At 40.5% G+C, this 560,841-nt stretch overlaps 35 protein-coding genes and 2 long non-coding RNA genes across 76 annotated transcripts; 14 read left to right on the forward strand and 23 right to left on the reverse strand.

The window, feature by feature from the left end:
• Nucleotides 1-1,846: 1,846 nt before the first annotated feature.
• LOC309715662 lies at nucleotides 1,847-5,188 on the reverse strand. Of its 4 annotated transcripts, none has more exons than XR_014279259.1 (4): nucleotides 4,562-5,188; nucleotides 3,801-3,966; nucleotides 3,483-3,578; nucleotides 1,847-3,034 (listed from the first exon to the last, which is right to left on the reverse strand). It is a non-coding gene; the product is annotated as an uncharacterized lncRNA (long non-coding RNA). The 4 variants fall into 4 exon arrangements; XR_014279261.1 differs by adding an exon at nucleotides 4,089-4,146 and having other exon boundaries at nucleotides 1,847-3,578; XR_014279260.1 differs by having other exon boundaries at nucleotides 1,847-3,578.
• Nucleotides 5,189-11,738: 6,550 nt separating this feature from the next.
• Nucleotides 11,739-12,701, forward strand: LOC309715853 (olfactory receptor 52D1-like; the record flags this gene model as incomplete). Its single annotated transcript, XM_082549289.1, has 1 exon — nucleotides 11,739-12,701. The coding sequence occupies one exon, from the start codon at nucleotides 11,739-11,741 to the stop codon at nucleotides 12,699-12,701; it is 963 nt and encodes a 320-aa protein (XP_082405415.1).
• Nucleotides 12,702-15,762: 3,061 nt separating this feature from the next.
• On the reverse strand, nucleotides 15,763-57,531 carry LOC309715966 (connector enhancer of kinase suppressor of ras 2-like). Of its 3 annotated transcripts, none has more exons than XM_082549495.1 (22): nucleotides 56,987-57,531; nucleotides 51,697-51,860; nucleotides 49,108-49,310; nucleotides 47,944-48,031; nucleotides 46,995-47,036; nucleotides 46,784-46,903; nucleotides 44,680-44,739; nucleotides 44,490-44,558; nucleotides 40,470-40,616; nucleotides 38,965-39,098; nucleotides 26,191-26,393; nucleotides 25,914-26,003; nucleotides 24,965-25,155; nucleotides 24,818-24,866; nucleotides 24,506-24,684; nucleotides 24,336-24,409; nucleotides 21,909-21,980; nucleotides 21,606-21,676; nucleotides 20,371-20,471; nucleotides 19,790-20,270; nucleotides 17,040-17,230; nucleotides 15,763-16,952 (listed from the first exon to the last, which is right to left on the reverse strand). In XM_082549495.1, exons 1-22 carry the CDS (start codon nucleotides 57,048-57,050, stop codon nucleotides 16,905-16,907), a joined length of 2,841 nt encoding a protein of 946 aa, XP_082405621.1. In that variant the 5' UTR covers nucleotides 57,051-57,531; the 3' UTR covers nucleotides 15,763-16,904. The 3 variants fall into 3 exon arrangements, with proteins under 3 accessions (XP_082405621.1, XP_082405620.1, XP_082405619.1); XM_082549494.1 differs by having other exon boundaries at nucleotides 38,965-39,083; nucleotides 47,944-48,049; XM_082549493.1 differs by having other exon boundaries at nucleotides 47,944-48,049.
• LOC309715465 (uncharacterized protein) lies at nucleotides 29,105-33,069 on the forward strand (the record flags this gene model as incomplete). Its single annotated transcript, XM_082548617.1, has 8 exons — nucleotides 29,105-29,348; nucleotides 31,410-31,500; nucleotides 31,582-31,716; nucleotides 31,874-31,951; nucleotides 32,136-32,290; nucleotides 32,504-32,640; nucleotides 32,718-32,811; nucleotides 32,956-33,069. Coding segments are annotated over exons 2-8 (795 nt in total), but the record flags the coding sequence as incomplete, so codon positions are not given.
• Nucleotides 33,465-35,505, forward strand: LOC309715967 (uncharacterized protein). Its single transcript, XM_082549496.1, has 3 exons — nucleotides 33,465-33,547; nucleotides 33,752-33,879; nucleotides 33,981-35,505. Exons 1-3 carry the CDS (start codon nucleotides 33,526-33,528, stop codon nucleotides 34,299-34,301), a joined length of 471 nt encoding a protein of 156 aa, XP_082405622.1. The 5' UTR covers nucleotides 33,465-33,525; the 3' UTR covers nucleotides 34,302-35,505.
• A 4,369-nt stretch (nucleotides 57,532-61,900) lies between the features above and the next one.
• nlrc3l1 (NLR family, CARD domain containing 3-like 1) lies at nucleotides 61,901-68,051 on the forward strand. The gene is made up of 7 exons (XM_082548957.1): nucleotides 61,901-61,967; nucleotides 63,646-63,880; nucleotides 64,888-64,986; nucleotides 65,224-65,301; nucleotides 65,390-65,495; nucleotides 65,596-65,836; nucleotides 65,964-68,051. Exons 2-7 carry the CDS (start codon nucleotides 63,696-63,698, stop codon nucleotides 67,562-67,564), a joined length of 2,310 nt encoding a protein of 769 aa, XP_082405083.1. The 5' UTR covers nucleotides 61,901-61,967; nucleotides 63,646-63,695; the 3' UTR covers nucleotides 67,565-68,051.
• Nucleotides 68,052-69,768: 1,717 nt separating this feature from the next.
• LOC309716398 (interleukin-1 receptor accessory protein-like) lies at nucleotides 69,769-72,650 on the reverse strand. Its single transcript, XM_082550186.1, has 5 exons — nucleotides 72,520-72,650; nucleotides 72,399-72,440; nucleotides 72,255-72,317; nucleotides 72,041-72,170; nucleotides 69,769-71,944 (listed from the first exon to the last, which is right to left on the reverse strand). The coding sequence occupies exons 1-5, from the start codon at nucleotides 72,542-72,544 to the stop codon at nucleotides 71,794-71,796; spliced, it is 411 nt and encodes a 136-aa protein (XP_082406312.1). The 5' UTR covers nucleotides 72,545-72,650; the 3' UTR covers nucleotides 69,769-71,793.
• An 85-nt stretch (nucleotides 72,651-72,735) lies between these two features.
• Nucleotides 72,736-80,215, reverse strand: rnf121 (ring finger protein 121). The gene is made up of 9 exons (XM_082550185.1): nucleotides 80,080-80,215; nucleotides 78,633-78,670; nucleotides 77,794-77,935; nucleotides 77,294-77,448; nucleotides 77,065-77,172; nucleotides 75,660-75,780; nucleotides 75,449-75,582; nucleotides 74,603-74,704; nucleotides 72,736-74,018 (listed from the first exon to the last, which is right to left on the reverse strand). The coding sequence occupies exons 1-9, from the start codon at nucleotides 80,155-80,157 to the stop codon at nucleotides 73,898-73,900; spliced, it is 999 nt and encodes a 332-aa protein (XP_082406311.1). The 5' UTR covers nucleotides 80,158-80,215; the 3' UTR covers nucleotides 72,736-73,897.
• Nucleotides 80,216-82,713: 2,498 nt separating this feature from the next.
• Nucleotides 82,714-89,331, forward strand: LOC309715970 (ribonucleoside-diphosphate reductase large subunit-like). Its single transcript, XM_082549500.1, has 19 exons — nucleotides 82,714-82,949; nucleotides 83,666-83,754; nucleotides 83,877-84,054; nucleotides 84,772-84,872; nucleotides 84,963-85,022; nucleotides 85,570-85,609; nucleotides 85,699-85,861; nucleotides 85,948-86,089; nucleotides 86,180-86,263; nucleotides 86,360-86,521; nucleotides 86,621-86,700; nucleotides 86,780-86,981; nucleotides 87,090-87,239; nucleotides 87,325-87,546; nucleotides 87,637-87,713; nucleotides 87,802-87,937; nucleotides 88,028-88,123; nucleotides 88,236-88,424; nucleotides 88,518-89,331. The coding sequence occupies exons 1-19, from the start codon at nucleotides 82,931-82,933 to the stop codon at nucleotides 88,707-88,709; spliced, it is 2,382 nt and encodes a 793-aa protein (XP_082405626.1). The 5' UTR covers nucleotides 82,714-82,930; the 3' UTR covers nucleotides 88,710-89,331.
• Nucleotides 89,332-89,432: 101 nt separating this feature from the next.
• LOC309715968 (short transient receptor potential channel 2-like) lies at nucleotides 89,433-98,991 on the reverse strand. The gene is given in 15 exon segments (XM_082549497.1): nucleotides 89,433-90,213; nucleotides 90,216-90,896; nucleotides 91,373-91,490; nucleotides 91,615-91,687; nucleotides 91,787-91,914; nucleotides 92,026-92,218; nucleotides 94,018-94,110; nucleotides 94,201-94,363; nucleotides 94,483-94,683; nucleotides 94,765-94,939; nucleotides 96,067-96,231; nucleotides 96,324-96,524; nucleotides 96,612-97,304; nucleotides 97,827-97,878; nucleotides 98,025-98,991. Coding segments are annotated over 14 exon segments (3,096 nt in total). The 5' UTR covers nucleotides 97,842-97,878; nucleotides 98,025-98,991; the 3' UTR covers nucleotides 89,433-90,016.
• On the forward strand, nucleotides 94,925-114,710 carry LOC309715972 (lysophosphatidic acid receptor 6). 2 transcript variants are annotated; one of them, XM_082549503.1, is made up of 2 exons: nucleotides 94,925-95,544; nucleotides 113,107-114,710. In XM_082549503.1, exon 2 carries the CDS (start codon nucleotides 113,207-113,209, stop codon nucleotides 114,197-114,199), a length of 993 nt encoding a protein of 330 aa, XP_082405629.1. In that variant the 5' UTR covers nucleotides 94,925-95,544; nucleotides 113,107-113,206; the 3' UTR covers nucleotides 114,200-114,710. The 2 variants fall into 2 exon arrangements, with proteins under 2 accessions (XP_082405629.1, XP_082405628.1); XM_082549502.1 differs by lacking the exon at nucleotides 94,925-95,544 and adding an exon at nucleotides 109,425-111,256 and having other exon boundaries at nucleotides 112,867-114,710.
• rb1 (retinoblastoma 1) lies at nucleotides 99,060-122,464 on the reverse strand. 2 transcript variants are annotated; one of them, XM_082549499.1, is made up of 27 exons: nucleotides 122,180-122,464; nucleotides 121,585-121,705; nucleotides 120,581-120,684; nucleotides 118,398-118,532; nucleotides 118,261-118,299; nucleotides 118,064-118,113; nucleotides 117,711-117,821; nucleotides 117,404-117,549; nucleotides 117,245-117,322; nucleotides 116,547-116,656; nucleotides 116,377-116,454; nucleotides 115,989-116,076; nucleotides 115,780-115,896; nucleotides 115,634-115,690; nucleotides 115,314-115,345; nucleotides 115,086-115,166; nucleotides 114,719-114,935; nucleotides 106,059-106,174; nucleotides 105,604-105,746; nucleotides 105,117-105,262; nucleotides 104,896-105,000; nucleotides 104,673-104,786; nucleotides 104,401-104,549; nucleotides 104,234-104,264; nucleotides 103,856-103,998; nucleotides 101,527-101,573; nucleotides 99,060-101,210 (listed from the first exon to the last, which is right to left on the reverse strand). In XM_082549499.1, the coding sequence occupies exons 1-27, from the start codon at nucleotides 122,287-122,289 to the stop codon at nucleotides 101,140-101,142; spliced, it is 2,739 nt and encodes a 912-aa protein (XP_082405625.1). In that variant the 5' UTR covers nucleotides 122,290-122,464; the 3' UTR covers nucleotides 99,060-101,139. The 2 variants fall into 2 exon arrangements, with proteins under 2 accessions (XP_082405625.1, XP_082405624.1); XM_082549498.1 differs by having other exon boundaries at nucleotides 114,719-114,939; nucleotides 115,090-115,166; nucleotides 122,180-122,463.
• On the forward strand, nucleotides 106,183-109,309 carry LOC309715971 (lysophosphatidic acid receptor 6-like). The gene has a single exon (XM_082549501.1). It carries the CDS (start codon nucleotides 107,805-107,807, stop codon nucleotides 108,876-108,878), a length of 1,074 nt encoding a protein of 357 aa, XP_082405627.1. The 5' UTR covers nucleotides 106,183-107,804; the 3' UTR covers nucleotides 108,879-109,309.
• Nucleotides 122,465-124,726: 2,262 nt separating the features above from the next.
• On the reverse strand, nucleotides 124,727-136,501 carry slc6a7 (solute carrier family 6 member 7). 2 transcript variants are annotated; one of them, XM_082550066.1, is made up of 14 exons: nucleotides 135,628-136,501; nucleotides 133,917-134,034; nucleotides 133,298-133,429; nucleotides 132,430-132,628; nucleotides 129,500-129,638; nucleotides 129,257-129,391; nucleotides 128,965-129,068; nucleotides 128,743-128,867; nucleotides 128,536-128,648; nucleotides 128,311-128,448; nucleotides 128,117-128,216; nucleotides 127,751-127,869; nucleotides 126,413-126,586; nucleotides 124,727-126,309 (listed from the first exon to the last, which is right to left on the reverse strand). In XM_082550066.1, the coding sequence occupies exons 1-14, from the start codon at nucleotides 135,694-135,696 to the stop codon at nucleotides 126,139-126,141; spliced, it is 1,836 nt and encodes a 611-aa protein (XP_082406192.1). In that variant the 5' UTR covers nucleotides 135,697-136,501; the 3' UTR covers nucleotides 124,727-126,138. The 2 variants fall into 2 exon arrangements, with proteins under 2 accessions (XP_082406192.1, XP_082406191.1); XM_082550065.1 differs by having other exon boundaries at nucleotides 133,917-134,142; nucleotides 135,628-136,497.
• A 2,264-nt stretch (nucleotides 136,502-138,765) lies between these two features.
• Nucleotides 138,766-143,652, forward strand: LOC309716316 (SLAIN motif-containing protein-like). Of its 3 annotated transcripts, none has more exons than XM_082550067.1 (7): nucleotides 138,766-139,513; nucleotides 139,769-139,905; nucleotides 140,007-140,126; nucleotides 141,241-141,330; nucleotides 141,417-141,668; nucleotides 142,065-142,193; nucleotides 142,317-143,652. In XM_082550067.1, the coding sequence occupies exons 1-7, from the start codon at nucleotides 139,119-139,121 to the stop codon at nucleotides 142,583-142,585; spliced, it is 1,392 nt and encodes a 463-aa protein (XP_082406193.1). In that variant the 5' UTR covers nucleotides 138,766-139,118; the 3' UTR covers nucleotides 142,586-143,652. The 3 variants fall into 3 exon arrangements, with proteins under 3 accessions (XP_082406193.1, XP_082406194.1, XP_082406195.1); XM_082550068.1 differs by having other exon boundaries at nucleotides 141,417-141,659; nucleotides 142,059-142,193; XM_082550069.1 differs by having other exon boundaries at nucleotides 141,417-141,659; nucleotides 142,062-142,193.
• A 90-nt stretch (nucleotides 143,653-143,742) lies between these two features.
• On the reverse strand, nucleotides 143,743-158,964 carry taf1 (TAF1 RNA polymerase II, TATA box binding protein (TBP)-associated factor). Of its 6 annotated transcripts, XM_082550062.1 has the most exons (41): nucleotides 158,645-158,964; nucleotides 158,166-158,280; nucleotides 157,905-158,028; nucleotides 157,718-157,834; nucleotides 156,678-156,797; nucleotides 156,259-156,503; nucleotides 155,946-156,161; nucleotides 155,604-155,846; nucleotides 155,283-155,523; nucleotides 154,998-155,105; nucleotides 154,750-154,917; nucleotides 154,515-154,642; nucleotides 154,189-154,296; nucleotides 153,932-154,105; nucleotides 153,653-153,826; nucleotides 153,397-153,501; nucleotides 153,097-153,297; nucleotides 152,871-153,012; nucleotides 152,535-152,665; nucleotides 152,377-152,457; nucleotides 152,143-152,292; nucleotides 151,935-152,054; nucleotides 151,594-151,769; nucleotides 151,273-151,502; nucleotides 150,971-151,178; nucleotides 150,364-150,529; nucleotides 149,972-150,183; nucleotides 149,765-149,873; nucleotides 148,516-148,614; nucleotides 148,243-148,420; nucleotides 148,074-148,141; nucleotides 147,838-147,960; nucleotides 147,650-147,742; nucleotides 147,465-147,549; nucleotides 147,307-147,374; nucleotides 146,444-146,560; nucleotides 146,071-146,178; nucleotides 145,618-145,713; nucleotides 145,292-145,520; nucleotides 145,008-145,179; nucleotides 143,743-144,772 (listed from the first exon to the last, which is right to left on the reverse strand). In XM_082550062.1, exons 2-41 carry the CDS (start codon nucleotides 158,277-158,279, stop codon nucleotides 144,553-144,555), a joined length of 5,967 nt encoding a protein of 1,988 aa, XP_082406188.1. In that variant the 5' UTR covers nucleotide 158,280; nucleotides 158,645-158,964; the 3' UTR covers nucleotides 143,743-144,552. The 6 variants fall into 6 exon arrangements, with proteins under 6 accessions (XP_082406188.1, XP_082406189.1, XP_082406185.1 ...); XM_082550063.1 differs by lacking the exon at nucleotides 146,071-146,178 and having other exon boundaries at nucleotides 156,259-156,500; XM_082550059.1 differs by lacking the exon at nucleotides 146,071-146,178 and having other exon boundaries at nucleotides 150,358-150,529; nucleotides 156,259-156,500.
• Nucleotides 158,965-160,784: 1,820 nt separating this feature from the next.
• Nucleotides 160,785-165,771, reverse strand: fam76b (family with sequence similarity 76 member B). Of its 3 annotated transcripts, none has more exons than XM_082547959.1 (10): nucleotides 165,227-165,770; nucleotides 163,798-163,862; nucleotides 163,635-163,689; nucleotides 163,358-163,513; nucleotides 163,095-163,279; nucleotides 162,929-162,979; nucleotides 162,771-162,848; nucleotides 162,533-162,665; nucleotides 162,347-162,448; nucleotides 160,785-161,964 (listed from the first exon to the last, which is right to left on the reverse strand). In XM_082547959.1, the coding sequence occupies exons 1-10, from the start codon at nucleotides 165,311-165,313 to the stop codon at nucleotides 161,875-161,877; spliced, it is 1,002 nt and encodes a 333-aa protein (XP_082404085.1). In that variant the 5' UTR covers nucleotides 165,314-165,770; the 3' UTR covers nucleotides 160,785-161,874. The 3 variants fall into 3 exon arrangements, with proteins under 3 accessions (XP_082404085.1, XP_082404084.1, XP_082404083.1); XM_082547958.1 differs by having other exon boundaries at nucleotides 162,533-162,668; nucleotides 165,227-165,768; XM_082547957.1 differs by having other exon boundaries at nucleotides 162,533-162,848; nucleotides 165,227-165,771.
• A 2,082-nt stretch (nucleotides 165,772-167,853) lies between these two features.
• Nucleotides 167,854-178,537, reverse strand: mtmr2 (myotubularin related protein 2). Of its 2 annotated transcripts, none has more exons than XM_082549342.1 (16): nucleotides 176,985-178,537; nucleotides 175,274-175,376; nucleotides 175,152-175,175; nucleotides 174,983-175,046; nucleotides 174,804-174,898; nucleotides 174,630-174,731; nucleotides 174,198-174,302; nucleotides 173,313-173,396; nucleotides 173,078-173,227; nucleotides 172,793-172,981; nucleotides 171,760-171,945; nucleotides 171,464-171,670; nucleotides 171,291-171,383; nucleotides 171,076-171,189; nucleotides 170,724-170,900; nucleotides 167,854-169,650 (listed from the first exon to the last, which is right to left on the reverse strand). In XM_082549342.1, exons 1-16 carry the CDS (start codon nucleotides 177,062-177,064, stop codon nucleotides 169,486-169,488), a joined length of 1,938 nt encoding a protein of 645 aa, XP_082405468.1. In that variant the 5' UTR covers nucleotides 177,065-178,537; the 3' UTR covers nucleotides 167,854-169,485. The 2 variants fall into 2 exon arrangements, with proteins under 2 accessions (XP_082405468.1, XP_082405467.1); XM_082549341.1 differs by having other exon boundaries at nucleotides 174,983-175,049.
• Nucleotides 178,538-178,646: 109 nt separating this feature from the next.
• On the reverse strand, nucleotides 178,647-180,891 carry cwc15 (CWC15 spliceosome associated protein homolog). The gene is made up of 7 exons (XM_082549350.1): nucleotides 180,795-180,891; nucleotides 179,978-180,119; nucleotides 179,671-179,783; nucleotides 179,449-179,549; nucleotides 179,244-179,354; nucleotides 179,004-179,131; nucleotides 178,647-178,899 (listed from the first exon to the last, which is right to left on the reverse strand). Exons 2-7 carry the CDS (start codon nucleotides 180,106-180,108, stop codon nucleotides 178,770-178,772), a joined length of 714 nt encoding a protein of 237 aa, XP_082405476.1. The 5' UTR covers nucleotides 180,109-180,119; nucleotides 180,795-180,891; the 3' UTR covers nucleotides 178,647-178,769.
• Nucleotides 180,892-180,975: 84 nt separating this feature from the next.
• On the forward strand, nucleotides 180,976-195,898 carry LOC309715891 (uncharacterized protein). 2 transcript variants are annotated; one of them, XM_082549345.1, is made up of 10 exons: nucleotides 180,976-181,382; nucleotides 185,788-185,825; nucleotides 185,908-186,019; nucleotides 186,142-186,216; nucleotides 193,579-193,638; nucleotides 193,785-193,865; nucleotides 193,986-194,819; nucleotides 194,932-194,994; nucleotides 195,356-195,458; nucleotides 195,562-195,898. In XM_082549345.1, the coding sequence occupies exons 2-10, from the start codon at nucleotides 185,816-185,818 to the stop codon at nucleotides 195,664-195,666; spliced, it is 1,443 nt and encodes a 480-aa protein (XP_082405471.1). In that variant the 5' UTR covers nucleotides 180,976-181,382; nucleotides 185,788-185,815; the 3' UTR covers nucleotides 195,667-195,898. The 2 variants fall into 2 exon arrangements, with proteins under 2 accessions (XP_082405471.1, XP_082405470.1); XM_082549344.1 differs by lacking the exon at nucleotides 180,976-181,382 and adding an exon at nucleotides 183,668-185,241 and having other exon boundaries at nucleotides 195,562-195,894.
• Nucleotides 186,227-192,073, reverse strand: LOC309715892 (uncharacterized protein). Of its 2 annotated transcripts, none has more exons than XM_082549347.1 (2): nucleotides 191,590-192,073; nucleotides 186,227-190,819 (listed from the first exon to the last, which is right to left on the reverse strand). In XM_082549347.1, exon 2 carries the CDS (start codon nucleotides 190,809-190,811, stop codon nucleotides 189,513-189,515), a length of 1,299 nt encoding a protein of 432 aa, XP_082405473.1. In that variant the 5' UTR covers nucleotides 190,812-190,819; nucleotides 191,590-192,073; the 3' UTR covers nucleotides 186,227-189,512. The 2 variants fall into 2 exon arrangements, with proteins under 2 accessions (XP_082405473.1, XP_082405472.1); XM_082549346.1 differs by having other exon boundaries at nucleotides 191,492-192,073.
• A 24-nt stretch (nucleotides 195,899-195,922) lies between the features above and the next one.
• On the reverse strand, nucleotides 195,923-201,348 carry plp1b (proteolipid protein 1b). 2 transcript variants are annotated; one of them, XM_082549349.1, is made up of 7 exons: nucleotides 201,220-201,348; nucleotides 199,093-199,279; nucleotides 198,829-198,985; nucleotides 198,398-198,575; nucleotides 198,054-198,127; nucleotides 197,790-197,855; nucleotides 195,923-196,758 (listed from the first exon to the last, which is right to left on the reverse strand). In XM_082549349.1, the coding sequence occupies exons 1-7, from the start codon at nucleotides 201,221-201,223 to the stop codon at nucleotides 196,687-196,689; spliced, it is 738 nt and encodes a 245-aa protein (XP_082405475.1). In that variant the 5' UTR covers nucleotides 201,224-201,348; the 3' UTR covers nucleotides 195,923-196,686. The 2 variants fall into 2 exon arrangements, with proteins under 2 accessions (XP_082405475.1, XP_082405474.1); XM_082549348.1 differs by lacking the exon at nucleotides 201,220-201,348 and adding an exon at nucleotides 199,677-199,914.
• A 6,754-nt stretch (nucleotides 201,349-208,102) lies between these two features.
• On the reverse strand, nucleotides 208,103-223,853 carry LOC309715024 (neuroligin-3-like). 2 transcript variants are annotated; one of them, XM_082547811.1, is made up of 7 exons: nucleotides 223,602-223,853; nucleotides 219,660-220,330; nucleotides 218,020-218,067; nucleotides 217,054-217,203; nucleotides 216,008-216,193; nucleotides 213,191-213,980; nucleotides 208,103-209,563 (listed from the first exon to the last, which is right to left on the reverse strand). In XM_082547811.1, the coding sequence occupies exons 2-7, from the start codon at nucleotides 220,138-220,140 to the stop codon at nucleotides 208,765-208,767; spliced, it is 2,454 nt and encodes an 817-aa protein (XP_082403937.1). In that variant the 5' UTR covers nucleotides 220,141-220,330; nucleotides 223,602-223,853; the 3' UTR covers nucleotides 208,103-208,764. The 2 variants fall into 2 exon arrangements, with proteins under 2 accessions (XP_082403937.1, XP_082403938.1); XM_082547812.1 differs by lacking the exon at nucleotides 218,020-218,067.
• A 3,275-nt stretch (nucleotides 223,854-227,128) lies between these two features.
• cchcr1 (coiled-coil alpha-helical rod protein 1) lies at nucleotides 227,129-234,625 on the forward strand. 2 transcript variants are annotated; one of them, XM_082549365.1, is made up of 19 exons: nucleotides 227,129-227,482; nucleotides 227,750-228,038; nucleotides 228,122-228,289; nucleotides 228,436-228,553; nucleotides 228,774-228,968; nucleotides 229,175-229,338; nucleotides 229,445-229,559; nucleotides 229,736-229,846; nucleotides 231,005-231,148; nucleotides 231,249-231,359; nucleotides 231,637-231,743; nucleotides 231,846-231,958; nucleotides 232,151-232,223; nucleotides 232,776-232,894; nucleotides 233,001-233,189; nucleotides 233,486-233,587; nucleotides 233,752-233,897; nucleotides 233,972-234,119; nucleotides 234,215-234,625. In XM_082549365.1, exons 1-19 carry the CDS (start codon nucleotides 227,413-227,415, stop codon nucleotides 234,343-234,345), a joined length of 2,613 nt encoding a protein of 870 aa, XP_082405491.1. In that variant the 5' UTR covers nucleotides 227,129-227,412; the 3' UTR covers nucleotides 234,346-234,625. The 2 variants fall into 2 exon arrangements, with proteins under 2 accessions (XP_082405491.1, XP_082405492.1); XM_082549366.1 differs by lacking the exons at nucleotides 233,972-234,119; nucleotides 234,215-234,625 and having other exon boundaries at nucleotides 233,699-233,862.
• Nucleotides 234,626-239,307: 4,682 nt separating this feature from the next.
• Nucleotides 239,308-329,393, forward strand: gria3a (glutamate receptor, ionotropic, AMPA 3a). 13 transcript variants are annotated; one of them, XM_082549356.1, is made up of 18 exons: nucleotides 239,308-240,801; nucleotides 250,947-251,064; nucleotides 251,535-251,693; nucleotides 267,787-268,026; nucleotides 288,304-288,491; nucleotides 299,230-299,283; nucleotides 299,579-299,740; nucleotides 300,022-300,189; nucleotides 301,090-301,194; nucleotides 301,740-301,766; nucleotides 303,375-303,482; nucleotides 305,350-305,556; nucleotides 308,190-308,563; nucleotides 310,121-310,319; nucleotides 318,079-318,326; nucleotides 319,060-319,174; nucleotides 325,628-325,876; nucleotides 327,895-329,393. In XM_082549356.1, exons 2-17 carry the CDS (start codon nucleotides 250,977-250,979, stop codon nucleotides 325,871-325,873), a joined length of 2,688 nt encoding a protein of 895 aa, XP_082405482.1. In that variant the 5' UTR covers nucleotides 239,308-240,801; nucleotides 250,947-250,976; the 3' UTR covers nucleotides 325,874-325,876; nucleotides 327,895-329,393. The 13 variants fall into 13 exon arrangements, with proteins under 13 accessions (XP_082405482.1, XP_082405477.1, XP_082405483.1 ...); XM_082549351.1 differs by lacking the exon at nucleotides 239,308-240,801 and adding an exon at nucleotides 250,702-250,832; XM_082549357.1 differs by lacking the exon at nucleotides 239,308-240,801 and adding an exon at nucleotides 250,702-250,819.
• A 1,112-nt stretch (nucleotides 329,394-330,505) lies between these two features.
• thoc2 (THO complex 2) lies at nucleotides 330,506-354,047 on the reverse strand. Of its 3 annotated transcripts, XM_082550070.1 has the most exons (39): nucleotides 353,912-354,047; nucleotides 351,361-351,416; nucleotides 350,757-350,848; nucleotides 350,295-350,346; nucleotides 350,105-350,175; nucleotides 349,830-349,951; nucleotides 349,602-349,735; nucleotides 348,812-348,972; nucleotides 348,560-348,652; nucleotides 348,225-348,380; nucleotides 346,558-346,730; nucleotides 346,157-346,352; nucleotides 346,011-346,049; nucleotides 345,746-345,876; nucleotides 343,876-343,977; nucleotides 343,120-343,204; nucleotides 342,470-342,563; nucleotides 342,266-342,346; nucleotides 342,071-342,167; nucleotides 341,625-341,742; nucleotides 341,339-341,518; nucleotides 341,034-341,198; nucleotides 340,445-340,720; nucleotides 340,104-340,245; nucleotides 339,654-339,811; nucleotides 339,127-339,255; nucleotides 338,904-339,035; nucleotides 338,603-338,787; nucleotides 337,805-337,980; nucleotides 337,501-337,603; nucleotides 336,933-337,318; nucleotides 336,573-336,631; nucleotides 335,024-335,059; nucleotides 332,938-333,063; nucleotides 332,733-332,799; nucleotides 332,477-332,622; nucleotides 332,302-332,378; nucleotides 331,571-331,617; nucleotides 330,506-331,479 (listed from the first exon to the last, which is right to left on the reverse strand). In XM_082550070.1, the coding sequence occupies exons 1-38, from the start codon at nucleotides 353,974-353,976 to the stop codon at nucleotides 331,590-331,592; spliced, it is 4,689 nt and encodes a 1,562-aa protein (XP_082406196.1). In that variant the 5' UTR covers nucleotides 353,977-354,047; the 3' UTR covers nucleotides 330,506-331,479; nucleotides 331,571-331,589. The 3 variants fall into 3 exon arrangements, 1 of the variants encoding a protein (XP_082406196.1); XR_014279402.1 differs by lacking the exons at nucleotides 330,506-331,479; nucleotides 331,571-331,617; nucleotides 332,302-332,378; ... (1 more) ...; nucleotides 332,733-332,799; nucleotides 332,938-333,063 and having other exon boundaries at nucleotides 335,528-336,631; XR_014279403.1 differs by lacking the exons at nucleotides 330,506-331,479; nucleotides 331,571-331,617; nucleotides 332,302-332,378; ... (2 more) ...; nucleotides 332,938-333,063; nucleotides 335,024-335,059 and adding an exon at nucleotides 335,073-335,229 and having other exon boundaries at nucleotides 335,528-336,631.
• Nucleotides 354,048-354,481: 434 nt separating this feature from the next.
• On the reverse strand, nucleotides 354,482-381,610 carry stag2a (STAG2 cohesin complex component a). Its single transcript, XM_082550071.1, has 34 exons — nucleotides 381,402-381,610; nucleotides 377,849-377,961; nucleotides 377,599-377,677; nucleotides 376,269-376,427; nucleotides 374,612-374,708; nucleotides 374,451-374,527; nucleotides 374,119-374,323; nucleotides 373,860-374,011; nucleotides 372,690-372,763; nucleotides 372,268-372,391; nucleotides 370,757-370,855; nucleotides 370,531-370,610; nucleotides 370,142-370,249; nucleotides 369,541-369,649; nucleotides 369,166-369,283; nucleotides 368,882-368,985; nucleotides 368,690-368,782; nucleotides 368,510-368,599; nucleotides 368,216-368,419; nucleotides 368,042-368,112; nucleotides 367,798-367,885; nucleotides 366,261-366,341; nucleotides 365,825-365,917; nucleotides 365,525-365,696; nucleotides 365,296-365,435; nucleotides 365,110-365,211; nucleotides 364,567-364,715; nucleotides 364,356-364,484; nucleotides 364,055-364,263; nucleotides 361,005-361,245; nucleotides 360,772-360,882; nucleotides 360,541-360,667; nucleotides 360,115-360,192; nucleotides 354,482-356,738 (listed from the first exon to the last, which is right to left on the reverse strand). Exons 2-34 carry the CDS (start codon nucleotides 377,890-377,892, stop codon nucleotides 356,715-356,717), a joined length of 3,831 nt encoding a protein of 1,276 aa, XP_082406197.1. The 5' UTR covers nucleotides 377,893-377,961; nucleotides 381,402-381,610; the 3' UTR covers nucleotides 354,482-356,714.
• Nucleotides 381,611-381,701: 91 nt separating this feature from the next.
• Nucleotides 381,702-384,431, reverse strand: epd (ependymin). Its single transcript, XM_082550072.1, has 6 exons — nucleotides 384,034-384,431; nucleotides 383,823-383,854; nucleotides 383,559-383,696; nucleotides 383,285-383,471; nucleotides 383,099-383,180; nucleotides 381,702-382,987 (listed from the first exon to the last, which is right to left on the reverse strand). Exons 1-6 carry the CDS (start codon nucleotides 384,107-384,109, stop codon nucleotides 382,861-382,863), a joined length of 642 nt encoding a protein of 213 aa, XP_082406198.1. The 5' UTR covers nucleotides 384,110-384,431; the 3' UTR covers nucleotides 381,702-382,860.
• Nucleotides 384,432-390,707: 6,276 nt separating this feature from the next.
• LOC309715428 (uncharacterized protein) lies at nucleotides 390,708-395,756 on the forward strand. The gene is made up of 5 exons (XM_082548549.1): nucleotides 390,708-393,422; nucleotides 394,391-394,549; nucleotides 394,655-394,756; nucleotides 395,047-395,238; nucleotides 395,352-395,756. The coding sequence occupies exons 1-5, from the start codon at nucleotides 393,369-393,371 to the stop codon at nucleotides 395,541-395,543; spliced, it is 699 nt and encodes a 232-aa protein (XP_082404675.1). The 5' UTR covers nucleotides 390,708-393,368; the 3' UTR covers nucleotides 395,544-395,756.
• Nucleotides 395,757-395,925: 169 nt separating this feature from the next.
• On the reverse strand, nucleotides 395,926-407,794 carry myo1ca (myosin Ic, paralog a). 2 transcript variants are annotated; one of them, XM_082548547.1, is made up of 32 exons: nucleotides 407,175-407,794; nucleotides 404,546-404,704; nucleotides 404,337-404,452; nucleotides 403,465-403,663; nucleotides 403,199-403,279; nucleotides 402,893-403,072; nucleotides 402,713-402,811; nucleotides 402,408-402,515; nucleotides 402,240-402,311; nucleotides 402,036-402,155; nucleotides 401,840-401,922; nucleotides 401,590-401,695; nucleotides 401,417-401,497; nucleotides 401,238-401,329; nucleotides 401,061-401,155; nucleotides 400,890-400,936; nucleotides 400,668-400,748; nucleotides 400,449-400,554; nucleotides 399,770-399,887; nucleotides 399,581-399,694; nucleotides 399,384-399,460; nucleotides 399,079-399,147; nucleotides 398,696-398,780; nucleotides 398,438-398,597; nucleotides 398,241-398,324; nucleotides 398,001-398,094; nucleotides 397,850-397,905; nucleotides 397,630-397,765; nucleotides 396,724-396,794; nucleotides 396,545-396,642; nucleotides 396,372-396,471; nucleotides 395,926-396,259 (listed from the first exon to the last, which is right to left on the reverse strand). In XM_082548547.1, the coding sequence occupies exons 1-32, from the start codon at nucleotides 407,190-407,192 to the stop codon at nucleotides 396,233-396,235; spliced, it is 3,132 nt and encodes a 1,043-aa protein (XP_082404673.1). In that variant the 5' UTR covers nucleotides 407,193-407,794; the 3' UTR covers nucleotides 395,926-396,232. The 2 variants fall into 2 exon arrangements, with proteins under 2 accessions (XP_082404673.1, XP_082404674.1); XM_082548548.1 differs by lacking the exon at nucleotides 407,175-407,794 and adding an exon at nucleotides 405,429-405,738.
• A 6,754-nt stretch (nucleotides 407,795-414,548) lies between these two features.
• arhgap35b (Rho GTPase activating protein 35b) lies at nucleotides 414,549-425,434 on the forward strand. Its single transcript, XM_082548545.1, has 7 exons — nucleotides 414,549-415,489; nucleotides 417,217-421,124; nucleotides 421,284-421,425; nucleotides 421,824-421,901; nucleotides 422,060-422,191; nucleotides 422,404-422,509; nucleotides 422,642-425,434. Exons 2-7 carry the CDS (start codon nucleotides 417,411-417,413, stop codon nucleotides 423,051-423,053), a joined length of 4,584 nt encoding a protein of 1,527 aa, XP_082404671.1. The 5' UTR covers nucleotides 414,549-415,489; nucleotides 417,217-417,410; the 3' UTR covers nucleotides 423,054-425,434.
• A 2,182-nt stretch (nucleotides 425,435-427,616) lies between these two features.
• On the reverse strand, nucleotides 427,617-481,762 carry LOC309715536 (cell adhesion molecule DSCAML1-like; the record flags this gene model as incomplete). Of its 2 annotated transcripts, none has more annotated exons than XM_082548737.1 (33): nucleotides 427,617-430,720; nucleotides 434,353-434,664; nucleotides 434,750-434,950; nucleotides 435,164-435,316; nucleotides 435,421-435,539; nucleotides 435,661-435,691; nucleotides 435,779-435,934; nucleotides 436,049-436,336; nucleotides 436,531-436,719; nucleotides 436,956-437,054; nucleotides 437,148-437,311; nucleotides 437,443-437,560; nucleotides 438,115-438,268; nucleotides 440,418-440,557; nucleotides 442,124-442,279; nucleotides 443,297-443,443; nucleotides 444,385-444,625; nucleotides 444,922-444,992; nucleotides 445,103-445,270; nucleotides 445,365-445,493; nucleotides 445,653-445,749; nucleotides 445,972-446,171; nucleotides 446,744-446,920; nucleotides 447,096-447,215; nucleotides 447,332-447,616; nucleotides 448,489-448,761; nucleotides 449,250-449,546; nucleotides 449,719-449,994; nucleotides 451,040-451,318; nucleotides 451,393-451,539; nucleotides 467,897-468,043; nucleotides 470,423-470,743; nucleotides 481,540-481,762. In XM_082548737.1, 33 exons carry the CDS (start codon nucleotides 481,760-481,762, stop codon nucleotides 430,287-430,289), a joined length of 6,312 nt encoding a protein of 2,103 aa, XP_082404863.1. In that variant the 3' UTR covers nucleotides 427,617-430,286. The 2 variants fall into 2 exon arrangements, with proteins under 2 accessions (XP_082404863.1, XP_082404862.1); XM_082548736.1 differs by having other exon boundaries at nucleotides 443,258-443,443; nucleotides 467,885-468,043.
• A 2,970-nt stretch (nucleotides 481,763-484,732) lies between these two features.
• On the reverse strand, nucleotides 484,733-503,979 carry scn4bb (sodium channel, voltage-gated, type IV, beta b). The gene is made up of 8 exons (XM_082548760.1): nucleotides 503,896-503,979; nucleotides 503,670-503,808; nucleotides 503,173-503,427; nucleotides 494,838-495,001; nucleotides 494,516-494,735; nucleotides 490,097-490,226; nucleotides 485,077-489,939; nucleotides 484,733-484,943 (listed from the first exon to the last, which is right to left on the reverse strand). The coding sequence occupies exons 3-7, from the start codon at nucleotides 503,255-503,257 to the stop codon at nucleotides 489,843-489,845; spliced, it is 696 nt and encodes a 231-aa protein (XP_082404886.1). The 5' UTR covers nucleotides 503,258-503,427; nucleotides 503,670-503,808; nucleotides 503,896-503,979; the 3' UTR covers nucleotides 484,733-484,943; nucleotides 485,077-489,842.
• A 4,497-nt stretch (nucleotides 503,980-508,476) lies between these two features.
• On the reverse strand, nucleotides 508,477-522,008 carry mpzl2b (myelin protein zero-like 2b). The gene is made up of 5 exons (XM_082548759.1): nucleotides 521,647-522,008; nucleotides 512,474-512,643; nucleotides 512,063-512,276; nucleotides 511,273-511,435; nucleotides 508,477-510,293 (listed from the first exon to the last, which is right to left on the reverse strand). The coding sequence occupies exons 1-5, from the start codon at nucleotides 521,693-521,695 to the stop codon at nucleotides 510,161-510,163; spliced, it is 729 nt and encodes a 242-aa protein (XP_082404885.1). The 5' UTR covers nucleotides 521,696-522,008; the 3' UTR covers nucleotides 508,477-510,160.
• Nucleotides 516,392-520,210, reverse strand: LOC309715557. The gene is made up of 3 exons (XR_014279226.1): nucleotides 519,821-520,210; nucleotides 517,926-518,823; nucleotides 516,392-516,957 (listed from the first exon to the last, which is right to left on the reverse strand). It is a non-coding gene; the product is annotated as an uncharacterized lncRNA (long non-coding RNA).
• Nucleotides 522,009-525,931: 3,923 nt separating the features above from the next.
• pafah1b2 (platelet-activating factor acetylhydrolase 1b, catalytic subunit 2) lies at nucleotides 525,932-532,021 on the forward strand. The gene is made up of 7 exons (XM_082548761.1): nucleotides 525,932-526,025; nucleotides 526,200-526,323; nucleotides 526,739-526,820; nucleotides 527,988-528,077; nucleotides 528,277-528,393; nucleotides 528,748-528,870; nucleotides 529,540-532,021. The coding sequence occupies exons 3-7, from the start codon at nucleotides 526,740-526,742 to the stop codon at nucleotides 529,816-529,818; spliced, it is 690 nt and encodes a 229-aa protein (XP_082404887.1). The 5' UTR covers nucleotides 525,932-526,025; nucleotides 526,200-526,323; nucleotide 526,739; the 3' UTR covers nucleotides 529,819-532,021.
• A 10,368-nt stretch (nucleotides 532,022-542,389) lies between these two features.
• LOC309715554 (transgelin-like) lies at nucleotides 542,390-547,577 on the reverse strand. The gene is made up of 5 exons (XM_082548765.1): nucleotides 547,394-547,577; nucleotides 544,246-544,432; nucleotides 543,980-544,151; nucleotides 543,747-543,849; nucleotides 542,390-543,644 (listed from the first exon to the last, which is right to left on the reverse strand). Exons 2-5 carry the CDS (start codon nucleotides 544,423-544,425, stop codon nucleotides 543,494-543,496), a joined length of 606 nt encoding a protein of 201 aa, XP_082404891.1. The 5' UTR covers nucleotides 544,426-544,432; nucleotides 547,394-547,577; the 3' UTR covers nucleotides 542,390-543,493.
• Between the last annotated feature and the right edge of the window lie 13,264 nt (nucleotides 547,578-560,841).

Genomic DNA, 560,841 nt, shown 5'->3' on the forward strand with positions numbered 1-560,841 from the left:
ATAAAAAATAAAAATAAATAAAGAGGAAATTATGCTTAGTTTTAGTTTTATTTGTTAGTTTGGTTTAAAAAAAAAACAAATATTACAACTTTCCTGATGAGGCTTTGATGGACGTGTTTATTGAGACTCTGAGTGAGTCAGCTGCTTTCAAAAGGTTGAGTTTTTATTTTAATATCTGGACTGTTTTTCCTGAATGGCTCTCAAATGTACGGCTCCATTAATAATAAAAATGAATAAAACTAACACTGAAACTAAAGATTTTCCCACAAGAAAAACTCAAATGAAAGAAGAAAATTCGCTGTGGAAACTAAGTGAGACTACACTAACTTAAAAACAAATAGTGAAAGGGAGATATAAAATGTTTATGAGTGAAGATGGTTGTCTGTCTCTCTGTGATGGACATCATGGTGGTGTCCATGGTGTACCTCGCCTCTCGCCCTACGACTGCTGTGAAAAACAGCCCCCATTCTTCACCACGACCAATATGCCGTGGTGAAGAATGGGAAGGATTTTTTTTTAAAATTGATGAGATAAAATGAAAATCGCAGAAAGTGAACAAACGCATGAAGGTTCATACATAAGGTATCGTAATGCACTTAAAGCTTTTTGCACTCTTTATGAGAAGATTGAAGGAACTGTTTTATGAATGTGTTTCTCTCCCTTTTGTTACAGCAACCTGTCTGTGCAGCTTTGTCAGCATACAGCAAAGTCTAAAAACATGATAAAGAAAGCCACACCTCCTAAACTTCTCTGCAGTAAGCTACTTACCTTTGGAGTTATAAGCCCATCACCTGAGATGCAGTCTGCTGTAACAATCCCAGTGGCTCAGGCTCTTAAAGCTCAGTTATGTGCACAGACCCTGACTCAAAGGGGATTAGACACTGACAGTAACTATCGGGTGAAAGCGTTTCTTGAAATTTTGCCATATTGTTTATTTGTTGCAGCCAGAAAACACTAATAATTTCATTTCATTTATTTATTTCACACTTGGTACAACAGATCAAACAAACCAACCACACTTTCTATCAATAAAGCACTACCACCATGTGTGAAAAGGAGCAGGAAGAAGAAAATATTCTTATTAAACCCTGCCCCCTATCTACAATCCAACTTATATTACAAGTGGGCACCAAAAATCAGGGAACAAACTAATATTAACATTTCTCTCCGGTCCTAACCCAAACCAAACAACAAATTTTGTAAATCAGAATATACCACTCCACATAGTAACAAGGAGAAAAATAAAATTAAATAAATAAAACAAAAAATTATAAAGGATCCTTTTTCAATGAACTCCAATTTCATTCACATTCTTCATATTGAGTTATCGTTTTAAGCACATAACACTTTTTAAAACAATGTAAACTTATACAATTCTTTAAATTATAATGAAGAGAGTTCCACAGTCGTATACCCCTAACCGTTGTACTCATTAATCTTTGTGTTTTATAAATAATTTATTTGTATGTTCTCTATATTTAACATTATGAATCATTCGTATCACTTTCTTCTGTAATAAGTTTAGAGGTTTTATAGTATTCTCATAAGTATTCCCCCAAACTTCAACACAGTAACTAAAATATGAGAAAAACAATGAAAAATATAAAATACACATTGTTTTATAATCTAATAAATCTCTTACATTTCCCAAAATATAAATGCTTTTAACCATCTTCTTTCTAATATACTCAATATGAGATTTCCACGTCAAATTTTCATCTACTACACTGTAAACCCAGTGTTACCAGTGTTACCAGAACTCAAAAAAATTGAGGCAATCGATTGCCTCAATTTTTTTGAGTTGATCAACTCAAAAGTCAAATTTTTCCCTAACATAAAAGTTTGGATTACATGGTACTTGTATCTTTTGAGAACGGTCAACTCAAATATTTGCAGTTAATATGACTTAAAGTTTCAAGTTTACAAATTCAAAGAAATAAGTTCACAGAACTTATAAAAAATAAGTACACAACCACAACATTTTTATGTTAACAAAACTCAAATGTTTATTAGTTTGTGTTGTCATTATTTTAAGTACACGTTAGTCAAATATGTTGACTACTTGATACTTAAAAACATGTGACCCAAAACTTAAAATTTTTGAGGCAATTGATTGCCTCAATTACACTGAGTATCGGTAACTTAATATGCAAAAGTCATAAACATCTGCCATTGAACAGTATCTTGCCTGCTCCCTTTTAGCACTATGTTGAAATTAAATACATTAAAAAAAAAAATTAAATTAATTAAAAATAATTAACAAAAACATTTATAAATTAAAATAAGTAGACCAAAAATTGTTTAGTCAGGAAAACTGTCAGAGTAATGAAAAATAATGCCAAATAATAATTAATAATATCAAAATGTGCTTTTGGCTCTCTGGCTAATATCTGAATAAGACAACAAGGCAGCAATTTGAGTGAATTACAATGCTATTTGTTTTACATTAACTAGTATCAAACAGTGAAATTTAGGTCATCTTGCGCAGCCCACAATGTTTTGGAAATAGTATTACGAAAAACATTAAAACATACAAAACATTAGTGTTGCTTTGCATTATGTTAATGAGAACAAAGGCACATTGTATAGTTTGGACCTATTGGCTGAACACCTGTAGAGTAATGCAATAATGTTTTGAGGCATTATTTAGATGAAAGGAGAGAACTTTGAACTAGCCTTTTATAATGCTTCACCCTGCATCCTTCTTTCAGATGAGTTCCTACATAACCAAGTCATTCTTGAGGGTCTGTAACCTGGGTGACAGTTTACCACTTTCTAGACCAAATAAAATCTTTTGAGTAAATTCTAAAGTGTTGGTCAGGCCTTTGGGGTAGCTGAGGTGAAGTGCATAGATCAGTCCAAACATTACCAGGAAGGCTTCACCAAATCTGGGGAGACTGAACACGGCATCACTTACAATGACGACAGAGATTTTCACAGGTTGGTAGTGAACTGGACTTGTTGTGTCATGGTCACTGATGACAGTGAAGAGGGCCACTTCAACACCATCAAGCTCCAACTCATCAGATTCGTCCTGAATTAATGAAAAAGAGATACTAATCACAATCTAACCCAAGAAATACAACAGACGACATATAATTTCTCATTTTACCAACTCCCACTGAGATCCAATACCTCTTTTACAAGGGAGACCTGAGTCTCACTGTAAGAGGTGAAAAACAGAAGATCCATGTTCTGCACACATAAATCAGCTAATTCACCAGAGAATCAAGTGGTGTGAGATAGACTGAAACTAAGCTAAAGGAAATACACAGGAAAATGTTTTACTAAACATCTTATCACTTTCAACAAAACACCAATTCAGTTCATTCGTAGTGAGGAGACAGAAAAGACCATACATGGAAACCTTATGGGTAGACTAAACAAAGATAAGTCCAAACAGTGCATCAAAATACATGTTTGTACTTTGATGCACTGTTTATATACACAGTAGTATCTGTTAGATACTTAAGGACACTCACAGTGCAGGTTCTGAAAAATCCAGAGACATCCTCACGCAGATAGACAGGAAGGGCGTGGAGAACGGTAGTGCGCTTGGTGTGGATATCATGGATTTCCTATTTCCAGATAAAAACAGAATTGTATATACTGGTGAGTTTACTGAACAACAACAAAAACAACAGTCAAATCAGAACATATGTCCACAAATAACCTGTTCACATCTTTAATACAGTCAGACAAATAGCAAACACAAAGTGGAGTAATAGCAAAATTCAAAAAGCTCATTTAAATCATTGAACCTGGTTCAACCTATGAAATGTGTAACAATCTATTATTACCTGTTCATTGTGAATTCTTAGAATTTCAGCCAGGGCATCTGCTGTCTTCCCAGTTTTTGATGCCCTGGCTGAATAAGGTCATCAGTCGAGGAAGATGGCGGTCAAGTTCAGCGTAGAATGTATTGGGCAGGTTCTGATTTGTAATCCGCTGAAACTCTGCATACAACTACAGCAGAAGAACAATACAGTTCAATTTGAAGAATCTCGCACATCTTTATAAAGCAGCAAAAATCTGCCACATGAGTAAGAATTACAATTTTCATTTTAAAGAGAGCTGATCCATATTACCTCAGACTCCATTTTTAGAGCAGGCCAGAGGTCCAAGAGCTCCTTCACAACCCTAACCCTGAACATATAGTTTAAAATATAGCGTTTCTAACAAGAAAACTGCTTGAAAGCACTCTCACTGCAGACAGGCATCTCCGTTGTGTAACTGCAGGGACAACGGGCTTGTTTGGACCCAACTATTCTGAGTCATGAGAGGGGGTTTAAAAATTTAGAGAGATTAAAATACTTTGTTTTATACTAGGCGACCAGGCGCCACCTCTAGAACAAGTAGCATCTAACTTTTTAAACAGCCTGCGACCCTCATTACAACAACTTAATGCTAGCTCTGCAAGCGCAAAGTTTCCTTCGGGGAGAGCAGCAAAGCACATAAAAAACACGGACCGACATTTCTGCTATTCTTTTCGACACGCACCCAAAATACAACTAAATATTCGTATTTTAACAATAAACTAATATCAACATTGAAAACTTACTGTAAGTCCAGTGATGCTAGTTGCTGCCGTTAGGTCCAACTTTCTCCAGTCGTCCGTGTTGCCTCTTTGGTGCTGTTCCCGCCCATATACCTTCACTTCTTCTGTGTTTCGTATTAATGCTCATTAGCGCCGCCTTCCGCTTCGGAGGGTGAATCAGAGATTAACTCGGAATAAAAATTGATTCCTGCAGCTGCTCAACACTTACGGAAAAAATTAAAAATATATATGTAGGACACATTGATAAAACAATGAATATTAAAATAAATACATTTTGTCTTCCACTAATGCATTTAAGACAATTTGATTTTACTTATTTGGTGAAACACTTTGAGATTTTATTGTATTTTAGCATGTGCTACATAAATTAAGTTTATTATTAAATCCTACTTGAAACAACAAAAATAACAGGACTTTACCATTCTTATATGTCCTAACTTAACTGTGTTACGTTGTGCTTAAGTTATGATTTTAAGTGATGCTTACTTAATATAGAAATAGTTCAATTCAATCAAATATTATTAGTTTCATTTACTCAAAAAGAAGAACATGTTATACGAACTTGACATATTTAAGTTAACAGAACTTTTTAAAAACTTTGAGTATACACTACTTAATCTGTTTAATTACTTTGAACATTTGGGTTTACAGTGTACCCAAAAAACGAAATTCAGTAACTCTTTCAATCAATTCTCCATCAATGGACATAATGACTTCATCCTCCTTTACACGATTGCCAAATATCATGAATTTCGTGTTTGTCAGATTCAAAGATAATTTATTTACATCAAACCATTTTTTAAATCTTAACATCTCAGAAGTCATAATTTCAACCAAATCTTTCAAATTCTCTCCAGAGCAATAAAAATTTGTGTCATCTGCAAATAAAATAGAATTTAACCTTTTTGATACGTCACAGATATCATTGATATATAAATTAAAAAGTTTAGGTCCCAAAATAGAACCTTGAGGAACGCCACATACAATCTCCAATCTTTCAGAAGTATTGCCGAGATAATGTACATATTGCAACCTATTTTCTAAATAACTCCTTAACCAATTCAATGCCACTCCTCTCACACCATAGTTATACAATTTAGAAATCAAAATAGAATGTTGTAACGTATCAAAAGCTTTTTTTAAATCAACAAATACCCCCACTGTATATTTATTATTATGGGTTGCAGATGAAATATCGTCAATGAAAGTCAACAATGCTAATGCCGTTGATCTATTCTTACGAAATCCAAATTGATTTTCATTTATTAGTTGATATTTTTCAATAAAACTATCAAGTCTTTGCGCAAAGAGTTTTTCAAGCACTTTTGAAAACTGTGACAAAAGAGACACTGGCCTATAATTGTTAAAACTATGCTTATCTCCTGATTTATATAAGGGTATCACTTTTGCCACTTTCATTCGATCAGGAAATACTCCTGATTGTAGCGAAAGATTAAAAATATAGCAAAGAGGAATACTTATACAATCTAAAGTCTTTTTAATTATAACCATGTCTATACCATCACAGTCAGTAGATTTTTTATTTTTAAAATTTTCTACAATTGCTACTATTTCTTTTATGGTAATATAATATAGCAGATATCGCTGGATTTTGTGTTATAAACAATCTTCTGCCATAAAAAATATTTCAAACTGCAGGAAATCAAGTAGAAAATGAAATTTATAACCTGAGTTTTGTTACTGTGTCGTTATATATTACGGAGCAGTGTTGTGTGTACTGTAAATTGCACTTGTGGTAATAAACTGTCTGCCATGAGATGTAGCTTTGGCTATTAATGGCCTTGTGCTCCTATTTTACTGAAAGCATGCAACTTATTGAATTAGATCAGCCATATTATCACGGTTAAAAAGGTTCAGGTTGAAAAGGATTCCCATGGAGGTATCTTCAATTATTAAATGTGATATTTATGGGAAAGTAGTTCTTTTTTTTAATCCACATTCTGTGTTTTCAGGGGCCCCAAGTCCCCCTTTTGATTGGACTTAATTCAATTCAATTCAATTCAATTCAATTTTATTTATATAGCGCCAAATCACAACAAAAGTCGCCTCAAGGCGACTTAATGGATAATCAGAATCAGAATCAGAATCAGAATACTTTATTGATCCCTGGGGGAAATTATTTTTTGTTACAGTGCTCCATTTTAAACCATAAAAAGCCCATATGAGTTAAAATAAACCAAACCTGAACATGAGGCAGAGTATTAGAAGATTTCTTGTTTCAGACCAAATTTGAATCACATTCTTACTAATAATCCAAAGTTAGATTCAAAAAATACAATCAAGCTAAAATGTTTTTGTAAGAATTCACCCTTAATTTAGCTGCAAAAAAAGAGCCCAACAAGTTAACACAAGAAGTTAATTTAATATTACAAAGTCTGCCATGTTACATAGAGTTAGAATGCTAAATTCAACCCTCCACAACAGTGCTTTCTGTTTGCCTCATCCTCTGTCAGGCTTGGTAAGTCATCTGGTATCTCTGACTTCAGAAGTGCAGATACAGTCCAGACATGCTTTCCTCATAGAAAGTGAGACACGCAACACCTAAGAATAACATTGAAAAAGTGTGTATTAGCAACTATACATATACAGTGATGTACTCACATGCTGCACATGAACATTAACACTTACAGGAAGCCTTTCCCACAGCCCAGAGGTCCAAAGAACAACTCTGTTGGGAGGCAAACCTTTCTACATACTCCACTTAGACTGGGGCAAGACCACGGGAAGGATGCAGCCTCATTTAGAGCAACTGTAATTTAGAAAAAAAAGAAAGAAAGAAATTTACTGTAGTTTTAGGTAAAATCCTTTTGCTTTAAGCTTGAAAAACTTCAACCCCTCTTGGTCATAAACTGGGCAGAAAAAAAATCTGCAGAGATCTGCAGAAATACTTACCATTTAGCAGTAAGACAACCAAAAGTGCCAAAACAATCACACGGTAACAAAACATTCTCGCGTCTCTCAGTTTTGCACCAGAAATGACGGTTCGGTGTGGATCTGTCTGTTTCAGTCAGAACGGAGCAGAGGACACAATACGAAGCAGCACACTGGTCACTGGGTTTTATATTATGGAACTACAAGCACTGTTAGGAGTTCATGCTTTCCTCAATCACATTTAAGAAAATTAGATTACTGTGCCCACCTCGTGTCTAAAAGTCATGAGACAAGAATCTGACTTATAAATGTAATTGAAAGCATGCACAAGCCTTCACTGCTTGCTGGCATTAGCACACAGGCCATCTCTTTCTATGTTAAATGACTGAGAATGCATTCTCCCATAACACATGTATTTCTGTATCTCATTTCAACATTTACTGAAGAGAGTAGCTTGTAAACAACAGTGATTTTTCCTTGCAAAGCACGAATGTTTTCCAGCATATTTGTTTAGGTTTTATTATTTTTGCACACAAGTTCAGTGGAAGTCGGGTGACATGAACATTTGTCAAACCAGTTTTAAAGAGAATGTTTAATCAAATGTAAATTGAATCATAGAAAGTGCAGTTGTCGCCATTAGATCACATTACAGTCTCTTATGCTGTGTGGTTGTGAATAGATCAGTGCTATGTAAAGCTTAAGGGAGCGTGGACTCTGGTCAGGTTAGGTGACAAGCCTAAAAAAATGAGAAGAACTGTGTGGGCGGTATTCTTTAGTGAAGCAGAAGCTTTCGAATTACGGACAAAGATTTAATTTTCCATTTCTCTTGGTTAGAGAGATGAGTTTGGAAGTTTGATCGTCCAAAGTGGTCTTAAAGAAATTAGTGGCTTGCTATGCTGGGCATTTTCTGACTGCCTATTCTCTAATGTGAGCGCCTTAAACACAAGGTTCTGCCAACAGACTTTGAGATAAGCAATATCCCTGAGCTAGAACCAAATAGGTTCACGTGTCTCCATTTTTTCTTTTTCTCTTTTTGTGCTGCAGCATCCAATAGCAATCGATTTCTTTGTCTCATAAGCCAGATTACTTAGATGAAGTTTAGATTTTAGTCAAATTAGTTCACAGGCTCCTTTCACCCTGAATTATCTGCACCCTGTATATTCAGCCTCAATAGAGCTGTAGTAACCCAAACATCTTCGCTTTAGCCAGCAGTTAAAGAGGGTTCACTTTGTTGACACAAAACTTAAAACAGTCTTATCTTAGGAAAAAGTCTCTTTTGAGAAGCCCAAAGCCCACAGACATACACAGTGGCTGATTGCTATTTAATTGGCAGTATTTATCTTTAAATGTCACTAGTAAAGCTGAAGGGGCATAAACCTGCATAGAAAGCTGATCACAGTTTAATTAAAGTTAATATTTTGAACTTTTTGAGCTTTCCCACCATGCTTAGAGTGGAACTAAAGTTTTTTATATATATATATATATATATAAAATGAATAGCTAGAAATATAAAAGTTCTGCTGTCAGCGTCTTAAAAGTTATTGTTGTATTGCATTATCTCAAAGGTTATGACCCTTTGGACACAGTTTCATCAACGTTGCATCATTTTTTTTCCCAAAGGGATGTCATTACTACTGTTTTCCTCTCAGCCCTCGTCTCCATCCTCCAGGTGCTGTCCAAAGAGGTCTCACCTGTGGCAAAACAGTGGTATCTAATTGCTTTCTAGAGGAATAGAAATACAAAGTGGACTAATGACCTATGATGTGTTTACCTGTTAATGTGTAACTCTTCAGATTTAACTTTTTTTTAGTGGCATCATTGGCAGATGATACCTTGTGTACCCTTCAAAATACACCAAAAAATTATGTAAAAAAATGTAACTCGAATTTAAAGACATATATTTCTGTTTCAATCTTTAGTTTATGGAAACCGAGTTAATAAATCAGGTTTTAAATGAATGTTTTAAACACAAGCTGCTGATATTTAAGATTCTGCAAAGTAAGAATTTCATTGCTCTGCATAACCGTTTGTGTTTTGCTGGGTACATGACAATAAACTTCTTGAATCTTGAATTATGTTTAATAAATATATTCCAAATCGTCATTTTCAGAAACTCTTCAGCAACACAGAGTCAGGCATGAATGTATGGAATTCCTTTTAAACGCTTCGCGTGGCCTTAACAAGTTATGATATGAGGGCCAAGTCAGGCTGGTTATTTTTATGGAGGCCTTGCCTAAAAGCTCAGTGGAAAGTGAACACAACATGAGTCCTCCTTTAGCTTCTATAGACTTGATTTTTAAAGGCAATCAGCAAAAGATTTCAGATTTGACTTCTCTTTCACAGAACGGACAGCCTCCTTACTTAAGGTTTGGCTGTTGCAAGACCAGCTTTGACACTGAGGCCTGTTTTGCTATTAGTTTTTGTCTGGTTCTTGGGCACTGGGGACCTTTACTAAACCTTAGAGCACAGAATGCTGGAATTAAAGGCAATGCAAAATTTAAGATGATGAGTGGCTCTGAGCTTCATATGCAGGAGCCAAACTTTTTATTTCTCTGTGTGTAAGGGGGAAATTTGATCTGGATCCTGGCACGACCCGGCGCTGGTGGAAAAATAATAGTGGGGTGATATGTGTTTGAACTAGTAAGTAGTCTAGCAGCAGCATTCTGCCAATTCTACCCAAGGGCTGACTTGGTAAGTAAAGAGAAATGTGAACTCCGATATTATAAGAAGAGCTCAAGGCATGCACGAACATTTCTCAAATTCTTTTGAATCTACACTTACTTTCATTGTGATTCTTTGATAGAAAGTGGTGAAGCTGCTTAATGTGTGCACCAGAGGACATGCACTGATCAAAACTAGAACGGGGATAATAGTGCTGCATGGTCACAGGGGCACCAGTCCAAAACTCCATCTACTAAGTGTTGACTTGTTGGAGATCTTTTTCTCTCTCCCTGTCCAGTCTCTTATAGCATTAAAGCTGTCTAGGAGCCTAGAAAATGTACAGACCCTATCAGCAAACACACAAACACACTCTTACCAAATTTGATTAACAGAAAAGCTTCAGTTTCCTGCTCTTAGCTGACAGGAGTGACACCTGGTGTGGTCTTCTGCTGCTGTAGCCCAGACATGTGGTGCATTCAGAGATGCTTTTCTGCATACCTTGCTTGTAAAGAGTGTTTATTTGAATTACTGTTGGCTTCCTATCAGCTCTAGGCAGTCTTCCCATTCTTCTCTGACCTTTGACATCAACTAGACATTTTCACCCAGCCCTTCTTTTTTCTGTCAACCCTGGAGATGGTTGTGTGGTAAAAGTAGTTCAGCAGCTTCTGAAATCCTCAGAACAGCTTGTCTACCAGCAACCACGTCACATTCAAAGTTACATAAATCACCTTTCTTCCCCATTCTGATGCTTGGTTTGAACTTTAGCAGTCTTGTCCTTGTGTACATGCATGAGCATAAGTGAGTGTATAATATCAGGCTATAGCAACCATACACACACAAACACACAAACTCATGTGCGTTAGGTTGTCCACTGCTTATAGGTCAAATTTGGGAAATTAACAATACTTTTAACTGTCAAACTGCTTCATTTAATCAGGCCGACAAATGATTCATGGCGAATGATTGAGCAACGCAAGTAAGAATTAAGACTTCAGCAAGCTACATTTATGTGTTTTCAAGAAAATGCAGCATAAATGTAAAATACAGCAGAATGGAAATAAATGTCAAGCACTAAAAGCTTTTAAATGAAATGTGCAGTCTCCACTGGATGTGTTGTTAATGTATCGATTAGTCATTTAATATCTATATCTATTTGCAAGACCTTTATGGTATTTATATTATGTGCATAGGAGGAAAGGACAGTTGAAAGGGGTTTGTGAAGCAGAGGGACGTTTTTTTTTTTCACCATGGTAACAGGAGAGATCAGCACACCACTAACCCACCCTGAGCTGCGATAAAAGGCTGCCCACTTAAGCAGCGCACTCTGCAGTAAGGAGAGGAGGAGAAACAGGTACAGTAGGCTCAAAATAGCTTCTAAATGCTCTGTATATTCCTGCTCACTGAACCTGTAACTGTACAGCTTTATAACTATGAACTTCAGTGGCAAATCTAGGTTAAACTCAGCACCATAAAATCAATAAATCAACAAATCATGATTGAACACTTTAGAATAACCGATCATGCTGATATCTTTTACTGTGTCCAGTGTGTATTTTATGTGTCATTAATATGTCATATATTTATTTTGAAGTTCATGTTTTTTTTCTTTTCAGAACTGAACTGAAACATGGACAACACAACTGCAGCAACATTCAAAATGACTGCGTATGCTGTCATGGAAAACTACAAACATGGGCTGTTTAGTGTATTTTTCCTGCTCTACCTCATTACCCTTGTTTTGAATGTACTGCTCATTTCTGTTATACACCAAAACAAACAGCTGCATCAGCCTATGAACGTGTTCACCTGCATGCTGTCCCTTAATGAAATCTACGGCAGCAGCGCTTTGTTACCTGCAGTCATGGCTGTGCTCGTATCAAAAACGCACGACGTGACCGTGAAGTGGTGCATGGCTCAGGCTTATTTCCTGCACACATATGCAAGTGGGGAGTTCTGCATTTTAGCTCTTATGGGATATGACAGATATATTGCGATATGTTCCCCACTCCATTACTACAGCATCATGTCTTATTCAAAAACATGCAAGCTCATTGCATTTACAGGTCTATACCCATTTATTGTTTTTACATCTTTTTACTCCCTTACCTTACAGCTTCGCTTCTGTGGAAAAGTCATGCCAAAATTGTACTGTGTGAACATGGAACTGGTCAAAAATTCATGCAGAAATGCACAGTACATAAGCACTGTAGGACTTGCAATTCTTGCGCTTTTTATAGTCCCCCAATTAGTGATGATAGTTTTCTCTTACACACACATTTTAAGAGTATGTAGAACATTTCCAAAAGAATCTCAAGCCAATGCTTTTAGAACGTGTGTCCCACACTTGTTGTCTTTGTTGAACTACACTATTGCTTCCCTTTTTGAAGTAATCCAGACCAGATTTAACATGAGTCATGTGGCTGTCGAAGCACAGATCTTCCTGTCTTTGTACTTTATCATCATTCCACCCATTGCCAACCCAGTGCTATATGGACTCGGCACTCAGACAGTGAGAGGTTGCATAATGAAACTGTTTATTAAAAACAAAGTCATGACAACAGTGCTAGCAAAGACACTGACTGTGGGTTAGGATCTGACATGCATTGCTTTGGCAATAATTGTTAGAGATTAAAAAACTATAATGACAATGTTTCTCTTTTATCTCTCATCTGGCCAAATGGATATTTATCCGTCTGTGACCTTTAGTCCGATGAAAGCTGATTTGTAAATCTTTTCATATTTGCTTGACTTCACATTTCATAACCATGTGTTAGGGGGGGTTAATAATGTAATTGGTAAATGATACAACAATTTCTCGTATGTGTTCATTTTTCTGTTAAATAAACTCTGAAATCACAATGTAATTTTTATCATTTTAACTGAGATGGAAAGTTTAAAAGCTTCACCTTCAAAACTTGAAGTCAAATCAAATCAAATCAAAGGTAGTTTCTTGTTTGCCTATCTCTATGGGTCTTTTTAAATTTGCTGTTAATTCACTTTTAATTTGCTGCAGCGAATTTGATGCACTCTTTTTTCACAAATCTTTCTCCTGTGTGCCTTTTTTCCCCAGATGAAGCATTACTCAGACCATGAAGTAAAAGAAACAAAAGAATTAACAAGGCGAAGCCAATTGTGGGGGGGGTAGTCTGTTCTATTAGCCTGGCCATTGCTAGTCATGCACATTCATTAAATCAAGTTGATAACACCTATGTCACGTTAAGAGGATATTACCAAGTACTTAAAGGCTTAGAGTGGATTCAAGGAGATTAAAGACCTGATTCTACTACGTGGAAGAAGTGCTGCCGAAATGCTTGAAGAAAAAACTCCATATCAAATCTGTCCGCGTTAACAAAAATGCGTTTAAAAAACACATTTTTGCCACTATTTTTAGCTTCTGTAACTTTGTCAAGTTAGACGTGAGTGGGTAGAAGTTCAAACTGACTGCAAATGGTGGTGAATCACTGGCAAAAATGGTTAGGCATTGAACACAGAGCTCACTACAGGCCACTGTGACAACAAAAGCATTCGTAAATGAACTTTCTCGGGCCCAAATATGATTAACAAAGCTTCCTGACGCAGCTCAGAATAGATGCCGCATGAACAGAGAGTACTGAATTAGAAAATATGTGAGTCATTTTGGCTGGTATGTAACGTCTGGCTGAGTCTGCACGTATGAATAGAGTTTTGTTTTCACTGTTTGCATGTTTCTCATTTTGTAAATGGAAAATTTTTGCATGGAATTGTTTGCAGTAACACAGCCCTTCCCTGGATGAATCCTGAGCCTCATCGCAGCTGTCGCAACATTTTTGTTACGATGCCTGCAATTATGCAGTGTAATTCCTGTGTTATTGGGCTGGAATTTCACTATTTTTCCTCATACACTTTTAGGAGTATCTATCTATTTTATCCAAAATCTGATGATCACAAATTACTAACTTTGTAATTTGTGTGTGGGAATGTATGTGAATTTTTACTGTTACATCTTATTAGTATTTTAAGTATTCTATCTATTTTATTTATTGAATTTTATTTTTTTATTTATATTTTGATATTGCTAGGGGTGATGCAATGATCGGGGACCATTCTTCATTTCGTTGTTCTTGTGACAATGACAATAAAGTTTCTGATTCTGATTCTGATTGTAACGGCTTAGAAAATACAAAATGGATACATGCAATTAAGGCACAGAGGAAGTTATGTTGTAATACTTTGGCTAATATCCCCAAATATATGAAGTCCAAGACCCTGTGAGTGAATATGTGTGTGTAGACCTTTTTTGTGACTCGGTTTTGGCCTAACCTAATAACAGAAGCATTGGACTTAGAAATTTAGTTCAGCTCATCTTGTCAGAGTTTAGAACAAATAGCTCAATTGTTCACATCACAAACAGTTGCATTGTTTTAACACGTGTCAGCACTATGATTTAAATTTTCTGTTCAGTCTGTTTTATCCTATATCTGTCTTTAGTTTTTTAAATGTAGCAAACAAACAAATAAATAAGAACTCCTGTGAATGGATGATGAGTCTTATTAGCAGCCAGTATTTTCTATTTATCTGGATACGATTATGACCTCCTTTACAATGAGAGTGAGATGAAAGCAAAGCTGACCTGTTAGAAGTACCTGGAGAACAAATGATCCCGCTGTGTAAACACAGGTTATTACCTCTGATGTTCTAAAGGGGGATACACTGGGAAAAAGGCATCTAAATGAGAATTACAAGTTTGATTTTATGACACTGAGACTTTTGTGCTGAAATCTGGTGAAGTAAATATTGTCTGCATGCAATCGTGGTTGTTTTGCATGTGTAATGTAATGTATAAAATACAGATTGTAGACACAGAGGATTATTAATAAGGAAAACACATAATGAGGGTTTCTTGGTATGAACCAAACATTTTAATATGGAACATGATATAAGAAAAATGCATTTAATCATGTGTGTTTTGACACAGTAACAAGAATATTACTAAGTATAATCGTGGGGTAATATTTGTGGGACCGCTCCTTAATTTCCAGTCGGTAGCAGCAAAATTTGTACTTGCAACATTACTCTAAGTCATGCAGAATAAATGCAATATACATCACAGCAACAACAAAAAAGTCATTACTATTTACACCTATGAGGCAGTGTGAAACCTGGCAATTCAATTTGGGGTATTCTCTTCCACTCTCTGTTAGCTTCAACTACAATTCAATCACAAGTCCCATTTGAATATCTCCATATGGCCATAGTGCAATACCTTGGCTACACAAACACAGTGGGATGGAGTACCTGGCATCTGCAGAAGGACGTGGCAGAAAATTAAAGGCTGTCTTTTTTCTGTGCCTTGTGGAGGTTGACTGATTTTTTGTCAACAAAGTTATGTGTAATGACACTGGATTTTCCTACCAACTGTCATGCAGAGATTCACAATGGGCACACGTACAGTGCCGAGCAGTGCTGCTTCTACAAAGGCTTTTTCTCTTCTTTAGACCAGTAGTAGCATACCTAAATAAACAGTTATACCTGCACTAAACAGAGCACTATTCCCACGTGTTCCATTAATTATATATTATGAGAAAACCTGAAGTTTCATGTAAATTGAGCAGCCTCATCATTACTGAGGGAAGTAGAAAAAGAAAGAAAAACACTCAGCAGAGGTTCTCATGTATGTACTTTATTTAAAAAAAAAAAATGCAGCTACAATATGGCACAGGTGTGATATGTGAGTCACATGGCTGGGTACAATGTTTTAGTCTTACAAAGCATGCTTGCACATTAAACACTTAATAAATACGGTTATTCTGCTTTTTACGGCGCACAATCAGAAAGAAAATGATTCAATTTTCTGGGGCCGTTTGTATAAGAATTAAAAATACACTGTGCCGCTTGTGTGCATGAGTGTGTGTGGGTGAGTAAGGGACTGCGGGTGAGCCGAGGGGTGGAGAAAATGTCTTACAAACAATCAGGTAGACAGCATGCATACAAAAATAGACGACTATTCTGATCGTTCATCTGTAATTTACAATACGAGTTCATTATTGCCAAGCCTTTTATTTTTGTGCCTCTGGTTTGAGGGATAGCTTGCGTTCTGTGTCTTCTCTGACCTCTCTTGGAAAAGTACAATGTACATTCACTATCACTGAGGCACAGCACTTGATTTACAATTTGTATAAGTAACCCAAAACACCGTGTAGTCACTTTTGCTGTAATGTAATATCATAATATCTGTGTATATATATATATATATATATATATATATATATATATATATATATATATATATATATATATATATATATATATATGTATAGCATCCTGTACACTCGTACAACAAACATACCCATGAATCAAACACACATGCATAACCAAATGTTGTGCACAATGAGCAGCTGCACACAACTCCAGCATAATGTTCAAACAACTCAACAGAAGCAAAGGGACGTGGCCATGCACTTGAGCAATGATTTAAAAACCTCTCTGACAAATTTCTGACATGGAATCAAAGTGCTTATTTGCCATAAACCCTGGGGGCCTATAACTTATTTCATCAAGCCAGGCATCTTTTTTTGCCTTTTGTTAAAGCCCTCATCCTAAAAAGAAAGCGATGAGGCAAATAGGGATAGCGAGTCTTTGTGCTCCTGCAAGTGGACTGCAGTTGAAGGTGTTGTAAGGGAGAGGAGATGGAGAACCAAGAAGGTAAACAATGGTTTTTGGTGCCTTTCATTTCTGTCACTGGGACACCAGCTGTGTGAAGTGCAGACAGAGGTGTTATAGCTTAGTTGTCACCGCCACACCGATTCTCAACAGGCTACCCTAAAAAACCCAACGATCGATTTGTGTCTTGAAGGGGGACGTTCTGCAAGAAAATAAAAGCACGAATCAGAAATCAGCAAATGCAACTCATTTATAAAACAATAATTCATGCTTAAATGTGTTGTTATACATTGAGTGAACTGTGGAGAATTCGTAAGCGGTGAAGTTTGTCATTCAGCAGGGGGTCGTTAACTCGGCGGACAAACGAGCGCTTGTATTCCAGGCGGTTGGCTGGTCTGTGATCAGACAGGTTTGTCTGCTCCAGGGCACGGTACAAATCTACCAGAGAGTCCGTCTGCATCCTGCAGTCACGTCCATGGCCTGGCAAGACACAAAATGCACCAAAAAACATATATTAGTAAACTAAAGTCGAAACTGAGATTTGTTACCTTTTCACACCCTCTAACAATGCTCCCCCTAGAGTGATTAAAAAAAACATTTTGCTAATTGGATGAATCAATTCTAGTTTTCATTTTTTACTGATTAGCCTATTGACTAATTATGTAGCCTATGGACGTCTCCCGAGATGAGCAAACATTTCTTTTGTTTTTAAGACATTAGTCAGAGCTACATGTATTATTTGTGCTTTTTTCTTCAGACAGCAATAAAGGAAGAAAAAGGACCTTAAACCTAGGAAACTGGAATCTCATGCATTATTCTAATAAGCTACCCAAACCCCATTTGTCTCCTGTTTTCATGCACTGCCCCCTGTTGCCAACACTCATACACTGCACTCGGGCTCTGATTATGTGAGTTGTCACACACTGTTTTGTATTTTGGAAGCAGGGTGGTACATTCTGAGGCTTTTGGGCTGTGCTTTGAAATGTATCGCGCTTTGTTTGCCGCCTGTTTTGTGTCTGCTTTCTCATCCCTATAGGAAGTGGTGGAGAGACCGAACCCACGGAGCAATAGATAAATGAGGACAAGAAGAGAGGGGCCTTGAGCGAGCTTCTTTATCCCATTCTGAATTCAACATTAACTTGGGCTGAAAGGATTCCTCCTCGCCTCGCCATCCAAACACCGCCGAGAGGCACGACAACATCTCGATCAGGCAAGAGGGAAAAAGGAGAGAGAGAAAGCGAAAGAATGAGCTAGAGAGTGTGCTAGAGAGAAAAAGAGAGTGGGCTGCCAAGATAAATCAGTATCAAATAAGACTAAATTTCGTTTCACTTAGACAACTTCCCCGGAGGACTTCAAGGGATGGCGAATGGGCTGGCTTTAAATCCAATCCAATAAAGCAATAATAGCGAGTATTCAACCTCTGACATTTGCTGGCTCTGACTGCCTGTTAGCAGCTTTAATAAAATAAATGATGACAAATAAGCGCATTTGCACAGCCGTGTGCTGATGAAAAGACTGATCTGCATATAACACTGAGCAGGAGAGGCTCTCACAGCAGGACCATTCAGTGATGCTGTTAAGTGTGCGACGTCTTCATCTCTACCTCAACATTTTTGTACCCCCACAAAACTGTCAGATTAGCTCTAGGAACTCTTCATCGCAGCCACCTGTCAGGCTCCAAATGTGTTAATCTGAACTGATTTTCAGTTCAGAGGTATTTAACGCTTTTGATTAAACGTAAGTGGATATTGTTGTTGACCTCTCTTGAATACAGCAGACACGGTGATTATAGCATTGTTTATTGTAAGAGGTGGTGCCTGACTGTCTAAATCGAAGCAATATGCCTCAAATTTGTGAGAAGAATGTCAACTTGTGCTAATAACGAAAAAAATCTTCCCAAGCATATGTGAATACTTCAACCCATCCATAGATTTCATTCATTTTAACCAATTCAGGGTGGAGTTCAGTGGGGTCACAGCCTATCCCAGCTGTCATAGGATGAGAAGTGACGTAGCACCTGAACAGATCGCCAGTCTGGGCTAACGCACAGATTCAGCCAAGTTTTTTCACAGTCATGAATTACCCAACAAATTGGACAGAGAGGCCAAAGCATGCACAGTGAGAACATGCAAACTAAAAGTAGGAGGGCCCCGTCCGGCCAGTGGACTCAAACCCACAACCTTCTTGCTGTGAGGCAGCGCTGCAAACCACTGCAGTTCCACTGCCCTGCCTTTTGAACCATATTACCTGCAGCAGTGAGGCAGGCAATAGTCTGAAGGCAGCTTGCGTTGCACTTTCCAGTTTCACTACCAATCAGTTTCTAGTATTAAGAGATAAATCAATATCTTCCATGCAGACTGTGGGCAGCAGCGGCAATCTACCAATAAGCAAAGCAATCACAAGGACTTTTTTTGTTGCAGTGCCCTCCTAGCAACTAGAAGCAACCACCTGCCAATCATATCATTCTCTAGCAACCACAGGTTGCTAGAGGGTTACCAGCTGTGTGACTGAGGCCTAAGCTTTATTGGTATATAGCCCAAAAATCCATCATTAAACAGTTTTTAGGAAAATAATTATTTTATTAGTTTTTCTGTTAGCTATAGAGTGCAGCAGGATTTTACAGTTTGCACATCTCATTCCCTCATCCATGGTCACTTTGGAATAGGATGTTGGTTTGATGCTGGAAGTAAGGTCTTGGATGAATACGGGGTTTAGACATTTGGTTCTGTAACATGAAATATATAAATAAAAAGCCCACTTAGAGAAGCGTTTTACTTGTCCCAGAAAAGTTTCCAAAACAGTGATTAAATAAGACTTGTTGGGGACACTGTGATTACAATTGTGATTACATTAGCCATAGCAGCATGTTGCTATTGCTTTATAGCCTAATAGTGTTATTAAATCATAAGGGGCTTTGGTGAATTCAAATCCTGTAAAAATGTTATAAAATAAATACAAAAGAGAAGACTGCAACTGTTTGGCTTCTCATGACAGGCAGCTTACTGTAGTAAATCTGAAAATTCATATAAGGAATCTGACCTGCATCCCTGGACCGGTCCAGTGGATAGTGCTGCGGTTCCCCCTGATCAGAAGCAGCAGTGGCAGCCAGGATAGCATGGAGGCCGCTGTCCCTGGGAAGTGTGAAGCTGCGAGGTTTTCCTCCTGCCTCTGAATCAATACTGGCCCTGAGGGGCAAGGGCAGGGCTCTGTACTGTTCCTGCAGCAGACTGCGCTGTGCAGGCAGCGTGGCCTGCCTGCGGTACTCCATCGCCAACTGGTCCCTGTCCTGGGATAACAAGGATTCCTCCATGGGAAACGTCTGGAGGTAGTGCATCCGTGTGTTGCTTTCCATCTGGTCGTGCCACGAGTTTCGATGGCTGCTCGTCTTTGGCCCGGGGGAGATGCCATTGTTGCTGCTGCCTTCCTGAGGCTCCGAGCGGAACTCCTCGTGAGAAGAACGAGACTGAAAGGTGTCAGAGGAGGAGAGATGCCCGCGTTTCGGTTCAAGGTAAGGACTCACCTAATTACAAACAGACGTAAGAAAAATAAGGGACGTGTGCCACTGAGGAAAATTCAGTAAATCAACCATAAATTTCTGAACTACAGGCTGACAGACTCACTGAGGATGCTCTGGGATAGGTGTCATAAGGTGGTGGTGGACTGTCCTGTTTGGACATTGAGGGCATTTCCATGTCCTCATGATCACTCTCACTCCAGTAATCTGTCATGTACAAAAGTACTGTTGAGTTAATACTTCTAGGCTCAAGCAAAATCAACTGTTTCTACATGCAGCAGAAAGGGGTAACTTTTCTCACACGCATACAGTTTGCAATCTGAACACCTGCATAAGGTCGGAAAAATCAAACTCTGACTAACAGCTCTGACAAGGGCACTGTGGCAGGAGTGTGGATGGGTAGGTGTGATGTACAAGTCCGGGTCCACTCTGGAGTGTGAAAAAGGATGAATCTAAGATGTGAGAACTTCCTTATAGGTCTTCTGGAGGTGTTATGGTTCTAATTTAGAAACTCTTCTGTAAAGCAAAAGACCCTGTTTTCATGAAGCTTGTGATAAACCTGCTCTCACCCACCCACCCATGCAAGGTTCCTACGTAGGCTCCTCTAAATAGCGCAAGGGTTAGTTACATTATTTCCGGTCCATCTTTAAGAAGCTGAAGAAGTTATTCAGCCCCTTAAAATTACTATTTATACTCAGCACGACGAAGCGATTCTTGAATCTGATGTAAAGCGGAAGTACAACGCCTCTGCTGCTGATCTAAATCTGTATATTGAATCCTCTGCATCTGGTCTTGTTTTTCCAGGCCATAGCATCAAATTTACTCTGAGCCAAGTTATAATTTTCAAATCCCCAATTCATTTCCTTGTAATTCTTCTAAACTTTGACAGTCAAATAAATAATTAATGAGCTCATCTCCCAGTGGAAAGATTCAGACAAAGAAGTCTTTACTTTAAAGCAAGTGAACCAAACTAAAGAAGCAAGAATTTAAATGGAGTCATCTCTACAGTCACTTTTTTTTAAAGAAACGTTAATGTTGGAACAACCAGTTTTGTCCATTTGTGGTGCAAAAGTTGTTGCACCTCCAGTTCTAAACAGTAAAGACAGGAGCTTAATTACTGCTGTGAGCCTCTGACAGCAAATCAAAACCTCTGCCAAATGAAGACTAGGCAAAATAATTATTCACGCATTTGTTTCAACTTTTATGTACGTAATTCCTCAATCGAAAAGCAACAGCGTGACGCCCCACTGCTTAGAAATCATCAGTTTTATATAACTGTTGACCTGTAACAGCTGAAGAAATTCTTGCAGCACCGTGAACACAGACTGTGACTAATCTCACCTTGGTCTTGGCGCATTTTCTCCTGCTGCTCAGAGTAGCCTGCCACTGCCATACTGAGACGACTAAGCCACCTGTGGGGGAGAACAACAGCACTGACGCACAGCAATTCAACATCCAATGAAACATCTCATACCAGTGTGTGTGTGCGTGTGTGTGTTCAACTGGTTGACTAATAAACTTACAAAACTACTTTGTTTCAAACAGAGAGGGCAGTCTATTAGTAGGGGGATTCAGTTTGCAGACAGTATGGGTTTAAATGTTTGGGGAGTGTGCAATACGGCTATAAAAGCCTCATTAACTCACCGGGACATGTCGTCTACATTTTCCGCAGCAAAGTAGAAGGTCTTTATCTTCGGATGGCAAGCCTTGAAAGCACTAAAAGGGACATATTTAATCACACGTAAGCAGAAGGACAGCAACGTATGGCTCACATTTCCATGTGAATGCTGTCGACTGGAAAAATAAACCGACACATGGCCGTGCATATACTGATTCATGCTGACACCAAAACAGCAAGACTGCGCGTCATGAGATAAAGCGCTTTGATTATTTTGGGGAGTTGCACAAGTTGGAGTCAGCCTCATGAAGTACGATTCCATTTATATACAGTCACAGTCTTCAACCCAAAAGCTGAAGGGCATCATTAAGATAAATAATTAAGATAGAGCCATAATTATTAAACACAACTCCGAACCCTGTAATATTCCTGTTGTTTAACTCAGTACTGAACAGCAACTCATCAAGTCATACATCCTTCTGTTTATCTCATTCGTGGTTGTGGGCGTTAGAGAATATCCCTATCACTCGGTGACAGGCAGGGGGCACCCTGCAGAGGTCGCCTGTCACAGTGCAACTACAGAGAGACAGACAACCGCCTATTCATGCTCAGGTTTACCCCTATGGCCAATTTGGAATTGCCAATTAATCTCACATGTCTAGACTGTGGGAGGAAGCCAGTATACCCAGTGAGAACCCATGCAGGCACCAGGAGAACATGTAGACTCTACACAGAAAGGCACCAGCTATCTAGCAGATTCAAACTCGACCATGAGGCAACCATTGTACCTACTGTACCACTATGACAAAACCCATCTAATCCTTCACTCCTAATGATTTTAACTCTTTAAGCTCACAGTAAACCGCAGCAAAACATCATTTCGACTGTTGTAAACGGTCCGTGAGCCAAATGCAGCCAAATTTGATCTTAAGTGAGCCAAACCACTGAAACATTTAACTACACTTCAATTAGTAAACTTAACTACACATTAATTCCCTGATACATAAATATCCAATTTAATTCAAATGTTGATTTGTCACCAGTTCAAAACAACAGTCACTCCAAGGCCTTTTATATTCAAATATAATATAAAGTAATATAAGAAAAACAAGTGCCAGAAATCTCTCGGGAAGACTGTTTGGGCTTAAATTATAAGAAATAAATATATAAATTTACTATTTGTTTCTGGTAGCACACTGACTAGACAGTCCTCTCATTCAAAAACATTAAAAACAAACATAAAGGATGTATTATTTTTGTTGACTGACTGAAAATGTTTTATTTATTTATTTATTAATTAAGTTAGCTTGTTTTGTTACTGTGGGCCAATTGTAGAAATGTTGGTGTAACATAAATAGTCATGGGCAAGGTATTTATCAGTAGGAAAAGCTGTAAAACTTACGCCCTGCTTAACAGTTTCCAAAGCTGTTCAGTGGGCTGTATTGGAGTCATTTGACATCCCTGGTCTAGACCAGCAAAATTTTGGAAAATTTTCTTTTCTTTCAAGTTAAAATTAGAAAGAATAGCTCTTAAAATAACCAAAAGTTAAATTTATTTTTCTAATTATACAGAAAAACCTAAATAAATTTCTTCCCTAAAACATAGTACAAGCTATAGCTCCATTAAGCCCACTGTAGTAAAGGAAGGTAGTTATGCAATGATACCAAACGCAATTTTTGTGAGGCAGCCATGCTCCAATTAAGATAGAAATCACCTTATTTTCTAATCCTGCACACAGTTTGCAGTGTTTCGTATCTGCCTGTCTTTATCTTAAAACTTACAGTTTTGCCCCAATCATCAACTACGTCACAGCCTTCCCCTCTTACTCAATTACTAAATGCATGTGCACATACTCATCACGCTTCCAGCCCTCCATCTGTAACCAGAAAGCACTCCGGGCCCAAAAAGCCCCACAAGAATTTCTTAGAATTATTTCAAGTTTGACTCATAAAATGTGTCACACCCTTCTTCAGTGACATTTTCAGTCAGCAGACTTTTTAAAGATCTTTGTTACTGTAATATTTCATGTTGTAGTAATATACCAAAAACTATTAGTACAGCTGCTGCTTCAGCAATTTCTCTCTTGTCTTCATAATTTCAGATTTAAATTAACATCTTAAACTAAATAACATCTGCTGTGCTGTCAGAATATTGCCTATTTGTGAGTCAGGCACTCGATCCCACCACTCTGAATGGTCAGTCCATTAAATTTTCAGTATAGAGCTGTATGAAAAGCTTAAACAAATTACATATTTTGCTCATTTCTCGGGTGAAAAGATAAAATCTGGCCCAAAACAGACATTAAGAATGAGCCCATTTTCTTGCCAGGAACCAGTTTGCAGAAGATAACCGCTTAACTGATGTTTATAGGGCTGTGTACAAATATGTGACATGCCTAAATGCAAAAGAAATGCACATTTATATTTGGTGTTCAGGTAAAAACAGGCACTCACAACTTCCTTCTGCATTCAGTGGCACGATCTATCTTAAACTCTGGTAGGCTGACGAAGCCCTCCGCCTTCTCATCCTGAGATAAGCAAACAGAGAGTCAATTCAAAGTTCAGCTTGAAGAATGAAGTCTAAAACGTATCAATTGCTCTTTTATGGGAACGATCATATTCACCTCCTCATTCATGTACCAGTACAGACACGTGTCTTTCAGGATGAACCAGTACTTCTTCCACTTCTGCGAAAAATAGGTTTTAGCGTCTTTCTTTTTCCACAGCCAGCCCTGACAGTCGCCCTGACCCAAGTCCCTGCAGGAAATCCGCCGTTTGCTGATTGAAGTGAGAGGACTTCCAGCTGCAGGCACCAGCAGGGGAGCAGAACAGAGGAGGGGGCTCAGAAAACTCTACTTATGAAGCACCTGCTTATATAAGGATTTGAGTACAAGTGAGCATGCACGTAAAATTCAATCCCAGAAAAATGATCCTACCTTTACCCTTTTTCTTTGATCTTGAAAGCAATGAGGATCGTTCAAAAACCTGCGAAATTAAAACAAAACACATGACGCCATGAAATAAATCCCGGTGTGGATTCTGACAAAGAATGATTTCACTTTTCGTGGACAGGACAGACTAACGTGATACAAGGATGCAGAGTCAGAGCTAGACGTGGACCGGGAGACTTCCATCTGGAGGGCAGGGACGAGTGTGTAATGGGTCGGGCTGGCTCCTCGCTCGGTCTTCCTCCTGTTCTGACTCAGGCTGCGACCCAGGAGGAAGTCTTCGTGTGAGGTCTTGTCTTCGCTCTCAAAATGCATCAGAGAATTCTCTGCAGGGACACAACAGAGGCAGACTATTATACACATCACAACAACCCAAAACTGATTTATATTTTTTTTCCTTAAATCCTAACGACACGCTCTTACTAACGTCAATAAACACCGAATCTGCTGCCTATCGGCAAGACTTTGGTTCAAGACTTTCCACTTAAAATATGTGAAAAGTGTTAAAACATCTACCAAGGAAGCCGTTGTCAGGCAGGAAGCCCTCAAAACTTCCAAATACTGCCTCTTGTAGATAAATATAGCTCCATCACTTTTTCTGAAAAGCCCAAAGGAGCAACATATCAGCAGCATCCTCAGAGGAAACAAACACATCACTCAAGTCGTTGTTTGAGGCTGAAATAAAGCAATTCAGTCTCCTCCCACTCCATTTACCACCTAGCTCAACAGTCACCAGCAAAATGTGAAAATCTTAGGAAAATATATTTATACAGTTGCCAAAGCAACAGCGTACTTTTTATATCCAAACTCGGAGGCACGGCGAAGCTGAGAGGGAAAAAGAAACAGAGAGAGGGATGAAGAGGGGGGAGAGCTGTGATAGATAATGAACATATGGAGGAGATACAGGCAGGAGCTGATATCCAGCATGTTATCAGTTTTGACAGGCCAGCTTATCCTTCTACTTTTTGGCTGGGAGATCTGAGAGGGTGAGGATATTATGAGATCTCCTCCCACTCACCTCAGCTTCCTCTGTCCCTTTCTTCCTCCCTTTCTTTTTCTCTCTTTCCCACTGCCTCCCACTCACCTCTCCTGCTCTCTCTCTTCAGCTTGGCCAGGTCTTCGTTGTCTCCCACCCAGTTGTATTCCACTGGCATTGATATGGGCCTTAGCCTCCCTAGAGCAAGGAGGCACAGGGAACGGCAATATTACACAGCCTGCCCCCACACACAGACACACACGCACATACACACACACACCAATCAAAAACACCTAGAAACATTAAGACGTCACATCTGCACGGCTTTAAATTCTTGGCTCCCACGATTACAGCGGTGAATCCTCGGATGAGGCAGAGGTCTTACCGTAGGTGGGCGTGCTCCCCCTGCGGACTGATGCACCCTCTTGGTTCTGGTCGTACTCGTAACAGTACAGTATAGTATCCTCCTCCACCAGAGGAAATCGCCTTCGACACTCCTGATCCAAGTAGGAGTTTGGTGACTCAGATCCCTCTGCCACATGGACATCTGATTGAGGATCATCATCCGGCAGACTTCCCTTGTCATCTCTTCGGTAACAGAAAGCAGGAAGTCATTTTATTGTCAGGGTTTGGAATAAGATCAGAGAGAAGACGTTGTTCTGCTCCAAGCCCATCTGTCCCCATTGGAGATATATATTTTTGTATATACTTAGATTTCTTGGGGCTAAATCATTTCCACTGCCAATGTACTTTAGTTTTGAACAAACATTACTCAAACAGGAGTATATTCAGCTGCAGATTCCTACACATTTTGTGCTCTAGTTTTTATGGTATTAGGTAGTGTTTACGCAATTACACGTGTATTAAGTCAAACAAAGCACAGCACAGAGAAAATAATCAGGGAAATAGCAGCAGGGAAAAATAAGGAGCACATCTCCCCATTCAACACCTTTTTTTTCTCAACAGCAGTGGTCAATTTATTATCAGTTTTGATGGTTTTAATGGTACAAGTCCAGGTATTTTAATGGTATTTATTCATGATTTAAAATTCATAACACATATTGTTGTAGCTATATTCCCTTTCTTTAAACCAGTTGCAAATAGTGATCACTAACATGAGATTTCTAACATGCATCCACTGAGGACAAATACAAACTTCATATATTTAGCTCAATAATGCTCACCAGCCTGATTTGGCATTTGGGGATATCCAAAGTAAGTAAGATTCATCCTCTTGGGACAATACATTCAGTAAAACATTACACAGAAACAAATATCTCTGGGTAAACAATACTAATCGTGTAGCTTTATTAGTTATTATCTGTAGTCGCGTGTTGGAGCTGACCCTGGGAAATCAAAGCTTTCAAGCATCAGTCAAAAATTCACGATTTCTCTATGACTCTCAGAGGAGAGCGTTTCTTTATCCACAGAACACGATGCACTGTGTTTGTTGTTTGCATATGAGAGAAGCTGAAATCTGAGGAGGAACTAATTATTACTCGTGTCACCAGTCGAGCCTTTCAATATGTGACATGGCTCCGTTCTTGTGGGAACTTTGTGACAAGAGTGTGGGAGAAGCACCTGCAGCCACCGTGAGGTGCAACAAGCTGTCTGCATGTTCAGAAGTTTCACTGTAAAGCTTATCCAAATGTTGCGCATCATATTTGCTACCAAACAAAAAGGAAAACAAAGATTCTCACTGTCTCATTTTCTCTCTTAGTCCCACTCATTACTGTAGAGTTAATCCAAACAGCAGAGGGTACAGCTAATGAGCTAGGCTAGATATTGTAGTAGAAAACTCAGACTGATATCATTCAATAGCAATGAATGCAGCAAACTAACCTATTTAAAATGGGTAATCCTGTGAATTTCATTGCATGGCATCATTTACTCTTTTTATGTATTTACAAGTTGTCAAAAAAGTGGCAAAGTGGCAAAAAAAAATGGGTGAAATTAGACTGAAAAGTTTTGACAAATCAAACTGATGGGTAAAATTTAAATCACCAAACAATTTTCTTGGGGAAACCTAACATTTTGTCAGCCAACACATGGCTTTGACTTAATGCATTAAGACACGTAGACATAGTCAAGAGAGCGCGCTGAAGTTCCAACCAAGCATTGGAAATTATTTATGTGACTTTAAACGTGGCAGGGCTGTTTGGTGCCACACAGAATGATCTGAGAATTTCAGAAACTGCTGATCTGCTGGGATTTGGTACGGAAAAAAGAAAATGTCAAGGAGCACCACTTCTCTGTGTGAAAATGCCATATTGATGTAATTCTCCTCTGTCAGGGGCCAGAGGAAAATGACCAGTGCGCATCGAGCCAATAGCAACTTTTTAAAAACCAAGGTATGCGGAAGAGGTCAATCAAACCCTGAAGTAGACAGGCAACAGCAGAAGACAAAACATGCTGCCACTGCCAATCAGCTAAGAACAGGAAACTGAAGCTACGATTCACACAGCCTCACCAAAATTGGATAAGACTTGGAGAAACATTGGATGCTCTGATGAGTCTCAGTTTCTGCTGCAACACTCAGTTAGTAGGGTCAGACCTCACATGAAAGCATGGAACCATGCTATATTAATAGTTCAGGCTACTGCTGGTGGTGTAATGGTGTGGGACATATTTTCTTAGCACACTTAGTGCCAATTGAGCCTCATTTAAACACCATAGACTACCTGAGTATTGTTGCTCACCATGATTCTGATGGGTGCTTTAAGCAGGATACCACCCAATCACAATCCCACCCATCACAAAGCTCAAATCATCTCAAACTGGTTTGCTGAACATGACAACGACTTGACTACTCACAGTTAACAGATCTCAGGCCAACAGAGCATGTTTGGGTTGTGGTGAAACGGGAAGATTCAAATTATGGATGTGCAGCTGATTTGCAGTTTGCAACAACTGTGTGATATAATCCAGTTAATATGCACCAAAATCTCTGAGGAACATTTCCAGCACCTTGTTGAATCCATGCTATGAAGAGTTAACGCAGTTCTGAAGGCACAAATGGGTCCAACCTGGCACCAGCAAGGTGTAATTAATGAGTCAGTGGTTGTTTTACATTAAAGATTTCTCAAAATATGAACTGTGCATTCCTTTTTGTTCTTTTTTTCACATATTTTTCATTGTTTTTCACCTCTATCTTTTAAAACAGACTCCCCTCCTCTCACTGCCATTGTTGATACAACGGTACACCTTCACTCAATAAAATAACATGACTGTGTCGTACATAATGTGCACATAAAAACACTGCCCTGTAGTCACACTTAGAGCAGAAAACTCTGGTACACAGCAAATCTCTGGAGTTAAATATTTTGGAGTAAGGCATAAAAGTGCACAAGAGTTACATTCCAGGAGTTTATTTTTCACCTTATACTACAGTTAGTGTTGGGGAGTACTCTCAAGCGGTGTAATATTTAGGTGTTCATTCACTGAGTGCTAAGGAGTCTAATTCAACACATTGCTGGTGTTGTTTGTCTGTCGACCGTTACCCTGTCTATCTGTGCTTGTCTCTTGGACTCCGACATGTAGGAGGTAAAAATACTTTATTTATTTTGGAATTTTCTGTGAGTGTAGTAATGTTATTTATATATATATAAAAAAAAAAAAAAACACCCAGCACGCCCCTGCGGGCGGTTTATCCTTCAAGCTCGGGTCCTCTACCAGAGGCCTGGGAGCTTGAGGGTCCTGCGCAGTATCTTAGCTGTTCCCAGGACTGCGCTCTTCTGGACAGAGATCTCCGATGTTTTTCCCGGGATCTGCTGGAGCCACTCGCCTAGCTTGGGAGTCACTGCACCTAGTGCTCCGATTACCACGGGGACCACCGTTACCTTCACCCTCCACATCCTCTCGAGCTCTTCTCTGAGCCCTTGGTATTTCTCCAGCTTCTCGTGTTCCTTCTTCCTGATATTGCTGTCATTCGGAACCGCTACATCGATCACTACGGCCGTCTTCTTCTGTTTGTCTACCACCACTATGTCCGGTTGGTTAGCCACCACCATTTTGTCCGTCTGTATCTGGAAGTCCCACAGGATCTTAGCTCGGTCATTCTCCACCACCCTTGGGGGCATCTCCCATTTTGACCTCGGGACTTCTAGGTTATACTCGGCACAGATGTTCCTGTACACTATGCCGGCCACTTGGTTATGGCGTTCCATGTATGCCTTGCCTGCTAGCATCTTGCACCCTGCTGTTATGTGCTGGATAGTCTCTGGGGCATCTTTACACAGCCTGCACCTGGGGTCTTGCCTGGTGTGATAGACCCCAGCCTCTATGGATCTTGTACTCAGAGCTTGTTCTTGTGCTGCCATGATTAGTGCCTCTGTGCTGTCTTTCAGTCCAGCTTTGTCCAGCCACTGGTAGGATTTCTGGATATCAGCCACCTCCTCTATCTGCCGGTGGTACATACCGTGCAGGGGCCTGTCCTTCCATGATGGTTCCTCGTCTCCCTCCTCTTTCTTGGGTTTCTGCTGCCTGAGGTATTCACTGAGCACTCGGTCAGTTGGGGCCATCTTCCCAATGTATTCTTGGATGTTCCTTGTCTCATCCTGGACTGTGGTGCTGACACTCACCAGTCCCCGGCCCCCTTCCTTCCGCTTAGCGTACAGCCTCAGGGTGCTGGACTTGGGGTGAAACCCTCCATGCATGGTCAGGAGCTTTCTTGTCTTTATGTCAGTGGCTTCTATCTCCTCCTTTGGCCAGCTTATTACCCCAGCAGGGTACCTGATCACGGGCAGGGCGTATGTGTTGATGGCCCGGATCTTGTTCTTACCATTCAGCTGACTCCTCAGGACTTGCCTGACCCTCTGCAGGTACTTGGTGGTTGCAGCCTTTCTAGCGGCCTCTTCATGGTTCCCATTTGCCTGCGGGATCCCCAGGTACTTGTAACTGTCCTCTATGTCTGCAATGTTGCCTTCTGGTATATATATATATATATATATATATATATATATATATATATATATATATATATATATATATATATATATATATATATATATTCAGTTACATGGATGCATAAGTAAAATATAAAGTTAACTAACTAGCACTACACGTGTTTTCTGCATGTTACGCTGATTCGTTGATAGCAGCTAGGCTAACATTAGTCAAAAGTTAGCTAACTAACTTATCTTACTGTATTTGAAGATACACATTTCACGTTGTCAATGAAAACGTTCATTTGTATTTCTTTTTTTTAAACACTAATGTTTCATTTAACGTTAGCTAACTACAGTAATATTATGTTTAGACTCATGGTAATGGCCGTATTTAACCAAAGAGAGGTGCAGCCTGCATTAATGAGATATCAAGGTACCATTAACATAAGTTAGTTAGTCCTGCTTCACAGATATGCACACAACCCTGTCGCCACTCGCCACACCTGAAAAGACAAGGACGCGGCAAACATGCGGTCACATTGTCTGCTAAACCTAGCCTAGCTAAATAGATTTTAAGCAGTAGCTAGTGTGGACAGGCTAGCTCAATGTTAGAAAGTGTTTATGGATTACATTATACACAGTTCACATAAAGTTATCATAAACAGCCTCTTCTTCTTCCACATGTTATGTTTCATATTAGTAAAGGTTTTTTCCATAGGTGGCCAAGATGTTGATAAAAGTAAAACACAGAGAGACAAAGAAATATGTCAAATTGGAAGAAGTCAGCTTCACAGATTTTATGAGTGCAGGTAAGTTATACATGGTTTGTACCAAGTCATTAAAGAGGAAATGATAATGTTGTTATTAACTAAGTGATGATTTTACTTCAGTGCAGCAGAAGTTTCTCATACCAGAAAATGCAGCACTGAAAGTCACAGATGAGCAGGGTATAGAGGTGGATGAGGATGTCTTTCCTGAACTTGCAGGAGTCAAAGAGGTGTGCTTTGTCATCTATACAGCTGAAGGTAAGTAAATATATGCTCTGATAGATTTTGTGGGATTTGATTTCTACAGTTACTCTTAAATAAACCTTTTTTAATTTGTCTAATATCCTGTGGTAACAATCACAAAATGCTGCTTTCATGGCTCAACAGTAAGTTGGATTTATCACATGCATTTCAGACATCCTGGAAACAGAATCATCCAAGAAGCTGCGTGACTGCTCAGACCTAACACACTATGTGACACTCACACCTTGTGGTATGTAAATTGTATATTACCATAATAAAATACAAAATAACCATCTGTTCTCCTGGGAGAAAGTATAATTTAATCAAAGCATACAATTTACGTATGTGCCTATGTGCGTAAATGGTAGCTTTGTTGTGGTTGATTTTTGATTGTATATGCCTTATATTGTAATATTTTTGTTTGTCACCCTCAGATTTGACTGTCCTGAAGCAACATGTGGAAGAGCCCTCCTCTCCAAGTCTAACAGATACATTGTCTGTCTCAACCACCAGCAGTCAGAGCAGTGACACAAGCGATGCCGGACTTCAAATGGTTCAGCCTCTATTGGACAGCATACATGCAAGAAATGTAGATACATTACTTAATAGACTTGTATTTGACTCTTTAGTTGTCATTACTTGAAAAAGCTTAAACACGAAGATAAAACAGATTAGAGAAAAATAATTTGATATAGTATTTCATGTAGTTCATATGTATAATCCACAGATTGAAATTGTTGTTTGGGTTAAAATAGTCTCATTTTTTGTCAATTTTTTTGTTCTTTGTATCAAATGTGTTTAGACAGTGGAGCAGATTCTGACTTCCAAACCAGCAGGGGTGACTGTCATCCATGAGTATGAAAAAACTGGGAGTTTGAAAGATTCCACCAGGCGATTAATGGTGAACATCATTGTAGCTCACATGCGTGAAAAGGAAGGGTAAGAGGAATGATGTTTATTCTATTCATCTTTAAAACTGGCAAGGATCTTATCAAAAAACACTTCTGCTTTTGCAGGAGAACTGTAAGTAAAGCAACGAAGGAGTTTCATGCACTTGGAATCGTGTCACTCTTCCCATCTTTGAAGGATCCGTACTCCAAAAAGGGATATGTGAGTTTGCTCTGCAACTGTAGTGTGTAATAAGACTTGCTCTCTTTCTCTCTCTCTCTCTCTCTCTCTCTGTCTCTCTCCCTACACATATATATAAATATATATACACACTCTACAATGTATGCAATTTCTTTCTTTCTGTAGGAGCATTTCTATGACATTCAGAGCAACAAAGGTTTTCTTGAGTGGCGTATCAAGACTGTGCAACGTCAATCCAAACCCCCCACTGCATCACAGAACAGGGTGGAACTGAAAGGATGGCCCACATCACGAAGGAAGTTTGGTTTCACTAATGACCAGCAAACAAGAGATCAATGTATGGAAGCCATGTCTCTTCTTCATCACACCACTGACCAAGATATAGTCTTCCAGAAGATGAGAGAGACATTCTACTATCGTCAGCAGATACTCCATGACCCACAAGAATCAGCAAACATTCTTCAGATGTTTCCTCGGTTTTTGGACACTAAAGGACTGGTAGGTAAACAAATGGGGATCTGAAAAATACTTGACTTAAAAAAATTGATTTTAATGGACATACTTCTCCTTTGTTAGATTTTGCAGGACTTTGCAATGATGTTTGGAGTAGAGACTGCTTCCAGGTTCCTGGAAAAATGGAACACCAGTTTTAAAGACAAGGTTGCCAGGGAAGCCAGAGACCTTAAAGAGACTTGTCTTCTGAAAAGATTGCTGAAATCTGCTTTGAACGAAGAAATGGATGATGCTGATGAGCCAGGTAGTGTCCTAAAGTAACACTTTATTAGTGTAGTAATTTTAGTTTTCATTTTTAAAAGTTATCAAAAAAGCAGCAGTGTGGATAATGTGTGTATGGATCACTTATTTTCTGCTCATACCCTCAACCAGTTTTTATATGTTAGTGAAGTTCAGTTCTGTCTCCCCTTTCCAGCATTAGTATTTAACTCCTTAACACTGTCTGCAGAGTGGGACAGCGACATGGCTTCTCTTCTTGTTCTGCTGCACCTTCTCACGCCACAACCAGCTGGAAGGAAACGGCCAAAGAAGATGAGTGTTGGAGAGGCAATAGATCATCTGGTTAAATTTCACAAGGTTTGTCAAGATAATGTGATCCAGTTCCAGATACTGTGGTTCATGGAACACTTTTTCTTAACCTAAGGGTTTATAAAGTGATGCTTTTTATTGTGTTTCAGTCTTGCCAGAGCCTTGAGGATCACCTCATGAACAATGAAGGAAACCCTCAGCCATATCTCCTGGCCACAGGGACTTCAAAAGCACAGGTTTTCAGCTTCTACATAGTCTTGGATCGAAAGCTTCTTCCATGTCAGTCAGGCACATCACTGGGTGCATTTGATGAGCTGTTCAAGTGCCACTTTGTTTTCAGTGTGAAATATGAAGACGCTCTGTCCAGCCTGTACACATTTTTGCAGACCACTGTGTACAATATTGATGTAGGCACAACAGTGGAAAGTCCAAGAGTCAAAGAGTTGCGAGCAAAGCTGTTGAATAAGTAGTAACCAGGTTATGCATTCAAAATGTTGACCTGCTTTCTCTGTGCTTTATCCTTTGCTACAGCTTTACTTTTGTTCAGACATTTAAAACTAGTTCATGGAATGTATCCTGGCAAAAATTTGAAACTAAAATGTGGTCAGATAGGATGTTGTTTACAATTCTCAAGTTATTCTGGATTTAGAAGACATCTGAATAAGATACATGCTACTGTTAGCACATGTGTTCCTCATGAGACCCCTTCTGACCATGATACCCAACAGTTTAGTAGTTCTCAGTGCTTAAATGATGAAACACCATCCACATCATCTCAGTGCCAAAATTCTGAAGCAGGCCCTTCATTCTCAAATCAGAGCAAGGACATGTCTGCCTCCATTATTGCCAGACTTTTAGGAAGTGGTGTACCAAATACTGTAGTTCTTTCTACAGTTCAGAACTTAGAGGAATTTGTGGGAGATTGGCAATCTAATATTCAGGAACAATTATTGACCCTATTACCAAATGACAGTCCCTCCAGATCAGCCATTGCAGATTTATTTAAAAATTTGGACAATCCGTTTAGTCACTTGAATTCTGAAAGCAAATGTAAAAAATATTTTAGAGATAAGTGGGAAATGGTACAGCCAGTTGAATTGCACCTAGGAGTAAGATACGATACTAGACGATGTACCAAAACTAGAACCTATGAGCAAGTCCCAGTAAATGACAAATTCATATATATTCCCATATTGAAAACACTCCAGTTCATTTTTAAGAATGAAAGTATTTGTGAGATGATGCAAATATGCACCCAGTCTGACACATATCAGGACTTCTGTGATGGAAGCTACTTCAAAAGTCATCCTTTGTTTTCAGGTAGCAAGTTTGCTATCCAAGTCCAATTGTACTATGACGAATTTGAGTGTGCAAATCCTTTAGGTTCAAAAAAGGGTATACACAAAGTTGGCTGCCTTTACTTCATCCTTAGAAATCTTCTTCCCAGTCTGAATTCGGCTTTAATGAACATTCATCTGGTATCATTATTTTATGCACAAGACGCAAAAAAATATGGAATTGATGAAATCCTGAAGCCCCTAGTAAAGGACCTGAAAATATTAGAGACGAGTGGGATTGCTGTTCCATTTGCTAAATTTCCTGTATTTGGTACTCTGGCACAAATTACAGGTGATAACTTGGGGATGCATAGCATTCTTGGATTTTTGGAATCGTTTAGAGCTATTTTTGTAGATTTTGCTTAATTGATCAGTCTTCAGCTCAATTAGTTTTCTCAGAGGACGACCCATGTTTAACTCTTAGATCACCAATTCTGAATAACCAACATTATAATAATTTGGTAGATGATCCAACATTAACATCTTCATTCGGCATAAAAAGAAAGAGCATACTTAATTCATTAAAATATTTCAATATTGCGGAAAATTATGCCGTTGACATCATGCATGATATTTTGGAAGGGGTTGGTCAATATGAAGTCAAGTTGCTATTTCAATATTTAATCGAATACTTCATCTCTAAAGGTAGCTTGTTAAATAGGATATATGCTTTTAATTACGGCTATATGGAAAAGAAAAATAAACCAACGAATATTAACCTGGATCGTGCAGGGCATGGAATAGGTTTAAATGCATCACAAACACTTTGCTTGATCACAAACATACCTTTGATATTTGGTGACCTGGGCCCTGTGCTTCGTACGTCGCTTACTACATCCAAGATCAAATGAAACATCCAAGACCAAATCATCGCGCTAACTCTGAGCTCGCTATTCCGGTTCCCCGAACACACCTGTTGTTGACGATTAGTATAGCTGGATGAAGTAATGTGAGATCACTGGGTGGCCCAACAGGGGCTACGCATCGATAGTAGAAACATTGATCGGCAACCCTTTGATTGGTCGGCGAAAATGTCGAAGGAGCGCGCTCGGTATTTTTCGGCAGCAGAGCAAGAACTCTTGAGTGAGGGATTTCAGGAGTTTCAGAGTTTAATTAAAACGCAAGGGAACACTGCAAAGGCTGCAAAAGCAAGGAGAGAGGGCTGGCAGAAAGTTGCTGACAAATCAAACTCGTAAGTAATTCAATAATAACAATAATAATGGAGTGGATTTATATAGCGCTTTTCAAGGCACCCAAAGCGCTTTACAATGCCACTATTCATTCACTCTCACATTCACACACTGGTGGAGGCAGCTACGGTTGTAGCCACAGCTGCCCTGGGGCAGACTGACAGAAGCCAGGCTGCCATATTGCGCCATCGGCCCCTCTGGCCAACACCAGTAGGCGGTAGGGTAGATTTATCATATCACACCATATTATCCAATATTATATTACATTATATTATATTATAATATGTTATATTATATCCCCTTTCACATTAGAGCCACAACAGGACCCACTAGAACATGGGAACAAGTAAAAGTGAAATATAAGAATATTCTACAGAATGGTAATATTTATCACTTATATTGCTTGTCGTCTCTTGGAAAGAGACCCTGGAATACTCTGTTTGTTTGTTCATAACAGCAACCAAGAAAAGGGCAGAGCAAAAACAAAGACAGGTGGTGGTCCTGCACCCCCTCGTCAACAAGTTGGTTAAGTGAATAATACCCTCACGGGAAAATCGATATCTCTCTATGAGCACACTGTCGCGCTGAGCTAAAGGATCCTGTCTGTCCCGCAATATACGCTGAATTCTGAGGACTCTCCTTATCAATCTTGCACCTTCCGCAATGGGTTGCTCGCGTAAACGGACAGGATATGACTGCGACAGACTTCCCAAATCCACCTTCGCTTTTATAGCCGTGGTCTCTCATCTTGATTACACGAAGTAATTTACAATTACTACTCTGAAATATGAATTAAATCTGTAATAATCACATACATGTAATAGAATGTTAATAGTACATTTCCCTTTTTTAGGGAATGACCTGTATGTATCTGTGTGAAATCAATAAAAGGATCAAGTGCTGCATTATCTTTGGTTACAGTGATGTTATTTATTTATGGTGAAACAGTGGTGGAATATCGCTGTTGCTTTCGTATGAATGACGCGGGCATACCTGCGTGGCCGCGATCTAATCCTGTTTACATAAAGTAAACCTGCTCCCCAGCAGGTTTACGCTTACGGCTCTGTTGCTATGACAGCAAGTCCCGGATGGGCTTCGGGGAACCGAACGATCCAGGATCACGCGAAATCGTCAACAATCTAATCCAGCTAACTCACTTAGCGCGGTACGAAGCACAGGCCCCTGGTACCAGAGGATGATTTGCACTGGCATTTGTTGCTTTTGTTGTTGCACATTCTAAACATAGTTTTCTCATACTCTATCACTGAAGGAATGACTGTGTATTTAAAGCACCTGATTATTGAACACCATAGACTCTTTAAGGAACTATACCCATCAAACAACTTAATTCCAAAACATCATTTCATGGTCCACTATCCAAGGTGCATTCGAAAGATTGGTCCTCTCATTCATATCTGGACCATGAGATTTGAAGCCAAACACAAATTTTTCAAAGACTGTGTTAAGAACTTTAAGAATTTGACTGTATCACTTGCAAGGAAACATCAGTTTGCATTAGCTTATCATTGGGAATGTATGAGTTTAAAAGAAGTTGAGTCTGGTCCAGTTAAAATGCGTTCACTTGAAACACAAGAATACTCAGAAATTATATCTCCATATCTTCATGTTGATTTACAGAACACTGTCAAACTCACAAACTGGGTAAAGTGTAGTGGAGTTGAATATCGTGTTGGGCTTTTTGTTTGCACAGGCACTTATGAAAACATGCCGGTTTTCAGCAAGATAACTTCAATCATTTTACATGATGGTAAAGCTGTTTTTGTTATGGTTGAGCATGAAACGTGTTTCCATGATCATTTTCATGCTTATCAGGTAAATGAAACCATTCCTAAGAAGATACTGGTCCTAGAAAGGGAGAAGTTAAGACATTTCAAAAGTTTTGATGGCCAAATGTCATATGGGTGTGATTCACAATTGTATGTCGTGTCAGACAGTTGCATTATTTAATTTGTTGGCTTAATGGAGACCTTATAGAGTCTTTTTCATGTTAACACTGCATTACAATAAGTGCTTATTCTGTAGTCTTTTTTTTTTTCTTTAATTCGTTTTTTTCCCCCAATATTAGGCCTATCTGACCACACAATGTCTCAACTGTTTAGCTGCCATAATTGTTGCTGTTTTAATGTCGAATGTTACACTATTATAGTGCTGTTACACAGAATGTATGTTAGTCCATTGAATTTTGAATAATGATACTTTTGATAAATAAAATTCATACATTCATAATAATCAGTATTGTGTTTTTGTAGTAATTGTCACCCAAAACTTTTTTCATTTGATGAGTAACACTATAAAAGAGTTAATATCAAAATGAACTCTAGTTATGAGTTACATTTTACTCTTTATGGTAGTAGAAATTTTACTCCATGAGAGTTTAGTTTTAACTCCTATAAAGAGTTGAAAAATCAACTCCCAGAAAAGAGTTACTCTAACTCTGCACTAGAGTTTATTCGATGGTCACGCATGTACACTCAAATGTAGTTAATCTGAACTCCCAGAGAGTTTATTCCAAAGACCAGAATTTGCTGTGTAGGAAAGCTTTTGCAAAGCAAGCAAAGTTTTCTGTGTTTTACATCTGCGTTCACCTGGGGGTGTAGGGCTCTGCTGGAGGAGGGGGAATGTAGAGGTCCTGCAGGGCGCAGCTACTCCTCCTGGACGGAGTGCTTAAAGTGCTGGTCGGCGTAGCGACACTGCTGCTGGGGCTCTGAGGGAAGATTGGCTGTGTGTAAGTGAGTGTATGTGTATGTGTGAGCATGTGTGAAAGACAGAGAAAAAGGCAGACAGAGAGAAAGAGCGAGAGAAACAGTTACAGGGACCGACACAATGAAAATTTGGAGCTCACAGCAGTTCAGTCAGTCAGTTCGGGAGTGTTCACTCTGTTCAGACTGTGCAGCTGAGCATCTCAACCATGAAATGAGCTGTGTACTGTACGTTTCTGATGCTTTAGTTCTAACTGGTGCACAGAGGAAGAGAGGCTGGCGTGCGGTCTAGTCATCCCTCTTAGTCAGGTCAAGGAGGATCTGGCCGTAGCCTACTTTGCTTGTTATGTACAGTAGACTGTTTTCTAAAGAAAACATGTCTTTGTGTTTAAGCACCACAATGTAAAACAAATTTGCCGAATGTATTGTAAGAATAAGAATATGCAACATCGTCAGCTTAACTTGAATAGTCGGAGAAATGTAATCCAATCGCAAGAAATCATCGACTTCCAAAAAAAAAAGGTTTTTCAACAATAGAATACTAATAAGACATTACTCAAACTATGCTGCATAAACTCAGCGCTGACCAATAGCTGAGATGTAACACTGAGTGGTCTGTGTGCTCCATCATAAGACCATTATATGAGTCACCGCGCAATGTTCTTTTCAATAACTTAGCAGAATACCTTGACATTTTAAATTTTAGTCACAGCTCAGATCAGAAAACACCACAGTCTCTGGTTGGCTTTTTTCTTTTTTTTTGCCCCAGAAAAATGCCAGCGACATAGCAGATTCGATTTAGGTGGAGAAGAAGAATGTGAGGACGTGAAGGGGGAGGAGGCTGAGCAGCACTGCGCTTCAGGGCCTCAGGGGGAGAAAACATTTTCTCTGGAATGGGACTCAAAGAAAGGCTGGACTACTTTAATACACGTCCCTCTCATTTCCACCCATTCTGGCGCAGGCACACGGTCCTAATATTGTAATTGGTTTGGCTGAAGTAGGACAACAGATGCCACTTAGGGCTGAAATGTCAAAATCTGTATGGATCATGCTGGGCATCAGTTAGTCAAAAGAAGAGTGTTTGAGATTTGTAAGGTGCATTACAAACATGTAATAATTGATAAAAAAAAAAAAGTGTTAAAGTCGAAAGTTATGATCACAAAGTGGGTGGAGTCAAGTGGATTAGTTTGGACGCTACTCTACAAGCAGATTCATGTTACACTCTCATTTTATATTCTACCTATTTTAGGGTGATCGCATTTTTTGGTGTTTAGCTTTGTACGTTTATATTCACCACAGGCACAGAGATGAACACAAGCGAACAACATCAACAGCCACACAGAGACATGAATGAAAGCTATATCTGTGGAGCATGAAGGCAGTCATCATACCTGCAGCGCTAATGGTTTCCATCTCATGTTTTTCAGCAGAGCAGGGGTTGACGTGAGCGTGCTCTGGGGGCGTTTCTTCAGCGTCAGGGTGACACCTGCAGGATCTCCACGCAACAAGTTCACCAGATTTTTCAGCTGCCAGCCCACCTAGTGTACAAGAATAGCTCAATAAGGGTTTCCTCAACCCACACGGGCATTTTAATGCCTTAGACTGCAGAAATAACTGGAAATATTGCCTAGACTAAATAAACAGGGAGTGTTTTGTTTTTGTTGTTTTTTTGCCATATGTATTAGTGAAGTTTACCTTTGCATATTTGAGAATATGACCGTCATCATGTAATCAGTTTTTTACTATTACACAGAAATTTTCATATAACTAGCTGATGGACTGTTAAGCTATTGCATTTCTAAAAATTCACCTTCATCTGCCAGATGCTCATGCTGCAGTATCTGTCTCTGTAGACTCACATATGTAGCGATCATTATAGAATTTAATAGGTGGGCTCTAAAGTTTGTTATCTGAACAATATTGAAATATGGTTGTAATGTATCCTTAAGTTCCAGAGTTATGCTCCTGAATAATAACCAGAAGAGTTCTTACAGAAAAACTTGACTAAATTTGACATTTGTCCATTACTTTATTACTTTATAATTCAATACTATTAGACATTTATGTGAAAAATGTAACAATTTTTGAGTTTTGGATCCAACCAGAACATCAATGATACTAGTAGCTCACCCAGTTCAAGATTCATGACAATTAACAGGTTAAAATGCCTGTAAAAAGGACAAAGGTGACATTAATCTTGAGAAGAGTGTGGGCAAAGACCCGTTAGGTGATCATTGTGTGTAAGTTTGTTTAAATTCTGACCAATACTTTAGCAGGAGGCGTGAGTCTTATGAGCTGTGGTTGGACAAATGGATGGGTTATCAATGGACCCCTTACCATGGCATAAGCTCATTGGTTCTTGAGCCAGATGAGCTTAAAAAGCATGTTTTGTTTTTTTAAAATGGTATAAATGAACAGCTGGACCAAACCTGAACAAATTTCTTCAAAAAATTCCTGAGACAGTCTGATCATGAAAAGGGGAAGGATGCGGGTTTAAAACATAATGTCTTCAGTGATGCTATCATCAGAGAGGAGGCATAAGAAGCTGATATTTCAGTGTAACAATGCCACATTTAGTCTTCTTATTAACTGTCTGTATTTCAGGTAGTTTCCATTCACGATTTGAAGTCATTTCTTTATGTCTAATCTTTTTTTGAAGTTCAGTTCACCAGAAAATGCGAGCTGTTTTATTTGAGGTGCTGTTACTTTGTTATTTTGGTAATGCACATGGATCCTGATGGTTGACAACTGTAGCACAGCCTGCAGCCCTCTGAGGTTCATGTTGATGATGATGTTTAATGCAAAGCTGGATGCCTCAGGGCATCTTGCACGCCTCCTGCCATGTTGTGGTACAGCCTGATGTTGTGTGTTGCGAACAGCTGCATGCCATGTAAATACTCTTTAACCCAGTTTTAATGATATTTGGCACGAATAGCATCCCGCCCAGAGAAACACTCTCTGCTGCTGAACCAAATATGCCAGGTCCAGTTTGGGGAGGAAAATAAAAAATTCCCCCGCTCGGTCAACCGCACTGAATTTTCAGTATGTCTCGTGTATTTCAAGCACCCTGAAGTACCAGACATTTTTCAGCCTCTGACCTGGCAATCACTTTGTTCCTTGCCAAGTAATTTTTCACCCTTACAGCCACTACACAGAAATTCTTCACAGAAAGTGCATTAAAGACATAGACTGACTGAACAGGCAGACAGACAGACACTTTGCTTTTATTCTTTATTCTATGGTAGAGAAAAAATGTTCTTCTGTGCGAAGACAAAAAAGTGTTTATTTAAAACAGTAAATCCCTGATTTTCAGCTTTTTAAGCTGTTTACTTGGTAAAGAAATGCTCTGCTTTAAAGTGTTTCTTATACAACATCAAGTCATTGGTTTCTTCCTTTTGTTTCATCTCACTGGAAATTCAGATAAAACTCGTGAGCGTTAAAATGTACCATAGTGTATGTGATATTTTATGTGTTTGAAGCTTTTCATTTAATGGCCATTCCTGCACCAGACTCTATCACTGTTGTCACGAGTTATTTACTTCTGTGTGCACAACACCACCAAAATAACCTACAAATTAGCAAACCCTTAGGTCTTTCTACATGTTTTCAAGTTAATCACAAGGCAGAGCATTTTTTTTTCTTCATTCGTTTCCTTTGATGTAACTCGTTTGCTTTAGCTGCCATTTCTACATCCACTTCTTATGAAAAAAGATGCTCAGATCCAGTGAACTCTGCTCTGTGTCTTTTTGCTGGAGTACTCCCTACTGCCTTAATTATAAATCCCTCAACTATTTATAACATGCCTTGTTTTTTTTCACTTGGTGGTGTTTTCGTCCTTGAGTATTAAGATATTTAACAACTTTTCTTTATGACTTGTTATCTCATTTTCCTGTAAGAAGAGATGGTGGCAGTAATCTGGGCCATCACAGACAAATCTAGTTCAATGCAGTTTCTCTAAACCCTCAAAGGAACGTTTGTGAACAATCAGCCGTAATTAAGTTGCTCTACACTGTGCCATAATAAATTAAATGCATTAACAATGTTTAAGCTGGTTTAAGCGATGTTTATGAGTAACAGTGGAGTTTTAGCTCAGCATGTAACTCTACTGCAGTAATGTATTGCCTACTTAGGCTGCTGCAAGAGTCCATCCTCTGTTTGAGAACACCTATTACTCAGTCCTACCCCACATACTAATTTCGGGCAACCAATACATCATAATCGTGTTGTTTAGAAAGAGCTGAGAATGTCTTGCAAATCAGTCTGCAAAATCACTCAAATCATTTATACTATACTTCAAGGCCCTATTTCAATTAGCTGTTTCTGTGTTGGGCTTATGTAATGCTAATATTTACATTACTATGACAGGCTAAAATAGCTTCCGTAGAAGTTTTGTTTGAATACATTGCATTTTCCTTTGGTGCCCCATGAGGAGCATGACTCTGACTGACGCATGCTTCGGTAAAATGAAAATCAACTCTGCATTTCCACTTTTTCTCCAAAACATGGCTGCATTCAGTGGGTGACTTGACTGACTGAAATTAATCTGACTTGAGCTGTGTAATTATCATAAATCTCGCTGTTGCACACACAAGTAGCAATTATTTTAAACAATGGGTGCTATATTTAAATTCCACTCTACGGAAAAGTGAAAGTTGAAAGTTTTTTCCCTTTCATTTCTGCTCATCATGCTGTGTACGCTGCAGAAACAGACATTTTGTGCAGTTATGCCTCTCACTGACAGAAACAATGGCAATTACTTTGGCTGATAAGTGCTCATGCTGAATCTGGGGACAGCTGAGAACAATTTGAGGTCAAAAAGCCATGTATTGAAATAAAAAGAATGAACAGCAACATCCCCACTTTGAGCCTGGATTATACACTTTATTATTTCCATTTCCCATCTGCTTTTCAGTTCTTTTCTGCTATCTATTAAAAAAAAAGAAGAAGAAGGCTAAAATTTGGTAGTTGCATTCAGGTGCATCGCAACTAGCAAGAATCGTCTAATTATCAAGAAAAACAATGTGTGTGTACCACTAGTTTCTAGGAACGAAAACAGAACTCTCGCTAGCACAAGTTACCTTTTTGAAGCAGGTACCTCTTGATCTGCTTTTAACAGAAAATCCAACTGACCCCATGATAGCCCTCAAAAACTACTACGAGAGACACTACAGCCAGTATCCTAGACAATAACAGTTGAGCTGCAGTGGCTCATAAAAGCACTGAACTGCAGGAGCGTATAAAACAACAGCATGCATTCATAATTTCTTTATGTATGTAAAAAATATGTCAAAATTAAACAAACATTTGCATAAATAATCTGCAAATGCAATGCAAATAACGTGCAAATTCAAATAACACAAATTTTCTTTTAAAAACAACAATAATAAGGCAGAGAAAGAACACGACCATACCACTGTCTGATGATTGACCTGAATGACTTCATCTCCAGCATGGATTTTCTTGCAGCGGTCAGCCAGTGACTGATGGAAAAACAGAGAGACCGAGTCATTAAAAGCAGCTCTGATTCAAGTAAAGTATAAATAGTGAACGAACAGTGAGGTGAAACTCTGCAAAGGTGAGCAGAAAGACATTTGCACTTACTCCCTCTGTGGTGCCGGTGATCACATGCAAACCATCATATGTTGATTTGATATACATGCCCTGTGGGAATATAGCAGATATGTAAATGACTGCCTTGTAAAGCACAGCATTAGGAGTCAGCATCATCTGCACCTCAGCTCAGCCCCGCAGTCATTTACAGTACAGACTACTCCATATTTGCAAATCTCCATTTGTTTTAATCTGCTTGTGGTGCAAAACTGGTAGAAAATCTGGGTTTTTACTCAGTGAAAGCCTGAGAGGGAAAGTGCTTTTATACACATCTCAATTTGTTTCAGTAGTCTTAAACAACTAGAGGAAAGTCATAAAATATCACACGGGTGCACTTTCTTTAAATGCACAGAACACTCTGCAAACTTGTGTCATGTAACGAGTCCCTCGCAAGCAGATTAAGTCAAAGATAAATGATTGTTTATCTGCAAATACTTTTAGTCTGGTGCTGCAAAAAGAAAAAAAAAACCTTCAAGGCTTTCACTAAAAGGGGTCAAAAGTACAAGACAAACAAACACACAACTATTTACACACAGATATGCATGAAAATACATGCATAACTATGTGACACACACACACACACACACCGAGTCACACGCAGAAACGTAGAAGCAGCATGCCAGTCTTCAAGATGAGTGGAAGAGGTTTATTTTTAGGCTACTTGACCCACTGTTGTGTTCAGGTTTCACTGAACGGATGAAAGAACTTCCATGCCCAATGCTAGCGTTTATGTGTGGGGGGTGGGGCTTTCACTGTGGCCCCAAGCAAGGAGCTTGTGCCCGAGTGTAGGTCAGTGCAAAGATGGAGTCCAACAAAGGGGAGCGTTTATATACAGTGCAAGAAAAGTATTCTCTGCTTCTAAACAGTTATATACAATCCTAAAAGTAAGTGCTAACAGAATTGCCGGTTGCTGTATTCTATTTGCTTGCATTTCACTCATCTGAATATGGCCAATATGTTGTTTTTATGTCACATTTTATCCACTGACTCACATGCCCACCAGCTCAGCAAAACCTAGTTTGGGGTCAGCTAATGTGAGTTACATTAGATATCGTGCTGAAAAGCAGCACGCAAGGTTTAAAATCTACAATCCATATTTCAGATGTTCTGTTTGCTTTGAAATGCAATTTTGGTCATTCCCAGAAAACTTGACATGACATTATTATCCCCAAGTTGAAATTCCAGAGATAGATATGACAAAAAAAAGTAATCAAAAGAAAAATTGTATGCCTACTTCTTGATGCCTCTACAGGTATGTACAGATAACCAAATATATATACAGCTGTAGTCAGGCTTGACCAAGCCTTTAATGAAAATAGCCTCTGTATGCTTCAAAAAGTAAGTGTGTGCTGTTCCATTAGAAAACTGTATTTATAAAAACTTTAACTGGAAAATCAGGCAAAGTTAGTACTGGGCTTGAGCAGAAATATGTTCGCAGTGAGTAAGAGAAACGCTTAAGAGAATTTGCACATGCCATATTTGTATAAAACAAAATACTCTGTCATGCTGTTTAATCGTCATTAGTACGATTCACATTAGTAAGTTTTGTACTTTACTGTTTTGGCTTTTCCCTGTGTTCATCAAACCTGAAAAACAATTTAACATCTTGATATTTTAAGTATATTTCAAGTTTGTGAAAAGTATATTGAAATACTTGTTATGTGTATTTGTTATGTACGCCTTGTTACGTATAGTGAAGTACAAGGTGTGTATGCCTGGGATTACTGTGTGATAGATGAACCACTCCTAAGAAATACCTACAAATTTCTGCCTTTCCTGTAATTATTAGTTAATCAGCTATGTGGCTATGTAGTCTACATAAAATGTGTCATTTATTTGTTGACTTATTATAGTATCTTTTCAAACTAATAAGAATTTATTACGTACTTATTATTATTTTACAATAAAGCAGCATGAATGTTTCTGCTGGGTTTCTGAAGCTACACCAAAAAAATCCTTTAAAAAAGTTCTTTCAAATCTAGATTTCATAAGTCTTGAAAAAGTGAGATACAAAATCTGAGCTGGATAATTAAAACCGAACCCCTTTCCCCAAAACGGGTGTGATTCTGAGAGTCTGAGGGAGGGTCACTCTTACCAAGCCTTCAGTGGATTTTATGTTGGGGAGCTGCACAACCTCCAAATGTGCAGACTGGGACACCATGGGATCCGAGGAGAGCGAGATAATTTGGTCGCACACTTCAGACAGTGTTTTACACTGCGGAGGACACATTAGGGATAAATACAATCTTCAGGCTTGCACATATTAGTTTAATTATTTCTTCGATAGAACAACATTTCAAACTCACCACATTCAGGATCTTGTTTTCTGTTTCATACACAGAGCAGTCCTGAGGAATATTCAGAAAGCACTGTTACCTCAAGAGAATTTGTCAAAATGAAGTTATTATTGGCATTTCTGCTGTAGGTGGATATAAGCAAAAACCGAGCAGCTTGGCACCTATAACCCCCAACACTCCCACACAGGCAGGCACAAACACAAAACAAATGAATCACCAATGCGGAGGCACATCTTTCCCTCTCTCTTTCACTCTGCCAGTCTTCCTCTCTCTCAGCCTTCAATTATTTTCCCTTTTGCCCTCTTTCACTCTCACTTTTAATGTTTTCCCACTTTAATTTTTCTCTTAACTCTATATAAACATTATATTCCACAGAGCCCAACCTAAAACCTGTATAGTTCTCTTAGTTTTAACTGGTCTTTAGAGGCTCTATATGACTGACAGACCCAGATACAATAAAATGAAACTGCAGTTTATGATAAGCATCTATCATTTCTATCACTTTAGAATATATTTTTAGGTCACTCTTTGAGGTGGCTCTAATTAGGATGCTGCTTTACATGAAAGCATATCTGACAGATGAGAAACAAGTTGTGAAGTAGTCAAGTCCAATTTCAGCTTCTCATTATCACTGACAGCTGCAAAATCTAAAACTAATAAAAAAGCAGGATGTACTGAAAGGGGAAAAAATTGTGTAAATGTATATCTGCTTTAGGGTTTAGAAAGATTTTAAATTTATGCAGGGAATGAAGAAACATTTTTGAGATTTCATTTTAAAAATCATAAGCACATTTACCAAAGAACCAGGTATTTTTCCAATTCTGCCGTTATACTTTAATATGGATCAGCTTCCTTTTTTCTGACAGAGGCTTTGTGATGATCCCAAGTTTGCTCTGTACAGTATGAAGTAATACAGTACAACAGGATATGATACAATAAATCATTTCATATTTGTTACCTGTTGTACAATTGTAGTGAGCTCAAGACATAGCTGGATAACATTGTTTCTGGTCACAGAGTAATCTGCCACTGCTGCAAATGGAGATCTGAAAAAGAAAGAGCACCTGGAATGAACCATTAGATCATTCTTCCTTTGAGACTCAGTCACTGGTAAATTTTACATATTTTTTTTACCAGCATTTCTCCCTTTACATTTTAGGATTCCTCACATTTCTGCCTATGTTAGTCTGTTTTGGGGTTTTTATTTTGGAATGTGACGTCTGTAATGCTTTTAACACATTTAATAATATTCACATTTCTCCTAAGGCCGAGAGCAGCTGACGTAGAGCAGAGATTATTAGTTGCTGTTCTGCTTTTTCCAAATAACCTCACAAGTGCGTCCTATCCACTGTCAACAAACGCAACGTCGACTCCCACGTTTCTATTTGTACAATTTGGTCAACAATTAAGCATTTTCAAACATGACATGAAACACGGATTAGTGAATTTTAATTGGGATGAATGCTGTAAATCATGTCAGCTATAATGGGGGAAAGGCAAAGCAAATCACTTTGTTATTTTTGCTGAACGTTGTCAGCTTTGAACTTCCAAATTCATCAAACACAAACAGACACAAACACACAGACTGGCACAATCCCACAGGGAAGCAAGGATAAAGAGACATATAAATAGACTTTCTCGGTGTCTTTTTGGCCACCCTGTCAAAATCTACTTATATAAGACTTTTACTCATCTTTTCTTGTCAAATGATTGGTCATGGACATTACACAGAAAAACAAAACCAGTCTGTATCTGTTAAAAAAACAAATCCCAAATCAGACTACATGTACCAATGCATGTAAACAGGACTGTCTCATTCCTGTTTGATGTCAGTTATATATTTATAATTAATTCAAATTATTATTATATCTTTTTGCTTGCAATTAGCACGGTTGTAAGTTTGTATCTAAGACGAATCTAAGGAAATGTATGCAAGAATATACCCAGTATGCATATAAATATGTGTCCATGTGAACCTGTATTTATGTGTTTGTGTATGTAGTTGTAAATGGGACCAGTACCTGAATCTACACAGCTCTGTGGGGCCCTTTTTCACAGTGTGCGTCCACATGTTTACACATGACTTACCAAATGTTTAAATTCATCTTTTTGCAAATCTCACCTGTCAAGCCACGCCAAAAGGCTTTTGGCAGCAGCAATGAGGTCCACCACTGAAGTTAGAAAGTCGTTGGGCAGCTTGCGGGTGGCTCGGCCGTCATAATGGCCACTGCGCCGCCTGCCTGTGATGAAATTCTGCAGGTTCTTGGCAGATGCGTTAAGCTTATGAGAAAGCGTTTTGAGATTCTCAGTCTCCAGCCCATAATTCTAGAGGGGAGAGGAAAGTAAATTCACTGTGTTTGACCAGTTTGTCAGTGTTTGCTTTCACTGTGACACATTCCAAGAATATCCCCAGCCTGGAGATAGAAACCAATTGTTTTCTGATGGCACTTTATGAATAGGAATACTACAGCCGACCAGCCCACCACGCTCCACAACAGAAAGGCTCCACATATGATGAAAATGTGTGAAATCAGCTGTCACTTTGCACGCCTGAGCATCGTTGAGCGCTCATTACACTTTGCGGCTAACTGCACGTGTAGGCCTATGGGCAGCTATCATGTCATGGGTTTCTTGGGAGGGGAGAGCGCAGCAGGAGGGCCACTAATCATATTTAATACAGCAGTGCCTGAGAGACTTAAAACTAAATCCCAGTTACATAAGAAGCTTTAGGGCTGAAGCAGGGCCCCCTGTGCAGCGATGCAGGATGAGTGGACTTTAGATTCAGATTGCATCTGTGACCTTAGGCTGGTAATCTCCACCCAGTTTTTCTATAGATCTCAAGAGTTAACACAAACCCAGGTCCAACTTTATTGCACCTTGTCTCTGTTATTTCTGCTTCTCATTTATCATTTACCATCTTTTACTTTTATATTACTGCAGTCTAACTTTCTTTGGTTCAAAAACAGAAAATTTGAATTAAATACTGGAATTATATGTGCAAGTGAATATAAAAAAAACCCTCAAAATAAAGGAAATTATTAGGAGAGAAAATTATTTAGCTGGATGCTAAAGACACCTTACAAAAAGACTTTACATTTTCATTTCCTCTTGTGGTAAACTGGACAGCATGGCCAGAGTAAGTATTCTCAATTAGATGCAAAGCATTTATATGATTCACCCTTACACCCCCTACAGTGGGGCAGGGATAGCTCAGTAGGTAGAGTGGTGGCCCCATGATTGGAAGGTCGGGGTTCGATTCCCCTGAGGTACCCCTGAGTAAGGTACCGTCCCTACACACTGCTCCCCGGGCGCCCAATGGCTGCCCACTGCTTCACTGAGTGAATGGGTTAAATGCAGAGAGGGATTTTCCCCACGGGGACCAATAAAGTACACTTACTGAGCATCCAATCCAACACCAAATAGTTCTTTCGTGTAGTTCCTGTTATATAAAGTGAAAAGTTTCCAAACCCCAACATAATCAGTACAAACTGCTTAACGGTATTTGTCCCTTATTTCAAACAGTTATTTTATAAATAATCTAAGAGTGAGTAAAAGAGTAAAAAACAATAATAAATTACTTCATCAATCAAATCGTGTTTTCCAGAGTAAATAAATTGTAACATTTTCACTGCAAATTTTAAGCACCAATATGGACACTTTTAGTAAGTAGGGTCTAAAAATATGTTCACATTGACGGACAAAAGAGAACATTTGGGAACAGCTATCCTGGGAAAACCTCCATTTAAGAAAAAATGTTCCTTAAATGAAGCAAAGCCTCCAAGCTAGTTCAGAAACACAGCTCAAGCTGCTCTGCGTCACTCTCCTTGCATCATATACCAAATATACCTTCCTGATCTGGTGGTCTATTTAAGCTACATAACTTTCCATCTCTCCGTCTGACATGCTAGTGCCGCTGCCGAATCGCCCCTTTACGCTCCAGGGATATATTTGCTCATGAGTCCCCAGTTTTATATGTAACATATTTGCACACAGAGACCAGAATCTGCTTCCAGTGCATTTTTTAATCTGTAGCATGCTTCTGATGATTGCAGTATATATTCGTTCATTTTAATGCCGTTCATTTGGCCATTACATGACTGACCCCAAAATCTTACATTCTCGTGTTAGAAACAAGTCGAGGTCTCTACTCTGTATGCAGTAACATCCAGAATGAATATTATAAGGAGAATAAATATTATGCTCCAGCTACTCCAGCTGCACATTAGCCAAATCAGCAGAACAGCAATCTATCATGCTGACACTAACAAAACTTGTGTTTTGGGAAACTAAGAGCAGAAATCCCTTCGAGATGAAGCAGTAATCCATGTCAACACTAACGACAGTTGTAAGATTTGCCTGTGGAAGATCTTTTGGCCAGATTAGTAACTCTGGTAGATTTGCTGTGATGTTTAAAAATTGGGGCCTAAAGCAATCCTATCTACATCCACTTATTCCTGGAATGACTGATTTCGTTAACTGACAGTCTTTGCAGTGATAATAACAATATAGAAATTGCATCATTACTAAATATATCAACTGCTTACTGGAAAATATCTTTATTCTGTAACTTGTTATCTTCACTGACTTGTTAAATGATTTCACAGAGCTGCAGAGGTGCCAAATGTTCGACAGAAACTTCATCCGACAGCACTGACTTTCCAAAGTGACAGTAGAAAGTAGTGGGAAGATGGTGTGGGAAACTTGGACTCACCAGAGCACAGAGTAAGTCCACAGCCTCCAGTATCAGCTCCTGGTGGCCAATTCTGGATACTCCCAAATCTTCCAGCTCCTGGTGGGTGATACGCAGCAGCTGCTCCCCCCCTACTTTCTCCTTCTCAAAGGTCTTGATGTACTGCTGCAGGCAGTCGTCCAGCCCTTGGGGGAACACAAAGGACAAGAAAACTTTCAGCACAGCTCAAAAGCATGAATTTTTATTTGCAGACTGCATCAGATTTTCAGATTTCTTGTGAAACCACTGTTTGCATTATGCATTCTAACAGGACTTGATATCACTTGCTTTGCCAGAATATGTGCTGTAAATCTGTAAAGTGTGAGCACAGGTTGTATTTTGCTGTGTGCGAGTGTGAAGCAGTCTGTGTCAAGACAAGAAATCTGACACACTCCCCCTCGTCAACAGTTCTGAGCTGCATTTTCAGCTTCAAACCAGAAAACGCTTTCAGCTAGAAAGAAGCTATGTAGGTGTGCTCGAGTTGTTTTACATATTCAGCTACTGCAGCAGGTGTGAAATCTTTTGGAGAAAGAGTTGATGAAGTGCAGCAGACGAAAACAAACTAAGTGATTCTGTAACTTCTGTCTGCGTCAACAGACACCCTGAAATGTATGACTAGAAACTGTTTTCTAAAAAGTATATACACAGGGTAAATCAAAAACTTACAAAAAAAAAGAAAGTCTGTTACCAAAGCATCCCAAGAAAAGCCTTCAAAAAATACCTCAAGCCGTGATGAGGGGGCCGAGCAGTTCAGTAGGTGATAAGGGGACCTAACAGTCCCCATGGCAACTTATTTTGATCATGTTAAAAGCATGGCTGTGAGCTCTGATTGGAAAAATGTGTTTTTGCTTATTGCACATCCCCAGTGGTGATTTTTCTTCACGAACAACCAAAGGAAGGACTGCAAAGTCCATACACCTGTTCTGAAGAAAATACATGTTGCCACTGCCTTACGATCTTACAGTTAGGTTGAAAGGTCTCATAATTAGTTTTAAGGCTAATAATTCAAGAGGTATCTGCTTATTGGAGTCCCAAATAATGGTAAAAGCCACAAATTTGCAAACATGCTCTGGAGTCCACGTACCACGCTTGGTTTTGGTTTTGATTGATCAAAGCATTGAGGAGGTAAGACCTCACTTCCAGTTTATCAGTTTAGCTAATACTTAGGCCAGTGCTTTTGAAAAGTTAAACTAAAAAACTAGGCTTGATCTGAAGATCATCTTTGCCAGTTTTTGTATAGACTGTTTTAAGTCTGTCACATTTTTTGTGATAATCTAATATGGCAGCGTGTCCCCGGAGTGCGATTTGAACTTGAAAGGTTGATCTGAGGACTTGATCATATGGTTGAATGGTTAGGAGAGGAGTGCATAAAAGCAACTCTAACTTTAACTCGGTACCTCAGCAGAGCTGGCAATATCATCAAGGACCACTCTCACCCCAGCAACCAACTGTTTGAACTATTACCGTCAGGCCGACGGTACAGGTCACATAAAACCAGGACAAACAGATTCAGGGATAGCTTCTTTCCCAGAGCTATCACCGTAGTAAATAAGCACAAAAACAACTGAACCTATTCCATACCGTCACTGTCATTATATTATGCTGCTATTCATACTGTCATCATATTAATGCTGCTATCTTGTATATATTGTACATACTATTGTTTGAGTACTTACGATTGTTTTTTTTGTACTTTTTATATTTTACATTTATATTTATTATTGAAACTTGCACCAAGGGAGTGGCACTCCAATTTCGTTGTACTCTGTACAATGACAATAAAGGCTATTCTATTCTAACCCACTGGTCCTCGAGGTGTTAGCATTAAACATTGAAAAGAATCAGGAGACTGCCGCAGTTATTGATGGCGTGTCTCTGTAATGCATGAAAGTATTTACTTCAGAAGCTGCACTGTGTCCCGATGATGTAAATTATGTTGCAAATCGAGCATGCAGAATCATGTTGCATAAACTAAACCACAATTTGATTTATTTTCTATATGAAATTTGATTTGATAATTGATGTTTCTGCCTCAGGCTTCCTAGAAACTCATTTACTTATTTATGTTTTATTCACTTTCAGATCAAGCAAACACATTAATAAATGAGCTACAAGGGAGCAGCTTTTGTATTGCTTTTCCTATACATTTAATCTTCTCAGGCCCTATTTCTCCCTTTTCACTCTCTTTCTCTTTAACACACACAGGGTTAGTTCTTTCCTCATCCTGTCTTTTTATTGCAGTGGACCAATCATATACATGTGTCTCAGTGCTAAGCTTCAACCCCATCAAGCATTCAGATCAGGTTTAGCTGGCAGCTAAACGGTCGAGAGGAAACATAGGGAGTTTCATGGTTTTGCATAACATTTAAAGGCTTAACTAATGAGCCTCTTTACCAAGTTAATTGAGACTCATCATGTCAATGAAGTATTCCCCATGTTGCCATAGAAACCACAAAGCAGGTTTTTCGGCAGGGGTTCTCGCTGACCGTGGGGTAATATAAAGAAATAAGAAAAGGGAGAACATGATAGTTTGCAAAAAGTGACTACATGCTAGCATGAGATATTGAGCTGGTGAAGTTATCAGCTACTTTAGCATTTTATAACTCCCAGAGCGTTTCACATTTCTAAATGACATTATAAAGCATCTTGTGGATATGTGCTGTATAAATGATTTTTACTATAAATAAAAGGGGAACATGGCACAAAATGGCACTAATAGTCTCTATTCTCTATTTTTCCATTGAAATCTGCCATGTTTTGTTTCATATTTTGCTGAAAGCCTTATGCAAAAGAACAATGTGCAATAGAAATCCCTTTTTGGTGGAATGGAAAGACATCTCAGCCACATCAATTTTCCTGTCTCTTGCATGTCAGTCAGATTATCAGGCACGCTGAGGAGAAATTAAAAGCACAGCGTTGACACATTATGATCTCCATTCTAGATAATCCACTGGCATTGTAAGGAGAGAGAGCTCTTTAGGGCGGTTAAGCATTGTTATTATGGATCTGTGTTGATCTGACTTGTCATTGATCGCTGTCGTCGTCTGTGTTAGACAAGAAGACAGTGAGGGTTTGCACTGAAAGATAAAAACTGATATGCCTTGCAAGACAACAAATATGTTTAAAAACACCCAGACGGTACAAAGTGCAACACTGCATTGAAATGCACATATTTTATGTGTTTGCACTGATACCCTTCACCTAGTAAGAACCAATTTCCAGTCAAGCTGGAATTCTTTTCGCTTTTGTGATGAGGATCTATTCTTTAAAGCAGCTTGGGAATAAAGCGTCTAGCTCACACAAAACACTAACAGGGGGTGGAGAGTGGGACTGTGGGAAGGTCACGGGGTGCCCCTATTTGGCCTCCTGTGACATCACGGAGCGGGTATGGTAATAATGGAACCTGTGAATGCTAACGACAAAACGCTGCCAGTCCTCCGGGTTCGATAATGGATGCGAGACAAGAATGAAACCCCCTCCACCCCATCGTTTCCTCTGTTTCAGTGTCTCTCCGTGCCACTCACTCCCTCACTTTAAATTACCATTACTGGGCTCTAGGCACAAGAACTGTCTCTGCTCCACTTGTCAGATGTGGGACACTGAAGAGTCCTCTCTCGTTTCCAATCTCCACTCCTTGCTCTTTACATACCTCACTTGTGCCACCAGCGTATTTACAGATCATCTTGGATCTCATTTAAAACTATTGCGGACATTCAATTTCAGCCCATCTCAGCGTCTAATCATCCCTGTGTGTCTCTATAAATAAAGCTGCACATGGATCTTGTTTCCTTTCTGAGCAAGCATCCAGTCCTAAACAGCCTGTTTATAAGGCCACATCAGATTGAGGTACAATCTGTAATACACAACTCATACTAAGAACCGTCTGATCCTTGCAATCATGACATATCTGAGCCAGCAGAAAAGGCCTACAGGCTTAGAATAATAATGCTCGCTTGTGTGTATGTGCATATGTGCGTGTGTGTGTGTTGAGGCGGTAAAGATGCAGGCCTATGGATGTGTATGTTTCATCTGAAACAGGCCATTGCCTGACACGTGAGCACGTGGCTTTGAAAAACAACACACATCGCAGGAGCGCTTATGTGAGTTAAAAGACAAATACACAGGCAGATCGCGTCCTCCCACTGAGTTTAAGGTCTCCTCTTACATTTCTATCACATTTCCCCTCAAAGTACCAACTTTGTAATGCAAAGAGACAATAAAGCAGCATGGCTAATGAGAAATCTGTGCCCTGAAAGTATTCCTGACAGTCTGTGGAAGTAAATCCTCCACAGCTGTTTGGGACATTTATAGATCTTTGGAGCCTGAATAAGCGGACAAATTTCCTCAAAGGAGCCGCTCATCCGACAGCTGTACTGAGACTAGCGGATGATGAATTAATTGCAACAACAACTGTATGTCTATCTAACCCCTTTCCAGTCCTCAATTCAGTCTAAATGTCACAGTCTCTCTCTCTCAAGAAGAAAATCTTAAAAGTGCTTCATCACCAAACTGAACCTCATTATTCTGCTGGAGGATCCCTGAAAAATGAAAAAAAAAAAGAGGAATGTTTTGATTCGCATTTAAGTGATTTTTGTGGGGATTTTATGTTTGTTTTGTTTTTTTTGAGTGAATAATCTTTATGATAGGCCTCAGGATTTAGGTACCCTTGGGAGGTTTTGAAACTACGAGAAGCTCATCTAAGTCAGCTGTGACTTCTTAATGACTTGAGCATCTGTGGATAAACATATCACAGATGGCTGTACAAGCTCTGATAGTGTACTGCTCTCCCAGCTCTGTTTTTATTCTGTGCACATGCAAAGCCTGGTCAATAACTCGAACCTCTTTTTCTTTCCTCCTCCACACAGATTCTGCACCCAGATCCAGCGAGAGGGGGAATCATTCGTGTGTAATTACTAGATCTCCGCTACAACCATCTGCGAGGCAGCCTTATGTTAACAATGACCACCGCAGGACACAATAGACGGGTTTTCCGTGTAGAGCTGTTTGAATCTGAGAACATCTTTTTTAAAAGGAGTGGGGGGGCAAGACGTCTGCAAGCTAGAAGTGCTTGAAAAAAAAAAGATCGATTAACTGATTTAAGGCTGTGATTAAAAGCTTCCCGAAGCTGCAAGGCGACGAGGCGAAACCCCGAGGCTCAGCAGGTGTTTTGGCATCTCGAGTCAGTCTGTGTTGAAATGCATTTCAGCGGAAGACCACACATGCGATTCACTGCAGCGCAGCAGTTTAATGGTCATCGCGTCTGATGCCTTACCTTTCATCCAGTCAACCACCTGACTAGAGCTCCACTTGCTCACGGGCTCCATAACCAGTGCCATGGTAGAAGTTTGTCTTCGCGCTTGACAAAAGAAAAAAAAATCCCACGCACACACACTCCCCACAAACCAAACTCCCCACCCAAAACGTTAAAAAAAAAAAAAAACAAATAGAAAGAAAATTAGAAAAGATATTAAAATAGGCTTGATTCAGTGACCATCTAAAGTCTTCTGTGATTGGTTTGAGTATTTACAAACAAATCGAGGTAGGTCCAAAAGGTCCAAAATGTCGCTGTGAGAAGCCCGAGTGCAGCTCGGCGGACTTGTGCACATTCATGTGCTCTTCACTTGCTTGAAAGAGCTCTTTTACTTGTGATTCATGTCAGGCTCGGATGCTGGTGGGTCGCTGCTGCCCGACCCCTCTTCCAAAATGCATCCCAGTACCATCCAGAGCGGAGAACAACGCGCAGACTGTTACTTCACACTGGCGTCTGGGAAGGATGGGTTCGCTCTGAGCATCCTCCCTCATACACAGACATGGAGTCATAGCTTTCACCGCGCGGAGTGTACCCTCTGTATGTGGTGTGATTAATGCCACAAGAAGCCAGGAGGAGTGCGAGCGGGGTGGGGTGGGGGCTGTTAACGGGAATGAAGGGATCCAGATTATAAGGGATTTTGATAAGAAGAAGTGCTGGATCCATGTAAAGCTTTTGGAGTGGCAGAACTTATTTGCCATGTTTTTAGCAAAGCACTCAACCATCAACCACAGCCCACAGGAAAGCAGTGGTAATAAAAATGTAAATAAAAAAATTAAAAGCGATTTGTATATTAGCTTGTATTCTTTAATTAGAAAAACCCTACAAAATCGTATCTAGAAAATTGTGACTCTAGTCAAGTATATAAGTTTTGATAAACATCTAGAAAGATAAAGATACATAATAGAGCTTGGGACTTAATTCCAAAATCTTTCTGGATCATTTGAAAATTGAATTGTACTTTTTATTTCTTTTGGTTAAATATCAATAAATACTAATTTTACCGTTTATCTTCAGGGGGCTACAGTTCAAGAAGACACCCAGACCCACGAGTCACCAGTGTTTAGGCTAGAAACTAAACCCCGCTGATTAATCAGTTGGCTAATTTTGCTGACCAGTGGTAGATATTTGTCAATTATCTATTGACATGGTATTTATAACAGCTGATAAATTAAAAATTGAAAAGTAAAGAAGAGATGGAAGAAGCATTCCATGAGTGTTGAGATTGCATAGTTTGTCCACCAGAGGGTGTGCTGCATCGCCTGTTGGCCATATTTCTTTGTAACACAACAGAATCAGGCAGTGTGTAAACAAGTAAATTAATAACTACAGACAACAAATATTACAGAAATCAGCTCCGTCTTCACCACAACAGATTTGCATTGAGGCGGTCCAACTGTAAATCTACTTCTCCACTTTCTCATCACTCCTGAACAAAATCTTGAGACTCCTCCACTTGGGGCAACGACTCATTCCCAGCTTAGGATGCTGTTTCCACTCATTCCCAGCTGAGAATCAAAGCCTCTTTAAATCTCATCCCAGCCACTTCACACTCAGCTGCAAACCAATCCAGTACGAGCTGAAGGTCTTCGCCCCATGAAGCCAGTAGCGTGTCATCTGTAAACAGTAAATATGTATCCCGAGGCATCTGCGTTAGACATCGAGCAGTTTTGGCCAATGACAACTAGAAATGAGCCTTAGCATATGTATCATTTTTTATAAAAATATTTTATAAATACTTTAGTTTGTATTATTTTTAGTTTCAATAAAATGCTAGGTCCAAAAAACACATTAGAAAATCTAGTACTCACAGAAAGAGCCCAATGAGACACTGTCAAATGCTACTGAACTGAGGAGTCAATGCCACACTTGACCCTATTCGCTATTATGCAATAAGAACCTGAAACCATGTTTTCAAATGCAGATGTGGTTGTCTGTGTTACTGTGTTCGTGTCCATGTTTCCATAACAGTTTGCCAACCACACCACTGTGGTCACATTTAAAAAAAAAAAAAAAGTGTTCACTAAATTAGTTACACATATAATGTTTAGGAAATGCTGCACTTAAAGGGACCTTTGTCGTTAATATCCTATGCTTTCCCCCACAGGGAATAAGCTTTAGCAGCACTGATAACAGGCATGCTGCTTGGGAAAAGAGAACAGCCTGCTTTTTGTCTTCTGAACACTGCCGCAATCTGACGACGACGCGTCATTACACATGCCACTAACTCCACTAGGCAGAGTGGGTATTCTGGGAACCACTTCTCCTCTTTTCCTTTCAGGCCCTGGGGCACTAATCACCCCTCATACAGCCCACTGTTTCCTCCTACTGTCTTTGTCGCTGCTCACGCCTCCATCACACAAAGCGCAGTGTAGTGGAAACAACGATCACCACCGAGACAAGGATGCTGACATGTGCCTGTGTTTTTTTTTTCATGTATGGTAAACAGCTTCGGGGGGAAAGCTTAGTGCCTGGAAATGGTAATTCTGCATTTTAACTAAGTGCAGTAACATATAAATACACATTTTTTTTTAAATTAAAATATAAATTAACTGATGAGCGCATATTTCATTCGGTTGCTGTTGTTTTTTTACTTTCTATTACATTAATTCACATTCATTAAAGATTATATATATATATATATATATATATATATATATATATATATATATATATATATATATATATATAATGAAAAATGGCGCAAAAAAATTACAGGAATTAAAAAAAATACTCCTCTTAAGGTTAATGAACAACATAATGTTGCTTTTTTTTTTTTTTGATGTCAGAATAAGCACCCAGATAGGCGGAAGTAGATTAAGCTGGGATCCAAGATCATTGCAAATAATAGTGGTACTCCCAGAAGAACTCAGTGCTATCAGGAAACAGTCCTTATCATTACACAATTGCAATAAAGCATTTGCATTGCACTCATGATATAATGTATGAATTATATCAAAGCAAATTATGAATTTACTTTGTTGAGGTGTTTGTCCTCTTTTTGTTGATATCTTTTTAAAAGGAATCATGAACTAGGGAAGACCTTAAATTGGTGTGGGTGGGTGGGTAAGGATGGGGGTGTAACCTGTTAGGTTGCCTGTTTATTTTAAATTTTTAAAAAAAAAATGGCAGCAGTGCCTCCATAAAGTAATGCAATAGGAAGCAACATATTATGCTGCCATGCCAATATCTTGCCCCATCGCTCAGCATACAGAAAGTGTGAAACTTAATCATTTCACTGGCTACAGCTCCTTTAAGCAATGTTGGATTTTTTTTTTTTTCACCTTTATGACTCATATTGTGCAGCAGGGACACAGCCGAGGGAAATGTGTGTATTACTGTGCAATGAGCACGAGCTCTCACAGGTTTGACATTCAGTATTAGACTTATATAACAGCAGGGTCATCATATAGTTCAAGATGACACTGATTTGCAAGAAGTGCAGTGATGGAGGAAGTACTCATTAAATTCATTTGCACACAACTCTGTGCAAATTTCAATACCATATTTATCTAAAGGTATAAGAATAAATCAACAATTTTGTAACAGTGGTAGCCAAAGTTAACGTGTCTATAGCATTTTAAAATGTTAATTATCATTATTGTTAAGGAATTCATCTGAATCCGAATACTTTATTAATCCCTGAGGAAATTATATCACCTACTCCAATAGATCAGATTCTGTGACATTGCTTTATATAATAGTAGTAGTGCTGTCCTGTGAGAACCACATGTAGTTTTTCATGAGCTCAGAGAAACAGGAAATTAAAAGTTTGGTCGGGAAAGGTGTTCAAAATGAAAGCAACGAAGTGGTACTCTACAAACATTTCGCATCTGATTACATGGGATGCACCCAGTTACTGTTACTGGTTTCAGGTTTGTCACTTGTCTCAAGTGATGTTGTTTAAGTCTGCCTGAGTTTAAAGTCCACAAGTTTGAAAATGAAAACAAAAGTAATCATATGGAGCTAAAAGCTTTGCACGTCTTTGCAGTCCAGTCATCATATCAGCTTGGAGTTGGCTGTTTAAAGTTACATTAGCTGCTGGCATAAAAGCCAAAATAGTTAACAGTCGGCATTTAATATAAAGACTGTGGAAAAAATAAAAGACTGTGCTGCAGCAATTTTCTATTTGTCATTCGAATAACTGTGCGTGGAGAGTCCAGCAGTGAAAGGACTGCAGTTGTAAATTGCTGGGTGGCGAGCACATCTCTGCGGTAAGTTTTCCAGTCCTTTGGTCACTTATAATATAACTCTAACAGCCAGGATCAGAACACCTAAGCAGCTAAATTTAAGCCAGTGTTTTTCCACGAGCCCTGTACATTTTCAGGTTTTCCTGTGTAATATTTTCTGTGGTGAAAGCAAAGGTGAAGAGTCAATTTTACAGGCAGCTTAGGTGGAATTTATTATACTACCACATTTATTTAGACATTGATAAGATTTACATACAAAACCGATTGTCAATTGTGTGTAGATAGATAGATAGATAGATAGATAGATAGATAGATAGATAGATAGATAGATAGATAGATAGATAGATAGATAGATAGATAGATAGATAGATAGATAGATAGATAGATAGATAGATAGATAGATAGATAGATAGATAGATAGATAGATAGATAGAGTTTTGTGGGAGAAATGTTTCGTCACTCATCCAAGTGACTTCTTCACTGAAGAAGTCACGAAATGTTTCTATCTATCTATCTATCTATCTATGTCCAGATGAACAGAATCAACTTTTTGGAGATTTACTTTCCTGGATGATTGAGAATGCATCAAGACCTCTGTGTACTGTACCACACCTCCACTACTCGTCTTTTTTCTCTTGATTTTCACATTTTATCCTGTAGGTGGTAGTGTAGGCCTAGTGAGGTGTAGTATAGCCATAATAAGAAGAAGAAACTTAAGACGAAGAAGAAGAAGAAACTTCCAGTCACGGAGAAGGGTAAGCTATTCACTGTTCATTGCATACTTTTAATGTAGTAATAATGTATTTATTTTATAAACAGTGAAATTGCGTGAGATGATTGAGTGTCGTGAAAGCATTTGTCATCGTTTTGTGTAAACGTCGTGTTCCTCGCTGCTTGTTGGAGTCTTCTTATTGCGCTTCATCGAGTTAGCTTATGTAAATCTCTAAGTTCAAAATCAACACGGCTAGCATTAAATCATTCAGAAAGACATTATGAAAAGTCGCGGGCATAATCTTATCATGGTATGTAGAGGCTGCTGTAGGTCAGACAGGTGCCACGAGCTCCCATTCATAACATGAAGAAAAGGAAAACGCAAAGCGGAAGAGTTCCCAAAAATGTCAAATTAAACCAGTTTCTACTCTGCTTTATGAATGTAGACCTCAAACAGTTAGAGTAAGAAAGGCCAACAAATTCCTGTTAGCCAGCACATGGATACAGTAGCGAAACAAGCTTTGCTTTAAGCAGGAAGAAACCTGCGGCATGACCAGGCTCGGCGTGGGCGGTGATCAGCTTGACAGATAGTAGGAATACATGTATAACAATAAACCAGAGTTGCCTGCAGGAGTGCACAGAAGAAGAGAGAGGGAGGGGACAAAGAGCAAAGACACAGCATATTAATAGACACTGGTAACAAAACTGTGCTGATAGCTCCAGGCTCCACCTCCCAGTCTACTTTTCAAAACTCAAGGAAGTGTAATTAAGGCAAAGTGCTAATGTGATATGAGACTTACAAATGCTAGCAATTGGTAATGCTGTGGGAAACGTGATCACTTTGATACTAATAGCACCCTTGCTGCACCTCGAATTGCAGTAATCTAAAAAGTAACAAGTGCACCGTTATTTGTTTCTACATTCCTACTTAGGACTTATGTTACTTATTTTTCATGGGAATGAGGGTGGGTGGCGTCTAGTGAGAGAGTTTAGGTTTACACATAAAATAAGCCATAATTACAAAATAATTGGGAGCTGTCCATCCATTTTCTTCTCATTATTCGGGGGTCACAGTGTGCCTGGAGTCAGTGTATCTGATATCCCTGTGTTGGTGTTGTTTCTGCATCACCATAATAATGTCGGTCCAGGATCAACATTGCAATTGACCAGCCATGCTGTTGTTGTCATACCTTTGCAATGTGAGGGAGAAGGAAAGAAATGCTAAATGAATGCTCAGACAATGTGATTGGTCAGTTGCAATTCTGATCCTGGACCACAAGTGTTATGACGGTTCGGGAACAACACCAACACAACAATATCAGATCGTGTCCAGGAGCCTATTCCAGCAATCATAGGCACAAAATGGGATGCACTCTAGACAGGTCATCAGTCATCCTAACATGCATGTCTTTAGACTGTGGGAGGGAGCAGTAGCAGGTGTAGGGAGAACATGCACACTCCACCAGCTGGCTAACCAACAACCGTCTTGCTGTGCTAACCCCTGCACCGCTATTCAAACCAATGTAGGAGCCAGTGTCAGAATATTTGAAACCACAGTCTTTTATGCTTATTAGTTACTTTCTCAAGACCTCTAAAGGAAAGTTGTATGATTTTCTTTTGGCAAGGCAATGTCAAAAGATTACTAAAGACATCTTTAACAGCAGAAACGTGTTGAATAAGCACGAGTAGAAAGCTTAATATCCGTCTCCTTTATTTCCCCAGGATTTTTCTTCTTCTTATCAGTGCTGCTCACTGACCCTCTCCATGACATCATGAGCGACGTAGACGAAGCGATGGGCACGCAATCAGAAGGCTCTTCCATTGGGGAAGCAGCTTCTGGAAGACCGGAAAGTGGGCTTGAGGAGGAGGTAGAAGATGAAGATGAGGACCTCTACTACATTCCTCCGAGAAGACCTTCGCTTGACCTGGGACCCAGTCCAATGGACACAACCCACTGGTATGGAGAAATGTTTGACTTGCAACCCCTTCCTGTGCTTCTCTCACTCTAACACTGTGTTTTTGTAGTGAAAATGCTTTTTAAGTATTGTTAAGTGAGTAAAATTTATGCCGACCTACGCTGTGACTGTCTGTAATTTCTTAGGTTACATTACATAAAAATAAGCATCACTCAGTTTGCAGTGGGATTTCCGGTCTTGATGTCTTCAGCTTCAGCTTGTTTTTTTTTTGGGTTGTTACATGTACAACGTTACATGTTACACATGTACATACGTAATTTATGCATCCATCTTTGTTTTCTTTTCTACGCATATTTAAGTTGAAGATGTCAAACTTTTGGTTTACTACCAGTGCATAAATACTCAATTACATTCAGAAATGATTAAAAACCAGACTAGTTACATGAAACTGTTAATCAATTAGTTATCAGCACAGGCTAAAGACAGGAAAATTGAACGCATCATTAATAGTGAGAATTTCACTGGGTTATTGACCAGTCACACTACTAAGTGGTTGTGATTCTGCTGACAGGGGATTTTCCCCTCATAGTTGAAGTCTGCTGAACTAGAATTTCGGGGCCAAATAGAGCACAGTTTATTTCTACTTTATGCATCAGCACCTGCTCAATAAACTACAGTTTTCTGACATATGTTGAAAAATATTTGCAGACAGTGAAGTTAAACTGGAAATATTGGAAACTCCAGTTGTTCTTGATTGCGTCATTGCTTGGCTGTTTTTGTGCGCAGGTGGGATTTTCAGTCTGCAACTTTGGCTGTCTTTTTGCTACATCACATATGCTGAGTCTTAGTAGAGTCACTCCAGTGAAGGAATGCCCTTCCATCATGCATCATAATTGCTCAATATCCTCAGTTTGAATAACTTAGACTTTTCTAGATACGTGAGAAAAATCACAGACTGGGCTATTTTGCATGATGTCTGGAAATTTACTTGCCGTGTGGTCACTAAGTAACTAAAAGAACTGTCATTCTACCATTCCTTCTTTTTTAGGTATTACGTGGACCAGGCCTTGTCTCCAGCTCAGAGCTACAGCACAATGACAAGCGAAGAGTCAGACAAAATGGAAGAAGACGACACATCTTCCACAAGGTGCAAACAAGTCATGTCAGTTTTAATCAGAAAGCAATTTTTTTAAGGGGGAAAAAAACAAAAACACTAAGTTGAACCAAAGTACTTTCCAGTTAAAGAAGATGGATTAATAGTCCAAGCAACCTATCCAAAAAATACACAAGCTTTTCATTAAGAATATTCAGTCTCTGTTAAATTAATTCCTGGAAAGAGAGTGAAACACTTCATTTAAACACAGCTTTGTCTCCCTGTTTTTAGTGTCCGCCGACAGAGAGCAGATTCGTACTCCAGCTGTTACTCCGTTGACAGTGACGACTGTGAAAAGAAGATTCGCAAGTAAGAAACTTGCACATGTTACTGTGTGTGGCTTTTTCCAGTATTGTCACTAAAATATTTTGCCACATTTTCACTGTGACGTCACTAGGGCCAGGAGCAAAGAGGATGTCCCTGAATCTTCTGACACAAACAAGTTAATCGAAAACATAAGTGAGAAAAGGCATCCATCTCTAACAATTCCTTTCACTTTTAAGGTCAGTCACTGTTCTTTTTTTGCCTTTGTCCGTTTTTTGTTAAAGATAAAAACAAGCACTATATAGACATAGTTATATTTGACTGCTGTTTTGGGTTTAGGCTATCTCAAAAACCCTTGGAAAGCTGTCAGAGTTTGAACTTATGGGATTCCAAAGGAAGCTTTGGAAGTATTACCCGCAGTCGTTCAACACTCCTCCACAAAACACGGACCTAGTGGACCTGGTCGACCGCTTACTCGAGTGTTACAGCCTTGAAAATTCATTCCAGATCACCAAAACCGTACTGGCTGAGATGGGGAAAAAGAAGCTGGTTGAATATGTCGATACTTTGTGCCTTAGAAGTAAGTGCCCTTGAGTATGCCTTAATGTCTTGTTTTGGCTGCTAATTTAACCTTAATGAAAGCAATGATGACACATCTGCACAAACTTCTTCATGTATGCACATTTTATTTTCTTTATTTTTTTCAGATGAAGTACGCTACGAATTAGCCAAGTGTCTGAAGCAGAAATACGGTGAATGTGAGGATTATGATGGTGAGAAGAGGCCCTTTGACGATGTTCATACTACTCTCAAAATTGTTTCCACGTGTGATAATGGCCCCAATATCGAACACGAGGTCATGAAAATAGGAAAGCTGGACAGCAACCAGGAAGCACCCAAGGAGATTTCTACTGCAGATATTTTAACTCCTAACTATCTGGAGACCTCAAGTTCAAGGTTTATATTGCTCACTGGAGTGGCAGGATCAGGGAAGTCTATGGCAGTCAGAAGGTTAGTCCTCGATTGGATTGAAGAACGAGCACACGAGCACGTGACTTTCTTGTTTCCTTTGCCATTCAGAGAACTCAAACAGTTTGAGGGCGAAAAACTTTCCTTGGTAGGCTTAGTTAAAAAACTCTACCCGGCAACAGAAAAACTGAGAGATGGGGATTACAGGTGCGACGAATGCCAAATGATGTTTGTCTTAGACGGACTGGATGAGTACCACTGGAAGATTGACTTTGAAAACACAGAGCTTATGACTGACCCCACAGATACCAGAAATCTGAAGGTCATCGTGGTCAACCTCATGAGAGCGAGGCTGCTTTACCGCGGCCTGTTCTTGGTTACTACTCGGCCATATGTACACGCCTGCGTCCCATGGGATATGCACTACAATGAGATAGAAGTACTTGGTTTCCGTGACACTCAACGGGACGAGTACTTTCAGAAGAGGTTTAAGGACTCAAACCAAGCAGCTCGAGTTATTGATTATATCAATTCTACCAAAACCCTCCGTATCATGTGCCACCTGCCCTTGTTCTGCTCTATAGTGGCCGATGAGTGCCAGCACGTATTTAAAGAAAAGGGCACACACGCAGAGCTGCCAAACAGCATCACCTACATGTACACAAAGCTGCTGTTTGCACTCCTGCGTCAGAATCGCAAATGGAGAGCTCCAGAAAACAGCGTCGATAAAGAGAGAGACTTTCTTATTAAACTTGGAAAGCTGGCCTTCTCGATGCTGGAACGCGGCCAGTACAAGATAACACAGACTAACTGGAAAGAAAATGGCATCAACGATCCGGAGGCAGTGCCCTACACAGGCCTGTGCACGCAGTATGTCACAAAGCCATACGTGCTGGTCAACGAGAATGTCTTGAGCTTTATCCACCCCACCATGCAGGAGTACCTGGCTGCTCTTTATGCAATGCTCACCTTCGCAAATCTCGGGAAGAACGTTTTCGAGGAGAAACCGAAAAATAAAGTTAAGGGGATGTTCAGGGGGCCCACACCCTCGGAGATGTACAAGAACGCTGTGGACAGGAGTCTGCAGTGCGAGGACGGCAGATTGGACATTTTTCTGCGTTTCCTGTTTGGAATGACACTTAAAACCAACCAGGAACTTCTGCAGCCCTTCTTCACCTCTCCCTTAAAGTGGCCAACTGCCACTGGAGATGCTGCTGCTCTCATCAGGAAGAGAATGAAAGACAGTCAGAATCCTGAGAGGAATAGAAACTTGCACTGCTGCCTGAAGGAGCTCGGGTCACAATCACTGGGCTCAGTGTCCAGTTTAACTGACTGTTAAATGCTGATGACTGCGTAGAATTATTCATGTCCAAGTCTTCAATGAATTCAAAAAGCTGGCTGCACAGTGAGCTACAGTCTCTCTACATTATGACAACGTGATCAGTGTTCAGCCAACGTAAACACTATCGAGTTTAAGGGAGCTAAACTAAGGGTACAAATGCTTATTTTTAGACTTTTAAAATCGTCAGACATAACAAGGATGTGTAAAGCGAAGATTTTAAAGTGATGTTTGTTTTAGAAAAGGTGTGAGATTAAGGTGCCTTATATTGGAAGTTTGGGGTTTTTGTGTTTTTGTTTTATTTTACATAGTGCATCTAGGATCAAAGATTCTTGATAATGTGTAAATTCTTTTGTCAAGTGTGGGGTTGTGTTGCTGCTGTTGCTGTGCCTGAAATGTGTTAGTCTATAAAAATAATCTACCTTCTAAAATCTGCTTAAAAAATAAGGATCAATATTATAATAAAAGTGTCTGACTAATGCTTTTACTCTGAGTTCATTCTAACTGCTTGTTGACCTCTTGCATTATTTAGTTATTCATGCAGTCGTTACGCTTTTACTGTGATTACATTTTTTTTTGTTTTTAGACAAACGTGAACATATAACCGTAATGTGAAGTATGATCAAGGAGAAAAAAAAGAAAAGTGTTCTGAAAGAAGGAAAGAGGCAAAAAGCAGACAAGAAGGGGAGATGAACAGCCAAAGAGCAAAAGATACACTGCCTGGCTAGAAAAACAAAGATCACAGACTCTAATATTTCACTGGACCGCCTTTAGCTTTGATTACAGCACGCATTCACGGTGGCATTGTGTCAATAAGCTTCTGCGGTGGATTTATTTCCATCCAGTGTTGCATTAATTTTTCACCGTGCGTTAACGATGTTAGAGTCTGACCATTCTCCAGCACATCCCAAAGATTCTCAATGGGGTTATGGTCTGGACTCTGGTGGCCAATCCGTGTGTGAAAATGTGTCATCCTCCCAGAACCACTCTTTCACCATTTAAGCCCGATGAATCCTGGCATTGTCATCTTGGAATATGCCCGGGCCATCAGGGAAGGAAAAATCCATTGATGGAATAACCTGGTCATTCAGTATAGTCAGCTCACCTCATTCTTGGAGCACATACTGTTGCTGAACCTAGATCTGACCAACTGCAGCAACCGCAGATCATAGTACTGCCCTCACAGGCTTGTACAGTAGACACTAGGTATTATGGGTGCATCACTTCATCTGCTTTTCTTCTTACCCTGATGCGCTCATCACTCTGGAACAGGCTAAATCTGGACTCGGACCACATGACCTTCTTCCATTGTTCCAGAGTCCAATCTTTATGAAGCCTTTTTTTCCGGTTTGCCTTACTGATTAGTGGTTTTCTTATGGCTACAGAGCTGTTCAGACTCAATCTCTTAAGTTCCCTTCGCATTGTGCGTGTGTAAATGCTCTTACTTTCACTATTAAACATAGCCCTGAGTTCTACTGTAGTTTTTCTTTGATGTGATTTCACCAAATGTCTAAGTGAGCGCTGATCACGATCATTCAGGGGGTTTTCTGGCCACATTTCTTCCTCGAAGACGATGGGCCCCCAATATACTTCCACTTTTTAATAACACGTTGGACAGTTCTTAACCCAGTTTTAGCAATTTCTGCAATCTCCTTAGATGTTTGCCAATGACTTGACCCTTCTCAAACACACTAACATCTTTTCCACAACCACGACGTGTGTCTTTCGACATGTCATTAAGGAGTTCTTCTATAGCTTAAACTACATAACTAAAAAGAATATGGACTCCTGTAGCTTTAATCACATTTCTCATGAATCTGCTTCAGATATCAATATAAAGACCCGGTGATATTTGATAACTAGTTTTAACTCAAGAACAAAATCAATGTTAAGTAAAACTCTTTTTTTATTGTTTTTTTTTCCTTCAAATCAAATTAAATGAGCTGCTATTTATCAATAGAAATTACATCTGCTTTCAAGCATAAATCTAAAAAAGATTAAACACAACTTAGACATTGGCATGTTGACTGCATCTACAAAACTAAATCTAGTCCCCAACAAAACAAGGTTGAGGAAGAAAGCTGCTTTGCTGACCTCTGCTGCACAGATGGTGGAAATGCTTACTCAGATATTAGGAATAGTGAGCAGTTTGCTTATTTCAAACATCTAAGTGTGAATAACAGTAACTCTCAAGGAAAACATGGTTATTAATTTAAAAGTATCTAAATTTAATTTTCACTATATTTTTTTTCAGCAAGTACAGGAACCGTACACAGGCATAGAAAACAGTTTGCTGACACAACATTCAACACATTCACTGTGTGGTACAGTCGTCTAAATGACTGTAAGGTGGGTAAGTGTAGTTACAACTGGACCACAACACTGCTACATCAGATGGCGCCTCTGTATGTTTGTCAGATTGATATAAAGGAGAGCAAAGGAGAGCATTCAGCAGCTACTTGCTTTACCTTTGAGCGTAACTGGAGTTTAGGTTTTGAACCATCCAGGGCCCTGTGCTTCGTACGTCGCTTACTACATCCAAGATCAAATGAAACATCCAAGACCAAATCATCGCGCTAACTCTGAGCTCGCTATTCCGGTTCCCCGAACACACCTGTTGTTGACGATTAGTATAGCTGGATGAAGTAATGTGAGATCACTGGGTGGCCCAACAGGGGCTACGCATCGATAGTAAAAACATTGATCGGCAACCCTTTGATTGGTCGGCGAAAATGTCGAAGGAGCGCGCTCGGTATTTTTCGGCAGCAGAGCAAGAACTCTTGAGTGAGGGATTTCAGGAGTTTCAGAGTTTAATTAAAACGCAAGGGAACACTGCAAAGGCTGCAAAAGCAAGGAGAGAGGGCTGGCAGAAAGTTGCTGACAAATCAAACTCGTAAGTAATTCAATAATAATAATAATAATGGATTGGATTTATATAGCGCTTTTCAAGGCACCCAAAGCGCTTTACAATGCCACTATTCATTCACTCTCACATTCACACACTGGTGGAGGCAGCTACAGTTGTAGCCACAGCTGCCCTGGGGCAGACTGACAGAAGCCAGGCTGCCATATTGCGCCATCGGCCCCTCTGGCCAACACCAGTAGGCGGTAGGGTAGATTTATCATATCACACCATATTATCCAATATTATATTACATTATATTATATTATAATATGTTATATTATATCCCCTTTCACATTAGAGCCACAACAGGACCCACTAGAACATGGGAACAAGTAAAAGTGAAATATAAGCATATTCTACAGAATGGTAATATTTATCACTTATATTGCTTGTCGTCTCTTGGAAAGAGACCCTGGAATACTCTGTTTGTTTGTTCATAACAGCAACCAAGAAAAGGGCAGAGCAAAAACAAAGACAGGTGGTGGTCCTGCACCCCCTCGTCAACAAGTTGGTTAAGTGAATAATACCCTCACGGGAAAATCGATATCTCTCTATGAGCACACTGTCGCGCTGAGCTAAAGGATCCTGTCTGTCCCGCAATATACGCTGAATTCTGAGGACTCTCCTTATCAATCTTGCACCTTCCGCAATGGGTTGCTCGCGTAAACGGACAGGATATGACTACGACAGACTTCCCAAATCCACCTTCGCTTTTATAGCCGTGGTCTCCCATCTTGATTACACGAAGTAATTTACAATTACTACTCTGAAATATGAATTACATCTGTAATAATCACATACATGTAATAGAATGTTAATAGTACATTTCCCTTTTTTAGGAAATGACCTGTATGTATCTGTGTGAAATCAATAAAAGGATCAAGTGCTGCATTATCTTTAGTTACATTGATGTTATTTATTTATGGTGAAACAGTGGTGGAATATCGCTGTTGCTTTCGTATGAATGACGCGGACATACCTGCGTGGCCGCGATCTAATCCTGTTTACATAAAGTAAACCTGCTCCCCAGCAGGTTTACGCTTACGGCTCTGTTGCTATGACAGCAAGTCCCGGATGGGCTTCGGGGAACCGAACGATCCAGGATCACGCGAAATCGTCAACAATCTAATCCAGCTAACTCACTTAGCGCGGTACGAAGAACAGGCCCCAGCTCTTCAGCAGAGTTCATCCACAAGTTGCCAAACAAAAGTATTACATGAAAATGCTGACATGCAATGTTGACTCTTGACAGACATGACTTATATCACAAGGCAGAGGACAGAAAATCAAGATCTTTTACACAGTTGTCATTTACTATCTTCAGTCATTCACGTGTTGATATTAATTTAATGTGTTTTTGGGCCACTCCCACAGCATTTGTCACAACGCACGTGAAGGTGGATTTGAGGTCCTCGGATGTGATGTTCTTCAACAGCAAACTCCTCTGAAGGATTGCACCCTCCTCTAGAGTGGATCTAATGAAAACACAGCCATTACAGCCCAGCTACAGACTGTTTTAATTGTTTTAATTTAATGTACACTTCCACTGTAATTGTAACAAAGATACTCACTCATTAGATTCTCTTATCCTGTCGCTGCTGGGGGAGTCTTCGGGGAAGGTGTCATTGACAAGCCAGTAGATTAGAGTCATATCGTCCTCACAGTTTACAAACGCATCACAGTGAAGCACCAGCGGTGCACCTAGGAGGCAGAACACATCCATACATCGAAGAAAGGTTTCACAACTACACAGCCTGTCCCATCAAAAGAGGCTTGATGCGTTACCTGGATGAGTTTTTATTTGGACAAACCCTGGTCCAATTATCTCTGGAGATTCATCTTCAGAAACTGCAAAACATTCTAAGGTTAAAAATCTTACTACACAAAAAAAAAAAAAAAACTTTTTTCTATTACATAACTATTTTGTACCTGGAAATCCATCTACGAGCAGCAGACACAGAGATCCCAGAACTGTTAGAGAGACAAAGCGTTCACCAGCGAATATAATGCAAAGAAAAACAAACTGTTTGGTATCATAATAAGTCCTTACCTTTCACAGCAGATGAGAGCTTCATATCGATTCCTCGAGTCTTTTGCTGCTGACCAGTGTTTCAGATTACTGTATATATATGTATGCGGGCACACACACACACTTAACTCAACTTCCCTTTTCACCCACACAGTACAAATGAGATGTGCTGACTAATTCTTTGTGACATTATGGAGGGTTGTGAATGCTACCTCGCAGACATATGGACAAAACACACATGATCGAAGTGACATTTATTAATCGGTCTGGATCAAAACAAAATGATCATATTTTGGTCTGGTTACACCCAGTCCTTTTATCATTTAAGCTGGTGGTGAGGTGCACAAATGGGCCCTAAAACAACTGCTTTATGCATTTAGTCTGACAGGTACCCACAAAAAGATTACCAACCATTCTCTTCCAGAAATTTCAGGATGGAAGATAATGCACATACCACGTGAAAATAAGACCGTCCCCATCTGCATGCTCACCGGTTAAAGGATCATTCTGGGATATTTTTCATCTTAAATTTAATTTGAATACTTTTGATGGATTTTAGTTCAGTTACATTATAACTTTGAATTGTTTATTTCTCTCCACACACAGTTTTGACTTAAATTTGCCTCCCTTATCATCATCTCTGCTACACCAAGACAATGCAAGGGAATTTAACTTAGCACTCACATATGCTGAGACACTGGATAAAGGTCAAACCAGAATGACTCTGTTACTACTTGGCTAAAGATTGGTGTTTCCCTAAAAGAGGACATCATGGATTCCAGTAACACTAGAATTTCCATCGTAAATGTAGGAGGTACCGTTCTTACCAATATGAGTAGTACTTTCTGACATATGATTACAACTTGGCTCCACGAGGCATATGACAGGCCCTTATGAAACTGGTGCCACTTGTGGTCAAAATACGTGACCGATGTGAAGCAGGAATTGCAACTAAAGCAGATGCGAAACTAATGTCTGTGGATATAGTGTTCATATATTTAGGAGTCCAGAGGAAATACTTATTACTCATGTTTGATAACCATCAGACACAAGGATGACACATTCCAGTATGATCCTTTAACCTTTTAACACTTAAGACATAAATTAGTAAAAAAAAAAAAACCCTCTAATGATTTCAAAAACCGCTTTACTAGGCCATGAGATACAGACCAATCAAATCCTGGGAAAATGAGACACACATCCAATTTTAGGTTACTAAGAAAATTCAAATAAACTGCAAATACAGATATGTGCCTATAAATATGTACAAAAAGTATAGACACTTTTTTTTTTTTTTTAAATTGGTGTTTTAGTTCAATGTTAGGCCCTCAGTCTTTTTGAGCCAGTGCATAATCTTCTCCACATGGTATGCGTGTCCGTTTCTGCCGGTTTTTGCCGGCTACTCCAGACCCAGGACGTAGTTGATACCTTGCACAAATCCAATAATAACAGGTTGCCAGGCCACCAAGTACCGAAGCCAGTCTAAAAGTTGTCCGTACATGACGTGCGGTCTTTCCCAGCTAGAATAGAAATGGTTAAGGAAATAACCCTTGACAACAATCAGAAATGATAAATAAATGGAGAACAAGAGGTCAACATGTAACCACAGTGATAACGCAAGGAAGCAGAAATCTTCATTAGCTCCTGAGAAATCATTAATTATATATAACATGTATTTGTCAGTTATATAAAGTGTTTTTCCAACCCACAAAAAGGAACAGGAACCTCGTATACAATTTATGCTTTGCTTTTGTTTGTTTGAAATAGCCTGTACTTAGCAGTCTGGAAAACACACACACACACACACACACACACACACACACACACACACACACACACACACACACACACACACACACACACACACACACACACTTGGCATAATTAGGTTTCAGTGCTTTGTCAGATCTCATCTGTCATACTTAGTTTTGGACTTAAAAGTAAATTCAAAATCTTCACAGGGTCTGTTTTTGTCAGCATTTTTATGCAGAAAGTTATTATTTCATTAGAATCTTTGAAATTACAACTAATTCAGGAATCATTCAATATTTAGTTTAAAAAAAATGTAACTAATGCAGACAAAATCCCAGAATAAAAAGGATACGGGTTACTGAACATCCTCTTCAGATCCACCTTCTCTTTGCAGTACGGACACATCTGCTTCTTCCCGACGATACACCATCCTCTTATGCAGAATTCATGGAACCTGGATTTGGAGTTAAGGCTCAAATACTTAATACTCGGAGATCTTTGAACATTCATCCAACATTAATGCTCTAATACCAGTCAAAAGGACAACATTCATCTGATACTAAATTATTTATACAAAACAATAGTACAATTTAAGGACAAAGGATAATTTCCTGCGCTAGTTTAACTACAGATAGCACTGCACTGTAGGGCGAGACACTTGTACTGCACTATTAATTAATAATTACATTTCACTTTGCAAATATGTGTTGTTTTTTGTTTTTTTGTTTTTTTTATCTAAACCTGGTGTTGCTTTTATGTGTAATAAAAGAATAATCTTCAGGTGTGGATAATGCATTTTTGATCACATCTTTTTGTAAGGAAATAAGATAGAGGTAAATTTTAAACAGCATTTTAAATAGAAAGTTGATTTCCTATAAAGAATACATCAAGGAACGTGTCAAACTTGATCCAAAACAAACAAACAAAACAAAAATCGTGAAATGGCACTGTGTATCATTTACAACACACAACAGATCCTTGGGGAAGTAACAGAGACATCAACAGTCTGGCATAAAGGTCAGGTAAACCCTGGCAATTCCTCTTTAAGCTGTTAATTTGAGTACACAGTGTAGTTCCATGTCAACCCACGACATACCTTTTATACCAACAGAATTCTCCATCACGCACCTGAACTTCTCTTTCAGCGGTAACCATTAAAGGCACGAAAATGTGTCAGTAAATGTCACAGGAAGGATACACATGGTTGCAAGATAATCGATATGTGTTCTCAATGATCCCTTCCTCACTGACATCGACAAGGATGGGCTGACCGCACACAGCACAGATGTTGTCTGAGAGGTGTTTGGTTGGCATGCCAGATGCACTGTAATACTGCGGGAGGGAAAAGCTACATTAAATTTTAGGTTACAGCCAGGAGAAAATATACAGTTTTAAATTTGCACATTTACCCCAATGGTTGAAGCCATGAAGTCCGCACACATCTCTGCAAAGTCCCTTCCCAGGACCCCGTAGTACAGTCCATAGAAGAGAAGTGAAACACCAAAGTCCATGGCATCCTCTGGACTTATCCTGGACAGAGAACACAGTACTGAAATCATCTGACTGATAATGTTGTTATTCAACCTGAAGTTCAGTTTGCTCCATAAGACGGGCAAATGCTTTACATTTTGCATGAAAGACTAGACTATAAAATTTCAATTTTCTGTTTTACTGTGGCTTTTTTCCCCTCTGTTTAAAAATAAATAAATAAATCACTATATTTCACCAAGCTAAAATTAAAAATTGTTAGAAATCTATCCTTTTATGATGATCCCAGAACATCAAACCATAAACAGTGATAACAGTGAAACAGAGCAGACAAAATATGACGTTTTCAAACTGAAAATTACATTTTATGAAAGCACTGTACTATAAAACGAATCAATTGACAGTTGTAATTCACCTTTTTATACATAAAGTGTCGGGAATAATTATTTGATCCCCGGTTTAAGTTGCTCACAAAGAAATGAACAGTCACTAATTCTTATGGTAGTATTTTTATTTTAATGGAGAGGACAGAGTATAAACCAAAAACAAAAATGCACTACCTTAAAAGTAAACTGGCCTCAGCCACTGAGTCTGTCACTGAGTGAAATGAGTATTTGATCCTCATGCAAAGCATGAAGGTGAAGCCTCCAGATAGTAAGTCAGTGTCTGTAATTGATTGACTAATCTGTGTGGAACATGGGCACAGTGTCAATCTGTGGGAGCCAGAATTCTGCCTGCGTGGTACAGGACCAAATACTTATTGCACTCAAGGACAAATCAATGTATAACTTTTGTAATGTGTGTTTTAATGGTTTTTGGTGCTCATTCAGTCTCAATTACAAAAAAATGAACAAACTCAGGAAGGGCTCAAATAATTATTTCCCCCACTGCACACGTGAGGCCTGTTAAAAAAGGCAGGTTTAATGAAAGAGAGATTTTGAATGGTAAAATCATCATCAAAGTAGTCAGTCAAGTAAACAGATACTTTTCACTAAAGCTTCTCCTTGTAATACTCTCAGCTCTCAGTTACGCTGGAAAAAAAATTTAATCGCAGTGTGTGCAACATCAAGTACTTTACTTCATAAATTAGCAAAAAACCAAATCACATAGATGGACAAGTACGAAGGAGGAAAGAACTCGTAATATGGAAAACAGCGCCATCTAGTGGCAGCCAAGTGCTAGAGGATGCATCCAACCTATCACAGAACCTCAGAATGTGTTTCACTGAAAAAATATTTCTATAGTCTCCCAATTGAAGGGTTTTAATTGCAGTAGATTGACATTCACTGACATTTTTAAAAAATTGAACTAATGTGCAATACATACCTGAATATTAGGTTAATACCAAAAAGTGTAAACATGACGACAGTGTAGCCAACTATTCCCGTGGCATAGCTGATTTTATACAGGAGGAGGAACCACTTGTACACCAACCTACACAAACAAAAAAGTTGAATCAGAATATATCAGGAAATTTTCCTGACAATTCTGTTCCCACACAGAGAGAGGAATGGGTATATTTACAGGAACGTGTGAGTGTAAACAATGGCTTTACCTCGGTGTGGTGCAGGCCAGTGGCTTACGGGTAGCACGGAAGGAAATGTACGCTGTGATTACAGAGAAGATAAACCACGTGGTCAGGAACCTCCACCAGTGAAGTTTGGTAGTAAAGTAGAGAGGAACTACCCACATCTGGAACAAAGTCACCAACTACAAGACAGCAAAGTGTGTGCGTTAGAATATTCATGCAGTCCTGACTACCATCAGACAGTGCAAACACAAAAACATATAACTTCAAATTTTTGATGATGTGGAAGAAAATAAGAAATTACAGGATCTCTCTTTGAGAAAACAGGTTTAACTGGAATTATGTATGACAACTAAGAAACCATAAAAACCACAGCATTTACTGTACACTTTCACTTCCCATTCTCTCTCTCACACACACACACACACACACACACACACACACACACACACACACACACACACACACACCTGTGTTAATTCAAACTGAACAATTGCCAAATTATCAGTGTTTCTTTTGTGCCTTACATTGTATGACTTTGGATGCCTCTGTTTCCACTGCACGAGGACTAGCTGGGCGACAACCAGGGTAACAATGAGGATCAGCACCATCTCTGCGTGCATGGCCTCATGGCCTTTGTGTTTGGCATGCATTCTTGCATGCTCCATCCTGTGGAAAAACACAAACTTAATTCAGCAACTGGCAAGCCTGATTAGACTGTGATGCCTTAAACAAAACTTGAATTAATGCGTAAAAGCTGTTCCAAGATCAACTCTACATCTTCAAGTAAAAAACATTTTGTTATACAGATTAGTCAACCCCTTGATATGGGTCAGCAGATGGATGAGAGTATAATGTCCAATATCTTTTTTTTTTTAAAGAGTGCAAAAGATATCCAAAAAAAGAGGGATGAGTAATTTAGAAATGGTGTCCTGATAGTTTGTTCAAAAGATAAATTACACCTCTGACTGCACTGTGTACAACAGTCTCAGCACTGTCTGTAGCAGTGTATGCATCACGGCTAACCAGATAGTCATGCTGAGTCAAGCAGCATTATTACATTATGCTGCTTCTCTTTTCAACACAACTATAAGACATTGTATGGATAAAAGAAGAAGTCACTCGGATGAGTGACGAAACGTTTCTCCCACGAAACGCTACGTCCAGATGAACAGAATCAACTTTTGGAGATATGGGTAAAAATATTTGCAATCAATATCTGATTTTTCAATCCCTTAAAATATAATAATAATAATAATAATAATAATAATAATAATAATAATAATAATAATAATAATAATAATAATGGCCAAAGAATCCAGAATCATATTAGGAAAATGTATACATGCATGGCAAAGACACTAACCTCCACTTCTCTTCTGGTGAAAGCTTGGACAAATCATACTAAAGAAAGAGAGAGAAAAATAAGTAACAAATTATCAAACTAAAAGCTTGCATGAAATTACATCGGGACATATGATAGTGTGCACACTGATCACAGAATCGTTTTAAAACTCCTATAAAACAAGTCAATCCCACCAAACTGCAGCATTTGCTTCACCTTTTACACAGTTGGCTCCAAACCCCAAGATCTTACGCTGCATACTAATTACAGAGCAGCTAAAAAAAAAAAAAAAAAAACTAAAAAAAAAAAACTGTAATGGGACTGAAACATTTAGGTTTGGTTGAGCAGCAAGATATAAGGCAATTGCATCCTGAAATATCTATATTTAAACAACAAGAACACTGGCATGATTAACCGGTAGTCCCTCCCATGTTGTTGAGCTTGTTAAGCTACTATCCCTGTATTCAAAACAAAGAACTGTTGATGACTCCTCTATTTATCATCTGCTAAATATGGTATATGAATAACAGACACAAATACACATTTAAGGGCTCACATCCATATAGTACGATGTTCCTTGTAAAAAAAAAAAAAATCAGTTTTTACCTTTTATACCTTGTTACCATGAAAACAACACATTTTAGGTATACCTGCCAATCATTAGCGTCATTGCATTTTACTCACTTAACAGATTAGCTCATCTACGTGTTGTTTTTCACTGCACATACTAAGATGTAATACAAAAATAGGTCAGTGTGCCACATTAAAGTTCCTACTGAAAGATAGATAGATAGAGTGAACTCATCAGTGACGGATATAAAGACCTCTTTGGGATTTATTTCAGGTTGTGATGCCACTTTTGCATCACAGTAAATGTTCTGCCTCCTACCACCTGCTCTTCACATCTCAGACTTTGAGAGCTTTTATCACCTTATTTAGTTTAGCATCTAGCTCGATTAGGTTTGACCAGAATGTTGAAATCCCACAGGAAGTGATATAGTCTTTTCTTCTGTCTGACTTGTCGCGGCTAATGCATTTGGTGACCTTTGACCCCAACAGCCACATCAGCTTTATTTGTAGGGTTATTAATTCAGACGGTCACATATCTCACAGCTCAGATCAAACAATCGCGAGTGCACAAATCTCGTATGAAATACAGTTTTTTTTATAAAAATAAGTAAACTTTGGTGCTACTTTAGTCACATGAAAGTAACTAACAATAATTAGCTTGGCAGTTGGAAAAAGAGTCCTTTTACGCTTGCACTGTCGCTTTGACCAGTGAACAGAACAGAGCATTTTATACACACACCTCTGCTCAGTAAAATATGGCTAACAAGCAGTTAACAAGCAGCTAGCTACTTACCGGAGTCTAAGCCCAGGAGTAGCAGTTGGGTTAGCAGCAAGTAATACACCACATCATAAATCCGTTTTATTGTCACAATACCTCAGAACGGTCCGTTATTCTCACCTGGTTCGGTTCATCGTGATGCTCCAGTCCATGATCGTGCTCAACACCATCAACCTCCACCTCAAACACCCCGGCCATCTTCGGAGTGCTGCTTTATCGTTCCGGGTACATTAGCATTAGCGAAAAACCGGGCACATCCGGTCTTGGATGTTTTTCTTCCTTCAAAATAAAGGGCGGGACATGTTCAGAATTTTTAGCTTAGCTTTTTGTTGTTCCCTCTTGAAGTCATAGTTAATGTTTGAAAGTCTCAGGTCGTCACCGTAAAAATTTTCCCCACATCTACACGGTGTTTTTTGGACGGCGCCCTGTATTTTAACGCTATAATTGTGTAGCAATTTGCTCTGAAGATTAGATAAGATAAGCAAAGATGAAATAAGTACAAGTACCTCGGGCTGTGGGTGGACAATAAACTGGACTGGTCATGCAACACAGAGCACCTGTATAAAAAAGCCCAAAGCCGACTGTACTTCCTCAGGAGGCTGAGGTCTTTTAACATCTGCAGGAAGCTCCTGAGGATGTTTTACCAGTCGGTGGTTGCTGGAGTACTTTTCTATGCTGTGGTGTGCTGGGGGAGCAGCACAGCAAAGAGGGACTCATCCAGGCTGGAGAAACTGATCAGGAAGGCTAGCTCTGTGGTCGGCATGAAGCTGGACACTCTGGTGACAGTGGCAGAGAAAAGGACATTAAAGAAACTGATGGACATTATGAACAATGCTGGGCATCCTCTGCACACGGCCATAAACAATCAGAAGAGTCTGTTCAGTGACAGGTTGCTTCTCCCCAAGACAAGAACTAACAGACTTAAAAACTCCTTTGTCCCACACGCCATCAAACTGTTTAACTCCTCTCTGGAGGGGAGAGGGAGGGGAAACAGGAGGACAAAGGAGGGGGGAACAACTAAGCTGTAGTGCCTCTTCACCTCACTGTGCAATACCTTGTGCAATACTTTTTGTAAATAGTCAACAGTGCAATAGACTCAATACTTGAAATGTGCAATTCACTTGTATTTTTATTTTTTATTCCTATTTATTCTATTTATCCCCTTTGTATATTTTATTTATATTTGTCTCTGTATTTATATATGTGTGTGTGTGTGTGTGTGTGTGTGTGTGTGTGTGTGTGTGTGTGTGTATATATATAACAATTCTGTAACTGTAACTTCGGTCGTTGCTGTGCTTTTTGGAAGTCGAATTTCCCAGAGGAACCCACCCGAGGGATTAATAAAGTTCTATCTTATCTTATCTCTTATCTTATAAGATAAGAACAGATAATCCCACAAGTTTTTACAGCAGTTAAAAATTCCGTTCAACGCAACATATAACAGACCTGCTTAAATTAGTAGACTAGTATATAGCTTACTGAAATAAAACGGGTACTAAATACTGAAATATGATATGACAAAATAAATGTAATACAATTGTTAAAAAAAAAGATAATTAAAAAATAGAAATCAAAATTAATAGAACAAAGCTACCCAAGTAAATGTATAAAAAATATGCACAGTCCAAAGACATGCAGTTAGTGGTGGATAGGTTAATTGGAAACTATAAATTGCCCATAGTTGTACCCTGCTTCTCGCCCTGAGACAGCTGGCTCCAGCCCCCCTGCATGGATGCATATATACAAATACTCCTCTGTCACACACAATTCTCTGCACGTACTCCTTCACTACATTCATGAATCTTCTATGTGGTCTTTCTCTTCTCTTGAATGGTAGGTCCATCTTCAACATCCGTCCACTGCACATGTGCAAACCACCTCAACCTTGCCTCTCCAAAAAGTTGAACCTGAGCTGTCCCTCTGACAAACTCATTTAAAATCGTGTCAATACTAGTGATGTGCGATACCACTGATTTCCTTTCCGATCCGATACCAAGTAAAATTCAGGGTGGTATCGGCGATACTGATCCGATACCCATACTCTGTACAAAAACTTAATCTTTCATTGCATTTCATAATACAATATATAATTGTATTATGTAATTGTAATAAGAACATAACCATATTGCTTCATAATGATTAGAGGACATCAGACAACTTGTTTTTATTGCTTAATAATGCAGAATAATCATATAGAAATAAAAAAAAACTGACGTTGTGCGCTATTTGAGCATGTTGCCTGCCTGCAGCACTAAAGGACTCTGCGAGAGACGTCTGTCTTGCCCTAGCAGCACCTGTCCCTGTCGTCCTCTTCAGTTCGCCTCAACATAAGCTTATCATATTCTGTGATGTGATTTACTCCGAGGTGTTTGACGACGTCAGTGGTGTTGCCACAACAACTTGTCCACACAGGAGTCTGTTTGCGCTCGGCCATTGTTGTGAGTGTGCACGCCAGGGGCGGCCACACATTTATACAGCCGTATTCCGCATATGACTATGAAAGGCAGATGTAGATTTCCTAGAGCTATGCTTGTGGCACATATAAATATGAAATTCGGTGTTACAACTTGTTTCTGGTTTTCAAGACGTTTATAAACACGTCGCCAAACTGCACGGACGAGCCAGTCCTGTTGTAGAAACATAATTGCATGTTCTACTGTTGCATCCCGCCAGATTTTTGGTCCGGAAAGAGGTCACCGGAAAACGTAAAAGGACGAACGTGATTGGTTTAGAAGCCTATTAGTCTCGTGTGATTGGCTGAGCGACTGACACACTTTGGTGTAACTGACTTCGGGCTCTTTGGCGCGCTCAGTTTGAGATTCTGCTGTGATGCTTGATTGTTCTCACAGGGTTTATAAGCTTGTTGTTAGCTACTTTGCGCCACAGTTTCTTTAGCTCGTTTCCAGCATCCAGCTGAGAAGATACCAACAGCACCTGCTTTCTGAGGAGACCCGCCGCTTCATTTGTCATCATGCATGTTATCAAACGAGGTACTGTAGCTAACTTTAATACTTCCATTATCAAAGAGGCTGATGCAAACCCGGTCACCGGCTTTGGTACAGTCGTGGGAGGGGGAAGCCTTGAAATGTATTTACGTTGCAGTAAATATTAATAGCACAACGAAACATTGCATATTTTGTGTGCATGTGTGTTAAATACACGTTAAAGGTGCTTTTGTTTCTTTGTGTGGTGTTTCCGTCGAAACGCCAAACAAAGACTCCCGAGTTATGAAAGGGCAGAAGAAGCGGACAGAACCGGTTGCTAATTTTCCCCCGGCTTCTTATGTTGTTTTGGTCTTCTTTATTTACATATGTAACATTTGTATTCAAAATAGAAGCAGGACAGCTGAAATTTTAAATTTGTTTTACACCATGTCCACAGGCTTCCCTCTGTGACAGATGTGTGTGTGGGGAGGGCGCTTTTGGCGTGTTTTTATCATCTGTTTTTTTTGGCGCGCAGCAGCAGCGAGGTGTTGCCTTTTGTTGACACTAAATGGTTGGGCAGCTGATCACTGGGAGCCTCATCTGAGCTAATGAGTAAACTGGGGGAATAAATTGAGCAGGAGAGTCAATTAGACGGTGATATGCGGTGTGTTTAAGACTAAGTTATATTAACTAGCTAGGATACTTTACTTCAGATAAACGACCAAAGGAGTTTGAAGACTACTGAATTAAATTTGTGTTATTTTTGTTTGTTTGGTTTTCAGATGGACGCCCTGAGGCAGTTTCCTTTGATAAAATCACTTCTCGGGTCCAGAAGCTTTGTTATGGACTCAATTGTGACTTTGTGGATCCTGTAAGTTGCTAACACCCCCCCCCCCCCCCCCCCCCCCCCCAAAAAAAAAAGAGAGAGAGAGAGAGGCAAAGAAAAGTCAGGTGATGAATTAATATAAAAGCTGATATCTTGTGTTTCCGCAGGCCCAGATTACCATGAAGGTGATCCAGGGTTTGTACAGTGGAGTCACCACAGTGGAGCTCGACACTCTGGCAGCAGAGACTGCTGCCACTCTCACAACCAAACACCCAGACTATGCAGTCCTGGCTGCACGCATCGCTGTATCTAACCTGCACAAAGAGACCAAGAAAGTATTCAGTGGTGAGTTTCATTAGTCCTTTATTTATCCAGGTAAAAAATCTCATTGAGATTAGAAATTGGTGGCACGGTGGGGCAGCACTGTTGCCGCACAGCAAGAAGGTCCTGAGTTCAATTCCAACATCAGGCCGGGGTCTTTCTGTGTGGAGTTTGCATGTTCTCCCCGTGTTTGCGTGGGTTCCCATACTCTGACACTTTGATCTTAAGTAGACTGGACCAGTGAAACTACATGATAAATCTAAAAAATGACACGCACAAAAAAGTTCTGGTAGTTCAAAGGACAAAGTCCTATAGTGGAAAGTTTTATGTCATTTAATTATCTTTTTAAAAAATTACTTTGGTGTAGTATGAATAGCAGTAGAGTCTTTATCATTAAGAAACACTGCAAAACTTCTGAAATTATAATTAAAAGTCAAAATCTATGCATTACCATCCAGTGGGCCAGATTAAAATCTTCTCTGGGCCGATTCTGGCCCCTAGGCCTTATGTTTGACACCCCTGCTCTGCACCAACTTCCTGAATTTCTGTGCATTTCATGAAATGTACCTATAGGTATGACTTTACATTGAAATCATAGCACCTGTAGTCTACTATAACACCCCCTGGTGCACATCTTTTGTAGTAACTAATAATGCTGCACACAGGAAGTTGCTTAGCTTTTTAGGAAGACTTAAATAATCAGCACTAATATTGAACTGACATTCCTCTTTGCTTGTGTAGACGTTATGGAAGACCTCTACAACTATATCAACCCTTTAAATAAACGTCACTCTCCTATGATCTCCAAGGAGACGCTGGACATTGTTCTTGAAAACAAGGCTGTAAGTGGGGTTTGATTTTATCCTTTGTTCGTCTCCTCACAGTTAAGGTTTGGTGAAGCTTTTTAACACATTTTCCTCAATTTTTTGCAGCGCCTCAACTCGTCAATCATTTACGACAGAGATTTCTCTTACAACTTCTTCGGGTTTAAGGTAATTTCTCATTTTACCCTACATTTAACATCCTGTCCATTAGACACACATATTACCAGAATACGATACTTTTGCAATGTTTAACATGTTGCATTATGCAGAATATTTTACCAACACTGTGGTTTATCCCGGTTTTTCAGCTGCAAAATATGTCGTCAAAGTTTGTGTCAAAGTTTGTCAGTATCAGTATAGCGCACAACGTCAGTTTTTTTTATTTCTATATGATTATTCTGCATTATTAAGCAATAAAAACAAGTTGTCTGATGTCCTCTAATCATTATGAAGCAATATGGTTATGTTCTTATTACAATTACATAATACAATTATATATTGTATTATGAAATGCAATGAAAGATTAAGTTTTTGTACAGAGTATGGGTATCGGATCAGTATCGCCGATACCACCCTGAATTTTACTTGGTATCGGATCGGAAAGGAAATCAGTGGTATCGCACATCACTAGTATTCACCCCTTTTTTTTATTCTCTGACCCCTATTGTGCATACACTATGATTATGAATCTAATTTGTGCTTTTTTCTCTAACAGACTCTTGAGAGATCATATTTGTTGAAGATTAATGGCAAAGGTGAGAGTTAAATTCCCTACAACTTATTGATAAGCATGTTTATGGGTGCAGGCCATCAGGGACTAACAATTTAATGTCTTTCTCTGTAGTTGCCGAGCGACCCCAGCACATGCTAATGAGAGTGTCAGTCGGGATTCATAAAGGTGACATTGATGCAGCCATTGAGACCTACAACTTGCTGTCAGAGAAGTGGTTCACTCACGCTTCTCCTACACTGTTCAACGCTGGCACCAACAGGCCCCAGCTGTCCAGGTAAAGAATTTATAATTGAGGGTGCTGATACGCTCTGATACTGTGGGGATTTTTCCACCTAATATACTTTGTTTGGATTTCTGCAGTTGTTTCTTGCTAGCCATGATAGATGACAGCATTGATGGTATTTATGACACACTGAAGCAGTGCGCGCTCATCTCAAAATCAGCTGGAGGTATTGGAGTGGCAGTTAGCTGCATCAGATCTACAGGCAGCTACATCGCTGGGGTGAGTAAAATTTTGACGAGTTGCTTTCATTTATACAAATGTGTTTTGTTTTTTACTTAAAGTGGTGCGTGTTTGTTTTGTTTCTTAAAGACTAATGGCACTTCCAACGGGCTGGTTCCTATGCTTCGTGTGTACAACAACACAGCACGTTATGTTGACCAGGGTGGCAACAAGGTAAAGATGAGATTTTCCCATAAATTATGGAAGATGTGTAACAACAGTGTAAATAAAATGGTGCTAATCGCATGGCTTGGTTTTTGTGTACTTTAGAGGCCTGGGGCGTTCGCTATGTACCTCGAGCCGTGGCATTCTGATGTGTTCGAGTTTTTGGAGTTGAAGAAGAACACGGGTAAAGAAGAGCAGAGGGCGCGGGACCTGTTTTTCGCCTTGTGGATCCCAGACCTTTTTATGAAGCGAGTGGAAACCAATCAGGTGATTACTGGGGGGAACTCCATGCTGGCCAGAGTTGACTTTAGGGTTTTATTTTTTCCTAAATGGTGAACAAATCTTATCCTTCTGCTGTGATTGTAGGACTGGTCTCTGATGTGTCCCAGTGAATGTCCTGGATTGGACGAATGCTGGGGGGAGGAGTTTGAGGAGCTCTACACTCGGTAAGATCAGCACAACAAACAGCTTTTTTTTTTTTTTCCCCCAGTGCTAACCTGTCCCAATGATGGTCTTGGTTTTCAGATATGAGAAGGAGGGCAGGGCTAAGCGTGTGGTGAAGGCTCAGCAGCTGTGGTACGCCATCATTGAGTCGCAGACAGAAACTGGTACACCATACATGGTTTACAAGGATGCCTGCAACAGAAAGAGTAATCAGCAAAACCTGGGCACCATCAAATCCAGCAATCTGTGCACAGAGATCGTAGAGTACACGAGCAAAGATGAGGTGAGGGGTAAAAGATGTACTGGTCACAACAAATTTAGCTTTTTGGGACAACTATGTGTATTATTCTGTCAGAACTTGTTTTCAGTTTGGTTTGTTCTCCTAACTCAGGTTGCAGTGTGTAACCTGGCTTCCATCGCCGTCAACATGTACGTTACACCAGAAAAGACCTATGACTTCAAGAAACTTGCATCTGTTACCAAAGTCATTGTCAAGAACCTGAACAAGATTATCGATATAAACTACTACCCAGTGCCTGAGGTATGACTTCCTTTCTGGTGTTGCAGCCATGCAGCTGGGTTTCATAAGCTCTATGTAAACATAACTTCTCTGTCCCTCTTTTCAGGCTGAAAGGTCTAACAAGCGTCACAGGCCAATTGGAATTGGTGTGCAGGGTCTGGCTGATGCTTTTATCCTCATGCGCTATCCGTTTGAAAGCCCAGAGGCCCAGTTGCTCAACATTCAGATCTTTGAGACCATGTACTACGCTGCCCTGGAGGCCAGTTGTGAGTTGGCAGCAGAGCTTGGCCCTTATGAAACCTACCCCGGCTCTCCTGTCAGCAAAGGAGTGAGTAGATATCAGAGTGTCTCAAAACCATCCTGGGATACATTTTAGCAGTTTGAGATCAAAACCTAACAAACACGTTTGTTTTTTCAGATTCTTCAGTATGAAATGTGGAATAAGACTCCAACAGATTTATGTGACTGGAAAGCACTAAAGGAGAAGATTGCCAAGTAAGTTTTCCTGAATGCCTGATTTTCAATTTACTGCTCACGTTAACCATAAATGGTGGCCATAGTTCTTACTCCTGTCCATCCTCAGGCATGGTGTGAGGAATAGCCTGCTTTTGTCCCCAATGCCCACAGCATCCACTGCCCAGATCCTGGGTAATAATGAGTCCATCGAGGCATACACCAGCAACATCTACACCCGCAGGGTGCTTTCAGGAGAGTTTCAGGTGAGTGCTGAATGCATCTGCCGACTGTGTGTTAAGACATGTGCACAGCAAAGGCAAGGCTACTATGTGTGTTTTCAACCTGTCCTATAGATTGTGAATCCTCACCTGCTGAAAGACCTCACAGAAAGAGGACTGTGGAACGAGGATATGAAGAATCAGCTCATAGCTCATAATGGATCCATCCAGGTAAAAGGCTTATTCAGTTGTTCCATTTCACTGCTCCAATTGTTCCTATAATTAAGCCCAACTTCACTTGTGGAGAACAAATAAAATGTGAATTTGTCCCTCTTCTTTTCAGAACATTGATGAGATCCCAGATGATCTGAAGCAGCTGTATAAAACTGTGTGGGAAATCTCCCAGAAGACGGTCCTCAAGATGGCAGCAGATCGTGGTGCATACATTGACCAAAGCCAGTCGCTTAACATTCACATTGCTGAGCCAAACTATGGAAAACTTAGTAGCATGCACTTCTATGGCTGGAAGTTGGTAAGTTAAGACCAACTGATTCATGGTTGAGGTGGAAATGGAGAAATATCCAAACAGTGTTTGAAACCTTCCCTTTTTTTCCTCCCTCCACAGGGCCTGAAAACTGGCATGTACTACCTGCGGACAAAGCCTGCTGCCAACCCTATTCAATTCACCCTGAACAAAGAGAAACTGAAGGAGGGCCAATCGGCTAAGAGCGTGAAGGAGGAGACCAAAGAGCGCAATACCGCAGCCATGGTCTGTTCCTTAGCAAACAAAGACGAATGCCTGATGTGTGGCTCTTAAATGAAGTTTGCTACGCTCAGACAATCGCATTACTAAATCACCTCAGCTTTGCCACTTAAACCTCTGTTTTTGAAACACTTGGTGCTTTTTATCTGTATAAGATGTAACATGTGGTTTATAAATGCTGATGTCTTCAGATTACAAATATTTACAGTTTTCATAATTTAATATTTTTTTTGGATTTTAAAACATTTTTTCTGTTTTCTTGGGGGTTTTTTTTACATCATGAAGCATTGCATGCGTGTTTTGTATAGAATTTATAGGTTTTAATGAATTAATATTTCTTTTAGCTTCAGGTGGGTCATACTAATGAATTCAGGTTGACCTGCATTTTAAATGAATGGAAAATAAAATATTATCCATGCTCTGAGATTCAGCATAATTATTTTTAAAGATACTGCATACAAGTTTTGGATTTTGCTACAGGACATCAAAACCTGTTGGACAGCAGCGCTGGGCTTAAGTTGGGCTGATGAGAACAAAAACAAAGTTTAAGGAGACATTGTGATAGAAAAGGTTATAAGCCAAGGTGATTTTCCAGTGCAAGAGTTTGGATATGTGCCATGGGACCGATGCTGCTGCAGGTGATGAAGTAATGAGCCAGTGTGTTCCTGCCTGAGACCTCATGGGAGTATTATGTATAAAGCAAGCTGAGACCTGTATTGTCACAATGTAGCAACGGGTATAGGTTAGCTGCCTGATGGAAATAAAAGGAGGCGACACTTTAAGACAGAGTTTTATTTCAATGAATGTAAATTGAAAACTTTAACAGCAGTCTGTCTGATAAATAACTAACAACCTAAATGAAATGGAATCGTCTTGGGAGATGAAAACAAGCTCAGAAGCTTCTGGGTTTTGAGAAACACATTTCCAAGTTTGTGCACAGGTATCCAGAGAGCTACAGCTGCTACACACATCTGCACTCAAACATCCTTAAAGCTCATTTATTAAAACTTTCAACTATACTTTGTTTGATCTGCACAAAAACTGCAAGACATTTAAAGAGGGGTTTTCTAAAGGTATGAAGAAGGTCTAAAGCATTGCTGGCAAGCCTCTACAGTTTTCATCCTTGGGCTTAGAAATAGACTACATGACAAAATGTTTGGCAATCTAAAGATGAATGGATAAAAGTAAATGTTTTTAGGTAGTGGAAAATATCTTGCATGCAAACTGACAGTTTCTCTGCTGATCCTTTGTTTACTTTTTAAGACATGGGGAAAAAGTGGACATCTCAAAACTCTGATCAACTGCACTTTTGTCAGATATTGCATAAAGTGACCAAAGAGGCAGCAAGGTCACCTCAAAGGTTAAGGTCTCACTGGTGTGCCATCGATCGATTCTTCCCCTTCTTGGGAACCAAAGCCCGTGTCCTGGGAGCTGCTGCTTCCTGTAGGTGAAGGAATCATTTTCTTCATTTCAGGTTTTTCATTGCTCTTCTCATTGTGAGGCGTCTCTGCTACATTATGCTCAGGCTTTCTTCCCTTCATCCAGCTCGGTTGTGCTGCTTTTTTTCTTGCAGCTCAATGTGATTGAACTTGCAGATTATTTTTTGGGTTTCTATCTTTTCGTCACTCACTTCGATGCTCTCGGCATGTGCAGAGGTCATGTGTTCATCCGGCACTCTTCCCTCCTTGTTCATCCCTCCTTCATTTAGGGTTTCTGCCTCTTCATCCGTGGCCTCGTCACTCAACGTTTCTTCTGTGTTAGTAAAACCGTTTCCTCCTTTCTTCTCCTCTTTCACTTTATTTACACTAATTTCACCTTTGGCTGCTTTCTCCTTCTCATCTGAGTTAATTTCCTTCTTTTCCTCTTGTTCAGCCTGAGCTCGGCCTTCCTCCATTTTCACCACAACGGAGTCAGGAAACTGTCCCTCGTCTCTACATTCATCCACCTCATTCTGTTGAATGTCTGATTCCATCTGTGCTTCAAACTTTTCTTTATCCAGCTTTTCCTCAATGCTGTGCACAGTCACCTTAAGATCTGTGCATTTGTCATCTTGTCTGGTGGTAAAACCTCTGAAATTGTTCTTGGCACCAATGATGTATTTCCCCAGTACAGAGGAGCCATTCTTGGTCGGTGCATCGCTTGTATCGTTTCCATCGTCCATTGCGTACTGCTGGGCGACTTTCAGATCGTTGTGCATCCTGGCGACCGCTTTGCTCAGCTCAGTCATTCGATTTCCAATATCTGAGGGAAGAAAACACTTTAGTCACACCAAAAGCTTTTTAATGATTAATAATTTACTTAAAACTGAAATCAGTGCTTAAAAAAGAAGAAGAAAACCTGCTAAAATCATAGAGCTGATTTATAGAATATCAGGAAGTCAAATTACACACTATATGGACTGAAACATTAGATCAACAAAAGGTGCCTGACCATAAAATGAAGCTTTTGTGCTGATGTTAATGTAAGAGAAGGTTTGGAGCTCTGGTGTTACTGAGTCAGCAGATCATTGGCACAATGACTTCTTTAGAATGATCCATTATTTCCTCTTTTGTTTGTAAAGGCAGACTGCATGCCAAGATGCTTGATTCTATACACCTGTGATAATGGAACTGAAAACACCTGAACTTAAGATTAAGCGGTGTGGCCCAATACTTTTTCCATATAGGGTATATCCGCTCTACAAAAACGAATCAAGTGCTTACTGAAAGAGTCTTTACCTTTCCTCTTGGTCTCCTCAAACTCCCTGCGAGCTGACTCAATGTAGCGCTGCACCAGTGCCGTGATCACCTGCTGACGGTACGATAACTGGCCATCTTCAGATCCCTTATCACCGGACTTTTTACAGAATACAGATAGCATAAAACATGTTAAATGCCATATAGAGTATAATTAACATATATTAAGTAAAATGTAAAAGATAATATATTCTTTTACTAAAATCCAATTCATACACACTTACTATAGAGGCTATGGGGGGATATTTTTGCTCAGAGGAACAAGTGCAGCAGCAGCAGATTCGTCTAAAGATGCCCCTTGAATGGAATTTTTAAAAATATATATTTAAAACATTTTTTAAAAATCAGAATAAAAGGCTGTTTTTCTAGTTTAAAATCTGTATTTTTGCAGCTCACCTTAGGATGTAAAAAATGGCTTTGGGGGAGGGGATGATGTTGAAAGGCACAGGCATAGTGAGGCCCTCTCTGAAGTAGCTGAGGTACAGCTTTGACCTGGCAAATTTCCACTCAACGTCCGCGTCATCCTGAATTAAAATAAATGCACATCAGTCAGTGCGCATCCCAGAAGGGGAGGGGGGGGGAGGGGGGGGGGGGCGCTTTTGTAGACGTTACACAGGAGGATGGTAATTCTTTACCTCAATTTTCTGAAAGGAGTTTGTTATCATGGCAATAAGCATGTTGAGAAGTACAATGACAATGACAAGAGTGAAGATGCCATACAGGACCCTTCCTACAAATTCTGCCAACACAAACTCTGGCATGTCCACATATTCCTGGTTTACAACTCCAAACATGGTCCAGAATAGGAAGCGGAAGGTCTCATTAAACCTGTGAAAGTGAAGAAAGGCACAGGCATGATGTGAGGGTTGTTTTATTTTATTTTAAAAAAAAACAAGACAAGTTATAATCAAGCTATAATATCAGGGGGTTGAACAATAAAGCCTTTGTGACAATTACCCAAAACTGCCAAGATGTGCAGAACAAAAGGGTGAATCTTTTTATAACTCATCTGTTTTAAGAGTTAAGTTGTGCATTTTTATGGGACATGAGTATTTTGAATGACAGGTGACTCCCCCGGTGAGCTGTCTATATGTTATATACTGAACAGTGGATGCAGAAAGTGTACACACCAATGGTAAAATGCTGGGGGGGTTTTCATGATGCAATCAATACAATTTTTCCCACCTTTAATGGTATACAGTATGTCCCCTGTACAATTCAATTGGAAAACAAATCTGTTAGGGAAAATATACACTACAAAAGTACAATAGGCTTGTTGCGTACACCGATAATCTAGGACTTTGAAGCATCTTTTGAGTCTTCTTGGGTACATAGCTGCCATCAATTGGAGACTCTGGTTAATCCCAAATAAAGTTCAGCTGTCCTAAGAGGATTTCTCTGAGATTTACTCAGTTGCCTGCTTCAGCCAAAGCCATGGGTTGCAAAGGGCAAAGCCTCAAAAGGATCTCACTGTTGAAAGGTATCAGTTGCAAGAAGTGTACAAAAAATGTTTTCACAATATTTGAAATTTCATTGAACAGAGAAGACAGCCATCAAAAGGTAGAGGGAAAAATAGGACACTAATTACACTGGAAAGAACTGGACTTTGTTGCAAAATGAACGAAAAGACGAGATGTAAACCGGTCAGAGAAGTTGCCCAGAGACCTACAGCAACACTATAAGAGCTGAAGCTCCAGTACTGGCAAGTCCTTGTTGTATACTACATGTGACAACAATATCCAGTGTTCTCCTTATGTCTGGACTATGGTGTAGGGTTGCAAAATGGAAGCCTTTTCTGATAAAGTTTGGTATGTTTGGTACAAAAATAATTCCTATGCATCACCAATAGAACATCATACCCACAGTGAAGCACGGTGGTGGTATCATTTTTAGGTTGCTTTTCTTTAGCTGAAACCGGGGCTTTAGTCAAGGTGGAGGTAATTACAGCTTTGTACACCTGTCGCTTTTGACCCAAATCCTTTTGGAGTCTACCAGACAGCTGAAGAGGAATTTTACCTTTTTAGCATGACAATGACTCTAAGCATGCAAATCAAAAAGATAATGGCTTCACTAGTAGAAATTACCCTGAAGATGGTTGTGCACAAGAAAGGCCCTCAGAAGCTGACAAAAGTGGACAACCAAGTCAAGATGTAGCATGCTGGTAGACTCCCTTCCCTAACAGATGATTCAATTGAACTGTACTGGTTATAGGTCACACGAAAAGTGGGAAACACTTTTAAATGATTTATTTGGATCTTTTTTTTTTTCAATGACAAAAACTGGTATTTCAACAGAGGTGTGTACACTTTACATTCAGTGTATGTGGCTTGATAAGTATGAGTTCCTTTGAGATTGACAGGAAGTCTGTGTTCAGGTTTTAGTTGGAGAAATTATTGTATTTCATTTATGCGCAACTTAGCACTTTTTCAGAAGATATCACCTGATAACTTAAGCTTCAAAAATAGAGTAAAAAAACCCATTATCCCATATTATTAACAAGCTTTGAGAGCTTAGATATTAACTGTAAGGGCTAGTCTACATTTCTGTAGATCATTTAAATTAGAAATACTTTTTACTGCCTTCAGAAAAGATGATGTAAAAGTCTCTCAAACTCTCTCTAGTCTTACCTGCCAAGATTTGGAGAAATGACATAAGGAACATAGATATTGTTGATGCCACAAAGGAAGGCGGTGCCAATGATCATCAGTATGAACATAAATCTAAAAACAAACAAACAGAAAAGAAACATTGACATAATTCTGGTTCTGTATATTCAGATGTAAAAATATAAGGAATCAGATATAAGTGACCTCATCATATCATCAATCATCTTTCCAATGGAGATCTGTAGTGTTCCCAGAGATTCGTGGGCTGGCAGGATATATGCCAGCCGTGTGAAGCTTAACATGCTGGTCACTGCAAAGAGGACCTCGGCAATCAGCTGAGGATCTTCCTGGTGCCAATTGTCACGTGCTGCAAGACAATTTCACAGAGTCAAAACAAAACAAACAAACAAACAAACAAAAAAAAAAACAATTGAGCATTGAGATTTGTGACATTCATTTTGGATGAATGATTTTTTTTCCCCTTACAAGTCTGGGTGAAGTAGACACACTCCTCTGTGCCATCATGATCATGGCAGAGGAAGAAACCTTTGAGCAAGATAAGCACACGTAACGCAAAAGATGCCAGGTACATGCTGAGCACCATCACGTCCAAGCAGTTCCACCAGTCTAGGAAGTAACTCCGAACCCCTTCGATCCACACTTCCTTACACTCATACCAGAAGAATCCTTTAAGAAACAGACAATCCAAACCCTGTTCACATCTAATGGCTGTTGTCTAAAAGTTAAAACTAGAGAAAGTGCACCTACCGACCACCCACACCATGTGGAAGGAGCTGTGCAGAAGGTTCTGCTGCCGGGAAGCAAATGTGTCCTGATATAGCTCCATGGTTATCGATTCCCCAAGTAATGTAATGAGAAACCACAGGTAGGATGCAGAGTGAAGAAGAAACTTGATCACAGGAATTCTTACTAGCTTTCCCAGCTGGGGAACAAACAACACAGTCAACTTAAAATTGAAATAATACCTCACATAGGGATGGGTACCGGTATCCATGGCACCGGTTCTGACATAAACGGTAGTAACCAGACCGAAAAGCAGCGCACATTTCGGTGCTTTTTTTTCCTGAGCTGTGACACACTTTAGATTCTAGCCAATCATTTTACGTTTCCGAGGATAGTAGGCGGGGCCAGGTACGTACGTTCTTTTAGAGCAGAGCTACAGATTAAAAATGTCCAAGGCAAAGCAGTCAAAAGTCTGGCTGTACTTCACAGCAAAATATGCAAACTCAGCAGCCTGCAACAAGTGTTTTAAGCCGATACTGTCAAAGGAGGTAACACCTCAAATCTCATGAAACACCTGGCGACGCATAGCGGGTTTTTTTTTAAAGCCGAGAAATGCGCCGTATTTGATAGCTTGCTGCGAGACCTCACGCCGTGCACATCTACTGCGGGTGTGGTGCCTGTTATCGGACCCGCAGTTAGCAATGTCCCCCAAAAACACGAAGAGGAGAGTCCTGGCCCCTAGCCCTGCCAGTGTAGCAGAAATGATGACGGATGATGATGGCAGCAGCAGCCGCTCTTCTCTGCGTGAGTAGCTTCATGTTGTTCGTGTGTAATTTACGTTGAGTAAGCTAACCATGTTATTACATTAATGCATGTAAGGTGAACTAGCAAACATCATCATAGCTACATGCAGCTGTCTTCTTGTTTGATGGCAGATACTCCCTTCACCCTGGCCAAAAAGGCTAAAATGACCAAAGAAAAAGTGGAAAACAGTTAAACATGAGAGGTTTTTGGACAAAGTTTATGTTTTTTTCCATTGTTTAAGCACTGCTTGCAGCCAAGAGTGATACCATATATGCCCCATAGCTGCAGAAAAGGCTAACATTGTTATCTTTTTACAAAAAAAAAAAAAACAGCTGAACATGGGAGGTTTTTGGACCAATTTTGTGTTCTCCATTCTTTAAGCACCGGTTTAAGCACCGGCACAGTTTCAAAAGTACCGGTTTGGCACCGGTACCGGATAAAACCTAAACGATACCCATCCCTAACCTCACATGACATATTTATGTACATCCAATATCAACCTGCTACTACAGAGTGTGTGACCTTTGACTTTGGTGCAATCCAGTAGGCAAGGCAAAGAAGGGGCATGGTAAGAAAGATTCCCATAGAGACAAACAGCTTCCAGGCCGTTCTGCTACCTCTCCAGCCTGCCAGTTTCCCACACCAGATAGAGGACAGAACCTGCTGACAGATTGGGTGCGCCACAAACTGCCACAAACAGAGAGAAACAGAGAAGACAGGAATTGATTGTTTCTTATCTTACTTGTCTTTGGTTGGCATCAGTTTCTAATTCTAGCTACCTGCTTCTGGTTGTAATTGACTGCAAGCCGCAGGCGAGACAGGCTGGGGATTCCTTCCTCAAAGGCCTGTTCATCCAAGGAATCCTGAGTTTCATTTCCACAGCTGTTCAAAATAGTGGTTACCTCGCTCTGGTTGCGACACATGCCCAGCAACTCCACGGCAAACTCCTGACAGATCTGCTCCAGGCTCAGGTACTGAGGCTGTAGGAGAAATTAACCATAAGTCAAGAAGCAACAGAGACACCCGTAATGAATAGTGAGCAGGGATAACTATGAATCTCCTCAGACCTTGAACTCTGGCTCTTTCTGTGACAGCTTACGGAGTTCTCTGCTGAGACTGAAGGCGCTGAGCATGGCATCGTCAGAGGTGATGGACAGGTAGGCACGGCTGGCAATGCCACGATAAGTATTGATGCGAGACAGGGAGAACTTCAGCAGGTCATACTGCCGGCCGTTAGAACACTCCAAACAGGCGCAGGAGATCTTATGTGGCCACGGGATGACGTGGCCTTTCTGGGTGAGCATGGTAACAATCTCGTACAGGTCTTTCTGGCAGGCTAAAGTCAGAGGGGTCACACCAGGGGCAAACTGAGAGTTGTCAACAGAACGATCAAATATGGCCTGAGAGAAGGATCGTACGTCCATCTTGTTCCCTTTCTCCTGATCCAAGCGGTCCAGGAGACGCTTCACCACTATGGGTTGGTTGGTGTCCACGGCGACTAGCAGAGCCTCATGAATCTGCCGGAAGTCAAACTTGACTCCTTGCAGGAGGGCGTCCATGGCATCCTCGTTGCCCAAGCGGATGGAGAGGTTGAGGGCCTCCCTCCACTGACGATCCTCAGACTCATCCAGCTGACGGGTAATGCCGTCACCTGTCTTCAAGAGTCCACACAACAGCGCTGTTTCCCCCTCCTGAATGGCACTGATGAGCGCTGGAGAGAACCGCATCTTCTTGCTCATAATCTCTCGCCATTGCTCTGGCTGCAGGACAGACCGGGAAAGTCAACAGCAGTCTCAGATTCACACACTCGAAGTCTTTGATTTTAAACCATTTTATGCTGTTTGATTATGTTTAGACAACAAAATTACTCAGTTAGATTTGAGGAAAAAAAAAATCATGGTTTGCTTAAAATAGACTTTGAAAGCTTTAACCACAAGGCTTACAAAGTGAACAAAGGTCTGAGGGTAAGCTTTTCTGTTCTGTCAAGATTTTTTTGGCACTGAGGCCAAATACACGATTCAACTGATCCTTTGATAAAATAGCAAGATATACTAGGAATAAAAGAACATGCAAATAGGGAAAGATTTGACTTGGAAATGCATGACATATATGAACACAAACATTAGTAAAACAAAGAATTCCAATTTATTTTTTTAAAGCTGTTCCAGTTTATATGAAGCACAGTAGGGTTAGACTTGCTTGTTTTTGTTTTATTAACCCGCAACTACTTTTTTCATATCAAATAACAAATAAAAGCCACGAGCCAATAAAAATCTCCTTACCGTTAGTTTTTCCATTCCCAATCACAAAACAACACGATTTCGAGAGGCGGCTCTAAATCGAAAACAGAAGCAGATTCACTGAAACTTCAGGGATGAAGATATTGGCAGATTGGCACAATAATTCCAAAAGAGGAGAACTGAGAACTCCGTAGTCCTCTGATCATGTGCTATCGGCTGACTACTGAAAAATCAACGTACACAAACTCAATAACAAATTTCAAAGGCCCTCGGGGCTAGGCCAATTAAAATGTTACCGGTTCAAAGTACTTTATGCTTGGCTGGGCCCAAACCAAACTGTGACTGCATTCAAACAGAAATTAATTCCGGTCTCTCAATTGGAAACAGCACCATGGCACAATTAAGGCAGCTGTTGCTGAACACACAGCAGCTGTCACCATTTCTCCCAGAGGAGCTGTGAGGAGCAGTGGGAAAAACAAGGAGCTGCAAGTTAAACATTTACAAATTTTCACGGGTCTGATTTAAATCTTTTCCTGGAAGTCAGATTTTGTCCATTCATTAAAAATGCATGTTATAATTATTGTCGTGAAACACATAAAGTTTCCCTTGATTTTACACCGATCATGTTTATAGGGATTTTTCAAAATCACTGCAATTTTGCCAACATTCTCTGTATATTGCTGCTAAACTCATAGCTCCAGCTACACTGTGTGCGCTCATGGCTTTGGTCCAAATTTGTTATTTCGTTTACGTTTACTTTAGAAACAGAAATACATCCCTATACTCCTTTACTACAAAAATGTCTACCAAGCAGCTGATGGTACCGCACTCGTAAAAGAAAGCATGTGCTATGTTTAAATGATGGTCAAACAAGTTTTAATGTGTAGTTATCCATGATGTAAAATGATTGTCAGAATTAATAATCCTGTTAGCAGCACAGAGAAAACACTTTTATATCATTGGCTACAAGAGGATTTCTTTATCACGTAGAAAAGACTGAGACATACTGTTGAGAATGAACTTCTTTTTCTTATATTAGGATATCTCAAGGATTAAATGTGTAGTTAAACTTCTGTACAGTGCTAGAAAGTTAGAGTTTGACTAGTCTGGCACACTGATTAACTGATTAACAGTGAAACCGACTGACTTCAGCTTCTTGCAAACATAATTCTGAACAGCAGAGGGAGTAAAACTACCTCTGTAGACTTTAAGATGAGCTCTAAACTGAGACTGCTGTTCTTCTGGTTGAACAGGAACAAACACAAGGTCGATATGTTTTGGTCAAAGATTTAGTATTTATTGGTTCATAATTACAGCAGAATTTGGTGAAGAAAAGGGACTGTGCTGGTTTGGTCTAAATGCCCTAAACTATAATCTATTTGAGCTTTCATGTTAGCACTGGGGAGATCTAAGACACGACTTTCAAGATGAAGCTGAACAAGAAGTAACAAATATTCTGTGGTTTATTAAAAACGTCTACACATTTCCAAAATGGTACTAAAATCTTATTTTCCCCACATCCAAAGCAAAGCAAAGCAAAACTAAACTGCCCAATAACATGTCCTCTCGCGTACCTTCACAGGGACGTGGGAGTCTATTATGAGTACACACAGTGGTGCTCTTTACTCTATCAGGTGGTCACTGCACACCACCTTTGGCTACTCTATGCTGAATGAAAACACATGGCTGATCTCTGTGGTGACCTGTATGTACTACACTTCAGCACATTAAAAACACATTTCACTTTAAAATTAGTGTCTTCCTTTTCCCTCCTTTTCTGAGAATTCTCCTTATCTCCATTTGCAAAAATGACAAGAGCCAATCTAATGAGTGTAAATTATATAGAAAACATAGTTCTTTAACTCATAACAAATAACCCCTTTATTTGCATTTATTAACCATCCCAAAAAGAAAGCAAAAGTTACCATAAAACTACACATTACACCGAAGGGAAATCATCTGAAACTACAGTGAAAATAAAAACTTGCACCTGAATTAGTGGGATTTTTATCCTTAGATTACTCAAAGCATAGTATGATCTTCAGCCATGTCAAAATTATAGACAAAAGATATTTCACTAAACATACAAAAACAACTGTACTTCTCATGCTTTCACTGACCACACAGAATAGACACCACCGACTTGTGCAAAAACTACTCTGAGGTGTTACTATTGAGGCGATTGAAAGTGTGGGTTGTCCCTTTCTATAAGTCAAACCACACAATGTCTGCTCTTCTTAAGAAAGAGATACTTTGGGACAATGTTCGAAATTAGTGTTCTAAATGTTCAATGTTCTAAATCTTTTGGCAAAATGCACACAACTACATCTGGAGGAAAGAAATGCAAGGAAGATATTTTGTTTAAAAAAATCTAGACTGTGAAGCATGGAGGAGGGATCATCGTGGCTTGTAGCTGCCTTTTTGCAGTGAGGCTGTGTTGGAAGAATTTAGGTAACAATTCAAACTTATACCAGAAATTTTACTAAAGAAGTCAAGACAGCAGCTGACCTTAACTAGGAATGTCTGACTCTTGCAACAAAATAATACAAAGCAATGACAACATCACAGAATCACCGATGAATTAAAACTGGTTTGCTGGGGAGAGTTGTTCAAGTTTTCTCACAGTTGTCTCATAAGCAGCAAGAAACATCTGGTAAAGGTTGTTGGTGTTTCCAGCCGGTGTGTTCAATGAAAACATGAAAATGACTGTTTTTGTTTAGTTTGACTGTGTTCGTCTGATAATTGTAGCTCAGATAAAGAAGTAGTGGTGCAGAAATCTTGTCAGGATGTCAGACATTTTTATGCAACTCAACATGTTTTTAAAACAAATTCAATTTTCCTACTCATTTTATGTCACCAACTTAAGAAGACATTATGTGCGCTGCCAACTGAAATTCTTACTTTAACAGTAAAAACACTACATTAAAAGACATTCGGGTGTCTCTCTGAGGCTGATATTTACTCCTCTTTACAGAGTAACCATGATTTAACACTTGAATGTGACATTATGCTTGAGACGTGAAAAGTTCTGGAGGCGGAGAAAACCAGCAGTGTGTGTCAGAAGCTATCCAGACTACTTAAAACATGAGTGAAGAGGAACTAATAGCACTGAAATACTTAAAACCAAACATACTTAATGAAAATCACTGACACAGCCCTAATTCATTAAAAACACTAAGATAAAGCATCAACAAAAAAGGTGAACATCCTCTATATTCACAAAAATCTCCTCAAAGTTAAATAAAAAATAAAATAGCACTTTTAAATGTACAAAAAACAGGTGTGTTTCACTTCAGGTGTGAACAGAAAATAACGTTCACATTGTGACAAACAGTGCAGGTCAGCTGAATAGATTTCAGAGTTCTTCCATCCTCGACTCAGCATCCTCCTTCATCTTTTGCTCCTGCATGCGACTGCGAGTGGAGCCTACGTGAAAACAAAAGCGATGAAAATCAGTCTAAATAGCTAAATTACAGACTATGACATGGATGGAGCCAGCATGATGTCGCACAAAGGGTTTCTGGATTTGGATTTTTCAGGAATCAACAGTCCACATATATGGTCCGGTCTACTTATATATGTACATGGGACATTTTAACATTGAGTCTATAAGGATTTACTCGTTTTCGAAGAAAGCCTCAAGTAGGGATTGGAGGAACTGTAGTTTTTGACAGACACGTTTAGCTTAATGGGGGGTGGGGGGGTTTAGCCCCTGAAGCCTTTTATTGATACAAATACTTACTCATCTCTGCAAGCTTCTGAATCAGTGTAGAATCTCCTCCAGATTTGCTGTAATTTAGATAAAATAAAGAAAGCGTTAATGAAATCATTCTTCATACTGCAGAATCATACAGTGAAAACAGAAATTTTACATATTAATTGTAGAAGCTGATCTCAAAATGAATAGCTGTTGTTTTTAAGTAGTGCAGTGGCACTTTGGGGACACTGGAATGTGCTGTCGTGCATATCTGTAAATAAGTGTTCATCAAGTGATGCTAATAGCGCTTGTAATTGATTACTTAAATAATAAATATGCAGCTTAGGGCTGTTCGATATAACGATATATATCGGATGACGATATAAAAACGTCTATCGTTTCATTTTACGCCATCGTTTGCTTCGTGGTGTTGCAAAATAAACTGTTTATGGCAATATTTTTTCATCGTTTTGATGGTCACTGTAGTGGCTATATTAATTTCTTAAAGTTCTCTCTTTCTCTTATATTTAATATAACCACACTAAGGACGGACAAGCGCCTGTTTTTATGCATTGTCGTTAACAACAACGACGGTAAAACCATCACATGTCCGCTTGTTTATTTTCCACATAAACCTTTCACAATAAAGCTCAAGATCCTGTTGAGACTTTTCAAAATAAACTGAATCACATGAAATAGTATGCAGATATTTACCGATGAGAAGCAAAAAACAGCCGTCAGGTGCTAAAAAATAAACCTTAGACTCAAACGTTAAAACGGGCTTTTCCCTGCAGCACGCCGCAAAGAAAACAGCGACCGTTAAAACCTATGTCTAAAAATGTTTCATGCATTGGTAAAACACTCGACTCCAGATACACGACGCCCAGCTGGAAACACTTCAGCTACTCAAGATTCACAGAATTTACAGAAAATGTTACATTTTTGTGATTTATATCGTTATCGGACGATAAATGTTTTATATCAGGATATGAGATTTTGGTCATATCGTATAGCAGCTTATAAAGAAAAAGAAATATATGTATTAGTCTTTTAGTTTTAGCCATCTGACTATTTGCAGGGATATAAAGGAAGAACACAATAAATGTAACTATATGTCTGTGTTTTAATGCGTGCATGACGTGAACAAGTCTCGCAGGCCACGCAAAAACCACTTGCACAGCAGGTTTGTGCCAGTAACACAACATGATGAGCAATTATTCCTTCTCCCATGAAAAAGCTGGAGTACTGCAAGAACTCACTCAAGGGAGGAAGAACAAGCAAGCAAACAAACACAGACAGGCCACATCCAGCAAAGGGAATTTGAACACAGGACATTTTCACTATGAGGCAACAGTGTTAACCACTTCACCACTGTGGTCAAACTTATGCTATATCATGCTCCCAAAATTTAGAAGTCTGACGGGGAAACTCCAACAAATGCTGAGCCTACACCTTTCAGTTGTAAAACTGACACCGTGCCTCTGGAGCGAAACCTGACACTCGTTCTTTAAAGTCAAAACAGGGTTTTGCACTGGTGAAGGCAATGTAGACCCCTAATATAGGTCAAAGAGTGTGTTCTTGTGGGACGATGTTGGACAATGTTTGACAATATATTTGACAATTGCCCATTATACTTGCTGCACTGGTCAAACAGTGACGTCACCACAGCTTTGTACCATTTACGAGTACTCGGTGCAGTGCTGTACGTAATAACAGATGTCGCCACTGAGACAAAACCACATCAGCACTGGTATGGGAGAAGTCATCAAAAATGGTGACTAGAGTAAATAATTAATTAAAAATGAATTACACAATCATCTTAAACAAGCGCCATCAGCTGTGGCACCTGTTCAAGGTTACAAAAAGTGAGAGGTGAAAACCAGCAGATATATGATGTCACTTTTGTGATGTAGTGCTTTTGGTATAATGAGCCCACAGAGAGGTAGTCTGAAAAACTAAAATCTACACACAGAGTTTACTGTTTAAAGATTTGACATCTATCAAAGACCAATTATAGGCTGCTGCAACTGAATGCAATTTTATAAACTTTTCACACATATAAGGAAGCTAAAAAATGTTTTTTCTGATTTGTGTACACAATGTGCAGTCCCTTTCTTTCACAGTAATTGTAAACTGTTATTTCAGTTGCTGTTCTGTCAGCTAATCATCTTTGGCTTTTAAGACAGACGAAGCCATTGGTTGGCTATTTTTCACTCTTGTGATTTTGGTGAGAGTGATGTTTTGACTTATGAAAACTACAGCCAATTAAAATAGTAAATCATGTCTCATATGAGACGGGATAATGGTGCAAAAATGCTGTGCTGCCCCACATGATATAATATAATCTGGCACACAAGCACCATTTGTGACCAACCTGCCGTCAGCTTCATCTTGCCCGTCCACATCAAATCGTAACCTCTTCAGAGGCTTTGGCGTGGAGCCATGATCCAGAGTCCTCTTTAGGGATCGATCACTGCTGTTGACCATCTGGTTGATCTTCTGGAAGCGATTTGATGGCTGCAAATGAAGACAAAACAGAAGTAAGAGTGAGTGAGGAAACAAATAAATGGCACTGCAGCTGCTGAGAGATCAAACCAGCCCTTTGTTACACTACAGAGCAAAATGTTTTGATGCATGCTTGATAATCCAAGTAAGAAAATACGAGAAAGTTGATTTTGTACATCCAGACTAAGCAATCAGATGAACAGAATCAACTCTCTGGGTCTACAGAGCAAACTTAAGATGAACATACCCCAAATGATTCGCCGATCGATACCAGCATTCTGCAAGGGCAAAAAACCCCAATGAGCATTGTACAAAACAAACAGGCCTTCATTTCAAATCATTCTATAATATCATTCTAGTTCAGGAGTAGCGTTGTCAAAAATTATTTGACAATGAATATTATGCAGGACTTACTTGGATCGAGGGGTCATGATACCGGGAGACATGCGTGCGCTTTTCAATGGAGAGATGTAGACATTGTTGCTACCGGGCACACGCAGAGGCGAATTAGGGAACTTGTAGGGGCTGCAGGGTATTTGTGGGATTGGCGAGAGTGTCGGAGGCTAGAAAAGAAAACAGCAGCAGAAACAATGAGAGAAATTTGTAGAAATACTTTTTTTTTTTTATATATATATATGTGCATTAAAACCCCACCGTCACCAATGACTACTGCAGATGTAGCTCACCCTGGTAGAAGCATACTGCAGGATGTTTGTTTTCAGCTTCTGCATAAACACTTGGTTGTAGAAGACAATGATGGAGTCGTAGTGGCCTTCAGTGATCAACACGTGCTTGAAGGTCTGCAACATTCAAAGTGTTTTGTTACAGTTCTACATGAAACACGATTACATCAGCAAAACTTCAGCCGACTCGGTGAGTTTTTATGGAAACTGTAACAGGCTGTTTTACCTCTTGGCTGGTGTTGGCCATGTTTTTGTATGCTGTGACAATGGTCTTGAAGCGCAGATCAACGCTCTTCACTTTACATATGGCATACATGGCAGACATCATCAACTACAGGAACATACAACGTATTTAGCAGAGAAAAATAAATAAGAAAAGTGGAGGAGGGCAATAACAGGAGACGAGGGACAGAAACAAATAGTGAGAGCGACATATTTCCAGCTTACCTGATCGAGGTGACGGTCTCTCATCAGCTCGTACTCATGCTGCAGAGTGTGCTGGAACAGAGTCCATATTATGGGCTCAAACTCAGGGTGGGAGGACAGCAGGTAGGAGCAGAGCATCTTCAGCCTTGTATAGGCCAAACGGTACACTACAGAGAAACAAAACCAGAGGATTAGAGCGTCTAGTGTGATAGAATAATGAATGGAACCTCTTATCTTAATAAAAATGTAACAATAATAATATAAGAATAAAAAAAATTGCTTAATGAAAATGTGGGGACACCTGACTGTATCTGCAATACTTTAAAGAAAATATCAAACAATGTTATTTTATACAATTGCATTAATATTTTCTCCTATTAACTTGTTATTTTTCCCATTATTTACTCCATCCATCACAACATTACTACTTTAAAAGATTACTTTATTGCTAGGCAGGACCACCACCATCAATTATTTTTGACTAGTGCAAACTCTACCAGTGACTTACATTTTTTATAGAAGAGGCTGAGAGAGTTGGACTTCAGGGGTCGTGGAGGTTGGCTGGTTGGCTGTGAGGCAGGCTGAGAGGAAGTTTGACAGCTGGACTCAGGAGGTAATACACGCAGGCCTGGGCGCATGGGGGACAAATATCTGTGCGGGAAGAGCACAGGAACCAGTTTCATATGTCAATAAACATGAAACTTTCCCCTAACCACGAACCTTAAATGGACGGGTAAAACAAAAGAAAGCTCTTCCTCAAAGCTAAAAAAAAAATCAAAGAAAGAGGGGGGGGGGGCTGTGGAATTTAACAAAATATTATTGATGCTTATCTGCTCATCTATGACGTATTCATCAAGGCTGTGCTGTTTTGATTAGTCAGTAGTTTCACAACTCTTGTAAAAAGGGTTTGGTGTTCTTTCAAAATCAAAAGACAAACTGATCGAAAGCCGCGGGATGACTTACAGGTCGGCTGCGGTGTGGTTGTGCTGCAGCGGTTGACTGAAATTAGCTGGGGTCTCCACCTGCTCTGCTCCGCCGCTCTCATGTTCCTGTTTCAGAAGCTCAAATAGTGGGGAGCCCTGCAGAGACACAAACATTTACTTTATATTTAACCATTTCCATTTATATCCTGTCCATCACAACTTTCATTTTCCTTTCATTCAAGCAGGAATTTTAAAAAGGTGCAAAAAGAAATTATTTCATTTGGCAATCACATAATAATGTAATATAATAATCCTGTTAGGTTGGAGATCATGTCTTGATCAGGCAATTAGTTCCTTTTTGGGTTTTTTCCTGGTATATTAAGTAGAAGACATGTGCAGAAATGACGTTAGAGGTATTTTACATGTGAAATGTCCCTTGCAAAACAGCCAACTGATAAGTCAAATCTATACATGTATTATAAATCTGTTCCTCATTTTATGTTGACCCAAGCACACACCCTACAGTATCCTGTCTGACTCTGAATGCATTTGACTGACTCGTTAAGCTTGTTAAACAAATAATAACTTCAAATTAAAAATACATTTTCTCTAAATACCAAAGAAGAAAAGAAAAAAAAAAAGCTAAATCTATGTTAACATGCACAATTCTAAATCAAGATGAAAAGACAGTGAAAGTGAAGGTTGCACGTGAATCTCAGCACGCAACCGTCACACCAGTAAAAAAGCAAACTGATATGAGCTCATACAGGGAAGTGAGGAGTGGTTTACAACTCAGCAGCTCCCACAGTAACTGCGAGTATGGACTTGTAAGTATGGCTTATGGTACATTCATGCATCATGCCTGCCACACCCCGCTTACGCCACCAACATTTCAAAAGTACATTTGGATAAGAACATTCGCTGACATCTATCAGTGGTTATCTATCCTCACAGCTGATTATCAGGTCGTAACATATTACAACACTACATAATACATTCAACTACAGATGAGTCATGCTCTTATTTTTTTTTTTTTAATTTAAAATACTCCAAATGACACTAGTAAGAGCACTGAAAGACAAAAACATGCACTGTGCTATTAAACAAATAAGAAAATCTCCTGATAAATGCTTTGATGTTTCGGGAAGATGATGAAAAGACCCCTATGGCAGGCAGCAAGGACAATCTAACACACACAACAAAAAACTTACTAAAACTTATCTTACTGAAATGTGAAAATTACAGAACACATTTTATTGTTCCATTATTCAAATGCTTTTTATTTGCAAAAGCAAATGAAAGACATTTGAATGGGAGGACTTTGGCCCCAGCGGTGGCTCCTCCCAGTGGTTCGACAGCCTGCTCTGTTCCCTGTGTCAGAGGCTCTGCCATCCAGGCTGCTGTGAGGTTTCTGATTTACAATCCAGCAGGAGCAGAGTGACGATCAGCACGTGCCTTTGGGACTTCAACAACACAGAGAAGAACGAGACAAGTGGAGACCCACTAAAGTGTTCACAGAGCTAAAGGGGGGAAAAAAGCACGACTCTTCTCTTTTAATACATTTGTTTTGTGAGGACGACTGAAAACAATGAAAGCTCCACTTAAATGACCATCGCTGCACATACAGGACAGCTGCCACAGCAGGACAAGTAGATTAAAAGGACTTTGGATGGTATATCAAGGAGCTGCTGTATACCTTCTTTTTTTCATGGCATAACGAACACCAACTGTGAGTAAGGAGAACCTTTTCACTCTTTCCACTGTAAGTGTACACTCTGGTTTAAAGATGGATAACAGCACGGACTGCAACAAGAGTGACAACTTCAAGTATAATCTCTACGCCTCGGTTTTCTCCATGGTGTTTGTAGTCGGACTTACCTTCAACGCGGTGGCTGTGTACATTTTTGGCTGTACGCTGAAGATACGGAATGAGACCACGACGTATATGATGAACCTCGTGGTTTCGGACTCTCTCTTTGTCCTCAGCCTGCCTTTTCGGATTGTGTACTTCATCAAACGTGACTGGCTCTTTGGAAGTGCGCTCTGTAAGATCTCCGTGGCCCTATTCTACACCAACATGTACGGCAGCATCCTCTTCCTCACCTGCATCAGTGTCGATCGTTTCCTAGCAATTGTGTATCCATTTCGGTCCCAAACAATTCGTACGAGGAAAAATGCCAAGCTGGCCTGCCTTACAGTTTGGGTGATCATTCTCTCTGGAGGTATAACCACTGGGGTCTTTTTGGACACCACTTCACCGAACAATACTAACTCGGGTTCGGTAAACTCAACGCCACAGTTTTGCTTTGAAAACTACTCAAAAAAACAATGGAAGGCTGAGCTTTCGTGGGTGGTGATGTTTATTGAGACTGCAGGCTTCCTTATCCCACTGATGTTGAATGTGTTCTGCTCTGTCATGGTGCTAAGGATACTGAGGAACCCCAAAACCATCAGCCGCGGAGGAAACCTCAACAAAGCAAAAATCCTGAGGATGGTCTTTGTGCATTTGCTCATCTTCTGCTTCTGTTTCATTCCCTACAATGTGAATCTCATCTTCTACACCTTGGTCCGCTCCAAAATCCTAAAGGGATGCTTTGCAGAACATGTTGTAAGAACCATCTACCCCATCGCTCTGTGCATAGCGGTGACCAACTGCTGCTTTGATCCAGTTGTCTACTACTTCACTTCAGAGGCCATTCAAAGCTCCATTAAACGAAAGTCTTCAGCATGGCAAAATGGTGCCAGGCTATTCGAAAGACTACAGATGGACAGCTTGCAAAGCAGCCCAAGTTCAACGCCCAAGAGTTTGACGCTGAAAAGTCTGAGACCCAAAATATTTGACAATGAGTCCACGGTCTAAAGACAGCCTGGTAATGTGAGCTACAAATTTGACTTAAGCGAGTATGGCTGACAAAACTTGATTCAAATCAGAGGACATGGGTGAAAGCAGAGTGCCTTAGAAAAACAACATAAACAAAATGGTTACTAGGGAGTCCGGCTCACCTATCGGACACAACAGAGACTTTAGACCGGAAGATAATGATTCAGTCAACAATAGGTACTAACACAAAGAAAGAACTTCTTTTACAGAGAAGACTCACCTTTAAGAAAAACCCTAATTTGACAGTGCTGAACCAGTATTACAACTCTTTACATCTACTGCCCTGTACGGTTTTCAAGTATTTGTTTTATGTGTATTGAGGTTTTTAAGAAGTTTTTAGAGAATCATGTTCTATAAAAGCTTTGATTCCCATTCTGAAAGTGAATTAAATATTTTTGTAACATTTTGAAGTGTTGTGTATTGAATTCAATACTTGTTTGATCAAGCGGTAGGTTGTGAAATACTTGGCCCTATCTTGGAAGAATTTTTTTCCCCATGTGGCTTTCACTGTTCCCAGCTAAATAAGTCATCTAGACTGGTTAGTCATATGTGTGTGGTTGGCCCCTCAGTGCACAATACATTTATAAAGTTTTAAATTGTTTCATTACATGTGTTGGTAATAAATGAAAAGTGTTCCAACAAAACTGATGGTCTTTAGAAAAAGAAAAGTGGGTCAAAATGTCATCATTTCTGCATATACAACAACACTGGAACCGTAAAAAACCCAACCTACACACAATATAGATTTTCCAAGTTCCTAAAATTTGTTGGAAATCCTGAAAAACTAATTTAGACCGGATCCAGGCTCACACTGTGTGAAAACATAAGTTTCATAGCAACGATGTGTATATTTCTTCCATGCTTGTGACAAGCTGTGTGATGCAAGACTGAACACTGCACATACCTGCCGACAGCCTCAGGGTCTGTACTGACATGGTTAGACTCATCACCTCACCAGCAATGATGAGAAAGGGCTGTAAAACTAAAGCAGGCAAGAAACAACTTGCCTCTTGAGGGAAAGGGTAATAAAACAGTCTAGAGGGGGTTTTTGTAGAGCAGTATTTGGTCAGATCATTGTATGCTGATCAACTTCCCAAAAAGATAAACAAATTTTATACAAACCATAAGAAAAGTTCTGCACATTACAGCACAAGAACATATTACAAATACAAATAATAAAACTTTGTATGCACTCACAGGGATTTTTAATTTTTATGTGTTCATGGACTGACACGCAAGTGGCACTACTGCTTACAGCCCCTTGTTTCAGTGAATTATTGCTTTTACTTTATGAGCTACAGTTTATGATTAACTCTAGTCACTCACATAAGTTCATAACAAGGTGTTGTAAACAAGGTGTTGTAAAACGCTTTGAGTGTCTAGAAAAGCGCTATATAAATGCAATCCTACCAGAACGCCTACAAAAAACCCGAAAGTTAATCTGCCAATTTTCAGGTCAATGAAAAAATTTTTAAATTGACATCTGACAACCTGTAGGCTAAACTAGAGATTAGAACTCTTGTATCCCTCTAAAAAACGTCATTAAAAGTAATCAGTCAGCTATAAATTAGAGGAACAGGGCGAGAGAGAGGGCGAGAGAGAGAGAGAGACCCTGACCTGTTGGTGTCTAGGTGTGAACTGCTTCAGTCAGCGGCAGATTCCCAACTGCAGCATCCTGACAAGCTAGCCACAGTTAAACACCAGCTGACTGGAAAAATACCTTTAATCACACTGACAATGCTCCCATCCTGCTACTGGTGAGTGACTAAATTCTACCTTTAAATATTCTCTTTGGTTGTGGCAACTGTAAAATTAAGTATAATCTTTTTCTCTAAATTAAGCATATTAATTGCTCAAACTTTTGCAGAAAAATTTGTAATATCCATACAGATTTAAAGATGGGGTCCTCTATTTTAAATCTGACAGGTCATCGAATTAAAAACATCTGTCTTAATAATAACGCTATGAGAAAGAGAATTTGTCACCTATTTTAATTTTGAAAAGTTATTTCCAAATTTGAATTAAAGTTAGTTTTTAGATATTAGAAATATATATATTTTTTATTCTTCTATTGATGCTCATTTTGTGACTGAATCGGTTCTTTAATGACCTACATTATAGATGAGCTGGCAAGAAAAAAAAGATAAACTTTAATCATGATCACACACAACAAACAATTGTAAAAAGCTATAATCAGACTCTGCCTTTACAACCGGAAAAATGCTCACCTGATTGCCTATGCAGTGCAAACTTAGTTCAATTATAAAATCTCAATTAAAAAAAAAGAAAAGATTGATTTTATGGGCTCTGGTAAATGTGTATTTAATCTGTCAATGTAATGAAATACATCAGTTACAGTGGGGCAAAAAAGTATTTAGTCAGCCACCGATTGTGCAAGTTCCACCACCTAAAATGATGACAGAGGTCAGTAATTTGCACCAGAGGTACACTTCAACTGTGAGAGACAGAATGTGAAAAAAAAAATCCATGAATCCACATGGTAGGATTTGTAAAGAATTTATTCGTAAATCAGGGTGGAAAATAAGTATTTGGTCAATAACAAAAATACAACTCAATACTTTGTAACATAACCTTTGTTGGCAATAACAGAGGTCAAACGTTTACTATAGGTCTTTACCAGGTTTGCACACACAGTAGCTGGTATTTTGGCCCATTCCTCCATGCAGATCTTCTCGAGAGCAGTGATGTTTTGGGGCTGTCGCCGAGCAACACGGACTTTCAACTCCCGCCACAGATTTTCTATGGGGTTGAGGTCTGGAGACTGGCTAGGCCACTCCAGGACTTTCAAATGCTTCTTACGGAGCCACTCCTTTGTTGCCCGGGCGGTGTGTTTTGGATCATTGTCATGTTGGAAGACCCAGCCTCGTTTCATCTTCAAAGTTCTCACTGATGGAAGGAGGTTTTGGCTCAAAATCTCACGATACATGGCCCCATTCATTCTGTCCTTAACACGGATCAGTCGTCCTGTCCCCTTGGCAGAAAAACAGCCCCATAGCATGATGTTTCCACCCCCATGCTTCACAGTAGGTATGGTGTTCTTGGGATGCAACTCAGTATTCTTCTTCCTCCAAACACGACGAGTTGAGTTTATACCAAAAAGTTCTACTTTGGTTTCATCTGACCACATGACATTCTCCCAATCCTCTGCTGTATCATCCATGTGCTCTCTGGCAAACTTCAGACGGGCCTGGACATGCACTGGCTTCAGCAGCGGGACACGTCTGGCACTGCGGGATTTGATTCCCTGCCGTTGTAGTGTGTTACTGATGGTGACCTTTGTTACTTTGGTCCCGGCTCTCTGCAGGTCATTCACCAGGTCCCCCCGTGTGGTTCTGGGATCTTTGCTCACCGTTCTCATGATCATTTTGACCCCACGGGATGAGATCTTGCGTGGAGCCCCAGATCGAGGGAGATTATCAGTGGTCTTGTATGTCTTCCATTTTCTGATGATTGCTCCCACAGTTGATTTTTTCACACCAAGCTGCTTGCCTATTGTAGATTCACTCTTCCCAGTCTGGTGCAGGTCTACAATACTTTTCCTGGTGTCCTTCGAAAGCTCTTTGGTCTTGGCCATGGCGGAGTTTGGAGTCTGACTGTTTGAGGCTGTGGACAGGTGTCTTTTATACAGATGATGAGTTCAAACAGGTGCCATTCATACAGGTAACGAGTGGGGGACAGAAAAGCTTCTTACAGAAGACGTTACAGGTCTGTGAGAGCCAGAGATTTTCCTTGTTTGAGGTGACCAAATACTTATTTTCCACCCTGATTTACGAATAAATTCTTTACAAATCCTACCATGTGAATTCATGGATTTTTTTTTTTTCACATTCTGTCTCTCACAGTTGAAGTGTACCTCTGGTGCAAATTACTGACCTCTGTCATCATTTTAAGTGGGGGAACTTGCACAATCGGTGGCTGACTAAATACTTTTTTGCCCCACTGTAAGTGCTTTTTCGGTTGGCTTTATGCATGTAATGACACCAAATGTTTGCTTTGTTTCTTTACAAGCAGGAAGCTGCTGGTAAAAATTTATTGGCAAAATCAATTTGTTTTCTATATACCATACAGCGGAATATATACGGATGTGTATTCGTGTCATCTCAGCAAATTTGCATTTCAATTAAAAAAAAAAAATTGTTTTGTTTGATTAAGTTTTAACTTACTACACGTTTAACTGCTCCAGCAGATCTTTCGTCACATATGCCCTCTTCAACCGATCAAACCCTCCTCCAGATATAAGACCATAACAATTTGACGTCCTGGAAGTGGTCAAATCATTTTGAGACATGGAGCAGTGGAATATGACTGATTTGACAGCCAAGCCGGTCTCACTTTTGTCTAACTGTACTGTCGATATAAGCTACCGCTTCACCTTCTACAAAGTATCCTACAGTGTCATCTTCCTGCTGGGGGTGGCCACCAACAGCCTGGTTCTGCGCAGACTGTGTCTGTCTCCCTGTACCATGAACAGCACAGCCATTTACATGGCCAGTCTATCGACGACTGACTTGTTTTTTGTCATCTCTCTACCTCTGAGAATCTACTACTACCACCAAAAGGCTCAAGCCTTGTCCTCTAAGACAGAGGACAGCCCCAGTTGGACTCTTGGGCCAGCTTACTGCCAGATCACATTCACTCTCAAATACATCAGCCTGTATGGGGGCATCTTCTTCCTGGTGTGCATTGCTGTGGACCGTTACTTTGCTGTAGTGCACCCCCTGGCATCGACACTGCGCAGGTTGCGTGCCGCACGGGTGGTGAGCGGAGGGATCTGGTGCCTGGTTCTGGGGCTCAGTGTGTGTCTGCCTGCGCTGCGGTTAGCGGCTTCTCACCAGAACAAGGCCTGTCTGCTGGATCCGTCCTCACGACACCATCGCACCCTTATCCTGTTATTCCTGGGCATAGCCCTGGGGTCATTTCTGCTGCCCACTCTTGTACTCCTCTACAGCTACTGCCGGGTGCTGAGTGTCCTTAGCAAGATGAGACACCGCTGCCGCAGCAACCGCCATGGCCATCTGCACACTCTAAGGGTTATTTACTCAGTGCTGGGTGTGTTTCTCCTGTGCTTTCTCCCCTATCACATCAACCTGCTGGGATATACTCTCACACACATGAAGCTGTTGCCACATTGTGGCCTGGCCAAGGCGACCAAGGCTATGCATCCTGTGGTCCTTTCCTTAGCCAGTTTCAACTGCTGCCTCAACCCACTCATCTACTATTTCTCCAGCAGCCCGGTGCACAGGGAGGTGCCCAGTAGTGGAGGCAGTGGTAGCCGGTGACACAAGTACTGTAAGACCTCTTTATTAACAAAAGCATTAGATTGCTTTACTGTACTTTTGTCAATTTGCAAAAAGTATCCTGTTACCTATATTTTTTTTTCCGTTATAGTGAAACCATAACCACCTTTGTGTATGTTAAAAGTGTAATCTGTTGTTGTTTTCAGTTTCCGTGTGTGTGTGCCCCACGTGTGGAGCAGTCAGAGTAAAGAAGCACTGTGAAATCATTTTATTTTTGGCAAAGCAGCTTCGTATGTTTGGGAAATGCTGACATGGAATGAGATCAGTAGTGAAAGCAGGATTTATGTAGAATCTCCTTTTATTATTCTTATTGTTGTTATTATTATTATTATTATTATTTAAGTGACTCTTAAACAGTGACAACAATCTGCTTCTTTTGGGCCAATAAATCCTAAATGATTGATATCCAAAGCGTCTCTATGTCATGTATACATCAATCTCTGTGAAATGCTGTGATATTATTGGCATCCTAGTCTAATAGCAATGAAAGATCAAACTGACCGTCCTCCATGCAAGTCTCTCCATGATGAGGTTCTCGCAGGTCTCCAGATGTTTGACGATCTCTTTGCTTAGCGTGGGGTCGGCCTTGATAAAGCTCTCGATAACTTTATAGAAATCAAAGGCGGTCAGGTTGAACACATTTAGTATCCAGGGAAAACACACATCTGTTTCGGCTGAGTCGGCTCCTCCATGGCTGTACCCTCCATTTTTGAAACTGCTCTCTAATCATGTGGAGCAAAGAACAACATTAGAATTGGTCACACGTAAAAGATGTGTAAAACTTTAATTACTGATAACAGATGACCAAAAATACAGAATACTTCATAAAGAGCTATATTATTATTCATTTATAAGAAAGTTATAGGACATGCCTCCATATGTTGCCATGACTACCTCCAAAGCACAAGCCAAAAGCGATGTGTGGAATGTGGAGTCATTCAGGAGTTTACTGGAAAGGAAATCAAATGACTCAGCTCCATGGAAGAAAGTGTGTGTCAAAACAATAGAAAGCATGCATGCAATTCCAATGCACCAACATGGATTAGAGTCATAATTCCCACTATTCTGATAAAAGTGGAGAAAAAAAAAAACATACCTGAAATTTTGCACAGACAGGCGCTTCTCTTCCTACGGAAAAAAAAAACAAAAACAAAAAAACACCCAAAAAAAATAAGACCTCAACGTTAAGATTTACCAAAAATATTTTCTTCCTAGAGTGGGATTTATCTTTTAATTGATAAAAGTTTAAATAGGATAAAAGAAAGAAAAAAGAAAACTCTTGTATAATAATTTGGTGACTGATGTCTATAAATCTTATCAGATAGATTTGAAATTAAAGGTAAACATCCAAAACAAAACAGTAAAATTCTCTTAACCCACCAGTTTAAAAAAAAGAAGGGAAAAAAAAAACTGTACCGATTTCAGCATTTCCTCCATTACTCTGTAATACAGTCTGACACCGAGGGTGAATCTCTGAAAGAGAAAAGCAACTCAATTCAGATAAAAACAAAAGAATATGAGGGACAACATGTTGCCATTGTTCCTCCTTTTCGTCTCCATACCTGCCTGCCGTACACTACGCAGCGTGGGCCGACCGCCTGACCGAATCTTTGACTGAACACCTGTCCAAGCGTCTCCAAGCGCTTCTGCACATCCTGCGTCGGATCCACTGTGCAGTGCTGATGAAGGGATAGCGAGAGGGAGAGAGAAAGGTATGTTTGAAAATCTGCAGTTTTATCTTTTAATTAGAGGCAAATTTCTAAAGACCCACTTTGAAATATGTAACCAAATTAGCAGATGGCTGGTCCCCACTGGAAGTGAGATCACCCCTCAGCAGTTGAATGGAGGTCATGGCAGCTCTGATGGGAGATTAGAAAAGAAAAAGAAAAAGAAAAAAATCAGACAAGGACTATAAGGTCCTTTTCAATCAAGTAAGGTTATAATCTGCATCTTAGAGATGTCATTTAAATTGCTGGCAACTTAAAGGGAAATAAACAATCATCACAGAAATGCACAAATGTACATATTGAGAGGTGAGTATCTAAACAGTGCTTAAACCCCCCCCCCACAATACTGCAGAAGCAAACATGAGACCTCTGTCCTTTCCCGCTAGACAAAGAATGATAGATACAGTCAGTGAGGAACTGCTAAGTGCCCACCTGATGGGTGTCTGAGGAGGGACGAGTACTCCATCTTCATCTGACAGGTTCTTCTTTGGTGTTCTCTCCACTTGTGATCTGAATGCAGGAAAAGATTATTGAACATCTTCTTTAAGTTATTTTAAGAACTCAACATCTAAACACTGTACGCTGAAGAAAAAAGGGATTACATCTTGACTTTAGGTGCAAGAACAGTCTCGTCTCCATTGAAAAACATTCGTCCGTCAATGTCTCTGCTCTTGAGGTAGTGTTCTTCATATTGTTGGTCGACATCATTCACCTGGGTTGAAAGTCACAGCAAAAAGTAACGCGCGGTGAGGCAGAAGCCAACAGACACAGCTCTCAAAGGTTTCCGATTCAGATTACAGCTGATTGGAAGAAGGCAAAGCTTTGCTTATTCTACACCTGAACCAGACAACAGGCAAAGCAATAACCAGCGCCAAAAACTCATCGAAATCTTTGTTTTTTCCCCGAGTAACCCAGGCCTTTTGATGACAGCCTATCATGGTGACATTTGTACATTATTTATTTAAGACACCTAAGCAAAAATGCACACCATCTGCCCGTCACCGTGTTCACTATAGTCGTTTAGAGGAGTGTACCACTGTCAGCAAACAGTAGCATCCTGTCTCTGCATTATAGTGACACACTACAAAGGACCGCCTGCTTGAGTGCACATTTACCCAACACGATATACGTGAAAACAAACACATATAGGTAGCAAATAGCGCAACCAACACCTGCCAGACGTTCAAACGCTCTACAGCGGCAGAAGCGGGCAGGAAGAGATAATGAATGGAAACTCCAAATGCAGTTAGTGAGAATAAAACCAAACAGTGGAGCAGGTGTTCTGACAATGACGTCCTACCTGAGGAAAATCTGGGCTTCTTGAAAGATCCATCGACTCTAAGAAAGCCATGAAACTGGTTTGGTATACATTCTTCACCTGCAAATAAATTCACATAAATACATTTTGAGTTGTGTTTGTCCAGTAAGACTATGAGTTTTTTTTTTAAAGTCTTCACACCTCTTCTGCACTGCATTCATTCTCTTTGCATAAGGTTTCGAGAAGCTGTACATCAACCTCTGGCTCCACAACTCGGGATTTAGTTTTGCTCTGGTTGCGACGAGATGTTCGTGTTGGAGGGCTCTGAATTTTGCTGATGGCTGATTCTGAGAATAAATAAATAAATAAAACCTCAAGGAGCTTTAAACCAAACTTTCATGACAAAAAAATGGTAATTATTTGACTTTACATTTACTTATTGTACAATCTGAAGTCATAAAAACATTAAAAGCAAAGAACGTGTAAATTAAATGCTACTGAAGCTTACTGTAAAGAGGCTGCAGAAGGTCTGGAGAGCAGCGCTTGATGATTAACTCCAGCGTACAAAGAAGCAGCTGAAATGATATGACCAGGTCATCCTCCATCTGTAAGGCCCTTCCTGCACGCAGCACAGATGCAACACATGAGACGCATCGTCACAACAATTCCGATGCCTTCTTAAAACAACAAAACTTAAACCATGATTTTCCAATTCAACTATTATCTGCAGCTGAACACGAAGGAGGAAGGAAGGGTGAAAAGAAGATGACAGAGAGGCATGAAAACAATTCCATAACGTGTGTTAACAGCTTGATTCTACTTGTTCTTGTTGTTGTTAATGTATTCATAAGCTTAACCGACCTTTGGCCAACAGAAACATCGTCCAGCAAGTCCGCACGGTTTCCCTCTCCCTTGAAAATGATACACCAAATAATTAATCACGCAGCAGCATCAACCTTTCATAACAAGTGCAAAACCGCTAACACACAAGACAATAAATATCATAACATAATCAATGTCACCAACATATTTCCCACATTTAGAAGTTTGCAACTTACTTCCCATCAGACGTCAGATTGAAAATTTTCTTGCAAGTTCTGAAACAGAACAAATTTGCATTTTTTTTTCCCATTTACACTTAAACTACAAATATTTTTACATTAATCCAATGCAATCTATTTGTATGATCACTTACTTCTCAAACCTCTGGTAAAGAGCCAGCATCACATCATACTTCTTGTCCAGCCGTGACAGCGCAGAGTTCACCTTGGTGCTTATCGTATCCAAGTTCACATCCAACTTCCTCACCAGATCTATAAATTGTTTGACGCTACAAAAGAAAAGATGGAATTAGCATCGAAGTAACTTTCATCCATTCGTCCATCAATCTGTTTCACAAACTATCCAACTGAGAGATGAACAGTGGACCTGGAGCCTATACAGTGGGGCAAAAAAGTATTTAGTCAGCCACCGATTGTGCAAGTTCCCCCACTTAAAATGATGACAGAGGTCAGTAATTTGCACCAGAGGTACACTTCAACTGTGAGAGACAGAATGTGAAAAAAAAAAATCCATGAATTCACATGGTAGGATTTGTAAAGAATTTATTCGTAAATTAGGTTGGAAAATAAGTATTTGGTCACCTCAAACAAGGAAAATCTCTGGCTCTCACAGACCTGTAACGTCTTCTGTAAGAAGCTTTTCTGTCCCCCACTCGTTACCTGTATGAATGGCACCTGTTTGAACTCATCATCTGTATAAAAGACACCTGTCCACAGCCTCAAACAGTCAGACTCCAAACTCCGCCATGGCCAAGACCAAAGAGCTTTCGAAGGACACCAGGAAAAGTATTGTAGACCTGCACCAGACTGGGAAGAGTGAATCTACAATAGGCAAGCAGCTTGGTGTGAAAAAATCTACTGTGGGAGCAATCATCAGAAAATGGAAGACATACAAGACCACTGATAATCTCCCTCGATCTGGGGCTCCACGCAAGATCTCATCCCGTGGGGTCAAAATGATCATGAGATCGGTGAGCAAAGATCCCAGAACCACACGGGGGGACCTGGTGAATGACCTGCAGAGAGCTGGGACCAAAGTAACAAAGGTCACCATCAGTAACACACTACAACGGCAGGGAATCAAATCCCGCAGTGCCAGACGTGTTCCGCTGCTGAAGCCAGTGCATGTCCAGGCCCGTCTGAAGTTTGCCAGAGAGCACATGGATAATACAGCAGAGGATTGGGAGAATGTCATGTGGTCAGATGAAACCAAAGTAGAACTTTTCGGTATAAACTCAACTCGTCGTGTTTGGAGGAAGAAGAATACTGAGTTGCATCCCAAGAACACCATACCTACTGTGAAGCATGGGGGTGGAAACATCATGCTATGGGGCTGTTTTTCTGCCAAGGGGACAGGACGACTGATCCGTGTTAAGGACAGAATGAATGGGGCCATGTATCGTGAGATTTTGAGCCAAAACCTCCTTCCATCAGTGAGAACTTTGAAGATGAAACGAGGCTGGGTCTTCCAACATGACAATGATCCAAAACACACCGCCCGGGCAACAAAGGAGTGGCTCCGTAAGAAGCATTTGAAAGTCCTGGAGTGGCCTAGCCAGTCTCCAGACCTCAACCCCATAGAAAATCTGTGGCGGGAGTTGAAAGTCCGTGTTGCTCGGCGACAGCCCCAAAACATCACTGCTCTCGAGAAGATCTGCATGGAGGAATGGGCCAAAATACCAGCTACTGTGTGTGCAAACCTGGTAAAGACCTATAGTAAACGTTTGACCTCTGTTATTGCCAACAAAGGTTATGTTACAAAGTATTGAGTTGTATTTCTGTTATTGACCAAATACTTATTTTCCACCCTGATTTACGAATAAATTCTTTACAAATCCTACCATGTGGATTCATGGATTTTTTTTTTTTCACATTCTGTCTCTCACAGTTGAAGTGTACCTCTGGTGCAAATTACTGACCTCTGTCATCATTTTAGGTGGGGGAACTTGCACAATCGGTGGCTGACTAAATACTTTTTTGCCCCACTGTACCTGGACTGCTTTTCCATCCATCAAAGGGAGAACACACAAAGATCTATCTACAGCTGGAGTACGTAGCAGGAGGATACATGTTTAATGTTCTTACACAGCCTGTAGTTTTTCTACTTTATTTCAAAGAGCAATCCCAAATAAAGTTCTGTCTGCTACCCTGAAAAAAAAAAGTTTCCTATTTCCAAAGAATGAAAATCCCAGCAGCTAATACTCAAGCAAGGCTGAAGTCATCAGCTACCCAACAAAATTTCACATTCACCAATATCTCATGCCAACAGTTGGACTGTGTGGTTATGTTTTGTCAAGAAAACATAGCAAGCGCTTACTTCAGACAGACTGCTTTCAGAACCTGGGTCAAGGTGAAACAGGTGGCATCCATGTCTGTCACAGTCACAAACAGACAAGCACCCCAAAGCTTCTTCTGACTGTCCTGAAACCAAATGACAAAGAACAATGTTAGATGATGCTCATGTCACACCTTTTAGGAATGGAAGAGCAACTGTTTTTAAGGGGATTATAAAGCTATTCCACTTTATTTCTTACAGTACTTTTTAAATGATTATTTTTGGACTGTACCTGGCTACTGATTAAAAGGCAAAAATACTTAGCCCTCCTAATATCTTATTTCACCAATAAGGCACAGTGGATACTGTGTGTAAGCTTTGATTTAAAATTGGACTCAGTACTGCAAAAAGAAAACTTACATAAAGGGTTCACGGCCCAAACAGTACAAATTGTACTTTCTTTCGCTCCCCATGCATTTACATGCCTATCACTAACTTTGTGTTGTCTTCTTCCCACAGCTTGTGATTTGCCATGTTTGTGGACTTTTCTTCTTCTTTGTCTTCTTTTTGGATGTCTTTCAACAATGTTGTAGAAGCTCTGATTTGCAGGAGAGATTGGATACACCCTGGTTTCTCTATACTTGAGAAAGGTCATATGGACTAAACTGTTATTAATGAATAAAAATAATGCTGAACTGAACAGTGTGCGAGGGTTATATTATATTTAAACACCCTTGACAGGCCACAGGGCTAACGCATAAAGTCAATCAGTTTAGAATCACCAAACTGACTGTCTCTGTTCTGACCCCTGTGAGAACCCAACCAGAAACAGGAGAACATACAGCCTGGATTTATTTTGCTGTGAGGTGACAGTGATAACCACTGCACCACCATTCCATCCTGCAATATGTATTGCTTTAGGCCAAATACTGTTCTAATTTTAAATGATCGATTTCCACTCATGCTTTTTCCAGGACAGGCGACAGGATTGCAGTATTATAAATGTAGAGTGGAACTACTGAACTACAGTAGGTGCAAATACGTACAGCAGCTTCATCCACGGACTCCTGAACGGTTTTCCACAGCGTCCAGGCTCGATCACATACAGGGTCAGTCACATGAAGGCTCTTGCACAGAGTCACAAACTCAGCATCCTTGTCTCCGTGCCTAAAAGATGGAAACCAGAGGTTAGCAACCACGAAAAACACGAATAAGGTTTCAGGAAATCAAAACAACTGCACTCAAGACAAAGGTCTTGTCTTGTGAAGTACTCTGACTGCCAGTCAGTCTGAGCAGGGTACAGGGTATAGTAGGTAGGGTATAGCGCTCAAACACAGGCTGTGTTTGAGAGCTATACCCAGGCTACATTTCAAGTTTCATTCATTACTTAATAGTTACACTCTTTGACCAGTTGTATGGGGCTAAAGATGCTTTTAAACTCGCTGTTATTAGGCCGGTGGACACAGCTAACAGATCATCCTGACGTTTAGTCGCACAAGCTAGCGAGCAAGATAAACGTAGCTGGGGGAAAGACCAAAATATCTGTCTACAATGTCAACTTTTTTTGTTTTTTGTAATTTTCCAAAACCACAAACTGAAGCTACTGTGGCTTGACGGAGAGGCGATCATTACTTCTCTTACTTTTTAAGAGATAACTCAGGACTCTCCTTCTTCTCTGGAGAGGCATTTTCAGCAGTGGGTTTCATCTCTTTGCTCTGTGTCGCCCCAGAATTGCGTTTTTTAGGAGGCATCTTAGTATCCGGTAACGTAACGGCCAATAATTAACAGATAAAACTCGAAAATGTTTTAAAGCCGACTGATATTGTTTACTAAGTGTAAATCCCACTTCAAGAGTTCCGTGACAACAAAACCTCAGTGACTTCCTGCAACTGTAGATTTGTGGATGCTCGTTTTGTATCAACGTACTGCGCGGTGAAGCGCCGTTGGCGACGCTGCAATGGTGTTACGAGTACTCGGCGGTTAGTGCTCAAAAACCTGTGCACACGACTTTGTTCATCTGTGTTTTTGCGATCGTCTGTCTCTGTTTAAACTCTGTGTTGTCAGAACCTCTGTCAAACAACCGATTTATAACTTCTCACACATAGACAAGAGGTCTGTCATTGCAAACAGACCGATGTAGCGTTACGCCGGGATCACGTGACAAACTGCAAACGAACTAACCCAACCCGAGGACTGGAAAACGCGGGAAAAAAAAGTCTACGCAACATCCTGTTCGACCTCGAACGCGCCTGGAACAGAAATAGTAATATAGCCCCTGTATATACACCTGCAACCCACAACATGTAAACCTTCTGCTTATTATCGGAAGGATTTATTTACTCATGTCGTGTTCCTCAATTAGTTTATGTGGCACTTACAGGCTGCACTATTTCGGGAGTGGAGGCTGTGCCTCTGCAATAATACATGTTAGATTAAAGTAATATGTAAAAACAAAAAAACAACGATGTTAAGGCTTCCCGGTAGAGGTTATTAAATGCAGTTAGATGACCATTATTATCCCGTTCACCTGCTTTTTATCTCGCGGGTGATAAGTTTAAATTATCGCACACCTGTACATGTTTATTTGGCAGCTCTGTTAGTGTGTAAAACTTCACCTCTAAGCGTGCAATCGTTGCCCTCTGGTGGCAAAAATTCACAAGTAACTTGTGCTGCAAGCTTTTGGTACATATTACCTAGTTATAGGATCCTCGTTCACCTCTATTGTCTATTAGTAGCATCCTACTTTCATGTGGAAATACATTTCACAGCCACGTTATTAGGTTCACTTTGCCACTAAAGGGTTGGACCCCCTTTTGCCTTCAGAACTGCCTTAAGTCTCTGTATCGATCCAAATATTGGTAGCATTGATACCAATGCTGGTATTTGTACTGGATCATACTAGTGGAATAGGAATGATACTTTCTTTGTTAAGTTTAGTATTTATATATATATATATATATATATATATATATATGTGTGTGTGTGTGTGTGTGTTTAATATATATATATATACACATACATATACATATATATAATTTTTGGAAATGAAATTTTTTGGAAATGAAAAAACATGTGTCAAACATACACTGTGAAAAATGTCTAAACCTTTTTGCGTGGACAGTCACATCTACTTTATTTATAGCCTGTCTTTATAGGTTAAAAGTATTGGTATTGCTATCTATTGCAATACTGGCCCTGTATATACTCGTTATTGGATTGATACCAAAATTTGCAGTATTGCACACTACTACTACTACTACTTTGTGTGACACAGATGCAGCAAGGTGCTGGAAACATTTCTCAGAGATTTTTAACCATACTTATATGACCACATCCCACAAATGCAGCATATTTTTCTGTTACAGAGCCACGATGCAAATCTTCCACCCACAACATGGTGACTGTGGAGGCCATTTGACTACACTGAACTTGCAGTCATGTTCAAGAAACTAATTTAAAATTATCTGAGTTTTGTGATATGGCACATCATCCTGTTGGAAGAACCTATCCTAAGGTAGTCATAAAGGGTTGGTCATGGTCAGCAGCAATACACTGTGGTACAATTTGAATGCTGCTTAATTGGTACTAAGGGGCTCAAAGTGTGCCAAGAAAATTTCCCTCACACCATTAGATCACCACTGCATGCTGAACCATTAAAACAAGACAGGATGGATCCATGCTTTCGTTCTCTGTAAACCCTAGAGATGTTTGGGTCTAAAAATCGCAGTAGATCAGCTGTTTCTGAAGTACAGAGACCAGTCTGCCTGGCAACAACAACCACACTCAGTTCTCTTAAATCATCTTTACTTCCCATTCTGATGTGTGGTTTAAAATTATCAGGTCATCTTGACCATGATTACATGCCTGAACACATCAAGTGGCTGCCATATACCGGTAACTAATAAGTAGTTGAACAGCTGTACCTAACAAAGTGGCCAATGAATGTGTGTTGTTAAGAGGCAGACTACCACATGACTGGCCTCTGTGATCACACTAATTCTTCTCATTAAGTTAAGTTAAACTGTTATGGGCTATATATACTCATCCCATAGCTTCAAATAGTTTTTAATTGGACACTATAAAAAATATACTATAAGCAAAAGGAACCTACGAAAAATGTTCTTAAATGTTTATGTAAAGGTTTATGAAGAGATTCTGCAAGAAAAGAATAAATAATAATAAAAACCCTCTTGTGATGATATTTATTTTGTAATTCTGAAATTCAGAAAGGGATTAAAAACGCATAATTTACGTACTAGGCAAATTGCACAATACATTTTTAAGCAATAGCTTGCAAAAAAGCTTGATACAAATTAAAACTAAAACCTGCAAATTTATACTTGTTGTTTTCAACTTCAGAAACTTAAATAAGCAATTGCACATTTTCCAAAAAAAAAAAAAAAAAAAAAGTAATTTCTTGGCAATTATTTCATGGTTCAGGCTTTAAATGCTTAATCTGAGAAGACCGGTTCTGTGAGCCCTCTTAAACAGATGAACACTAAAGGGTCTACATGTAATTTCTACCCTGTATGTTCTGATGTTACTGTCATCAACTTTACAACACAGAAGGTTGTTGCAAATGGGGGCAAATTTAAAACTCCAACAATAAGCATGTCCAGAGTACATTTAACTCAAATGACTTAATTAGCTTTCCACTTAAAAAACAAACAAAAAACACAACTAAAAATAAAAGTGAGAGTAAACGACTGTAAAATTCAGCGAAATTAAGAGAAAAAAAAAAAACAAGCATCAACTTTAACAATGCCATTTGATTTTTCCCAAAAGATAACCAACTTTGATATATGTGAAATCTATCTACAGTACTATTTTAGTATTTAGTTGTTACTCGGTTGTACTTCGATGTGCAAAGACAAGTTTTCACTAGACATGACGCAAACACTACATCTTCTGCGTAACTGCGGGAACCTGGTTATTTGAAATGCAAATGGTTAGAGTCAGGAGTGCATTGAACTTGCATTGAAATACAGACAATACCATGAGAAATAGTTCATTTGGCAACATATTGTATAAATAATGTATTTATTCTACCAATCATTTTCGCAATCATTCATTTTAAAATGGAATTTAAAATATTCTTGCTTCAGTGCAGCTATGTTTCAACGCCATTTAGTCTGAAAGCATGATGATTCGTGGTCACTTCTCTGGTTCCATCAGTGGCATGAAGGGTAACAGTCACAAAGTTATTTTCCTCCTTGGACAGCAGCTGCTGGCAACTGTCAGTAGAAGTTCATTGCACTGTGCTACTATAATAATAATAATAAATAAGTTCAGCATATACATTGCAACATCATCTTCATTGACGCATTCTCATGAAATCCTGCATATATATGAAAATCCAAGCTTCCTCTAAAACCTCGTAACCTTACATTCTAAGCAGTGAAAAAGAATTTCAAAAATCTATATTTATGTACATAATAGTATAAATATAGCAGGCATTCGATACTGCCCTGACACAGGACACAGTGTGAGCGAGCATAGCCTCCAGAGCTGAACCTCAGCCAGTAACAAAATAGTAAATTCCTCCATCTGTTTAGAGCAAAGTCTGCTCATCATGGTGTAATCACAAATGCTCTGTTCACTTATGCCTGGCTTCCCATGTCCCACGTCATCGCAGTAATGTCCATGTCGGTGAGCGTGACTGTGTACGGGGCATCCACTTGCTCAGGCTCTACGTGCTCCTCTGCTGTCACGGTGCTGTTCAGGGTATTTTGCCTCCAGGAATTTAGTGGTCGGATTGATTTCTGGAAACGCTGTCAAAACAAAGAGAGAGAGAGAGAAAGCCAGAGATAATCACAAACCCACTTAAGACTGCTACTGTGACAGTAGTGTACGTTAATGAGTGGTGATACTGACTTCTTTCAGTGTTCCAGTTTCTTTGGTGATGGCGACGATAGCCCAGATGAGGATCTGTAAACAGCAGGTGGCCCCCATGCACACACCTAAGGCTTTACCCCACAGTGGATACACATAGTCGCCGTAGCGGAGTGACGTTCTGTACATCTCAATGAAGATGTATGTCAGGATGAACTATGCAACGGGAAAAGTACAGAGTGAGCAGAGGATCATTTCATCTCAACACAAAAAGAAGCAGAGAGGAGGGCCGGCACAGAAAAACTGCAGATCGAATTCCAGTTTCTCCTCTTCAATTATTTACCTGCCCCAAAGATGTCAGCACAGTGGGCAGCTGACGCTTTCAAATGAGTGACGTCATTTTAGTTCCTTTGTTAGTTTCTGAGTCAAACCCTTCAGTCATTTAATAGGACACTATGAACTCTCTTTCGCGCTTTTACTAAAGGTTCACTGGTACACTTGAATGCAGATGCTAATAGATTTACCCGCTGGATGCCAAGTTCATGCTTTAGAAGCAGCAGCATTTGGTTTTAAAATGATACAAATCAACAAGCATATAATGTGTGCTATAGTTAGCAGTATCACCACAGCTACCAGAAGTGGGTTTTTTTTACTTATTCATCCCATAATAGCTGTGCCAGATAAACAATAATGGAAACAGAATAAGATAATTTAGGTCACAGAATGTAAAACATTTAAGATAAAGCAGCTTTATAGCTTCTGGACTTGAAGTCAGCCACCTTAAAAAAAAAAAAATTAAAAAAATGTAATTAAAAAGAATATCAAAACTTGTACGTTGTCTATTAGGTTGTGCACAACAAGGGTTATTTACTGTGGCTACAATTTACAGACTTTCTCTAAATGCCTCATGACGGACACATTCACCTTATGCACAGAGATTCCCACTTAAAGACCAAGAGGAGTCACAAACCACACCTCATGGGCTCAAAAGCTAGTGTACTCCAAGTGTTGGTCCCTAGACTGGGTAAATGGAAAGGTGGGGTGAGGAAGGGCATGTGCCATAAAATCTGTGCCAAATCAAACATATGGATCCTGTGGTGAACGGGAGACAGAAAGTTGTGCTAGAGCTGTGAAAGCTAGCAGAAAACAACAACCTCAACACTGCATTTGATCAGACATCTCACAATAGTCCTGCTAAGTCTGAACTTTTGGGTGAAGGGATGCAAAGAAAAGCAAGAAACAGCCAGGCACACTGAGACCTGCATGCAAAGATTCTTCGATTTATTAGAGAGATATTTTCACAAACATTTGTTAGCCGTCACCAGTGCTGTTGTTATCTACTAACAACCAATATCGATATCAGTTCAAGTGTAAACTCACCAGTAGAAGAAACGGAGTGCAGAAAACCCAGCATGCTTTGAAGTAAATCAGCACTTTGCCACACCAGGGAGGGCAGTGGCGAATCATATCCAAAATGTCTTGACAAAACTGGTTGACGCCTAATAAAAAACAAATTAGAAAAAACAAACAAACATTCAAATACAAGGAAGATCATTAAAAAAAATACTCATCATTCAACCAAGAAAACAGAATGTAAAAAAATATGATCAATGTTCTATTCAAAAAATAAAATGCAGGAAAACAAACAAACTTGCCATACAGCAAGTCAGTCACTGAAATGATCAAAAAAGGAGTGACATGGTTAAAGGAGTTTATTGTGAATATGAGGGCTGTGAGATGAGATACCATAGAAGAAGGAGATGCCAATGCACATGAAGAGGGTGATGATGATGAGGCCGAAACTAGTGCTGAAGGAGTCAATGAGAGTGAACCAGTAAATTCCTCCCTGTATAGACAGACAGCATGGGAAATATGACTCTTTCTGATCATATGAAGCATGCAGACACGTCAGACTCCTCGTTGAAAACAAACATACTCACATTAGTGACTAACAGGAGGCCCATCAGGTAAAAGAAAAAACACAAAGCACCCAAGAATAAGGACTTTTGCAGTGGGTTTCCACGGAGGTGAGGAAACTCATCCAACACGGCCGTAGTGATGCCCTCCATGTTTCCAAACTGTGAAGCATTAAGAAGGTGTAAAACATTAATCCGTATGTTAGACCTATATTTATGCTGCTATCTTTGTATAGAGTGCAGCCTTACCAGGGTATCAACTCCCAGCATAAAGAGCATGAGGAAGAACATAATTGACCAGAACACCGAGCCTGGCAGCAGTGCAAGGGCTTCTGGGTAAGCAACAAAGGCTAACCCAGGACCTGAAGGTAAACAGAAAAAATTGCATTTCAAAAAGCCTGATATAAATAATTAATTGTTGCTGTCTGTGTTATAGAAGCCAAATAGGTAAACTACCAGTATCTGCCACTTCTCCCACAGGAACGCCCTTCCTGTATGCCATGTGACCCAGGACTGAGAATATAGCAAATCCAGCAAAGAAGCTGGTGCAACAGTTTCCTGTGGTGATAACTATAGTGTCCCTGAAAACAAACAAACACAAAAATCAAACCGTGATTACCAGAGCCATGAAAAACAAGTAAACAAATGACAAAACAAAAGAACAGAGCCCAAACTCACCGGATGACATTGTTGTCAAACTTATTGTATGAGGCCATAGAGAGCAGCCCCCCGACACCAATACCTAATGAGTAGAAGATCTGTGAGGCTGCGTCATTCCAAACCTGCAACACACACACACACACACACACACACACACACACACACACACACACACACACACACACACACACACACACACACACACACACACACACACACACACACACACACACACACACACACACACAGTTATTTTAAAGCAGCATCAATACACTGTGTTCACCAACTACCACTGTCCCATCAAATCTACCTGTGCGTTAGCCAAGCGGCTCCAGTCTGGTGTGAGGTAGAAGGCGACGCCCTGGAGAGAGCCCTCCAGTGTGGCCCCTCTGATGATCAAAACAATGAGCACAAAGTACGGGAAGGTAGCCGTCACATAAACCACCTGAAAGCAAAGACAGCAAGGACACACATGAGGCCAGCAAGATATTCGAGCAGAGGCCACGCAAGAGTTTGTATCTGTGCTGACAATAAGAACATTGTGTTGCGTCACCTTGCCAGAACTGCGGATGCCCTTGAGCATGCACAGGAAGATGATGATCCACGCTGCGAGTAGACACAGGGCCAGGGGCCACCGCACAGGGCCTGGATTGTGAAGGCCCTTACTGTCTACTACACCCAGGACTTGCTCACTACAAGATGAAATAGCAGAAATATGACCACACATATTACGCATCTGTTTTCTCCCACTTATCCAATTCAGAGTTGTGTGGGGGGTGGAGCCTATCCCAGCTATCAGAAAGAGGCAGGATACACAGGGCTGTCACAGGGCTAACAGAGAGAGACAGGCGTTTGCACTTATGGGTAATTTAGAATCACTAATTAGCCTAACTGTAGGAGGAAGTTGAGGAGAACATGTCGACTCTACACAGAAAAGCTCCATGCTGGATTTAAACATTTTTGCTGTGAGGCAACTATGCAAACAAGCACCTATTAGACATTAACTATATAAACAAGGCACAGCTGTTGGTCTGGATTTCTATGATGACATCGTCCTGGACGCTAAAACATTCCATATGTCCTACAAGGGAGTAAGAGAAGTGAAATTCAGTTTCTGTGGCACTCTTTGTCTACTACAATGCCTGTAATATTCAGATTTCTTTTATTTTTTGAATTCACTTAAATAAAATTGAACCAAATTGAATTTGACTAAAGGCATAGTACGATGGCTAGGGCCTTTCTGTGTGGAGTTTGAATGGTCTCTCCATGTTGGCGTGGGCTCTCTCAAGGTACTCCAGCTTTCTGCCATAGTCTATAGACATGCAGTTAGTGGGGGTAGGTTAATTGGGGATTGAATTGCCCACAGGAGAGTATGAATGATTGTCTGTCCGTCTGTGTTGGCCCTGTGACAGACTAGCAACCTGTCCAGGCTGCACCTCATCTCCTCACTCTTTGACAGCTCAGAAAAGCTCTGGCCCCCCTGCATGCAGTAAAGTGTAATAAAATACTGACTGCATTACCACCCATAAGGCTATACACCTTAAAATGAAAGAAAGCTCTTGTGATATTATGCATTTTGACTAAAAGGATAAATCATGAGCACAGTGCTTTTTGTAATGATGATGTGCAAAGCCTCTGGGATTCATTTACCGTGTCCCACGGACTGCTGTGGTTATCTGCACAGACAACTGCTCTGTACTGAAACTCTTATGTATTCTGTAATAACACTGTGTTGCTGTGAAGTACTAAAAAACAGTTGACAGGGATCAAGTGTCGAGTCATTTTGAGCAAGTACTTCAGCAAGGTTTATAATTACCTAAATAATTGTATGAGAAATTTAAAATGAGTAGACTTGAATGAGAACAATTCTTGTCACTTTGTTTTGATGCAATTTGATTAGTTAAAGCTCCTGCTGCCATTTCAGATTTGTTCAAAGCCTCTTGTATGTTTTTTCTCACCCAATTGTTAAGACACAGTTGGCTAAAACCATCAAATGTGTCACTTGGGTGTGGCTTAGAGACATACCAGTGCCTTTGCATTGCTGTCATTTTGATGCAGCCATAGTATATAAGTTTAAAAAAATATTTTGCAAATTAAACCCTTGCTATGCATTACTTTTTTCCATCCATCCATCCATCTTCATCCGCTTTGTCCGGGGCCGGGTCGCGGGGGCAGCAGCCTAAGCAAAGAGGCCCAGACCTCCCTCTCCCCAGCCACCTCCTCCAGCTTATCCGGGGGAATACCAAGGCATTCCCAGGCCAGCCGAGAGATATAATCTCTCCAGCGTGTCCTGGGTCTGCCCCGGGGCCTCCTCCCGGTGGGACATGCCTGGAACACCTCACCCAGGAGGCGCCCAGGGGGCATCCTTGTCAGATGCCCGAACCACCTCAGCTGGCTCCTTTCGATGTGGAGCAGCAGCTGCTCTACTCTGAGCCCCTCCCGGATGGCCGAACTTCTCACCCTATCTCTAAGGGAGAGGCCAGCCACCCTTCGGAGGAAGCTCATTTCTGCCGCTTGTATCCGCGATCTCGTTCTTTCGGTCACTACCCACAGCTCGTGGCCATAGGTGAGGGTAGGGACGTAGATCGACCGGTAAATTGAGAGCTTCGCTTTTACACTCAGCTCCCTCTTCACCACGACGGACCGGTGCAGCGTCCGCATTACTGCAGCTGCAGCCCCAATCCGTCTGTCGATCTCCGGCTCCCTTCTCCCATCACTCGCGAACAAGACCCCGAGATACTTGAACTCCTCCACTTGAGGCAGGAACTCATCCCCGACCCGGAGTGGGCATGCCCCCTCCTTGAATCGCTACCTTATCGTGGTGGAGGGGTTTGTGTGTCACAGGGATCCCACGGGCTATGTTGTCTGGGGGCTTTTGCCCCCTGGTAGGGTCTCCCATGGCAAATTGGCCCTGGGTGAGGGACCAGACAAAGAGCGATTCATAAGACCCTTATGAAAAGGACACCGAGGGAACAGTTTACCCTGCCCGGGATAGGGTTACCGGGGCCCCGCCCTGGAGCCAGGCCCGGGGAGGGTGCCCGAGGGCGAGCGTCTGGTGGCCGGGCCTTAGTCCATGGGGCCCGGCCGGGCACAGCCCGAAGAGGAGACATGGGCCCATCCTCCCGCAGGCCCACCACCCGCAGGAGGCGCCATAGGGGTCGGGTGCATTGTGTGCCGGGTGGCGGCCAGGAGCGGAGGCCCTGGCGGACTGACCCCCGGCTGCCAAGACTTGCAATAGGGACATGGAATGTCACCTCTCTGGTGGGGAAGGAGCCTGAGTTAGTGCGTGAGGTTGAGAGGTACCGGCTAGATATAGTCGGGCTCACCTCTACACATGGCTTGGGCTCTGGAACCAGTCTCCTGGAGAGGGGCTGGATGGCATTACTTTTTTCTTTTAGTAAAACATTTCATATAATGTACAACCTTAAAAACAACACTGATTTATTCATTTATGTAAAATGACCATCCAAATAAAGCACTTACTTCCAGAAGATTTCTGTCGGGGTGAGGACTTTACCAGTGGAGTTATTGGCAGTGTTGTTACAGATAGCTGCATTGGCCTCACAGGACCAGGGCAGAGGGCTCTGGAATGAGCTGCCCAGGTAGTAAAATGTCCACGCTATAATAACGTTATAGTAGAGACACACCAGTGTGGACACACACAGCATCCCAATCCCAATCCCTGTGTAAAAACACAGAGAGGGACATGAGTACCTCAGACAAAAGCAAATGTTCTACTGTATAAGGCAAACTGTATGTAATACATTAGTTTCAGAAAATGGTGCTTAAACTGGCAAAAAGAAATAATAGTGACATTAAACAATCACTGCAGAGTTTATCACCCTTGATCGCACCATTGCTGACAGCCAGTGTTATTCTTGCTAACATAAAAACGTTCACTTCCTTTTTCCTTTTATGAGGAACTCCGTCTCACCTTTCTCTTAAATAAGCCTGCTGGCATGACCACTCCCTAGCACAGGTAAGACATTTCTTACAGGGTTAAAATTAGTTTCTGAGAAGCCAGGCATTTTAAGGTAAGCCATAAGAAGTGAGGCAGCAATTTGTTTTGAGTCACTCAGCAGCTATTTGCATGAACTATAATGTCTGGTCTGACTGGTGACGCTGGCATTTTGACGTCAATCGGAGATTCTGCCCACACAAATCCTTCAAATTCAAACAGAAATGCTGCATAACTGTGGTCAAATATTTTGTTCTAACTAACTGGAATAAAGTACCCCCAGTATGAAATCACCATGCAGACACCATGCTAAAGTTTCCAAAGTCTTTCCACCGATTTGCTTCTGCTTTCTGTAATTACTTACAAAAAAATCCTGCAATAGGAGGTCATTACCTTTGAGCAGAGGGCAGCATTTCCACACAGTGATCGGGCCGGCTGCTCCATACTGGCCTAAACTCAGCTCCATGAGGAAGAGCGGAACACCCGTAACAATAAGCATGATGAAATAGGGGATGAGAAAGACACCTGTGAAGATTAGAAACAGGCCTCTTTAATGAAGGGAGGGAGCCGACTCAATAAAAACGACTTGGTTTGTGGATGCAGGCAGCCTGTAGCAGCAGGCTAACTTATAAAAATGCAATATAGACATAATCTATCTGACTTTACTGTCAAAGAAGCTGCAACATGTACGCTTTTCAAAAGGAGATGTGTATTACTTAAGGCTGGGATCAAAAAGTAAACCCCATTTCTGGCGTGTAATCGAGGAAAAACATTGTCCCTACTTAGAGGATTAGTGAATGCTTTGTGTTGTAGTTCCCACTCTCCTCAGTCTTTCCAGAGGGTGTCATGGTGTGCTCTGGAAAAAGTGTGCCAAATAAATCAGCATGATGAGAAGCACACACCCAAGGGCAGGGCAAAGAGTGCCTCATGCACAAATGAGTGTTACAAACAATGACACACACACACACACACACACACACACACGACAAGCATTTGACTATGGACCACTCACCTCCCCCATTGCGGTAACAAAGGTAGGGGAACCTCCACACGTTTCCCAGTCCCACGCAGTATCCAATGCAGGAGAGCAGGAACTCATACTTTCCACCCCACTGCTCCCTCTGGACAATCTGTGTTGGAGTAGGTAGTTGGCATTCAGACTGTGGCTGTGGTGTAGGTATACTTGGCGGGTTGAAACCATTTTGTGTGACTGTATTTCCATTCATATGTACTTTATTCTAAAAACAACAACAACAAATTACATTGTTAGGATGTTGAAATGAGACGGGAAATACATGGTAACTCTGATGTAAATACATATGAGGAACTGACTGTGACTGACTGTTCTGTTTGCTTTTGTCTGACAAGGTTTGTTTGCAGTTTGTGGATTACACAGTCGAGTACAAAAACCAAGAACAGGTACACACACTTAGCGTGTGGTTTAACTTTTCTATCTCCTTAAAACCGTCCACTGATCTATTGCTTCCTGTTCCTCTTCCTTCCTGCGCACCATCTACCTCTAAACAAAGGAGGAACTGGTTTTGATGTCTGCACACACAGGGAGGAAGTCTGATGAAGATAACAACAGGGCTTCTGCTTTAAGCATTGTTATATAGTTCACGTTCCCCCCCCATTTTTAAACACATTGAATGCCAATGTATTATTACGTAAAAACAAACAAACAAACTGCATGAACATGAGGATGACTTGCTTCTGTAAAAGAAGTTGCTCAGTTGAGTTCTCACGCTGTTATCTGGATATTACCATTGTCATTTAACATCATTATGTGCACGTTTCTATAGCTACTGAGGATTAAAGTTTAGCTAGTATTATAAAAAAAAAAAATTGTTCTTTTTACATAAGGGAAGTAGGTCTTGATAAGTGTTAAACTTCCATCTACTCCTTTTTGTACTTAAAAACATTTATTGACACCATCAAGCAGTTTTTTGTATTTTTTTATTTTGTATTTGTATTTTTTCGTTTGAATTAAACAACATTACAACTTTTGAGCCCATAATGTAGCATGTCTGAGATATTTTGTATGACTGGCTTTTACACACTTCATCAAACAGATATGATGTGGACAATCTGATGCACATGGTAAAATCTGTTGGTCAAAAAACAAAACAAAACTTCTTTAAGGTTACAGTTACTCTTGTTTCTTGTGGTGATTACTATTCTTCGACGATTAAAATCCAGATATATTTTATAAGTTGTCCCATTGAGATTTAAAGAGTGGGGGCTTAGAATAACAAGTAGCAGCAATCATTTTCAATTATAACCCCCAAAAACCCACACAGTCACTTAATATACCACAGCCACACCTCAGAGGGAAACGAATCGTTTTATTTCCCGTTTCTACACATTTGCTCCACTATTGAACCAGTCTTTCTAGCTGAGTACTCATTGTGCATGTGGGATGTACACAGCGGGGAAAAGTTAAGGTAAACACAACTGCTGAACAACTGAACCGAGGCAAGGGCTTTATCTGCTGCAGACGAAGAGGAAAAGCCTGAGAGCAATGCAGGCGGACAGGTTGGACCGCCTCATCTGAACACGGTATCTTTCAGACAACTGAAAGCGCCCGTTGGTGACATTGAACTGCTCGTAAAGTCGTAATGGGCTTCTGGAGTTACATCAGGACGCTGGCGTGTGTCTTACACCTGCACAGAGTCCTGTATGATGCGGTGAAAGCCAGAATAACAAAGTTGCATTGCTCCTACCTGCTCTGCGGTTGCGCCGCTGTCTCCAGCCGGGTTCCCGGAGGCTGCTTTGCCGGTTGTGTCCTGCATTTTCCCCCACTCTCCCTCCCGACAGAGGTGGCCCTTCGCTGTCCGGTTTGTCACTCGTCACTCCGCATTTCACAGGGGAAAGCGTTTTTTTAGGACTCCATGATGTGGTGGCTGAAGTTGAAAAATAAGCGCTGTAGCTCAGACACAACAACTGAGTGACGAGCAGGAAACAAACCGGTGGGCGGTGAGGTGACGAGGAGACAGGAGGCAGGGCGCAGGTGCAGCTTTATCCAGGAGGAAGACACCTCCTACTCCTTTTCCTGTACCTTTGGGCGGCAACTGGAGGAGTATCGATAGCTATGCTAGTGTTTCGGTGCTTTGTTTTACATGTCCTTTACATTAATTTGAGTTTTCTGCAGTGTACGCCCTGAGCCTGTCTGACAGATACCATCAAAGGCTGACCTCACCTCTGTGTGCTCCTGCAGCCCACCAACAGAGACCAAGTTAAAGATGTATACTTAAAAAAAAAACCTACTTTGAAATCAATGAATCAACATAAGGCTCGCTTACATAGTATTAGCTGCACACAAACATGATTCTGGTCCTTAAATACATCAGTTAAAACATTTATTTTTCTTTAGTGTGGCACAAAAAAAAAGTTTATTTTGTCCAATTTTCATAAATGTCTCTTTCTTGCTAAGAGTAGCAGCACATGAAAGCCTCCTGCCACACACAGTTAAGTGAGAGATGCTAACACAAGGTTACGTTATATCTGCTAAGTTTTTATTTATCTGTATGTAAGTTTCTGCAATATACAGGGTTTTGGGTTTTTTTTACGAGCTACCAGGTTCTTTTGCTCAGTTAATCCAACAAGCAGGGCACATATTTATACCCCTAACCCTTATTTAAATTACTGATTAGAAACCATATGTGTGTTGTGTTTTTAATCTAATAGATTTTCAGAGTTGACATGTCTGTGATATTGAGCTGCCATCAGGAGTAGGGCTGTTTTTATTACCAGTGCAGGCTAATGAACCCAAAGAACCAGACCAACAGCAGGAGTTGGTTTCAAGAGGTTGATATGATACTTATTGTGTGGTGTGGGGGTCTATGTGACTATGGTTTAGTCTTGCTCAACTGGTCTGATTTAACATGTAATTAATGCTAAACTCCATAAGTAATCTTCACCTATGTGCCACACATGGGTTGTGATATTGTCGAGAATAAATAACTGTACCCAAATGGGTAATTTAGGAGAATAGACTGGACTGGGACACTTATCAACAAAAATGCTTTGTAAAATTGATTGAATTGAATTTTAGAAACTATAAGGACAATAGATTTAACCTGATAATTACTGTGCTTCTCAGTTCACCCTCAAAAACACAGCTGTACGTCGCTTTTGGGGCTATTCAATAGGGTGGTTCACTGAAATTAGTAAAAAAAAGACAATGTTACTACATGTATGGTGTGTGTATGCCCTATGTCCTCCTTAAAAGATGTGCCAAACTGAATGAAACTTTGCAGACACAACAACTTATAATGTTAATTTCGTCATGTTATGTTCTTCATTTGCATTTGTTTCACACCTTCAAAGTACATCATCAACGTGTAACTTAAAAGGCACCAAAATACTGACTTAATTCTGAGTGAAGAATATAAGAAAGCAACTCAGGCCTGGTAGTACGTTTAAAATTCTTTGGTTCTTTTCCACTCACACCCATTTTACTTTGTTGTACAGATATACACCTAAATTATTTAGCTACCTAAATAAAAGTTAAAAAAATAAAAATAAAGTTGTATTAATACAAAATCCACTATATTTAATTAAAATTATCATCAATAATGGATTGCATGTATATAGCGCTTTTCTAGACACTCAAAGCCCTTTACAATTCCACTATTGATTCACTCTCACATTTACACACTGGTGGAGGCAAACCACTGTTGTAGCCTGCCCTGGGGCAGACTGACAGAAGCAAGGCTACCATATCGCACCATCGGCCCCTCTGGCCAACACCAGTAGGCGGTAGGGTGAAGTGTCCTGCCCAAGGACACAACAACCAGGACAGATAGAGCTGGGGATTGAACCGGCAACCGGTTACAAGATGAGCTTCCCAACCCCCTGAACCACGGTCGCCCATCAAGATAAATAATGACATCTGGACTATTTCTCTAGATACAAGTGATAAACTGCAATTTAAAGTAGGGTGAAGGCCAACTTAATCCAGTTAGCCTTGACCCTGCTTAATCTCACATCTTGCCTTTGGTTGAATCTTGGGTGGATTTTGGTTGGATCTTGCCCTTAACCCAACCATAGCACAAAAAAAATCAGTGTTAAATGTAGCAGATTTGCCGAAGTAAACCTGCCAGTTCTTGCCAGCTATCAGCGACGTCATAGTTTGGCAGGAGGAAACTTCTTTACTGGCTTGCTCCCCAAAGTTGAGTGTAAAACTGTAAAAGTTGAATCAACAAGTTGTAATCACAGGGGCGTAACATGCTGGAACTATTTCTCAACAAACGAGCTTATGTGCCCCACCTGTACTGTTCACATAGCCTACTTATGTCACACCTAATCACACCGAACAATGATAAGAGAATTTGAACCTTTCTGTATGTGATTGACTGTATACTGAAGATACTCTAAAAAAATAATTTGGAATGGACTCAATATGATTTTCCACTTTAATCAGGTTTATAATTCTTTTGTTTTCTTGTCTTTTTTTATTTAAATACTAGGATCATTAGTTAAATTTATTATAGGGCAGATTTTGTGGAGCTACTAAATTTGCATTATTGCTTCTTTTTAAAAAAAAAGTTAGATGTTGGTTTATGTTCCTAAAAGGCTTAGCCTTCTGCAAACATACTGCATAAAAATGCACAAGTGTAAGTGAGAGTTATTGATCTTCACATGGTTGTAAGGGAAACCCCAAACCTTCTTATTAATCTGTCTGCACAAAAGAGAGCATCTGACCACCCTTTTCAACACAACTTTCTCTACCGTGCCTCAGGTACATTTGATCAGCTGTTAACTGCAAACATTCAGCAGTAGCAACAGCACAGTATATACAGCTGTAATGACCACACAGAGAGGACATCTTTCCTGTGAAGTAGTGTTGCGCTCATCTGAGAAATCACAGAAATAGTTGCAGCATCTTTTTGCCCGCACATGTAAGTCTTGATGGTGTGATCCTGAATGCCAACTCGTGGATTCTAATCCACATAAGCTCGTGATGCTTTCCTAAATCCATCCAATCTGTTGCGTGTCTATACTTAACAGCTCCACTCAATAAATCTGGGTCAGCAGAAGGTAAAGTCAAGCTACAGTTGCTGTATGTGTAGAACAATTTTTAAAAAGAGTTGTGTTTAAACCAACCTTTAGCCTGGTGTTGTGAGAGCCCGGTTTGGAAGCTACCCTCATTAAGGAGGAGTAAGAGTGGACGAGAGCTCAAAGACGCAGATTTGAAGATTTCACACAGAAAATGGAACTCCAGGACCATACGATGAGCGATTGGAGCCAATACTATTTACCACCTACAAGTGTGAACCACCACTTTCTCTTTAGTGATTTGAAAAGCAGCTGTATGTGGCCGCAGGGTAAATCAGATGCATACTGCAACATCTGGGCCGATATTGAACCGGCAAGAGTGAAAAGCTGTAGCAGTGGGTCTTTTGCTATGGATGCTAGAATAAGACTGGACAGTTTGAAATCTGGGTGCAATCCACCCTTGCCTTACTGTGCCACCAGCAGGATGTTGCACAATTATAGCTGTGAAAAACACTCTTGGGACAGTGAAGAGTTGCAGGAAGAAGAGACTGCTTTGGACCTGGTGGAAATCCTTGACATAGCGGATGAAGAGCAGGATGAGGAGAGCTGGTAAATGCCATCAGATGTACAGTGATATTCTCTGACAGTGCAGCTTGTGATGTAGAAGTATTTCATTTTATTTAGCTTGTTTCTAGTCTGAGTTATGACAGAGACATGAACCTGAATTTGTGAACTTCTAAAGAGACGTTAAAGACTTTGAGGTGGCTGCTTCTCAGGACAGTTCAATCTGAGCACTCTTCAGTATTAAAAGCTCTTCTGAACAGATCTCTTCTTTACATAGTCGTAACGTCTTATTCCTCACAGGCTATACGAGTCTCCAAGGAAGCATTCGTCTGTGGAGAAAAAGGAATCTGCTTTTAAATGGTGTCGACATGTTCTTGATAATCCCAGCCCTGAGATGGAAGCTGCATGCCGTGCACTGATAAAAATGCTGGATCAAGGCAAGCAAGCGCTACAGACTCACTCACACACTCATTATCTTACAAATATCCTTGATATAAAAGAGGATTCCTTTAATGGCATTCACTTTTTGTATTGTCAGGATCAAGACGTGAGCTCCACAAACGTCCTGCAGTTTCCTATCATGCTGCCAGGGTCCCTGTGGGCTCCTCTGTGAATAAAACCTCTGCCAGTGCAGCAGCAAATACATCTGACAGTTCAGGTAATATCTTTTTTAAAAAGTTATACTCTGAACTTCAACCATGAAACCTGAGTCATTATCTTACATTCTTTTCTACACACACAGATGACCTTTACACTCCAGCACAGCTACACATGATGTAGTTTTTTTATAAGCTTTGGATAAAGTTAGCTTTAATTTATGTCAGTTGTTTTAGTTCGTTAACTAACTGTCTGTTTCATGTGCAGCCTTGTGTTGTGTCAGTGTCAGGTCATGCACAAAAAAGCACAAACACAACCTAGTAACCCATCAGCTAGTCTGCCGACTTACCTTCTTGGGACAACTGTGGATTTTTTTCTTCTGTCCTGGTCATCAGTGAAGATAGATTTTTTTTTTTTAAATAAAGCTAATAAACAAAATGCTTGTCATCAGATGATAAATGTGCAGTTAGTTGCAGATTGTTCAAAAGATTGCATTTTGTTGAAATGTGATCCCTCTTTTGGTCTCCACGGGGACTGTTGACTTGCCTGTAGCCTTACCTACTCAACTGTGATTGGTCAGTAGCACTCGGACTACGAATGAACTACAAACAGAAAGTGGGAAGCTTCCAGTTGACAAAATATTGTCCCCTTCCCTGCTGCAGATTCTGGATATTCACATGCAGATGTGTGTTTATGTCAGCTCAGAGTTAACTGACTTAAAGCGATGAATATGCTGGTGGAAAAAAAAATGATGAAGCTTAAAAATCTGTCAGAGGATTAAGACACAAAGACATAAAGCAAATAGACAGCATGCATATATAATTTGTGGTTTGTTTGTATTGCATATTGGGTCTATGCTTTGATATTGCTCTGTAAGACTTTATGGTCATTTTCTATCTATTCCTCATCGCAGTTTGGTTGTTTGGGTATCTTTTGGGGGTGTGGTTGTTATAATTGAGATAAGACAAGGCACAACTTCCTCAAGTGTGACTCGGGTATATTTGACAAGCTGCAAAAATTCAGCAGTATATGCAATATATGACGTACAGTAATTACAGCCACACTTCCTGATTTCCTGAGGATATTGTGCACACAGAAAAGTAGAAACAAAAAAAAAGGTATTCCTCTGAGAGACTGAAGTGCATGTCTTCAATGTATGAATTTATTAATCACAGGTCACAGTGAGCCAAGCATCTCCCTCGATGTCGTAACAAAGAGCTACAGGCTACAAGATGTCCGCATCATGGCTCAACTGCAGGAAGCCAGTGAGTATAGAAAAAAATATTTGTAGTGATATAGCATGCTACTTAAAGGTTTGATTGAGAGTCAATAACATGTACATATTTTTCAGGTTTGAGGCAGGACTTTATCTCCATGCCTTCCACTGCTTCACAGAGGAGAAACCCTGAGGCTCCATTGATGCTTCCACCCTCGTTTAACACCACTGGTGAAAACACTGCTTACTCAACTCCAGGAAATAAATCCGAAACTTCTTCCATATCAGCAGTTAAGGAGTGCTGCCACAGTCCCAGACCATCCAGACTTCATCAACAAGTCACCCAATTCAAGCTGCTTAAACGCGCCCAGAACCAAGGTACACAAAGTCAGGCATGTTTATACTGTCAGTGTAAGTGATTGATTTTCTTGTGCTATGAAAGGATTACAGTGAGATTTACTCACTGTAGACGACTGATAGGATCTTCTTTCTTTTTATTTCTTTGTGACATGGTCTCAACAGTTTTTGAAGCTGAGAGCTTTCTGTTCATCAGACAGCTTTATATAGGTTGACAGTGAGGTACAAACAAGATATAAAATAAATAACAAGAAGGAGTAAAACACAAGGCAGAACTCCTATTTTTGATTTTCTCTTATGGTACATGTCGTGCATTTTCCACATTTCATTTGAGAAACTTTTTTTGTAAAATAGCTCCAAAACATCAGCAGATGCTAGAGGTTATACTACCTCGGTGTGAGCTCAGTGTGTTTTTTGCAGCAGCAGCAGCATCACCAGGCAGGACGAGGTCGCCCCTGCGTACCAGCCTCCGCTCCCTCCAGGCTGTTAGGAACAGCCGAAGTTTAGACATCGACGACTGCCAACCTGCTGACCAAACCGCTTACCTTCCATCAGGTTTAGATCAGTTATTTGTTTTTATTTCTTAACCAGAAAATATGTGCAAAATATGAAACTCTGCATCTTAATGACTACATGTGAGCCATTTTCTTATTTTTTAATTCATTCATTCTTTCCCAGATCTGTCATCTGCCAAGGGGGAGGGCTTAAGTTGCTGGTTGCCATCATTTTCCCCAGCTTCATTGAACTCTGGCAGCTTGTTGCAGTCGATGAAAAGCTCATCAGTCCGGACAGCGGCCGTGAAGAAGATGAACAGGTCTCACTCGCTCAGCCCCTGCCGGATTCCTCAGTCTGCTAAAGGATGCTTGTCTGTCCACAGACGTGTTTTTACCTCACCTGAGAGGCTAACCACTGTAGCTTGGGGCAGAAATTTGCCTGTTCAGAGATAAAAGATTTACCCTGTGGGTTTACCTGGGATAAAATAATAATTATGTGATGCAATGTAATTATTTACTTCTGTGGCTGATAAGCCTCTGCAATCTCATGAATACATTTAGATTGTGAAAGAATTTGGGCCTATATTAGAATCCTTTGTGGTATGCTGCTCCGGGCAAACATATGCTTTTTCAGTTACATGTGCAAAGATCTAGTTCATCTTTCTCAGTAAGAGATTCTTGGTAAATGGCAGGCAGACACAACCACAGTGCTCTAAATCATGTGGTTTTTAAGTTTTGTGTTAAAGTCACAGGAATGTAGAAAAGTAAGGAGCACTGATATCCTATAAATTCACCCATATGAGACATCTTAGAAATACTGACAGTAGAGCCAGTAGGTTGTATTATCAGTGGCTTTGCAAGCATGCTACAGCTCATGTACACAAACTACCATGCATAGATTACAAGTATGAATATAGACATCAGTGTGGTCGATGAGCTGAATGAGCAGCTCTCTGCAGAGCTGTTGCAACAGGAAGTGTGCCGTCTGTCATCGTCAAGTACGAAACACTAAACGGGTATCCTTTACGTAGTAGTTGGAGTTGTTAAACAATCTGACATCACAAACAAAGCGTTTCCAGGAAACAGAGATGTGGGTTGGTGCAGCTTCACTACTTCAGAGGCCACCTTTGTTTGCTAATGTTTTTGTATCGCTGAGCATGATTTATTTTAACCCAATTGACATATTTCTCCTAGATTTTTCAGAGTAACCCGAATCCTTACCCAAACACCAGCTTGTGCACTTGCCATGGAGTTATCTTTGAGTTTGTAGGGGATGGTGTATTTCTCCATTTTATGTTCCTATATGTCAGCTCGGGCCCAGTGGACTTTACATTGACCTTTCTTTTTATTAATGATGTCTCATTTTCAATTAAAATAGGAGACAAAAGCCACTGTACAGATGCTTATCATGGTAATAGTAAATAAATGAGTGCGTTATAGTAGCTGAGATAATGAAACCTGACATTCAGTGTGTGCTGGAGTACCCTCTGCTGTTCACTGTGTTTATGACCTTGTTCGTGAATTCACTTAACAGCAGCTCCAGTGTGTCACTAAACGTCAGGCACTATAAGAACACCACATAGTTGAGAAAAATGAAATGCATACAGAAGTGTAATTATTTGATCAGCTTGCGCTTGTTTTATTTATAATTGTTTTTTGTTGGTGTGTCAAAATATCTACAACAATTTTCCAACTGTAACCACAGTCATTAAAGTCCTGTCATATTCCACCTCAATGATTACTTTCCATCGCTTTTACTTTATGTTTGATGATAAATGACTAGTGGATTGGACAAATATTAACACGAGTTAAATATTAACATATCAAAAGGGAAGTTGAACTGCATGGATCTGAATCCCTCTCAATCACTTCTTACTGGAATTATGTTCATTCAATAAGCAAAACTGAGAAAGAGGAGCTACAGCTTATTTAGTATTAGAAAAAAACAAAGAAAATTGTGTCTTCATTTTTTTCTTCCTTTATTGTGAATTTGGGATATTGTGGAAGCTCTTCCCCACCAACTGAAAGAAACCCCAAACACTTTTTGCTTGGCCAAAGTTTTTGGTTGACCTCAAAATGGATTATTATCGCATATTAACTCAAACCTCTGATTAAGTCAACTCTCTAAAGTAACTAACTTTTGACTGACAGGTGGTAAAAAATGTTTATTTTTTGAGTGATGGAAAGAAGCTTCCATAACATTTAACTGAAGCAAAATGGGATAAAACAAAGAAACCATATATAAAAAGACAAACTGAAATTTACAAGGTGCAGTTTTTTTTCTACAATTGGTTTAACACGGTCATTTACAAAATAACACTGTACACATATTTACCTAAGATCTCATTTCCTCATTTTTAAAACTGTTTCAGTTTTCGTGATTCTGGAGCAAAAGAAGCAGAAGAAGAAATCGAAAGAAGCTAATTGTCAGAGTCCATGTCGCTCTCGCCCCCAATAGATCTGAACTCTTCGCTCTCTTCATCTTCGCTGAGCTGGACCTGAGAGAGCACAGCTGGGCCTCTCCTCCGTGCCTCGTCTTCTTCGTCTTCCTCCTCCTCGCTGATGCCGTATTCTTCTCCATTTCCCAAACTAGATGGCTGCATCTGACTCTGACTCTCCGTCTCCTCGTAGCTGCCGTAGCTGAGATGAAAACCAAGGAAAGAGATTTTAAAATAACATCAGGACATGGAATGATTCAGTGGTACAGATATGCATACGATAAAACTATTTAAATACTTCATGACAATGAAAATTAAGCTTTAAATGTCATTTTTTCCCTCATTAAAATCCTCATTTCCAGATGCACTTTTGTGATAAGGAGACTGCCATCATTTACATTCTTATGTTTTCACTGTGGTCAGTTGGTCTGCTGTACCTGACATTGCTGTCTTCCATGTGTGGCCCATCAGGCCCATCCCCTTCGTATGACATCATACTTTCGTCCTGCTCCATGCCCATGCGGGCCGTCTCCTGAGTTCTCCGTGGAGGCGCAGGTCGCACATCAACCTCTCTGTCCGAGTCACTGCCGCTCTCCGATAGTTGTATGGCTGGAGGGTGAGACGCATTTCATCAGGACATTTTACAAGAGAAAAAGACATTCTGTGTCCACCAGATTTTGCTATTTAGATTCTGAACGTTGGAGAATAATTGTGAACCTACAAGAGAACGGGTTGTCACCCTCCTCTTCGCTGGCATCATCCTCTACGTCCGACATGAGCAGATCCTGATAGAGCACGCTAGCTTGAGCTGGGCGATTAGATCTTCCGTCGCCCTCCTCTTCCTCCTCCTCTTCCTCCTCGTCATCCTGGTCATGCACCCGCCTGCGAGGAGGTAGCAACAACTCCTCGTCATCGTCCTCGTACTCCTGATCTCCTTCTGCATCCTCTGCCTTCAGACACAGGTCACAAAAACATGAGGTAAATAAGAACGGAGGCAGTTTACATCTGTGTGTATGTGCTCAGTATCAGTAAATCTGTATTTCTTACAGGAGCAGGAGTCTTGGGTTTGCCATCGTCATCCTCATCAAAGCCTTCAATATCCACATCAGACTCTTCTTCCCCTGGTCTTCTGCTGTGCCGTCCCTGAGAGGTAGAATGAAAAGGGTCAGGAAACAAACTTGTCTAAAAGATGGCCTGTCACTGTTTACTGTGGTGTTTACTGTTGACATTTTCACATGTGATCTCTGGACAATGTCTGCAGAATCAGGTCAAAGTGCAGTATGAATTTGCCCCTTTGCCTCAATCAGACATCAATCAGACAGGTCTGCAGTACTTGAGTAAAAACAGCCACACAGACAGGTAACAAATCAAGGGTGAAAAAAAACTGTCACCTGTGTGGAAGGTGGTACAACAGAAATGCCTACTGAAGCGGGATGCTTTGAGGATAGATACAAGAGGGGTGGGCATGTGGCTGCAAGACTTATTTCTGTCTCTCCATACCTGCCCCCCTCTCTTCTCTGGACCACCCACTAGAGGTCCTTCAGAGAAAAGGCTGCTGGGCTCTCTGGGCAGACTCCCTGAAGCCCCGCTGTCAAACAAATCAGCAGGCTGGCCAACACCGCACAGAGACACGGACAAAGAGACACGGCAAAGAGGGCAGGAACGAAGGAGGAGAACAGGTTGGGAAAAAGAAGACACTACGGTAAAGAAACTAGATTGTACAAATGAAATGTGAAAGTCTGGAAAGGAGAGTTAGTGCAAAGAACAAGTGAAGGAGAAGCAATACAAGGAGTGGCAAGGAAGCTACTGCACGCACAAAAGTTTAGAGTACTTGGTTTGGCCTAAAGGAACTAGGCCCTGGATGCTGTCTTACCTGAGGTGTGTATGGCCCAGGCGTCATTGGCTCCAGACTCTCTAGGTCTGCTGCATCTAGAGCTGCCTCTTTAGCAGTAGAGATGTCTTTCTCCAATTGAGTCAAGTGCTCATCATACTGCAAACACAATAATTGGTGACTATTTCTAAAGCGGTTGTTTTTTTTCTTCTTGTTTAGATCTGTTAAAAATACATTACAAGCAACACAATTCTGTAATTACTCCAAATATTTCACAGTCTGATTTTACACACCCGGGTTTCACATTTCCACTCTGTGTCAATGCAACATTTTTAAAGCTACGAGTCAAACTGCCTTTGATTTGCTCCTAACTTTGCTTTGAAACTGCTCAATCAAACTCAGCCTTATTTAACTTCAAAAGGGCAAAGTAAGGGTGTTTTCACACCTGCAGTGTTTAGCTAGTTTAAATTAAACTGGTTTGTTTTCCACTTTGGTGCAGTTTGGTTGTGCGGATGTGAACACAGTAATTGCACTCGGGTGTGGAGTTCCAAATGAACTCCAGAGAAGCTTGTTTGGCAACCTCAATCTGACCCAACTACAAGGTGCACGTTGCAAAAGTTGAGCTAAAAACCACTTCCTGTAGCCATGTATGCTTTGTATTCTGGGCTACTATAGATGTGCGAAAGTCTGTATGGCCTAGCAACTAGCTGCGAAATGACACAGCACCTGGATAAACGTGCTCCCAGCCCAGACACATTTGGCCATAAAGCAGACTGAAAATTGTCATGTGGTTTGTAGTGACACATTTTACTTTGCTTGGAGTTCATCTGAATTTTTCTCAGTGTGAACAGCTCCAGTATAAACAAACTACAGATGTGAAAACACCCTAAGAATCCTCTACACACCTCTGCCAAAGTCTGCTTGCACACATTAACAATCTCGAGAGCTGTCTTGGTGTAAGGACTGTCTGAACCTGTCAAAGACACACAAGATAGTCAAGTTAGTCAAACTTCTTTTAAGAGAAATTAAATGCTGAGGTAAAATGATCCATAAAAGCATTTACCATTATACTTGATGCTGTTGGTGTGGATGAGACTGACATCTGAAAGGAATGTCTCTCGGTTCTGATATTTATGTTTGGAGATGTTCTGTTGAAATTAAACACAGACACACAAACAGGGTGTTTCTTCATGCTGCTGCCAATATTAAATGACTCTAGGTAAGTCTGACATCCTGTTAGCCTCTCACCTTGCGGATATTCTCCAGATCCATGGGGTTCACAATAACTTTATAATAATCCGGCACAAACTTTTTGTTGACGGGATGGTGAAATGGCCACGACTACAAAGAGGGGAAGAGTGGAAGAACGAGCCTTAGATTATTATCCGATTCTATACTGATCACTGTTCTCAAACCGACTGAAGGAGGTGACTTACATCAGGAACCACCATCATTTTCTGGGTTACAATGTTGTCCAAGATGAAGGAGAAGGCCACCTGATCATCATCGTCTAGCAGAGGGTTGATGGCTTTCTCGAGCCTCACCAGCCTGTCCTCCTTCTGCAAACACACACAGATTTGACAGTTGATGAGGAAACTAATAAAAAAAAAAAAAAAAGGGGGGGGGAGGAGACCAAATCATGGTCATGGCAATGATGTTTACATCCACTCACCTCTTTCAGTTTAGCATCACACAGATCCAGCATGGACTGTGCAACTTGCGTTATTGGATGTTTTGCCCCTGGTGAGACAAAAACAGAAAGCCATCTCAACGAACTGATGAAGGTTTGAAATCTCACTGAAACCACGCTGAGTCTGTTAAGTGTGTTCCTGTAACTCTACCATTGTAGGTGGCACTGTTTTTGACAATAAGCTCCACTGCTTCACGGAACTCCTCCCTCGACGGGTACATCCGCTTGCGCACATTCTCCCTTAGTGTCTGCAGGTCCATGGGCCGCGTGATGATCTTATAGTAGTCCTTCACAACTTTGGCATTGACTGGCGTGTGGAACGGGTATGTCTACAATGAAGAGGTAGATGTAATAAAGGTGAAGCTGGATAGGAACAAAGAACAGAATTTTAAGGTAAAGTGAACGTGTTGTAGACGCCTCTTACATTGGGGTGATCCCGCATGTCATTGATGATGCTTTCTAGCACAGAGGACAAGGTCACCATGGGGTCTGTGCGCCTGCGGTGGATGGCCTTGTGTGGTTTCTGAAAAAAGAAAAAAAAGACTTAAATCATCTATTAAAGTGACCCTCACCTTCAATCCAGTGAAATTCAGATCATTTTACAATTGTATTCACTTATAACGCCCTTAAACAGTGATGTCAAACTCATTTTACATTGTTGGCCAATACAGACTACTTTGATCTTAAGTGGGCTGGACCAGGGAAATTTTACACACTATAAATGTGTAATATTACAGAAAGGTTTTTGTAGTTCATTACCCAGACTGTCCTGTAATTATAAAATAAAAAGACTTTGTTAATTCAAAGATAATGTATTGCTTTTCTGTGAACCCACTGTAAAAAAATAAAATATAATTAATAAATTATATAGCAGATGGTGAAAAAACAGGAATGTTCTGTCATTTAATTGTTTATCTATTACTTTGCTCTAGTATGAATGGGAATTGAGGGGGCTTCTTTATCAAAAGAGAGGCTCTAAAACTTATTAAATAATAGATAAAAGCTCAAAATCTATGCATCCTTCACATTTACCAGCGTCGTCCAGTTGGCCAGATTGAAGTCTTTGCCGGGCTAATTCTGGCCCCGAGCCTTATGTTTGACACCCCTGTCCTACAAAGAAGGCCTGCTGAGTCCTTGTAACAGCAGCCAGCCTCTCTGATCATCTGTTCAAGTGTTCCACACTCTTATTTTAAATCCAGTGGAAACCACTCTTTTCAACCTGTAGCTCCTAAACTTTACAACAGCATTTCCCCAAGACCCTTTCACACAGGAAATAGCATGCACACAGGTGGCATACACTGTGTTAACCGCTAGGTCAAGCAAATGACCCAAATTTCTGTTGCTCTGGCCGGTGCACCCTGCTTGACTTTCTATGCTCCCCAATTGGCGCACAAAATTTTAATTGAGTGGCACAAAACATAGAAAAGAATGAGTTTGCAGGGCACGCTGCTGTAAGCCTTTCGGGTCAGCTAATTAGTGGTAGCTGAAAACTCAGATCTATAGGTTAGCTTCTCCCTAGTCTTTCATACGTTATTTTGGGCTTGTGTTCACATATAACGTGTTTATGGATGTGTGTAATGTAGGAATAAATATATAAGACCTTTATTTGTAAAGTTTTTATCATCATCATCATCATAATGTTGTATGGCAACAATCTGTATAAGGATGCTTACATTGAGATAGTCACAATGGACTGCACTGCCTACACGTCTCTTCTTCTTTGCTGGTAGCTGTTGTTTGGGGAACTTGAGCACCAAAGACTTTCTGCGCACCTCATCAGCACTGTAGCAAATTAGACACAGATCCATTTATTGTAAATGTAGCAAATGAGTAAAACATAGTTTGCAAAACATGGGAAATTTAAATCTAATTTTTTATACCTTTCAATGAGCTGTTTGCCCAGCACAATCTTGGTGCCCTCCACCTTAATCAGTTCCTCATTGTCATTGTGGATGACTGTCTTTTCCAGCTCCTCCTCCTGCTCCTCTGTCATGGCGACTGGGTTGGAGGGTGGGGCATTGGTTTGATAGTAAAGTGGGCAGAACTTGTTTGTTCTCATGTGTCCAATGGCGCCACATGCACCGCACTTTAGCTAGGGAAAAGAGGAAAACATTAAGGAACACGAGGATAATCTAGCAGGGCTATATTATAAGTAGAAGAACTGTTCAAGGAAAACTGGCTGTAGGTTTTGAATTTTGTGCATTACCATGAAGCTTGTGAGGAAAAAGTGAAAGAAAGGCATATAGTACTGAATCGGCAAGCTTACTTTTACCTTGAGGTCTGGTCTCTCTTTGACCTTCTTGGTCTTCTTCTCTGGAGGCCCCTTGATCTTATCCTTCTCCTGGTTTCTCTTCAGCCTCCTCAGCTGCTCCTGAATACGCCGGCGCTCCTTCCGCATCTCTTCTCTGTGCTGCTCATCAAAGAGGGCAAACTTTCGTCTGCAAAAAGATTTAAAGAAGAAAAACGAGGACCTTTAACATTCACAGGTTTACAAAAAGAGGTCTGAGTTAAGTGACAGTCCATTTTTTTTCCTTCTTAGTAATTTAATCCATACCCATGAATTAGATTAATCCTCTGGTTACACCATACAACACCAACAAGAAAAGGTTTCTGCATATTTAACAGATGTATCAAAAATATTAAAACTAATTTGAATTTTAAACAAAGTCGCGAAAAAGTTGTGAGTCATAATCACTGGTATCACTGGTTTCTGTGCGTTAACCACAGCTCTATAAACATAGACTTTGCTGGGTCAAAATTACTTTATTTTAACTGTTACATAATAGCACCAATAAATACAGAACCAGTCCGATGGGATACCTCCAAGAACCAAATAATTATTTTTTAATTAAACTGACTTTAATTACAGTCACACTCACATGAATTCATCATCCTTGGTGGTTCTGATCCTGGTGTAGGCGTCGATGACTGCAGCTTTACGCACAGTTTCACAGCGCACATACTCTTTGCCGTCTTCATCTCTGAAGGTGCGATAGATCTTGAGTCGGCGTCCCGTGGCCGAGGAGTTCAGGCTGGTGACGGAGGATGTGTCATCATCTTTGTGGGAGCTGGTGGACAAGGAACTGGCTATAGAGTGAAGAGAAGTAAAGTTCACAGTTATATACTCAATTTTTTGTCCTTAACATTAAGACTGTGTTTAATATCACAAAAGGACACTTACATATACCTTTGCGCCGCTCTTTGCGCCCCTTGTCACGATCGCTCTCTTCACCCATCAGCATCCTCTGCAGCTCCTTCCTCTCCTGCTCTTCCCTCTCACGGGAAAGTTGGGTGCTGGTCTTCTTGTTCTGCAGCATGTTCTCAATGTTCTTACCCATCTCCTCAAAGTCACTATCCTCTGCTGAACTGCTGTCTGTGTCTGTTGAGAGCACCTCTGTAGACTCCAACACTCTGAGGTGGGGGTGCAATAAGATACAGAAGTTAAAGTGTGCAGAGGCAGGATCCTGAATAAAACACTCATAATGCTGTACTGGAAACTCACTTGTTCTGCAAGTCAAAGATCCTTTGGCACTCTTCCTTGTAACGCTCCTGGTGTTCAGCAACAGAAAAACGAGACCCTCTGGCAAACTTACTCATGGGTCCCTCGCCTGAGCGTGCCTGCTCTGTGGACATGGTCCTGACCACGTCAATAACTTCCCAACGTGACAGTTTCTTGATCTGACACACAGACAAAAACAGGATCACTTTAGAACCTTTAAAAATAATCTTAAAACTAAAGCCTTTTCTGTGTTTCTATTGGTTGTTCAGATCAAACCTAATCAGGAAAAAGTTTGACAATGCCTCGCATCTCTTTAAAGTGCTTGAACATCACCCTGGTCTCACCTCCTCCTCTGGCACACCAAACTTGCGCAGCAGCTGCTTGGCATTCTTCAGTGAGAGCCTCCTCAGATCAGCATCTGTCCCTGTGACTGTCTTCTTCACTGGTTGTGGCTCTTTGTCATCCTGCAAAATCACCAGAAACAAACTTGTCAGCATTACATGTCATATAAGTAACGCTGAGGCGGCAGAATTTGACTTCAGACACTCAGACCTTCTGTTGAGTGGGCTTGTTGGGCACTTTCACATAGGAGAAACCTTCTCCACACCCTGTAGGATCAGCCACACCTGTAACCTCTAACAGGCACTTTCCCTTCATGGCAGAAATGAAGGCTCTGGTTGTGTTCCAAGGAGCTGTCCGCACCTGCAGGGTGACACAGAGTCAGCATGGAGTCATCTCAAGTCTGTATTAGTTAACTTTATTGTGAGGAAGAGTTTCAGTTGATACCTCATCATCAATCTTCATTTGAAAGTCCTCTTCATTCTCTTCCTCTGGAGCAAAGAAGGATTTCTCACCATATCCGGCATCCTTAAGGGGTGAAAAAACTTGATGAAACAGACACTAAATAAATACAAATGAAGATACGTGTAGGTAATAGCTGTTACCTTCAGCCTTTGCTCTGCTACCAGCATGCTGTAATAAGCGCAACACTGCTCCGGAGAAACCATGGCCCTGATCTCTTCTTCTGTTGGCAGTCTGAAATCAGGCTTCAGCACCCACCAGTTTGAGTCCATTCCTGCCATGAGGACAAGCACACAAATCATTTCATCACTCTGTCATTTCAAGGTGCACATACACACACGCGCACTGCTGACCCCATGCAACTTCAAAGTGCACAGAATCTTTTTATGCCCCAAATATTTCCCCGACTCAACACAAGTTAGTCTAATCCATGATGATCATCACTAAACAATCGACACAGTCAAACGTGTGAAGTCTACCTGTGCGTTTGAAGTCAGCACACAGTTTAAGTCGCTTCCTGATGCTGCTTTCTGAGTGTGAGGGGAAAGCTTTTTTTATATCCTCCATGCGGATTCTCCGCGGCCGGTCCTTACTCTTCCAGAACAAGCGATAAATGAACACCTGCAGAACACAGAAGTGATAGGTCAGCTATGTGCAGACAACAGCCGAGCTCTAAATAAAAAAGAAATATATAAATAAAAATACCTGAAGGAAGTCTCTGATGTGAGTATTGGCTCGTTTGGAGTTCGGCCCTGGAACTTCAAACAATGGGCACTCCTGACCAACTACAAAAATGTCCACAATCTCTCTAATGTAGTAGCCGTGTCGTGTTCGTATAACCAAGAAATCAGTCTCGGGCATCTTGTGAAGATAGATTGGAGCACGGAAGAGGTTGTTCTCGAAAGCCTGAGGAAAAGGCACACCATCATACAGTTTGCCATGATCACAGAACAGAGATTTTATATATATGCACAGATCTGGTTATTTCGCTGATACGGTGCTGACCTGAAGAAGTTGTCCGGGATGCAGAGAACCCAGGAAAGGGGATGTGTGACAGTACACAGTCTCTCCATATTTACAATCGGGTGCTCCAGGATCTTTTCCAGGTTTCTGAAAAGCACAGTAACAGCGTCATAATATTGAGTGAGAAATAACAATTTGATGATCTGGTGAATTTCATCATGTTTTAAAAATCACTTTTCTCAGCAGAGCAGAACATAAGTGCAAAGTTAGTACAATACAAATCCAATGTCAAGCTCACTCTTTTGTAGTAGTTCTTGATTTTGGTTGCCATGCCAACTTGCATGATGAGAGGGGCGTATTCTTCGCTGTATTCAGCCAGAATCAGATCTCCGTCTTTGCCTGTCAAGTCCTGCGGGGTCCGCATGAAGAACATGTCTCCACCTCCTGCTGCCTGCCGCTCTTGTTCTCGCATCTATAAAAGATTATATATTCAGTACACATCAACACTAAAATGACAACATTTAAACACTACATATTTATCTCTACACTCACAGTGTAATAGTGCTTGAGGACATACCTTGGCCTTCTTCTTTATGTGTTTGAGCAGAGGCTGAGCAGGGTGTGGACCCGGCTGAGCCACAGTTCCAAATGAGTACTTCTTCAGAGTTGGACGATGGAACTGGCGAAGCTTCATGGGTCCCATGTGAGTGGGAAAGAAGGGCTGCCGCAGCTCCAGGGCTGGGATGGAGTGCTGTCAACAAGACAAAAAGTTTTCATATTACACAACACAATTTGTTTTAAGCTTTATATTCACTGTTATAAACTACCATTTACCTGAATGATGTTGCCACCAAAGGTTCCCCTCAGGCCTTGCTGTTTGGGGTAATAGAACTCATCATTGGACAGATTCCAGGGGTCTTTGACCTCAGGTTGGGACATGTTCTGTGTTGAGAGAAAGCATACATAGCACTCAAAGTGCTGCTATTCTATAATTCCAATTTTTTAAGTGTAAAAATGTTCCTGAGCATTTCCGTTTTACAGTCGTGCTTTTTTTATGTAGCCCTTTTTATTCCCTCTTAGATATTTTCACCTTTTTCTTCAAACAAACCACATCTCCGGTACAAATCAGCACCAAATTATCAAGATTGCCTTTCCCATACCTGCTGTGGCTCATCTTTTATCACGCCCGTTTTCCCCAGCAGGATGCGGCTCTTCTTGATTGCAGTTTCCTTCTTATTCTCTTTTGATGGCGAGTGGGAGGTAGTCTCCTCCTTTTCATCAGGAATTTCTTCAAGTGAGAGCAGCATAACACAGATTTAATAAAAAAAAAAAAAAAAGCCTAAAACAAGTGAAAACATAACAGAAGAAGTGGCAGATAAAGATTTTTGACTATACCTAGAATTATATTCTCATCATTGGGATCCAGTGTAAGAACAGGTGGGTCAAGCATGTGATCCATCTCCTGGTCATCCCAGATAATGTTGTCTTCCCAGCGTCCGTATACCAACTCTTCATTATCAATAGGAAAAATGGAGAACCAAAGACAGTCTTCGTCCTGGGAGGCTGTAATGGGTCAAAAACAAACAATGAGAAATTATCTTGAAACAGGAAGGACTGAAATGTGACCAAAAGCGTAAACTGACCTTGATTATCGTGGCTGTTTTTGTCCCGCTTCGAACCAGAAATCGAAGCAGCTTTGGGCATGGGTGGAGGTGTAGGTGGGACCAGTTGAGAATTACTTCTTGTCAGACCTTTAAAATTAAACAGATATTAGAGCTTTTTTTTAAACACACTCAATATTACACCAGACTCCTCCACCATCAATTATCAATGTTCGTACAACAATAGCACACCACAGTACTGTATTCTGCTAGCATTAAAAAAAAGACCCACAAAGATTTACTTCTGAATTTTTCCAGCTATCTTACCCTGCTGTGCGTTGTAAGCATTGGCATTACGGGTCATGCTAGAGGGTAGCCATCCTGCAAGACTGGCTCGCTGAGTCTTGGTACCCTTGTGTTTCACATCCTCCCCGTTCCAAATTATATCATCCTCCCATTGCAGCTGAGTCACCATGAGGAAGAGTTCATTTTCCAAAGCTTTTCTGTCTTTATCTTCATCATCATCATCATTACCATCGACAATGTCATTGTCCTCCTGCATCTGGACCTATGGATATATTTCACAACTTTAGCAGGATGATCAGTATCATTTACCTCCTTTTGCTAGAGATGTCTGTATCTGCATACCTCTTGAGAAGTCTCTGTAATTTCATTAGGCGTATCCTGCTTCTGAGGCTCACTGGATTGCATTTCCTTAAGCTTGAACCCATAGTTAAAATTGCTTCCATCCTCAGAGACCCCTAGCATGTCGTACCAGAGCTGGGCTGGACCATATCGCCATTCTGCTACTTTAGGCCGAGACTCTGTCTCCTTGTCCCCATCACCAGATGTTTGTGAAAACTTCGATTCTACTGGAGCCATCATGGTTATCTGGACAAAGCAGAATGAATGTAAAGTGCTGATTAACCTGACATACTGAGAAAAAACTGCTAAGAGCTGATATTACTCAAGCATGCAGCAAAGACTTACCTCATCATCAGAAAGGCACTGCTCTGGAGGAGGAGGAAGAGCGTACTCATAAACCCATCCAGATTTCTTCTCCTGGCTTTGTTCTGATGGTTCTCCTTCTGGAGGAGGTGTCCCAGGCTGATGGTCTCTATGTTTTCGCTTCTTTTTCCTGCGGGCGCTCCTCCAAACCGATGACACATTCTTTCCAGGGCCAAACAGGCGCAAGAACCGGAGCACCTGCCAGCACATTCAAGGAAATGGATTTAATAATCTCCTTCAATTTAAAATGTTGATAAAAATGAACCTTAAGTATGTGTAAATAAAGATGCTGTACCTTTCCAGGCCTAAACTCTGGGAAGAGCTCTGTGACACCTGGCAACGCTTTGGCAGCATCTTTCTGCATGATGCCAGCCAGAGGGAGTGTGAGAATGTCCGCAGAACCACCGGCCCCTGAACCCTGACAAGGACGGTCGGTTTCTGACTCAGAGTCTGAGGAGCTGCTGAAGTCAATCTTATCTGCTGTAGAGGATGGTGCGATGATGGAAGGCAGGATGATGCCATCCCCATCTTCCCCAACTGCTGCAGGTGACAGTAATAAATCAATTGAGCAGTAGAGGTCATCAAAGTTTGTGATGAAAATTATTTGATCAAAATAAACATGTATTGCAATTTAATATAATACATTCTGCGAGAAAGACTAATCCAAACCCAATTAAACTTTTACGAAGTAATCACAAGCAACTATGTACTTGCCATTTGTGCTCTGAGTGGAGGGTTCCTCTTTCTTAGATGTAGGAAGAGTTGGTGGTGGTGGAGGGGGCATGAGCTTAGAGTCAATATCCTCACAATCAGCATCATAGTCATCCTCATCGTCTAGGAATAAAGAGTTTGAAAATATTTTTTATTAACATAGTCATGAGGAAAAACACAGGACTATGCAGCCATGTGAAAAACTAAGTACATCCTTACTGTTTCCATAGGAATTAAAAGGGTAACTGGCTGATGACTTCAGTTGTGTGTTAACACAATGCCATAATCTACCCAGGAGGGGATGTCCCAGAAAACTCACCCCAAGGTCAGACCGTGCAACACAAATGTGGAGATATTTGGCCATAATGCACAGTTCCATGTTTGGCAAAACCAAACAAAACATATTAGCACAAACACCTCATCTTGCAGTCATTAAGTCAACCGTGATCTCCTCGGTACAGCAAAATATTCCAAAGTCAAATGTGAGGCCATCTGTGTGACAGATAAAGGCTGGCCCAATAATGGCTCATGCAACAGGACAATGATCCTAACAACAGCAGCAAATCTAAAACAGAACTGTTGCAAAAGAAAAGAATCAGGGTGTTGTGAAGTCCAGACCTAAATCTAATTGAAATTCTGGAGCATGTCTGCAAACCTAAATGAACTGAAGGAACGTGCTGACGAAGACTAAACCAAAATTCCTCAACAATGATGTGAGACACTGAAAGTCATACAGAAGATTATTATCTCAAGTTGCTGCTGCTAAAGGTGATTCCACAAGCCACTGAAACATGAGGCGTACTTAATTACAAACTTAATTAACAAACCTTTACCTGTGTAAGTGTTAGAAAAATCTAATATCCGGATTGTTTTTTCAAAGACTGCATCCACCTTAAGGATGTTAAAATGTCATAAAATCCTCAACTGACATAAAATGTTCAAAAGATTTGTTTTAACTGATCATCTACTGACAAAGTACAAACAATACCAGCCTCATTGTCTCCACAGTTAAGCATTGTAAGAGCTGTAACATTGCTGATCACCTGTTTTCCTGCTGGGCTGCAGAGACCCCATGGCCTGACGGTACTTCTTTGTCTCATCCTCAGCAACTTCACTGATGTCAGAATAATCAACTGCATCCTCAGTGCTCTTCACCCAACCTGGAGAAGGTCAATTATTTTAAACTTTGCACAATACTGCTCCTAATTTGCTTCATATATGTGACCTCACCTTCCGCATCCACGCTGGTAGGGTCTCTGTTTTCTTCCTTATCATCATCCTCATTGGCAGTGATCTCTGTAATAAGTGAGCCCAGACCCAGAGTACCCAAACCAGCTAGATGCTTTTTGGACTCCTGATATAAGGAAATAAGACAGAAACAAAACATTTCAATGAACAGTAAAAGCAGACAGCTGTTGAAGAAAATTTAAGTTTGCCAGCTTAAACGTGCTACTAAATGTTTCTGCAGACAAACGTATCACAAACACCTACGTTATCCAAAACACTGTCATCTTCTAGCTGGCCATCTTCGTTGATGTTTCCAAAAAGGAAGCCAGTTATAGAAAAAGGGCGATCCTGATCATCGTCACTGTCCGAGTCCGACATCCTACAAGGACAACATTTAGAGTTTAAGCATTTGGACCTCCTAATTTAATTTCCTCGGTCTTCATAAACTGATTTCCGTAATTCTTTGCATTTTACTGCCAAGACGTACTATATTTATTTCAGTGTCCCTACTATTGCTTATTAGTAGCAAAAAAAATCGCAAGATTAGAGAGTAACATCATTCAATCTGTTTTTTTGTCATTTATTTTTAAAACAAATGAGAAATGAGCTGTGACCTGAACCCTGTTAACTTTAGGTTAGCTGCGCTACAATCAAAACAAAGTTAACCTAAATATTAGTTAGCTAGCCTGAACTTATGACTGTAAAACGTGAATAAAATAAAACTCCAGTCAACTGCCACTTACCTTTCGTTGAGTTCTTTTTAGATTTTGTACGCTTTTGATTTAGCCAGCTCGATTTATCTTCTGAATGCTAATAGATGAGGCTAAGTAAGTTAGCTCATATTAGCTAGACAAAACAACTTGTAATACGGTGACTAAAATCCGTACACTTAAACATATTTTACCCTGGCCCTAGACTAACTTTACGAAGTCAAACAATAAACACTTTAACTCATTAAACGCAGTATATACATATTCGGGTAAGGGTTGTTTTTATTTGCATTACTGTAAAGCACTGCAGCGATCTGCAGACTGGACTAGCCAAACTGCGGAAAGTCCCAGTGACCCGGATGAATAAATGTGACGCATTCAGGTACTCCCTAAAACCTAGGAATTAGTGGAGTTCGCTACAAAAGGTACACTATTTTTCACTAGTAATTCGCAAACGTCTGTCATTTTCTTTGCGCTTGAGTATTAAGTTACAATAAATTTAATGATATTGAATTTTTGCCCGTACTCATTCCATAAAAATAAAACGAATCAGTCTCGACTATACTTCATACTCTATTCACTACAGTTTTATGGTTTTGTGTTGTAGCCCATTTTAATCAACTAGCCAAATGCAACTGTTAGGTATTTTAGTACCATGGTAGCATTTACTGGATATTGTTTTATAGTGACATTATGCAGGAAAACTCTGTCATTCAATAAGGCCCCTTTGTTTTAGTTATTTTTCTCTTTGACCCAAGAATTGATGTGTGAGAATCACAGGCTGGTACAAGGTTGAAATACCACAGAGATCACTCCCTCAGCTACATTAGTTTCTTAATCTTTTAGACGCCTGTTGAAGACCAAATGGTTTGTTTCAGATTTCACTAATGAAAGAACTCTTTGTTTTGTGCCTTGAAAATATGTCGCTGAGATAATCACAATTGTAGCTGAACTAATAAACTACACAAAGGATGCTTCTTCACCCAAGGGCAGGAAGACGCTCCCTTATCTTGGTCTGTACTGGTTTAAACTGATAATCTGCTGTCTCATGAATTTTACCCTCTATATAAACTGTTGTACTTGTGAATAAAGTTGAGTCAATTTGGGAAGACAATCTAAAGCAGTCTCTGTTTTCTTGTTCTCCCAAGCTGCTCCCGAGCTCGTACTAACACGCTGAATGGCATGCTTGAATATTGCTTGAGAATATATTTGACTGTGTTACAGACTAAGGGACATTCTCTGCTGATAGGTGAAGGTACATTCTCTGCTGATAGACGTCCACGCCTCGAAGGAAGTCGATCCACGGATTAGGCCTTGGAAACCGTTTCCTTCAGCAACCATCACTCCTACATTAACTCAAAATTTGCTAAATTTATCGCAAATAACTTTAATTATATGCCCTTACAGTACACACATCTTAAAATACTTTCTGTGACATGGCGTCCCTAAAGCTGTTGGGGAATCAGTGTTTACTGAAAATCTTTCAAGAGGAATTCAAAACTTACTGGTTTTACGGTTTTCACTTTTTATTGTTCTAAAAATTAGAACTTGTGTGCACCAGATATTATTTATTTGTTCTCTATATCAGATGTCAAGTATTTGATACTACCTCTTTTCAGGTACAGTCAATTCCGGTTTAAAATAAGAATCTATCAACAGAATGCGAACAGTTGCAATGACTTTACGTCAAAACTATGAATTATTTTGCGGAATTGTCAACCAAAGTTGAACCAGTGTCAGTCTGTACTTTAATTTAATACCCAGTGATACCTCTGGGTGATGTTGTGATGCATTAAAAGAAAAGAAAAAAGAAATATGAAAAGCAAAAACAACAACACTAATCAAACCCAGCCCATTGGTAAAAGGTTACCTGCTGGTGGTGACAGGGAGTGCATAATCACATCTGGAAGCTACTAAAAACATTACAATCCGTACATATTTTTGTTTTGACACAGATGTCATTCCTCACTCAATGGACTCAAGCATTCTTCTTTCAGCTGTTCCATCTGCCTCCATCTCACCCCATCCCTTACCATCAGGTCTAAATTCAGTATCCTTTACCCAGTATATTCACTCTCCCTCTTTTCCACATGTTCATAAAGGTAAACTACTATGCATTAATAATAGAGGCCCGCTGAGTAATAAGTAAAATAAAAAGTCAAAGAGAACACCGTAACAGTTTAGCCAGTTTTAATAGTTTTAAAACACTTGGTTTGGAAAAGTACAAAAGTGATCCTGGACACCACAGTATGAAACCAGCCCAGTAATGTAGGGTGATAGGTGTGTTTGTTTAAAAAGCATCTTCTACAGACATGTTAATTTCAACTGGCCTTACCATACACATACTGTACTCACTAAAACAGATACAAGCAATAGTTTAAATACATTGGCTGACCCCGGTGATACATTTACAAGTGACTCTTAAAAAACTAATTAAAAGAGGGGCAGGGGAAGAAAAAGTCTGACCACAAAGCCACCCGGTATCTGGCAGTAAAATCATGCAGTATTACAATCGTTCCACTAAAGAGAAACAGCAAAGCACTACAGCTGTCACACAGTGAGTAACTGGGCAGCCAAGAGACGGCCTTTCTGAGTGCTCATTGGTTGGTTTTATGTTTATGAACTGTTAACCGAGAGATTTCTCTACTGTCGAGCAGCAGCTCAGTGGTCGCCTTTCCCACGTTTGCATACATTGTAAAGTTGCACATGGTCTCCGTTAAGGAGCATCTGTCTTCCACAATCGTGTCCATTTACAAAAATATAACTAATTACTATTGAAGAAAACCCCAAAATGTGGGATATTCTCTTAGTATGTTGTGAGGAAATACAAAAAAAAGCTAAGAAATACAGTTGAATAAATAAAATGCATGACATCCATAAACATTAAGTGGCTGCATTGACAACGTTCTCCACATACTGTATGCACACCATGGTTTTTGTTTTGGCCCGGCAGTGTTTGATTAAAACAAAAAAAAAAGAAAAGAAAAAAAAAAAAGGACTCCATCCTCCACCACATCCAAAGTCATATCCTATGATCCAGTGGAAAAGCCGCCAGAAAATATCTAAAATACATTGATTTATTTAATTAGAGAAAGAAGGATTCTTTGATTTAACATTTCACTTCCATGTACAACATGGTCTCTGGCTTTTTACCAATTTAGAAGTAGTTGATGTCGATGGCAATGAGGAAACACAGGAGAGAGACTTTCACAGTGTTACAAAAAATGAAGCCGCTCTGTGTTGTCACCCTGGCCGGCCTATTGTTAGGGTAACAATAGTGAACTTCCTGTCCGGTCAAACTTTTTTCCCTTGGAGAGCGCAGCCACTTGCTTCATCAACTCCCTGTTCTTAGCCTGTGGAAACAAAATACATAATGAGTTATAAATGTTGGCATATAGGGTTAAAAAAAAATCCAATTAGTAACATGCACACTTTTACACTGTTACACTTAGAAAATAACTATAAAGACAATTTAAGACCGACACGTTTGATGATGATGACGGAAATGGATCAGCTGACACAGTGAACCATCCCTTTATTATCATAATACTAATCCATTATAACCTTTACATCATTGCAGAACATAATTCCCATGAATTGTTTCTCTGGTGTATCAAATGGCTACATTACCACACCTACTGGAAACAGCTGGGCAATTAAAACTGACACAGGTGAAGACTAATACTAATGAGGAGTAAGAATCTGAAACCCTCAGTGTCACACATGTATTCCTACCTGCTGTTGCTCCATAGCTTCTTTGTGTGATTTCTCCATTTGATTCATCTTCACTCTCATATTTGACTCCTGGTACTGAAAGTCTGCTTTGAGCTCTGTGAGCTATGAGAGAATTTGGTCATTAGAAATCAACCCCTCAAACAAAGCAAAGCAAAAGCAGAGGTCAGCTGAGGCAGATTAACCTACCTTTCGGTCCTTCTCAAGGATGGTCTGATCCCTCTGCTGCAGAAGTCTCTTCAGTGACATCACTTCCTCCTTCAGCTGGCTGATGAGAATGAAGTTGTCCGTTCCCCCTGAATCCATAGACTGGGTAATGGAACTACTGGAGGGAGAAGGAAATGAGCATGAAGCCAACAATGGGAACGGCATAAAGGAAAACATATGTAACCATAATATAGCACATAATGTGCTACATCTGTCGTACCTGTCCCCGTTGGATGGCTTCATCTCCAGTTTTGGTTTCTTCTTTGGAGTCTCCTTTTGGATTGAAGACGATTTATGGCTGCAGAGCAGATGAAAAAGGAAGTGTTCACTCTGGGAATAAAAACTCAATAAGAGCCTTAAATAAGAAGGCAGCTTTACCTCTGCTTCCACAGTCCCTGCTCCTGTTCAGGACTCAGGCTCCCACTCAGCCTGCAGCATATGACAGACACATAAAACATTTATGTGTTTTTTAAACTTGAAGGGCTGACTGAGCAGCCTGGGGACAAAACATGCGAGGAAAGAGGCGATACAACAGATGACATACTTGTGGTGAGAACTGCTGTGTCTGTGTTGGTGATGGTGATGATGATGGTGCGATCTGGAGTGGTGGTCTTTCTCATTCAGGGATGAAGAGTTGGAGGAACCAAAGCCCTTCCTCTGCTCCTTAGTCTTCTGCAGGACACGGCGGTAGGAAAGCGTACAGAGCCAGCACAGAAGTTTTCCATCCACCTGAAACAGGAGGTGATATTAGCTCATAAAACTTGCTACTAAACTGTACAGTAGACTGCAAGCAATTCAGACTCTTACCTTTCTCCTCCCCTCTTCCTTACGGTCAAAGGCGCATTGCTGTTTGCATTGTTCGCAGGTCTGTGGAGGTCCATATTTCTTCTCTGAGTTAGTACAACGCTGGCACTTTGTCCCGATAAAAGCTGCAATAATGTTACAGTACTGGCAAGGTTTGGGCTGCAAAGACAAACAAACGAAAAATAAATAAATAATAATAAAAAAGAAAATGCAAAAAGTGAAGCAGGACCTAGCAAATACAGCTAGTATTACAAAAAACCAGGAGAAATTTGCTACTCACCGTTCCAAACTGTTTGACGTTCTGGGCACATTTCTTGCAGATTGTATTTGTTTTACTGCAAAGAATAAAGACCGGTTTCAAGCCAAAACAAGCTTCAACGAAATTCATTGAGTTGGCGTGAATGAAAGCTGAACAAACATCACTGGGAGGTGAAACATCTCACCTTTCCTGCTGAAACTCAGATCTGCAGTATGTGCACTTCACTATTGGGTGAGCGATGCGACACTCCTGCAGTACAAAAACAAAGAAATATCATTTTGTGGCACACGACTGTCTGCTGGTGAATGGTGACAAACAAACAGCACTACTGCGGTCTATTACAGTGGAAACTGCATTGCAGGTGGTGCGTATTGTGCACTGGCTACAACATCTGTGAAAACACCAATGTAAATTTTCTCTATACAAGCCCAGCATAATGTCACAGTAGGGTTTCCCATTGAGGGAAACAAAGGCATTATTAACAGAACAATCATGGTTTAACAGACTTTTTGTGACAATGTCTAGGTCTTAAAAAGATTAATTAAAAATAATCTTGAATGTATCAGTTAATCTAGTAGAGGTGGGGAGATCGATATGAACAGTGACTGTATTGACACCAAAGCCGGTATTGGTATGAGATTGATATAAGTGTTCCTTTAAGTTCAGTATGTAGCCTTCTGAATTGTGCTAAATACATTATTTTTTGGAAATGGAAAAAATATACCTCAAACATGCACAGTGAAAAATGTCTGAGCCTTTTTGTGTTGACTGTCATATCTGTTACTCATATCCTGTTGTTTAAATGTGCTATAGAAGTTGACCCAAAGTGCTTTACAGACAGGCACATTTATATCCCAGCTCTACAAAAGACCAAGTTTCAAAATCCATGAACAGCTGAAAGTTATGTTTTATTGTGTTAACTAATTATTGTGAACAGTAAAAACGGTGATTTAGTGTTCCTTAAAATTTGTTCAGAATTAGCCAGGTGAAGACTACTCATCTCATAAATCACGACACACTGCTCTCTCCTACATAAGCTACCTTTACAGGTTAAAAGTAACGGTACTGGTATCGGCCATGCTGGCTCTATATTTGGTTGGTATCGCACGGCACTAATGCAAAGAAAAGCCATGGCCTATGGAAGAAAACATCTAAAGAAAAAATCAGCCAGGTTTGCTTCAAGGTTTTCTCCATTTAAATATTTTTTCCTTTGCCAATAAACGAACTCTGCTCCTCAGCTACAAACGAGAAAGACTACCAAACATGTAATCTACATTTTTTATTTTATTTACCGGGAACAAATATTCAACAGGTAAACATGTGGTATGGTTGTGTTGTTGCGCTTTAAATAAAGAGCACGATGTACAGAAGTGATCTAAACATGGTTACGTTAATACGGTTGCCTTCCAACTTGTTACATAATGTGAGCCTGTCTAACCTGCTACTTGTTGTAGCACCGTGACACCCCGGCGGCAAAAAACAAAAAAAACAAACAACAAACAAAAAACACCCGCACACTCCTTCACTCTTTCGTGTCGTGATTGTTTGATTATTCTTGTTTGCAAGCAGACTCTCTCTCTCTCTCTCTCTCACTCACACATACACTCCCAAACCTTGCACAGCTGTTGGCCCTGCGACAGCTCCTCGAAGGGGTACCGCTGGTTACACTTCGTACAGGCGTACAATGCCGTAGTTGCCATTCTCGCCCAACTAAAGCCAACGAGCTAGAAGCGGATAGCGGAGTCCAGCGGTAAAGCGATTAACAGCGCGGTTTCCTTTCCTTTCTAACCGCTCGCTAACTGACAACCAGGAGCACACACCGTGTTGGCATCCAGCGTTAGCTAGCTTGGCTATGTAGCGTACAGCAACACAGAAATAGCCTAGCTGGAGGAAGCAGGCGAAGAACAATAAACTCCAAATATCTGCGATCTTGCACTGCTCATACGTTTTCCAGCCAAGCTAACTTGTCAGCAGTCGTTAGTTATGCTGACACATAAGCAATCCATTAACAGCAATCTGGCGATTTGTATTAAGTTTCCGCTGTTCTCGCCAAGAAAGGTGTTTTTCCTTGTGTTTTCCTTCTCTCTTTTTGTATAAACGCCGTCGTCGTCATGTAACCGGAAGCGGCCGACGGCTCCCGAAGAAGAAAGGAAACCTATCGCGACACAACAGTCGCACGCGGGATTTAAGTTTGAAATCTGCAGAGCCAATCACGTGCCAGGATTCAGTTAACACGTTTTCGTCTTCTCACACGCTACACCCGGAGTGCAATGGAAATATAATTTTTAAACAAAGAATGGTATTTTTCAAAGAGTGATTCAATAATAATGTTATCTTATTCGATCCAATAGCCACTGTGTATGTTTAGCTATCAGGAACCTAAACAGTATCTGATACCTGTACTTCTAAACCGTTTTCCAGTCTTTCTATCCCAGACAGATGTCTCTATTCTGTTTAAAATAACTATTTCAGGTTTTTTGTATATATGCAAGTTGAACTACTGAAACTCAGTAGTTTGTATGGCCCCAAAAAAGGTTGCAATCATGCCCGACAACATCGGGGCATGCCGCTAATGAGACAATGGATAGGGTCTTGGGGGATCTCCTCACAGATCTGGATCAGGGCATCACTGAGCTCCTAGACAGTGTGAGGTGCAAACTGCTGTCAGTTTGCACCTCACACTGTCAGTAGTCTGATGGACTAAAACTTAAAATCCCAGAAGTGTGCTGTTTGATTTGTGTGGATTGGATTAGATGTGGACTGAATTTAGGTCAGGTGAGCATGAGGACCAGTCAATCATATTTATTCTGTCATTCTCCAGGAACTTCCTGCATACTTTTGCCACATTGAGGCTGGGCATTGTTGTGCACCAATAAGAACTGAGGACCCACTGCAGCAGTGTACGGCCTGAACCTGCATCCTGGTACCTAATGGTAGTCAGGATGCTGTTGCCTAGCCTGCAGAGGCCTGTGTATCTTTTCATGAATTATCCTCACAAGACCATCACTAATCCACCACCAAACTGGTCATACTAATTGATATTACAGGCAGCATAACATTCATAACGTCCATGCTGGAAGAGTTGCAAAATATAAAACTAGTGAAAAAAAAGTCAATGCCCTCCACTTATAAAACCATTCCTGTTTGCAAACATAAATGGAAATACAGTATATCCAGTAGCAAGCTTGACTGATAGGGTTTCATTACATATTATTCTTTTCAGCTATGCTTTTACTGCATTGGCAGTGTATTTGGGATCATTGTCACGTTGAGAAATTAAGCTGTTGCCAAACGGATCCTTTCCAGTCACTGGATGTGATTCAGTCACAAACCAAAACAAAACCAATTTTAAAACGCTAATCTTAAACTCTATATCCTAAGTAAACAACTGAAAAAACACAAATATGCCAGAACTGTGGTCCCATTTCATTGTTTATTTATTTCTTATTACTGTTTTGTTAGTTTATCTCTTCCATGTTTTTTCCTCTCATAAATTTAATTACCCACTGTGCAGTTAGCAAAATCAGTGTTGTGGGTACTGACTTTTACCTTCTGTATGTTCAAAATGTTACAGTGCTTAGTCAACATAACAAGTTGATTAACCCCCCCCCCCCCCAAACAAACAAACAAACAAACAAAAACAAATAAAACCCAACAGATTGTATATAAAGACGTTCATGATTTGTCATTTTTGTATAGAAAGTGTAAAGTTTATACACCATGGTCTTTACTGGTTTGATCCACCTGTTGCAACCATAATGGGACTTGTGTCTTCTCCCAAATATGAACCAGGAATCTTTTGCTTGTTAAACATGTAAACCACAACACTATGGACTCACCCGTGTAACAGTTGAGTACTACACGCGAAACCATCCCTATGAATTTTATACCTGCAAATTCTCAGTTTTAAAAAAGTGTCGCTCCACGAGTGCTCCGATTGTCTTACATTTGCAAGGTCTTCTATGAGTGAAGTGAGGTTCTTGATATTGTGTACTGGAATAACTAACCAATAAGTAAAAAAATACATAAATTGAGATAGAGGAAATACCTTCAGTTGTAGTCTTTCTTGATGAAATTGTTCAATGCAAACAAAATTAGGAGACTTCTGGTTCACAAATAGCTGTTTGTATTGTAATTAATTACAAGCCTCAAGCTACAAGCTTCTTGTATAGTATACACATGCATACATATGCACAATGCCTTTTTTTTTTTTTAAAAACCCCCCAAAAAAGGCCAAAAGTTGACTACACAGCATCAGCACTTTTATTAAACTTTTTAACACATTGGCAGTTAAGAGTACAGTTGGATGTTCCTGATGCCTGCAGTATATCAATTTCCAAATTCAAGTGTTGATCTAATGAAGTGCATACAGGACTGCAGCCTCTTTGCAACCACATGGAATGGTGTCACTTAGACAGCTGTGCATTTTAAAAGGATTGCAACGATCAAGATCAGTGGCAGACATGATTTACATACAAATATAGCTGCATGAATTCAATGTAAAAGTCACATGAAGAATCTATTACTGGGTGACGGATGTCTTAACGCTACTATATAAAGATAAAACAGAGAATAAATGAATGTTTTCAGATTGTAATTTGGTATTAGGTTACCCCACAGTCACACTGTAAATTCCAGACTTTTATCCTTCTTAATTTACAGTAAAAGGCACTCTTTGTCCTATTTTTATGGAAAGATCAGAAATAGGGCTAGTGTTATTAGAGTTGGCTAATATCTGAAACACGAAACCACAAAACCCAAGAAATTGACTGGAGGATGCTGCTGTTGTTAGCAACATGCTAATGTGACAAACCATACTGAATCCTTGAGTTGCAGCTTTATTGCAATTATTTGAATACGCAGCAAAAAGGCTACAGGCTGAAACCATCACATTGTTCTTTTGTCATTTTCCCAGTCATTCAGGACAAGGCACGGGTACTTATTCAAATTTGCAAAACGACATAAAAAGCCCATTATTTGTGTAGTTACACATTCTTCTGCCAAAAAGATTGGCTGATAATAGCTTTAAAAAGCCTCTGCGAGAATTGTTCCCATAGGACTCCTGGGACAAATGAGCTATTGCATAATCTTTGCAGCTTATTAATATTGCATGGGGACGCAGCTAATCAATTCACGACACAAGACAGAAGGTGTCTGCGAGTTATAAATACACATCTGGAACGAAAGATAATAAATAATGTTAAATAGTTGGAAAAAGGAAACTTACAAAAGATAAACCACTTGGTGAGAGAAATGTCACGCATGACAAAAAAACGTTTGGTCTCAACAATCTAAAAAGATTTGTAAAGCTAACCCTAACTGCTTTTTAATGCACTTTATAACTACTTTTTTTTTTAATATCAGAAGAAGCTAACATCACAGCCCTTAAGCTACATTTCATTTTAATATTTATCAACTCAACAATTTGTTTTAGTCCGTGTTTCCTTGTGCTAAAAATCACTTCTGCAGCACTGCATAGCCTCACGGTTCCTTCAGTTATAGTGCTTTCAAATCAATAGCAAGAAATGAGGCAAGTGTTCCTATAAAGTATATAAGGCATAAACATTTAGTGTACTTAAAACAAAACACTGATTGTAGGTAGGTCGATATGCTAAACAGTCCTTGCTATTCTGGGTACGTATCCTCTCAACCTCAGAGGAGGAATACATATGGCTGTAGGCAGGTGGTCTGAGACAGACACTTCTGTTGCAAGCAGGCTCTACATGACCTGTGAGAGATGCAAATACAGTAACAAATACTACTTATTCTGACTTTTGGTGGTAGTGTATCAAAGCGGCTTATTACTGCTGTATGACACCTTCTCACAAGTGCGGTTCAGCTTCTGTGACCGTCAACCGAGGGTTGAGTAGCGTCAAACAAAGGTCTGCACCGGAGTGATGGAGCGTGTGGGCGAGCCTGGCCGCTCAGAGGCGGAGGAAGCTGAGCGATTGGCCACCTCTCGCTGTAATTCGTCTACCCTTTTCTGCAGCTCGGCGCGCTTTGCTAATAGCTCCTTGTAGCGCTGATGAATTGGTTCCTGGTAAAAGGGAGGGAGAAAAAAAAGAAAGTTAATTGAGTAAAATTAAGTGCACGAGTGCCAACCTCTGCCCTATTCTCTCAACTTTTTCTCTGCATGCGTTCCCAGTTCCAGGTGGACAGGGCAGGGACTCTTCATCTGGGATTACCTAGACCTAGACTGTGAATTTCCTCACGATAAAGCTGTAGCTGGTACTTCATTCTTTCTTTTTCTTGCCCATCTACCTGCCTGCTACCATGCCACACATCACCTTAGTTTCCTCCCAGATGGCAAAGTTTTTTCAGTTACGGAAGACATCCCACCTTCAGATCCTGGACGAGTCCCTAGTTTGTCAAAAACTGGTTCATAAGCCGATGACGAAGTGTGAACACACTGCACTGGGTGCTTTGTGCAACAATGTTAAGAACATCACACAGTCACATCCATTTATGCTCGCCGTTACAGTGCAGGTAGCTTCTGCAGTATTCTCCTGAACAGCAGGTGTCACCACTCAGACAATACTGCCACATAAACGCTGATATTAGAGAAGTCAAAGTTTCCCAGAGTCTTATCTTTTCAAACTGCTGTAACATCCCCCTCTGTGAATCTGAGCTTCAGTAGTGATGTGTCAGTAAAACAGCACAACACACCACATTATAGAAACTGAGAGGTGCACAACTGGCAGAAATGGCCAGCATCAGTGGATGTGACATCAACTTTAGCCTCAGTGCCATTTGTGAGCCACTGCAATGGTGGGTATCAAACGGCCTTTGTGCAGACTTGTATAACTGTAATGCAAAACTAATGAGCTGTCAAAATCACTAAGATCACTCATGTAGGGTGGAGATGAATCTGAAGGTATGTTTGGTGCTGTCAGTACAAAAACAACATAATGACACTGAAGAGAAACTAAGGTGATGCGTGGTGGCCAGTAGGTAGGTGAATGAGAAGCAGAATGGAGTGGCAGCCACACCTTCATAGTCTGGATAGCGCCCAGGTGTTCCCAGTTGGCAAGTAGGGGAATGTACTGTGAGTATAGGGCAGCGATCATCACACAAGTGAAGTCCAAACAACAGCAAGTCTTCCTGACGTACCTGAGGTCTCATGCGTGGGTTCCAGCGAATGTAGTAGCCAACCCAAAGCTCCAGGTGGCGTAAGCTGACTGCTGGGAACAGTACATGGTTAGAGTAGTTCACATACAAAGGATTGGTGAAGTCCTCCAGCTGGCTGTTAATATATGACCACAATGAGACTGTCCTCTTGGGAATCTCCTGTAACAAAAAAGGAATGTGATTACACAAACCATACGAGTGAAAAACTAATTCATTCTTGTGCCATCTCTGATTCGTATTATGCTAGTTATTAAGCTGTATTATCCCAAGTAAAACGATAATGAGAGGGGGGAAAAAAAAACCCATAAAATACCGAGAAACCAAATGAGCTTACTTCTTTTAACCTCTGCTGTTCACTGTTGCACAAGAATGTCCCAAAAAGGCAGCTGTACAGGTGATCCAGGATGGTCACCAGGAAGTAATCATTAAACTCAAAGGCGGCAGGAAACTTGAATTTAAAAAAACAAAACAAAAAACAGCTTGATTGCAATCCTTGAAAGAACCTTTTCCTAAACATTTCAGAACCTTAACTCAATATGTGTCACTTACCTGACGAGTTAACTGCCAGACACAATCAATAAACTGAATGAAAACAGGTGAGCGATCTGCATCCGTGTGGTTCTTATCTCCGTGACCAATGCGCTGCCAGAAACAGGAGCATAAGGAATCAGTGATGAAACTAGACTTCCAGCTGGACCGAAGTGGAAAAATAATCTGTTTACCAGTTGGAAGCGATGACCAAAGCTCAGCCACTCTTTCTCAAGCAGCACTTCAAAGCCGCGAATGGTGCGGTAGTAACCATCCAACATGAGCATAGACAAGGAGGTGAGCTGAGCCGTGCGGTCCCAGCCGTCGCTGCAGTGCACCACAACCGACGTTTTCCCTGACTCCACTTTGTCTGCGATCCTCAGCGCTCCAGCCAGGATCAGCTACAAACACAGGACCAGAAACACACAAACCATTATCACTGCAATATTTTTACAATGTCCTTTCCCAACCGATGGGTCACTATGCTCACCTTGATGTGCTCAAGCCAATGAGTGGACTCCAGATTGGAGAGCCAGTGGGAGTCCTCGATATTGGGGTAGACAACTTCCTTCAGCTTGCGGAGCGACTCCCTCATCACGTGGATATTGTGAATATCCAAGAAAACCAGCTCAGCGTTTTGATAGGCATCCTCGCTTTCATATCCACCCCCTTTCATCTGTGGGAAAGTAGAGGATGCAGTGGTTACTAAGATCCACGGGGCACAGAACAGAAAAACAGATCCAGTTAAATTATTGCCAACGAGACAGTCCTGAATCAGTAGTAGTAGAAGCTACATTAAGCAGCAAGGTCACCACAGCAGGTAGAGTTTTTAATGCCGGATGCCTTTCCTGACGTGGTCCTAAAGGGGATTTGTGTCTCTAGCTGGAAACAAACCAGGGACCTTTTTGCTTGCCAAGTGAATGCGTTAACCACTACACCACTGTAGGCACGACACAATAGAAACTAGTGATCTTCTAGCTAAAGAGCTCAGATTTTACCTTACTGCTCAAATATAGTACTGATTGCATGCTTTATTTACTTTAATCTGCAAAGACAACGCATAGCTAATACACTGTACCAGCTAAAAACTCAAAACTGTGCTTGATGATGCACAGCAAATAATAAAAGATAAGAATCTAAATCTGGCTACGGCTCCATACGAGCCTCTTCATTTTGGACTTTCGTGTTTATTTTTAGAATCTATTGGGAGATCTTTCATCCACGCTTTGAAACAAGCCTTGAATCAAACTTTGTTTCAGCTCTCTTTCCCCTTCCAATAATGCACACACGATCACCGTTAAGGATAGCTACTCTCTTTGACATCATGAACAACCACGAGTAGAAAAAGACTGTCTGAAATGGACCATTGAGAAAAGTCTGAAGCCTGACCTTTTGGCTCACTGGGATTACTATTATTGTCATTGTTATTATTTGAAGCTTTGGCCATGTTTAACATATGTATCAATCACTGTAACACAATGTAAAGTGGGTCCCATTAAATAAATATAATTTAGAAAATGGACCTTGTTGGCAGCAGCGTTGACGCTGGGTCTGGCATCAAAAATGAAGAGTTTATGTGACTGAGCATTAGCATCCATGATCGCCTGCAGGTATTTCTCATCCTCTTTGCTGCGCTTCCCGTTCACCCCAACCATCGGCTGACTGCAGCGTGTCACTGTTGCCTGGCTCTCTGGATGGATCCATGACAACACCTTTAAATAATGTGTAGCAGAATATCAGCACAGACTGTCCTGCAAGCCGGGCACACACAGACAATTATAGTACCGCTGAAAAATACGGTCGCTCACCGGTATCCTTCCCTTTGCTCGGAAGGCAGCGACTCTTTTCAGCTCCTCGTCTGGTATGTTAACAGGCACTGCCAGTGTTGATGGGTACGTGTCGCACAGCTCATAGTGATCGTTTACTTTAGTTATCCTCCAGCTTTCATTGGGTATACCCTTGACAAAAAAAGAAAAGACATAAGTAACCGGTTTTATGAGTGCACTTTAACATTTAACAAAGCATTCTGCATAACTTAAGTACCTGTCTTTTATACTCTGAGAGAGCATCATACACCTTCCATCCATTTTCAGGAAACACCTGCCCATATTCAAAGGCAAAGATTTGCTGTGGAGAGTGGGGGAGACATTTTTCAGTTGGTTGTACACGAAAAACAGTTTGTGCACTTTGTAAAAGACCTGTGAAAGTTAGACCTGTGAAAAACTAAGTACACTCCACAATTCAGTATCTTATGTAACCATCTTTAAGAGCAACAATTTGAAGTAATCATTTTCTGTATGACGTTATCAGTGTCTTGCATGATGGTGGAGGAATTTTAGCCCACTCTTGAACACGTTGCTTGAGGTCATTGAGGTTTGCAGGTATTTGTTTAGGCACAGCATTTCAAATGGTTTGAGGTCTGGACTGGCCATTATGTTTTACATTTGAAACTGTGCTTGGGATCATTATCTTATTAAATGACCCAATTAGGGCCAAGCTTTAACTGTTGAACAGATGGCTTCACATTTGACTCTAAAATACTTTAGTTCTCTGGCTCTCCTCCACAGCGTGTCTTTGTCCTGTCTTCCTCCCCTAACCCCTAACTGGTCACGAGTGATGGCCGCCCCTCCCTGAGCCTGGTTCTGCTGGAGCTTCCTTCCTGTTAAATGGGAGTTTTTCCTTCCAAATGTTGCCAAAGTGCTTGCTCATAAGGGGTCGTCTGATTTTTGGAGTTTTGCCTGTATTATTGGAGGGTCTTTACCTTATAATACAAAGTGCCACGAGGCAACTGTTGCTGTGATTTGGTTCTATATAAATCTAACTGAATTAAAATTGAACTTAGTTTTCAGAGGACTACGAATATGTGTTTCCCAGTACTGTATGTGCAGGACTATAAAGTCAGCAACAGCATTGCTGGGCAGTACTTACCAGCCCATTGGAAACAGGAAAAGCGAATTTCATCAGCACTTCAAAAATGGACTTCCTGAGGGTGTCCTCCATCTGTTTGTGTGCAAATCGTAGATTACGAACATCCTGTAGAAATGCAGAGCAACAAATCATGGAAAAACTCAAGGGCTAGCAGCTGTATGCAAGTATCATTTCATCACAGCCAAGCGTTATTACCAAGAAAGGTAACGTAGAAGTAGACCTTTGTAAAACTTCACTATAGCCCAGCTCTGTCTCTGCTTCTCAGTTGAATAACTGTAAACTACTTGGCTATTTTGCAACTTAGCGATTCTGTTTTTTGTTTTGTGCATTTTATGTTCAATATAAGTATTTGTTGTGCCTGAAAATGAACAAATAAATGAAATGAAATGAATGAAAGCAGTAATTCTTTACAACTTTCACAAGCTTACTCACTTTGCACACCAGCCCATAGGACACATCGCGACTCGAAGCGTTTCCAATCCTTTCCACGCGACTCACCACCCCAAGTGGCAAGTCCAACATAAATGTTGAGTCCTGGAAATCAGCCAGACATTAACAAAAAACATAAATCTTCAAAATACAAATTAAAAATAATCAATAACATACCCTGTCCATAGATTTAAAGAATAGCCTGTAGTTGGTGACAGTCACAGTTCCCCTCAGTGCTCCAGTGAAGGGACAGAAGTAGGTGACATCTTGGGCTATGAATAAAAATAAGAGGATAAAGGTGATGATGCATTTTTGCTGTTTTGATGGGCTGTGATTGCAGATGAAAGGAAACCTACCCATGTCTTGCACGGTTTCATTTGGAAGCAACTGCAGTTCTTCTTTGTCTGAATCTCTGATGGCCTGCTGGAAACATATCATCTTTAGTTCTGAGTGGTCTCTTGACTGGAAATGTTACTCAAACATATAGGATAGGATGGGTAAAATTAAATGTGTAAAATCATCTACCTTGGCAGATATTTTGGGCTTGACCTGCAAAAAGAAGAGGAGAGCCACGCTTCAGTTTTTAAATTAAAAAAAAATGTTTTAATAGAAAAATAATAGCGGTGAAACATATGCAGGTCACTAACCCTGAGCTCTGGGGAAAACTCTGCAGAGGTGGACACAGAATCCGAGGACATAGCAGATGGTGGTTTGGCCTGGGCAGAGCGGTCAGAGCGAGAGGTGGAAGTGCTGGTGGAAAGTGACATCACACAAGTGAGAACCATTTATTAGGTGCAGTCTTTTCTTTTTTGGGGGGAGTTTTTTTTTTTACATATCTATACGTATTCGTATATGTAATGACAGAAGACTCAATGACTAAAAAAAACAGAGACATCTGTTGAGATTGGCCCTTTTTTTTTCTCAGACTGAGACAAAAATTTGTTAAATGTATATTTTTCATTTTCCAGATCCCCTCTGATGGATCTGGGCATGCACAATGCCCTCAAGGAGTCGTATAACTGAGGTTAAGTTTAAAATTATACAGGATACGAACACTAAAATGCAAAAATGTAAGATTTTAAAACAGATTACAATTCCGGCAGCATGCTCATCACCCGGTGACATCAGGGCGAGGGGTTAGTGTCTTGTGTCGGACTACTGATTTCACCATGTGCACACGTACCTGACCTTGCAATACTACTCACATGGAATGAGCTACTAATCCCTTTCTCATTTCTCTTAATAGTTTTTCTATATTCATTTGTATGCGCAAAAAATATTACCTTGGAACAGCTGCATTTTTAAGTACCTCTGAGCATATCTTAAACTTAACCTGAATTATCAGACTCCTACTTTATATGCATGCCTATAAAGTAATTGTCAGAAATGAAAAATATACATATACTTGACTAAACTAAATTATGTTCTCCGTTATAATTAGAATATCATCTGGAAATTTTGATCTGTATTAGACCATCTAATGGTGTTTTTGTGATGGAGCGTGTCACGTTTGCTCAATCCAACATGAAAGCTGAATGAGATTTGCATTTTCATTTTTCAACTAAGAAGTTTATGTCAAAAAGCTATTCTACATGTTTTATTTTGCAGTACTATAAAATACAACTATATCGCAAAAGAAAGTGAAACTAGTTGTTTTTGTAATGAGATTTTTATTTACTGTATTTTAATTAACCCATATTGAGAGGGATTTTTTGTGTTTTGATTTGTTTTTTTAAATTGCAGATCCCGATTCAATTTTATGGCAAAAGGAGCCAGTGAAAACTTCAGGCTTTTATTTATGTCGACGGAACTTCTTTTCTAATCCATCTTCAAAAATATCTGATATACGAAACTAAAACGCTACAGCAATTATTAGATATGTGCAAACCACAACATTTTGAGGCAAATCAGACGTGGCTGTGAAGAAAATGTTCTAAAAATATTTCATGATTTGAGAAAGTGTTTTTAACTTGTCTGGCCCACACGAGCGCAAACTGGGCTCTATGTTGTCCATGGACTGAAATAAGTTTGACACTGTTTGGGCAAACACTCTACTACATCGAGGCTCTGTTAGCTTCCGTTTGACATTTCTATCACATCACAGCCTGAGTGATTACTGGAGCGGATCGATAAAACTGCGTTGTCCTAATTTACAGTTTAAGCTGCGTTGGTCTCGTAGCGCTCGTAGGACACCGTCACTGGTGGATAACATTAGTCACAGCGGAAAAGCTTACAAGAAGTGTACTGAAGTTAGACACGCTTAACTTTAGCTATAAAGCCTTAATAACTAACCCATGCCGATAGTGTCAAAACTTTTGGTTAGCTTAAAAGGCGGTGTCTGGCGGTGAGTTTAGCTACCTGGACAATGAATCTACACTCGGCTGTCGGGAAGAGGAGCGCTTCGAGCCCAAGCTGTCGACACTCCCGCTCTTCTCCATGTTCTCCTTCTTCAAGTGTTTGGATAACCGGTATTGCGAGTCAAGACTTTACCGCTAAAGAGCCACTGAACGCTTTTAAATCCCTCCTCCGAGTGAAGCAAATCCCCACAAACAAAAGGAAGCTGCCATCTTTTCCCAGAAGCCTCCCAATCCCCGTCACAGGCAGGATCGTTGGAGGGCGCGCCCTCTGCTGTCTCTCTGTGGAACTACAACTGATCGCGTGCAACGCGTTTCTCTCGTGCCAAACCTCTGGCTACGCAGTAGAAAGTGGATGACAGGATAATGCTTATTTTTAATGAAGACGTACACATTGTCTAATTATCCACCCAACGTCCACGTGGGTAATGTCACTGCCTTGGGTCCATAATAATGAATGCTGGAATAATGAAATGGCTAAAGTGCAGTAAAATTAACTTTAGTACTGACAGTAACTTAAATCGTGTTTACATTCGTGTCAATGAAAGACTTAATGCAAGAACAATAGAAATAGTCACTTTTGTTTGACTTTACTGCTACTTTCTATTGAATGAGATGAAGCTGATAATTTCAAATGCAAAATGGATTTTAGACAAGAAGTCTACTGTATGCAGCTAGGTTTAATAAGAAGGGAGAAGCTGTATCTGCATGGAAATACACCAAAATTAAATGTGCTCAAATTGTTCAACAATTCTGCATAATTACAGACAATTCATTAAATGAGTAATAAACTGGGAATATTCTAATCTTGATGAAGTGGAACATGTAGTTTGGATAAGATTAACATAAAACTTGCACCTTTATTTTACTGGAAAGTTTTGTGTGTATAGGATAACAGTATCCTGGTGACTGATGTGCTTTTGATTTTTCAGTCTTTTTATTTTTAAGGGTTCATAAAGCAGTTTAATATGAAGACACTTTATTGAAAAAAAGAATTCCACAAGAAATGTGACAGACTGACAGGGTGTATTGTGCCTTTGGGATGTGCCTGATTTAGACTTCTGCAGGAAATCCAAGTTGTACCTTCTACTGCAACCGAAACCCGTCTTAACTCTACACTGTAACCTTCCATGTCATTCAGTTGTTGCAGTCTGCATCGACCTGAGATGTAGCTATATTTCTTGAGAGGTGCAGGTCAGGTTGCGGTGTAGGGTTAAGAAGGCTTTCCGGTTACGTTACGATTTCCCACAGAAGTCTAAATCAGGCTCCAGCGCCCCTGTGCCCTTGAATAAGATAAGCAGGGAAAAAGTCAATGACACATGGCTGCATAAAGAAATAAAGGCTTGACTGCAGATCTCTACACTGTTTTGAATGAAATGTTTGTGTGCGTGGAGCGGCTAAACAGAAGGAAGATATTTCCTTGTGATGGTCTGACTGGATCCTAATCTAACTGTGCATTTGTGGAGATGCTAGTTTATATAATCTCTGCCAGCTGAAAAAAAAACCCCCAGAGAAAATAAATGTCTGGTCACATTTTAAAACTGCACTTAACTTTTGACAAATTTCACTCAAAGGATGTCACGTTGACACATTTATATACAGCATGACTGTACAGATGGATACGTGGTTAATAGCATGGATAGATGGATGACTGTACAAGTATTAATCAAGTTCTATACAGAGTTTATTTGAAAAACCATGTACCCTCCGCAACAGAGGGTAGAGGAAGGAGACCAAACACATTTGATAATAAAAACAAAAACAATACAAATGACACAGAGGAAGTCCTCTACTTTACATATTTCTCCATAAATTTCTTGTGAAATTCAGAGCGCAGTGTGTCATTCACAAAGCGTTTCTCCTTCCGTGCTTCATCCACTCCTTTGGCACAATTCTTGAACACTACGTCATCATCCCACCTTGAATAATATTAAGAAATGAAATCAAGATTAGATTTAAGAGGCCTTTTCCCCAAATACAAACCTCATCCTGTGTTTTTACTGTGTGTATAAGTGAGACATACCTTCTCTTGACTCTGAATGAATTCTGGTTCTGGTTCTGTTGCTGCTGTCCAGCCAAATTAATCAGTGGATTGCCGCTCAAGATATTTTCCATTCGAATTCTCTCCTCCTCTGCCTTTTGCTCTCGTTCCTAAGATGGAAAAAATAATATTTTACTGAATATAAAGAAGTAACATTTCTTATGTTCAAATGTAGCATCTTATTACAGTTAGTGCAAACAGAACAGCCTAAAACAAAGTTACTTTGCGTTCTTGCTCTTCAGCACGCTCTTTTTTAATCTTCTCCAATTCAGCCAAAAGAGCTGCAGTGTCATCATCATCACTATCTTCATCAGAGTCCTCGTCCTCATCATCCTAATAAAATAAAAATAATTATTAAGGGAGATTAATCAGTACTAATCACCACTCAAGTTAAATGCCCAAAATGTCTTGCATTGCAGACACTCACATCAGTGAGAGGATCATCAGCATCAAGGTTAGCAGCTGGAATCTGATCCAGTCTTGGCCTCTTTGAAGATGATGAAGAAGATGATGATGATGTGGTGTGCTCTGGAAAAAATAAGACCAACATAATGCTATATGTGAGAAAATAAATATAATCTAAAATATATTTTACATTAACAGGAAGTCTAATTTCTACAGGAAGTCTAATTTCTGCAGAAAGACCAACCTCTTGGTCCCCTCTCTCTGGTCTTTTCACGTACTGCTACACGCTCCCTCTCCTCCAGCTCTCTGCGAAAGTCACGGGCACGGACCTCCTCGGGGGCATCCTGGGTAGGCTGCCTGCAGAAGGGAGAACATTTGCAGATCAATAAACTCTAATGTTCATCCAGAATGCTTTCTGGAACACTTTCACCACTCTCACAGTGAGCAGACAGATGATGCAGTAGGAACTGATCCGAAAGCATCTTTCCCTCTAGCAAACCAGCCATCAGATCAGGTAATGATAAAACTCCATTCACATTTGATCATCTGACCTGTACTTGATCTTTGTGTGACCTGGAAGATCTCGACTGGAGTACTGCTTGGAGAGAGCACTCAAATCACCTTCTCCTTTACCCCTCCCTCCTCTTGCCGGCTCAAATGTTGGTCTTGCAGCTGTAGTCATCTTTGATGGCTCTGCAATTAGACACAGGGGACATTAAAACTATCAAACAGATGGAAAAGCTGCAAGCAGTAAAAGCAAAAAAGTCACGGTGTCCATTATCAAATTGCAGTTCCCTACAACACAACAGGCGTTTACTCCACTTATGTGTTTTATAGAAAGTCAGAAGGCTCATCTTTTTGGTTTTTAGACAAGCTGGTACAACAGTACCCTTTCCCAAATATCAACCATCCATTCATTAAACCTCAGTGGTGATCAAACCGCTTATAGTTTGCATGTGTTTCCATGTTTGCAACGTAAATAACATTTGAGAGGCATTTAGATTACAAGTTACGTAATCTTCCTAACAAATATCATTTGCTCACATGCTAAAACTCCAGGTCAATCAATTAAACCTATAATTAACAATTCTCTTATTAAACTGCGACTGTGGCATTTTAAACACTTCTTTGTAGGATAAGTATGAGCTGCCAACAGGCAAGTAAATGAAAAGAACAAATTAGCCTGCTAGCTGCTAAAGCTAAAACGCTGCTTCCTATAAAAGCCGATGAGGTTGAAAACGACAGTAATTCGAGCCTTCAGTAACACGGATAATGTTTCAGAGAAGTGATATTACAGCCAAAAATAAAGGAAATAAAAAAATCCATTAAGCAGTATTTAAAAATTAGGTTTAAAGCAACAACACTTACAAAGCCGCTACCACACGACGAAAGGAACGCTGATACAACAATCAACGTCACTTCCGGGGGAAAAAAAGATGTGTTCAGGAACACTCAGAGAAAATAGCGTGCGAAATATGAGACATTTTAAACTTCTTACATCTCAACACAGCGTTGACACGACTAGGGTGTACGCATATAACTTAACAAATATGCTACAGCCTCTCCAATTTTTATTTTGCTTTCACTTCACTTTCACTTTATTATTTTTTATTTCACTTCCAAAAGACTGATAGACTAAACTGACTACAGGGGCATCAGCGGAGGAGTGACCTGTCTTCTATAGTGCATTGTGTTACAGTGAAGTAGTGATGTGTCAGTTGCAAACGAAATGGCTCTTAATGAGCCGGGTCTTTGACGTGAACGACGCGAGCCGCGGGGTTTTGTCTTTCCTTCTCTCACCCTCTCTCTCACCCTTTTTTCGGCTTCACTCCACACTCAGCCTTGTGCCTTGCGCTGGGCAGAGGGGGGAGGAGCAGTAGTTACACTCTCAGTAGCACAGGAACAGAGCAGGAGGGAGAGAAAGAGAGCCAGGGACAACAACATCACATTAGAAAGGTATAGTAATCATCCACGACTATTTTCAGTTGCAGATGATAAAGGATTCAGAAAGTTTATTTATGCAGGCTCATATGACAGAGAATATACATCTTCTTTTTGTTTTCATATTTTAATTTATATTTAATTGTGTTGTGGTTTTCAGCGTTTTGTGTTGTTTCATTTTAAATTTGTTTAACCCTTTAAGACCTACCATAGAACCAAGGCCGCCAGAGCTTACTTTATATTTTTACATGCTGTAGTGCCATTTTTGGGAGCATTTCAAGTTGCTATACATCAACACAACTGTTATAGCCCATATTTTAATAATATGTATGCATTAAGTCCATAGTAACTACATAAATTGCAAAAAAGTGCAATAAACTACAAAAAAATTGAAAATCGTTTTTTTTTTTTACATATATTTCTACTTGGAGAAATTTAAGAGGTTTATCTTTCAAAACTTTAAATACAAAAAAGTTGCAAAAAATAGTTTACAACAACAGGAAATTTTGAGTGTCTTCATAGTTTTATTTTTGAGATACACCAATTTTTATATACTGCAGGAAAAACGAAAAACAATCCTATGATGCAAATTTGCAAAGAAAACAGCATGTGCATCAAAATAAACTATTTTAAGCAGTGTTCTAAGCATCCCAGCAACTATTCAGAAAAGCATAAAGTCAAACATGACTTATAAAAACACCAGTATAGGCTTTTAAGGCCTACAAGTAAAAAACTACATTTTCCGCGAAAATGACATCACTCCCGGTTTCGGGCAGGTAATGGAGGACATGTGATTGTTCCGCTGACGTCTGTTTCAATGTGGGAAGTGTTACGAATAGCTGATCGGATCGGCAAAGTGTGTTTCTGGAATATTATGTTTTTGTTCCTGCAAGCGCTTTTTATGCAATATTTGCAAAGCTATAAGTGGAAGGAAACCATGACCTAGGACAAGCTGATGGCATAAGATGTAAGTACAACTCCTCCGGTTTCATATGCAAAAAAAAATTATTGCGCTAGCTTACGCAGTTCCGGTTCTACAGGGATTTAAAAATAGTGCTGCTCTGATCGGCTTTAAAGGGTTAAAAGGAAAAAGCTGAAAATTTAAATAGTTAAAAGTTGAACTGTGACTAGTTGGTTTTTGAATTATATGATTTATTTATTAGATTTTATGTGGAGTGAATAAATAAAAGTATATTTATGGTGGCCCCTAGAGATAAAGCGCATACAAACTCCAAAACACGTAAAAACTCCAAAACATGTAAAAACACAACAGAAGTGCTCCAGGATGCCAGGCCCAGTGTTGAGCTTTTGTTACCTAGAGGCTACAGAAGCCAGCAAGTACCAACAACCGGATTTGGTGTGTGGTAGTAACAGGTAAATGAACTTTTTTTTTAAATTATTTGAATATATATGAGTGCTTGTGTATAAATACACAAACAATACACATATGCTTTCAATTGTGTAATTTAAGTGATCTAGGTAGCTCTGTTTTGAAGTTCAGTTAACGCTAGAAATGTGTTTTGGAGTTTGTACATGCTTTGCCTCTAGGGTCCACTGTATATATTTATATATAAACATATATAAATAAAACGACTTTTTTTTACATTAGTAATTCCTTTTGTGCATAATTTTATATTATTGTTAATAATAAATTAATTAAAGCAACAAAACAACCTGAAGAGCCGGTTCGGAGCCGAAAGAGCCGGCTCTTTTTAGTGAGCCGAACCAAAAGAGCCGGTTCTCTAAAAAGAGCCAGAAATCCCATCACTACAGTGAAGGAGTTAAGGGAGGATGCTGTTAAGTGCAGAGCTCAAACAGATGCGTAGAAAGTGCATTCAAAGCACAGCCTCCCTGTAATGGTATCACAAACAACTCTAACACAGTACATTCAGTAGTTTTGGAGTAGTGTTGCTACACTCACCAAAATTGCTACTGCTATTCTTATTATTAGTAGTAATACACCTTACTTATGTTGAAAAAGACACACAGTTTTAACGTTGGCCCCTTTATATGTGTGACATGCATTTTCATGACACAAAAAAATGTACACTCCTTCATTACTAATTGTACACATCATTCACCACTTCGATGGTTTCTCTTTTATCTCGATACTGTTCTGTGAGAGAACCAGGAAAACAAGTGGTTCTACTGGATTCCACTTAACGTTCAAATATTTTCTGTCTAAGCAGCAATACTTTTATTTGTAATTTTATTGTATCTTTATTTTGAACATGTTTAAATAGACAAACAAGCAAATCAAAACTAAAGGAAAACAAAACAATAATAATTATAAATAACTTACATGTTCAAAAAGGAGTAGGAAAAAGCATAAGCTTATTTAATCCCACCACCTTTCCACAATTTAGTAACTAATAGTCAACACTTTTTCTTCCTGTCCATGCACTACCCATCATAAATTCTTCCTTACAATTTGTTACATGTATTTGCTTTTATAACGTGAGTAACACGTCAAAAGATATACAAATTTACAGATATATATACTTATACTTGTGCACCCACACACACACATCCATCCCTATTGTGAAACTTTACAAACTGAAGTAAGGAAACTGGAAAAGTAAAAAAGAATGACACAGTTACAAAAAAAAGTTAAACATTTTCATGGCATCTCTACAGGTTTTGAGTTAGCCTCAGTGAAAGAAAGCGAATACTCTTACGTTTAAAAACCTGAAAAGTAAATGGACCAGTTCTTATATACTGGCTTCTGCTCTACCTGAGCACTCAAAGGACTTTATACAATATGTTTATTCACACATAAAGTACTTCCTGTCTAACACTCACACTCCAATGAACACATTGGAAATAACTCAGGGTTCAGTATCTTGCCCAAGGATGCTTTCGGCATGCAAACTGGAACAGCCAGCAATTCAACCACCAACCTGCTGTTTACCCTATGAGCCAGTCATAACAAGAACTAAAAACCGCATTAATTTCTTTTGCACACAGAGTCCCCTGTACACCCACAGACCAAAATGTGAATATTTCAGTTTATTAAAATGTAAAGTAAACATCAAATAATGAGGTTAAGCTTTTCTCTGTGCCCTTTTATTTTCACTGGAGAGAATGGGCATTTCGGTTTAAGGATTTTCAATGTAAATATTATTAAAAAGGTCTGATGAGACAGTAGATTAAATTCTAACAACTCTGAGATCTGGTCCCGCTTGATTCCTAGAAGCCTACCAACTGGAACAGTATGCTTGTGAAAGAAAGTCTTTGTTGTGGGTGAAACAATACTACAAGCTTTTTATATTTGAAAAAAAAAACTTTTGTGGTTAATGATATGCAGGTTTTCAGTTGTCTACTTTTTTTCAAAGGCTATTGTTCAGTGATGGGCAATTAATTTTCCCATGGGACCACATGAGAAACTGGGACTGTTGTGGAGGGTCTCACCAATAAGTGTATAAAGAGATTACATTAATATTGAGCAGAATTGAGTTCAGTTTAATCCCCTGCTATAGCCATTAGTAGGAAAGAAAACAGCATCAAGTACTAACCTGCAGGGTTCATTTAAATACCTTTAAGCTGTCAGGCAGGTTATAAAAGCCTATTTTTAATTTGCTTCTTAGCAAAGACTGAAAATCTCACTAGAAAACATCCCTGGAATGTGACCTCTCACACTCAGAAAAATCGAAACCACAAAACAGTGCTGCCCCTCTTATCACCCAGCCTATCCGCTTGCTCAATGAGCCTGTGTAGCATCATCCAGGTGCGGCACTTCAAAACTAACAGGGGAGGGGGGCGGGATCTGAAACTGCAGGGGGTGGGGGCTCTGGTGGAGGTATTTCTGCCATCTTATTTGCGTGTCACAGAGACCCGGAGGAGGACCGGCACTGATCTGCTCTGACACAAACAGGTGAGAACACAATACGGCACAAAAATGGACTTCACACCCCTGTTCGTGGCCTGTGTGAGGAAGGCCTCATTACCAAATCTGAATTGCTTTCCTTTTCTATGAATAATGAATTTGACCTGCTTAATTGGGGCTGGCACATCTCCAGAAAGATTCATCACAAGAGATTAAAGCACTAAGCACAGGTCAAAATGTTAACAGGCGCTTGAAGAGAATACAGAACAGATGCGCAATATGACAAGATGCAGAGAGACTGGGGAGAGCACGAGATACATTTGTTAATAGTGTTTACAAGCAGATTCGATTTTTGCACAAGTTTTATTGTGGAATGTCTTCTGGTATGCTCAAATGGTTTTATTCAGATAATAATAACTGTCCACATGTGTTAATAACAAAGCGTAAATGCTTCAATATCACTTTATCATGGTGGATGAGTTTTTTGTGTATAGGAATACAGCTTTACAGGTTGCGAAAGGGGGTGAGTTGGGAATGAGTGTAGAGTATGACAGATAAAACGTACAGAAAGTTTATCATCAAATATTTCCTCAGGTTGAACATCTGAGAAAACATCAGCAGCATGTCAAAAGGTGAGTATTTGATAAGATTAAACATGGAAGAAAAAACTATTTCTTGGTATGCAGTACTGATAAAAGTGTGTGTGTGTTGTAGATATTAACAGAAGCCAGGTGCTTCAAAACATCAGGGTGCGGTCTACATTAAAAAAGGACGGCAGCTGGATCCAAAGATCAAATGATGCCAAGAAAGAACAAGACACAGCGGGGTACTCACAGTGATTGAGATGCAACTTCAAAAATTGAGTTTTAAAATTTTGTTTTTTTTAATTGAAAGGGATAATTGAAGCTGTCCTGTCTCAGTGTCACAGCAACCTCTTCTGTGTTGCAGAACGAACACAGATGTGGAAACTAAACCTATTCCAGCTAGGAGTTCACAAGTCCGGTTGGCAGCCAGGAGATTTGAGTGAGTGCTGCAAAATTATTTTAAAAAAGAAAAAACACTTTTGAATGTAAACGTTGCTCAGGCACACCGGATTTAACTGACAAATACACAGAAATGGTAAAACAAACAAACAAAAAAAACAACAACTTTCATTTCTAAGGTTTCAAGCATCCGCACATATGAAAAATAATAGTCTAGTCCTTACCATGGCTTGGTAAATATAACTTCAGATGAACTTTAAAACTTCACATATTACAATATGGTTTTTTTTTTAAAGACAACAACAAAGCAAAAATGCAGAAGTAGTGTGTGAAGAACTAAGTACAGCCTTATCACCAAATTCGCCCTAAGGTGCTTAGAGAAATCAAATCAGAGTCTATAGGCCTCAGTTAGCATGCAAAATGTTAAAATTTGTGACAGTGCAACCAGGAAAAGACTGAACAACAGAAGTGGAGATGTCTGACCATAGTGTGTAGTTTCATGTTTGGTAAAACACCCCCCAAAACAAACAAACAACAACAAAAAAAAATGCACAAACATTTTATAGCAACTCTTAGGCATGTTGGTGGACGGGTGATGATTTGGGCTGGTTTTGCAGCCACATGAAGTGGGCACCTTGATATCACTAACTTGACCATGATGAACTCCTCTGTATACCAAAGTATTCTAGAGTCAAATGTGAGGGCATCTGTCTGACAGCTACAGCTTGTCCAAAACTGGTTCTTTCAACGGGACAATGAATCCAATCACATCAGCAACTCTATAACAGAATGGCTGAAAAAGAAAAAAGGCAACAAGTTAAAGAAAAGTGGACCAAAATTCCTCCGCAATGATGTGGCAGATTGATAAAGTCATACAGGAAGCTATTCAAGTTATTGTTGCTAAAGGTGGTTCTACCAGCTACTCAGTCACTGGTTGTTCTTTTCACACACTCCTTCTGCATTTTGGCTTAGTTTGTTTTTTTTAAACCGTGTAATACGTCACGCATTGTTGTTCGTCTGAGGTTGTATTTCAGAAACTTTAAGAGCATGATTTACTTTCAATATGCCCTCATATGTAAACCTCAGAACTGACAGAGGCCATAAATTTTTACCATGACTGTAAATCTATTTTTTTTAAAAGAAAAATAATGTAAAACTTAAATATTAGACCCATGTGTATGGCACCACACAGTGTGGTGGCAGTTCTGCAAGTTAAACTCAAATTGTCCTTCGACTGTGCTGTGTCATTGAATCATAACTAAAAATATTCCAGGCTTCAGGCACAAATCACCATCTGTGATATTAACATACAGTACAAAAACATTAACTTAGCCCTGGGCATCTGTACCGCATCCATAAAACTCTAAAGTACACTGCAGTGTGACCTACACTTAAGCTGGTTGATCAAACGTTAATCTTACTGGGGTGCTTCCCTGTAGGACACATGCGTATTTTTTCCTTGAATACTGTAGCAAAAGCTTTCTAGGGAACAACTTAACATATGAGATTGTTAATTATATGGTATGTGACAAATGTTTTTCCAGCTTTGTTAAAAAAAAAAGGTTAATGTTAATATTAATACCCCTGTGCATTAAAATTATGATTTTGATATAGGCATCCAATAATTATAGTCATATACAGAGTTATTTTATACAGGTAATAGAACAGAAAGATGTTCTTCTGCTTGGTTGCACAATATTTCTACTAAATAAAGGATACGTCAGCCTTAGCTGCCTGACTATTGTCGGCAAATGTATCAATTGCACTGACATTACATCTCTCAGCCTGAACATGTACATAACACAGACACACACACACACTCAACTATGGCTACAGCAAAATTTTGTAAATTATTAAGGTTATGGACACATTTTTGCTTCAAACACATTTAAAAATATCTTTATTCTAGATGTCTGACTTTTCCCCCTGAGATCACGTAGGGTTCATTCTTCCAGGTGAACAGAAAGAAGCAAATTATTTAAAAAGGTCTTGGGTTTACTTTTATATCAGTTTCTGTGTTCACAATTATTCAGGATACTTATGTTCACAGGCCACTTTATTATGTACACCTTGCTTGTACTGGGTTGGACCCCTTTTCCTCCAGAACTGTCTTAATTATTCATACCATAGATTCAACAACATGCTGGAAACCTTCCTGAGATTATGATCTACATTAACATGATAGCACAGTGCTGCCATGTGATTGGCTGACTTGATATATGCATTAATGAGAAGCTAAACAGGCGTACCTAACAAAGAGGCCAGTAGATGTAAGTAAAGGAACAACAGAATCACATGTACAATTTTAAACTATTTAGGGAAAAAAAGACAACAACCGTTGGAACCAAAAATGGACATATTTTCTTTGACCTCCAAAGAAAACCATGACAACAGCAGTAGGTGTATCATATTCTACAGCTGCATCATCTGTTGATGACACATCCTTCAATAAATGGTTCCAACTTCCACTCAAAATCAGTCTGGTAGTTAAGAGGCTTGATTGTGCTTCAGAGACATCTTGCACAGCATAAAGTGTAGTTATCAGACGTCTACAACAGATAACATATGAAAATGTGCCCAAGCTTTAAATCCATTCTTTTATCCGTTCCAGTGTGTTTGAGATAATCGAGTGAATTTGTCACATTACTTAGATACATAAAACAAATGACAGAGTGAAGCACCGGTGTTATATCTGTGCAGAACTGCTCGGGCAACTCACACCTCACAGCCTCCCCTCCCTCACTTGCTGTCAGAGACCACTAAACTGAAATCATGCCCCTTACCAATGATGGTTAGCTTCGCTACCTGACTGGCCAGCAATACCAAAAAAAGATGGCACTGAATATCTACAAATGTCCTTTTGCTCACAATCCCCTAGGCTGAAGCAACTTGTGAGTGCTTTGCAAGTGTTTTTCTTTTATGGGTCACTTAATTTAAATGGCTTGCCATCCAATAATTCACAAGAAGATGGAAGCATTTATGAAGAGAAATTACAGATTTTTGTTAAGCAGAAATATTTCCTCTATTTTTCTTTTAATATCCTTTTGAAAATCATGTTCACCTTGGGACTCCCAACCCATTGAAAACCACAGTTGTGCAGCATTCAAACATTATTACCAGATAACTAAAACTGAGCTCATTGTTGAGTAGTAATTAATAACAATGCAAGCCTTCCTCAAACAGGGCTCTCTGCAGGGAGGCAGCAGGAGGTGGTTCACTATATTAAAAAACAGGACTGTAATTAATTCAGTATTTTGAAAGACAGAACGAGCCTGTGTTCATTTCTGCTTTGCTCAATTATGCAGTCAATCACACTTTCATTTTTATAGCGATGAATTAGGAAGACGGCCCAGCATCTGTGAGGTCTCCTACAGTGTGCACTCCCGGCACTGGTGTTGACAAGGAGGGTGCAGCTATCTGGCCAGGGTGGTGGGCTGATATCATGTGTCTGTCACAGATGGTGAAGGGGTTCAGTGGGTAGATCCCAGATTTCCTAAAGCCTTCCTTCACAATTCTCACACCTTCCTCCTCCTTTGCTACCTGATATGTTCCTTTGAAAACCCCTGAGAACTCCTTTTTGCTAACTGCAAAGTGGGTGTCAGTAGTGTAGCCGTCGCCTAGGAATGAAGCAAAGTGCTGCTTGAGGACCACAAAGAGACCGTCATTGAGTGGCTGGAGGATGTGGGAGCAATGAGGTGGGAGGCACAGAAGAATGACATCCTCCTTACGAGCTGTTTCCACCACCTCCAGGTTCACGGGTGACTTGTGGCCATCGAAAATCAGCAGCAGTGGACGCTCCTTTGGTGCGTGCACGAGAAAATGTTTGAGGAACCATTTCTTAAAGAGGTCTGAATTGATACATCCCGAGTCTGACCACCCGTATAGGGCATTCGGTGGTCCTTGTGTCTTGTAGCATACTCCCCCTGGATAGGCCTTTGAGTAGATTATAAATGGGGGGATGTCCTCTCCAACCGCATTAAAGCAAGCCAAGACGGAGACATGGTCCCTGGAGCCTGGCGCTGGCTTGTAGCCTAGACCGACAGATTTGGGGAGAGTCACCCTCTTCCTACTCAGCTGAAAGTCTGTGTCATTGCAGTTGAAAATTTGGTGAGGCTTGTCTATGAGCTCATGAGCATCTACAACAGTCCTCAGGAGGTGAAAAAACTGATCTACTGCTTCCTTTCTCACTGACACAGTCCTCCCACGGACAACATTGTCTGCTGGCTGAATAGTGATGTTTTTCTCTTGTCTCTTTCTAAAATTGAGCCACCATGTCTGGCCCAGTTTGGAAAATGCCACCCTCCGGTGTTGCCGCTTATAAATTGACGATGCGAAGGACACCAGCTGCTGCTTTGTAAGTGGGAATCCATGCCTGGACATGTATAAGGAGAACTCGACCAACAACTCCTCATCAGCAGATGTTATAAGCTGAGCCGGGCCGCTACGGCTCCCAGGGGTCACCCGTCCACTGACTCTGTCCCCCAGTGAAGATTTAGGGACTCCAAACTCCTTGGCGGCTTGTCTCACTGTGCACCTGCCTGACTTGACCTCTATCAGTGCACGCTCCATGGCGTCCTCTGTCCACCTCTTCTTTTTCTTCCTCCCGATTTTATCAAGGTGATTTCTCGATGGCATTTTCCCCCCTAAGGCAACACAAGAAAATACTGAGATGAACCATACAAGTAAAAATCCGACAGCCACAAAGTGGCCTGGCTAAGCACCAAAAAGAATCACAAATCACATTGACATTGGTATAAGCTTACTAATTAAACACATTTTTACTTTACCAGAAATAATTGCTTTGTACTTTGTGTAGTTGGAGTTTATTGCAGTCCTTCAGCGCTCATGACAACCAGATATAAAAGGCTCGAGTTTGTTAGTCACCTATAAAGCTGACTTTATTAAACAGGTAATGCATTTTTAGATCTCTAAGCTCACTTCAATAAGAATAAAAGATCTTGCTATTTTTGTTGTTTTTTTGCTTAAAAGGGGCCCAAAGCGATGTTTAGAGCCTGCACTAATGTATTGAAATAACAAGGAACAGAATGCCATTTAAGATTTTATTTTTTTAACCGGGCCTAAAATAATATTTATGCTATATTTTGTTTTGAAAAACACTGTATCAGTGTTAAGTAACCTGATAGGCTTATGTCAAGTTTCTTTCAAAACCTGGTGGAAAGCATCGGGAAGTAACATTTTTGGAGGCACCTCATTTAGCTCTAAAAATGATACAGCAGGCCACATGAATTTTCTATTAACTACTATTATGTTTTTTTTTATTAAAAGTAAAAGTCGTAAAATACGAAGCGACTTACTCGTCTCGGACCGTGCTGGTATTATTTTTGATGTAAAACAGCAGACGTAAGGACTGTGGTGCTATTTTGAGACGATACTACACTTGAAAACAGCCCACCTGGGTAGTGTTGATTCCACAGTGGCCACTGATATGTCTGCTAGTTACAGAGAATTAAAATAATGCTGCTACATTTGACTATCGCCGTTAACTTTTCCGCTTAGCAATATGCTACTACTTTACGAAGCCGGGGAAAAGCGGAACAAGACCGGAAGTATTTCCACGACGCTTTCAAAATAGAGGTATCAAGAAAATAAGAGCCCAAGCCTATGGAGACGCTGACCACTGACCAAATCAATAAATTGCACTACAGTGCCCTTGTAATGATAATCAGCTAGGCAGCATTGTTGTGAAAAAAAATATTTTTCTCCCTTCTTGATTTATTTATTTTATTTTTTGTACATATTTGTCACACTTACATGTTTCAGAACAACAAACAAATTTTAATATTAGACAAGGATAACCTGAGTAAATACAAAAACAGTTTTTAAATGATCCTTTCCTTTATTAAGGGGGAAAAAATGTCCAACACTACCTGGTCTTATGTGAAAAGTAATTGCCCTCTCGTTGTGCCACCCCTGGCAGCAGGAACTGAAGCGTTTGTGATACTGCAGTTCTTTTAATTTAGCCACACTGAAGGGCTGAACAGTCTAATAGAGAACATGCCAAAATATCTCAATTGGATGTAAGTCCCACTTTGTCTAGGCCACTTTAAAACCTTATATTTGTGCTGCTACATAAAGCATAATGCTTACATCATTGTTCCATTAATTTATCACACCACCACCACTGTTGATGTCTTGATGATTTGGTGTTCTTTTATGAATATATTAGAATTTATTCACGTATCTATCTATCTATCTATCTATCTATCTATCTATCTATCTATCTATCTATCTATCTATCTATCTATCTATCTATCTATCTATCTATCTATCTATCTATCTATCTATCTATCTATCTGTCTGTCTGTCTGTCTGTCTGTCTGTCTGTCTGTCTGTCTGTCTGTCTGTCTGTTTTTCTTTCCCAGATTATCCCAGCAAACACTGTTATGTTCTCCTTATTTGGAGTAAAACCAGAGACACCGCTATGAAGAGGCCTCATGAAGCTTAGCTTCCCCAAAGTGTTCTTACCAACACTAACCCAGCAAACACTGTTATGTTGTCCTTATTTGGATGTTCCAAAATTAAAAGTTGTGCTGATGTCTTAGCCATCTGCTGTACCTTTCGCCCTTTCGGCCTTTTACACATCTGTTCCCTGGGTCTGATGGTTCAAAGTCCATAAACATTTTCTATCAAGTCAGATTTTTTTTTAACAGAAATAATAGAAATGCACTAAAAAGATAGACAAATGTGTGTATACTCGCTGTTTTAGATGACCGCAATTGACACAAGTCATAAACCTTCTGAATTAATAGTTCAGTTCACACACTCATGAATGACAAACACCACATGTTTTGCTGTCACTTGTTAAGCTGCAAAGGGACCATTACCTCACAGTTTGTTGTGTATACAGCATATTCTTCTGTATCAAGAGGCTTTGCTCCTGCGGGAAAAGTTAGATTTTAGTTTGTGTGTCTCTCATTTATTACCAGCCTCAGCCACCACTTCACTGCAACGTGTCTGGTGATATTTACACCATTAATAAACATTGTGTTGACATTTAAGGCCTTATTTGTTAGCTTTGTTTCATCAATCACTGACTTCACATGCTCAGAATGCTCATCCTTCAATGCAGGTTGCACTCTTCATACAAATTTTTTTTAATGTAAGTTATGGATGAACGTTGTTTATATAAGAGATTCTGAAACTCCCAGAATACTGCTGACGCTGTATTCATTAAGCAAGCACTATATATGATAGCTAATGATGTACATTTATATTATTGCTCACTAGAGACATCAGTCACTACTCTAATGTGGAGCATTTGGCTTAGACTTTATTTCTGAGCCAACATAGTTAGAAGGTGATGAAATCTCTTATTGGTTCTGAAGAAGCAATTAAGAAAATATAAGGCTTTCTCTTTTCTCTTCTTATTCGTACCTTGTAGAGCAATAGATCCTCCACCAAGTTCTCCTCTTCAAAAGGCAGAGGTCATTTCATCTGAAGGGTATGTTGGTGCTGAATGTAAATTAAACTGTGCAAAACCTGAGCAAATATTTACTGCTTCTCTGCAAATCTGCATATTTCAAGCTTAATCTCAGTTAAATCTGAACATTTAAACCAAATACTCAGTGCTTTATTTGTCTGTTTTAGGAATTCAGCTAATCAGGCAAGTGCTGAAAATATTTCAGCTCCGAAAGACACTCGGCCTGAAGGCTCAACAGTGAAGATAGAGTTAGTATACGAGACTATAACTGGAAGTGTTAAATTCAAAGATGCTGAGTGTTTGTTATTTTGCTTACAAATCAAATTTTTTGTTGCAAAGTGGGGAAGAAGTAACACTCTCTTTTACAGGCCTCAACCCCCCACAAAAGCACCTATTCAAAATATTAATGCACAGCCAGAAAAGACATTTACTGAAGCAACTGCAGAAAACACGGAACAACATGCTGATGCACCAGCTGACACCTGTCACAATGAGGATAAGGCCTCCGCAGATGCTGATGTGAAAAATCCCCCTGCAGAAATCTCTGCTGCGGAAGGCACAGTGAGAGAGAGTAGTGAGAGTAAAAGCACCGCTGGAGTCTCTGGAGAATCTGTAATCAAAACAGAACCGCCGAATACAACTAATTTAGAGCACGCAGGAGTAAACATGTATGGACCACCTGCTTTGGCAACATCGGGAAAAGAAGCTTCTCTCCAAGGCGGTGTGGAAACACCCGCTGTAAGTGATGCAACACCAGAAGAAGAAACTGCTCTACAACACAGCACCATATCAGTCACCGACACTCTGCCTGCACCATCTAGTCAATCCGATGCTGACACTGCCAAGGGTGTGGAGTTTAAAGTCGAGTGTGCACCACCCTCTGAGCCGGTTTTTAAAAGCGGAACTGAAGAGGCGGTTGAGCGCGAAGATGAAGGCACTGTTGTTGAACAAAGTTTTGATCCAACACCTAAGACAGCAGCAGACTGTGACAAAGAGTTGAACATTGAAGATGCCCTTGACCAAGTAGCTGCTTCAGATGCAGAAGGTGTTTTGGATAACACAGAGCACGCAGCTATTAGACTGACTGATGCTTCAGATGTGGAGACGGCCAAGGCTGAAGCTGTTCCTAAACCTGTGGAAGATCCAAGACAACCCCACTCTGAGGACTTCAAACCAAACCAAAAGTGTGATGATAGCCATATGTGAGTGTTTTTATTTAAAAAAAAATAAAGGAACAGTAGAGTATTCAGTGTTGTTCGCATATTTTTATTTGAGCACTAAAATCATCCTCATTGTTTGTGACTGTTTTTGTAGTTCTGATGTGTCTCAAAAGCCTGCAGAGGACGTAAACTCAACAAAAACTCTGAATAAGCCCATGTAAGTTTCTCACTCTTACTGTACATAGTTATACAACACTCAAAAAATATCTATCCCTAAAATGTTGACATTAAGTAATTTGATTACATGTAAATTTTCCAAGTGGTTTAGTTACATACATTAAATGTAAAACGGTAATTTAATGGACTCTGGTCATGATTGTTATACATTCAGCATATCTTCCTTAATTGATGAAGTATTTGAATAAATTCACTTTTGATTTCATATATTTCAGTTACATTTAGTCAAAATTATTGCTTTGTGTTTATGAGAGCCAAGAATGGTTTTTTTTTAGTGTACATAAGTGTAAAAATGAATAAGGTTCATAACCTTTGCTTTGTTTTTTAACCACCTGCTTCAGTCATGGCAAATCTCCTTGTTACTTCTGCAACCAAATCATTAATGGAAATGTCAAGATCATGTTCAGTGAGCCCTCGATAAACTGCCACCCAGACTGTTTAAAGGTTTGTTATGTTTTCTTTTGTAAAAATGCTGTATATCTGTGTTTTTATGATATCCTTTCACTATCTCTCGTACATGAAATTAACACTGAGTATGCTTTTGCAGTGCGGGGTTTGTGCTAGGGCCCTTGGAGATATGCTGACCCCCATGTTTTTGAAGGACCAAGTGATCCAGTGTGGAGTGTGTTTTTCAAAAGCGGTTAAGAAATGATGCCTATCTGGGACAAATATGTTTCCAGAAAATAGTCCAAGCATACCTTGATGAATGTGCTGTCCATTATTTCCCATAACTTCCCTATCGACTTCTTCTTTCTTTCTTTTTCTGTCACAACTGTATCCAGTAAAAGGGCAGTATATTGTTATGATTAATAATTCTGCAATGAAAAGGATAAATTAAAAATACAGCAAAAAAAAAAAAAAAAATACCAGCAATGCAACTGTATATGGCTAGAATAAAATTCCACGCATCAGATTTAAATGTTTTAATGAGCCTTAATTTCAAATAAGCACACACAAGTCTAAGTAGCAGGGCTACACGCTAAACACCTGGAGACAAGTTACTGAAGCATCAACCCCTCTGCAACCTAAAACAGCTTATATTGGGCTGAACACCTTTTTATCCCACCTACCATGGTAGCATTTAAACGAAAGAGAAAAAAAAGAGACTGTATAAGTATGACTAAAAAGCACGTTTATTGTAAGTGAAAGCTCAACGGGAAAATTTGGTTCGTTCAGCCTCACTCGTTTTAGTTCATGCAGTTTTGAAGGCTGATAATAGAGAAGCCACAAAATCATACTGAGAGCCAATTTGGGTGTCAGTAACCACTGAATACTGTGCATGCAGTTATGACTTGCGAGGCAAGCTGTCATTGCTCTTAATTATTCATGAAACATCATAAATCACAATGAGCACCAACAAAGCCTCACACAAAGGATAAAGTGAGAGATACAACCAGCAATGGGAAAATGAACAACAAAGCTAAGAGAATCATCTTGAAAGGAGGATCTGATGCACAGGCCAGAGCTCATTGCTGGAGGTAAATTATCTTCATCTCTCTGTCTGTTGTTCATACATAATAGTGATGAGAAACTATTTCTGTTATTGGAAAGGTTTAAAGAATAGCAGGCAATCCAGGTTTGGAGGTTGCCGTTTCCCAGAGGATGAATGTAGGCTGACTGTCCATCTCATAGTCGGACAATGGGGTTAACAGAGAAAACTGAGGCGCTGCACTTAGCGAATGCCTTTTCTGCCCAGGAACCGCAGAACTGCGTAGTTGTAGGTGGTGGCAACCAGATACAGGAACTAGAGTGAGTGGAAGAATTAATGAAATGAAAAAAATAATCAGCTTCTACACATAAACGAATACTGTAAGCATTTTTTTTGCAAGCAGACAATGAATATTCATTTGTCTCCAAGAGGAGAAGTGATCAGTATAATGCTTTAATCATCCAAGATAGAAAGCAAACTTTAATAATCATCTCTGACTGTGTGTAGTCACGAACAGAGTTTTGGTTTAGAGAAATCCACACGTTGAAAATTCATTTATTTCTGCTCAATACAAACAAGGTGACTGGAATTTTTTTGCGTGAAGATCATAGCATTGAAAACTGACATTGACAATGTGTCGCCGTTCCTCCAAATAATTCACATACTTTGCTGTGTACAGTGTTAATCAGAAGCGGTTCCACTCACAACACCATTCAAAATGATACTTTAAACAGTAAAAGCAGCTCTGTTTCTGGAAACTCATTTTCAAGTGCCTAGATTGAGAAAAAACGTTTATCGGATGTACCAGTGATGGTGTTTTTCCTGCTTCATCATAACATTATATAATATGATAAATGTAGATAATACAATAAAACATATATATCATATTAATGTATGTCCAGGATGAACACTAAAACTGGCCAATCATGCTGTTGTGATGTCACAGCATTGCAATTTAGGGGGGAAAACAATAAAAAGATGCCCGTGTTCAAATATGACCCTCTTGTGGAATAAATGGTAAGCATTTCAAGGGTTTTCTTTATTAATGAATGCAATAAAATATATATATTATCAAGATAGGCTTGCTGCCAGCCAGATTTAGGTTACTTGCATTGGTTTGGTAATGATAGTTTTTAAAGCAATAGCTAACTTCTTGACCTGTGCTAACTGAACTCTCAGAAAATATTGTTGGTCACTGGCAATATTAATCCTTGACAAGCACTATTATGATGACGTAGGAAAAACACCAACACCGCAGAGTGGTTTCATTTCAAAATTTAAATTTGATTCAGCTGTTTAAATGGAGTTAGCTTAAATGTCCTAGAAATAATGCAAAAATAGCTCACCAGTGCTAACAGAGTGATCCCAGCACCGGCAAATGCAGCTATGTACAAGTCATATGTGACATAGAACTGGAAGACATAATAAAAAAAGGTTAGCTTGAAACACATGCAGGGTGTTTAATCAAACTCGTGTGTGTTACTGTGAGCTCTCTCATATGCACGTTGTCCTGCTAATAATTCAAAACAGATTTTATGTCGATTTTGATCAGTGATTTTAATGTGATGATGCCAAAATGCTATATCGAACTGTATAAAGACTCTACTCACTTCACTAGTTTTGCAGATTGCTGCTAAGGTTGTCCCACAAGACTTGCCTGGCATTGCATTCCAAGGAAGCAGACCTTAAATGGAGACATAACATAAGTGAGAAACCTCATACTATGGCTGAATTATGATGAGATTTGATGATCCGTGTATGCTCTGGCTTGCCTGAAGCATGTTGGGGAAACTATAGTGAAGAAATGACCATAAAGGTGTAGTTCTCTTCATTATTTCCTGACTAATATAGCCATCAGTCTAGCAGCCACTACACGGTGATTAATTGCTTTCAAGGGCGCATTAACATTCCCATCAGGGGGACCATGTGGTCAGTAGTTACACGAGCAACGCACCATACTGCCTGGCGTCCATGCAGATCCAGCCATGCTGATTAATGCTGGGGGTTGATTCAGACAGGATGTTGACGGTGTGGCAGGTCTGCTCCATATTGAACAAGAAGAAGACTGGGATAGCACTGAAGGCAAACACCGCCAGCCAGATGAAGGCCAAGATGTACGTCACTATGATGAACTGTTGTAGCAAAAAAGTGCAGCACACAAGGTCACAGAATCGCAACACAGATGCTAATAGATACTTTCCGCGTGATAAATGTGGTGTCATTAAATCTGTAATGAACCATAATTCATGTGGAAATTGCAGAAACAAAGAGCATATTTATTAGACTCAAAACAAGCCAGAATTCAGCATCTCAACAATGTTGACACCTCACATTTCCCCTCCCTCTTCATTTCCTCGCTCCCTCCTCCTCCACCCATGTGCTCACCGTCAGGCTGAGGCAGCGGCCGCACTGGGTACTCCTGAATTCGCCGAAGGTCTGTTTGACAGCACTTGTTGTGTAGAAGCCCTCAGCCAGTAGCAGGATACCATAGAGGAAGAAAAATGAAGCCAGACCATAGATCACGTACTGGAAGTATTTGATACTGGAACAGTCACAGAGAGAAGTCAGTCAATTAGTTAAAACAAAGCAATGCCAGAGACTTAGAAAAAAGAAGCCACAACTGATAGAAGTTATTGAAAAATCACTCACAAAGAGGCCATGACCACATAGTCCTGAATGTTGCGGGCAAAGTAAGTCTCAACGAGGACTTCGGTTTGGGTCAGCGCTTCGTGCCCGCAGCCACAAAATAATGCCATGCCAGCATAGCACAGCAAGGTGGCCACCAGGGATGGGTAGGGCACTGCCCCAATGCACCGGATACAGCAATCATAGCAACCTGAGGGGGCATAATATATCAGCACACAGGCGGCACACACCGCACATATAACCACACAGCACATCTATGCCACAGTGGGGGACTCTTTCACCCAGTGGGGGAGCTATGAAAAAGGCCTCGCTTTGTCTGAAAATCCATGAGCATACACCAAAACCCCAACAACAGGCAAGAAAGCAAAAGAAAAAGACCAAGAAAAAAAAAGAAGATAAATTAGACAGCAGTGACAAACAAGAGTTCAAGCAGCGTCTCCCAATAAAGCGTCCAAACAAAAGCAGCCAACACGGACTTTATAGCAATCTCACGCACTTCTTCCAGAGCAAGCTGAGCTGTTGAAGCAGGTAGCAAACATCCAAAGTGTTAATAAATGCATTGCCAGAAATGGGATAGAGGAAAGCACCTAAGGCTTTGCAAAGCCAAGGCTGCCTGACCGGAAACATTTGCTGCTTCTGATGCTGTACTCCGCTATAAGAAAGGTTCCAGTGCCAACAAGTGTTGTACAGAGCTCTCTACAAGGTATTGCTACTGTAAAATAAGCCTCTCAGCGCTGACTTCATCCAGTATGTGAAAGCTCAAATGCTTGTGCCAACACCTCACAGCTCTGCTCTTACTAAATCTGGTCCAGCCCTCTTTGTCCAGTGGTCACAGGCGTCACCAGGCGATTGAGGGATGGTGGTGAAACGCTGGCTTCAGGGGGCCCAAAGAAAGAGCATCTCTTTGTGGCAGCAGATACAATATCCATTGTATCTGCCATGATTGGGAAGGAACAAAGGCCAGTGATGTCAAACAAAGACCATGGTGCCACAATACACACATATAACGTAATGGCGGAGGGGTCACCGGGACCGTCTCTCCACCACTGCCAATGTCACTACTCAGGGCCTCCTCCCTCCACAGCTGGCTGAGACTGGTACCATGGCACCGAGTGTCAATGTCGGTGGGGGCCGGGTTCAAGTGTTTAAAGAGTGGGTGGAAGCATTATGAAGGAGAGGGGCAATTTGAATATCTTCACTACAACAACAATAGCAAGCCCAACTCAAAATTAGTTAGGCCCAAACATCCCCAAACATGTCTATTTCTGCATTCATCTTTTGCAAGATCTTTTGGTTTTTAGTTGGAAGGAAGAGAAACTGTGAGTTAAACAAACTGTTACTAAAATATAAATAGTAACAGCAGGAAGACTGTTAGTCCCAAAAATGATAGCGCCTACGGACGCCCACGCTTAATCTGTGCCCGGCTGCAGCAGTAGTTGTATTGATAGAATAATAAACGCCACAAAAGCCTCAGTTTGAATTTCAGTGCAAAGTGCATCAGTGCATTTGCAGCAGATGTCAGGTAATTACTGAAATCTCCAAAGCTGCTTCAAAAAAACCCCAAACAAACATGCAGAATTTCACTCAGAGGCTATTTGCAAGTGAGAACATGTTTAGCAGAAGTTGTTTGCGTCCACAATTCTCTTGGAAGTGTGACAAAATATGCCCGTGACACATGTGGGAGTATTTGACCTCTTTCACATGAGTGACCTGGCATGGCCTTGGCATGATGAGAGTTGCTGCCCAGCTCTGTCATGCCACTCTGATTCCACTCTAGTTTACTGCTGAAAGAGATTAGAGCAGGTGACAAGAAGGTAAATAATCCTGGCAGCGTGCACGTGTTTTTCTTTTTGGTCTTTTGAAATCACCATCATATGTTAACCTGCATCATGTGTTAGAATCAAGGGGCAAAAAGGGAATTAGTGGTAAATCAAAAAATGGGTCTAGAAATGCTTTTGATGAATTAAAACAGAGGATTAATTTGCAGCAATTCTTCCCTCAGACTTGATATCAAAGGACATCAAAGGTAACATTAGTACTGGTTATTGAAATAGACTTTTTAAAAAATTTTTTTTTATAAATCCCATCAATAACAAATGATAAGAACCATTAGAAATTCTGTGCACTCACCCATGTCCGGAAAGAAGTGTCAGGTTATTGAAGTTTTGCTGGGTGGCTTTGTGACTGTGATATGAGGATATGAGAAGTTATTCGCCGCCACCCCTATATGAATCTAACTCGCGCTTTTGTCTCATCAACAATAGATAGACCACATCTCCCCGAGTCACATCTTAAAGTCACAAAGACCCATTTCAGCTGCCAGTCATTATTTAAGGAGCCACGGGGAACAGAGAGTGGGCCAAATATTCTAACACGAACTTTCATCTTGGTATCTTCTTCCTTTTACAGCATTTTCATTTCTTTTCTTTCCCTGATTCTATCATAACATATGTGGGTAATTTAATAAACATGCCAGCTTTTACATGCACACTTTACACTTTTAAGCATTCAGTAAAATAACAACTCAGCTATTCTGCGATCTACATTTTTTTTTCTACATGTTTTTATCTCTTTACACACGCTTTTGATAAGTCATCTGTTTATTGCACACACCCCATGTCAGACATCAGCACCACAGGTAACAGGTCTCGTGGCTTATAAGTCCATTTGTGCAGAACACTTAAAGATAAGAAGCACGCACAGACAGAAGAGGAAAATAAATCTAAACCTCAGTGACTGACATTGACGAAGTTGAGTAACAAGGGTGACATTGATGGTTGGGTCCAGCTGCTGTCCTCCTTCCCTCCCTCCCTCATGTTTGACCCAGTTGATGTCAAAGCTGGGTTCACTACAAAGGCGCCAGTGTGCAGCAGGAGAAAACACCATGCTTTTTTTTTTTTTTACGAGAGAGTGAAAATCCTCACCCTCCTTTCATTTGCCATTTAAAGCACACAGTGCACAAGTAGACGTAATCAAATATCATCATCAAAAGACACAAATGATCACACTATTATATCACATTTAATTACCAGGAATTAAAAAGGGAATGCTTTAATTATTTTGGAGAAACAGCACTTTATATTATTATACAGTTATCTATCCATCCATTCGCTTCTGCTTATCTAGGGGGTGCTGGAGCCTATCCCAGCTGTCATAGGGCGAGAGGCGGGGTACACCCTGGACAGGTCGCCAGTCTGTCGCAGGGTAACACACAGGGACAGACAACCATTCGCACTCACATTCACACCTATGGGCAATTCAGATTTTCCAATTAACCTATCCCCACAAAGTACATGTCTTTGGACTGTGGGAGGAAGCCGGAGTACCCGGGGAGAACCCACGCAAACCTCACACAGAAAGACCCTGCTGATGGTAGAATTGAACTCAGGACCTTCTTGCTGTGAAGCAACAGTGCTAACCACCATGCCACCGTGCTGCCTATACAGTTATCTAGTTGTATTAGTTATTGGGACTGCTAGAGATGCAGTGCAATTTTTACCAACTCACCGGATCCTGTAAAAAGCTGGAGGGACTGCTGTGTTCCCGACCCAAAAAATAAATAAAAAAAATCACTCCTCCTCAGACAGTTCCTTCAAATATAATCGGCTTCTGGATGCTGAAATTGTTTGGTTTAACTTTCCATTCTGCAACCTTTCTCAAAGCAATTACAGATCAAGTGATTTGTTTAGAAAGGATTCATGACACTGGCTCTGATACACTTAAAGTGCAGGGAAGTGACGCCTTTGAAGTCTCTAAGAAGACATATGAGAGAATGTGAAAGAGAGACAGACAAGAAGCATTAATTAACCTCTGTACTGCATATGAGTGTGTACAATGGCTGTCAGCTTTGCTTAATGTTGACAATCAAAGGACGGGGATTAGGTAGGGGGACTGGATTTAGACGCTTGCTGTCTTGGGTGGCATGAAAAGAGACTTTATTAATAAACTGCATTCCACAAAGCTGATGCAGATGGTGGCCGGTGATGTTACCATAGATCATATGATAAATTATTCGGTAGCAGTTAATAAGTCTGCGTAACAGCCTCTGGTTAATGCATGAACTGATATTTTAAGCAAACATATTACTGCCCAAGCGTTCAGCTAACGTGCAAATGTTATAAAGGCTATTTTGCATAATCACATAGGAAATTGTAGCTATATTATTATTGGTCCTACTCTGCAGGGTATGTTAAAATAATGCAATGTAGGCCTATGAGACAGTGTAATTGATATGACACTTTTATAACTGACTGCCTAGGATAGATACACTTGCCAGTATTTACACACTGAACATGGTAATATGCATGTTTATATAGAGGGAGTGGAGAAGTGCCCTGTAAAAGTATTTACATAATCTCTTATCTCCGTTGTCATAATGTGTGTCGTGTTATCTTATGAAAAAACCAAACAAACAGCTCTCAAACAAACAAACAAGCACTTGGAGGAGAAAAACAAGTCAGGCTCAGTCGGGAGTGACTTCAGTGCCAAAGGCCTCCTGTGGCGAGGGTTAAATTATTTATTTTCCCAGATGCTGAAGTAAGGATGGACTAAGCTTCCCTCCATGTTTGTTTGATTATCTTTAGTGATCTCAGACTCTTTCAGCTGGGTATTTGGGATATGAAACCAGCCAGTGTGTTTTAACATGATTAAAAGATGAAGCCTAAAACAGCAGCAGTAGCAGGAACACCTAATTAAACATGACGACTGTAAGGAATGTGTTGGTGGTTTTTCTAAAGGTGTGTACCAAGCAAAGAAGATGAAAAGATGAGATCTGGATAATTTTAGTATTCTCAACGCTCCACATGCTGGACAAAAGTGCCAATTCATCAGTCAGTGTCTGATGACTACTGGCTGCATTGCCATAGTGTTTGATAGCGAACGCTAGATACAATCATAATCTGTATATAAATGATGGGTGTAGATCTGATCATTTATACAGTGCACAATGTGTTACACTCAAGATAACTTCTGTGTATTAGTGCAATAGCTCTTGGCTCTCTAGTGTGGTGTCTTTTGTGTTATTTCTGGCATTGCTGTTCATGCTCTGTAAAGATATGCTCTTATATAGATGTCAGGAGTTTATAAACAGTGTCCTGTGGCTATCATGTTGGACCTCTGGTGAGTTCACAACATCCCAGTGGACATAACAAGACCTCCAGGCTCACCATAGGTTGTTTTGGGGTCTGCCAAGCAATGAAGGTGCCATAAAGAGAGGAAGGCAGAAGCAGGGCTGCCAGGCGGATCTATACACAAAGCCACATGGGTGTATTCAAACATCAGGGATGCATACAGCACTGTGACCCTTCCACAGTTGGGTCTGTCAGACCATCTTTGATTACTCCTTCCCCTAGCACGCAGCCCTCAGGAAAAAACAAAGCCACACATAATGATCATCAAAACCTCCCCAGAGGGCTCTATCACTGAGCTACAGGACTGCTTTGCACACACTAAATGGGAAATTTTTCAAATATACACAAACTGTGCTGCATCTCCACCTGTGTTATTAAGCACATCAGCGTTTTTTCTGACAAGAAACCCTGGATAACTAAGGAAGTCCAGTCTCCCTTGAGGACTGAATGATCTAGCCCTCATGTCCGTTTGAAGACAAGATTGAAAAGTGGCATCAATCAGGCCAAACAGGACTGTAAGAGGAAAATTGAGGTCCACTTTACTGACAATAAACTCAGGCAGGCTTGGCAGGACACACATCACTAATCACAAGGACAGCAATCTCAAACTCAACAACATGAACACTTCCCTGGTAGAGGAGGTAAGCTGCTTTGCTGGCTTTGAGGTTAAAAGACCCAGTTTGGGCCCTCCATCTACACCTACTACCACTGTACAGGAGTGTGATGTGAACCTCATGTTTAGATTGGTAAACCCAAGGAAGGCTGAGAAAAGCTTCTAGCTCAGACAAGGTACCCAACAAAGTGCTCAAGGCGTGTCCCAGTCCAGACCTCAGCATTTTTCACCACTACATCTTTAACCCTTGCACAAATCATTATCCCACCTTGCTTGAAGTCATCTGTCATCAATCCAGACTCAAGGAAAGCTTCTGACTCCCTCACTGACTACAGGGAGACCTGTTGCCCTAACATCTACAATCCTGAAGTGCTTTGAAGGGCAGGTATCAAATCACATCAAAGCCTGTCTTCCACTGACTCTTGACCCACATCACTATGCTTACAAAGTGAACAAATCCACAGAGGATGCCATTGCGACAGCTCTCCACTCCACCTTGAATCATCAAATGAATCAAAACATGTGAGGATGCTCTATGTTGACTATAACTCAACATTAACAGCATCACGCCATAGAGCCTGATCAAGAAGCTGGCTGAGTTTAGTCTTTCCTCTCCTACCAAACACTGCACCTCAGTCCATCCCATTAAAACCATTATTAAATTTGCTAATGTCACCACACTAGTGGGACTCATATGAGCGGCAGATGACTCTCTCTACAGGGCTGAGGTCCATCAACTGGTCATGTGGTGTTCAGCAAACAATCTTGCAAAAGAAAACAAAATAAATCATAGACATCACGAAGAGCAGAGGCTCGCTCGGTCATCAGTGGAGACTCTATTGAGAGGGTCCATGTTTTTAAATTTTTTGGGACCTTTATTTCCAACAATCTCACCAGGCCTCCCGCAGTGCAGGACATTAAAAAGGCTATCCAAAGAAAGTACAAAAGATCACTGGCTGTATCCCCTCTATGGAAGAGACTGCAAGAGAGAGATACCTCTCAAGAGCCTTCAGGATCACTAAAGAAACCTTCCACCAGGTCACTTGCTGTTTGACCTGCTTAGACCCTACATGTCCAACATGAGTTTTTCTCTATGTGTAAACATTGTTCTAAATTAAACATTATTATTGTGAGGCAATTGGACTCATTCATATTCATAAATATTTATTGTCTTCTCCTGAAAGGGTTTGGTTCACTGTGTAAAAACTGTTTTTTTGTGTGAATGTCTTTGTTGGCAGAAATATCTATCTATCGCCTTAATTTCTTGTATTAGATATTGCAATGACAATAAAAGGCAATCTGATTCTGATTCATAGATTGGACATAGATGGACTTAGACACCATGGCATGGTTTGTGTCTCCACTGTGGTGTATGGAGAGATTTTTCTTTCCGAGGATCTCTTCTTTCTAAGAATCTCTCCTTTCTCCTTTAATTAGTCATTAATGTGTGGCTCTTTTCCACAGTGTTTCTCTTGTCCTGTCGCCTCACACCCCCAACCGTTCACAGCAGATGGCTGCCGCTCCCTGAGGCTGGATCTGCCAGAGATTTCTTCCTGTTGAGAGGGAGTTTTTCCTTCCCACCAACACTAAGTGTTTGCTCATAATTGGATTGTCTGATTTTTGTGATTTTCTCTTTAGTATTGTAGCACCTTTACAATATAAAGCACATTGAGACAACAGTTTTTGTGATTTGGCGCTATATAAATAACACTGAATTAAATTGAACAGACACTTGGAATGCAAAACGGAGCAAAATGGAAATAATGTTTTATTCAATTAGAGTCAAAACAAGTGAGTGAACCCAAAAACTCAGTAGGAGTTATTACATATGTCAAAGCTAAAGGCTGTTTTCTCATAGACCTCTATAGGGCTGGAAGTGTTTTCACAGACACAAGTATTGGCCCCACTGGTTATTAGAAAGATTGTAGTTTTAAGGGATATCTGTGGTGGTTTCACTTTTCAGACCCAGACGCTAGGCCAACCCATTATATTATCTATTACACTCGGAAAAGATAACCAACATAGCATATATAAGTTACTGACCTAGTAATGCTTTAGAGAGAACAAATCAACATAGATAGTCTAATTTTAACCCCAAGCCTTATCTAAACCTAAATTAACCTCACATCTTTTAAATTACTTCACTGGAAATAATCGAGATTCCACTTATTCAGCCTCACATTCAAACTATTTAACAATACTGGACTTTAAAATCCAAATTATAACTGAACTGGAGACATCTTTTTTGCAACTCATCAGAAAACACTTCAGCTGGAGAGTTAGGTGTGCTGAAATAGTGTCAGCTGATGCAGCATCCAGCTGCTAGCCTCAAGCAAAGAAGAGAAGCCAGTTACAGAGGTCTGTTGATCTCACTTCTTTATCCCCAGATTTTCAAATATCTTACATGAATTTTTTTTAGCGGCTTACCAAGGTTTTAAAAAACACTCCAGGAACAGTGTAACAGTGTAAATGCAGCACAGTTCCCCTGTAACTGCATCTCTAAGGCTAATCATGACCTAGATATTATACAGCTTAGGACTACCTTTCTTGACATATACGATTTATAAGTTGTCATTATACCTGCTTTTTCCCTATAAATTGTGTTCAAATCCCAGATTCGGACAAGACTCATCTTTAGTTCCAAAAATCTTTTAATAGCCATCTCATTTAGATTACCAGTAAACAATTTTATAGGTTCAAAGAACTCAAATCGCAAAGCTTGAGGTCCATCGTGTCCATTCAGTACAGAAAGACCCCTGGGTTTAGCTTGACAAGGGGTCCAAACCACTTGGAGAGGGAGCAATATTCTGCAAGTTTCATAAAACTGCTTTTTAAATGTGAATAACTGAATTGGTATACATACAGTTACAATGTAATTACAGTCATCTCTCTGAAGACCTTACAGTAGGCTTTTCATAAACAAACAACAAATAAAATGTTGGTCTAAGTTTATTCTGTACAAACAAGCCAAGCCAAAAGAACCATGAGTTTGGTTAGAGTAGGAAAAACACATCTTAAGCAATTTTCTCTTTATAGTGAAGCAGAAGATCTATTGCTACGATGTACTAAGCAAAAATTGAAAAGCACATAAAACAATAACATAGCAAGGTTACTCAAATAGACTACAATAAATTACACAATACTACATATGCAAAACCCAATGGTTAATTTCAACCAGTGCCTAATTTACATTTTTGTACTGCAGCTGTCAGCCACACACTCGCACCACACTCTCACAAACCAAGCCCCCCCCCCCCCCCCCCCCCCCCACACACACACACACACACACACACAGTGCTATAATTTGCACTACCAGATAGAAATATTTTGGGTAAATTGGACAGTTTTAACACATGTGACCAGTAAAACTTCAATCCATTGTTGGCATGACTCCACAGTAATTCCTCATGTAAGCGATGTGCTGTACAAGGCATTTAAAGTAATTACAGTAAAAATACATTTTCATAATAAGCAATGTACCATGAGAAATATGTATAAAATAGCTTGATAATAGTAATAATAATACTGCTTTTATGCTTCTCCCAGATCTCATCTCTGTCCACCATGAGTTGTAATGTCACTTTGTTCCACGAGATCAAAATAGATATCACAGAGTAAGAAAAACTTCCCATACAAATCCAACTGTACAAACATTATACTAAGTTCTTGCTAGGTAAAGTTCCAAAAAAGCCAAAGTGGAAAATGAAATGCACTTTTTCTTTTCGACTGCCTTTGAAAATGATTATTATAAAATGACTCTGCAGTTAGACTTCCTATTATGAGAAAGCAAAGGCAGGATGTTCGCAGTTGTACACCTTTGGAAAAAGACAGAACATACATATTAAATCCTATTTTACCTACACATCCTAAATACAGCTTTACATTTCCATTTTTCATCTATGTCACATTTCTCATCTCTTTCTGGCTGCCAGGTTATACCCTTGTGGTAGAGTGGGTGCTGGGCAGGCCTGCAGAGCTGTAGCCAGCGGGAAAGGTGCTGTATGGACTCATGTTGGAAAGGCCCATTAGGGAGTTGGGGATCATGGTGATGTTGTTGGGGGTCATCAGAGGGATGTCGTCAGGGGAGCGGCGCTGACTGAGCGTATAGTCCAAACTGGGCGAGACGTGGAGAGGATTGTGAAGGGCCTCGCACTGGTTCCTTTGCTGGGATGACAAGGTCTCGTCTACTGTTGTGGTGTGGCTTGCATTATTGCCTTTGCTTTCGCGCTGCGGACTGGGCTGCTGTGAAGTGTCCTGGCGGCTGCGCTTGTCCTTGCGGTAGTACAGAGCAGCAAAGGCCAGAACGTTGAGGAACAGCAGTGACGCCCCGACAGCAATAGTGACACTGAGCTCTGTGGAGTAATCTCTCGGGTTTGGCATGATCAGAGGACCCATCTCTCTCCCTCCTTCTCCGCTACTGTGGGCAGTGGATAAAGGCGGGCGTCCAGTACCCCCAGACCTCTTGCCATTGGACTGGGTGGGATCCAGTGGTGTGACCTTGGTGGTGGTGGAGGAGTAATGGAACATGTCATGGAGGTTGTAGAGATGGGGCACCAGGTGTTTCCAGAAGGCTACTTTGGTTGCACGGTAATGGTCACGGATACGAGGCTTCAGGCCAATGTGCAAGTACAGCTGGTCGTAGGGGTCATACTTGGACCAGGCTACCTCCTCAAAGCGGTTGGCCTTGGTGTGGATGAACTTGGTGTCCTGTGGCACTGGCTTGTTAGGATCCCTATGAAGACATCATAGGTAAATTTTAGCCTTGGAGGGAAATTAATTTCAATATATATTAACTTTTAGCACAATCCTCTTCAATCCTAATTCAATGAACATGAGATTTTTTAAATATGTGATTTGGCTTATATTTGCCCTAACATCAATGGGCATCACTATTGAAAATATCTACATCACTACTGTTTTAATAACAGGAGGGATGTGCAAAGTATTTGGTTGTTACAGTTACTATTCTTAAACTTAAGAAGAATTTGCAGGAATTTCTACTTAGGTATTTTTTTGGCATCTTTTTACTTTTACTCCCTATCTTTATCACAAACAACTCTCCTTTCTGCTCCTTACATTTTTAAACAGGCTCATTACTTAAACTTTTACTTTAGCCATTTGAGGGGAGTTATTATATGCTGTCACTGAGCACCTTCAAACATCAGGCTGAATCTAAATGGAGGGAACAAAAAACATAAAAGACAACCCTACCGGTGTGTCAATCACCGGCGCTAACCATACACAAAGAGATTAAAGATTTTTTTTTTTTTTTTAAATACAAATTTAGGCCTCATTTAGCGCTGTATTCAGGGGTTTAATTGGACTAAATGACCTGGAATGATGTTTTTAGTGAAGGTGTTTATAAGTTGTGACTGCTAGAGCTACAGAAAAGAAGTGAACATAAAGGAAGAAATGTTTTTTTTAACTAGCAGGTGATTTTAAATTCAATATTTCTAAGAGTTCAACAAATGTCAGCAAACAAAGTGTTTCTGTGCAGTTTGCCACACATCTACTAGCTAAAAGTATAGTTGTTGTTTTTGTTCCTCAGAGAGAGCAAAGAAAGTGAGATAACTTCACTTAGAAATGGAGAAAGATGTAAGAAAAAGAACAGGTTTATTTTTTAGGGTTATTATTGATTATTTTTAAGGGTAAGGTCTGTTCGTTAAGATTTGAAATTGATGCTTATACGTAACATTCAAATTTCTTTTATACTAACATTTCGCTATTAAAAGGTTACATAAAAGGTTGCAATTTTGTGAAGGGCATGCAGGTTTGCAGTAGTGTAGTGAAGTTTATAATGTTGTACTTTGTTGGACTGGTGCATGAGCGGCTGTGGTGTTCATGGTCAATGTAAGATTACATCAGTAGATTGAGGGTGATCGTGCTGTTTAGATTCACTCAATGAATCCTACCTTAGCTTTATACTGTCTAGGCTTTGGAAATCAGTTTATGCAAAAGCATCTGCTTATATCTTGTTGAATTCAGAGCAGCTACACAGGTCAGCTGATCAAAGCCTGTATACAAAAAAATGGAGCTCACAACAGAAATTATTCTATCTTAGTTCTAAGTGATTCTTTCCCCACCGCACCACCACAAGCTTAGGGTTCACACACATGCCAAATCTCACTGACTATACACATTTTCCTGTTTAGCCGTTGAGGCAAAGTCTGCAGTTGAAGGCAAATGCAAACAGAGCTGGTTTTATTTATTCCCTTTGTTTGTCCTCTGCTTCTGTTCTGCATAACAGGAATTCAAGCCGAGTGCAATCATCAGAATTACAATTTAAGTTGAAATGGACTTTCTATTCCTATGTATTAATATTATTTTATGATGCAATTAATATAACATGAGATTCAGTTCGTTTGGTACATTTCACAGCATGTACTTTTTCACTTTTACTTGATTAAAGAAGTTGAATTGGTACTCTTGGTGCTTTTACAAGATTTTATTTTATTTTTTAACAAAACCTCTTTTCTTGTACTTAAAAAAAGTCTGGTAAAACTGCCCCCTCTGGTGAAAATGACATTAACCTCATTGCTCAGGCCCACAAGTCAAGTCCATAAATTTTGCCCTTCCAAATATACAAGGAAAGATAGCTTTTCCAATGAAATGCAATACAGAAAGAGGAGAGAAACCTTATCAATATATAAGCAAAACAACAGGTCAACACAATGTAATATCACAAACTCTCCTCAAGAGCTCAGCATCCCCTCATCCCCCACACACTGAAACAGCAGCCTATAGTGATCAGTGCTGCATATCTGCCAACCACTAGGGCCATCACCCACAAAGATTCATTGCAGTTGTGCATTCAAAATGAAGGAAGACTCTGGCATGCAGCAGGGGAGCCCTCCACCACAACTCACTTAGATGTCTTTTATCTTCAAACACACTTAGTAAATCTTTGCCTTGGTATGATGAATTGAAAAACAAAGCTGTCAGAAAAAGAGGTGCAGAGCTCCACTCCAACTCCACATCCTACTGGAAGCCTTTCAGTTAGTGCAATTTGATCTTTGCTTGTTTTGGGCAAAATAAACTCACAATCGCTGAAAATTGAAGACAGATATATAGATGAATCGGCTGCATTTTTTTTGCCTCCTTGTAAAATCGATTAAAAAAAAAGCTAATCTGCCAGAAGGAAAGACAGATCCTGAGTGAAAAATAAGAGTTCGTCTCTAAACACTTATTTATTACCAGCATTTATCTGTAATACAAGTTGACGTATTTCCGTAGTGACAAAGTGAGTCACTCCTATCAAAAAACACAACTCACTAAAGCTGGCCTTAAATTTATAGAGCACATCTAAACTGTGTCTTCAAACTTTCTCTTCATTGTAACCTTTTTGTTAAACACCAATGAACTGCTTTAAACATTTATGCGAATGAAGCTGTAAATTTTATCAGAGCGTTCTCACTCCCGAGGCGTAACATGTCGACGTTTTGTCACGTCCCGCGGCGTTCCTGAGGAACGCGAAAGGAGACCTTCAGCGTTCTTATGGTACGCGGCGGGTTATTGCTGGAATCCAGTGCAATGACGCTCCCGCGGTAGTAGACGTTCCAGCCCTGTATTCCAGCCCTAAACCTAACCTTATCCCTAGCCCTGACCATAACCTTATTCCTGGCCTTAACCAGGACTTTAATGATGTTAAATAGCGTGTTTCTAAGCGATTTGAAGAAAAAGAGCGAACATGTGTAGGTTCAGTCCAGACGGTTCTCATATTTCCTCTTTTTCCGAGGTCGTCATTTAGGAACGTGGTGGGTAGCCGAAAACGTAATATGGTGACGATTTGTCACCTAGCGTAAAATATTACGCTTTGGGAGTGAGAACGGGTTGATTTTATTAGCCCTTACCTTTCGGACAGCTGCCCAAAGTGATGAAACTGTGTTATGTGCATTACACCAGGTTTTAGAGATAGCTAAACAAGACTTTGACTGTTTAAAAAAGAGACTAAATAGATACACTCAGTTTTGTCAGCTGATATGACTGTGCTGGACTGATGTCTGATTTTTATTAGGATCTGGCATTATGTATGCAGGGAAGCAATTAAGTTCACACGTATGGGTGCAGAGTTAAACTGTTTTTAAAACATTTTTAATGAGGTCAAACCAGTTGCAGCAAAGGTAAGGAGACCTATTGCACAATAAGTTGTCTAAATTAAAATCTTTTTAATGTCAGGAATTGATGCAAAGCAATAAAAACTAAGGCACAATTTAGGGACAGTTATGTTATTTCACAATCATTTCTAAGCCAAGACAGGAATATGAAATTAGAATGAATGGCAATTTAATGCATTTCAACGAATGTGTAAATGAGTCACATTCTTATTACTTTACTTTTTGCTGAATCCACTGTTACTCACCCACTTTTCGCAAAGTTGGTCCAATAAGTCATAACCACAGCGCTGAGCATGATATCGTTCCTGGAGAAATTACAGGGGAACAGATCAGTTGGGCCCACCATGGGGATGCCAAATACATAAGGCACCTCATCTCCATGCGCTGAGTCTGACCACACTGGCTTCATAAGGCTCTGGCAGTGGTGGTAGAAGGCGTAGAAGTAGGTGGGCGAGCCGTAGCGGGCGTGTAGGTCAGCCGTTACCACCGAGGGCTCCACCCACTGGTGGTCAGTGAAGAGGGCCACCAGGGTCTTCCTCCTAGTCTCTGGGTTGTCCTTGTCAGCCCAGTCTGTGTACATGAATTTGATTGTCTCCCTCAGTGTGTCCTTCCCTTCTGGGTAGCCATACAAACTGTCCACAAAGTCGGACACAGCAAAGTCAAAGTCGCTGCCAGACACACCGTCTTCCAGGTCCATCACATTCTCCACAAAGCGCAGGCCCTCTCCCTGATTAACACCCAGCATTATATCATAGTTAAGGAACTCGCCCTGCTCCATCAGGATCTCTGGGTCATCTGGGATGACATCACCATCGATGACAGGGCCAAAAGCCACGCGGTAACGGGCAGCCTGGATGTCTTGCTCAACCAGCTCTTTAGCACTTTTCTTCTGCAGGCAGGACACCATGTCTACTGTGTCCAACACATTGCAGCCAACCCTCTCAGCAAGCATGCGAGTGTACTTGACTGGCTGGTAGTTGACAGCCCAGCTGGACAGCGCTGAACCACTCTGGATGATGGCTCTGTGGAACAGACCTTGGGAGACAAAATTCAGAACAAAAACACACAGGACAAAGGCACAGAGAACATAGGTTAACCAGCAAAATCATATTTATTAACAGCATTCCTGACTGCCAGGAGCAAATACATGATTCACGTTGCATTAATTGGTATTCATAACTAAATCTGAGGCTGGCTGCCCGTTGCTTCTTGTGGCAACAAGATGAAACAAGGCCACATGTGACGTACTTTGATTATTAATCAGGAAGATTAGAAATACAAAGAATGATAAGGCTGGCGAGTTGAGCAGATGAGACGCCGCTAAGTAAAGCAGCGGGTAGAAGAAATAAATTAGTAAAGAGGAATGTTGCTTCTTCTTCTGAGAATATGAAAAACGCCAAAAAGAAAATCCATTCTTTTCTCGGCTGATTTCTAATTTGTCTCATGTGGCGTCTTCTCTATATGCAGATGACAGGGAATGCACATCAAACCAATTTCAACTCGGCTCAATTTTCAGTGAGGAGGTTCCAGTTTTCCTTACACTGGTCATGCACAGAGCTACTGTAATTGCAGCAACGTTATTGGCGTCCTGCTAACAAGCTGCTTAGCATACACGTAGCTTGCTGGTGCCAACTCTGTGGTGCAGGGGTGTGTGTGCAGAGAGCTGAATATGCAGTTACCCTGATCCTTCAGTGTTGATACAGTAAACACGCTGCTCTGTTGAATTGTTTATATGCAGTGCGTCACCTCTGTCTCTAGGGATTTTGTTTCTAGCACCTAAAAATGACAAGTGATATGTATCAACTCAGAAATACTCTGCTGGGGTTAAGGAAGAGCGTTCGCTGGAAAAGCAGTGCAGGGGCAGTGTCACTTTCTCCTTCCTTTGCTGTCATTTATTTCAATTTTTTAGGGCAGCAGCTAGCTAGTCTACTTCAAAGACAGCCGGAGGTCTTTGTGCATTTGCTGCAGCCAAGCTAGGACATTCAATACAAACCTCACAAAGGACGGCTCCCGCAGTCTCCCTGTCCTCGCATAGATGAAAACACACAATTTCTGTCCTTCTCGTGATTTTGGCCAGCATCAATGGGAGAACCAGGGCAATAATACAGCAAAGATAAGATGTTCAACTCCCAGCAGGCCACCCATATTGAAATACACATCTTTGATTCTTGCAAGGAGCTTTGGATGACTGTAAATCAAACAGCATGTTTTATTGTTACCTAGTTTTCTTTTTACCGAGTGTCAGAAGATTCCTGTAGGTAATGTATATCCTTTGCAGAGGAATTTCAATTAAAATCAAAGTGTCTTACACTGTTCAAAATATATGAAATAATTTGGTTTAAAGTATATTTTCAATTACAACACTAATGCAGCAGTTGTGTGTGTGTGTGTGTGTGTGTGTGTGTGTGTGTGTGTGTGTGTGTGTGTGTGTGTGAGTGAGAGAGAGAGAGAGAGAGAGCCAGAGAGAGAGCCAGAGCCGTGGAGGAGGGGTTTATCAGTTTTTAATGAGAATATCTTAAGAATTCGGACTGCTTCATTCTCATGCCAACCTTGTCTTTGGTAAACAATGTCTTCGCTCAAGGTTTTGCAATGACGGACGACTAACACACAACATCGTTGGTATTTTTAAATCATTTTCGGACGCTGCAGGTAGGCACACAAGGGTAAACAAACATCACGCCGAGAGACTGAAATATAAATGAGTTGGAATGGTAAAAACTGATGGTCACAGGTGAACTCGAAGACATGCTGAAAACTTTATAATGCCAGTAGGCTTCTTTAAGAGCTTCACGTTTTAAGAGGCAGAGCTTTTAGCCTGATTAGATTGAGTAGAGGGGAACAAAAGCAATCACTTACTTAACGAATACCCCCTTTACCCTACTCCCATATCATAACACTTCATCTCCCTGCCAGAGCATTTGGAGCTTCATTTGGAGAACAAAACTCTAAAACTGCCCCCCGCCTGGTGCTGAATTTTTGCATTAGTTATAGCCCAAACAGCAGGGATTAACACCACATCAAAGTGAGAGACAACTTCAAAAACAGTGATTGCAGATTCCTACCCTCTGAGTGGTGGGATAGAGTCAGCAAACTGACGCAGGAAGCACCAATTCCAGATCCAAAAACCGTGATGCGACTGGGGTCTCCTCCAAAGTACCCGATATTTTTACTTATCCAGCGTAGGGCTTGAATCTGGTCCAGGAGTCCGTAGTTTCCTTTTGCTGCCTGGTCACCGGTACTGAGGAAGCCTGGTGTATACAGAGAGACAACAGAGCCAGTGATGAAGAAGAGCTCGACCAAATATGTCACAGCTTTGATCTAAAGCTGTAGCCCAGCGGGGAGTCTGAATGAACTGACACCATTCCCCCTCAGGTGTAAATATGCCTTTGCTCTCTCCCACAGCGTTCCACTACCTTAGCCGACTCCTTGTAATAGTCTTCCAAGCAGCAGCGCCCCTTACCAAGCGATCCAGGCTCCGCTGCTCGTGAAATTTCAATGCTCTCCTCATAAGAGTGACTTCATAACGTTTAATGTAATGTAAATAAACCTTTTATTTCCAGAAAAAAATGTCATTAAACTACAGCGAGGTCACCGTTGCTCTTACACTTGCTCTTGTTACTGATCCGCTTGTCAAGTCTCATCCAAACACCTTACTGTTTTGAATGTTAAACACAGGGTGGAGGGTGTGGGGGGGCTCTCGACCTTGTAAGTGCCTGCGAATGGTGCATTTAAATTGTTTTACTTCGAAGAAAGGCTGATAATCTTGTACAGATTAGATAAATCCATCTAAAAGAAGATAAATTGTGTTTTCAGAGTGGGTATAAAACAGATTGTGTGAAACAAGGACATGGCATGATAAGTGTTTGCATAGCTTTTCCTCTGAAGACAACATTTGTATGCAGACCAAGCTACACTATGCTACCCAGATCTCAGGAAGCTATATTTCCTTGTACAGCTTTCCACTATAGTTTTCTCTCATGTCTGTACTACATTTTATACGGTAATGACAGCAGCACAGTTGACGCTAATGACAGCGGTGACAGTTTATTCTCCCAAGTTCAAGCAGGACTAAATGTGTTGTTTGAAATGCCATTAAAATGTACCGCACCTAGTATTCCGATTCTGTAGTTGAGCGTGACGACGACAACATTTCCATAACTGGCCAAAACGCTGCCGTCCATCATGTTGCCAGTGCCCTCCATGTAGGAGCCTCCATGGATGTAGACCATCACGGGCCGTGCTTCGGAGTCCCTTATATCTGCAACATCGACGCACACACACACACACACAGATGCTAGGCAAACACCTGCAGAGGTGGGGGTGGAACAGCAGTGAAATGTAGACTTAAAGGAGAACTGTTACTAAAACTTTATGGCCCAACCACTTCAGTATGAGGTATGGGAAAAGACTGCTTAGAAAATGTGCTCAGAAGCAAGCTAGGGTGGGAGGCCTGTGGTGTGGAAGCTGTAATGACAAATGGCAAATATGCTCTGACACGTGTGTATGAATAATAAATAATTAACCACAGTTTCTATAGTGCATGTGAGGTGCCGGAGCAAGCATTATGTATAACATGCATGCGTAAGCAATATTAAAAACCCACAAATTTGAGACTGTCTATGTTTAGACCTAACTTTATAGATATGAAGTGGAAGGTGTCACACTACTCTGAGCTCTTTCTATTTATTAGTATGAGCTAAGAAGGAAACAGTCCTCTGTTTTCGCTATGAACAGAAAATCTATATTTCATGTTTTGGGGCCAATTTATTATATTGACGAATGACTGTCTTTACAAAGGACTATAAGACAGATAAGTAATAATGCAATCTCTGGATCAATGTGCATGAAAATAGAGATATAGCACTTACTGAAAGGATTGCAACTGTGTTCAGTACAAGACCGAGATGCACTAACAGGAAACTTATGTAATCATAAACTGGATAACATTTTTCTTATTCCTCTTCAAATAAAAAGAAACCCCCGCAGTTCTTTAGGAAAGTCAAAACAAAGGAGTGTAAGATCTTCATGAAACTAAAAGAATCCATGCATCAAGACTTTGAGCTCTTAAAAATACCTTCAGATATATGTATCTCAGCCGCCCCTTTTTTCTTGTGTTGGCTCCCTGGGATTCACATAAGAAAAAAAAAAAAAAGAAGTACAGAATTCAAAATAGCATGGTTGACTGTGCCTCTTAAATAATATACTGTCGGTCCAGACTTTCCTCGGTACAAAAAAGGTAGATGAAGTTAGGTATAAGGTTAGTGTTAAGACGCTAACATTATGACACAAAATGATTACTGTTTATAATTCAGGTTTTAACAAATTGGTATTACCCGTTAAATCTTTTGTAAGTACGCACACATGCACATACACATGCTGTTGCCTTTGAACGCTTCAGTAACTGTGACAGCGAAGGATGCACGTATCTTGGTTCATCCTTCTCTCTATATTTAGACAAAGTGTCACGTTGATTCTTTGCAAAGGGAGTGGAATATAAGGTATATAGTGTTTTGGTGAATAGTGATAAAACTGTGAATAGTGCAATATTCAGAAACAGCCTGTGTAATGTGACAGGACGAGATAGACCACTGGAGGTAAGTGAAAAAGGGGTTTCACATCAGTGAAACAGGTAATAAAGTCAGAGCATGCCCCAGGTGCCTTTTAAATAAACAATGAACAAGTCTGAAGAGAGAAAAATGTATAGAAGAAAAGGGCAATGTTTCTCTGAAATAATGTGTTATTTAACCTGTTTGTGGCCAGATGAGTAGGCCTGTTGGAGGAACTCATTCGAGGGGCTGTGGGGCTACACCATTTTGGACTGCTACCTCTCAAGGAGGCTGTTTATCTGTTGTTGCTATGCTACCAGAGAAAAGCCAGTCAAAGCGTGGCATCTTACAAGTTGAACACGGCTAAACTTTCAGCCCCCCCCCCCCTTATGTCAAATACTCTGGAGGGAAGCTGTAACTGTAAGAAACCAAAACCTAATTGAAGTAACCTGAATTAAAGACCTCTGTTTGTCAACATTTGATTTAGGGAACACGCAGCATTACCGTGGTGTTACACTGTGCTGATAATTTGCAGATTCACTCAAAATGTTTCCTCGCTGGTTCATTTCACACTTCTATTAGTTAGAAGAATAGGAGGGGATTCAGCATGCGATAGACGGTTGACTCCTGTACCTCACTAATTAGCCCCCAGCAGACATGCTGTCGGAGCAAAGCAGTGATTCGGTAATTTTAAAGAAGTTTTAGAAAACATGGAAAGCTAGCACTTTTACTTTTACTAGCACTGCTGTAATTTCCACTGGTGCTGTAGGCTTGTTATTTTAAAAAATACCAAAAATCTCATTTAGTTAAAGGGGGGACCAGTGCTTGAACAACACCTTGGCTCTGAAGTACTTCACTCGATATCTGTTGCTGGGAGAACATGCACATGCCTCAGTCTGTCTATGTTTAGGTATGCAGAGGATCAATTAAGTGGCATCAGGGAAAACTCTTTAGTTGCCTACCAAATCATTACCCCTAATGTGACAGCAACATGTCGGACAATGATGACATTGCACTGGGCAGTAAATCAGCCCTTGCTAGCAGCAGTGGCATGGATATTGGTTACACGCATGCTTTATGATGATCACAGCACAACATCAGGGCCACGATAAACAGTGATCAATGGACGTGGAACGCCATCGCTGTCCTTTTTACCACACCAACTCACCATCGTCTGTTGGAGCGTAGATGTTTAGATACAGGCAGTCCTCGCTCTGATCCTGAATGTATGTGGCCACTGTGTCCAGGTTATAGGTGAACCATATTGGCATCATAATCTCTGGCACAGTGTTGTGGATGTTCTGAGGGCAGACGGGCATGAAGTGGGTAGCGTTCTTGATACCTGACCAGGAGGAGGGCTGATCAGGGGGCATGAAACGCTTCTCGCCCAGAGGTGGGGCAGCATAGGGGACCCCGAGATACTGATCTACTGGCCTGAGGACCTCACTGGGCACAGGAACCCTGAGGCCGCGCAGTTTCCCATACTGGGTGGTCACAGTTGGGTAAAATTTCTGGCTCGTTGCCCTGGTCAGTGACCAGCAGGAACATAATATCCACCAAAGAAGAGCACAATGGGTGATGGTTACAGTCCCTTGCCGATGTAGCAGGTGTGCAGGCAACAGATGGTCTCTAAATGTAGCCAGCCACATGGTCTGGGCAAGATGGTGCCCTTGCACAACACAAATGCACACTTTAGTGTCTATTCAGTCCTTCTGCACTGACCCTGTCAACCAGACATCACTCACTGCGCCTTTAGATCTGACAGTTATAAAATCCGAATACACCTCAACCAGGTATCGAGCGCCCCCACTTCCAGCTTTCATGGCAGGGAACACAGATCTGAAAACGAGAGGATTTGACAAATTAGACCAGAAAAACATGAAAATGTGTGAAAAGAGTGAAAAAAACAAAAAATATCCACATAAATGATATTTTTAATAAAAGCATTACCTTCCTCCAGTTTAGCGCTAAACGCACACACTGGCTTGATAATAACCTTTTTATGCTTGCTCATGCACAAATCACTGAATACTGATCTTTGTGTATCAGTGGAGGAGGCGATAGGGAAAATCTGAAAAACCCATCTGCTGTGATGTTGGAGTGACGCTGCGAAACCATCTCGAGCTAAAAGGTGTTAAGAACTCAATTTCTTATGTAAAAGCAACACAGAGCAGAAGAGACAAATCTTTGATAAGTACCAAAGCAAGATTAAAAAACGGCGCGCTCGCGGAGAATAAATATGACTCGACTGGAATGTTTCAGTGTTTAATTTATTTCAAAAACCCCAAATCATAAGTGCAGTCTTTTTCTTTTCTTTTCTTTTTTAAGTCTTTCAGTGCATCTAAGCAGTACTGTCAGCTGTTGACATGATACATAATGGAAGTGATGAACATTCGCAGAACAAACATGCCTGATGGGACCCAAACCTCTCCACAGGGTGGAGTATTTCGAAAAGCCTTTATGTCTGTAACTGCTCTGCACTTTTTGCTTCCACTACTTTCAGGTGTCATAAATGGTAAGTCAGTGAATGGAGAGTTCAAGGCAGGATGATTTATTTTAGCTTTTGGATTTTTACTGCCTTTTCTAGTTTTTAACCACTACAGTTTTCATTTCCTAGAAGAACTGCATAACTGCAAAGCACAAAACAATGGAAGCTGCAAAATGAATTCCTTGATTTTTGACCTGTTAGTCCTTCAAGTCACTGAACACATATTAACACATATTAGTCTATCTCGTACCTCACTGCAAATGCAATCACCAGGTACCTAATAATAAGTAGTTACTGGTGTGTAAGTGTCACACACAGCCACCCCAACCACATGTGTGCACAGTGGTAAAATAAAGTGTAACCTTACCCCATGGAGACCTATAGAGAATAAAACGCATAGTTTCTCATCCAATTAACAATGCTCTAATACAAAATTCATCCCATCTTAGTCCTTATGGTCTAGGACAGCAGTAGGTGTGATGTGCTTAACATCAGGTTCACACTGGCATGTCAATAGGCAAAGCAAAAGCAAGCTTGTTAACCTATTTAGATTATTGATAAGCACTTCACTGAGGTTTGTCAAAGCCTGCTGCTAAACAGCTCCATTTTTAACCCGATGAACCTAACTAATAAGAAAGGGAGCAGTTTCTTCCCGCTATTATAAACACTAATTAACCATAGCTGTGGCGCACCGGTTTTCCTTGTTCTCTGCAACATTTTGTTTACACTGGCAGGGACACAAACAGAGGCAGCTCGTCCTTTTCTTTTGCAGGTGCTGTGCATCAACCAATATGAACATCATTACATTATTCCCATTTCCAGGCAATGAGACAATTCAGATACATTTTTATTCTCACACTAGCACCGAGGTTCATTTGAGAAATATTGTAGATCTGTGCCTGGGGCCAGCTTTGTCTGTATTAATTAACAGTTATGAATGTTCCACCAAAAGCCAAAAAGGACAAGACTTGTTCTATCCCCTATCTTTTATACGACAATGATGTACAGCTCCCATGACATTTAAATGGGAAAGATAAAGAAGCAGATTTTTTTTCTTTTTTTTTTTCTCTTCTGTATATCAGGGCACATCTCCTGGTTTGAAAGTGACACAGATAATAAATCATTTGGATCCATTTAGAGGTGAAAAAGCCTTCTCTCTCTTCACAAAACCTGCTGTGAAATCATTATCCATTATGAAATTAGCGGTAACATGCTGTACAGAGGGAATCACTAGTCAGACTTGGTTAGTTGTCTCTGGTTTAAGAAGCAGCAAAAAAAAGGCAATGCTGGAGATCGAGGAGATAATATGTGGACTTAAAATGAGAGGCATTACCTTCCTCATCACACATTTGCAGTGTTGCTTTCAACCCATCGGTACGTTTTTCTCCATCTGACATTCAATCAGAGTCCTAATTTAAGTGTCGGAGCAAAGCTGAGGTGGTTTCTTTTGGGGCTGTACCTCATATAAAATACTTATTTTGTTTCACTGACGTCACTGCAGACAGTCAAAGCGCCTGCATACTGCTTTCCCAACTTCTTCTGGTGTGCGATGGGACAGATGTGGATAAAAGCTTTATAGCTTACACCAAATGGGCCATGTAATAAAATTGAGGTATCACTCAGTCAAGTATGATACACCGCAGGTTATTTAGCAATTTAGACTGGCAACATGCCCAGAGCCCAGTAACTAAGTTATATTTTTAAAAAAGAAAAGAAAGAAGAAAAAAAAAGAAACTGTTTTACAACCATAATGTTTTGCTCTAACAGGCTTGTTTGCACTATGCACACACACATGTGGCTGCGCCACATCGGTGGTTTAAGTGAATACCTAGCGTCCCTGAGGCCAAAATACTTCAATTCCCATTTGACTGACTTGATCCTAGTTACAAACCTATTAGAATGATTGCTGTAATCATGTTTCACTCCCACCATTACTATCTCTACACCTACATCATTGACAGGCACACAAATCAACTCCAATTCACCACTAATAAAAGAAATCTCAACAACATCTTATCGACTGGATCCTGGTAGCCCGGGGCCCCCCCTGACATGAAAAGATTGGAGAAGGAGCCTGTGTCAGACAACAGTGGGCTACCGAGCTCCCAATGCCCTTGTAATTCGACTGGTGTGGATCAAACCCGTTTTAGTGGATTTCCCAAATCCCCCTAATTTTGCAAGCCAATAAAGAGGAGCAGGGATTGGTGTAGGGGTGAAAAAATATCCTCCGCGGAAGGTGTAGGTAGCACTCAAACATAATGATCACCGCTTTATAAATTAATGCAAGGATGCAGACCAGAGAAAACCAAGCCACAGCCCACGTAGCATCGACAAACTGCTGTAGTGTGTGTGTGTGTGTGTGTGTGTGTGTTTGTGTGTGTGTGCGCGCCTCACGTTGTGACTGGGAAGCTTGTTTAATCTAGGTCTAGGACGGTGTAATATTGGATAAAATGGGGAAAATAAAACACCGAGCACAGAAAAGAGCCACTGTGGTAAATCGCAAAGCAATCGCTTTAAAGAACACAGTCAACCCAGATGTCAGTGATCAATCTGAACAAAGATTCGTCTCATGGAGAGAAGAAAAAAGGAATTAAAAAGATCAGAATCATTAGGTTAACTCACCTGCTTATTCACAAGCTAAGACGCGCTCCATCTCGAGATTTCCTCCATACTATGCCCGTCAGTTACATAAAACAATATGTTTCGTGCGTGTGTGTGAGTGTGAGTGGAATATTTCTCCGGTTTCGGTATCAAACGCGCAGATCTTCACTCTTATCTCCTGCTTCGCACAGTCTGTGTGCTTTGCGCATTCACGACGCCAAGGTCAGGAGCGCCAACGGTTTTAATGGAGCGCCCACCATAGAGATCTCTCTACGGCGCCCACTGCTAGCGCGTTACTAGGCAACCACCGGGATACGCCGGTGCATTAAATTCACCATCCAAAAAACCCGACTGAATCCCAATTTAGAAACCATTAACTAAGCACCTTAACCTCGGACTGCACTCATGGGCGCACACATTTCGTGTAGAGGTAAAACCCATCTACGACTGACCACATCAAAAAGTAAAGTGAGCAGGCCTGCACGGACAGAGAGAGAGAGAGACCACAGACACATTTGCATTGGCAAAAGCCTTTTTAGCAAATTGTGACAACAACGGCAAAATAGAAAATGTTGCAAACCACCCTCCAGTGTTATCCCATGCTTTGCAGCACATGTTAGACCTGATCACCCAGTAGAGTCATTAAAAAATCTTATTCGTACTAGATCTACACTACACAAACAATCAGACTGAAGATGCAAAAAACAAACAAACAAACAAACAAACAAACAAACAAACAAACAAACAAACAAACAAACAAACAAACAAACAAACAAAAACTAGTTAAATGCTGTGAGCCAAAATGACGACAGGTGCTAGGAAACCAGTCTATGACAGGTAAGGGGGAAAATATATCTTCCCCAAAAAACAGATCATTCCAGTAATTGTTTTTTGTTTTTCTCTAGCTTGCTGACTTTCTGTTTAAGCACCTGTATGTGGGGAATTGGGCTTATGCTTTTGTTGCATTCAGTGGTTAAACTAAATCTAAAAATATGAACATCCAACCACACTAGAATCTGTCCCAACGATACAGATGAGTTATGAGACAAAGTCTGGGCAGTTGCTGACAGGGCAGACATATTCCCCCACATATCCTTTTTTTTTTTTTTTAATAATGCCCAGTGGTCACAGCTATGATGCACAGCTGAGGGATCATTTCTAGACTTCTTGGAGAGAGATGCTGCCCAGTGTAGTGTGCTTCAAGCTGGGTTACAAATGAAAGCTTTTTACAGAAATGAAAATATTTTGCATATATGTTGGTTCCCATGCAGGGAACAATCCCTGTTTATTACAATGAGTTTCAAACGCATCTGACCACATGAACAGAATACTATTGGTTATCAAAGGACAAAAACATTGCAAATCTAACAGTCGCCATTTATTCAATTTTAGCGTTATATGCCTAACTCAGTCAAAAAAAGCCAGAAATAAATCTACCAGGTCCTCTCTAGCCTGAAGTCTTAATCCTACAGCTGGCCTGATAGACCCACATCTTCCTTTTAATCAGTGTTGCCTGACCCTGTGGTACCAGGTCTGGGTCACACACTCACCTGTGAGCTCCTGCGTAAGATTTGTAAGGCTGCCAGATGGGTTAGGAATGATCCTGCTTAAGTTGCTTTCAGAAAAGGCAGAGAAATGCTGACCTGACAGTATCTGTATGTACACAGCTGGCAATGCCCTTGTGGTAACAAAAACAGGTCACTGTCACTGAAGCAGACAGACACATCCACCTGGGAGGGGAAAAGTATGAGATGCACTGACTAATGAGGAACCAGTTTTTCACAAATGGAGATCTGAGCATTTTAACCCAAAATTTGGGTTTAGTTTAAAATCTAAAATACTGGGAAAATTATAGACCAGTTAGAGGAGTATGGGACTCATGTGACACCGTGATACAATAAAAACAAACTGAATTCAAAAAGAATTAATGCTCTGCAGGTGGTCAATGCTCATCTTGATTGTAGAAACAAAGCTTACTTAATTCTCTTTCTCCCTTTTGCTTTTTGATAAAGGTGAGTATTGTCTTTCTTTTTTGATTCCCTTTGCCCTTCTCAATCCATCTTCCCCTCTGCGATGTTCCTCAGGACCTATGCTGCAGTGCCCGCCTTGTGGTAAGAAGATACAATATCAGCATGTCCAAACAATGCACATCACTCCCACTGTACTCCCCAATCCGCCCCCCTTTCACCACATTAAAGATTTTATGCAAGATGAACGCTATCATGTTCTACTGACATTTTCTCGGCGGCGTACCATATCATCTTGCATTTATTTGTGATCATTTATGGAAATGAATCAACCTAAAAGGTCTCTGTGTTGCTCAAAAATGCCATAAATAGATGATATAAAACTTTAATGAACCCCAGGGGGAAAGTGGGTCATAGCAGCAACAGAAAACAGGATATACTGTAGGTAACAGCAAACACAAATGTTTGCTGCAGACATCTGGGGAAAATAATACAACGGGATACGTGAAATATGCTTGTTATCATGACTGTTAGATAGCCAATGTTAGACAGGATTTTATCTGAAGGTGGTCACATGTGCACAGTTTGTGGATTTAAATCACAAATGTTGTGTGCACAAAATGTGCATCACTGGAGGAAATTAACACATGAGTAATCTACCAAAATTTGGTAATTGGAATTATATAAGGATACTAATGATTTTACAGTTGTGGGTAAAATATTTATAGACGCCCCTCAACCCCCCAACATTCTGTTACGTAACCAAATTATCACCAATTGCTATTCAAACCTGCACTTATGAGCCTGCTCAGAGTGCCCTTTTCTGCAAGGCCGGCTGTATTATGCAGAAATGATGTGGCTGTCAGACACCCCTGGGTGTTCTTGAGGTGAGGGAGTCCCAGGCAAAGAAGGAATGTTGTAATTTTAGGTTATCACCTCATTAAGTGCATTTACATGAGACCCTTTACCACTAATTATCTAAATGGTATCCCTTTACATCTAGATAATGCCTGAATATAAATGGCTCACGTAACCACCTCCAAAAGAATGGAATGACAGACTAATGATTTATTTAACTTATAAATATTTCTCCTATAATAAATATGATAATGTGTGTTTCTTATTGTCGAAACTTGTGGTTTCTGCACAAAGGGACAGGAAAGCTCATATATCATATTGTTTTCATAGTTTTTCTAACTAGTGTCTGTTGCTCAATGTTTTCATCTAAATAAAATATTTTAGAATTTAAATTTGCCCAGAAGGACAGTTAATTTAGTCCTCAGTGCCCCCTCTTCTCAACATATGCTACCCATCACAGTATACCTTCTGTGCTCCACCCACAGATGGTGCTATCGTTTAAGGATTACGCCCTGAATTTCGTCTATCAGGAGAGCTCTTCCAGTCGACGCTGCAAACACTGCACTGAAACGCATACAAATAGGCGGCAATGCAGGGTTACGATTTAGGGAATATTTAAAGGCAGTTTACGTGAAAAAAAGAACTCCTGCAAGATTACAATGAGGGAAATGAGAACCCAATTATATTTTTACGCTCCTTCCAATTTCCCATGATGCACTGCGCCGTTTCAATATGTAACAGTTATGCCTAAATGAACTATTAAATTTGTTGAATTTCATATACGTATATACATGTACCATAGAAACCTTAAAATGTGGGTTATTTGAACCGAAAATAACGACTGACACGACCAGAAATTGCCCAAATCGAGAGCTCTGAATGTTGCTGTTGTACCCGTAACTAAGGCAACGGTGAAGAATGACGTGACTCGCGGGAGAACAAACGCTAAACGCACCACGGCAGCCGTGTACTGTTTCCTTCCTGTGTAATGGCAATAGTTATTTAACATGGAGAGACAAACTTTAGGGAAGGAGAGGCTGATAGTGCCGACTGACTTCACCTCACCAGTACTTCCGAGTAAGTTGCACCTAAATTCTTGTTACTGTTGAGCTAAATAAACTGTTAATTAGCAAATGTTAGCTTACAGTGTAGCCCACTTGGCGCTTACATGAACTCATGTTTAACTAGTAAAAGTGATTTTATACTTCACGATTAGGAAGCTGTCATGTTTATCTTTACTGAGCTTAGCGTAACAATATGCTTGTTTGGGAACATGGGGAACCTTATATTGGATTAGAGTAGCTAATGCATGCAGGCACATAGACACTGTTTTATTTTATGAAGGGGAGACTCCGGAGGACCTCATACCCCCATCGCATTTTGCATCAAGTGCCCATTCTGCTGGAGCAAACAGATGTGTTCAAATCCCGGCGACACAGCCACCCATCTCCTGGATAAACCAAGGCATGATATCAGCACCATCATCAGGGGAGCCAAGTCCTGCCAATCCATGGCTTGCCATCAATCAGGCCCAACAGGAAATCTTGGAGCTGAGGAAGGAAAATCAGAGGATCTTGATGCTACAAGGAGACAGCATAAGGACCCCTGATTATCGTTCAGATTGTAGAGCCAGGTATATCCACTACATGTTTTATATGGTCTGTCACTTGGGTGGCAATATGGACATATTAATGTGGTCTCTTTCCTTTTATGCAGATCAAAAGACAGAGGAGGTAATTTGTCTCGATGGGAATCAGAGTGGCGACTGGAGGCAGAAAAGCACAAGGCTGAAGCAGAGAGGTTAAAGGGGCAGGTGGAGGCACTAAAGGAGATTGCAGAAAGATGCAGGGAAGAGGTCAGAGACAAAGACAACACCCTTAGCAGGTAAGAGATGTGCTTGTGTCATTATGTGACATCTGAGTGATATTATGTATTTTTTCCCCACACATTTAGTACGTAACCTGACATTATGGAGGTCAGCAAATAACGGTTTTGAACAAGCTTAACTTGGAATAACCTTTGCACAACAGACACAGCCATGAGATGGAAGCAATACATACGGATCTATCCAAGGCTAAGTCTGAACTCAGCCAAATCAGAGAGGAGCTCAGTCTCTGCAGCGCACAGAAGGAAAAAATAAGCTCACAGGTAATGATGTTTACTGACAAAACATTTCATTTCGACACTCTTGTAGACATACATCACCTGAGAGTTACTGGCATTTTGTAACTTATTTTGGCAGTTTGCAGTTAAATTTGTTTTTGTACAGTTTTGTGATCCCAATAAAACATTTTAGTCACATTTCACAATAATAAGGTTAATAAAGTCTGCTTTTTCTGTTTGCAATATGTCTGTTTTTTTCTCACAGCTTGAAAGACTGAAAGCAGAGTCGGAGGAGGAAATTACAAGGCTGAGGAGAGATGCTGAAAGGAGCAAAGAGGAATCCCGGGAGCTTGCTTTGAAGGTTGAAATGGGCAGGTTGCAGGCTGTAGAGGAAGCCAAACAACAGACTCTCAGACTATTAGAGCAACTAGAGGAATTTCGGAAGAACAAGGAGGTGGAGGTGTGTTTAAATGATCATAAACATTGTACTTTGGTGACCTCATTTAGGATTAAGGGCCTTAATCCAACAACAACTAAGTATCTCTGAGCAGAACTCTGAGCACTGCCTTCACTCTGACTTTGCAAGTAATGTGAGAATGTGTATTTGAAGATGAATAAGTCATTATGTCACTATTTGTCTGTGTCATAAACTTCCCTTATTTTCAGCTGCAACAGTTGAATGCATCCCATTATGCAGAGTTGGGTGCAGCACAAAAAACAAATGTTGAACTACAGGACCGACTTCAGTCAATGACCTCAGAACTGCTGCAGCTAAAGAGCACTCTGATGGAAGTATCTACTGAGAGAAATGGACTAAAAGAACATTTAAGGTGCTTCATTCAATCTAAAACGGAACAGAACTAAAGCATTTAAAGCACTCTGTAGTCACTGTTTTGTGTGTGTGTGGTGAGGGGCATGTTGTTGTTTATTTTTCAGCCAAATGGGACAAGCTTTTGAGACACAGTCTGCTACATTGCAAAGCCTCAGAAATTACATCGGCCAGCTTGCACCAGAGAAAGGAGAGAGGGAACGATTAAATGAAGCTGTTGAGGTAGAGGCAATATATACAGTATTGATTGTAATGAGCATACTGCAAAGTAAATGCATGGGACTTTCAAATGTTCTTTTCACTAGAGTAAAGGAAGAACAGTAAAATATGAATGAGTTAATGTACAAATTATATAATTAATGCTAATTGTGTGTAATTTAATCTTGTCCATTTTGCAGAGGCTGAACAAAGAGAAAGCAGCTCTTCAGACAACTGCAGAGCTTTTGACAGTCAGGCTTAACTCTGTGAATGAGATACTCGTCCTCCAAGAAGAGAAAATGGTGAAAAAGGTGAGTGGGTTTTCTTGACTTTCTAAATTTACATAGCAAAACATGATACAAAACTGTGTTTAAGACATCTGGTGATCAGCAGCAGTCTAATGTGAAACCAGCAGATACCTATGATTTTGTGTTGTCTCTAAGGATGTTTGCGGACCACGTAAGGTAAGAAATGTCAAACTGAATGTACATCACAGACCACATTGAATAAGCCGGACTAGTGAAACACACCTTTCTTTCTGTGTATATACGTTTAACTACACATGTAATATCTGAGATATCTTAATGAGAAGAAAGGGCTATTTTTGTACATGATAAAGAAATGCTGCTGTAGTAGATTAAAGAAATCTGTCAGCACAACTCTTTGGGTTTAAATTGAAAGAAATAAAAGTGTAAAATTACAGAGAACTACACTTCTGTATCCGTCTTAAGTTAACTCAGTTGGGTGCTCACTTCACATATGCGTACACTGAGTAGCGCTGCAGGAGACTGAAATATGATAACAGTTGGTAGAGATAGGTAATTACAGTAAACCGCTTAGTTTGTTGTTGGAGGCTACATCCTCTGTGATGCTCCGTTATCACACAGTACTTTGGAAAGGTTTAGCCTATTTTAGATGTTGAGATTCTTACGTGTCATGGAATATCATCTGGGAGGCGTTTGGTCAGTCCCAGATTATTTACCTTGTTGCATGTGAAAGCAGCTTCAAACATGCAGTCAGAGTCTTATATCATGATTGGAACAAACTCCTAAAAGAGATGGTATGGTATGGCCTTTACGGAGCCATTTCTCAACATCACTGAGTCAGTCTGGCATTATATGAAGAGATGTGAGCAACAGAAGGTCTTCAGTACACAAATGCATTTAGAAAATTGGTGCTGTTTTGGATGCAAATTATTATTTTTTTCATTGGGCTCTTTGTAAAGTTGACAGATTTTAAAACCTGCTATATTGTCCATTGATAAGCATTGTCAGTTTACCTTTAGTACCCAGATCCTTTGTGCAGTACTACATTGTGGGAAAGAGAGAAGAAAACTCCTCATTTCAAGATGTAGTGCTTTAGAAAACATCAAGGCTAATTTGAAAACAATTATGCATGCTCATGTGGTGCGTGCACTGAAGTGTATGTGTGTATTTGTGTTTCCCATATATGTGTGTGTGTTTCCACAGACATCAATGGATCCACTTGTGGAGAAAGGATCCGAAGGCCTTCAAGTGCTTCAGCTGTGGAGAGAGAAAGTGTTCAAGTTGTGCGTCCAGCTTCGCTCAAAGGACATCGTGATAAGAGGAGAAAAGGAAAAACTGATTTCAAAAGTATGAAAACGGCTATTATTTTGCTATATCACACAGTACAGGTAATTCCAGCGTATTTAAAACTGTGTTCAATGTGGGACTGCAATGATGTGTGTTTTAGGTCAGATTTGCAGAGCAGCAGCTGCAGCAGGAGCAGCACAGAGCTAGCGTGCTCCAACACAGCCTACATGACAGGATCGCTGAGCTGGACCTCGAGAGGGTGGAAAAGGATGTTAGTACCAGGGCAACTGATGTGATTTACATGGCTGTCTGAAATTTTGATGATGCGTAATAAACTTCGGTCTGCCTAGGAAAGTGATAAATGCTCGTACATTTTTTACCACAGCAGATGATGCTGACTGCACCAAAACTTTGGTTCCCAGAGCCATTGAGGTTTAAAGGACAGCACCTGGGGAAAGACAATCTTAAAAACTAAGCACCGCATTAAAAACAGTAAAACAGATCTGTGAAAGATGCTCAGTTATATGTGGGAATGTTTTTCTTTCCAGGCACTGAAACAGGATTTGGCCAGTGTTCACAAGGAAAATGTTCAGTTGAAGTTACAGAGCCAGAAAGCAGAGGCTGAACTTAAAACCTTGACAGAGGCAGTGCAAAGGTAAAAAAAAATAGCAAAACTGAATTTCAGAGGATAAGGAAAGATAAGGAGACGTATTAGAAATAGAATTCAAGACAGACATATATTGGCTGTGCCTTACAGATTCTGTGAGGCGCTGGAAAGCAAGGTGGCAGAAGTGGAGGCAGCTAAAGCAAGGCTCAACACTTTTACCCAGAGACTGACTTTTGCTAAAAGACGAGTGGAGACAGTCCAAGGTACGTGTGTGTGTCTATATATATATATATATATATATATATATATATATATATATATATATATATATATATATATATATATATATATATATATATATATATATATATATATATATATATATATGCATGCTGATGGGTTAATAGCATAGCTAGAAGAACATAAAGAATTTATATCGGGTTTTGTTTTTGCAGCTTTGGTCATGAGGAAGGCAGCCCTGCAGAAAGTTGAACAGGCCTGTAAACAGCCAGATAAGGATGCTGAAAGGTACAGTTTATTTTTTTTATTTTTCAATGTGGGTGATTCTCTCTTTCACCTCTATTTCATCTCTTTCACGTTCTTTCTGGATCATAGACATACATTTTAGGCCAAGAGATAGCCTTTATAAGCATCTTGTTCTTCCACTCACTTGCTCTTTTGGCTTTCTCACAAAAAGCTCATGTTCTAATATGTCAGGATGTTCTTGCATTAGTAGAAATAGTTGCTGCTTTCAAGCCTCATATGTGGTGAGATGAATGAAGGATCAAGAAAAGAAAATAAGTACGTGGAGGGTTCTGAGGTTAGATTTTTATGCTGGTATAGAGTGGCATACTGATTTGATGGGACATATATAACAGGTGTCGCTAATGTGGTTGAAATAAGTGTTGTGAATAGCAGGTGTTGCTGTCTTATGCTGTCAGTGTATCTATACAAGATGATTATAATTCATGCAAAAAGTAACTTTCAGGCTGTTTAGCTTACTTTGTTATGCATCATGCAGAGCCTTCTCTACTTCTGCTTGTCTGTTTGCTGTACCATTTTATCTTTGTTGCCCCGCAGCATCAGAAACCTCCAGATAGAGCACAGTTTGGTGTGCGAAGAGAGAGACAGACTCACTCGAGAGCTCAAAAGAACCCCAGAGCTTATCGAGAACGCTCTCGCTGATCTGAAAGAGCAATGTGAGACCCCATATGGATCACAACACCCATTATATCGTCTGTTTGTCTGGTACATATCCACATTTCTGTAATGCATGTGTCTCCGCGCACTTTATACCCTCTGCAGATGAGAGTAAAGTTAGGCTACAGCAGCAGGAGCTGGAGCAGAGCTGGGTGGAGCTCGAGCAGGCTGTAGCTGGTAGAGAGGAGGCTGAGCAGAACCTGCAGCAGATCCAGGCCCAGCTGGAGGACACTAAGGTCACCCTGGAGAGAGTCCGCTGTGAGCTGCTCAGCCAGCAAGAGCAGAGTGAGCAGGGTGAGGCCGCTCGCTGTGCACCTTTCAGAAGGCCCTTCAGCTGAAAGCAGCTGTTCTCTGTGCCTAAAAGCTAACAATGCTGTGAGAGCGGTTAACCAAAAACAATAATGTTACAGACTGACCACGCACACAACACTGTGTTTTAGACTTTTATGTAGACTATAAAAATGTGCAAACATATACACTGAAACCTAATGCATCCCTGGAGTCACATAGAAGTATTGAACTCAGACACTCTCTGTATGTCAAACACAGTACTGAGGAGTGGTGCATTTGTTTCCCCTACCCTGCTTCAGCCCTGCAGGAAAGAGTGTCTGAGATTGAGGAGCGGTGTTCTGAGAAGCTGAGAGAAATGGAGGCTCAAGTCAGCACAGTCAGGAAAGAGCACACCAAAGCAGGTAGTAAGATTAACTGTATGCTGCCTCAGTACACTGCAGGTTTACATATGGCAATGAAGTCATATCCTTAATGCAGACTTTGCTCTAATATGATTGGAATTGTTTACACAGTATATAGCAGCATATCCCTGTGGCTTTTGAGGCGTCTGTATCGTCTGTTGCAGTTATGACTTTGCGTGAGTTTGAGAGAGAGGCAGCAAAGAAACTGGAAGAGATGAAGCAAAGCCGAAATCCGGAGAGTGAAAACACAAGGAGGAAAGTCCAGCACAAACAACTGAAGGAGACAGTGAGGGACAAAAACCAACACTTGGTAAGATTTTATTATAGCAAAACACAGTCGTGGAGATTTTTGCTTCTGTGTCATTCGACCTGCATTTGTTCCAGGTCACAGTTGCTGATAGAGGGCTGATGAAGGAGCACCAGAGAGCTCAGGCGATGGCTCGGCAAAACTCTGCTGCTCAATGGAAACCTCGACAAAACGCTTCAGAATGGAGCTGTTCTGTAGGCGCACAAGTCCAACTACCTGCAGATGGTAAGAAATGTCTTAGTTTTGCATGTTTTTTTTGAAGTCCCAGCATTTACACAGATGTGACAGAGCTGACCAATGACCTGTCTGCATCCTGTCAGAGACACTTCTGTGTGTTTTGGAGGAGCTCCATACTCTCAGTGCTGCAGTGGTAAACAGCTCTGAGGACTCTGCGGAGGAGGAAGGACAGAGTGACATTGTGGAACCATCCACCGGCAGTCTGCACAGCTGATACCTGAAGATGTGTCACTGCAGCCAGTAAACCCACCTTTAAATTCTAACTGTTGGCAGTGTTGATAACATACAGCTCCTGGAAATCATTTGTTTGAGCCAAACCACTTAAAATCAGACATGTCACATTTGAACTAAACAGATACTGTGTGTTACATGTAGAGTAATATAAATTTAAGGTTGTGTAATTCTTCGAGGATTCTGTGACAATGGTCCATTTTCTGAATAATCTAAATTTCTTGTCTTTGCAGTAAGATAATAAAATATATTTTTAAGTGAAATCTGTGGTGTTTGATTTTTCAAGTAAAATTAGATATACATGGAGACATTTTGACACGAGTTTCCAAGCCTTTTTGAGTCAGCCGTGAAGCTTAAGTTTATAAAGCAGCTGTTTATATAATTGGTGCATCAGCCATATTTTTTCTGATATGGATAACTGGAAAGATCTATAAGATTTTCACATTACAAAAAGTCAATATTTTCAATTCGAAGCTCCTTTATGGAGGTCAATTTTAAAATGGCTCTCAGTCATAGGACTGATGATGATAAACATCATGATGAGCCAGATAATTGTGCTATTTGTCATGTTGTCACGAGTGCTAATCAATTTTGTAGCAATACAAAGTTTCAAGCCTCTAGGTAAAAATACCTCATGGAAAACTGAGGGAGAGTGAAAATACTAATAATGTCTTGGCTTTTCTACTCTATTTTCCAAGATCATTGAAGACGTACGTTCCTGGAGAGGTGATTCATCATGGCAAGCAGAGGATGCATGCGTCAAACTTAAAAGTTTAAGAAACTTAATAGTGGATGATTTGAAGTTGAGTCTTGCATTTATATCGAGGGCTCATAAAGCAATATATAAGACGTGAGAACATTTAAATTCTTTTATTTTAAGCCTTTGATACAAAAGTCTTTAATGTAATAAATAACCCACGAAGAAACCATAACATTACAGTTTAGAATCAGTATTAGTGGATACATTTAATCTTGGTCATAAGTTATGATTGCGATGCATACTTTAGCTCATATCACTTCATATCAGGAGCAGTGACATCCCACTATCAGGGCAATACTAATAATTCTGAACCATGTTAAACACAGGTGTAAGTTCTAACGCTTAACTCATGTCCACTACAACACCAGAAGAGGGCGATGTTGTCAAAGATGAGAGCAGCACATATGCTGTTTGGGGTTAAGCTTAAAACAAATTTAATTTCACTATGATAAGAAATATATCCAGAATAATTTAATGTTGTTTCTCAAAAGATTTCAAACAACATAAAGGATCTGGGTTAAAACATTTAGAATAAATATTGCAATATTGTTGCTTTTTCCCTTAAGCCTGGAAAAGAATTATTTTACTATTAGCAGCCTGGCTGAATATGTAATTATAGACAGGGGGGCAACTAAACAACACAGTGGGTGGCTAATAAATTAGGAAAGCACTGGAATACAAACAATAAATGAAATAAATTGAATAATAACAATAATTTAACAAGAAGCATAAACAAAGACTTTTCATGTTTGCAGAAATATCAACTGACATGAAAACAGTTTTTTTTTCTTTCCTAAAATCAGCTTCACTGATACTGGAAAGTGTTGCTGTGTGCTTGTGTATGAGAAATCCTGCATTTGCTTCTGAGGCTGATACTGTGCTGTCAGAGTGCACTGTGTCAAATCAGAGCATCTGCTGTCATTGGCCCTGCCTGTCATTAAGAGTCTGCGTCAAGGCTCAGTCCACTAGCTGTTTTTCTCAAGTGGAGTGTTGTTTCCATTGCTTGTACAGTTTTGCGTTTTCACTGGAATGGTAATGTTTTCTTATCAATAAATGATTTATGGCCTGTATTATTACTAAGCACTGTATTAAATATTTATAACATAACGCAAAGAAAGTGAGGGCTACCTTGGGACTGGGAAAAGATGCCGATGTTTGCACATGTAGGGTCCAGACAACATGCTGAAGTCCTACTGCTGTTGATATTTAGGGCACAAATATAGGGCACTGTGTGCAGCTCATTGCCTTACTCTGTTGCTGTCAGCTATTCAGGTTTTCTTTCACCTAACCATAGCTAAACTTTGCATGTCTTAAATGTTGTGAAAACCTGCAGTTGCAAAGCCTATTACAATTTGTGAAGTGTCCCCAAAGTGGAGTCCTCTCGGGGACAGTCCTCATTCAAGTTTGCTACAGCCAGTGACTGGAATAACCCACAAAACTTTTTTCCACAGCATATTCTCTCAAGGACATTGTAGCACTTCCTTAAATATACTATTCAGACTATACCAGCATTTCTTGTTTAATACCTTTAAAGCATTAGAAACTACAAAAATATTCACGTCTTTATTCCTCTAGTGAAGAAAACAGTTTGCATTAAAAGGTGACAAACAAGCATGCCTGACACGAGGCCCTGGTTAATCTGCTTGCCTGATATTTGAAAGGTTCTTGCAGGCCAGAGAGCGGAGCAAACTGGAAGCAGTGTCTGAGGCTGACGTGATTTAGTAAGTCAGGGGTGTCGCCCACCAGAACTGCATGCTCCATGAGCCTGGCTGATGGTTGTGCACTGCTGCGGAAGGCCAGGCTGCAAGTTAGAACCGCAGACATGGAGGAGCAGTGATGCAGGCAATGTGGGGCACTGTTCAGTGGGGGTTGCTGTGGACCGAACTCTTCAATTTTGTCATTACTACATCACTTTATGTCACTTTCCTGCAGTGATTTAAATGAAGCAGAATGTTGTTATTTTTTTTGCATCAGCATAATTTTGCTGTAGGCTGAGCTACAGACCTCTGAGACTAAAATCTATGATATAGTGAGAATATTCGTGCAGTCGGGGTTCTGACTGAGAGCATTAACCATTTCATACAAGTCTGAGCAGAAAAGCTCTGCAAAATAATGACACATTATTCAATCATTATTAGCTTGTCAGACTTTATTTTCAGCTCTGCAGCTGAGTAATCTGTGATCTCTTATCGTTTCAGATCAAATTTAAAAACTACTTGAAGCCGCACTTTTTTCCCCCCTGTAGTTGCTTTTTGAAACAAATGGTAAACACGGCATCATCCGTGCATAAGTCACCACCTGTGCCAATCAGTCACCTTGTTTGGAGCTGTAATTGCAGTTCCCCTTTGGAGTGATCAGTGTAATACGGTACACACGGTGAGGCAGCAAAGCTGTTTACTCAATGCAGGAATGAAGTGAACAAATAAAAGGGACACTTTTCAACTTTTGTTATTATTAAGTGATTAACAAAGTGCTCTCAGCCTGTGCCTGTTTTCCTTTAAAACCATTTGAAAGGTGTGTCATAGCACTTCACTCTGAGTGCAAACTAAGCTATTAAATAAGTATATGTCAGGAGTAACATCTACATGCTCCCAAAGATCATCCCGGGCCTGATAAATAAAAAAAGATATCAACTGAGCCGAGTCAAAACTCTAGAAATAATGGCTGCTTTGAAAGATCATAGATCCACTTGAAGAGAAACTGAAGAAAGGCTTAATCCCTCAGTTTAAACAGAAGCTCTTCTTTTACTTGTGGAGCTAGTTTGTCCCCAGTTCATCAGTCATCATTATCGTAACATCTCCCCGACTTAACAACAGCTGCCTCTTGTTTCGCCCTTTGATTTTAGCCTTAGATATGCTTATCGTATTCACAGAAAAAAGCCCTTAATGTGTTTCTAAAATGCATTTCAAAATCCATCACTTTCCCCCGTTTCTTTGAAAGTAGTGGTTACTGCCAACACTTCACAATGATAAAAATACAAAGAATGGCTCCCTGTTGAAAAAGATTGAATCAGTTTAGTCTGCGAACAGCGTCCACTGGCAGGACTTACATAAGCAGCAGAGAAGCAGCAGCACTTTCCACACATATTCACATTTTCTTTTCTGAGATTTCTAATTTAATGTTTCACTTAACTGGTCAAATGTTCACGTGTGTGTGCGTGTGCGTACTAATGTTCATTCCGCAGCATTAGAAATGATATAAACTATATAGAACATCAGTAGAAAAGACAGCCAAAGGGCAGAAAGTCAAATGTTAGCGATCTCCTTTAAAACATTAACTACATCAGAACAGCTGTTGTTGGGATCTCAATAGCAAAAAAATAAATAAATAAATGAGACAAGGGATGTGTGAGAAAACAGAACATCGATAATTAAAATTGCCAAGCTAATTTGTTTTGTTCTGTAAGCGCTTTGCCTGTGGGGTATTCAGTTAAAGATGTGGGAATGTTTAATCAAATTTCCATTAATATTCATCTGTGCGGCTGCACCTTAACTCCCTCTGGTTACCAGCATGTTGTTCAAATAAGGCCTCCTAATTACCAGATTTTAAGACTTTTATTTCATCCGTTCCTTCTTTTGTGAGCAATCTGTTCCATATTTTGATTCAGTTGGTGGTTTTTTTCTTCCAGCGGCACTTTGTCCGAGATAACAGCCATGTGACAGTTTAATAACGTACTCTGTAAAGCAATGGACAAACGGACTAGTGAAATGCACTCCTTTTTGGGTCCATATTATTATAATTTGTCATTATGTCGAGACAAAAAGAAACACTGAAGCAATTCCACCATCTGCAAACAAGAAATTGCTTTAAGTTCTGGACTTTAAGAAATGTGTCTCATGATTGCAGAGCACTGTGATTCATTCCTCTGCATAAAAACGTTGCTGTGGGCGTCCTGTCTCTCAACAAATATGCAAATGCTTGAGCTGATAAGAAGAAAAAAAAAAGGATGAGGGTATATAAGGTGGAATATAAACTCAAACTAACCTGAGAGGCGTCATTTTGAGATCATGTCTTTCCAAACATCCTATATTGCTTGCAAGTTTGCAGTCAAATCTTGGCAGCTGTTGTATTTTTACAGTGATCCTGGTTAAAGAGAACTTACGCATTTTATGGTATGACAGGCGCCAGGAGTAAAGTAACTATAATTTTTTAGTTTTAGGCCTAACCTGTGCAAACATGTGTTACACTGATTGCTGTGTCAGTTTGGAACAAATGAATCAATAAGCTGACAGACACCAAAGTGTTCTGATGATAAAAGATTGCCTTTTTTTTTTTTCTAAAGGCCAGTTTTCTGGCATTTTATTGAAAGAATTGAAAAAGACTAGTAAAAATAGAGCAATAGATAAATTACTTGTTGCCCTAGTTACAACATTTGAATGGAAGAGCATGTCCAACACTGAACATCTGCACCTGACAGAGGGCTGGAGTGAATCCACAGCGTCCCTCTTCATCGTTACAATATTGCACATGACATTCCAGCACTGCAGGTCTTTGCAGCCAAAACTTAAACTGGCTCAAATAGATCCCTCAGCACACAGAGTGAGTCATTTGCTAAAATGAATAATTTACATTAGCAATTTTATTGAAAATGTATACAAAATTACTGAGTCATGCTCAATTTTGATTTACAAATTTCTAACACCATGAATTGAGACTGTAGCAAATGTATCCATGTGGTGCTCCTGACTATTCTGTGTCATCCGCTATACCTCTTAAATTGTCCTGTTTTTTTTTTTCAGGCAAAGTCACATCAGGTCTTTATGTAAAGAGTTTCTCATTCCTGCTTATGCCTTTGTCACATCCTGTTAGAATTGTTATGATGCACTTTATGCTTGCATGACGCAGTCATCCTTAAGTCATCTTCAGTTTGATTGAAATTCTGCAACTAGGCTCCCAGCAATGTCTCCTTACTTTGGCATATATTGGATTTGTAGTGTTTAAACCTCCTGACACTGTCTCCAAGAAAATGTATGATTAATATAAATCTTCTTGACGGTTTATATTTTTATACAGTTTCAGGATTTGAAATTGAACACTGCAGCCAAGTTAAATCCATGTGGGTTAAATGCTTGTGCTACTTATATATGCATCATTTGCTTGATTTACCTTAGCACTATATGACTGAGCAGAAGTGCTCACATTCTGTAATTATCTGTGCAGTAAATTTGCCAGGTGGCATATATGCACTTTAGTTTCTTCATTAGGTCCATAAACACTGTGATTAACACTGTGTGTGCAGCATTTAGTATTTTATGGATGATGTGTGAATACTTTTAAGGATAGGGCCAAAATGTGTTTCATTCACTAATTCAGCTGTTTGCTGCAGGATTAAAAGGATGGTGGTGGAATAAGTAATTGATGACAATACAAAAATTTTGTGTCCAGAAGTTTTTACGTGGGCTCAGATCAATCCATAACCAGTGAATCCATGAGGTGTGTCCTTCTGTTTGTTGCCCCACCACTTTCTCAACTGCTTTGGGCTTTGGGCTTTGGAGCGTGGACATCACGCTCGATTGTCTTTTTATGCTTTCCCAACCTGGAAGCAACATGAAGGAGCTCATGTATCGGATATTACCAAACGAAGGCGTCTAGCCTGGATAGCAGCCGTGAGACGAGCTGATATCAAGTTCTGTTACGTCTCCAGATATCAGTTGGTGTGCTCAAGACATTTTCATTCCGGTAAGTTCTAAATATGTTCACATCACACTTTATACAGTAGCTGAATAATATCATCGTTGGTGGTCTCGGAAGTTATAGAATTTGCGATCAAACATAGAATGGAGTGACTTGATTGGTTGATGTAAAGACAATAAATGAAATGAGACAGGAAGGACACAAATTGGCGTTAATAATTTACCCGATTATCAATGTGTTAACTTGCATGTACTTTACAATTATGGGCATATAATATGATAACGATATTTTAGCAGTTAAATGATAAATGTGTAACATTAATTATGGTGGGGGGTGGAAAATGGCTATTTCACTCGGTGCACTCCAGCTGACTTACTTTGACGACGTACTCAGAGTTTGGCGGCTTGAAAATAGCCAAATCTTGCACCCAGCCATTTGTAAATTGGATGTGCGCCTCCAGTGACTTGTAATTACGAAACTGGTTCGCTGTGTAAGCGCTTACTCCACAAACAAGATACGTGAAGATATCGGGGTAGGACAGTGGCGGTAAGTCGTCTGGGTCTTTACTCCACTGCCGTATTTCAAATGGGTCCAGATTTGCGATGCACTCTATTTTTTTTCAAGTACCGCTGCTTCGCCTCTGGACGCAATCGGTCTCTATACCGTCCGTTTTCTTTTGAGCTGCTTTTACAGTTTTTCTCAGTCGCTTTGGTGCATTTCTCACAACAGAATTAAACATTGCACAACAGTTAGTTCAACCACCACAACATGTAGTCGTTTTGGCACAACCCTGTGGCGGTTTCACGTTCACTGCGTCCAAAGGCAAATGCCTTTGGACATGAAGCAGTTGAGTGAGTACAAATATCTAAAGAATGGTCACGTTTGACTTCCTATTCATCACTATCTCCTTTCTTTCATCATGAATGTCACAATTATTCATACTTGTACCGGCTGAATAGTCATTGTCCTTACAACTAATAGTCTTCATTGCATTGCTTGTGTCAGTGCACTCAAAATTGCTGAACAGCTTGTCAAACGATTCATACACCCATTTTGAAAACCCTATTTTGGAGGAGTTCCCATGAAAATCTCCATAAACTACATGTCTCAGGTGAACCTTATCTCACACTAATGAAAATTGGTGTGTGTCACTCCTACTTGCAACCAATGAAAAGCCTCTCCTACCCAGTCACAGGTGAACCGCGGCACAGCATCCCCCACTCCACAAGTACATATATACTGCAATGTAAACCAACAGACAGGATTGGCATGAGGTGCATACTGAATCTACAAAACAGCAGAACATGGAACGTCAGCCTCGTGGAAGAGGAGTGAGGATCGGTGGAGGACGAGGACAAAACCGGGTGAGAAGAGGCCAACCACATAGACACGTTCCTGACGAAATCAGGGCAACACTTGTGGATCATGTGATAAACCATGGCCTCACAATGGCCGAGGCTGGTCGAAGGGTGCAGCCAAATGTTGGGAGAACTACTGTAAGTTCTATCATCCAGACATTTCGTCGGGAAAACAGGTGAGCACACCGTAATCTAGTTACAGTATGCAGCACAAACTAATTTGCTCTGCACTTTCATAGTCATACAGGAGACTTGCATTAGGACATGACCTTACAGATCCTTACACATAGACGTACTGTAACTGAAGCGCAGACTTGGCCCAGGTGTGGCATAGTGTGCTGTGGTACAATACAGTAAAGAAAGGAGTTTTGAATGATAGTCCTGTGACAATCACTGTAAGCATGTTTGCGCTTACATGTGTGTGTTTTCCCATCTGCATCTCAAAAAGGACTGCCAGACAACCTAGAGGAGGTGGAAGAGGTCGACTTATGACTCCGCAGCAAGAGGAAAGAATTTGTGCAATGGTGGCTGCAAACAACGCTTTGAGACTGAGAGAAATACAAAGAACTGTCGTAAACGATGACACCATCTTCGGAAATATTCAGTCAATATCAATTTCCACCATAGACAGAGTCCTCAGACGGAATGAAATGTCCATGAAGCAATTGTACAGAGTGCCATTTGAACGGAACAGTGATCGAGTGAAGGAGCTCCGTCACCAGTATGTACAGGTAACACATGTTCGCATATGTACCTCTGTTCACTGTAACAGTTTAGGCCATGTACTCAACCTACATTTATGCATGTTACTGTAATCCTATGTACAATTCCAACTGTACAATCTGTTCTGCCAAATGCACCATTACAGACCTGTCTGATTCTCATCCTTTGTAAAGCATATCCTGGAGTTGGAGGCCAGGGAACCCCTGCACATGTTTGTATATCTTGACGAAGCGGGATTCAATCTCGCAAAAGGCAGACGGCGTGGACGGAATCACATTGGTGAAAGAGCCACCATTGATGTCCCAGGCCAACGAGGAGGGAATATTACAATGTGTGCCGCAATCTCAGAGAATGGTGTTCACACCCATATTCCTCGTATTGGTGCATACAATTCACAACACCTGTTGGCTTTTCTGGATGCTCTTCATAGGGACCTGATCCCACAAAATGGAAGGGATGATCCTGGTGACAATCGGACAATTATGTAGTGGTTTGGGATAATGTAAGCTTCCATCACTCTGCTGTAGTCAGGCAGTGGTTTGCAGCACACGACAGGATGCTTATGGAGTTTCTTCCTCCTTACAGTCCATTCCTGAATCCAATTGAGGAGTTTTTCTCTTCCTGGAGGTGGAAGGTATATGACAGGCATCCACATACCCAAATGACCCTGCTAGCAGCTATGGATGCAGCTTGTGATGACATCACAGCAGAGTCCTGCAGAGGGTGGATTCGACACTCCAGAAGATACTTTCCCCGATGCATCGATAGAGCTGACATACGCTGTGATGTTGATGCAAATATGTGGGCAGACAGACGGGAGCGTCTAGATATCAATGATTGATATGCAGCAGTGTCTGTTTTTCAGTTTGTTTTTTTTGAGTCGTAACTACTGCAGTGAGGTTTACTGTCTAGGTGAGTTTGTTTGCTGTAAAATGTTTGATTTACTGTATTTCCCCAGTTTGCACAATGCTGTGAACAGTTTCAATTAAATATTATCAAGAGTGCATATGGAGTGTCTTGATTGTCCTTTACAATTTATGGTTTTCAACATGCCATGCATGCGGTCCGGACTTGACATGTCATTGGGAAGCACCTACAAAGACATCCGTCACAATGGGAACATGTTCAGACCATGTGATTTTGTGACCAAAGGTGCTGGTCTAATGACTTGTAATTGTGACAGCCCTGACACTTTGTTTGGTATCAGTACTTGCTTTTGATGAATGTATTGTCTGTTTTGCTCAAGGGATTTGTTGTTGATGCATTGACAACTTATTTTGGACACCTGACTTTTCTTTTTGATGGAGTGACTCACTTTTGCAAGTTATCCACCATGTTTTGCAGTTTGCACTAATTGTTTTGAGAAGTGCCTTAGTAGTGGTGGAGAGTTCAATTCTGTTGTGAGAAATGCACCAAAGCGACTGAGAAAAACTGTAAGCATGTTTCTTGTCGTCGTCGTTTGTTTGATTCGTAGACCCCGAAAATGGAGCTGCGCTCCCACAATGCATTGCGGCGTGACGTCAACTCCAAAGCCCTATACTGGATAGATTACAGTAGAATACAGTACTTACTTTTGTCTTACAAAATAGCTCAAAAAGTTTTTTCTGCATGGTCAAATGCCTGCTTATAACGTGCAGGTCATTGAGGTCTTAAACGAGATCAAAACCTGCTGATGGTTCCTCCTTGAGAATAAAAACTTAAGGAGACTGCGCATTTGATGTTGAGACTTGTTTGTATAGGCTAGCTTTTAACTAGTGTTGTCTTTGTTGTGATTTAATATATTGTGAGTTATATTTTTTTTATTTGTTGAAGACTATTGTGAAGCAGTTACTGATTCTTATGTAGAAAGGTATTATATAAGTAAATTTTGCTTACTTACATTCTCTTTACCCTCACTTATACTTTGTCTTCTGTGCTAGCCGTGTGTTAGCATGTAGCCTAAAGCGCTACCCTGCCTTTGTAAAACTTCACAAAGCTGTTCCAGTAGCTGTAAACTCCTTTTCTTTGTTTAGGCACAGCTTCAGGTAACTTTTAAAGATGTAGTGCATGAACAACCAGTGATGTAAGTGAAATTGCTTTATTCTGATTGAAATTATGTTGTAGCCTAACAAAGTTTTTCAAATCAAAACTTGGGACAAATGTGAAATCAGCCTTAAAGAAAAAGAGGTTATAGATGATATTGTCAGTCTTTGCTTATGCCACCCTACTTGTGATCCTTTTGGATTAAACTGAGTGCTATTATAAGTAGAATTGTGGTTTGAGGTCCTGGAGAGAAAAACAAATAACTGGCACACTAATTCATAGCTCATATGAGCTTCTGCTCATAAATGCAGTTAATTTTAGGCTAAGAGATAAACCTTAGTGTTATATATATATATATTAGAACAGCAAAGATCTAATGTTCACTCGTATAGCGGTAACATGACAGACAGTATAATAAGGTGTGCCGTTTTGGGAGGCTCAGAGCATTTACTGAAAATCTAAGTCAAGCCATAAATCCCAGCATTTTACAGGAAATGCTATGGAAAGGAAACATGAAAGGCTTTATTGTGAGTTTTACAGCACTGAGCAATCCCTTTTTATCTCCTTACTTTCTTGGGAGCTTTCAGACAACTTATTGCAGTCCTGACCTTGGGTGCCATAATGCACAAATACAATATCATCATTTCATATCAGGAATTTCAGAGGTATTACTTTTATTGTTTAGTTACACATGAAACTCCCTTGGAAGCCACTGTGCTCAGCAGGGATTCTCCATTGTGGTCAGGGTTTTAATTTTGTTGCCTGTATTATTAATGTAAGTTAAAATATTCACTATATTCCTCCTGGTTTTTCTCTTTATCTACACTGTGATCCTGGCTAAATACTCACTTCTAATCAACCAGGAGAGCGACACGCCATTACATGGAAACTGCTTCCTCTTGATCCTTGACCAAGGATAAATGATAGCAGTAGATGCACAGCGAGCCGTTTGATTCTTAAGATGCTGTTTACATCTGGAGTTCTCCTTTTTAATTATCCAGTGCCAGCCCTCATCTATGTTATCTGCAAGGAAAATGAGGTCGTGTATATATCAAAGTGCTTCTGCTGCCGCGTATTCCTCCCAGCAGGCGTTTCCTCTAATGTCATCTTAAACGTGACATGCAGTCGTGCACGTGGCTGCAAAGTTTCACATCCAATTTCACAGGTTTCAACTCTGAGTAATGATGCTAAACCAGAGACTGTCACTATAATCAAGTGAAGTTTTCGATTCTTGAAACCATTAAACAAAACGAGTGAGGAGAAAACTTGGCTCTATATGTAATAAATGCTTTATAAATTATGTCCATTATAATAAACAGACTTTAAAAAGCAAAAGTGAGTGAGAGGTACATTTTTCAGTATATCTCTGGATCCTTTTGACAGTTACTCAGACTGAAGTTGGAATAATGACTCAGTAACTGACCCGTTTGATGACTTCATGAATGTGCTTGTCTGATGTGTCCAATTGTGGCTTTGTGCTCTCTGTTAACAGTGCTACTTATAACACTGGATATGCCCGTATTTAGGCCACTTCACTCCCTCAGGCTAACAACTTGTGTGCATAATTCTGTGGGTTATAACTCACAACTGCTATATATAAAACAAGGTTAAGTCCTGAAACTAATAGATTGGTATTGACAAGGGTCAAAAGGCGGCGTTCTGTGATATGTGTGGTGCGATTTTCTGAGTATTTTAGTCTGTTTCACAACAAACATGCAGTGACTAAAACAGCTCTGATGTCTGCATTTCCTGAAACTCTGAGTCAGTCTGGTTCTCTTTCACAGTGTACCTTTTGTCCCATCTTCCTCCCATCAACCCCAAGTGGTCGCAGCAGACGGCTCCCTGAGCCTGGTTCTGCTGGAGGTTGTTTCCTGTTAAAAGGGAGTTTTTCTTTCCTACTGTCACCAAGTGCTTGCTCATAGAGGGCCATCTGCATGTTTGGGGCTTTCTCTGTGTTATTGTAGGGTCTTTACTTGACATTATAAAGCAAGGTGGCTGTTTTCAAGGTGGCTGTTTTTGTGATTTGACGCTATATAAATAAACTTGAATTGATTTGAATTAAACTAACTAGCAGAGATTCAAGTTTTATCATAACGTCCTTGTTAGACTTTGAAAGTAATGTCAGATAAAAACACTGTGCTATTAATTTCATCCACCATATGGTCGACGCTTCATAAATGTCAGTTTTACGTAAACTCAGTGGGAAGTTCTGGAAAAGGGTTGCTGACATTTACACTCAATTGAATATTGCTGAAGAGGTTGTGCATCAGACAGCAAGCGGCGTGCTTCCTGAGCGGAGCTCATTTGCTCCGGTGGAAAGCGGGAAACATGCCCAAGGTGTACTGAAGATGCAGTGTAGTGATGGCCAGAAACCTCACCTAAATACTTACCCTTATTGAAATGCTGTCAGACGTTTGCCGGGGAAGTCCCGGGGAAATGGGGGAGGAACTGTAATCCTCTGTAAAGCCGGAGAATCAGTATACAGCTGTATGGACTGCAGACTCACACCGGCATGAGTTGTACCTTCAAACTAGCTCACTAAAAGCCAGATAGGAATAAACTGAAAGCATCTTCTTTATTGTAAATGGTTTTTGGTTTTGTTTTTATGTGACGCTTGTACTGCAGTTAAGTTTCTCTCTTTACTTAACCAGGAAAGGCTTTAAAAACATATTCTTATTTATGACAGCGTGGGCAAAAGGCAAAACCTCTGGAGAAAATGGTATGAGAGCTAAAAAAAGAAACATTAAAAGTCAAAAGAACAACAGCACACCCACTACTTACTAACACACAAATGGCATATGGGTATGTAACAGCACAGGTCATATTAATGTCCACAATAAATCTCTTGAATTCCTCCACCAGCTCAAATGATCAGTGAACAGACACATTTGTTTTGGGAACTTTCATCAAAATGAGGCGAGCAGGACTCAATAAATATTGCAATTCGTGTGTGATGATAGCCAGTTAACAGAGGAATAGAGCGGACCATTGATGACGTTTGATGGGAGCAAACGGAATAGCTGAGTCATAATAAAGAGCATCAAGCTTCTTGAAGGGCGCCCTTGCAAGCTGACCTATATATAACATCATCATTGACTAACATGGAGAGGAGGGGAACTTCACATGGCTGCTTATTCCTGCAGAGAAATGTGCACGTGTTAGACCTTGTTTGAGAGTCTCAAGCACTTTCTGCTGCAACAGCTACTGTTTGTGGTTTAGTCGGTAGTCACATCAGAAAGATACCTCATATAGTGACTCACATTAGCACCTTTTTAATACATGAAATGGAAACAGCGTTCTGTCTCTGTCAGATTTTTATTAGAGTGCATATATCGGCTCATTTTAGAAATCCCATTAAGTCACTGAGGTTTAAATGGAACCAATTTAATGCTTCTTTATTATCTTGTCATGCTTTACTTTAGTGTGCCGTGTTTTCTGTAAAGAGCTGAGGGGAGGGCTCAAGAAAATATTAATAAATCATTAACATCCCTGACGAGGGCACCGAACCCAGCACACCAGTAATCTCTGCAGGATCCCTTACCCCGTTCATTCAACAGCATGAAGAATTAAGATTTGCACAACAAGCTGCCCTTTGTGCCCATCAGCTGGTGATAGACCAACACTTTGGACGGGTACGTGTTTTGCAAGAATTTCACTCAATCTGAGTTCATGCTTAAGTGGACTGAAACTAATTGCATAATTTTTCAAGTGGCAGTGAATGCATTTCTGCAAATGACAAACTAACACTGGCGCGTATCTGAAAAAAAAGGTCACGCTATACTGACAGTATATCTGTTTGTGAAACTGAACTTAATTATAGTGCAGTTGTTCTCGCTGCATCCTGTTAAAGATCGTAGTTGTATGCCAAGCATTAAATCACATCCAGATCAATAAGCACAGACACTGTTGCTTTTTTCTTTCTGTTTTTTTGCAGTGCTGGTTGTGCAGCAGTCTAACTAGGGAGCTTTAATGCTTTCTCCAGCCTTGGTGCACACATACACACACAGTATGTACACACATAGAACACATTCTGCTGCTCAGCTAATCCTAAGCCATTTAACTTTAATGTCTTTAAATAGATAAATGATTAAATGGAGTGAAGTTCAGGCAGAAGAGTTCAATAACTATTCCAATAGATTAAAATCACATCCATGCTGGGTGCTGTAGTGTGCAGGGCAGAAAGAAATTACACAGCACAGCATTGTAATATAAAACAAATGAAAGAAATCTGTAAAAGGCAGCTATTTAGTTGTTTACTGTGTGTTTTTAATATTTGGTAAAACCATAAATGCTGCAAACACTGATTTAGATGGTTGTGAACGGAGCTGTGATGTTCTAAATGAGAAACAGTAAAACAACAAAAAGAAGTAACATTGCGTTAGCAGAGTTAACTCCGAAGCAAGCACAACTGCTTTAGGAGAACTCTGTCTTCATTACTGGAGCATGTTTGAAATTAGCAGTGGGTTTGTTGACATCATTAAGTTTTAAGGGCAGTGATAACCCGGCTATGGCTGCAGGTTTCCCCCGCTGGTGCCGTGATACTGTTCTCCATTGTCAATAATTCCCATTTCTGTCATGGCTTATGCCGAGGCGGATGGTGAAGTAATTGGATGGACCATGTTGAACCAACATACTGGGGCTCAAAACTCAAAGATCTGTCTAAACTGATGCTTTCTTTTCCCTCCCCCCTACTGTCTGTCTGAGATACAGGCAGTTTTAAAAGACAAAACTGGTGTGAATTAGATAAAATAAATATAGTATAATAGTTAAAGTTGCAGCATCTTATCATATTTTGTGTTGTGTGAGTCAGAGTCCTCCTAGCTAGTGCAGTATACTTTCTTCGAACTGACCAGCGTAAGACGGGCTGCCTGAATGCTTAATAATGAACATTAAACATGGAGCACAGACATTTCACCAGAAGAGATGGCCTTGTTGCATATCTCAGTAACGTGCACTCAATTGCAAAATGTAAATATGCTGATGCTAGTAGGACCTATTCCTGTGTGTCGGTGATGGATTAGACACACAGATGATTTTGGAGGGGAGAAAATATGAGCTACTTTATGCTTCTGTCACTGCCTTTTTCATTTAGATTTTATCTTAAGTGACCCTAATTTCAATCACCTCCCACAAATGATGCTGTTGCTTCTGCCTTGTTCCCCTTTGCATCAGCTGTTCACTTTCGCAGAAAAAAATGAGTGGGAATCCAAATCACTAACACAAGTAAGTCAATTAGGGTTCTAATATATAGCATTAGTTAGGTACCTTGGCAGCCGGTGATTAAACAGTGATAAATCAGAGCATTAGTGCCCACAGTTACTGTTCCTGCTCTCAAACACCTGCAGGGGACAGCCTCGGATTATGCTGCTATTGTGCTGGACTAATGCTGCATGCATACTCCCACACATGTGAACACAATAGGAAGGGATACCATAGATGGATAGATAGCGTGCTTATACATGGCCTGTATGCAGACACACACAGCACATGCACACATGCACAAGTCAGCAATATACTGGTGATCCATACAGACCGCATGTCAGTGTGTGCACACCTACACACGCACACACACACCAAAGCCAGTAGACACTGCACCGCCTCACACACCAACTCTGCAGTGACGCGCGGAGGAAGACGGGAGGCCGCTCTTATTATAATTCAACGTCAGACCAAGTTTGATAAACGTCTACCCCCCCACCCCAACCCCCCGACACCCCGGCTCCCCTCCCTCCCCATCTGTCTTTCCCTCCCCTCTTTCACTCTCCCTGGCCCATTTCAGTGGTCTTTATCCACAGTAGGGACCCGTAGATCCGCTTTCTCTCTCTCTCTCCCCCCCCCCCCCCCCCTCTCTCTCCTCCACCACCACCACCTCCATCTTTGAGATAAAACACTGGCTTTAGATTTCCAGCAGCAGCAGCAGCAGAGGGCTGGCGCTGCAGTTGCGCTGGCACAAATTCAACGTGGGTGCACACAGTGAGTGAGAGAGTGAGAGAGAAAGAGAGAGAGACCTGCCGCATCTTGTGGATTTCTTTGCGAACAAGCCCGTGTACATGGTTCTCCCTGTTTCTTTCTCTCTGTCACACACAGACCAGGAGCTGATTCCAGTTTTCGGAGAAAATGTGGCATCACACAATAGCGGCAGTCCTTTTTTTACTCAATTCTTTGGGGCACTCGCTGGCAGGCTTTCCAAACCAAATCAACATCGGTAAGTTCAATGGGATGCACTGACTACATATTCATTTTAAAAACATTTACCACAGTCTAAAATAGGACACCACTCTTTAAGTCTCAATTAGTCACTGCTTGAGGTTTTATTTTTGTTGTTGTTGTTTGTTTGTTTTTTGCTTAATTCGTTGCCAACTTCACTTCTTACCAACCCAAACTGGGATTTTGCGCGTCTTTGTGGGCGGTTTGTTAAAAAAATGAATTTATATAATTTTGTCAAAATGAGAATTATGGCGCATTATTTAGTGTGACAATGTATTACACATTTTTTTCTTGTTTTTTTTTTCTTCCATTGAAATTAACTTACGTACGAGCCTCTGATATAATGCGATCACGCAGTCAGCCTGCCGTCCTTTTTAGTGGGATTCGAGATAGAGCAAACGCAGGGTTATGCATGCTGGGGATGGACTAATTAAAGCGCTGTCTTATGTGACATTTTGTTTCCCGTAGGCGGACTGTTCATGCGCTCCACAGTGCAGGAACACAGCGCCTTCAGGTTTGCTGTCCAGCTGTATAACACCAACCAGAATGTGACAGAGAAACCCTTCCACCTCAATTACAATGTTGACAACCTGGAGTCCTCCAACAGTTTCTCCGTCACACATGCCTGTGAGTAGTTCTGCACTGTACCACTGCCTTTCTCTGCACAAGAACAATAAGAAACATTCCTGTTTTAGTACTATTTTTTTTCTCAGGTTGGAATAAAAAGTGCTGCAAGTTCAAGGCTAAAAAAACCAAAACACGCAAACAGTCAAACACATGCGGAGTACATCAAATCATTTTTGCTCTAATAGTCTCGTTGATAGGCCATTCCAAAAAAAGGACACAGATGTTTATGAGCTGGAAATGGCGTATGAATAAACACAGACACCTGCCAAATGTCTGGCTTAATACTCAAACTCCTCAGTCATAGCATCCAAAATTCACCAGCTGGATTATGGAGCTTGATGGCCCGTAATTAGCCAAACGGATTTTTTTTTAATTTAGTCATTCCAGAGAAGCTGATGAGCAGAACTTGGATGAATGTGCTCAAAAGTGCACAGGAAACCCCCCCCCCAAAAAACACTGCCACCGTGTTTGTTGGAGTATAGGATGAAAATTAAAATGTTGTGACTGTAAAACAAAAAGTTGTGGAATCAGACAAATAGAATTGAAAACACAAAAAAGATGAGATGTATTTACAAAGGTGAATAAGGAGACATCACTTTACAGGAGTTTAACAATGTTGACACATTCTCTGTTTATCCATGTGCAGGTATACCCCTTTGCAAACTCACCCATCCCACCCCATTAATGTTCAGGGGAGTTTGAATGTCACTTGTCCTTTTATAGCGGCTTTAAATATCACATTAGTGTGTACTAGCTTTATAGTGCTGCAGACTCTTCTATCTTCTCTAAATAGCCCACAGTATCAGCTATAACATTTGCTAATCCATGTAGTCATCTCTGCAAACATGATGCACTCAATAGTAAGCTGCAAAGTGTAAGAATGTCTCATATTTGGTCTACCAGTCCCTCAACTGCCATGTAGGGCACCGAGTTCTGTCTGGAGAATTAATTTGTTATCTTTTGTCTCACCAACTTTGCTTCACACATCACGGTTGAGGATCAGCTGCAGCTCTCCAAACTCTGTCAGCTGCCTTAGAGATGTCTGAGGAACCTAATAAAGTGAGAGTAGAGCTTAAAAAAAGAAAAGAAAAAGAAAGGGCACGAACACAACTACGTCCCAGGCTCTCAATCATATTAAATGCTGTTGAGGTCATGTGGTTGGTGGTGAGCGTTAGCAGCTCTCACCGACGACCAGATTGGAGCAGCCTTGAGGAGAAGCTGCAGGCGGATGCAGGTTTACACACATTCACACGCTCACACCTTGACACTGCCCGGTTTGACTACAACCTTGCACTGTCAACTGCTGAGCAATTACACTGAAGCAGCTGTGGGGTCAGTGCTCAGCTCAAGGGCACTTCAGCAGTCGCTGTGGAGGAAGAGATGAATATTACACCCTCGGCTTGTCCGGATCAGGGCTAAAGCACAAACTGCAAAGAGTTTGTCCACAGCCGCAACTGACTTTGACTAAATCTGAACCCATTGTTTTTGAAAGAAGCTTAAGGCTTTTCTTAAAGGATAAGAAGAAGAAGAAAGCTGATAATCAGGAGGATTAATTTCAGCCAGATAAGCTGATGCAAGCTTAGCTCAGTACTCTCTTGTTGAAAAAAGACCAGTTAGCAGCTCATTATGCAGACCAGCCAGGCCAGTTTGTGACTAAGGAATTTGCTTGAAAATGCACCAAACTACACAATTCTTATTATAGTAGTCTGGATTGCATAATGCCCCGCTTGCCTGGCAGGTGTCGATGTAGCAAATGAATGTGATGATTATGATTTGACACATTTCTATTTTGGCAAGAATTACACATTAGTCATAGCTGTGCTTTCCTACAGAAAGCCTTGTCAATTTTGATAATATTAGCAAGTGCTGATATGACTGAGATTTTAAATCTGCTCATTTCTTGTGATCCTTGAGACCGTCTACATAGTTCCCTCTTTAAATAAAACAATTGAAAGATAAAAAGGAACAGAGCAATTACTTTTTGCTTTCATCACTTGTTGTGTTTGCTTTGATTCTGAGTGGTTAAAAAAAAGCAGGACAACACTAGAGACCTCCATCTAGGTCAGTCTGTAACAACCATCGCAAATTCCTAATGGCAAATGTCTCTGTTATTGGCAGTGTGGATCAATAGGTGGAAATCCGTAGTCCAGCAATAGTGTGTGTGCCTGTTTGCTATCCAGTATGGAAAAATCAATTCTCACCAAGCGCTCTTTTTCCTTGTTTTTACCCTCCTCGCTAATATATGACTGATTTTCCAACTGTCCCGAATCGCACATTTGCTGCTTACATTGCAGATATGAAAGTTAACAAACAACAAAACTTGTAAACATCCAATGATCGATTGCAGCAAACAATTTCCAGCCATTGCAACTTGACTGAATTGATTCCAACAAAGAGAACCTCACTGTGCTGTTGTGTTTATTATCTCACCCAATTTGTGGCTGGAGTGAAGCTGCAGGATGTATTGATGTGACACCTTGCCGCAGGCCAGGACTGATTGTGTGCATAAATGCAGAAATGGGAAGGTTATATCCATTAAGACTGAGGTCAGGGCAGGGATAACAGACAGTGGAGACAGACCTGATAGCTTGGCTGGGTAATAAGAGGAGAGTTAAGCTAAATGAGTGTGGGGATTATACTTTCTGCATGTGGTGACAGGCAAGCATTTATTTAACGTTTAATCAATTGAAGTGTTTAGCCTTTCCCTAACTCGCAGTAATTAACACGAGTGTTAAATGCGTGTGAATGAAGAGACATTTCTGAGTGATCCGTAAAAAGCGCATTTTGTGCTTCTGCACCAACAGCATACATTTTTAAGACTGCATTGTTAAAAAAAACTTTGATTAAGCTGTCAATATTTCACTGTATTTCTTATTAGGAGTGTTTATTGTGGCTAGTTATCCTTCCTCTGCTATGACTCAACCAGTGTGATGCTGCTCAGACAGAGGCTAATGTAAGAGCACTTCAGTGTGTAGGCAATGTACAGTTCCACTAATGCGCCACAGACCAGTTCATGCAGCCAGATCTCCTCCTCCTCCTGCTCTTCTTTTTCTTCTGCATTGTTGATGCTGCAGTGAATACTTTGACTCACCAAATCCAAATTGGGATATTTTACTTTTGTAAACTGGTATTAACAATAAGCGTGATATTTAAAGAGCTAAATATTGATGTTGGGTTAATAATGCACACATAATATTGTATATGTCTCTGTAATTGCTCTCATTTCTCATTGACATGTTAAATCGAATTAATTTGCTAAATGTGAGTAATGACATTATAATCATTTCTTTTCAAATTTCATACAGATGTCGTGATAATATTGTTATCTTGAATTGTGTCTTAGATGTTTTTCCTTCCTACTGTGGCCAAGTGCTTGCTCACGGGGTGTCATCTGATTGTTGGGGCTTTCTCAGTATTATTGTAGGGTCATTACCTTACAATAGAAACTGCCTTGAGGCGACTGCTGTTGTAATGCGACACCATACAAATAAAACTGATTAGGACTGAGAATTAGAATTCTTTTAGCCACATTAATCATGTAGGGAAATACCATTAGTATTGTTTCAATGTCTCAAGTGCATGTTTATTCATAAAATGCCTTAAAATGTTCACTTGTTTCTTTTTAGTTAACATGTTTGATTTTAAAATGTTTTTAAATAACATTTCAAGCACCAATGTTGCTATTTTTTACCCTGTCTACTTATGTAGATTATGCACTCTAACTTGATTGTTAAGGCAGGATCTATTTTTGAAACAAGTCAGACTTTGATCTACTTTCCAATTTAGAAGGCTATACCAGGAAGAGAACGTCAAATCACAGCAAACCTTATTCATTTATAGTAATGACTGTTTTAGTTTAATTGAATTCAGCTTTTATATATTGTTTTATAGTAACTAGTAATCCATCCCTTATTTATTCCACTACTTGTTCCAACACACTCTGCACTCTCGCACTATAAATGTGCTGCACATGTTGTCAGTTTGGTCTGCTGTCTACTTTGTTCACTGATAGCAAAGAAACAGCCAGGCCAGTGTGTGTTCAAATACTTTGACAATAAAGCTGATTTTGATTCCTTATTTACATGACACCAAATCACAAGTCACTGCTTTATATAGTAATCCAACGATAGCCTGTGAGCAAGCACTTAGTGACAGCAGGAAAGAAGGACTCCCTCTAACAGGAAACAAACCTCAGCAGAACCAGGCTCAGGGAAGGGCTGTGACTGGTCAGTGGTAAGGGGAAAAATAAGAGAAAGAGGAGATCACAGTGAGACTGGACATGGGCATTTGGCATAGTTTTATTAGTCTATGTAACTGGGAGGAAAATATTTATATTGTTCTTTCTCTTTACTCAAAAACATCTTTAGAGTTTGAGCTCCATCAGGCTGTTTTTGTACCTGTGAAAGTACTTAATGGCTACATGCGGTTTGGTAAGATAAACATATTCAGATGATACTGTAGTGGGCGTCAGTAGCTCAGGAGGTAGAGCAGGCCATCTACTAATCAGAAGACTGGTGGTTTAATCCATGGCTACTCCAGTCTACATGCCAAGTATCCTCAGGCAAATAATAAATATTATAAAGTTTGTATCTGTCTTGTTTGAAACTTGTATGAAAAGCATACAAGAGTGAAAACAGATATAAGATCCCTTGAAAAATTATATAATGAAACTTGTATGTTTTGGATACTTACTAAAACAATATATGAAAGTAATGAGAAAGTGGCCACTTTCATGTGTAAATCATATAAGTTTTTACTATTTCTTTTCCATATGGGAAGATAGTAGCCCCAAGTTGCTCTCCAATGCATCCGTTGGAGTGTGAAAGTTAGATAGAATGCACTTAAGCATATAAAAAGTGCTTGGGTGAATGAGGGATGTTGTATAAAGTGTGTAGAAAAGAATCAGTCCACCTTAAATTCCCATTTACTATATAGTGCAGTTCATTTGAAATTTATATCCAAGTGTTTACTTGGAACGTTTCGCGACATTAAAAGCTGTTATTTAAAACATAGTAAAATGTATTAAATTGGCTTCATCTGTACCTGTAGAGACCTTGTATTTTCTTATACAGGATGAGGAGGGAGAGCAGGGGAGGAACAACAGCACACAACTTCTAGTGTTTATTTCGAATAGAAAGGATCACCTGGTGTGAAAGTCACCTTGTTCTAAGTTGGGTATGTGTTCTGAATGTTTATAATAGTAGGAGCTCTGCAATACAAGGGATAATTCACAGATGTGGGATCTATGCTTGTTTGACTTCTTTCCTGAAGTTTAAAGTTTGATGAAAAGATCAGTACTATTTTCATGTTTGTAGAGTAAAGCTTTGAGCTTGAGCTTAGCACGAACATTGTATATATATCTTGCTTTATTAATTCATAAAAAAAGTAAAAACAACACATTATGTGTTTTTTCTTTCTTGGCTAGACATGGAAACTTTCTGTAGATTTGTTATGTCCATGGAGCTGCAAGGCTACAAATGAAAACATATTTCAGTTTGGATCACTATAGGCAAAAGAAGATTGATATTTCTAAACACAGTTATTTATACTGGAACTGGGCAGGCATTGGTGACGACAGCTATGAGATTTAGTAAGTCAGAGAAAACAGAAATGGAGGAGCTGGGGTGGAGGTGGGTTGCAAAGCAGCTTGCAGACGTGGAACAATTGTGGGCAGATGGAAGCACCCGAATCGCCCTGCACTGGGTGTGCAGGGCAGTGCAGCATGCAGTGTGGTAATACATCATATGAAGGGGAATGAGCCTGACTCTTCAGCTTGTCTGATCTGATGCCATATTTGATTAATTAATTATTGAGCAGCATACATGCTACCCGTGCTAAACCGAGCACAGCTAGCTGTGCCCCCCCGCTTCCAATCTTTGTGTAGCTGAAGTTATCAGAGCATTATATGTTTTAAACATTTGGCACAAATCTTTTCTTTTCTTTTTTTAAGTTACTATAGCAAAACAAACGTGCTGCAATGTGAGCAAGCAATACAAAACAATCTTCATCATAACTCTGAGAACTCATTTAAACAGACAAGTCATGGATGATGCACGAGCATCAGAGACAGGGTTGTCAAATCATTTGGCCCGAGGGTGAGCGTGCTTCATGATAGTTACTATGTTAAGCCATACTCTGCATAGATATAATTAATGTTTATAGAAACAGGTTTTGTTTTTGTTTTTTTAAATATAGCAGTGAGGTCACTGATCCTCTGAGGACAAAGCATTCCACTCTTGGCTTCAAAGCTTCATTGTGAAATTCTGAATTCAATTATTAAAACTTCACCATGAAAAACACACTCACCACATTTGCTTACATATTTGGCCAGTCAGATGTTTGTGTGTGAAAGCTTTAAATGGAATCTCTCGGTTTGGGAGCCCTTGAACAAAAAAGAGACACTTAGCCAAAAGCATGTCCTTTTATCACGATGCACTGATAAAAATATCTGAGTTACTGCTACTGCAGCCAGAGTCCTGTCAGTTTGGATGACCTGTGCCAAGTTGACAAGTACTCATCGTCAGATTTGTCATGGCATTTTCATGCCATTTATAATGTCTTTAGGAAGATTTTATCTAACTAAAGAGGCATTTCAGGTGCATACAATATGGTTTTCTAAGCACTTTCACTCACATGAATAGTTTAAATCTTAGTTTAATAAGAGCTTTCAGGGTCCTTTGCTGTGGGGCAAGACATGAGTCATGGTCCATCATGCAGCACAAATGCATTAGGTTTCTATTGAACGAGGGAGTGCTAATGCTAAATAACTACAATAGAGGCATTTAAATATCAGTAGACTGAATGCATACCTGCCAATCATTTGAAAAGAGCAATAAGTATTCAGCCGAATGAGCTCGGCACGATCGTAAGAAATAATCTTATTTGTTGTTTTGCTCAAACTTAGTCAGTCGACCGTGGCCGGTCATAATGCTGCGAAATGGCAGAACAGTGCCGGATAGCTCTGGGGGCAAGCCACTGGAGATGTGCAGTTAGTCTTTCATCCTGTGCATCAGAATGTGCTTACATGTCAGCGCTGTAACACAGCGACGGTGATCACTACTGACAAGCTACAGTGACGCTGCAGCAGTTTGTTGCAGCCTTACACAACGTCCTTCAGCATGGCTACCTCTGAAATCTCTGCCGTTATTCGTTAAATGTTACCTGAAATTATTCAAGGACAACAAGCTGTGCGCGTCACAGAATAATGCACAAGAAAACCAAAGATGCCAGCGGGGCAGTGAATAATTTAGAGAAGCTGCTTTCATGAATTTGTTTAGTTGTATGAGCGTTCAGTCTTGAAGGTAAAGAGGGGAAAAAAATCATATCTTTTCTCCAGTGTTTCTGTGTTTTTTAAACAAGAAAGAATTTGCGGCCCATTTGTTTTCTATTTATATTTGATAGATGAGCCTATTCTCAGTGCTTTCTATTGTGAAACATTTTTCACCTGATATTTCACAATACATTAGTTAGAGCTTGTAAATTGTGCATTTATAACTTCTTCACTCTACTTTTTTAAAACTGAGTATATTGCATTACTCTGTCTATTATAACTATGGTCTTTGGTGTTTTTGCAGCATTTGCAAAGGATGTGGAGGTGAAATACATTCAAGTATGTTCACATAATACTCCAGTAGCCACAATCCGTGTGTGTTTATTGCTGCTGCAAATTTCTTTCTGTCATGGTTTAGCATGTGGGCAATCTCCAGTTTTATTTCTCAGATTAGAGCTAATCCAACGAGTGTTGCCTGGCTCTTTGTGTATAATGAATACCTGCAGGGGGCTAACCCACTGGAAGAAAATGTGTGCCTTTATAAAGCTGTAATCTGTAGAAAAGAGGGAATTCCAGCCAACATTCAACAACACTGCCGGAGGAGAAACACCTACTCAGCCTTCAGTCTCTATCATGCCCTGTGCTTTCTCTGTGGTTGGTCAGCTGAGACAAATTGTGCAACAATGCAGACTGTAATGTGGATAAAAATATGATAAGCTTAAATGTCATAACATGGGAATCATTTAAAATGTGCACGCTGTGAATTCAGCCCGACTTTCTTCATTATCAAACATTTACAATGATGTTTGGGGGTTTTTTAGGTCAAAGTAAACTAGCAGGTCTACACAGTTTAAACAGTAAGAGTGCAGATTAGATCCTGCAAAGAGAGTTGTTATTAGAAAATATAACAAGCACAATGTTTGAATTATTTTTTAATATACTTACTGCAAAAAAGTTGTTTTTAAGCGCGTGGAGAGCATAAATTGCTGCTAATAACTGACATGCTAATGGCCTTGTGAGACCGTTGAGCTAAACGCTAACACCAGCATGCTACATACCCACAGTGACAATGTGGAAATGGAGTAGGTGAAATGTTTTCCACATTCAGTGATCATCTAGTAACCAGTGAGCGCTTGCTTTAGGTTTTTGGCAGCTGCTGTGAAATCGACTGCTAAAGCCCCAATCGCAGAGGCCTACAGATCAGTCAGTGACCCCTGGCAACCACTAATCGAGAGAGAAAATAGAGTATTCGTCAGACAGCTAGAGAGTGGTTGCTGGCAGCTGTTAAGCTAAAATTGATAACAACGACATATACCAGTAGTTTGCATAGATAAGAGGTAAAGATAAACCTTTATTAGTCCCACACGTGGGAAATTTGTTGTGTCACAGCAGAAAGTGGACAGTGCAAAGTTACAGGAGCAAAAATTAAGAAAACAATGGAATAGGATAAGATAAAAAAGAATAACATACTATATACAATAGAATAAAATACTAAATTACACTTAGTGTTATTGCACATGTGCGGATGTGTGTGTTTGGTCAGCTACGAAGTCTTTGTTGTGGAGTCTGACTGCAGTAGGAAGGAAAGACCTGCGGAATCTCTCCGTCCCACATCGTGGGTGCCGCAGCCACTGAAGGAGCTGCTCAGTGCTGTCAGAGTCTCCTGCATGAGGTGGGAGATATTGTCCAACAGGGATGACAGCTTAGCCACTATTCTCCTGTCACTCACCACCTCTACTGGGTCCACAGCATCGAAGATATCAAAGACCTGGACCTGTCTGCAAACATTTGCAAACTACTCGCCAAATGGTAGCGCAACTGTGAAAAGTGCAATGCAGCCTAAAAATGGGGACGCTGTCGCTTGCAATAGTACAAGGTGCTGATTTAGTTTAAAGGTGAATGCTCACTGTTTCCATTTTGTGTCTCAGGCTCAGTTTGTGTTGCAGTTTCACCGCAGCTCGGCGTGTGAATGGGAAGTATTTGTACACAAGTTGGTGTCTACCGTGCAAACCCTGGGTTAACAATCCAAGATGACGACAGTGAATCTTTAAAACTTTTGATCTATACTGTAACTGTTGTGTATTTTAGACTTGTTAAATAAGCCATTCACACAGCACTGACAGGCTCTGTCCATGGACATGCTGCAGCGGTGTTTTTAACCACAAAAAAACAAGTATTTAATGTTTCGCTAGTGATGCATGAATGGCTCAAACTCGCTAAGAAGCAAAACATCGTGGTTTTTTTTGCTTATCTGACTTTATTACTGAAACACACTCAACTCGAGAGTGATGTCACTCTGACGTCCGAGATATCTGGAGCATGGCCTGTGTGCCCAAGGCCTTATCTTTTCATTTTTTAAATTGTAACATTTGCTAATTAGCACTGAGCTAAAGTATAACTGTCGCCAATAGATATTTGACCATAAGATGTTGAGGAAATTAACAATGACCAATGGTGATGAAACTTAGTGATCAAGTGATAACTTAGTTTCATCATGAGATGAGGTAGTTTGTAGCAAATTAATCATTATAGATTATTTATTTTTGATACAATAAATAACTCCATGAAATTGAAGATGCCATTATCGGCTTTAATAATGAAGTCATGAAGTTTGATTTGCTACTTTATTTTTTTAGTTCCTTCTATTTATTTACTTTCCATTTCATTCTTCATTTATTTCTTTGCTTGTTTATCTTCTTTAATTTTCCATTTGATTTGTGAATATATTCTTTACTTAATGCATTTTTTCTGTACTTATGTTCATCATATCTTTTATAGACACAAAGGAGAAAACACAGTGAAATTAAATAATAAGCGATAAGTCTCAGTTGTAGTGAGATGTTGAGTGAGCCATGACAGTTTGTGAAATGCAGTCACCTCTCCTTTTCCTGCTTAGAGGAAAAGCCAGAGGACAAGCAAAGCCAATAGGACAGTCTGACTATAACTATAAATGTTTTTCATGACCATCTGTGAGCTACAGGATCAAAGTGCCGGGTGACTAACTTTCAGAAAGACATCATAGGCTTAGACACAATTATACTGAATTGTCATTAATAGAAATTCTCTTTAATTTTGCTGCCCTACTGTGTTGACAGAAAAGTGTTCTGACACAAACCTGCTGTTATTCAGGTGGAAATGCGATCCTAAAAGTGTAACTGCAAGTCTGTCTGCAACCCTCGCCTTTCATTTTCATACATAAAAGTCAAAACTGGATTGCAGGATTGGGCTTTCTGCTGTGCCCTTCACTATAACCTACATGCTCTAACAAAAATGCTTGAAGGATCAAGCTGTCCAAATAAAAAAAGAAAACAAAATCTTTTGATTTGCAGCATCCTGAAAGGTCAAATAACCATAATGGCTTTATAAAGGATAGCGCCACAAATCTAATCAAACATTCCTATTTTGTGCTTTAAAAGCAGACAGCTGTGGTTATGCAGTACGTGCTTACTGTTCTATAAAGGACTTCCAGTTTCTTGTAGCATTTGTGCCTTATGACCTTAAACATCTTTTGTCAGACTTGGCCTTTTATTTGACATGCTTCCACTTATGCTTCCAAACCTAGGCTGCTTTATTCCTTCCACTAGTACTGAGGAAAACTGAATTGCAGACTTTTCACATCTTGCCGTTGAAGCGTCTAAAAATAGAGTTCTTTTTTTGAGCCTGTGCACAACAGCACATGAATTGTTAGACATGTTAGACTGGGGTATTAATTGGGAAAAAAAATATAGACTGCATTTCACACGGTTGTTGTAATTATAGGATTTTTGACATCATGTGCTGCAAAAAAATACTGTTGATGAATGTTTTCAACTCGCAGCTCAGATACAAGCATACTGAAATAAAGCATCTACAGAATATTATAATTACTCTGTATAGATAGTGATTCTACCTCTTCAGCCTCTACTGATAAGTGCATGCATAGTGGGCTTAAACCACTTTATGACCACATTAACGGCTTTTACCGGTAGTTTTGCATCATATACGTCATCAGATATAAATATTCAAGATAAATCTGTTTGGGTCCTGTCCAGCTAAAACATCCACAGATGCTGCCAGGATGCACATTACCTAGAATAACAGAAAGACATGCTAGCTATTTACTCTTCAGCTTAGCGTCCAGCTTGTTTCCATTAGGAAACAATGCATTCACTGATGCATACTGCTAACAAAACAAAGGGAACACTCACAATATAAAACCAAGCTTGTTAAACTTCAGGGATATCAATCTATCCAGTTAGGAAACATAAACCCTTGTGGGTCCATTTTACCCGCTTTGGTGCAAATGAAAGTGACAACAAGTGCACTGGAGAGGCAACAACAAGAGAACCTCCCCGCAGAAGGGAATGGTTTAGTAGGAGGTGGTCACAAACCACTGCACTCCCCTTAACCTGCCTGAGTGATTTTTCCAGTTTTGCTTTTTTTCAGTGTCCTATAAGAGGGTACCTGCAGTCGATTCAGATTACACAGGTTGTCCAACTCCTCCAGAAATGCACATCCAAACCTCTGTTACAGAAAGATCTGCTGCATCTCTCAGCACAGTCTCAAAAACACAAAGAACATACCAGAAGATGGGGCATTGCATGAACAGAACTGGAAGGGCATCAACCTGGCAACATGACGGGTATCTGTTTCCTTGTCCCAGGGAAAACAGGAGGATCACTGGCAGAGCACTACAGCATTACCTCCAGTTGGCTACTGATGTCCATATTTTGATTAGATTTCCCTAGAAAGCCAGACATCCTTTAGTGGGAACTTTGCTCGCAGCTCATCTGGCATTTTTTCTGAGAACACAAGAACTGGCAGGAACACCACTGGCACCTCATTTTCTTTATAGGTGAAGATTTCTACTTTTCTAACATGTAGGAGGTTCAGAGGGTCTGGAGATGCTGTGGTGAACGTCATGCTGCCCTCAACATTATCCAACATGACTGGTTGGGTGGTGGTCTTTGGGCACACTCAGACCTCCAAGTGCTAGTCGAAAATATCCTAACTGCTGTTAGATACTGTGATGAAATCCTCCGACCGTTTGTCAGACCTTATGCTGGTGCAGTGGACTCTGGGTTGCTCCTGATGGAGGACAATTTCCGGCTTCATGTGAACAGTGTGTAGACAGCTCTTGAACAATGAAGATCATTGACTGTCTGTAATGTTCCTTAGAACAGAATCCAATTGAGATCCTCTGTAATGTTATGTATCAGTATAAAAGACACTGACAAATAGCACCATACGCTGCCCAGAAGCGAACTCAACTCATAATCCAAATTTGAGAAGGGATCCCCTAAGACACCATCAACTGTCTCATCAGGCGTGTGCCCAGATGTTATCTGGAACGCACACAGACTCAGAGGTCAGCCTGTGATTTTTTTTTTTTACTTTGACTTTTGGTGTGATTTTCAATCCAGCTCTCAAAGTAATGATGTTCATGGTTTCAAGCCCTTGATGATCTTCTGGCATTTCCTGTTACACCACCTGAGTTGGTGAATATGTTCAGTGTTTCTAGTTTCTCTTTGACCCTGTCCTTTACAAGCTGGCACAGCTGCATGTTGTATTTTGTTCACTGGCTTCTTCATTTAGTGAACATGTGACCCTGTGTCAGCGCAGAACAGGTATCCCCATGTGGCATAAACCAATGTGACTTCCCTCACGTCCCTGTGTAAAACAATCTGAAGCCCTCCTGCTTTCCTCTGCTCTTGCAGACGCAGCTCTTTGGCAGTGGAAAAATAACTTCCTGCCAGGCAGAAGTAAACACATTAAGAGGTTATTTAATATTGTCACAAAAAATAAAACTGTTGTCCTGACTTTGTTCACATGCAGCACCCAATCCTCTCAAACCTCACAGCTCTGAACAGTGAAGCTCAACTCCTCATCGCAGCATGAGTTATCCACTGTTTATTTCTTCATTCTTACTGTGTTATGCGCATAAAGTTCAATTTCCTTAATGCGTCTGCTGTTCGCTTCTCAGGCGAGGACAGCAGCTCACCTCTATTTCCATTCTGAGATAGAGCTATAAGAATCCAGTTTAAAGGCTCAGATCTGCTGTGCACATACAGGTTCATCCCACCAACAGCAATTTTGATGATGGACTCAGACTAAAAAAAAAGAAAAAGAGAAGACATGTGACGGTGTTGGTGTTACTGGAGCTGCTGTGTGTACCTCTTAAGCTTGAAAAGGTGAAGAGAATTAGAGGGTGAGGGGTAAAAGAGAGAGAGGCAGCAGTGAGAGACAGATGTGGGTGTTTGTTAGGTGATGAATAAGATGAGAGTCGACAAAGGGTGAAGAGAGCTGAATTTCTCCAGCTGGATATTAATCATGGATGGAAGGCCTGTGTTAGTATTCTGAACAGAAACGCACAGAGCAGTAAAATAGCTTCACTTCACCACTGTAATAAAGTCAATGATGCGTAACTTCATTTCTGACCGTGATCAGGGGAATTTACTGTAGTTGGCTGGTGTTTACAGCTTCATGAGCCCAAATATATGATTTCATTAGTCCTTTGGGAGAACAGACTGTCCGTTTAACCTTGACAATCAAAAGATAATGCAGTCATTTTGCCAATAGGATCGGATGATTTTCGATGAGCTGAGGGGGGTTTATTTATGGCAGTGTGCTATTTTGCATGAATAACACGAGGTGGATGTTGCTGTGAATCTGTAATTTGAGGTGAAGCATGCTGATTTTAAAAGGAATCGATCTTTTCTGACATTTTTTCTGGCTTTTTTTTGCTTAAATGTTTGAGTGCAGCAGCCCCTTGATTATATAACAGGTGCACTGTGGCCATCCAAGACGCACACAGGCTGATCTGATGATAAAATGAGAGAGGGAGAGATGACTGAACCGAATCATCAACTATGTGTGGGTGACGGAATGGCTGTCTTAATGGAAAAGTCAAACGAACAGAAGCAAATGGTGAAAACATCCAGCAAATAACACATGAAATCGCAGATCTGTGAAATTATTTTACTCTGACTGCAATCATAAAAACTTAAAACTTAAAAACTCTTTTTTTTATTTGACCAATCATTTCTAGACTTTAACTCCTAGTTTAGACTATATGTAGTTTTTCAACATTCCCTCAAAATCCACTCACACATAAAAGTAACAATGGTAGAAAAGTACACGTGTAAAATTGTTTTATGAAGCTTTTGACTTTATATGCATTTATATTTGCTTCTGCATGTGCTGCATTTCTTGGTGCATTAAGCAGAGCATACAGTCTAAGGTCATGCATGCGCATTCTCGTGTGCCCGACAACGTAAACAGGACTTTCTCATGAGTAAAACACTACTGAAGGATAAAAACGCCCGTTTTCCATCAGTGATTCGTGAGTCACGATGATTTAATGCATGAATTAATGCAATGTGCATCCTGAATCCTGACGAGTGGAATAGGCCACCAGCTGTTTCTTTGCAATAAATTATGCTTAATTTCAGAAGAAGCACAAATTATTTTTTATTTATACAATTTGCTAATGAGATTTGCTATTATTTATATTTTGTTATGATTTCTTGAGCCTGTGCTGTGCATGTGTGTAATCAAAGTTTCTATCAATAAATCAAATGCTTCTTGTTGGTTGAAAACATGCACTAAACACTTCCTCATCTAAACCAATCAGATTGTGTGTGCCCACGTATAACCATCTTACGTGACCTCTGTTGCAGAGGTTGTTGCTATATATGGTTGTTGGCCTTGTCCACAGGCATATTTTAGATGGGAGCTGGACCTCAAGATATGCATGTGTATTTAAGCATTTGACAGTGAAATCTGACTAGTGGAAGTCTGCTGTGGGGCAGAGCAAGCTGCCCAGTAAGAACAGATAGGGTGCTCACTGGGAGGGAGGCCTTAAAGAGACAGACAGAGGCTGAATGCAGGGGTTGACAGGGAAATATGCACAGTCGGTTTCCTTTAGATGTCTTGTTTTTGATGCAAATTACTGAACAATATGTATGTGACTTGATTTTCTATTTAAAGAATAACCTCTTTGTTCCTTCATTTTGTACAGAAACTCAAAATGAAATAAGAGAAATTTACACTTTATTGATAATACTCTATTCTGTAACTGTAATGCTAAAATCCAAACATTTCTAGCCTCATTTAATACTTATTAGTGTTTCTGTGCGGCTTCACTGAGCAGCGTTGTGACCTGTGCGGAGCAGAGGGTCAGAAATATCAGAGCAGGTCTGCTGCACTGACCAACATTTCCTTCAGTCATTACTAATATTAGGATGGCTGTCATGCCTCTGATTTAATCCTCCTTGGTGGCACTGAACCAGTTTATTATACACAAATAAAATGAAATACTTAACACCTTGTAAGTGTGTTTAGTGTTTGTGGCCGCGGCTCATTTCCATAGGCCCACAGATGGCAACAGATAGGCCTTGTTGTAAATCTTTTATACAGCGGCAGCACAGCCCAGCGCTCGAACATTTGGATGCTCATGTGTCAGGATATTTGTCCATTAAGAGCTGTGGCCAGTGCACTGACTTCCCCATTATTTCTAGTTGATTACCCAAGCAGTTGCATTTACAGCAAGGATAAGTGAAGGGCACCGGGCAGCAGAGCATTGCCATAGGGAGCAGGCATCCCGCGTGAGGCCCATTTATTCAGATAGCCGCTGCTTCACTTGCAAGATTAACAGCATAAAGAATTCCCTCTCATCTCAACCTTACATTGAATTTTTTTTTTTATTTCTGCACAGGGACTCAGCAGCTTTAACTTTCAGTATGTCACAGCGATTATTGACATCTCTTCTGAAATTAGGAGGAACTTGGCATAAATCTTTGTTTGAGTCCATGACCTGAACCTGTTCTTTGTCCTTTGCACTAGTCTGCTCCCAGTTCTCCCGAGGAGTTTACGCCATCTTCGGCTTCTACGACAGGAAGTCCATGAACACGCTGACCTCCTTCTGCGGGGCACTGCACACCTCCTTCATTACTCCCAGCTTTCCCATCGACGCCGACGTGCAGTTTGTCATCCAGATGAGGCCCAGTTTGCGAGGAGCTGTTCTCAGCCTGCTGGACCATTACAAGTGGGAGAAGTTCGTCTACCTTTACGACACTGACAGAGGTGAGAGCGGTTATGGTCGGGAAAGCATGCTTGTGTACACCTTTGCAAATGCCACAAGCTTCAGCAACGTTTAGGAGTAGAACGTCTCACTGCAGGAGAAAGTGGATTAAGTTGTCGCCATCCCTGCTCAGGCAAACACGTTATTATACAGGCTATAAGATTTGTCTTTAATATGTAAATCCCTTATCCCCAATCCTCATTCTAAGTGGTTTGATACATTTTAATCTTTGTCAGTAATGATCTCAAATTGCTTCAGTGTGCGGCTGAATCCTGCTCACAGAGGCGCTCAATAGTTTCTTGCTTCCGAGAAATGAGTCATTCACAGGTGCTGCTGATTCTGCTGCAGTACTATGACTGCAGCCGCCCGAGTCTCTAATCCTAGGCACTCGCTGATTATCATTTAGCTCTAATTGGATTATTTAAAGACGGAGCACAACACCCTCCAACTTCTGCATGTGTTTTATGCCCTCTCGCTCCCCTCATGTGGGCCAACTATTTGCAGACTTGGGTCCCCCGAGAGGTAGCATGCAGTCACAATCTGTCTGTACAAACTGGACCATAAACTGATCGCAGACTCACAGTAAAGCTACAGAGCACAGTGTCAAGTCAAACGTATTTTCAAATCGTCCGTTGCAAATAAATTAGAAGATGCAAGAGATGCCGTTTTCCGGCTTCAGTGTCTGCTCTTAAATGTGCCAAACTGTTCAAGAGCTGTGCATCCAAGTATTTTTAAACTGACACAGAGAATTTCTAGGACAGGAGTGCACTCCTTTTTCGCTTCCCCCTGCCTCACGTTTATATATTTCCAGCTCAGGTGTCTGATCCACCGCTCGGTGATGAATCTGATCGCAGAAGCTGATGGTTGTCCAATCATCAGCTTCTGCGACGATTGTGGATGAGAAAAAAGTGATTAATGAGTTTGTAACCTCTCCATGGCAAAATCAACCTTCTCAGAACTGTATCCCAATTTGGCCTTTAGAGCTCCGCTTGACTTTGTTGGCCTCTTTCACCTGCTGTGCTGAGGCTGATGGGCCACCATCTGTAATACTTTGCTCATTTCCACAGCACCACACAGTGTAAACACTACAGTTTAGGATGGATTTCCACAAGCTGCACAGCTTGTGTTTGTTGAGAGACTAGTTAGCCATCCTATTTTGGCTCGAGGTCCCATCCTGCTCTTCCCATCAAGGCTGTGGAGCAATATAGCCACCACTCATCCAAATGTCACTTTAATCTTCATTATAAAAAGAGGGCCTCTATTTAGGGCCCTAAGAGGGATTGGCAGGGGGCACTCAAGAGATGCTTGTGTGAATAGCTTTGGATGGTTTGTGGGGCAATATGACAGTAATATGCTGCAGAGGCATTTTACAGTGATATATGTTATGTCTGTTAACAAGACACAGCCTTTTATTAGAGCAAAAGCAAAGGCATCTTAGGGGCAGCTATAAATGGGGAATGTCTTTTAAATTAGATTTTCCCCACAGCTCAGATCAAGCACTTTATTTAATCACTTTAAGCATAATTATGAAGAAATACAAGACATTTTTTCACACAGTTTCTCCCCACCTGGAATTTTTGTACTTATTGGACAACCACCATAAATAACGGTGAATATAAGAGTTGTATGGACAAATGTAAGACAGTTGGATGTATGTTGGCAACTATTTGTTTTCTAAGAGATCATGTTTTTCTGCCTTTTTGGTTCTTTAAAAAGCGACTGTAGTACTCACCAGCCTCAAATTAATTACATTTATGCTTCTGGACCCACATGCAGAAATAATATAGCAACATGATGTATATGAAGTTAGTAGGTTTCACCTTAAAACAGATCAAGCATATCTTGCACACATAGAATTTTATGTCCTTGTGAAACTTTTTCATGACTGTTGCAGTGGTTGTAGAGTGGCTTGGATAAAACTAGTAGCAGACCCTAGGGTAAAGTCCTTGAACTGGCAGGATTTATATGGGGCACACCTTAACAGCCTCAAGTCAACTTACAAATTGGAGCCATTAAAACAGTGCTGGGATGTTCTATTAGCCTCTCAAAATTGTTGCTCCTGTCTATGGTAAGTGAATATTAATAATATTAATGAATGGTGTAGCCCTGCCCTGTGTATACTTGTCTGACTGTTTAAACATTTCATAATAAAAAAGCCAGCTATTTTTTTGAAAAGAAGTATATTTGGGGTAAAATTATTAGACTTATATTCTATACACGTGACCGAATTTTAGATTTTGTTGTGTTCCTTTGTTAATTTGGTCATACAGTCTTTGCTGTCTCTTTTTGTGTAATTTTTAATTTAAAAAAAACAGAAAGAAACTTTTTTTATTACCATCTTAGCTCAACACAGGGTACCTCATCCACTCGGCTAGGCTAACTTTGGAGACCTTTGGAGGACAACCCTGCTAACTGTAATGTTCAGTCCTGTCTCCATAAACTGCTTGTGTACTATTATAATGAGTTCTTCTATGTTTGGTGAATTATGCTTATAGTTTGGTTGCTAAAGTTGTATTTTATTAAACTTCATGTCAGATTGATAAAGCTTCGACACCATCAGTGCAGCCTCTGTGCTAGCAAGGAAACTGTAGCTATTTTTAGCTTGATGCTATTGTTCAAATGATGAGCTGTGCAGAGAAAATTCAAGGTTTTCTCACCTGCCGAGAATTGAGTCACTCTTCACGTCTGCATGACCAGTTTCCTGTTGGGACAACTTTGAACAGGCTAAAATAAGAATGCACAAACATTTATCAGTAGCAATTATATTAAAAGAAAAAAACTTATTGTGAAACTGGCTGCAGACCCAAGGTGGTGCTGCTTTTGGTTCTTAGTCAGTCAATTTTCTCTATTTCGAACACAAATTGACATGAGTACTATTTTTGTGTGTCTACTATGCAAAAATACTTCAACAACTGACCTCCATCCTGGTCGCATAATCTCAGATTAGTAATGGGACCAAGCCTCTAGTCATGAAGACACCTTTTGCCTGCAGTCAGGATTGGGACTTCATATGTAGTGTGCAGTTGTTAGCCATTGCTACAGCTTTTCCTTCTAATCTTCTAATGCATACTTTGTTGGTGAGTTAAGTGAGTTTTTACCCCCCCCAAAAAAAGTCATTTTGATTGAGCTAATAGATTTAATAATAATTTAAGCATTTCATACCAAAACTAGTCTTTCTTGATCAACTTGATTATCGAATGCAAAAAGAGCATACATTTGTTAAAAGTAGATTTGCTGGGTTTTTTTTTTAAATCATTGCAGCCCGAGGGCATAACTACTCATCAAAGCTATATCTGTATGATGGGATTTTAAATGTAACAGAAAATAAAAATTCATAGCCATTCATAATATATTAAAATTTCAAATTTTGAAAGCTATTAATATCAAATAGGTTCGGCTTCACTTTCATGTTGGAGATGCCTTCCTGTGACAGCAGTGCTGTGCTGATCTAAACTAGTTTAACTGACATATGCACAATAAGTCTAAACCACGAGTGGAGTCTCTCTTTATTTATTTATTTTTTTTACTGGCATCTCTTACTGTTTCATGCAACCCACGTCTCCTTCGATGAAGTGATTTCTTCATAAACTGAACTGATACAAAAGGAGAAGTGCAGCAAGCCTCGCAGCACCAGGAGGAGCACAACAAAGCGGAAAACAGACTACACACTTTTATGCACACGAGTCATTACATACAAGTTTATTTGCTACAGTGCAGCATCACCTATTTATCCTGGATGTACTGGCTCTGAATTGTCCTCATTAAATAGACTAATGGCTGCTGGCAAGCAAAGACCTTTTGAACTGATGAACATCTGGATGTTACCAACTGGGCGCAGAGAGAAGCTCCTCACCAGGTTTTCTCATGTTTGGCTTATTTACAATAAATTGCATATTCATCATAAAGCGCAATATGTCGTTCATGCCAGTTAAAAAGAGTTGCTGGGTGGTGTTTGTCAAAGTTATTACACTTTACAAAATTTGTATAATGTGCTGATGAGCCAAAAATTTATTACTACGAAAATATCAGCTATAAAATGTGTTTCTAATAGCTGATTTTAAGTCAGAGGAATCTTTGTTTTGCTGTCTAAATGCCTTAAGCAGCAGTTTTTGTAATGGTCCCAACTGTTTAGCTCTAAGAAGACATTAGATAATGTCAGCAGAGATACAGTTCAACTTTGATTGTTAAATATAAGATATAAAAAATATTTAAAAACCACATAAACAATACAAATACATAAAAACATATCCAAAGGCCATAATGCATCACAGAAAGGCTTTCAGAAATAAAGATGGCGATGGGTTCTCAATCTGTAAAAGGCTGCACTGATAAATAGTTTAATAACGTAAAAATAACTTTACTTTATATCCGACTGCACAATGTATAAAAATAGGATACGCAAAGCCATTAAATTATTCAGAGACTCTTTATATGCAAGGGAGAAGGCCAGAAATTAGGAAAGCCTGCATTAAAAACAGACTCTGTATTGGTGACTGTACTGAAAATCACTTTCAAGAATCGGTAAACACAGTTCTTCACTGCATCGAAAAATGGAAGAGTCTTCTTCTCATTGGAAAAACAAAAATCCATAAGCAACAATTAGAAAGGCTTCCACTCTCTCTGGGCCTGAGGTCATTTAAAATCGACCGAAGCAAAGTAGAAAACTTTTTTTTTGACCAACCAAAATTTGAAATTCTTTTTGGAACTCATGAGCACACGAGGTAATAGAGAAATCACACTGTCCAGCTATTAGTGCCAGTCCTGAAGCCAGGCTCTGTGACGGTAAAGGGGTGCATTAGTGCACATGGAATGGATAAATTGCATATCCGCGAAGGCACCTAATCCATTTCAGTTAGATACAGGGTGTAGCTGATCTACTGTATTTCCATTTTTATGTATTCCGCAGCCTGTGATATTGTTTTGGAATCACTGATCCTGAAACAGACGTAACCAAATAAGGTACCTCAGAACTGTAATTAAGTACAGTGCTTCAGTAAAGGGACCTGTATGAGATCTGACTGTGCAATCTAATGCTCATTGTTGACTATCATTCTCTTGATTCATGAACTCTACATAATGCAAACTGGATCTTAATTTCCTTATGCGGCCATCAAAATGAAGAAGTAGCATCTAACAACATTAACCGCGGCTCTCTCCTCCTGCCGCTGTGACAAATGTAGATGGCGGGGACAATTTGCCTTCGATGTGTAATCACACTGCCCTGCTGCTGAATGTCTGCTTGGTTTCTTCTCTGCAAGGAAACATCTGATTAATTGCGCACTGCTAAAGAGCTTCACTCAGCAGCCCGGCACACAGGCTCATTAACAAAGAATGGGAGAGCGGGAGAGGACGGCGCCACGCAGCTGTTCCACTCTGTGAACACCTTACTGCAGCTTCACTTTGAGATGGACACATATCAATAGGTGTAGACCCCCCTCCCGCATCTGTGAGTAACCACTGTTTTGCTGCCAGACAATAATATTGGGACTGAAGCAGAGATTCATCAGTCAAGCTTTTCTACTTCAAGAGAGCTTCTTTCCTCCCCCGTTCAAGGACTCTATTAGGCCTCGTAGTGAATGTGAAAGTGAGGCACACGTGTGGCAGAATATCGTGCTCTTCTGTGAGGCTGTTTGTTTTAGAGGGCGCTGAAAAACAAAGACATGCAGATAAAAAAAGGCTAACACTGTAAGAATCTCCTCTGTCAGATAGGATCTCTGAAATCATAATAGCAATTTATAACATTAATATAACGGATTGTTTAAACTTGAACAGCGCTTTCTTCCTTTTCTTTTGCAGCTTGCTCATAAATGTGGCTTTGCAGAGTGAGTGTCGAAAAAGCTTTAGATTGCGTGGACTCAATTTCCTTTAGATTTACAGCTAAGGCTGGTATTTATCTGGAAAGGCAGTTTGGATGCTACATGCGTGGTGCATGTATGTGTGTGTGTACTTGGCGGTGACCTCATTGGTGAAAACCTCAAAGGGCGTTGTGCATTCACTGGGAAGACACAGCTGAGGCGTTGGCTGTGTCTGAGTGTTTCTGCCTGAACCGAACCTCCTCTGTTTTCAAGCACTCAATCCGCTCTGCCAGACGCCCAAAATGGCACCAATTGATCCTTGCACATCCACGCATGCAGAGGCAGCGCAGCTTGAAAACAACACCGATGGAAATGTAAGCTGCAGACTTTCTGCTCAGTACTGCAGCGTCGACTCTTTTATACCCACAAAAACTGAAGTACGTGAATTATTAATTCGGTGTATTAAACATTTTGGGGAGTTCGCCTGTTTAGGAGGAAAATGTATAAATGTGTTGCTTTCATTTCTCACCACAGGTGAGTTTGGGGTTTTAGACACTGCGTTATGCAGTGGACATTGTTGCTTTCAAATATAAAGAGATCGCTTTTGAACAGACGGCCTGACAGACTTGCAGTACTCAGACTGTAGCTAACTACTGTAGCTACAGTAACCCTGAGAAAGTCATTACGTAACTAGAAGCCGTTGCGTCACTTTAAATCTTTGTTCCTTGCTCGAAAAATGGAGTTGCACTGCTCATTACAAATCACTCTCTGTGAGCATCACTGACAAACCACTCTGCCACGTCTGCCAGGATGTGTTGACAAAGCCGCCCGTGACTGTATCAGTCTAGCGGCTACAAACTGCTAAAGTGGCAAGGATGGATACTTGTAAGAGACGTTAGGAAAGGGTTTTAGTTTTACATCCATAGATATATATTTCAGGTACTTGCAGGTAGTGAAAGCAGTGAATTTTCTAGTGTAAGAAGAAAGAGTTCTGTACTTTGTGATGTTAATGCAGGAGCTGTCCAAGGTCCTGCTGATGCAAGACCTTGGACAGCTCCTCATCCCCTCTGTAATAAAAGTTGTACTGTGTCATGTTAGCTTCATCCATTCTTCTGTTGTCCATCTCTTTATATTTCATACTGTTTCAGCAATAAACATGCGAGCAAATTAGAATATCAGCTGTCTACAGATGCCTTTACACAAGCCGGACAAATAAACTCGATTTTTCAGCAGATGTTCTCGTTATATTAAGAAAAACATGAATTAATAACGGCTCTATTTGTTGTATATAGTATGTGGGAAATCTTATAATACATAAAGTATCATATGCCCCTGAAGGTTCTTACCTATCTAATACCTACATCAGATTTATGATGTCATCGTTTTTCTTAGCTACCACCGTTGAAAGGCCTAAAATGGCCTGTTTGTACCATTTATGGACCTGTACCACCTTATAAACGTGTTCTGTTATGTTCATTTCACAACAGATCACAGGACCATGTTCCCATCGATCTTAGGTGAGCACCCAGAGAAGGCGCCGATGTTTCTAGATGCTGTTTACGCTTGTTTATGAGTTCTAACTTGCTTTTGTTGATGCTGACTTGAGTTTCTGAAGCTAAATAATGACTTCCACTACAGAATTGTGACATTCAGTACAGTGTTTTCTGACTTTGCCCCAACCATATAGATGTTTCTTGGAGTTCTCTGAATGTTGTAATGATATTATCATATTATGAAATCTCATAATATGACTGACTAGTATCCAGTCATGTTACTAATTTGTTGCCGCTTAACCTAATTAGCTGTGGGATATTCCCCCCAAAACTCAAACATTGTGTTTGTACTGTTATTTTGTCACAGGGTTGCGCATTTTGTTGTGACAAAGACTGTTTTTTTGAGGGGTAATAACACAAATAGATAAGGTTGGGGTTCAGTAACCCGTGATGAACATGCTTCTAACAGCGGTCTACTGCTTTGTGATGTCACAGTGTGCACTTGCATAACAGGGTGCTGTGAACAACAGTGAAATTTGTCAGGAAATAAAAGTCTAGCACAAACAAACAAACACCATACATGTAACAAAACTGCCTTTGCTAACACTGCTCTCACACGTTTGTTTTATAAACCCTTGAAATTTTGTTAGTATGCAACCTGAAGCTCGATCAGTCATATTTATCATATCTGTTACTGATGGCAATACATAATCAGTGCTTACTTCTACTTCTCTGCCTCTTGAATCAGAGAGAAATCAGTACCTTAAAGACCAGGTGTGATTCCACTTATCCTGCTTTCGTTGTCTGTTCACTCCTGCCGGCTCAGGGAGGAAACAGGGTGAGCAGCTCAGAAGCATATTTGGGCAAAAATACAGATTTTTCTTCCCTCCGCAATTCAACATTGTTATCTCAGCTGCTCACAGATGAAGGAATAGCCTCGTCTTCAAATGAGTGGGAAAGAAATAAAAGTGTATGGAGCTGTGAGAGAAGGAACAGAGGAGTCAGCAAAGCCTTTGTGTTTCTCCCGTGTCAGAGGGACAAGCGCTGTCAGAAATGCTGTCAGATGCACCGAACGCTTTTGACTTCATCGAATTTGGAGCTTCCTCCCATCTTTTTCTGTCACATCCAATTTGTCATATGTAATCTGCTCTAACCTTACCACCTTACACGGACAAATAAGAAACCAGGTGACTAATAGAGAGCCCCTCTGCTTTATCAGGCAGCTGCTCTGCTTATTCCTCGATTCTTGTCTCTGTGTCGCTCAAATGCCTTTCGTCTATTTCAGGGACACTTGCTTTCAGGATAACGCAAGGCCATTACAACAGTAGTCTTTTTGCATTATGAAAGAGATTGATGTGATGTGCGTTTCCATGTTTGCCCAAGAGAAAACGCCATTTTTATTTTGCCTAAGAGAGAAAAAGACAAGGCTGTTAGTGCAGCTCTCGCTAATGGGCCATCCATTTCTTTGTGTGTGGTTTAAATATCTGCACTTTGTGTTTGTGTTAGTTTTCTCACTCCGGCTGTCTTTTATATTACATTTTTAGTGCTTTAGAACCTGAATCATCTTCAAGCGCAACAAAAATTTGTGAATTATTCAATGACGTGTGAATTCAACTTACATAAAAGATGAAAGCAAACAGGAGAAATGCTCGACGTTCTGTTAGCAACTTTGCAGCTGTCATTAGATAAGAAATAATCTGTTTGATTAGGTCTGATCAGGGATTTGGCAGGAGTGGGCGGTGTGGGGGTGCAGGGCTCTTTGCAGTTCAGCTAATTTGGAAGAGGGAGCTGTTATCTATGTTGGACTGCAGTTGGAGTAGGCGTTGTTAGGCTAATTGTGCTCAAAAGTGTCCTTTTACTGTCATTTGGCAGCTTTAATCCTTTTTATTTCACTGGCTCTGTGAGCACTGCCCACTGAAAGCAGTCTTCTTTGTAGAGCCACATATAAGCTTTGAGATTTTTAGAGATTTCTCAGAAGTGGGTTCAGTGGCTTTGTCTGAGTTCCCCCTCGGTGTCGCGCTCAGCTTTGGGCCTCCCGTGACAACGGCGCGGTTCAGATGACTGCAAGAGAATTTTAAAGAGGTCACCTTCCTCGGGGAGGGGGAGGGACGACTGAGTCACAGTTGAGACTGCACACCACGCTCAGCCATCATATGAGCCGCTGCCCGAGACAGACAAGAAGAATACATGGCCAGGTGTCAGCAGAGCCTCAGTCAGGCTCGTTTTAGCGGCTGTGTCTCACAGAGGAAGTAACATATTTGGTAAATGTCCTAATCTAGAAAAATACTTCTCTTAACTACAGAGAGATTTAAAGTGAACCAGTGATTGTACTTGACTATCCTGCTTTGTTTTTTTCAGGGCTACATCCCGATGGTGCTGTGTTTGCTATTAAGCTCATATATTCAGGTTTAACTCACATACAGGCCAACTTTACTTTGTGCTGCCTGCTTAAACAGCTCCCCTCACCTTCAAGCATTTCTTTCACTACATTTGTCAACAAACCTCAAAGTGAAATGTCTAAATTTTTTGTGTTTGTAGACTTGAGCATAAATATCCGTACTGTACTCATGGCATGGTGGCCTGACAGCATATAGCGGCGCTGCTTTGCACATCGACAGCTCACGTTTCATGTTATTGGATCATTGTTTTGCTGCTCTGCCTAAGTTACGTGCTGTTTATAAACTGGTACTAATGTCAACATGTAGCAGGTCGGGCTCGCATCATCTCTTCAGGAGAACCTTTGTCGTCTGACGTCTGTTAAAGCTGATTTCAGCTGGGAGCTGATGAAAGGTTTATCCTCTTAAACAGCTAAGTGCTAGCTACTACACAAAGCTGTGCAATAATTCTCTGTGGGCTTCCTACTAGTAACCCATGTGAGTTTAAAGTAACATTAATTGGCAATGATTGTACAAAAGAATGACACTAACAATAATCACAGTGATTGTCTAATTGCATTTTTTGGAGTCTTGTTTACATCAACCTGATAACTCAGGGCATTTATCCATGTATGCACGGTAAAGACAGCCTGCTAAAATTCAGACTGAGCAAGGTGATTTAAGGGTCTTTAAACACTGCATGATTTAGTATTTCTGAAACTGCTGATCTACAGGGATTCTCCCACACAACCATCTCTATTGTCTGAAAAAGGGAAAATATCCACTGAGCATCTCTGAATGCACCACATTGAACCTTGAAGCAGATGGGCTATAGGAGCTGAGGACCACACCACCAAGTGCCACTCCTCTCAGTTAAAAAGATAAAGCTAATGGTATAGTTCAGACATAGAAAATTGGAAAAACATTGTCGTTTTTTCTGTGTCTCTATATCTTCTGCAACATTGAGATGGTCGGGTCAGAATTTAGTCTAAACAACATGGAAGAATGGCTCCATCCTGCCTTGTATCTGTGGTTTTTTGGCATAGAGCATAGAGCATCATTTAATCACCACAGCCTCCCTGAGACCATGTCCTTTCTTTTATGACCACGGTGCACTCATCTTCTGATGGCTGCTTCTAGCAGGATAACACCAATGGGGCCACAGGAGAGATATTTAACTAACTAAGGCTGTTTTGGTGTTATTGTGGAAGAAGGATTTTTTTTGCTCTATAAATAGGCTTGTGGCAGTATGCTCCCGATGTTGAATATGTATTATTCTTCAGGTCAGGGCTGAATAATTGACTCTGTAAAATGCCCTTGATGGTCGTCCTTCCTGCTGACTGTTTTAAAATGTACCATCTGTTTACAAAGTCAACCAAAACTCTGTCATTTGTGCGCCGCCTGATAAATCACACCAGTGTTAATACTCACCAAGAGACTTAGGTGTCCTTTGTTGCTCAGATTTCCTTTTTGCACTGTGGTTTTTAAAGCTAGAGTGCACCGAATGTCACATCATTGAATTCCTTCGGTTCGGGACTTCCTCTTTATTTATACATATCTTTAATTGTTAAGTATACTCAATAGCTTAAACATCAAGCAGCTCATAAAATGTTTAAACCCCAACTATCCAGCTTAGTTTTAGTGTGAGAAAATGAAACTCTCAAGGGAATCGTTTGTAAATCCCCCCAAATCCTTTTTCTTGAGCAGCTACTAACACGTTTCAAAATGTCATGCATATCCCAGCTTATGGCGTTCAGTGCTGTGGGAGGAGAGCTGACACTCAGCTTCTGCCTTTTCATTTCCCTTCTGCCAGCGGTGATATAATGTGCTAGATTTTAGTTTTGATATATATGTGAGCTGATAAAAAAAAAAATCCAGATAAAGGCAGTAGCAGTGTTGGGCTCAGACTGAGGTCAGCTCAGCAGTCTCTTATCAGTCATCAGAGTCTTTACAATGCATCGAGACACGATGCCTCTTTCGAATTCCTTAACCTCGCCCGGCGTCAGACATGTGAGCACATGTCGCGGTGGCCTCTTTAGAAGCCAGAGTGGCTAACGTGATGGCACCCAGCGAGAGCCACTTGTCTTTAAAGGCCATACCTGGTCTGAGTGCTGTCTGCTGTGCACTTCACTGTGAAGGTCACCAGCAGGGGAAGGGAGGGCGAGGGCGAACGTGTCAGCCCAGTCGCTGTGCTCTGAATATTTCAGAGGCCTGTTGGGAACATGAGTTTACATGTTCCCAACAGAAAGCTGAAGAACCTGTGGTAGATCCAGATAAGGACCACTAGTTATTGTTGTTGGAAATGCAAGCAACAATACTTCTGATTAAATTATACATTACAAGTGAGTGCTGCCTTAGAAAGGCGGTGTCAAATCTGTATTCTGGATTATTTGCTAAAGATAAATCTATAAATGGTGTTAGTGGACCCAAAAATTCAATTCTCCACTTTACAAACCTTTTGAAACCTCTCTACCTCTCTTTAGTAAGAAAATATTCTTGTACGTTTATGAGTTTGGAGATTTAATGGCATGTTAATTGCTGCATTATTATTTACAGTTACTCTTCGTTCATCGCTCACATTTCCTTTGTACTTTGTACACAGGCATGAATCTCTGTAGACAGATCGCTGCATTGGACCAATCTTTTATGTAAGATTGGTTCAGATCTCTAGATTCATGTATGTCCAAATTCCTTTGGAAAAATAAACCCCCACGTATAAGCTTAAAAACACTACAAAAGACCAAGGATAAAGGAGGACTAGAACTGCCTAACTTTCAGCACTACTTCTTAGCCAACAGGCTTCGGTTTATCTCAGGATGGCTAAAACATACCCTCTTAGATGAACCTTGGCTAGATGTAGAACAAGCACTCTGCAATAATCTAGAGATCTCAGACCTACCATTTATCAGCTCAAACATCCAACGACATGAATGCTTTAAAAGCATCAACATCAGTGCTTCTCTGACAGCATGGTGGGAGTTTCTAAAATTGACAGCGTCTTCATTAATCCCATGCAAACGTACACCTATCTGGAACAACCCTGACATATTACAAAACAATAATATGATAAACTTTTCAGATTGGAGTGGTAAAGGAATCAAATATTTAGAACATATACTAGAAGGAACAGAATTTATTTCATTTGACGGACTAGTTACACAATATGGGATCAACAAGAAAAGATTTTTAGAATATCAACAAATTAAATCCATAGTAAAAAAGAAATTTAAACCGGGTCAAGTTGAACTACAAACACCACCAAGTGTGGTTCAATTTCTTACTCTTAAAACCCCCAAATTACTATCCAAAATATACAGAATGCTTTCTAAAACAGATGAATCAATATCACTTCCTATTGCAAAATGGGAAGCGGATTTATCAGTTAACTTAGACCTAAACTTCTGGTCTCAGATTTGCTTAAAAACCTTTAATCTAATTAGAAATCCCAGTCTTCAATTAATTCAATACAAAATACTACATAGAGTGCACTATACAGGTCATCGGATGTTCAAGATGGGCTTTACGTCTACCAACAACTGCTCACACTGCCAAACCAATTCACCGGACAATTATATCCACGCTCTTTGGTTCTGTCCACCAGTTCAGAAGTTTTGGCGCGAGATATGTGAAGACTTATCAAAATGTCTGAAATGTAACATTCCAACTTCCCCCTTAGTGTGTTTGTTGGGCAGCTTAGATAATGTCACTTCAGAAAAGAATATCGCCCATATGGTTTTCACTGCCCTATGCATAGCCAAGAAAACAGTCCTCATGAACTGGAAAAATAAAAATAATCTTAATTCTAACCAATATAGAAATTATCTATTAGATTACATTAGTCTTGATACAGCCTCTGCCACCACATCAGATCAATTGCTCTGGGCTCCTTTGATCAGCTCCATCACCTAGTGGGGGTGGGGGGTCATAGTCTGGTCCCGCCTTCACTGTTGTGATTGGTGTGGGGGTAGGGACAGGCTTAGGGCGTCGGGGGGTTCCCCGGAGGCATCTTCCCTGGGGGGCTCAACCCGGGGTAGCGGTCATGTCCGGTTAGGGGCTCTGTTGGCTCTCAGGTGACTGTTTCCTCGCGGCTGCGTGCAGCGGGGCTAGGGGAGGGTCTGTGCTGACGGACGTGGGTTACTGACCTGGTAGCCTGGCTGCCCCTGGGTGGGTCCGGGATGGGCGTGAGGTTCTGGGGGCGCTCCGTCTCTGGGCTGGGACCCGGACCGGGCCTCGGGGGCTTGGGTCCTGGTTGGTGTGTTGCCGGGGTTGTGGGCGGGTGGGTGCATGGGGGCCCAGCCCTGGAGCGGGGTGCCGCCGGTGCATCGAGCCACCTGGGGGGCTCTTCAACTGGTGGGGGAGATTGTCACATCTTGCAGGAGCTTTCCTCTCTTCAGGAGCTCCCTCTGCAGGAGGGGGAGATACAGGAGAGGTGGAGGAAGATCTCAGCCTGGGTGTTTATTGTCTTATGTAGTCTGGAAGATGAGTGGATGGTGGGGTGGGTGCAGTTTTCTCTGTGGTGGGGTTGGGAGGACTGTCCCGGGCTCTGTGGGGCCGGGAGGCGCTGCTGCGCTGGGCCCCGGTCTGGATGGGCCTGGGCCCCCTTTCCCTGGCGGGTCGCGGAGTATGGGGGTGCCTACTGGGGTCAGCGGGGGAGCTGGCCCCAGGGAAGGGTCACTTGCCCCTCCCTTCCTTCCCTCCCCATCTCCAGCTGCCTCCCTCTTCCCGCTCCACCACAACCACCCACACATGCAGGACCTTGGAGTAGGGGTATGTCACCAGGGTGCAGAGGAGGCTACCCCCCCCCCTCTGTCGCCTTCTGGCTGCCTCTGCCTCAATTTTATCCCACAACTTAGACATTCACATTACTCACACTCTCATTACACATACATATAGGATCTTGGGGGTGGGCACGATACACGGAGTCCAAAGTACCATCAGGGTGTACACCCCACCCCTGGCATCGTTGCCCACCTCTCAATTTTAAATACACGTAGACATTGAGGGCCAGCAGGAGGGACCATGCGCTTACCTGCTGCTCTCTGGCAGGTAGCTCCATGCCCTCCTGGGTTTTAAATGCACCTTAGAACACACATGCATCAACACTACAATGAGCGGGTGGAGGGAGGTTTGGAGTCTTCTCTCACCCCCATTCTCTGCGACCTGCTGGAGCGGGGGGGCTAGGAGGAGGAGTTGGCCGTCCGACTGCGGTCTGGAGTGTGGGGCCTCCCTGCTGCTGCAGAGTCGGGGCGGTCTGCCTCCCCCCACCGTAGGGAAAAGGGTAACACCACCTGGGTCTGGGTGCAGTTCCCCCCTCCAGGGGCAAGGGCACCTAGACCCGGTTTGTAGAGTACGCTTGGGGAGTGTGATCGTGTGTACAACGTCTCTTTATGTCTGTCTCCACGTTGGTTGAGTGTGGAGTAAGTGCATATGAGAGCATGAGGGTGGGAATGGATGTTTGTATCTGTGTGTGCCTGTATTTCTGTGTCTATATGTCAGGTTGGGTGTCAGGCGCCACCTCTCTGGGGACATCTCAGGCCCTCCAAGGTTTGGAGGCCTATCTCCCCCTACCACCACTTCCCCTGCCAGTGGCGGTCCCCCTCGGACATCGGTGCGTTGGTGGTTCTTTGTGTCCGGGGGTGGGCGTCCGGGTACACACCGGCTCACTCCTTGGCGGCCGCTCATCGGGGCCTGGAGCCTGGGGCTCGCTCGGGCCACTTCGGAGGTGGGGTGCCCCCGGCCTCTCGGCCTGGGGCTCGGTCACTCAGGCGCGGCTGGCTGCCGGCGGAGCTCACGGGCGCGTCACTGCAACTCCCCCTGGCTTCTGCTCCGCGGCTGCTGAGTGAGCCCTCATCTGGGACTCTCCTCAGCTCTTTCTGGGACAGTGGCGCGGCTGCCCCTCTGTTGGTCTTCCTTGGTCTCTTGTGTTCTGGGGGCCTCTGGATGTCTGGAGTTTTGATCTCCTCCATACCTGCTTCATGCCCTGAAGGACGGGGCTGTGGCCCCCCCACACCCTCTAGCAGATCATTACATGAAGGAACCTTTTTAAAAAAAACAAGCGCATCCATGCTCACAGGTGTACACATGGGTGATCACACCCACAAACTACACCCTTTTTGGCTCCTACCTCAAAGCACACTGTGTTCTGTTGATCTTATGTGCTGCACAATAATGTTTAATATTTAGTATTTACTGTCATATTCCCATATATCATTGTGATGCTGTTTATTCTATTACTCTTGTTCTCTTCTGCTTGTTTTCTTTTTTCTTTCTCAGCAGGTGATCCAGGTGATCGATATATGCATTTTTTATTTCTTTTTTTTTTCTGCTCATTCTGTTGGTTTTTGTTTTTTGCCCTTCTCCCCCGTCCCTCTTCTCAGCTGTTTCTCTTTCCCTCTTTCTTTCTCCCCTTCTTTCCCCCAGTCAAGTCTGTCCCGTATTCAGCAAGTGAAAATAAAATAAACAATAAAAGGTGAATCAAATGGACCATTACGGCAAGGCTGGGATGGTCAATTTGGTAAAGTAAATCCGTTGGGCATCTTTCTTTGCCTTTAGACAACAATTCTGATGGCAAAAGAGCCAAACGGGACAGGCAAAAAAAAAAAAAAAAAAAAAAAAAAAGACAGATCGCTGCATGGAAATATAAAATCTATATGCAAATGAAAATGATTGCCACTCGTGGTCTCCTTACTACTGACATGTTGTGTTTGAGCAGTTCTGATTGACAAACGGCCCACATGGAGAACATCACTGTCATCATAAACAGTGACCAGCACGCATCTGGTTCCACAGTAAGCCCCAGAATATTGCCTATTGTCTCAGATGCTAAGTAAACTAACTTTGATGCCTTTTAGTGCTTAAAAAACAATACACTGGTATATTTCTTCAGCTGTGGAAACATAATATACTGTATATTTGAAATCATGAAAAAAGGTCATCATTATCAAAGAGGAAGGTATTTGAAAAGCTTGTACATTTCAGTGAAACTCAAAAGCATTTTGGCAGTGAGAACGGCTCAGCTGTTACTCCTGAAAAGAAGAACTATGGTGGGACTCCCTGTCATTTGTTAATTTGAGCTGCTGTACAAGAAAACAAGTTTTTACCAACCCCTACAGTGTCTGCATAGAGTAGCTGGGATTTGTCTGCATCTGGAGTTTTTGCAGTTTTCAAAGAGACATCCTGTTGAGATTGCAGTGTGCAGAAAAACGTTTTTTCTTCTTCTTGGATCATAATCACCTCACAGACTAATTTGGAAACTATAGTTTGACTTTAAAGAGTCATATTTGCATCTTAATCTTTTAAACTCAGATTAGGGGGTGGACTGAGAAACTTTGCTTCACTGGATAAACAATAAATGTGAAAACAGACTTCTAGTACCAACGTCACACATTCATCTTTCTGGGCTGTGAAGGTCAAATTTAAGTAGCTTCAAGCAAATGATATTTCTCCATGGTGCTGGCTTTAAAAATTCAGGTGTAATGGCAAAAACAAGTGAATTATTCAAGAATCTTTAATATTAAAAGTCCATGTTTAATATTCAAAGAACCTCCATGGTAAACTATCTTACGATCCCTGTAGCTCTACAAATGAACATGTAGCCCAACCACAAATTACCTAAAGTGTTAAAGAGCGCTGACATGTTTAAACACGCACACAGGTGATATAACAGTTCGAGTATCCCTGATGTTGAATGCACTGTGGTTTTTAGGCTGCGTGTCCCTTGATGTGGATACAGAGTAAAACCAGTTTTCATTTAGCTTTTGTAATTCCTGCTTCCTGCAGAGAAGCTGTGAAACTCACTTGTATTTACATAAACACATTTCACACCAGCTTATTCAGCACCCGTAATAATATCTATCATTTCCTAGAATCAACTGTTTCATCCCTTCTGTGAAAGAAAAGGGCAACAGCATGTGATGCATTTAGTCCAGTCAGCTGAAGTGTTCCTGCTCTGACTTAAACAGCACTTTTTTCCCTGCCCATTAGTTGTGACTCAGTACAGTATGTAATAAGCTTCTGCCATAATGCATTTTTGACGTGTCCTGTGTACTGTTCTTTAAAGAATGAAGAGATGCAAATCTTTACTTTATTCATAATCTTTCAGCTTGGGCTTTTCAAAGGTCACCTGTCTTCCTACCTACAGCAAAAGATGTATAAAATATTTTAAATATACTGAGTGAGATTCTTGAGTGATTTAGAAAGAATATTTCAACTTTGAATTATATAAATATCTAAACAAAGCCAGTTTGTGTTCTGCTGTTACAGAGATGAACCGTCACTGGATAGCTAGTGTGTAGGCAAGGGCCAAGATTTTGTTACAGGAAGCTTCCTGGTTTGCGTTTGGAGTTCATGTGTTGACAAGTCATGCTTGAGCAGGCTTAGGTTACATGCGGGGAAACAGCTCATGTGAAGAGCAAAACAGGGGCATTATTTGTGGAAATGCAGTTTTAAAACCATCACCTGATCATTTTTGAATAATTATATTATTAGAGTGTAGATCACGGGTCACGTTAACAGCTAAAATATGCTTACATTCGCCCATAAGGTCTTCAAGATCAACTTTAATGGTCAAAAATTGACAAAAAAAAACATGTCAGCATATCGCTATAAAGATTTAAAATATTATTTAAAATTTGTCCTCTGATCTTTCTTTTAAGGTCAATAGATTGAGTAGATTTTAAATACACTTAAAAGAACATAGAAAAACAAAATGAATAGATCCAGTAGTATTATCTTAAAAGTAAATACTGCCCAAAGAGTGAGCTGCCCTGGCGGAGGTTTGCGCTGTTGGAGTGCTTCTCGTTTAAATATGTATCTGTATTTTGTAAACAGTGACTGATGAATGGCAGATGAAACAGGAAGTTTTGGCCTGGACTCGGCTGCACTGGAAGCTCTGAAAAATCAGCTGCTGCAACCGTCCTGCAAATGTGTTGATGGGCTCTCAGATTGCTTGGCAACAAATTGATCCGTTCAAAAAGGCAGCATGCAGCAATGACTCACTTTATTTAACCTCGCCTCAATCATCCAAACAAGCCTGTTTAAAAAGATCTTGCACCACTGTAACCAAAATAAGCTTGTATTACCTATACTTTCTTTCAATCTCCTCAATTATTAATCCAGATTTACTAATACCACACCATAGCTTAGTAGTAGGGATCTTATAAACAAGGTGTACTGTTTCACTACAGTGTTTCAGGTTTAAGATTTGTACCCTCTACTCACAAAAACTGGCTAAAACATGGTGTTTCTGAAGCTAACACACAGCTGTATGCTCTATTTCCATGTCACTCACTCACTGATGTTTTTTTCAGCTGATTTAGAAACTCCCTTTGCACCCTGTCATGACTGCTGACCACCAGTCCTTAATCTCCTTAGTAAACCACCACACACCATTATAACAATGTGGCTTTCTTTTATATACAGTCTATGCTTTTAATGTGTCACCGCTCAGCCAACTTACTCTTAGCTCAGCGTCTTTCTTTCATGTGCCTCAGCTACTGATTCATCCCGGGGTGCAGTAAGCTCTGCCAATTGTGCTTTCTGGATCCTTTGGGAAGTCTATTTCACTGCATCTGCTAAGGTACATGTTTCATATCTTATTGTTGCGACCCCTGATTTTTTTTTAAAGAAATATAAAATATAAAACTGTTGCATTGCAACTTTCATGGGTGAATTATAATACGCAGAAACACAGACATTTCTCTTCCATATCGTTTGTCCTTTCTGCAACTTTAAACTCCTCAGTCTACCAGGGAAGAGATAGCAATGATGACCTCCCATGACAAACTGCTAAGGCAGCGTGGGACAGCTCAGTCATTTCCCAGTTAATGGTTAATTATGCTCTATAATGCATCTATCTTTGTTATAAGAGCTGCAGCTTTAAGCTAATCGGTTGTGGGGATTCTTTGTGGAGCCTCTTGAATCTGCTTTGTCTGTCAAATATTTCTTTTACGATCCTTTTAAACATTTGGCAGCCGTTCCTGATATTAATTCTGAAGAGACTCATTAATCTTGTACCTGCACGTTCCGGAAAGGCCTAATTACAGGAGCATGTCTGTTTAATTCATATGCAGTGTAAAGAAAGAGCTCCCAAGCATCTCTAATTTCGGCTCAAATTTTAGCTTTTCTTACTACCTTTACGCGAAATGTGTTGAGCGTTTGTCAGAATTTAGACTGGTAAAAAAAAGGCAAATCAAACAACCCCCCCCCCCTCTCCCCTAGATCTTCTTCTAGCCATCCACTCGAGCAGCTGTTCATATTTCAGTATCAGGAGACTGTTTGACTGCCGCCCCAGTACAGCTCAGTTTTTACTCTGAAGCGCGCCTCTTTGTTTACTTACTTCACGCTATTTTCTCTCACGTTTATTTTCCTCCCTGCAAGCGGTGCCTACAAGATGATTGGTACTGTTTAAACATGTTGACAATGCATTATCAATTAATAGTTTACATTCTGTATGACAATAAATGGTTACAAACCATTGCTGGAAGCCACAATATCCTTGTTTTTGTTTTTTTCAGCGCACAGGGAGTTTGGGATTCTGAGCACGTTTTCCTTCTTGTGTGCTCTGAAATCCAAAAAGACAGTTGTGTGATGGAGCTCTCTCCCCTCTGTTCCCCCAGGGTTTGCAATCCTCCAAGCCATCATGGAGTCTGCTGTAGCCAATAACTGGCAGGTGACAGCTCGCTCGGTGGGGAACATTGTGGACCCCACAGAGTACAGGCGCATCATCGAGGAGATGGACCGCCGGCAGGAGAAACGCTTCCTCATCGACTGTGAGGTGGACAGGATCAACTTGATACTGGAGCAGGTATTCAGTTTGCAAAGTGCTAATTCAGCCTTGCTTAAAAAAAATAAACAAATCTCTTCTCCTCGAATATCAGGAAGTAAATCTAAGATTGCCTCAGAAATATACTCTTCCCCCAGCCTCATGATTCGGCTTGTTCCATTGTTTCTAAAAGAGGAAACATGCTATTTCCCACTTTTTGCTGCAAGCGCCACTTCATGCTACACTGCCAGTAAAATACGCCATTTCTCCTAGCTTGGTCCACTCCCCACTTTTCATTCCTTTTTCATTATTACCCTAAACACTTGGCACGTGTGAAGATCGCCTCAGATCTTGACACTCTCATTTAGAACTGATTTTAAAACAGGCAAGGCGGTACATTAAATTAAGGCTTGTTATTTGTTGTTTTGTGTGTGTGTCTGTGCACGCACGTGTGTGTGTATGCACGTTGTTTGAGGTCACTTGGGCTTAATTCACGTGGAGGAATTAAACAGTTCTCTCATCCTTGTTTCCTAGGTGATCATCGGCTACAGTTTTCCCACACGAATCTTGATTCAGGTTCAGTGTTTGCTAATGTGTGCTGCTCTCTCTGACTGCACCATAGAGAATATTTCATTGTCAGAAACGTATTAAATGAGTGTCAACTGAGAATTTTCCTATCTACTCAGAAGATCATTAGTGTTCATTTGGGGGATTAGTTTGGTGCACATGTGAGTACATTAGATTTTGCAAATGATTTTTTAAGCGTACGCCTTCTTGAGGTACGTGAAGCTAAATAGTAGAGTATTGCTGATGTTATCTCCACAGGCTCAGACTGAAGGTAATGCTAACACTGAGTAGCTGTCGACTGCACTGCACACTTATTACTTTTAAAGCTTTTTCCTTTCAAGTGAGACACTGTAGTCTGTTTATGAGGTGTGCCAAAATTAGATGAGTTTGCCCCATAGACTGTATTCAAAAGGAAGATGTAGCTACAGTAGTGTTTGGCATTAATTTGCACTATTGTTTTGAAGATTTTCTTTCCTCACCAAGTGCTTGGTCATAGCGAGTTGTCTCGTTGTTGGGTTTTCGCTGTATTATTGTAGTGTCTTTACTTTACACTATGAAGTGCTTTGAGGTGACTGCTGTTGTAATTTGGAGTTATATAAACAAAACTGCCTGTCCCTCTGTGTTAGCCCTGCGACAAACTGGCGACCTTCCAGGGTACATCCTACCTCTCGCCCTATGATAGCTGGGAGAGAATCAGCCAATCATATGGCAGTAACTTATTTAGGCATGTAAACATGTTTAAGATGATCCGTTGTAGTTCAAACCTGGCATTGGAATGGTGAAGAAAGGTGGTTTAAAGAGACTCTGAATGCGGCTTGATTATTGGGACAAAACAGGCTTTCAGAAACTGTTGATTTACCAGATGAAAATGGATTTGGAAAACAGAAGATTGGAAAAATGTAAATGTATTGGAAAAATGGATGCATCCTGCCTTGTGTGGTGTAAATGCAGATAATTTCTTAACACTTTGTTTAACTGATCATGATTTTGGCCTCTATCATAGCTGACCATAATAATGTCCATCCTTTTATGACTTGAACTTGAAGAGTCCACCGTACTCAAACGGGCTCCTCACTCCAGACGGAGCTGTTCACTGCAGGAAAACAGGCTTGGAAAGATTCAGGCATACAGAGCACATGTGTTCATGTCCCATCATTTACCTGCATACAGTTTCTTTGACCATGAAGCAGATTTTTTTGCTAATCATGCAGTCATCAAGTAGTTTTGATTGTCTAAACTTAAATTCTTACTAAATGTAAGAATCTGATCATGTGAGCCTGTTTTTGAACCGTCACATGGCTCGTTTTTGTGTTTACTGGCAAACGCTGCTGTTTTAGACACAAGGATTAACAGTGACCAATTTGACAGCAGAAAGTTGTTTTGTTTTTTTCCAGACGCTGCACACAGCTGCACAGCAGAGTTACAAAAGACATTAAGCCCACAAGTGTAGTTTGCGTGTGCGTGCGTGCTGTGTGCATTTAAACCATTAATCCTGGGCACATCTTAGCCTTCTGTTCTTCGCTGAGATATTTGTGTATAAAGGCTTCTGCCCTCTACATAATGATCCTCATTATTGCAGGCCTTATGAGTTTTACTCTGACCTTCACTGCAGATCTGTCTTCATTTCCTCTGATGCGGGGGATTATTTTTAGTGACAGTGCTGAACATTTTCATTAATCAAGAGAAGTTTGCTTTTCCCTGCCCTTCAAATTTAGATCCAGGGTTTCTTCAAGTGTTCTCAAATTGCTTCCGTATTAGATTCAACGTATCCAGTCATACAAAGGTGGTCACTCTATGTCAGATCTGACCGATCCAATCATAACCTCTCTTCTGCGGTGGCTTAATGTGAATCGTTGCCTTGTCGGCAGCATCTGTCAGACACGTATCTCTCCAGATGCATAAGAGTGGCAAGGCAGGCCCGTGTCTCTTGAGAATGATTCCTTATACGAGCTGTGACATCAACACTTGCTTTAATGTAATATCAGCTCCCAGTGTAAGTAGGACACACTGTCCCATAACAGCAACAACAATGAGCCTACTATAAATAGCCTACCCTCCTAGCCTGAGGGAAGATCTTTCACAAAGGCAGGAGTGAGCAAACACAACTGCGATCACTCATGCATCAGGAAACAATCGTTGTGGACATGATTTAGTTTTTAATCTGCGAGGCAGTAATCAGAAGAATTATGATTCAAATCTTTTGATGCCTTCTGTCAGGATATTATAAAACTCATCATTAATACATTTTATTTGCAAACATCTGCTGTTCGGTAGATGCTGTAGTCAAGGAGGCAGTTTCAGTTCTTCTAGGCTTTATTTGTTGATAAATGTGCTGTGGGAGTTTTGGTCTTCTGCTGGCTCTCTCACCACCTGTAAAAGTATCAGTTTGCTCATCTCTTCAGTAAAGTAAAGACGGAGCGATAAACACCTCTAAGGCTTCTCATCAATAATAGAAGCACAGTGGATTTGTTATCGCTCTAAGAGAGGACCCATCACCTCCAGCCTGGTGATGCCTCCTGCACAGCTGACAGACAGAGGAAGAGTCAGAGGGAGAGATAAAAAGACTGGAAAGGCAGAGAGCTTGTGGGAATTGAGCCATGTAGTGTGACTCTCCCTGTCTGGTGCTGTGGAGGGAAATGGGAGAAGTGCTGAACACCCAGAGGTGCACTGGAATTCCACACCCTGTGAGTAGGAGAATGAAGCATGCTTTATTTAACTTCCTAAGACCTGAACTCTTCAATGGCATGCATTTTTAATTTCTCTTTGATATTTGGGCACGTTTTTTTTGTGTTTTTTTTACCTGAATTTTTGTTTCTGAGAGAAATGAGATCCACATAGGAGGACATTTGTTTTAAATTTCCATAGAACAGTATCAGTATAATGTCCTTGTAACTGGATATCAGGCCCTTGTAGAGCAAAATGTATTATTTTGGTCTAGACATCCCAAAATGTGATGTCCACATATGTGGGCGCCAGGTCCTAGGAGGTTAAATGAGATTATGCTATATATAGGGTCATTATTATATAATCAGGGAAATTGCAGTTTTGGCTGTTGCTTTGTTGGGAATTGCTGTTAAAGGTATTGATATTTATAGCTAAAATCCTGACCAGCTAATGGTGGGGCAGGACATGTCAGATAGCATAGGCAAAAATCATAACAGTGTGACTGATACTGACAAGCCTATGTCAAACAATGTACAGGGTGGACCATTTATATGGATACACCGTAATAAAATGGGAATGGTTGGTGATATTAAAGTCCTGTTTGTGGCACATTAGTATATGTGAGGGCCCCTGTACATCTCTAAAAATGTAACTGTAGGTGTATCTATAACCTAATGGTAGGACAATTTTACCACACCTTGATCACAGGGGGCCTCTTTCCACACTTCCACGCTCCACACACTTTTGAATACAAGGTTCTTGGGGGGGGGAAAATGTAATTAGAGGGAATATTTTCAAGTCAACCAGTGCTGATTTTGGCCAGGCTGTGGAGTCAGTTGGGAGCAGTATTATGCCAGGATGGTTAGCAAGTACACCCGTAAGAACGAAGAAATGAAAGTACTGCAAAGCACTGGTTTTACTAATACTTCAGATATAGGAAATGTGTTTTGTATGTCTGCTTTATCCTTTAAAGACTCAGTTCAGTTCAATTCAATTCTATAGCACCAAAAAACAACAGCAGTTGCCTCAAAGCCCTTTTCAATTGGAAGGTAAAGACACTGAAAAGATGCACAGATTGCCTGATTGTGAGATACAGTCAGTGCACTATTATTTACAATGAACGTACAATGCGTATGTTTAATTTAAAGGAGTCTGTGAAAAGTGAGCGAGACACATATGGAGGGAACATTATGGCAAAATGTCTAGACTGCTGTTATTGGATTTATAATAAAAAGCAGCTTTAAGAGTGATAAGATGACCTCGGGCTATGCTAACTCAGGAAATAATTACAGTGCATTACAACAAACTAATATTATACACAGTAAAATACACAGTCGGGATAAAAATGCAAGCACAAGAAATAAAAAGAAATAAACCTGAAAATATGGCAACTGAAATACAAAACATAAAGAGCAGTTTTAGGAATATAATAAATTGTATTTCAGTCGCTGACAAAAATACACTGAAATTTAAAAGAAAACTGTCCTGCGCCAATAAGTATTTAAAAGTTATTTGACAGAAAACGCTGATGCAGCAGACACGAGTTCCTGACATCCCAACCGAGAAACAGCAAACACTCGTCCCCCACTCAGTCTGTAAGTGTGAGGCAACAGTCAGCAGGTTGCTGGTTGCGGCTCACAGCCTGTGCATCAGTGCTTGGTAAGACAGCTTGTCTCAGAGATTTTATATCTTTTTATATCTATATGTATATAAATAGGGCTGTGCAAAAGTCTCAAACCAAACATTGCTTCTCTATATTTTGTTTACAAGGAGCCAGACTTTCTTATAATTTTTTTAAAGTGCTCTTAAGAAATAGTTCTCCAGGCTTGCTGAAGATCTTGAAAAGTTTTTCTTTGGGTATTGGCTGCTTTTTTTAGCCATTTTCAGTCCAGTCTTGTACATGACCACTTTCAGAGGATTTTCTTTGTCCCTTACCACTGACCGCTGAATTCATTCAAGTATAAATAGCACCTAATTCAAGGGATGAACTGGTGTTGTGTCTACAGATAGCAGACACCAAAGAACCCATTTTAAATTGTAGTTTCTTTAGGCACTTTGTAACTAACAGCCTGTTGCAAAAACATATAATTTGTCCCTGTTTCTTTAGGTGACACTGCAAAAGAGCCAAAGATAAAACAGTCTAACAGACATAAAATTGCATTTTTGCATCAGAGAGGCAATTCCCAAAACGAAAAACATCTTTCAGAATGATATGCAGTGAGGAAAATGGATAAGTGGCAGGCTTATCTACAGTATCTAAAAGTCATGTCCTTGAGAAACAGGAAAAAAAAGTCAGAGATGCATCTGGGCTTTCAGTTGATCAATCTACTTTTCACAAAAGCCTCTGCAGAAATGGTCTCAGTGGAAGACAGGCTTTCAAGGAAGGGAAACAAGGAGAAAAGCCGAGTTGTGCCAAATTACACAAGAACTTAAAATCAGAAGCAACAGGTCTGATGGAGAGATGAAGTTCTATATTTCTGGTTCAGATTGTTGTCAGTTAGTCCTCAGGAGGTCGGAAGAGAGGTACAACAGTGAGTATCTGCAACCATTTGTGATACACAGTGCAGGCTCATTTCAGCCAGTGGGGTTGGACATCTTGGCAACAGCTTGATTTTTCAGAATGACAGTGATCATAAACACACTGTCTGCGCAGTGAAAGCATACCTGGATAGAAAACACACAATGGAGATCCTGGACTTTAACATTATTGAAGCAGAGTGAGGTCATCTAAACAGAGAAGAGAACAAAATGTAGCCAAAATCCAAAGACGAGCTATTTAAAGACATTACAGGAGAGCTTGTCTAACACAGAGACAAGCTAAGACATAGGTGTGTGTGTGTGTGTGTGTGTGTGTGTGTGTGTGTGTGTGTGTGTGTGTGTGTGTGTGTGTGTGTGTGTGTGTGTGTGTGTCTATATTACACACAAGGACAAAGCACCTTTAGTGTATTATCCTTTCTCCTCTTTCTTTTACTGGCCTTTCTTACTTTATCATTGAGGTCTACTTTATGAACCTTCAACTTGAGCGACAAATACAAATATGAAAGAGCGGCATGAAAAGTGTGTGATGTCCCAACTTGAACTGTAATGCCCTTCAAATAACCACAACAAGCGAGCTATCTGTGCCTTCATTTTCTTTTTCCAAAGTTTGACTGCAAAAAGGAAACATGGCTTCTGAAGAAGGAAAACAGAGAGTGTAACAGAGCAAGTTTTTGTAGAAGGCCTCTTTGTAGCCCGTGCCTCCAAAAAGAGACCCCAGAGAAGTGTAAGTTAAAAGCTAAGCAAACGAAAAACAACATCAGACACATGGAAATGGTAGAGTTGGCAGGTGCTCAGCTGCAGAGAGGATAGTGAGAGCATTAGAACTTCATAGACATCTTTTGTTTTGTTCAAACTGGCACTCAATAAGACGGCTGTGTGAAGTTTAGAAATGTGTAGCTGTTGGCTACTACAAATGAAAGAATCAGCAGCTTAAACAGACTGTAAACAGGTAAGTCCATGCACGCTTCTGTGACAGTTAAATCCCTCCTCACATTTTGCCCTCTTTTGAGTAGCATAGCAGTAATTAGTCGTCTAGTGTAAGAGGACAGAACTTGTGGTTCTGAAGAAGGTAGATGACAAATCACTGTAAAAAAAAGAAAGAAGAAGAAGTCTCCATCAGTGGGAAAAGAGGCTTGAAGGCTGTTGGGCAGTCATCCAGCTCAGTGCAGGACTGGATGGCTCCAGCCTGCTTAATTAAAGGGAATTCTCCAAGGAATTTTTAGGCTGATGGCCCTGCAGCTCGGCCCAGCTCAGGCAAGCCGCAGAAAGCAAAGCACAGACCTGCTCATCCACACATGCGAACCCGAGGAGCCCTGAGGGCAGACAAACAAATATAATTGAGACCTGAAACAACCACTCAGTCTCTATCTGTATTCTGGAGTCACAGTTTGTCTCCTCCACAGTGCAGTGAGACGAACCCACATTTCTGATTATACCCTCAACCAGGAGGTGAATACTAATGTGTGGATGCAACATGAGACTGCGTGCTGAGTTTATCTGTCTGTTTGCTATGATTCATTTGATTGTAATGCACCGGCGTGGGTTGGAAGATGATGCATTGTGTTTTATTTTTAACAACGCACTTTAAAAATCGGTTCATATTTGCACTTAGAGATATCCTGCTGATATGCCAGTGTCTAACTGCTAAGATTGGACATCAGTTGTGGAATGAGAGCTCAACTTAAAGAAGAGCCTTACAAAATTGATGCCAGTTAACTAGTAGTTCAATATAATTCTGTCTTCCATCTGTCTGATAGATCTGAATCTACCGTCAGCAGCCAGTAGTGCTGTGCAATACTGCAAATTTTGACAATACGTTACTAAGTAAAAACAAGGGCAGTGCTGCAGATACCAAAAACGATGCTGATGCTTTTAACCTATGAAGGCAGCTTATATAGCACAGAGAAGTGTGCCATGACTTATGAGATTAATCATCATCAGCTGGGTTTTTGGAGAGCTGGAGTGTAAATGTACCTGTGTAACAATACCAATACCAGCGCTGGTATAAAAACCAGAATTAAGTTTATTTTATGTAATACATATTGTATTTATTAAGATCTGAAGTAGTGATTGAGTCCATAAACTCTCTAAGTAAGTGTTACTGAGGTCATGGATTAAGGGTCCTGGAGGGCATTGTTTTCCCATTTGTGTACAACTGAACTTCTTTGTAACTGCAAAAGCAGCTCTGTAGCATTGGCGTCACTTTTCAGACCCTCTGTATCGTCTTATTTTGCTCACTTGTCCAAGTAAATGGGGACCCACTCTTAAAAACATTTCCTTGCCACACCAGCGCCTTTATGTTAACAACATATAAGTGGCAGTTTTTGTTTCCACAGTCAGAACATGACATATTTTGTGCGCACGGGTTTCCCATTTGCAAAATTAATCTGATATATTATGAATCAGCTTTCATGGATAGCATCGTGGCAGATGCACGAGGCTGTTCTCTCCCAGACAGGAACATTTACTGTAGAAAACAGTTGGGAGGGCATGACACATAGACTGTCCTTCCCATTCAAAGAGCATTAAAAATTCAGAAGACAGTCAGAACAATCAGTGCTGCAGGTTTTCTTCTTGCTTTTAGGCTTCAGGTCTTATTTTCCCTTTGCTGTTTGAGGAGGCTGTTGTGTAAGAAATGAATTGTGACACAGAGGAAAGTATAAGTCCTGTGACACTAAAAGTGTTGCTGTTCTCAGCGATGGTAGTGCCTGACCTCATACAGGCTCCCGGTGGTTTCACATATACACAAAAAGCGATTATCCCAGGGGATCGTGAAACTGGAGCATCGTGATCCTAAAATTATTTGTTATGCCCAGCTGCTTTTTTCCCCTTTCTTTCTTTCCTTTTCTTTTCCAGAACATCTCTGCCGACAGAGGGGGGAGCAGATCCCGTGGCAAATCGAATCAAATTACAAGAACGTCTGTAGTGCGCATGATACATGAAAATGAAAATAGACAGTAATGAAAATATCCTTGTAAACTATATTGGAGGGCTTGACAGCACATGTAAAAACCTGCAGAGAATTGTTATGTTTGTCCTCATGATAATTTCTATAATGAATATTAATGCAACTACATCAAAGAGTAATAATAGTAAAGGGCATAATCACTCTGATCATGAACCATAATATTTGAGTTATCTTCTAGAGTCACTCTGTTTTCAGAAACTGTTCAGTCAGAACTTTAGTATAGCTGTCCTTCCCTTGGTTCGCTGCCATCCTACAGCAATGACTGCTGAGGCAGGTGGTAAACACATTTTCTTTTTCTCCTCTTGCAAATCAAAACTTCATCAGGTATGAAAGCTAGGTGATGAATCTATAAACCAAATGTGCATGAAAGTATATCAAAAAAAGCTTTTATTAACTACGATGCAACATATAAAAAAAGCATTTGCTTTCCAACACAGCCTTAATATTTGAATCATGGCTGTAAAAGACTGTAGCAGTCAGCAGTGAAGGTGCTACTTAGTACAGTATGAAGCATGCACTATGAACCGACTTCAGAGTGCTTTGAATTCAGTATATCATTCACACCTCCAGTTATTGCCTACACGCCGCGCTGCAGTAAGCAGTGAACGTTTACACCTGATTCTGTTCTAGCAGCTATGCAGTGCTTTGGGCACAGCCATGTTCACACTAAGCCAGGTACATTTCTAAACGCGTCTGTTTCTCGCCGTTTTGGCCCGCTGTCCAGACTAAAAGCTTGCACAGAAGTGTGAGGTCCTGCGCCGCCTGCCTTGTGTGTGACAAACGAGAGTCGTAGCCAGTCACTCCAGGCGCTGCAGCTTCATTAAGTGCTCGCCACACTCGGGTCACTCTGACTCTCTCTCACGTGCGGGGAAATGAAAAGCTATTCGAGACCATTTGAAAGACAGCGAGCTGCAAAGCTTCAAGGAATGTTTTTCCTTTTGAGGGAACTGGATCAGGAGTTGAAATTGTTTTGCTTTTCTGGAAAACAAAATTTTGATTTAATGTTGAAATGCCATAAGCTTGTTAGAGGGCCAGTCTTGCAGCACCATGGGGAATATTATGAGACATTAAACAGGTTTTTATAGTACACAGGTGTTGATGAAAACACAGCTATGTGGTCCATACTTGTGCTGCTTAATAATGCTATCTAGTCCTAGTCCTGTTGCTTTCAAAAGAATCTCACTTTTGGTTAAATAAAGATAAAAAAATAAAAAAACAAACAAAATAGGAGCCTCTGAGTAAAACGCTACATAATTTGTCTATGAGTAGTACTATGAGTAGAAATCCACCAATGAGATGCTCTCCTTTTTTCGGTGAAGTTGTAATATTCCTCATCTTTATCCGAGTCCTTTGTGAAATCTCTTCAGTGTGATATCACTATCACTCTGGACGTTTAACATTTAGATGATTTCAGTGGCTGAGTATACTTATCGAAACTGTGGAGGAGTGTAGAAAGTGAAAAGACAGGGAAAAAAAGCAACTCTCCACCCCCGCAGTATCTTTTTGAAGCCTCACACTCGATGGCGAATCAGAATATATGGAGGGAGTGAGCGCCTGCGAGAGGGAGCGAGATTGAGCCTGCGAAGAAGTTTAAAGAGATCGGCGGATGCAGCTCTCTCTGTGTCGGCTGGCTCCGACAGGTGCTGTACAACATTTTGGGTTTAATTAAGTCTAGTGCACAACTGAGACAGGCGGAGCAGGAAGCGGAAGACTGCAGAGCAGAGGCAGCTGCAAGAAAAGAGAGACGGAGGTTTGCCGAAGCCTTGACCTTATTTTACATGTTGAAGTTAATGGAAAGGAACAAGTGCTGTCATCACAGTTTCTCCCCACTATGTGTGCGTTTCATGCAAACGCACACAAATGTACGCGCTCGCATGCTCCCTCTTGCACTCCCGAATGTCATTTTCTTCTCTCTTTCTCTTTCTGTCAGCTCCTCTGCAATTGGAGGTCTTTGTCATATCTGAGTCTTCGTGTTTCTTAATGTTCTCAGTGTTGTTGGAAGGGAATCTGACTCACTCCGTGTCTTCTTCTGCAAATTTGTAGGTGGTGACCTCGGGAAAAAACAGCAGAGGATACCACTATATCCTCGCCAACCTGGTGAGAGCTCGCAACTTGAAACAGCACAACACAACTCGTAGCAGAAGTGCTTGTGTGTGATGCAACGTTGTGCAAAGAAGTGCAATGTTCTCAGTGGATACATCTCAGGAGCACAGTCAAACTTGGTTCTCTCAATATATAGTTGTGTTAGACTTAAAACTGAATGGTGCAATTAAATCGATGAAGTTACTCAGCGTGGATAAGCTAAAGCAGATTTAAATCTCTCATCTTTTTTTCCCTGTTCTCCTAATGATCCTTTTCTCCACTACCACCAAGTTGTGCTCTTTGCTCTCAGGGTTTTTCCAACATGAGTCTGGACAGGGTCTTTTCTGGTGGAGCCAACATCACAGGCTTCCAGATCATCAGCCCAGACAGCCCCATCGTCCAGCAGTTCCTCCAGCGCTGGGAGCGCCTGGATGAAAGAGAATTCCCAGAAGCCAAAAACACTCCGCTGAAGGTCAGTGAGGCGAAGCTGCCGATGCCGCAGTTGCATTTTTATTTAACATCTTCAAAGGCTGCCGTCGCTATTCATCTTCTGAGTTTCAGGGTAGTAACTTGGCTTCAATCAGAGAAAATATGTCAGTGCGAATCATTTCAGGGATTCAGTTCAGTTCGTCTCGCTTGTTTTACACGAGCAGCGCTCTGTGGTAACCTTGCTCTGACGGCAGCTCAGTGTTATGTTGGGTCTGTGTGATGTCACTGGTGCATCATTGGGATTTCTTCTGGCCTTTGACTCAGTACACATCAGCACTCACCCACGATGCCATCCTCGTGATCGCGGAGGCCTTCCGGTATCTTCGGCGGCAACGAGTGGACGTGTCACGTAGGGGGAGTGCGGGCGACTGCCTCGCCAACCCTGCAGTGCCCTGGAGCCAAGGCATCGACATAGAGAGAGCCCTCAAAATGGTAGGACTGAGAGCCTGCACTGTCTCACTGCTTATTTTATTTACTTTATAGTTATATGTTTGCTTATTCTCACTTTCTACTTAGTAATGTTTCCAAAGTTTTTATTCTTTAGGTATTTTTTTTCCTCCCATGTTTTCTTTCTCTGTGAAAGATCCCTAAATGTTTTGCCTCTATAAACTACAGGCTACAAATATAGTTTTTTATGCCATTACTTGCTAGAAATACATTATAATTTTTTTTCACAATTTAATAAACAAATGCTGCAGCACTTAGCCATTAAAATATTATAGAACTGTGAAAATGTATTGAGCCACCCCTCATTTATTTATATTTTGTATAAGTTTATACAGTTCTAACAAGCTTTCCACTGAGGCTTTTAGTGAACAGTAGATGAACACACAGGTCTTATGTTACATCTTTTTTGCTTATGTCTTAGAATATGATTTTTTAGATTTAGTTAATGAGCCATAGATGTCTGCCACTTGTTCTTTTCGCCTCCACTTTTCTCAAATTTGTTTAAGTACACACTGCACACCATGACAACATACGTCAAGTTTCAGGTTGGTTTAAAAAAAAGAAAAAATACCCAAGAAATGAGGGCTGGCTAAAGATTTTTGCCTTTTACACTATATTTAATAGAACCATGTTATTCTGTAAATACACCCATTCCTTACATACTGCAACGTGAGCAAACAATTATAAGAAACCTGCTTCTGGTGCTCCAAGTTAGTCTGACCTAATAGACTGGATCCTTATTTAAAGTGATTTAACTGATTAAAAATGAGACCAAAAGGTGAAGCAGAGCCTTATATCACAGCCGTATGACACACGTTACCATGTGGTTTATACATGCTGTATGTTAGGAACAGGTGGTATGATGCTTTTCTTGGTGCCTGGCAGGTCCAAGTACAAGGTATGACAGGAAACATCCAGTTTGACACATTTGGTCGACGATCTAATTACACAATCGACGTGTACGAGATGAAACCAAGCGGCCCCAGGAAGGTAAGTGGGCACTAAGGTTTGGATGTCATAATTTAAAAATTTATAATTAAATACTTTTTTCAGGTTGAGTTTATGATACAGACCCATGCTATGTGCTTTGCATACAACTACACAAGCATAAGTAAATTTGAAGCATACCTTTTTTGAGGGATTTTCTTCTCTGGGCATATTGGCACTACATAAGTTAGGGCTGATACTGATTTGGACAGAAGCTGCCAGTAGCCCGGGCTTTCTGATCCAACTCAAATCATGTAAGCTCCCGCTCCCTCTGAGAGTTTGATCTGGAATATATCCACCAAGAAGCAGCCAAGCCATGCAGATGGAAGCTTGAAGTTTTGGAGAATGGATGAATAATTGTGATCACCTCACACTTACAGAGAATTTAATAATAATTGAGTATACTCACAAACATACTGTTTAGACATATATTCATGGATATTTAAATGCAAGTTTTTAAACTAGTGTTCAGGTCTTGTTATTTTAATTTAAGAAATTCTCTCAAATAATCATCTATCCATCGATTTACTTCTGGTTATCCAATTCAGGCTGGAGCCGGTCCCTGCTGTCCTAGGGTGAGAGACAAGCATTCATGCTCACATTCACACCTACAATTAATTTAGAGTCACCAATCAACCCCACGGATGTCTTTGGACTGTGGGAGGGAGCCAGAGTACCTGGACAGAACCAGTGCAGACACAGGGAAAACATGCAAACTCCACACAGATTGCTAACTGCTAAAACGCTAACCACCACACCACCCTTTCAAATAAGTCATATGGAGTGTTTTTACAGGAAACCCCTAACATGATGTTAGTGGGTTAAGCAGCAACATTTACTTGTATGTGATTAGAACTATGACAGTGAAATACACATTAGTAGCATAACACCTACAGGCTCAGTGTAAAAAGATTTGTACTTTGTACTGTTTTGAAACAAAAAATTGTGCATAAGGAAGAAGATCCAAAGTTTTTGACATGGACAGAAACAGCTAAGAGGTAAGAGCTGCAGCACACATTAGCATTTAGCTACAATGTGTCCATTTACCCTACATGCATGGACACATGTCTTCTCTTGTGCCTTGCTAAAGGAACTGCTGTGAGGGAGTGCACTCACTTGGAAAAGCCAGTTAGCTAGTTAAGTTGTCAGCTGTAGCGCTTGTCAATGTTTGTTAGTTTAGATGCTAAAAGATTGGGACCTGTTCTTCTCTACTTCTGGCAGGACACTGTCTATGTCCCCATTAGTTTGTAAGGTACAGGCACTGGAGTAAATCACGCCCACACATCTACCCTGAGCCTGAAGGTGAAAAGATTGTGTTTTACGCGTTTTTTTTTCTTTTTTTACTATTAACGCCAAGATTTTTTTGATTTCTGACTACCTTTCTGAATCGTAACAATTTCGTTACACTGTGATACAACTCCACATTAGTAAGTAATACACTACTGAACCAAAAACAATAATGTCTGAACACACACACACCCTTACACGTGACACCCGTAAGAGCTGCGGTAGCTCTGTGACACTGAAACCCCCACAAAGCTGGCACCGAAAAGGAGTGGCCCCATAATGTCCACACAGCTCAGTTCACAAGACAACATACATCACAGACCCCCCCATCCAATCACAGTGTGAGACAATCTACAGTGACAAGAGAGTGAGTACTGCGCATTATAGCTTCCAGAAATGGGAGAGTTCTTCTTGGCTGAATAAATCAGAGTCTAGCAGAAATAAACATAATACAGCTACTGGAATCATCTCAGGTTGAGCAGCAACAAGCCAGGCTTTGTTTGTGTTAGATCATAATGTGTGTCTTTTATGTAGTATTAATAGAAAGAGAAAAAAAATCGACTGCATTGGCTAGATAAGGCATTTTTAGATTATTAGGTTTTTCTTGCTGGTATTAATTTTATCAGTCCTCCAGTGCTCTATGGGTGCTGCTTTCTTGTTATATAAGAGAACATTTGCTGAGCCAGGAATAGATTACTCCTACTCTGCTGAAGTGTAGCCCAGGTGAAGTGAGGAGAACCACTATGAGCTTTTTATTAAATCATATATCAGGAGCAACCGACACCGTCTCCAGCCGTACAGATAGAGCTGACCAGCTCACGTGAACTCGGAGGGTCTACTGTGAAAATGTCTTTCTGCTTCTCGTAAATAACTGCGGACCTCTGTGTTGTTTTCAGATCGGCTACTGGAATGAGTACGAAAAATTTGTATATATAATGGATCAGCAGGTCACCAACGAGTCCTCTTCTGTGGAAAACCGAACAATTGTGGTCACTACTATTATGGTACACACTCAAGTGGTTTTAAATGTTTCACCTTAAGATTTCTGCCACTCAAGGTCAAGGTGTCCTTTGTTGCAATCTGTCCTGGGAGGGTAGAATTATTTTATTTTCAGTTGCTTTCCATCCACTCACTACATGTTGAAACAGTCGATTCACACAGAGTGTTTCAACTGTATCCGTGTGGGTGCCAAAGCATTTTGGTTTTTTTATATTACAGTGGGCTGTTGTAGTAGTGACATCACAATAACGGCTTTGGTAATGATAACTATACACATCGTGTTCTCATTCAGTGCATACGTAAGTAAAAATGTTTCCCTCTCATTAAGTAAATTGTCAGTGACGCTGGACCAGAGACATGAAATGATCTGCATACAAGGAGGATGTAAACAGCCAATGGCTGCAACCTTTGGCTGTTTATCCCTTGTCTAAAATTTACTTAGTTAAAAAATTTGAATGAGGATGAGAGCGCTCCAGGAGTAAGCAGGGGTGAGGTCAGTTAGATCAGTTGCAGGCAGTAGCTGCAGTTTAGTGATCATCAGCCATTTTTAAATGTAAGATAAGGTGCGCCTTATCTTACATTTAAAACCATGGCCTCTCTGTCTTTCTGACTTTGCCTATTATGGTTGCATCTTAGGCAAATTCAGAATGAAATAGTCACGCATTCCCATTTCAGTGTCTGGAAACTCATACTCATCTTACCTAGACTGGAAGTAAAGTGTTGTTTAGAGCGAGGGAAGAAATGAAGAAGCGTAGTGCCATTGCATTATTTTTTCTCTCTGCCAGACATGATTTTGATTTGAACAGAAACCAATTATTGTTTTTAGAGGCATCGCAGTCATCTCATTAACTTCATGTTTTTATTACTTCCCATGACATTAAAGAAAACGTTTAATGAAAGGACTACCTCGCTTTGTTGGGGTGCAGTTCTTTCATTTTTTGTCTCACCATAACACCGAAGACTGCGGAGCGAAAGGGATGTGGAAGTCTAAAGTTCAACAGGAGCCATGCTGTTGAATGCTCCAAAAACATCAGCAAAAGCCAACAGTCTCCCGTGAAGAAATTGCATTTATTCTGTTCTATTAAGCTGAATAACCTCTGAAAACATGTGCATGCCATACGACAAAGTAAGTACAGCTTTGCTTAATATCCCCCCCAAGGTGACACTGGTTCATCTTTAATGGCAAACATGTTTTGGATGTTACATATTGGAGGAATGATACAACAATCAAGGCACAGAGGCAAAGCATATTAGCATAATCGAGGCGATGAGCAGATTATTTTATTGTCGTAACGGAACAAATAAAAAAAGCAATTTGAACCAGCTTTAAACTACTTTTGTGGTGTGATTCAGACCTTTTTTTTTTTTTAAAGTTGTTCGATAAAATGAGGTAATCTCCATGTGTTTGATGTCTTTAATCTCTCTGCTGCCACTGACGTTTACTTTATGAACTGGAAAAGTGCTCCATTCAGCTCGTCCTGCCCCCTGTGCCTTCGCTGATGCAAAGCACACGCAACCCCCCACCTATTGCCCATTTCTGCAGATTTAGATTTTTCTGGATCAGGTTAGCATGAGGGAGGCCCGACATCCTGCTTTGCACTTTGCACTCAGTTATAGATGCTTTGCTTCTCCCGTCGGTGCAGTCGGCCTAGTCCCCCCTGCCACCCACCCCACCCCTTCAGTCCTCCACTTACGTGCCCGTACATGTGTTTAACCTGTGTTTGTCTTTATTCATATGTTCCCCTCATCTGTTGGTGCCCTGCACGTGTGCATGCAGCAGTACCAATAAAGGCCTCATGTGACCCATATGGTTTGGTCACTGTGGATGTGATCTTGCTTTACCATGAACTCAAAATTATGTCTAATTAACAGGAAGCTCCATATGTGATGTACAAGAAAAACTATATGCAGATGGAGGGGAATGACAGATATGAAGGCTACTGTGTCGATTTAGCTTCTGAAATTGCAAAACATGTGGGGATAAAGTATAAGCTGTCAATAGTGCCCGACGGGAAGTATGGAGCCAGAGATCCAGAGACCAAGACGTGGAACGGGATGGTGGGTGAACTAGTCTATGGGGTAAGTGTCAGCCTGCCTGTGTTTCTGTAAACTGTCCGTCTTTTGTCATTGTTTGTGACTCAGCTCGTCACACAAAGCACATAGTAAAACATCCAGTTTTATCAGATTAACCAAGTTTTTTCTTGACCAAAGTAAGTTTGTCTATAGCCAATTAATCCCTTAAAGCTTCAGTCATATGTCATAGAAAACAGTTTTACACTTCCGTATTTTTCGGATTATAAGGCGCACTGTCGATGAACAGGTCTGTTTTCATACATAAGGAGCACCGGATTATAAGGTGCATTAAGCGAAACAAAACAGATAAGTCAAACTTTAGTCAACTCATTCTTCTTGCTTCCTCCACTTCCGTACCATTGATTCATTATGTTTAATTCTCTCGCAGCTGCTCTATTCCCATGTTGTTGCAGTATATTAATGACTAACCTCGTATTGTGGATGGATTTTCTCAGTTGTTCTCCTGACTGAAGTTTGGTCCGTTTACAGCATCCTGCCATGCGATTGCATTTGTCCCTAACCATCGGGAACCCTCATGTGACTTCTATCAAGTGGAAAAAAGTTAGCGTTCATCCTCCAGCTTTACTGTGTTTATGCTATGCTAACAGCTATATCGCTAACAATCACGTAGCACAGCGGTCCCCAACCCCTGGGCCTCGGACCGGTACCGGTCCGTGAGTCGTTTGGTACCGGGCCGCAAGAGTTGAGGCTCAGGTGTGAAATGTATAGTTTTCAGGGTTTTTATCGGTTTTCAGCGTTATTTTGTAATTGTTTTTATCGTTTACTCGGTTTTCCTGGGTCTTTTCACGTGTGTTATGAATAAATTTTCTTTTTTTCGGTACCGGTACTAGTTTTATTTTGTTGTATTTATCTGCGACACCTTAAAGGCCGTTCCATGAAAATATTGTCGGGCATAAACCGGTCCGTGGCGCAAAAAAGGTTGGGGACCACTGACGTAGCACATCATTATATACCAGCTAGCCCAACTTCAGTAACCCTACAAAAGTCACTACTGTTTAGTTTTCTGTCTTCATTTATGTTGGAAGTGAAAGCAGAGCTGTACGTTTTAATTCTTTCAGAACTCTCTCAGTCAGAACATGCTATATCATGTTTAGGTGGAAACTAGCGAGCTAACTTCATGCTAACTTGTAATTCTGTTAAATTTAATGTTTTCATGGATGCCTGGATGTTAAACTTAATTGTTACACCTGGTAAAGCAGTAACGCTGATCATTTTATTAAAGATGAAAGAATTTAGACAGTTTTTAACTCTCAATGATGCCGCAGTGTTCGTTTGACTTTAGGACCTGAAGTGAACTGAGTTTTGGACCCAGATTACTCCGCGAGGTGAGGCTTCTGACTACGGTAGCCGTAATGCTCCGACAATCCATCAAGTGGTGCAGCGTCGTAGCTTACCGAAGTCGTACTAACATATTTATGACAGATTTTTGTGCGCAATGAACCGCATAAAATCAATTCGAGGTCAGTAATCACAACCAGAATTCATACATAAGTCGCACTGGATTATAAGGGGCACTGTTGATTTTTGAGAAAATTAAAAGATTTTAAGTGCGCCTTATAGTGTGGAAAATACGGTACATAAGAATAAATTTAAAACAAAGAAAAATAAACATATTTATCTGGAGAGTGACTCAGTTTTAGAAATCCCTCCTTCTCCTGTAGAATCCACTCAACTGAGTTTGTCATGTGTCTCGTGGATCACTCACAGCCGAACTGGCTTGAACAAGACAATTTGCATCTTTTATGAGGCCTCAGCTGCTGAACAAACGATGCTAAAACATCTCACACGGTTGACTGCAAATGTAAAAAGATATGCATGCAGACGGTGATTCAGTGCCTGATTCACAATCTGACACCTGTAGTTTCTGCCGTTATGTCTACAGCAGTATTAATAGCTGGACCGACAGAGATTGCCATCTATTTTAATTGAACGAGCCGTGACAAGGCCTCATCTAAATTTGTGCATCAACACTAATTTTATATTGCTGCCAATTAACTGCTGGGACGTAAATTCACAATGAACAATAGGCAGCTGCTTTTGCCTAAGACCCCTCCTGAATTTATCAGCGACATGAATCCTTTGTGTTCAGTTTTCTTTAATGTGGATTACGTTACACAGCGCGGTCAGTAAGACCAGAAAAGCAATATTGAAGCAGCAGTCTATTCTGTTCCAGTCACTGCAGACATTTGTCAGCATTTGTTTCTCATACTAACTGATGAGCCTGAAAGGCAAAGCAGAGGATCTGTTGGAGGTGAATTTAACAGGCTGATTCACATTTCATGAACTGCTTACATAAGCTCATCCACCTCTGTCTTCCAACCCTCCGCTTGATTCATGGAGGAGATTTGGATCGAGACAAAGACATTAACAAATGCTGAGTGACTCATTTTTAAATAGCAGATCCCCTCTGAAGGGCTTTATCACAGGTCTGCTATTCAGTATATACTAAGCTGTGCCATTTCACAATGTTCATTCTGTTTACTCTGTGAATGTGCTGGGAGTTTGAGTTGGTTTGAGGTTTATCAATATTTACTCTTTTACAGAATTTAACGCTTTGTTTGGTTATTATTTCTTTTCTGTTAGACTAAATCCCTCTGTGCCTCCTTCCATTTTCACAGAGAGCTGACATAGCTGTGGCACCACTAACTATAACGTTGGTTCGAGAAGAAGTGATAGACTTCTCTAAACCCTTCATGAGCTTGGGCATCTCCATTATGATTAAGAAGCCCCAGAAGTCCAAGCCTGGGGTGTTCTCCTTCTTGGATCCACTGGCCTATGAGATTTGGATGTGTATAGTTTTTGCTTATATCGGTGTGAGTGTGGTGCTCTTCCTGGTGAGCCGTTTCAGCCCTTATGAGTGGCATCTGGACGAAAACGATGAGGCCAAAGACCCTCAGAGCCCCCCTGACCCTCCAAACGACTTTGGGATTTTTAATAGCCTGTGGTTCTCCCTGGGTGCCTTCATGCAGCAAGGATGCGATATCTCACCAAGGTTGGTTTGTTGTGTTCACTCCACCACATCTCCGATGTCCTTGTCATCTCTCGTTGCATTTTATAGTCCCATACATGCGTTCCCATCATGCATTGGTGCATATAGGTTATTTTGAGCTTCACTATTAGGGCTGTCCACCTAACCTCGTGCTCCACTTCACTGCACTTTCCTCCCATTTCTATATGAGCAAGAAACCATCATCAACTCGTCATCTTTGTGTTTTGAAGCTGCATGCTGGCAGCAATGCTTTGCATCCACAAAATAACTTATATCCACCATGCTGAGGGCTGTAAAATGCACAGGGGTCATTACATTTCATTTAAAGTAGGGACTTGATTTCCTCTTGACTCTTGGAGGGCTACCGTGTTTTTGCTGCATGTCCCATTTTACGGTCATCAACTTGGTGCATATAGGGTATATTGTGTGGAAATGATATCAGTTCCATAACTATATATTTTTCCAACACAATGGCCATCCAGTCATACCCTCTACTCATTCACTCATCCATCCATCCGTTTACTCATCACTGTTCTGGCATCTCTGACTTCTTCAAGGATTCTTGTTCTGACACTTCCTCTTATTTGACTTTGGAAGATTGTAGAGAAGCTGGTTGAAGAGCTAAAGCAAACTAATTTGACCAAAGGTTCTCACAGATTTTCCCAACGTTTCATGGAATAATTAAACGGGTGATATGTCAAATATGTTCTTGTTTTTATTTTATTGGACTTTTAACTCTGAGTTTTTTAATGTTATGTTTAAAGAAAAAAGCAGAGAAGGCACCACTCCTGAAAACCTGGAATTTGCAGATTTCTCAGTCTCTAACACCTCACTGGGAAAAAAAAATCAATTAAGCAGCAAATGAGGGATTTTATGTTGGCTTCAAAGTACATGCAGTTTTTGAATTAAAACTGCTGATGCTGTAATTTTTGCTAAATTATTCCTTATAGCTCCGACACAGACCAGCAGTTCCCAGGCTACTCTAACAAGAGGAAATGTATTCTCTGATTTCCAATCCTTAATCACACCTTCTGTTGCCTCTAGGGCATTTTTGTGGCTAAAGCTTTAAATCTGGTTCAACCACATTTTAACCAACTAATCTCTTATGGAAATTGATCTTACTGTGATTTTCTTTTCAGGATTAACTCCATTTATGAGCAATTTTCAGATAACACTGGTAGAGTCCTCACACAGCATCTCTGAAACACACTGTAGGTCTGGTGAAGTGACCGTGAATACACAAGAACAAAAATATAAAAACGAACTAAGAAAACAATAAATTAAGAGAAATCCAGAGCAGCGCATCTGCAATGCAGGGATTCACTGCGATTGAAGTGCGTCCTCATTTAAACAGAGGAATGAGAGTTCATCTGAGAGCAGCCGAGTCAGTATGTGTGTGATCGTTAAAGCAGAGGACCAGAGAGAATAGTCAAATTTGAAATTACGTACCCGGGGTTGAACTGCGAGGTTCCTTCCTCCCCAACGTGTTGATGTGAGCATGCTGATTTCCTGTCTCTACCTCTGCTCTTTTTTTCCTTTTCCTTTTTTTACTCCTCTTAGGTCTCTGTCCGGCCGTATCGTGGGAGGAGTGTGGTGGTTTTTCACCCTCATCATAATCTCTTCCTACACGGCCAACCTGGCTGCCTTCCTCACCGTGGAGAGGATGGTTTCTCCCATTGAGAGTGCCGAGGATCTGGCCAAGCAGACAGAGATCGCCTATGGGACTTTAGACTCCGGCTCCACTAAGGAGTTCTTTAGGGTGAGTGTCTCAAATGCCTGTCGCTATCCTGCTGCTGCACTGTATAAACTGACCTCTTTTTAGGTGAATAAGCCTCTATAGCTGTGCTGTGTGTTTTGAACCATTACCTGCCAGGTAAATAAATAAATAAATCCAAAGACTCATTACTAAAAAAAAAACCTTAAACTACTTTTTCTTGATGCAGCACTTTCAAACTACTGAAACCAGACCAACTGTATAACTACATCTAATGAATTCATTATTAAACCTAAAAGAAATTAAACATTAGTAAAAACACAAACAGCTGTGCGACAGTTGCATGCGTTTCTTTTGTTTATCGATTTAAAAGTGCTGCCCTGAAATGAATAACTATGCTGAGCTCATATTTCTTTCAGAGAGGAGCACCAGTCCGCTTGTGACTGCCACTGAACTAAATGATGGCATTAGGCTTCAGAGGCAGCGCCTGTTATCAGCCTGTTCACAAATCCATTTTGTCCACAAAATTAACTTTGGTTATCAAAATAATTTTTCCCAGCTTTTTGGCAAAAGGAATAATTCAGCTATGAAACTGGGACAGTAATGCTTCCTCGTGCGGCCATCTGCAGTGCCATTAATCAGACTTTGATTAGCCTCACTGTGTCTTCGCTAATTTACTCAAAAGTGCTTCAGAAGCAAAAAGAAGAAGTACAAAAATAAACGCCTTATAAAAAGAAACAGATCAGGCAACTGGTTAGTGTTTATCGTTTAGAAAAGCAGGTAAGGTAATTTAAAAGCCTGCATGTTAATTAATGCTATTATCATTTTGAAACTGATGTATCTGATTGTGTAGATGTAGCTCTGTCTTAGCTTCTTAATCGCTGCCAGATCTTAGATGTCCTCAGGAGGATGTAGTTAAATGAAGTGATTGTTCAGTCTGAGTATCGAACACGTTTTTGTCTGTCTTTGAAACTTTGGAAAAACTTTAAAGAGAAACTAGAAAATGTCATTATAATTCCAATTTGCTGGCCTCTGTCACAAAACTGCAATCTCACAATAGACGCTCTATTCCTTGGAAATGGAAATGTCATTCACATCCGATGTCCAGCTCTGAGCTGTGTCTATTTTTAGTCCCAGTCGTTCTCTTGGTGTGATTGCTTGGAGTGAGTCTGAGACATTTCGGTATATACAAACCCAGCTCTCCCTTTAGACTCGAGAGTGATCGGGATGCTTCAGACGGCATCATTTCACAGTTATGAAACCACATCCTACAATCTCTTCTGAGATTTACAGACAGCATAAATACAGCATGTTTCTCTGTGTCGGGTTGGGTTATTTGCTGCTGGCTGGAGGGCTTTCTTGTTAGGACAGAGTCAGTCCAAGCATAATCAAATTAAAGCATGCATGCAGAAAACAATCGCAGACAAAAGAAGAAAAGATTCTGATTATATTTTAACTTCGGGATGAAAGAGCATTGCTTTTGTTTATCGTGTTTAACTCCAGTGAGGGAAGGGTTTTGCAGGGATCTAACCAAGTGTAATATCTGACCCAAGAGGTTTACAAAGGTGTTCAAGCAGAATAGCTCGATCTGCTGTGCAAAACTGACCCGAGGTCTGAAAGCACAGAAATGGAGCAGTCAGTATGATCGGTGCCAAGGAGGTCTGTAACTTGATGTCTCCTGCAGTAAATGAAAGTATGAAAAATGGGCCTGTTTAGAAAAGTGTCATGGTGCAAAGGAAATCTTCGTCCCAAAAAGTTGAGGCCGACTGGGAAATGATAAAGTCTCGACTCGTCTGTTTGGGAAATTTAGAAGGATTTGGTTTTCGATAAAAATGCAAAACAAAACAGCAAGTCACTTATCTGTCAGAAATTCAGTTTCATTTTACTGGCTTATATCCAAACTCCGCTTGTACAAGGCTGTTGTTATAGCTATAGACAGACAGAAGTGTGGTGGAGTTGAGTTTGCCAGTTTTAAGTTGTTCCTATTATCCATATCTGCGCTCAGTTCAGTTCCACCAGCCGATTGGAGTCTTTCAGTGTCGCATTTCAAGCTTCCTCCTCCAGTACAAAGACATGCATGTTAGGTCAGCTGGGGATTCTAATTTGGATGAGAGTGTGTTAGCTCTGTGATACACTTGTGACACGCCTCTTGCCCTGTGACAGCTGGGATAGGCTCCAGCGCCTCCACAACCCTGACTTGGATAAGCGGAAGTAAATAGATGGCTGGAAAACAGAAGCCGTTGTCTATTTGCCTTATTTGCTTATCATTCTGCAGTATATTACAGATGACTGACACATCTAGCAGCCTTAAAAAAAATATCTCATTCACATCTGTTGAATGAGACATTTTTTACAAATAGATATTAAATTGAATATTTTAGTGGCTTCCTGGTGAGTCATTGCATTGAAGGCAGCACCATAAGCAGCAGTTCCTCTCTGTAGATGCTCTAATCTGTGATGTATTAGACAGGATGTGATTTATCAAAGGTGCTCCTGAGGAGATAATTGACAGACATGTAGTGACTTTGTCTTGAGTGAAAAATATGGGCTCTTTCTGCATACAAACTGGAAATGCCAACGCAGAGGAGCGTTTTTGAAATCTGGAGATTAGACACTAATGATTAATAGAAGCTATCAATGCATTTCAGCCTGATCATCAAAGAGGATGTATCACTTAATACAGATAATACATGCTCCTAGGGCTCATAATATATGATGATAACCAGTATGCTAATAATTAAACATACGCTTTAATTATTTGTTCTGGTCCTCAGAAAGGTTTTTTGTCAAGCCCCTCAGCTTTTTAAAGCATTGCAGAGGTAGTTTTATTTAGAATAGATGCAAATTTCTCATATCTATTTTGTGTCTTTCTTTCTGCCATTCTGCCATTTAAACCTTCCATTGTATATGGAGTTGTATAAATATGTATAATATTTAAAAAGATAAGTAAAAACATTTTTGGAGACATTTTTGGAACTACACCTATTTGCTACTTGTGGACTAATTAGGAAGCTAGCTTAGTATGAATAGACAGCTACTGTACAGCTTGGTTCTCTCCAAACCTAAAAAAATTTACTAGTATCGTTAAAGTTCATTAAAGCATTAAAACCATATGTAATGTCACAGACTGGTTTGTGAACAACTGTTCACAAAAGAGACCATAATTGAATGATAGTGTTGTTTTTTTATGCTGATTATAGCAAGCTTGTTTAACAAGGTACTGAACTGTCTGTGGGACACAACCTGTCTCCAATCAGTCAGTCTCTCTGAGACAGATTGGCGAATGTTTACAAATAATTGTCTAATCTACAAAGGTGGATAGATTGCTAACATGCTGCAATCAGTCATCCTGTGCTGATTAGTGCATCTCTTTGCAATTCAGTGGTTGCATTCTAGTTAGAATCCTTTATAAAAGTATTGTTGCCAGAGGTTTCTTCCTGTTAAAAGGGAGTTTTTCCTTCCCACTGTCGCCAAAGTGCTTGCTCATAGGGGCTCATATGATTGTTGGGTTTTTTTCTCTGTATGTATTATCGTAGGGTCTACCTTACAATAAACAGCGCCTTGAAGCGACTGTTGTTGTGATTTGACGCTATATAAATAAAATTAGAAAGTAGAAAGTAGCTGCCATGCCATTTTTCACTACATCACCATTTGTGGAGAAATTTATGAATTTCAGTTTCAAATCTATAAATTTTTGGCTCGACTCTGAATGGAAGTACTTAATGGGAATTTCTTTCTATGCAGACAGCAACAGAGATGCAATTATTGCAGATTTGTCACAATTAATCACCATATTACCAAAAGCAGATTTCATGTAATCGCCAACTTGACCCCATTCAGTTGCAAAATGATCTCTCAATTTAACAAGTTAAACCATAAGAAGTATTACCTCCCTGTACAGCTGCTGGCTATATAGCGAGAGATCAAAGCCACTCTATATATGAGGTGTAAATATGTTTATTATTGTTGTGAAGTTCTGAAATTTTAACGTAGAGGTTTAAGAGGATTGACTCTTGGCACAAGGCTCAGGTGGCCAGATTTGAGAAACCACTGTTAGCTTCACCTCTTTACAGAAATTATTAAAATCTGCTATATATTATAGGTATTGGGATATTTTTTGATTAATTTTTGCACATAATCTGTCCTGAGCTTCACTCTCTAGTGTGCAACAGTTTACAGAGTATGGTGAACTGAACCAACTAAATTTAGCTTGTTGCATTTCACTGTGTTGTGTACAGTGATCAGATGTTAGAGTGGGGAACGAGCGCATGAGCGAAGCAATATTAAAGATCATTTTAATAACAGCTTTGTGCTAAATGAGCCATGCTTCTGTTTGGTTGCTTTCTTAATTTATTTCCACTGATCATGAACATACAGTAAATGAGTTGTAATTATATCCTTAACCATGCATGTAACTAAATATTGAACGCCACTATATAAAAACACCAAAAAGAGTGCACATGCTTTGCTTTGGCCCGTTGTCTTCGTTTTGAGATGCCAGCAGCGTGTCAGACACGCTCAGGGCCATGAGTCACTCTTAGCTCTGTCAGCTGCTGAAAGACAAACTGGTTGCTGGAAGAAGGACTACTTCATTTTCAGAATGGATGACGGGCAGTAAACCCAAATTTCTCACTGGCCGGAGGACGTGACCAGCTTGTCATATTCTCGATGTTGTGGTTACACCAGTAATTAATTGAGAATAATTTGTCTCAGTTAAGCCACCGTGGTGAGAAGATTTCGCAGCGCTTATATCAGTTTGACAGCGTGAGGAGTTTCACAGATTTCCGCACAGATGACCGGCCTACTTCTGACAAGCATACATTTACATGCAACCCAGAGAAGAATTGCAGTTTGCTCACTATGGTCAGACCTGTCATCAGCTATTATTGTCATGCTAACAGTGTTTACATGAACACTCCACTGAACTGAAATCGTGCATATGTCAAGAATGATTCACTTACTAGCCCGAGCCCACAATCCATTACATATCTGGTGAATTATTTATGTTGCCGTACACGTTGCCGAGCTGACACAGTTTGTCAGTTCACTCTGATGTTTTCATTTACTCTCACCTAATAGAAATAATGGAAGACTGACTCACATGACTACTGAACATACAATCTGGAACAAACCGGTCGCACAGACGCTGTTAATAAATATGAGTTCAAGCCAAAGTTCCCTCTGAGATTCATCTCTCACAGCCAAGTGCAGGTCGCATTAGCCCAGTTTAATGTAGCCTCGTTTTTTTCCCCTCTCCTCTCTATTGTAGACAGCTGTGTACTCCTACTCCCTGGTGCCCAGCGATCAGCCTCTCGCTGGCCATTTTTAGCAGCGTACTGAGTGTCAGAGTAGGGCCGTGCTGTGCATGTCTGTAGCTGCTCCAGCTGGCAGCTGACTGGGCCACAGAGGTGAAGCCGTCAGACTTGAAGTTAGCGGGTCAAATAAGTTAAAGAAGATGCCATTACAAAAGGAGTTCTTGACACTGTCAAAGAAGAGTGTATTTCAGATCACCCATGCACAGCATGTGAAGAAGAAGTACTAGAAAGGTTTTTTTCCCTTTTTTTGTTTTCCTGGTGAGTCACAACTCGTGTTATTTCTGTGTTTGCGGTACAATTGGTGTGGATGCATACTGATCCATACTGAACACTAAAGCCAAAACAACAAAAAAGACAACCTGCTGATTTTTCAGGTATTTAAAAATAAATAAAAAGGGGGGGGGGGGGAAGCTGTGCAGACGCCTGACTCAACCAGTCATTTTAGAGATTTAAAAGGAGTTCAAAAAGATTTTTGTAGCTTCTGTAGCTTCTTTTAAGTGCAGGTGGACTGATGCAGTTCCTTCTTGACCTTAAACACATCAACGTAAAGCAGGCTCCAAAATCAAAACACATGCACAATGTGTTGCATGCATACATAGTGTTTGCAACTAAGTTTGTGGAGTGTGTGGAGCCTCATCACAGCTTCTATAGGGTGGGAGGCGAGGTACCCTCTGAACAATAACACAATAATTCAGACTCACATTCACACCTATGGGACATTAACTATCAACAGTTACCCTAACTCCACTGACTGCATGTCTTTGAACTGTGGGAGGAAGCCGGAGTATCTGGAGAGAATCCACACATGCAAACTCCACACACTAAAATTCAAAAACGGTACATAAAAAGCAGCTTGTGTGGATTTTTTTTAATGCATCATTTTCTAACCTTTTATCTTTGCAGCTATTATATGACACACACCGTGCTATTAACATATATATAACAATAATATTCCATAAATAATAAAGTAATAAATAAATAAATAATATAGTGTTGTAAGCCAAAGGGAATAAAGATTGGCTGTTTTACAGGTGAACATGCAAAATAACTCTCTGTTCTTAAGTTTTCAGTATATTTTTAGCTGCTGCTTGATGCAGTAGCTCATGACCTAAACAGCTACATATGCACAGTACCGGCAAATTCAATCCATGCATCGATGTACAAACAGATTGATTTGAATAAAATCTCAACCGTGATGGCGGCGACTGTGATGAGCTGTGACCTGCTGGCAGGAACATAAACTGTGGCGGAGGTCACTCCTGCTTATCGATACTGATACCAAACATGTGCTGCATGTTACTTCTGCTGAGCTGCCAGGTTGTCAGACTTCAGGCTGCTGGCAAGGAGCCCACTACCTCTGCAGCACCGTTTGCACTTAAAGGGTAAATCCACTCTGAATTACAAGCAGCACATGTCTGTTAGTGCAGCGCTCAGTACGCGATGAGATCTGTGAGGTCACAGCAGGTGTGGTAACAGCTCGAAACACCTGCTGCTGAAAATAACCACAGCAGCAGCTATCTTCCCTGCGATTCAGAGCCGAGCTAGTTAGGAGTTTTGGAAAATACACTTACTTTCTTGCTGAGCGTTAGATGAAAATATTGATACTACTCATGTCTGTGCACTAAATATAGAGCTGGAGCAGGGAGCTGTGTGAGCGTGACTTCCCTCCCGCTGTCTTGGAGGCGGTCCTAGCCTATATTAGAGGGCAGTTGGCCGGCATAGGAGGGTCGTCAGCTAACACAGCTCACCTGGACCCCTCCAGCCTTTGAAAACTGGCCGCAACTCCTGGCATCAACCGTCTTTAGTGTTTGCACACACACATCCACATGCTGCTGTCCTTTGGCTGAAATGGCTCGTTTCTTCATTCCAGTGTTTTGTTTTTTTTTTGTTTGGATGGGGGGAGTTTAGTTTTAATCAATTCAATTTTACCTGTCAATCTCTTGCACGTACTCACTACTTGTAACTTTCCCTCAGCCACTTTGTGACTGTTGACAGTCTTGTCATGAGTACATATTGAAAACTGAGGTGTAACCTGTTAATTAGAGACCATCAGAGGTGCCTTGAGAGTATATTTGGTGGCACTAATTGTTCATTTAGCAGCTCGGACCAGAATAAAGCGTTACATTTTTGAGTCTTCCCCCCCTAAATACAGCAGCTAATAACTCTAATAGGTGTCTGAGGGGGAAAACGTTGACAATATAATGTTTTTGATATCTTGGCTGTTTTTTATAGTTGGATGACAGAGTTCTAATAAAGTATGAGAAACGTGTGGGAAACAGAAGTTTCAGCCTCTTGCCACACCTCGGTTATTTTGCACAAATCCCGATAACATCCTTGCGGCTCCGGCTCCACACTTAAAGTCCAGACCTGTATCAATATTATCATGTAACTCGGACTCCCAGCAGCTTCATGCGATTGTTTTCATGGTTGTTACTGTGCACCTTGACCTTAACTGTCTCTCTCTTCTCTCTCTGTTCCCCTGAATGCAGCGCTCCAAAATAGCAGTTTATGAGAAAATGTGGTCGTACATGAAATCTGCCGAACCCTCAGTGTTTGCCAAGACAACACCAGACGGGGTTTCCCGGGTACGAAAGTCGAAGGGCAAGTTTGCCTTTCTTCTCGAATCCACTATGAATGAGTACATAGAGCAGCGGAAGCCATGCGACACCATGAAAGTGGGCGGCAACCTCGACTCTAAGGGCTACGGTGTGGCCACACCAAAAGGCTCTGCATTAAGGTGGGTGGGATATTATAACAATATCCTCCATGTTGTTATAGTATTCCACCTACCCTGATGTTTCCTTTTCTCATCCTCTTCTTCTTAAGCCCTTTGTTTTTTTCCCCAAGTGCATCTCCGAGTGAAACATGTTATGAGTTATCTGAATTGAATCACACACATTGAGCCATTTTTGATTTCCTGTCCCACGTATCTGGTTTGTGTCTGTTGTTTTCTCCTGTTTCTTCAGGTTATCAGTATATTAGTCACATCGACGTGTGCACGTGCCACTTTCCCTCCATCCTCTCGTTTGTGTTGTCTCTTCTCCTTCTCAGCTTTCCTTTCTTCTCCTTTCTGTGGTGCCCCCCCCCTCCTCTCTTTTTCCCCTTTCTTTTCCTTTTAAAAATATTTCTTGAATTAATTTGCTAGTTACAATGCTGGTCTGTCAGTTGTGATGAATGTTAAGCTGCATGCTAGATGTTCTTGTTTCTAAATGATCAATGACAGAATGTCCCCATCCCGCACACTTCAGTTACAAATGTAACCCTCCATGCCACCTCTCTAATATTTAACGTTTTCTTTGCTGTAAAAATGCTTCTTACCCTTCCACACCAGTGAAATTCTTTACCAATTTGTCCCTCCCGTGCTCCCCCTATGAACCATTGATATTTATCACTATTTCTTACTAATATTCTATATTAGATTTCTCACGGACCTGTTCATTTTCTTACAAGTTATGTTTTATCGTTTCAAGAAATGCTGTTAACCTGGCAGTGTTAAAACTGAATGAGCAAGGCCTCTTGGACAAATTGAAAAACAAATGGTGGTACGACAAGGGAGAGTGCGGCAGCGGGGGAGGTGACTCTAAGGTCAGCCTCAATGTCACCAAAGTCGGGTATCCTAGAACAGAGTAATCGGCAAGGCTGTCGTCACGGAGTGTAGCATTTGGGGCCAATCACGTGTTTAGAAGTTACTCGTCATTACCTGTGGCTTTACTATTATTTATTATGCAACAGTGATCAACTGGGAACCCTTTGCTTGGCTAATGGAGGAGGAAAAAAAATGTGAGCTAAACCAGAGGTATGTGACGCAGGAGGTAGGAAAGGCAGTGGGTAAAGCTGTGCTCGTGACAGAGTAGTTTTTGGTCTGTGGTTATGAAAGATGGAAACTTTAATTTTTCTTCTGTTTTTTATATCTACAGACCAACATGAATGTTCTTTAAAACTAACGCTAGAAAGAGTGAATAAAATGTACGTGCACTCTCCAATCTGCTGCTTGAACCGCTAGGGCAGGCACAGGAAACAGCGTTGTCTTGAGGGGACTAAGCATTGCAGGCAAACGTGAGAATTCTAATGACAGAGTGGCGACTAATGATCCAAACTTCTTTTTTTTTTGTCCGACATCCTCTCACTGAAATCCAGAGTAAGACTGACAGAAACCTTTGCTTGGTCTTGATCAAAGGCCAGTCAAAGAACTTTCCCTGGCCATCCTGACCTGGCAAACCCTTCAACGGTAGAGTGTAAGATATGACCAGGGGCTCCATTTGTGCAAGAGGATTTGATTTGTGCTTACATCTTCTCACCAAGTTACTGTTTTGTAATAGCTAAAAAGTGTAACTGAATTTTGTGAAGATGCTTTCAGCCCTGAAAGTGAGACTATGCAACGTTTCCTTATTAGCCCATTATTATAACCATAAGAGTTACTCACATACAGGACAATGACATGCTGGATTTATCACAGGGGCGTAATTTCTGGGGGGGTTATGGATGTTACGCGCCCCCCCCCCCCCCCCCCCCCCCCCCCCAATAATCAGACCCAACCAATACAACTCCCCCAATAAAATTATGAATTATCTTGAATTATCTTGCATAAATAGACTGTTGATTTTCTTTACTCATTTCAGGTATTACCAGGGAAATTGTTGCATGTTTTATCATCTGGGAATTTACCCAGATTTATTTATTTATTGCGACCGAGATCTTCGACCCCCCAATATTCAGCACAAAGTTACGCCAATGATGTATCCTTTTCTTGTTTATCGGTCACATGATAAAACTCACACTAGATGTAATTCAAAGCTCATTACACTGTCTTTGAAAGGTTATGTAGTCTCACTTTCTCTGTTAAGTTAAAACAAAAAAGAGAAATTAAATGATAATAGAGGACATTAGCTAATTATTACTGTAAAGCATGTCTTGCTTTTTCATACTGTGTGCACGCGCATACTAACTTACATCACTTCAAACTTTGCAGAGGAGCTGCAACCTTTCTTTGCACATCAGTGTTTTTCAAATATTGACACTGATGACATATATATATATATATTCCCCCCCCCTTAATCAAATCAGTTGTACAAACTTAACATAAATGAGGCCCCTGATCTTTTGTTTTAGACACCAGGATCTAGACTCTGGATCCATCTCTGCCTCTGCTCTTCAGCTTGCATCATGACCACAGTACACTTGACATATTAAGAGAGAAGAGACAGGACGAACTTTCCTGTTACTGACTCTGGTCGTCCCATTCCTGAGTGAGCAGGATATGGATACTGCCAGAGGGGGTAACGCAAAGAAACCGTCTCCTCTCACTGGCAACTGTCCTCTGTCCCTTTATGTCCGGTTAGAAAGAGAGCAGCTGATCAGTGCAACAGTATCACTCCGGACTGCCACATTTCTTTGTCCTTGTTTCACTTTCAGAAACACCAGTGTTGGCAATTCAGCAATAATATGGAGATATATTGTATGTGAAGACCACTGCTGTTATCACTGGGAGTCCTCAAATGAAATTCAGCACATACATGTATATGTATAGACTACATATCACATATATTTTAAAATGTTTTCATGTTTTTCTACTCTGAGATATTCTAAATTTATTCAGTGAAGCTGAACTAATTTAAACCTTTTATATTTGTTCCTGTGGGTTATTTTGGTATTGAGTGATTTTGCATGAGTTTTTTATGTTCTTCTTTGCTGTCTTGAATGTTTTCCCCTCTTTTCTGTATTCCTGTCCTGCAGAGAGTGTGAAAGGTAAAGTTGTGAGGTCACTTAAATCACACAGTAAAAGAATCACCTGTGCAAATTTGTATCAAATCCTACAAAGCACTAAAACTTGTGAAATTTTAAATTTCACATGTCTTAGCACAGAACCAAGCATAAGCAAAAGGGGTGAACCCACACCTCTTTGATGGAGGCACACTGACGCTGGAGATTAATTATTTAGCTTCACAAATGTAAGATGTTGTATTCCATTGCAACAGCCTGTACAGGTGTTCGTTATATTCTTTTTCAGTCCCGCACTTTGTCACGGGGGTTGGGCTTATACTTCTTTTAAGGACTGATGCAATGAAAATCCTATTTCATAAGTCAGCTACAGATTTCACATGTGGCTCTGCAGACAGATTTAGGCTGTTTACACATACATTTGTTAAGATTCCTGGAGGAAATTATGCCTAATAATCACAGATTTCAATGAAATCTAATTGACAGCGGATGCATCATTAATTTCCCTTTTAAATAATTAGGCAATCAAAAGTGAGATAAAAACAGGCATCTGTGGACTATAACAATGAACCATATTGGGTTTTTGTTTTTTTCACGTTAAAATAACATTTTTGAGTATTTATAGCATGCCAGCTGTTGAACGATTAAGACATGTAACAGTACTGTCGCATTTTTTAACATTTAAGCAAATCAGAGAGTTGAAAGCTGTCAAGTATGTAGGTGGGCTGCACAATCTTTTGTATTAAGAATTATAAATACAAATAAGGGAGATAACTGGCAGAAAGTGGTGAAATGGTATATAATGCACAGTTCTAATAGCTTCAAGCAGATATCAGTGTGTCCTTCGATCCTCACTTTCTGCAGGCTCCCATAACAGGAAGCTGGTCTGTAAACATAATGATCGGAAATCTGCTGAAACACATTTGTGACATAGTATATAAAATGTGTCACCATTCAATTGAATTAGTGAAACTGTTGACAATATAAATGTTTGTATAAAAAAATTAATATAAAAATAATATCTGTTTAAAATATAAGTACCTAATTCTGCAGTGCTGCTTATATTTTCCTTTATAGCATATTACTAAACCCAGTGAGTACTGCTGGCAGCGATGTATTTTTGGCTTTCGGTTTAATTTGGACCATTTGGATCTCTGTTTGCTTTAATGTGAATCAGTTTGATAGATCACCCTTTTTAACTGTTTAGGGTTCGCTCTCAGTGGAGCGAGCCGTGAAATGCTATTACTTCAGAGGTTTGGGACAGCTCCCAGTGTTTGTCTCTCTGACAGTAAATGACAGGTTGAGTTATTTAGCAGTACACACCACAATGCAGCCAACTGTGTGTCTCTGGGGCAAACTATTTACAAACCCAAGCACAATAAAATAGCCCAAAAAAGCCTGTGCCTCCAGCTGCTTCAATAATGTGCTTCTGTGCAGAGGCTGGATATGGATGCATCCGTTTTGTGTTTAGGTTTATTCATATAGGAAAGATTCAGAAAATACATTTGCATTTCTAAACTGTGAGTCTGGGCAGTGGCTGTTGTTTAAAAGCACATGGTCACCACCTGGTGGTGAGCTTGAACCTCTTTATGTGATGACCAGCAGGCTGTTGCAGTCCACCTTGTGAAGTTTTCCCCCTACTGGATGAAAAATCATGTTCATAATTTATAACAAACAGATTTTTTTTAAGCAGCTCAGTGGAGTAGATCATTCTACCCAGAATGCCACAAGGCAGGGTAGATGTTAGCCAATAACAACCAGTCATTATCCTAACCAGCTCGCCGGTTTATGCTAATTACATTTACCACTGGAACCTCTGCTGTGGCCTCTCTTAGTGCACCAAAGTGGAGAATAAATACAGCCAGAAAATCAACATACAAACCACTAGATGTTGCTTCATAAAAAGTGTGTTTGTATTGTGCAGAATGAGGTGCCCTTAAACAGTTATTATGAAAATCATTTAAGTTGGTAGCAGTTGTGCCTGCTCTTAAGTTGATTTCTTTGGTTTGTTGTTCATCCTCATAGTGTCTGTAAAGCTTCTTCTAGATAATACAATTATAAATATAAATGTGTAGGATGATTCCTGATGATTCTGCTTCAGAGGAAAATATTAAACTCTGCCTAACTGCCGACGTTAAATTGGCTCTGACTCGATTGCATTTATAATCATGCGTCTAGCGTCTGCTGTTTGTCTCTGTAGTGTTCAACGCTCAAACAAACTAGTCTCAACTTTGCCCTTCAAAGTGCTCTTCTTGGAGATCAGGACTACAGATCCCTTGCCCCCTGCCCTTTTGTTCTTTTAATATTCATTTATTTTTTATGTATTATTGCAAAACACAAGGCGTATTTGACAAGGGGGAAAACACACACGCACACATACAGTGGTGAGAGCAATATATTGGATGATGATGATGGATTGCATACACTGATCTTTATTTTCTGAAAGGAAACAAGCCTGGAAATCTAGCAGTCGAGGAAATGCAGCATAATGTCTTCCACAAAAAATCCCTGCAAATCACGACTCTGACCTTTGGAGTCAGCGAGTCTCAAAGTAAACAAATAAATCAAGATCGTTTCATGATCCCTCTATAGTTTCCTCTCATGTGATTGGTCACTCTGAGTTAAAAGGGGTGATTTTGTGAGACATTAGCCTCCTAATAGCTGTTTATAGAATTGGACTGCTGTTAGTCAGGAAAGGGTTCCTGTTAGATCCACCTTGCTGAACTTCAAAAAGGCTGCCCATAGCAACAACAACAACAAAAAGATAATAATGTGCCCTCAGCAATTACTGCCTCTGTTTTCTTTCATTCCCTGAAAGCTATGCAGCAGCTGCTTTATTTTGCAAGTTTAAATCTTTTTTTTCTTCTTCTTGTGATCAGTGTGTGCCGATTACTCAAAGCGATATAGGTGGGGTCTGGCATGCTAGGTTAGCCATGGATCATGAAAGTCATATTTTTATCTATATACTGCAGTGTTGCTTGCTATCTGTGATATGTTGGCCAGGACCCTACTCTATCGCTTTGTACAGTATAAAGTAGTTTTTAAAAAAGTTGAATAACATAAAATAACATAATACAATGTTATTTATGTTATTTCCCACGTGAAGAACTCCTGTAAACCTTGCAGTATTGAAACTCAGTGAACAAGGCATCTTAGACAAGCTGAAAAACAAATGGTGGTACGATAAGGGTGAATGTGGAACCAAGGACTCTGGAAGTAAGGTCAGTCGCTGCAGGTCTTTTTACACTGATTGCTAAAATGCATTTTGATCTAAATGTTCATACGCAAACATCGAAAGCACACAACAACACATGGAAAACATTCAAAACTAGGTTTGCCCTACACATACCGCAGTGCAACACACACCTACACTTTGAACACGGCTCATTACATTAACTTCTTTGTTTGTAGACAATTCTCAATTTTTAAAATAAATTAAATTTTTTTTGCATGAGAACACACACGTTTTTTTTTTATTCATACCATAAAGTTTTGAATTGAAACCATTATACTGCTGTTTTTCACCCAGACTTGTAGTTTATTGCTGATCTTATTCATTGGTATGTGAAATAGTTTCTCTGGATTTCCCAAAGGCATCCTTATTCTGACAAAGTCCAAACTGACCTTTAAATACCATCTGAGCTCTAAAGTGGTCAAATGGTATTTAATAGTCATGTCTCAAAGATGGAGTGTCAGAGTAAGGAACCTTTTGTTAAAAATTAATTAAAATTAAGAGATTTATATCCTAGAAGTACTTTTTAGGTCAACAAAAAAGCAGAATTTACCTTTTTTTTTTTTTTTTAGAACTATACAATATATGTTAAAACTCACATACAAATGAATTTCAATATTAGGCTTTTTTTAATAGCAGCAAAATGGTTCAATTCACCTTTACAGCTTGCCACCTTGATTGTTACATATGCAGTGTTTTTGAGGCTAAGTTTAACAGCTATGATAGTGATCTGAGGATTGTAGACCTGTACGACCACGACCGCCTTCCGCTAGACGTGGCCTCGTAAAGAGACCATAAAACAGGCAAAAGATAGCAAGTCTCTCTACATTCACCTTCACAGCCACTTAGAGCACAAATAACTTGAGACTAGAACCTAGACAGATTTGAGTTGCTCCAACTTTTCTCATTTTTAGGTAGCCATACCTCAGAGGGATTTGTAGACAGATTTAGCAGCCTCCTCACAGTTTCTGTGTAGTCATAGCGCAGCAGGGTGTAAATATAGTGTAGGTTTTTATGTTAGTGTGTATGAGGTCAGCCTCAAAGTGCCAGTTAAAAGAAGTCTTAACGGAGGTCTTTACCTTCCCCAGGACAAGACAAGTGCACTAAGCCTGAGCAACGTGGCAGGAGTCTTCTATATTCTAGTCGGAGGGCTTGGCCTGGCTATGACCGTGGCTTTGATAGAGTTCTGCTATAAGTCACGGCAAGAAACCAAAAGACTGAAGCTGGCAAAGAATGCCCAAAACTTTAAGCCGGCCCCTCCTGCAAACACCCAGAATTTTGCCACGTACCGTGAAGGCTACAACGTCTATGGGACAGAGAGTGTGAAAATCTAAAGGGTATGTCTTTTACTGTGACCGTAACCTGTTTAGAAATGTACTGAAGTCACATATAAGTGAAATGTTAAAGTTTTGTCTTCAGATGATTCTCAACTTTTAAACTTGCTTCGAGGTTTTTTTTTGTTTGAAAAAAGAGAAGTTGGAAACCTTTTGAACCATAGACTGTATATAAAAGATGGACGCTTCCAAGTCTGAAAAGTGAATCTTCCTAAACTTACATTAGTGGCCAGCAGGGGGTGAATGCTCCTGCAAAGCAAAGTCAAAATGGAGTGTGTGAGTCTGCCGTGTTCCTCAGTTTCGTCTGTCAGTGATATTAAAGCTGAGTACATGTTAACCCCACTCAGCAGCCAGAGCCTGAACTTCAGCAGGTGCAGCAGTGATGAGCAGTCAGGCTCGTAACGGCCGTTTCTACCTACTGTTTGTTTCTACAGTGGAAACAATGTGTCTTTTTGGGCTGGTTTTCATATTCGTTTTGTGTTGTCGGCTTGTAAAAAATAAAATAAAATCGTATGCGTGTCGTTGTTTGGGCTCCGCCAGGGCTGCCCTTTGTCACCAATTCTGTTCGTAGTTTTTATGGACAGAATTTCTCGGCGTAGCCAAGTGGTGGAAAGCTTTCACTTGGTTGGTCTCAGAATCTCATCTCTGCTTTTTGTGGATGATGTGGTTCTGTTGGCTTCGTCGGGTAATGTCTTCCAGCTCGGACTGGAACGGTTCGCAGCCGAGTTTGAAGCAGTGGGAATGAAAAACAGCACCTCCAAATCTGAGGCCATGGTCCTCGGTCCAAAAAAGGACGGAGTGCCCACTCCAAGTCAGGGATGAGCTCCTGCCCCAAGTGGAGGAGTTTAAGTATCTCGGGGTCTTGTTCACGAGTGACGGGAGAAGGGAACGGTAGATCGACAGATGGATTGGTGCAGCGGCTGCAGTGATGTGGACGCTGTACCGGTCCATTGTAGTGAAGTTGTGCTGAGTGTAACAGGGAAGCTTTCAATGTACCGGTCGATCTATGTCCCCATCCTCACCTATGGTCACGAGCTGTGGGTGCCGACTAAAAGTGGCAGAAATGAGCTTCTTCCGAAGGGTGGCTGGCCTCTCCCTTAGAGATAGGGTGAGAAGTTCAGCCATCCGGGAGGGGCTCAGAGTACTCCCCTCCTCCACATCGAAAGGAGCCAGTTGAGGTGGTTCAGGCATCTGATAAGGATGCTTCCTGAGCGCCTCCTGGGTAAGGTGTTGCGGGCATGTACCACCGGGAGGAGGCACTGGGGCAGACCCACGCTGGAGAGATTATATCTCTCGGCTGGCCTGGGAACGCCTTGGTGTTCCCCTGGACAAGCTGGAGGAGGTGGCTGGGGAGACGGAGGTCTGGGCTTCTCTGCTTAGGCTGCTGCACCCGTGACCCGGCCTTTGATAAGCAGAAGGACATGGATGGATGTATGTATGTGTGTCTTCATAGGAGTAGAGATTTGTGTTGGTGTGGCAGTGTAGGTTTATATTGTTAAGTGGTAATTTTGAAAGTAAGATTCAGGTCATTTTACATGTAACGGGTAGTGTAATGAATTACTTTCAAGGTGGTACTTAGGTAACATACTGCATTACTTTTAAGAAAAGTAACGAGTAATGAGTAATTCAGCAGCTTTTTAAGAAACATCCCAACACTGCTGATGTCACATTAGCTGCATCCCTCCTTTATATACAGTCTGTCTTTAACACACATTCAATTCAGTCTCAGCTTTCTTTTTATAATATTTCACTCTGCTTGACTCTAATCTGTAGCTGATTGTTGATTACCAAGCTTAGTATCTAAAGTAAATTGAACATTTTATCAAGTTTACCTAACCTACTGCAGCTGGTTTGATGCCCTCAGATCTGATGAGCCTGAAGTAATAATTTTCTGTAGTTAACTCACTTTTGTGAAGCAGCAGGGGAATCTTGGCTTTTGAATCAAATAAGCTGAAATGAAATACCCACACACGGCAGTTTTTCATTTGACTCTCTTTTGCACATCTTCTGGCTTCACACAGGTGAATTGTTTCGATTCCCGCCGGTGATCCTGGATGGAAACTGCCACTCTGTGTGACCCCGACACTCCGTGGTTGGCGTCCTGGAGGCAACGGCCTTCTTTGTCACCAACTTGGACACAAGCCTACAAGTCAACAAGTGCTCATTTTGGGTTATGAACCCATCACACTAACAGAGGGCAATGTTGCAACAGGACTTTTGCTTCTGGAAACATGGGATTTGCCTCTCGTAGTGCCTTATGGAGCATTTCTGCATCATGGCAATGCAATTTAAAAATTTAATTCACTTGAAAATAAAAAATAAATAAATAAAAAAATCTGTGGAAGTAGGGCAAAACATTGTTTCAAATGACAAACAAACTGTTGTAATTTCAGTTGTTTTCTATTTTAAAGAAGAAGAAGAAAGAGAAAAAAAGCCATGATTTGAAATCAAAATCCTGGATTACTTATTTAGTCATTTGAATCCTTTACAGACATATTTTTGTGGTGAACTCTTAAGTTGGATAAATGTTATATTTAGTGAAGTAAAGTCATTTTCTTGTTTTACTATAAGGCTTTTTTTCAGTGTATCAGAATATCTAGGACAAGCATCGAACACTAGGGTTAAGATCAATTTAACTGACAATAGTGAATCCAGGTTTTTACTCGGAAAATATCAATAATGTGAAATTAGTGGTCATCTTAAACAGCTTAGGTGGTGTCATTTTCAAAGCCAGCTGGACGTCACATACGACTGAATCTGTTTTAGATGCTTGTTTTGAATCGACTTTGTGCATTTCTTTCAGCTGCCACTCTTTGAAAAGAAACGATTCTTTTATTGAAATGAGGCCCGTGTTTGATCACTTAATGCCATATTGTTGAAATCAAAAGATTCATAAATACTTTAGAGGCTAGGAAGGTGACCCCTTTTTATGTAAACCGAACATTCAATGGTTCAACTGAGCTTATGGTTTACACTTTGTACACACTTTAGAAGCTGTTCTCATGTAAGCGCAGTATCTGCAGCTGTGATTCTCAACATCTCTTTTTTGTTGGTAAATGATAACACACCATAGCTTCTTTGGTCGTGAAAAGCTTTCTGTGTCTATGCATTATGCAGAGGGGTGAAACTGTACATTGAGGGAAGAGCAACGAATGAAACATTTGTCTGTTTGTATAAGTGACATTTTTATATACTGAATAGTGGGGGGGAAAAGAACCTACAACCGCTACAAACAATGTATGCCTACATTTGTTTAGTATATCAGACTTTCTCATCCTTTTATTCCCCAGAAAAAAGTGCATGTGAATTTGGTAATAGTTTTAAACAAACTGCAGATCGAAATTGACCCTGGTTTAGTTAGTGTCTGTTAATGACATCTGATTTGGTTTAGTTTTTCCAGTTCATTTGTAACAGTACCTCAACCATGAGAGTTGCATGTATGGACACAGTGAACCTCTGTGGAGGGGTCATGTACAAAGGATTTTATTACATTTCCTTAATAAAAGCAGGTTTATATTTACGTGTGACTTTTATCTTTTGAATCCTTCAGATTACACTACAAAAAAAAAAGCTTATTTGTTTTAGTGTTGGAAAATGGCAAGTAGGTGCAGCAGTTTATTGAAACATGCACACATATATGTGTCAATACTGTGGAATAGGGTTACGGCCACTGCTAAAAGACAAAATTGGGCATGTCTTTTTTCAGTTTTTTCCCCCAGTTGCCCCAATTCTCTTCTGCACTTTCCAGATGGTATTGCATCATTTTTGACAAGATCCTCAACACCACTGACTAAAATGCAGCATAAACCACATCAAAGCTTCCGCCACGTGTTACAAATGGCTGTAGTCACTGTTGCACGTTTCTCCTGACCTCTTCTGTATATATTCAGAATTTGAAGCATTCAATACAACTTTATTTAGGCACTGTATACTGTCAAGACAATACAAAAGTAATTCGTCACTCCATCAGATCTGTTGCCACTGATATTTCAGTCCAGTTCTTTTGTTATTACCTCAGATTGTTCTGTTTTCCTTCTGTAAGAATGGCCTCCTGACAGCCACTCTTCCATTAAGAACATTTTTGAGGCTTTAAAAAAACAAAAACAAATTCCTACTTCTTTAGGTCATGACTTTCAGATATTGTTCATCTGCAGATATGTTTTGATTCAGAGATCCTTCACTTGTCCAGCTGGCTAAAAGCTCTTTGAGAATCACATTGTTGGTGCAAATAATTATTTTGTCTTCCAAATTGTGTTCATGGATGGACTAAAAGAAATGCAACAGATGGATGGTGTGCCTAAAGATACTATTTAAAAGCTTAGCTTTGCTAAGCTGTCTGTTAATGTAGACATATCACTGGTTCATCCCTTGAATTGTACCTTTTTATGCTTAAATGATCAATAGGTCAGTGTGAAGTAGCTTAAAAAATTAAAATCTAAAGTCAATTCTTTATACACTTGACTATTTTAAAGTATAATACTGTAAATTAAGATGTTTGTTTTATCCCCCCCCCCCCCCCCCAACCCCCCCCAACCCAGCTGAGTGACTGGCCTGCAGATAATCCTCCTTATGCATGTCCTTACATTCATGGCAAAGAAAAGAAGGGAGGATAGACACAATATCAAACTGACACACTAGGAAAACTATTATTTATTGTTTTTGTTGTTGTTTAAAAAAAAGAAAAAGAAAAAAAAAGAGAAAAAGCTTACACTCATTGAGTACAGCAGATAAAATCTCCAAAAGTCATTTTGAAACAGCCGTATTTGGAGTACAGAGTATCAGATTTTGTGTGTGTGATTTTTTTCCTTTACAATTCTACATTTGAATCAACGTCAAACTGACATTTTTATAAATTATGTAAAAACCTGTTTAACACGAGGGGGGAAAAAAACCAAAAACACAAAAGAGCTGTATGGGACATTTAAAAAAAAAAAAACAAGAAGTACAGAAATAACATGATGTGAATTTCATGTTACCCTCTTTATTATTGTACACAATATACAAACTGGTTCTTTGTATCATTTTACTCACATCTACCGTCTTACTCGGGTTAAAAGGTGGAGATAAATAAATAAAAGTATCTACGTATCTCAAAAGGATATGAGGTAAGTGAGCATGGAAAGCATGTTAACTCCAATAAAACAAGCAAAAAGCAAAAGCCCGACACTGTACAAAAAAGTAGACATTTTCAAGCATAAGATTATTGAATCTATGACCAGATGCAACCAAGAGATCATTTCATACAGTAACCACATTTCTAATTAGGATAATAACACTGTGATTACGGCAGCATGTTGCGCCCATATCAAATAATAATAATAATAATAATAAACAAAAAACAAACAACAAAACAAAAAACGGATACAAATTCACCAAGAAAAAAAAAAGTTTCCGCTGGTTTACCGTTGTTTGAAATGGAAAAATAATGAGGTGATCTTTAAGTTTAGATGAGTAGAACTAACAAGACTTGAGGTGGAATTTTTACAAAACGAAAAAAAACTAAAAAAGCCAATCAGGCCAAAAAAAAAAAAAGAAGAAGAATATGGGTTCACAACAGATGGAGTTGCAGATGTCTCGCAGATAAAAGCACAGCTTCTCCAGTTCCGCTGCAGCACGTGGATCGAAGAGGAAGAGAACAAACCATGAGACACGGAGCAACGGTTAAAGCCACTTACAAAGAAACTGTATGTGTCTTACCTTCACTAATTAGTGCACATTATCTGTGCTTGTCAGAGGATTTATGAGTACGACTGTTAAGGAAACGGTGAAATGCTCAAAGATGAAACAGCTGCTCATAAAAATGTAGTGACGAGAAAAGTCTTTAAAGGTTGTTAAATGAGTGCGTGGCAGTGCTGAGAAAGTCCTCTAAATAATACACCGACAAAAGAAACCCACAACTAACTGCAAGTGTGTGTAAGCCTGCCTGATATGAGGTGTATAAGCAAAGGGACTGGCACACTGGCTCTTTGAAATGTCCATCTAGAAATATGAAGTTGAAGTCACATGATCAGTTTAGACTGGCGCACTGGGCCAGAGGGGAAATAAGCCGACCACTAAATGTTCAAATAAGATGAATCAAACAGTTCAATGCAGAGGTTAAGAGCGCCAGTTAAAAACAAGCCAGCGGGGCTTGGTTGTAAGCGTAAATGTGGCATCTGCTGCAATCCTTATTGGATCTGAGTGTTTGTACGGACACATAATATACTAAAATGAATGTAATTATCCCATAATAGAAAACAAATTCAGTGCCGCGAACAGCTATAAGTATCTTTGAAACGCTACTTAACTTGATAAAAACTGTATTTGGCTAAATCAGTTAACTCCATCTACACTGGTCGGGATTTACAGTCTGAAATAAAGACGGCAATTTACGAAGAGTTCATTAAAATCACCTTCACACTGAAATGTCGCTTTATATTTAAGGATATTGCTTTTTCTCTTCCTTTCCTCCACTGCTGTCCCTCTTCTCTTTCTTTTCAGACTTCTCTTTGTCATGTCTGGACTCCTGCAGCACAAAAAGAAACAGAAAAAAAAAGTACATAATGACAATAAAGTCCTTTAGTCGACGGCTCAGGAGAGTGCGCGACAGCGACTGAGTCTGACCTTCTTGCCGCCAGAGGACGTCCGCTCGGGTTTCACAGAGTCGGCCTTCTCTTTACTGGATGATTTGGATCTTTTGCTCTTCTCTTTCTCGGCCGACAGCGGGGAGTCACAGGAAGGACTTGTGCTCTTGCTGTTTTTGGAGGCATCTAAGAACAAAATGTTGGCTTATATTAATTTTTATTTTATGTTGTCCTTGTTTGGCTGAGAGCTCCTTCAGATTTAAAAAATAAAATAAAGACAAAAAACAAACGCTTACTGGTCCCATTCTCATCCTTTCTGCGTTTGGCTTCTTGGCTCGTCTCACGGTCGTTGACAGTGTGGTCCTGATAGACAAATGACATGATTTAATAATAACTAATATTTCAACTATGTTCTTGTTGCTACTGCCTCTCCCTCTAATATGAAAACTAAATCTGAAAAAAATCCATTTCACATAGTTGATGAGGCGGTTAGACACTGACTCTCTTTCGCTCTTTCCGCTCTTCTTTCTTCTCTTTGGATCGGCCTTGTGTGTTCTCTGAGTCTTTCTTCTCCATCTCCCTCTCTCTGCTCTTGGACCGGGCAACTGAATTGAAGTTCATGTGGTGCTGGAAGAACAATTACATATGAATAGAACAAAACAACTCAAACAGACAGCAGTGCCTTTATGTTAAGTGTTAGTATAACTTTAAACATAATACAGCACTGCAGGGGGGGAATATGCCAACAATGGTGGTAAAACAAGTAGAAAAGTATTTACTATTGTACTTTTCCTAATCACTCTACATTGATGACATACTTCCAAATACTGACTGGTATTCAGTCATGTGACACGTGACTACTAACTGTTCAACAAAGAGTTCACAGTGGCTCAGAGTGGGCTGAGATCTGCATTTAGACTAAGGTGGAGTTGTTTGTCATTATGAGAACAACAACGAAAGAGTCCAAAGGAGAAAAACCATCTGTCAACTCATTTAAAGTCAAGTTAGTTTGTGATTTGTTTGTTGCAGTATGACTGACACTCAGTCTGATAGTTCTATTACATAACCCGAAAGGTATGTTTGACACAACATGCAAGGGATTCGCTTTCAGTGAGAGCTATGAAATATACTTTTCAGAGCAGTTTGAAAAGTCTTACACCGTCTTTCAATACAGGAGTTACAGCACAAATGTTGATAAAGGGCTTATGAATCTAGATACATAGGCATGCGAACACATCTTATAGTCTTAAGTCAAAGGCTGACATTATAAACATAATATAGGCATCACTGGTGGCCTGCGGCCAACAATGACGTGGATGAGGCAAGTTGATTGGCTAGCAGCTGACCAGGTTTCCACTGGTGGATTAACTTGTGAAGCAAACTGGCTGAAATGTACCATCACTATTAAGTAGTTTTTTCTCATTAACATGTCAATAAAAGTCCTTCATAAAAATGTTTGAATAATTTAAATATGAAGAACCCAAAGGTAGCTGCAGTGCCTTTCTAGCAGTGATGCCTGGAGCATGCTGGGGTGAGCCTACAGGGCAGAGCATATCCCACTACATTTAGTTCAGTTATCATTTTTCCACTAATATAGATTTATAATATGAAACAGAAATCCCCTAATAAATTAGTTATAATACATTAGGCTATCAAAGTAATGAAATTACCTTCATTTGAAGTTGGAGGGTAGTCTAATCTACTGGCTCAGAGGCAGAGTAGGAAAAAATGTTATCCTGAACCCATTATAATGAATAACTATTAATTAATAAAACAATCTGCGTTGATTAAGTTTTAAGATTCACAGATTCTTTATATTTATGATTAAAAATATAAACCTGTTACAATCAGCTGGAAATGAAGGGACACTTGAGTTTATATCTACTTTGTCTTGATAAAATATTGCTGTCCAACAAGAAATATGGCCCTATAACAGCACATAGTACTCAGTAACTGATGGTTTTCATTATAAAAGTGTACTGTGTAATGCTACATATATTAGTTATAAATTTTTAAGGACACAGCCAGCTGGGACTTCATGTTATTGTCTGGTATTTAATTTGCCCTTGCTGACATAAAAAGAGGTGAACAAGGTGAAGATACTTCAACAAAACCTGAACATAGCAGCATTACGGTTTGGTATTTATGGCTTTTTCATGTTTTTTGTTTTTTTAAGGTCTGCAATGACTTTACTTATTATTTAGGCAATGAAGCTAATGATTCTAGCAATTGACTAGAACCATCTTTAAAAAAAAAAAAATACCTTAAAGTTGCTGCTAAAAATCATGAAAATGAATACAAGTCATGTCTAATTCACCTAAATGCAGTCTTTAGCTGATGCAGTCTAGTGTAAGCTACATGCACACTTCTTCCAAGTGGCAGGTGTAGTTTAGCAGGAAAACATTTTCTACATGAAACTGCACATTACAGCTTTGGCAGTTCACACGAGCGACTATTTTTATTTTATTTTTTAAAGTGTGAGAACAAAAGACCGAATCACATGATATCAAACACTTTTTCATGTGAAAAGCTGAAGACGTTTTTGACTTGTGAACAAAAAGCTAGGAATAGAAGAGTTAATTCAAACCTTGGATGTGGACTCCTTGGGTTCGATGCTATTGTCCTGTAGGGATGAATGGAGATGACAGATGAGCTGGGAGGGGGTGGGGGATTGGGAGGAGGTTGTCAGACAGCAGCAGAGAGTTGGAAAAAGGGGTTGGGGAGGTGGGGAGTTGGGGCTGGCCGGACCAACAGCACACTTCTCCCTTGACCTCTGACCTTCAAGGACTAAGGCTTTGACAAGGTTATAACATAGAGGAGAAGTCATCATCTGGAATTGCAATATTTAAAATAGAAAAACCCTGAGCATATATGAAATAACTGCTAGTCTTAATACTACAGACATGTCTGACCTAAAATAGAAGTCCTACACCACAGCTGGTTTTCAATACATCTAAAGTGCAAGTGCTGAAAGTAATGTATGTGTGCGTGTGTGTGCGCGTGTGTTTGTATATAAATATATAAGACAAATCACTCAATTTCTTATGTGCTTGATTGCATCCCTACATAGGTAACTGTTGCTGTCACTTACAGTTCAGGAATGGAAAAGACACATGGAGCCTATTTCTCTGGTGGAAGGGTAAATTAAAGACCTATCACAAGCTTCCAGTGGTTTGGGCAACGCTCCAGACGATTCAGGCTTCGCCCACTCTCTCCCTCACTGCCTCTCTCTTTGCAGGGGTGGGCTTATTTTCTTCTGTATTTTTGGTAGATTGAAAACTGCAACATTCACATTCTCCGTTGATCTCAGATGCTGGTGGCTCTGGTTTTCGACTCATTGCTTGCCAGGAGGTAGTACAACTGAAGATCCCATTGGCTGGTAAGTCGTAGGGATAGCACTGAAGGGGGGGAGAGGGGACTCGGCAGGACTGACTGGACTTGCATCTCGTGACGTGCAGACTCCGTGAAGGACGTTTCAACAAGCGGAGATGGAAGAGGGACTCAGCTGCAGCAGAGGCACTCCTACAGCAGGGAAGATGCTGGACACCATCCATCTTTGTGCTGCATCCGGGGGACGTTGCGGGGTTAGCGAAATATTTCACATCACAAAAAACAGGAACTCTTCACAGCTCAGAAAAAAGGAGGGGGGAAAAACTCTTGGGCATCATTTCAAGTAGTAAAACACTGCTCCGGGTATGGGGGGGGGAAAAAAATTGCCTATGGAGCGCTCTTTATTTGGCAAGCCTTTTTTTTTTTCTTCAGGTGAGTATTATTCTCAAAAACAAAAAAAAAACAAAAAACTCCACATGGAATATAGAAATGCTTAAAAAATTTCTTTCTTCCCAAGGCACACTGATTGCTTTCATTAATATGAAAATAGGTAAATATTTCAATATGAAAATACTCAATATACACAATATTTTCTTGGCTAAGTCCTTGAGGAGATCTCTCCCAATTCTGCAAAATATCATGCGTATGTCCATGGAATGCTTTCCAACTCCCATGGCTATGGTTGGGATTTCCATGTGCGACAATTCTCCTTTGTTGATCTTCTGGGCTGCTGGAATGTGCAACGGCAGGGAACGCTCCGGCAGATAGAGAAGAAACTGGCACAGCCTTCCTCAAGCCATACTAACCTTAACAGACGAGGAGTGGGACGGGGAAGCGTGACTGTCGAGCTTTCGTCTTTTGTGATCTGTGAGAGACAAGCCGAGCGACACTGGTGTTAATTTGTGCATTAGCGCCATCCATTTAATGTCTTACAAACATGCTACAAAAGGTAAGAAAATGCTGAATCTAAATATTTAATTTTACTTAAGTGAATTCATGTGATTTACAAATGTAAAGCATGTCAGCATCCAAGTGGACAAACTGTCGCAGAAGTAGAAGAATAAATGAGATGAAGTGTACGGACCTCGTAAGAGGCCTGACAGAGAAGTCAAAATGTTACGGCACACTTTCATGAGCAGTCTAACACCACTGGAACGGCTTCTTACCCCTCTCAGATTCAGCCGACTCAGATCTGGGACCTGGTGACTTGAGGGACCCGGCCACAGCACTCCTGTCTCCTTTCTCCTTGCTCTTGGCCTCCTTGACAGCATCACGCTCCCTGGACGGTTCCATGGGCTCCCCGTTCCCGGCTTTGACCTTGTCGTCTTTTCCACTCTTCTCCTCTGGCTTCACTTTCTCCCTGTCTGCCTTCGGGGTCTTCTCCTTACCCTCTCGCACCACCCGCTCCTCTTTCCCTGCCCTCTCATCTCTCTGCTTTTCCCGACGGTTCTCCGCCTTTGCCTCTGGTGTGCTGCCGGGTGTCTTTTCTTTTTTCTCTTTTTTCTCCTTCCCACTCTTCTCTTTGTCGTCCCGTTCTTTAACGGCTTTGGTGCTGCGGAGACATTTTTCCTTTTCAAAACCATTTCATTGAAAATGCTTCACAGAGAAATCTTCTGAATCCAACACTCAATTATATTTTATTTATACATTGCTGTATCACAAAACAAACTGCACACACTTTCAGCAGCCGATGAAACTGGTGGATTTTTTTAAAGCTTTGTTTTATTCTCCTACCTGTTGAGAGCACCGTTGCCATTGCTGGTGGTCACTTTGGCTGCTGCACTGTTGGCTTTGTTCACTGGCTTTGTGGTCCCCTGAGATTTATCCTTGGCCCGATCTGCCCAAAAAAAATAAATAAATAAATAGTCGGACAGGGTTTATTAAAATTACAGGCTTTCATATTGGAACTGAAGCACTGAGTGTTTATGCTGCATCATTGTGGGAAAATAGTAATATAGACATACACAACAAAGAATTTAGTGTTTGTCAGATTAGAGAGAAAGGTGGTAGGTGTCACACTTTAAAATCCTTCACTCACCACCATCCTCTGAAGTCCCCTCCTCGGTCTTGCTTGTGTTAGTGGCAGGCTTGCCTGTGCTGCCGGGGCCGTTCTGTTGACTGGCAGGTGTGGCGCTGCGTGCTGGCTGCTCTTTGTGATGAAACTCATTCTCAGGGACCATGTGCACCTTCTGGCTTTTCAAGCGACCTGAATAACTGTAAGACGCATAAAGGGTTTGCAACAGCAGAGACAAAACTTCTAAAAGAACTTCTCAGTGTCACGCAGTGCAAGAATTAAACTTTTAGAAAGGGGTAAATATCAGGTAAAATAAGCCCCATTGTATATGTCTAATCATAGATTGCACACACACACACACACACACACACACACACACACACACACACACACACACACGTATGTGCTGATCAATATCCAATACCAAACACAATTCTTTCCTATACACAGTGAAAACGTTCACGGAACAACATTCACTGCATATAGGATTTTTACTCAAATGTTTATAGAAATCCAGGTTCTGTCCTGTCTGCATACTTAAAACAATGGACTTGCTTTGTAGCTTTAATGGGTCAGTGGCATTAGGTTCTTCCAATTAAAAGTCACCTTACCACCTATTAAAAGGCTCAATTATCAACACTTAACAACTATCTCCACTCTAGGGCTAAAAATCAAGTGCACCAACCCATATTTTAACATAATCATCTCAGCTACAGATACAAGCTTCCACTCCTACATGTCTGATAAGAGTTCATAACCCCACTTCACACGATAGATGTTAACTATAAGCTCCACATAGAGCTGATCAGCACACAATGTTACCCCATTGCTAAGGCATAGAGGTCTGGTCGCTTATCCTTCTCTTCAAGGCAGATCTTGTGGACACGGCACTCTAGTGCTTGGCCCAGGTTCAGGACCTTCGGGTAGCAGGGCAGGATCTTGGTAAGTACTATTAAAATGTTCCTGATGTGGGTGTAATCTCCTGTTTCCAAGCAGTGAACGGATGCCTGGTTGGGGGAGAAAGAAAGGGTGAGATCATGGTTAAACACACACCATTAAGAGCAATGCTTAAAATCATTTGGACTGAATATAATAGAAGAGTAATGGTGAACAGACAACTCACTTTAGTCAGCATGTAATGCCATTTATGAACCACATGGCGGAAGTTTTCATAATCTAGCTGATCTGCTTTGTTTCCTCCATCAAAGCCTGTGGCTCTGAAGATGGTGAGGAAGCCGGGATAATTGGCACACTCCTACGACCGCACAAAAACAAGAAAGATTCACATCCAGCTCAACACGCAGCAGAAATTTTTCCAGGTACACAGAACATGTAGACATGGACACCTTCTCATAGATGGCACGGTCGCTGTGCCAGCGGGTCACCGTCTCCAACATGCAGCAGAGGAAGCGTCCATAGCGGTGAGACTCATTCTCCGTACAACTGGCCACAGTATAAATGATAGCAGAGAACACCTGCCAAGGGAACAGTGGACAGATTTTACTTAACGACTGAGGCAGCATGATCTATACATTATAATGTGCATGTATATTATTGGAAAATAAGGGGCAGTGCCCACACAAATTATGGTAAGTGTTCAAGCTTTTATGCTAATCATCATTCAGCTGAACCTTCTTAGTATATCACTTCAACCTAACATGATTCACTTGAATGGTTGAAGAACCACTCAATGATAAAGACTTTTTATTTTAATGGACTATTTCTACTCCTTCTCTTCTGCAGAGCGGGATGAATTAGAGCCTAGTTTATTAATCACATTATGAATATTTATTATTTTTCTTTCTAAAGCACTTTGGCTTTAAGAAGCTCTAAAAGTGGAGGTTAAATATTGTTGTCATGCGCAACCTCTTACCCGGTCGTAGCACAGTAGGGTGCAGAAGTTGGGAGTCTTCTGCTGATGGACAAGCTCAACGAATCGGGCACAGTACACCGCGTCGATGGATGAGAAGATGCAGCGAGGGAACAGGCAGAGCTGCAGGAACTTTGTTATGGTCTCATTTTTTGTGGATTCTGTCAGTAAGCATTTAGATTTGTGTTGGAAAAACAATGGACATTATATCTTCTCTCATGAATGATCCCATTACATCAGCTTTATTCCCCATTATTACATTAACTGACAGCCATGCAGCTGCTGGATGTTTGCTTAGTGAGAAATGCTTGTAAATAATGCAGCAGAATTTATATTTATAGCTTTCTCTTTGGGTCAAAAGAAAATTGATGCACTACTTTCTTTTCTTATTTAGAAAGACTGTGCACGAGCTGACTAAGATACATCAATACCACCAAACATTAAATCACTTACTGGCCAATAACCAGTTGTCTTTCTCCAGTTTGAGGCGGTGTAGAACTCTTTGGACATGCTCCAGCTGCTTCTTCTCCTCCTCCTGTAGTTTTTCCTGCAGTGCAGTGCAGCGTTCCTTCTCCTTCTTTTTCTTATTCAAGGGCTACATTGGAAATAAATCAAACAAAAAACAGTTAAATAAATACACCCAATTACTGATCACAATCATTTTACAAGTACTTCACACAGATATTATCTTAGTCCTTAGACTTTAGAAATTACACTGATTAAAATCAAAAACATCATTTCTGTAATAAATCTGCAATCTGCTGTCCAGCAACAACTCTCAAAAAGCTACTCACTATCTCAGGGTTCTCCTCAATTTGCTTGATCTGCGCCTTGAGCTTATTGACCTCACGCTCGTAGGCAGCATGTGGCACGGCCAAGTCGTACATGGTGAGGGACCAGAAGGTGGCGTAGAACTGAGGGCGGAGATCATCCCAGACCCTGGCTGGATGGAGCGATACCACAGCTTCATGCACCGGTGTCATCACCTGTTCGCAGGCCGCCACATACTTGTGCACCTTCTGCTGCTGCCGATTACCTTTTTCTGCCTTCTTCAACTCATCATACTTAGACTGCATGAAGAGAGCATGAAGTTAAAGGACCCTGAATTTTTTCAAGTTAATAAACAATATCCATTTTAAGCAATTCAAGCAAAAAACTAAACTAAACTTGTGAAGAGACAGATATACCATAAAGTCTTAAAACTTCAAACTTAAACAACAAAGTTACTTTTTAAAATATTTCCATTTTATTCATAAGACTCGAGTTCAGTCAGTTTTCAAACCCACTTTTTGAAATCTTTGTTTCAATGAGGGAAATCAAGTCCATAAGGACTGAGACAATTCAAAGGCAGTATGTTGAAAAAAATTAGAGTGATCTACTCACCAGTATCTGATGGGCATACATTGGCCTAGACAAGAAGAATGCAGCGTCATGTGGAGTGTGGAACTGGTTACAAAGGATGTCAATAGAGGGAACCCGCTTGATGTAGTCCTCCGTGCTGAGGTTGGAGGCCAGAAAACCACCAAACTGCACTAGTGTGTCATGACACTGCAGGAAGTAAATTATTAATTATATATAGGAACAAATGAAACATAGTCTCTTAAGTTTTTGTTGTTAGATGTGTTTGAATTTAGTTGTCAAATGCAAGGTCAGTCAACTGTTTAATTTTACTGTGAGAGGGTGAGTACCTGGTCATACAGATGTCCAACAAGTTTAAGATGTTTCTCTCCACCCTCCAAGAAAACCACGCCGTTTCGTTGCTGGGCCATGAGTAAACACAGCGGTAGTGCTAGTTCGTGATCCAGAAGCACCTCCTTCAGACGCTGAGACGACTTTTTAGTGTTTCTGATCTGGCCGAAGTATCCACCCTGCAAAGAGAATCAGACTTATGATCCGTGCACCTGCGCTGAGATTAAAACAACGGGCTCAAGAAATCTTACAGCTCTTTCTAACGAGACTGCATTAGTCTCATACCTCGGCTTTGAGTTGCTCGCCTCCCGTCATGGCTTCTAACTGTTCCGAGGTCATCTCATCGGTGATCTCAATGCCAGCCATTTTCTGCACCACTTCTTTCAAGATCAACAGGTCAAAACTGCAGTAAAAAGAGTGAAGTTCCTCATATGTTTAAATAAGAAACATATAAAGCAAAGTAGACAATGACCGCCAAAAACAACCACATGCTCATCTCCTTAAAGACATTTTATGATATTTTTAAAAGTGGGATTAATTAAATCTTTTCTGATTTCTCGGTAGTGATATTACAAGTTGTACAGCAAGTATGTATCTTTTATTATTTGAAATGATTATTAAAAAATATTTTATCAGGCAAAGTAATATGAAAGAAAAAAAATCCAATGGTCCTTGGACTCGCAAGTTAGTAATTCTATGCCGTCTCTGCTAAACAGTTTGTATCCACTCACCTTTTCCCTGCTTTTAGTTGATTGGTGACATATTGAAGGAGGCCAGCCAGCTCAATCGGGTACTTTCTGAACACAGCTCCACACAGACTTGCCAGGCCTTGGCGTATCAGAAGAACAGGTGTTTGTTAGATATTCATTAAAATATCAAACAATTTCTTTTCTTTTTCATGCAAATGAAACCGTGAAGCCACTCACTCTGAAGCCACGAGGAGATGGTAGTGTCATCGTGCTTCATCTTTTCCTTCTCAGGATTGGCCAGAGCCTCAATTATGCAATCTGAAGACAGAGTTAAAAGGAACAACACAGACGGACAACTCCCTCACAACTCAGAAACGCACACACACTTGTTAACAAACTGAAAAAAGGACAAAAAAAAGAGAAAAAAAAAGTGTAGGATACAGGCCAAGACATCGTAGTTGAGGGATGTGAGGTATTTCAGGGAGTCGACCACGGGGCTGATGAGGTTGTCGTACCATTGTATCTGAGACAGGATCTGCCATAAAACAACGAAGGAGGAGGATGAAAAATGACATTACACATTACACCACACCTTATAGCATTTGTCACATATATAAAAAAAAAAAAAAACTGTGTCTGAACACACTGAAACAGATGAGATGCTCATTTGAGCAGTCTTATATTGTGAGGTGCACTGATTTGTTAAAATCAGTCTCCCAGATGCAGAACAAAATGTCCTACTGATGTGTATGAACAAATTTCATTCAAAACATTTTGCTTTTTTCCATGCAAACATTTCCTGCCATTTAGTTTTTGCCAAGTGACTATAAATTTGATTAATGGATGTAGAATTTGCAAGCAGGACGCTAGACATGAGCAATTCCTCGAAACCATGTAATCGGAAACCAAGCCTGCTGTAGGACACAGAGAGAAATCTTACTGGCAACTGTATGGAATAGAAAAGAAAAAAAAAAGGTGCCACATGTCTAGAGAAGTATTTCTTTACGGCCATAAAAATGCAGGATTGGTTGCTCTTTGTAGTTTGTGGACACACACAGTAAAATAAAATAATTGCAATAAAAGGGACTTACATAATCAAAGAGGATGGTGGGATTACTATGGCTCAGTTTTCCAATCTGCCTTCCAGATTGTTTCACGTTCTCTTTGGTCAACCGCCTGAAGAGTGGAGCAAAAAAGGAAAAGAAAGGGAGGACAGGGGAGAGAAAAGACTTAATAACACAAGATGACACAAAGAGCACTGTGAGCAAAAACTGTCACTTCTATAAGTTTCAAAGCAGTTGGAAAATGTTCTTACGGTTGTCATCTTAAAATAAGAGAACTGTTACTATTTTTTTCCCCAGTAGCAGGACAGTGTTAGGATAATTACTTGCCCAGCATCAAAAGTAAGTCCCCCTTTTGCTACAACATCCTCATGTTTAACTGTGCTTAAAACAAAGCTTCACTTGAAGTGGTTAACTAAAAACCAAACAAATCTCTGCATATTTCTATTAAATGTCCAACTTGAATAATAATACTATTACTACTAATAATAACAACATTTTTTTTTTTACACACACACACACACACACACACACACACACACACACACACACACACAGAGTAAACTTTCATTTGCTCCTGCTCGTTTAGTGTCATGCAACGATAACAGTGATTAATATTCAACTATTATCCAAAATTTGTTCCTGAGTTTAGTAATGTACCACACATCATTGAAAGGTAATATGAAATTGACAGATTTCAGACAAAAGATTGATCAACACTTGAAGATTCAACAATATTAGATGTTGAAAAGATGATCCAAAGGCACAGAAAAACATTTTACTTACTTCATGATGTATTTGGCCCTATCCACGGTCTGAGCTTTGACTTTAACCAATAATGGATGGCTGGAATATGTCTCATTCTTCCATTGCCCATATAACCGATACCTTAGAGAACACATAATGAGAAAGCAAAGGTAAAAACTTAAAAACACCTGTAAGAATGGCAGTGTATGACATATTAAGAATCTACAATTTCACATCTATAAGAACTCAGACTAGAGCAGGGCGATATGACCAAAAATATTTATCACAATATACATTTGAAAATCTGCGATAACGATATAACTGACGATATAATTGACACTAGACAAAATACTTTACAACTCCACAACTTTATTAGTGCAAAAAACCCATCAATGTATTTTCACTGAAACAAGCAGCTGTTTTTTTAATCTGCATTAAAGTTATATAAAAATTAACAGTGCGAATGCAAATTCCTTGCTGACAGTTTAACCAAAAGGCATTTCCAGTGGAAATTGGCCGACATATCCTCAGCATAACCATGTATAATATCCACAAAAGAGGTTATACACACATAATACAGTAATATTATGTTGAAGCACAGTACGTATCACTCCGCGAGGCGCCTGCCTACGATAGCCGTAATGCTCCGACAATCCATCAAGCGCTGCGGCTTCGTAGCTTAGCAAGGTCGTACTAAAACATTTGACAGATTTTCGAGCGCCGTGTACATAAAATCGTTTCGAGGTCAGTAAACACAACCAGAATTCATACATAAGGCACACGGGATTATGAGGGGCACTGTTGATTTTCAGAAAAATCAAAGGATTGATTTTAAGTGTGCCGTATTTTCCAAACAACACGGTAATAACGACGGCCCGCTAGCATGCGCTACCAAAAATAGTGCTTTGTTGTGTATCTGACGGACGAAAGCCAAACCAGTTCCACACCACTGAAGCTGCAGCATTTTTACAAATCAATTCAGGTTCATCCATTTCATTCAATAATCCGCTTTCGCCCTTCTCATTCTGCGTCGCCGCCATGCTTTTTCCGCCATGTGCGTATGAAAACAAAGGCACTGCGCATGCACGTTTTACCCATATTCTATCGCAATATTTTCTTATCGTTGCCCAACATTATATCAGTATTACCGTTAAAGGTATGATATGGCCCAGCCCTAACTCAGACCACGCTTTCAAGGGAGTTAAGTTCATTAAACTTGCAGTTCAGAGCAGTTTAGGAATTTTCTTATGCATCTTATTTGCTCTTGTCAAGACAGCAACGTGAATGTCTAATTTGTATCACATGCTTCACAAAATTAAACCAATAATTAACCGTGTCATTTTTGAAATAATAACACTAACAAAAAATGTTTTAAATGCATCTGCACATTAGTACTATGACAACCCCACTGGCAAATGAGCTACAGTACCTGCCCATTTGTAGTATACAGGAAATAATTTCTTTTGACATTGTCAAGACAGATCAGTATGCAGAAACTTTCCCTGTATTTCAAAGTGCAACTATCATACGTAATCTACAAGTTTGTATTATCATCTGACAAAGTGACATGTACAACCAGAAGTAAAACAAATCCTCTGGGAATATGGAGCATCAGTGCCTATCAGCGCTGTGTGAAAATGTCCCATCAAAGGCTCTAAAAATAAAATTCTTGCACTGCTTAGAGGAATAGAAAAGTATATTGCACATAGAGCCACGGATCTCACTTTGCATAACCAAGCATTGTTTTAAGAACTGAGTGTGACTGTGTGTGGTAGTTGTTCTTTGGCAGCTGGTATACACCATCCTTGAGCGACGCCTGAGGGTTTACGAACCAACAATTACACAGCACCACATGCGGTGAGTGATACTATGGTGCAGCAAATGAGTGTGAGTCTGTGCGTGTCCTTACCTATGCTGGTAGGGAAAGAGTTTGAAGAGACCCCACAGCTCCTCAGACATGCAAGCATTGCACTCCATCAGAGAGAGTGACGGGAGTAGCACCTGGTCTGCAATACTCAGGAAACAGCTCAACAGTGTGTCCTACAATGAAGATACCATTAACATGAATAAGCTTCTCAAAGTTACATAAACTAAAAATTAACCCATTAAATATAGATAAATAAATAAATAAATCAGTGTTTCTATAGGTAACAACCATGTGACTTTATGCTCACCATTTTGTCTTTCACCTCAGGTCTGTTATCACTTTGGTACTGAGACAAAACAAAACAAAACAAGAAAAACACAGAATAGCAGTCACAATTAGATGAAGGCTGCATTGCAGATGTGGAAAACAAATAGAGGGTGGTTTGTGGTGTACCTCTTTCATGAATGCCTTGCCAAGACGCACAATCTTGGCAAAGAGGATAGGGTCATGGGAGAGGTGAGGGCCCAGGTAGCAGAGCATGCTGAATGTGTCCTTCCTTAGGTCCTCAAAGCTCTCTGCAGGCTGAGGGGCCCGCTTGCTCCTTAGTGGGTGCATTACACATCCTCTTGCCCCTTTAGGAACACCAGCCCTAAAAAAAATACAGAGGAGCATATCAAAGTTTGTGTTTAATTTCATATTTTTTCCCAAATCAGTTCTCCATGTCCCATGTCCCAGTGGGCTTGTACACATAAAACTGAGAAAAATTCAAACCAGCTGTAAAATAAGATGTACTTGTGCATTCTTTTGGCTCTGACTACACATGGTGTGCAGTAAATGAAACATGAAATCAGCACCTTCTGTAAAGAGGCTCCACAGTCAGGTGCACAAGCTGGCAGAGTGCCAGCGCGATGGCCTTGTGAGAAGTGGCATAGAAGGAAGGCATCTGGTCCATAATACTCTGGGCATGGTGCCAGTCTCCGATCCTGAGCAGCGCTTCCAACAGACCAAGCTTCTGGTTATCAGGTGGCTGTAAGCACAAAAAAATAAGAGCAACTAAGTGTCTGTCTATTGTTAAATATGCCAACGTCCAGTAACATTCACTAATGTAATTAAAGCAGACGCAAGAACTAAGCACAGCTGCTGTCACAAAACAAACTGACAAAGAGGCTGCACTAAGATGTTAGTGCCTTCAGTTGCACACCATACTTCTTGCCTCTTTATTTGCTGGCATCAATTGTTCTCTAGCCTACACCGTCACATAGGGCTGCTCGATTATGGCAAAAATGATAATCACGATTATTTTCACTGAAATTGAGATTATTTGACGATATTTATTTAACAATAACAATGTATTGAATAATGACTTTAAAGATTGTCAAAAAATAATATAAAATAGTGTGCAAATACTGATAACAGTGCAAATGTTTGCAATATAAAAAATAAATGAAAAATGTAAACATCTATGTTAAGTGAACTTTGCAGTGTTGCTCTGTGGTGCAGCTACGACACTGTAGCAAAGTTTACACACTATGTCTACGACTCCGCGAACCCATAATGTTTCCACACCACTGAAGTATTTTTTACCTCTCTTTTCAACCAACAGCAGTCACTCTCCTCTCCAAATAACTTCTGCTTAGCTTTCCGAGCTTCCCTCGGGTCCTCTTAATTGTTGTGACACGTGTTCAAAATGCAGAGAGGTGCGCTCGATTTGCCACACAGAGCAGCGTGAGAGTAAAGCACGAGGGAGGGGCTAATAATCGGCTCAGTCATTTTTAATGATTGTTGAAAGCCCAGATCGTAATCGAGATTAAAATTCGATTAATTGAGCAGCCCTACCGTCACACACTGAATCAATGCTTTTGTTTGGAGAAAGTCAGAATTTTATATTTTAGAAATCAAAAAATAAGAACATTCGTTTGGAAACTGATATTTTGACATCTCTTTTATTTTATCCATAGCTATCAAACCTTGTTAGTACAGTAAAGTTCCAAATTTTTTTCTACTAAGGAACCCTTTAATGATTAAAAAAAGCAATTTGTACAATAAAATTAGATTTTTTATGTTATTCTCTTAGCAAAGTTACTCTATTTCAATCCAGTGAACTACAACGAAGCTTAAAACTGAGTATGATAAAACGCTTTAACTGAAAAAAAGAACAACTCAACTTAAAACTAAAATAATAATAATGTGAACTTTAAGAACTACTAAAATAAAAACATTTTTGCAATGTTCTGAACTTCAGTGTTCTGTAAGACACTGTCTGCATCATAATAACAAAAACACTCAAAATAATAAAAACCAAACTTAAAAAGGAACAGTTTAAACAATAAAAAAAACGAAACTAAAATCTCAAAACTCACTCTGGAAAGTAAATGAAGTAAAACCAAGTAAAATACACAACTACAGTAATTCTGCTCCAAGTAGACAGTTCTGCTACAGTTCCTTTTTGTATTGCATCACTTCCATCCATCCTGAACAGACCTGCATGCAACTGTAATAAGAAAAAAAAAACCTTCATCACCTTGTCATTTTTCTCCTCTTCCTTCTCTTTGTCCTTTTCTTTGTCCTCACTTTTCTCAGAGGGCAACACAACCATGACCAGCTTGCGAGCTATCTGCTTTGCCTCTGAGATGTCTCGTTTGTGCTCCTCTATGATGGCGGCATCTAGTGGCATAAGCTGGGAAAGCACGAAAACAAAACAAAAATTCAGTCTAGAGGCGATGCTTTGTCCACAAGAGTCACAATTAACATATTTGAACTAACAGTAAATTTAGGCATATATGATCCATAAGCCTAGATTTAGTTGATGTTATAACTAATGTAGTAATTAGCTGGATTTGCAGGTCTCTTCCTTACATGTACGTAAAGATCTTCCAGCTCTATCAGGTTATAGTGAAGGAGAGCAGCAGCAATATGGTAAAGTGACTTTGGGGTTTCCTCATTGGGCTCCTGAAAAAGAACATAAATCAACAAAGAAAACAGAAGTGATAAATATGATTCAGAGATTACAATTATAGGAGACATTTTAAAACACAGGTAATAACTTTGAGGTCATTTACTATACTGCTAGACACAGTCTGGCTTCTTTTATTTTTATGATGTTCTTACCTGGTAGAATTTGAACTTAAAGCCCAGGATGTGGCAAAGGGTGAGAGGCTCACACATGTAAGACTTGATGAGGGACAGGAAGAACTCATCTTGGTCAGATCGACTCTCATACACCTCCAGAATTATGTCCAATACTCGGTTGGGGTCTAGGTTGAAACATCCTGCAGGCAAAATAATCAGGAAAACTAAGCAGCCAAAAAGGAGAACTTAAAACGGCTAGTCCACAAATTCTGCTGCTATAATGCAAGGTTAACACAGAACAGGAGAGCCACCGGACCTCCTTGCGATAGGGGACAAGGATACAGGTTTTTATTTTTAGGTCACCCCTCTGTATCTGAACTGCCTTGTAATACTATTCCTTTGATCTCAGACTGATGAAATCCAATATTGTTAATTTATCATACACTAAAGTAACCACACATTCAATTTAAAATCATCACTATCCTGATGCATAATATGTGGTAGAGACACTGAAGAACATTAATAAAAAGTACTGAGTTTATAAAGTCTGGTTAACAAAACTGATGCTGAAAACAAAGAGCCACGACACTGAATAATGGCAAGAAAGTGTGATTTTTCAAAGCATTTTACAGTGAAGCAGACCTTAGATCATTTGGATTTAAAATGTAATTACTTTATCATTTAATCCTATTAGACAACAGGAAAACATAATCTCTCCAGCCATGGCTATCAGTGACAGAGAGAGAGATAAAAACACCCTTAAGAAGTGTGTAAACGATAACAGAAGCACCATGTGTGAAGCAGTGACAATGAAAAAGCAGTTTGTTACCTATGAGGGATTTGATGCTCTCCAGAACAATATGGCTGGTAATATTCCCCGACAGGTCTTGGCCTAGCTCAGTGATTAGTTTGGCGTAGCCCTCGTTCTCCTCTCTTAGCAGGTTAAACTTTTGCTGTTTGTAACTGAAAAGAAAAAAAAGAAATGTTACACAAATCTTGAAAGGACTTATGAAGCACCTTATCTATGCCTACATCTTTATCACATTTCTATACTTACAATAGTTTAGTCTTGATTTTAACAATTTTCTGATTGAACTGATGGGCTTGTTTTATAAGTCCAAGGGACTCGAGAGTTTCTGGATCCAGCCTCTCTTTCAGAATGGCTTCAGGGACACAAAACTGGGGGGGGGAAACAAATTTTTAAAAAAGAGGCAAGTAATTAGTTCATTTTCGTACGTTATTAGAGACACGACAGTCAGTAAGGCCTCTATAAATTTAAATAGAAAGTGGCATACAATTTGTTCTATCAGCTGATAAGAAAGTAATACTTACCAAACATGCTCCGACCAGCTGTGTGTAATGGTCACGTTTGTTTTTTTCTTCCAGTGCACTAGTCTCTAAATCTGTGAAAGTAAACAAACATTAAAAACAAACAATAAAAACATATCAAATCAGATAATGTCGTCATAGTACTAAAACAAACAATCAAACAAATAAACAAACTCAAAACCAGAAAAGTTACCTAGTATACTGAACACATCTGCTAAAACTGATGGCATGTCTTCTCGGAGTTCCTGAAAACAAACCAAAACAAAAGATAAGTAAAAATGTTTAAGGCTTGGCAAAATCTATTGTTACGAGGTACAAAGAAGCTCTAACAACACAACTCCTGTGAGTGGGTAGATTTTGTTTCTTTAGTATCTGTAATTTACCATCATATCTTTAAACAGACGTATAATTACACAGAAATACTGAACACATTATGTGCCAAAATAAAACGATAGTGTTTATACACCTGACATACAGAACTTTATACATAAAAACAAAATTTGAGATGTATTGCTATTGGGCTAATAATGTTAAACCATGAGGTGGTAATAAGAAACCCCCCCCCCCCAAAAAAAAAAAGAAAAACACACAAAACAAAAAAAAGCCCAACAACAACAACCTTGAGGTAAAAACAACAAGCTAAAAACACATGTACCATCATGTCCCCAAGGACGCTGGTGACAAGATCCAACTTGAGGTTCCCCTGTACAACTTGCCAGCAGAGCTCATATAAGGCAGTCTGTATGTCTGTAGGGGTAACAGATAAAAGCACAAGCCAAGTTTTACGTAATACTAAAATAAAAAAAGTAACTGAGAAATAATTCATAACATAAACTAAAACATCAAAGATTAGTGTAAGTGATTCAATGCAGTTGAATAAACAAGGAAAGTATTTCCTTTACTGTCACAACGTGATAGTAAAATTTGTCCTTTTGGACATAAAATCACTTGATTACAGTGTTATCTGAAATTTTGTGACATGTGTCAGCACACACACCAAACAGAAATCTCCACATGGGCTGCTTAGTTCCCTTCTACCTTCCAGCCATTGTTACACGTGGATAGTACCGTGTTTCATTGATTTAATTTTTTTAAATCTACTTATTATTTAAATTTAAATAATTTTAAACCTTTTGCATTCATTTTGGAAACTATGAGAATTCCCAAGGTGGACGTGTGTACATGAGGAGCAAGCTAAAATACAGTGACAGATGCATACAAGAAGAGTATTAAAGGAACGAGGGTCACACTCAACTCACCTTTAATTTCACTTCCATGATCTGCTTTCTCTGTAAGGTCTTTGCAGAGTTGTACACTATGAAGTAATGAGAGAATTCTTTTTTAGATTAAACTAGGATACATAAACATGATGATGAAAACCCTTATAAAGCTCAATGAACGAACCAGGATGCATGAAAACTTATTTAAATCCGTTTGTTCAGTGCCAACAATTTCTACATAACATTATTCTTGTAATATCCCGTTCACTTCCTCCAAGTTATATTTCTAAACCACATAACACTATACCTTTATTTACACCTTAATCCAGTCTTAACATTACACCACAAAAAGCTTTAGGTTTATCCTAATTATCAATGTAGTAGCTCAAGAAATATTATATTACCTACATTGTCACTACACAAGTATTTATGCTGAAACTGCTGTGTTTGTATATAACAATAGCACTGGCTCTTATGTTTGCTGGATTGATTACTGATCTTCTTTGGGCGGCACAACCCTTACCTTCTCTGTTGCCAAACGCTCGCACAGATTTATAGTTAGTATTTACTGAGTGCCATGTTTCTCCCTCTTAAATTGACTGTGATAACTTAGCTGGTGGATTGAAAGACTTAACGGTTCACTCAGTTGACAGCTTGACTGGTCTTAAAATATCAGAAGTAGTGATGACAAAGGCAGACTAATAGAGCACGTTCTGCCAGGCACATCCCATTTATTAAAAGGTACAATTACACACACTGGAGCACACTAGCTCCTTTCCTCTGTAAGAAACGCAGCACAGTCCATCAGCTTAACTGTTAGTGATAACAGCTTGTCAGGTGCTAAACACACTGTGAACAAGAAATGCAAATGCTACAAAAAGTCAGAGTTACAGCAAACGGACACCTTGGATTGCCAGAGCCTGTAAGGTCAAATGTGCAAAGCTGCTATTTGTATAATGAGGCTGACACAACATTTTCACCACTTTAAGCTAAACCCTGGTCTCTGGGACTGGTTAATTGCAACTCACCTGGCATAACTAAATAATATTTTTTTAAAAAAAGTAGATCCAGATGTCCACAATGTTTTATATCAATGAATTATATGGCTTAAAAATATTGGTTACGTAATAACAATGTGATACTTATCAACATGAAAACCACATTTTCATTTGCTGCCTGTCATTACAGAGGATGGCATCTCACTGTGCTGCCAAATCACACTTTCACTGCAATGTACTCAGCTTTGCTATAACGGGTAATTTGCCTTGATGGAAATACTTTAATAGTTACCCCGTAGTTGCAACTGTTTGGCACAATTTCCAGTTAAAGTACTATCAGTTATTGACACAAGATAGTGGAACGAGAGTTTGAGTTGGTGCATCCCACTGCAGGCCTTTCTTAAATATGCAAGGCCTACAGCACATAATCGTAGCTAGTACTGTGGATGAGCCTATTGTGTCTCAGCTCACAGGCGATGGCAGTACTCAACATTAATGCGTGAAATTATTATTCACGCAACGTTTTTCTTGTATTTTTTGTTCTGAAGAAACTAATTTTAAGATAACAGTCGCCGTACATCAAGGTGTTGGGAGAGGCTTTTACAGTACTGCTTAAATTATTAAGTTTAACATGTAATGTTAGTGATAAAGTTTACTCTGATAATCGAGATGTCTTTATACAGTACCAAGCGCACAGATGTGCATCGATGAATAACCTTGGCTATGTCCACAGTCTCTATGCAAACCTTACAGCGACTATCCTACACCAATATCTAGGTGAAATTAACGCCAGCTAAGAAAAGTATGACGTTAGCTGTAGCTAGGTTAACATTATGATTAAAATATTCATCTCCTAAAATATATATCGTCAAATGATACGTTTTGTTAAACTGAATCAAAAAGCGTCATCTTTATTCTTCCAGGCTTACCCGACTAAACATTAAAGCATACGAAAAGGAATTCAACAAAACAATTACTGTAGCTAACGTTACGGCTAATCTGCTAAAGCGTTTTGTCAATGTCCGTTGTTTTCCCTCCACACGATTATTTAGTGTTAAGGTTTATAACAGGCTGCCCAAGGGGTTTTCTCGCCAGCTAATACTCGGTTGTCTGCTCGAAGTTGATAACTGCTAATTCCTTGAACTTTGGAAGTACATTTATTCCACTTTACTAGATAGTGCGATATCGAAGCAACAGAAGAGTATGCTATGTGTATGCTAGCTCGCTTAGCGTTAACAGCCATAGTGTTTACACATTGACGGCGAATCAAATGGGAGCGTAAAGCTAGCCTTACTGCTAGCAGACAGCATTAGCTTCCACGGTGACGTTCAAAGCCATTGACGTCTTCTTTTCACAAGTCTAACAAATTAACTGTATTCAGTACTCAGGAACTAAATTACATGTATTGTTTTTTTTAAGTAAGTGACACTTGTAAGCCACTTTAAATTTTAGCTGCTTGGCTCAAGCTAACACACCTAAAGACCGGCCTTATATTTGAATGCTAGCTACGTCATTCTCGATAGTTTTTATTCGTAAACAACGGGTAAAAAGATGCAAAATTCAACACTGCCTTGAAATTCAGATGCACTCACAACTCATGTTTTCCTGTTTTTTCCCAGTTTTTGATCCATTCACTAGGAAGGGTAAGTGTCGCCATCTTCCATGCACACAGCCCGGATGTCTAGTTTATCATCATGGCACACACAGGGTCAAATGTGGTGGTTAGCCGCCGCTGCTAGATCACTGGTGCATTGTGGGACATCGACAGCTGTGCGTCCGAGGTTTTCGCACGGAGTGGTGGTGATGGTCGTGTAGTCTTGGAATAAGTTTGATTCTCCACGTTGTACTATTTAACTTGTTTAGTTAAATAAAATCCCGTGACACTTGAACAACCCAATTTAAATCTACCAGTAACATTTTCTCTAAGAACTACCTAAACAACAAATTGCAGGACAGCTGCGATTTCCATAATCCTCCGGTGCACTCATGTTTCATCAGTAAAAGCCAGTTATAGTTACAGTACAGGTGTTCTAATACCATATCAAATCATATTTATTGCTGTGTTATTAAGTCGTCACACAGTTGTAGAGGGTTTATTCTGTTCATGTTACATCTCCATACATAAATACAAACCGTAAAGGATGCAATGGGCACTTTGTAAATAGAATATAAACACAAATTTAATATACGCAAATATTTAAATATGTATAAACGTACAGATGTTTGCACATTTTCAGCAGTTTGATGCAAAACAGAAAAGCTCCAAAATGACATGAGTCATGTAAATTTACAGACAAGTCTAAGATGTGTTTTTCTCATTTGCCTAACATGAAAAGTTATTATGTATGTGGTAATGTTTAACCCTCTTGTTATGTTGGTTTCCAGGAACACCAATTATGTTCCTGGGTCAATTTGACCCAGGGCATGTGTACTCATCCAAAAAGTGTCAGAAACACTGGCATTGATTATTTTACAATTTTCTTGTATAATTTTGATTTTCTGGTTTTCTGTAGTGATGCAGATGACATCTCTTCTGTTCTGGGTCAACATAACAGGAGGGTTAAGACCTGATGATTTGATTCTCCAGATTATAGTGACACTGAGGAAATAAGGTTCATTTTCAGCTACAATATGATTACACCTTCTTTCATAAAGTCTGATTCTGCCAGCCAGGCCAATACACAGAAGAAATACCGGAACAATCCACGGTAAAACAAAGAAAAAAAAAAACAATGCACTGTGTGTGCACTTACAAATTAGTAGATTAATGTCAAAGACTTACATTCTTTTCCTTTGACAATTCCCCAAAATTTCACACAAAAAGAAACAGTAAATATAAAATGAGCACCGATTCACAATATATTACACATTTGTAACTGTATAATATACAATTCTGATACTATGATTGTTGGCTAAAGAATTTAGAAGCTTTGTAATTTAGAATATTTCTATAACTCTTATACACGCAGCAGTCGCAAACCAACCAAACTGGCAGTTTGAAAAACTATTTCTGAACACCTGCAAATACAAAAAACAAAACAAAACCAAACAAACACACATCGTTCTCAACCATTTTAAAAATCCTTTCTTTTAAAGATTGCAATCATGGCATGTCTCTAATATTAGATATTACTAGATACTATACAGTGGAAAAAAATAGTTAATATATAGGAGAGATTACATATTTGAGGTTGAGTCAAAGTTTTACAACATTGTGATTTCTTCCAACATTAAAAAATAATTTTAGATGCAGCCTCAGTTTGTCAAATTACTACATCTGAGCAATGAGGTACGTTTGTACCCGTTCGCTACAGAGAGACGAAAAGAAAATACAGCTGGCCACATCTATAGTAACATAATCATTTCCTTTAAAAAGGATCATTTCAATCTCTATGTGAAATAACATGATTAATAGAAACCATTAATTTACATTTGATTGTCATTACAAAATATCTATAAATCAAAGTTATCTAGAAGGTATAAAAGCAGAACACATGTCTCTAAAAAATACCATCACAAAGAAATCTGAGAATGCTGTATATATATAACTTGTGGCAAGGCCTTTAAACAGTATGACACGCCAGTTCACATTATACTTACTGTGTACATGTTTTGATATATGGCTACATGCCATGCCAGAATCTACAGTTTAAAAGTTCAGAAGGTGAACAACAATACCACTGACACCCTTCCAATATAACGCAGTAGCCATTTAATAACTGCTGCCATTATGAAACATTATATGTTCAGCGTATGTCCGGATTGCATCAGAGAGGGGGTTCGTTTAAACCTAAGATAGTTTCTCGATGTAAAGCTTAAAAATGACCATCCAGCACAATTACCACCTCTGTGACCAAGTGCAGGGTTATTATAGTGTTCAACAATAACTGAACACTACAAGCATCAAAACAGTAGTGTTATTCTGCAAGCCTATTATATTTTCTGGTGTTCATGAAATTGTGTTCACCCTCCCTGTATATTGGCCGCTATGTATTTACAGACATTTTTCGTCTACTTAAAGAGTTTAAAGGTATACATCATTCACTTGAATTTTGACCTGTTATTGTCCCATCACCATGCAAACTGCTACACAATATCCGTACCTGTACCGCTTCACACATTATAACAAGTGTAGCCAAGTGATAGCTGGCATCAAGTTTTTTTAGGGCGACTGAACAAAAACCGAAACATCTCTGTCGCAGTGTGACCAAAATCCGGTGTGTGAAAATAGCAGAATAAAATTCAAATCCAAGCTCAAGCACTCCTTCTAAGTTTTAACAAAGTGTTAAAGAGGCAAACATTGGTGTCTCACAAGCCTACTAGTCCAGTCCACTCTCATTTATAAAGAGTCATTTCACCGTCCCAGGAGTTCGATGACATGCTGTCCTTTTCATATTAAAACATTGAAACATTGAGAACCTAAAGGCGAAAGAAAAAAAGCAGTGTTAGAAATTCAAAACCAAATAAAAACAAACAGATATCGAGTGTACAGTATGAACAGATGAGAAATATGTGGTTGTTTTTACACCTAAAGTTGTTCCTCCTTTGGGGTTCTTTAATCAAACTGTCATAAATAACAAGAAAATGGACTTCTACCAAATAAGGCTAGGCATGCGTGAACTGTACGTTGATCTATCATGCTTACTTGGCCATTCACTCAAACAGGGGTTTTTTTTGGGTTTTTTTGCTCTCTTGCTCTTGACGAAGGCGGTCGCACTTTTCTCCTCTCCTCCTCCTCCCCCTTAGCTTCCCTGCTTAGCCTCTTGTGTCCTTGTCTAGTCTCGTGTTTTTTGTATTACTTTTCCCTGGAACACTCTCTCACAGTCTGTTCTCTAAAACCTAAAAGAGGAATTATGGATTTGATTTGATCAACTGGTCCCTGAATACAATTGACACCCTTTTTCTCAACGAGAAGTCTGGGCTCGGGTGAGCCTGAGTGCTGAAGATATCTACCTATTCGGAACCGTGATAACAGGTTTCTTGCTGATCGGAGCTGGCTTGGCCCTGGCTTATCGAAGAATTAACAAAGTGGAACTGGCTGTTCAAACCCCCACAAGGCTGCCCGCTGGGATTGAAACGATGGGACGAGGCGTGAGTTTCTCAAAATGGGCTCATTGAGTGCAGCACGGATAAGATCTTGGAGAGGCTTACGGCTGCCGTGAATACTCAGAATAAGACTGGATTACATCTTGGAGGGGCTCGCTCGGAACAACACCTCTGAGCGCAAATTGGATCACATCTTGGAGAAGCGCACTGCGTTCATGAGTTCTCAGAATCGGCTCTTTGAGCACAAGAATGACAACATCACGGAGCGCAAGTTTGATAACATCATGGAGAAGCTCACGACTCTCCAACGGGAGATTGAGAAACCAGTGTCGGACTGTTAGAACAGCTTTGAAATTCATATGAGTTGTTCGCACTAAAGTAAAAACCACCATCACTTCATGCAGAGGTGGGACCAAGTCATTGTTTTGCAAGTCTCAAGTCAAGTCTCAAGTAATGTCAGGCAAGTCAGAGTTGAGTCTCAAGTCACTGGTGTAAAAGTCCGAGTCAAGTCACAAGTCTGAAACTTTGAATTTCAAGTCCTTTCGAGTCTTTAAAAAAAACAACGAAAAAATAATGTTGCAGTTATATGCTAAATGTAAATATTAGACCATGTAATTTTAAAATCTGTGTTTTTCTCAACACATACAAAATAGTGAACTTAGAAAATATACACAAATTGTGAAATTGCACCTCTTTAAAATGCAGCTCAATTAAACCTAGCTCCAAGAATAATTTTCACCGACGGTTCTGAGATAAGCTGCATGTTATTCTTGGATGCGGTTGTAGGACCAGCTTTAAAATCGCATGACAAAAATATCATACACATTAAAAAAAACTGTATCACCAACGTAGCCTGGACAACATTTGCTAGTTAGATGAAGTCAGCTATCTCATTGTAGCATATTTATATGCATATTTATAAGCATACGGTTCTTGGAGTGAGTGCACACACTCATGAAGTTTAGTAACTTCAGGTCACTGCAACAAGCCCAGGTACAGTTTACCGACGGATGGGTGCAGGACCTTGAAATGCACCGTGTAGAACGAAAGACCATCGTACGTATCATAAGTTTACCAGTCTCACAAATTGTCGTCATAAATACACATTCGTTAACCGTTTATTAATAGGACCTTTGAGCTCAACGGTAATTAATTAGTAGTGGAAATAATTTCTGGTACCCATCACAGAAATGTAGCAGTGACAATAACACTGTATGCTGTAATCATACTGGGCAATTAGTGATACAAAAAACCTGTTTTATCCTGTGAATAAAAGTATATGTTTTTGTCAATGTACCATAATAACAGAAGCGAAACGCAATATTGTGTCAGGACAATTCACTATTTATGCACAATAAACAAAGGAGCATAGCGCGACAATTTCTGTTCAGCGCCAGACTTGCTTGTAACCTATATCACCAATTATGTTATGAAAATGACGTGTTAACTACAACAGCAGACTGACCTTTGTGTAAATGCTTGGAGCAGACTAACCTGTGAGCTGGAGTGTTCTGGGACGTTATATTTGATCTTTGAATGGCTGCAATCCAGGCTATCCGTCGCGTCTTTGTTACTTCGGAAACATGGCTCGAACAATTTCTCTTCAACGACGTAATCCGATAACAACCGATCTCTTTACCCGTCGGCTTCCCGTGGCTGTCATGCGACCGGCTATTGCAGTTAATAATACAACGGCTTCTTGACATTTTTGTGTTTCTTTTTATCGCTGTATAACTGATTTTAATTGAAAGCCTGCGTGCGCTAGTACCGCTTGCCACGAGTTCCCAGAATCCTTTGCGGTTCTACCCGTGAATGACGTCACATTTTCAATCTCTATATAATATGCATGTTAAATTTTATATTTGGGGTAAAATATCAAGTCTTTTCAAGTAAACCGGTTCAAGTCCAATTCAAGTCCCAAGTCATTGGTGTAAAAGTCCAAGTCAAGTCACAAGTCTTAGAACATTTTTTCAAGTCAAGTCTAAAGTCATAAAATTAATGACTCGAGTCTGACTCGAGTCCAAGTCATGTGACTCGAGTCCACACCTCTGACTTCATGCGGATACCCCTTCGGCGCCAGCTGCGGTCTCAAGGCTGGAGCGGAACAACAACACCTTGATACGGACTGTGTTTAGACTGTTCTTCCCATTCTATGCAAGGCCACCTGGGTTGGCTGGAAGACTGTTTACTTAGCCTGGCAGGGCAAAGGACACTGTCTCAGCTGAACTCTGGACACATACACACACATGCACACAGACATATATACACAGGCAGATGTACACTCATCCCCACTCCCCCTCCAAACGTCTTCTACGCTTATTCCCCTCCGATGCTGACGGTGGATCAAGGAGACCAGCGCTTATGCTGCTGGCCCGGATGCACTGTCTACACTGGCTGTCTCTCACCTTTTACCCATCCCTGTTGCTTGTCATGTGTTTCTTTGGTGTATTAAGAGTTTTTTCATGTGCTATGTGCAGAGGTGTTTTTTTTTCTGTTCTCAAACTGATCTCCCTGTTGGAGCTCAGTCTGGGGGGAGTTATTTTTTTCTCCTCATCTTTCCTCATGTTGTGCTTTTTCCATGTTATACCTCTCTGACCTGTCTTCCCCATGTGATGTTTGTGTAATGTACGTATGGTCGGAAGGGTAAGACGCCGCTGGCACGGCTGGCAGCCTTAACCCATTTCCCTCGGGATGAATAAAGTATGATCAATCAATCAATCAGTTATTATAAGAAGTGGAATACTCCTACCGAATCATCCATGATGGAAGATGGATCAAAGTAATCTGGCTTCAGTTCGGTTCTTTCTCTGCGATTCTTTGATGCCGGCTGAAAGATAACAACTCAGTTAGAAGAATACTCCACAAGATGAAAAAAATATATACAGTCAAAAAAATTATTAATTTTAACATCAACATTTGCTTTTATTATTTATTTATTGGAAGGACTGGCATGACCAGCTTACTCTGCTAGAAATGCAGGATTCAGATTATCTCTAATTTGGTTCAGTTCATCTGGATGCTACATTTTCAGTGGGAGAAACGTTTCATTACTCATCTCCCGCTGAAAATGCCACGTCCAAATCAGCAGAATCAACTTCCTAGGATTTCCTTACTGGAATTATTAAACATGCATCTAGACAAATGTAGACTATTGTTTGTTAGTTTTTTTAATTACCAAATCGATGTCCATTGTGTCAAAATCCATGCCCTCATTGATATCTTCCAAGCGGTCTTCAGATGACATCATCACATCCTCCACTATTGGCTCCTCATCATCCTCCATGAGCCCAGAGCCTCGACGACTGTGACGCATAACAAAAAAATAACACGTCAGAAAAATGCTTTTTGTCAGACTCTTTATTGGCTCAAAGTTCGACCAAAAACAGTTAAGTGCTGAACTTCTTACATTGCTTGCTGCATGTGGTTCCTCATCTTGGCGTAGTGCATGCTAACCCGCTCTTGCTGCTGACGGGCTTCAGCTTGTTGCCTTTGTGTCAGCATCCAAGTAACCTGGGTACTGTGGAACAGGGTTCATTACTTCATAATTCCCACAGTTTTAAAAAAGTGGCTTTACATACTGTACTGCAACTAAGACCTCTGCAGACATGTATGGAATAATGTAATACACATATTTTTTACTTGTAATCAATGGTAGTCTGGTGTTGAGGGTGTGGCTGCTGCTGCTGAGGAGGCACAGGTTGATGGGGATGCTGCTCTGCTGGCATGGTGAACGTGGCTGTGAAGCTGTCCTCTGGCCTCATTTTCTTTGGATCCCTCAGTACAGTGGAAGTTAGATGGGGTGAATGCATCATCACTGGCGTTTGCACATTCTGCTCACGGTTCATCCAAACCGCATCGCTGCTGCTACTGCTGTTCTCTTCTGCCAGAGAAAATCATTTGTTACACTCCTTGAATTTTACTGAACACACGCAGTGACCATAACAATGAGTGAGCTGTTTGATTTATTATTAAAGTGGCAGGCTGTGATGAGAATTAACATGAAACATTTTGCAAGAGGATCCTAGGAGAAATACATGTGCCTAAGAGAGAGATGCATTTTTATGTTTATGTGTGACGTTTGAAGGTGAATACTGCACCGTATTCAAATTCATGACGGCGTATTCGCTCACAGAAAGACCTTATTTCAATCTCAGGCAGACTTTAAGAAATACAGCAAACAAACTGCTGTGACAGTCATGGAATACAAAGAAAATGTTGTCACCTTAAATACAACTCTACTAACCAGCAGCTGTTTTGATGTAGATCAGGGGTCGGCAATCCTGGGCACGCGTGCCAGGGTAAACTGATGGCACAACCATAGCTGGACTGGCCATTGGGCATACCGGGCATTTGTCCAGTAACAGTATAAACAATGAAAGGTGGTGAATTGGCCAGATGCTGGCCGATGTGTAAAAATAACTCAGTTGTTTGGTGGTGGCTATGGCGGAGCTTCCACAGAGGCCAGCAGGTGGATGAGGGAAAGGGGAGGCAGGAGGAGGAGAGACCCAAGGCGGCCGCCGGTCCGAGTGTCAGGTGAACTGAACTTCAGGTAAGAAGTTATGACCTGCAGTCTATCTGGGTCAGATATAAACCAAGTTTAGGTGGAGTTTATTTTCGTTGTGCTGACTTTTTACAGTCAGTTACAATAACTCGTACTGCGTTCTAGCTAGCATGATGGAGTTTCTATACAGCTGGGTGGGTGCTTTGATGGTACTAATAGTGAACTTTATTTTATTCATAAGGTTAGTAACCTCATTATTCTGTGTTTGCGCTGCACAGCTGCCTCTTCTTCTCATCCTCTCCCCCTCCCTCTCCTGTTGCTACTTCAATCATGAAACTGATCAATGATCAGCTGATCGGCTTTTCTCTCTTGTTTGTTTATCGCCCACTTTGCGCCAGAAACAGGAAACCAGTGGATGTTGCGCCAAACAACAGCAGCAGGTTTAAGCTTGATCAGCTGTTGTTAGATTTTATTTATTATTAATTTCTAGTATCAGCTGATGTTTGCTGGAGCCACAGCTGTAAACCTGCTGGTCAGGATGTCGGTTTGTATATGTGGTGAGAGGGAAACATGAAGATGAAACCAGGAGATGTCCTTACTGAATCATCAGAGCTGAACAGGTGATGGAGAAACAGGTTTACCTTTTACGTGACATGAATGAGTTGAAGGGAAGTTATGAACTGTTTCTGAGAGACAAATAACACCAGGATCCTTTTTTTTTTTTTTTTTACATAGCTGACAGCTGGTAACTGTGCAGGGGCGGGTCTAGCAAAGTTTTGCCAGGGGGGCCAGGCAGGGCATTAACAGGGAAAGGGGGGCACAAAGAAATACTTTTCTTTCTTATTCTCATTTAAAATGTCTAGCTTTTAATAAATAATTATCTGAATCCTACAATCAAAGTTTTTATCTGATGTAAAATGTATAGAAATCATACATATACCAATAAGACTGTACATCACTGTCACAACAGCGTCTGTTTTCATTCAAAGTTTTTATGGCTTTTCCTATAATACCTGGTGGGCCGGTCTCTACTCAAAATGCCTGGGCCGATTTTTTTGTCCCAGTCCAGCCCTGGGCACGACATGCAGTGAATTAATTTGAGAAGGTTGTGCAACGTTAGTTGTGCCGCTTCTTAATGACAGTATCTTAGCTAACAACCCCAAGTACCAGATTCAACTTGTAATTGGCTAAAAATTACTTAGCCTACTGGTGAGAGGGACGTTGCTAGCTGGCAGTTTTGTCAAGCGATGTTGAAATTTTCACATTCCAACACTTCAAATACCTCAGGAGCTCTCCGCTCAGCGCAGCATCAGCACCACGGAAATGCTTGTATACATCCGAAGACTGAGACAGAATTCACAATGTATTTTCGGGACTTTCAGGTGTATGGACCAATGTTTTCTTTTCTGATCAAACCAGAAAGCTTTAATGAGCAGCTGGATTTGTCTCAGATTAACTGGCTGAGTTAATGCCAGTTAATGCAACATCGAAATGCAGCTGATTGAACTGAAAACCTCGACTCTGTGGGGTCAAAGTTTGCAGAACTACGAACGCAGCTGGTATCCATAGCTGTGCGCGTTAATGGAGTTTGCATTTTCACCTGCTGGACATCACTACCTGACAAGTTTAACTGTCTTCAGAACATTGCAGAGGCCTTACTGACAGTATTTGGTTGTACAAATAGCAGATTTTCTCTCACATGAAGAGTGTCCTCAGGTAGCCGTCTGAATGCTGGACACTCAGAGACCTGTGTCTCTGAGTGGGAGACCAGAGATCAGATTAACATGTGTATCTCTGTATTAACAAACATACCATACTGACCCAGTTTATTTTTCTTATCAATGTTGTGAGGAAACCATAAATAGCATTTGCACTTTCTGTTGTGCACTTCATTTGCTGTTATGGATAAAGAGTGTCTTTTTTGTTTCAAAATAGCTGATGACTATTCGCTGATAGCTGCCAACATCTGCGAACAAATATAATTCTATAAAGTGGTTCTATATAGTGTGTAACTGTTACTATAGAGCATTATTAAATTTATTGCTAATGCAGTCATATGGCACATTGACTTCTGAGGAAATTTTAGATGGCACTCATAATCAGAAAGGTTGCCTACCCCTGATGCTGCAGATCGGTTGCTGTGGTAGATAAAATAAATGGTCCACCAAAGTACACCAGCAATGCTCACCTTCAGGCAATTTTCTTTTGCTGGCAGTGGCTGGCTTGGATTTCTTACTCCTGACAGTGGAGCCTCGACTGCTGATCCCACTAATTACAGACATAGTGTCGTCATCTGCTCCAGCCTGCAGAGAATTTCTGTATGAGATGAGAGGCAGCCAGCAGTCTTCTCTCTGCAGGGCCATCTGAAATGTCATGAATCGCTCCAAGTACATGTGACTGCAAAAAGCGAAATGACAGTAAACATTAGAGTCTTTTTAGAGGTTCTCATCATTTTCATGCTCACATTACTCATCGTGCCGCAAACTTACACTGTCCTCTTGTCCTGTCGAATTAGTTTGCTAGAGAACTCACTCAGGATATCCAAAAATGCTAAATTAAGCGGTGGACTTCCTTCTCCTTGGGGACTTGGCTCTTTAAAGGCAAACTCAATCCCGTCTCTAAAATAAACAAACAAGACATGACATATGAAAGTTCCTGTTCATTAGAGCAAATGATGTTTGGGTTAGGGAAATGACTTACTTATGTAACATGGCAATAGCCTCTCTGGTCTTCAGCTGATCCAAACCAAACGTCAATGAGAAGCGTCGGGCGAGCTCTTTTATGCCGCAGAAGGCTGATGATGAGCGGTCGAAATTGAAGCCGAGTTCAGACAACATGTCATTGAACAACTGCAAAAGAGGTTTCAAATACTGTTTGTCTGATTTTAGTAATTAAAAGCCTCTGAAGACCCTGAGAAGATTTTTTCCAGACTAAAATGCAAATAAAGGATTTTGGGACTGACTCTTTTATCTCTTCTATTTGGTGAGGTATCGCTATTTGAGGAGGCCCGAAAAGACTTTATCGGGCTTCCAGCAGTATGATGATCTAAGTGATGATGATGCTGGATCTCAAGGACAGCCTGGCTGCTTACTGACAGTACAGAGACAAAAGGCGCTTCCTTATCTATGTGTTAAGACAATTCATCTGTGTCTCCCGAACAGCGGCAAACCTGGTCTCATCATAATATCAGCAACAAGTATGTTTTACACATTAGTGACCATCCATCTGTTTCATATGTCATACCTTTTGCAGGCTCAATATGAGCGTCTTTGCACACTGGATTTTGTCGATTTGTCTCGTCTTACTCATTGTTTCCTTGATAATATCTCCATAATCGTTGTAATACTGAGGAGAAACAGGAGAAATACTGTTAACTAAAACAACAGGGCTGGATGATTTCGTTATGATCTCTACAGGATTTAGACCTACCCTCATGTACTGTTTAAATATATCTGCTCCGGTGTTTATTTCCACAACATTGTAAATGATTAATTTGCAATAGGCAGCAAGAAGGTTTCTCCTCTTATGTAGAGCTTCAATTTTACTGGCTTCATCATCTTGTTGTCCATCTAAAAAAATGAAAAATTTATAAAAAGTCATGTTCCTTCTTTAAACAGAGTGTGGTAGGTTCATATAAAACAGGGTAGTGTTTTCTGACCTGTGCTGTTGTCATCATCCTGATCAATGAAAACATGATCCAGGATGAAGTTGAGCAGCTCTGCCTGCAAAGAAGAGTCTGGCGAATAGACCAGAGACTCCAACTGTTCCCGGCCTGAAGACATAATTTGGTGACTGAAGATCAGTAGCAGATCACACAGTATAGTGAAGGCCTGGAATAAACACAACACTTGAGCATATATGGAAATGCTGACCACAGAAATTTTCAGTTGCGCTGAAAAAACGAAAAAGGAAATAAAAATAAATAAATAAAAATTATCTGACTCATCAAAATCCTCACCTGCTCTTTGACTGCGTTGTTGATGGTGTTTATGTAGCGCTGACACATTAAACAGAAAGCTCGCATTTGCTTTCTCAAGGTCACCATGTCACCCTGAGAGGAGTAAAGGTTCAGTTAGTAAAACCCTTTCAAAGTAACATTGTACCTGTATTACCCAGGCATTAAGAAATGTATAACTCTATTTATAAAGCTTGACAGAAAACTGCAATCAGACTGGGAAGTGTTGTAAGCAAAACAAAGTAAAAACATGTAACTCCTACTTTAGATCTGCATATACATGGTGTCCAAATGTAACTACAGAGAGAATTTACTGTGACACAGGCGGAAGGATACTTTCAAACTGTGATACACTGCCAATCATATTTATTTGGGAAATGTAGGCACAGAAATGTTATTACATGTATTTTGCCAAATATCCCCAAAATGTGAACAGTACCTTTACTGAAGTGCCATCTGAAACCTTCGCTAGATGCCACAGGATGATGTAATGTGTGCACTGCATTGCATGAACCACAATCTGAGAGGAACAAAAATCAAGCAGAATAGATAAACTGCACATTCAGTATTTTAACATGAACTTAACAGGTCACTCAGAGGGTAATTCTAGTTTACTTGAACTGTACTAACTTGGTTAATCGTAACTTTATTTTGAAAGCTTGACTCTAAATTTTAAAAGAGTTCGATGTTCAGTAATTATTAAGACATGTCAAGGTTCATTTGTGCTTGCTATTTCTTTTTAAATACACAAAAGAATTATTCATATAATCATCTATTTTTTCTGTTTTTATTTTCTGTCACGCATTCACCACTTTGTTAGGTACACTTGTTCGACTGCTCCTTAATACAAATATCTAATCAGCCAGTCACATAGCATCAACTCGTTATATTTTGGCATGTAGACATGGTCATGACAACCAGGTGAAGTTCAAAAGGAGCATAAGAATGAGGAACAGAGGCAATTTAAGTGACTTTGAATGTGGCACGGTCATTAGTGCTAGACTCAGACTCTGGGTTTATAGAAAATTGTTTGAAAGAGAGAGTAAATGTCCACTGAACAGCAGTTCTCTGGGCAACAAAATGCTTTGTTGATGCCAGGTCAGGATGGCCAGAGTGTTTGGAGCCAAAAGAAGAAAGCAACAGTAACTCAACCACATATCGAGCCTTGAAGTAGATGGACTACAGCAAGCAGAAGACCACAACACCCCTTTAAGTTGCAAGCAGGAAATTGGGGCTACGGTTCACAGAGGCTGACCAAGACTAGACAATAGAAGAGTGGAAAAATGCTGGCTGTCCGATTCTGCTACATCACTGGGAAGGTAGGGTCAGAATTTGATGTCAACAACATGCAATCATGGATCCATTCTGCCTTGTATCAACTGTTCATAATGGTGGCAGTGATATAAAAGTGTGGGGGACACTTTCTGGGCAGTTTGGGACCCTTATTATTAACTGAGCATAATTTAAACACTAAAGCCTGCATGAGCATTGTTGCACCCTATGTCCATCCCTTGATGACCACAGTGTACACAGTCTTCTGATGACATGTTGAAGCACCACATCACAAATCTCAAACCACCTCAAACTGGGTTCTTGAACATGACAATGAGTTCACTGTACTCAAATGACCTCCAGTCACCATATCTGAAACCAACAGAGCAACTTTGGAATGTGGTAGGAGGGGAGAGCCACATCATAGATGTGCAGCATCTCTGTGATGCTATCATGGCAATATTGACCAAAATCTCCGAGGTATGCTTAAAGCACCTTGTTCAATCTATGACACAAATTGAAAGCACAAAAGGGGTCCAACTGGGTACTAGCAAGATATATTTAACAAAGTGGCTGGTGAGTATATATGATCAATGATTCTTTCCAAATTATCCCTCACATCACCTGTAACTCAAGTAACATATGGGAATGTAAACACCCTGATTAACTCCATTTGTAGGATTTTGGGGATGACACTGTAATACCTGTTCAGGCATATCGCCATTCTGTAGACCTGTGTTGAGTAGCCTGTAGTTGCTGGTGAAGAGATCCCACTTAGTGAGGTCGTGTGCACTGAAAGCAGAAATGTACATTAAATCTATAACATTTAATATGCATGCATGCTGTCACTGACATCTTAACCCAATATGAGAAAACAGAAACGTAAGATTTTTAACAAGTAATGTGTTCAAATCAAAAACTGAAACAGTTTCCATGAACTGCTTTTACTTGTGGAAAGTGGTGATCTTCTTAAGTGTGGATAGAACCTGGTAAGCATCATCCTCATCAGGTTCTTCACCCTGACAAACAAGAGATCATATGCTGAAATCTCAGATATTTGCCTCTACTCCTGCGAGCATCCTTTAAAATAATCCACACAGATAAACGCCTTACAGCACCTACCTCTTGCAGGAAGTCCTCCAGGAGTCTATTAAACTTGTCTACAAGCTCGTCAAGAAGCTGGGAGCGGGCGATGTCCACACGGTTGAAGATGGTGAACTCCTCGTTGCAGAGATAGTGGTAGGTGGTAGAGCAGGCCTCCAGGACCTCAGTGTCTGTGTGCTTATCCACAACTTCCCAGATTTGTCGCAACAGTGCGTCTAAATGCTAATTGAAAGAACATAACATTGTTTCACCAGCAGCACATACAATGCACTTCAGCTGTAAAACAAGCTTTAAAACAAACAACTCGCAAACCTTTTCTAACCGCCCAGTTGTGTAGATGTCAAGATCAAAGAACTTTGGTATCTGTAGCAAATTGGTCACCTTATCAATATCAACGCAGTACTACAAAAACAAAAGGGAACGCAGTCAGGCTTATTTCATGAATATTGAACCTGATGAAATAATGAACTCTGAGAACTCTGAATCACTCACCTTTGCCAATAACAGAGGCAAAGCAACTGCAAACATCTCTGTGACTCGTGTCCGATCATCCAGCTGTGTTTTCTTTTCTTTTGCAGTCAGGACCTTTTCCATGCACAAAACCCCGACAGCACAGTCAACACGAAATCATTCAAGGAGCTAAGTTAATCCTTTCTATCTCAAGCATGACGGCTTGACACTCACCCTCTTCCCCGTGCCTCTGCCTACAGGAGGATGACATTCGCAAGCCTGCCGAATGGCACAGAGCATGATTTCAACCAGGGCTGTCTCCTGACGATCGTTTAGAGCTAAAAAAAAAAAAACAACCCAAAAAAACCCCATAAAGAATGTTACCAAGTATCTAATGAAAAGACTTGCCTTCTAAGAGAAGCACAAATTAGAGTAAAAGTACAACAAATAAGTAATAGAGTGGCAAAAAGATTCATTTTCCTCACTAAAAACCTCGTTCTGAGACAGCGCTTCCTTACCTTCCTCTCCTGGCATTGGCTCATCCAGCAACAAGCTGATCATAGTCTCCCAGTCCTTTAGCAGCTCTGACGCACACTCCCACAGGCTATCCACTAAGTAGGCCCCATGTTCATGGAGCTGTAAAAAATGGAATGTGAATTGTAATGAAATGAAATAATCTATTTAAACACAGATAATACATTTCTGTTATTTTTTTATTCTCTTTGAGCCAAAAAACAGAAATCTCCAGTGCCTTGCAATAGATGTATGCACAGTTCTGATTCGTATTTAATTATTTAATCCAATCTTAAGAATAATTAATGATTGACACGTTTCAGTTGAAACTGCCATTTCTGCAAAGCAGGGGCACAGGGCTGACATAAAAGCCTGGTCACCTCACTCTCCAAGAAGAAGAACACAGTAGTCTTGATCAGGCTGCCGTTGAGGCTCTGCCTGCCCCTCCTGGGTAATCCCTCCTCCTCAGGACCTCGATGGCTAAACAACCTTCAATCAACCAAAGAAAAAGCAGTTTAATACACGTATGAAAAACAGGCTAAATGAACGTTTTCAGCCTCTTTAGGAAATGAGGTGGGACAAATATCTCATGCATATTTCCTGTGTCTCCTTTATGGAATCTAATTGAGTTTACACTTAAGCTGGCCTTCACGCAAGCATTATTTTGCTTTTGTAATAACAAGGAGCCAGCAAAAAAAAATTCAGAGCCACCTTCCGAGCCGAGAGCAGGGTGGAATATTCCTTTAAGCCCTTCCTCCTCTCCCTCCTTTCTTGGAGCTTAGTGTGCTTCCCATGAATGTTGCTCGCTATGCAGTGCCAACCAGACTCAGGCTGAATCAAAGAGCCTGTTTACACAATAAGCCAATCCCTGGAATGTTTCTGTCAGTTTTATTACTGGCACTAAAATATTTTGAATAGACAACATTCATTCAAGCTGGTGATTCAATTACATCTCTTTCAAATCTGCAGAAAAACACATACTTTTTGAACAGGAACTCCCCCGCTGCGATGGCGATGGGTCGATGTGCCGAGTAAACCAGATGATAAACACTCTCACAGTCCTCTGCTGTCAGAACCTCATCACTACTCCTGTTACATGAAAAGCAAAAATAACTCTTTGTGATTATTGGATTTTTGATTAAGAAAAACAAACACTGAGAATTATCATTGTTATTTACATGATTTGTAAAAATTTTAATCACAATAGCTTTCAGAATTAGGAAGAAAACATAAATGCACACTAAGAAAAATAACACACTTGTCTGAAGAAAATGTTGACATCTGCTGTCGTGTTGAATTAAAACATGTCCTAATAATCACATGCTGTGGCACAAAATTAAATGGAAATTTGAGGAGGCGAGATTACTCACTGTAGGACAAGTGTCAGAAGTTTAATAGCTTGCACTGCAACATCATACTCCTTATCCAGAGTCATAGAAACAATGCGATCCTGTCAGTGAGAGAAAATGTCAGATCTCCATAATATTAGTTGCGGGTATGATGATGGCCAAATGGTACTATTTTATCTTTATCAAACATTTACATCTATGCAATGATATCCAAGAGGCATCTACATTTCTAGTAATGCTTACTTACCTTGAAGCGGCTTGTGAAGAGTTCCAGCCGAGTGCTGAGTTCTCTGTTGTAGAACAGGCCTTGCAGGGCAGTCAGGCACTTCAGACGCACTTCACCTTGCTGCAGTCGTAGCAGAAATGCATTAAATACTCGTGAAATCTGAATGCCTGTGTTACTCTGCCACTATTCCAGTTAAAATTGCTTATAATGCACCCCTAGAGGCAAGTTAAGTGAAGTTATAAGCAGGTTTTAGATTGATTTCTCTTAGACAGCTGTTTGCAATCCAAACATTTTGAAATGCAGTTACATGAAAAGTCTATGTAGAGGTAATAAAAATGCGTGAGGACCAGCAATAATAAAACAAACATGGGACATAGCAGCAAGACATGAGGGTGTCTTTCAGCATCAAATAGGATTCTCACAGGCAGACGATTTCCACCAAACAGGAAGTCTGTACCAGGCATCTTTCTCACCCAGCACAAGTGGCTGAACAAGAAAAGCAAGTACACCTCATAAAATATCCACCTGCTTTCAATGTGAGCCAAGTGAAGGCATAAGCTCAAGACTGGAGCACCCATCTAAACTCTGGATAAGTCTAGTGATTGGAGGTGTTTGGAATAAAAGCCCTCTAGCTGAAAGAAAATGGTAGCAGGAGCTCTGGACTTCAAATTTTAACTACCGTAGTTTTCGGGTCATAAGCCGCATCTTTTTCCCCACACTGTGAACACTGCGGCTTATACTGACATGCGGCTAATGCATATTTTTTTTCATGCGGCCAAAAACATTTTGCCTGGTAACAGCAGACCAATAAAACTGATAAGTAGTATATATACGGTATATATTTTTACCAGTTGTTAAGAGACGTTGTAATGTTGTTTGTTTATGTTACCTTACGGATTAAATTAAACGTTAAAAATCGTCACGTGTAATATTTCTGTGTAAATATCTCATATTACAAGTAAAACGCATACGGCTTAAAATCCGGTGCAGCCTGTACAAGCACATAATTGAGTTTCTTTCTAAAATTAGAGCATGCGGCTTTTAATCAGGTGTGCTCTGTAGTCCGGGAATTACGGTAATAGGCTTTAACAAATGGGAGATTTTCTGGATAGAGGGTGCTACAAACTGAACGTGTTGTGTACAAACATGACAGGTAACCTATGTACAGAACGAATGCGTTGCGTTTTTTCAGAAAAGTGGTCCTCAAAAAACTGACTGTTGACATGAAGTGACGATAAGCTGGTACTAATATTCCTAAACTAGAAAAAGAAGATTCTGAGTTCATCAAATTCTCATGAGAAGGAGCAGGGAGAATAATATGGTTTGAAGCCAGTTTCATACATAGGCTGGGATAACCTACTTGCCGAGTACATTTTTTTAAAAGTTGTTATTAATTATATTGATGCTTATCTCAATTATACTGACTGTGTCACCTCTGGTACTACTACATACGCTGACTCTCAGAAATCTAAGATTTAAGATGTGGGCTTTAATATCTTCTTCCATAACACAAATTTTTTCCATAAACTCACCTTGTCATGCATTGTCCAGCCAACATACTTTAGGTAGCTGTCATTAAGGAAGGCGTCACTGTACAGCTTCATCCACACTCCTATTTCCTCAATACAAATGGCTCTGATTTCAGCAATGGCATCGCTGGCAAAAACAAAGAGAATTCACTAAATTTAGTAAACGGGCCTTTAACAGACCTGGCAGCTGTAAACAGCACTGAAGAAGGTTCATTGTGAATAATGAACTCATGCTTGTATTAACATTGATTTTGCACTAGAGGGTGCCAAAACACTCTAAATGAACTCTGTTCTGTCTGCTTCTTGTTGTACAAACTCAAAAGTGATAAGAAGCCCGTGATGAAATCTTACATTCAGCACACAGTCTGGTTGCCATTTACCATAATAATCTGGGGGAATTCCTTATCGCTTAAGGATTTACTTACCGATATCTGTGAACAAACACTCCCTTGAAGATTGCATTCATCATGTTTTCAATTTCATCTTGATTTTCTTGAAGCTAAAAGATAAACAGAAGGTTTTTGAAATTAATTGAACAAAAACTCCCTGAAAGTCCAAGATCACGGTTGGTATTGTTCTATGCTTGGATTTTTTACAGATTTCATCCACTATTTGTTACCATTGTTAAAGGTAAACCAGAAATACTGGATTTATATGCATTTTGTGAACTAGAAAGGACAGTTTATGTAGAATGAACTCAAAATAAAAAGAACCAGTCCTGTTCAATGTGCTTATTGTCTTATCATCTGAAATGATACAGTCTTATCATTTCAGATTTGGATCAGTGGCCTTATGCAGTAATAGTTCAGTTTTACACTAAATCTTTCATACCGCTTCTGTGAGACATTCACAAGATCTCAAAGTGAGATTCAACAGTCTTTTGTAACTAATCATAAAATGTGTAATGGTAAAAATCACTCATTTTAAACGATTCACCAGGAGACGTGTCGTCAGATTCATATAACGTCATAACTGACACTTTGTAAGTTGCCATTAAGCGCAGCCACCCTCCTCTGAATTTAATAACAGCCCATGCAATCACAAGTCTAAAAAGCCCCCAACTTTTTCTAACTGTAGAATTTCCAGATGTCATCTGAACTGATGCGGAGAGGCAACGAAAAGTGTTGGTGAAAAAACACACTGTTTTAATCCAGTGGCCAATGACGTGTCATTACAGCACTGACAAACTGTGAGAGAAAAGGAAACCGTGATTGAACATGATGTCTTTCTAAATTAACCATGACTAATACGACATGCATTGAAGGGAAAGCGGCAGTCACAGGGATTCGGCCTTCAAGAGGCGATGTTAGGCTGCCTGCATTAAGACCCTGAAGCAGCTGTTGGAAAGAGAGAAGTACGTTTCTGTGGCTGCGCTAAAAATATCAATAAAATAATGAGCTAAAATAAACAGAGTGAATTACAAGGCCACGGAATGGTAAACAAAGTCATAATTTTAGGTTATAGCTGGTTAGGGATGGGGCTTTAAATATTTAAATGACAGAGTTAAACAACGCTCACACCCACTGACGTGTTGCTGTATTACACTCCAACATCAACGCTGGGTTGAATGCTTGACAACTTATCTTTCTTCTTACCTCTTTGCGCTTCTGTAACAGTAGCTCCAACCTATCATTGGCCCTCTTAGCAATGACCTTGTTCCTTTCTGCCTCATACTGTCTCTGTGTGTTGTCCATATTGATGCTTAGGTTCAGAGCCACGTTCACCAAGGCTGTCATCAACTTCATGGCTGGCAGAGACAACAATGTTTAAAACACATACGTGTAGGAACAACTGCTGTCAGATAACAGCAGCATGGGCGTGCAGGATGGAGACAAAATCCACAATAAAACTGACCTGCTAGTGTGCTTGTGTGTCTAAAGGCCCTGACCTGTGAGTCAGACAGGCCGGTGAGTAGCGAGATGATTGTGTCCATCATATACTCGTCATAAATGATGCTGTACTGACACTGTCGCACCAGAACCGCAATGAAGTCGCAGAAGTTTATCCTGAATTTCTTCCACTGTGGTCCTGAGAGGGTTAATGGATAGTCGCCGCTGTCCTGTACAGCACAGAGATAATCAGATTGGGGTCCCAAGTATTACATTTGTTTCAGGCCAGATTAAAAACATCTCCCATGCTGGTGTGGTTCTTTAAAATACGTTGTATTGAAACACAGCCTACATCACCTCATCAAACTCCTCTGTCATTTTCCGGATGATTTCCGAGTTCTGCATATGTCTGAACATCTCTCCACTCACAGCACCTAATACAGCAAAATTGAGCGTGTGAATGGGCTTTCAGGCACCCAACATGCTGCACATTTAGACAATACAAGTAGGAAAACTACCTTTACAGCCAGAGCACTGAATGAAGAAGTTGATTAAGTCCAAAAGAGTGGTGTCCCTGTCATGTTTGTATGCCTCAATCCAGTCATCAACCACAGACTGGAAAGGGAAGCACACTCACAAAATTATCACATAATTATTTACACTTCTAACTAAAATATAACTTTGAAAACATTCCTTAGAGAGCATGCTTTGTTGACTCCTCTTAATCCATTAAGCTTGATTTATAGTTGTGCTGAATCCCCGCAATTCAATTCAGTTTTATTTATATAATGTCAAATCACCACAAGCACGTCAAGGCGGTTTATATTGTAAAGTAAAAAAACAACAACATGCTAATACAGAGAAAACCCCAACAATCAAAAGACCCCATATGAGCAAACATGTGGTGACAGTGGGAAGGAAAAACTCCCTATTAACAGAAAGAAACCTCAAGTGGAAGGTCGGGGGTGAGGGGACAGGACAAAGACACACTGTTGAACATGGCCAAAGATGAATAACTAATGGTTAAGGGGGGAGGGTGGGTATATAACCACACAGGAAGTGTGAAAAAAAAAAAGGGGAGGGGGAGTAAAGAAGAAACACTTAATACTGCATCATGGGAAGCCCCTAGCAGCTTAGACGCAAAGTAACTAAGGGAGAATTCAGGGTCACCTGATCCAGCCATAACTAAGAGGAGCTTATGCCATGGTGGCTGTCATTGCCGTTTGCACTTGTACGCTGAGGAGCCTGCATCGGTCTGACTTTACGAGTGAAACTGAGCTGATCATGTTTGACTTGGGCCTATTACATTTTGAACAACTGTTACGTTTAGTAAAACGCAGAGCAGAGCAGAGTCCTGAAATGACTGAGCCATATTTTATTTTATTTTATTTTATTTATTTTTTTTATTTTTTTATTGTTTTTTAACTTTATTGCTATGTCTGCTTTTATTACTATGTGCATATTAGTATTGTACAGCACTTTGGTCTACCAGGTGTGTTTTTAAAGTGCTATATAAATAAATAAATGATGATGATGATAAAACAGATTATCAGAGCTACGCTAATGTCTATGTTGAAAGAATACTAGCTATTGCATTAACATCAAGCTACAGTCTATTACATTTTGTTTAATGGTATTATCTTTGTGCTAATCAATATGCTGCCTTTCGGTGAATTGAGTTGCTGCCATGTGTAGTTAATGTATCGATGCACAACAGGCGTGGGTAATATTTTTGACTATTCGAGTAGTCATTAGGTTATCTTTTAATTTAAAAAAAAACAAAAAAACCCTGTTTGTCCAGTATTACCACCAGGAGGCAGCAGTAATACACCTAATTTTTTTAGCAGCCACTACTGAACAAAAACAGAAACAGAACCTGCTTCTAACCGCAATGCATAAGGTTCAAGGAAATCAGGTCAGATGTAAAGAAAAAAAAAAGCTGTCAATAAGTCTTGTGTGGCACTCCTTTAAAAAATAAACAGAAATGAAGTTCACTGCATAGAGTGTGTTGTAAGCTTGAAATGCCCACCCTCAGAAATACAGCAGCTATAGCAAAGGTTTAATACAGTAATATAAATCAAGCTTTATGGATTAAGTATTCAAAAAATGAGAACCACAGACACTAAACCAGGCTACATATTGTTACTGATTGAAAATTAGAATCCGTGCACCCACCTGTGTGGCGCTCTTCCCCATTTTAACCACCTCAAACAAGGTCATGTTCTCCATTCCATTCTCCTGATGGTGGCCATTCACCCAGCCGGGACCAGTGACCCTCCCAGCTCCACCACCTTTGGCCTTGTCTCCAAGCGCCTTCTTCCCTTTCTTGGCTGCCTAATGAGGAGAAAGATGTTCTTCTGTTATCATACACTGCATCAGTGTGCCCCTATACTCAATAGCTTATCTGGTTACTGTGCATTAGAAAAACGGAACTAAATCACATTACAGACATTTGATGCAGAGATGAAACAGACTTATTTTCTTATCAAACGTAGCTGCTGCATGATATAAACTTTTTTGACTATGTATTAGCATTGTGATAGCGGGAAACCAGTGAGGATGTTTTACTGATTTCTACTCAGTGTATGCTGGACATACTGCAAGCCTGCGTGTGACCATGACTGCACATAAACCGAGGCCTGTACTACAAGGCAGGATTTGGGCTTTTCCAGGTTTCACTCTGGCTTTTAAGAAGGTGGTTCACTTCCTACTGGAGTACATAGTAACTAATGGTGTTTGAAATGAGAAATCAACAGGTACAAAATCACAATCCAATAACCAATCAATTATCTGAAAAAAACCCCCCAAAAAAAACCTTATAACTTAATTAGATAGTTTATTTATTACTAATTACAATTAGTAGTTAATATTATACAATAAAATTACAATTATAATATAATTGTTATGTAATTGCAAAAATAAAACAACTACAAATTTAATCAAATTAAATAAAAATTTATTATTTGCATTATCATTATCAAAACATTAATAATAATAACAACAATGGCTATAATCTGTCTGACTAACTGTTTACTTACACAGTCTGCATTTTTGCCAATTTTCCCTTTCTTGCTTCAAATTGGCTAAACTTTATTTATACTGTAGGTATTTTCCAGCCTTACAGCACTTTTCCTCTCACATGCACTCACACAACACGTTTCTGCGCAATAACTGTGTTACTTTAAGTCTGTATTAGGTGTGTAACCACTTAACAGTTTCCTGTTATTATAGTTTTATTTTCCTTTCTAACAGCAGCCGCTCTGTTGTCAGCAGACTTCTCAATATCTGTGATCGTTCATGCGCTACAGTCATCCCATTCATGTGGAGGTGCTCTTAGATAGACTGATTATAACCCTGGGTTGACTAACACTTTTAAATTTCTAACCACTTTCACGTGACTGCTTTGCCTGATCGCTGATGTCGGAGTAAGTGAAGCCAGATAACAGACAATGTTAAAAGTGCTTCTCAGCACAGTGCCCAAGATAAGAAAGTCAGGAAAACATACCACGCCCTTTCCTGTCTTCGCATTTTTGCCATCGGGATCCTCAAGGTCAGTATCTGAAGACAACTGAGATTCTGCCTCTCTGTGCATAACACATGGATTTATTAGTAATTATTATTAGTATTTAATACAACTGCAAAAAGTAACACAAGCATAGCAAAAACGATCTCAAATATCATCAGTGCATACATACAAAATAAACATTGAAGGACATAAAAACCTTACAGTAACACTTCCATGTTGTTCTACTTACTGAGGAAACTGAAACTCAGTGTGCAAGTCCTGCGCTGCTATCATTTCTTTAACATTTTCTGGATCTGCTGGAGTAGGTGCTCTTACTGCTCTGGGTGCTGAGCAAGGATATACCTTTATAATAGCACATGAAAAAGAAAAAGAACATAATTATTAAAAAATGAAATGAATGAAGCAAAAAAAAAAAACCCCGGACAGTCAAAATAATCTTATGTAAACCCCTGCTGTTTCAAGAAAATGTTAATAAATCCTTTGAAAAGGCCGGGATTTCCTTCTGCATAGATTACTTATAAATGTTTTTTCTAAGTTACAGTTGGACTTTACATGTTGTTATTTAACTCTGTATAGCCATTCACAAAACAAGCACTGATTTGAGTGACCTGTAGAACTGCCTTTATCAGCTATAAACTCCATCAGATGTTTCTGGTTTAGAGACTTCAGCAATGTTTCAGAGATACTTTACAGCAGCGGTCCCCGACCTTTTTTGCGCCACGGACTGCTTTATGCCCGACAATATTTTCACGGACCGGCCTTTAAGGTGTCCTGGATAAATACAACAAAATAAAACCAGTACCCAAAAAAAATAATTTTCACACAAATTTTCAACTCTCGAGGCCCGGTACCAAACACGGGGGTTGGGGACTGCTGCTTTACAGGACCGGGACCTTTTTCACTCATGCATCATCTTAACTGGGTAAGAGTAAGACTTTGGCCAAGACAAAAAATGTATAACCATTTTTATAATGATTTAAGGTCGTGAACAACTTGCCAAGCATTCAAGAGAAGTTCTTGATTCGATTTCATTATCACTGGTCTATACTAAAGTAGAAAACCAGCCACAAACCATGATGTTCCCTCCTCTGTGTTTTGAGGTTTTACTGTTACTGTGCAGTTCCGTCAAGGATTCACCAAAATATGTGACTTTTCAACTTACATCCTATCAACAAATAAGACAACATTCACATATCCCTGTGGCCAATATTTATCTGTTAGAAAATTATTATGAAGAATTCAACATTATTCTAACCTTTATTGTAATTGGTAAACTTAATAAACAAAAGCAAAAAAAAAATAGTTGTTATTTTAAACCCTCAAAATTTTATCCTTACAAATGTTGTTTGATAAATACACCTTGATTGGACTTAATGAACTCCATTTACATTGCTCATATATGGGTCATACTAATAGTCTTCTTAACCATTTCATGTGAGCCCAAAGTCAAAGAAGTCTTCAACACACAATTCCTTCTAGCCTACAGTTATTTTTTAACGTGCTCATGAAAAGTACATTTTGTTTGCTATTAGTTTAGTCATACTGCACATAGTTGTGGCTGAGATGAAACTCTTCCCACATTTCGTGGTAAGATTAATCATTGTAATCATAGTAGTACCAACTGATTCACACTTTTTGTCGAAACTAATATTGAAGGGCATGACGAGAGCGTGGTTGTGTCACTGTCAGGGCACACAAAGCTTTAATAACCTATTTAAATCTGATTATCTGTATCCAGATAACTTATCTGCATAAATGCGTGTTAATGCATGGTATGCAGGTTGTAAACGCAAACACAAGATATCGGCAATGGAACGCGGCTACAGTATGTTAAAATGTGAGCCAAACCTGCTGACAGACATAGTAATAATGTTAGCTATGCAATGGGGAAAGCAGAGAGCGTGTAACAGAGCCACTTATCTCAACCTGGGATGCACCATGTTCGTTCGCGAGTCAGCTAGATCTATCTAGCTAATTAGTCCATTGACATTTAGACAACAATAATATGTTTTGATGCCAGTTGAAAGACCAATTAATGTGATTTATCCAGCTGAAGCAGCAAGATAAAAATTACACATTGACATCAAAATAAGAAATCCACCCATCCAGGCTCCACATAAGCACATCAGCAATACCAAACCTCTGCACTTGCCATGTTTATTACCACTATCAAGGGCTGTTAGGCTTAGCAAAAAAAGTCTATTTGTTGTGGATCACTTGACAGTACTACAGCAAACTATTAAGTAATACATGAAATTGCAGATTAATCTTTTTGACAACTAGGGGCTGGATTCTGGTTGCTGCATGGTAGCTGCTAAGAAAATATTTCAGATGACTGAGACCCCAGTAGTGCGCACACTGACTGTGTCGCACTGTTGCAGTTTACTGGGACACATGGAACTATTTTTAATGACATCTGTGTTTTTAAGTGTTCTACAACAGGCTTATAGACTGAGAAATGCAAGAGGAAATGCTTGTTTGACTGCACTACTGGTTCAAAATGCTCCAAATTTGCTGGGTCCAGATTCTAAGATGTCATGACTTGTGACCTCTCCTTGGATAATTGAGCAAAAAAGTAATACAAAGAAGCCTCTTAGGCCTCTTCAAACCATCTTCTTAAAAAAAAAAAGGGGGGGGGGGGGGGGGCATAAAAACATGTATATCACATTAATTAATTAACTGAAGATAATACACTGGCAAAGTTAAGTAATACATCTTGTTAGTGGCCATTCTCAAAAAAAAGCTTTCCAAGCTTAAGGGGTGTGTTTTCCCCAGACTCACTTTCACTCTCCACTTTACAACTTGCAAACTACACTTGTATCTCCAACACAGCTGTTATTCGGAGCTGAAAATAAGTGATTTTGTCTCCCAGCTCTAACACTTTAAAACAGATACTTAGGAATGTGTTACTTAATGAACGTTTTTTTAAGAAAAAAGAAAAAATGCATGTGATCGCGACTGTTTCACAACTTTCTGCGTAACTTTACGTTTACAGCAGATACTTTCAGAGAAAAGGGGAAACTGCGGACCGCTCTTATACAATAGAACATACTGTAAGTGGAAATCCCAGTAAACATGACACGGCTTTTCCTGAGCAGACTAGGGGCTTGTCCCTAGGCTCTGAACGCCATAAATGGATATGCATACTGTACGGATTTCAGTGTCTCAATAAAACGTTAGCTACTGATGAGCACAATTGTCTTTCGCTTGTATTACTGTCCACCGTGTCGGTAAACTGCATCGTTACTCGTAATTTGAAACAATTTAATCATACCGCAGTTGTGACACGCGCAGTTGTATACTTCCGAAATACAAACAACCACAGATGTTTGGGAGGCTGAGTCTGCTATCGGCTCTCATCTCCTCCTGACGTGCCGTCGTTTTTACGACGGCCAAGCAGTTCTCAGGCTAATGTGAGCTAAATCTATTGATAATGTGATCTTGGCCACAGACATCAACGCTCTAATTAATTAATACCGGGCTCCCACAACTGCGATTACACTTCGCGCCAGTGTTTTGATACACCATAAGAAACTAGCTTAGCTAGTATTACCGTTAGCTGTAGCTGGCTAACTGGACCACTAGCACATATAACACAAACTGGAAACACACAGAGGCTGCAGTTGGTAACTATCTTGACTATAGCACATTCTGATGAACTAGTATTTCTATAGGTATGACTATTGGTGACACTAACAAGTGTCTTGACAGCTAACCCAGAAAAGCGGCTTCAATGGCAAACTCCCTTGATGTTAACGTTAGCTATCCGCCATTTTACTTACCTCGTTTTAATTCAAAGACGGACTGAAATCAAATAATCCACGCGGTACGGACTGTTCATAGAGAATGTTTTCGTCAGTTCCCTGCACTGGCTGTCATTTTCCAAATTTTAACAATTGTAGTTTTATTTGTTGGCTAACGTTAAGAAGCTTCTTGGTGGCTAATATAGCAAGGTACAGTGTGTATTGTCGTTGTTATGCATGCAGCACACACACCACCTGTCGGCGACACTGTGTACTGCCGCTACGAGGGACCATATCCTGTCAGGGCTATCGTAGCGGCAGGTCCATATCCTGGTTCCTCGTAGCGGCAGGTCCATATGGACCGCTCTCATGTGATCGCCGATTGAGTCACGGAGATTGTCCATTAGGCAGGACAGTGCCTCGCATGCTGTCTAACTTCCCAATGAGGCAGGGGTCATTGACTATTGATAGTTAATCAAATCCTAACGGGCACAGTGTTGTTGGGATAAATGCTCTCAGCTCTTTGATCAAGTAAGAACTTTAAGACTGAACTGGAATCAGTAAAAGGGCAAAGTTTGGATTTAGCTGGTAAAAGCTGCCCTATTTCTTCCACTCCCTGCACTGCTGAAGTTTTTCGGAATGAGCTATCAGAAAATAGATTAGTGGCCTACTGAATGAAAATCCAAGTAGGCTAAGTAAGTAAGTCAATAGATGTGTACAATGTTGTACATTTAAGCTTATTTTATTATGCTAACATACAAAGTAATAATATGTTTCTACTTTGTACCTTTAGGGGAATTTTCTGCTTTCTTACTACACAAAGAATGATTAATCAGTTTACCTCAGTAACACAATCAAAAGAGTTCATTTGGGGCCACAATACACATATTAATAGAATTATGTTTTTTGTGTTGTTTGTTTTTTCACTAATCACACTGGTACCCATTAAATTATATAGGCTATTGATTAACAATGATTATTGCTGTTGTAGTCATTCAATTCTTAAATTGTTCACTCAATGTTGGCAGTGTCTTTACTATGAGATCTCCTATATTATTTAATATATTTTAATATATTTAAAAAGGTGTCATTTGTTTTAGACACATGGTTTTTGTTTTTTTGCTCCAGGGCAAAATTTGTACAAACTCAGACCAACAAGAAAAAACATGAGATTTTTGACAGCTTTGACATTTTATTGTTCCATTAATCATATCTTACAGGTTTTTGTTAGCAGGCCGACTTGGTAAGCCACCAACTGTTAGTAATTGTAACTAATTCTAAAATCCATTTCACCTCTTCTCCCTTTACATCAACATGTATGCTTACAGTATGACGCGTTCAAAGCCATATCTTCCCACGGGTGCTGAGGGTGTGATGGAAACAGATGTGATGCAGTGCAGTGTCACAAGAAAAACTCACATAAAAGGAGAGAAAAGTCTATAGTTCTGGCAGGCCATGCTTGCATAAGGGGCTTAATTTTCTGCAGGTGAGGCTTCATCTACACAAACTCATTGAGGAAACCATTTACTGTCCCTTCAGGTGTGTCCTCCACAGGCTGTCCCATACAAAAGGAAGGCACCACAAGGAGATCGGGGTCCTTGATCTCGTTTTCAATCTCCATGGTCCTGTAAGAAAGTGACAGAGATACTTTATGGGCATTCACTGTATGTTGTTTGCATCCCTGTAGTATATTGCTCAGATGTTAAAAAGAGCTGAAAAAAATCAACACAGCTTACCTGAAAAGGAATGATGTGGACTCAGTGAAGTAGAAAGTGAACACAGGCAAACATCCCTTGGTTACAGACATGGAATAGTGGCCTGAAAACGAGAACAGAAAACATTCAAATACAGTGAATATCACCACAGTTATACAGGAGCGTCCCTCGAATTCTCTCCTCTGTTTATAGCGCGTCACCCCCTACCTTTCTTGTCGGGCATCGATCCTGTCCATACGTCTAGCTGTAATCCCTCCCCTTCGATGGCTGCACTCCCAGAGTGTTCTTTAGTGGAAAACGTGGCATCATCGGGAATATCCAGAGGGTGCATGCTGCAGTGCAGCGTTTTTTTCACACAGCTCTGGTTTTTGCTTTCAATCTCGTAGAATGTCCCCTGCCAGAGACAGACTTGCATGTTAAGTTGCTAAACAACTTCAAGTCATGTATTTACTTGTCGGCGTTACAGATTTAAAGCAGTTACCTCTTCGAAAAACATCAGCAGATCCATACTATGTGAAGCGTTTGTGGCGCTGCTCTCGTTTGATCTGAACCGTAGCTTCTTGCCCATTGAATCATAGGTGAATGCACCATATGCTTTCATTTCACCTTTCATTGACATCTAGTTTCATTCGAAAGCATACGGCGAGACACAACAAGGGAGAATTAAAGAGTTTAAAATGTAATGCAAGGATCAGGAGTTGATCTGAATGACAAATAATAATAATATATATTTTTAAAAACTTACCACAGACATGAATCCTGTCATATTGGGTGCATCTGAAAGATAAAAGTATGATAGTTAAGACCTTTCATATACTAACAAACATTAAATATAATTTGATCCAATACATAGACTGGAGTTTGTGTGTTGTAACTAAAAAAAATGCAGCAATCCTAAAAGATGCCTGAAAAATAATTTCAATTTTTATGGATAGGGTAAAACTGCAAACTCTTACGACAAGGCTGATGGTGATCTGCATGGGTGCTGGCGGTCAAGCACATGAAGAAGAATAGCGTAAGAGCTGCATACATTTTTCTGGTCTGGAGGGAATCACAAATTAATGTTCGAGATGGCAACAGCAACCAAAAACCCCAACCAGAAGCACATCTAGCTCTTGGTCAGCCAAACAGCTGCTTTTATAGGGCTGGTAACTGGCACGAGACAAAAAGTCTGACGTAAAAAGGACCCGGGGTCATAACCCCCTGGACTTCTGACTTCAAGCTGTCCAAATACATTAGTTCTTGTCCCTGCTGGTCAGCACCCAGTGGAAGAGTTTTACTTTTCGTTTTTGATTGTGCAGCTGTCCTGTGATGTTTTCATGCAATGTGTCTCTGGCTGGCCCCCTACTTTCAAAAGCACCTTTCAGAGTGTCATGTGTAAATAAAGGGTAAGACCAATCATGCACGGGGGATTATCAAGGCTGTGTCAGGGAAACAGAGTTAAGTATAGATGAAAAATGACTTTATGCTAAGTATCATAACAGCTCCCTGTTTACAGTGATGTTGTGGTAAAGAGGAATGTAGGACTGTAGGTTGTAGGCCTAAGACTGTGTGTGAATTGACGGAGGGGTTGGAAGTGAAATGTGTTAGTTATACATCCAATGTCTGTTAGGAACTGAAACTGAACCAGGGAATCTCTATTCCTTAATGAAAGCTGACTAACATTTAAGACAATGTTAGAATCCTTTAAGCGCACATCCTCTCTCTTATGGCTGGCAAGCCAAGGAAGTAAAAAGACAGCTGGAGGTGGCTAAGAAATCAAACTTATCAGTAGATTATATCCAGTAAAATGGCATTTTCTGTTTATATATATGGCCTGTGTCCTTTTTGGAACTGGTTTCACGTTCCTTTTTTGCATTTATCCGCTACAAAGCATCAAACCACATCATAGTATTTATTTTACAGTTTGTGTTGTTATGTCATGTTCATCATATGTTTGACAGCTACATGTAAATTATTGCATCTGTGCATTCTCTTCCACTTATCCTTTCCAGGGTCATTGGAGATGACAGATGTTTTAGGGTGAGAGGCAGGTTGTTAGTCTGTCACAGAGACATACAACCATTTGCACTCACATTCACACCTATGGGAAATTTAGGATTACCAGTTAACCTATCCCCACTAACTGCATGTCTTTGGACTGTGGGAGAAAGCCGGAGTACCTGGAGAGAACCCACGCAAACACGGGGAGAACATGCAAACTCCACACAGAAAGACCCCGATGGAAAGGAACTCAGGACCTTCCTGCTGTGAGGCAACAGTGCTAAGCACTGTGCTGCATTTTAATTGATATTTAAATATTTTTGATGTCAAAGCACTCATCTGCCATATTTGACTGTAGGGACAAGGACTCCTGCTTCTTTAACTTGAAGTCATGACGTTCATGGAGAAAGGACAACTGATGAGGCCTTGCTTCTGTACGACCAGTAATGAATAAAAAGATCATGTTTTTTAGATTTGAGTCATGGTAACCTTTGAACTTCCACATGAGACACAGACAAAGGAGGGAAAAAAGCAGCCTGGTGTATGTACAATTTTACAAAAAAGTACTAAATGTGTGACTGTGATGACTGACCCCCCCCCCCCCCCCCCCCACACACACACACACACACACACACACCACCACCAAAAAAACACTCTTACCCTTATCTTTATACAAGTGATCCAAGCTAAATAGAAATCCTGGGGTGTGTATACTGGATCAACTGCAAAAGTCAGGGCAGAAACGTGTTGTTTTCACAGTTTCAGTGTGTGCAGCTGTCTGTTGTTCTACTTGCCATCAAAATTGTGTGTGTATGTGTGTTTTCATGCTAACATCGTGTGCACTCTGTCAAACAGGTGAGAAACATGCATCAATAACAGGCTTTTGAAAATATGAATCAGTGCATATAAAATACTGGCATACTTGCATTGAAGTATTTATGATGTAGTGGTATGTTTGGTGATTACTTTTAACAAGTAATCACTAAAAGCTCCGTAATGTTTGTTTATATGATTTTCAGCTCATTTTATTTGCATTGAGATTTTCAGATTTCTTTTTAATATGAACCCAGATGAATGAATTCTCTTCTACTCTCATTTCAGTTTTGCGTGAAAAGAAATCATTGAATGTAGTTTTTATATTTTCAACTGACTCGACTTTTGGTAAGAACTAAAAAACCAGAACACTGGCAATAAATGTGTATTCTGTGCATTTCATTTTTCCTTCCTTCATTATTTTTTGATTACTGTTACTTTCAAATTCCATTTCAAATATAATTTATGAAAACACCTACTTGTCTCAGAAGACTGATTTACGATAAACTACATATCTGGATTTCAGCTAAGCAGTTTGCTGTTTCTCTTTCAAAATAGAAAGGAAATGAATAACAAAACTAAAAGGATGCTTTATACCACAAACATTACAAACAACTAGGTTCAACTCAGACTTAAAATAGATTGAGAGTAAACTGCGGGAATCACATGGGAAATTTAACATCACTGTTTGAAGGAACTATAGCGGGGGGGGGGGGGGGGGGGGGGGGGGGTTAATGGAAAATGAGGGAAGCCCTTTTCTCAATGCACTGCTTCCCCTTCTGTTCACAGTTCATGACAGGCTCAGCACTTTCTTTTTCATAGAGGAAGTAAGCTTATTAATGACCTGCCTCACAAACTGGGCACTTTTTGTCTTGCAGTTTAGCTCTTAGTGTTTAAGGCTGTCCTGACCTTGTCTGCAGAAGTTTCCTCTTTCTGCAGACAATCATCAGGAGACACTGAAGCCAGAATGAATCCCATCTTGTCCTGCTAGATCGCACTTGGGCAAAATAAGACCCGAAGGCTGGAAAACAAACACATACAATCTCAACAAGGTCCAAGAACTCCTTAAAGCAAAACTGAGCAACAACAACAACAACAACAACAACAAAAAATTAATAATACAAAATATTATGTCACTTACTGCAGCAGAGAAAAACTAAAATATATTAGAGTTCTCTGCAGACAGATAAACACCTGACTATATTTTACTGGTCTTCCAAAGAAAGTCTTAATTATACCCACACGGCTAAACGAATCATGTTTTTATGACACTGTAATTTGGAAATAGTTCACAGATGTGTAATAATAGAAGCTGAATTTAAAATAGCCGGGAAATGATATCATGAAATGACTCTACTGATCAAGACATGTGTTTAAAAATAGTAAATATAAAATAATCATAATCAGAATACTTTATTAATCACAAAGGAAACTATGTGGTTACAGTGGCTCTAAGACAATAACAGCAATAGACTGAAATACATTAAATAACACAATATATTACAAAGTTTACAATATATAAGAAATAGCTTTAATATATACAAATGGCTCAGTTATAAATATTCAGAATATTACAGAAGTGAAATATATATGATTGACAATGTCTTTTTTGTGTGATGCAGATCTGAAAGTTTCCATTTTTATGTTTAAGTAAAAATATTTTTCAGTGATTGATACAGGCATGTACTCCGATGGTAAACAAGTGGATTATTTGCTGTCAGTGCACCATTCTCTTTCGCTCTCTCAATCTCTCAGACACACACACCCACAAACAAACAAACAAACACACACAAACAACATTTTCAAATTGAAAGTTCTTAGTTTTGTTTTCTTCTTCTTTAGTCAGATCCATATTTATTTTAAATCAACCCTCTACACCAAATCCTCGCTCTGGTGTTAATACTTTGCATTATACACCTGCTTTTTCAACATATTACACACACATTTCTGTTGATAAGCAGATGGAGCAAGTTTATCCAGTTACTGAATTACAAGCATGTCTTAAATCTAAACAAGCAAGCGTGAGTGCCTGTGCAAAAGCAGAAGTTGGAGCATTCAATGCCACAATCCCAGGCGTGGACATCCTACCAAATTCACCCCAAGCCACAGAATGCTCGGTGAAACTGCAAAAAACCCAAGAGCTACACCTCTACAGGCCTCAGTTAGAATGTTAAATATTAACGTTCATGGCAGTACAATTAGAAAAAGGCTGAACAAACCACAGGAGTTGAGGAACAATGTCCCTTGGTGCAGATGTGCAGATGTCTGACCATAATACAAAGCGCACCAGTGGAAAGAACTTGCAGCAACTGTCAAGCACGGTGGTTGAGGGGTGATGATTTGGGCTTGTTTTGCAGTTACAGGACTCCTCTGAGTATTCTAGAGTCAAACTTGAGGCTGTGAACCCAAGCACACTAGCAAATTTATAACAAAATGACCGAAGAAGAAAAGAATTTAGGTGTAGCAGTGGTCCAGTCAAAGTCCAGACCTCAAGCAGATTGAAATGCTGCCGTGGGACCTTAACATAGCTGTGCACTGAAGAAATGCCTGCAAACTTCATGTTCATGTGCTTAGTTTTCACAAAACAGAGTCCTGTGACAGACTTCTTTTTCTCGTGACTGTATGTGTTTACAATAAGCCGAAATCTGGGTTTGCTGTTTATAGAAAAAGTTGAAAAACTGGAAGAAATTCATAGCAAAACTAAAAGGATGCTCAAAACCACAATTGCATGAAACACAAATAAGCTGAGAGTAAATTGTACAAAACGTGGGGATTTAACATTACTGTTTCAAGAAAATAAGCGAAAACAGGTAATGAAAATGAGGGAAGCCCTTTTCCGACTTCACCCCTTCCCTCCCCACTGACCACATGACAGTTCACAAAGAGCTCAGCATTTTCTTTTTCATAGAGAAGTAAGATTTTTATGACCGGCATCAAAATCAGACCACTTTATTGTCTTGTAGGTTTTATAAGCTTGCAGTGTACATGTCCCTATGAATTTTCAGTAGTCTCTTTATGTAGTGACTGTGGTGTGATTGAGACACGGTGGGTCCAGAGGTTGTTACTGAGAGCCATCACACCACATTCCACACATCTTCCCCAACCCTTATTCCCCGTGTTTTAACACAGTGGGCATGATTGCGGATGCCATGCACGTGCGTGCGCACGGCACCGCAGTCCACGCTCCACCACAGTGACATTATATTCTCCTGAGAACCAGCCTTATTTCCTATGTCTTCTATAATGGACATTTGTTTTTGATCTATATCGTTTGACTCATTTGAGGTACCTTACTAAGTCTTGATGTACGAAATAGAGGACATCCTGGGCTTTCCATTGATTTCTCGTGTGTTTGATTAGCTCCAGAGAGGAAGGAAATCACAAAAAGGTGCAGTTTTTTCCACGGTTCTCAGGAGGATATTGCAAAAAGGCCGAAATCTATCATCAACCCTTAACACTAACTTACCTTGAAGACATCAATTGATATAAAAAGGCCAGGGTTACAGCATTGGGTTGATACTCTCCATCATTTAGAGGCTCAAAGGAAATATTGAAAGTACATTTCCATTGCAACATGGATGAAACCCATTTATGCTCAGTTAGAGTGTCTAAAAGACAAATGGACCTGAAACCCCTTTAATTTCCTGCATCTAAATTCGGATACAAATTAAGTTACCACGTTTGGTGATATTGAAAAAAAAAATCCACAAATTTGTTACTTCCAGTGCACACTGTTACCATACTTCTTTATTATTACTTTGATTTAATAAAATTCTGAAAAGCCTTCAGCTTGTCCGATGTGCTTTGGAGGGAGTACTTACAGAAACTAAAAACAGAGCTCATAGATCAATGTCTCTGCACTGACTGAACTATCAGCCTTTGCAAAATGCTATCATGTTAAGCTAATGAAGTACTTTGTGTGATTTTAAAAGAATTATATAATTAAATAATGCTTATAAAAAGTTATAATATTAATGTTTTTACAACTTAAACTGCATGGGCAAAAGCACCGAGCCACCCAGTTGTCACACAGAAGGAAGGGTTTCCATGGCCTTGAAGCTCCCAGTGCACAGTTACTGTGCTGATGTTAATAGCAGATGAGGTTTGAAACTCATTTATTTTTATTCATTTAGCACAATGTTGGTGACTTTTGTACTACGCGCCTTGCACTTGGCGACTCCTCTCTCGTTATATGTGACTCTAACTTTATGTGGTCTGCTATGTGCCTGAGTTCCTGTAGTTCAGCTTCACAATATTACCACTTACTGCTTACATCATGGGATATGTCTGAGGGAAGAAATTTCACAACATGACTTGTTGCAACAGCGGCATCCTGTTACAGTATCACACTGAAATTCTGTGAATTCTTTAGAAAGACTTATTCTTTCACAAATGTTTGTGAAGGCAGACTGCATGGCTTAATGCTTCATCTTATACCCATGGCAATACGACTGAAAACACCTGAATTCCGAGATTAAGGGCAAGGAAGTAGTACCCTAGTTCGAAATGACAAGTGAAAAACTGTAAACCAGAATCAGAATAACTATGTGAAGAGTTAAATAGTTTTACCTAGCCCTCATTTGTTTGCGCAGTTCAAAGAAACTTTAGAGATTGTTCTGGAGTTAAACAAACCAACACTGATATAGACGTTTAGCATATCCAGTCTGACTGTGTGAAATGTTTTTATGTAACAGCAGATACTTTAAATAAATGTAGGATAACCTGACGTCTCTCTAGCATTTCCAAATTAAAAGAATCCTAAGTATCCAACATTTTAAATCTTTATACTGTATGTTTAACAAGACTCAGTGAAAAAACATAATGTGTAATTTGATTTATTGTAATCTTTGCTTTATAAAAAAAAACAACAGTAGATGCAGAAAAAGAAAACCAGCCAAGTATAAATGCATAATTTCACAGTACAAAGTACAAATTTCAAAATCCCCACCATGAAGGTGCATGAAAGGCTGGAGCGTTAGAAGTGAATTAACCTGACCCCACGAAAACATTCGTACCCCGTTTTTGTTATATACAAGTAATCCAAGCTAAATAGAAATCCTGGGGTGTTTCTGCTGTATCGCTGTAAAAGTCAGGTCAGAAACGTGTTGTTTTCAAGACTACAAAGTGTGCAGCTGGCTCTTGTTCTTCTTTCTGCCAACAAAGTGTCCCAGTTGTTTCTATGAACTCTGTCAGACAGGTGAGAAACACAGTCCTGTACTTGTGCTAGAAGCGTCATCAGTGGAGTCTAAAAAGGCCGCACAGGAGAAAGCCAGTCACATTTGGTTACAGCAAGTTAATAACAGATTAATAACCAGCAGCTAGTAAAAAAGCACAGACCAAAAACAGAATTATTATGACTGTCTAGATAAAAACAACCTGTGGCTTCAACAAGCGAATTCACTGAAACCATAACTTAAATGCCAAAGTGAAACTGTCACACAACAAAGAGGTAGGGTGAAACCTCCTGTCAATAAAATTTCTAGGGATAAGAATTTTTCATAGTTTGAAACCAAATGCATATCAGAAATTTCACAAAAACATACCGACTCTGGAAATTTGTCTAAAAAACACTGTGTGAATACCCAAACCTAATTTAAGATCTTACAGAATATCTTTATGTTCCTCTTCAGAGTTGTTCTGAAAATGCATTTTATTTAGCTTAAGCTTGGTTGTTAGTAAAGCTGCCCATTTGAGTTTCCTCCACTGTCTGAAAGATCAATTTTACACAGAGTAAAACAACACAAAAGCAAAGGTAAACTGTTAGAGAAGACACATTGCTCTGTCACAAGATAAAACTTGCTTCTGTACTGAAATTTACTGGCTGAAGTTAGGAAATTAGGCAGCAAGACAAATGAAAAACAGGTCTAAGCTAACTCATTAAAATCTAATATTAAAAAACTAAATGTAATATTTATGTAGAACATTATTTACACATGAACTAAATATATTGTGATGGGTCTCATGTAGCATTACCTGTTGAAGTTTGTCTTACACAGTTTCAACTGGCACACTGGGTTACTGTGAAATGACTCTAGGAACATGTTTTTATATAGTCAATGAATTCTGCACAAAAATAAACCAAAATAATAATCATGTGAGAATTATTTAAATCTGTGATTTAAAAAAATGCTGTGATTTGTACCAAACAGTCAGAAATTGATTTAAGTTGCGTCAAATGTAAAAATTCAGCAGGCATGTATTTTCCGCACTAAAAAACACAAACAAAAAACAATCAGATGCACTTTCCATGGCATCGTACCGTGCAAAACTATATTTGGTCCAATAACGACGGATCAAATTTCAACATGATAACAGATTACTGCTCCGGCTTTCTTTTCTTTTAATCTCAGGTGACTTCCAGTACTGAAGGCACTGAATTCATGTCTGGTTGGGAATTTACCTCAAAATCATTATCAACCCCTTTACAGTTAAGCAATTTTCTGGAATAGAACTTGAATGATTTTGATTTTTACTTGAAGAGACCTGAACCTACCTGAAAGCTGCAAAATACCTCAAACCAGGCAGCACAAATTTCAGTAAAATATCATGAATTCCTAATTATTTAATTTTATTTATTTAAACTGTGTTTTTTTTTTTATTCTTATAAGGGAATGCTGATATCAAAACAGGTACCTTTAAGGAGGATACAAGAAGAAGGACTCAAAAGGATTTAGGATAACATCATTCAAAGATATATATAAATACATATATATTACTATTAAAGAATTCTGGATCTTTTTTTCGTTATATATATGTAAAACGAAAAAAAGATCCAGAAGTCTTTAATTATAATCTGTGTATAGCTTTCAAGTGATGCAATTGATGACATCATGGGTGTTTTTTTTAAAATTGGTCTTTTTTTCCATCTTGTTTCCCTGACATTCAGTGAAACTGCTTGTTGTAACTTGTCCACATCATGAGACTGAAATATTCCCTAAAGATGCACAGTCAAAAAGTGTTTGATGTTGATGAAGTGTTTTTCCACCTTTCCCCAGTAAATTACTGGACATTTCAGGAATTAAGAAAGTTATGTTTTTATTTATTGTGTAAACTAAACACTGAGCATTGCGGTCAACTTGCCAGAGTGGCAGTTACAGCTCAAACAGATGATTTTTTTAAAAGTAGATGCTTATTCTCATGCTTCCTTTTCTTTTCTGTCTTATCAATTCGTCCATGTTTAAATGACCTAAAAATGGACAGATTTGTGAGTATAGAGTATAGAAATAGAAAGACACAAAAGAAAAGCAGTTTACAAGCATGATGATTACAAGTGTGTGTGTGTGGGGGGGGGGGATAGCAAAAAATAAAGACGGCAGTCCTATTTTAGTTTCACAGTGAATGACTTTTTCTGAATCATACAGTCACCACAAGATGCTTAGTGAGAGAGAGAGCGAGACGGCAGAGAGAGGAAAAAAAAAACAAAAAAGTCCAGACACCGTGTGAAACCGAAAGCAAGAACATGAGAATATATAGTGTTTGTGAGTGCCAGTAAAGCATGAAATTATCTTGCTGCGAGTGGCACTACACCACTACTCACTACTCCTCCGAGGTAAGCCCATGTTACACTAGTTTACAAGAGTCTGAGGGTGTTTGTGTTTTTCTGATAGATATCAATATCAATATCTATATATGTATATATATAGATATTGATATGTGTGTGTGTGTGTCTGTGTATATATATATACATACATACACACACACACACACACAAACACACACACACACACATACACATATATATATATATGTGTGTATGTGTGTGTGTGTGTGTGTGTGTGTGTATATGTGTGTATGTATGTATATATATATACAGTGTGTTTATGTTTGCTTAATGACTGTGCTGTCTTAATGTACATTGAACTGGGAGATCAGGGAACTGTTATCCTTCCAGTTAATAAGTGATTGACTGACTCAGCATGAAGACTGTTTTGCATCGAGAGCATATGTAACAACAAAAAGAAGAAACTTTTTTAAAAAAAGGAAGATTTTTGTTTCTTTTTTCTGCTGATTAATTACAACTGAGTCAGGAAACCTGAAAGGGACAAGACATACAACGCTTCTAATTACATGATTCCTGCAGTGGCAACCACCTGCTGAAGTCAGTTTTATCTGTACTCAAGAGATTTGACTTCAGGTCTTTGCACAGACACTTTTAGGTGCAAGGCTGAAAAAGAAGAGGACATAGAAAAAAAAGAGCTTCCTTTTCACAGTTTAACCATTTATTGGAATTTAAGAAAGAAAGCATATGGATGTCATGTGGCAGGGGATGACAGATGAGGCGTGGAATTTCTTAGAGAAATGTTGTTAAATTTCCCATCTGCCATATTCATTTTCTTCAGAAGTGTTACTTTCTATACATAGCAATTTTACAGGAAGTCCAAGTCAGCTTATTTTACTTAATCGTTGGGAGTTTAAGCAGCTGCACAAACTGTTCGTTCATTAGTTTATCCCATGAAGGCGCACGTGGTCGCAGATGATTTCTAACCTATAACTCTGGTCTTGTCTCCGATGTTTCAGATGGCTGTTTGGAAAGCCCTCTTCCTCCTCTTTTGTATACTGGACTGCATGGAGCAATCCGCCTCATTACCAGTTGCTCAGACTAATTCCCTGTATCTTAATTGCTTCAAGCACACAAGGTCCACTCGAACTCGTGTGCAACAGCTGCTAGGGAAATATGTAAGTACTAAATTTAGTTCTACTCCATGGTCTGACACTAGTTGTTTTTTTTTTCTCAGCTTAAACTTATAAGTTATTGTTTTGTTTTGTTTTGTTTATTTATAGAAGGAGCAGCAGCTGGGAAACGGGCAGTTTGAGGACAGAAGCCGACACTTGAAGGATCTGCCCTCACTTTCCACAGAATTCTATCGGTGGATTAATCTGACGGTTAGTAAGTCCCTCTGTGTTTCAAAACACTTTCATAGAAAATCATTCTCTGATTAACTTTTGGTGTTATTCTGAGAATTTCTTGTTTTGACCTTTTCCATTATGAGGAGAACAAAAAAACAAACAAAAAAAAAGAAAGAAACCTGATGACTCTGTCAGAAGGTTTGCTTTTACAGAATAAAAATGCTTGTAAAAATTTGCATGGAATTCCCCTTTTTGAAACTTCAAGCACAGATGGGGTTGTGCAACGCTTCATTATGTAATCATGTGCTTGTCACTTGTGCGTTCAGGAGTGGGAACGACTGCATGCCGCTTTCTGGGACATGAAAACCTACTGGAATATGCTGGAGTGGAAGAGAATACAGCTGGAGAACGAGGAGAAAGATCAGAAGATGGTGCAGGATGCTCGGACAACTCTAACTCAGAACATCAGACACATTCAGCTGGACTTGCGGGACCTGATTAGCCAAGTTAGCACTCAGGTATCAACAGTCTTTTTACTGAAATCCACCCACATTTCATCATCCCCCTTCCCTGTGGAGGAAGTGACATCAAAAATGGTCTGATATAAGATTTGTTTTGCTTTCTCCCCTAGATGAGCTCTTTGAGAAGCTCTTGGAAAAGGCCAGCAGCTGCTTTGGCACAAACACGCCTGAACCCAGCAAGCAGGTCCAGGACAGTATGGGACAGCCGAGTGGAAGGTTACATCATCCTGAGGGATCTGGACCTTTACCTCACCAAGCTGGCAAGAGACTTTCTTTTACTGGCTACGAAAATACAGTCATGACTCAAAACTGAAAAAAAGACAACACACACACACACACACACACATGCGCACTAAGTCAAAGAGAAAAAAGGAAGAAATAGTTGAACTGACTCTCAGCACTTTGATCAAACTGGAAAGATTGTGATAGTTTTCATTCAAGTGTTTTTATTAACATTTCGCGAGGGGCTCTGATTATTGCGAGTCTGCTTTTTATTCCTTCTCATTTTAAGGGCTTTCTTGGGTATTTCCCAGAGTTTCTGTCTCACCTCTGACTGTAAGTTAGACATGAGCTTTCAGAACGGCGAGAACGCTTCCCAACATCCTGTTTTTCCACCCACGCCCTCGATCTAGTGGACTTTCCAAAGATATTTTGCTATTTATTGAAATATTTATTACAATGCTATTTATTTCAAAGTGGTTTATTTTAATTCTCTTGCAATATGTAATACAGTGTTTTACAGAAGACATTTTATATTTGATAAATATTTTGTATTTTTTTCAATAAAGAGTTACAGCATTTGAAATGGCGACTACTTCATGTCTTAATTTTCATCTTTGGTTATCAATAGTTAATGCAACACTGAAGATAATCTTGTTATAATGAAGATGTACAGAATATGAATCAATAAGCACTCTGTTGGGCATGTTTTGTATTCTGTGGTTTTCTCCTGTAAGCTGCAAACTGATCAGTTAGCTGGTTTTCTGTGTCTTCATGTGGCGTTGATCTGAGGGGCAGTCTGAAGAGTGAAATCAGATCGAACACAGTCAGCTATCAAATGTTTTTGGTATCAAAACACCCCTCCCTGTCTCCAGGCTCCCCACATGATATCAGAGCAGCCGCTGACTCACCACAAGCAAATGTCCTCGTCTGCCTTTGGTCACTTTCAGCTCTGCGCCCCTCACAAAATCAATTATTCCTTCCTTGCCTCGGGCCACAGTAAACTGGATGCTGCGTGCCAAGAACAGATGATAAGATGGACTGATGGTGACCACCACACAGAAGCAGTCAGTCTGAATCTTACCTGCCCGGGTTGATGTTGACGTTGCTGGTCTTGTTGGCCATCATGGCTAATTTTGTTACCAGCTCGATCGAGTGGCTGCAGTGCAGCAGCAGATCCCCCTGTGGGAGAGACAGCGGGCTTTAGAGTGGCTGCATGGTTGCTTTATTCCACACAGGCATGACTGTTGTGTCCTACTGTACCTTCTGTTTATTGTCCTCCCTTGTGATGTGAAGAACACACATCCCATCACTGAGAGAGCTCAAAGCGATATCTGTTTCAAGAAAAAACACAAAACAAATCACTAAACGCACACTGAACAGTCACAATGTGCATAATGGAATACCTAGCAGTGTTGTGGTGACCTCCTGAACTGTAACACGAAGCCATTGCAAAAGTGCCAGAAACCTTTAATAGCAACTTGAGGCTAACTCCAAAAGCAAGTTATTCCCCGTAGACTCCGATCTTAAAAGTCCCCAACTTTACAACATCTTTTACAGTCTGGTGCAAAACAGTTTTGATCTCTGTGGATAGTTTTCCCCTATGATAACAACTGTATGGGGCAAATCATTCTTAGCTGATTCATATGCACAGCGGAGTTAAGTCTGTGACTGTTATGAGTAACGAGTGTTCCTGCAGAGGCAGCTGCTGTAGTCAACAGCTGCCTGCTAGACATCCCCTCTGTTGATTCAAGTCTGCAGAGAATTATCTGACTCATAACGACTTCCCATGTAAAGCCCATCCACGAATTTGTGATGGTTTTTATTACATTGTTTTACAGCACTAATTAGAATACGTGCGTGAACTTGAACCTATATAGTTTGCTAGCAGTAGCTGATAAGTTCACAGTCCACTTTATCATCCAGATATGGAAACTTCTGCTTGAGAGTCTCTAGAGACTGAGCTGAAGTTTCCAGAAAAAGCCGTTTAGATTTTGTGACCGCAGATGGACGTTTAAAAAAACAGAAGAAGCAGGATTTAAAACTGTAAAGATTCCTCCCTTACAAAAAATATGCATTTACAAGTGATGAATTCAAGAACATTATCTCAATAACTATCTCAATATACCACATTTGTAAAACTGTCCCCTTCTCAAGGCTGGTTTTCACCTCTCAGAGCTGTGTAGTCGATCCTCTGCTTGATTTTGGTCTTGTCCACCAACACAGCAAAGGTGTTAGTGAGGAGCAGCTGGCGAGGGCGCGGCTTGAAACCCCTTTTGTCATACTTTATGACTGAAACACCGTACTGAAAAGGACAAGGAGACGCATTACTCCATAGCAGCATTTATTATCGCCATCAGGCTTTAAACAAAAAAAAAACAAACCCTACCTGCACTTTGTCATTGCCCAGAGTCTGGACGACTTTGAGACTGATTTGCTCACGTTCTGTATAAAGCAGTAGAAATGCTCTGTGAATTTTTTATGCTTGCCAGTGGGTGGTGGATAACAAGTGCAAAGACAATGAATACATAAACGTGTACCAAGCCTGGAGTCCAAAAACAGCTTTCCAACACTCTGAGGGTAGCTGTCTTTCTGATCCTTGAAGATCTCACTGGCTACAACCTTCTGCATCATCTAGAGGACAAACAAAAATCAAGTGAGATTTAAATAAAGATTAAAACAAAACAACTAAATGAAAGCCAGTCAGCTGCAATCTGACCATCTTGCAGGAAAATACAACAACAAGATAACAGGTAGACCATCTTCTGTTATCAGTGTACCTGCTTCTTCCATTCGGGCTGGACTCTCCAGCAATACTTTGTGACCATGTTCCGCATGTGCAGCCTCTGCAGGTGCTCCGATGCCTGTAGGAGACCAAAGAATTAACAATGCAGACTATCTATTCAAATATCATATTATCTGTGTGCAATGATCTTAGACAGCGGGGGGACTCAATTTGAATGTGGGGTTTTTGCACCTCATCGAGAGACGGAGGAGGTGTCGGCCAGGATTTGTCCAAAACACTCTTGGGCAGGTTTTTGCGTAGATTTTTCAAGAAAGAGTAACGAACGTGATCCAGGAAATAGTCATTCTCAGGACCGTATTCCCCATGACGGTAGATGAAGCCTTTAATGAACCTGGGAAAAAAAAATGCAAAAATCATGATGGAAATTATTATATTTTGCAAAACACAGCACCAAAAACTAGACGCCAAAAAAAAGTTTCATTTAAGCACCTGCGAATTAAGTCAGCAGCCTGGCGACGCCTTTTAGCTCTCCTGCGTGCTTTCATCCCTCGCCACCCCGACTGGATCACTATCACTATATATATATACACACATGCACGTATAAACACCAAGACAGCTCTTATACTCAGCCAAAGAGAAAACCCCAACGTTAGTGCAGCAGACATATAAAGTCAGTTTAGACCCACAAAGGAATGCTGGGGAAATGAAACAAAGCTGTATTGCAGATTTATGCATTTGTACCAAGCAGGTAGGGCCAATGTAACAATACTATACAAACACATTAAACACTTGTATATTCTCATTTTAGGGGCTATTCTTTAAGGAGAAAGGTGGCAAAGTATGAGAGCGGCAACAGCTGGAGGTGGTCTGACCTGCACGTCTGATGCGTTGGTACTTGGCCCTCTCTCTGTAGCCTCTCCATGATGTCTGCAGGGTCAGTGCTGAAACATGAGGAATATAGTTTTACTGCGTACCTTATGATTGTGTTTAAAATGTGTTCATTTTGATGATTAAAGTCAGGAGCTGTTTCACTAAAACCTCCCAAAAAGCTGAAGCTTCACATCTTTGACACTCTAAACTCATTAGAAGTGTGTTTCATGAATATTTGCATCACTACCTTATATTTTATTTCAGTTGTGACGCCCTCAGTTTGATAATCCTTGCTATTGCTGCTTACCTATCTCTGGCTTTTTCGCTTCTAGAGCATCTTCAGTATTGAAAAGAGTTTTTGGAAAACGGATGAAGATTTTTGATCTGCAGAAAGCAGCCAAAAAAAAAAAATTGTGATCAACACAAAATCAGTGTGCCTTTCAATGGACACTTATTGCAATGAAGTGTGATTAAATGCCTTGCATACAACATTAAACAAGTTACCTCCCCAGTTTGTACTCTTCATCTTTGTATCCCAGGTGCTTAACCAGTGTCAAAACTCCATCTGCGAGTCTGCCATGCCAGTTGGGCCACGTCTCAGGACACAGGGGCTTATACCTAAGAGCATTTATGAACGGTTACAATAAAAGAAGAATGAACATAAAGTAAACAGCCACTGCAACTGTGAACTACCGCTGCAGGAAGGCTTCAAAGCGCCGACGATATGCAAAGCCAGCTCTCCTGACCCTCAGGTTTTCCATCAGGCCCAGGTACTTCACCTGATGTCGAACCAGAACTTCATCAAACCTTCCTGCAGGGACAGAAACCGTATTTATTAGTAACAAAGAAATATTTCTGGCCAATGATATGAAACGCAATCCACACAGCAGGATAAGCTTCATTACATACATTAAGAAGCTGGGGGTTTTATTTATTTGAAATAAAAAGGACATTTTTATTAAAAAAGTTGCGACTAAATCAAAATTCCTTTTGTTAGATTAACTTATAACCTTCTGTAATCACATGCTAGTTTGTTGTTGAATCAAACAAAACACATCTTCCACCTTTACTATTAGAGTGTTTAAGAAGGTATTTCCTTTTCTGAGAGGTTTTGATTGAGAACGGGAAATGTAAGAAAAGAATTAGGTCAAACATAATTAGTTTATGAATCACCAACTAAACATCATTTCTAGTTCACTGCCGTGTGACAAAACTGAGAACACAGCAGCCAGTATTAGACGGGTAACCTTTACATTGTTTTTCTTGATCTGTATTTAGGATCTTCTAATAAAGCCTTTATTTGAGACCCGGACCCTCCCAAATAAAAACGCTTATATATCCCAATTAATATGACAGGATGTGAAACATGTACCTGGCTGCTTGGCGTCATTTGGTTTGATACAGCGCACGTAGGATGGCTCTTTAGACCTGAGGATTTCTGTAAGTTTCATCAGGCTGTTTTTGAACTGAGTGGCAGCCTAAATGATCAACAAAAGAAAATTAAATGATGTGAAATTCTCAGAGTGTATTTTCTGTTTTTTTAAATCATGCCTACAAATGATCAACATAGAGAGTGTGACTGATTTGTTACCATCTCTGGGCGTTTCTGGTCTATGACTTCCTCTCTGCGGAAGCAGTGACTTAGGATCTGGTTGTCTGACTGGCACATGACCTGAACAGAGACCAAACCACAAAACCACAAGTCAACATTAGATGTCCCCCCTCTTCCTCTTCACTCAAGCAATGGCAGGAGACAGAGTGGTTTTCAAAGGTTGCGGTGAGGCTCTACCTTGTCCCTTTTCACTATCCTCACCTCTTTCAGGTTCCTGTTCAGCAAGTCATTGTTCTTGTCGAGGAAACCTGAATGGAAGCAAAAACACGGTGATTGAGGAATAAGCTGCTTGTGAATCATCCTCTCTATGTGTTGTCTCATAACAGGAAATGTAAGTATGAATACGCTATTGATCCAGCCTTAACAGTTTACCATTGACATTGTAGTTGACCTCTCCGGCATAATGCAGCAGTCTGAACTCCTCCCTGCTCATCACCCTGCGAGTCTTTCCATTTGCCAACTTGTGCCTGAAATAAACACACACATATAGATTTACTCACATATATTGTACAGTACAAGTACAAGTCTTTGATATAAGATGATGCTTACGTGACAAAATGGGGATGGCCGCCCACTGTGTCCTCCAATTTCTCTAAAAAGGAGACATCACAAGTTTCTCCGGGCCTTAGGCACTCCTCGTCCTGTAAGTTATTCACGCTATTTAATTTCTCAAAAAGGGAAAGAGAAATAAATAATCAAAGATACAAACTCAACGCTGTTTTACGCACCAGAATGGAGATGATGCCTTTGTGCTTCTCTTCTATCAGGTCACAAATGATCTTGTTGTCAAAGTATTGCACAGTTTCCCACTGCATGTGAAAGGAAAGAATGTAGTTTTAGCATCGAAATTCGATATCAATAGTTGTTTCACACTGACTACGCAATTAGCAGCTGTACTCACTGCAATTCCTTCCGTCTCATATTCTTCCTGCTCAGATCTGAGGGTCAGCTCTATAAACAGCTGCTGGAGCTTCTCATTGCAGTAGTTGATGCAGAACTGCTCAAAACTGCAGGCGGGAAACTTCTTTTAAAACAGAACAAAACTACCACACATTGCAGGGACACTGAAGGCTACTTTTGACAGCGAAACCGGTTGACGAACTGCGCTAAGAAGCAGATGACGGTGAAGAGGAAAAGAATATAATCCATACCTGTTGTGCTGCAAGACCTCAAAGCCATAGATGTCTAGAAGCCCTATAACTGAGGAACCTTTGCTGCTGTGGTAGATTTCATCCTGCACAGCATATACAGTGCACATCATTCAGACAGAGATAGAAGACAACAACGGCCTCACAATAAGATGGAGGAATTTCTCTTGTTATCTTTAAGTTGTTATGAGTGCTGCACCTTAAGAGCCAGCGACTGGTTGATCTTCTCCACCAGCCACGTGAAGGTCCGGCCATACACAGCCTTGGCTAAGGCGTCACGGGCAGCCTCCGCTTGCTCAAAATTTAGCGGGGTGATCATCTGCATAAACATAAAAACAGCCCAGTAAAAACATGTGCATCGAACAACTGAAAACCTGAGGAGTGATGATGAAAAGATGATGACCTCCTCTCCCTTGGCTGTGAGCTTCTTGTGAGTGAGTGCCTCCCTAAGGGCTGAGCCATCGACACCCAGCAGCTGGAGAACAACAACACATCTGCTCTCAGTCAGGCTGTTTTGTAAGATTTCTAAGCATATTTAAACATCTGTCAATACTAGCGGGATTGTACTGACCCTTGCAAGATTAGAAATCTCAGTGGTGATATAGGTTTCACCTTCCTCCCCTTCCCCAAACTGCGTGTTTCCCAGATGGAGAACACTGGCGATGATATTCAGCAATTTCTGACGCGGGAGACAGAAAGAACAGCTGGCAACAACCTCACAGATGAACAATTTGCTTTTCAAATGCGTCGATGATGATGTAGTGTTCAGAATAGCATTATTTATACCAAAACTGTCAGAAAAGAGCTCATTAAGGATTCCAGTGTTGCAATGATATAAAATGATTTTAACATGGTAAAACTCTGACTGTTACTGACCTGCACTTCTTCTTCTGTGAAGCCAATGACAGGAAGGGCCTTCATCACAACCTTCCAATTATTCTTGTCACTTATGGAGCTGACTCTGGGACAGTTGCCCTGAAAAAAGAAACAATTTAAAACGATGCTAAAACTAATGGCGCAGACAATTTGTAATTCTTGAAACTGCGCGACACACACCTTAACCAGATAGCGGTAGTTCTGGGGGTTTCTTTCCAGGTTCAGTGTGTTGAGTTGGTCATCTTCTCCTCCATCCAGAAGCTGATAGAAGATGTGGAAGTTTCTCTCGCCGTGGTTCTGATGTACTACACGAGATTTCTCCAGCAGGTAGTTTAAGATGTGACCACCCACCGGTGCCCCCTTGAAGAGGTTACACAAAAAGATGAGAGCTGAGAGCAACTATTAAAGTTTTCTTCTAGAGTTGTTGCTTTTCGATGCTATGATGACTGATATGATGTTATCCAATATATCAGTTTTAGCGTTTACCCTAAAGTCAAACTGAACATCCATGTATTTCCCAAAGCGGCTGGAGTTGTCATTCCTTAGTGTTTTTGCATTGCCAAATGCCTTTGTAAAAAAACAAAAACAAAAACAAAAAAAACACAGGAAATTAGAGAGAGGAAGTGAAATTAAAAGAAAGAATGCAACATAAAATCCCACAAAAATCCCATATAAAAATAACAGATAAGTCAGATAATATCATGCACTGCAAATACAGGCTAATCAGCTTGAAAAGCCTAATTTTTAAATACCTCCAGGACAGGGTTTGACTGTAGCAGGCGGTCACCAAGTGCTGCCATATGATCATTAGTGGGGCAGGTGACAGCGTAGTAGAGGAGGATCTTCTTGGAGGCCTCTGTTTTACCTGCTCCACTTTCGCCTGATATGAGTATACACTGGTCTTTTCTCTCGGTCCGCATGGCCCGGTAAGTGTTGTCTGACAAGGCATAGCTGAGGAAAAAACAAAAATGCAGGTTCAGCTACAGATCAACATGCAGGTAAAACACAGCAGTGGAATAAAGTCACACAAAAATCAGCGTAGATCCAGAAAACCCAAAGCAAATACAGAGAGGTTGTTGTTCCATCTGCAGTAATTTGTATTTGGTAGTAGGGATCTGTTATGGGACCTCCCTGACCATATGTGTGCATATGTGGAAAGCTTAAGGTAGGGAGAGCAGTAAGATTACTACTATGATTATAAGTAGCTAGGGTGGGTTTCCAAGCAGCTTGTAAGGGTTGCTGCAGCTGTAGGGAGCTAAAATAATTTAAATAGCAAGATGAGATTTACGGATATGTGCAAAAAGCAAGCTCAGATCAGCCAACTTTACATAAAGCCACTTTCAGCTACTCTGTTATTCACAAATGGTTGGCACAGCGAGTAGCTCCACATGATTAATTTTATAATCACTTTATAAATAATATATAATATTTAAAAAATATCAGATTTAGTTCATAATTATCTGCTCATGTGATTTTCTTTCTTCTCATCCTGACTGAATATTTAGGGTTTTTTGAGCTGTAGTCAGACAAAAGGCAAAAACTGAAGCAACATTTAGTTTTTGTTTGGTGTTTATCAAACTGAACCATTAATAAAAAAACGCCTGAGGAGCCTGAAGTGACTCACATGTGAGGCGATATTTCGTAGAAGCTGACCCCTCTGTAACGATCCATCTGCTGCTTGGAGTAAATCTCTAGCTCTTTGTACGGGTTCATCGACACCAACACTGAGCCGATATACGTCTGACATCAAACACAGGGAGTAGACACCACGTTCAAGTTATGGCTTATCACATCACGGGAAATGTTTTAGAAAATAGGAAGAAAAATGATTACATAAATGAGGTTTTCTCTGAAGCGCCGCCGCAGATTTTCTATGAAGGCTGCCTCGCTGTTGTAGTTTTCCAGCAAGACAAAGTCCTGCACCCCAACCCTGTCCCGGGCAGTCAGCGCACCCTCCATGACCAGACGCACTCTTCCCTCAATGTCCACCTCCTACACAGAAAAGGAGAAAAAGAATCGTTACAAACGTACATGGAATGTGAATTTCTCTTCATTCTTGAGTCACTTCCTGCCTTAAATGGCAATCGAAGACAGGTTTTTAATCTTTCTTATAAATATCTAACATAAGCAATTACATGCTGCTGACAAGCAGGGGGCACAAAAGGACAATTCATATTTCCAGCTTCACCCAGCAGTAAACAGGTTAATACGCAGCGCACAAGAAAACAATAATTACCACATGATTTTGATGGCACGATATTTATTTCAAAACACTTTCAAAATGCCAGGGCAAATGAATCAGGCCTAAATCCCCCAAGCGGCGCTGTCTAAAGTTTACAGAGTGCTTCTTGGCTGTGGAAACAAGTCCTGCAAGTGCACAAAGAAGAACAGTTCCACCAAGCATGCCAAGATTAAACAAAGAAGTAATTTAAGGAATCCTAATGATAAACAGACAGGATAGACTCCTCTATTTTTCGACAGAGACAGTGTATTATCATGTGTACACAGTACACAAAGTTTTATATCACCAGATGGGGTTTAACTAGAAAAATGTGTGTACATGTCAACCCCACTGTGAAGACAAACATCGTAGTGGAGACAGAAACGAATTACTAGAGAAATTCTTAGATATGCCCTGAAGTCAGATATAACATACACACAACAACATGCAGCATCATGCAAAGAGATAAAAGAAATGTCAGCAGTCATTACTTACTGATGAGAAATATCCAGAAAAACACTTGAGCGTATATTAAATGCACAATATACCACAGCCAGACAAAAGGTGCTCTATGTTCGGTATCAAAGGCTCATTTAAGAAACAAGCCCTACTCTTTCACATTCATAAAATACAAGCAGTAAGTGGAACAAAGGGGTTAGACTTCCACAGGACGTTTGTTTTTCTTGAACGCAACAGCCTCTCGAGGGTCTCATTTGGCCGGCCAACGCTGCTAAAAGGTCATTATCTCTGACCACTTCATGCAGGAATATCCTTAAAAAAACAAGAGGACAACAGTGGACGACAGCCAAGAAGTGAACGCAAAGAAGTCACCGCACACTTCCACTGCAGCCCCTCCTCTCTGCTTCACCTCGTATTATTGTTTTCCCACTTGCAGGTGGGCTTCCTACAAAAAGCAATTACTGTTCAAAGTCAGATTTTCCAAAAGGATATGTCTCAAGAATTTCAGGGTCAGATTTAGGGCATGCTTTCAGTGATTTTGATGCAATTTGACATTCTACTCATTCTACTCATATAAAGACAAGCAATGAGCAGTGCAGACAAAAACTTATCCTTGCAGTACTTTTAACAAAGGGGGTGCAATGATGTAGCAGGTTTTCAGTTTTCAAATGTTCTGCAACAGCTGTAATGAAAAGTGCCTGGATAACAGTCAGTGTATGAGGTTGCAACTCATCACATTCTGTACAGTGTCACGGGGTCTGCCACATTATTGTGAAACTCAAGAGTTCATCTCAGTGTGTTCTCTCGCTGTAGATGACTGGGCCACAGTTGAAGCTCTGGGCTTTAAAGGACTTGCTTTGCCCTCATACCTTAAGAGTTTCTGTGCTGTGGAGTAGCTGCTGTGCTCAGAGTACCTGCACAGTGTCCAGCTTGAATTTGTAAGGATCTTTTTCAAGTTATGTGTTTTTGCTTTCTTTCATTACAAGATTTTTGTCAACTTTATTGATCAGAGGCCTCATTCAGTACTCTTCTTTGATACCAAAATCAGAAAGATTGCTACCACTCGTGTTGGAGGTAATATGTGGTTCAGTTACGTTAAGGGCTATAGCTCTGGGATGGAGATTTAACCAGAATCAAGTGTAATCCCTGTAGCTTTGTTTTCTGTGAACTGACCTGAGGCCTCCTTTTTACAGCACCTTGAGTGTGATCTAGCTGATGGTGCATGAGAGCTTAATGTAGGATTTGACTCTGAGTATCAGGGAACTTCTGTGAAATCTGCAGGTTTGTGGGTGCAGCTGCAGCTGCAGTAAGAAAGTTAACAGCAGGACTTGGCCCTAGGCCTCATGACTAAGCTCTGCAGGGCCAACTTCATTTCGGATTGTCTTCCTTATAAGGCATGCCCCACCACTCTGTCCCAGGGATAAGCAGCAGTGGTACCATGGTGGGCTCCTGACCAAAGTTGTGCCAGCAGGGATATAATGGAAAAATAGTGTTTATGTTTTTTTTTTTTCTTTTATCCGGACTGCTTGAGTTAAGGCTTACACAAAACCCCAAATATACACTGACTCATACACAGGAAAAAAATTCCAAGTGACTCATTGTTCTGTTTTGCTTTTCCCCCTCTGGTGTCTCCATGGCAGAAAGAGGGAATAGGTTGATCGGATATCGACTTTATTGTATCAGTACAGAAAATGCTTAAACATAGCCACAAGTAACCACAAATCGCGAGTAGGTGGGCCGCAATAAAAAGGAAAATAAAACAACGAGCATCATGGACCTTACCCTGGCTTGGTACCTCATCCTGTCCTGTTGTTGCTGGAAGAAGGTTGAACTGGTGGTTCCCCCTCAGGCTGGTGCTCCTCCTCCTGTCTCACAGACTTCTTAAACGCAGCTTCTCATCCACCTCTGCCCATGGGCAACACAATTAGGCAACTTTACGTCTTACCCTTCGGTCACTTTCTCTGTTTCTCTCTGCCTTGGCGTCTCTTCCGTCACGTCTTTGCGCTTCCTTGCTTGACTCCCCGGTGCACACACACTTAGGCCAAAACACAAGCGGCTCCTCTTGTTTGCACCTTCAATTCATCTTGTCCATGACAGGTCAAAGTAAATCACCGCCTCTCCGTGATTCCCTGTCCTTCCTTCTGAACTATTCTGCATGAAACAAGGGCAGGAACTACACTCACACGTCACTCTGAAAGAAAAAAAAAAAGTCGAGGGAAAGTATGCTGTTGGATAATGAGACAAAAAAGAGGGCCAGAGAAAACAGAGAGTGGAGAGGGTTTGGAAAAACTTGCTAAGAGCCCCAGACTAAAAACATGTAATCACTGTGCAGCTATTAAAAAAAGAAAAAAAAAAAACAGAAATCACATGATTGGCCCTTAGGACATTCTTTCCTTCCCTCCCTGTTAGTTTGCTCCCTCCCTTTTCTCCCACAAGCCGAGGCAGATTCACATGGGATGTGAATTATGGAAGTGTTTCACCAGCAAGACTGCCTGTCTCCTAGTGGCTGTCATCCACTGCTGACGAAATAACTTACACCATCATAGAAATATCACTCCGCAGATATATTAATATGAAGTGTTACATTCCCCATCTGTTTCCTTTTCCTGGCAACAACCACAACGCAACACATTTTTAACTTAACACTGACTTAACGTATGAGCCGTGCGCATGAATTATCAGATTCCTCTCTTATTATCCTCCCTCCTATTCAAGGCATTTTTTTTTATGTGTGTGTGCTTTCAAGGCCACATCACCTTTCTAACAGAACAGCACCCTCCTCTGGTTCCCCACTCCTCATCTTTCCTCTCACTTCACTGTAGCTCAGGCTGTTTCCATGCCACACCCACTTTCACATGCCAGCATCAAATATCCAACAGAGAGGAATCTGAATAATGCTGCCCAGATGGGAAAACCTTTTACATTTTTTTCCCTTCTTACTCTCAATAGTGCTTAAAAAGAGATAAACAGTTTTGTATAAGCAATAAACACAAATACACCAATTTTAAACCAGTCAGCCTCACTTCATAATGCAGAGGTCTCCCTTACGCTATCAGAACAGCTTTGACGCTTAAGGATGTTGATATCAAACCTCAGCCTAGCATGTGCTGTGGTTTTTGATTCTGGGAGTTGGTGGGATTCTTTGTGTCCTGTGTGTTGTGAGGTGCGGCCTCTGTGGTGTGGGCTTGTTCAGCTCATCCCACAGATGAGCTGGATTAGGATGTGGAGAGTCTGGAGGTTGGATGAATGCTGTGGAGTCTGTGATCTGTTCTTAAGGACTATTTGTGGTGTGATGCAATGTCCTGCTGGGGTAAGCTTCTACCACTGAGGAGTGCTATTGTCAATGGAGAGGTGTGCATGCTCTATTTAAATGGCTGGTTCATCTTAAAGCATCATCCACATGGATGCCAGGGCCACATGATTCCCAGCAGAACATTGAATTGTAACAAGAAGATACATTTATCCACTTCACTTATGAGTGGTTTTAACATTATGGCTGATCACTGTATGTCAGCTGGTGTGAGTATTTCTCGTGCTGCCTCCTAAAGTATACAGGAAATACTTCTTACATGAGTACACAGATTTATGCACAACATGTCCTTTGTTTACTCGGTTCTCTCACCGTACCCCCTCCAATTGTGTAGCTCTATTCACTGCAGGTCAGCTTTATATGAAGCACAAAAATAAAAGGAAGTGTGTACAATGAGCTGATAATTGATCATTAAGTTGGGTCATAAAAACCACAGCATATTCTCCTTTTGAAGTCAAACAATGTGGAAATATTCTTTATAGTTTGGTGGCTTGTAAATGATACTTCCTCTTATATGATCATTTTTTTCTCCAAATACCTCTGTGGTAAAAACTTAATTCCATTTGCAGTATTTAAGCTTACAGAAAAGTCCATTTAAAGCGTTCTTACTATACAGGCATCTGAGACATAATATGCACCAGGCTGACTGCTGGCAGCAAATATCCAAGATACTGAATGTGCAATGACATGCATATGTAAAACATGAACGCACTTTCTCAACATCATCTGCATTTTTCTGCTCCACAGACAGTATACGTAACACTGTCAGGCTCACGCCCAGGAAACTCGCACATATACTAAAGTCAGTGATGAAGAAATTGCAGTTTCATGGCAGAGTCCATTCCCACCTCCTAAGATGTGCTATTTTCCAGCTGAGTTGTTTTTCAATCATTGTTCCTATCTTTGTTTAGCAGTTCCTGTAAGAGAGATTTCCTTCCTGTTTCCTGATGTTCAGGATCTTCCTTTATTAGCGGGCTTTGTGTTTGACTGTAATGTGATAAATATTTTTCTAATTATTCATTACATCTTCTATAACTGTATATTAGCGCCTTAAAATAAAGGTTAAGTAATGTGTATTGATGACCTGGGCTCTAATCCTTACCTTAACTAAAATATGTTGACAAGACTGAGCTGATTGACTCAAACTAAGTTCCTCTTACAAACACACCCCTCAACGCTTCACCTCAGATGCCCCACTTCTGTCAAACTCGGTGCTAAAACGCTGTAAAAATATTCTTTTAGCGTCTCAAAAGCAAGTCAAGTGAAGCACATCTCTGCCATTTTTTTCCAGCTGTTTCCCTAACAACCCTCTGCCTGAGTTCAATTTCAGATAATCACATTATAAACTCAAAAAGTAATTCTGAACATCTGACACATTATGGAAGAAATCCAGAGATCCCAGCCTTCTTGTCACAAGCTGCCTGTCAGCTGTGGAGACGAAGATTTAATAATGTTTTTTTCTCATTTTGTATTTAAGTCGCTCGGGTTTTCTGATTCAGTAGAACAATAAATCATAGAGGAATGGTGTTTTATTTGCTATGGAGGGAAAAGCGGTGTTTCTCTCTTCCCCTCTGTTGCACACACACTATGCATGAATATTATAAATTTAACTAAAACCACGAAGGACATTCTAATATCGTTTGGGTTACCTCGCCTGGCTAACCCAGCTGTTTATTATTCCTCCGTGGGGAACCCTATTGTCCATCTGCACTGAGCTCCATCAGCACCCATCTGCTGTCCCTTTCACCTCACGCTCACCTCCGCTGCCTCTCATCCCCCAGATCTCTGTTACACGACAAAGACCGCTTTATAAATTGACCAAGGTGTAAAACTAAACCCAACAGAAGAAACAAGCTGTGGAATAACTTACAACAATCCAGAATGAACATGTAGTACTGGGTGTAGTAATCTATTTCCTTCAATCTTAGGTTTTTTCACTTTTAATAAGAAGAAAAGGCAACACGAGGATGAATTTCAGTATTTGTAGCTCGCCCTGCGTGATCATTTCACCATAACAAGCATGAGTGTCTTAATATGTTAAGCCTTATTTGATGCCCTAAATTAAAGGAAGGCTTAGGGCTCTGCCTAGTGGTTGTAATATCAATTACAGTGAACAGGCTCCTCTGCTATTATTTTAAAGGGATGGATTACCATTAAATTTGGTTCCCAGAAAGTGAAACCTAATGTTTCGTTTTCTGGGAACATAAAAATACGATTCCAGGACTTTCCCTGAAGTCTACTGGCATTTAAGATCTAGCTCCATGTTTCTTCCAGTTCTGTTGAGCACAAAAACATTCACAGAAGCGTACTAAAGTGCAGTACAAGCAAACATCTAATAGATCACAGAAACACACACAGAGACATATAAATATATTGCACATAAATGTCTGTAATGTAGCATAAACATAAATAAAGAACTATATGCTTACCTGGTCTAAGTTTTTAATCAAATAGAACATAAACATTTTCTATCAGGCTGAACTCCAGAAGAAGTCAGGTCATAGCCACAGCCTCGGTTACTCGTGCAGCTCCAGGCGATGCTTGCAGACTACATCAAGGCTGGCTTGATTTTCTACAGCAGCGGGGACTGAATGCACTCCAGTCCAGACCTGCACAGTCTAAACAGATAGAATTACAGAAAAGCACAGGCACTCTAGACTACAAGGCTGAATTTTTTTAAAAGGCTAAAATCTGTGACCAAAAGAAGACTTCTCTGCAAAGGAAATAGAAAATGTCAGGCCATTTACAGACTCTAAATCCACTAGGAGGCAGTAATGTTAAAGTTAATTGTCTGCTAAAAGTAATGAGATATGACGCAGATGACTGAAGTCAGCCTCTGTCAAAGGTGGAAGACTTGTATTGTACTTTTACTGTAGAAAACAGACCAGCTTATGGCTTCCTGTATGAGTTTCCTTTACTATGTCACAATTTAAATGAATTTTATGTGGTGCACTTTTGGGAAACTCAATGACTCAGTAATGCCAGATCGTACTTTGTCCCTGTTTACTTAGTAAGTTTTCTGGGGGTGTTTGCAATGAACAGTGTTCATTGCAAAAAATAAAAAATAAAAAATTAAGTATCGCATCTTATTTCAAACAATTAAAAAATTCCAGGAGCCTGGTAAAGAGCTAGGGCAGCCTGAGGGAGGAGGCTGCATTAAGCAGGCCTGTGAGTTGGAAGGACAAAACAGCTCCACCACTGAAGAGACTTGATCTGGAAGGTCAAACGTTTGGAGACACCAATTTAATGGTTTTTCTTTAATTTTACTACTTTCTACTTTTTAGACACATACTGAAGACATCAAATATATGAAGCAAGATATATGGAATCATGTAGCAAAGACAAAATGATAAATAACTCTAAATGTGTCTTATATTTTAAATTCCTCAAAGTAGCCACTCTTTGCTTTGTCGACAGCACTGCAAACCCTCGGCCTTCTCTCAATAAGCTTCACGATGTAGTCACCTAAAACGGTTTTCACTTCACAGGTGCGCCTTGTCAGGGTTCATTTGTGGAATTTCTTGCCTTCTTAATGGAGTTGGGACCATCAGTTGTGTTGTGCAGACGTCAGGTTGGTACACAGCTGTCAGCCCTATTTGACAACTGTTAGAATTCATATTATGCCAAGAACCAACCAGCTAAGTAAAGAGAAGCGACAGTCCATCATTACTTCATCATTAAGAACTAAAGGTCAGTCAGTCTGAAAAACTTTGAATGTGTCCCTAAGTGCAGTCGCATAAACCATCAAGCGCTACGACGAAACTGGCTCAAATGAGGGCCGTCCCAGAAAAGGAAGATCAAGAGTCACCTCTGCTGTTGAGGATAAATTCATCCGAGTCACCAGCCTCACATATTGCAAGTCACCAGCACCTCAGTTTAGAGCCCACATAAATGCCACACAGAGTTCCAGTAGCCAACTCCTAGCTTCCACAGTCACCCGACCTAAACCCAATCGAGATGGTTTGGGATGAGATGGACCGCACAGTGACAGCAAAACGGCCAACAAGTGCTCAGCATCTCTGGGAACTCCTTCAAGACCGACTACCCGTCTACCTGAAGCTTATCGAGAGAATGCCAAGAGTGTGCAAAGCAGTAAAATCAAAGCAAAGGGTGGCTATTTTAAAGAATCTATAACATAAAACATGTTTTGAGTTATTTCACACTTTTTTGTTTACCACATATTTCCATAAGTGTTTTCATAGTTTTTATGCCTTGAGTGAGAATCTACAATGTAAACAGTCATAAAAAGAAAGAAAAACCATTAAATGAGATGGTGTGGCCAAAATTTGGACCTGTAGTGTGGGTTAACACACAGATTCTGACAGAAGTCTGACTGTCAGTGTCAGATATGGGCAAGCGGAGCAGGAAAGCGGTGTCCTGGATTGCTGGGATGGCATGGCGGTGGCAGTGGTGGGAGAAGAGCAAGGCTGGGGTGAGCCACTGGGAATCAGACAGTTAAATAAAATAATAAAAGTGTAGAAAATGATGTATAAAACACTGGACACAATTTTCAGGCTCGTGCCCTGCATCCTATTATAGATTTATTACATGTAAAGTACAACTGCACATGAATTAAACATAATCTTGTGCTGGGTAAATGCTCTGCAAAAAAGAAAAACTTTTATGAGCCTTTACTCAAGTTAAATTTACACCCCGTTTAAGCGACTTAAGAGTACACAAGTTGTACATTCAAAATAAGCTACCTAAATAAAATGTCCTTATTATGTAGAGACTGGGACTTCTCAGAATTACAATTAGGCCATTATTTTATTGGATAATTGCAGCTGTGGAAGACTTTAATCACTCGTATACTGCTGTGTCATTAGATGTATACAATTCCATTTATTTTAAAGCTGACTTATTATGTTGCAGATAAATTGTATGGAATATAACAAACAAATGCATGCAAAAAAAGTAGAACTGGAAGAGAAAATACACAGTACATTAAACCTGCACTTTAATGAAGCACTTGAGTAAATGTACTAAGTTATGTTCCTTTCCACAGCTACTGTGACAGTCAGCGCACATTGGTTTTATTACTGTTTTATATTTTTTCACTGGTTTGATTGTGATTTTATTTAGAATTTTTACTTTCAGTTCTGCTTACTTTTGGTTAGTTTCCAGTGTGTTTGCTAGTTTCAGTTCAGCTTTTATTTTTCAATAATATTCATTTTTGTTCTGAGTATAATTCATTTCACTGACAGCTTAAGTTGCAATATTATTATAATGTGGGTATTAATTTTTCAGGGGAAAGTTTTAAGGTCAGAATAGATATTGCAATATAAACACAATGCCACATTATAAAGATTAAGGGGAAAGTAAAAAACAAACAAGCATAAACACACTGAAAGAAACTCAAACTAAAGGCATTTCCTCTATATTTTATTTCAATTAGTTTTGTGAGTATAGACAATCAACTCAGTTGGTTCTGTAGCTTTTAGTTTTACTTTTTTGCCACCATATGCAATGTTTGTTTAATGCCTAGCCTAACTTCTTAAAGCTTGTCCATAACACCAACAACAGCAAAACACCAACAAAAACATAAGATATAAAAGTTAAGCTAAAAGTAAAACATTTAAAGTTAAAACGGGTGCATTTTGAAATGGGTATAAAGATAAACAACTGTAAATGTTAGTTTTTCCAGCAACTTTGCTTTACTTTGACATCTAAACTCATACAAAATATATATGTTTTGAAAACTAACCATAAGTAATTTACTTTTTGGTCTATATAGTTCAAACTTTTCACTTAAGAGTGGTTTATCCTTACTAAAAAAGCAGACTGTCAATCTGCATGCTAGCCAACAACAACTTTATGTAGCATTGCTGTATGCTAATTACAAACCTTTATCCTGATATTAAATCACTTTTACACACATAAAGTTCACAGAGAGGATGCAGACGCCCTCTTTATGCAGTGTACTAGTTAACAGTTTACTTTAAAGAGCTGCTGTAAGGCGGGTGTTGTCGAAATACTCGGACTGAACGTGGAGAAATCGATTACTTCTCAGTAACGACCTCTCCGCATAGTGTGGCGAGCTAGCAACAGTGAGAGCGCTGACCTGCTGCAGTTGTGTGAGGGCGCCACTGGGAGAATCCCTCTCTCCGCTCCCTCTGTCTCCACAGCTCCGTTTTCCCAAAGAAAAGAAGAGGAGAACTAGGTCCGGGGAGGAGGAGGGCCGCCATTACGGAAAGCTGACAGAAATACCACTTTCACACGCGCAATCTGCTCCTAAATTGATCGGGACATGAGCAGTTTGTGTTGCAGCAGAAGGCATTTCTTAAGCGAAACAGCACCGGCGATTGCATCAAACTCACCGTTGTCTCGTGTGCGCGACCGGCCCAGCGTTATGTGGGCACAACAATGGACAGAATAATTATTGAAAAAGCAACGTGGTGAACCGGGAGGAGAAGACGACTGAGTAGATTTTTTTTTCCTTTTTTTAAACACGCGTCTCAATCTCGCACTGGTGAAGAAAGCGTTGCGGGAACCGAAATCGGATTGTTCTATTGTTCGGGATATTTATTTCTTGCCTTTCCCGTGTTTGATTTCAGTTAAAACATTAGTGCAAGGAAAAAAACAAAACAGGAGAAATCCAGACATGGGTGAAGGATATTGTATTCAGATGAGCACATCGCACAAATTGTAGAGGTATTGGTTTCATGTGCGAATAGTTCCGACCCACAGTGCATTCTCTGCGGCTGCTTATGCACATCAGGCGGCGGCGAGGGCTGCGGCAAGAGCTGGCCTGACAGATGCAAGAGGAGAAAGGGGGAGAAATGCAATGGTATGTATTCTACGTGCTCGCTCTGCTTTATTGGCTATTTCCTAGCGAAGCTGTCGAGTGCTACACCCCAAGACAGCTGGGTAAATACATTCCCGTGAAAGGTTGTCTGTCTGTCGGTGTGCAGGAGGTAAGGCTATCCCGGCTCTCCGGCGCTGCCATTTCATTATGTAGACAGCAGGCCTGGCGTGGTCACCCCTCTCTGTGCACCCTCAAGCCCGTGTTAACTGTTAATCCTTTTGCAGAACATATAAGGTTACACAATCTTAGCTTTAAAAAAAGTAGGTTGTGTGAAGGGAATTGATTAAAAGGGCACTTTGGTGTGCTGTTTTGCTGATGGCGTTTTGGTAAAGGCATGCTGGTTGTTTTTTTTTCTTGATTTGAAAAGAACTTGTCTGCTCATTTGGATATCAGGCCTTGCTCAGCTGAGCTGTTTGGACTGCCCATGTTTGCTTCCGACCCCACTATGAAGTCATGGTCATATGGCAGGTTAAATATTTCTTCATGACTCATGCTTTTTTTGTTTTGTATTTTTAAATGCAGGATTTTTTCACTCAGGAAATCTTATTACACATTAATTAACCTCTGCATATGGTTTATTTTTAATTTTTTTTAGATCACATTATGTGCCGACTATTGTAGCAGAATTGCATCAGTGCTATAATAATAATAATAATGGAAGCATTAGTCAGTGCCATAAAATTGGCAGTAACATTAAGTGTCTTAAAGGTGTGAGCAAGTCCGTAGCCCTTTGGCAATGATGGTAAGTGTGACTAAGGCTGTTTAATAAGCTCTTCATTCATTTTTTTGGTCAGGGAAGATGCTTTTAAAGATAGCTGCTGTTTCCCTTAGGCTGAAGAGTGTTGACTGAGGCGCTTTCACCATAGTCATTTTAATGCTTGTCACCCCACTCACTGATCAGCTGAGGTCGTCATTTTAACAAAAAGGGGGGGAAAAGTACCACTCCCAACATGTTTCTCCAGGGATTAATGTCATCTTTTGATCCTCTGTAGATGTTTTTAAGGAATTCTGGCGATCAGTACAGCCGGTGTTGAAATGAGTCGATTAAATAAATTTGTCGATCAGATAAAAGATTATTCAAAAATTTAGATGAAGCGCAGTCAAGTGTACTTGCCCATTTTATTCAGTTCATTAATTGAATGTGCAAAAATGAGCCTTCTTCCTTATTTGAGATTGTGTTTGGCCCCCTGCAAGGAGACCACATTGCTGGTATTCCTGTTATTATATGTCTGTTTTCATTACGCTTTGCTGGTGGCAGGATGTATGCCAGTGTGCATATAATATTAATGCAGTGATGTCGGGCAACTTGAAATCAATTAAAAATAATGAGAACCAGTATTGGTTGGTGTTATGGGTTCTTTGTGGCATTTACCATTGAGAGGATTCATCAGTCTTTGTCAAACAAAGGGAATAAGCACAAAATGGATTAATATGTGCCTCCATTATTATTATAGATAGCATCTGTTGTTAAGAAGGATAAAAGTAAAAAATGCCTCATTCAAACTAACAAGTACATTTTTACATCTTAAAGTAGCATAATGCTATTTACTTTTATTATTATAGCTGCTTAAGGGGAAGAAGGGCCTGACATTTGCCCAATCATTCTCTTTCATACTGTTTTGTTTCCCCCCTTTATTTCAAAATGAGTTTTTGGTTGATTGCTTATTTTGTCTGATTTCATTTTTTTTGTTCTCTGTTTCTTTTGACAGGATCTGATTCATGCAACGAGTGAATGAAAGAACCGTCTGCTCATATCACTGCGGCGCTGTCTTATTATAATTTAAGCCCCAGCAGACGAAAGAGAAATCTGATCTCCTTTGTAAATCAGCAACTTTATGGACAAACATTCAAGTGAACTCCTTCATACAGTGCCTGTTTAAGGCAGGATGAGTGTCAGCAGGCTATGATGGCCAAAAAGCAAGATGCGCGGTCGCCCATTTACAACCTCATTGTGGTGGGTTTGTCCGGAACAGAGAAAGAGAAGGGACAATGTGGGGTTGGCAAGTCCTGCTTGTGTAATAGGTTTGTGCGTCCTAGCGCTGATGACTTCTACTTGGATCACACGTCCGTGTTGAGCACCAGCGACTTTGGGGGTCGAGTGGTCAATAATGATCACTTCCTATTTTGGGGGGAGGTGTCACGGGTTCTCGAGGAGGGGCCCGAGTGCAGGATGCATGTTGTGGAGCAGACCGAATTCATTGATGACCAGACGTTTCAGCCACACCGTAGCACTGCTATGCAGCCCTATATCAAACGGGCAGCAGCAACCAAGCTGGCCTCAGCAGAGAAGCTCATGTACTTCTGTACGGATCAGCTAGGTCTGGAGCAAGACTTTGAGCAAAAGCAAATGCCAGAGGGTAAGCTGCAGGTCGATGGCTTCCTCCTTTGTGTCGATGTAAGCCGTGGCATGAATCGAAACTTTGACGACCAGCTGAAATTTGTCTCAAACCTGTATGGTCAGCTGAGCAAGACTAAGAAGCCCATTGTGCTGGTCCTCACCAAATGCGACGAAGGAGTAGAGCGCTACATTAAAGATGCACATACCTTTGCTATCACAAAAAAGAGTCTACCGGTAGTTGAGACATCGGCACGCTCAAACATAAATGTGGACCTCGCCTTTCTCACTTTGGTTCAGCTTATCGACAAGAGCAGGGGCAAGCCTAAGATCATCCCATACTTTGAGGCCCTAAAACTCCAGAGTCAGCAGATAGCTTCTGCTAAGGATCGCTATGAATGGCTAATCAACCGTATAGTAAAGAATCATAATGAAACCTGGCTCAACACCAGTCGACGCATGAACAACTCCCCAGAGTACAAAGAATATGTCTTCTTGGAGGGAACGGCTAAATGCAAGAAACTTTTTCAGCAGCATGTCTACCGTCTGAAGCAGGAACATATTGAGAGGCGTCGGAAAATATACGTAAGCACTCTTCCTTTAGCACTTAGCTCTTTAGTGCCTGACCTGGATGAGATTGATCAGTTGAGCTGGTCTGGGGTACAGAAAGTCCTTGAGTCCAAGCAACACTTCACCCACTGGTTTGTTGTTCTGGAGGACTCGCCATGGGAGGATACGTCTCACATCGACAACATGGAAGATGAGCGAATCCCTTCTGACCTGTTGGAGACTGCTGAAGCAGAAGAAATTTTTAATGCCCACCTGGAGCATCTGCGCAATGAGTGCAAACGGGCGGAGATGAGGCAGGAGTTTAAGCAGAGACTGGCTTCCTCCCCCTTCGTAACACCTGGTAAACCTTGGGAGGAGGCCCGGAGCTTCATCATGAATGAAGAGTTCTACCAGTGGCTTGAGGAGCCAGAATACCTGGATCTCTATAATCGGCACCAGAAGGAGATCATTGACCGTGCTAAAGAAGACTTCCAGGAGCTTCTGCTGGAATACTCTGAGCTTTTTTATGAGCTTGAAGTGGATGCTAAACCCAGCAAGGAGAAGATGGGGGCAATCCAAGAGGTTCTTGGGGAGGAGCAGAGGTTCAAGGCACTACAGAAGCTTCCTGCTGAAAGAGATGCTTTGGTATTAAAACATATCCACTTCGTCTATCATCCCACCAAGGAGACCTGCCCTAGCAGTCCACACTGCGTAGACTCTAAGATTGAGCAGCTGTTAGCATCACGTTTTCCCTCCCATTACCCCTTTTTTGACGTGAAAGCTCATTTTGGGGACACCAAGGCTGACAGAATAAACCTCGTTATACTTGGGAAGGATGGACTAGCCAGAGAATTTGCCAATGAGATTAGAGCTCTCTGCACAAACGATGACTGGTATGTGTTAGACGGGAAGATGTACGAACTGACGCTGCGACCTATTGACGGAAATGTACGTCTTCCGGTAAATTCTTTCTACACCCCCACTTTCACTCCTCATGGGTGTTTGTGTTTGTATAATTCAAAAGAATCACTTTCTTATGTGGTGGAAAGCCTCGAGCGACTTAGGGAGTCAACTCTGGGCCGAAGAGATAGCCAGCTAGCACAGCTGCCGACTTCACTGCTTTTAGTCACTAAACGAGGTGTAGGATCATACGTTGATATAGGTGGTGACACTGCCTTAAACTTGATAACACAGGGGCAGCAGTTTGCAAGGAGATTGCAGTGTAGCTTTTTAGACCCCGCCTCCCCCGGTGTGGGCTACGGCCATAACATAAGTGAGACCCAAATAAACCAGGTGCTGAGGGGCCTTCTGGATATCAGGAGGAGCACATCTTTTAGTAGCAGCTCCCCACCTCTCCTCCCTGAGCCTCCAGGTCTCCGAGACTCTCAGCCAGTCCCAGAGGCAGACCTTCGCATTGTCATGTGCTTAATGTGTGGAGACCCCTACGACACCGAGCAGCTCCTGTCGCCTTTCTTAATGCATCAGCACTGCAGGCCCATGTCTAATAGCGGCACCTCCGTGTTGCTGGAGCAGACAGTTGGTGGACATAAGCTGGCTATAGAGCTCTCTCTGCTTTCATACCACGCCTCCTTCACTTTGAGGAAGAGCAGGTTAGTGCACGGCTACATTGCAGTCTACTCGGTCTCCCGAAAGGCCTCCCTGGAGACCCTTTGTGCATTCTTGTGCGAGGTGCAGGACATCATCCCTATTCAGCTGTTGGCAGTCGGAGATAGCCAGGCAGAGCTCACTGACAGCGATTATGCCTGTGAACAGCTGATCCAGGGGGAGGAACTAGCCCATGAGATTGAGGGTCGCTTCAACAGCGTGGTTTGTGGGTCTGGAGGGGTGGTGGGGGGCCTCCACAGGATAGAAATGTTTCATCCGTTTCTGATGGAGGTAGTAGAGAAGCGCAACATTGTGGAGGCCACGCACATGTACGATAATGTCGCTGAAGCGTGTACCAATGAAAATGTCTACTCCCCGCGCTGCAGCTCTCCTAGTCCTGTCACTATGTTCCTGGATTCCGAGGACGACGTAGAGCCGTCGCCACCGTACTATGATGGCACGCTCACATCTCACAGTAGCGGTTTCAACATGCCCGACTTAGATTCCAGTGACATCTCTGTCATATCTGATATCAGGGACTTTGAGAACAAACTGAACAACAAAGTACCCCCCCAAGTGAGAGTGAAACCAGGCGTCACTTTCGATTTCCGGAAAATGAGCCGTAACCCATATATCGACACGCTGGGTCATCGGCGGTCCTTACCCTCTGCTGTCACCTGGGTTCCTGGCGGCGACATGGGATACGATCCCTCAGACTACGCCGAACCCATTGACGCCGTTTCAAAACCCCGCCCGAGCAACGAAGAGATCATCTACTCGGTACCACATGACAGCACACAAGGAAAAATCATCACCATCCGCAACTCAAACAGGATGCACTCCAATGGAAACGGCTCAGACAGCGAAGCGGACAGCAGCTCTCTGGAACGAAGGAGGAAGTTCTCTGCAATTGGCGTGAAGCCTCGTCTTTACCGTGACCGCTCTAAGCGGCTGGGCAAGTTCAGTAGCTTTCGCACGAGCTTCATAGGCAGTGATGACGAGATGGGAGCTCTTCCAAAGTCCAAAGAAGATGACTTTGGGACCCTTAAAGGTGAAAGTCTAGTGAATGAGGAGAGCGAAGACCCAAAGAAGAGGAACATTCTGAAGAGCCTGCGGCGGACAGCCAAGGTGTGTTATTATTGAGAAAAGCCATTTGTCATGTTGCATAGCTTTCAAATTAGTGTAATGACTGGACATTTTGTTAGAAGCCATGGAGTGCACCTTGGTGTCAGCGTAATTATTGCTTTGAGATACTAAGAGTTTCGTTCTTTGCCTTTTTTCCTGCAGAAAACTAGACCAAAGCCCCGTCCAGCTATTCCCAAGCCCTTGGAGAGCAACTACTTCGGGGTCCCCCTGGTGAATGTGGTATCCCCAGACAGACCGATCCCTCTCTTCATTGAAAAGTGTGTCCGCTTCATTGAGACAACAGGTAAGTGCCTTTTTTTCCTCGTTAATTAACAGCTTATTTCGTGCTGTTCCTTTAATTGTGTTTAAAGTTTCATTCAGAGAAATTCTCACTGCACTCATCACTTATCAGGTTTTTAATTTGTACTTTTGGTAAAGGTCTTTTATGGAATTTATTTTAGTGATTAATCATCTTCACATTCCTGCAGAGTTCCTAAACCCATGCACCTGCTCATGACCATAATGCAATGTGAAATTAATAGTAGGGTGCGTTTAATCTTCAGCATCTGTTTAATCTTCGGCGTCTGTGTTGCCTCGTCTGTTTGCAAAGGGGCTGATGAAGTGTTTGTGCTTTGCTTGTTTCCCACTGTGACACCCATCCACGTCTTTCCCCTTTTCTCTGCTTCGCTCGTTCTCCTTCAGGCCTGAATACGGAGGGTTTGTACCGCGTAAGCGGCAACAAGTCGGAGATGGAGAGCATGCAGAGGCAGTTTGAGCAGGGTGAGTTGCTCATCGTACTTGTTTGAACCAGCTGTAATTATGTGACTGCCTAATCAAAACATGAGCAGGGTTACTGGAAGAAAGTGACACAGAACTCATTGCTCATTCCCGATGAATGCTACGACTGACGGGTGTTAACTGTCATTCTCCCTGTGCAGACCACGGATTAGACCTAGTGGAGAAAGACTTCTCCATAAACACTGTGGCTGGAGGCCTCAAAAGCTTCTTCTCTGAACTGCCTGAGCCCCTGGTGCCTTGTGCTCTGCAGGTGGACCTACTGGATGCTTTCAGTAAGCAAACACTGCTGGGCTGGGAGAGTCTTTACTAGAACATAAAAAGATTATTTCTTTAGAAAGGAACAGGGGTGGGAAGGTTTTGGCAGAGCTGCTCCATTTTAGGTGTTTTAGTCTTGACAAACATTTTTCTGACGGCGTAGAGAGACGTTTCAGCTTTAAATCACTGTGTGTGATGAAGTCTTTAAAAAAACATCCTGTTTGTGCAGAAATCAGTGATAGAGAACAGAGGCTGTATACCATGAAGGATGTCCTGAGGAGGTTCCCCAAGGAGAATTATGATGTCTTCAAATATGTAACGAACCACTTACACAAGTAAGTCCCCTGTTTACGGTTTAAATCACTTTCATGCGTTGTCATCTATTTTTTTTTTTGTTTGCTTGTTTTTTACCCTTCCTCCGCTATATGAGAAGGAATCAGTCAGTGTACCTTTCTGTGTTTTCTCAGGGTGAGCCAGCTGAACAGGGTGAACTTGATGACCAGTGAGAACTTGTCCATCTGTTTCTGGCCCACCCTCATGAGGCCAGACTTCTCCACCATGGATGCTCTGACTGCCACGCGCACCTACCAGACAATCATTGAGACCTTCATCCACCAGTGTGCATTCTTCTTCTACAACCAGCCCTTCCTCGACTCCCCCACCGGCCTGGGGGGCCTCCCTGCCTCGCCCACCACCACCCTCGGCGGGAGCTCTGCCTACTCTTGTTACCGCTCCTCTCCACCTCACACCACCCCTCACTTCAGCCCCTTGCAGCAGTCCCCACCCACTACCCCCCAGTCTCCCCTGCAGTCTCTGCTCCCTCCCCTCCACCAGCACCCCCACGCCCACCATTCCCCCGCTGAACAGGAGACACTGTGAGAGACAATGAAACCATGTGTGCCCATGATGATGCTGGACCTTATCACCAACACACACTAAAAGAAAAAAAAAAAAGAGTAAAAAACAAAAAGAAGTAAAAGAAAAAAATGTGCACATGCACATTTCATTTTTGATCATGATGGACAACCCAGGTTATGAGAACTGGAGATGGAAAGTGTCTGAGAAACTTCCCCAACCTGCCAATTATGTTTATGCTTGTGTGCGTTGGAGCGGAGGCTACCATTACCAGTGAAGCTCCTTCCGCCCTCTGATCTCCTGGATGAGTGGATGTCGGGTCAGAGAAGTGGAGGGCAGAGGTCACGGTCACAGCGAGCCACCACTCATCCCATAATACAAAGAAATAGAGACCTCTATGCCAAGCTGGAAGAGAAAGACTTGGGGCCACCGTGTTTTTAGTATGTGTAAAAACTGTTTTTAGTTTCTTTTTCTCTTGAAAGTACTGCCACTGGATTTATAGTCTGGTCCTCTGTAGGTCCTTTGGGCAGCAGTTTGCTCCATATAGCAGAGTTTCCTCTGTGTCTGCCTTTTGGGTTTCTGTCATCGGCTCTACTTGAGGGGTCAGCATGGGGATGGGAGGGAAGGGAACGGTTGGGAGTAACACATCCAGGGATGCACTTTAATGATCACTGTTGGGTTTTTTCTCCTCAAAAGGGGTTTTTCTTTTTTTTGACATAGTTTTTTTTCTTACGTGATTTTAATTTCACAGCTCAAACAGCCATACCCATTGCCACGACAGAGCTCTGGCAGATCAAACTTTGTTTACATCAGACGTGTTTTTTGTATCCACAAACTTATCTGAAGCACTTTTTTTTTTTTTTTTTTAAATAGTGTAGTGTTTAAATATGAAGAAATGCCACACGGATTCATTGTTCATGTTTGTTTGTGTAGTGGTCAAGTGTGGCATCAGTACAGGCTTGTGAAACAAGATCCTTTTTGTAAAAAAAAAAAAAAAAAAAAAGAAAAGGAAAAAAAGTGGATCCGGTGTGGGTGGGTGGGGGTTTCCCATTTTAGGTCGGTGGGAAATCCAAATCCGCTCGTGTTCCTCATTCATCCAGCCATGTGAAAAACTCGTTTTGTTTGTCATCTTTTCTAGCTGTTGGTCGATCAGAGTGGGCGTATATAGGGATGCTTAGTTCGATTAGGCCGTTGGAATATCAGTGAAGGCTTTGCCTGCCGTCGGTCAAGTGAAGGAGAAAACTTTTGCCATTTTGAATGTGTAACCCAGCAACGCCATACATGCAAATTTTACGCTAGCATCTGTTGTCCACGTAAACCAAACACTTGAAACATGATAGGTTTCCGGACGTGTTGCTGTGGCTGTTTATCAAACCGAGCGCTTTGTATCCGTGTACTATTAACTCTGAAGGTTTAGTATTCTCAACGCACTGTCACTGCTAGTCCTGCTATTGAAACACAATGACCAGTGGAAGTGAAGTACCTGCGGATCGAGACGTTCAGGAAGCACCCGTGGCAGTTTATTTGCTCTAGTTGATTAGTTTTGTGCTGCAATATCGTCCTTCATTTTCGCTGAAAACAAGCAGCACTGATAATGAAGGCCTAACAACTTTAATAACGGTTAAGTCCATGAGAGGAAGCACTGTCTCTTTCAATGAAGGTGGAAGATGTGGACCAGAGGACTGCGGCTCTGCTGTAGTTCTCGGTTGCTATGACCACAGAATAGTGGGATCAACTGTATGAATATTTAGGATCAACAATTACTGGTACTTTTTGGGATCATGATGCTGTTGGAAGTCAGTCATTTTACCTGTTCGTCAGGAGTATAAAATGAGGGCTTTCCTCAAACCGTGCAGTGCTTGCAGCTGAACCTGGCGCAGAACCGACCAGACAACACGATTCCCTGGAGTATATAAATGTTACGGCATCGCTCTCGATGCCCATCCTCGGCAGATCCTGCTGAGGCAAAAAAAAAGTGAGTGCGTACTACTCTATGATGGTTGTTTATTTGTATGTTTGGGGGGGGAGGGGAGGGGGACACCACCTTTTAGTCAATGGTAGAAAACATTTCTAGTGTGTATTTCAATGATTGAAAGTCCATTTTTACAATTTTGTGAATGGTTCGAGGCCACCTGAGTTTAGTGCATGATTTAAAAAAATAAACAAAACACACATACACACACATGCGCACACACCAGGGGAGAAGGACGAAAGCCTCCCTCCCTGTTTTAAAACGTGAAATTAGAAGAAAACCAATACTGAAGTGAAAATAGCTGCAACGTGAAAGTTGATGTACTGTGCACCAGAAGCAAACCATGGAATTTGTCTGACTGAGAATAGTGTTTGAAGATGAAGGCCTTATGTGAACTGTATAATAGTTAATAAATTAAATCTTGTAAAATTGTCCCCAGTTTTCGCTGCTGCCTCTGTCTCCCATTGATCCTTTTCTCCGTTCAGGTTTGAAATGAGATTGGAGCTCCGCTGGTAAAAAAGCGCATTCTTTTGATTATACTTTGCGAAGCCACACAATAGCAGCCAGATGAAGGTTGTCACAACAGTAGAGACCAAGGAATTAAAAAATATCAATCATCCCATTTTGTAAGTTAAAAAAAGTCACTGTTGTGGGAAAATGGAGCGGAGGGCTAATGACAGTTTTTGAAAAGCCATTCTGCACTGTGCTCCCACCCGACAACATATAAGGCTGTTATTTTCCACTTTTTTAGCTGTGGAGTAAATAAGTGTGCTTTTTCTATTACTACTATTTTCTTGATTGACAGCTTAATAAACAAGCACAGCAACGCATGAATAGTCTACATGGCTGCTGGCACATATTGCCAAGGACAATGATTGAAGATTGTGTTGTATGAAACTTTTAATATAATAATCATCATCATCATGATAAGGTTATTCTCCACAGCATGCATGCAGAAATACCTTTACAGTAGTAGTAGGAGCTATTAGTGAAGCACACATGGTGCTTGTGACTCTGAAAAGCATCAATTATTCACAGTGTATCCGTCATGAGTGACTGCACGCTTTTGGGCGAGTACTGTCGTCACAGTATCTGTTAACCTCTGTGGGGAAGGGTCAAACATTATAGCGTTATGTCGCCCTCTTGTGGCCGTAGATCTGACACTGGGTGGGTGTTTCATTACATCTCGTCCATATTGTACAGTTTTCTGGCGAATCTTTACAAGCGTGTGTCTCTGTGTGTCTGTCCTTATGTACTGCTGTACATTTCTATTGGATTTACTTATTACGGTGGGCTTGTGAAAACACGATCACTTCTGTGGCTTAAGAACTTCTTGAAGTGTCAGAAAATAAACCACATGATGTCATAATAATATTATTACCTATCATGGCTCCACTATTCAAATAAAACTAAGGAATCCTGAGCTGAAAGAAGGTGTAGAGTTCAGTATTTTGGACAAGTCAATTCTTTTTCAGTCTTTCTCTTTCCAGTATGCAGATCCAATGGAAATACAAGCAGATGGTCATTAGCGCATATATCTAATCAGCCAATCACATGATTGAGAATGGATTCTTGATGGATTTGAGCATATATATAAATGCATAAAGAAAGGCCTGCTGAAATTCAGAATGAACATCAGAATGGGGATCTGTAGTTTACAGAGAATGGTCTGATAACAGAGATCAGAGGAGAATAGCCTGCTTTGAGCTGACAGGAAGGCAACAGTAACTCTTTGCAACCACGTTATGCAGAAGAGCATCTCTGAACACACAACACATCAAAGCTTTAAGCAGATGTGCTACGGCAGCAGAAGGCCGCACAGGTGCCACCTCTGTCTAAGAACAGGAAATGGAGGCTTCAGTTTGCACGGGCTGAAAACTGGACAATGTAAAACGTTGTCTGGTTTGATAGGTCTTGATTTCTACTGCAGCATTTGGTAGGGTCAGAGTTTAGTGTAAACAATATGAAAGCATAAAACATCTACTTATTTCTGTTCATGGACTTCACTAGAGAGGCTTTGCACAGTTCAAAATAATCCTTGTTTGTCATATTCTGAGTCTAGGTCCATTCCCTCAGTTCATTGTCTGCCTAAATCTGTGTTAGCCCCTTTCCCCTCTTTTAGGCCAGCTGTCTAAGAAGGGTTTGATCAGGATGGGCTCTTGTGCTTAGCGCCACAACTGTGTACCTATGATGACCTTATCGAGGATATTAGGCATCATAAGGAGCCAAGTGTAGAAAAATCTGTCTTGTAGAGAATCTTTCAAACATTTTTTTGATTTCCAAGAGTTTTTGGCTTATGGAAATCCATGGAAGATGACCTTTAGAGAGCATCCACCATAATAACAGCATACATATGACAAAACAGAAGGTCAACCATCAAACGTAGCCTCTTAAAATGTTGTATGATGTCAGTCTGCCACGGATTACCACAATTATGTAACTTTTCAAGACTTTTTCATTCACGTGGCAGCTCATTTACTATATGTATATATTTATATATATATATATATATGTTCATGAACACTGGTTTGGCTGTAAACTCCATGCGTGTGTAGGTCCAGACATTTTCACAAGACATACAAACAGACCTCTAGATAATGACAGAAGCCGTGACATATGAAAGATAGCTTTATTGCACAAGGTGTTAAATGATCTTTTTAGTTTTTGCTTTCTTTTCATAGAAAATGTACCTTTGAACACAAGCAATTGCTGTAACAAGCAACTCAAACAAATGTTTGGGATACCCTCAACATTTTTTTTTTAAGTTTGGATTTTCATACACTTTTTCCCTTCAATTTTTCCCTTTTAGCAAGCATGCAATGACTTAATTTGAGGATGAACAAAATATAAAATAATGCTAATTAAAAAAAAGGAAAAAGGACAAATGACAACATCAAAAGACTTTAAAAAAAGAATAAAAATTCAACAAATTAGTATCAAAAAACGTAAAGGGAAAGAAAAAATGTTGTTGTTTTTTTGCCCATTTCAGAAGTAAAATACTTTTTTCTTAATACTATTTCAATTTTGAAACTGGGGCATTCAACCCTGATGTGTCCCCTGATTTATTCTGACGAAAAAATAGCTCTTCATACAAAACTGTGTATATGTACAAGACTTAATCTATAAACAACACTGACAAAGGTAGAGATGATGGATCTTGTATGAATAGGGTGTTGAATTTTTTTTTACTTAAATTTATCTGAATGGGGTTTAAATGACAGGAGCCTGAACGATTCAGGTTTACAGACAGACTCCTGTCCAGTATATACACAATACAACAGTAGTTTGTGTGACCAAAAGAGCTATGAGTCCCTGATTTTCACTTGGCTGAACTAGTTTTAGCCACAGGCCACATAGCTTTGTACCGTTTGGCCTCTGGTACCAAAAAATTTAGACCAAACAAGTTGAACGGAAAATCAAAACGTGAAAATCAACCGAAGAACAGATTCCCCTCCCCCTAAACAAACAAACAAGCAAACAAAGCAAATGGATGAATAAATATAAAACCACAAAACCGCTGCTTTGTAAATGCTTAAAACAATCGATCCATTATTTTCTTGTGTGAATGCACGTTAGTGCAAAAAAATGGAGGGGCATCGAGATGAAGAAAGTGTGGCGTTTACAGTACTTAAAACTGGACAACAACAATGATATCGATCATATAATTTTCAAAACTGAACTCCCTGACATATAACATCTCTCGACATTAAATTATCTTACTTCATTCACATCATGACTGGGACTCCTTCAGCTAGCTGTCTTTTTAATCTACGAAGAGCAAAGCCTAGCTGTGTGGCACGGCTGACGGAGAAGTTGGCAGGATGCTCTATCCGTGACTGTCAATCTCTGCCGCCCGTGCCACAAATAGAAGCCTTAATACTCTATAATAACTAAAAGTCTGTGACCACTTTGCAGCAAACCTTCTCCCAGCATAAAACTTACTCGGGGATCCTCTGAGACACTGATTTGGTTTCTGAATGTTATTGTATTTACCAGCCACTCAGGCTACTGACACGCTTAATAAAAAGTCAAGGAGCCTATATCCTCATGGGTAGACTTATATTATTACAGAAATCCTGGAAGGCCTTGTGTCATGATTGTTTTCACCAAACAACCAAGGAGGCATTGCGATCCAAGGATGTCGTGTTCTGCTGCACTGTCTCACTTCTCCCATGACACCGTGCGGATAGGAAAGCATCCCTCTCTGTCCAAACGTAAGCAAAACACCCTTCTTCTAGTCACCCTACATACAGTAACATACAAAACATCCTGTATATATACTAAACATTTTCTCTCTTTAGTCGAACCTTCATTTTTTTTAATTCCTCTTTTTAAAATTTCATGATTGAGCGATTGTCTCGTTCTTAAAATTTGACATTAACATTAAATTGCTGTATATAATACTACACTATTGTAGTATGTAAAATTTATACTTTGTCATAATTTCACTTAAATGTCAATAATATACCTACATAGAAATATATATGTAAATTCTTTATAATACCAAATATTCTGTATTTGTAATGTGAGAAATTATAGCTGGTTCATTTGGGTTGTCATGATTTGTTTAAGTTAGACAATGTTCAGCTGCAGAGTGATGTGTGGAGGATGCTAATGTGACTAAAATCTTCTTGGAAGGGAACCTGAATCATTACTTTTGGGAATCAACATTATAGAATCTGCCAATAGCATTATGGGGCTTTAAGAGACACAAAGAGGGTGAAAGATACAGTAAGAAGAGGGAACTTAATCGGAAGGCTTGCAAATTGACAATAATACTCAAACTATGGAGGACAGTGTGTGTGTGTGTGTGTGTGTGTGTGTGTGTGTGTGTGTGTGTGTGTGTGTGTGTGTGTGTGTGTGTGTATGAGACAGGATGGCCACACAGCTTCATACTGGCTATGGTAGTCTTCATATTCATAAACACAGAGGTTTTAGCTCCTCGGTTACAGTCAGTATTTCAAAATGACCACAGAATCGCTTCCTGGTTTTTCGCTGTGCAGCTCCTGCGGGAGCTGAGTGGAGCTGAGCACCAGCCGGCTGGAACTGTTAGTTGGAGTTAGTAGTTCTTTTATAAGAGTCCCACATGAACATGAAAAGTAGGGTTAGCTGGGTCTCTGTCTGGGAGAACATCTTTCCCAAGGTAAATCAGACAGGATGCTGGGCAGTTCACCATTAATTGGGTTTGAAGAAAAAATGGTTGCATGCCCATTCAGACCCAGATCGCAGAGCGCCAGAGTGGGGCTGGCTGAGGAGTGGGACAGCAGTCTGTGCAGAAGAATGGACTACACCAGCGTGTATGACTTGGAGTAGGCCCCCACACTCTGTTTCTGCAACCTCCCCAGTGCAGAGGAGCTGCTCTCTAGGAGCGAGTCTCTGGAGCCCCCCACCTTGTTACTGTTGGTGGGGTTGCTGCTCGTGCTGGAAGTGGAAGCTGTTGCTGCATTATTGGAGCTGGGCATGGTGAGAGTCCTTTGAGGCAAGGTGGCAGTGCCAGAGCTCGCACCCAAGCTGCCCAGCCCAGAGTGGCCCAGTGTCTGGGCCTGCTGCTTCGCAGGGTCTAGAGTCTTGTGACGGCCCTGGGTGTGATACGCCCGCTGCGTCAAGCTGCGGATCGACGCTTCTCGCGGCGGCACTGCTGGGCATGGGTCATGCAGCTCCCCTTGCTTGCGGAAAAATGGGTCTGTCTTCATGTAAAGGGGTAGGTTACAGAATTCACCTAAAAAAGCCACAGAAGAGTCAGGACAAAACCATACAATTCATTCATATGAGTAATAACCACTTCCTATAACGGACACAAGTTGGATATTTTGCTTGTGTATCACAAGTCTGTTACGTGCATGCAATTATTAGTGCTATTAAATATTTTTTGATTCATCCTTGAATCATCCAGAGTAGCAATAATTCATTGGCTTGCACATTTATCTTCATTGTGTAATAAAAACCTTTCTTTGTTTATACAAATGCCAACTTTACACAGAGACCTTTTATTCCCATTACAATATTTCCAATCTGAATATTCTGACCTGATCACACCTCTTTGCCCTTCATTGTGTCTAATGAAAGGCAAATGGCAAAAGTACAGAACAGAGCAGGCATCAGTGATATGAAAGTCAGATACAGTGGCTTGCAAAAGTATTTGGCCCCCACAACTTTCCACATTTTGTCACATTACAGCCACAAACATGAATCAATTTTATTGGAACCCCATGTGAAAGACCAATACAAAGTGGTGCACACGTGAGAAGTGGAATGAAAATCATACATGATTCCAAACATTTTTTACAAATAAATAACTGCAAAGTGGGGTGTGCGTAATTATTCAGCACCCTTTGGTCTGAGTGCAGTCAGTTGCCCATAGACATTGCCTGATGAGTGCTAATGACTGAATACAGTGCACCTGTGTGTAATCTAATGTCAGTACAAATTAGAGATGGCACGATACCACTTTTTTATGTTCGATACCGATATCATAAATTTGGATATCTGTCGATACCGATATGAATCCGATATAGTGTGTTTTTAATCAATAAAACGTATTTTTTAATATCTTGCTGCTTTTTGTATAAGTTCATACTCAAGTTAAAAAACAAAACAAAACACTAAAGCTATTCTGTTATACCTGTATGCAAAAAATACACTGCACCCAAAATATTTCATAGTTCAGCAAAACTGATCAATCTAATAAACTTAAACCTGCACCAGCCTCCCTATTCTGGTATTTTAAAGAGTAAGCAACCTAACCAATAGGGCTCTAAAACTCCCAGCAAAAAAAACCAAACAAAAAATAGGGAACCACCCTCCACCTCATGATGCTTAATCGACGTAATCAACTTTAATTTGATGCAGTGTGAAAAAAATGCACAGAAATCAATTAATTTTGAAGAATAATTAAATAGATTCAACATCTTTCTTCAACAGAACTGCAGACTGCACAGATCATCCCTTCCCAAAGGAAAAAGTACTATAGCTTACTAGGGTATATTAGACTTAACAGTTACTATATACAGTAATGGACTTCTATACATTTTACATCAGATTAAAACTTTGGGTGTAAGATTCAGATAATTATGTATTAAAAGCTAGACATATTAAATGAGAATAAGAAAGAAAAGTATGTCTTTGTGCCCCCTTTTCCCTGTTAATGCCCTATCGGCCCCCCTGGCTAAACTTTGCTAGACCCGCCCCTGCACAGTTACCAGCCGTCAGCTACGTAGAAAAGGATCCTGGTGTAGAAAGTAATGTTAAATAAATTCTAACAACAGCTTATCAAGCTTAAACGTGCTGCTGTTGTTCAGCCGCTGGTTTCCTCTTTCTGGCATGAAGTGGGCCAAAAACAAAGAAGAGAGACGGACTCGCAACAGAAAAGCCGATCAGCTGATCATTGATCAGTTTCACGACTGAAGTAGCAGCAGGAGAGGGAGAGAGAGAGAAGAGGCAGTGGCTCCATATATCAGTTGTTAAGCTTAACGCGGGAATGCTTTACAAACATTCAGAGATGAACTTACACACTTGCTTTACTTCTCTCTGGGATCACTTCCTCGGAGATGAAATGCGGGATTGCTAACAAGGCTACAAATACACACAGCCGCTCTATCACGTGACACATACTGCTGCAACGTGCTAAGGTTATGAGCCGAGTTAGGCCATGTAGCAAGTTTTGTGAGGTTCTTTTCTGATATTTAATGGATCGGATTACATTTTTTATTTCCCTCCGATATCCGATCCAGTAATTAACGTCAGTATCGGACCGATACTGATACGTAATATCGGATTGGTCCATCTCTAGTACAAATACAGCTGCTCTGTGACGGCCTCAGAGGTTGTCTAAGAGAATATTGGGAGCAACAACACCATGAAGTCCAAAGAACACCCCAAACAGGTCAGGGAGAAAGTTATTGAGAAATTTAAAGCAGGCTTAGGCTACAAAAAGATTTCCCAAGCCTTGAACATCCCACGGAGCACTGTTCAAGCGATCATTCAGAAATGGAAGGAGTATGGCACAACTGTAAACCTACCAAGACAAGGCCGTCCACCTAAACTCACAGGCCGAACAAGGAGAGCGCTGATCAGAAATGCAGCCAAGAGGCCCATGGTGACTCTGGATGAGCTGCAGAGATCTACAGCTCAGGTGGGGGAATCTGTCCATAGGACAACTATTAGTCGTGCACTGCACAGAGTTGGCCTTTATGGAAGCGTGGCAAGAAGAAAGCCATTGTTAACAGAAAACCAGAAGAAGTCCCGTTTGCAGTTTGCCACAAGCCATGTGGGGGACACAGCAAACATGTGGAAGAAGGTGCTCTGGTCAGATGAGACCAAAATGGAACTTTTTGGCCAAAATGCAAAATGTTATGTGTGGCAGAAAACTAACACTGCACATCACTCTGAACACACCATCCCCACTGTCAAGTATGGTGGTGGCAGCATCATGCTCTGGGGGTGCTTCTCTTCAGCAGGGACAGGGAAGCTGGTCAGAGTTGATGGGAAGATGGATGGAGCCAAATACAGGGCAATCTTGGAAGAAAACCTCTTGGAGTCTGCAAAAGACTTGAGACTGGGGCGGAGGTTCACCTTCCAGCAGGACAACGACCCTAAACATAAAGCCAGGGCAACAATGGAATAGTTTAACACAAAACATATCCATGTGTTAGACTGGCCCAGTCAAAGTCCAGATCTAAATCCAATCGAGAATCTGTGGCAAGATCTGAAAACTGCTGTTCACAAACGCTGTCCATCTAATCTGACTGAGCTGGAGCTGTTTTGCAAAGAAGAATGGGCAAGAATTTCAGTCTCTAGATGTGCAAAGCTGTTAGAGACAGACCCTAAAAGACTGGCAGCTGGAATTGCAGCAAAAGGTGGTTCTACAAAGTAGTGACTCAGGGGGCTGAAAAATTACACACACCCCACTTTTCAGTTATTTATTTGTAAAAAATGTTTGGAATCATGTATGATTTTTGTTCCACTTCTCACGTGTACACCACTTTGTATTGATCTTTCACGTGAAATTCCAATAAAATTGATTCATGTTTGTGGCTGTAATGTGACAAAATGTGGAAAAGATCAAGGGGGCCGAATATTTTTGCAAGCCACTGTATAATATGAAAATGAGGAACTGATGTGGAAGTAGATTTCAAAATGGCTTGGGACAAAAATCTAGTTGTTGTTTTAGCAACCAGTGGCTTTTTGTTACTCTCATCCTTGTGTGTCTTTAATTGTGGGCATGCAATACATACATATGGGTGTCCTAACTGTAATTATGTGTAATTCTACATGTGCACTGAATGTAAAACAAGTACAAACAACAAATCAAAAGAACAGCGTCCCCACATGGGTCTCAGCTCTGATACTTACTTTTGTTAGCACGGTGGGGAATGGGCACAGCCACATTTTTACCGCGGTCGTAGTCCTGCGGTTTGGGTGGTGAGGCAGTGAAGCGGCAGATGCCTGGTTCAGAGGGTGTACTGAGAGAGGTCATGCTGTCTGCTGGGTCATTGGTACCTGTCGTCATTTGATCAGACGAGCTATCAGAGATAAAACATTCTGTGATTGTAAACTTGGCGTGTTGTAGATGCTCCTCCAGCTTGGCGTGCTCATACGCCCTAGCCAGCTCCTCGTAGGTGGAGGACGCGCTCTCTGTGGACACCATGCTGTTCCTTCCCTTATCTGAAAGAAAAGAAGTGTAGTTTTTTTCAACCATTTACTTAGCTACTCAGTTACAAGAGAGTAAGTTTTCTTAATTTTAACCCACCTGTGTCCTGTGAGAGGCTGGCACTGTAGCTGTCACTCTCGGTGGCTGTGATGCCATGAGAGCCCATCGTCCGCCAGTCAGACGTCAGAGTTCGTGCAGAGGCTGTTGACTGACTTTGACTTGGGCGGCTAAGCGTCCACTGGCTGGAGTATCTGTTTCTAGAGCTGTGGGCTGATTTTATGCTCTTTCGTGACACTGGGTCTGAGAAGAGAGAGGTCACAGGGATCAGAGAACATCTAAGGATCAAAGATGCTTGGTATCCATGTATTAGCTGTCAATAAGTCTATATTTTCTCAAATGTATTGGAGATGTACTTCAATAAAAGATCAAATCTGTTGCTCATATTTAAAGCCTCAAACTATTTCACTGAAAGCTGTGACAAGCAGAACAAATATGAACCTAAAACAAACTCACTTGTGCCAGGCCGAATGTCTGACATGTCAATCAAAGGGCCTGAATTCTGGATAAGGGCTTGGTGATGCAGAGAAACGCCTGTACAGAAGTTCTGTGGATTCACTGACTGGCTGAACTCTGTGTCTGTCACCGGCACTGCTGCCTTGTCCTCTCCTGTTGCAAGCAAGGAAATAAACGAGTTACTAAGATCTTTTAGAGGCTTCTAAAAACCCCTCTATGAATGGCAGCTGTGTTGCTGTCAATGTGTGGTCACATGCCTATCTGTTTGATGCCTTCCTTGTCTTCAATGAGGAGCTGGACACGTGGGATGTCAATATGGAGCCTTGGTCCTTGAGGAGGACCCTTCACTGGAGTGTCTATGCTTCGATTGTTCTTGCTACACAGAGACAAAAAAACAAAAACATATATATTAAGCCTGAAATTGCTTGTAAGTGATTTATTTATGCAAAATACAGCTATTCTATACAGTACACATAACAAATAAAGCTGTCTCTTACCTGATAAGCATCTCTGCAAGGCTCTTAGCATCTGCGAGAAGACGGTATAATTATATAATTAAGACATATTTTTTCAGCTTGTCACTTGTGTTAGTATATTAAATAGTTTACTTCCCACCTCTAAGTCGTTTGAGCCTCTTCTCCTTGCGTTTCTTTCGTATAATGAAGAGCAAAGCAACGCCAAGGGTAACCAGAATGACAGGAGAGCCGATAGAGAACAGTTTCTTCACATCGTCCCCCTCTCCACGAGCTGATTTAATGGGAGGGATTGTACCTAATGAGAGTAGAAGGAGAAGAAAAATTTGATAAAATTTACAAGAGTCAGTAACAGAAACATGAATGAGAGGAAAAAGATACACCAAGACCTAAAAAACTAGGAAAGACTTACTCCCATCGTAGTCAGTTGTGGCAAACTGGGAGGTCTGGTTGCCACACCCAGCACTGTTGCAGGCCTTCATTTTGAGCTCGTACCAGGTGGCCTCTCGCAGCTCACTGAGGAAAAGCTGATTTGTGGAATTGGCCTTGAGGCTCTGCCAGGCCCAAGTACCTTTGGGCCTAAAGTCCAGCATCAGGTCAGTGATAGGGCAGCCCCCGCTGGTCCAACCCTGAAGGTTGAGGCCTGCATGAGTGGAGTTGATGTGCGTTAGCAGTGGCTGGTCCTTGTTGAACACCGGTTCTGGAAAAGGAAAAGACACTAGGTTAGAAAGATAATCATAAATTAGCAATTTAAGATGTATTTATCTGTGATGCATTGATGGCTTCATGTTTGAGAAGAAAGTTGTAACTGCTGCTACAAGAACAGACAGTAAAGAAAGAGAAGATTTATTTCGACTTAATTCCAGCTTCAACACTTTTCTCTAGACCCCTCACCTCTTCCATGCGTCTTTGCCTCAATGATCTCACTGATACGTCCTGAGCCCACACTGTTCTTGGCAGCCAACTTGACCTTGTACCAAGTTCCACAGCGGAGATTGTCCAACCTGAAGGAACGCTCGCTGGAGCTGATGAACACATCTCTCCATTCCTCTGTGTTGTCCACAGAATACTGCAGCACAAATCCTGCAGGCACACCAGTACACATTTATGTCAAACACAGCTACTAATGGTGGTGTATCCTTGCTGCAGCTCCATCTGTTGGACACCAGGGGGCAACAATCAGCTACAATTAGCTACAGCCAGCTGCGGTTTGACTTCCTTTTACCTAGAAACATAAGCTTGTTGCACAACTGGATAAGTACATATGACATCAAAAGTGTGAAGCACCCTTAAAAAACAGGTCAACAATATTTAAATACCCCTGATGGAGCTTCCTCCATTATCCCCAGGAATCCAAGCCAGGGTGATGGAGGAGGTGGAAGTAGTGGAGACAGTCAGACGAGGCTGGTCAGGAGGAACTGGATGTACACACACACAGACAATAACTTAGCACCAGGACAGAAGTGTCTGTTTCACTCAAATAAGTTTATAAATTTTCTGTTTCTTCTTACCTTGTACCACAAGGTTTACTATGATGGTGTCAAAGCCTAGGGTATTAGTGGCCGTACAGGTGTAGTACCCAGAATCCTCTGCTTTGACTAAGCGTAGCACCAGTGTACCATTGGATAAGATCTGCCGTTGGCTGTCAGCTGTCACAGGAATGGCAGAGTCCTCACTGATAAAGAGCAGACAGGTTATTCAGGATTAAGAGCAGTTTTAAAAAAATCAATTTTCCTCACAAGAAATAGCATCAGCATGTGTGCATGATATCTCTGATATCTAAGGGTATACAGTGACCGCTCTGACCTGTCTTTGGTCCATTTAATTGTGGGAGTAGGCTCTCCCACTGAGCTGCAGGGCAGACGTACTTCCTTCATCCAGGGAGTGGTCACAGTGCCCCCAAAGGACAGGATTTTAGCTGGGACTGCACACAAAGATGCAACCAGTAAAACTCAACATGCATCTTTAGCACATGATGTTAAACTCAAATAGTAAGCATTACACCAAAATGACTCTATTCATACTTCAACTTGTCTTTCTGTGTCTGCTTTTGGATGATTAAGTGGGCCTGAATCGTTTTTCCTGGGGGATTAAAAAGCTGTACCATAGTGTTTTAATGTAGCCCCCTGTCAAAACTCTTAGTCTCGAGTCTATCATTTCTCCATAAATCCTCCCTTCTATTGATTTTGCCTGCTATCTCTCTCCCCAAGGGTCATTTTACTGGATAGGCCCTGTTCATCACCACATAATTAACAACAACGTTTCTTGCAACACAGCCGCTGCTCAATCAATACCACGGCTGTCAATCAATAGCAGAGATTGTACACAGAGCGAGAGGGAGGGAGACTGATGAAAGTGATCTGTGTAAAGGAGATCATGCTGCCAGTTCATAGCCATGTTTACCGCGCTCTCCCTGATAACCTTTGCACAAATCCCTTTACCCTTCTTCTCTACAACTGGCATGCCTGGAGGACCCACCTTTCCCAGCAGGCTCCACAGTGACCTTTGCGCTAATGTTGCCTCTTCCAGCAGTTGTCACAGCTGCAGCCCAGATGAGGTATTGTTTACCGCGGGTAAGGTGCGTGATACGGTAGAAGAGCATCTCTGGGTTGGCCTCATACTCACTGGGAGCCTGGGACAGAGGGCACGCAATGTCATGTTAGCAAATAAAACAGTAATATAACAGGAGTGGTGGCAGCTTGTGGACTTGATTAAAGTGCTACATTTTATAAAGCTACAAAGGAAATTAAGATGAACATAACATTAATTTAGGCTCTATTCTGTTTAAGTTTCAGCATAACATACGTGACACCAGGAAACTGAAACTAATGCTCCTGCAGTTGACAGATTAAACAGTTTTTTTTTACATCTGTCCTTTTCCTATTGTGACACATCAAAATGCGCTCAGTGAAAAAGGAGGTGTGCAATTTTCCTTGAACACTGTCGGTATCTTGAAACAACAAAAAAGCATACTTTTTGGAGAAATAAAGGGAAAGCCAAATACATCTGTCAATGTCATCTGTTTGTTTAAAATTTTAACTTATTAGCCTCACTGGCAGTGTTTGCCTCGTGATAAAAGGCAGAAATGATACATATATTGTTTCTCGAATCACTTAAATCCAAAGCACAAACATAGAGTCCACTGAGATGTTTTGTCTCTGATACACTGACAGCAACTTGCATTTTTGACTCTTTCTTTATTTGTCTTTCCCAAAATTTAAGGATGATACTGTGCATTATTTTTGCCGGGTTTTCTCAGCTATGGCTGACCTCCTTATGGATTCCATTTCCACCCAGATCAACTTGTGAATTTATTGTCTGAACAACCTAGATCTTATGCTGTATACAACTTGACATCATTTGAATGTTTTGAGGGAGTTAAAGCTTTTTGCAGAGTGTTTTGGTTGTAAAGGAGAAACAGATGTGGTATGTGGTATTCTCTCTCTCTCTGTTTTTTGTTTTTTTTTTGTTCAGGCAAAACCCATAAAACCATGTCTTTTTTTAAACAAAAACTATAGAAAATATGCACAGCGAGCAGTATGATTGCTCAGAATTGAACACAGGTTTTAGGTCAACACAAGAAAGGCAAAACAGAAAATGTAAACCTTTGTGCGGCGCTGTCTATTTGTCCCACTACTCAAAATAAATTTGATGCAAATGACCTACAGCTACTTATAATGCTGTACTCAACACTGGATTTAAGGTTTGCTTGGATGTATTTTTCCTCCAAGCAAACCTTTGAGAATGAACACACACTCACCTGCATCCACACAAACACATACATGGCAATGCACAAAAAGACTGTTGTCTCTTAAGATGATCCGCTGTTCTCTCTCTTTAATCTGTTCATCTCTGTGTTCTTTCACCATTTGCTTTTTCTTTCCCTCTCTGTCTAGCTCAGTGAAGAGGACTGGATGGAGGGACACAGGGAGGGGAGGATGTGCATAAGTGTGTGTGTGTTTGTGTGCAGGGGGTTCGAACATTCCTTCAGCATCGTGGCGGTGTTGTGGTGATCCAGGGAGTGATACAGGGAGATAATGAAAAGACGGACAAAAGCACTCTCATCTCGATGTGACTGATACCCTCCTCTCTCCTCCATTCCACCCTGCCTGTCTCTCCCTCTTCCCTCATCCCTCTCTTTTTCTCTCATTTCCCCTCGGTCTTTCCCTACCTCTAATGGTGTGCTTCTTTTTCTCTCTCAACCTTCTTTCCACCCCCCTCCCTCCTTCCCTCTCTCCTCCCTGCCTGTGCTCATTTACATGGCACTCATGCACAGAGAGGGAGGAGTATTTGTGAATAATAAGAAAGTGAGATTCTAGCCTGATATCAGACTTCACCGTGTGCTGGTGTTTGTGTGCACATGATCTAACCACAATTGAAATGCTTGCACGTATGTGTATAAATAGAAAATGTCGAAATGTGATGTCTCTGTGAGTGTGTGCTTCTGATGCGGCAGTGTGCATGTGTGAGCTTGTTCTCTGGCTCATTTGCATATCTACGTCTCATCACGTTGCCAAGACAACCTCATCTGTTCATCTGGGAGGGCAGGAAATAAAGCGATGGTGCAAACACAGTGAAAGAGAGACATGCGCAACACACACACACACACACACACACACACACACACACACACACACACAAATGCATGCATACAGGTTCATTTAATAACAGCGCTTACAAATGAATTATTTCCATTGGTAATTTAATAAGTTACTTGGTTTACACGGACCTCAGAGATAAATTGGCCCTATATGAATCACACCCACAGAGGAGGCACTTACTGGCTGTCCAGATCCGGGACTGGAGCAGTAGATGGTGTACTTGCGGATAATGCCATTTGGTTTGAGAGGAGGCAACCAGGACACAACCACACTAGTTGAGGAGGAGGGAACTGCCTTGATGCCAGCCGGTGGACCAGGAACTAGGAGAAAAGACATAGCAACATCAGCATGGCGTGTGTGTGTTTGTGTTTGTGCAGGCACATGCTGGGTGTTGGATAGCTATTAAAGTGAACAGGCTTTTTTTTGCGGATTGGAAGTCTTAGCCTGTACTAAGCTGCTCTGGAAGGACTTTGAAAAACATCCTTTTGAGGGGATGGCTGTGACATATGTTCATTCAGACACTGGTCAGCAGTTCTGACTCTGTGACACCCAGCATTCTCAAAACTCTCAAACAGATTAGACATTAGTGTCTGATCCTCTGCTAGCCACTTCAGCTTGGCACTGGACACTGTTTAATACTCTGATTACGAGATAATGGCACAAAAGGGGCTTAAAAAACATGCACACTTTACAAAAACACATCAGGACACTGGATACTGTGAAAGGTGAACAATAATGCTTTTGTTTCATTGGTCTTACAGTACTGGGTCCACACTATCAACCCTATTCAAACCAAACCATAAATATAACTTGTGCCTGACAGTGGGCCTCATCTGGCCTCTACAGAAGGAGGCTACCACAGTGTAAGACCCAGCCCTCTAAATCCATCCCCCATTCCTCTTGTTTTCTTTGTGAGGCCCCCTGATGCTCTCTACCCTCAGATCTCTTTCCCCTACAGAGGACATGAGTGGGCAAGAAAACAACAAAAACTCAGAAAGCAGAGATGCAAGTTTTAAACGAAGTAAGCAGGGACAAAAAAAGTGACAGGGATCATGTAACAATGGCAGCAGGGAGGCGCACAGGAGGCTATCATTATCATAACTGGACCCCCATGTCAAAGCACCAGTAGGAGATGGGACAGTCAGGTCCCATCTGGTGCCCAAAATCTGCCCAGGACTCCAGACAGACAGATACACAGACAGACAGTCTGCCAAGACAGTCTGCTGCAGAACTAGCACAACCCAAGTGATGATGAGGAAGAGAACACTACTAAGTGAACAGTCTCATTTATAAAAATACACGATGGAACACTGAGTCAATCAGAAGAGGACAGCAGTCTAGACACAAATAAACAAACACCTCAGCTGTGGTGTTTCTCTTATAATTTTTTCACTCATTATTTTTTTGTCAGCCAAGAACGGGCTGTGCAATCGCCATTGTATCTTTCCATCTTCAGCCCCCCAGGCCCCTCCTCCTCCTTTATAAAGAGACATGGATCTGGCTGTAATCCTGCCTCCAATGGTGTAAGCACAAAATTAATTCTCTCTAATCCAAAAGGAGTTAATCCCTATGCCTATGGCAAGAGGGCTGGTGGTAAGGATGCAGGCCCAGGCCGATGGCTGACTCCTGGATGCTATATGCTCTAAGACATCACTTCTCCCTCCTCCTCCCGAAACACCTCCCTTAGCCCTGAGCTGTGGACTCAAAGCCTCTTAATTCTCATTAGCACAGCTAATGGAGATTCCCAGCATAGCTTGTTATGAGCTTTTGTTATGGGTTTGAGATACAACCAGCTCCCTTTTTTAAAATCTACCTCTATCCCATTTCCCATCTCCTTACATTGCACACTTTTCTTCATGTAAAAAACAAATGAATTGTATACTCACGATCCTCTCGGGTTTGGATATAGAGGACATTGCTGCGGACCCCATCGCCAGCTTGTGTGTAGGCCAGCACCTGAACACTGTAGTTAGTGAACTTCTCGAGCCCTCGCAGTTCCACCTGTTCACGTGTGGTGGTGATGTTTTGCATCTCTCCCCATTCTGAGGGAGAGGAGAAAAACTCTTTTTAGAAGCTGTAGGTGATGATAGGAGTAACAACACACATCAACTCTGTTTCCTAAAAAATATATTTATTTGCAGTTGCATTTATTTGGTAATGTAATACGTGGCCATTACTTTTTTTTTCATGAATATAATTACCTTCCTATTTCAAAATTGTGTCTAAAGGAGGAGTAAATATTTTTTTAGGAAACAGAGTTGCACAGATATTGGACCTACAACACACAGACACTCATTGCTATACTGTGTGACTTTCTGATCACAAGTTTTATTAAAAATCTAAGAAACTATGACAGACTTAACAGAAATCTTTGGGGGTGAAAAATAAAATAAGTGCAGAAGTGCCAAAAACTCAAATACCTTAAGGCGACTTTCAAATTAAAATGACTAACTTAAGAGCTGAAAAAAAAAAACATGTTTGCAATATGCTACATAAAAATGATGTTGTAGCAAGTCATAAGAACTCTACAGAGGCATCTTTTTTATATAACTCAGTCAATTAAATGTGATTAGGACTTATGCTTTGTATTATTAGGTGCATGATGTTGATCGTGTCTGGGGTGTTGGTGCTTCTGGAGCAGTTATCTGGCAAATAATATAGCACGCTGTGCAACTAACTGTTAGTTTTCCAAGAGTTTTATTTGTATGTAGTAAATAGGTATTTGTGCCTGTGTGATGCACCCCCGCTGTCTATGGATGGGTGCATCACCCTCTCATCTAAATGTGGTCACTTCTGTCAAATCAAAGGCTAGCCCTTAAGCTAAAGTTGAGCCATATCTCCATCTTGGACATACAATCTATTTGACAAACAGACAAATTCAAAAACACACAGGACCAGGAAGTGCTTTATGAGAAAGGTGTGGATACACATTAAAACATTCTGACTCACAGCACTGACAGAAAGGTAGGTGAGTGGGAGGATGGGTTGGTGAATCTTAGAATGAGATAGGTGATAATTACTCTGCATTGGCCACTGGGCCTGGCCCCCACAGCACCCACCTCCGTCAGGGAAGAGGGACCAAAACACAACCCGGTAGCCTTTCAGCACACCGTGCAGCGTCAGCCGTGGAGGCTCTGCCCATGTGATCACTGCCTCATCTGATGTCACAGAGATTGCTCTCACATTCTGCGGAGGCTCGCTGGGCACTGGGGAACATAGAGAGTGAGTGTTAGTGCTGCACTGTTAAACTATATTTGAGTACTCTTAGTGTTTTAATGGCTTCTACTGAAATCTGGTCCGACGTAGCATGGCAGCCGAAGCACTGATAAGTAATAATAACTCAATGTCACAAACCACAGGAAATCTCCGCTGAAATAAATCAGTCAAACAAGCTCAAATTAGTCCTGAATAGCTCCTTGTTCATTCCTAGCTTTTAGAGAGGAGAGTAGAAGTGGAGGGGGGTTGATGGAGAGGAGGAAGAGCACTGAGAGAGCAACATGAATAGTAAAAGAGCTACACCAAAGGGGTCAAAATGCAGATGAGCAGGGTGTGAGCTGAAATGTGGAGGATACAATCTAAAGGAAGACAATGTTCTTGTTTAAGCTAATTGAAGCTGTAGAGGCAGCTTCTGACTACCTGCGTGGCCAATTTTCATCATCCAAGTGCCCGTCATTACTCTCCTCTCAGACAGGAAGGGTCCAAAAAAGTATAAGAAATAAAAACACGGATAATAGACAGAGGACCAGTGAGGAGGATGACAAGGGAACCCATGGGAAGAAAGGGAAGATAAAGAAGGCAGACCAGGGAAAAGGGAGGTAGAGTGGGCAGACATTTAAAGAGTAATGGGGTTCCTTGTTCCTCTCTCGCTCTCTACCAGCCTAATGAAGGTGCTAATTAAAGTGGAAAGAATAATGGGGGATGTGCTGCAAATTTATTTCTAACATTTTGTTTGAGCATGCATTTCTACATGCATGTTATGTTCATTCATGAGTGTTTCATCCTGTTATTGCATTTGACTATTATTTTCATGTGTTCCTTTTGGATGTTTAAATTTTTTTCTTACAGTCCCTCCTCTTTTCCTTCCATACTCTCCTAAATTGTATCTCACAGTCTTCTCCTCGTTTTCTTCATCTTGCTGTCCACTTACCATCTTCCAGAGTGGTAGCATTGATCTCAGTACTGGATGGGCCAGTCCCAGCTCTGTTGAAGGCTTGGACCACCACCCCATACTGGGCAAACTTCTTTAGGTTGTCTAAGGTGTACACTTCACTGTCCCCCGTAGCTTTCATCTCCACAATACTATACTGGCCATTGCTACCTGGACCGTTCTCTCTGTATCCAATCTGGTAGCCGCGGATCACGCCGTTTTGCAGCTCCTTTTTTGGAGCCTGAAAGTTTTGGAGAAAAAAAGTTTTACTATGAAATTTGACAGCAATATGTAAAAAAAAAAAAAGAAATTAAACGAGATAAATTCTAAATTTTAGTTAGTTAATTTTTGCATTTCTGTAACCAACAATTTCACAGGTGTCTCTTAACATTTTGGATTTGTTTGTGACATCACTGAAACCTTGTTGTTTTAAATCATGGAGCATATCTTTATATCCCATCATTGTTTGCTTTCTAGTTATTTCCACTTATACTAGGCTTAATACTTAAATGAAGTCGTAAGCAACAGTGATTTTACCCTCCATGTGACTCGTATGCTCTGAGATGTCATCGGTTGCAGGATTACATCCATCGGAGGCCCGTCAGGTGCTGTTGATGGAAGATATCAGATAGTGATGGCTCTACTCCATACAGAGACAGCAAAAACAAATACTAGATAGGCAAAAAAACGTGATATTTAGAGAAAAACAATCACTTACGTGCTTCTTCGGTACTGATTGTGAGCTCTTTGCTGGGAAGACTGCGGCCAATCTTGTTGTAGGAGTACATGCGGATACTATAAACGCATGCCGGGTGCAGCTCTACAATGTTGGCCTGATTGTTGGTGGGTGAGATGTTCCTGGTTGTGTACATGTGATCCCATGTGTCTGTTGAATATGAGCAGAGGTTTATTTTTTCAGTTTTTAATTATTGAAATAACTTTTACATTAGGGATTAGGCTTGTTGTTTTTAATAACCCACCTGACTTGTTTTTGTACTCAATGTCATAGCTGGTGATGATGCTGTTGCCATCAAACCTTTGGATCCAGCGCAAGTTCATGCTTCTGTCCTTCACCTCCCGTACTTCGAGCTCGGGAGGATCGGGTGGCTCTGCGTGAGGGTGGAAAAAAAAAGAATTTTCCTTTGTTTTTACCACCATCAGTATCTCGTTAAATAACCTTTCCTCATTAGGTTGTTTACATACTTTTTTTCCCCTTAATTCTTTATTTAAATAAAAGAAGAGGGATTTGCAGTTGTTTGTAGAAATACCTTGTACAGTGAGTTGGATGAGCCCTCTGCCCTCTCCATAGGAGTTGATGGCATGGCAGGAGAAGAAGACAGAATCTCCTCGCTCGGCTGGGTTAAGCTGCGAGCATCAGCACAAGCAGGGAAAGATGACGTGTGAAATTTAGGAATATAATATCCTAAAAATATTCCCATAATAACTTCCTTTAATAGGACTTTTTTTAAAGCTTATTAAACCCTGCAATAGCCTATAGTAGAAGTAGATTTTTTTTTTAGCATAGTTCGGTGTAATGGCATTAAGCTACACTAAAGGCCTGAAGAGTATAAGTATATATTATCTGACCTTTAGGGTAGAGATGACTTCATCCCCCTTTTTGTTGATGCTGATGGAGTAACGGGGATTTCTCTCTGCGTCAATGACTGTGTCCCCTCTCTCCCAGCGGATAATAATGGGCTGCTCGCCCCGTGCTGTGCAGTTCAGCTCCTTGATCTGGCCCTTCCTTGCCATGGTAGTGTTTGGGTGGCTGGTGATCATGGCAGGGACTGAGCAAATAGACAAGTGTCAGCATGATGAATCGTTTTGTATGGAATAATGACATGAGGGAAAACGGGCGTGTAGTATTGGAAACTGAGCAAGGATATATTACACATGTATAGACATCTCTTTTTTTCCATTTTATTCCCCATTTTCATTTCATGCTTCAAGCCCCACTGGCCTCTAACACCACCTCCTCCCTCTTTTTATTATTTTCGGTCTCTACTTTCGCTTCTCTTCCTCCTCTGTTACTTAGACGTAGATTATTGATTGAAGAGGTTCCTGTGGTTTTGCTTTCATCACTAATTCATCAACCCTTTTCCCCACCAAACATTCTGTAGCGCACAGGCTGACAGCCAGAGAACATCAGTCAATAGGAAAGGCACCCCCAGTGAAGGATGTGCAGGACACAGACTAAGTTAGGCTATGTTAAGCACAGGCCGCACTAGCCTGGGGCAAAAGTGCATCTTAGAAGAGCTGATCCCTGTCCAAAAAGCTGAGACTTATCTCAGCGCAATCCAGGAGATGTGGGTTTGAAAAGAAGTGGGTTCATGCCAAAAAGCAGAGGATTGACACTTACTCTTGACAGTAAGGATCATGCTTTTACTGATGTCTGAGCCCACTCCGTTGGAGGCCTGACAGAGGTAGTACCCCCGGTCGTCTTCAAGAACATGTCGGATCAGCAGAGAACCGTTTGACATGATCTGGATACGGCCAGTTAGTGGGACAGGATGGTACTGCTGAGGGTTTCCTACGCCTGCAGGACACAACACAAAGCATGTTCAAGTTCAAGTTCAAGTTCAACTTTATTGTCACTTCAACCATATACAGTTGGATGTATATGTACATACATATGTATGGAAGCCTGATACTTTTTCTTGTTCGTGTGTAGCTTTTACTGCAATGCCATGAGGATAATGTGCAGATTTTACCTTTGGCATGTTTCCACATGACTTTTGGAGGGGGGTAACCTTCCACGGAGCAGTTAAGTACTCCAGCTTTTCCATAGATACAGTCTTGATTGTTGGGCTGCACCACAAAACGCGGCGGCACTGAGAAACAGAAATCCTGATTTTATATAAATGGAAAAACTTGGTAGAAGTTACAAAAAGTAAGTGATCACAAAACAGTTCTACGGTTACTTTACACATTACACGTCACCCCTCACCAGTAACAATCAACTGTCTTTCCCAGCTGACAGTTGCAGCAGCATTGCTGGCGATGCAGGTGTAGTTTCCATTGTGCTTCAGTGTCACATTGGAAATTTGCAGGGAGCTCATGAACTCTTTGGTCTCTATTGCAACACCAGAGGCAGAGCCTGGCACGATGAGCTGGCCGTCTTTGTGCCAGGTGATGCGTATGGGCATGTCCCCAGATGACACCACACAGGCGATGTACATGAGCTTCCCCACTGAGGTAGAGGGGATATCGAAGGGCTGGATGAGCGGTGGCACTAGAGGAGAGAGAAAGGAAATCAGTGGAATAAAGGCAGTGATAGATGTTGAAGAGCGGCAATGTGGCCATCTGGAGCAATGCTAAGAGTCTGAGAGAGAGAGGGAGAAGGTCATTGGCCAGTGGGCCCCTCTTCAGCACCCCCCCACCACCCCACATCTCCTGCAGCCCATAATAGCTGCTCTGGTTACAGTCCAATTGGCAGGGGGAAGTCATTCTGTTGCCATGGTAATGGAGGTTGAGGTGGGGGTACTACAGCTGAGACATCTGGGGGATTTAATCTAGGCTTCATTATTATTCATCTAATTAAATCAGAGACACACTCACACACAGGCACATGTACACACCCTCAAACACCTCTGCAGCTGCCCTGCTTACTGCCATCGTTATCCCGCTCACAGACTAAATGAAATACGCACGACAAACATAAATCTACCCCCAAAACACCATTCATCTGCATTCAACAGCATTACTAAAGTTGCACTTGACAGCTTTGTACACTGGTGTCCCCCAAGTAGCAGTGACTAGCTGCTCTTCATCAAGAAATTTTACTTGCATCGCTTTTTTCCCCATCTTTTTTTAAGCTAAAGGAAGCAGTTTGAAAACCAAAGTAGTATTAGATTTCTGATTGTGATTGATTTCTTAAGATTTTTTTTCACTACTGTTTTAAGTGAATTTGAATTTTGGGTATGCATGGAGCATTACCTCTAGTTGAAATAGATTTGGGAAAAGCGTGAAGATGCAATATCTCCCTGTCAACTGATGTGTCACTTTATCTCTACTGCAGCCTAATTCTATAAATTGGGTTCATAAAATAGGTATAAATTTACCAAAAACACTGCCCAGTGCATCCGTACTCCTCTTCAGCTTTACCTTTGACAGTGACGTGGACAGTCTGGTTGATTGACACCTGGGGCTGGATCAAAACGCTACACAAGTAGGTCCCCTCGTCTGCGCCCTTCTGCACGTCTGTGAGCCTCAGTGTGCCGTTCTCAAACACCACTTGACGATGATTATCAGGCAGCTGCATGCCGTCCTTCAGCCACTTAATGGAGTAATACGGGTACCCAATCACACGACACGTTATATAGGTATTTCTGCCCGCCACTGCGGTGATGTCTCGCATGGGTCTAATTCGAGGTGGACCTGGAGACACGGGGAAGAGAGGGAGGGGATGGAGGGAGGAGACAGAGAGAAACACAGAGGTTGGAGAAAGGGGGAGATGAGGTGAGGGAGGTCATGGCAGAATATAGAGGGCAGCCACGGAGACAGGAAGGGAAGAGATAAAGGTTGAGGGATAGAGTGATTGGGGCCAGTTGACAGGTGGAAAGGGAGGTTAGTTGTGCCCCCTTTACTAAAATCTGATAGAGGATATTTGTTGATTTTAGCCTAATCACATATTCACTCAGTGTATTGTGTGTATAGATAGATAGATAGATAGATAGATAGATAGATAGATAGATAGATAGATAGATAGATAGATAGATAGATAGATAGATAGATAGATAGATAGATAGATAGATAGATAGATAGATAGATAGATAGATAGATGTGTGCAATGCCTCTCACTAGGTCCTGTATATTTGTATAGATTCAGGTGTAGAGTGCATTTATATTGAAAAGCAGACAGGCACCTCTTACGTTTATGCGCGCTTGGTACTCGGCGCTACCGGCCGAGTTGCGTGCGACGCAACGATACACTCCTCCGTCTGGAATAAGTGGACTGCTGACGTTGACGTGCGATACAGTCAGGCCATCCGACAGGGTGTACTGGCTGGTCTTGTAGGTTGAATCTCTAATCACAGGTTCATCGTCCAGTGTCCACGTGATAGAAGGGGGTGGGGCTCCTTTGGCCGCACACATAAGGGAGAAAGGCTCGCCGGGGTTTACCACCCGCTCGCTGAAGGAAGACACAATACGAGGAGTACCATCTGAGAGGACAGGGGGAGAGAGGAAACAGAAGGACATAAATAGAAAGTGAGAAGTTCTGACAGAAAAGCAGAATACTTGAGAAGTTGCAAAGCCCACAGCAAACATATTAACTTTGAACACAAAGACTATGGCGCCTAATACCTGCACTTATTTAAGTCACTGTCCACGTACCCTCTAGCAGAATAATAGAGAAGTCCTGAGCAGTGTGGCCCTTTCGGGAAGCAAAGCACTGGTAGGCCCCAGAGTGAAGCTTCTGTGCTGCAGTGATCTGCAGGGTGTCATTGTGTTGTCCTTGGATGGAGATGTGCTCGTCTGGGACAATTGGCTCTGTGTTCCTGTACCAGGTGATGGTGTATTCTGGAGAGCCTTCCACAGTGCAGGTGAAGAACAGTGTGCTGCTGATGCCCGTTTTCAGATTCTTAGGGGACAAGGTCACTCGTAGTGGATCTGAGAGAAGACCACAGGAGTTCATAAAACAAAAATGTGGATCACTTTAATAGTATATCTGCTATAATAATCAAAAGGCATCAATGTGATTTGTAGCCTGCTAACTTACCTTTTTATTTACTAATTATGTTATCTTATTTCAAAAGGTGTTTTTTGTGTCTTTTGCCTTTCCTGCATCACTCTAAAATCATTAAACTGGATTCAAAACATGACACATGGTGCTTACAGTAGGCGTTTTCATTCACAGAGATGGGGAGAAAGAGAGCGAGTACAATCAGCAGTGGTGACTCAATCAGTTGGACGCACTCATTAAAAAAGCAGCTGGAGATATCGCTTCACATCTCTGTCCACTTGTGTGTGTGAGTGTGTCTGTGTGTCAGCAAGAACGCGTGTCTACATGTGTGTATGTGTGTGTGTGTGCACGCAAATGTCAGTGAGCAATAAGGCAGCTGGTGGTGTATGCTGGGGGGCATCACTGTGCCTCCCAACCCCCCCTACTCACCCTGTCAGAGTCACAGACTGTGCTGCCATGATGTGCCCACTGGCAAAGCCTACCGCCTCTCTATTCTCTCGCTCTATCTCGCCTCACTCCCTTTGTTTCTTTGTATACTTTACACACTTTAGCTCAGCCTTTCTTATTATCTCGTTATTACATTGTAGATAATGTCATTCCAGCACTGTCTGGGTGTCCGACTGCCCCCCGCATGACCCCTTGTCTTTATCTCTGTCTTCCTCACTCTTCTTCTTTTCTGATGGTAAATGGTGTTGGCAGCTGTGATATGGAATCAGCCTGAGCGAATTACCGCCCTGTCTTTCCTTTTGAGGTCTGATATGATGGGACATCCTACAGCTCACACATATGTTTGTAACAGACACACTTTAGCTTGGACTTACATGTGCGCCCCAAACCAAACACTTAAAGGTGCTTACAACTATGTCTGTCTGCAAGGCTGATTCACTGACAAGACAACGAGCCAGTCTGCCAGATATTTTGCAAATGTGTGTGAGCGTGTGTGCGTATCTGTGTGTAATGAGCCTCACACACCTATCACGTGAAGCTGTCCAGACACCTCCTTTGAGCCAAAACTGTTGGTGACCTCGCATGCATAGCTGCCGCTGTCTTCTTGCCTCAGGTCACTGATGGTCAGCCCTGTCAATCGCCGCGTCCAGCGGGCATCTGAGGGTAGTGGGCGACCATCTTTCAGCCAGCGCACAGTAGGGCTTGGGTATCCTCCCGCTATGCAGGGGAGCTCAATACTATGGCCTGCGTAGACCTCCCCTGCTTGGAAACTGTCCAGGATGGTGGGTGCAGACTCGTTGGGGTCTGGAATGCAGACATGGTGTTACATTTTTGTCAAGACAAAGAGAAAAAGGTAAGTTCACACACCAGTTACTCACCCATTACAGAGAGCCTGGCTCCATTGCTTTGCCGTGTCTCGCCACTGTATTTATGCTTGGTGATGCACCGGTATGTAGAGAGAGCATCCTCTTTTTGAACATCGGAGATGTAAAGAGCCCCAAAGGAGGTCAGCGAGAACCTGTTACCTGAGGAAGACACATTAACAAAAGATCAACATTAATCTTCTTAAAGGAGAAGTGACAACAGGCAAAACATCACTCCGAAGACCTTGTGTGTAAAAAACTTTTCACTCCCTCCTGTTCCCACACTTTCGTGATGATCACTCTCGTTCAAATACATAGTGCATACTGCAAAACCATATTGTTCTTAGAACAAACAGCTGCCTGAACAGTTGGCACTACCTGCCTAATAATGCTGCTTCCCAAAGCCTGGCACTCTTTCAAGACCTGGAGGACACCCAGCGGTCACTTACACCACCCACAGACAGAGGAGAGACAGATTTACTGTCTCCCTCCACACACAGCTTATAACTCTTGCACATCACACTAACTACCATCACAAAACTCGTTAAGTGTTCTTCCTTTTATGCATGATAAGAAAACAGGAAGGCCAAAGATCAAATGTGCCTCTGTGTCTTCTCTTTCTTAGCATTTGTTTTATGCTACTCAAAGAACAGTTATGTCAGCATTACAAAGTCTTCAAGCTGTGTATAGTGAAGGCAGACATCAGTTTGCAATGACTCCCTTTACCAAGATATTCTTGCGTAATTTATACAGAACATTGTTTCTTTGCATAAAGGTAAGCTATCTTACATTTCCTGATAAAGTCCACAAACCTCACATTAACGAAGCTGTACTATGTCCTCACAGCACAAATAATCTCATAGTTTACCTTAAGTGTGACAGTCATTACAATAAGATTTCTTTAGGTTTGTAAGCATTAATTATCAATTGTGCCTTTTAGCATCCAACCACGGGGCAACAACTGGACTGGCTGCTTTCACATTCACCAGCATCAATATTTAAACTACAGAGTCTGTGTTTATCAGGGTCTTTCAGAGGGTTGAGCAGGTATACGGAAGGTAGCAGTTATGCACTGTGAATGTGTTTGCATCGAATATACTGTATGACCCGGGAGGAGGCACAGGCTGCAATTTCACAGCAGCCTTTGTTTGCCCCCTTAGAATGAAGCCTTACAGGATAATGAGCACTTTAAGACTGCTACTCCCACAACACCGACGACTAGCCTGTCACAACACTCTGACATAGGCAGGGAGAGAGAAACAGAGAGAGAGAGAGTCAGCAGGATCTGTCAAAGCCATTCTTTCTGTCCCTGTCTGCAGCAGTGAACTGAATTCATCCCATCTGCAGCCTCTTAAACAACACTTATTACACAATACACATCACATTAGTCCTCTCACTATCCAGCCATCACAACTGAGTGGTTTGTTCATAGAATCAGTCTATCGTTGGTTGACTCACTTCATGTCTTTGTGTGAACCATCATCAGTCTCACCCTTTTCCTCTTGCTCTCTCGCTTTCTCGCTGTTTTCTTTTTTTTTTGTTGCTCTGAGTTTCTAAGCAGAGTGGCAGACAGAGTAAAATATTAATTACTAAATCCGAAATCACTGTGCTCCCTCAGCTTTTATTCATGCTGACTTGACTAGACAATGAGAAACAGAACTGTACATCTTTCTCTCTCTCGCTCACACACACACACACACACACACACACACACACACACACACACACACACACACACACACACTCTGCTTCAGGAGAATACGCAGAAATGCATGCATACTGTACAGGCATTCTGAATATAAAAACAGTACAGTAGTTTCTGTTGCAGGTTTTTTTTCCGTTGCGCCTCCTTCATGTTACACAGACCCTTACAGAGCTTGAAGATGATGGATTGGATTGGATTTGTCAGACTCAAAGCTATATTTTGTCTTTAGTTTCAACTCGTCCATGTATACTAAGCATAAAGGAAGTCAGAGCCATGCACATGTATGTATGTACTTAATTTGGAAGAAAGATGCAAAAACACAAGTGCAGCAGATAAAACTTAAGTTGGAAAACTGTTAACTCTTGAGATAAACCGCAAAAAAAAAGATTCTAAAGTCTGATTTAGACTTCTCTGTGAAATCTACGTCCTAACCTCCGACATCACCACAAACCCCTTTCTAACCCTTGCCATTCAAAGGCCATTCAAGCCTTTTCGGGCTGCGTCGAACCAACGTGTATTTACATTTCTCTGGAAGTGCATCTCAGGTTATGTGAAAGGTTGCAGCATAGCGTTTTGTAGGAGCTTCTGGTTTTGTTGTAAGTTACTGTGTAGATTTCCTGCTGAAGCATAATCCAGGGATAACCCAGCACTTACACAGCTTAAGATTTGCATTTTGAAATGTTTTATTACCTTAGCATTAGATTTTAAAACACTGATCAACAAAAAAAAGCAATATATAAATACCAGCCTGTTTAACATCTAACCAAAACGGCTGTAAAATTTAAAAAAAAGAAACAGAGCGAGGCACTTACAGATCCTCAGAAATGCTCTGAAAGAACCATTTAAAAGGTTAAATAATTTTGTATCATGTATAAATGATTGTTTAAAGAGTCCTTTCACCCGAGAAGAAGCGCTTTGAAAGAAGCTGCATGGCCTAGAGGATTGTGACATTGTTAGATCCTGTATGAGTTTGGTCACTCTCAATGAGATGCATTCACAGGCAAAAACAGGGTGATGCCCAGATGCAGATGAGGTCCAGAGGGGAACTATTTTTATCTCCTTCTGCAGCTACATGTACGGGAAAGGGATTTTTATTTCTGACAGAAAAAAAACTGTATATAGTGTGGATAATTTAATGGTTTAATCAGGAGTGTACATTTTTTAGTTTTGATGAAATTTTTAAAATAACTAAATTGGATTTGCTCTTTTTCCCCTTTTTTTTATGTAAATGTTGGCACATAGAGATAAACTAAGGTTAAGTCTGCTATTCTAAGTCTATAAGAGAGCCCAGTTACTCATGAGCAAGGCACTGCAAAAGCCACCTGCTTTACCCAATCACTTAATGGTGTTTCACCAGGCAACTACTCTGTAGCGGTGTATACTCCAGCTGTATGCTCTGCAATGTTAAACAGGGCATTAGTAAAGTTAAAGTTCCTACCAAGCCTGTGATAAAGGTGTGCTTTCACTTTATTTTTTAAACCAACAAAATGCCGGCAGCCTCACAGTCACACAGACCAGAGCTGCTGCTCTGACAAATTCCAAAGAGAAGGAAGGAAAGGGGAATTAATAGAAGTGTAAATGTGTGAGAGAATAGGAAAAAATAAAAGCAAGAAATAGTCTATAAATAGGATGTAGCTCATGCGAGTCCAGCAGTGTGTATGTGTGCGCACCATGTGTGCGAGTTAGTAGCAGCCTCATTTTCTCACATGCAAATGAAGGCGTCGGCGCAAAGATAACGAGGCCCATATTTCCACCTCCTCAGTGGGGCCATTATTTATTGATGTTCTGCATCTTTCCCCCTCCCTCCCACTCTCACGCTTTCTTCATCCTCTCCCTGTTGCTAGGGTCTTCTCACTGGCATCCTGTTACGATTTTGGTGTACTTTCAGCAATTATTAAAGCACAGCGTGTTTACAATCATCAAGGACCAAATGTTGATACCCTAGGTGTTGTGTGAATGCAAAAATCGCAACGGCAAACTGGCTGTTGAAGTCGCTTAAATCAATAAAGAAAAGTAGGATCAGTTTGAAGTGGCTAAATATAGCTTTTCACATGCAAGTAGCTTTGTATCCAATCACAAATACTTTACAAAAACATACAACACAATGCACCGCGTTATAGCTTCCCGATTTCCTAAGCCTCAGTTGGAGGTTTGCTGGTTTCAGAAATCATTTAATCCAGTTCTGCACCTCAAAATCATGAAAATAACTAACAATTTGTCACCTCCTTTAACTAACTAATAAAATATTTGGAACTTCATTCATGAACAGTTTATTCAGCACTATTCCCAACAGGGAATCCGACCTACATGTTTAGAGGTGCAAATTTCCACAATATCCTATATTAAAGGCACCTAAGCAAGAATTTTCTTATGATACTAACCTGCTCAGATTTTCCAGTGTACATGACAAGAAGACAAAAAACAAAACAAAACACTGACAGGTCTGAGTAAAACACCTTTGCTCCCATGGGACTTCCAGTATGGACCCCATATCTAATGAGTTTGGAAAAGGCTAATGAGCTATCGAACTCTGATTCCTGTTTTCCTCCTGGTGGATCACTACAATCTGACCCCTGGATTCTTCATCTTACTCGACCCTGCTGATGGTCAAAGGCAGTAGATGCTTGTTTCTAAGGGCTTTCCCAGTTAAATGAAGGTTACTGCGCATTATGACGAGTGTAAGGTAGCACACGGAGAAGGTCAAAGGTTTTAGATTCCTTCAAACAATCACAACATTACAGTGCCTCTCTCTACACAGAGGCTTTCAAACAAAATTGGGACTGTCGTTTCTCTGCACATTTCACGTGTCACAACACTGATGTTTAATATCTACCTGAGGCTTTTAATGTAAATTGATTCATTGTAACAAACTGTTGTAAAAATGCAGGAAAATTTGTGACTGAATGTATAATTTTTTTTAAATACTGTACAATACTTTTTAAAATCACAAGCATTAAACTATTAAACATTTTAATAATTTAATAATTGACCACAAAGTGTTGACAGTTTGTTATTCCGAAAGAATATCAGGAAGTCGGGGGATTGATTAAATAAATAAGGACAAAAACTACACCTGAGACTTGAGCTCTGGTACTTTTACATCTCAAAAAAGTGAGTAAACCTAAGATGTAAAAATACATAAAAAAATAAAGAAATAAAAAAGAATCATCATCAATCAAAGTTATTTTTTGAATAGTGAATTAAAGCTCAACTGAAAAAACCTAGTAAATCCAATCTGGATGCTACCTGAAACTAATCTGACTTTAAAAATAATTAGAATATATAAAACTATAAATAATAAACCTGACAGTGGGTTTATTTTGTAGCATAAACGATACAGATGCCATTTTTAACACTTTGTTAAAGATTGCATCTGCACTATTGAGCAGAATAAAGTGTAAAGTACAGAAAACCCAGAATGTAAAATGTCCCCATATGAAAACGTGGGGTCTCAGGAGGCACAGGGGTGAGGACATGCAGTTATATGTCAATGTAAGAAATTGTTAGTGTAGAATACAGTAGGGACATTGTAAAATAACAGTTTACTGCTAGTTAATATTCCTGTCAGTATCTATTAAGTATATGTATAGTACAGTATGCCACATTTTGCAGTGTATCTTTTACAGTTAAAACATAATTCTTCACAATACTTTCAAAGTATTTAATTACAGTGGAAAGAAATTAACCTTGATGACATTTTGATTGGAGATGGTAACAGAAGGGTTTGAGCTCCAGACCCACAAAAATGCATCTGCACCTGAGTGTCAAAGCTTTATTAGTCTTTTCTAATTGAAATTGATTTTATATCCTTTAACCTCCTAGGACCGGGCGCCCACATATGTGGGCATCACATTTAGGGTTGTCTAGACCAAAATACTAAATTTTGCTCTACAAGGGCCTGATATCCACTTACAAGGACATTGTACTGGCTCTCTTTTACCGAAATTTAAAACGAATATCCTCATATGTGGCTCTCATTTTTCTTAGAAACAAAAATCAGGTAAAAAAAAAAAAAGAAAAATCTGGTGATTCCTTGTTTTTACATTCATCAGGTCCTAATATGCCCAAATATCAAAGAGAATTTAAAAATGCATGCCATGGAAGAGTTTGGGTTTTAGGAGGTTAAACACCAAAATGATTTTGAGCTGCTAAAAAAACAGCATTCTGAGTCTCACTTTAGAAAAACTGCATTCTGTATTTCTGCATTATACCTGTGCTCTTAACGGCAAGTTGCAGAGAAGATTTTGAAAGAAGGTGAGAAGACGGAGGAGGGGAGGAGGAGCAGATCAAAGACTTGTGACTGTCACAGAAAGAAGACAAAAGAAAAAAAAAAGCACAACATATTCCGGAGATATTCTCTGCAGTGCTGGAATATGCTTGGTGCTCACAAATCCAGGCACACGAGGCCTGGATTTGTGTGTGTGTGGCACGTGCACACACAAAGAAACACCTACCGGGCTTAAAATAGGACAAAAACTATTAGCCTGCTGGCACAAAAAATAATAAACTACGTGTTAAAATTAGCACAGTGGATCCTGTGAATGGCAGTAAACCAGTTTTGCACTAGAGGAATGCTTTAAAGTGGAAGAGGGCCATCGATGAGTCATTGACTTGATTTTAATAACGAGAAAGAGAGGATAAGAAAAAGGGTAGAAGTAAAGGGCATGATGCTGGGTAAAGTAAGAAGGAGATAACAGCCCATGTCTGTATTCTCCACTCCTTTATGCAAAAAAGGGGGTGTTACATCTGTATTCAAAGCGGGAGCCCTCTCAACCCTCCCTCTGTTCTCTCCCTTTTCTATGCTGTGTACATTAAAAGCCCAAGTAGAAGCAGGTGTCAACCATTTAAATATATACACTGTCCTGGCTTTTATTCTGCTGCACACTTACTTAACATCTATGAATGGCACCCTCTTAACTCCTTTTAATTCATATTCAAAGCAGGTTTTATTGGCACAACTGAGGTGTAAAAACGAATTGTGCGACTGGAGCCACTGCATCTCCTTAATGCGAGAGACTTTGTTAACAACACACAGAGCATGAGTCAATGTGCGAGATAGGACTAAAGCCACATGAACAATATCTGTGTGTCAGCATTCGATTCTCTCTTTCTCTCTCACTCGCTTCTTTGTCACTCGCTCATTTTCTGGAAAGGAGTCGAGATTGCAGGGCATTGAGGGAGCCGCGGTTCTGTCATGTTTTCATTAAAAAGCCACGCTTCACTGTCTAATCCTAACTGCTCTCCTCTTTCCTAACCAATTGTGACTGCTTACCTCATCTTTCAATCATGTTTTCCCTGCCCTGCCCCTTGCCGCTGCGTGATGTTGTACACCAACTCACCGTGAGGGTAACGAATGACATAAAGTTGGGGGGACAGAAGTGAGGAAGAGGCAAACATGGAGGCTAAGAAGAGGCAGGGAAACAGAGGGATGAGGTAGAAAAGAAAGCAGAGTCCAGTTTTCCACCATGATGGGACCACGTCTCTTCTGCTCCACTGACTGCTCTGTCCCAATTTGCCCTGTGTGACTTTAAACAGTAAACACTGGGGGAGGGGATGAAGTGTGTGTGTGTGTGTGGGTTTGTGGGGGGGTATCGAGAGACTGAATGGACCGTCGGGGACAGACATGAAACCAATTGTATGCAAAAGACATTGTTTGCATAGATATACCTCGACAGAACGCTGCAGAGGTGCCATGTTACCCCCCATAAAGCCGTCCCTAACCAGACAGGGCGACAATGCAGCGTAAAGCTAAATGGACCATCTCAGATAGAGAAAATTAAGCATCAGTGGAAGCATCAGAGGAAACGAGGGATGCAGGGGAAAGAGAGTGGGCGGATAGGAGAGAAATGGGGAGAGATGTAGAAATAGGACTCCATTATTCATGACGTGTGTTTCATGTGCTTGGTGACATCTGGGACAGCAGTGATAATGAGAGTCCCGGGAGACAGAAACCACACACACACACACACACACACACACACATGTATCCCAATGCATGGCATCGTAGAGACACGTGCCACTATTGTCCAAACACCTTCTCTTTACTGGATGTCCCATTAATTCCTATTGAACAGCTAATTTTCTGTGCACTAAAGCTTAAACACTGAAGTAACTTTGGTCTTCAAAAAATGCACCTCAGTATAAAAGTAAACATCCGGCAATGAAAAGCTTTCCACTCCTCCACCTTGTTTTCATTTAGTTGCAGATAAGAGACGATGTTGGATTTATGGTGTGTGTCTGCCATCATATGTGTGTGTGTGTGTGAGACAGAGAGAGAGATGAGATGAGATGTAGTGTACTCCAGCTTAGCCCCATGGCCTGGGGCAGTGAGCTGCATTAGCAGCACTGAGTGAGCTGCCTGGTCCCTCCCTATTAGAGTGCTGGTGGCAGAGGAGTGTCACTGCCCAGTATGAGGGAGAGAGAGGGAGAGAGAAAGGAGGTGGGGGGGGGGCATGACTGATATAACCAAAGTATCAAATATCCTGAGTTTCATCATCGTTACTGCAATTAAAGAATGGAGATAACCATCTGAGAGGTGGAAGTCACAGATTAAAGAACCACTGACTTGGTTATTCTGTCAGCATAAAAGATTCAGTTTTTAAAGTTTAGTTCTGAAACAGTGTAAGCAACCTTCTTTGTGACCTTCTTTGTGACTGTAATATGTAAAAATTATCTGTAGGTGAAACTGAACCGAAAAGAAAATGTCTAGCGTACAGTATAGCTACAGTTACATTACAGCACGAGCAAATGCTGAATGTGAATTCTATGATGCACTTTCTCCTTGAGTCTGCATCGAATGCTCAAGAGTCCAAAGGCTGTCAGTCTGAATTTGTAACCCTATGACAGAGTCCAGCTTCACAGTAACGCTACACAAGACAAATGTGTACACACAATAGAAGTACACTCACTCTTCTGCTGTCAGTCTTCATAGTTAGCATTTCAAATTAGCTCAAAATAGCTAGAACAGCCTGTTACTGCATATATCTGCCAAGGTGTGAAGATATGAAATTTCTCCCCCCACACCGTGCATGGATTAGTCCGTGCGTCCAGAAAGATATACAGATCTGGACAACGCTGTGATGCTATATATAGAAATAATAAGGAATTTTCTCAAAATTTCCTGGATCCAGATGCAGACACAGGCACTAAATCACCTACTTGGACTCATAAACCTGATTATGCTTCTTGTTCTTTGTTTTACACCACTTGTCTTCCTCTTCTTGCGACATACCTCCTAAATTCATAAGTGCATACTGCACTATATAGATAGATAGATAAGATAGATGCATATCTCTCTCTCTCTCTCTCTGTCTCTGTCTCTCTCTGTCTCTCTCTCTCTCTCTCTCTCTCTCTCTCTCTCTCTCTCTCTCTCTATATATATATATATATATATATATATGTGTGTGTGTGTGTGTGTGTGTGTGTGTGTATTCAATGTATGAATTTCCCCTGCAGCATAAAACATTGCATCTCATTGTCACTTTTTGCTGGATACCAAGCCTTTTACCAACACAATGCTCTGGAAAATGAGGGCTGCTATTTGTTTCTTCCCCATAGTATGTATATGCTCAGTTATTGACTGATGTCTTAACAGAGTTTCACTTTATAGTGATCAAACCACTCACCTACTGCAAAAATAATGAATTATTGAACATTTCCTATGTGCATACTAATCTATAAGCAACAAGCCACCTCTTCCTCAGACAGGCGTTTCTGTCACATAAAAACCTCAGAGGAGCTTTTCACTATGACCCACGCTATAATCAGTCGGGGTCTGTGATGTTGATCTGGCCTTTGTGCGTGTTTGGATAGCTAATAGTGAAGCGGATCAATAGGTCTGATTGAGAGGTCATGTAGGAACATGGCACTTTGATGACCACCGGGGATCCCATCCAGTCCCTCATCATGCCTCCTCATGAGACTGTGAATGATAAACCACATTCACAGAAACATGAGGAAAAGAACCTCTCACTCACACAGAGAGACTCACAAAAGTAGAAAATTGATACCAGAATTTTGAGCGTATGTAAACATATATTTTTACTACAATCCCACACATCAAATATGATAACATTTCAGGAGAAAACAGTGGGGCAACACTGTAAAGCTATAAGTTTTTGCGTTGTAGAAAGCCAGGATTAGAGAACAAATCACTGCCTTTAATAATGAAAGCAACACAGAAATGAAGAAAGAAAGGGACACGAAACTTCTAGTCTCTGCTGTGAGTGGTTGTGAAAATAAGCATTTCCTTAAATACGATTTCTTAGTAGATCCTGCTGTAATCTCCTCGCTCTAATCCTGCTTTCGCCTGCCTAAACAAAAGCGTGGAAGGAAGTAGGAAAAAAGGGGTAAAACCTCTTTGCTTCCAATCCTATTTCTTAACCCAATCCACGCCACATAAACCCTGCAACTCTTTTACTCTAAGCCTTGACACAAGCCTTCCTGCTTTCACTTTCCTTAATGACTGTGGATGTGGACGGAAATGCAGATTAACAGCTATCTCTTACAACGCCACTGGGGACCCGTTCTTTGCCTTGATATCACAAAAAGTGTCAATAATAATGCAACGATAATAATACTGACTGATTGGAATGATTGCTCAGGATTGTGGATATGACCTGAAATCAATGAAGATAAACTACTTTTATTGATCTGCTTTCCTTCTCATATTAGCTTTTTGTCTTCAGTTATAATGCGACAACTTTAGTAACTAAGCTACTAAGATTCTGTTTAGATGCCATTATTTGCTACTGCGCATCCATTTATATTTACTGAAAATTAAAAGTTTAAAATTTTGGTATTTTGATTCTCCCACTATATCAACTACATTTGACCGATATGTCTCCATAATTCAATTACAATGTAAGTTAAAAGCTGATTTCTGCATTTTAAAAGAAGTCACACTTGTTGAAAAGTTCAAAACAGTAAGATTTGGCCTGGTTGGCGTTGTTTCATTTTCTTGGTTTGCTCTATGTGACTTTTCACAAAAAATTTATTTTCATCACAAAAAAAAAAAGAAAGCCAAAGGAGCAAAATAATCTTGGTAATTTGTCAATGAAGAAGAAACTTCCTAAACTCTCGCTTCCTCTCTCCCTCAGTTTCTATACTCTCACAGCCTGGCTTGAAGGGTTACATAGTGGCCAGGTTTCTGTCAGACTGATGTGCTCGCAGGGGCTTTCCTATCATTCCCTCTTACTCTGAGTGACACTGATACACTGATGCACTGTAAACATAAACATGCTGCATGTGTGTGTCTATAGCTGTGTGTGAGCCTGTGTGTTTTTGATGGAGACAAGGAGGCGAAAAAGCAAACGAGAGCGAGGGCCGAAGCGTCAGAGTGTGTGCATTTCTGCGTTAAGTGCACGTGAGCAGGCGAGTGTAATAGTGTGTAAATACTCAATAACAGCCGACACTTGTCAGCCCTCTGCTCTGTACACACAAAGCCTGTGGTTGGGCCATTGTTGAACTCCGCCTCTCCATGCCATCCCTCCAACCCCCCCCCCCTCCCCCCATCCCCTCCCAAATGGGCTTCTCAAGCAGAGATAATTATGTCTATTGTGCCCCTTGCAGCACGCGCTCACACTCACGCACACACACACACACATACACATTCACTGGTTTGTGCTAATTAACACACCCACCCACGTGTCTGCTCAACCTAACTGAGTAAAAGATGGCTGCCAGCAACCCATCTGTTCCTGTCCGGCTCTCAGTCGCTCTCAGCACACTGGGGCAAATATGAGAGGGGCAAAAATATCTACAGAAAGTGAAAGACCAACTGACAGAGGTGAACAAACCACAAACAAGTGAAAAGACATACATTTCAACCCTGTCATGTTGATTGTTATGTCTCGGGAAGACAGTTTTTCCAGCACCTCATTGCTGAGTTTTGGTCATACTGCTACACGTTTGCAGGTGTATGCTCATGGTGGAGGCTTCATCTGCATGATTTAGTCCCCCATTAACCCTTCCCTATTGCCTGCTGTGTACCACATGGGACAGAGGCAGGGGTAGATGAGGGAGAGGTGAGAGAGGGATGATGTGACACCCAAGGGTTTGTGGGGGTTATGTTCCAAGAGCCCCGGGGATGCCACGTATTCCCCATCCTCCTCTATCACACAACGTCCTGATGTACTCAGACGGCCCGAGCACAACAACAGGCGAGAAGTCACAAAGCAGCGCAAACCACAGCCTTAATGTATCCCAAGTTAATGTTTAATGAGTACGCCATATTCAGGCTGGTACATGCAAAATCTGAAAATGGCTTTATTGTGTTACTTTTGAAGGGCGCGTGTGTCTGTGTGTGCAGAGAGGCTTGTTCAGTTGTACTTACTAGAAGCAAGTGTGTGTGTCAAAGTGTGTTTACAAGCGTCTGCCGTGTCCCAGACAAGTGTATCCATTAATGTATTCCTGCTCTGAGTACACAAGCACAGATTTACAGACATGGTGTCCTAACACACTGCTGCTCTCCATGACGTCCCTCTGCCTTTGTCACCTCTCTCCTGCACCTGTGTGAAGCCTTATGACACTAACTTTCTAATTACACAGAGGGAAAACTGTATAACCATCTATACACATACAACAGTATTGTTATATAATGGTACTCCCTATGTGTGTGTTTATTTTATTTTTTTTCACCGTTTTGTATACTTAGTTTTTTATTTTTCCTTTTGTCCTACAGAAATTATAACAAGCATATTTCAGAGAAAAAATACAATTAATTGATCTGTTTTATAAATAATCTGCATATTAATTGACAAAGTGGACTGGAGTGTGCTTGTCAGCATCATCAGACTCCCATGTGTATTTGAATCACCTACAAACCAGTCAATTCAGCTGCAATGTTTTAGCTGTTTGCGTAGCTGTATGTGTGTGTGTGTGTGTGTGTGTGTGTGTGTGTGTGTGTGTGTGTGTGTGTGTGTGTGTGTGTGTGTGTAGCTGTGTACTATTGAGTCTATGTAACCTCCTGGTGTCCAGCACCCGAGGGGGCCAAAGATTGATTTGTAATGTAGCCTGTAAGTGACCTCGCCACCTGGTGACTCCTGTTTGAATCCAATTTTACATTAGCGCCTGATACTGATCACACTGACAGGTTATGACAGGTTACAGTACAAAATGTGCCTGACTTATGATATACTGCGGCTATTTTGTTAAAATATGAGAGGGGGTAGAACAAGATGAGAGTTTGGAGTGTGACTGAATGAGAGCAGAAAATATTGCTCTGTGTAGGACAGGAGTTTATTAATCTGGTTTTCTAATCTTATATATACACTGTAATTCTATTTTGTGCTTTTCAGCCTGAGGTTTTAAGGAAATGTTTATCAAATTGCTGTGCAAATACATAAACAAGACCAAACAGTGTAGCAGGTGGATTAGATGGGGCATGGTTGGGCATCTTCTGTGGACCACCATGTGGCTACAGCCATCTGCTGGTCCAGTCTCTATTCATCGGACCCACTCATTAGCTTTCTGCTGATTAGACCGACGGCCTCGATCGGCAAGCTGAACCCTCTCTGTGTCCCACTGTTGTCTTTATTCCCGTCCACAAACCCTCCATCTCTCTGTCTCTGCTCCAGCTCGCCTCCTTCAGATCACTACTCAGATTAGCAGACCTCAATTGTCTCACGAGGGTCACAAACACGCGTGGGCACACACACAGACACGCACGCACACAAAGCTTAACTACAAGGATAGTACGGGACGGGGAAGCGAGAGGGAAATAGGTCAGTCTGCCTGCACCCCTCCCCTCTTAACCACCCCCCCTGTCCTGGCTGGATGGGAAAGTGGGACAGGCAAGGGGACAAACACACACACACACACACATACATAATCATGCACACATATAATCACACACACACACACACACACACAAAATGCTCCAGAAGGGAAACGTGTGTTTGACAAAATAGAACCTGTTGTGGTTCAAAGGGCATGGCTGCGTTGTGTTATGTCATCAACTCAACCTTCACACCAATATGTGACTGTGCTACTGATCAGAGTCTACACATAGCAATGCCTCCGTGCAAAAGCACAGATATGAAGTGCAGATAAACTACTTAAACTCTTTTTTAATTCAATGTAGGGCTGTCATGATATCAGATTTGCACATCACAGCAACACTGTTGCCATATATATAAAAAAACCAAAACATGCTATCAGTCAGATTCGTCTATGACTTGGTTCAGTTTGTGTTGTCTGATCCACTAATGTAAAGAAAACAGGCCTGTCTATTCATGTATGTACTCATACTGTGCTTTTGTTTTGAGATAGGGACAAATGACGAGGAGGAGGTACAGGAAGGAACTGTGATCAGATTCATTGATGGTTCGGTGGTGCCACAAATGTTGCTTCGAAGGTGGGGAACATCAGTGAATCACTACGCCTAAAATACCTCAATTTACATTTAAAAAAGATAAAGTCATAAATATGCACTGAGCTATCAGCTGAAATGCATTTCTGAAAATAAGAAAAAGCAAAAGTTTTTCATTTTCTTTTGTGACAGTTAGCCAAAGCCCACCAGATGACAATACATAGGACTGAATGATTGAATGCTTTGACTTGGTGCTTGCAGACCATTTCCATCAGACAATGGCCTCTCTCATCAGTAACAGATAACAGAGTATTTGCTCTCAGAGATACATTTAAGTGGGTCTGATCAGAATAAAGATTAGTACTAATCAAATGTTTGAATATTATTTGTTGACAGTCGTATTATTGTGTTAAGTGGCAAAACCTACAGGATTTTTATCTGTCCCCTGCTTCTCATTACCCTAAATTGTAACAAGCAGAAAAGGAAAATGGTGCAATGAATGAGTCTGACTATGTGTGTCTTTGCACAGTGGCTTTATTTCCTCAAATTTCACCATCATCTCCTGCTGTGACAGGTAGTCACCTACTCACGTGCACATCGGGAGCTTTCCATCATAAAATCTATTTTAACTTTCACATCTTCATTAGATGTATCCAGACAGTCCTTTGCTGGCCAATCAGGGAAAAAGCATCACTCTGTAGTGTTTGAAATGATCTAGTGAGGAGTAGGAGATCAGTATGAATACACTGGACTGTTTATATAACCACATGTATCAGCTGTATATGGACATTTACTGTATGTGTCCATGAGTATGTTTGCATATTGTGCACCCATGTGAGAGTGCAATAACAATATTCAGATTATGAGCTGTTGTGCAGACTATGTTGATTGGCTGTGAGGATGACGAGGTCACTTTGCTGATTGGAGGGTCAAGGTTGAATGCAACCACGCTGCCAGTGTTTGCCCTGTTTGTGTGTGCTGCTGTTGTAGTGAAACGAATGCTGAGTTCAGTGAGCAGCTCATCATGTTCAGCATCTGATCCTCACACTCACTGCTCATCAACTGACCTATATACCCCTAATTACACACTGGAGCCTCATGACAGTACAGAAACACCCCATACATAGAAATCACAAATATAGACACAGAGGGCTGGCATACCCAAAGCAGATCTACTATATTTATGTTCAGGAATCATCAGAAGTCACATGTAAACCAAGCGTGACGTCAACAACTCATAATCTTAAGAGCCGAACTGAGGAAAGGGAAAGAGAGCACAAATATGAAAGCATACGAGTAGAACATTTATGTCTGGCTGGCTGATATGTGTATAATATGAGCATTCATGAGAATTTTCATGAATTTAGCTAAGTAAAAAGCAGTAAAGTATTTTTCCCTACACACTTTAAGTGTTAATAGTGAATGCCAAAATAAAAGTATGGCAAGAAATACAAAAAGTGGGTGATTTGGTCACAGCCCTGAAAAATGTGGCCCATTAAAGCAGTCACATTGGTAACTGAGGACAAAAAAATAACTCTAAATACACAAAAATGCTTCAGTATTATAAAAAAATACTGTACCCTGAAATGTCTGAAAATGACAAATTACTGCAACCTTGGTGCATGTACATGTGTGACACAGAGTCTGTGTGCTTTGCATACATATAATATAAAACGCCATCTGCCAGGACCTGAGGCCGTTCTTGCCCTACTACCCTCCTTGCTACTCTTCCTTTGGTTTGCTCTTCTTTTCCATCTCTCCTCCCTCTGCCCTTTATTGTTATTGCAAGGGGTTTTACATGCAGAAAATAATTAGGCCCACATCTCAAACAAAATCATGAGAAAAATGTACCTACAAAAAAAGCTGGAAAAACACATAAAGACAGATCTCAACATTTATCTTTTCTCGCACACACACACACGCTCACATACACTAATGAGGTTAATGAAGATGAATGCAGGGGCACAGTCCTATTGACATCCTGTATCTCTAATTGTGGCCCTGTTCTTCAAGGACATAGTGGCAAGACAAGCAGGGAGTGGACCAAAATAGATCTGATGAGGAGAAAGTGTGGAACGTGGAAAGAGATGTCTGTCTTTCATTTTCTTTGGTGTCAAACACAATTAAAGGCACTAGTTGACATTAGCTTGAGATAATTAAATGTGATGTGGAAAGCAGGGCTAGCAGAGTTGGAAAGATGGAACCGTCCAAAGAAAGAAGGTGGCAGACGAAAGAGGGTGAGGGTGGAGATATGTTCAGGAAGGAAGGAGAAGGAGGAGGAGGAGGACCGGATCAGTGATCCAGAACAGTGAACAGACAGAAGACACGAGTTAAGAATTCGGTCAAACACAGAGCACAGTGGCACATCAACCGCTCTCACACACAAACAGAGACACAGACATAAAGACACACACACACACACATAAAGACAACCCTGAATCCAACAGTCAACAATCAATGTGCCTTCACCATCTCGCTCCAAATTCACTCACTTAATGTCCTACCTGGGACAATGGAAACAGTGTCTCTCTCCCAGGATACAACACTGACGTACTCCTGCACAGCAGCGGGGATGAGGCACTTGAACACAGCTACGTTGCCCCGCATTGAGCGTTGGTCCGCCACCCGCACGGTGTAGGGCTCCCTGAAAACTACACAAACACAAACACAATATTACATACAACACACTGCATGTAGAAAGGATTCAATCTTTTAAATGGGGTTTTCTACCAAGGAATAAAGACTTCCCTATTTTTTTATGAACATTAAAAGAGATGAATTTGAAAGATGATGATTATCTACATAAAATATCCCAGAAGTGTTCCATTTAGAAGATGCGTCGAGAGAGTGTGAGCGCCATCAACATGGTCCTATTACCCCTCTTGCCAAGGCAAAAACAACAATCAGCTCCGTGTTTACATCATCAAAAACAACACATTAACACTCCAGAGCAAAACGCCCTTTCATCAATTACCACAGCACTCCGCATGTATTCACTGGAAATTACTGAACTACTCCTGTCTATTGTTTGAACTCTTCTAATCCTGCCTCTGCTTTTGGCACAAATGGCACAAGCCACCATTAGGCAGGATAATCATGGAAATCATTTTCTAGCTCGGGGATGACATCATAATAAAACACTGATGTTTTTGCTCAGAACTTCCCAAGTATACAACAGACTGAGCTGCACTGAAGGGTTAATGGTGCTTTGGCTTATTCAGGTTCATGCAATATTTTACACTCTGTTGAATGAGCAGGAGCTCATTAGCGAAATCACATGAAAGCTAGCACGTATCTGAAGGTTGCTAAGAAACTGGTTCGGAATCCCTTTCCTGGTAACAGACATGATGACAGCATGCATACATTCCTGCCGCAAGAAGAAAACACTTGCCAAAATTTACATCTTCTTTAAATAAATAAATAAAATAAACCCGTTCTGTTGAGTTCTTTTGAAACAGTATAATGAAACCCTTCTGTTGTGAATTTCTTTACACTTTGCTGTAAGCCACGAGGCAGTAGCACTGAATTCAATTTGACTCCTGTCAATAGCTGCTCAGTGGCAGTGCAAGCGCAAAACTGTGGCCATAAAATCCCAAACAAAACACCCACATCCTGTCTGACTGTATAACCTGTGCACCAAGGCTTGACTGAAGCCGTTGGCTGCAGGATGTTTGGTTCATGCTAATCCCTCGGCTCCTGAGGCCTGGCTTTTGGGTCATGTGGGAATGAAGGCAGCAAGCGGCTGGCATACAGCTCAGGGTCCTGGCTCAAATCCTCAACTTGGCACTAGTATTAGTATTAGAATGAATATGAGTATTAGTTTAGGTCGGTGTTGGGAGGCAGAATATGAAAACAGATGTTGATGGCAGGCGGGAAGGGGGAGGGACTCACTGGCCTGAATGAATGATGGGAAAGGGGGAGGGCAGGGCGATAGATGTAGTGTAAGTGTATGTATCTGCTGATGTTGACGTATCTGTTTACCGGGTAATTTTCCTCTTCGTGTTTCTCTTCTCGTTGTAGAGCTGGAGCTTCCCAAAACCCCTGATGTACTATTTTACTTTAGATGAGGTCTCGCCTATTAAAGCCTCACATGCGCTAATCAATGGAAAGCACCAATTAGGTTTGTTAATGAGAGATAATTAAAGAAGTGTGCTGTGGCTAAATTTAGTCTGGCACAAGAGGACAGTTTGAAGAACGAGGGAGCAGGGAGGAGAAGGAGGACAGAAATGGGAATATGATGGCAACAGAGGCAGCTTCCGGTCAAAATTCACAAAAATAGACTGTAGAGAGTCTAGTGGTGTATACTATGTGTGTATCCTTTACTATAAGTGAAACCCACAACAATACACAACAGAGCATAAAACTTAGTGCATAAACCTAAAGTTTAGTACTCTACACTTAAGTACACACATTTATTTTATATGCAGTGAATTGCTTTTCACACCCTGCAAAGCATTTAAAGGTACTTGTTTAAGAAAAATTCAAGTGGCTGTCAAGTTCCTCTTCTGTTGTGCTGACCTTTGATAAATGGAAGGACTGCCAACGAGGATGAGCCGGTTAACTCATATAGCCTTTTGTCACAGTTTTCCTCCTTACCGGATGTGGTTATATCTCACAGTAGAGCTGCTACTTCACTCTAAGTACTGTAAGGGTTGTGTTTTGAATTTCTTTCTACCAGATGGTGCCAGGCCATAGATGAAGGGGTTATGTTGGTGTAAAGTGCAGTGGTTCATCAGCAGCTCAGTCAAATAGGTGTGAGCAAAGGCCAAGGCCTGATGTAGTACGTGATGCAGATGTTCTCGCTGTAGACTGTGTTCTAGGTCAATCTGTGTTCAGGTCGAGACAGGCTATTTTAGGGCAGGTGATTCTGTGTGTGGGTTGGGCTTTTTGCAGCTGCCAATCACATCTGCTCTAGTTTATGCTTCAGCAACAGTCTCTTCTTGCTGTATCTCGCTTTGACCTTCCGCTCCATAACCCCACTTTTCTTTACCCTAGAGTTTATTCCCTTCCTGGCTGTCCATTCAACTCACCGGCTTTGATGCGAATGTTGGGGCTGCGGATCTTGCCGGCCTGGTTTTCCGCGGTGCAGAAGTAGTCATTGTCGTGGATGTAGCTGTTGTAGGCAGAGGGCGAAAAGGGGTACAGTTGCAGCGTGCCATTGGCGTGCACATGCCGGATGTGGGGCACGTCGTAGATGTCGTCGCCGGTGGCCAGGTACCAGCGCAGTATGGCACTGGGGGTGCCCCCTGCTGGACAGGGCAGGGACACCCCCACCGAGCTTGAGTAGGTTACCCTCTGCAGGGAGGCATTCACAAAGTACAGCCTGGTAGAGCCCACATCCTCACTGTGTACTGCAGGGGCAAACATACAACACATCATCACTTAACAGGCAGAGATGGAAGTAAAGAGTCAATAACAAACACCTGTTACACGCTGTACACATGCTGAAAACACACAATAGTGTCAAAATAAACTTATCAGATTTCAGCAACACTGATTTAAAGCATTAAGCACCACAGTAAAGTGAAAATGTTGGACAGACAGGGAATGTCCTTCAAATCTGTGGCAAAATAATCATAACAAATGTGTGTCAAATGTCCAGCTGCAAACATCAGTCACATGATGCAGAAAGCAAGGGATTTGGGCCAAAGTCTGTGATGGTTTAGGTGGATCTGGGGGTGGGAGAGGAGGAGCCTGTTACCTCCATACAGTTCATGTACAAACACATAAAGACAAACAGAAAGCAAGAGAAAGAGAGGGAGAGAGGAAGGGAGCATGTAGATAGGTTATGTGATTGGAATTTCTATGCCAGACGCAGAGATTTAAGTCTATTTAATCTCCTTACATATTTAACACACACACACACACACACACACACACACACACACACACACACACACACACACACACACACACACAAACAGGAATGGTATTCATTGGCACTCAGATTAAACACATACACCTCCAGCACTGAGAGGACAGTGAAAAAAAGGAATGAGGCAGGCCCGTCTCAAATTTGAGGTCAGTATAGGAAAGATTAGAAGAAAAAATGGAAGGGAGACACCGCACAGATGTGGATGTTAATTCTAAATTATGTCATCTAATACAAACTGTCCACCAAATGGTCACCCTTGTACAGCTATACTCAGAACAGGAAGTCTTTAAAACATCACCAAAGGTGCTAAACGATACTAAAGTATCAAGAATTTCGATCAAAACAGGTTAAACTTAGCACTCAGTTTCAAATAGATCCTACAGATGTTCCTCTGAATAGCCCTGATATCTAATACTGCTTTTAAAGACTGAATTTAATCAGTAAAACTGATCAAAATGAATAACTTTCTCATTGTTATAATCACATTCACTGATTCAAATAAATGTATGTACGTATTTATTTAGGTGAGATCACTGACTTTTATGGGTTTCTCTTTTTTTCTTTCATATTTATTCCTAATTTAATCTCCTCCATATATCTAATGCACTCATTCATTGCATATCAATAGGCCCAAAATGTTTTCTGATGCAGTTACATAACAGATCTGATGACAATCTGCAAAGCCTTTCGAGAAAATTGGCTTGGGGAAAAAAACACAACTGCTGAGCGTATTGGAGCCCAAATGGATTGGAAAATATCTTTTTTTTTAAACGTAATTTAGCACAAAATTTCTGATGTGAATAAATAAAACAAAATCAGAGCTATAACAGTAAACCTCATATCCGGTGATATAAGCACAGGACTTTCAACTAAGTTATTTCATTTACTTTTGTCACTATTTTATTGATCACTTTGGTCAACAAGATCTTACAATGGGAAAAAACTTTCAAATCGCATTTTTTTAACAGTCCTCAAAACCCATGAAAAGAAAGGCAGGTATTAAATACTTAGAGGTGTCGGTGAGGGAATATTTGACATTTTTGCTTGTTTGGTTTTTTTTTTGTTGGTTTTTTTAACCGAATTTTTGCCTTTTTTTGTAATTTTTGCTGGATTAATCACAAAAAATGTTCATCCTATTAGGCTGTTCATTAGCCATCTCATTGTTTCAGCTTTAAGAACCGGAAAACGACACAAAACGACACTATAATCTTGATCACCTGAGTGTGTTTTTGACATCAGATGCACTTTACTGTATAAAAGTTTATAGGAAGATTATAACAAACAACAATGATCACAGCCAACAATCTTCAGATGTTTTAATACACAAAATATTTCATTATTTGCCATCGTTAATGATCTAATTATAATGGTAATTGTTTTGTATCAACTAAATAGAAGTCTTACTGTGACATCATTTTTTAATAATAATAATAATGCAACCGTCATATAAGCCTAATAAAACCCAGAGTGGTTCTAAGTTTTTTCATATTGTTGCAGTGATTTTCAACTTATCAAACTTATCTTATTATCAAAGACATGATATAAACTTATCACATTAAATCTTGAGTGGAAAAAATCTGCATGTGATCATACAATGCATTTCTTTAGTTGGGAACATCCAACCTTTCGAGATTTTGGGCATGTAGTCAGTGAAGGGTGGCTTCAAGCTATGGGTGATGTTTACGGTCAAACATTAACAAGTGAAGTCTGGCAGAAAAAATCAACACCATCAACAGTATCATCATGGTAGGACTAAGCTCAATGTACCAGATCGAAGAATAATGCAGCTATCTTATCCATTTAGTGGGGTTAGTCAATAATTCCAGCTTCCTTTTAAAGAAGTGCCACTGTCCCTGATGTAGGGATTGATAAATCTGGGCAGCATGTTACAGATGGTATATGAAAATGTGTCTGGCAGTCCAGTGGTGGGCTGCAAAAACCAGGTCAGACTCCCTCCCCTCTGCAGATTACTGGTAATGGCCCCTGAGCATAAAGCCCATATTAAAGATTGCAATATCTATAATCTTCCAATGGGGGGACAGTACTAAAGTACTAGAGTGAGGGGGTCACCCTGAGCTTGGGGGGCTGGGCATCAGGAGAACCTCTCATACAGTAGATTATATGGCCTGGGGGCGTTGGCACCAGGCGGGGCTTGGGAGCACTGGGACTGATGGAGCAGGAAGTGGAATACGAGGCGATCAGAGTACTTCCACTCCCGAGCTGGTCAAAGCCAGGCAAACTGCACGTGCACTCAGCTGACATAAACAGACATGCAGACACATAAATACATTCACATACACATCCCAAAGTAGCTCTCAGTGCTCAGTCACACTGGGGGGTGGAGGAAGCGGGTTGCCATGGTGGTGCTGGCACTTGAAAGCTGTGACTGAATATAAAAAAAAAACAAAAAACAATGCAACAGTCTACCCTAACAACAATGACCCACTGAACAATCTAAATTTAGAAACTGCAAACAACCAAATCCCATAGTCTGTCACACTTTTCCAAATATGAACAGCTGCTGAAGTGAGCAAATATGTTTAAATGGAAAAGATTCCAAACTAAGCACAGCCACACATTACAGCTCGGTTAAAAAAAACATGTTTTACTCACTGACATACCAGAAACTGCTATTTTGTTAAGTGTGTGAGGGACAGCATTATCATCCCTCTCCACCAGGTGCACTCCAAAGCTGAACTGGCACTGGTTTGTGCCAGACTGGCAGAGTTTCCACTCAATTTAAAACTGACAGATGAAATGTTACTTATGACCTGTGCCCGTGTACAAGGCTTGTGTAGCAAGCATCAAAATGCCAACAACACTGTAAACACATGCGTTTATGCATAGCTTGTAATGGTTATCCCCAGGTGACAAATGCTATGATGCAGAAGATGAAGACTAACCTTGGCCAAATGCAGACAGTCCACACTAAACTATTCAACATGTTCATAAAGACAAACTTAACTGAAACTGGTGCAGTGCAAACTAATTATATAGTGTTAATATTGTGTGTGGTGATATTATGTTAATACAGGGACAGCAAATGTTGATATTTTTTTAAACAAATGAAAATACTATCCAACACTGGAGCATAACGGCTCAGTCAGACAAGTAAAAACAGGACAGGACAGCAACCTCCTTACATCTACAGTGTAAATGCCAGAATTAAGTTGTGGTGACTAAGTGATTGCCCAGAGCTTGTCTTGGTCTGGCAAGCTGACTTGGTATCAGTCTCTGGTTATATTCATAAAAAAACAGTTGTAACATTTAAATATCAATTTCTGTCTTCGTAGACAGCAACAGATATGTGATTTTTTGACGATCCATCAGTTAATTGCTATATTATCAGAAATAGATTGAATATGATTGTCAACTTGACAATCAATCACAGACTGATATCAGACTCAGTCTTACTGCAACATTTATACTAAAGTTCATTAATCAATCAATCAATCAATCAATCAATAATGAATAACGGAAGTGACACAACTTACATCACCCATAGCTTGAAACGGATATTAGAATAGAATAGAATAGAATAGAATAATCCTTTAATTGTCCCACAAGGGGAAATTTGGTTGTAACAGCAGCAAGAAAAACACATATACAAACAAACAGGACAGAAAGGAAAACATACTATTTTTTACAAACTTACATCAAGTCAATAGTTACCAAAAACAGAGTACTGTACAGTAGGGCTGGGCCATATCATACCTTTCACGGTAATAACGGTACAATGTTGGGCAACGATAAGAAAATGAAATATCGCGATAGAATATGCGTAAAACGCGCATGCGCAGTGCCTTTGTTTTCATACGCACATGGTGGAAAAAGCATGGCGGTGACGGAGAATGAGAAGGACGAAAGCGGATTGTTGAATGAAACTGATGAACCAGAATTGGTTTGTAAAAATGCTGCAACTTCAGTGGTGTGGAACTGGTTTGGCTTTCGTCCGTCAGATACACAACAAAGCACTATTTTTGGTAGAGCATGCTAGCGGGTCGTCGTTATTACCGTGTTGTTTGGAAAATACGGCACACTTAAAATCAATCCTTTGATTTTTCTGAAAATCGACAGTGCCCTTTATAATCCCGTGTGCCTTATGTATGAATTCTGGTTGTGTTTACTGACCTCGAAACGATTTTATGTACACGGCGCTCGAAAATCTGTCAAATGTTTTAGTACGACTTTGCTAAGCTACGAAGCCGCAGCGCTTGATGGAGTGTCGGAGCATTACGGCTATCGTAGGCAGGCGCCTCGCGGAGTGATACGTACTGTGCTTCAACATAATATTACCGTGTTGTGTGTGTATAACCTCTTCTTAAGTTTTGTGGATATTATACATGGTTATGCTGAGGATATGTCGGCCAATTTCCACTGGAAATGCCTTTTGGTTAAACTGTCAGCAAGGATTTGCATTTGCACTGTTAAATTTTTATATAACTTTAATGCAGATAAAAAAAAAACAGCTGCTTGTTTAAGTGAAAATACATTGATGTTGGTTTTTTTTGCACTAATAAAGTTGTGGAGTTGTAAAGTATTTTGTCTAGTATCAATTATATCGTCAGTTATATCATTATCGCAAATTTTCAAATGTATATCATGATAAATATTTTTGGTCATATCGCCCTGCTCTACTGTACAGTAATTAAAATTAAATAAAATTAAATACAGATAAGAGGCAAACCCAGGTTGTAGTGTGAATCGGTTGATAAAATAGTGCAAGTTACAGTGCTGATGTAAACATCGGTGTTTGTTGGGAGCAGTTTTGATTGTAAATTGGATATTGACAAAGTTTAACTTTGAGAACATAATTTGGAGCTGAAAAAGATTTTTAAAAATCTCAATATATGCTATTGCAATACTCATCATATCACAAAATGTTAAAAATCCCATTAATGTCACATTTTGAGTATCGTATTTAGATAATATCACATCATGGGGTGTCTGGTGATTCCCACCTCTAAATGCCTATTGTGCTTACTCCAAATTAGAGGACAAAAAAAAACAGGGTAGTTGAATAAAACCTCATTTGATCACATATTCATATAGAGTTCCACCAAGTGCCATTAAAGAAAAAAGCATATTTTCTGAGGGTCCAATGTGAGGGTTTCAAATGTTTATTTGCCCAAATAAACCCCCAAACACCAGACATCTTCTTCCTACGGGGCATGTCAGAACATGTTCTCAAGCATGACACACAAACTGCGAAACTGTTTGCCAAATTGCCATCCCACCCCTATTTTTATCCCCTCCCCCAAAAAGTTGAGTTATAAACTTAAAATTCAGCACAAATGCAGGAGAAAACTTTTGTTTATTTCTCATGATATTTAGTTTCTAAATCTGCTTTGCTCTGACCTCGGTAAACACTTTCCCGCTGACTTTATGGGCATCGGTGATCATATTGAAAAGAAAATAATAAAATTGTAAATCTTGGTCATACTGTGTTTCAGGATGGAGGATTATCTGTAGTAGGAGTTTCTTCTTCACAGTTAGACCTGCCCTTTGTCACATTTGTTTCTTTGCAACTGATTTTTGCCTTTTTTAGGAGCCATTTTTCTGCAAAATCACTGTATCGTGATATCATTGTTATTGTGGGCGCTGTATCATGAAATCATGAGTTGTGATTTCCAACCATAATAAGAATTTAAGTCTAGCAATATGTCTACAGACATTACCCTAATAGCAGTATTGACCAAAGCTGTGGGGTTTCAGTGTTGTTGCTGCTGTAGTTCAACTGCACCCAGGAGGCTTCATCAAGCTCGTTCAGACACAGCACCAGAGAGCAAAGCAGCCCTCACTGGAAGGTGTTGGAGCACCGAAGGCACCGCTGGAGCTAAAGCTTAGGCTGTCAGAGTCACAGCCACTATTTTATACATCCTGCCAGAGAGTCACGCATGAATATGTATGTCGAGGAGGCAGAAGTCATAACCTATGCAAGGTTTCATCATGCATAATGCAGCTGATCTACGCCTCTCCAGGACGGGATGGGAGTATGCACAGGAGTGCATGCACACACAAGCACACACGCACACACACACACACACCTGACGTTCATAACTATATTGTAATGAAGGAGGAAAAGAAACTCTTAAAGTCCCATTCAGATGTGCCTGCAACCAACCATCAACATATTACATCCACAGGTTGCTTCTCTTCCTCTCCCTCTTTTTTCACCCATTTCCATCTTCCCATTCCTTCCCCAGTGCTACAATAATTTTCACAGCATTTTCATCTTTCATTAACTGGTATGGCACGTGCAGTAAAGGTCAAAAGCAGGATTTACATTTGCCATGGCATATGTCAAAACCCTTCTCCCGTCCTCTCCTCCAGTTCTTGCTATTTTGGAAACAGGTTCACTTCCAAGCAGACTGTGGCTACTACACCGACTACACTCCTTGCCTGCCACCTCTCCATCACTCATCCTGTTTTTGCGACAGAAAGTTGTGAGTTGTCTTTTGATAAGGGGGCAAAGGGAGTGCAAATGTGTGTGGAAACAAAGCGGCACAGGATGCACTAGAAGAAGACACACTGGCACAAGAGGTGTGAATTGAATATTGGTGAGATATGGGGGGGGGATAAAGATAGGTGTAAGCTTAAGGATAATTCTCAAGGGTCTGGCATAAGTAGGTGGCTGGTGGGTGGAGAAGTGTGCGTGTGTGTGTGTGTGTGTGGAGGGGGGGGGGGGGGGTTGTTGAGGTTACATCTAATCAACGAAGGGGTATCGCTGTTCCCCACCCACTGTCTTTCTGTACACCCTGTCCCCAACAATATGCTCCCCACTGCACCCACCCCCACCACCAACCACCCCCGAGTGTGCTGTGTCAGTAAAAAAAAAGTGTGCTACTTCAGCAGTCCCCTGGGACCTGCTCCCCCTCACATCAAAGCAGCCAGTTTCTCTCTTAATGTGAATATCAAATCTGTGGATCACAAGTCCCAGCACAGTCTGCATAAACTGCCCCTCCCCCAACCTTTAATTCTGCCTAGTGATGAGGGAGAAGAGAGGGAGGGGAGTTACTGCGAGAGGAAGCGATTGAGGGAGGGAGAGACGGAGAGAGAGAGAGAGTGAGAGAGATGGAGGTAGAGAGAGGGAGATCCAACAAAAACAACTACTTGCTTCAGAGATTTGAGATTTGCTGAACACTCCCTCCTTCTAAAAATGTGCAGCGCCGGCATCCAATAAAATTTGGAGGAGGTCTGGATCTGTTTGGCACTGTGTTTGGTGCTGTTACACAGAGTTCTTGTTGGAAACAAAAAAATTAAAAAATAAACAAATTTCTTACTGTAATTGATATTTGTTTGCACCCTTTTTCTCTTGTTTTCATTGATGACTTCTTATTTATAAACTCATTTGCATGTATAATAGATTTCAGGGCGAATGGGAGAGCAGGATGACAGTGACAGAGCTGTGACGTCCTATTGGTGAGCTGGGAAGTGCAATAACCCCCTTTTTTTTTGCTGCCGAACACCAGCAGTTTCCCCACCATTTGGCAACGAATTTCTGCAGAAATGTTTTCTTTGTTAAATCGTCAATGATACGTGGGCTTTGTGTTGCTAAATAAAGTCTGATCAGTTATCATTAAACTCTTGTATTTTCATTTTTTTAAATATATTTTTCCTAGAAATGTCTATATTCATATTTCAGCTGTGAAACATTTCAGTTTGAAATAAATAAGTCAGAATTTGGGTATTTTTACTGTTCAAAAGGGCAAAGTCACTCGGAAAGCTCTTCACTTTTCCTTTAACCTCTTTAAGTTTTAATTTTACATTCTTAAATGTGAAATTAAATGATGCCAGGCTTGATCTGGTTAAAAAAGGGCAAATAAAATGGAGGCCTGGGTCCTTCCTGAGTGATGATTGGCACCCCTGTGGACCACGCATCTCTGTCATTGAGTGGTGCATAAAGCTCAGATTGCAGCTTTAATTGTGTAGCCCTGCAAAGAAGCACAGGGAATTGGGCTGGGAAGGGAAAAGGGGGGATTTTTTTCACATTTCTATTGGCAAGGGGGATGAGCAACGGAGAGCGCAGGGAGCAGGTTCACCTTAGCGCTTTACACACCTCCAATTAAAATTTGGGATATATCATTCACATGCTATACATAAAATTTGCCATTTTAATTAATTAGATTTCATATTAAAATTCAAAACAGGCCTACAGCAGGCCTTACACATGAAACTTGATTTTATAACCTGCTAATTAATCCACAGTTACACTGAATACGGTCTGTGGCTATAATTCATTAGCAGCAAAATGAAAATACCTAATTTCACTTTAAAACCACCAGTTAGCGCTATAAATAAATCCTCGTTTAATTGCAAATAATGCTAATTGTAATGTATGTATGTGCTTTTCTTTGAACATTTATTACTTACCCTACGTCCTGCTTGTCTCCTAAACCCTCCGACATGATTTAGTACCCTTTAAAAACATTATTCGTGTATAAATTGTGTCGTAAAGAACCTTATATTTAAAACAAATAAGTAAAATAACTTCGAGTTTCAGGAAAATTCAAAACACAAGCTAACAACCAAACCAAGAGGGACGTCCCAGTCACTTGCCCTCCTCCACGCGCCCGCCAACACAAACACACAAACAAGAACCCGGGGCGCACGCGCTGGCACACGCGCGAACACTACCGCGGGGTCCAGGTGCGCTATTAGCGAGGAACATGACCGGGCAAGTCTATAATCTGCACCCACGCCCCTGGAGTTTCTCATTTGGTGAAATAAATTTGCGCATATATTAATACGATTCCATAGAAGCCAGCGAGGCAATGAAGTGACAGCTTTCAAACTGAATAATTTATTTGTATGAATAATCAAAATTAAATCTGAATAAAAATCATGTAGCGCATATAGCTAAGTCATATTATTGGATAACTAAAAAAAACCTCAATAAATTAATTAGTTAATTTAAAAAAAAATAGAAAGACAGAAAATATCACAACTTAAAAATGGCAAATGGACCTAATGGCCTACTTGAGATCGTTTGCACCGAGAACGGCCATATTCCTTCTTCCTGTCAATCCACCGTATCCCGGACTTTCTGCTAAATAAATTTACAGCTTCTCAGGGCCACTGCTAATAAGGAAAAACAATGTTTAAACAAGTCTCTAAATAGATAGGCTACACAAAGGCCTATAAAATGCTCTCATCTAGAGATGGTGTTGAATTTTGGTATTTTGGACTCAGATTTGTTCGGGATTATTATAATGCACTGCAATAGCAGAAGATCAACTTTGCAATAGGGTCAGGGATTTGCTGCATATACTGAAGAAGAAAGGAAAAAAACCCAGAATCTATTTAAACAAATGCAACTCCGGTTTTTTTTTTTCTTTTTACATTTTCAGACAGAATTAAAAAGGGGGAATTTTCAAAAGGACCAAATAAATTAAATAAGGGGGAACATAATCTGAATACACTTAATTATGGCCTTTATGTGGGTGGAGACCTATTAAACTAATAAGGCCATTCTAGGAGAATGGGCCTTTTATTTGTCATCCATTTTAAAATGGGAACAATTTGTCATCACACAGGAAAATCAATTAATACCCTTTAAAATCTCGTCCTGAAAAAAAAAAGAAAAAAAAGAGAGAGCATCTCTGTGGAAGCGAGCGCCCGCAGTCAAATACAGCCCATTAAAACAGCTGCAATTAGCAAATGCTACACAATGAAAGCGTCAAGATTTCAAAAATCACGCGCATCCAACCCCTTTCAAAAAAAAAAAAAAACTTTACAAGAGGGCAACATTTTGAGGGGAATGTGTTCGAAAATTGCCAATCAATTTATGTAATTGCAGGCCGCTCCATGTTTTCATTTCTGTCTCAACCCTCCCTCTATATTTGCACCTCATTCTCCCTATTCAGCCATTTTACATATTCATAACTGGAGTTGGTAATGCGAAAACAATCCGTGCTATCAGCACCATCTGCGAGATCAGGGTCCGCTGCATAAAACCACTACACATCCAGGTGAAAAAAAAGCACTTCACACCTTTACTTTCACACATTTTCTACTTACTCAACGCGGAGGCTTTATGCATTTTTTTTTTAATTTAAATGATCTTTTGTTTTTTCAACAAATTACTCATTACAAAATACTCGATGATGCACCAAAAAGCAAAAGCCACAAATCATCCAAACCATCACATGCATCGTAATCCTCTTCAGTACATTTCATCCAACTTAAAAATATAAATAGAAAGAAGGAAGAACTCCAGCATTCAGTATGAATGGTGTGAAATATCCCAAGCATTTCTTTTTTTTCTCTTACCTTCTTGGAGAGAGTACAGCAGGAGTAAAGTTACAAGCCACATGCCATAAATAGCAGGTATATATTTCAGGAATATTTGGCAATCCTGGCAAGTGTGAGGCGCGTTTTTTTGGCCAGGCGGGTCTCCGTGCTGGACTGGCGACTGTGCTCCCCGGAGGTCTCTCCAGCCCTGCTGCCCCGCTAAGCATGGAGGGGAAACGAGAGGCGCCTCAGCCCCGCCCATGTCCCTCCTCTCCTCCCAAGACTACAGTGCATACAAATCCATCCTCCCTATACTGATCAAACACAGCGGAACGATGGATTGCAGCTAAGCCGATGGTTAGTTTTAGGCGAACAGTGTGTTTTATGGACCAGTTGTGTCCAAATTGTCACACTGTTTGAGCGGTGGAGCTGCGCACACAGATCTGTTGGCACCTTTGGAGAGCGCACCCACCTGTGCGCCCCTGGTGATCGCCTTTTCTTTGCGCAATGTGGAGCTACAAAAGCCGCCTAGAGAGTAGAAATCTATCACTATGCTTTCCTTTCAGTTTAGGCTTTAATCACAGGGCCGAGACGCTGCAGATGTCAGTAAGCCACAACTGATTTCTTTTTCTTTGTCTTTCAGAGTCGTGCATATGCGTAGACATTTGCGCACAGAAATGCACTGCAGACTGAAAGAAAGGAGGAGGTAGTAGCAAGGTGTGGGGCATGACACTTTAGACTGCGCCGCAGGTAAATGAAACGAAGGATAAAAGGTTTGAGCGAAGCCCTCACGGATTGTGATTAAGTTCCTACATCGCTGCTTCGCCCCTTTCGCTCCGCTCCGTGTCGCGATGTGAAGTTCCACTGTTCACAGAAATGAATGGAGAGAGGCAAGTTGCAGGACACTCCCAGTTCATGGAATATTTAAAGTCACTGTGGATTCTGGCGGTGAATCTGAAAAGTGATCCTCTGCTTGGAGCTACACATCAGTGTGCATTCAAGAAGCCAACAGAAAGACCGACGATCTACACTTATGAAAAAACCCAATAGAAAATTAATCGAATTCAGCAAAATTCGGTGTAAAATGTGACGGAGTGACAAATTTACTTTGCATATTACAAAATAATAATAATAATAATAAAAATCTATTATCAAGGTTTTTTTTCGTTTTTGATTCTGGGTTTTTAAGGTAAACATTAAGACTTGCCCTTCACTATGAAGTGAATCAGATGATGTGATGTGACGATACTTTAATTTCGAGTTACAACTTGGAGGTCTTTGGAATTAAGAGGTTTTTTTATTGCTCTTTTGTTGTTGCGGCAAACAGTTGATTAAAAGTGCTTGTAGTGAAACTACCCGACCAAATATTGTTTTTCTCTAATAATAATAATAATAATAATAATAATAATAATAATAATAATAATAATAATAAATCATCTCCTAAATGTTTAATAACAGTTTCCACATTCAAAAAAGTTGCAGTAGCATCCAAAACAGGAAACAGCCTATGATAGAAGTGGCACAAGTGCATCTATGCGTGTTTGACACTAAAGGGGTCATTAAAACAGTCTATGTCGAACCTGTTTTAACTTGGAGAGAAGTCTGTCAGCCGGTATCCTCTCCACCCCTCCCTGAGTCTGCAGAGGCTGCTGTGCTCTGATCTGACCCGAGGTTTGAACATTTAATTCCACATGCAGGTCACTACTGACATCTGCTGGTGGAACTAACATCAGACATGTAAACGGCTCATTTGAGCAAATCTCCTCACAGTGATTTACTATTTTGGCAACTTCTCGGCCTCCTTCACTTACATATGCACATCTTTGGATCTGGTATTAAAAGTTCCTTGGAATCAAGTTCATACTTTTAATTATATAATTTGACAGAAGGACCAAGCCTCAGCTAACTTACTAAGTAAGCTAAGTTACTTTTGAGCCTCTGAAAGCAGGAGACTTTGTACAAACTGTGTGTATAGGGATGGCTGTTATTCCTAAACAATCAGTACATATTGTTTTGGCAAAACCACTGATCGTTTGATTTAAAAACCACTATAGTTGTGCACAATAAATAGGTGTGGATTAGTAATATAGAATACAGAGAATACAACAAAGCTATTAAAATGTTATTCTGCTGTTACCAAAAAATAGAACCATCTGAAGCCTGAGTGCTCTGAGGGATCAGGTCATGTATGTTCATCTTATTATTTAAAATTTCTGCCATCTGACTTTTAACTTTAAAATGTCTGGAGAGAAAATTAAAAAAATGTTTGTACCCTTTAAACCACAAACCTCCAGATACTACACTTCCCATAATTCAATGTGATACAATTTTTAAAACTTAATCCAGTTTTATGCAACCATTATGTAGATTTAATGGTGTTCCACAGGCTATGAGCTCATTTTGTGACCAGAAAGCTATCAAAATCACAGAATGTAAAAAGGTTCCCTTAAAGCAGAAATTAAAAGATAATTTAAGGATATAAACATATTGTTGCTTCCACTTATTAAAGTTATTATAGGTGGCACTTTAAATGTCAGAAACACGGTGTTTAACTAAATGCTTACTCTGAATAGCTTTACCTTGGTTTTTCTAAAAGACCCCTGATAAACCTTCACTTGATCCAGATCACTGCATTGAGAGTACTGACAGGTACTAGAAAATGGGAGCATATTTCTCCCATTTTGGCTTCTCTTCATTGGCTCTCTGTTAAATCCAGAACTGAATTTAAAATCCGTCTAAGTCTTAAATAATCAGGCCCAATCATGTCTTTTGCTGTCATATTATCCCAGTGGAGCACTTTGGTCACAGGCTGCTGGCTTACCTGTGGTTCCTAGAGTTTCTAATAGTAGAATGAGAGGCAGAGCCCTCCCGTGAAACAGGCAGACTCGCCCTGCTTTTAAGATTAGGTTTAAAGCTGTCCTCTTTGATGAAATGTATAGTTACTACTTCATCAGATGATCCTGGACCATCCCTCAGTTATGCTGCTAAAGGTTTGGGCTGTTGGTGGACTTCCCACAATGCACTGAGAATTTCTTATCCACATCCCTGTTCATGTGTTTATACGCCACTGCTGCATCTTCAAATCTTTGATTTTTTTTTTAGGGTAAGAAATGGTGAGTTTTCATTGTTCTTCTTCCCTCTGCCCAATAGGAGGCAGTGAGGTCAAAGATCTACTTTAGTGATGCATCACTTCCAACAGCACGAGACAGATTTATATCCAAAACTTTATTTTTCTATAGTAAAGAGATCAAGAGTTGGTATGCATGAATTAGAGGTTGAAATGGGGACATCATTTGAGGGCGAGCAAGAGTATCACAGCTGTATTTTTCTACTGAGAGCAGCGGTTGAGTATGACTTTCTGAGGTTTTCTGAGGTCCGATCGAGTACAGGGGCTCCAGTCAGCTCCGTGCTCCCCTTTGGATGTTCCCCATTCACCCTACATCCTTATAAGGAAAAGAAATAGAAAAACGCAATTTTAAAAAAGATGCATTACATTAAAGTGTACTCTTTGGGCTTTTGCCATATAACATAACATGCACTTCTCTCAAAATAAGCTCTAAGTCTAATACGACTTACATGTAGAGCAACAACGTGTGCCATTGGATTGTATAGCTTTCAGCTTCTTATCCATATGAGGGCCATCATTAAAACTCCCTGATCCACGACATCCCCTGCTATTGTATTGCATACAGAGCTGTCACAGTTAAGTCAAGGTACAGTACAACAAATTCACATTCAGTTCTGTTGTGATTTGCATAGAGTCGCTTGTCATCTTACATTCACCCAAAGCTTGTTTGGGCACATCCACTTAAAGCTTATTTTCCTCAGTTAATTAATTCATTGACACAATAATAAAACAAAAGAAAAAGAAAAAAACAACAACCTTAAAACCAACAACACCTGACAGAAGTGGATCTTTTACACTCAGAGAAAATCCACCCTTTACAATTAAATATATTTATTGCGATTAAATATTTTTTAACTTACGATCTTGCACAACTTTGCCTTCGTGTTTCCAAAGTCACAACAACAGCCTAGGAGTTAAGATCTGACTCTAAGGTGGATTTACTCTTGCAATCAAAACATAGTTACCATAGTTGGAACATCAAATGAATATTGCCCATAATATTTCCAGCGCTTTGCTTACTTGCAATATGTTTTTCAAAGGTTTTGAGAATGAGAAATCAGTTTGCTTGTTCTCTTGCTGAGAGTTAGATGAGTGCTTTGATACAAACACTCACATGTGTTCATCAGAATTGATAAACCTTTTGAGGTGCTGTCACATTTGGAAAAAGCCAGGTAAGTTCAGCTAACTGACTTGGTGGTAGTAGCTTTGTGAAAGAGTGATACCAATTTTATCATTTTACTCACAGGAGGACAAGCAAATAAGCATATTTTTTTCTGTAACACTCATCTGTTACCATCAATTGCAATCAAAAAACCATCATCATCAGTGTTCAACAACAGCCTTTAACCATCTGTTTGGTTAACTTAGCTGAACAATGGAAAACCAACACTCATATGGATAATACATACACAGAAACATACATCTATATCTTTAGAATAGCATTGTAATAGCTATATTGCTTTGAGCCTTTGTTAAAAGACCAGAGGCACATAATTATTAACATAAGGGTGAGTTTCAGAAAGCCTTCAAACCGTCACGTTATTTAGGATTGAGAATAGATTACTCTAAGATTACCTATAAATGTGGAGCGCCACGGTGATGGCAGACACACATACATGCCACTCCCCGGAAATATTATATGACTATTTCATTGGGTCTGGTGCTGATTAATTCTTCTCCTGGTTCATCCCTGTCTCAGGTGAACAGATGTCCCACTTTAAATAGTACTGCATAGCATTTTTAGCCCCAAACTTCAGCTTCCTTTTATTTTTCTTGCATTTACTGAGCAAGAGAGTTGGAAAGTTGGATTTAAATATTTGAATGCCTCCCAGCATTGCTAACATGTCACACTTTGTGCCACACATACACTGAGCTTGTCCCACATTTAGTTTGTTGGGATCTGGTCACCCTTTACCTGTCTGGCACAGTCAGTGAGCATCATTTATTCCTGCTTGAACAGATTATCCCTGCCATACAGCCCCTCTACTCAACCTGCGAAATCCAGACCAACCGATTATATTCCCACATTATTATGGGTGGTTTACTGAGTGCACGTGCATGGATACCCAGTCAGTTTTTCTCTCAGCAGTGCGCTGGGTAAGAATTATTTATTGCAAAGAGTAAACCGCTAACTAAATGATTGTTTGTCAGTGCTTAGAAAAGCCATTTCAACAGGCGCATACTAAGCAGAGGGAATATGTAGTGCTTAACCTCAGACACTGTTAGCACAATGAAGTTAGCGTGGTACAAAATGGGATTTACAGCTAACTCAGAGCTGATGCTACCGGTGTTGGTATAGCAGAACATGTATTTCCAAAGGAACATCTTTTAAAGGCTTTGCCCATATTGCACATGCTTAAATGCATTGATTATTTGTCTTAAAAGCAGCATTTGGGGGTCATTCATTTTTCTAGGAGGGGGAGGATGTTTCAGGGGATTGTCTATCCTTTATTTTAAGAAGCTTGTTGTGTTACTTTTTGTTTTTGATTTTTTAAAAACTGCTTTACAACATGTAGCCGTCCTAAGTGACAGACAAGCATAGAAGCACTAACAGGCACCTGTGTTTTATATCAAGCAAAGAGGATGAAGAACTGGGCTGAATCCTGCCGCATTCTGTCGATACAGTCTCTGTGTTAGTTGTTTGAATAAACCAGACAATCTGAATGTTGTGTAAAAGGTTATACAGATATATTTACTGTTGTAAGTGAATTTGGTGTTAGTTAAAGGATGGTTCAGACCAGTTGTATTATATTGCATTTTTTCCCTGTTTCAAGCACCTAAACAAAGAAAGTTTCTTTGACTTCAGATGAAAAACAGTCACATATTTTTTTTCCAACTCTGGTTGTGGTAGCAGTTAATAATCGCTTCAGCAATGGACCCACACAGTATTGCTTGTGTACATTACATTACATCCTCATTTTACGATGTCATAAAATGTGCACATCAATTGTTTTTTCATTTTTCTTGATAAAACAATATACTGAAGGTTTTTTCTGAGTGGTTAAATAAGAGCCTGCAGTTGCTTTCCCTTTATTCAGTTTAGTTCATTTTTGTTTTATTAAGAGAGCTCCAGGTATCTCAGGGGCCTTTACATGATAAGGTAAGTCTTAAAATATTATAGAGAGGAACCCAGTAGTATCCTTTCAAGAAGCACTTGCCAACAGTACGTACAGTCATGCGAAAAAAGAAAGTACACCCTCTTTCAGTTCTAAGGTTTTCCATGACACGACATGTTAACAAACCATCTGGTTCTTAACAGGAATTTTATTATGTAAATTCAGGTGATGAAAAAAAATAAGTAGATCTTTAGGAATTAATATTGCAGTTAGGAGCATTCAGGTGTTTGTTAACCCAAAAACCCCAAAGAAGAAATACATTAGTAATGATCTTAGAGAAACAACTGTTGCTGGCCATCAAGCTGGGAAGGGCCATAAGATAATTGCCAAACAATTTGAACTTTCCTGTGAGTAAGCTCATTCTCATGTGGAAACAATTCAGGACAGTTGCCAGTCTTTCCAGGGGTGGACATCCCAGAAAATTCACCCCAAGGTCAGACCATGCAGTGTACAGAGAAACTGAAAAAAATTTAAGAGCTATATCTTTGGCTCCACAGTCTCAGTTAGCATGTGAATGTTAAAGTTAATGACACGACAACATGTCAGTCCCTTCTCTCTAAAAATAACAGCATCTGACAAACCACTGAAGTTCTGGATCAATGTCCTCTGGACAAACAAGGCCAAAGTGGAGACATTTGGCTATAATGCACAATACCACACAAACACAGCACATCAGCAAAAAACACCTCACACCAACTGTAAAACGTGGTGGTAGCGGTGTGGTGATTTGGCTGATTTCAGCCACAGGACCTGGATACCTCACAGTTACGGAGTTAACCACAAACTCCTCTTATTACAAAAATATTCTAGAGTCAGTTTGATGTTAAATGTGAAGCCATTTGTCTGACAGCTAAAGTTGTGGTCTAAATTGGGTAATGCAATGTACAGAATGGCTGAAAAAGAAACAAAAATGCTGAGGTAGTACTTAGGAGTGTAGAGGTGTGCAGACATACAGTGCCTGAATGCCTGCACATCTCAGTGGACTAAAGAATTCCTCTAAAAACAACATGAGAGACACTGACCTCTTCAATTTATTGCTGTTAAATATGATTGTACAAGCTAATGAATCTTGTACTTAGTGTACACACTAAGTACATTTGTTACTATTATTATTGTTGTTGTTGTTGTTATGTCCTGATGTACAATCATAGAACTGAAAGAGGGCGTATTTTCTTTTTCACATAGCCGTATAACACAAAGCAAAATTTAAATTTGGTATCAATTGTGTATATAAAATAATATGTAATGGTGAAAGTATAAACACAAAACAACAACAAATTATGCCGACAGATATATTACTATTTTTTCACAGGTTGGTAACAATGTATCAGATTAAGACTGTAGTTGTGAATTGAATTCCCAAATATTCATTTAAGAAGTTACTCAAACGTCTTGTTTTACAGGGCCCGTAAAATAATAGGAAATTAATCACTTAAACTAATTTCAAGTTCCTGAAATACATAGTCTTTTGTAAAGTATCTTCTTTCTTCATGTTGTATTGTGTTGTTGAGTCCATTTAAGCTCAAACCTTCACTGCTGTTGCTGGAGCAGTGACGTCTTAATTGACCCACCCAGAAAGACAACATGGGGATAATGATCATTTGAGATTTCTGACGTGTTCCACCAAGCCTCAATATATTACCTGTTTGTTACATTTCACCAGGCTCAGTTACTGTCTGGATATCCTAAATAAGTCAAGTGTTAGTTGTTACCCCTTTATTTGGTATTCCAACTCTGTAACATGCAACTTCTGTCGGTGCTGTGCGACTGGAAACTGAATTTCCCGGAGGAACCCACCCGAGGGATTAATAAAGTTTCATCTAATTTCTAATCTGCTACTGTTTATGTAAATTATGCAGTTATGCAAAAATGATGTGCACATTTTAAATAATATTGTTGTACATCATCTGGACAGTTACTTCTCTTTACACATTTGATATAATTTCCCTCTCTGAAGGCCACAACCAGAGTTAAGCTTTTAACTTGAACATAATGAATTTGCATGTGCGCAAACACATGAGCATATACAAATATCCAGAGAAGGTATATAAATATGAGCACTGTCATATTTATATACACTTGTTTTTACATGCACTGTCTCATTTCTTTTTTGGTGTTGGTTTTGAATCTGCTTTGGATCCTGAGAGGCCATTTTCTGTGTTGTCAATCCCTGATGAAGTTACAAGGCACTCCTTACTGCAGTTGGAGGTAAAAGAGACAGTGTTAAAGCTGTAGACACACAACAGTTCAAAGCTGAAAATCCTCAGCATGTACATATACTGGCTGATCTAACTTGATGCCAAGCACCAACTGTGTAATCTAGTGAAAGATCATTGCTTATAAGAAAACTTACTTCTTCTCCTCAAGCTTGGTGAGAACAAAGAGAGTGAAGTTCTTGAGCAGCATGAAGCCCATCAGCAGTGCAATTGCCCCACCCACAGCCGAAGCTATGATGATGGTCAGCGTGTTGTCCACCTCCCTCACTGCAGGCATTAACAAATGACCAGGTAAAAACTGATGAAGGTAGCTAAACATGATGACATGTTGTTCAGGCATTGTCTGTCTCAGGGTAACCTCCTGTTTTAGCTGATCTTGTGACCGTTGCTCCTTCTACATTTATCAGTCTTAGAATAACAAAAAAGCTGTGAAATGTAAATATGAAATCACATACATTTAAAAATATTTTAAATATATATAAAAAATATATGAAATGTCACCAGATTTCTTTTTCTTAACTGCACAAATATATGTTTTTCATTTATGTGCGACCTGATTTATTTTGTACGGAGCCCCGCAAGGGACATGGGAGAAAAAAAAATTAAGATGAACTTTTGCGAGATCTCGCAAAACTAACTTGGGATGTAGCAAAACTTTTGCGGGATCTCGCAAAATAGACTGCATACTTCGCAGGTTGCATTTGAAGGCCGAGTCAGTGTGTCCTTCGTAACCCAACCTATCCCAGAATTCATGGCGCGGCCCAGCCAATTCGTTTCCAACAAGTTTAGTTTTAATTTTACTCTTTGTGGATCACAAAATAAACTTTTAAGATATTTTGAGGCGTGAATGTAGCTGTGTAAATGTCTAATATCTGCTCAGTTTATCATGACATCACATATTTGCAAAAGTGCTCCAACGTTTTCAGAGACGTCTGTTACCCACCATCTCGAAGCTAGCAGGAGGATGAGGCCCACTACAGCCGGGGAGAACACCGCACTCCCGGCACATCGTGCCTTGACCTCCCGGTCGGCTTGAAGCTGGTGGCCTCCAAAGAATGCGGCCAAAACATTTGCGAGATCTCGCAAAACTTCAGCTCCCATGTCCCATTTTCTCCTATGTCTCTTGCGGAGCTCTGTAATTTTGCCTTCGACACATACATGTTCTCTCTTATTTTTACCAGTCCAGTTGAGCATCTGGAAGACCACCCTTTCTGTGACTGCCTTATACACCAATCAACCATAACTTTACCATTATCTGCCTAACATGGTGTCATTTGCCTTTTGCTGCCAAAACAGTACTGACCCCTTGAGGCATGGGCTCCAATAGAGTTACCATGTACTGTAGCTATTTGACTATAGTACAGTCAAATAGCTGCACAGCACTTTGTTTGAAAGCGCTTTATAAATAAAGTTATTCCATCCATCCATCTGTCTTCATCCGCTTTATCCGGGGCCGGGTCGCGGGGGCAGCAGCCTAAGCAGAGAAGCCCAGACCTCCCTCTCCCCAGCCATCTCTTCCAGCTTATCCGGGGAAACGCCAAGGCGTTCCCAGGCCAGCCGAGAGATATAATCTCTCCAGCGTGTCCTGGGTCTGCCCCGGGGCCTCCTCCCGGTGGGACATGCCTGGAACACCTCACCCAGGAGGCGCCCAGGAGGCATTCTTGTCAGATGCCCGAACCACCTCAGCTGGCTCCTTTCGATGTGGAGGAGCAGCGGCTCTACTCTGAGCCCCTCCCGGATGGCTGAACTTCTCACCCTATCTCTAAGGGAGAGGCCAGCCACCCTTCGGAGGAAGCTCATTTCCGCCGCTTGTATCCGCGATCTCATGCTTTCGGTCACTACCCTTCTCCCATCACTGAGTTGCTCCCTTCTCCCATCACTTGCGAACAAGACCTCGAGATACTTGAACTCCTCCACTTGGGGCAGGAACTCATCCCCGACCCGGAGTGGGCACTCCACCCTTTTCCGGCTGAGAACCATGGCCTCAGATTTGGAGGTGCTGATCCTCATTTCCGCTGCTTCACACTCGCCTGTGCACCGTTCCAGTGGGAGCTGGAGGCCTTCACCCGATGAAGCCAACAGAAACATATCATCCGCGAAAAGCCGAGATGAGATTCTGAGGCCACCGAAGTGAAAGCCCTCCGCCACTTGGCTGCACCTAGAAATCGTGTCCATAAACATTATGAACAGAATCTGTGACAAAGGGCAGCCCTGGCGGAGCCCATCACCCACCGGGAACGAGTCCAACTTATTGCCGGCAATGCGAACCAAGCTCTTGCAACGGTTGTATAGGGATTGAATGGACCGTAGCAATGGGCCAGACACCCCATACTCCCGCAGCACCTCCCACAGGACACTCTGAGGGACACGGTTGAATGCCTTCCCCAAGTCCACAAAACACATGTAGACTGGTTGGGCAAACTCCCATGCACCCTCAAGTATCCTTGAGAGGATAAAGAGCTGGTCCAGTGTTCCGCGACCAGGATGAAAACCGCATTGTTCCTCCTGTATCTGAGGTTCGACTAGCGGACGAACTCTCCTTTCCAGCACCCTGGCATAGACTTTCCCAGGGAGGCTGAGGAGTGTGATCCCCCAGTAATTGGAACAGACCCTCCGGTCCCCCTTCTTAAAGATGGGGACCACCACCCCGGTCTGCCAGTCCAGGGGTACTGCCCCTGATCTCCATGCAACATTGTAGAAGCGTGTCAACCAGGACAGCCCTACAACGTCCAGAGCCTTCAGGAACTTGGGGTGGACCTCATCAACACCAGGGGCTCTGCCACCAAGGAGTTGTTTAACTGCCTCAGTGACCTCGCCTCCGGAAATTGGCGGGTCATTCTCCTCATCCCCAGACTCTGCTTCCTCCTCGGAAGACGTGTCAGTGGGATTAAGGAGGTCCTCGAAGTATTCCTTCCACCGCCTGACAAGTTTCTCAGTCCAAGTCAGCAGCGCTCCGCCAGCACTATACACAGTGCAGGTAGAGCACCGCTTTCCCCTCCTGAGACGCCTGACGGAATCTCTTCGAGGCAGTCCGAAAGTCTTTTTCCATGGCCTCTCTGAACTCCTCCCACACCCGAGTTTTTGCTTCAGCCACTGCCCGAGCCGCCTGTCGGTACCCGTCGGCTGCCTCTGGAGTCCCACAGGCTAACCAAGCCCGATAGGACTCCTTCTTCAGCCTGGTGGCTCCCTTCACCTCTGGTGTCCACCATTTGGTTCGTGTTCCTCAGAATGCTGTTGAAGCTCTGCCGGAGGTGTGCTTTGAAGATCTCGCGGACTGGGGCCTCTGCTAGATGTTCCCAGCACACCCTCACTACACGTTTAGGTGCACCGGGTCTGTCCAGCGTCCTCCCCCGCCACCTGATCCAACTCACCACCACCATAAGTTGACAGCTCAGTCCCTCTCTTTACTCGAGTGTCCAGAACATATGGTTGCAGGTCTGGTGATACGATTACAAAATCGATCATTGACCTGCAGCCTAGAGCGTCCTGCTGCCACGTGCACTTATGGACATTCTTATGTTCGAACAAGGTATTCGTTACGGCCAAACTGTGATTTGCACAGAAGTCAAATAACAAAACACCGCTCGGATTCAGATCAGGGAGGCCGTTCCTCCCAATCACGCCCCTCCAGGTCTCACTGTTATTACCCACGTGAGCATTGAAGTCTCCCAGCAGGACAACAGAGTCTCCAGGTGGAGCACCCTCCAGCACCCCACCCAGGGACTCTAAGAATGCTGGGTACTCTGAACTGCCACTTGGCGCATAAGCGCAGATGACAGTCAGGACCCGTTCCCCGACCCTAAGGCGCAGAGAACAAACCCTCTCATCCACCGGGAAAAACCCCAACGTACCGGCAGCTAGCTGAGGGGATATTAGAATACCCGCCGGGGATCAGTCCGCCAGGGCCTCCGCTCCTGGCCGCCGCCCGGCACACAATGCACCCGACCCCTATGGCGCCTCCTGCAGGTGGTGGGCCTGCGGGAGGATGGGCCCATGTCCCCTTTTTGGGCTGTGCCCGGCCAGGCCCCATGGACTAAGGCCCGGCCACCAGACGCTTGCCCTCGGGCACCCTCCCCGGGCATGGCTCCAGGGCATCTGATTATCTGACTTGTTTGTCCAGCACATGCTCAACTGGACTTAGATCAGGGGAATTTGAGGTCAAGTCAACACCTCAAATTCATTGCTGTGCTCCTCAAACCTCTCCTGAACCTTTTTTTTTTGTTTTGCAACGCAATATCCTACTGAAAGAGTCCACAGGGCTTACCGCTTCCATCAAAGGGAGCACATGGTCGGCAACAGTGCTTAGGTCGGTGGCCATATCAGAGATCAGTGTTGTTCACTTCACTTGTCAGTGGTCTATGGTGTTATGCACTGATTGGTGTATATCAGTGTGAAAACATGAACATTCAAATGACTAGTTCAATGGGGCAGAAAAAAGCTGGTTTACAGTTTAACAATGATGTCCTTAAAATCTAACAGGATATATTTAACTTTGTAATGAAAGAAAAATAAATTAGATGACACTGTGGCATATGTCATAGACCATGACCACTCACACTCGTCAACCACTATGAGGTTGAAGATGGCACTATGGTTCTTGTGGTGCTCTTTGGGATTGCGTCCAAAACACGTGTACTGTCCCCCATCCTCAAAGGTGATGTTCAACAACAAGATGGAGACGTTATTATGATGGTTTTTCCCCACAAACTCCACACGCTCCCGGAATATAGTCACATCTGGCACCACCCCCTCTGAAGGTATCACTGACTCACAGACCTGATGGGATCAGCAAGATATCAGTCATCTCAAAACTGCTGCCGACTGCACAAGTTAGAAAAAAACAAACAGAAATCTTTGAATCACGTGGAAGGTTTTTACCTTTTGCATAGTGCCGTTGTCATTGAATTGCCAGTTGAAGTAGAGATTTTCAATGCCCATACAGCTGGCATAGGTGCACGGCAAAGTAACTGTGCTCCCATTCACTGCCTGAAGGAAGGGAATTTTCCCGACAGACATCTCAAGGGCCTGAGCAGACCACGCACCTGAAAAGCAGAGGAATGGCAAAAAACATGAAGATAGGACATACACCAGTCTTACAGTGCAGTACCATAGTGTGAGGTCTGTATGCTGGTGTAATAATTTTTTTTTGTCTTGGTTATTTGCTTTCTTGCTGAGAGTTAGATTAGAAGACCGGCAGTAATTTCATATCTGTTTGTTAAATATACAACTACACCTACCAACTAGTTGATACCAAGGCCGGGAAAAAGCATTTAAACAGCTCTTTCTTTATATTTGTTTCAAGTTGTCTGTTTTATTTGTCATTTTTTAAATGCTCTTGAGCAATATTTCTCCAGGCTTTCTGAAGGTCAAAGGTTTTCTTTGGTTGCTTTTTTATTCAATTTTAGTGCAGTCCTTGTACCTAACCATTTTCATAGGAATGGTTTTTGTCACTGACCTCTGAATTATTCAAGCATAAAATATGTATCTAACTAAAAGGATGAACAATTGTTGTGTCCATTCATGGCAGAAAACTTAGAAAAGAACCAATTTTAAATTGTATTTTTAGGCACATTGTTACACACAGCTGAGAATAAAAAATAATTTGATTAGTTGAATCTATAAATGGCTTGGGGATAGAAGCTCCTCTTGAGTCTCTCTGTCCTTGCCCGGATGATGCGGAACCTTCTACCGGACAGAAGTTGGACCAGTTTGTTGCCATGATTTCATTTCATTTCATTTAAGTATTTATTGTCATTGTCAGAGAACAATGAAATTGCGTTTGGGGCTTCCGTACAACCCGTAAATAATGATGGGACGGGCCCTTCAGTATCTTCAGTGTCCTTGCAGCAGCGTTCTGCCATATGGATCACTCTCTGAAGAGCTTTTTGGTCCTTAACACAGCTGTTCCCAAACCAGGATGTGATGTTCTGTGTGAGGATGCTCTCCACAGTGCCTGTATAGAAAACCCTGAGGATCTTTGGAGAGACCCTGAACTTCCTCAGTTGTCGTAAGTGGTACAGGTGCTGCCTAGCCTTTTTGGTCTGGACCTGAATGTGGGCAGACCATGTCATGTCTGAGGAGATGTGGACACAGAGATACTTGAAGGACTGCACCCTCTCCACGGGAGCTCCATTGATGATAATGGGCTTGTAGTCTCTGTGCTGACCCCTTCTGAAGTCCACCACCAGCTCCTTGGTCTTGCCAACGTTCAGCTGGAGATGGTTGTCCTGGCACCATGATGCCAGATTCTTCACTTCATCCATGTAGGCCGTGTCGTGGTTCGAATTTTTGAGGAAGAGACATATGACTGAAAGTCCATAGTGGGTCAACACAAATGATTTTATTAAAACACATATATGTGGTGAAGATGGGCTCTGCAAAATATCAGGCTCCATCTCCCGCCTGACAATAGGTGGGTATAATATTTATACTTATGATGACCAGTAACTCGCGTCACTAAAACAGAACAGTTCCTTTCTCAGTTCCTCCACCGCCTCCCAGATGCATCCTGTTATTACACTTTTCTAGACTTACACAACATTTGCAATCAGTTTACCCAGACAGACTATGTGTCTGTGTTGTTAACCTCAGTACATGACCCCCCTCTACGTCATCTGTTACCAGGCAAACTCCAGTGCAGCAGGCTGCTGAATGCACGCAGGCAATATGTAGTAAATTATACTGTAAACATGTAGGCAACCTTTCAATAACTGAACTTTGCTCCATTGATCGGCCAGATATCGCGCTGCCCGTAGCTTCAAACCATTAATTAACTTGACCGAGCTTCAACCCTTTAATTATGCAATATGTGTATAACATGATTACAGTTGCACCTGCAATGAAAGATTATTATGTGCTTATGCTAACACCTGAAATACAGACTTTCGTTGTTGGAGATGGCGCCCAACACCACTGTGTCGTCAGCAAACTTCACAATGGTGTTGGAGCTGTGAAGCCATCCTTAATGGGAAACAGGGATATAAGGCTGAGCTATGGCAAATTACACAAGAACAGGACTGAAAATAAACAAGTCATATAGAGCGAGGAATCAAAATTCTTGGATCAAATCATTGTTAATATGTATGGAGGTTGTCAGGATGGAGGTACAGTGAGAATATGCCATCTGCACCCCCTGGCTGGGAGACTCTGTGATGGTTTGGGATTTCATTTTAGCCAGCGGTGTTGGTGATCTTATCGAAACTGAAAAGCACTGTCTGACTTTGATTCATGCAGTACCATCTGAAATAATAACAATTATCCCAAACACACTGCCGATGCAGTAAAAGCACACATAAATAGAAAAACATGCAGCTTAACAATATAAATCATGAACTGCACCTCAACATTACTGAAGCAGGGTGGGCTCATCTTGACAGAGAACAGAACAAAAGGCATAAACATCCAAAGAAGAGGTTTGAATGTCCTTCAAGAAGTCTGGAGAATTATTCCCGAGGAAGACTTAAAGAAATGAGAAGAAAGCGGCTGATGAGAAGTCAGGCTGTGCTGAAGAATAAAGGTGGTCATACCAAATATTGACTTTCGAGCTCATGAGTATCATACAATCTCTGTTTTTGGCCTATATACTGTATTTCCATTATGTTTACACTTTTCGATAAAAACACTGCACCAATTTTGCTTGCAAAATATAAAGAAATGAGAAGAAGGATGTGGTTCAAGTCTTTTGCACAGTAATGTAAAATAGATTTGATAACCTCCACTGACTCATAGCATCTTATTTGTTTAATTTGGGGAAAAACATATGTAAATAAATAAGATAGACGCTACATGCTGGGGTGTTTTTGACCTGGGAACAGTGAATTCCTGTAGAGATTTTAGTTCATCGCTGCTTTTAAGTCAAGAAAAAGACGAGATTTTGTTTGATTTTGCGTAATATAAAAATTCATCAGCAATAAGAATTACTGATGGTTGGATTTTAGTTCATATTCATCAGAAGTGTAGCACTTAGACAAGGAAGTGAATAAAGGATATTTCCCACAATGTCAGCCCATCATTTACATTTCTTATCTTAGTTGTCAACGTTATTATAATGTCAGTAACACAGATACATTTTCCTCAGTATCATGCTAAAACTGATTTGAAAACCTTCAACTTTTTATGTTCATGGGCAGGAGAATACATGTTGTGCTCTGTACTTTTTTGTACAGTAAAAAGAGATGCACGATTAACAATGAAAAGTCACCTTTTAGATTATTTTGTACCATTTTTAAGTAGATATACAGGGAGTGCAGAATTATTAGGCAAGTTGTATTTTTGAGGAATAATTTTATTATTGAACAACAACCATGTTCTCAATGAACCCAAAAAACTCATTAATATCAAAGCTGAATGTTTTTGGAAGTAGTTTTTAGTTTGTTTTTAGTTTTAGCTATTTTAGGGGGATATCTGTGTGTGCAGGTGACTATTACTGTGCATAATTATTAGGCAACTTAACAAAAAACAAATATATACCCATTTCAATTATTTATTTTTACCAGTGAAACCAATATAACATCTCCACATTCACAAATATACATTTCTGACATTCAAAAACAAAACAAAAACAAATCAGCCACCAATATAGCCACCTTTCTTTGCAAGGACACTCAAAAGCCTGCCATCCATGGATTCTGTCAGTGTTTTGATCTGTTCACCATCAACATTGCGTGCAGCAGCAACCACAGCCTCCCAGACACTGTTCAGAGAGGTGTACTGTTTTCCCTCCTTGTAAATCTCACATTTGATGATAAACCACAGGTTCTCAATGGGGTCCAGATCAGGTGAACAAGGTGGCCATGTCATTAGTTTTTCTTCTTTTATACCCTTTCTTGCCAGCCACGCTGTGGAGTACTTGGACGCGTGTGATGGAGCATTGTCCTGCATGGAAATCATGTTTTTCTTGAAGGATGCAGACTTCTTCCTGTACCACTGCTTGAAGAAGGTGTCTTCCAGAAACTGGCAGTAGGACTGGGAGTTGAGCTTGACTCCATCCTCAACCCGAAAAGGCCCCACAAGCTCATCTTTGATGATACCAGCCCAAACCAGTACTCCACCTCCACCTTGCTGGCGTCTGAGTCGGACTGGAGCTCTCTGCCCTTTACCAATCCAGCCACGGGCCCATCCATCTGGCCCATCAAGACTCACTCTCATTTCATCAGTCCATAAAACCTTAGAAAAACCAGTCTTGAGATATGTCTTGGCCCAGTCTTGAAGTTTCAGCTTGTGTGTCTTGTTCAGTGGTGGTCGTCTTTCAGCCTTTCTTACCTTGGCCATGTCTCTGAGTATTGCACACCTTGTGCTTTTGGGCACTCCAGTGATGTTGCAGCTCTGAAATATGGCCAAACTGGTGGCAAGTGGCATCTTGGCACCTGCACGCTTGACTTTTCTCAGTTCATGGGCAGTTATTTTGCACCTTGGTTTTTCCACACGCACATCACCCTGTTGACTATTTTGAATGAAACGCTTGATTGCTCGATGATCACGCTTCAGAAGCTTTGCAATTTTGAGACTGCTGCATCCCTCTGCAAGATATCTCACTATTTTTGACTTTTCCGAGCCTGTCAAGTCCTTCTTTTGACCCATTTTGCCAAAGGAAAGGACGTTGCCTAATAATTATGCACACCTGATATAGGGTGTTGATGTCATTAGACCACACCCCTTCTCATTACAGAGATGCACATCACCTAATATGCTTAATTGGTAGTAGGCTTTTGAGCCTATACAGCTTGGAGTAAGACAACATGCATGAAGAGGATGATGTGGACAAAATACTCATTTGCCTAATAATTCTGCACTCCCTGTACACAGTCACTGCTTACTAGCACTGCGTGTAATGGGCATGGATCACAAATTATTTATCCTATCAACCACTTAAGTTTTTCTTTTATGAAAATATATTTAAAACCACAGATATTATTTCTATTAATAGCATTAAACAATTCAAACCCTTGGTAAGAGAACACCATAATGTCCTTGCTGTGACTTTGCTGTGAAAACTGTAACTGCACACCAAGGACCATCAGCATCCATCAGCATCAGAGTGTGCTGTAATTATACTTTACATATTTCAATTCAATTATTTTTTTTATCTATTTATGTTCAATTTATGTATACCTGATATATATTTTTCATATCAGGCATACAGTTGTAGTCAAAAGTTAACATGCACTCATCATGGACATGCATGATCTGGTATTTGGGGCCTTTAACAGTTTCTTTGAACTGTTCTTTTATCAGAGTGAAATGACAGCGCACATCTATAATGACCTTAAAACAGGGGTGGGCTGCTGTAAATTTCAGCTGAGCTTTAAAGTGTTGATTTTGGCACACGATCTACTTCCTTGGTCGATGCCCGCTTAGTAGATGATGGGAATCCCACTTCACTGTGGAAAGTGATGCTGGAGTTCCAGTAGTTTTCCATTCATGGCAGGCTTGAGCCCCTGTGGTTCCTGGACCTCTTAACCAATTGCCTCTTATCTGAGGGTGCCAGTTTGGGACTTCTAACAGACCTCAGCGAAGTGGTGACACATCTGAAAAAACTACAAGAGACCTTCCCAACTTGTGTAAATCTACAATTCTCCTGAGATCTTCACCTTGGACTTCCAATGTTCCAGTTGCAGTCAGTCATGACCATGAGTAGTTAATAAGCCTTTGCTTTGTCAAAAAAACCAAAAACCAAAACAGTGTAGAACTTTCAACCCCATTTACTGAATGTTTTATGTGAGTAAATGTATATTTCTGGTCCAGTGTGACTTGGAGAAAACACCCAATCCCTGTTTTTTGTAAGTCATTACAGATGTACAGACAAACAGTTTGAAGAAATCATAAAAGTCCTCAAATTACCTTAACGTTCATGCCCGTGATGAGTGCATGTAAACTTCAGACCACAACTGTAAGACATTCGAACTTAGCACTTGCTTTTGTGTGAAGGTCACAGACAGAAGATGGCTACAGTATATAATTTCAGCAGGTCGAGGACAGACAGAAGCTCTCCTCTCTCTCTCTGGCCTACACCACTAATGTGCCTTTTGCTTAGTGCTTCCTGTGAAGGATGTGAGGTAAAGTACATGCTGACAGTGTGTTTTGCAGGTTGGAGATTTAATGCAGAGAAACACTAACACAGACCTATTATATGATCAGTAGTTGCATGAGAGTAGTAACATGTCCTACACTCGTTGTAACATTCCTGTGATTCTGCCCTGTGGTTTGTGGACACTTTGTGCATAACATGCTCAAGGTCAACATCTCACAAGCACCATTTGCAGGAACAGGAAACACAAACTGACAAAGCGAAAGACGGGGGAGGGGCACTGTAAGTGTGCATGCTATCGATTCACTCTCAGCTCACTCTTGCCCTGACAAAAAAAGAAATCACACCTTCTAATCTTTTCCTCAACTGCTCCTATGCAGTCCAGTGAGCCCAGAAAAGGAGTAATGAGAGAGCAGCACAATCACTCTGCAGTCTCATGCATGCATGTTTTATTTTATTCTTTTATCACTAGTTTTTTCACAGTATTTGTTTGATTTTATTTTCATTCTTTTAGCCCCTCTGTGTGTCCTTAACTAACACATTTTCCAGTACAAGGACACTGTTGCTATCAGTGTAGATACTGAAGCTGCTCACACAAGATCAGGAAATTAAAAACCCCCATCTTATTTCTGTTTTATCCCTAACACAATGAAAACCTTTTGGTATTTACTGCTCTCTTCTAAATCCAACTTCTGTACTGTTCATTAAAACTTGTTTCGTGAGTCTTGGTGTTTCAGATAAAAGTAGCACACTGGTGTTCCAGTTTCTAACCCACATATGTCAACATTTTCTTCTTCTTTTTTTATTAATCGATGTATGCAAAAAACCACCAACTACTGTGAGGGCTATGTGGGGACAAGAACAGATCATTATTTGAAGGTAAAATAAAGACACATACCGTCCATGAAAATTACATCTACCTTTTAAATGTTCTGACTAAACACTGTCTAAAAATCAAGCCCATCAATGCCATAATGCTTAAGACATAAGATGATTTGTCTAAGTCATAATTCAGATAGTAATAATAACTCAGAAATAAAATTAAATCTATTTTCCATAGTACCTGCCTCTCTTTATCCTACATGTGGCTATAAAACTGTTATTCTCTCTGTTCAGGCTGTTAGCCATATCCTGTAAAGCACCTTACAGTGCATCATACAATAAATGCATTACATAAGGCAAATATCATTCTGTACTCCTGTAATATAATCACTGTCCTGAGCTATGGTTTAACCGCTGTAGCATCTTTCTCGCTGCTGGCCACCTGCATTTGCAGATTTGGCCTACTGTGCAGTTTCCGCACGTGTTTCTTGAAAGTTTCTTTTACATTGTAAAAAAGAAAAAGAAAAAGAACACCTGTGAAAAATCGCTGATCTGTTTATGAAAAATCTGGCCAGACAGTGACAGTTACTCATCTGTTCCTGTGTGTGAATGTAACACAATGCAAAGAAAAGAATTTGGTATTAAAAGTGGGGAACACAGGATATTTATTGCAATAGATTCATTTTTATGCACCTTACAGGACTTGAAATGGACTGGGACAATAAGGGAACCTTACAGCCTACATCTCCTACACAAGATGTTTTAAACAAGGGAGCTTTAAATGTTTAATGTGTGTTTGGTGCACTGATGCCCCAAGAGAGGCATGAATAGAAATTAAGTTATGACTCTAAAAAGGATGTGGGTATTTCAAAGCACAAGTATCAGCATCAAGTATTAGCTCTGAATGATTATTTGAAGTGTCAAGCCACATTATTACCTATCTGTTGGTTATAAATAATCTCAGGCTTGTACTGTTACTTTGTGCTTACTTGTAAAAGCCATCAAAACTTTACGACTCATATGAATTTAACAAAACCAGTTAGTTTACAAGACTTCCACCTACTGTCCTACTTCTACTCCATCTGGCTCAGAGCAATATGTAAAATGCAACATCATGCAAAAAAAAACAAAAAACAACAAAAAAAAACCAAGGACAACCCAAACAAAAATAATCATAGTGTTTCTTATTTCTTACACAAATTGTTGTGCTCTGCATAGGTCAGAGATGAAGGTCAGTATAAGACCTAGAAATACCAAAGCATCATTATTCTACCTAAACACATGAATAAATACTGATGTGAGGAAAAGATGAAGCTTTCTAACACTGCACACATCATATGACATAAAAAGAAAGACAGACATTACCAAGCAGCAAAGAGAAGACCAGGCCACAGGTTGTGTGTGGAGGGCCCAGCCTCACGGGTTCAACCCCAATCCACCGGACCTTCATGGCTGCTAGAGCTGCTCCAAAACAAATGATGCTGCAGTATCCAACACTGGCCCCGAAAGCTAGGAGAATACTCTCTGTCCACTGGAAAAATCAGGAAGCTGCTCTGTGGATGCGTGTACTCCAAGTGTTGCACCTGCAGCTGTTTCAGGGTAGCACTCCTTTAGAAGGGACTGTCGGTGGGCAGAGGAGGAGGAGAGTGAGGAGAAGGAAGGAAAAAGGTTAATTAACTAAAATCTGTCGCGATGAATACACAAGCAGTACAGTAAAAAGTTATATTAGTGCACAGAAAATGCAAGTCTCCTACACATACAATAACCTTTTTAAAAAAATAAAATAAAATAAAAATAAAGGATGCTGAGTGAAAAGAAACATGACTTGATGATAAGCACAGTTTAACTTTGCTACTGCCTACCTGCTCCTGCAGCTGGTGCTCACTCAGAGGCTGACCAACTGCATGCACAGCTGAGTCAGTGTGGACAGGACGGAGGCAGAGCAGCACTCACTGCGCAACCAGGGTTCACTCAAGGAGAATCTGCCAGGCAGCACTTTCACTGCAGAGACAGCCACATTGCAGTGCCAGCCAAGAAGAGCGACAATTAAATAAGAGAGGGGGGATGTAAGCAAAAAAATAGAGGTACCGAGAGACAGACATCCAGGGAAAACGCCGGGGCTCTTATCCCTCCTCAGCACAGCCTCAGTGAAGATAAATCTCCCTGTTCTTCTCTCCGGCTAACTCCCAACTTTTCTCTGTCCTCTCAGTTGGCTGCATGCCACCTCTCTCTTACCTCACCTCTGCACCCCCCCCCCCCCCCCCCCCCCCTCCAATGCCCCAGACAACTCCTTGTCTCATTCACCCCCCCATTGGTGTACACACCCAGGCACTTTTGACAGTGTTTATGAAGCTCAGAGAAAAGTTCTGCAGTGCAGGGTGACGTGGAGGCTGGGTACGTAACCACAGATCCCCCAGGTCTCCTGTAAGACACACATTTAAAAGCTCCTACCATAAATACTTCTTTCATCGTTCTTTCCTGGGCAAAACCATATTTTGCAACGTGAGAGATTTACAATGGGTGAGGAAAGCAGTAAAGTAGCTTCTTGTTTGCACAGACTTGTTTTAAAATGTCTTTTTCTTTTAATTGTAATCATTAAAAGCTGCCCCCTACTCTTATTTTGTTTCTTCTGTCGTTTTGTCTTGTAAGGTGAAGATTTCTTGCATCGCATTACCATTCAGAGCTATGAATTAGCATATTTTATGTGCAGTATGCCCTATTTAGTGCATACAAAGTCACACTATCTTGTGTATTGTTATATTGTTCTTTAATCTGCTAAAACTCTGCTGTAAGTCCATTATGATACACGAGTGTGTACAGTCATTTTTTTAAAAGCACGACAGCTTCTTTGTCATAAATGTACAGACCATCAGTCAACAACAGCTCAGCAATGCCTTGTGTCAGCACTATTCACCGCAGCAGAAAATGCTTAGCACTTAACTTACAGATTTGATTGGTTTATTTATTTATTTGCCTGTCAGACTCCATCTGTTAGGTGCCTCTATGGTCACAAAAGGTTTTTCAAATACAAAAAAAGAAGAAAGAGAGAGATTTGTGAGTTTTAACGAGGATGCAGCAGAGGCCATGTGACAGAGCTTGTCACCTGAGTCGAGGTACAGCTGGACAAATAGAGGACACAGGGACAACTCACATCTGCTCACATCCATGCATGCTTGTTTTCCGCTGCTGATAGTACTTTTTTAAATTTTGTTTTTCCGTTTACAAGAAAAAGAAATGGAGAGATTTGCGATTCCAAGGGCTTTAACTGCAAGTATTTGCCTTACATGCTAATAACTGTGTTTTCGTATTTGCAAGTTGATGCTGTGATTATTGAGAAAGGTGTTATTTGGGGGGAATAACGAACTGCACCTTTTCTGTTTCTTAATTTATAAGTTCATACACTCTTTAAAATACATTAATGTTTTGTGTTAGTTGTGCAAAACTTCAGATAGTCAGCAATAGAAATATTATGTTATTACTGTTATTTCTATAGTATATGATACAATCAGTGGGCTTGGCGTTGCATGCATGTTGGTATGTAAGCTAAAGTATTATTCATAAGAAGTTGAGTGAGCAAAGTTATTTCTTTGTGCTTGTTTAAACAGCATGAGGCTGAATGGCGTAATCCCACGTACGTTATGAATATGATAATCATAGGATTTCAAATATACACTAACAGGGATTACTGATGTGGATTATTCACGCCTCCATTATTAAACCCGTACAGGTAGGTAAGGTTTGGTGCAAGGTCACAGCAGGTAGAGTGGAGACGTTTCATGGGTGGGAGATAACGTGGGCAGGCTGCAGGCTCACTGCTCTCCTCTGCAGGCCCCTCCACTGGAGTATCAATGCAGCAGCAGCGGGAACTCTTCCAGAACTGCAATAAGGGAAAAAAACAACAGCATCGTGCTGCAGGAAGACAAGAGAGCTACTGCAGACCTGTGCAGGATGACTGTAACTACACAGAGAGCACGTCAATTTACAGCCAGTACAAAACATAATTATATTGTATTTACTGGTAGACATGTCCCTCACATAATGCATTATGACTTGCAGATGTTTTCAAGTTTACCTCAGACTTTTAAAAGAAAATCTTGGTATCTGGATTTACTGCAGCAAAACACGTGAATCTGTAAAAATACTTCAGTACAAGTAAAAATCCTTTCGTGTTAGCCTTACTACAGCTCTGGTCAGAAGTTTGCATACACTTCGTAGTTCTCGTGTCTTTCTTGTTTGATACACTCTCAGTCCGAGGCTACGTGACATTTGCTTCACTGTGGACAGTGACGCTGGTGTTTCAGCAGTTTCCATAATGTTGCAGGCTTGAACCTTGGTGGTTCCTGTGTTGCTGCATGACTGCGATGTTAATGTTGGTGTTTAAATGATTTCTTTGAACTTTTTACAGGGTGGAATAATTCTACAGCATACAGCCTGAAAAAGTTTGAAAAACTAAGAATTGAGGCACAAGATTGAAAGGATTTTGGAGTTTCTCTAATCTACACAGGGTCAAAAGTATGCACACAGGCCAAAATATATACAAACATCCCCACTAATATTTGGTAAAATTACCTTAGCTAGTTGCAACCACATGCTTTTGGTAGTCGTCAACAAGCTTCTGGCATAAATCTACTTGTATACTTGACCACTCCTCTCTTAAGAATTAGTAGAGATTGTTTAAATTGGTTGGTTTTCTTGAACTGACCTGATTTTCAAGTGTAGTTTGTAAAATCTTCAACAGGGTTGAGGCTTTGGGAAAACCATTCTAGCAGCTTAATGTTAGTGTGCTTTATCCATTCCAAAACCAGTTTTGATGTAATGTATGCCGCCGTGTTCACGCTCCAACTGTCTAGCTGTTGATTTGAGGTGAGGCTAAAGAATTTGGAAGTATTCCTTCTCCTTCTTACCCCACTTTGTGTAATGTAATAATGGATTGCATTTATATAGCGCTTTTCTAGACACTCAAAGCACTTTACAATTCCACCATTCATTCACTCTCACATTCACACACTGGTGGAGGCAGCTACAGTTGTAGCCACAGCTGCCCTGCAGGCTGCCATATCGCGCCATCAGCCCCTCTGGCCAACACCAGTAGGCGGTAGGGTGAAGTATCTTGCCCAAGGACACAATGACCAGGACAGACAGAGCTGGAGAGAGGATCGAACCGGCAACCTTCCGGTTACAAGATGAGCTTCCCAACCACGGTTGCCCCCAATCACATGTAATGTATCTGTACCACTTAAAGAAAAACAGCCTCAGAGCATGGTTATACCACTGCCATGCTTGACAACTGGTACAGTCTCACCTTCACTTCACTTTCATAAAACATGCCAAACTTGGGCACCTTCTTGTTTTTTTACATTAATTCAAATGTTTACTGTGTAATCATTCCATCCTGGAAAATGAACAAAGAAATCGTTAAAAGTCCTAAATTACTATGATATTCATGCCCATGATGAGTGTACATATACTTCTGACAGCTGTAAGTACAGTTATATAAAAAAAGGAAGATTATTTCATAAAGTGCATTTCACAGATATATTTATGTGCAAAGAGAAAGGTTAGAATGATGTGTACAAAAAACAGCAGTGAAAAGGTCTCAGTTAGCATGTGAAAAGCTACAGTTCATGACAGCACAGTTAGAAATAGTCTGAATATGTCTGGCGTGTTTGGAGAGCTTCCAAGGAGAAAGCCTCTTCTCTCTGCAGAGAACATGGCAGCTCAGATTAGGTTTACAAAGTTGCATCTGAACAAAGTCCTTTGAACAAACAAGACCAGAGTCGACATGTTTGGCCACAATGACTTTATCTGACATCGGCAGTGGGAAAAGATGGGAACTATTTATCCAGCTGAGAATCCAACCAGAGACTTCAAAACATTTGCACCTGTTTGATACCCAACCTAGCCACTAAACTGTCATATCACTCCAAAACATTATTTCTTTTAATGAGAGGTAAGTTAATCTCTCACAGCAAAAAAAAAAAAAAAAAAAGCACAGCACGTTTATGTGGTTCTGTGATTGTTAAATATGGTACACTTACACTGATCTAATGAAAAGGAATAAAGTAAAGTGGTTCAGCGAGTTGTTTTCAATGATAACAAATACACCGCACAATATAAAATGAAAAAATGAATCAGTAGGGCGACAGATGGGGTTTTTGACAAGCTTGGACAATTCCAGGCAGGTTCCTGCACGTCCCAGTCTTTCCACCCCGCCTTAGTAACTAATATTGTTCCAGCAGCTTGAGTTAGATTTATCTTAGGACAGATATGAACAGAACAGGTAACAATGTAATTCAATTTCAGGAATATAAAAAATGAGCATTCAAGTTACCAGTGATGTGTTCCACATCTGTTTGATGTTTTTGTGAATTTATGCTCTTTGTGAGCAGTGTCAAAGTAAAGTCACCAATATCCTTTCAATAACTGTCCCAGTGAGAGTGTTTCAAATTATTTGAAGACACAGAAAACATCAAAGTGACTTTCCAGCACAAACTGTAAGCTGCAATCAACTGTTTTAGGGCAGAGTGACTTACAATAACTCACTGTCACACACACCGAGGAGTGGCTGACAGTTGGTATGTTGCATTCTCTTCCATGCTACTGAGCTGTTAATATCGAGCCTCTCTGTACACACCCTGATCACTTCTATTCAAAAAGAATTCACAAGCCTTTATGATTAAAACAAAAAACTTTATTCCAAAGTCGCTGAACAGAAATTTTTATTTTTCACTTTTTATACAAAAAGCAGAACACAAACTTGTTAGTTGTCCGTGAAGTAAACAGTAGTCATTGCTCATAAACCTGTTGGTGAACTTTTGGAAAGAAAGAGACACATTTTTGTGGCAGCAGCACAGATAAGCACTATCTACACTGGCAACAGGGTAGTGTTAGCAATGAAACATCTTACTAGGGCCTACGCTTTACACATCTACAGTTCAATTATTTAACAGTAAACATTCATGGACACCCCAGAAGGGCAATACATGTCCAGTTTTTGAGTAGAAATCCCCAATGAGATTACACAACAACAAACAACAAAGCAACATAGCGATCATAAACAGTACAGTGAACAAATCTGGCATTTATTTGTCGCAGTTATTAAAAAATGAAATGACAACTCAACACATTTCAGACATCGGCGCCTATATACTGGAGTATGTATGTGGAGTACTGAGTAAGTGTAAGTTTTTTATTTGTGCAGAAAAAGCTGGAATCAGTCAGCTTTGGTTGGTGCGTCACATTGGGAAGTGGAAATAATTTGTAATAGTTAAAAAGGAGTGAGCTTAGCCAACCGTTGTAACCTGCACATGACTTCTGTTTAATGCTAGGAGCTTAACACACTTGATTTTCTCAGCTGAAATGTCATTGGTCGAGATTTGCTGTCTGCAAATGCAAGCTTTTTGGCAAGGAAGAAAAAAAAGGTAGCTTTGCAAAGATAACATGTGTGTTCAGCCAAATATATTTTAATCCTGTCAACTACACTATAGCAGCAAGTAAAATGTCAATAAAGCAGCAAGTAAAATGTCAATAAAGCAGAATGCAGTAATAACCTGATATTTAACTGAAAAAGTACTAAGAAGAGATATAAAATGTTGACAGATATTTTATTGTATATGCTCATCTTAAACTGGAGAGCAGCAAACTAGAAGTCTCAGAAGAGAATCCAAGAGAAGCTCAGTTTATCCATAGACAGTATAAAAAAAATGGAAGTAGCTTTGAGGCAAGAAAAAAAGAAAGAAAGAAGAAGAAGCTGTATGAAAGAGTCTTAAAACAAACCAGCATTACATCATCTAAGGATCTGGTTTCATATCAGCCTCATCATATCAGTTTTTTAAAACCAAGATGGCAACGTCATCTGAAAGCTTCAAAACTTCAAAGACTTCAGAGACCAGGGAGCAGTGTCACAGAAGCTACATCCATTTCTATACTGTCAACAAGTCTTCCTTAAAAAAACATGATGAAATTAAGAAAAACTGTGAAATAAATCCAGAATTTTATGAAACATGCTGCTGACATAAAATTTTAAAACAAAACAAAAACATTGTAATATGTCAACATTTTTTCTTGGGATTTTTTTTCCAAATAAATAAAAGTTTTAACTTATTTGCAAGTCACTGCTTTTCTCTTTTTACTCACATTTTAATATAAGGTTAATATCTAAAAGTAGCCTCTATGGTGGAAGTGTTCCAGAGGTGCACGGGGAGAGTTTCTTTACAGGGAAAAATTAGATTTCAATCAGAAGTTTTTGCTTTTCATGGGCGGTCACAAAACTTTCTGAATGCATCACATCCACATGATCAGCCCAATAAATTTGTGTGAATGAACAAATTGAATTCAAGAAAAATACATCTATCTAATCATCATCGTCATCGTCGTCATCGTCATCATCATCATCATCTCCACTGCTGGGCTCAGACTCTTCATCGTCTGAACTGACCTCTTTTTTCTTCTGCAAGGCTGTCAGATGCTCTGCCTCCTCGGGTTTGCTGAAGCACCCCCACCAAACAGTCACACACAAACACAGATGCAATGAGAAGGACTATTTGTGGGATACTGGCTTCAATCAAAAGGGAAGCAAATATACAAAACAACACTGGTTTACCTCAGCAAAAAAAAAAATATTATATATAGAGAAGGAGACACCCAGACTCCTCGACTTGAAACCAACCCAGCCCAGAGCCCAGAAAATCAATGAACTGATTCTTACCTTCGACAGTTCAAGACTTCTGCACTAAAACCCATTCACTGTTCCCTGGATCTTGGATTTATAAAATGACAAGTGCTGTGAAGCAACAGTTGTTCTTGCAGCTGCTGCTCACCGAGAAAGCAGAAGATTTTGCCCAGACAGCTTTCATCTGCCAAAGCTGTAATGTAACCCATTAGTAGAAGGCAGCAGAGCGCATTTAACTCAGTTCACCGCAGCAGTATCAGCTTTTCTTTATGTTGAAGACCACGTACAATTACCTCAAAAAGGTGCTCTAGTTAAAATTGACATCTATAAAATTTACAATAAAATAACCTGTGATTGAAAGATGCTAACTAAATGGTAAAATGCTAAAGATTATACAGAAAAACAGCCTCACTCATTCAGTTAGAACTGCTGCTGTGAACAAGTATTAATAACCACCATTATAAAAACCAACCATGATTATAATCCATAACCTACATTTAAAAAATTCTGTTACAAAGTATTCAGTAGTCACAATCAGGACCAACTTTGTAGAAAAGTCTCAATAGTATATACACACATACAAAAGTGTACAGACTGGAAAGGGTGTTTGAGCTCTAATACTGAAATAACTGAATAAAAAAAAAAATACATTAATATTCAAGACATTCACAATAGAGGAAAAAACATAGACGAAGATGCCCTTATCCTTATTAGTCATCTCCTCCAGGAAAATCAACCCAACAGCCAACCAGAGTCCACACCAGTCCCAAAAGACAGAGTTCTCTGGCCCTCACCACACAGTTGGGTCTTTGAAATCGTGCTCGTGCAGCTCAAAGTCATCTTCCCTTCTCTTTTTCTTGTAGAACTTCACTGCCATAATGATAGTGAGAATGAGCAGGATTACACCACAAGCACCTCCAACTATGATCGCCAGGAAACTTATCTCAGAGAGGGACACTAGGAGCAAGAAAGAAGACAAAGTAAAGATGAATGAGCGACCCAGTGGTTAATCACACTGTTCTGCTTCATTCAATCATATGACACATACTAAAACGTTCTCTATTTTTTTTAAATGTCTCTTTTCCCTCACTGTACTGCTTCTGATAACGATGCGATGAATGAGTCAAACTTTTCATCTCAAAAGTAACAGAGTCGTCATATATGCAACGCATCAGTCTTTAAAAGACTTATTCTAATACATACACATACAAATGTCTCTGGTGCCTTACAAACTACTGACCATCATTTGAAGTTACTGCAATGAAATTTTGGCTAAATAGCCCAGCCTGCTGTATTTTTCTCTGTCTTTGAATTCAGCCCTCTGTGGATTAATCATTTTAATTTCCCTCAAACAATGTGGCATCTTTTCGCTCCTAGCACATCATCCAGTCCAGATCAGAGAAGATATTGAGCATGATCTTTTTTGATCATTGTGAGCTGATGTTTTCAAAGTCTTCCTTTATTTGTTTTTAGCAGTTTAGCAGATTGTTTAGCAGATAACAAACTGTGTAGCAAACCAAATCATGAATCATATCATTCAATCCACGAGGTGTCATTTTTGATATTGAGGTCCAATAGTCTAACCTTTGTTGATCACTCTGAGGTTGATCTCTCCAATATTGCCTTGAAAGTCTGGAGGGTTTCTCACTTGGCAGCTGTAGGTGCCATTAAAAGTTGGATTCACGTCCTGGAGAGTGATGGAAGCATCTTTTCTCATGATATCTCCCGACCACACTACATGCCCTTTGAACTGCGGAGACGTTGGAGGGTGAGGCGTTTCATTCTCGTAGTAAAACAGCTGCCACATACATTACAGAAAAAGACAAAAAAAAAGGAAGTGCAGAAATAGAAAATATTAACACACACTGGAAACTTTAAACATATAAAACTAGAAGCTAATACAAGACTGAAATTGAGAGGAAGAAATTAGGTATTATTTGAAAGTCTTATGGACTGAATTTTATTACATTTAAAAAAAATCTATTTTATACTCACAGACTCGCCGGGTTTTGAATTCAGGGGTTGGAAGTACCAGGATACTGTGACAGAACCTGGAGTCACTGGATGAGTACTACTGAAGGTGCAGCTTAGTTTCACATCCGTCCCGTTGACTGCTTCCATTTCCTTCTCCGTTCTAATTTCTATCCCAGTAACATGCCGCACACCTGAAATAAACACGACCAAACGAGAACAATCAAGATTGAAGTTAGTTCAAACTGCCCATTTCATTAAACACAGTAATGTCCTTGACACACCATGTCATGTGCCTCAGAACTTTACTGCCTTTCAATATAAAATGTGTTTGTTACTTTCTTATGGCAACGACATGACAATCTATTCCACAGCCTGACTGTGGTTTTACATGTCTGCCAGTACAACAACGAACACAGCAAATTGTAATTTAACAACATCTGTACTTGCACACCTACTATGAGGTTAGTGTTAATCTACCTCAAGATCTGCTAATTGGAGCCCTTTTAGGGAACTTTTAGAACAATCTGATGATAATGAATTACAATAGTCCAGCCTGGAAGCAATAAACAGATTAGGATGTTTCAAATTTTAGTGATATGTTGCAGATGAAAGATGGCAGTTTCAGAGACTTCCAGCACCAGTAAGACACGGGATTTCTTTCCATGCTAAATTAATGGGATGTGAAGCTCTTTAGTATAATGGTTAACAGATCCCTGGTAAATAAGGAAGCAGCTCAACACAGACAGAAGAATAAAAGTTAAGAAACCACATTAACCTTAATAAAAGAAGAGTAGTTACGTTTTTAGAAATAACTATTTTTTGTGCTATACAAATAAACTTGCCTTTAAATCTGAATTACTGAAAAACTTATCAACGCTTTCCAAGGCTCTGTGGGAGCACACAGCTGATACTCTTCAAATAATAATAATAATAGATTGGATTTATATAGCGGTTTTCAAGGCACCCAAAGCGCTTTACAATGCCACTATTCATTCACTCTCGCATTCACACACTGGTGGAGGCAAGCTACAGTTGTAGCCACAGCTGCCCTGGGGCAGACTGACAGAAGCGAGGCTGCCATATCGCTCCATCGGCCCCTCTGGCCAACACCAGTAGGCGGTAGGGTAAAGTGTCTTGCCCAAGGACACAACGACCAGGACAGAGAGCCCGGGGATCGAACCGGCAACCTTCCGGTTACAGATACGCTTCTCAACCCCCTGAGCCATGGTCAAACAAACAAGGCCAGTTTCAGTTCTCCTCTCAATTATCTCCTCCATGGCCGAGAGTGTGGGAACACCCCGTCAATGTATCTGCTGTGTTTACAGACCAAGGTTAATATTGTTAGTTACAGCTAAACTGAAAACTTAAACCAGAAGTGAAAAAATATTTAATTCACTAAAATCAAATTTAACTTTTGGGGGGGAAAAAACTACAACTGAAACTATTTTGTAAACTTGGAGAACTAACTTCACTCTGCGCAACTAACTGAAACTAAGATGACTTAAAGAGAAAAAAGTCAAAACTAAACAAAATGAAAACTAATTGGAAAAAACCAAAAGTACTGTGATCACACATCAAACAACCCTGCAGTCAGAGGTTATGTGCAAGTTTCCTGTTTAGAAGTAAGAATCACACTGCAAACATGGATTTTTTGTTAATTAAAGATGTTTCCTAAAATGTTGAATAGATTCCTGCTCAGATATCAGATATAGAAATGACTTTGTATGACCAAATGCTGTCCAGCTCACGTATCACATGTTAGTTAAAGAAGAATGCAAAATCCATGTTGCATATGGCTTAGATTTACATTCGAAAACAACACACAAGTTAAGCTGCAAATAGCAGCTGGTTCAAGTGGATTTTGGCGTCAGTTGCTCAGAATGACATGCAAAAAGGAAGATGAGTGACTGGCATTCTTAAAAACAGTCAGAAGACACCTCAAGACAACATGCAGAGAAACACAGTGAAAGAAAAGGAAGCCACAATAAAGGAAAAATAAAGGTTTGGGATCCATCATGAGCAGCACAAACATGCTGTACTTAATGTGAATGTATATGTTCGAACTTCTTCCAAAATAAATTAAAAGTCGTTTTTATAGTTTTTTGCATAAAGTTGTATTGCAGACAGCTGCAGCTATGCATACATATTTATTTTTTAAATATATTATGTCATTTTATATAGAAAGTTGGGGCTCTGACTTCCTCTTTTATATATAAGCTGTTCTTATACAAGAAGCTTTTTCACAGTGTTTGGCTTTTGATTGTAAACATTACAGCTGTTGCTGAAGCCTTTAAATTCTCAAATGTCTACAGTCAAACCGACACATTGCATGTATGGCATGTTGATTTTTTTTTAATATCCACAAAAAAGTGGATATTAAAAAAATAAATATTAATGAAATTACTTGCATGGATTAAGGCATGAATTGTGGATAGTAACGGTATGTGTGGCATATATAGTCACTGGGCACTTCATTAGGTACAGCTTACTAATACTAAGGTGTTCCTTGCTGGACCCCTTTTTGCCTTCACAGCTGTGTTTATTCTTTGTGGCATAGATTCTACAAGGAGCTGGAAGCATTTCTCAGTGATTTTGGTCCATACTGACACGACAGCATTGCACAGTTGCAGCAGATTTGTCAGCTGCATATGCGTGATGATCTCCTCTTCCAGCACATCCTAAAGATGGATTCAGATTTAGTGACTGTGGAGACTATTAGGTACAGTGAACTCATTGTAGTTCGACCCTCCTGGCACTACAAGCTGTTCATTTTCGTGCCCCACCGTCCCTCCCTTCCTTCCTTTTTCAATTCATTCACTTCTCATTGGTACATGGGGATTTGCCTGGCCTGAGAGCTGCTGCCAGTCAACTCTCAGGCTTTCCCCAAACCACAGCCTCAATTTATGCTCAAGCCATCTGTCATTATCTACTAGAAATGCTGTGAAACCTAAAGTGAGGATGTGGTCCTAGCTAGTGAATTGTTATTTTCAGGAAAACAGTTTGAGATCAGTTTAAGAAGCAGCCATCATGAGATGAGTGATGCGGTCATATAAAGGGATGAACATGGTCAACAACAATACTGTGGTGTTTAAACGACGCTCCGTTAGTACTAAGGTATGGTGGCTGGGAAGTGCAAAGCGCAACAAATTAAAAAACGGCAACAAATTAAAAATCCGCAACAAATTAAAAAACCACAACAAATTAAAAAACCGCAACAAATTAAAAATCTACAACAAATTAAAAATCCACAACAAATTAAAAAACCGCAACAAATTAAAAAACCGCAACAAATTAAAAATCCACAACAAATTAAAAAAACGCAACAAATTAAAAATCCACAACAAATTAAAAAACCGCAACAAATTAAAAAACCGCAACAAATTAAAAATCCACAACAAATTAAAAATCCACAACAAATTAAAAAACCACAACAAATTAAAAATCCGCAACAAATTGAAAAACCACAACAAATTAAAAAACCGCAACAAATTAAAAAACCGCAACAAATTAAAAATCCACAACAAATTAAAAAACCGCAACAAATTAAAAATCCTTGACGGAAAGGGATTGTCTGAAATACCGGAAGTCGAGAGTGATGTCACGAGAGGGGGCGTGGCCAGGATTTTTGGTTGAGGCGCCATGTTTCTGGGCCGAACAAAGCGCTAGCGAAAGAGGAGCGAAAGTACACGGATAACACCAGCTATGGTTCGTACTTGCTGTGCGGTCGGTTGTAAAGTTAGATCGCACGACCGGCAAGGGAATAAGGTTGAAAATGGTTTATCTTTTCATTCTTTCCCCACCTGGAAGCAACATGAGGCAGCTCATGTATCGGATGTTACCAAAAGAAGGCGTCTAGTCTGGATAGCAGCTGTGAGACCAGCTGATATCCAGTTCTCTTCCATCTCCAAATATCTGTTGGTGTGCTCCAGACATTTTCATTCCGGTAAGTTATAGATATGTTCATATCACTCTTTATCGGTCTTTTAAGTCTGACATCACTAGCCGTGTCTTGGCTCAAACTCCCAAGAGCACCTGCAGGTCCATAAATCACACGATCACTGTGGCATCACTGAGTGTTGAAAAACTATCTAAAGTCTTTCATCTGTAATAAAATGATCAGCGTTCTGCTCTACCATGTGTAACAATTGAGTTTATCATCCAGGCATCCATGAAAACGAAATTAGCAGGAAGTTAGCTCGCTAGATTCCATCTAAATACAATATAGCATGTCCTAACTGAGGGATTTTGGAAACAAAGTCAAACGTACAGCTCTGCTATCACTTCCAACATAAATGAAGACAGAAAACTAAACAGCAGTGACGTTTGTAGGGTACTGAAGTTTGGCTAGCTGGTGTAAAACGATGTGCTACGTGACCGTTAGCGACACAGCTATGTTAGCATAATATAAACACTAACTTTTTCCACTTGATAAAAGTTATCGTGAGGATTCTCGGTGGTCAGGAACAACGGCGCTTCGTGTCCATCCCGTGTAGATGTTAGTGAAACTGTTGGGAAGACAACATGAACATTTTATTTATACTGTATAATCTGCAGATTCTGACAGAAATCTGCATATCCTTTGAAGCACCGCTCCTCTCTAAAATGGCAATAAGGATAATTATTAGGCCATATGTAAATAACAAAATAACTTAAAGCAAAGTCTGAAACAAGTCTTTATATTTAAGGGCCATCAGTCAAACAATACTGTTTGGTCTGGGTCTAAACAGAGCGTGTTGTGTGTGACATCTGCTTTTGCATATGTGGGCCACTTTGAGGGTTCACAAAGGAGCGCGTTTGCTGTCACATTTTATTTGTAGTGTGAACAAGCAGACAAAAAAATCGGAATTGAGCATTAAGATTTGCAGTGTGAACGTAGCCATAGTGAGTTCAGTGCATTGATGTGACATTGTCCTGAAGGATTTAGTTATTCTCAGTGGTTAAAGAAATTGCAATTATTTATTCATATTTATTAGAAATAATCCTAATTACATATCTTGCTTCCGTGTTTGTGTCCTTTGTCACAAAAATACATTTTTTACTATAATACATTGATTAATGACCTGCAGAATCTCCTTATCATATTACGTGTCCATAATTGTCACCTAAAGTCAAACTTTATGCTTTCTCCATAAAGTGATTACATACTTTAGTTTCATTTTCTGAAGTCAGGTTTCTGAAAGAGAACAGGCAGATTTGGAATATAACATGCAGCGTTCTATAGATGGATACATAAAAAAATGGAAAATTACATGTATGTGCTAACTTTCTAAACACTTTGTTACATTTATGATAAATGGATTTGAAAGTAGATAAAACACATTTATGTTGGCCTTAGCTCATTAGAGTCTTTGTCTTTAAATTAACTAGTAACTTGTATGTTTCAGGTACTTCACTCTCAAAGACTGAATGAACCAGCATTGCAGCCATGGGTCATTGTGAGCATCACAGGGAAGGTTGAAGCTGCCCACTGCACCTGTATGGCCGGAGTCGTGGAGACCTGCAGCCATGTCGCTGTTCTTCTTTTTAAAGTAGAAGCAACAATGCGGATCTGTGGCACAAGGGCTGTTACAGATGAACCTGCATACTGGGTTTTGCTGGGTAATATGACCAAGATACAGCCAGAGGTTGGCCATAAGATAGACTTCTCCTCTTCAGCTGCCCAAAAACGGCTCTGGATCAAAACATAAACAGACCATCCGTATTGACAGGTAAAAGGAGTCGTCCTCAAAAAAGAAAAATCCCACCTGCTACTGTGGAGGAGTTGTCACTGCTATTGGATACTTTGCTGGAGCACAGTAAAGCTGTGGGTTGTGGGAATGACCCATAATGTTTTATATAAGGGTCTAGATTTATGCCTGAAGTGCACTGCCATGTAAATAATTTGCATTTACTGAATATGTACTGACTGAGTACCACTGTTCAAAAGTTCAATAAAGAAACAAACTAATTTTTGCCTCTTTTTTATTATAGAACATCACATCAGTTACAATGTAGAATCCATGTCATTTATAGTTTATAAAAGACAAAATGTTTACACAAAATCATGACAGCATTTACACGATATCACCCACTACTAACACTACTTAATTTACTATCAATTACTTCAATTTATCTTCTGAAAAATTACCGCTATTTATACAGCACAAGACTTAAGAATATTTAACAGGAGCAAGTTTCATTTTCCCCTGGTTTTACTACCACACTGTTCATCAAAACGGCAGCAAACCTTCACCATCTTATCCAGAAGGGTCACCTCTTCACCCTCACATGGAAGAAGTAATCTGATTGGCATGGTGGTATGTTTGAAGCAGGTCCCTTGTGTAGCGCTGGAACCCAGTCACGATGTTTCATCCATTTCATTGGCTGGTCTGCTGCAATAATGCCAAATAATTAGCAAGTCTATAAATAGCACGTAGTTCTGCAAAATCACTCATTAGGATGTTTTTTTTTTCTAATTTGCTATGACCTCAGAGTGCATTGAAAAGAAAACTAATAGGCTATCTGGTCTTTAAGTGATGGCGTGACAAATCCTGCTTCCAGGCCTGAAGTAGTCTGCGTTTAATATGGGTTTTGTGTTGTTAACATGTTTAATGTTTTGTATTGTCTTCTATTTAATCTCAAAAAACTCCTAAAAACAGTAAGTGACCACTGTTGGCCTCCCACTGCTTCTATCACCACTAATCATTTGAAAGCTCAGTTTTTAAAACCTTACGATGTAGCTACAGCCCAGCCCATGCAGCAGTATATGAATGACTAATCCTATTCATCCTTGTGGATGGATTATCTCAGTTGTTCTCCTGGCTGAAGTTTGGTCCGTTTACAGCATCCTGCCATGCGATTACATTTGTTCCTGACCACCGAGAATCCTCACGATAACTTTTATCAAGTGGAAAAAGTTAGTGTTTATATTATGCTAACATAGCTGTGTTGCTAACGGTCACGTAGCACATCGTTTTACACCAGCTAGCCAAACTTCAGTACCCTACAAACGTCACTGCTGTTTAGTTTTCTGTCTTCATTTATGTTGGAAGTGATAGCAGAGCTGTACGTTTGACTTTGTTTCCAAAATCCCTCAGTTAGGACATGCTATATTGTATTTAGATGGAATCTAGCGAGCTAACTTCCTGCTAATTTCGTTTTCATGGATGCCTGGATGATAAACTCAATTGTTACACATGGTAGAGCAGAACGCTGATCATTTTATTACAGATGAAAGACTTTAGATAGTTTTTCAACACTCAGTGATGCCACAGTGATCGTGTGATTTATGGACCTGCAGGTGCTCTTGGGAGTTTGAGCCAAGACACGGCTATTGATGTCAGACTTAAAAGACCGATAAAGAGTGATATGAACAGATCTATAACTTACCGGAATGAAAATGTCTGGAGCACACCAACAGATATTTGGAGATGGAAGAGAACTGGATATCAGCTGGTCTCACAGCTGCTATCCAGACTAGACGCCTTCTTTTGGTAACATCCGATACATGAGCTGCCTCATGTTGCTTCCAGGTGGGGAAAGAATGAAAAGATAAACCATTTTCAACCTTATTCCCTTGCCGGTCGTGCGATCTAACTTTACAACCGACCGCACAGCAAGTACGAACCATAGCTGGTGTTATCCGTGTACTTTCGCTCCTCTTTCGCTAGCGCTTTGTTCGGCCCAGAAACATGGCGCCTCAACCAAAAATCCTGGCCACGCCCCCTCTCGTGACATCACTCTCGACTTCCGGTATTTCAGACAATCCCTTTCCGTCAAGGATTTTTAATTTGTTGCGGTTTTTTAATTTATTGTGGATTTTTAATTTGTTGTGGTTTTTTAATTTGTTGCGGTTTTTTAATTTGTTGCGTTTTTTTAATTTGTTGTGGATTTTTAATTTGTTGTGGATTTTTAATTTGTTGCGGTTTTTTAATTTGTTGTGGATTTTTAATTTGTTGCGGTTTTTTAATTTGTTGTGGATTTTTAATTTGTTGTGGATTTTTAATTTGTTGTGGATTTTTAATTTGTTGTAGATTTTTAATTTGTTGTGGATTTTTAATTTGTTGTGGTTTTTTAATTTGTTGTGGATTTTTAATTTGTTGCGTTTTTTAATTTGTTGTGGATTTTTAATTTGTTGTGGATTTTTAATTTGTTGCCGTTTTTTAATTTGTTGTGGATTTTTAATTTGTTGCCGTTTTTTAATTTGTTGCGGATTTTTAATTTGTTGCCGTTTTTTAATTTGTTGCGCTTTGCACTTCCCAGCCACCGTACTAAGGGGCCCAAAGTGCGCAAAGAAATTCTTTCCCTCACACCATTAAACCACCACAAGGCTGAATCACTGCAGAACAGATCCATGCTTTCATGTTGTTTACGTCGGATACCATCTGAATGGTCACAGAAGAAATCCAGGCTCATCATACCAGACAATCTTTTTCCACTTCTGTAATTTGTTATGCCATTTTTGTGAGTCTGTGCAACTTGTAGCCTCAGTTTACTGATCTTGGCTGACAGGAGTGTCACACAGTGTGCATTCTGCTGCTGCTGCCCACCTGCTTTGAGGTTTGATGTGTTGTGCATTCAGATGCTCTTCTGCACAGCTTGGTTGTAACAAGTGGTTATTTTAAGTTACTGTTGCCTTCATATAAACTCAAGGTAGTGGCCCATTATTCTCCTCTGACGGATACTGGATGTGCTTTCTTTTTCAGACCATTGCAGTTTCTGAGATACTCCGACCAGCCTGTCTGGTCTAAGTATTTCAAAAATGCCACTTTCACGGTTACTTGGATCCCCTTCCTTCCCGTTTTTTAGTTTGAACTTCGGCAGGTCACCTTGCTTAATTGCTTTGATCTGCTGCCATGTGATTGACAAGATATTTGCGTTAGCAAGCTGCTGAACATGTGTACCTAATAAAGTGATTGTCAGTTAAAAGTATGATCTAATACAAAGAAATAATCCATGGCTTCAAATCCAAACACGGTCTTATCAACGCCTGCTACGGCATACTAGCAGAAACTGGTCGCAGTACACGTAAGTGTACTTTATACTCTGTACTACACCGTGAACGCCCAAAGAATAACACGGGCTTTACAGCTCAGAGACCAAATAAGATTCCGAACTTGATGTTTCGTTTGTGTTTCGTTTTATTAAACACGGTTGCCATGTTTGTGAAACACGTTAATAATGCGATGTACCTCCCGGAAGTTCCTAAAACTCACCTGTCAGGAAGAATCCTCCCAGGAGGAGCAGAGGTAATATCCGATACATACTCCGCCTGATTAATTCTTCTGTATAAATCCCTTCATGAAAGTTTATTAGAGTCCGGATCGCGACTATCGCTGCCAAAAGGACAAAGCCGTTTTTTTGGACAGTGAAAACCTCAGTGCACCTGTAGGCGGAGTTTTGCCTATTGCATAACACATGCCCATGTAATCTCACAACCGCTGAGTCGAAACGTGACACATTTCAACCCTACCTTCTTCTTACTCCTACTTTCTAAGAGCACATTCAGTTATTTACACAGCTAAATGCGTCAGACACCTAAAACTTACCAACCCGCTATAGAAAACAGTAAATAAGACAACAAAAAACGCCCTGAAGGCAAACTGCTTCCTCCAGTCAGTCAAAAACTATCTGAAAATTAATCCGAGCACCCAGAGTTGCAAAGGAAGAGTTACCAGCATTACAGCACTTTGCGTGGAGGGGCTCTTGTCCTACAATATCCCAGCTATTATAGGACAAGAGGCAGGGTCCAATCTGAACTAACTGAAATCCAAAGAAAATGGTTACAAGTTTGGAAGTGGTGCAATCAGAAGTTACCTCTCTGTGCAATTAAGGTTAGATAGACACATTTACATTTTTACACCATAATACCAAGATTTGCTGTCAAAATGAATACTGAGAGATATTATATTACATAGGCTATCATCATACTTTCCCAACTTCTCTAGACAACATAAACAGTAGCTACATCCAGCTTTTACATACAGTCTATGTCATACGCTTGTCTTAAAAATGTAGTTATGCTGATGCAGGCTTAGATGAGTATATACCTTTATAATTTAATACAATGTACAGCAGAATCAGAAGCTCTCCAATTAGGTCTGACCAGGCAACTAATGTCATTACAACTGAGTCTGTCTTCCTCCGTAGTGGACCTGTGGTCTACACACCAAATCTAAGTAAGATATTCACTATAGCTTTACAAATTGTGGTCTGGGATACCAGTAAATCTATAAAGAGGATGCCAGTGTTTGTAAAAATCTCATTTTGAGGCTTTATCTATTTACTGATAAATTTGATATCCTTCAGGATTTGTCTTCACAAACAAACAAATACTTACAAAGCTAATCCGATGATAGGCACTGTTAATTTGAGTTTAATTGATGTTTAGTTATTCTCGATTTAAAAAATGACAAAACAATAAATTAAAAAGTTCTGACATTGAGGGAAATTCATAATGGTTTATTTACTTTCAGAGGTCTTCCAGGTATGTTTTAGGAGGTAAACGTATTGTATAAAAAATAGCATCTGACAATATGAGTGATAAATGAAATGGAAAACATGAATCCTGGAGATCTGGTATGGCTCAGTTGTACTGTGCGGGGTATTTTAGCTGGTATGGGTGGCTTGGTTTGATCTACTGAAAACTTAAGCAGAGATGTGTAGGGGCTCCATCTGGTGGTTCATTTTGGTATGAGTTATTTTTCCCTAAGAGTAGCGACACTTCTTTCAAACCTTTCATTGAGCTTTCAGGGCACGTCTACACACGCAGAAAAGCGGTGGACTGTTTCAGTTGGTTAACAAACACCGCTGGGGACTTGGCTGGGCAATGTAAGGATTAAGAGGGAAAAGGCATTATAGAAACATAATACAAACAGGAGAAAATAAAGGAAGAACTAAAAGAATTTAAAGAGGTTTTAGTGATGGTGAATCATGCCATATGTGAAATCAAAGTAAAGACAATTTGTGTTTAAATAAATGTCCCAGGATATTTTTTTAGCATGTCTTATCTGCCAGTTTGTAAAATGTAAAAGTGAGCCAAACAAAAGCAACCTCGAAGTTTCCCAGGAACAAAGAAAGGCTATTATAAAGCTGATTTCTGTTACTGAAAAAGCCACAGGTTCTTCAAGAGTCATGAAGAATGCTTACACTGAAAAAAAGAAAATCTGCATTAACAATGGCTGAGGCTCAGTTTGTTTAGTCGGAAACTGGAAGTGTTGGAGTCAGTGAGGGACAGGAAGTCACTGAACAAACTGATCATCATTCACAGCCATTGCTCCCGCTCCATTAGCCACACACTAAAGAGACTGCAGAGCCCATTCTTCCTCAGACTCATTCAGCCTCGCTGAACACTTCAGGAAATCACTCCTAAACAACTGTACAGCTCTCCTTTTTAGTGACAGGTGAACACACCTGTCAGAACATAGGATTACAGAGATATTTCTGTATCAAACCTTCTTGCAGCTGTTTCTTAGATTCATTAATGACATTTATTAAAATGTTTTGTAGGGGAGACCGGGGATAGTTGTAACATTTTTAACATTTCTGTCTGTAAATTGGAGCTCTGTTAAGGTAGTGGATTCAAAATGTAATGCAAAGTATTTACATGTCTCTGCTATTAAATAGTGCAGCTATTTTCTCTGCAGCACAGTTACCCATTGCATGGTATGGTCTCAAACACAAAGAGTGAAATGTTACAATTAACCCCATAGTCTGGGTTAGTTGTAACATATCCTGGGGTGAAATGTAACACAATGAAATAAGGGTACTAACAAAACATTAACATGTAATCTTTGTTTATTCAACACATGAATGCACTTAGAGCCATTTATGTAGCTCTGTGTGTGTGTGACAGAATGCCGAAATCTAGCTTTTGAACATATTCCAACCCCCCAAAAAAGACAAATTATGGAATTTTCTGCAACTGAATATTTCATTAATTTTGGTTGGTCTTCCTTGAGTTTGGCCTCATTGGCTCAGTGGGCATTATAACCTACAACTCTTGCACCAATTTTGAACATAACAATGAAGCTGAAAAAATGTAGTTGTTCACCAGCATCGCAATTCCATTACTTTTTATCATGGCTTACCTTGGTGTGGTTTTCAAAGTGCTTCAGAAAGATGAGGAAATCTGTTTCTTGCACCCATTTCCACTACCAGTACTTCCTACTGGTCCATCTCTGACACAGAGGTCTGCATAATGTATGTGTGGGAACACAAACAGTGGAGGAATTGTGTTGCCAATGGCATTAACCGCATATACAAATGCGACCAGTGAACCTCTCTCTGCTGATGTCGTTGCCCCAACTTGTTTAATATAAGTTAAAGTAATAGTGTGGTAAGTTTTAACATCTGCGTTATTGTTACAACTGACCCAGACTGTTGCTGTTACAACTGACCCAGACTCCTATAGCCATGAACTAGCTAACATTACAGCCAACGGCTAAAACATTAGCACTAAAGACCTACACAGAATATATCCCCATAGACATACAAATAACATAATTTAAGTTTGATGAGTTTCGCTGCAAAGCAGATAATGCTATTAGAAATTGAAATAAATGGGAAAAACGTACTTTTTGGCATACAAATTACTTTTTTTCGCGTTAAATTGTCTGTGTTTGACAAAATGTGCTGATTTTCCACATGTGATAGCAGAACTGAGTTGGGCATGCACAGGATGAGTCACATCATTTGAAACTTAGCCCTGATTGGAGAAATTGAAAGTGTTACAACTGACCCATGTTGCAACTATCCCCGGTCTCCCCTACTCATTTGTGGTAGAATTCTCTTTTGCACAGTCTTAATCTTGTCTTTTTTTTTTTATTCTTCCTTTTGTTTTTCTGGAAAATGTGAAAGGTAGATAAAGATTAACTGTTTTTTATTATAGTTCTTGTTTTTTCATTAGCTAATATAGAAATTTCTGGGGTTTTTTGTTTGTTTGTGTATTTACTACAGAAGGATTTCTCTATCATCTAGAAAAACTGCAACATACTATTGAAATTGCACTTCTTTTTGATATATTAAGATACTTTAGGTACTCAGAGTGTTGGTAAAGTTACTTACTCTGACAGAAAGGGGGGATTTCACTGTTTGTTCCACTTAAGATCAAAGCGGGGTGTATGTGGTGGTGGCCACTGGTGGGCTAGTGGTGGTTTGACATTACTGATGTAAAGCATATTTCCGCCAAATGTAGACCTACGGCCAGAGAGCAGGAATGTTTTATTTCCTGTGTTTTCCACAGTACTAGAATGCAGCATTTGCTCTAACGACCGTGATGCAATGCGGTCAGCTGACGCCGGGCTGGCATCAACGAGAGATCACCGTCGCACTCCGAAAACTAAACTGCACGACATACTCAGACATAGGAGCATGTCTTCATGTCTGGTCTTACACTAACTATCATCATCAAAAAATTTGATATAATTTCATTGTCAGAAAAATGCGAAGTTGTTCAAACACGCGACCACCTACCCATGATTCCTCGCGGGATCAGCTGTTGCGGTGGTGTGTTTTTGCCCTGCGGTTTCTCCTGAGGAAAAACCTCCCCTCGGTGCTGTGTTTTGGTGTCAGCGACCTCCGCAGCTTACAGAAGGTAGCTGTGCCCGGGTTTAGGTCAGGTGCACGATAGCACTGATAAGACTTTGAACTCGGAAGAATCCACTCTTCCTTCCATCGGTGTTTCGGCTGGTGGTGTCGAGCGGGCACTCTTGCCACTGGAACGATCTCTGTGCTTTCCCTCTGACACACCTTTTGTTGTCTCATCTAGCTCGACGCTGCTAACACTTGCTAGCGAGCATCATACGCGTCGACTCCCTGACAGCGGTGCAGCGAGGCCGGGGAATAAAAAGTTAAGGGTCACCCAGGAGAGCCGACAAGTGACACCCTGCCAGGTAGTTTGTCTTGTAAATAAATAAGTAATTTAATTTTTTAAAAATATTTTTATTTGTTTATTTTTTAAATTAACGACGAGCACGACAGACGTGTATCAGAGATGCAGCCACAACAGTCTCCAGTCATTAGCAAGCAGCTAACAAGCTAACGTCTGATAAACAGTAGCCTAGCGGAGTTAATGCGATCTGCTCTGTGATCTCTAAACACCCGCACTGAGAGCGAGAGTGGCCTGCAATCCGCATTAGGCCAGTCTGTCTGCTCCCGAAACGCTAAGCCGCTGCATCACCCCGCTGCTCTCTGCTAGGTGGTGCAGATGCTTTCCTCTGTGCCCGGCATCAGCATGACGTCCTTCCCCCTCCTGTAGGTCGCACCATGTTTATTGCATGTGTAAATAAGCGCTAGGATTTCTTTCAGGATGAGTGGGGATGACGTGAACCCAGCAGCAGTCCCTCAGCCAGTAGAAGATGTTCAAGGAGATGGACGGTGGCTGTCACAGGTATCAGAATACTTTATTAATCCCGAAGGAAATTAGGGAATCTCTATTGTTAGAGTGTTGTAAACATTTACTCTGTATTATCATTAATACCTCATATCCTTCTGATGTATGAAGGCGGTCTGAATGATGTGCATTATTTATCAAAGATAGTTCCCTTATGTGTTTCCATGGTAATTGTTAGTATTAAGTCAGTGTTTAAATAAATAAAGTAAATAAATAAATAAATAAAACCAGTTGTATAATTCAGCTCAGATGGGATGGCACTTTGGATCTGCACCTATGTGTGGCTTTGATAAGTAGGAGTCTTCTAAATTTTGCACGCTGTCCCCATCAGGAGTTTCTGTGTGACGCTTGGAGCGCTTACGATGTGAGACTTTTATTGCTGAGAACTCTTGCAAATTAAACTAAAGCTTAGTATAATATACATTTCTCATGTTAATCGATGCGCCACTATAAGACATCGCTTTGATTTGGTGACCTTAGTCTGAGATTATGTTTTTATTTCTAATTCTTAAACACAGATGTTTATGACTGTGCTGCAATCCCGTGAAGCCAGTTGTGTTGTTCAAGGTTCTTTATTTGTCACATGCATAGTTATACAAGGATAACACACAGTGAAATGTAGCCATTGTCAGTTGATGTTTTGATCTTCTTAATAATATTAGTGTCTGAATAAGAATGGATGACAATGTTGATAACATTTATTATAGTAGTTATAAGCTCATGATCTGACTCAAAGAAAAGGCCACTAAATAAATATCAACCATGTGCTCAAAATTTTTAGTCACTAAGAAGACTTTGTTTGTTCCAGTGCATCACTTTGTTTGGCTTGTTTAGTGGATCTTTCTAGAAAGTCTGCACAAAGTTAATCCTCCCAAAGCTAATAGGGCAGTCATTGAGACAGTCTGTTTTACTCGGAGCTCTCTGTCAGATAGGGCACCAGACGCATCTCGCCTATAACAAGCTTGAGGTTTTTTATCTGACTCTGATGGCTCACGACTGTCATCATACCGCTCAGATTTAGAGAGTCAAAACGCAGAGTTTTACATCAGGGGGCAAGTTCTCAGAATCAAGCAGAGAGGGGTTTATTTTTAATAAATTAAAGATGTTCTTGTATTTGTCGGGTCTGTCATGCACTATATCACCAGCTCTCTTGGGTTTTTACAGCATTCAAGGTTTGTACAGGAGTGCAAGGATGCTGAGCCAGACGTGCTCTTTGTGGGGGATTCCATGGTACAACTAATGCATCAGTATGAGGTCAGAGTAAAGTCTTAGAAAACATTTTTAAATTAAACAGGACACATCTGGATGTGATTCATGTGTCTTGAATTGCACAATAAAGACAGCAAATAAAAGCCATACGTTTATCTTTGCTCACTGTTGATTTTTCTTGATGACGCACTAGTTATCATAATCGACCTGACTCAAATGCATATTCATGGTTTTCTGTCCAAAGGTGTGGAGGGAGTTGTTCTCCCCTCTTCACGCGCTCAACTTTGGCATTGGAGGGGACACCACCTGTAACGTACTGTGGAGGCTGCAGAATGGAGAGCTGGAGAACATTCGCCCCAAGGTGAGACGAGCCCGCTAACAGAAAGGCAGATGAGGACAGTATAATGCGTCCACACTGATGTCCACAGTTTCACATTTCACACACTCTGACCTCCGAGTTTTGTGACTTTCATGTAGATCTTGAGCTCTTTCTTCATAAGTGCAAGTTTCAGCATTGACCTCGGCAGAAGTCAATGCTCTTTAACTTCTTTGTTAAACTTGATATTCATCCATTTGGCTTAATTGCTCTAAAAAAAACCCAAAATGTCGCTTAATTGTGTTGTATCTCATATGTTATGTCATTCGCTTTGATATAAATTCTGCAGGGTTGGACGTGTTTAGCGGAAGTGAATAAATTGTCTGTCCTCTTGTCCAGGTGGTGGTGTTGTGGGTAGGAACCAACAATTATGAGCACACAGCAGAGCAGGTTGCAGGAGGAATTCTTGCCATTGCAGAACTGCTCACTACTCGCCTCCCCAAGGCAAAGATAGTTGTCCTGGTAAGTTTAGTCATATGTTGCATCTTGTCTTGCTTGTTTGTCTTAAACTCATATTTTGAGCTAGAACTTTCAATTATATTGACATTTGTTCCTGAGCATTAACATAAAGGCTCTTTAACGTGGTGATATGCACACAACTTGAATACAATTTCAGGTCCCTTAAATAACATGACTGAGGAGTTGATGCCACAATATAACCAACAGACAGAGGAAAGTTAGTTTCCTTTAATTGTGGGCACACAGTTTGATATTAGTTATTAGAAACTCGTCTGCATACAGATTGGTTGAACATGTGTAGCTAATAAAGTACACGTCTTTTACTTATGTACAAGTCATCACTGTGAGCTCAGAGCTCAGTTTTTTCTCATGTTGGATCGGTATAGTCAGTAGGATCATGGTTATAACTCTGGCTGAGCACAGAACTCCTACCATCTGCTATTCAAATCTTGTTTCAGAGGCATCCATCAGGAGATATTTGGCTTAAAAAGAGAGGAGGAAGCTAAAACAGCTTCTTCAGAGGTGCCTAAGGAGTGTTTTGAACAGTGAATCATTCAGAGCTTGTCTAGTAGAGTCCAAGAATAAAAATATGGCACTTGAAATTAGCACGATATGTCTCCTTTAATATAATAATTTCAGTAAATAAGTCAGCTCTGTTTCTGTGGTCCTCAGGGTTTGTTGCCTCGAGGGGAACGGCCCAACCCACTCAGGGAGAAGAACGCTGCTGTTAACGCTCACCTGCGCTCCTGGCTGCCACGGCTGAGCCAGGCTCAGCTCTTGGATGTGAGCAGGGAGTTCGTCCACTCCGATGGAACCATCAGCACTCAGGACATGTTTGACTTCCTTCACCTTACTTCAGCAGGTTACGACTCTGTGGCCAAGCCCCTCAGTGACCTGCTGCTGCAGATTCTTGAGGAGACGCCAGAGGAGAGACGAGCATCGCTGGTTTGAGGGCTACGGCCACGAAGCACACTTCTCCAGAGGCATGTCTCATCTCCTGCTGCTGCAGTGGCTGAGACATGCCCCTGGTACCTGAAGGAGGAAGGGCTCACGCTCAGGGGGATGAAGAAACCTGATGTGAGTGGGCCCACGTGGGGTGTGGGATCACATTCTTGAACAGAGGGTTGGGTGTGGGAGAGGCGGCGACGCGGAAGAGAGACCTCATTACCGACGTAGACACTGTGATTGCAGTAGTAATGTGAAACGGATTCACCAAGTTCGTGCAACTCTTAATTTTAGACTAGATTTAATGAGATCACGAGGGACTGCAGTGGCACGTGCACACAAATTAATCTCGGCACGTGGATAAAACGAGTGTTTTGTCCCTCACCTGTACTGCAGGAACACAAAGCACCATCTAATTTATTTCTTCATGTTTTAATATCCATAAAACAATTCCTTGCCAAGTATCTCTGTCAAACACATGTCCCTGCTCATTGTGCGCTTAGATGGCAGAACCTTAGTCAACACTGGACAATGTTATGAGTGTGGCCAGTACACCAAAGAGCAGTGGTTTCCAACACAGAGGGGGTCCAAATCCTTCCTTTGAAGGTACAAATAAACTTTCATTAGTCAGTTTTAAGAATAAAGAGATATTTCTGCTACACTTAAATCTCTTCAGTGTCATTCAATCTCCCAAAAATCATAAAGAATCAATCAAGTTACCCCTCAACAGTCCACGAGATGAAAAGCAACTGCTGCAGAGAAGATAGCGCTGAGATGCACGCTGTTTACCAGTGAGCAGTATCTAAAAGAACTAACTCTATTTTGCTTAATGTGTAACACTGCAATGCATAGAGCATATTAAATCACTCTAATAGTTTTTTCAGTTCACTAATTATGTCTTTGTGTACGTAAACAACTGCTCTGCGAAGCGAGAGCACTTAGTTTATTTAATGTTCACTTTTGAACTTGATGTGTAACTATTGTTTGAAACTGTTAATCACTATGAAATGTATCACTGCATAATTCACTGCTACACACACACACACACACACACACACACACACACACACACACGCGCGCGCAGATTAAAATTATTCTGGTTCCTGTGTTGCGCAAATGTTCAGTTCGAGCCACATCTTGCTGTTCGCTTCATGCTTGTTTGAAACTGAGCCTCAGCTTAAATGTAAAAAGGCTTCTGTGTTATATTACTCAGTCAGTGAATGTCACACATTGCTGCATATTTATTAGTGAGATTTATGCTGCTCAATCCACTTCTCTGGTAATCTTTAGGTCTTCCAAAATACCTCCAGCCTCTCTGCTAAAGTACGAAGCTTCTGTCCGAGCTAGCAGTAGTGTTTACATTGTGGAATAGCGTCATTAATTAGATTATTTGAATGTTTTTAAAATAGGTTATATGCATAAAATGTGCTGCTTTTTTGCAACAGTATGCTTGATTTTGTTTGTCTTATAAAGCAAAGTAAGAAGATTGGAGAAAATCAGTGGCTGTCCTGCTTTTGTTTTTTCTTTTTTTTTCCTTTTTAAAGTATTTCTGATCATGAATAATTCCTGAGTTAGGCTGATTGATGTGCTACATACTGCATTATCCAAATGTTCATTCTCAGACCAGCTCTCTCTCCCTCTCCCTGCTTAACACCTAGATGTACAGTAATCTCTCCTCCTCACTTCTTGCCTCTTTACTTGTGGCCCGTCGTGTTTGTGGTTGAACCTCGCCCGACCCCGCCATCCTGACGTACATGGTGTAGTTATTGAAGTGGGGGAGTCTAGCCACATGGTTAAGCTGAACGTACTATAATCATGCTAACTACTATAAAGCATCACAGGCCATGTAAAGAAAACCTTTTGTCTGTGAGCTTGCTGCAGCCGCCTGTTCTACACTGTTTGCGACAGAGTCTGCTGTCGAGCATCGAGATGTCAAATGTTACTGCTGTCTTAAGCTCTGCACATTTGTGTGACGTGTTGAATATAAATGGTGTACGTGTGCGTGCCTTAAGCGTTCATGAGGGCGGGTGTGTACAGCGTGTCTGGTACCGGATTGTGTGAGTGTCATGAAATGACAATGTTGGGGAAGAATGACGTTTGTAAGCTGGACTCTGTGTTTGCTGTGACACAGTATTTGCACTGTTCTGGCTTATTGTTATGTTATTGAGGTAAAGCATTCCAATAAATAATAAAATAATGAAAACAAGGACCTAATCGTGTTTTGTTTTTTTGTCTTTGACATCAGCAAATAATGATTTATTTTGTAAAATAAGAGGAGGAAACCTGAATTTGAGGTGCTGGATCCGCTTTTGTATTTTTCAGTGCTGTGTGTAAGTGTTACACGGCAACAAAGGGAGCCATTTAATCAGAGTACCAAATTGAGAAAGACACTAATAAGGCTCACTGCTTGTTCCTTGGCTCCATAGAGTTTCTCAATGCTTAATTAGTTTGCTTTCACTAAGTTTATCCCCCTAATGTAACACTTCAACAGCACTTGGTTGCAGTGTGGACTCATTAAACAGATTAGGTGCACTGCTCAACTGTGACTGCGCGCACATTACATTTTTCTCCCGCCTTGATTATTGTAACTCACTTTTCACATGCCCATAGTCACAGCTGTTCCTGCATCCGTTCACTGGCTTCCAGTTTTATGTTAACATAAAACGCTGTACATGGACAGAGCTTCTGGGACCTTCTTGGAAGTTATATTTGTCACAATTTTTGCTGCCCTCTCGGCCTGATCTCTCTTGAAAAACACATTTTTAATGTCACTGAGACCTTATATCCCAATAAATAAATAAAGAATATATGAAAGTCACTTTGCCAACAACAGCTTTTACCTTGTGAATGTTTTTTCTGGCTCAAAATGACTTCATGTTATTCATGAGCGATATGAGAGATGACAGATTACAGGCCAACAAGTCCTTTATAACAGTTTCAATTCCTGCAGTAATTTTCTGGCAAATGCCGGGAATCACTTTTTGGCAGACGATCAGTTTTTGGCACAACGCCGGCCTCTCCCATCCTCTAACCAGGGTCTCCTAGCTGTCCCCAGCTCTGATTTTATTGCTTAGCCTTTCCTTAATCTTTTCCCCTTTATTTTGGGCCATTGTGTCGCTATTTGTGTGTATGTTGGATTGAATGTCTGATCGTAAAGTTGATAATGTGTCTGTCTGGTGGAATGTGGATGTTTATCTTGAATGTGTGGCTTTTATTCAAACTGTGAAGCATTTTGTAACTCTCTGTTTTGAAAAGTACAAATAAAGTTGTTTCTTTCTGTCAGAGGCACGAGGTCTTCCTGTTGACAGGTTTTGTTATAGTTTTTTTAATTGTGTGGATCAGTGAAAAATGAAAATAAACACATGTACACCCTGTCTACAGACCGCTTAGTCTAAATATCCCTTTAATGTTTTTGGAACTGTAAAAGCCAGCCATGTAGACCCAGGATAAATATTGCAATTTTCCTTCTGTCAACACACTGTTTGAACGTGAACTTTGTAATCCCAGCAGGCATCAGAGGAAACACCCTGATGTAATCTGCTCCTGGTCCTTTGTGCGGTTCCTGCTCTGCTCACCTCTGCCCCAGATTTCATCTTATCTATGACCCTGTGTTTTAAAGGTTTGTAATGTTTTGCCAGGTGGAATGATTGGTGCAGCAGATGAAACACGCTGCTGGCTATCAAACCAATAGATCATCTCCCTCAGACAATAAACAGCTCACACAAACAGCCACAGAGGCTCATTTATCATGAAAGTTGTTCCCAAATTTTTACAGCAGAAGCCAAAAATTGCAGCCTAGATTTGTGTTTTCCCCACATAAATCATATTTATTCAACTTACAGCAGCCTGACTCATTATTTTCAGCTGCAGTGACTCTATAACCCAGCAGGGGGCACTGTCGCCTAGCTCAGGAAATCACTTGTGCTACACAGATATGCCTGTGACTCCATTTATTGAAACACACACACACAAAATGCAATAATTTAAAAAGTTTTGCAGTTGTATTTTTTTTTATGATTCCCACCCTGCAACTTAAAAAAAATCCCCACGAAGTTGTTGTGAAACAGGAATTTGTTCATTCCTTTAACCTCCTGAGAGCTGAACTCTTCCATGGCATGAATTTTTAATTTATCTTTGATATTTGGGACGTTGGGACCTGATGAATGTAAAAACAAAGAATTTCCTGATTTTTTTTTTAACCTGATTTTTGTTTCAGAGAGAAATGAGATCCACATATAAGGACATTTATTTTACATTTTGATAGAAAAGTGGCAGTATAACGTCCTCGTATCTGGATATCAGGCCTTTGTAGAGCAAAATGTATTATTTTGGTCTAGACAAGCCAAAATGTGATGTCCACATACGTGGACGCCAGGTCCTAAGAGGTTAAAAAAAAGTTGCTCTATTTCCAGTCTGAATTGGTCATATTTCACTCATGGGGTTCTGGTTCTTTCATCATACAATGTGACTTGCATTTAGTGTATGATGGGTCTCATATGTTGTTGTTGTTGTTCTGAGACCTTTGTGAAGTAAAAGGTTAAGATCATCCTGTCACATGTCACAATCAGATTATGTCGTTTCAGAGGAAATGAAATACAGAAGCTGTTATGATAAAAGCAGAAATTCAAACAACTCAAAAAAGTCCCTGTAATAAATTGTTTGTGGTTGCTTTAGCAACAGAGCAACTATTTACATCGGAAGGTCTGATTTGTTATTACCAGGAGACCTGTGTGTGTGTGTGTGTGTGTGTGTGTGTGTGTGTGTGTGTGTGTGTGTGTGCGCGCGCGATTCAATTAGGCCTGCATACCTCTCCAGCAAGAGCACACCTTCGTAGAAACAAAGTCAGGTAAAACACTGATGTTGATTAGGCGATGAAGTACACAGTGAGTTTTGGCAGGTTAAGTAAGAATCAATCAATCAATGAGCTTTCAGCTCGTCCCCTTCTCCCCTCACAGCTATGTTTTCCTCTCAAAGGGATTTGAACTGCGGACTAACCTTTCAGCTCTCAGCCCTCTGCCTCAAACCACCAACAGGGGAAAACACCTGCCTCCTAATTTATGTTACACAACATCTGACCCAAATTCATTCAGTGCCACCACATGAAGAGCAAACACCACATGCAGCGATACCACAGCACCTTCCTCTGTGGTTTCTGATGCTATATTCATGCCAATGACTCGTTTACTTGTATTTCCAGGGAAGCTAATTTTATAAGTGATGTGACATCTTATCCTTAACCATTCATTTATAATCTAAAATTGCAGTCTCCAGCTGAGTCCCCACTGTTATTTTGCCTTTCTGCATTTGGAAAACCACAGTTGTAGTTGTATGTGGATATAAAGAGTCAATGCAACAAAATAAATGCTAACCTTGCTCTGTGAAATGCTCACGGTGTAATAAATACTCACCATATTTCTCATAAATTTCCTCTGGAGATACATAAAAAAAGTTTTTTCACTCACACTGAGCCTTCCAAAGGGCCTTTCTGCTATTTGACCAGGTTATTGAATAATCCTCCTATATTCACTTATTTTTTACAATGCACCTCTCCTTTACTGTCTGGATCCTAAAATGAATTCAGCAGGTCTTTGGTCTGGAAAGGCCTTTCACCTAAGGCGATCATTCTTTATCTGCAGCCTTTTGTGTTGTCATTTAATGACCTCACAAAGCCACACAGAGTGCAAGAAGCATATCAATATTTTTGATTTCACCTAATGTATAAAAATATATACATTATAGATATAGATAAATATGTTATTATATATATTGAAAGCTAGTCTCTCTACCTATAGTGTGTTCTAAGTTAATGTTTCTAAACCTGCGCTTGTCTCTAAAATGTGCGTCTCTTCTATTTTTTCACACAGCTCTTGCTTGTTCTCCGTTTTTGATGAGATTTATGCTCCAGCACTGTGACTTTTGAAAAGAAGGCGTCACTCGTAACCTCTCACGTCCCTTCCTGACATTGTGTACAAATCAAACTCGCCCACAAAGCGCATTAAAATTTTATCCCCTCTCATTTATGGCATGACATCTATTGCAAAAGCCATTATTATTGTCAAAATAAAAATAAATTGAATTCAAACTTTCCCCTGAATGAAATTACATATCTACAAACAATGCCTATCATAACACAACTGATCCAGTCATGGGTAAACATATAAATCAGCTGTCAACGTTTTGGTTTGTGGAAGTTTGGAACTTAAAAAAAAGTTTATATGTGTATCCATCCATCCATCCATCCATCTTCATCCGCTTATCCGAGGTCGGGTCGCGGGGGTAGCAGCCTAAGCAAAGAGGTCCAGACCTCCCTCTCCCCAGCCACCTCCTCCAGCTTGTCCGGGGGAATACCAAGGCGTTCCCAGGCCAGCCGAGAGATATAATCTCTCCAGCGTGTCCTGGGTCTGCCCCGGGGCCTCCTCCCGGTGGGACATGCCTGGAACACCTCGCCCAGGAGGCGCCCAGGGGGCATCCTTGCCAGATGCCCGAACCACCTCAGCTGGCTCCTTTCGATGTGGAGCAGCAGCTGCTCTACTCTAAGCCCCTCCCGGATGGCCGAACTTCTCACCCTATCTCTAAGGGAGAGGCCAGCCACCCTTCGGAGGAAGCTCATTTCCGCCGCTTGTATCCGCGATCTCGTTCTTTCGGTCACTACCCACAGCTCGTGGCCATAGGTGAGGGTAGGGACGTAGATCGACCGGTAAATTGAGAGCTTCGCTTTTACACTCAGCTCCCTCTTCACCACGACTGACCGGTGCAGCGTCCGCATTACTGCAGCCGCAGCCCCAATCCGTCTGTCGATCTCCAGCTCCCTTCTCCCATCACTCGCGAACAAGACCCCGAGATACTTGAACTCCTCCACTTGGGGCAGGAACTCATCCCCGACCCGGAGTGGGCACTCCACCCTTTTCCGGCTGAGAACCATGGCCTCAGATTTGGAGGTGCTGATCCTCATTCCCGCTGCGTTACACTCGGCTGCGAACCGCTCCAGTGCGAGCTGGAGGCCCTCACCCGATGAAGCCAACAGAACCACATCATCCGCAAAAATCAGAGATGAGATTCTGAGGCCACCAAAGCGAAAGCCCTCCGCCACTTGGCTGCGCCTAGAAATCCTGTCCATAAAAATTATGAACAGAACCGGAGACAAAGGGCAGCCTTGGCGGAGCCCATCACCCACCGGGAACGAGTCCGACTTATTGCCGGCAATGCGAACCAAGCTCTTGCAACGGTTGTATAGGGATTGAATGGCCCGTAGCAATGGGCCAGACACCCCATACTCGCGCAACACCTCCCACAGGACGCCCCGAGGGACACGGTCGAATGCCTTCTCCAGGTCCACAAAACACATGTAGACTGGTTGGGCAAACTCCCATGCACCCTCAAGTATCCTCGAGAGGACAAAGAGCTGGTCCAGTGTTCCGCGACCAGGACGAAAACCGCATTGTTCCTCCTGTATCCGAGGTTCGACTAGCGGACGAACCCTCCTCTCCAGCACCCTGGCATAGACTTTCCCGGGGAGGCTGAGGAGTGTGATCCCCCTGTAGTTGGAACACACCCTCCGGTCCCCCTTCTTGAAGATGGGGACCACCACCCCGGTCTGCCAGTCCACAGGTACTGCCCCTGATCTCCACGCAACATTGCAGAGACGTGTCAACCAAGACAGCCCTACAACGTCCAGAGCCTTCAGGAACTCGGGGCGGACCTCATCGACACCAGGGGCTCTGCCACCAAGGAGTTGTTTAACTGCCTCAGTGACCTCGCCCCCGGAAATCGGTGGGTCACACCCCTCATCCCCAGACTCTGCTTCCTCCCCGGAAGACGTGTCAGTGGGATTAAGGAGGTCCTCGAAGTATTCCTTCCACCGCCCGACAATTTTCTCAGTCGACGTCAACAGCGCTCCGCCAGCACTATACACAGTGCAGGTAGAGCACCGCTTTCCCCTCCTGAGACGCCTGACGGTTTGCCAGAATCTCTTCGAGGCAGTCCGAAAGTCTTTTTCCATGGCCTCTCCGAACTCCTCCCACACCCGAGTTTTTGCTTCAGCCACTGCCCGAGCCGCATTCCGCTTGGCCTGTCGATACCTGTCGGCTGCCTCCGGAGTCCCACAGGCTAACCAAGCCCGATAGGCCTCCTTCTTCAGCCTGGTGGCTCCCTTCACCTCTGGTGTCCACCATTTGGTTCGGGGATTACCACCACGGCAGGCACCAACCACCTTGCGGCCGCAGCTCAATGCAGCAGCTTCGGCAATGGAGACGCTGAACATGGTCCATTCGGACTCAATGTCCCCAGTCTCCCTCGGAATGCTGTTGAAGCTCTGCCGGAGGTGTGCGTTGAAGATCTCGCGGACTGGGGCCTCTGCTAGACGTTCCCAGCACACCCTCACTACGCGTTTAGGTGCACCAGGTCTGTCCAGCGTCCTCCCCCGCCACCTGATCCAACTCACCACCAGGTGGTGATCAGTTGACAGCTCAGCCCCTCTCTTTACCCGAGTGTCCAGAACATATGGTCGCAGGTCTGGTGATACGATTACAAAATCGATCATCGACCTACGGCCTAGAGCATCCTGGTGCCACGTGCACTTATGAACATTCTTATGTTCGAACAGGGTGTTCGTTATGGCCAAACTGTGATTAGCACAGTGTGTATCCAGTGTGCTAGAATTAAACTGTATAGTTGTACAGATAGTTAGGTTATCAGATTATAGTTCTCATTTTCATTGTTAGATTAGATTGAAGAGCTTAAAAATAAATGGAGTTCATTTGTGATGGCGATGGAAACACCTTAAATCAAAGGGATTGTGTGGAAACTGGGGAAGTTAGCATACTGCAGCTATCAGAGGTTCGCCACATGACTGCTGCAAATAAAATAATTCATGATAGGATATAATTACAATATGAATAGACATTTTTGAAATTAATAAAATCACTTTGTTTACCTTTGGTTTTATTTCCTTTTCGGACAAAAGAAAAAGAACTTTATGAAGGGGGAAGTTGGACATTCTGTCAATTAGTTATGTATGTAGTAGTTATGTGTTTGGTTTCAATACTTCATTAACCAACAGAGAACCTAACAGTGAGACTTAAAATGTCCCTGCATGAATTCATTCCTTTGACCCAGAAGAGTAAGTTGTGTTTATGATGTTTCTATGAGAACATCAGGGCAGTGTCGCCCATTTTTTGTTTTGTATTTTAAAAACATGATGTCAGATTTCCAGGTTTGGCCCATTCACACTATGTATCCCAGAGGAGGGGGAACTCCAGGCCTCAAGGGCCAGTGTCCTGCAGGTTTTAGATGTGTCCTTGATCCAACACAGCTGTTTAAATGGCTAAATAACCTCCTCAACATGTCCAGAGTCCTGGTAATGAACTAATCATTTGATTCAGGTGTGTTGAACCAGGGTGATATCTAAAACCTGCAGGATCAATTCTCATTCAAATACATACAACACAGCTAAGAAACAAACTACTTTCTTGAACTTTCTTGAAGGAGGCCATAGCAGTTTTTGTTGGTGTTTGTGAAGAGGACTCTGTGAAACCGAGCACACAGAGCAGCCAGTAGTAGTCACTAGTCCTGCAAAAAGCATGCAATCCCTCACTGGCTTCTCACTGTTCACTTTAAACAAGCCAGAAGTCCTACTGTCATGGACTGAAGCCAGGGCTCTGAAATGGTGTGCAAAAACTTTTCCACTGCGTCAATCAGTGTCCCGCCTAACTAACTTTACTAACAGTAGCATTAGTTCTAGCCTGATAATCAGACTGAAAGGCCGTTTGAGTTACATGGATCTTCAGGTTTGGGCCAGATGACTTTCGGTCTGACTGGTTCTTGCTTGCATGTTTAGGTCCTTATAGAAATTAAACAGAAGTTACTCATTGTGTCATGATATCTGTATGCAATGTTGTAACCTTCTTCTTGAGACACCGCTGAATAAATAAATGCTGAAACTTGCATAGTTAAGTGGTTCCCAAATGACCTTTTGGCGTAATGGAATCAGCCCTTTCCTGCAGCCACTGGAGCGAGGGGGGCTTTACTCCCAACCCTTATGTGTCTTATCCAGCAGCACTGCAGTGGCTGAATAAGGGGAAGGAGGTGTTACATCAGCTTCCCCTGTCACATTTTCCCAGCTGGTCCAAATATTCAAACTGGCTCAAAAAAAGTAGCTTCTCTAATCTCAAGGCGATCATAATCCGCCCTGTTATGCCCCTCCATGGCAGCAAAGTACCTTCCACTGCGGTGAGCCCAGTCACACTTTCATCAAAACCTTGATGGGAATGAAAGGCCTTCTATCAAAAAACGCTGCGCACCACTACTCTCTTTCAAATTATCTGAAGAAAAAAAAAAGAAAAAAGACTGTGACTATGAGAAAAAAAAGAGGAAGAGCTGAGTGACGTGTGTTTTTGTTTGTTTGTGGGATAATTCAAATGTAACAGATGGGTTTTTCAGGTTCACTAATTTCAGCTGCCTTTCAGCACTGCGGGTCAGGAACAATGTTTTGCCTCAAACTGCTATTTAAATCTATGTAAATAGTTACACAAGCACCTCCCTGGAAGTAAAACAGTTCAACCACTGTATTTAGCGCCACTGTTGTGGAGTGATGCTCCTCACTCAGGGATCGTTATGCATAAAAAAAAGGGAAAGTGTGTTTTTCCTGTTTTGGGTTTAGTTACACAAATCAAGTTACACCCAGTTTAAATAACTTGTTCTGGTCCCACCACCACAGAGCTTCTGCACACGTTATTCACACAGTTTAAATTTGTGAAACCTCAAGGCACCGTGTTTACCACAACCTTCTAAAACAGTTGGAAAAATAAATCACTAACTAATCATTAGTTATGTAAAAGAGAAGATAAGGTAGCAAAAGCAAGGAGTAAAAGTGTATCCATACATGTGCATGGCACTTTTTTAAGTAAACCTTGCCAGTACTGTGTTGAAAACCCCTTTTACCTTCTGAACTGCCTCAATTCTTCATGGCACAGATTCAACAAGGTTCTCACCCTACCACTGAAATGTCCCAGCAGAAATCAAGACTCATCTGACCAGCAACTTTTTCCACTTTTTCCATCTGATTGGCTAATGAGAGATAGTTACGTAAATGAGCAGCTGAGCAGGTGTACCTGGAAAAGATGCCGGGGAGTGTAGATATTCAGTCAATAAAGGAGCTTAGCAGAGATGAAAAATCACAACAAAAGTTGCCTCAAGGCGCTTTATATTGTACAGTAGATACAGAGAAAAGCCCAACAATCACATGACCCCCTATGAACAAGCACTTTGGCGACAGTGGGAAGGAAAAACGCCCTTTTAACAGGAAGAAACCTCCAGCAGAACCAGGCTCAGGGAGGGGCGGGGCCATCTGCTGCGACCGGTTGGGGTGAGAGAAGGAAAACAGGAGAGGTCTATTAACACACAGTGAGTGAGAAATATACAGTAGATTATCTGTCATGTGTTGCAATGACCAAAAAAGAAAAAACTTGCTTGTTATATCAGTGGATGTGCAAATAAACTTGGATACATGTTGTGAGACTCAAGAGTTCATTGGTGCTGATTTGGCACTAACACTCCACGCGTGTCTGCTAGTGTTGAAATAAATATTAGTTTTGAAATCATAAACACATCTTGACTCTTATAACAGTCTGGGCTTTGGCAGAGATAACAGCTGCTGTCACGCTGACGCTAATGGGCCACAGCTTATCAACAGCAGAGTGGGCTCTATTAGTAGTATTAAGTTGCTTGCTATCTTCAAAGTCATCAATTTTCTCAGACTAATGCTTTTATTGTGAAAATAAGTCACTATAAAAACACAAGTACATGTTGCGCTTTGATGGATAACCTACAGTGTTGTTGTCTTTGCTCCACACTGGTTCCACCTCCATTTACATTATACTAATTTACCCCCTTTGTGTCAGCACCTACGCAGTTTCCTGCTAAGAAGGAAGAGGAAAAGGAAGTCTCTTTTTAACCCTCCTCCTGCAATGATTCGTCCTTTTTTGGAAATGCTCTCTACTATCTGAAATCCTCCTCTGTCATGACCTGTACTCCTTCTGACCCAAGCCACCTTAATCTCCAGACTCCATCTGGATATTTATTTTTTATTTTTTAAAGCTGCGCTTTTTCCTCTTTTTTCATCAAAGCATCTTCTTTTACTGTTTTCTCTCTACTGCTGCTCTTTTCCATCTCTGGCTGTTTCTGAGTCATTTCATGCTGAACAGCTTAAGCTGGACCAAAGCAAGAACACAGTATAAACAAAACCCTGGCAGCGATAACGATAGTCTCTCACTGGCTTCTCTTATTCCATCAAAGTAGGCAAAGTCCAACATTATTTATTACTCCCTTACATTATTTTCTTCACCTTTGCCTTTGGCAGCCTTAGCTGACCTCTCTTTAAAGTACAGCTCAGCTTTACGGCACACAAACATACGTGTCGCCCTGACTACCTGCAGAAACTGATGTTTTTATTATCTGTTGCTAGGCACATAGGTTGCAGTTTACCAGCTACCAGTTATCAAGAGTCATGATAGCGACGGTGACATCATTGAGTGTGAACAGGACACACTTCCTTAGGCCATAGATTCATTACAAAAGAGGCTTCTTCAAAAGTTAAATCAAACTTTATTTCAAAGAGGCGGTCCAACATTTTGATTGACTCACGGCATCTAACAATAGATTATGTAATAGAACAGTAAAAACACACACAAGTGTCGTTTATACCTTTTTCAAACCAGGCAGTTTATTTTCTAAAGTTAATTAAACTTGGCTGTATTACTGGATGCGTTTGTTATAACCTACTAACATTACTGTAAACCACAGCAAACTGTACGTGTCTTACCTTTCGTTAAGTTTTTACTTCATTCCAGTACAAATTGAATCAGCTGCAACTTGGTACCTGCTTAAGGTTGTAATCTGTGAAGCTGTAACACTAAGTACCCAGAAAAGCTGCAGTAAGACACAATAAAATATCTGTGTCTTACTGCAGCTGTTGTGGGGAAAATACTCAGAACAATACTCGGAGGTGTATTTAAGTACATCCTGACGTCCATGAATTGACGGCTATGTCATCAGAAGGACAGAAAGAATAAAGTCAACAAAGACAGTGTACACTAAATAATGAACATTATCATTAAATTAAAGACTTCATGACAGAGTCTTACATCTTTGGTGTCCTTGAATGCGCGCGCTGCTGGAGTTTTGAGAAGAGGCATTGACTGCAATAATGCAGATGTTACAGGAAAGAATAAAGCAAACAGAACATTGAAAGTGGGGGATTTCTGGGGATTTCTTCTCTCACGCAGGTTTCAAGTCCCTGCAAGCAGATTTTCTTTGTTGTAATGAAATGGTCTGAAGCTCCCTGTCTGTGCAAGGTAAGAAATCAAACATGTCTAACATTGTGGTCTCCAGTAATGATTTTAAGGTAATGAGTTTAAACATGCAAAGCAACTGTTTTTGATTCTGTAACAAAAAAAATTATTTACAATGAGTCAAACAAAAGAAACATTGTTAAATGTTTGATTTCTACTGTTAAAGATCTACATGTGCACTTGTTCTCGTTGGTCCCTATTTTGGTCCCGTTAAAATCTGAAAAACAGTCAGGTCACATTTTTCCTCATATCCAAGGTAAGAGTCAAAGTCTCTTCCTCCTTGCTCACTGGCCTTCCAGAGGGCAGAAGGAGGGCGGTTTAAGAACTGCTCCGGTTCAGGGGTTGTTGATGATCTGCCTGGGGCGTCCGTAGCCTGTCATGCCAGCTTGAGATGCTCCTTTATTTGTGCCCATTTGCAGGCCGATGACACTTTGGCCTTCTTTCAGCTGTTCCTCCGAGAAATCTCTCCTGTTCTCCTGGGCTTTTCTGCACACACACAAACAGACGTCAGTCAGTGCTCAAACCTCCTTTGCGTTTCATCTTTCCTCAGAGGCTAGCATATTTACAGGACAAGGAGGAAAAGCTTACTTATGGAACCAGCTGGGGTCTCCTTTGTAATTCCCATCACCCTTTGTGACAGCCACACTTCCCAGAGCCATCAGGGTCCTCTGGACAGCAGCCAGATCTTTGCCTGCAGACATGCAACATCCTCACATCAACAGAGCCCACGGAAATACAAGGAGGAGAACCTGTACTGTATTTTCCCTCTTGAGTCTCAATTGTTACAGTAAAGAAAAGCTCTGGTTGGTTGGTTATCTTACCCTCAAAGAGGTCTACAGTCTGAAAGATGTCAGTTTTGGTGACTCCGTAACTTTCAGCTGCTCTGAGGAACATGGAGATTTGCTCCATCTGCTTGAATGCCATGCCAGAGCTCTTGATGGTCTTGATTGGCTTGTTGGCTCCATACAGGCTGTTGATGAGCTCACACAGCACCTAGACACACACGGAGTCCTCTCAATACACTGCACATAAAGTGAATTACAATGCTTTATAAGGACATTTACACTTCTGCAAAACTAGAACTCACACATCCATCCTTGAGCCAGTTTTGGAAGCCTGTCTTGTTGGGCTGGGGCCGACCGACTCCAGATCCACACTGGGCAACGATCCACTCCACCAGCCTTTCCTCCAGTTCTGGATCGTATTTCTTATCAATCTTACTCTGAACCTCACGGGTCAGACCATAGGAGGGACCTCTGTTTGCCATTGTAATCCTAATGGAAGGGAAAGTCAATGTTAGATAGGCTGGTAGCTCAGCAAACTCCACTCCCTGGCAGCATTCTAATATCTGATAGATTTAATAGTGTTCACATACCGATGCCTGCCCCGCTCACACCCACAGATGCAATCAATCCAGTGAATGTGTTTCCACTGAATGTTCTGTTATTTATGAGGAGCTGTTACTTTGAAACTTTTAGATTGAGGAGACTTTCTAAAAGTGAGCATCTTTTTGTTGGTCGCCACTTTCACACCTCAAGAGGCTCATTTATCATTTGAAGTTAGTGCGCTCTTCATCTGTCTCAAATCTCTACTATGTATGAAACAAATAAGAATATTTGCCATACTGTCAGGGTTAGATGGATTAGAAAAGAAGCCGATGACAACCTGAAGACAGGAGCGTGAGCAGGGTACTAACCATGCAATGCACACAATAATCTGAGTTTTCCATTATCCAGGCTGCAGCAGTGCAGCTATTTAGCAAATACATTTCTGACAATGGAAATTAAAGTGTTTAATGACTTGAGGAATTCCAACTTTGTTGCACTCTGAAAGTAATTATGGTTGGTTTATCTGACATATTAATGCACAAAGAACTTCCTGTTGGCCTCAGCCAAACCACCCTACTCCCTCCATCCTGTTTGCACATTCAGCTGTCATTTCCTTCCTGACTAAGGTAGCTGTGTATATACAGGAATCTAAACATAACAACATAGTGTTGCTCACTATGGAAACGGTCTGTAAGAAAAAAACAGAAAGAAATACTATCGCAATACACAATTTGCTTTTACAGATCCAAATCGAGTCGCACAACGGCACAACAACTTTGGAATTTTCCACGAATCCACATAACAGATGGGGATGATTATAGCTCGTTCTCCCCTTTTTTCTCCATTTACTGTGCTAATTTACTGTGATAATATCTGCACATTTAACATCTAAGGTAAGCAGGTGCTCTGCAAATATCAGGATCCAGAATCACATCTGACTCGTAAAAAATTGGAGGATCTATTTTTAATTCTGCAGACTTTAATATACACTTAGAATTATATAGATAGATGTTGCTCCAGGACATACAGGCACACCTTTAGCCAAACAGAGGATTAGTGTTACGCAATATGTGTAGAAAGTTTGACAGTTTATCATTGTGTCCACAGCTCCACGCTGGAGCTGCTATAGACACACACACACATTGTTCTCTGTTCATTGTCTGAGGTTGCAGTGGTTATGTGGTCATGCGGAGGATAAGTGTCTTCCTGTCTCCAGAGTTATTCCAAAAGTTGTTTGTTAACAGCGGCAAGAGCGAGGAAAATACTCAGCCATCCAAACTCCTAAGTAGCCTGTTTCTCAATCAGACGACTTCCATCTGTGTGGTGTCCGGACATGCCCGTTACATCAAGCAGCTGCAAACATCAGGACCTGAATGTCTTGCAAGGAATGACGAAATCAGAGAAGGCGCTCTTTCAGATTAACCCCATGTTGAGCGTGAAATCTGATGTATGAGTGGCCAATGTCGCTGTAACTCGCAGCAGCATTTCCAGGGATGATTGTCCACCTAATTGTAAAACTGCAACTAGAAGTGTGTGCGCAGGTGTTTATGGAAGCGTGACTTAGAAGCTCACATAGAGCTGTGCACTTAAAAACATAACTGGGAGTGGTCAAGTGGGAACATCTTGTAATCATAAAGTCACATCTACTCCCTCCCATCTCACAATCTCACCCCACAGTGGGCTACTACCACAAAATGATTTGAAGCTTAAACAGCCACTCAGCTGAAATTGTACGTAACACCTCTAAATGACCAAATCATACTTACAACTGGTGTAAGATGAATAACTGAACACTTCCTGATCATTATCATACCTAATTAGTGCATGTCTTATAGTGTGTGTGTGTGTTTTTCTAATCAGAGAGGAGAACACTGCAGATTAATCATTTAAACTGCATGATCATAGAATCCACTAAATCTAGTATTTGAAGCCTTCATTCTCCCAGACGTCTTACTGTACACCATCGTTTTATTAATCCTCTGCTTCAGTTTGACACAGTGGGACTTTTTAATGCCTGTTTTGTGTAGTTTAAACTAGAAACCGTTAGAAATCTGAGTAAGACACCGTTAAGTTACTCAGATGTCGCTCCATATGTGACCGAGTTACTCATCATCAGTCATTTGTCTCACTCCACCCTCCAAACTGTTAAACAATCATATTCTAGTAACTTGCAGACATCTGTTACAAGAGGCTTGCACAGCTTTCATAAAATTGCACCATCAGCTCATGTTGAAATCCTTACTATGTGAACACGGTGGATCCAGACCGAGATTATTTCTTCATGCTCTTGCCTTCCTTCATCTTGCACAGTCCCCACTGTTGTATTTCCACCTCATGACAAAAGATAGCAGTCACCACCTAACGTCAGTTTCTCAAACTATAAAACTTTATCAAGGCCCATAAATCTAACAAAAAATGTGGCAGCAGCAAGCTGCCAGTTGCCACTTTCTGAACCAACAACCTGGTGTTCAAAACATACCCTGAAGAGGAAAATTATATACTATTAGGCAGTAGCGATGAGAGGTTTGTCAGAGGCTGAACCTGTTAACATTTCCTGGAATTGTTAGGTCTCACATGCCGTGAGCACGAGGTGCGTGTTCAGAGGAGAAGCCAGACAAAACAAAATGGGATTTTATAACAGAAGAATGCACAGGCTCACGCAGAATCCACATAGGAATGGCTAAATATTAACTCAGTGTATTGCCTCGGCCTGTGTATGACCAAACGCAAGCAAGGGGGAAGGAGACAGAGAGCAAGGGTGGAGAGCATGAGAAGCAGTATCATATTTTTCATATTTTCTGCACCAGAATCAGCCACAAGATCCATAAAGAAGCAGAAAAATGTCTGCTGATGAGAATAAAAAAAAGCAAAAAAACTGAGAGGAAAATAAGAGGAGCCTTTACTTACTTTGTGTAGTAGCTTTCTGGTGAATGCAGGTGGGGTTGGTCTGGCGCTGCTGTGTGTCTGCTCTTCTTCTTCCTCTACAACACAGTGCAGAGTGCACAGTACAGAAGTGGCAGGATCAAGCGAAGCAAACACCCCTGAAGTGTTACACTTCAGTAGAAAGAGGGAGCAAGAGAGAGCTACGCCTTTCAGGTCCTCTTATTTCACTCTTATGACCCGCCCCTACGCTCTTTCTCCTTTTCCCCCTTCAAATTGTAATTCCTTATTTAGGAGACGGGCGGGAAGGGAAAAACAAGACATGTGACTTCAGAGTTTGGTGTGGTCACTGAAAAGAATTCTCTGAATTTCACCCTTTACCACTGAAGAATAAGATGGGATTAGGAGGACAGAAGGGAGGCAGGGATGATCAAATCCTCGAGTGGAGCCTGACAGAGCACGGGAAAGGCAGTTCCAGTAATTAGAGAGCAGGGGAGCGCACATACGAGAGTTTTTAGTGCCTTAAATCAAACTGCTGCTCACTGTGGTCTTTCAAATCAGGCCGAAACTGAAAGAGACAGCAAGCAGATGTCAAATGTAAATCCCCCTTCCTCTCTGTCAGGGTTTTATTTCAGTCACAGTGTCTTTTCTTATAGCTGAAACTTGTTCTTGGCTTTGTACACACTTTCAACAGATACAACACACAGTTTATAGAGGGGGACACTCCCTCTGAGGCATCTCAGCCTTGTCAGCCACTGTCCATAGAAGCAAGTCAGGACCTGCAGAGTTCTCATGAAATGACTGTTTGAAGCTATCACTGTCTGAAGTCATCAATTAAACCCGCTCATCATGAGTGTAGGTGTTAAAAAATGCTGGGAAGTTTTAATATAAGTGAAGGTTTGTGTCAGACAGACGTCTGATAGAACTTGAAAGGTTTGGTTGTAGTTGAACGTTTCCTCTTTTCTGCACATAAACTGTATCTGCACACACTTTCAGTAGCAGTCAGCTGTACTTCCACCGTCATAAATGTATTTTTTTTATTTGACTTTGGGTTATTTTCTTTGAACTAAACAAGTAGCACACACGAGAAAACAGAACAAAATGAGGGTTTTTTTTCTTCCCTTCCTCTTCTACATGAACCCAAAGCAAAGTTCATGTTCATGCAGATGACAGAAATCTGCGTGGGAAGATTATCCAGCAAACCTGTAAATATCAGATATACACAAACATAAGAAATTTCACACGCTGGTGAGCTCGGAACAAAAGCCAAACACACTTAGCCTTTCTCATCTTTCGGCAAAGCGGTTAAAGGCTTATCCTCCCTGGTTTTTCATCCTTCAGCCGAGAGCTGTGACGTAATCACCTGCCTTGAATTTGATGGTTCCCAGTGTCAGATCTACAGACCTTTTCTTGATTTTAAACTTTCCATCTACAAAATCCTGTTTCAATAAGAAGTGGGAGCTTTGGTTTGGTTTTTTACATCTCTATAGGCTGTTCCTGCGCAACAGCAGCATCTGGTGGCTCAGGGTGGCAGATATCAGGTGACATCATTTCACTGCTTCTCCCACTGCAGGGGTGCAAACAAGTGCAATTGCAAGTTAAAATATGTTCAAATGAGAACTAAAATGCCCTCCGTGTTTAACCTTGTGCTGAGAACACATTTGAATGTGTTTTATTTCAGGTTGGTGGACATGCCGCTGGGTGTTAATGATCATGCTGGGAGATGCTAAGCTGCTAATTGAAAAAGAGCTGACCCATGGAGAAATACCCGTGAGGTCATCAGGGTTTGTAAAATCAAGCAAAGGAAAAGAAACAGATGGAGACCATAAACCTAATGCCAGGAGATGAATTATTTAAATGCAGACCTATTTTAGACTGATGAACTTTAGAGTGCTATAACACTCTTAATAGGTACACCTGGCTGTCCTTGGTCAGAAAAGTAGGTACAGCTGCAAGTTCTAACAAGCCAGGTTTGTTGGTTGGTTCGTGCACACTTAAATATATAAAAAATCGTTGGGTGGATTGTCCTGAAATTGGTTACTTTGCACAATTATGACCCCCTTCAAGATATACAGTGGGGCAAAAAAGTATTTAGTCAGCCACCGATTGTGCAAGTTCCCCCACTTAAAATGATGACAGAGGTCAGTAATCTGCACCAGAGGTACACTTCAACTGTGAGAGACAGAATGTGAAAAAAAAATCCATGAATCCACATGGTAGGATTTGTAAAGAATTTATTCGTAAATTAGGGTGGAAAATAAGTATTTGGTCACCTCAAACAAGGAAAATCTCTGGCTCTCACAGACCTGTAACGTCTTCTGTAAGAAGCTTTTCTGTCCCCCACTCGTTACCTGTATGAATGGCACCTGTTTGAACTCATCATCTGTATAAAAGACACCTGTCCACAGCCTCAAACAGTCAGACTCCAAACTCCGCCATGGCCAAGACCAAAGAGCTTTCGAAGGACACCAGGAAAAGTATTGTAGACCTGCACCAGACTGGGAAGAGTGAATCTACAATAGGCAAGCAGCTTGGTGTGAAAAAATCAACTGTGGGAGCAATCATCAGAAAATGGAAGACATACAAGACCACTGATAATCTCCCACGATCTGGGGCTCCACGCAAGATCTCATCCCGTGGGGTCAAAATGATCATGAGAACGGTGAGCAAAGATCCCAGAACCACACGGGGGGACCTGGTGAATGACCTGCAGAGAGCTGGGACCAAAGTAACAAAGGTCACCATCAGTAACACACTACAACGGCAGGGAATCAAATCCCGCAGTGCCAGACGTGTCCCGCTGCTGAAGCCAGTGCATGTCCAGGCCCGTCTGAAGTTTGCCAGAGAGCACATGGATGATACAGCAGAGGATTGGGAGAATGTCATGTGGTCAGATGAAACCAAAGTAGAATTTTTTGGTATAAACTCAACTCGTCGTGTTTGGAGGAAGAAGAATACTGAGTTGCATCCCAAGAACACCATACCTACTGTGAAGCATGGGGGTGGAAACATCATGCTATGGGGCTGTTTTTCTGCCAAGGGGACAGGACGACTGATCCGTGTTAAGGACAGAATGAATGGGGCCATGTATCGTGAGATTTTGAGCCAAAACCTCCTTCCATCAGTGAGAACTTTGAAGATGAAACGAGGCTGGGTCTTCCAACATGACAATGATCCAAAACACACCGCCCGGGCAACAAAGGAGTGGCTCCGTAAGAAGCATTTGAAAGTCCTGGAGTGGCCTAGCCAGTCTCCAGACCTCAACCCCATAGAAAATCTGTGGTGGGAGTCGAAAGTCCGTGTTGCTCGGCGACAGCCCCAAAACATCACTGCTCTCGAGAAGATCTGCATGGAGGAATGGGCCAAAATACCAGCTACTGTGTGTGCAAACCTGGTAAAGACCTATAGTAAACGTTTGACCTCTGTTATTGCCAACAAAGGTTATGTTACAAAGTATTGAGTTGTATTTTTGTTATTGACCAAATACTTATTTTCCACCCTGATTTACAAATAAATTCTTTACAAATCCTACCATGTGGATTCATGGATTTTTTTTTTTCCACATTCTGTCTCTCACAGTTGAAGTGTACCTCTGGTGCAAATTACTGACCTCTGTCATCATTTTAGGTGGGGGAACTTGCACAATCGGTGGCTGACTAAATACTTTTTTGCCCCACTGTATTGTAATAACCTTTCATCGAGCAGATCACATCTTTAAGCTTTTGTTTCCCGCAGCATTCCTATCATACTCAGCCACACTTAGTGCTGACGTGCAAAATTCAAAATAATCTGCTAAACTAAAATGCCTACTTTCACCATTGTGAGCACTACTGTGTGGTTTACATAGCCTCTTTTTTTATTCTTTCTTTGTTTATTTAAAAATAATGACTGAATAAATAGAGTGCATCTATAAAATCAGGGTCTTATCTCTTGCTGTGTTTTGAAGCCAGTGTTTTGTGCGGTAGAGATGAAAAGCGAAATGGAATTTAATATTTGGAAGCAGTCCAAGGATGTAATGCTTTTATTTTCAACCTTTGGTAATGTATTAGCTGCACTCATTGTACTGGACCTTCACTTTGTTTGCATATTTCTATAATGGCTCTTGTGGCTGAATGCCAGCTTGAGATTGAATGCTAACATGGCTGTGTACTGCAGAGCCTCAGATGTTGTTGATCAGGTGAACTACTTACTGGGTTGAAAGGGAAAGGGAAATTATGATTGTCTCATCTCTTTTTTAATTCATGCACAATTTGTTATGCTGTGTTAATGTTGAAGGGCAGAGAATGGAAAAGCCTCCATCAAGATAATCGATAAGAAAAGGACCTTTCACACCATCTGAAGTTTTCTTTGTGCAATGTTATATTAATAAACTGAAAAAACCCTTCAACATGAAGTGATACTCTCTTTACGCCCATATAACCACACATCAGCAGCAGCAGGTTTGCACTGCAGGAGGTGTCATGATGTTGATATCTGTGGACTAATAAAGAAATCTACATGTTCAGACCACAGGTGGTTTCAGTGCCTGACCTTCGAGGGTAAAGTACACAACAGGAAGCATGCAGTCTATTTAAATTCTATCAGTGAGTTTACCCAAAGTTTACCCCCCCCCCCCAAAAAAAAGGAAAGAAATTTGTCATTTCACAGATAAGATGTACAGTGACAACTCTATTGTACAGAGAAGCACTGGCTTTACTACTTGCTAACAGTTAAGAGATTTAAACTGCAGCTGTAGTATGCACTACAGTCCTCTTGGGGGCGTTGTATGATCTAAAACATTAAACATAACATTTAGTCTGCTGACACTCTGCTCTAAACTGCGACCCCTAAATGTCCATATAAATCTCCTGTTCTCCACATCGTCCCTGTAATAATGCTATGAGGCAGGAAGCAGTTGTGCAGAAAATGAAGGTCTGCCCTGCAATAGACGTGGTCAAGATGGAGATGGTGCGTGTTAGTCAGTCCCGGCTGTAACTGCTCTGTTACATTTCACATCAGATTTTGATGCACATGCAGGGGGAAAATTTGCAGCTTTGTTACACAGAATTGGATTCCAATTGCATTCTGCTGGTTGATTGCAAAATGATGTCAGATATAATTGACCTCTGCTTATTGACCCAGGGGACAGAGGTGCACAGGTGGGGGATGTTTGAAATTGTGAGCCAATCGTGAGCCACCCTGTGTGTGAGGACAATGTCTTTGTGATGTACACTTATCCTGTTTGGCAGTTGCAGCTGACATCATGAAGCAGCATGTTCATTTTTGGCTGTGCACTTCTAAATCATGTCATCACACATGCACACACAGTATGCAAAAAATCAAACAACAAAAAAATCTCCAAGAACAACGACATCAGCAGCTCTACACTCACTGGTCTTTTTATTAATTCGACTGCTCATTAGCAGTTGAGCAGTTGAATTATCTGCTCAACTATCTAATCAGCCAGTCACATGGCAGCTTGTGGGCATAGAGACGACTTGCTGATGTTCAAGCTGAGCATCAGAGGTGATTTAAGTGACTTTGAAGGTGGCATGTTGTTTATGCCAGATTAGTCCAAAATAAGAAAATATCTAGCGAGCAGCACTTCTCTGAGAAAAAATGCCTTGTTAACGTCAGAGGTCAGAGGAGAAAAGCCAGGCTGCTTTAAGTTGATATGAAGGCAACAGTGAGTCAAATAAGGCCTTGTTAGAACAAAGTTTTGCAGAAGAGAGTCTCTGAATGCAGAACACTGTGATTGTAGAAACAGAAGGCCAAGAACTAAGAACAGGAAATTGAGGCTAAAATTTGCACGAACTCACCAAAATTTGACAACAAAAGACTGAAAAATGTTGCATGGGCTTATGAGCCATGATTTCTGCTCTGACATTCAGAGGGTAGGGTCACAATTTGATGTAAACAACATGAAAGCATGAATTCCTCCTGTCCAGGCTGCTGGTGGCAGTGTTGCAATACTATCATGTCAATACGAATCAAAATCTGAGAAATTTTGCCAGCACCTTGTTAAATTTGTGAAATCTATTCCACAAAGAACAAAGGCATCTAAAAGAGGCAAGAATGAACGGGATCCAACAAAGTACTAGCAAAGTTTTATTAATTTAGTATGTGGTAAATATGTATTGTTTATGCATTTCAAGAACAAAAGATGATAGTGTCGTGTCGACTTGTCGTGGTTCTTAGTGGTTAACTTGCCCCTGTGTCTCCTGTGGGTCCTTCATGCCATCTGTTTGTCTTTGTGTGCTTCTCACGTCTCAGTTAAACTCAGATTACTTTCCTTGTGAATCTTTTGCTTTTTATTTCCTGCCTCTATTTGTTACAATGTTATGATTGTTTTACATGCCCTGGTTAATATTCTTTTAATCAGTTAATTAGTTTGTTATGCATTTGTTTCATGTCAGTCTGATTCTTGTCTTTAGCCCCTTTGGTTTTTGACAGTTTTCTGCTTTCGTTTCTTGCATTTGTTTCTTATGACATCTCAGTCTTTGAAATATATGCTTTTGAAATTGTTTAACTATTACTGTGCCAGATTAAAGAGTGTCCTTTGTTCTGTTTTGCTCTACCTGTCTGACACTGTGTCGTGTTTTAGGATCCTTAATCTTTTGTATTGAAAAAATCTCTAACCTCTCATGAGAAAGGACCACGTGAGAAAGAATGCCATACTGATAATGTGATCACACTGGGATTGCCTATCATATTGCCTGGCATAATTTCAATAACTATTAAACTTTAACTAGCTAAAAGCATTTTCTCACTAAATTTATATTTCCAGGTTTCTGCTGCGGGTTGCTTGAAGCCAATCTTAAAGCCATGCATGATCAGCAAAATAAGAGTGGTATCAAATGGCAGATGAATAGCCGCAATTCATGTTAACTACAAATAAAATGTATCATTTTTTGTAGGCACCAGGCCAGTGTTGCCAAAAGGAGAACACATAACACCCGTGCTGTCCATGTTTCCTGAATTTATTGCTACAGTGGCTAATTTGGGTCCCAGTGAAAGATTCAATGACAAATGGCATCTTTGCACATTTGTGGGGAACAGATGTACTGCATGTGTGTCTGCACATGAAACATTCTTCATGCAACATTCGTCATGGTCGGACTCAACAGCCATAACAAATAATGGGAGAGACACAGACTGATCAAAAATGTACCATTTTATTCAGCAAATAAAGAAAAAAACAGTTTAGTGTGTAGCAGCTGGATGGGTGATCAAATGTTAGGTGTGAGTGGGGTTGTGCAGGCGAACCCTAAAATAACCAGGACAAAGCCAACTAAACATAACATGGTGCTGAGTGAATATATATATAGAGAAAAAGCTGAGACAGCCAGATCTTAAATGCAGATCTTAAATATTATCGCAGTATTCAGGCTTTATTTCCTTTTTACAACACCCTAAAGAGGCCATCAAAGCATAAATCTGGAAAATGAAGAAAGCACAACTCTCCCTTGTCATGAACACAGCATGGTCTGTGTAAAAGGGAAAAAAATGCTTCCACTTATCAAAATTACCAGAAAAGCTGCAGAGTTTCAGCAGATTGCAAGAGTTGTGTTATTGAGGGTACTTTTGAGACGTACCCCAAATCTGTCTTTCTCAAAGATGAGTTAATCCACTAAGATATCAGAACAGTGGTGACTGAAGGCTGAGAAGGCTGAAAATGAAAACCTTTGCAGCTTTAAATATATTAGTCAGACAGTATATATATATATATATATATATATATATATATATATATATATATATATTGGGCAGTGACATATGACTTAAAAGCAGAAAAGAAAAACAGCAAACTGTTCCCAGTTTTTGTCAGCAGTCTTTCTAAAATGGGATCAGAAAATCCTTTCTGGCTAAAGAACAGGGAAGAAGACAGAGTCTAAGACGGTTTAGGAGAGGGGAGATGATGGGCACGGACTGGATTTGAAGCTCAGCTGCTTTGACAGATATAAACAAACAGGAAAAGGAACATGGAGTGAAAGCAAATGGAATTAATATGGATTCTCTGTGAGCTCCAGGTGAAACAGCCAGAGCAGGTTTTCAGGAGTAAAGACAGAGAAGGGCAAAGATAAAGCTGAGGTCAGAATAAAGATGTGGGGGGGGGAGAAAAAATAAGAATGAGTCAGGTGGAGATGGACCAGATGGAGACAGAGAGCGAGGATGAGGAGAGACACTGTGCCAAGCAGGGATATCTCAAAAGGCGACCGAGTCACTTGCAGAGAGCAGAATAGAGACTGACACAAATTGATGATCCAAGACAGGAGACTAGACAAGGAACAGGCTCCAGAGAAGAATAAGCCAACTCTAATTTCATCTTTATGAATTAGTGAGTGGGCAGTGAGGGAAATATCAAAGGAACACAGGAGAGGCATAATGAAATGATTTCCCATCTTACTGCTGCCTTATCACCACTATAACAGCGGATCAGCTGTGGAGAGTGGGTCACAGAGCAGAAGGGCATTTGATGGGAAGACGCTGATGGATTTCTGTGAAAGGATTGGTATGATTGCACAGAGGAGGAAAAAATACGTCTATTTTCTGAATATATATCCATTTACAGTGGTGGTAAGGTCAATTAAAGGCTGACATGACCAGAAACATTGCTACACTTGATTGGATTCTCCAGGGGTCGCACTGAGAGACTCACACAGAGATCTGTGTGGTCACAAAAGCACAGCAATAATCTGATGATGTGCTTACAGTAAAATCTACAGCCAAGAGGAGGTAAGATACCCACATAAGTCAGATCTGGTTTTGCTGAAATAAACAAAGACAAATAAAGAAGTGACACAGATGGTGCCTCGTGTAGCCACTAAAAAGCCATGTGCCGAGAGGTCTAATGTAACCATTATACTGATAATCAAAAGAATGATGAAGTATATGCGACGAACACCTCACTTTCAAGCTGGACAACACAAAAAGCTAGCCTAATCCGAAACAGATATGAGTACAAGTGAAACTGATGAGTGGTGGCGTGTCTAGAAAGCATAAGAAATACATCATCTGAGTCATAATACTGCAGGGCAGCAGTCTGCAGAGTGAGTGACTGAAGTCAAGGAGCTCAGCTTCTCCCAGTGGATCAGGGTGAAGATGCTGAAAAGTGCGTTAACGTGTGGAATGCACCTCGATCACCGCCGCAAACTGGTCGCACTCAATTTTATTTTTTTATTGCCAGGCAGTGTTGGTTTGTTCATTTTTCATTCAACTGTATTAATATTTATTATGTTCTACTGATGTTTTCCATCTATTCATCCATTCTCTTCTGCTTTTCCTTATCCAGGGGGGATGGAGGCTATTCCAGCTACATAGGGTGAGAGGCGGGGTACACCCTGTTGGGGGTTGTTTTGTTTATTTAACTTAAGCTAAGAAAAATAAGTTACTGTCAGTAGGATAGGTTTAATAAAGTCAGTGTGTAAGCTTCAGCTTCAGCTAATTAAACTTTAATAAATTGTGATTTAAATTGGAAAGTTGGAAGTTAAAGAGGCACAGTTGAATAGTTGTACATGGTCAGAGAATGGACAGTGAATATATTAAAAACATATATATATATATATATATATATATATATATATATATATATATATATATATGGAAGCAAATGAGCTGCTGTGGTGACTCGAATAAGAAACATCTGATAGGAGATACATTAACAATGTTTACTAAAGATTGTTAAGGTTTAACCATTGTTACTCTGTTTTTAGCCTGTGTATTAAAAACTAATTTCCTTATAGAGTTTAATTGAACTGGTTATTATATTTTAATATTTTATTTGTCCCAGCTGATAAGAAACAACAATAATTACACTCTAATTGGCTCTCGTATTATTTTTCACACTGTGTTATGACATTGCTGCTGGCATCTGAGCTTCTCACAAGGTGTCCTGTGGCATCAGCGTGATGACACATCAGAACAGCAGTAACAAGACAAATTTCACTCCCGGCTCGTTACGTATCGATGCTTCTTATAAAGACGCCTCCCCCGTCCCTCCCTCCGCTTCCTATTTTTACAGACCAGACGGCTTTAAGCGTCAGTGCTTTTAAGGTGCACTGTTAATGCTGTAATTTCACCTAAATTAAACATAATCAAACAGCTAGTCCACACAAAAGTAAACAGTGGGTGAATATTCACTCACATTTGTTATCTTTAATGCTGTATGTTTTTATATTTTTAAGTTGTTGAGGATTTTTGGTACTGTGGATTTTCATGTTGTAATTTTATGGATTTGTTGTCTGGGCCATATTGTTGTACATTGTCTGACTGAGTGTTAATTTTCTTCAGATTCTGCCTTGTTTTGATGCCGTTGCCACTACTCATGTGTATTTATACACTGGTTACAATATTAGCAATTTCACCTTCATCCAAGTGCAAATGCACTGTACAGTATTTCATTGTATTTACATTTTATAATGAGTTTTTTATTTAAGGAATATGTGCATTTATAATATTCAGTAGTTTATAAACAAATGATCAATCAAATTAGTAATTCTCAGTTCATTGTTTTGTTAACAGTTAATTATAAACTAAATATGAAATAACTTTCTAAGTTAACTTAAAGTGCAACCAGTGCTGTTAATTCATGCTTTAATTCACGGGAGACAGTTGGTGAACTCCTTGAGTGTATGTGGCTGTGCTCTACTAAATGGACTGCAGTGCTATAGTATAAATGTGCTGGTACAGTATGTGGGCATTGAGACAGCTTTATTTTACAGCAGTATTAAGAGAACATGAAATACAAAATATTGTAATATTCTTAGCTTCTATTAAGTAGATAGTATCATAAATTAAACACAGATTCTTAGAGGTTCACATGGTAAGTTTAAGTTCTTTACATATCACTTTAATTAGAAATAGCTCAGGTGCCTGACCTGTTATTTATCTTATGCTTGTGTGCTGCTGCTGCAATGCTGCAGAATGAAACACAGCGCAATGTGTTTCTAACTTTTCATCATGAGTCTTAAGTATTGACGTGCTACTGTGTGGCGACTGCAGGAGATGCGGTGCAGTGCTGTTTCTGCCCTTCACTGCTGCAGTCTCTGTGGTGTTTAACATCGTTACTGCCCTCATGTCACCACAGCAACCAGTCTGGTTACATCCTCAGCAAGGCCTTTGTTTAGATATTTATTATGGTCTGTGCATATGCGTGTGCCTGTGAATGTTGGGTGCTTGTTGATGCAGAGGTATATTGGTCACAACGGAGAGTCAATCACAGCTATCCACATGTCAATAAAGACACACTTTGACCTTTAAGTGAATGAATAACCACCAAGTTTCATTACTTTACATCCTATCAGACAATCAGCTTTATTACCACTCCTCTCCTTCCCCCTTGACTCTCTTGTGGTATTTCCCAGGATGTAGCCACATGCCGTCTGCACTGCTTAAGCTTTAATAACACTAAAAGGTTTACTTCCCCCCTCCTTCCCAGCACCACCACCTCTCTTTTCTCTCCCTCAGTAACCATGGTCATTATTGAAATTATCACATCCTATTTAGTACCTTATTGATGACTCACAACAATCCTAGCACACAAAAGCAGGACTATGAGAAAAATCTTAAAATGATATTTTTTTAGCATCAAAATGTGAAATCAGTGAGAGTAAAAGAGAAAAACCACAATGGGAAGTTCTCACTTTGTAATGTGGTAAATTTGCTTCACTCGGGAGTCTTATATTGTGCAAGTGAACAGATTAAATATGTATTATTTATCAACAGAAACCCAGAGAGTGCACTGATGTATCTCTCAAACATGTATCATTTCTCCGTGCTGAATAATGAATGTTAAAGCAGGTTTTGAGTCTATGCAGCTGAAAGCACAACATGATGCATTTACAGCACCTATGTAATCCACACAGCATGAAGCTACAGAACATTTAATGTTGTATCGCAATGTCATGTGTGCAGCTAGAAATGGAACTTACTAGCTTACCAAATTAGTTCTTCTAAACCTTTACTTTATTAGTAGTAACTTATTATTGACACAATATCCTATGATCTCTGTCTTTTTGTAGCGAACCACTATTTTGGGTAATTTTATGTGTGGAAGTTTAGTTGAACTATTGATAAAGAAGTTGCTAAATGTGCAGCTGCTGTGACAGTCATGCTAATGTTAGCGTCAGTGTAACGCTGATTATGCTAGCAGATGTAGCCTCATTACGAGGTTACAGGGCTATATGTCAATAAAATCTTTTCATATCTGTGGTTTCAACATATAAATAATGCTAATGATATATATATATGTTTAAAAGTAAAGGCGGGTTTACTTTTAAAGGAAGTCTGAAGGCTGTATCACAGGAATTGATGCTAACAAGATTATTTTTTGGCAGCTTCTTACAATGTATTTGATAAAAGATATTTAAATGGGGTTTTAGTTTTGCGTTTTTATCTAATTTCAAATACATAACAAATAATAATAGCTTTATGTTTTAGACATTTGGTAGCACAACAAGTCATATTATGTTATTTAAGATTTTTATTTCAGACATCCAGCCAGCAGCAGGAACAGCAATGAATATAGAAGCAGCTCCCTCTGGAAAGTCAGCTTCAACCACCACAGACAGCTACTTATTCTACACGCATGTAAGTTTCTGTTTCGCTTTAACTACACTGCTAATGCAGTTTTTGTTTAGTTTCACTTACAGTACACTTTATGGACAGAAGTATAGGCCCACACCTCCTAACCTTTAAATTCTGGTGTTTTCAGTCCCTTGCTATGGGTGTATAAAAATCAAGCACCAAGCCGTGCAGTTAGTCTTTACCAACACTTGGGTCATTCTGAAGAACTTGTAATACTGTAATAGGATGCCACCAATGATACTGGCAATGTTTCTGGCGGTTGATTTTCTACTTATTTAAACAGAAAAAAGAAATGGACTAGTCAACTAGTCTAAAAGACAGAAAATCCTCATATAAAACCCCTAATTACATTTTCATTAGTCAAATCACATTCTAAATGTCGCTGAACATTTATAAAATAGGAATAACACATTTAACTAACTAGCATTTATGACAACAGCTAGCAAGAAAGGTGATGTTTAAACATTTAGTCACAAGAAATCAAATTTAAACCCTTCTGGATATTTCATGATAAGCTGTAAGTGGTATTATTGCAAAGTGTATAGTAACCATAGTAACTTACCCAAAAAGTGGGAGACCACATATAGTTTGGGGTCGGAGACTGCTGAAGTGTATAGTCCATAAAAGTCGCCAATGCTCTGCTGACTCAGTAACTGCAGAGAAACCTCCTGTGGCATTAACGTAAGCACAAAAATTGTGCACCGGGAGCTTCGTGGCACTGGTTTCCATGACCGAGCAGCTCCTGTAGGTGTAACGTGTAGCCGGTGTTCTGACAAAACATCCTACTTTGTCAAAACATCCTACCGTAGCGTAACTTTATAGTCATGTCTATCAATGCGTGTTACCTCATTAGAATATACTACCTTAGGTGGTTTATGCCTCCATCGTACATATCTATAGGTATGACTTTC

Source organism: Aulonocara stuartgranti (genome assembly GCF_965226115.1).
Source record: "Aulonocara stuartgranti genome assembly, chromosome: 10".
NCBI lineage: Eukaryota > Metazoa > Chordata > Actinopteri > Cichliformes > Cichlidae > Aulonocara > Aulonocara stuartgranti.

Coding starts and splice junctions, on each gene's coding strand:
- LOC309715891 (XM_082549345.1), top strand. Junction 193,639..193,784: donor GAGGTCATTTCATCTGAAGG/GTATGTTGGTGC, acceptor TGTCTGTTTTAG/GAATTCAGCTAATCAGGCAA. Junction 194,995..195,355: donor AAAACTCTGAATAAGCCCAT/GTAAGTTTCTCA, acceptor CACCTGCTTCAG/TCATGGCAAATCTCCTTGTT.
- LOC309715972 (XM_082549503.1), top strand. CDS start 113,207: ATGGAGCAGTGGAATATGACTGATTTGACAGCCAAGCCGGTCTCACTT.
- thoc2 (XM_082550070.1), bottom strand. CDS start 353,976: ATGGCGACACTTACCCTTCCTAGTGAATGGATCAAAAACTGGGAAAAA. Junction 348,381..348,559: donor TGGAAGATCTTTACGTACAT/GTAAGGAAGAGA, acceptor GTGCTTTCCCAG/CTTATGCCACTAGATGCCGC. Junction 332,800..332,937: donor AGCGGAAAGAGCGAAAGAGA/GTCAGTGTCTAA, acceptor TTTGTCTATCAG/GACCACACTGTCAACGACCG.
- cwc15 (XM_082549350.1), bottom strand. CDS start 180,108: ATGACTACAGCTGCAAGACCAACATTTGAGCCGGCAAGAGGAGGGAGG. Junction 179,355..179,448: donor CTGATGATCCTCTCACTGAT/GTGAGTGTCTGC, acceptor TTATTTTATTAG/GATGATGAGGACGAGGACTC. Junction 179,132..179,243: donor CTGAAGAGCAAGAACGCAAA/GTAACTTTGTTT, acceptor TTTCCATCTTAG/GAACGAGAGCAAAAGGCAGA.
- myo1ca (XM_082548547.1), bottom strand. Junction 401,923..402,035: donor ACCAGTCGCTGGCTCTTAAG/GTGCAGCACTCA, acceptor TATGCTGTGCAG/GATGAAATCTACCACAGCAG. Junction 396,795..397,629: donor CGACTACACAGCTCTGAGAG/GTGAAAACCAGC, acceptor TTCTTGAAACAG/ATATCGCTTTGAGCTCTCTC.
- fam76b (XM_082547957.1), bottom strand. CDS start 165,313: ATGGCAACTACGGCATTGTACGCCTGTACGAAGTGTAACCAGCGGTAC. Junction 162,849..162,928: donor CAGGGACTGTGGAAGCAGAG/GTAAAGCTGCCT, acceptor TCTGCTCTGCAG/CCATAAATCGTCTTCAATCC. Junction 162,449..162,532: donor TCCTTGAGAAGGACCGAAAG/GTAGGTTAATCT, acceptor ATTCTCTCATAG/CTCACAGAGCTCAAAGCAGA.
- taf1 (XM_082550062.1), bottom strand. CDS start 158,279: ATGTCGGACTCGGACAGTGACGATGATCAGGATCGCCCTTTTTCTATA. Junction 152,055..152,142: donor ACAAGCCCACTCAACAGAAG/GTCTGAGTGTCT, acceptor GTGATTTTGCAG/GATGACAAAGAGCCACAACC. Junction 145,180..145,291: donor GGGTGACAACCCGTTCTCTT/GTAGGTTCACAA, acceptor CTCACCCTCCAG/CCATACAACTATCGGAGAGC.
- pafah1b2 (XM_082548761.1), top strand. CDS start 526,740: ATGAGTGGGGATGACGTGAACCCAGCAGCAGTCCCTCAGCCAGTAGAA. Junction 528,078..528,276: donor AACTAATGCATCAGTATGAG/GTCAGAGTAAAG, acceptor TTCTGTCCAAAG/GTGTGGAGGGAGTTGTTCTC. Junction 528,871..529,539: donor AGGCAAAGATAGTTGTCCTG/GTAAGTTTAGTC, acceptor TGTGGTCCTCAG/GGTTTGTTGCCTCGAGGGGA.
- LOC309715970 (XM_082549500.1), top strand. Junction 85,023..85,569: donor ACAACTTCTTCGGGTTTAAG/GTAATTTCTCAT, acceptor TTTCTCTAACAG/ACTCTTGAGAGATCATATTT. Junction 85,862..85,947: donor AACAGGCCCCAGCTGTCCAG/GTAAAGAATTTA, acceptor GGATTTCTGCAG/TTGTTTCTTGCTAGCCATGA.
- stag2a (XM_082550071.1), bottom strand. CDS start 377,892: ATGATAGCAGCGCAGGACTTGCACACTGAGTTTCAGTTTCCTCA. Junction 370,250..370,530: donor CTTCTGACACTTGTCCTACA/GTGAGTAATCTC, acceptor TTCATGTAACAG/GAGTAGTGATGAGGTTCTGA. Junction 368,600..368,689: donor TGCCTCTGTTATTGGCAAAG/GTGAGTGATTCA, acceptor TTGTTTTTGTAG/TACTGCGTTGATATTGATAA.
- plp1b (XM_082549348.1), bottom strand. CDS start 199,716: ATGTTTCCGGTCAGGCAGCCTTGGCTTTGCAAAGCCTTAG. Junction 198,986..199,092: donor TATGTGGTCATGGCCTCTTT/GTGAGTGATTTT, acceptor TGACTGTTCCAG/TATCAAATACTTCCAGTACG. Junction 198,576..198,828: donor GCCGCTGCCTCAGCCTGACG/GTGAGCACATGG, acceptor TTGCTACAACAG/TTCATCATAGTGACGTACAT.
- mtmr2 (XM_082549341.1), bottom strand. CDS start 177,064: ATGGAGAAGAGCGGGAGTGTCGACAGCTTGGGCTCGAAGCGCTCCTCT. Junction 174,732..174,803: donor TCTTTAAATCTATGGACAGG/GTATGTTATTGA, acceptor GCTGATTTCCAG/GACTCAACATTTATGTTGGA. Junction 174,303..174,629: donor CCTATGGGCTGGTGTGCAAA/GTGAGTAAGCTT, acceptor GCATTTCTACAG/GATGTTCGTAATCTACGATT.
- LOC309716398 (XM_082550186.1), bottom strand. CDS start 72,544: ATGAAGCTCTCATCTGCTGTGAAAG. Junction 72,441..72,519: donor GCTCTCATCTGCTGTGAAAG/GTAAGGACTTAT, acceptor TCTCTCTAACAG/TTCTGGGATCTCTGTGTCTG. Junction 71,945..72,040: donor AGGATAAGAGAATCTAATGA/GTGAGTATCTTT, acceptor TGTTTTCATTAG/ATCCACTCTAGAGGAGGGTG.
- LOC309715967 (XM_082549496.1), top strand. CDS start 33,526: ATGGATGATGCTGATGAGCCAG. Junction 33,548..33,751: donor GGATGATGCTGATGAGCCAG/GTAGTGTCCTAA, acceptor CACTGTCTGCAG/AGTGGGACAGCGACATGGCT. Junction 33,880..33,980: donor ATCTGGTTAAATTTCACAAG/GTTTGTCAAGAT, acceptor ATTGTGTTTCAG/TCTTGCCAGAGCCTTGAGGA.
- epd (XM_082550072.1), bottom strand. CDS start 384,109: ATGTATGCAGCTCTTACGCTATTCTTCTTCATGTGCTTGACCGCCAGC. Junction 383,697..383,822: donor TGACAGGATTCATGTCTGTG/GTAAGTTTTTAA, acceptor GAATGAAACTAG/ATGTCAATGAAAGGTGAAAT. Junction 382,988..383,098: donor TCCACATCATTCCTTTTCAG/GTAAGCTGTGTT, acceptor ACTTTCTTACAG/GACCATGGAGATTGAAAACG.
- LOC309715554 (XM_082548765.1), bottom strand. CDS start 544,425: ATGGCAAACAGAGGTCCCTCCTATGGTCTGACCCGTGAGGTTCAGAGT. Junction 544,152..544,245: donor ACTGGCTCAAGGATGGATGT/GTGAGTTCTAGT, acceptor GTGTGTGTCTAG/GTGCTGTGTGAGCTCATCAA. Junction 543,645..543,746: donor GACCCCAGCTGGTTCCATAA/GTAAGCTTTTCC, acceptor GTGTGTGTGCAG/AAAAGCCCAGGAGAACAGGA.
- mpzl2b (XM_082548759.1), bottom strand. CDS start 521,695: ATGTATCGGATATTACCTCTGCTCCTCCTGGGAGGATTCTTCCTGACA. Junction 511,436..512,062: donor CCTCAGAGTGATCAACAAAG/GTTAGACTATTG, acceptor TCTTGCTCCTAG/TGTCCCTCTCTGAGATAAGT. Junction 510,294..511,272: donor TTCAAAGACCCAACTGTGTG/GTGAGGGCCAGA, acceptor GGGGTGCTTCAG/CAAACCCGAGGAGGCAGAGC.
- LOC309715966 (XM_082549493.1), bottom strand. CDS start 57,050: ATGGCACTGGTTATGGAGCCCGTGAGCAAGTGGAGCTCTAGTCAGGTG. Junction 47,037..47,943: donor TCACTACAATTGTACAACAG/GTAACAAATATG, acceptor AATATTCCTCAG/GACTGCTCTGTGTATGAAAC. Junction 44,740..46,783: donor TAAAATCCACTGAAGGCTTG/GTAAGAGTGACC, acceptor ATATTCCCACAG/GGCATGTATATCAAATCAAC.
- LOC309715428 (XM_082548549.1), top strand. CDS start 393,369: ATGAAATTATCTTGCTGCGAGTGGCACTACACCACTACTCACTACTCC. Junction 393,423..394,390: donor CTACTCACTACTCCTCCGAG/GTAAGCCCATGT, acceptor CCGATGTTTCAG/ATGGCTGTTTGGAAAGCCCT. Junction 394,550..394,654: donor AACAGCTGCTAGGGAAATAT/GTAAGTACTAAA, acceptor GTTTATTTATAG/AAGGAGCAGCAGCTGGGAAA.
- LOC309715971 (XM_082549501.1), top strand. CDS start 107,805: ATGGATAACAGCACGGACTGCAACAAGAGTGACAACTTCAAGTATAAT.
- scn4bb (XM_082548760.1), bottom strand. CDS start 503,257: ATGAAGGTCCGGTGGATTGGGGTTGAACCCGTGAGGCTGGGCCCTCCA. Junction 495,002..503,172: donor GGTCTTCTCTTTGCTGCTTG/GTAATGTCTGTC, acceptor TCTGCTTTTCAG/GTGCGTGGTCTGCTCAGGCC. Junction 494,736..494,837: donor ACAACGGCACTATGCAAAAG/GTAAAAACCTTC, acceptor TGATCCCATCAG/GTCTGTGAGTCAGTGATACC.
- cchcr1 (XM_082549365.1), top strand. CDS start 227,413: ATGGAGAGACAAACTTTAGGGAAGGAGAGGCTGATAGTGCCGACTGAC. Junction 229,847..231,004: donor AAGAGAAAATGGTGAAAAAG/GTGAGTGGGTTT, acceptor GTGTTTCCACAG/ACATCAATGGATCCACTTGT. Junction 234,120..234,214: donor AGTCCAACTACCTGCAGATG/GTAAGAAATGTC, acceptor GCATCCTGTCAG/AGACACTTCTGTGTGTTTTG.
- slc6a7 (XM_082550065.1), bottom strand. CDS start 135,696: ATGCAGGACACAACCGGCAAAGCAGCCTCCGGGAACCCGGCTGGAGAC. Junction 133,430..133,916: donor TTGTTACCGCAATGGGGGAG/GTGAGTGGTCCA, acceptor TAATCTTCACAG/GTGTCTTTCTCATCCCCTAT. Junction 126,587..127,750: donor GCACTCCGTTTCTTCTACTG/GTGAGTTTACAC, acceptor CCCGTTGCATAG/TTCATCCTGACATACATCTT.
- nlrc3l1 (XM_082548957.1), top strand. CDS start 63,696: ATGAGCGACGTAGACGAAGCGATGGGCACGCAATCAGAAGGCTCTTCC. Junction 65,302..65,389: donor TGTGAAAAGAAGATTCGCAA/GTAAGAAACTTG, acceptor TGACGTCACTAG/GGCCAGGAGCAAAGAGGATG. Junction 65,837..65,963: donor CGATACTTTGTGCCTTAGAA/GTAAGTGCCCTT, acceptor TATTTTTTTCAG/ATGAAGTACGCTACGAATTA.
- arhgap35b (XM_082548545.1), top strand. CDS start 417,411: ATGATGGCCAAAAAGCAAGATGCGCGGTCGCCCATTTACAACCTCATT. Junction 421,125..421,283: donor GCCTGCGGCGGACAGCCAAG/GTGTGTTATTAT, acceptor TTTTTCCTGCAG/AAAACTAGACCAAAGCCCCG. Junction 421,426..421,823: donor CCGCTTCATTGAGACAACAG/GTAAGTGCCTTT, acceptor GTTCTCCTTCAG/GCCTGAATACGGAGGGTTTG.
- rnf121 (XM_082550185.1), bottom strand. CDS start 80,157: ATGGCCGGGGTGTTTGAGGTGGAGGTTGATGGTGTTGAGCACGATCAT. Junction 78,671..80,079: donor ATCACGATGAACCGAACCAG/GTGAGAATAACG, acceptor CTCTTTCTTTAG/TATGATTTGTCCAAGCTTTC. Junction 75,583..75,659: donor TCATGGCTTCAACCATTGGG/GTAAATGTGCAA, acceptor TCCCTCCCGCAG/TATTACAGTGCATCTGGCAT.
- rb1 (XM_082549499.1), bottom strand. CDS start 122,289: ATGCCTCCTAAAAAACGCAATTCTGGGGCGACACAGAGCAAAGAGATG. Junction 115,346..115,633: donor TGGAGGAAATGCTGAAATCG/GTACAGTTTTTT, acceptor TTTTTTCCGTAG/GAAGAGAAGCGCCTGTCTGT. Junction 105,263..105,603: donor CAGCCTCTTCTATAAAAAAT/GTAAGTCACTGG, acceptor GTTTCTCTGTAG/TGTACCGTTTGGCCTATACA.
- LOC309715024 (XM_082547811.1), bottom strand. CDS start 220,140: ATGTGGCTGGCTACATTTAGAGACCATCTGTTGCCTGCACACCTGCTA. Junction 218,068..219,659: donor CTACGCTCCAACAGACGATG/GTGAGTTGGTGT, acceptor TGTGAATCCCAG/GGAGCCAACACAAGAAAAAA. Junction 213,981..216,007: donor TCTATCCCACCACTCAGAGG/GTAGGAATCTGC, acceptor TTGTCTCCCAAG/GTCTGTTCCACAGAGCCATC.
- LOC309715892 (XM_082549347.1), bottom strand. CDS start 190,811: ATGCCATCGAGAAATCACCTTGATAAAATCGGGAGGAAGAAAAAGAAG.
- gria3a (XM_082549356.1), top strand. CDS start 250,977: ATGTGGCATCACACAATAGCGGCAGTCCTTTTTTTACTCAATTCTTTG. Junction 301,195..301,739: donor AACCAAGCGGCCCCAGGAAG/GTAAGTGGGCAC, acceptor TATCCAATTCAG/GCTGGAGCCGGTCCCTGCTG. Junction 319,175..325,627: donor GCGGGGGAGGTGACTCTAAG/GTCAGCCTCAAT, acceptor TACCTTCCCCAG/GACAAGACAAGTGCACTAAG.
- LOC309716316 (XM_082550067.1), top strand. CDS start 139,119: ATGGAACTCCAGGACCATACGATGAGCGATTGGAGCCAATACTATTTA. Junction 140,127..141,240: donor AAATACATCTGACAGTTCAG/GTAATATCTTTT, acceptor TATTAATCACAG/GTCACAGTGAGCCAAGCATC. Junction 141,669..142,064: donor CCAGAACCAAGGTACACAAA/GTCAGGCATGTT, acceptor TTGCAGCAGCAG/CAGCATCACCAGGCAGGACG.